The sequence below is a fragment of the Coturnix japonica genome, chromosome 2 (genome assembly GCF_054131305.1).
Source record: "Coturnix japonica strain WE chromosome 2, WE-NBRP24, whole genome shotgun sequence".
Taxonomy (NCBI): Eukaryota; Metazoa; Chordata; class Aves; order Galliformes; family Phasianidae; genus Coturnix; species Coturnix japonica.
In genome coordinates this window covers 50,346,837-50,923,552 of record NC_140664.1, presented here as the reverse complement: position 1 = coordinate 50,923,552, position 576,716 = coordinate 50,346,837, and the positions used below count along the sequence as shown (strand labels likewise).

The following is a 576,716-nucleotide window of genomic DNA, read 5'->3' as shown; positions in this document are numbered from 1 at the left end:
AGTTTTTCTATTTGTACATAAACCTTATTAAGTGAGAGGAGGAAAACTAGAACAAAGCCAACAAAACCTGAGTACTTCTTCAGACTCCAGCGTGATTGCAAATGACAGTTATGTTCAGTCCAGAAGTATATGCAGTTTCTGACCTTTGTTCTTTGGGTCATAAACCTTTTCTTGTTATAATGACAGATGCCTCAGATTAGGATAAACACTGGCTACTTTGATGATTTGAGCCATCTCTTATATATGCCTTTTCAGATTTTCTTTAGGATGGAATGGCATGATTAGAAAGTCCTACCAGCAAGCAAACAAGCCAACAAAAAACAAAACATCTGCATAAAGATGAGCCTCAATTTATTATACCTTTCTACAGATAATTACATTATATCCTTAGCTTTTCAGAAAACAATATTTTTTTCAGCTAAAGGATGCTCTGAGTCTACATTAAAATCTATTGGATTTACCTTCAGTAAAGCATGTATCAGCCAAAGTCAGTGGAGTGTCATCCTGCAAAAAGCTAAGGTATAGATACAGGCTTTTTCTTTGTAGTTTTTGCAGCAACAAAAACACTTCCCCTCTGTAATTTGCCTATTCTCTTTTTAAAGCACAAATGTATCCTTGGCACATATCCCTGCAGAATAGAACATCATGTTAGCCCAGATAATTTACCTAGCTCTGAAATTGTATGCTTTTCTTTTTCTTTTTCTTTTTTTAAATAACCCAAAATAACCCATGTTTTTACTGATTCACAGAAAATTGTTATTCTTTCTATAACATTATCTCTCTTATATCAACAGTGTAAATAAAATAATAAAGAAAAGGAAGTAATCAGCTCACATTTATTGCATTTCTGTAGCTAAAGTTTTGTTATACTTACCCAAAATACATGTATTAGTTTCCTAACAGCACTAGCAAATCTTGACTCTTATGTTTTGCTTTTTTATATTCACTGTATTTCATCATAAAGCATGCATATCATCAGTATATGAGATACTTAGAATCTCTTTTCAGCTTCACTTTTTTCTATGTTTTAGCTTTGATAATGGATAAACCTGAAGAAAATAGAAAAAATAAGCTTTTAATGTAAATTATACATGAATCCTCATTTTACGTCTGTATAAGATGCAATATGCAATAACCAATTTACTACATGTGGCATACTGTAAAGGTCTTTAAAAATAAACTGAGACATATGAAAAATAATGGTTCATTTGTTGGCTATTTGAAGATGACACTTTCTATTCCCAGAAACCTGGCTACAGTTTTCAGCAAAAGCGTGTATTCTGAATTTGCCATTCTTCAGATACAAATTGGTCTCACTGTAGCAAAATCCCAGAGAGGTATGGGCAGGGAAAGATTAGCAACAAATTAGAGATCTCTAAGCCCAAGTAATTTTATAAAATCAAGTGTTCTGAAGTTTTACTTAAAGTGAGCTAACACAGCTATCATGTCATACTTCCATTTGACACAAACCCCTTCAAATGAAGTCTATTAGCTCTTCTGAAACTATGCTCTCCTCAGTGGTTTCTAGAGGTGGATATGACACCACATTTCTTCAATGACTTTTGACTTATTTATTGATTAATTCAAAAAAGATTATTCTTCCTTTCATCAGTACATTTAATCAAGTTAGTATTTATTTTATTTTATTTTATTTTATTTTATTTTATTTTATTTTATTTTATTTTATTTTATTTTATCCTCCTATTGCACTCTTATTATTAGGGTTGTTTTTCCCACAGAAAGGTTTGTGAAAGGGAACTCTCATATCAGTCTTTTTAAGATGACCCCTATGCCCTAGCTCCTTCTCAAAATACAACATTAGCAAAATAAGCCAGGCTGTGACTTACTAAAGTTCAGAGATAATTCAGGTGATGAAATCACAGTGATAAAGTGTCAAACATTTTCTTCTATACTATAAAGGAAAACATTCTCTTTGAACTCAGCAAGGACTTTGTAGGACAAGAGGATTATTTGAACCAATTTTCAGCACACTCTTCTCAAACTGTTCTGCGTGTTGGAAGAACACTGCAGATCCCTTGGATGTAAATTGCAAATTGTTTTCCCCAGTCAGCTAAAGGACACACACAAGGTTCTCATTGTATTTATGTGTCTAGTGGTACTTGAGTCTGTGGCAAACAGTTAGTCAATAAGAGCAAACATCAATAGCAATAAAAAAGGCTTGTCTTTCCTTTTCCTGCAAAGTCAATGGAATCTGTCTCATGTGATTTACTTGCCCACTTTTGCAGGTAAAATCGTCCCAGGGCTGGAACAATTTTGTTTGATAGGCACATTTTACAACTATTTAAATGGTTGCCAATATCATCATCCATCTTCTGCCATCACAAGTGTTGTCTTGCTAATGCTTTCTTATTTATCACACCTGAATTATCTGTGTGTAATGCAGATAGGGTCTTCACTCCTGTCACCTTAGATCTGTACTTCAGCGGCTGCATGGCAATTTAGATGTCATTAAAACCAGGCTAGCACTGCTGCTTTCTAAGATCAAGCAGCAAGGGTAAATAGTCTTCAAGATCCACATTATTTGAAATACCCTTTTATGTTTGCAATTTATTCACTACATTAGTGGTTCATACAACTTATTTTCATTTTCTTTATGAAAGGATGACCATATGATACTGCTGTATGATTAATCAAGTATCAGATGCCATTTACTACCTTCAAGTTTCAGTTTGACTATTGAAGGAGAGACACAAAAGAGCATGAAGGAAAGTTGGAGCTATTCAGCTTCTGTTTGATTTGTCAAGAAAGATGAAAGGTGTTATTTTGTGTTGCCTTAGCCTGGCCATTGTCCCCACTGACCACGGTACCTTCACACATTCAAATGTCTCAAAAAGAAAACACAAAAGGGAATTTGTTAAGTACAGTCTTGCAGAACTAAATGGACTTTGGTAGTGTTTGTGCACCATACTCTAAGCATTAGCAGATATTTTATCAAGCTTCTAAGTAGTTCCTGTGTTAAACTGAAAACTGTAACATTTGGCAAAGCATTAGAAGGGACTGAAAACATGCACTAAATATAGAAAAGGAAAAGACTGTCAGTGAAAACAGTAAAGCACTACAAGAGAATTCTGTAATGTGCTATAGGAAGGACAAAAAGGGGAAAAGGAGGAAGAACTCAAAATAACTGTGTAACAGAAAACACTCAACACAAATATGAATATAGTGACTTAGAAAGTAACTACAGTGTGTCTTGTTAATTATGCTGAACATTGGAGGAATGTAATAAAAGAAACAAATTGTATTGGGGCACATAATAATAGCAAGGCAAAATTTTGTTTTTAAATATATGAAAGAAAAAAATAGAAATTGTTGTGTTATATTAAATATTATGCATTTTCAAGTAAGCAGATGAATGTAAAACTTTCAGTGTCTGTGTAAATCTATCTTTCTGTTTTTATCACAAACAAATCACATTTGTGACATGCAGTCTTACCTCAATGAAAATTTTTCACTTCCACCATATTCATTAATACAATCTCTAATGCAATACAGTACGACGTAATAACACATTACTTTCCTATTCAAGGGCTTGCCTCTGGAGCAAGTGTCTCTATCATCTTGTTAAGATATCCCAAATCCTTTGTTTTATACAGGAAGCTGATCAAAACAGGCTTTTTCTCCCATCTGTGCTGCTTAATTTTCTGCAGTGGATATCAAATAGCTTCATCTATTTCATCCATAGAATTGGAAATAAAATCAGATAGATTTTAAAGATATGAGATAAAAGTCAGTGGTATAGTTCATGATTTCTTAGCATGTCCTAAGTACAAAGTAAAATAGCTTCACTTAAGCTACTATGAAAGTGATCGTTCTGTACCCTATACATAGCACTGATGGGATTTTGTGCTCATTTTACAGTGGGAAAATAAAGAAAGTCAAATTACTAATACAACACACAGAGAGAATATCAAGCCATGAATAGATTGCAGGAAAGCTTAGAATCGATCCAGAAATTACTCTGCTAGCAAACAAAAAGATTTTTGAGGTGTTATTGCAAGATATCTTTAACACCCTGCAACCACAAAGTTAAGTGATGCTCCCATCAACAGAGCTACAGACGCTATGAAATTTGATAACATCCAAAAATGAGCTACAAACAGTCTTCAAGAGTATGACTAAGACTTGAACAGTAGAGAAAGAAGGCCAACCCTAACAATCAAATCAATTTACTGGTTAAAGATTATATTTTATGAAGAAAAAGAGTAGAATCTCTCTTTTAAACCAAAAACTATCCTGGTACTTTATAGGTACATTTTCCCAAAGAGAGGAGAACAACTGAACCATCTAACTTCACAGCCCAAACAAACTGTGTGTAGATGTGGACTGCACCTGTGGCTAGTGTGGAAAAGATTCAGTCACTGGTTGCAGAGAAAAACTTATTCAATTTTCAAATTTATTCACTAAGGTTCTGACTCATTAAAATGCTTAGTTAATTTTATTTCTATTCAACTGAAGTTGTATAAGTACACCATAATCAATAGCAATACCCTACTAAATTTGGACTTATCCATCATTTAAGCAAACAATTTTAATTATTAAAAAATTTAGGGTTAGGGTTAGGGTTAGGGTTAGGGTTAGGGTTAGGGTTAGGGTTAGGGTTATTCTAATTATTATTATAATTTATTAGCATCATTCTTGGTATCATTTCATGTATCAAATGAATGAGTAATAATAATAAATACACAATTATTTCTCAAAAACAGACTATTTACTCTGGAGTATTTACATATATGCATACATGTATTCTTATCTAGAAAAAGAAAAAAAAAATCAGAAACTTAAGATACCCCATGTCAGTGATAACCCAAAAAGGCAGTTCAATTTTGGAAAATTGTATAATTTTTTACAGTTCTCCCAACCTCAGTACTGCAGAGACTTGTGTCCCAATGACATAATGACAGCAATATAACAACAAACTTCTAAAAAATAGAGCATGTCTGAATACAAAGTATGTCTCAAAAACTTACTGTGTGATTGCAGATATAAGTATTATTTACTGTGTGCCCCGGTGGCGCAGTGGTAGGAATGACACTTTGTAACACCGGGACCTGGGTTCGAATCCCCCTGTGGCGCAAGTGGTAGAAGCGCCGCTCTGCTACACAGGAGGCTCGAAGCCCCGGGGTTGGACTCGATGACCTCTGAGGTCCCTTCCAGCCTGCACGAGACTATGATACTATGATGACGATGATACTGACAGTGAGTTGCAACTTCTAGCAGTTGTGATACTATTTGCTCATTTATCTATGCCAGGTTTCATGTTTCAACAGAAATTTTATCACCTTAGTACATCAAATCTGGAAAACAAAGTTAGTTGCAGTCATTAGTTTATTGTTCTGTATGATCTATTGCGTGGAATTTAGTCATTATGTACTGGTAATACACAGACTATAAGACTTTTCCAAGTACATACCTGATTCCACGGCAGACCACCTTCTGTCACAGTTTGATGTATTTTCTTCTACTTTTTTTTTTTTTTTCTCTGAACTAGCTCAGAGCTTAATATAAATTGAAATGTCAATACATTGTATGACATTTACTTTGGTATCACTGAGAATCAAGAATAAAATCATAAAATGGATTTTCTCCCAGTTCACCCTCACTCTTCCTCAACCAAGCTCTTTTTTTCATTTTCTTTTCTTTGATTGAGGGAGAGGAAGAGGTCAAGATTTTTTTTTTTTTCAAATGCAGATTTTAGTTATTGTTTTCAAGACCTCCATTAATTTTTTGTGACCAACACCTGAATTAAGAAGCAGTAGCAGAAGCAACATCACTGTTGCAATTTTTCTGGAAGCATCTGTGTTAAGTCATCTCTCCTGTGAGAAGAGACTCAGAGAGTTGAGATTGTTTATCCTAGAAAAGAGAAAGTTCAGAAGGATGTAATCAGTGTATATAAATACCTTCAAGGAGGTTACAAAGATGATGGAGCCAGGCTGTGTCAGTAATACCCAGTTACACGACAAGAGACAACACTGAAAGTTCCTTCTGAACACCAAGAAAGCACTTCTTAGCTGTGTGGGTGACAGAGCACTGGCATAGACTGTCAAGAGAGGATACAGAGTCTCACCCTCAAAGAAATACAGAAAATGCGCAAGTAAGAGTAGGTGGCCCTGCTTGAGCAGGCAGCTTGATCTAGGTGTCCTCAAGAGGTCCTTTCCAACACCAACCATGGTGTGATTCTAAAAGACATGCCAAGATAGCTGCTTTTGGTGAGACACCAAAAAAAAAGTAGCAAACCTGAGTTGTTTTATAGAGGCTTTACCTACAGACCTTAATACCCTTGTCTGTGTGTGTGCAAGATAGAGAAGACGGAAAAAAAGAAGCTCACTGGTTTATAGGTCAGAGTGAAAGGAATCCATAAAAAGTCAATCAGAATCCCCAGAAATAATATACTAATATACTCACAAATATAACAATATTTTTCAACATTCAAGATCTTTTTTTCCTTCATTAACAAACAAACAGCCATTACTAATAATAGCATTTTTTAAAAAATTAAGGACAAAATAAAGTGGTACTTACAGAACAAATAATAAGAAAAAGAAAAAAAAAGAAAAAAAGGAAAAATATACAAACATTAACAAAATCTTACTGCCCAGTGATTCAGGCTGTAGAAAAGATTTAGACATCTTAACTGAAACTGTATTTCAAATTTCACATATCTGAAAGACTTCTTGGAACTCATAAATTACCAGAATGCTAATTCATTATTTTAGCAACCCACAAATCATGGAGGAAAGTGCTAAATTTCAAGAATTCTAATGACCAGTGAAATAAGGAATTTATGTGAAATTATTTAAATTACTTGCTTAAACTGAAGTAGTTAAGTCCCCAGAAAGACAGCCCTTACTTCCCTGCAGCTTGTAGCTGCAAGATGTCCCTGTGCATACCATGCTGTTACTCTGAGCAGGATTTCTTCCTTTGTAGTAGATGTTTGGAAAACTTTCAATACAGGTTAGGGTAAATTAAACATGTAAGAATGGTTTCAGAGGGTGTCCCAAAAGCCAAAGTTGATGAACAGTGAAGTGCTTCACCTGGTAATATTTCATTCCTGACCGATATTTTCCATAATGCTCTGCTGGCAAATGTGGAGCTTTTACACTCTCCAGGCAATCTGTTTGCTGCTAAGTCCTCTGAACTCACATTTTTTCTAGAAAAAAAGCAAGGAAATCTATGTGAGTGAAAGAGCATGTTCCCACTTCTATCAGGCAATACTACAAAACATTCTAGCAGGTATACGGATTTTTTTTAGAGATTTCATTTAAAAAATAAAATAAAATAGGAGGGGGATGCATGGGGGAAGCAATGGAACATGAAAGCAGAAAATAATATATTTTAGATTATATTTCATCAACATTACAGTGCAAAGTGTGCATTATCTTTTCCTACGAACAAAGATCATATGCATTATAAATATATTTGCAGTAGAGAATTCAACTAATATATTTTTAATTTTATTAATACCTGCAGCCCCTGATATGATGGAGAATATTTTTCTTATTACTTCGTGCTGTTTCTCAGTGTCATTGTTTCTGAACTTTCCCTCCAATTCTAATTCAATACATTTTGTTATAGACATGTTAAAGAGAGATGATAGTCTCCAGTCTGAAGTCAGAAGACATTTTTCAAACGAGCTGTATGCTCATGTAGCTTTGAAAGCTGGAAAACTGACTACTGTCAGTATGCAGTGCCCTCTACTGATCAGCTCAGTGAAATTGTAGAAACAGCTTTTCGTACTCGATGTTTCTTAAAATTTGGGATATCTGAAATAAATAAATAAATAAAAAGGAAGAAAGAAAGGGTAGGGGAAGGGAAAAGGTAAGAGAAAGGGGAAGGAAAGTGGAATGCAAAAGGGAAGGGGAAGGGGAAGGGGAACGGGAAGGGAAAGGGGAAGGGGAAGGGGAAGGGGAAGGGGAAAGGGAAGGGGAAAGGGAAGGGGAAGGGGAAGGGGAAGGGGAAGGGGAAGGGGAAGGGGAAGGGAAAGGGGAAGGGGAAGGGGAAGGGGAAAGGCCAACAATTCTACTTTTAACCACCACATCATTCCATATATACTGATTATATTTTTTCCCTGGGATAAATCAGGCAAACAGAAAAAGAACTCTGATTGTGTACCACAATACAGCAATGGGAATATCAGCCACTAGCTTATAATTAAAATCAGTGTTTATCGAATATTTAAAGAAGCAATAAACAACAATGAAGTACTGAAAACAAACCAAAGGAAACCCAATGCTTACCAGAATGTTGTATGTTATTTAACTATATATAAGTACAAAACATGAAGTGGCTATAGTTGTCCAAAACTTTCCAAAATGTTTCTTATGTATGTCCTAATAATCATATTAAATCTTATTAACAGCAACAATCAATGATAATCATTTTCAATTCTCATATTTTTAATAACAATAAAAAATTTTTTTACTAATGAGTAGTTTCTGGACAATGTTATTACAAGTGAAAATTAACAGAAAAATTCTTCATGTGCTGGTTTGATGCAGCAGGACAAGGCTACTTCAAGGGAGACCTAGGAGATGCAAGGGCAAAGGAGCCAGCAGCCAGGCAGCTGGATGGGGCATTTCTTGTTTTTTATGGTTCTTTATTCACTCTTCTTTGGCCTTAGTTCCTTGTGCAACAGAGGAGACAGATGCAGTCACAGTTCTGAATGAATCAGCAAAGTAGTGAGCCTTCAAAGAATGCAAAAGGGATTTATTTCCAGGTAATGTATCCATTTAAATCAAATCCTGGTAAGATTCTGTTTACAGGGTAGCTGCAAGCTCCTTGACTGAGAACAAGAGGATATATATAAGATGCATCGCATTCTCAGCCCTGGGAGGATTTCTTGAAGTCTGTCACAGTTAGGTACGTCTTCAAATAAGATCAAGTCAAAAGAGGACAAGACCACTCCAATTTCAAGGGCCTCACACTAGCCATGCTCTTTCCTTTGCTCTACTGACAAGCTTATTTCTGATTCAGCTGTGCTTAGATCTATTTTATTCAGTGACATCAGTGATGAACTGTGAAGTGATTCAGCTCCAGTAACCATAGTGTTTGTCTGACTTGATGCTGACGTGAGCAAAACAGCAAACAAGCGGAAAATATACTCAGGTTTTCAAAGGGAGTCAGATCTCTCTTCCACAAAGAAAGAAAAACTTAATTCATCCTCCACAGGGTGTTAAAAATCCGTGCATCCTGCCTGCAAAACACCATTGAATCCTTTTTCTGCACATTTTGCTGGTCCACACTGTCTGTCTCTGCATTTACTCACACGTTTTAACTTTAATTACTAGTGCAAAGCAGTAAAGAAATGTAAGTAAGTATTTTTTTTAGGAGAAAGAAAGGAAATATAGTTGTATAGGACATCCCAGAACTACAAGTACCCCCCCCCCCCCCTTACATGCCATTTGTCACAGGGAGTATCTGTCACTCTACTGCAATAGTGAGATTAAGTAATGTTAGTAGACTTGAGGCACCTCTTGATCTCCATTAAGACAAGCACATTTGACACTTAAGTAAGGAGAAAACTATTTTGTGTTAAATCCATTGCCACACTCACAGAGGTGACCAGCAATTATACAGTGATTCAAAGACTGCTGCTTCATGTATAGTATAACAAAAGTTTGCTTCTGGAGAATCTGCATAGTGAAATACCAGTAACACTCAAAGCAGATAAAAATTGTAGTTGTTTTCAGCTGTAGAGTTTTATTCAAAAGGTAAAATATCTTTTTGAAAACTTAAATTTCTTTATCATCCCTCACTTTGTCAGCACATTTATTAGACACATAAACATGTGCATGAAAAAAATGAAAGAATGAAAACTGTACATGGTGTCAACCATGTATCAGTTGTATCAACCACTGAATGATTCAAAGAGTAAATATGAAGGATTATAATAAATACAAGTTTATGATAAGAAATATTTTCACTACTGTTATGGGATAAAGAAAAAATAACTCAGTTATGATTGCTTTATGGCAGTAGAAAATACATCTAAGCAGTAAGTGTAATTCATAATTAGTATAATTCACAGTAAATTCACCTTTCTAAAAAACAGATTTTATTAATATTTTATGACATTTTTGTGTTGTACAACATATATTTTTAAAAATAAAATTCATTTGTTATGTAAATTAACAAATTTGTCAATGGCGTCCAGGGTATCTTGATATCAAAATGTGATGAAGCATTCTGAACTCTGAATGATTCTGAAATATTTTGTTTTCTTGAATACAGGTTCATTTTAATCTAAGGATGAGAAGACTAACTCTTCAAATATTACTAATAATTTTGGAACACATTGCACCATTCCTGCTCAATCATAATATTACTCAGTCATCTTAAAATTTTCAAATTAAATTGTAAATGTAATTCCAGTTCAATATAATTTACTTGAGTTATGCTCATTACGACTAAGTATCTGTGATGCTTTTTGCGATCATCTACTCTTTTCTCTAGGAAAATATTTAAGAGAAATTTCCTACTGAAGTCTCGTCTGGAGAATTCTTCATCTGAGTATGGTGATTTTAATCACCAGAGTGGTGAAAACAGTAATTGCACAGCATGACTAAAATGTTAAACATTTAATAAACTACTCATCTTATAGATGTAACCCTAAACCTACTCTTTTCATTTTTTGAGCATCAACGTTGCTCTCCACTACAATTAATGAGTTATATTTGATCCTGGAAGTCCCAAGAGGCATTGAAGATACCAGCCGTAATAGTAATACTCATTGTCGTCTGAGATGGATTGCTAAGGCTACATATTGGATTGCTTAAGAACAGAGTGCTCTCAAAAACTGATTGACAGCAACCTAGGAAATCATCAAGAGATAAGATTAAAAACCCACAGGTGACAAGAAGCTGATGGAAAGCAGGAAAAGCTGTGAAAGGTCTGTTTCTGATGTTCCTCTAAACACTTGAAATTATGTCTGTGAAATTTGTTTTATAAATATGTATAGGTTGGATCACAATGAAAACAAAGTAATACCTTCCTTTTAATTAACCATAACAAAGAAAGGTAAGCACTGTAAAAGGGTACTAGTTCACACCGACAGGTCCTACTAAGGAAGATGAACAAGCACAGCCCTAGCTTAGCAACTGTGTGGAAGGCTTCAAATACTAATTTGTATTTTCTGGACTTCCAGACTCTGCTTCTTGCCATCACATCCCCACTGGAGCCCAAAACCCATTCTAAGAGTCAGCAGAAGCAAATGAGCACTTTTATGTCTAATTAAACTTATCACAGTAAAAACATAATGTCTTTTTGCTTTGTTTGCTTTAAATCATGGCAAAATAAGGTAGAAAAACACATTGGAATTTGTTTTCAGTAAAAAAAAATTCAAGGTCTCACACACAATTTATACATTTATTTATTTGGTTGGTTATTTGGTGGGGGGAACAAGAAAAACCAACAACAACAACAACAAAAAAACAAAACAGAAAACTGTAGTTTTCTAAAAAAAAAAACAGTCCTAGTGGTGATCATACAACATTGCATTGTGGTGATCATTCAGACCTTGTGTCAAGGGACATCATTTAGTGAGAACTATTGGTGATGGTTGGATGGTTGGACGGAGTGATCCTGTGGGTCTTTTCCAACCTTGGTGATTCTATAATTCTATGATAGCAGGCTCAGACTCCAGCATGCAGTTTCATTACACAATTAAAGTACAGTAAGTGCTGAAGTGCTTTCCTTTCCATCTCTTCATACTTGGAACACCTCCTTGAAAATTTTTCTCAAGCGGATGACTTCGTTCAAAGACAGTAGCATGAATGAGAGTTATGGTATAAGAGAGGAAAATAATTTTGGTCTGTTCAGAATAACTCAATGCAAGGCATCTGGTTATTTTCTTTTCTGATGCTCCTTTTCTTACCACAGGGGGAAAAAAAAAAAAATCCAGCCAAGCATTTCCTGTAAAAGTGTAATAATTCTGGTCTAATGTGTTTGAAACTCAGTGTCAGTACAGATGTACTGAATAAATCCCCAGGGACCTCTGGCTTTCCAAACAGAAATGCAGTAAATAACATCATTTACTTTCATCATCACTTTTTTTTCAACTGTGAAAATTATATTTTCTTGCAAGATTATTGGTCAAATTCTGAAGTCAACACTACTGCTAATGTACTGATAAGTATAATTCAGACCAGCAGGTTTCCAAAAAAGAGAGTCAGTTGGGAGCTGTACTATATTTTCAGAAATTACTAAAAATGTGTGGGAGAAAAGATAAAATTAAATAGACTAGATGATTTGACACAAATTTAGTTCTATATGGCAAAGATTTATGAGACTACCTGCTGTTCTTTTTCAAATATGTGTCAATCAGAAATTACAGGAATGCTCTTATTGTTAGAGAATCACTTGTACTTCTAGCACATTTCAGCATACTTCTCCACTGCCTGGATCACAGCACATGTATAAATGAAGAGTTCAGACAATTGTTTTGACCAGCCTTTTACCGTGGTAATTGGAAAAAATTGCTTCCATCATTCTGGATAAGAGTGGTATCGTGGCTTATATGTTGGCTTCAGGTTACAGTTTGATTCATCCAAACCAATTTCAAGGCAAGAAAGTTTCTTTGCTTTTACTACAAAATCTTTTTTTCTGGTTTTTTGTTTTTTGGTTTTTTGTTGTTTTTTTTTTTTCTTTCTTTCTCAGGAAAGAAACATTATTCTTTCCTGTTAGAAAAGTAGCTCCTTTCAGTATCTTCAGCAACAACCTGGGGAGACAATAATACAATATTCTTTTTTCTTCTCAGCTTGCATAGGTATTATAAGTGCAGTGCTCTTGCCTTGTTTATGACAATGACTTCTTTGGATGCATAATGTTCCATACCTCTATGGCTAGTTAAATTATATCTGTTTTGTTGTTGATTCATGCACCCACACTGACAATTCAGATTTCATCTGGCTGTTCTTCAGGTGGTAGCAAATCACATTGGAACAGAGTTTTAAAGAATCTCAGTAAAGAAGAATGCAAAGTTGGGTCACTGCTTGCCACAGTGATAGCAACATATAGTGGCATAGCCAATGGTACCTTAAGTAATTTTAAGCACAACAGATAATTGATTTTTTTTCAGAATACAACACATCAGAAATTTCAGAAGATGATACTGTTATGCTAACTAAAATTTAACAACTGGTGCCAAATGTCACCCCTTCATCTGCAAGCAGAGCAGTGACTACAACATCACTGGTCAGCCAGTTTGAGCAAGCTGATGTTAGGGAAATCGTAATGGCATGCAGCTGTTCGCTGAATATAATCTCAGCAGATATTTTCAGCTACTCCTTCCACATTCACTATAATTACCAAATGTGCATTTGTTGTTTTTCAACAGATCACTAATATAAGTCATATATTCACTGATTAGGATTTAATATTTCAAACAGCATTTGTATTAATAATTTCAGTCTTCTAAATGCTAACTCACTATGTTACACTGGTTTTGATTAGTCCTTTTATATTATTTTTACTTCACTGAAAGAACACTAGCCACTTTTCACAGATTCCTTGTTTTCTCAGGCATTGTAGCACTTGTCAGTGAGAGGAGTAGCTGTGAAGAGGCAAACAGAAATACTCACCACTGAGACTGAAGTTTTGAATCTCTCATAGAGGATTTAAATAATTGTCTCTGTACAGTGAGAAGCTTTTGCAGCTAATTCAGGGAAGAAGAAAATGCAATCTAAATGATGAAAAATAAGTAATCTCATATAGCCTTAGACAACCAAAAAGAACAGCAATGCAAAATAATTTTTTAAGAGTTCAAGCTTCTGTTTTGAAAGTGTTATGAAACCACAAGGAAAGAGGCAAAATGTTGAAATACAACAACACATAATCTATCTTACAGAAAAGATTTAAGGGACACTGCTTTTCATTTAGACCACCTTATATGTAGTCTTAGATTTGCACCATTACTTAAGCGCTACCAAAATATAACTTCAAACTGAAAAGCAGCTTTTTTACAAACAAATAACTTTCTGTCTGCATTATGAAAGGAAATACATTCATATTTTCAATCAGAGGAAAAATAGATTCTTCTCAGGTCATGTCATTTTTTCCATATTGAACACAGTAATTCTCCCCCAAATAATTTGGAAAGAATTTTCCTTCATTTTTAAATTGCATTAACATAGTGTCTTTACTTTAAACACAAACAAAGGCCAAATGCCATTTTCCATCTTTCTTCTATCACATGCACTGACATAGGCAAAATCAGGTAAGGGTAACTAGTGAAGCAAGAGACATCCAGCATATGAGAAAACCACTCCTTTCCCACTTTCCTGGTAGGAAAAAAAAGTGCCAATTCCCATTCTAGAACAGAAAAAAAAATATCTTTTTCGTGTATGAACTTGCATCAACCTTCTTAATGAAAACAATGACAAACAAGATTTGTAAGGTGTTTATTCAAATAAGTACTCAGGTAGAAGAAAATAATCTTATGTTCTTTTAAATTCTCCTGGTAAAAGTACATGTGGAAAAGGTCTGCAGACTTCAGACTTTTTTTTTCTGTCCCATGATCTGCATGTCCAAGTTGCCAGTCCAATGAGCAAAGGATTTTCTACTAAAAGCTTTCACATGTAATGGCCGACTAATATTTTGAAGAAATATCTGCAATAAGGTTAGCAATGCCTGTCTGAACAACTGAAATTGTTATATGCTTAATGCCTGAGACAAGTGCTCTTTTACTGAACAAAGCAAAATTACCTCTGTTTTGCTCAATAATAGTATCTCCTTTAATTTACTTGGGCTAGCATAAAGATATGTCAGCTAAGTGTTCCTTAATTGCTTTGCTATAAATAACAATAAATGTATGAGTTTCACTTAACAATTTAAAATTTTGGTAAGAAATATTATATATAGTCACCATAAAAGTTATATGTCCCTATAATCAAGCAAGAGATACAAGATAGCTAGAGTGCACTGTAGCTGTAATCACAGAATCACAGAATTGTAGGGGTTGGAAGGGACCTCGGGAGATCATTGAGTCCAACCCCCCTGCCAAAGCAGGCTCCCTATACCACGTCACACAGGTAAGTGTCCAGGCAGTTCTTAAATATCTCCAGAGAAGGAGACTCCACCACCTCCCTGGGCAGCCTGTTCCAGTGCTCCGTCACCCTCACTGTAAAGAAGTTCTTCCGCACATTCATGCAGAACTTCCTATGCTGAAGAATGCTTGCCATCAGACCAGAAGAAAAAGAAAATCAGTACAACTCTCTTCTTACGTATACAGATCCTCCTTTAAATGATTATTTTCATTTTATTACAAGTTTTAAAATATGCACATTGGTTATATAGTCACCATCTATAGTCACTTACTGATGATACTCACAATCAGTTAGCGCTATACTTGTACCAGATATGTCACAATATCACCAGTGCTGTTATAATAGTACTAAGTTTGTAGGTCTCCTAAAGATACAGTCAGCAATGTTTTGCAAGGATATTTACTGCTTACTTTTCAAGAACATAAGCTCAGTACATTGCAATTTTTATTGTTCTTTTTAATTCACAAAAATATTTTCTCAAATGTTTTTTTTCCTTTTTTCTTTTTGTTTTTTTTTTCTTTCTTTTTTTTTTTTTTTCTAATAATAGCTAATTTTAAACCTTTAAGGATGTATTTGCATGCTTCAGACAAAACTGCAGAAGTCAGAAGCCTCCCTGGCCTCAGTGCAATCTTTTCCAGGCAAGCTGTGGGAACACAGCATGAATGTAAAAATCTCGCTGAAGCACCCAGTGCTCAGCTGCTCCATCACCACATTTCTGAAGGTTTTCTGTACTATCAATTCACAGAACAGGGTTGCAAGCTTTGTAAGCATGTAGATTTGCAGTACTTAGCTAAAATGGATGAGCAAGATTTATTTGACATCTTTCTGCTGGGAGTGCAAGAAAGTGTCATCTGGATTTCTTATTTATGAGAAAAAATTCTATGGATCTCTTCTTCATCCTCACTATAGATATATCTGAATTAAATCTGGCTTCTGTTCCTCACTAGGCCACAAAAATTTGCCATATTATTGAAAGGAAAAGTAACAAGAAGGGCCAACAGAGCTTTTCAGGGTTTAGAAACGTACCTGGCCCATGCCACAAAGAAGACGTATCACATTCCTATTTGAACCCCTCATTCCTATTTGAGGCAATTTTCCTACCAGAAATGTATTATTTTTTTCCTTGGCTTGCATCGTCTAAAGAAAATGGTATGAAGATTTGTGGCCCCATTCTTTCCCTTCTATGTTCAAGTCAAATCTACAAAAACCTTTTTGTATTTATTGAACAGGCTCATATTGTTATAGAAATATCATATTTTCTACAAATATTACCTTAGTCCAATTTGATGTCATTTTGAAGACATATTGATCAAGTAAAAGGTTTACTATTTGGAAAAATAATTTAGGTCTTGTCTACTGATTATCAAGTAGAAAGCTACCAGCATGTACTTTATCATTCAGTTAGCAAAGATTTTTACATTATCTCTATGAACACAAATAAGGGCTTCTATTGATATTTTTTTTTAGTTGAAGGGCAGACATATAGTCTGACGCCTTGAAAACACAGAGCAAATACGTCAACTTGAAGCCCTGAGCCTTTTGAGCTATGTATTCAGTATATACTCCCAGTAGCTTAGTTTCATATATGTCACCAATTAAATCACTGACAAAGTTATTGACTCTTTCAAACTATGATTAACAAAGAAACCAAACTTTATAAAATGTTAAATGTCTTACAGATTTTTTTCAATCGGACTCCACACCCCCATGTGGGGTCAGTTTGGTAAAAATTCTTTGAATTTGCATGGAAACCCACATGCAAATCAAGCCCATAACTGCATGGGGAAGAAAGGAGTCAATCTAAATAATGTTTTGTATATCTTCATCCACAACTAAGGTTTAAGAATTCCCAATGAGTTTATGCTACAGTGGCAAAAACTGTATGAACACAAGTACAAAATAAGGACAGGAAAAGAGAAACCAATAAGGTAGAAAAGATAACTCACTTGTTGTTATACAAAATAGATGTTGAACAGTACTCTCGGTTTTTGAATTATGCAATGAGACAGATGAGGATATATAAAATCATGCAATAGATAGACAATAACGTGGACCAACCCCATTATAAATCTGATAAAGAAGTAGAGAATTATTTTATCCAGACGTGAAAGTCATTCATTTTCTCTTCTTCGATGCTTTCTAATGTTTTTCATTTGGTGGTGGTGAGTTCTTTTGATTTTGTGTTGGGTTTTGATGGGCTTTGTTTTTGTAATTCATAATTTTAACAAATCTGAGATCAGTCGATTGAAATGATTAAAATAAACCTTGCATGTTAGGTATCTTTTTTCTTTATTGGCTAAATGCCAATTCCATGTATATCAGTATACTTCTGGAGAAATATCATTGTGTATTCATTTCCATTTTGAGACCTTATTGATATTTAGAAATAAGAACAACAGGGATTCTTAGTACAAAGTGGTTACTGGGTTGGATGTTGTTTTCAGGAAATGAAGCTGATGAAAGACTGAAACACAAATCAGTATTTTTACTAAAACAAAACCAAGAAGAGGGTTTTGTAGCACTGTAGCATAAGATTGCATTCTACATACATGCGAGCCTTCCAGCCTGTTGGACTTCTCAGCTTACCACTGCTTTGTTCAGGGGCAAAAATGTGTCACAATAAACATATGTGACAATAACCCAACAGTCTCTCTGTCACTAAAAAGTCTCAAATAAAACTCACTATCTCACCAGCCTCTTCCAGTATTTGGCCTGTCAGGTGACTTTAATACTTAGGTGATGCAGATCACCTGTGAAGGTGTTTGGCTGGTGCAAATAACTTTATAACGTTATTCAGGTCCAAACTAGCCAAGCTTTAGCATGTCATAAAGATACTACATGCTTTTCTTCTGATTACACCAGCAGAGAAATTTTGTTGTGACCAATAAAATCAATCTTGTGTTTTTAGATAAAGACAACCCAATATCAATGGAAACACAGCCTCCTGCTGTTATCAATATGTGGAAATAATCAAAGATTTGCTGGAGAAAAGTAAGCTGTCTTTGAAAATACACAGCTAAGACCATGCTGATTTAACAGTTCAGGAGACTGAAGCTCCCAATTTCTTTGTTTGTGAAACTACAGCAAAACTTAACTTGCAAGAGATCAAGTTAAACAAAATTGCCCTAGAATCCAGATGAGGCCACCTCTTGGAAGTGCCAAGTCATTTCTTTTCCCAAAATAAAATGTCTGCACAGCACAGAGACCATGCAGAGATACTGAATTGCATGAAAAACAAGATATTTTAGCATTATCCTTGTGGAGCTCCTTGAAAAAGCTAGCTTTCTCCTGGGACCCAAATAGTTCTGCACAAGTTATTGCAGTTAATCCCACAAAGTATTAGATACTTGTCACAGCTCACAGCTGCTTCTGGCACTATTAATGCCAAAATTCCTTCTGTGCCAGGTATGTTTCCTACCATGAGCTTATATTTGCAATTAAACTGGAAACATCCATTCACTTCTCACAGGCACTAAAAAGGATAATTGGATTTTATTAAAATAAATCACTGGCATCTTTTAATGCAAATGTGTGGGTAACATCAAAGACACTGAATAGCTGCTGAAAGAAATAATAATAAAGGAGTGGATCAGTCTCACAAGTTCTAACTGGCAACTTTTCCCCAGCCAGAGGGCTTGTTCTATAAAAACATGGCAAGTACTTAGCAACAGAAAAAGAATAAAGAGAATTTTCAAGAGGTGAATGGCAGATCAACACTACAAGAAGTTACTGAATTTGATAAAGAAATGAGACATCAAGGCTAGAGAGATTACTGAGATCCCCATCTTCCTTAATTATCAGAGAGGACAAAATGTGCTGTAGGAGGATACAAAACAAGGTAGCTCACAGGCAGAGGTGTGGTGTGATTGCAGTTTAAAGCTCAGATCCTCACACTACATCCAGAGTAAGATATCATAATATCCCATGTGACAAAAAAAAACAACAAAACCTCTACCAAGAAAAAAAAAAAAGAAGAAGAAGAAAAGAGGTAAAACATCAGAAAGCTGCAGGTGAAAAGTAAGCCGCCAAAGAGATGTTAAATATTGTGATGATGAGCTTATTACATGAGATTCACAAACATAAGTCAATGCCAGCTGACATTTACTGGTATTTACATACTTTACCAAGCTTCCCAATCTCGGGCTCTAAAATCTAATCCTTTCACACTTTGTCTTTCAACCTTTCTTATTTTTTCCCCCTCCAGTTCTTCCATTCTACCCAGTAACAAACCCATCTCATAATCCAGAATTTTAAAAATAAGTGTACAAAGAAATTCTTTAAAATGTATATGTATGGGCTGCTCGGAAAGTAATGCATTCTATTTTATTATGTTGGCCCACAATGTCAGAGATGGATGTTGGTGGTGTGGCAGTAGAGGCTGAACTGTCCTGCCAATATTCTATGACTTTGTGTTACTGTGTGACAGGTAGCAGCAGAGGGCCAGTCTGACAAATTAACATTTGACATGGAAGTGCATATGAAGCAAAGTTGTGTTACTGAACTCCTCCACAAGGAAAAAATAGCACCTATTGACATTCATTAGTGCTTGCCAAGTGTTTCTGGAGACTAAATGGTGGATGTGAGCGCAGTGAGGCAATGGGTGATATGTTTCAGCAGTGGCTATAGGAGCTAATGGTAGTATAGCTAATGGTAGTGACTGTGTCAAAAAAGAATGCTTTTAACTGAGATTTTTTTCTATCAATCAGTGTTATTGTGTTCTTTGTATCAGTTGTAGTTTCCATGGAAATAAATCAGAGTAATTCCTTTTGGAGTGAAGTATGTATATGTAGAACACAACCATTAGCAATCAGAATACTTCTACACACACACACACAAAATAAAAATAAAAAATAAAACTAAAAGTAACAAAAAATACAAAGAAATTAACTTCCAAGGAGTCTTCTTAAATACTGGAAATATCTGAACCATTAAATGACCATTTATGACTATTCACCCTTGTTTTCCTCAAATTAAGCAAATGCTTTGTGTTGATACGATGGTTCATAAAGATACTGACTCAAGCCTTAGTAGAGTACTGTGGAAAACAAAAATGTTTCCTATGTCTGTATTTGAATCCTTCTAAAATAAAGGAGCTCAATGAATCAGTTTGTCACTGGTCAATGTGTTAACATACCAGTGTGTTAACTTTTACTCTTCTCTGAAATTAGATATCAGAAAAAAATTCCAAGGTTTCAGAGAAGAGAGAATGCATATCTGAAGGCATTCTTCTCCTTAAAGATCATAGAATTCTGACAGACACCATAGTAGTCACAGTATTTTAACACTGTAAAATACAGATGTACTTTAACATTATACAAATATAAATATATGACATTTTCTATAACTATTCAGTTTAGGAATGGAAAAAATAATTGAGAGATGAAGTGGAAAAAAATGTTCCATTAGTCTGATTTTGTTTTTTTGTTAGTTAGTTAGTTTGTTTGTGAGCCTATTTGCCTACCCTTAACTCGCATGACTACTGTGAGCATTGCAGTTGGGTCTGATGGAGGACTGGACCAAGTCCAATCACATGTCATTCAGCAAGGCTAAATGCCGCTTGTTGTACTTAGGTCATAACAAACCTACACAGTAATATGAGCTTGAAGAAGAGTGGATGTAAGTTTACTCAACAGAAAAGGACCCAGGGCTGCTGTTTGACAGCTGACTGAACATGAGCCAGCAGTGTACACAGGTGGCCAAGAAGGCCAATGACATCTTTTTCATCACCAGAAATAGAGTGGCCAGCAGGACATGTGATAGGAAACAGAATCTGTGCCAAGAGAGGTTTAGACTGGATATGAGGAATAATTTCTTCTCTGAGAGGGTGGACAAGCATTGAGGCTAGCCTTGGAAATGTTAGAGTGCTTGCCGCTGAAGGTATTTAAAAAACACACAGACGTAGCACTAAGATACATGGCTTAATAATCTTGGTAGGTCAAGCTTGATTTGATGATCCTGAAGATCTTTTCCAACTCAAATTATTCTTTCATTCCATCAAAGTGACATTTACCAGTGGGGTACTCCAGGTATCGGTACCAGGACTAGTACTGCTTAACATCTTCACTGTTGACCTGGATGACAGAGAGTCTGCAGGTGATACAAAATTAAAAGTGGCAAGAGACTCATGGCTTAGAGAATTCATGATTTTCAACAAAATATCAAGTCCTGCACACAGGTAGGAATAAAATCATGCATTAGTACAAGCTGAGTACTGAGTGGCTGCAAAGCAGCTTTGCAAAGAAGCAATGACTGCTTCCTAATCATGAGCTGGTCATGAACTAACAATGCAACCTTGTGGCAAAGACTACAAACATCCTTGACTCCATGACGAAAACTGTCAGCAAGCTGCTCAAGGGAAATTACGTTTACTCTCCACTTAGTATGTCAAACACCACATGTGGAGTCCTAAGTCCAATTTTCCTGTATGCATGACACAAGGACAATACTGGAGTGAATTCAGTGAAGGACCATGGTGATCAAGAGGATTCTTACTTATGTGCATATATGTCTGTTTGCATGTGTGTGTGGGAGTGATGGAAGAGAATGAAGAAGAGGGAGCAAAACTTTTCTTGGGGGTGCTCAGTGACAGGACAAATAGTAATGGACACAAATTCAAACACATAAAATTCGGCTTACGTATAAGAAAAAATATATTTCACTGTGATATGAGGTTGCTAGAACACTTAATGGACTGCTCAGGTAAGTTGTGGAGTCTCCATTCTTAGAGCTAAGGAAAAACCCAAAAGAACACAGCTTTGAGCAACCAGACCTTGTTAGGCTTAAATTGAGTAGGAATATTGAACTAGACCATACTCAGAAATCTTTTCCAACCTTAGTGATTATGTGATTCAAAGTATTAATACTGAACAATCATTTTCAGAAATAGCACTTTTTTAATTTGACTTCAGAATAAACATCAAGAGATGGGAGTAACTTCTATATTGTCATTACTTACATACAATTCATATAACATTTGCTTTATCATTTTAAGTCTTAAGTATTCAGAGTGTATTGCAATGACTTTCATTTTAGCCTATCAGTACTGATTTTCTATTTTCAGATTGTTTTGAGCTTCAGAAGGAGAGAACTTTCTGCTTATTTCAGACCTGCTCAGATGAGTATGTAGCAATATTACCAAGGAACTTGATGAAAATAAAGAAATAGTCCTGTGGCCAAAAAAAAAAAAAAAAAAAAAAAAAGATTGCGAGAACCCTTATAAGCTTGCCCTGAAGTTAAATGGCTGTAGCAAACAGTAATAGTCCATTCACATCTATTATAAGAGGAGTATCACCTGCAGTTTTATTGACTGCCAGAAAACAGGACTCATTTTGTGAAACAATAAAAACCAAATTTAGTGTAAAATCTCCCAAGGTTGTAGCTTGTAACCTTATAACATCAAAAATGACAGCAGTAAACCCTGTTTTTCTCCACTTCACACTCCAAAAGAAACCAAAGATTATATTCTAGAGCAGGGAGTGCTGTACCCATTGACATATTACCATGCAGTGTCACAGTAAAGGTAACCGAAAATACCTTCAGATTGTTTATTTTCTGAATGCTGTACATCTTTATCCATTACAGAAAGGTATACCATGTCACTCTAATTATCCCAAGTAAATTTTAGGGACTAAATGTAATACAAAGCACTAACAAAAATAAATAATTTTTGCATGTTTTTCCTATAATGTTTGAATGCTCAGATCCACTTGAAAAATTATGCAAGCGAGGTGAAACAACATATGGTAAATGTAATTGAATCCTTCAAATACAATTTCATGCAAAGCCATATAAGATTTTTACACACAGACTGAAGGGACCCTGGGGAAGAGGGGAGATAATGTATCTTCACCATTATGCCTTCCTTCAGCATCACTAATGAGGTTCAGATTGGGCAATGAAAGGCAGCTCGATTAAATCTTGATCATTTTCCTGCAAATAAGAAAATGTTCAGAGGAAAATATTTGATAGGGAGGCAGTGACTTTGAGTTGTGCCCCAAAGCACAGGGTCATTTCTAGAAATACAGAAATAAAAGCTATTGTGTTAGAAAATCACAGAATCACAGAATCACCCGGGTTGGAAGGGACCTCAAGGATCATGTAGTTCCAACCCCCCTGCCTAGCAGGGCCACCAAACATACAACTTCACTAGATCAGGTTGCCCAGAGCCCTGTCCAACCTGGTCTTGAAAACCTCCAAGGACGAGGCATCCACAACCTCCCTGGGCAGCCTGTTCCAGAACCTAACCACTCTCTTAGTAAAGAACTTAGAAAAGAGGCAGCTTCTCCCAGAAGGACCATATGGACCAGGTTCTTTCCATCAGTACATGAAAAAGGGTTGGCCATGGGTTCTGTGGGGTACTTTTTACATTAGTTAACCTAGGTACAGGTTCAGTAGCTTGAGTTTTCTTTCTGGATCAAGACCAAGCTTAAACAGCTGAACGGAGACTGTGATCCCATCTCCAGGAATATTTTTCTGCCACATCCTCACTAAAACAACTTTTAAAATTCCCCAACCACCTTTGTCTTCCATCTATAGTTTCCAATGAAAAGAGACTCATCTGAGTAGGTAGGCTGGACCACTGGTGTCAGTCTTTCTAGGTAGCCTGACTCATTTGCTTAATGGGAATATTTGAAAGTACACTTCAATGTTAAAAGATAAGAAACTGTTGAATAGATCTTAGGCTGTACCAATACAGAGGTATAAGAAGCATTTTCTATTGAAGATATTTTCAACAGAGAAACAAACAACTCTGAAAGATTTTCAGAAATTGCCTATGCTCAGACACCAAAGTGGACAAATTTTTCATCCAAAGTAACTAGTTTAGTAACTCTGTTCGTTTCTCAATTCAACAGGCATGTTAAGGTGAGAAAATAGTTCCCTAAAACTTGAAAGATTAAAAAATATGCTGTAATGCACAATATTAGATTATTTTTCTGGTATCATGCATAGCCACATTTCAAGGAGCTTTACATCATAGGAAACTGTATGCACTGTAGCCAAATTTTAAAACAATGGTGAAAATTTGCATTGAAGATCTACTGTTTCCATTCTTTGAACACTGAGGGCCTTATCTGCAAAGATAATATAAAGAGCAATGCCAACTCAGAATCAACTATTTAACAAACAGCAAATTGTTAATGTCAGTCTAAATCAGGCATACATGTAAGTTTGGAATTGGGCTTCAGTGACTACACACTACTATACATATATCCTAATCTTATATAAGTAGCCTTTCAGTTTTCTCCAGTCTCTTAAGTAATCCAGAGATGTTCATTGGGAGCCACTTCTTGCATCATTCAGAGCAGGCACATTCCACTACAGATCTCTTATTAATCCCCATTAACAGTTCCAGTTGTCTAATATCTGGAGAACGGAACCTTGAGCAGGCAAACAAATAGTAACTTGATGATGAAGATACATCCACTTGATTCAAGCTGTGTGTAGTGCAGGCAATCCAATTTCAGGTTTGTCCAATTATCAGTTTGGGTTTTCTTTTTAGCCCAGCATGCGTTCAGATTTAAGTCTGAGTCAAGTAAATAGCTACCTCAAACAGCAGTTGAACAAGATCTCTTCATTAAAACTTAGCTAGTGCTTGGGAAAAAAAACAGAAAAAAAAAAAAAAACAAAACTAAAAGCAGAAGAGAAAGAAAAAGAGGAGCTCAGACTAAGAAGTCCCTTTCATCTAGGCAATGTAATGCAAAGTCCTTTATATTGTGCATTTTAAGATGTAAATTGGATTCAAATTGATGTCCACCTGTCTTGAACCAGTAGGGATGCCTTCCTCCCCTTATCAAAGCATCTCTCTGTCAATTAAAAGCTGCTGTGACAGCTGGAAACATTACAGGGTTTGAGGGGTATTTTTGTTGGTTTCTTTATTTTTTATTTATTTATATATATATATATATATTTGGTACAGACTTTTACAAATATGAACTCATTAAAGTTAGCTCTTTCACCTTCTTGTACATTCTTGTACATATTCCAAGAAAATCTGTCCCAGTGAAAAATATCAGGGATCAAGTGATAAGTATAGCCAAAATACTTTAAAAAACCTAGCAGATTATGATAAATATGCTTTTATTATTTTCTGTTTTCAAAAATTTCTGACCTTTTTTTTTGCTAATAATCTTCAACTGAGACTAATACAGATATGTTAGTCGAAGATATGTTCCAGTTCCAGGGATGAGCACATATATCATTGTTTTAGCCACAGAGGTCTCAGAACCAGTTTTCCAGTATGTCTACGTAGAGGCTTTGTGTGTACGTGGAAATACATAACATACATATGAGTTATCATAACATTTATTATAAATTTGAGCTGTTTGCCAAATTAACTTTTTTGTCACTTGTGATGAACTGACTGCTTGATAGATTGATTTGCTGTGGGTTATATGCACATTTTGGAAGTGCTCAACACTACAGTTAGGTCAAAGCAAGTATTTCCAGAGAGACAATGGGTCATAGGCACCTTTTTGCACTCTTTGAGAAGAAAACATGTTCCTGAGAACCGCGGGCAAGCAGAAAAATGTGCAAGTGTCAAGGTACAGGTGAAGGAGTTATTGCAACTTGAAAGGGAGATAGAGAGGGAGACTTTTCAAGGTCTCTTCAAGGTATGCACATGTTTTGTTTTAGAAGAAAGCTTTTCTTGAAATTCTCCTCAGAAGGCACAGGACTTCTACATTTCATTCAATACTGTGATTCAAACAAAACAATATGATACGACCAAATGCTTGAAAACAACAGACAACATACCAAACATGTATGTCAGAAAAGCAAGCCACAGGACTTGGAGTCTATTTTCCCTCATTAAATATGGATGACTCCCATTCATGTGTGTGTGTTTGTTTGCTTGTTTTCTGTTTGGGGATTTGGGGTTTGGGTTTCAAGGTATGCTTTTTATTTTTGGGCGAAGGTATGGAGTCATAATTTTCCCTCTTAAACATAATTTTCTCTCTCTCCGGTGGTGCAGTGGTAGGAATGCCTCTTTGCAACACCGGAGGCCCGGGTTCAAATCCCCCCCTGTGGCGCAAGTGGTAGAAGTGCCTCTTTGCTACACAGGAGGCTTGAATCCCAGGGGTTGGACTCAATGATCTCTGAGGTCCCTTCCAACCCGCACGAGACTGTGATACTGTGATATAAAAATGGCCATCAGATCACTAGACACCAGTTATTGATATCACAGCAAAAGCATCTGTTTAAAAGGAAAAATCTCCCAAGATGACTTGGAGTATTTCAGGTTCCTACCAGAACTTGGCCCCCACCATGTAATCTTTTTTAATAGCATCTGCATCTCACTCAAAAATGCATGTGCAGTTTCATGTGCAGATCAGGAAAGAAAAGGTGCACGGCAAAGCTTCATAGAAGGAAGCCAGCTTAGGAAGAGCCAGAAGCAGATTTGCCCTTCCATAGGGAGCTGTATGGCTTGCAGATACAGTGCAGAGCTGGGAACCAAGTTCAAGAGAATCAAAGGCAGTGGCAAAGAATAACCAAGAAGGGAAGGAGGCAGATGTGAAGCAGGAATCACCACTTCCCACCTCTGAGAGACAGACAGCCTGGTTTATTGCATCAGTTGCAGCACATTCACACAGAGGTCACACCCAGGGTAGAACTATACCATCAGTAAACTCAGCCACTGTGTGCCAGGTCCTTACTGGAAGCCCTGTAAAGTATGGTATCTTACATGGTAGAATTTAGATAATTTGAAAGATGTTAAGATGCAAAATGAGCATTTTTCTTTGTGTATTGCATTTGTTCTCAGATTATTGACTTCCCCTTAAAAAAAAAAAAAAAAAAAAAAAGACAAAAATAACAAAATGAACTCTAATTGAGCTAAACTTTCCTTTCATATCAGCAAAACAGTTACACAGCTCAGCTGCTGTGCTCTATACTGTATACTTCATTAGACTTTTCCCAATGCCCACATGATATTATTTTTAGAGTTATATAAGATGTAGTGGTTATGTTTTCTTTTTTCTTTCACTGTATCACTTAGGGGGGAAGGAAAAGAAGAAAGAAAGAAAAAAAAAAAAAGAAGTAAAAACAAACACTAATTCTCTACAAAAGAGAGATCGATTTAATTCCATGACAGGAGACTTTCAAAATGTCAGAACAACCACAAACAGAGTAAGGAAGTTATTTTTGAAAGCAGCTTCCAGAAGGGCTGTAAGAAGCTCTAGGGCAGAAGAGTGGAGATCAAAGAAACTTCTCTTGAGTATCATCACTTAGTTCTCCCCATCTAGCAAAGAACTGAGGTATATATTAGATACAGTAAAGGAACTGTAAATGTTAACCAAGGACCAAGCTTATATAAAGCAGGCAGAAATTATTAAAAATCTCTTTTTGTTCTGAGGAAGGCTTCAGTACAGGAAAATCAAATCATTTTTCTCATCTAAAATATCTTTATGTACTCACAGAGAAGATTAAAATTCTTCTCACCTCTCCTGACTGTATTTCAGAGTCCATTTTCTCTGAGCTTTGCAATGAAGTAACATACTGTTATATTCAAAGCACAGCAATACTATGGAAGAATTAAAAGAAAAAAAAAAAAAAAACAAAAAAAGACAAACAAACCAAATCTCCACAACAGAATCAAAAGCAAAGAGATTAAAAAAAAGCCATTAACCTTTAAAACTCTTGAGCATGTATATGTGTGTGTGCGTGTATATTTATGAATATATATTAAAAAGTCTACATACATATCTGCATGTATTCAAACATATGTAAGTAGAGAAAACAGAGTAAAACATAGATACATGCATACATTTGCCCATATATATATTAAAGATATTCAAATATTTTGCTAGTGTTTGCCTTGCAGTAAATGAAACCAAAAAGTGTCTTCAAGGAGGACCAACAACCACTGAAATAGCATGTCTGAGACATGGATTCATGTGGGCCAAAAGTCCAAGAAGCATGAATGTTCAGCCTAATAACTGTTTGCAATCATGCTGCTGATACCAGAGCAAGCTAATGAGCTGCATGTAACAGATACTAGGAAGGTTTCTTGAAATTATATTTTACGAAGCCGCAGAATATTTTCCAGCAACTCAGCTGAGACACAATGCTTCTTCTTGTGCTTTTCTGCGTTTGTGCAGAAAATAAAGGGTAAAATATTACTTTGACAAGTTCTTTTTCCTATTTTGAGACTTAGAAATTGTCACATCATTTTGCAATATCTATCTCTTTAATCTGGTTTCTTACATTTTTCATTTGTTTTTATTTCATGGTGCCTAGTTCTAGTAAATTTGGAGATATATGCACATACTTCTAAAGGATAATTGCACGTCCATAAGGTGACTATCTGACAGGTTTATATCCTGCAACATAGACAGTCTTTTTCCGAGTACATTTTTCCCTGGTTTTCACAAAGAGAATGTTAGATTTATTTTTTATTGTCATAAACTATTGAAAATTTTGACCCAGAGGTAGTTTGGTGTACTTGAAGTGCTTGCTGAGAACAAAGGGATGATCAGAGAAAAAACAAGGATTATCATCTATAAACGCTGTAGTGTTCTGAACAAAGTTTACTGATTAGACAGGATTTCCCCCTTGCAAGTAGCGCCATCATTACTGAGCAATATAATTGCAAGAAGGAACAATGTAATACTCCTCATCACTACCAGCACAAGGTAAAATGAAAGTCAAATCACTAATAGTTGTGCCAAGGCAAATTTTTGCTAAGGCTGCAAAGCAGCTCGAGCCAGAGCATTTTAGGAATGTCTAAAGATCACTATTGGAGCAAGAAGAATATTCATTTTTCACCTTTCCTTTATAATCCCAAGGATCACAGCAGAAGCTCCTTCATTAGTTGTACTCCTGAGAGATAGAATAATCTTGGACTTTAAGAAACTAAAAAATCCTGCACAAGAGAATCAAAGTTCTTTATTTTAATCTTTTTTTGACATTTTACCTGGTAAATGGAAGTTAAAGAAATGGATTTTTCTGACGTTGTTCAGTGTTACTTCTTTCCTTTCTCATAAATCTTCCAATAATATACTGACTTTTTTATTTATCCCAATTACTCAAGCATACTACAAAATTTATCTGTTCAGTTTATTTTTACAGTATATTTTGAGGAGCTGAACAAGTACTGGCAGTTGACCAGAAAACCCATGTGCAGACAGATAGTCAGTAGTAGGACAGAGAAAAAGAGGGGTCAGTGTCCAAATTGTTAAGGTGCTGGGTTTTTGAGGTGACAAATGAAAAGGTAACAAAGAAAATCACAGTTTAACTTTCCCAAAAGAGTGAAGGGCTATGTCAACCATCAAAAAATACAAGGAGTTGGAATCAAGGAGCATTATGTCTTTGAAAATCTAAGATTAGACTCCATAATGTTCTTCTGAACAGAAAAGCATATAGCAAAGTGACCTAACCAAAAGTACAAAGGTGCTTAATTCATGTTGCTGTGTCATTTATTGATTTTCTTCAGTAAACTGGAATTCCTTGTCCCAAGCATAGATATAGCAGGATGACTTAATTCCTGTCCAATAGAGTCTACCATCTGCACAAGACTCAGAAGATCAATATGGACTGACCAGGCATAACAGCAAGACACTATTGATCAGCGTAACAGGCAATAATCACAAAAAAATCTCTGGAATATTTTGACATCTTATCAGTTTTTTGTAGACATTGGTGCACCTTAAATTTGTTACAAGAAACTTGAGGGAAGAAAATGATTTGCACAGGTTTACAAAGCAGTGCCTCCAGCAGGAATCCTAGCACTTTTTTTTTTTCTCTCTCAAAATCTTCAGTAATATTTGAAGAGCATAAACTCATTCTGTTTCTAGATTATTCCAAATTTAAGGGAAAAAAAAAAAAAGAAAGAGAGAGAGAGACAGAGTGTGGTAATCATGCATTCTAGAATAAGAGATCTTTACTTGAGAGTATATTTGGAGTTCCAGTTCAAAATAGCTTACAGACAGATCTTCTGATAGGTCTTTCTTACTTCTGAAATATATTTGCCTAATCTCAATTAATTGGTCTCTCCAGGCCTAGTTCAGTAGGGGATTATGTTGGGACTAATTGTGTTAGTCACAAATACAGAAGTTCAGAGGCAGGCTGTCTTTTCACACTGCATGAAGTAATTCACTTATGAATACTTAAATTTCACAGGACTTACTGTCTTTATATAGAAAAGAGGAAAATGGTAAGAGCTCTTAGTTTTGCTCTAGCAATGACTGGTAGTCATAGCTTTGACATTTTAGAAGAGTTTTCAATAGAATTTTACTCAGAGACCCCACAATTTTGGAAAGGCTCACCCCAGAGATCTGTGGTAAGAAATACACATTTAACTCATCTTGATTTTAGTGTGCTGAGATGGTGAAATCAGAAGGAGCTGTGGGTACTGTGCCCTTCAGAAAATGAAATGTCATGGTTGAATGTCCTGCTACAACAAGGAATTTGTTGCAGAATCTACATCACCACAACTAGGGGGATTGTCTTAACATTTCCAGTTGCTATAATGCTCCCTGATTTTAAAATGTCAGATAACCAATATGTACAATCCATAGGAGATATGTAGGAAGCTACAGCAGAGGATGTATCTAGAAGAAGGATGGGATAAGAACCTACAAAAATGAGTGATTTTCCCAAGTCATAAATCCAAATATAAACACAAGTGTGCTCCGAGGAAAATAATGACAATAATAACAATAAAACTCTTTAAAACACAAGTGGTAAAATTTCTACTCTGTTCTTAAATAATAAGATATTTCTTGAGGCACCAGGTTCAGTTTAGGTATTACATCAAAAATATATATATAAAACCATTGAAGTAATCTAACAGCAATGTCTACAAAGCATTCTTATAATGAAAAAGAAATAATAATAATAATAATAATAAAAGAATAAACCAGAATTGTTGAAGTTTGTAGAAGTTTATAGAGGGATCTTATGATAACAGTTTTCAATTCTTAATGAAGGAACTGCAAGGAAAGTAGTTGAATTATTTTCTGCACGTGGGAAGGACAGAACAAGAACATTTCAATTGTATGTAAGGAAAGGAAAGAATTTCATATTTTTTAAGTTAAGAATAATAACATTTGGAAAGTAGTTAGCAATGGCAAACTGGCTTTTCTGTCACTGAAGGTCTGAGAAAAGTTTAAACATATCAGAAACGTGTTATCTATAGATGATCCTGCCTAAAAGTAGTTAGATGGATTAGAACACCTTTTAAGGTCACCTCAAGTCTTAGAATCCTGTGATTTTGATCATTATTTTGAGTTAGTTTCAGACATAAATTCTTGGTTACCGAAACTTACTTTCCCACATCTGACCTAACTCCCAATTAAAATTGATCTTTGAGTAGTCCAAAGATATTTTCCACTGCCAATCATACATCTCAGCATGACCACAATTTTAACTTTAAGAAACATCATATCATAGTGAATTCTACCTTTAGTTTCTGTCCTACTTTCGAACTCAGTGCAATTCTTGTTCTTTACAGATTTCTGTTCCTGCAGGGTAAGGTTACATTGATTTAAATTCAAAATTTGAGGATGGAGCTCTTTCATTATGGAACAAAAGCCCATTGGTTTATGAGCTTGATTTACTATATTTCCAAGTAAAGAGTTCTCATTTTACTTCTTTCTTTTTGTAGTAACAAGATTATATTAAAATATTCAAAAAGGATGTCAGCAAACTGCAATCATTACTAGCTAAATGGCACTTTGTTCATAACTTTTCATACTTCTCCTAGAGGAACTTACTTGTTTAAAGACATTCTTAAAAATCCACTGAAGCAAACACTGTTCATTAACACTTCTTTTATTTTATGTTAAAAGTTGTTTTCAAAGTTTTATACAGTTGGAAACTTGTCTTTAAAGAAACTGAGAGTTTGCTTGCAGTAGAAGAGACTACGTATTTTCCTTGCAATATCAGGGAACAGCGTGGCTTCTCCACAACCCCTATTTACCGCAAACCACAATCTCCCTTACGTCTTCTGACAGTCTGAGTGTTTCTGAAACTACAACATGAAAGAAAGAAAAAAGTCTTAAAAGTTCTTTGTAGCAAGTTCCCTGTTGCAAGTTTTAGAGCTTTTGTCAATACAGTGTGACATTCCTGGATCAAATGAGTGAGTTTTGGTGCAAACACCCAGTATGGATTGCTGTCCCCCAGAGGAGGATAGTTTTAAAATTTCCTTTTGTCTGGAGTGAATATCACTTCAGTATGTATTTTGTTTGGAACCAGCAGAAGAAAGTAAAGTTGCATACAAACAGATGAGGATTTGAGGGTTTTAGAGTTATTTGTTGACTCAGCAATTAGTTTCAGTTTAAATTTTAGGGTTCAGTTTGAAACTGGTGGCATTTGTCTTTACTCAGTGACTGAAGGACTCAGACTCTGAATTATACCGTCAGTTGGAGCCCCAAATGTAATCCAACCATGCTATGAGAACTCCAGCTACATTAGAAGGAAATGTACAGATGTCCGTGTTAAGAAGACTGTGAAATAAGACCTAAGTTTCTGCTGTTGACCATATTTCACTGTATTCCCACAGGTGGGATTTTTAGCTTTCCAGGAAATTAGACACCTGAGAGGTGTCTAATCATTTCTTCCCTAGGACAAAAATTTAGTTAATAAAGAAATAGGTGTCTTGCTCCAGCTTATAGAAGGCAGACAAGATGCTTAGATATATGTACACCCAGTGTGAGATTAAGAAACAACAGTTCAAATGTTGGTCCAATCAGTTTATTACAAGTCCTAGCTGTTTAGGGAGATGGGGAAGGGAAGACGGGTGATAGGAAAGGTAGGAAACATAAACAAGGAATCTCTGTAAAGAGCAAAGGAGATAGTCACCATCATGGGTCCAGCAAGGTACACAGTAGGTCCGTTGATCTCAGGAACTTATCTAATCACCTTGGGGGATAGGAGAAAGCTCTGCAGCAAGCTGGCCCCGGGAGGTTCTTCCAAAGAGGTTTTCCCCTCAGGGAATTCTCTGCCAAAGGTGTCTTTGGGAGTTTGTCTCCAAAGTCCCTAGTTTAGCGAGGGCCTTTATCCCCCATTTCTGTGGGTTCTTTTCTTATTCTTTTTTCTCAGTTTAGTGACATTCCTGGTCGAACAGATAACCCAGCAGGAAATGGAACCTCCATTGCCATGCACAAGCATCATCGCCTTTTGCAGTGGTCAGCTCCTTCAAGCAGCATCCCTGAAAAAGATTGCTTTTCCTGCTTCTGCTTATCTTTACAATCATAAGCAGAGGCGCTGTGGCATGGTGACACACACCATTCACCCCCCTAGATAATTAGCAATTGTCAGTCAGAGTCTTATAACCAGAAAGGCTTCATGAAGCAAGCTTTGAGACAAAAAGAATAACAGTATTGTCTTCACAATAGGTCTAGAAATGTAATGAAGTTTGATAAAAGAATATAGATTTAGCAACAGAACAGGTTTAAAATCTAATATTTTTATAAACCAGCCAGTTCAGTTGTAGTGATAAGGTAATTTGCTACTGTCAGTGAAAAATTGAGTGAAATGATTTGCTAGGCAAGAAAATGACATATGTAAAAATATTAATCATTTCAGATTTAATTTGAGAAATTTTAGAAACACGTGAATTAAGAGACAAAGGTAGGTATTGGTATTCCTTTGAAAATTTTCACCAGAGACAGGCTTTAAAACTTTATCTGCCACTTACCAAACAAGTGAGTAAGGGTTTTAATGTTTCATCTTCTTAGTGCTCTGCACTTTTAACGAGACTGCACTGGAAAAAAAAAAAATGATTAGGAAATGAAGGTAATGAAACAAAATCCTTAGGTTTGTAAAGAATATGTTGTATTAAATAAAAATTATTTCAACAACATAAAGTAATTGAAAATCTAGTTCAAAAAAACCCAAAAATAGGTGTTTGGAGTTAGCTTTGCTTTATTCCTGCTTGGAAAACAGACTGAAAAAAAAAAATAAAAAAAAAAGTGTTACTTGCACAGGCAGTCTTATGATAGTAACTCTCTGCAGTCACATTAAAAAAAAAAAAAAAAAAAAAAAAATTAAAATTTCAGTTCTTTTTTAACACGTCCACATGTCCACAATGTTCTTTGAAACACAATGTGCAAAGAAGTCCACCTAAACAGTACAGCATAGGAAAATGAAGGTATTCATGATACAGAATAATTCAGACCTTCATGTCTCTTACACAGCTTCCTGAGAACAATCAGCTAAGAAATCTTGCTTCTGCTTGGCTTTGGCAGAGACTGAAATAGTAGATAATACCTAGAAGAGAGATGTACTCCTTCACCATGCCACTAGCCTAATTTCTAAACATTTCTGTTTTCCTAAATTCATCTGTTTTGAAAAAACACTGTTGTTTTTTCAACTCTAGGCCTACTTTTTATCTGTTTTGTCCTAACTTGATAGGTTTTTTTATTCTTCATTCTGATTATCTGTTGCTTTATTTTGATATAAACAGCTACTTCCAATTCAGTTCTTTTTAATCCACACTGCTAGACAAAATCTAGAGGCTTTCAGATGATTTCAACTTAAAATGTATTGTGGTTGTAAATGCTGAATACAAAAACAATTGGACTTCCTTCCTTGCTCAGAAATTTACAGTTGACAGATTCTTAATCATAGAAGACATAGTCTGGCAGAGATTATCTTCTTGCTCACAGCAGTGAGCATCTTTAAGCTACCATTATTCAAAAGTCATTGTGAGTGTTTCCTGACATATATTGGAAAGGTCTTTTATACTGGTGGTTTAGTCTGATGCTTTCATCAGCTTGCCTTCCTGTTTCAGTGCAACACCAGCCAAAGCCACGTTGCCAAGTATTCCTTGTCCCTGAGCAACTTGTTATTTCCATTTGATTTTGGGGAATGTTAGAAAAAAGTACTTAGTAGATTACTACAGCTCTATTAAATAAAGAGCAATATTTAAACCTTCAAGCCCTGCATCATCAAAAATAAGCTAGTTCTAGGAAGATGACTCTCTTCACTGACAGTGCCCATATTTATTTGACAGTTTGGGTGCAGCAGACAGTGCAAAACAATGCAAGTTCAGCAAAGGAAAGCACCTATCCCAAACAACAGAGACACAGAACAGAAGAACATGGATACAATCAACACTGAAAGGGGAACACTGCCATCCTGCCTGCAACAAGGTACTTAGACTGTGAGCATGACATATAGATGTTTTTACGGAAATATTGTCCATGATATGTGGTAGAAATATGTCAGCCACCTGCAAATACCAGAAAATAACTGGCAAACATTTATATTGTGGCAGAAGTAGAGTGATATGTAATTCCTATGGACATGTACTAAATGGCTAGCAGACTCTTCTGCTGAAAACCAAATTATGGCCCTTGGACACAAGTATGTCCAGCACTGAAAGAGAAACAAGTGTTACATGTAAGTGGCAGTTTCAGAAACTGGTCTATATACATATCTGTAGAATGTAAACCCTAGTTAGCCCTCCTGTGGAGGGGAGCCATCTCATTAACAAAATGGAAAAGCCCCTCAAGTGCAATGAGGTCCCCTGTGCCCCAGGTAGCAAAGACTATGGCCAAATGCAAATGCAGGATGCAGATATTTGAACAGGGAGAGAGACTCTAGGGCATTTGAGGACATACCTCAGGAGTACACGTGGGCATGGGGCTATCTGAAAGATGAAACTCAAGAGAATGTGAGTAGGGATCCTGGAGTTCTGAGAGAAGAGATTCTGTTTGGACTCACTTGGATTCACCATTTGATTGGATTTGCTGTACAGACCTGCCTGCCTGTCTGACTTTTCTTCTGGACAATGTTCTCAAAAAACAAAAACAAAACAAAAACCAGGGAAGTCACACAACTCACAAAATATCTTTTATTTGTGATTAGGACATTTTGATGCACAAATCTATTTAGCCTCCATATTGTCACTTGTGCTTAAAGAACAACAAGAGCATAGATGGTCTCTGGCGAAGACCAGTGTGGCTTTTGTGCAGGAAAATCTTTACTAATTATCCTACTGGAATTCTTTGAGTGTATTAATAGGAAGGTGGATAGAAGAAACCCAGCAGAAATATTTTGTATGGCTTTTCAAAAAGCTTTTTGTCATTAAAGAAAACTGTTGCCACACAACAGGAAGAAAAAAAAAATAAAAATCCATCACAGTATTAACAATATGAACCAAAAGACAAGGCTTAATTAACAATTTTCAGGATCAAGAGAAGGCAGTAGCAAGAACCTCCAAGCACTGAAGCTTTCTTCATAAGTGATCTGATGAAATCACTGTACTGTGAAATCTGCAAGTTTTCAGCTAATTTTTAGCTCTTCCCAGGTGGTGAAAAGCCAAGTCACCATCCAGGAATGTAAAAAGGATTTTTAAAACTTTATTGATAGGTAAGAAGCAAGAAAACATGCCTTGTATAAAAGAAAAAAATCAGGGAAAATAACTGAAAACTTGTATATGCAAAGCTGAAATGAAAATAAATAAATAAATAAATGGAATAAGACATGATTAAGATTCTGGAGAAATCATTCGCTGTTCTTTGATGTGAAATAGCAGCTAAACAAAGCCAACAAAGTGTTGACAGAAGGCAATGCTGTGTCATTTTAAGGAACTTTGTCCACATTTGGACTATTTGTGCTATTAATGATCCTCTTCTCCCCATCTGAGGAAGGAGTTAGATCTAAAGAAGGTGCAAAGAGGTGTTGATGCTAGTGGCTGGAGAGTTCCCTTATGAGGAGATACTAAAAATTTGGGGACTCTTTAGCATGAGGTTGAAGAGGCCTTACAGCATCATGAGATCACAGAATGCCTTGGGTTGGAAGGAACCTAAAAAGATCACCTATTTTCAACCCTGCCATGGATAGAGAGCACAACATTCACTAGACCAGGTTGTCCAGAGCCCCATCCAAACTGACCTTGAACCTTTGCAGATCATTGGCCTTATTGGACTTTACGAGGTTTGTACATGCCCACATCTCAGGCTCCCTCTGGATGGTACCCCTTCCCTCCAGTGTGTTGACTGCACCACTCTGCAGATGTGCTGAGGATGCTCTCAATCAAGAAGGCCATGGACAAGCTGCACACAGAACAGCTGTTCACCAAACCCTTCAAGTAGAGAACTAATAGGAAATTGCTTGAAAATATACTTCCTCTCACAGTGGGTACTAAACTCACAGAAGATGATAGTGGAAAGCAATGGTGCCATCACACACAAAAGAGGTCAAGACATTCATAGTCAAGAATGGATAATAAAAAAAAAAGAAGTCAAATTTGTGTCTTCTAGCACATCACAGAATCACAGAATCACAGAATTACCCGGGTTGGAAGGGACCTCAAGGATCATGTAGTTCCAACCCCCCTGCCTGGCAGGGCCACCAAACATATGCCTTTACTAGATCAGGTTGCCCAGGGCCCCATCCAACCTGGTCTTGAACACCTCCAAGGACGGGGCATCCACATCTAAAACAGAAGCTGCAGGCTCTGGGGCACTAACAGGTAGTGGTTGTTAGAACAGATTAAAAAAGTAAATTTTCCTTATGCTGAACACAGTGAAAGAAATATGAAACACAGCCAGGATCCTTGTTTTAGAGACTTACATTAATACACAAATATCACAAAATTAATAAACTAACAGTTAAGAATTCTGTCAAAGTGTTGATACAGATTCCTCCTTACCATCCCATTCCTTTTGTTCATCAGGTTGCTAGTGATCGCCATCACCATTCTGGCACTTCTAAGGACTCAAAACTGCCCCTTTGCCTGATTTTTGAACAGTAGCTTTTTGTATCTACAACTAACTAGAAAGGGAAACAAAAGATACCTAAATTTTAAAGACATTTAAGTAAACGACAGCATCACAAAACAATGTCAGCCTATGAGTAACTCAGAAGAGAAAAATAGGTAACAGCAGAGCGGGCTGATATTTATTCAAGTCCAAATCATTAGGAAATTTCTGTGTGTGCCAAATTATACTGAATCCAACAAAACTGGAATACATCCCAGGAGAAGATGTCAGTAAAGGGTAAAGTAAGAGAGTCCCAAACATGGGCCAGAAACACAGCCTTCACAGACTGAAGGTTTATGTACTGCCTGTTTTCAGCACAATATCCATTTTCATTTAAATGAACTGATTTTAGCAAGAAGCCTTAATAATTTCAGTGAAAATAATGGAATTCATCAGTGTCTAAAATATTTCATTATGCCTAAATTCAAATGAAGTGAATGGAATACAGCCCAACACCAGCATACCTTTGACAAATTTCATGTTTCAGATAGTTTTTGTTTAACTCGTTGGCTTTTTTTTTCAACTTTCTCCTGCAGTGTTACAAAAAATAAATAATAAAAACAAGGCTCTCATATAAGAAGTAATAAAGATGCTGTTTAAAAATTCCCCTCTTTCTACTGTAATTCCATACCAATATTCATTAAATGAACCAGATAGAAAGAAGATAGGAGAAATTCTTGTTTCTTTAATTTTGACATCTCTAAAATATGTTTTAACAGAGAAGACGCTTTAATAATAATAATAATAATAACAATAATAAAAATAATTTTACTCAAGTTGTACCATTTTTAAGGCTTCATTTTCCTCTTGATCTCCTCATTCACATCAGCAAATCTTTCAAATTATTTCCTATGGATGTGAGGCTGCTAGGAAAATAATACATTTCACCACTAGGTGATGCTGATAGTAAGCCAACCGAGCCGTTTTATCTGATACGACCGTCTTCATTTTATCATTTTCTGTGTAAACTCCGTTTCAGCTTAGATATTCATCCCAAAAGACAGCAGGCCAGAATATTTTATCAAGTTTTGTCAGTGACGTTCTGAAGAAGAATTGTTGAAATATTCTATACATCTACATTTAGGATAACAAAGTCGTTACCTAAACAAAATCCCATCTGTTTCTATGGTTTTAGTGTATATATATATATATATACACTATATATATATATATATATATATATATATATATATATGTATGTATGTATGTATGTATGTATGTATGTATGTATATACACACACTAAATAAATAGTATATATAGTATATACTTTATATATATATATATATAAAGACCTCTGTCACCGTTTCACATCAACTGAGATTTATATTTATGTGTTTTGTTTTGTTACTTTAAAAACAGGGTCCTTTACTGTTCTAGGGTTCTTGGTGAGTGGGATGTATAGAGGAGGAAGGAAGACTCAGAAAATTGAGCTTTATTTCTCCTGGCAATTTCAGTTTCAGACTCAGTTCAATACAAAAATTAGGTCAAAAACTAATCAATGTGACTAAAGGAGATAAAGTTAAGATGCTGTTTTGTTGTTAGAATGAAAATTCATCCAAGAGATCCAAGAAGTAAAATGAGTATCAAAAATCTAAAAAATATATTTTCAATCACATATGGTTGAAAAATCTTTGCATTTTTATTCTCTTCTGGAAAGGACAAATATTTTAAAACTGGTCATTTTTTAGTGAAGCACACTGTAAGAGGTACCTACATCCTGTTTAATTTGAAGTATTGGAGCAATTTATCTCTGCAGGTACAATGCAGTTTCACTTGGAGATTATCATCTTAGTAGCCACATCCTGAGAAGTCAATAGTAGAACAGGCAAGTAAGTCCTCACAATTTGTCCAACTTACATGCTTTCATGTGCTCTTGAAAAGAGGGGGAAAAAAAACAAAAAAAACAAAAAACTTTAAACTTTCACTTGAAAATTAATATTTTTACCTATCAAGCATTTTAAAAGTCTTTTGAAAAGGAATGAGTATAGCGAAAGCAGCATTCACAGCTGACCTGCTTTTTGCTATCCTGTACAATCAGTATCCCTGAGTGGAAGGAAGTTATTGTGTGATGGGACTCAAATAAAGGTAAAACTCTTAATAAGAAAAAATATTTCATAATTATGTAAGACAAAGCAACTAGCCAAAATTCAAATTATATACAAGCCCTTCCAGAGATAGGTTGAGAACTCACTGAAGTGTTTTAGGATTTACAGCATTGTATTTATGTACCCCACTGGGCACATCTTCCACACTGTTTTATCTAGTACAGCACCATCTGAAATGGGAATAATACTTCCTTGGGAAGAGGAGAGGGAGGCAGCTAGGATTTATTAATAACTTGCATGAAAAATATATGATCTGCATTATTTGGTATGTGGAAACAGACTACTTTGGCCATACTGGCCATTTTTATTATGATTTGATAACAGTGGACGGAAAATATTAAGTATTTTAAAAATATTAAAGTCATTTATCTTCCCTGCTGCAATAAGTTTGAATGTGAAGTTTATAGCCTATAGATCAGATCCTGAGGGATGCAGTCACAAACTTGCAAGTATCTCATATCTGGCCATTTTACTGTACATAGAAAGAGTTCAGTTCCATAAGTCTTATGAATCTAAAGCACCTACTGGGAGTTCCCTGACAGCTGCTTTTAAGTATGAAAGAAGATATGAAAGTTAGATTGTGCCAGTTTTACATCCTGTATGCTTGCAAATTCCTATGGAAGAGGCACCTAAAACTCTAGAACTGAGTAGAAAATATTGCATATTTCTATAGCCATATTTCTATACTGACCTTTTTATCATATTCTATCACGAATGTTGTGTTCATATAGTTTCACAACAGAATGGCTCTCTGCACAATAAGTAATTGAACTGACTGATTGAATTAACAGCTCAGGGAGGTCAGCAGTGATTGAGTAGTTGCTACCCACAACTTAATGCTAACAATAACTTCAAACTACCTGGAAAAATGATAGCAAGATTTTGATTCCAACGATCAGGATTGAAAATAGCAATGAATCTAATTTTATTTGCATTGGAAAGATACAGAGCATACATATTTATATGCTCATACTCTTATTATTGACATATGTGCAGGTAGCCTGCAACAAAGATATTGCAGTGATGGAAAATGATGTCTGAATTTCATAAAAATCACAGAATCCTAGAAGTTAGAAGAGAACTCTGGAGGTTATCTAGCCCAATCCCCATGCTAGAGTGAGATTCCCTACAAAAGGTTGAGTAGGAGAGTGTTCAGGTGAAACTTGAATTTCTCCAGAGAAGCTGAGAATTTCTCACAGTAATGGTAACAGAATGTTTATATCTTATGGTATCATAATACTTCCCTGTGTATTTATCAGTGAATGTACATGGAAGTGAAGATATCTCCTCTTCCCAACTTAGAAGTCATCCTCATTAGGAAGATAAAACAAGTGCTGCAAACTGCCTCCATCATCAGTCTAAATTTTGGAGCCTCTTACCTCTTGTAAGGCACAGTCTCTTACATTAATGAGTCAAAGTACTGAGATTTCTGTGCTCTCAGTATACCCTCAAGAGTTCTAATTCTGCTCCACCCTTATCCAGGGCTGTCTCAGGGAGGCACAGGACTGTGTCAGTCAAAGTGGATACCAAAAGAAGTACAGTCCCACAACTCTCTGCTCTACGCTGCTGCTTCAGCAATAATCAAAGATTAGAAGAATGGAAGAAGTGGAATATGAAACAAAGCTAAAGCATGTGGAGTTGTGTAACACTGTACAGAGTAGCCCTGATGCCATCAATTTTAATAATGCTGGTAAAAACCTGCATTACAAAAGGTGAAATTACATATAAAGCATCAGCAGAAAATAATTTATTCATATATACCCATAGAAATTCAAATCTAAAAAAACAAAAAACATAAAAATAAAACACCCATTTTTCTCACTCTAGAACATATCAGCATACAGAATTTATTGTCTAATCAGTTTTTTACCACTGGACAAAACACAGGTAATATGGCAAAACCAAAAAATAAAGCACATTCTTCATGTGTGATAGACCCAATCAATTCTTTTTTTTTTCGTCCAAACAAACAAATGGAATTCCAAGCAGATCTTTTTTAGCATAATTCTGTTTATTAACACAAACCTCCTAAGGAAGGAGATATTTCACTGGCTCTTCAGGCTTCTTTGCTGGACCTATCAACATTTCCCAATCACTTTTGCCTCAGTTCTATATCAAGTGAGACAGTCTTATTTCATTCAAGACCCTGTTAGTTCTTTTATGTTTGTTTGTTTCTTTAATTTGAAGGTTGAAATAGAAGCATTAGAGATATATAGACTACCTGTGTAGTTCAAACAATAGCAAAGTGAAACAGAACATATCTATTCTAGATATATAACTATTCATTGTACAGTTGTATTAAATTCAATAGTAATTAACATAATTTAGATACCATTCGAATGAAGTATCTGAACCTCTCTTCTAGAGCTGGATTTACCCACAACAGCAATATGAAAGTAACACACCAATAAGAATAATTCTTTCTACTCAGTGAGTAAGATGTACTATCCAGGCCACATTAAACAGGAAAGATCAGGTTGATTCCATCCTGTCCCTTACTAATTTCTACCTCCAAAACAAGGTCAGGAGAAAGAGTGCTAGATCTTCAGCAATGAACTATGTCATATCTACAGCCATAACACTGAAAATTATTCCAAAATACATCATCTTCCTGATCCAGACCACCTGAATCATACTTAGGTAACTCAGATAATTATCCTACCTTAGAGGATAAGCCAAAAAGATATCTTGAGGAAAAATAAAATAAAATAAAATAAAATTAAATTAAATTAAATTAAATTAAATTAAATTAAATTAAAAAATAAATAAAATTAAAAATAAATGAAAAAGAAGAAAGTAAAGTCAATAAATCTGAAAGACAAACATATATTTAAATAAAATTCAGTCCAGGAGATAATGTTTACTGTGTCCTCATCAGTGAACAATGCAGTCACCTTTAGGTTCATAGATAAAGGCCGACAGAGTGGAGTGATGATCAGTCACACCTGCACACCATAATCCCCTCCAGTTTCTGCAGCCAGATTCTTTCTCATGAAATCAAGGATTCCAAATGCCTATTCAACCTCAGTCTCAGAAGCACCTTCAGAAATTAAGATTTATTATTTGTTTGTTGTAATTATTATGATTAATACCAGCTTTTGTATCTAGTCTAATAGACCACCTGCCAGACCAACAACAACAACAACAACAAAACAAAACAAAAAAAAAAAACAAGTATTGTGAGAAATTCTTACTAGAAATTGTTAATGTGAGCCTAACTAAACAATTAAAGATAAAGATGGAAGATCACATGTGTGAAATCTGAAGATCTTGACAGAAATGTTGGAGAAATGAAACAGTGGGAAAAAATTGTACCAGCAATTGCTGCCAGATTTTGCCAACACATGGAATTTCACAAGAAAATCACTACATCATACCTAGAAGGTTTCACTTGAGCTACTGTTCATACATGATGGTTTTCTAAGAAGAGCTCTTTGATTTCTGAATCAAAGAACTCTCACCTTGATTGTCCGATGGCTTCAGGATACAGCATCTAAGTCATACCTATTGGAAGATATCTTTCATCCTTCTCCAATTTGCTAAATTTAATATCTGATTAAACAATAACATCTGGAAATTTAAGAGAATAAAAATCACTTTCAGTATGTGAATAGCTTTATTCTTTGTGGCTCTACCTTGCCAGAGGCAGCCAAGCACAGTTACATACACTGTTTTTGGGTGTGAAATAATATGCTCAGCCATCAATTTGGGTTGCCTGTAAGCAATAGTCTACCAAAGTTTTAGTAATGTGGCTAAACTGGTAAAAACGGAGTATGAAAATTAAGAAAAATAATGAAACTGAGAGTAGAAAAAACACAAAATGTTTTCTAATGAACTGCTTTTGAAGTTAATGGAATTTTTCCCAGCAGTCAGTGGAGTCAGTGGATGAAAATATCATCCCATATCTCTTTTTTCCCCCCCCTCTGTCTTTATTCTTATTAGTACTTTGCAAAGAGCAACAAGAAAGTGTAAAAGTATTTCCAATAATGAACTTTGTTTCCTTTTGTTAAGACAGCTTCTGTAAGTAGTTAATATCCTTGAACATATTCATATAATTATATGTATTTATTACTCCAATTTACTCAACAGAAGCTGGCAAAAGTTATTTCATTTAATCTTTAGACTGCACACCCACACACACTTTGCTGTAAGAATTTTAGATTTAGCATTTGAAACCTGAGATCTTCTTAATTGCAGAGGGTCATGAATATTGCTTCTCGTCTTCAACTGGCTCCCATCATCAAAGGAATGTTGAGGGAAGCAGCTGGGACTGAGAATCTCTCAGGAAAAGAAAAGAAGCAAAAGGGTATTTCAGTAAGCTTACAAGTCAGAGGAATTTGAGGGTAATGAAAGCCTTCCTAGGAATCTGAACAAATTATAAGCATACGGAGGGGGGGCTCCTCCAAGGAGATAACACAGCTATAGTTGATAGCACAGCTGATGCGCCTCTACAGCAATGCACTCAGCAAATAAACTGTATGAAAGGGAAGCCACAATGCAGTTAGAAATCTATTGCCTAATTGCTATCATATAAAAATGGAGAGAAGAATTGCACAACTGGACTACTATGATAGAGAGCTATAAGGCTTTTAGAAGCGATAAGTAGAGCAGAAGCTTTTGGGGACTGTTCTCCTCCTTAAAAAGAGGACAGATTGCAAAGAACTGCCTTTAAAAAACAAGCTATGATCAGGTTAAAATTTCACAAATCTCTCACTGAATTAGTTTTTTTGTGTTACCGAATATCAGTTTTAGTGAATAAAAACAGTCAATAGTGCTATTCCACTTACGTGGGTATATTTGAGATATTTTGCCAATGTTTTTCTGAAATTTCTATAACACAAATATTAATAAATTACTTAGGCTTCTTCCATACAATGTCATCTTAACACTGTTTTGCAAAGTTGTATTACTGCCTGATATCTTTAAGCTGTAGAAAACTCACATGAATCTCCAGATAATTTTTAAATACAGTAGCTACAATGCTTAATTTATTTGTAATTTAGAAGACTGATTTGCAGCTGGCAATCAGACAGGGCAGGTACCAAGTGCCTAAAAAATACCTGTATGGCTTCCAAGTGAAGATGTTTTTTTAGCCTTAGGAAGGAACATTCAAAAGACACTGACAAGAAAACAGCGACCTGGGATGAACCTCACCAGGCTGTTCACTGCTTTGTGTGCATGTGCCACTCCTCCTGGGAGGCTGAGGAGCAGCCCTGACTGAGAATTAAAAATATATATGCAGAAACACTTCCTCATCCATGGAAAATCACAGTGACCTATCAGATCCATATACCTAAAAATAGGCTGTAGGTCTACCTTTGCTGCTCCTTATCTGAAGTATGTTGGCAGTGAAGGGGTTACCATATCATATTTTTCCCAATTGCTCTAAATGTGGCTGCCTAAGAATTCAGGAAATATTTGCTACAGTGCTACGCCAGCACCTGATTGTGAAAGTCTGATTAGATTGAATTACTAGATGTATTGTCTGGTTTGCATAATAGAACAAAGAAAGGACACACCCTTCTACTGATTCTATGTATGAGTCTGGGACAGTGCTATATTTCCACACGAAATACATTTTAACTTCTACTTTTAAATATGTCACATTGGATTGAAATATAGTTTACCTCTTTAAAACACATTACTGTGTTCTAAGGATGACTCTTTTAACATCGTCTGGTTCTATCCAATGCTGAGGTTATCTGCCTACCAGCTAGCATGTTTTCAAATGTGAAATTGAATTTCCACTATTTTTTAACATGCATTTATAGTGTAAAACATAATTCTCTCAGCCTAAATAACCCCACATCAACAGACCAGGAACACATAACTAAATCTGGATTTTTTTTAATGTGGCATGCATAACTCAACAAGAGATCTGAATTTTGTGAAGAACCAGGAAGACAGAAATCATGAAACATTCAAAAAGACTTTACTTCCCCTTCCAAGGAGACTCTACTGATTGCTTTCTCTCTCTCATTCTCTCTCTCATGAGCAGCACTCATATTTCCAGAGACAGGTTTTCTGCTTGGATTTGAATACCTGTGAATATATGGCATCATTTGTTTCAGACACATCTCTCTTTCCCTGAGGAATCAGGATACAGGTTAAAACCAGTGCTTTTGGGAACTTAAACCTATCAGATACTTGATAAATATACTGAGTTTGTGAGCACATCTAGTAGTTCCTGCCACAAAGTGCAATGCTAACACAGTGGAGATTCTAGTTTTATCCCTGAAATTTGCTTAATGTTCCTTGCTTCCTGTTTCATAAAGGCAGAGCTGTGCCTGCTGTGATAACACAGATCAAACACTCTATAACAATGAAGTACCCTAAATGTATAATGATTTATTTTCAATACACATGATTCATAGTTAGAACATTAGAAATTGACAGGTGCAAGTGTTAAACTGTAAGTCCTGAAGTGTGCTCTGCTTTCTGTATGTTGAACACCAGTGACAATGAGGCTGGGAAGCCCCAGCATCCTTCAGTAAGTTCCACAGTCATTTACTGAAGACAACAGCAAAAACCATCAATGGATGGAGACAGGAAGCAAATCCACCAATTTCAGTAGAAGAAGGTTGTGCTTTGAGGCACTGAGGTCTTTTGATCAAGTCAAGAGAACAAAATCCAACATGCATGAGAAACCCTGCTGTGAAGATGTCATTAATGGAACACCTGTAATGGAGTATGATATATTCCAAATTACATCAGGAGAGGAGGAAAGCAAACAGGACACGTCATCTTCATCACTCGGTTCTACAACAGAATCTTTTTTTTCTTTATTACTTTGGATGAACTGCAGCAAAGGGATGAAATGTTTAGAGGGAACATGTCTGTATTATATGGTCATAACTGCAATTATCATCTAATGCTCATTTTTAAGGTTCAAACCAGTAACCTTCAGAATAAACAGCTTCTAAAACTCATAATTTTAAATCATAAATTGCTCATAAGACTACAGTATTGTTCATGAGAATAAACAAACCTGAGAGGAATCACAGAATAATTCAAGTTGAAAGCAATCTCTGAGAATTCAGTACCCTGGGCAAATCTGCTCCAGTTAAAGCTCAACTTTTAGTCCTGTCAACTTTTGGTCCTGTCTAACTCAACTTTTAGTCTATCCAAGAATGAAGGTTCCACAGCTACTTGGGTAAATTACTCCCAAAGTAATTGTAAGTTAGTGTTTGAATGTTTTCATGATTAAAAATAAATACATTTCTTACATAAGGAATAAATTTGTCATATAACGACTTGTGCCTATCAACACATGACTCCAAAAATGCTGTCTCTTTATTTTCCACTAGATAACAATGGACAGTTCTACAATGTCCCTCTCAATATTTTCTTCTTAAAATTTCCAGCTCAAAGCTGCATAGCCCAAAACAGGATGTAGTGCTGGCTCTTCAATGGTAACTTTGAAGAGCATATGATTGCATGGATGATTTCTTAACAGCACCATCAGCTGAATGTCCCAGAGCAGGAACTGCTGGACAGTTCAGATCCCCAGATGTGGAAGGGAATTAGCCTGGAACGATAAGTTCTACTATTTACTTGAAGCCTCACTACTGACTTAAGAAATTATTCACAGTTGAGCCAGTAATTCTTTCTGCAAGCCATTATCATTTTCCAGCTAAGACTCACTTCTGAGATGTATTGTATTATGTAGATATGGTAATAGGGTGAGCACTTCTGACAGAAAAGGCTTTTGGTGATATCCCCCAAAAGGTCCTCATAGTGAAATTGCTGCTGTATGGGCTAGATGAGCATATGGTGGAAAAAAGCCAGAGAAGAACCTTGACAGGCTGGAGGAATGGACTGACAGAAACCACGTGAATTTCATGAAGTGTAAATTCTTGGATCTGGGGAAGTACAAGACAATACATGCATCATTACATTCTGGAGGCAACAGAGAAACAGGACCTGACAGTCCTGGTGGACATTAATTTGAACTTGAGCCAGCAACATGCATTTGCTGGCATCCTGGGCTGCAGGTGGAGGGAAATGGTCCTTCTCTGCTACTAAACACTGGTCTTACCACACCTGAAGTGGCCATTTCTGGGCTCCACAGTTCATAAAAGCCTGGAGCTATTGTAGAGAGACCAATGAAGGGCCATGAAGATGATAGAAGGACTGGAGTAACTCTCTTATGAGGAAGTGATGAGATTGCTGGGGCTTGTCAGTGTAGAGAAGTCCCAGAGGGACCTCATCAGAGTAGATAAATAACCAACGAGAGGGTGTAAGGAGGATAGAGCTAGGCCATTTTCAGCTTGTACTGAAAACAGGACACGAAGCAGTAGACATAAACTGAAACTCAGGAGGTTCCATATGAGCATGAGGAAACATTTATTTACCGTAAGGGTAATTAAACACTGGCACAGGTTTTCTAGAAATGTTGAGTCTGTCTTCTTGCAGATTTTTGAAAGCCATCTGGATATGATCCTGGACAACCAACTCCAGGAGCCAGTGTTTCATCAAAGGTTTAGATCAGATGGCTTCAAAAGGTCCCTTCCAAACTCAAGTATTCCATGATTCTACGAAAACAGTATTCTAGGAACACCGTCATTTCATTCTGGTTGAGTTCAGCAACACTGGCTGCAGAAAAATGGGATACATCAGTAAGTGAGACATGAGGGATCCTAGCATTAAACACAGTGAAAACAACCATCAATATTTTATTTAAAAATAAATAAATAAATAAATAAAAATTCTTATGTGACCTGTACAGAGGCTACTTAATGAGGACCTATTTGATGCCTTGGTGAAAAATTTCTTAATCGTTGTAAAGTTTTGAATTCTACTTTACAGCAGTGCTTGTGTATTTTAACATGCTTACTGTGTCTTAAAACAACACAATTCTGGATGAGCTGTGGGGACAGAATATTCATTGTAAGAAGAAGGGAAGATTGATTTGTTACCACAGACAAAACAGGAAATCTGGGTTGTATACCCAGTTTTACAGCAGACTTCCTATGAAACATTATCCAAACAGTTAAAACTTATCTAAAAACACTATAATTACTTTTCTGTGAAATTCAGTAAGTAAAATAATAATAAAAAGTAGGCTTACTTCTTTCACTACGTGCTTCCCATTTGCTAAATACTATTTAATTCTATTAATGAACATTTAAAAATATAATGCTATTTGGAAAGTTTTTGAGGTATTTGGAGGAAAATGTAAAGTGCTACCATTGTTTCTTAGTCAAGTACTAAGAGTTCCTTTCAGAGTATTTAGATCAAGGCATTGACAAACCTCCAAATCAACTTCCTCCACGCCCCAGCTCTTCCCCTGATGGTGCAAGCCTTATAATGCTCCCATCAACTAGGCGGATCCTCTCACCAACAGCAGGAGTGAAGCCACCCAACATTTAACTTTGAAAAAGGAAATGCATTTTCCTGAAAATGTGCCAGATTTTACTCCACCCCTAAGACTCTGCACTAATTAGTTATACGTAGTTTATCATTATGAGAACTGCAGGGGAGTTAGTGATTGTTTACTACTTTATCACTGTATTTTTAGTGACAATGACTTATTTTATTGCTTTATAAAAGAAAGTAAGACTGAGAAATTGTGCAATACAGGACTGGGTACATAAGTAAGGCCATATCTCTTAGGTGACTCTGGAATTTTCTTTTGAATCCAAAAAATTGTTCCAATAGTTGAAGTGGGGTAGACTCTTCTCTAAATGTCAGATATTCAAAAACAAAAGTGGAACAACAGAAACTATATTCTAATTAGAGATATTTACATATATATTAAAAGAGAAACAGATTATTCACAACAATAGCTTTGTAAGCTCTAGAACACTAAATTACTAGATAAAGAAAATAAGATGAAGTGCATTTTATCCAATACAGTTCCTGTAAATACAATACATAAATAAGCTACTTACAAAAGATCCACAGCAACACATAGTAAGTAGGACAGACATAGCTGCTTCAGTTTTCATTCCACACTGTAATAGCCTTCAAAACAAACTAACAAGAATAAATCTTGAAGATTCGTCCAATGAAATCTAAAGAACAGGTAGTAAAGCAAGCTATCACCATTTCTGAATGATAATCTATCACAACAACCTAATACCTTGGCCAGAAGCTTCATGAAAATATCAGTTACCCCTACAATGAACGTAACCCTCCATTAAGAATGTTATCGATGACAGCTGTTTTAGAGCAATAGCACTCTATCCCTCAAAATAAGAAAGCAGGCAGAGGTGGCAGGAAACCAGCACAGCTTGGCAAAGACCTGATGGGCAAACTGAAGGAAGAGAAGGGCAAGTACAGGCAGTGGAAACAAAGACGTGTCACCTGGGAGGAATACAGAAATGCTGCCCTGACACATAGAGGAGGGATTAGGAAAGCCGAGAAACAGATGGAACTGAACTTGGTGAAGGAAGTTAAAAATGACAAAAAGGGATATTGTAGGTACATTGGTCAGAAAAGACGGGTTAAAGAGAACATACCACTTCTGGTAAAAGAAAAGGGAAAACTGGATGCAACATACATGGAGAAAGCTGACGTATTCAATGAGCTCTTTGCCTCAGTCCTTGACTGGCAACCAGGATTATCATATTTCTCACATCCCTGTACCTCTTGGTGGGAGTGGGGTTAAGATCAAACTGCCCATCACCGTAAGAGCAGAGCAAGTCCAAGATAGGCTTATGAGACAAAATGTGTACAGTTCTGACATTGCAGGTGAGCTGCTCTCCAGATGAAGTCGTGGCTCTCAGATGAAGTCTTCAGTGACTGGAAGAAGGGAAACATCACTATCATTTATAAGAAAGGGAGGAAGGAGGACCCAGGGAACTTCAAGCCTGTAAGCCTCACCTCTGTGCCAAGGAAGATCATGGAACAGATCCTCCTGGAAGACATGCTAAGGCAAATGAGGGACAATCAGGTGATCTTAGACAGCCAGTATTGCTTCAGCAAGGGAAGGTTGTGTATGATCAGTCTGGTGGCGTTCTATGATGGAGGGACAACATCAGTGGACAAAGGGAAGACAACTGATATCATCTACCAGAACTTGTGCAAAGCCTTTTATATAATCTCTCACTACATCCTTATCTCTGTATTGGAGAGCTATGGATTTGAAGAGCTGACTATTCAGTGGATAAGGAATTTGTCGTAAGTTTTCAGCCAGAGGGCTACGGTAAATGGCTCTATGCCCAGGCAGAAGCCAGTGGTGAATGGTGATCCCCAGAGGTCTGTCTTGGGACTGGTACTCTTTAACATCTATATCAGTGACACAAGTGATGGGATTGAACACATGCTCAGCAAGTTTGCTGATGACACAAAGCTGAGTGGTTCAGCTGATATGGCAGAAGGAATGGATATCACACAAAGGGACCTTGATAAATTCAAAAGATGGGCCCTTGTGAAGCTAATGAGGTTCAACAAAGCAGAGAATAAGGTTTTGCACTGGAGTCAGGGTTATCCTAGGTGTATATACAAAGTGGGAGAAGAACTCCTTGAGAGTAGGTCCACTAACGACTTAGAGGTCATGGTAGATGAAAACTTAAAATGACTGATTAGTGTAAGCCCAGAAAGCCAATAGCATGCTTGTCTGCAGCAGAAGAGGGGCAGCCAGCAGGGTAAGGGAGATGATTTTCTGTCTCTGCTCTGCCATGTTGAGGCCCTAGCTGGAGCACTGTGCCCAGGAAACCTACTATTGACTGAAAATTGTTATTTCTAGGGCTTATCATCAGACATATATATCTATCTTAAGCCTTCATAATTTCAAAAGGAACTGTGTGTAATGCGCTTCACAGAAGTAGGTAATAATGATTAATTTTGTAATACAAAACTTAAGTTCAGTAATCCATCACTCAATAAGATCTAAAAAAAAAAAAAATACTTGAAAACTAATTCTATGCTTAGACGGCATCTGAATTTATCACATCATTCCGCATCAGTTTTTAGTGAAGAAAGACTAGAAAGCCTCATTTTAGTTTTTCTGAGGACTCATTCAGTTTTATGCACAGATAAAATTCTGGTTTCTATACATAGCTGTAAGGGAACTGTTAGGCCATAGCTTGATCTGGTACTTGAGCATCTGGTTAAGGGGTGTGTCTGGGAGCACAGGCCTCTCAAGTGCTTCTCAGGTGACCAGAAGTTGTGGACCCAGGATGGAGCCAAGCTGGGCTCATATAAGGGTTAGACAGACAGAAGAATGCTGTATAGACAGAGCTTCCCCTTCATCAGTTGGGTGAATTCACAACCTAACTATGCAACATTTTATAGTGTCTCACCACCCTCACAGCAAAGAATTTCTTCCTAATATCTAGTCTAAATCTACCATCTTCCACTTCAAAACCATTTCCTTTCATTCAATGCCTTATAAGCATTATACACATGCCCTTATAAGAAGTCCCTCCCCAGCTTTCCTGTAGGCTTCCATCACGTACTGGAAGGCTGCTATAACATCTCCTTGGAGCCTTCTCTTGTCCAGGCAGATGAGGCCCAGCTCTCTTAGCCTGTCCTCAAAGGGCAGGTGCTCCAGCCCTCTGATTACCTTTGTGGCGCTCCTCTGGACCTTCTCTAACAACTTCATGTGTTGAGGGCTCAAGAACTGGGTGCGGTACCCCAGGTGGGGTCTCACAAGACAGAAGCTTGCACTTGGCCATGTTGAACTTCACAAGCTTGGCATGCGCCCACCTCCTAGCGTGTCCAGGTCCCTCTGGATAGTATCCCTTCACTCTAGTGTGTCAACTGTACCACTCAACTTGGTGCCATGATATGATTATTGGGCTATTTATGAATGCTTTGATTGGTATTTCTGAGAACCTATCAGTAGAAATTTTACTTATTTGTGAGCAGAATAGTGGCCGCAGACACAAATAAAACTGAAACAATTCCCTTTATTACTTCAGGAGACACCAGGCTACTATACATTTGAGTTTTCTCAATCTGCTCTCTTTTTCTGCCCATATGGAATTTGAGGACGCTGGAAATTCCTCCAGGATTTTTGGCATCCATTCATGCAATCATATCATGCTTTAGAAAAATAATGAGTTTGGATCCACCCTGGTGTCATGGAAAATCTGTTCATCTTAATGTCCTTACAAGTAAGCATTCTCAGTATTTCAGGTTACAGTTAACACAAATCATTCTAGGACTAAAAACAGTAAAAATTTGTACACATAGCAGCGAACTGCATGGACTTCTCAGAGACACTACATTTTTAAAACTTCATTTCCATAGGATTGTGCTAACTGTCCTCTCTTGGGCACCAAAATCCTCTATTACCCAGAAAACTGAAAGTTAATTACAATTGGTTCTCAAAGGAGATTTGTTTTTTCAAGCTCACAAGCAGAGCAATGCCTCCAATCTCCCAGAGCCTTTAACATCTCTTACTATGTTTAAATAAATTCTCAGTGGTGAAACCACATGTACGTAGCAGCACAAACAAGGTCTATGTGATCTGAAAATTTAGCTACTCAGGGTAGTGAGGCAACTCTGAAAATAACTGAAAACTGTAAATTACTTAACAGGGTACTGAATATCACAGCATTTACTAATACCTGATACATCATTGGTACACCTTACACAGTCTCCTACCTCGGGACAACCTGATCTAATGGAAGATGCCCCTGTTCATGGGAGGGAGTTTAGAACTAAATGATTAAAATCCCTTTCAAAATTATTCCATGATTTTATTAGTCCATTATCAGAGTATTTTAGTAACCATGCTAAACAGAATGTGGTCTTATGAGGAACAAAGATGAAACATGCAGCTTTCTGCACATGCAGGATTTCTGGCACAAAACCATTTGCTGTTTCCCTCAGGTTATCCACAGGAGCCATTCATATAACAATACTTAACATAGTCATTGATGTGACAGGTAAGCATTGGGAAAAGGAAGATAAAGGAGAGATGTCTCGCAGAACATAAGTACGGAAGTAAAGCCTGAAAGAACTAGAACCTGCTTTTTTTTTTTTTTCCTTAAGAATTTATTTCTTTAGAAAAAAAAAAAAATAGTAGCAGCAAAACTAACTAACAGCCAACTACTGTCCTTATAATTTTGCTGATTTTCTCTTACTGTTCTGAATAAAAGATAACCAAGAAATACTAATCATGGTCTTTGAATAACTATGAAATGCTCTAGATTTGAAGGTTTTATGCAAACAGCCACATCAGAATACCAACAAGGACATTATTCACATCTTATTTTATCTGATGTTTTCATCAAGGATCGCAGAGGGAGACCATAACCCATATATCTTTATGTTTACCTAAAGGGCCCACTTTTAGTACCTGAGACAAATGTTCCAAACAGTAAAAAGGACATTTCTTCCAAAGAGGAAGCAGTAAACAATTCTGCTGAGCATACAATACCTACCAAAATATTGTGCCCCTCTTCCTCATTTGAAACTCATCAAGTCAAGCAGTGGTTGTCCTACATTCATAATTCCTCACTGAAAGGCTGTCTGTTCAGTACCTGCAGTCCTCAAAACATCTCACTCATTGTTTTGTAAATACATATCTTTCTGTTTTGTTATTTTTTTGTGTGTGTGTGTGTTTTGTTTTGTTTTGTTTTGTTTTTTAAATTCATACAGCACTTTATCCTCCATAGGACAAAATAACTGTTTGAAATGGTCAGTGTTCAATAAATTCAAATACCTCATCAAAGCTTGTCAGGACAGTTCTTGAAAGTAAACACTAACAAACTGTACTGTTTAACCAAAGTAAATTGTTAAACCCAGAGATGCCTAGTTCTGAAAGGACTCTACACCTTTTACATACATACATAACTTAGGCTTTTTATTAATTTTAGGGACAAGAATACCAATTTCTCTAGGTTTTAATCATTGAACAGTGACCCAATAAATGAAAGGTTGGTCTCTCGTTCGTAGTTAAAAATGGTAAGAAATAGTCGTGGCTTAACACAGTGAGTAGCTAAACACCACAGAGCCTTTCACTGATTTTTTCCCATCTAGTAGGTTCCGATACAAAATAGGGGGGTAAAAGTAGAACTCATAGGTTGAGATAAAAGTTATTTACTAAAACAGAAAAGAAAGAAATACCACCACCAGTAAACGTCCTAATTAATAGCTAGGAGGCAGTGAAATGGTGTTTTCCTTGAAGATCTCAATGTACTTTATGAGAGAATTATAATCCATTTCATAATTTTCTTCATCTTAGTAGCAGTAGTTTATTGTTATTGAAATTTCTTATCCTGTACATTTTACTAGGCCAGAGTAAAAGTCATGTAAAGATTAGGTTGAATTTGCCTTCTTTCTGCTTGTTCCTCACACATTTCCATTATTTACACATAGTCACACCAGGAAAATGTGATACATATCCCCCTAAACATTGTAGGGACAATCTAAGCAAATGTAGCATTTTTCAGCGATACTAATACAATGGTTGTAATATCAGACAGATAACTTGTTCGTTCAGAGAAATTCACAGTTAAAGGAAGAAAGTGAAAGAAAAGCTATCTTCTCTTTGATATAAAGTTTCACTTTGATTTTGTTTTGTACTTGCCTTAGAAAGCAAGAAGTTGTTTGGTCCAGCTCCTTAATGCCACAACTAGTCCCAGTTACCCTTCACAGAGCTACAGGTGTGTCCCTGAAGACTTGTTATTCTACTTCTGCACACAGAAGAACTTACACATTTCACTAATAATTTAACAAATCCATTTTTATCTGTCACTTCAGCTGACTCCCTGCCTGCCAACGTATGTCCCACTCCCCTTCAACCCAGCTGAGTACCTCAAACTTTTCTAAAGACACATTTGTGAACTTTCAAGGGAAAAGAAAATATACTTCATCCCTGGAGATCATTGCTTGTCTTATTAGTGTGTTAGCTATTAGCTACTTGTCTGCTTCCCACAATCATGAGGGTGGGAGCAGCAGGCACAGGCTGTTTTGCTTCCAAATCAATGTACAGTCAAGCTGATGGTTAGGATCTGGTTGAGCTGGTTTCAAACTGAGAGAACTGTGTTGAGATTTGAATAAGAACCAGTAAAAAAAAATGTGGAAGAGCAAAGGGGGATGGAAATAGATTCAAATATCTGGGGACCACTGTAATAGCTTTCATTCCAGTGTATATCGAAAAGTATCAGGTCAACTGATAAGAGGAAAATATATCCTAAGCTTATTGTCACTGAATATTGGAGTGGGAATAAGGTTGGTAAGCTTATCTCAATCTTCCCATTTTATGTCATCATAATACGTCTAAGACAGAAGAATTAGAGTCCCATTCTCAAATAAATTACCTCTTCTGCACACAGAAATGTTGTATAGTTTAGTGTCTCAATTTTTCTTCCAGCCATCCCTCAGCACAATCACAAATCTGTGGCTAATTGTCAAATGGCTTCCTCTATGAGTAATTAAGTTTAACTACCAGGGAAGATAGTATTCCCAGAAATAAAATTCTTCATGGGGCATTCCCTCTGTCTCATATTCAGATAGGCAGTTATAAATTGATGGCACCACAGCTGACTTTTCCTTCAAATGCCAAAGCTTTTCCTATGTAACAGCATGTGAATTCTAACTAGAAAGACATTATCCTTTATGAACTGTTTCACTGCAACATCATAAATCATCTTTGTAAGTGATTTCTCCATGTTTCATGAGCAAAATGCTGAACCTATCAATCCTCCTAGCTTTATGAGTCTTGGGATAGCACAATGGCATGAAAGCTGAAAGAGTATATGTTAATTCTTCTGAAAATTCAGGACTCAGCTAATGTAAAGAAGCAAGTACGCCTGACATTGCTCCTTTGAAAGGTACTTTTGTCCCATTTTCACAAGGAAATATAACTAATGGTTATCAACTACCAGCAATGTACAATAATGCCATCTACACAACTATTTACTTGAAAGGATAGTCTTGTTTTTTACTTTCTGCTAACTGGTAATTACACACTGCTATCAAGTTTACGATACTTGCAAAGTATTACTAAATTATTAATTTTTATATGTTAAAACTATAGGAGTGTTACTAAAATTCAAGGGATTACCCTGGAGACTCTGTGGCATAGCAAATGATGATGATAGAAATATTCATTCACTGATAATCTTTTACAGTAACTAGCTTCAAGGCTTTGGGTCAACTGATTGCTTAAGAGGTGAAAGGAGGTGAATATCCCACAATAGTACATTTGATTAAGTGGACAATCCTATTTGAAACTTTTATTGGGGTTTCAGAGTTACCCTTTGGTACCCTGGGTACTCTACCAACATGAGAAACAAACATCAGTCTTCTTATCCAGCAACTGTTAGCAGGTAATGTAATTTCACATTTGATTTTTTATGTCCCTAACTTCCTCTACAAAGCCCCCAAGGTCAGATAAAATGTTTTTATTTTTAATGATCTTATTAATGTCCTAAGGTGTGGAATCAGCATTTGACTGACTGCCAGACACCTTCACAGAGGAATCCCACTGATGCATACCTCAGTGCTGGGCCAATATGATGACATTTTCACAATTTAACTTCCTTTACTATTGAAAGTATCATGATCCTGATGCCACTTGGCTCATAAAGACACATGAAAAAGAACCGATATCTAGTTCGACTGTGTATGAACAAGAAAGGCAGAAAGCAAAGTCACCTGGTTGAACAGTCATTTGCCTCAGTACACTACAAAAGGGTACAGAGAGAACTCCCCAGCCACACACAAGAGATCCTTGGCAGGGCAAGAGCTTTCTTCGAACAGTATAATTTCAGATTAGAAGACTGACTCCACATATTTACTAATAAATATTGATCTGATAACCTGTTAAATTACCTGCCAACATCATACTGGCTTATGAGCTGTCCCAGCTTCTAAAGAAGATAATAAAACAAAATTGACTCTTGAAATTTGCAAAAACAGTCAGTTTTATTCTAACACCTGCAAAGCCCTTTGATTTCAATGCCAGCAGAAACTGGAAAATATAAAGGTGAATTATCTCTGTATTGCTTTCCAAGAATATACAAAACTTACGGTCTGGAGAAATAATCAATGTGATTACAAAATATTCAGTTTACCAGTCAATTTCTAAAACTACCGTCTCAATTATGGTCTGCACTGGAACAAACTTTGAAACCTGAAGTAAAGGACTGCCAAAGACTTCTTTGGTTTTAAGCTAATTTTTCTTAATTTTTCTATTCAGTAACCAGAAAAAGTGAAAAGGATAGACATCATTTTCATATCTCAGAACAAAAGAGTGAATTGTTCATTGCTTTTCTTTTCAAGTTCAGATCGCCACTAGAATAATCATCAACCTACTTAGGCATAGTGAAATCAAAGATAACCTTAAAAAACAAGATAGGCCTAGCAATATGAAGAAACAGGTATTAGCTATGCATATATCTTAGTAAGTTAAAGTTCCTTAAAATAAGTCAATATCTACCAGCTTGGGAACAACATTTAACAAAAAATAATATAAGAAGTAGATTCCTATACCCTCAAATTAGCATTTCACTTCACTTCATTTGGCAAAACCATTTGGCTTGATTCATTTCCTAGAAATATCTCCATAATGATTCAGTGTCAATCTTCTTCTGTTAATAGAACAAACAGATGAGCTACCATCAATACCTATAGCAGCTTAATTCCCACAAAATCTTGACTAGTAACTGTCTGAATTCTGCAGTGCCTTGTCTACTTTTAGCAGGTTATACTGCCTTGCTAAAGCAATGCCATTGCATTTAGTAAGAACAGTGGTCATGACATGAATTGCTTCTGATTTTCTAGCCAGAAAGGTCAAGTGGAACTGCCTATCTTTATCTATGTCTCAAAGTAATTTAACTTGTACTTATACAATGCAAAAGAATAGGAAAATAAGCTTTAGTCATAGAACATGAATTCAAGCATTCAGTTTTTTCTTTAAGTGAAAAAAGGAAATGCAAGCCCAGAAAATACTATAGGCTAATTTACTTTACATGGAAAAGCAGAAGATCTAGTCATGTACAGAGTTCTAGGAATCATCTTTGAAGTAATATTCATTTCATTTTATTGAGCCAGAACTTGAGCTTTGCTTGTAAACTACCCCTACTGCATTTTCGAATGCAACTGCCAACAGAAGGTGTGTTAGGGTAACTTTCCTTCCCTGATGGAAGAGGGAGCTTTGGAGCTTAGAATAAATCAAAAATGAAACAAAAACCTTCAATTTATTCCAAGAACCTCTCCATAAACAGATCCAGCTCAGAAATCACTGCATGCATTCTATATGACTGGTTTATACTTTGCCTACAAGCCATTTATTCACATGCATACATCGTTACAGCAGTTTTCATACTAAGTAAACAATTGTCTATATGTTGTTCATGCTGGCATAAGGCCAGTTCACTACTACACTTATGGCTATAAATTATCCTTCAATCTATCTGAACTTTTTCAGTGTTCTCTCAGTCATATGTAGGTGCATAAACATACATGCACAGAAAGAGACAGTCACATTATGAGTATACATTATGATAAGTAACTCCTTGGAATTATTCCTTTGAATTGCTTACACTGATGATCTGTTTAGAATCTGCAACACGCCCACCGTTTTTTTCGCAACTTCTCCTCACATTCCTCACCTCAAAATATAATGGTTTCTGGAAATCTTTTCAGCTTTCCTATCAGTTTTTATCCAGTTCCTCGGCTAATTTACTTGAGGATCAGAGAAATTAAACAGTTTGTGCAAGGTCACACAACTCTTGGCTCAGCCAAAATCAGCATTAATATCTAAAATCAGTGGACACAAGATAGAGAAAAAAGTGAAAACCTCAGGGCTTTGAGGATTTTTGCTATAGATAAGTTTAGATAAGCACTGGAGCTGTCAAGAAAGGGTTTTCTTATCTACTTCCTTGAAGCAGGTCCTTGATTGTGCCATACAGCTATCGTCTTACACAGAATGAGCAAGGTTCATCACAGCTTTTCTCCTGTTTGTACCACAGCTGAAGACAGAGTAGAGTAACAGGCAATGCTGAATTGGATTCTTAAAAAGGGAAAGGCATAAATAACTGTTGGTAGCTACATTAAACCCCAAGCTGGATAACAGATTCACTATTTGTTCTCAGAAGTTGAGAGAAAAATAGGATGTTACTCCTTCCTTTAAAGTAAAAAATAAATCTTTTTTGTCCTCCTTTTTAAACAGCCTAATGCTTATGCCTGAACATAGCCACATTTAAGAGAAATACAATAAAAAGACAGAGGGCTTATAAGAATAGGTAATAAAAGGTAATAAAATATTATCTATTTTACTATTATTGTGAGTTTGAGGAAAAAAAGTTTTGAAAAACTGTAAAGAGTGAGAGCCTTTACACAGAAAAGCTTAAGATTGTCTCAAAATGTGTTAATGTAGTTTCAAAACAAACCATACATTACTACTAACGAAATATGAGGACATAATGGTATATTATCATACTATTAAGTGTAGATGAGGTATTCATTATATGTAACCTCTATACACTTTACAATGCTTTTGCTTATTGGTTTTTTTTTTTAAGTATTATTTCTTATCACCACTCCAGCTGTGTGTGAAGAGCATTATGTTTGTTTAAAGTATGTATTTTTCAGGTCTGAAAACTGAGGGTCTACAGAGGACGAAAACATTCCAATTCATTTTATTTTATCTTAATATCTCCCACCCTCAAAATAATTTGTGCTTAATATAAAACACTGACTATCACCTCCTATTAAAAGCATAAGCATGTGCTTCAAATTGATCTCAACAGATAGGGGAAGATTTCAGCTGAGTGCAAATTTTCCACAATATCCACCCTCTGAAATTAGAATATATCATTTTTTTCCTCTAAGATCTCAGAGTTTACATCCTATAACACCACCTCCAAGCTCAGTTCCAAAAATGCAACTTTTAAAGATACATTTTAGTCTTGAAAGGGATGGGGTAATGCACTAGCTTTTACAGTTCTCTATGTATGAGGCCCCAGACTTTCTTATGCCTGCCAGTGCTGCAGACAGAAAATTCAGATCCTTCTAGTATCCTTATAGAGTTAGGAAATCACTCATTATGCACTTATTTCTTTTAATTACTTCCCACCATAAAAAAAAAAATGAAAATCTGTGGCCAAATTCCTTGGAGGTTTTCAGTTTCTTTCCTACAGAAAAAACTTCCAGTATTTGACATGCCCTTCAGCATCAGTACTTTTGCACTAAAATATATCTTCCCTTTGTTCATTATCAAAATCTATTTGTGTATTTCCATTGGGAAATATCTGAACTCATAAAGCAATGAGAAAGCGCACTAATCCATTCATTAGCCAAGCATTTGATCTTTTCCAAGACGATCAGGACAGAAAAAAATTAAATAAAAAAAAAAAAAAGAGAGAAAGAAAAAATGTCATTCCTGATAGGTCTTTGAAGACAATCTTGTCTTCAAAGCAAAAATTCTGCAATGTAAAATAGCACTATTCATCTTTATCCACTATGTTTTTATCCATTCCAGTAGTATTGCATCACTTACTCGCATATTAAAACAAAAGGATGATTGATTTTTTTCCCTACATCTCTCGATTTTTTCTCTTCATTTTCCTCCAGCATTTTCATCACCTCTGCAACTCAAAATAGGCCTACAACATTCTATGAAATAAATACGTCAGTTATGACTACAGACATATGAATGACCAGGTCAGATTATTTTCTAATACAAATTTCAATGAAATTATTTTATGCCTCCAAATACATTTATATTGCTTCAAATAACAATCTCAAAGACCCTGAAATAACTGTTAGGCAGGATTTTAAGATGTGATAATTTGATCATTGCTGGCCACAGTGCTAATTCCTCTACAACCAAAATATAGCATCATACCAGACGTTCTGAAGAAAACAATTCCTTCCCAACTGAAAGTAAGGCGTAAGACTTACAGTCTCTCATCAAAAGTAAAAACAAAAGTGTATGTATATGGTCAAACCAAAGGTCCTCACAGCTCAATATTATGCTTGTAAAGTAAGAACCAAACTATGCAAAGCACAACACAAATAGGAAAAACTCAGTCAATACTTCCCTCAAAAGCTCTCATAGCCACCCCAAGACATCGTTGCATTTAGCATAACTTTATGTATTTTCTGGATTACATAAATTCTTCTCATCAACCACAACCACCAATAAGAAGTTCCACACCTGAAGATCTGCCATATAAAAAACTTCTTCCTTTTGTTGGCTGTGTTGGATTTTTTTGTTGTTGTTGTTGTTGAATTTTTCAGTTTTTGAACTTATCCTTCCTGCCCTCACTTTTTGTCCCCTAGATCTTGTTTCAAGAAAGACAACAAATGATCCCAGTCCACACTCCTTGCATTCACTTAGGCAAAATTGTTTCATTGCCCCCAGCCAGGGACTCACACGCTGTATCAGCGTGGAGCTGCACATGGTGACACTGAGTAATGGCAGGTCACATGCAGGGTAAGCAGACTGGAAGCTCACTTTTCTGGCTTGCTATTTGTACTCTTGTTATGACAACTCCTGTGAGCTGCTGCCTTAAACCATGAATAGCCTCAGGCACTAATATGTATGGGAAGGATTTCTAGAGACTTCTAGAAACAAATACTTAATCTGATCCCTCAGACTGCAGGGTAGCTTCCTTCAAGCTGTCAAGCAGCAATCATTATCACGCAACATAAACCAGACAAAGGCTTAAACCCAGAGGCCTTGCAGAGAGCCCCTTCACAGGGCCATGTGCCTTGGCACACACAGTACCAGCAAACTGGTTATGTTTACATTGTTATTCTCTCTAACATAAAAGGACAGCGAGCAAAGAATATGGTTTATTTTCAGGCTCCACTGTGGGTCTTAATATGGATATCCCATGCAGCAAAAATGCCAGAGATGTAGCAAGGGGCACTGGGGAAAATGGCACTAAAACAGTAATTAAAGCCCTGAAGGACACTGGGTTATAAATGATCAGGTTGGGTAAAACATGCGTGGGGAGAAGTGTCACAACTGAGAGCTACAGTGCTGAAAAGAACTGACACCTCTGCACACTCACAGAGCTTGATGGAGGAATAAATGGACAGAATTGTCAGCATCATAAGGCATATTAGAGAAAATCATGAATTTCAAACATTTCTACTTTTCAGGTTATTTCCTTATATTTAAAAATTACATGTAATGAAAGGAAAAAAAAAAAAAAGTAAAATGAAGATTAAAAAAAAAAAATCATATTTATTTTTTTTAAGAAAACAAATTATAAAGCAATTTCCGAGAGCTATTTTTCTCGCTATTTGGTTCCCTTGCACTGCATTGTATATCATATAAAATATCACAAATTTTACAAGCATAATAATGTTCCAGTGACAGAACACATTGCCTTCAATTTTAAAGGAGTAAATTTCTACCAAACCAAACCCTCCTCATATTACATCTAAGCTCAAGTTTAATTGTGATATAAATAAATAAATAAATATCAAATAATCAAATAATTTCGGAATTTACTAGGATTTTCAGTGACTCTTGGAAGGATAACTAATTTACTGAAAAGTTACATGAAATAAATTTTATGTATGTTATAGGACTTACTTGAATCAATCTTAAAATTGTATCACTGTTTATATTTTAAAAATGTATCACTTTCATTTATTAAGCAATATATTTTTTATATTATATTCATTTACTAAGCAATTTTATATATTTTATATTTTATATTGAGTACCGGTTTGCCCGTGCATAATATATGCCACTGAACTATATTAGCTACACTCAAACAAATTTTAAGGGCTGTTTTTTGGTTTTTTTTGCTTTTCTTTCAAAAACTTTTTGGAATCATAGTTTTGCATGTAGCTTTTTATAAAAAGAATTTGAAAGTTGAGGAGAGATAGAGATAGGGATTACTTCATACACTTATTCCAGGCATTTTCTGTCTTTGAAGAATGAGCACAATGAAATAGCCTTGAGTTATACCAGGGGAGGTTTAGATCAAATATTAGGAAGAATTCCTTCACAGAAACTATGGCTATGTATTGGCCACGGAAATAATGAAGTCACCATCCATGTAGGTATTTAAGAGATGTGGATGTTGTGCTTAGGGATATGATCGAGTGGTGAACTTGATGATTTTGAGTCTTTTGCAGAGTAAATGATTGCAAGATTCTTTGGCATTAGCCATGATTTCATTATGCTTCCATCTTGTGCCCCCAGCACTTCACATTTCAGTACAACATCATCAATGAAAGTAATCACAGAATCATAGAATAGCTTGCGGCCTCAAGGATCATCAGGCTCCAACCCTGCTGCTGCATGCAGGGTCACTAACCTGAGGCCCAGGGCCCCATCCAACCTGAACTTAAATAATAATTTTTAATTATTATATCATGTTACAGTTGGAAAGCCTATTGTAACAATTAAGCAATATGCTAAATTAATGTTTACAGACTACTAGAGAGAAAACAGCCTCTAATAATAATGGCAACACCTACTGTTTCTGCAATGAATAAATAAAAGGTAATTCCAATATTCCAATTTATAACTATCCATTGGAAACTCTGTTAACGGATTCCACTTAAAATTATTTATACTTTAAAATTTTATTGAGGTAAATGTTCTTTTGAAGAAGTGACAGCGTCAAAACTGGTTGTTTTTGTTTGTTTTTTTTTCTCTTCTAAGTAAAGGCTTACCAAAATTAACAAATTGAGAAAGATAAGGGAATTCAAATACAATTTTCCCATACAGAATTGCTATTAATTGGAGAAAAGATAGCAACCTAATGATAACAGGCTACAAGTTTGATTCTACATATTATAGAGTCATATAATTCTCAGAACCGGAAGGGATCTTTAAAGGTCACCTAACCCACAGGGACAACTGTTAGATCAGATGTTAGGTTGCTTAGAGCCTAGTCCAGCCTAGCCTTGAAAGTCTCCAGGAACGGGGTATCAACCACATCTCTGGGCAACCTGCTCCAGTGCCTCACTACCCTCGCTGTAAAAGACTTTTTCCATTTCCCCTTGTTCTGTCACCACAGATCCCACAAAAGAGTCTGTCCCCGTCTTTTCTGCCTTTTAGATACTGAAAGGTCACTATCAGGTCACCTCACAGCCTTCTCTTCTCCATGCTGAACAACCCCAGCTCCTTCAGCCTGTCCTTGTAGGAGGAGTGTTCCACTCCTTGCATCATCTTTGTGGTCATCTTCTGGATGTGCTCCAATAGGTCTATATCTCTTATGCACTGAGGACTCTGCATCTGGACCTTCACCAGCTTCACCAGCACAGGATCACCTCCATTAACCTGTTGGTCACTCCTCTTTTAAAGCAGCATAAGATACAGTTGACTTTCTGGGCTGCAAGGGCATATTGCTTGCTCATGTCCTCCTTCTCATCTACTAGGACCCCCACGTCCTTTACATCAAGACTCTACTCAATCCTTTCATCCCCCAGCTTGTACTCTTAGCTGGGTTGCCTTGACCCACATACAAGACCTTGCACTTGAGGACAATAATGAACTACCCTCATAAGAAACTTGGATGTACCATAAATTAAGTATAAAAAGATGATGATGAGATTATCTTCACTTCCTGAATTATATAAACCCGCCCTAGTAGTTAATTATCTCCCAGTTAAAAAGATTCTTTGATGAATGCTTCCTATCATCTAACTGTTATGAAGACATTAATGATGTCAATATTAAATTTTGTGCAACAGCCTGTAATCTGACCAAAGTTCCCACCGTAAGTAAAGAGAAAGTAACAATTTCTATCCTGTGCATCCTTCCTACCAGATTTTGGTGCTTTGGATTTGGTATTTTTCATTTGTTTGTTTGTTTTTTTACTCATCCAACTAAACTGAAGCGAATAAGTGAAAGACAAAGAAAACATAAGGATGTGAAATTTATCATCTACAAGAGACTAAAGTGAACAAGGTTGTTGTGTTCCTGTACTTTGCTGTCTTTATTCTGCAGGAAATTAATTAATTGAATACTACCTAAGAAGCATACTCTGTTCTCTCAATATTAAGGATTTCTACTCCATCTTAAACTTTTGTAGTCTCTGAGGACTTCTCTTGATTGGAGAGGATAACTTACCTCACATCCCTGTCACATGAAGCTCAGCCTTTGTGTCCTGGTGCAAGGTTACAGTATCAAACATATACTATGTTTTCTGCATCTTGGTAGGGCTTTAGCATTTCTCTTCCACTCTTCCATTTATGAAGCTGACTGTATGTGAGGTAGAAGTAACTAGGATCACAGGTACCTTGATTATAAACAGTTCAGCCCTGCTTGCATCATGCTATGCAGCTGTAAAGTTAACTGCAACTCACCTTTCTTTGCTTACCATTTGAAAAAGAAGCATTTCTTTTTCACCAAATTTACTGGAGTGAGCAAAATAACAAAATCAGAGAATAACATGTATTCAAGATGGAGAGTAATCACACATGCATACCAAACTTGTACTAACATCAACCCCAGCAGGAAAAATAAGGTAGATTTTTCACAGTTGGCAAAATCTATGAGTTGTCCCTGGATTTTGGTTTAGGATCTAAGTAACAGAATACACAACAAAGCACGTATATAGACAACAATTGACAATATGAACACTCTTTACTAGCTATCAAGGTGTTTTGGTTTATTTTAAAAGCACATTTATAACTAGACTCTAAGAGGCAAGTGCTTTCTCAAATTCGAGAGTGCAAGTAAGTTTAAGTAGGCCACAACTAGACTAAAACATGTGAACTATGCATATCCTTCAAGACATACGAGTTCCTTACCTTCTGGTATATTTGTATGATTTTCCAGAGTTTAGAATGTTATTCACTCTTCAAAACAAAATCTAGGAAAGCATCAAGTGAACATGTGAATATCAACATCATATATTATTTGATATTTTGGAAACAAATAAGAACTCTTGCCCATCTTGGTACATAGAACGAAAGTAAGGTTTCTGTTACAAATTCTCATACTGTTAATGTTTGTTTGTTAGGAAAAAAAGTACATATAACTCACAGTAGATATGATATGCAAACACTGTAAAAATCATGTTCTCAAAAATTTTGCACTTTTAAAACTAGGCATTAATACAATTTCTATATAAAAATACTTCATTTTGAAAAGTCTATTGGCAGTGGAACAGCAACAGTCTATAGAATCTAGATTTTTAAGTTAGATGCTCAAATTCTACAACATCTTTCAGGCTGTTCTTTTATTTTGTTCAGTTATCAAACTTCATCCAGGTATAGAACACTCCACAAATCTTCTTGTGAATGAAATTTTTATTTACACACTGTATCCAGAAGCAGATACATTAATCCTTATACAATTATTTCTCCAAAATGTGCAAGAAATTACTATAATTTTGTTTACAAACCAAAACACATTAAAATCAATGGACTTTGGATAATTCACTCTGTGGTGTGCTTAGTACAAACAGTGCACACCAGGTCTGAAACAGAGAAAAGTGTAAACTACAGCAATCTGGATTGCAAGTATTAACTTCATGGCACTCCATCATCACTATAAAAATTCTTTAACCCAACATAAAGTCATAGAAAATCTTTTAGGAATTTTTCATTATCTTTGTAGAATTTAGAAGTTTCCAGACATATCAATGCCATATCATGAACTACCATCTTGTCCATATTTTATCTATAAAGGATGTTACTACTTTTTCTTCTTTGCAGTATTAAAAAGATTGAAAGAAATGAAACTCATCCATAGCTTAGCACAGAAATTGAAAATACAGTAACAGAGAAATACTTCCTCAACAGAATGATAGCCCATATATTGCTGGTATACCATTTAAAATTTATAATTCTGGTAATCACATAGATGAAACGCATAAAAAAAAAATAAAAAAAAAAAACCTGCACAGATTTCACTTAGCCCAGCACCCAATATTCATAGAAAGAAAGTGACTTTAAAAAAAAATGTAAAGTAAGTTCATTGGTGAACAAAGAATTTAATTATTAATTGCATTTCAGATCTTTCTGACAGAAAAAACATTTTTATCCAAAGATGGTATTCGCTATGTCAAGAGCAGGATAAGTGCTATATCCTTCAAATTGATAAAAGAATACAAATCACTTTCAGTTTTTTATAACACTGACCTACAAATTAAAAACAAAAACAAAAACAAAAAAAAACTGTGCAAATTTTTATGTTCAAATTAAAGGTATTGTTTTACTCTTCTAATCAATTAACGAAACACAATTGTTACCAATAATTTCACTTGTTTCATAAGCTCAAACCAAGAAGTTTTATTTCAAAGTTTCATTTTGAAAAACATTGCTCCAAAATTCAGCTGCATAAAAGGCCTGTCTTTTGAACCCTTAAGCTGTTGTGCTGAATAAATAGTTACTTTTCTACTGTATGAAAATCATTGTCAGTTAACTTTTTCTTAGTGCAGCTATTTTAAAACTTCTATTTCTTTCCTTTTTGTTTCTCAAGGTCACATTGCTTCTCTAAATTTTATGAAGTAGACATCAAAACAAATTTTTGTGGTTATTCTGAGTATTTTAAATTGCCTCATAATTAAGTGTTACTGCGTTTATTCTGTATTAATATTTATTATATGAAGTACCCCTAAGATTTTCAAAGTATTTTTTCTGTGTTCTTTCTCCTGGTTGGCCAATTACCTTAGCATAAAATATACAGAAAACTTTTGAATAATGAAACCTGTAAAAATAAGTACTGGGGTTTTTGTTTTTTTGTCTACTTACTACTGATTTAAAGTATTTCAACCTCAGCGGAAATATCACCACCATTTGTATCAAGAACAAAAGTACTATGTGGTATCCACATCCTAGGCCTCCAGTACTTTAAAGCGTTCCTTTGTGGAAGCTTTATAGGAGGGGGAAATTGACAACAGTAAGTTGACCAGACTAAACAAAGAATATAGCAAGGAAGGCAATTCAAGAACTGGACAGCTGAACTAGTTTCAAAAATCATCAATACATAAGAGTGAACAAATAAATCTGAAAAGGCATGGGCATGTGTTCTTACATATTTTTCAATTCAGCAATAAGACTGGGATATTATAGCTTCAAATATTTTGATTTCATCATAGTAACTGCTAAATTAACACATGTGGCATAGTATAATTTTAATGCATTCAATGGTGGTATTAAATGGCAATGAAAATATTTATTATACAGTAATCTTTCAAAGATTCTGTAGAATGCATAGGCCCTCCAGCTTCCACAGGGAAAGAATTTTTAAAGTGAAGTAAATGCCAGAGGTTGTTTTTCTTTTCCCCAAGATGTATGCATCTGAAATCTATAAAAATGATTTTTCTTTTTCCTCCTCACAGACAGAATCAGAACACTGTACCATACAATAGGTTATTGTGCCTTTTTTGAACAAAGTTAGTGATTCTGATTCAGGGGTTGGGGGGGGGAGGGGGGGACGGGATAGGTCTGGAAAGATGTCAGTAGAGGAAAAAAAGGAAACAGAATTCACACTTGCATAAATGTATCTCAATGGCAGAAACAAATTATGTATATAGACAGCTCTGACTTTTTAACTTTTCTTTTTAATTTAAAACTTTTATCAGATAAGACTAAAGAAGAAATCCTTACTCTCGCTCCCTTAAAAGCAAAGGCAGCCTTTATCTACCTTTGTTTTTCTTTTTTTTCTTTTTTTTTTTTAAAACTTTTTTGTTAAACATTATGGTCAAAAAATAAATTAAAAAAATATAAATTTTGTCTATCAATTCAGGCAACCCAAGATGTAGTGCTATCACACCACCTTGCAGCAATAGTGTATTCATTACTAAAGACTCACTTCAGGGGTCAAAAGGCTAGGTTAAAAAAAAAAAAAAAAAAAAAAAAGAAAATGACCTAAAAAAGAAAGCTGTATCATATCAAAGATAAACAGTCCTTTCTATGCTGATGTTTACTAACTAGCAACTCCTACCAGAGATGGAGAAGATGACATTCTAAAATGCTAAAATCTAGGCGCAGAGGGAAGCAGAGTAAGCCTCCCTCCCAAGTCAGTTAGCCACGATCCCTTTAACATAAAAAGGACAGAATCATGGGCAAGGAGGAAGAAAAAAAAAGAAACAAAATAATGCCATGGATTAACATTGCATGAATCAAAGATTACATTGTGGAACCTGTATTCCCGACTGAAAGTCTTTTTCCTTATTGAATGTCAGAATTACTGTAAGCTTTTCAAATGCCAGAATCTTCGACAGATATCATAAACATTTACTTAATTGATTCAATATTTCATATGTCAAAACATATTTCATGACAGTTAACTGAAACATTTTCTGTGGTCAATATATATTCAAACTTTTCCTTCCCAGAATATCAGGGCCTATGAGAATAGAGCTTTAGAGATTCATTTCAAACAACTTCCATCCAAAATACCATTAGTCCTACTTTTTCCTCCTCAAAGAATATTAAGAAAACATAAATAAAAAGTAGAACGATTCAAATAACAGTAGTGTATTACTGCATTTCAGAAGCGAAAAATAAAAAAAAATTAGAAAAAAAAAAAATAGGGGGGGGTGGGGGGAAACCAAAAAGGAAAATGCTGAAACCTCTATTAGTTTGAATAAATATTGTACAAATCCTCCTATTAGTTTTGCCCAATCCCTGAAATGGCTTAACAGTTTGTATTTCAGTAAAAGCATTTCCTAGCGTCTTCCTATACTTTCAGGGCATATTTTTTGCCCAAAGAGAGGTAAAACAGAAGAAGGGTCCTGGTAGGAGTTCGCTTATTTAACTCAATGGCATTTAAAGATATTTGATGTCATCCCAATACTGCAACTTCCTCATAGGTGTGATGAATTGACTCTCACAGACTTTTTTTTTTTAAAGGCCATTTTTAAAAGAACAAAATACTGAGACAATAAGAAAGCTGAACCAACTTTCTCAAACACAAAGTAGTGTACAGACAATACAAGGCTTAAGAGAAAGGTGTTTTGTTCTTTATTGGGTTTGGGTTATTTTGTTTGTTTGTTTTTAAGATACCTGCTGCATAAGCATGTCTTTATCACACAGCTCTATTAAGTTCCACATTATGGCATATTTCTATAGAAATTTATAATTAGGAACTCGGAAATCATTTTTAACATTCTTTAATTTAGAATACTGATGTTTTTAACCATGATCATCTTTTTTCAAACAGGCTACTTTAAAGGAATAAAAATCCATTGAACAACTTTCATCGACTTTTACTTATGGTTGAATACACATGAAATGTGCTTTCAATGCATAAAAATCACAGTGGATAGCAGCAAAGGACTTGGGGGAAATTAAGGATAATTTGATCATTCACATTGTGATTAATCTGCACATTGATGAAAGATAGCTATTTCACACTTCTAAAAATAAACTTGAAATCATTCTTTACAAAAAAAAAAAAAAAAAGAAAAAACAAAAAAAAGCCCCCAAAAATACACAAAACACCCCAAAACAAACATAAATCCAAATGCATTACCTTTCTTTTACACACAAAAATGAAATATCATTATGGCAGCAAAAGATTTTGATAATAATGAAAGTCTGTAAACTGTAATTCAATCTCTTTTTGTTGTTGTTGTTCCCAAAGTGCAAGATGCAATATTCCAATAAGCTTTCAGTAGTGCTTTTCCTGTAAATAATCCTTCATTTTGTTTGGCAAAGGCAGTTTCTGAATCAGGTCTATTCTGGTGTACTGACGTATTACAAAACGACACAGGTATTGTAAAGAACGCACCTGCATAAACCGAGATACTGGATTTGTTAGTCTCACTGGATAAGTTGCAGATCCAGGCAATCGGGATCTTGAATAGCAGAAAGCTCCATTTTCAGAGTCCCTGATCGAATGTTCAATTAGATCAACTATAGACGTATGCCCCTCCACATCCGGTTGTTCATAAAAGCTAAACCTACCATTTGAATGTTCAATTCTAGTGTGAAGCGTTTTTCCATGGGAACGAAAACTCAAACTTAAAAGATAACGATCATCAGAACTATCTCGAACAAGAAACGAGCCATCAGGCACATTAGCTAATTTTCCCTCTGCCTCCCAACGTGTAATGGGGCCCCAGTACCATCCTTGTTTTGCAAGTTTTTTCAGTTCTTCCGTGAGACTCGTCACAACCATAGGACCACTGTTCTGTACAGAATCATAAACTCTTCCAACTCCAGGGGCAGTGTTAGGATCAAAATTTAAATGGCAGCGCATACTTTCAGCCACATGGGCATCTGTGCCATTCAATCCATTAAAGTTCCTTTGGATTTGATTATTCTGCATTGGAGGTAGCAAAGGTGAAAGTGGAGGGACATCACTATGATTAACTCTTGGACTTTGCAACACGACTCCTGTGGTACCAATCAACAAACCATTCACCGCCTGGTCCACAAAGATATCTGGTGCAACTACTACATCCTGATCCACTTGACTCTCTTCTTCGTGGAAAGCATTTCCCCCCACTTGAGAAGAAACAGTTGAAACTTCCATAGGTGAGGAACTATCCAGACAGTAACTACGTGATCCTTCCAAAGGATACATTCCCTCATCTAAAGGCACAGTATACTGAATGTAGTCCTGAGGCATTAATCCAATAACTACAGGCACATGTTCATCAATATGAAGATGCAAGTCCCCATTCTGAGATTCCGTGTTTTTCAATGCATTGTTTTGTTCCTGGAACACGTTATCTGACTGCAAGTCATGGAAGTCCTTTCGAACGCCATTCAGTGCTGGGCTTGGATTAGAGGAATGGACCAAGGCCTTGACTTTCACTTCCATTTTTATGCAAGTCTCTTCTGAATTTGTAGGTCGAAGGGGCCATGGAGTTGGACTGTAATGATGATTACGGAGGGAAGTGGATCTCAGAGGTCTTTGAGCTCGCACATCTTTGAAAGTTATTGGAGCAGATGACGAAGAAAAGGTGTCGTCATCTGCAGAACTTCCAGATGGTGTGCTGCCTTTGCCTTTTTGCTTTTGCTTTGCTGAAAGCCTCCTTTTTAACGTACCCATTAAGCTTTCACTTTTTGATCTATTTTTGCCACCTTTTTCGTCTTCACTATTGACTTCACAGCTAGCCAAATCTTTACCATAGCAGCTGCCAAATAGGGAGTCATCTTTTCCAAATTCACTTAACGACGGCTGTTGAACCACTACAAAGTCACTTTCATCTTTACTTTTATTTAAGTTAAAGGACTTGCGAATTGTTTTGAGACTAATTTTCTTCATTATGACAAGTTACCAAGTCTGGCTGATCAGCAGTGCTTGTGGTGATATAGCCCTAACACATGCAGAGCAGCTTCAGCTTCATTTATGTGTTTTATCCAGTCTCATTTAACTTCAAGAGCCATCTCCTGTAAGTAAATAAAAAACAATCAACTTCACAAAAGAAATATTTTTAAAAGTATTCATAAGGGTTATTTTTTGTTGTTGTTTGTTTTTTTCCTCTAAACAAAACAGAAATTGCAGTACTTAATTAAAGGGAATCAAATGCATAGAGAGTAAATAAATAGATAAATAAGCATATAGAGTAAATATGTATATGTTGACTTGGAAATCAGTAAGACTTAAAATACGAATATGTTACCGGTGCCTTGATTTCCACAACTTTATTCTGCTTTTACCATGCTGTTTTAAAATACACACATATCACACGCACATATATAAAACTGTAAAGCAGAGAGACATCTCTTTCTTTCAGAAGGCATGTAAAAACATCCCCACAAAAATAATTGCAGAACATAAAATGATGTAATACACACTTCCCAATAGTGGTCCCACATACAGGTTAAAGCATGATTAGTCACTCTCATACTTTTTTTTTCAAGTCAATGAAAATAGAATTTAACTGCAAAATAACATCTACTGAGAGAAAATAATGGAAGTCCCTTCCCAAACCTCTATGAAAAAAACAATTATTTCCAAACTTTCAGATACAAAGGAGGTCAATTCACAGGCTTTCAATGCCTAGTACTACTACTGATGTCAAGTACTTCTGCCAAGACTAAATGGACACATCTTCTCAAGTCCCAGGCAATTGTTCCAACTGGCATTTTCTATAGTCATGTGTACACATATGAACACATGCCCATAAGCCTGACTTTTCAGCTTGTTTTTCTTCAGCATTGGCTAAACCCAGCCAAAGCAAGCAGCCCTACAGAGAGGGGAGAACAATGACAAGGGAAATGGAAGAGATTGGGAAGAAGTTTCTGCCTTGAAAGTAGAGTAGTTTTAGTAGCAATCATTATTCCACAAGCATACAATTACACAGCATGTTAGCAGAACAAACTGCAGCAGCAAACTTGGCCCTTGGCAAAATGAAGGAGACCAAGAATCCTAAAATATACAAAAAATATATATATAAATAAAATATATATCACAAACAGAGAGACAGGCAGACAGAGAGAGCCATCTCTCCATTCTGAAGACAGATACCAACTTTTGCAGACTTCAAGAACACAAATGCTAAAGAATCATATCAAAAACTAAAAGACAGTGAAAGGAGACTAAGGATTCTGAACTTTTTCTCATAAACAGCAGAAATGCGGAAGCTTGATTTACACAGATTTGTATCCTAGCCATCAATTCTTCGCCATCTGCATCACGCTACTTCAAAGACATGTTCTGTTTTTATAAATAGAAATCTAATATCTAAAAAAATCTTAAAAGAAAAATCTCTATGGCAGCATACATACAGAAATGACAATGTCATTCTTTGAGAATGACTACTGAATACGCTTGAACAAAACATGTTCTACGCTTGTCTACTTTAACAGCCAGTATTTTTAATCAAACAAAATGCCTGACTACCCAAGCCCATGAAAGTCTCTTCCTATACTTGTGATATCTCACATCAAGAAATTATAAAGAATTACAATTCAAATATAAATCTCAGATACAGATACTATACACACACACATATATATATCCAGAAGTCCAGCTCATTAATACAGGAAATGATAAAAATTATGTGAATGACAGTCCTGACATCTTAGATGTTTTTTTATTCAAGACAGAAAAAGCAAAAGTATCATGAAGTCAAATACCCCAACTGATCCAAATATTCTTCTTCACATTTACTTCAGAAAAAAACAAAACCAAAACAAACAAACAAACAAAAAAACCACAATAATTCTGCATTACATATTAATATGTTTAAACAGTCCTCAATGTGAGATAGGCTTAACATACTTGCAAGTAAAATTTTTCACTGTCTGCATCTACAGAAGTTGAAACAGAAGAACTCAGCATGCATTCCTTCCTGGAATACATTAAAGCAAGCTGCTGAATTTCATCACAACTCTCAACATTGCAGTAGCTTCACTAGTATTTTCTAAGAATTATAGCATCACTGGAGTCTTCCACAGATGTGCTCTTCCAGTGCCATCTGCTGTACTGTGCATTTAAGAAGTCTCACTAGGAATACCTCTGGAAATTTTTCTGGCAGGTATTTGCCAGAAATAACCACAATCTGAAGCACATTAATGTACTCCAAAGCTTGCTTACTGTAAGCAGAAATAGTTGGAACACTGTCTGAAAGCAGGAGATTTATCAGACCATGAAAAAGAACGAAATGTTAATGCAGTTTACAGAATCAGAATTAAATTTTGGCTCATCAACTTCCAACTCAAGCTCATTTCCAAATCCTTAAAATCACACAGATTGATAAAACATAGGCATCCTGACAAATAGTATCAGGAACTACTAGATTACTATCCATTAAATATCATAATCTTCTTCATGCTATTAAAAAGAATCAAATCTAAATTTGTAAACCTCATATTGAAGGGGAAAAAAAAAAAAGCAACAAAACAACATCAACACATTAGTCAAAACATGAACTGTTAATAAACAGACACAAAGCTAAAGCTTTACAGGTTGACAATCAGCCACATACTCATATACTGTTATTACATTGGCACTAGAATTATGAAAAATTATGAAAGCTCAAAGTAATAGTTTGTGAAATCTATTTAGATGCTGTAAAATGGTTGCAGTGACTAACAGGCAAATACTTATGTCAATGCGCTGAACACAAAAGTAGAAAAACAAAAGTGATCATTTATAATTATATGGCCTTTAATCATTTCTTATCTATTTCACTCTTCCAGGTTAGGCAGTCATTTCCTTTGACAAATATCATTAAAAAACGCTGCCTGAACATTCTACTACCAAAATAAAACCACATTAACTTTTAAAGGACTGAGACAAAAACCATCACACTACAAACAAACAGCACAATGCAATTTACGATTGTGCAAAGAATCGCCAAATTTTTAATAAAAATACCATCACTAAATATTGTCTGGTACTATTAATCAGTAGTGCTTCAGATAGCTTAAATTTTCCTAACAGAAATTTAAGTTGATTTATTTTTTCCCCCTGAAAAATCTGGAGATCAATTAGAACATATATAATATTTATACAGAATCACAGTAAGAACTGCATCATTTACAACTTCCAGCTAAGCATGTCTTTTTTCAAAACATTTGGCACAACTGCTTATGGAGCTACACTGAAAAGAATAATGTTGACAGGAGAGGAACAATTATTAAAAATACATATCTGGTGATTTATAAGCTCCAACTTTATGTAAAGAAAAGCTTTTCCACTCTGAGACCTGTCAGGCATCAGAACACTTTCCCCAGAGTTGTGTAATCCCTATCCTTCTAGGTTTCCAAGAGCCAACCACATAAACTCTAAAGAAAGCTTGTCTGATCTCAGGGCTAAGAGGATGCTGAACTTGAGATGTCCTGAGATTTCTTTCAGACTGAATTATCCAACAGTTCTACGACTGTCTGAATATTTTGGACTGTCTGAATTTTGATTAAACTTAACATTTTTGATGGACTTCACACAAAAAATCATTTGAAAACATATAGGAATTCCAGCTTTCAGTGCAGTACTACAGATTTGTTAATTCTAGTTTTGCTACTGCACAGAAGAGCATTCAGATTATAAAGAAAATAAAAAAACACTAGAATAAGCTGCGAATGTACTGTAACAGGCTTCTTCGGAATCAAACCACAAGAGCCAAGTAATGTACTTGAAATTTATTATATTTTTAACAATTATTTTTATACTCATGTATAAATACCTTTAAATAAAACAAAAAAATGTTTCTGCATTCCCAAGGTGTGACAAATACTAGATTTTCATTACAGTAACAGAATGAAACTCAGTCTAATTACCCGGAGAAGTATGAAGCATCATTCTACTGTCCTTCCGATCTGTTTCTAGAAAATACCCATCCATTATTTGGTAGGACGTCTCAATAACAGCATCTTAAGGAAACATAGATTACGAGAAAGGTGATTTGTAAATTCCTAAATATCTATACATACTCCAGCACTCCTAAACCTACTGAAATAAATAAGCAGGAAGTAGTTCTACAAGCATGTTCCCATTCTTTTTACTTTAATAATGAAGTCATAATAGGTTGGAAGATATATCTTCACACAACCAATACAAAATATTGATTCAAGATATTTTCTTCCACCTAATCGTAGTTTTAGTCATAAAAGTTACATATAATATATTCATTAAAACAAACAAGACACTAAATACCTATTTCAAACACTATCATTTTCACATAGAACATTTTATTAAATACACTATGGCAACTTTCTGACTAGACTTGCCACTTAGCATGATGGTAAGGCTTATCACTTTCCAGATCTTCAAGTAAACTCCTACATTATATTACTCTTTAAAAAGAAGAGTCTTTAACTGAATCCATCTAACCTCCATTGTATACGCTTATGCTGAAAGTTCCAATTGCCTTGAAGACAACAAAACAAATAGACAGTTTTAGTAGTAACTTCCTCTGTTATGGATGAACACTGTTTTAAAATGCGTATGAACTTCATGAAAGTTTACCTCATCCTCTCTTGAATACCTGTTTTTTCCTGAGTAAGAATTAACTCAAATGCATAATTTGAGGAAAAAAACAGATAAAAGTTCATCTGAAGTAATTTCGACCCTTAGAACAATTCAAAAATACTTAACACTCCCAATTTTGAAGTTAACTGGGCAGAAACTTGAACAGAGTGTAGATATTATAGACCATTTGTTTATACATCCACATCCTATGATTTGAACATCTGTGAAAATTTCTGTCCATTTCTCTAAAGGCCAATATTGCTGAACAGGTATTACACATAGAAACCCTAACCCCTAGCAAAGAATAAGCAAGGTATGCCTTTGATAATAAGTAGAAAAGTGGGGTAAAGTAATAAGGAAAAAAGTGACAGAAAGAGACTTTTCTTCACCAATATCCATCCATAGAATTAACTTTATGCAAAAGCAGTAATGGAACCATTTACCCCGACTGCTGTTCTCTGTTGGAAAAGGATGTGTCTTGATCTGCAGATCTGGACTCCTTTGTTAATCCATGCCTGCTTGCAGTAAGTCCTGTTCTTCTTTCCCATATTTGGTTGCAGGACAGAATATTTCTATCTGATTGGTAGTTTTCCCCTGGGAAATTGCCGAGGAGTGTTAAATGGCATATTTGTATTACAGTTCATCTGTGTATATACAGTTCTGTTACTACAATAATTGCATAACTACAATAGACAAGGCCAGTTACTAACATTAAACATCTTTGCCCAAAGCTCCATAACCCTCACACAAGGATAGACCTGGATTCATGGGCACATTCATCTGGTATGCTAAACTGAAATCAGAACTAGCCAACACGAGGACAGAAGCCTGATACTATTAGTTCAAGATCAGATGTGTGTCATTAGATCAGCATCGCTATGTGAGAAGTGAGCTTTGGGTAGGCAAGTAGGTGACCAGCCATCTCATTCATTCCTGCTAAACCTCACACCAACAGGTGGGAATCAACACTAAAACATGGAACAAAGCACACCACACTTTTTTTATATACTTGCCAAGTGTGGCACAAGTATCATCTTCCATTATTTCTTTTAAGCAGTGTATGGGAAATTGGTAATCACAGCCTGAACCTCTGATTAATCAGCTGAGGCAAGTGTTGGGTCAGCTGTGGGAGAGTAATTTAGCTGTGCTCCCAGAAAGTGTGGAGCTTGACTCCACCTCCTCTAGACCTCATTTAAGGGCTGACCACTACTAAGGTAGCATCTTGGAGATTGCTCCTTGGTGGAGGTTACTTCAGTGTTTCCCAGCAGACTGAAGGCTTCCATATGGGTGAGTTTTTCCTGTAAATAACCTTTTGGATATTTGCTATTATCTTTTCATTATTGTCACTGTACAAGCAGACATTTGGTAACATAGTATACTGCTAAAATAAAATAATAATAATAATCAGGCATGCTGAGAAAACACAGGGAAAAATAAAGGCCCAAGCTGGCTTCCAGACCCTCATGATCAGTGAGGGGAAAATGAACAAACAAAAATAACAGAGCAAATCAATTCATGCCAAATCAATAGAGAGAAGAAGTGAACCATTTCTGCTGAATCAAATGAGTGAAGTTACTAAAGAAACCTGTTCTGCATAGTAGTTGTACTTTCTCTGTTGGAAATCATATCCATCAAGTGCACATAAATCTTTTTCATGCAGAAGCAGACTAAGAATGAGAATAATGCTCAGTCAGGCTCAATTTTCATCTCTTGTTATTTTACCAGCCTGCAACAAGCTGTCTGTCAGCAAAAATTAAGTTTAGTTTCATAAGCAAAGGTTAGATTTACCACAAGATGATATACAAGAATTTCAAGTAGGACTCCATCCCACTTCTTCCTGAGAGAAGATACATACACCAAAACACTTCTCTGATGTAAGGTATGCTGGTACCCTCAGCTTGGCAACAGGGAAGACTTTATGCTTATCTAAGATCTCAGTCCTCCTAAACAATAAAACAGCTATGTAAAGAGCCAGAGAAAAGTTGCAAGACTGCAATGTCCTGCAAGACTGCAATGTCCTACAAACCAGCTTCTCATTAAGTTACAAGGACCAATCACATGTTTTGTAAAAAGGAGCAAGTTTTCAAACAAATTCGCTAAAAGATTTGTGCCAAGTTACCTGTAGTAAATTGTACAATGGTTAAATGTAACACTTTGGGCAATTAACTAATTCTGCACCTTCTTATTCAGGAGCAAAAATAGTGTGAAATGAAAATAGCGTGAAAAGAAAATAGCAAAAACTAAAGAAGATGAGAAAGGACAACCAGTAAAAAATAAATAAATAAATAAATAAAAATGTACCTCTCTATGCTTACTTTTATGAAAAAGTATACACAAATACTTGAATCCCAGAACATGTGTTGAAAAGACCATAACCTATCCCATCATATGAATGCAAGCACCAGAAACTAATTCTTAACGCAGTTTCTTCTTGAACCCTGATACATACCAGAAGTAATTTTAGAAACACTGTCCAAACATTTAAAGCACATGTCAGAAAGAAAGAAAAAAAATAAACTAGAATATTCTCTCAAAGTGATTTTCTGGTCAGCATTAATCTGACTATTCTTTCAATATTAATGTCAAATAACATGACTGTGAGAAAGTCTTTGAGTCCTTCTCAAAGTAGGAATGAAAACACTGAGATATGCGACAGCTGAATATTATCATTTCTTAAAAGTTTATCTTTTCATTTTAGGCTACTTCAGGACGGTGCTTCTCTTCTTGTTGTAGAAATATTATCATTGTAGAGAACTTCTAAAATATGAAGAAAACCTGCTGAAAAGGGCCTGATACCCAGGTGTATTTTCATGAGGACATAAAAGAGGTGCGGTGAAATATCTTTCATACATTATCAAAACAAACTTTCAGCTTCTCAAACCAAATCTGCTTCAGCAATCAGCTTCATAAACCACCAGACATATATTGAAAGGGCAATACGGAAACGCACCTCTCAGTTAATGCATGTACACGAGTGTCTACATCCTCAAAAATACTCGAAAGGAAAGAAATGAGGAGCAGCAGGAAAATCCAGGAAAGTTAACAGAAACTGTACCATCACAGTAGTTCGCTACAATTCTTGCCAGTATAAACCTATCTTTTATGTTGTTCTTCTCTCAAAATTAAGAGCTGCTAATTTGTAATAGTAATCAAATTTGCCTGTCCAGTTGAGCTGTAAAGAAAATAAGTTGTAGTTCAAAATCTGGAGAAAGTAGCATTTGTTCACTATAGCACTAACCAAGAAGTATGACTGGCAGTGATAACTATGCTCTTCCTAAGCACAATATAAGATATTCTCTTTCCGATGAACAGAGATGAAAAACCTAAGAAACAAGCCAAGAGAACTCTACAGTCACATTCATTAAAAAAATAAAAGTTAAAATCAAATTTTATGTTAAGCACACTATCGACACAAGAAAAAGCTTTGTAGCACATAGTTGTAAAACTATATCAAGCAATAAGTTACAAACTGCTCATTTCCCCGCTTTACTTTATATTTATCTGACATTAAAGAACAAATGTAGCTATATTGACCTTTGGTTCTACAAATAACATTCACATAGCATCAACGATGCACAAAAACAGAAAAATATCCTGTACAAATACTTTTAAGGTTGTAAAGTTACTTTCTAAATATTAAGAAAAATTCCCGTTGTTGAAGTACCCCAAGTTATTATTAATTAAAATAAGTTGAGTAAGAACATATTTTTCTTCAAGCAATAGTCCATATGTAGACATCTAATGAACTGCACTAGTTAAAAAAGAAGCATTGTTAAAACTCTAAGTTTCCTCTTATTCCATGGAGATTTAACACATGCAGCAGAAGTTGAAATAGACAAAAAAGAAAAGATAAAACAAGCTTTTAAAATGAACAGATGGAGAATAATTGGAAAATGTATTATCAAAAATAATAATAATAAAAATCCTGCTTTTCCACCCAATCTGCAATTGGAGGATCTCTGATTTAAGATTCCCACTCCTATTTTCAGCTCATCGAGAAGATGCACATACTTACACACATACACAACAAAACAGCAGTCTTACACTGCACTTCTTCCTAACTATTCCATCTTGGACCTTGCAACTCATTAAGGTTGCACCTGTGGCTTCAAATTAACCTCAGAGATTAGCTTCTGACTAGGGCTGAAACACACTTCAAATTCACATGACCAAGTAGGCAGCTCTCTGAGATATCTGCAGCTATCATCCTCACCACTTCTACCATGACATTTTCAATAACAATAACAGCTTTCTTTTGTTAAAAGATACCACTCTATTCTCCCAATTTAAGTTAAGATGCAGCAATCCTTTATAATGCAGTTAACCCTCAATAAATAGAAAGATTAGGTTGACCCATTTATGGTCTGAGTGGAAAGAGAGCACAGGGCCTTGAAAAAGAAGAGTGAAAAGATCTTTCGTATGCAATGTTTAATGGTGTACAACATTCATACAATTCACTTAAATCTCAAAGCACACAGAAGGGAAAGAAGTAGTTTAATAAGAGGAAGAGGCTGACCTCTGCTTTTGGACTTTCTTCACTTAATTATCAGAGGGATAAATACAATTTATTTGCTACAAGACACCACAAAGATCTTACCCTTCTCCTTCAGCCCACATAAAACTGCTTAATATCATTACAGCATAATACTTGCCTCATATAAAAGCATTAATTTTCCACAGAACTCAGAGACTTAATAAATTTCAGACTTGCACAGACTCCTACATCTTTCCCTTTAATTTTTAAGCACATTAAATCTGTCGTTTCCCTTAATTTCTCATAGTGGAAAATTCTGAAACAACACAGAATTTAGTTTCTATATATGGAAACAGCTCTATTCTATAAATTCCTCAGCTGTGTGAAGTGAAAGAAATCTCATTTCTGCGTGTGAAATTCATATTTTTTTCACTCATTGATTAAACACTTTTTTTCCAAAATAATAACCAATTGTTTTACTACAAATGCAGATCATTAATAGAAATTCAACATGCATAATAAAGTAGATGTTACCATTCAGTCTAAGCCTGAATTACATTAAGTGAAACATGAAGTACCTGAGATGAAAGTGCATTGGTTGAATTTAAATAAAAATTACTTCTAGACAAGCCTGGGTTTCCAAGTCTTTGAAAAAATAACAACTAGATGAAACACTCTTATACAGTAACTTATACAAAGTAAAGGCACTACTCAGGAAACGGAGTTCCCTACTCAGTTCTTTAGAGGTTAGAGTGATATTCAGCCAAAACAGTTACATTTTGTCTTACTTTCTGCAGAAATAAAGCCTGAGCAAACAAGGCTCTTTCTATTTGGATACATCACAATCCCTTCAGGACTGCCAAAATTTTCATCAATTTAGCACATAAAGGGTACCTCAGCCAAGATAGCAACCATTGCAAAAATTCATATATTCTTAGAAAAATAAAATCCAAGGCATGGATATTGCCAAATACAGGAAAAACTTCCTCTAGAGTTCAAAAGTTTGTCCAGGACAAGGGAGGAAACTGAGATTAAATAGTTCCAGTTGTCACAGAGCTATGTGTTTCACAAAGCTGTTTCATTGTAACACAAAAAAGTATAATTACCTCAAAATATCAAGATCTCACATACGTTCATTAGAAGCAAAAGTGATGTGTTATAGTGATGTAGTAACAATCAAAGCACAAAAGGTTTATGCAACACTCTTTATATCACCATGAGAAATCACAAGCAAGAACATTAAAAATTGAAAACATTTTCTACATAACATTATTGGTTCAAATTTTGAGTTTTTATTTCTGAAATCTGCTAACTCCACTATAATTCTACTTCCCCTAACTTGTAAAATAATCAAAAAACAACTTCTGAAACAACTTATAATCCTATGTTTTCCCTCTTAAACAACAGCATAATATGAAACATGGTTTTATATCCTTTATCTGAGCTATTTGCATAGGAAACATATTAAAAAAAAAATTCATCAGGGCTAAAAGTTCAAGAACTCAGAAGTTGAGAAAAGCCAGAAGTTGCCTGTGCAACTCTTTTCTGTCTTGCTCCATACAGAAATCAAAAATGTTTACATTAATTCTACTCTTCATAAAGCTTTGAAGTGTATGATCCTATAATTTACTTACAGCATACTAATTAAACTCCAAATTCCAGAGCTCACAAACAGAATTATTGGCTTAATTAAGGATTTTTGCTGTCTCTATATCAGACTCTTAAATGTTAATGCATAGGCATTCAGTGCTTCATTCAATACTTAATGAGTCAGAACACAGAGAGTTCAGTTTCCACTGTTTTAGATGGATTCATAAGATGAATAAAAATGTATATGCACCAATAGGACAAAATAAGGCAATTTAATTCCGAAACCTGAATTCTGAACTTTCTTGTAAAGGATCTTGAACAACTACCTACTTAAAACTGAAACCTCCCTCATATCTCCATGGAAGTATATAAGGTCAACAGAACAAAATGAGTGTGACTCAAGTACTTGATTGCAGCAGCAAGTTGTCACCCAATAAGGGAGATCAATTAGTTAAAGACTGTGGTGCCTTTCAGGAATTTGCTGACAATACAGAAATAAGCAGGCAAAGAACTTTGGGTTTCATCATTCTGACATACTCAACCTTTCAGGATACCTTCTACTATTGTCCTCTATTTAGTAACGATTCAACTTTCTGACATTCTGTTGAATTTTTAAGTCCTTAAAGAAAGTAAATTCAGACAGACAAATAGGCCGACAATCTCTAGACATCTCTAGAGTTTAAGCTTTATATGAAACAAGTGATGATTTTGCTAACTGGTGTCTCCAGCGAGACAGAGTATTCTCACAGTTCCTGCCACATTCTGCTTGCAACACAACAGATCTGAGGCTGACGGCCTGCTTTCCAAAAATACAATTCAAAGCAACGTACATTTTGACAAACTGCAAAGGTCATAACTACAACCAGTTCTATCTAAAATAGATTTAAAGCTTCTGATTTTCATCCAAGTTAAGATTTTTTTCAGTACCTAACCATACATGACTCCTCCAAAACTCAACAGGAATTGCGAGTATATGGGGCACAGAAGAGTCAGGTTCCTTACAAGCCCACAAAAACTAAGACCTTATATTTAAGATGTTGTTCATCAAAAACCCTCTCTGCTACACACACACAAAGCTGATTAATCAATGAAGTACTCAAACACCAAAGTTGCATTTTTGTTTCTGTTGTTTTAAATTAAAACATCTTTAGCAGCCCCTCCCCTTATTTTTGCACACCAAAGCTGTGCTCTATCTGGGCAAAACTTTACCCAGGCCTACTTCATGGCTATGCATTACTCCTCAGGCATCTTCTGAAAGGGAAACATGAAACTGCCTGTCATCACCTCACAAAATCACGTCAAATAAAATACGGGCACAAACACTTCTTTTTCTGGACATCGTGAGAAATGGATAAGCTATCACAGTATCTCTACATATCACAAAAAGGATTTTTGCCCCATGGGAAAAATCAAACTACAAATTCTAGCAACTAGGAGAGCAGTCCTAGGCGTGATGAAAGGGAAATTCTCACTTATTCTTGTTTAAGATATTCTATTGTAAAGAAACAGTTTAAGATGAAAGATGAACTGGGCCAGAAAGTCAGTCTGTATACATGCAAACAAGAAAGTTTTAAGTAATTTTCTATTTAATCTTGTATTGTAGAATGTTGCCATGTAGAACCTATGCCTAATGTAGTTCACCCACAGTGTAGTCCACAATAAAGAAAAATATCAACAAGATGCTTCACTCAAACTTCTGAATCCATTCTGAAGGCAAAAAAAGTATATAATACATCAAGTATAAAAAACACAGTCTTGCATACAGTTACGGGAGCATTTCATTTCTATTCTGGAACACCTACACTACTTAGCAAGATGCAATCAAACTGAGAATAACATTGATCTGTTTGAGGCTCTGAAAGTACCATAAAGAAGGGAAAACTTAATCCAAGGAAAAGGTTTGCATACAAAAACATTTTTCTAACAACCTTATAATTTCTTCCCAAGTGAAGAGGTTTCACTCTGCCTCTCTCTTTCCCTCTCTCCCCACCTCTATCTACACAAAATAGTTATCAGATTCTTAAATCCATCTTCATCATGCTTTTAGGTATCAAGATTTTAAGGCTGAAAGAACCACAACACCTAGAAAAATATACACGTTCACCACTCCATAAGTATCCTACACAATCTTCCTAGTTACACACAAATGATAACACTAGCAGTTAGTGTTACAAAAGGAGGTTAAAAAAAAGAATTTTGGTTTAAACATAAAGATCTAAGATGAAAGTCCTTTTTTTTTTCCTCTCCCACGAAGTAGAGAAATGATTACTTCCAAGTGACTTCATACCTTGTGTTGATGATGAAAGTATAACACTTTCCATTACTGCTAAATAAAACCATTTTGAGTTTTATGAACAAAGACAGTAATAAACGCTGATAAAGTACTAGAAACCACAGTCATCACAAGCTAATATAATAAAGAAGCAAACTACTTCAAAAAGTGAGAAAAAATCATTTTAATTCAATTTTCTAAAAACTCTGGTACATGAAAAACAGTTAATTAGGTTCAGTTCACTTGGCATATTCTGCAAGTGGAAAAAAATCACTTATGAGGAGTGAGCAAGACCAGATTCAATCTGCCTTTAAATAGTTAATCTGAAAATAAATCCAAGAATTCCTTTTGTTTGAACACTCCCAACCCTCCTCATTATTTGTTCTTACTTAATGGCTTGTTATCAAATTTGATAGTTTTGTGATATTTAATAAGACACAAAATGTCAACTGCCCACATCTTCAATTTTAAATACCCCAGTAATCATATTAAGCTCTGAATACAATCAAATTTGGTGGCATTTGAGGGTGGGAAGAGAATTCTCACTCATTCTTTCAAAACTCAAAGCACATCTCAACCTTATGGCTGAGGTTCCTGCAACACAGCTAATCACATTCCTCACACTGGGCCTTGATAAACTGATATTTAAGTAATACAACAGTAATAAATGAAGCTTCACTTGCAGATTCTGAAAACATTTCCAGAATCTTCAAAATCAGAAGATGTTTCATAGGAGGCAACTAAACAAAGATCATGTACCATCATGTTTCTTAGCGTACTGCACGTAGAAACAATATGGAAGAAAGCTCATAATTCTGTTCTTTTCCACTGTTAAGATTCCAAATTGTTTTTATTCTAATTAATCTTCATTCCAACATATTCTGTTTCTAGTATCCCCAGCATTTTATTTGGACTCTCTATGATTGATAAACTAGTTGCTAGACAACGCTAAGACAGTTTTAAAGCTTTATGTTTAAGAAAGTTTTAAAACTTTATGAAAGTAATACTTTGAAATGAGACATTTGAAAATGATCCTTCTAAGTTGTCATGATTATTTTATTAACTGTGTATTCTTTACTTAAAATTGGTACCAGCGTTAAATACATACCAAACATTATGTTAGGATTGCCTTCAGCCACAAGTCTAACCCATTTTATACACAGAATGAAAAACACTATCTGATACCATAACAAAGTCTCTCACATTGAATTAATGAAGGAAAATGAGGGCTTATTTACAGACAAGCCAAGGAGAAAGAACACGAGAGGACTTCTTGCTGCTTAGAGACTGGGAGCTCCTCAGTCAGGCTGAGGCCAAAGAGGAAAGCTTCGTCCTCATAAAGTACCTTCTGTAAGCAAGCAACTGCTGCATCCACAATCTGGCAGCAGAGCCTGGATGAGTTGACCTGAAAATGCATGTGGACTGTTTTTCCAAGTTCTTTGTATTACTGTCTGCAGTGGGTCCTAACTCCGCATTTGGGAGAATGAGAATGTAAAACACTGCTTATTTTAAATATTTTCCCTCCCATTTTCACTGGCAGAAGGCCCAATAAGAACAAAGAGTAATTATCTTTTTTATGGTTTAGAGCTTAGCCATATAAGGGTAAAAGTAGAAATGGCTGTCTTCAATGTACTGTCAAATCTACAAGGTAAACACACCTGTACAGAGTATTATCTTCATCTAATGTCATAAAACTATTTTAATATTTTGTTCCCCTTAAAAAAGAAAGTACAACATTACATAGGTTTTCTAAATTGACAGTCCTTTCCAGCCCAGAGTGGAAAAAAACCCACATCCATTAACACTACACAACTAGTACGATGAGCAAAATAATAACACAGTTTTTATTGCACAGGCAAAACATCTTAGCAATTTTTTTAATTAAGTCCCAATTTGCCAGAGTCTAAGCTTTTTACAAGACTGCACCAGTTCTGACAGAATTTAGTCTAAATGGAAATTCTGTGATTTTGGGTTAAAACTAGAGATTCTTTAATCACTCGTGGTTAAGATCAGGTTCTTTTCTTTTTCTCTTCTTTATGCCCCTTCCAAAACTACACTGCAATAATCTGCAGCTAGAAGCATCCTCCATGGACAGCACATCTAATGGAGAAAGAATATCTTAGTTAAAATTTTTAGAGAGACACTGTTTCATCCTGATGCAGACTTGAGAGCTTTCAGGTTGGTTGTTGTTGCACTGAGTTTTTTTGTTCATCATTACTGTCTGGGGTTTGTTCTGTTATTGTTGTTTTTAAGAAATTTTCCACACAGTTCTAAATAAGCTGATTATTTTAATATTGAGTATCAGCCCAGTAAAGATTAATTTATGAACAGACATTTAACTCAATGGCAGTACTCACAGTACATTCTATTTAGCTTGCAATCGAAAAATTGGAGTATGAAACTGAGGAACTTCACATCGATGCATAAATTCCTATATGCGGGATCAAAGATAAAGTTTTGACTGTCTATACAAAGTAACATGCTGCATGAAATTTATACAAACGCAAAGCCTTTAAGATAGCTATCTCCAGAGTGGGGTCAAATTTCTGCAGAGCCAGGAGTACAGGAGCTCTGCTGCAAAAGCTGAGCTTGAAATTTCAAGCATGGAGGGAAAAAAAAAAGGATGGGGGGGGGGGGTGGGGGGGTGGAGAGGGGAGAAGACATATATATGAACACAGAATCTGCTTTTTCCTCCTGTTCTCTCTGGCATAGATTTAAACTTATGTGCACTATAAATAAAATAAATGTGTTAACCCAATTAAAAAACGAAAATAGACAACTACATTTCAATGTTCACACGCTGTTTTCCATGATAAACTATTTAAAATAATGCAAATTCAAAGAAGCACCTGGTTTGGTGATATGCAAGGCTTGTGATTCCCTAATGACACAACTCCCCTTCATTTTGTTTTCTTGAACATCACTAAATTACATTTCAAATAGCACTACAACAGATACCACTGGTCAGTATAGAGTCTTCACCCTTCAGCAAGGGACTGAAGACTATTTACATTTCCATGTATTTTCCCAAGTTAGTAGATTTTTGCCTAAAATCATCCCAAAGGCCTATGACTAATCCCTAATTATTTCTCAACATTATTTATTACTAACCAAATACTCTCTTCTTTTCTAAAGCCAAGAAGAGGAGAAAAGTCAAAGTTTCAGAAGGCAAATGGGTCAGAACTGTGTTGGTTTGTTTTTTTTTTTTACGTCTGTTTTCCACTGAAAAGAGAACAGTGAAAAGGAAAGGAAAAATAAAAAACGCTAGACACCCACCTTATAGAGATCCACATAAGATCTTCGATTCAAACCAGAGACTTTACCTCTGAATGCACAAATCAACTATTCTGGAACCAGCCTCCTTGGGCTGACCAAAATTCCAGCCCACAAGCCTTTCCCAGTGCAAGTTTCATCAAAACCAATATGCTTGCACAAACAGCTTCTGTTCAGTGAATCCAGTGAGAATTCTTCAGTCACAGAGTTCTCACCAGCGTCTGAAAGAAGAGTGTCATCCTGAAAAGCTGCCTATCCTGTTTTTGGAATGCAGCTTCTATAAATCTCACACTATAAGGCACAATTTCGGGAATAAAAACCTCTTTACCTGATGCCACTGGTCTGTATTTCTGTATTTCAGTTATTAAACCTATTAATCTGATACCCAGTCACCAGCCAAAAGAGTAGGTAAGGGATTCTAAAAGTATTAAAACCTATTATCAATATCAGAAATGCAGTTAATACCACAGCTTGTAACTGCCTGGTCTTGTAGCGCTCACCAAGTCGGGAGATTCTCAGAACCAGAAGGACAAAAAGGAAAGTGAGCTTCACCACTATTTCAGAGCCATCTTGGGATCAAATATGCATGCTTCAGAAACATTTGGAATAGCCTACTAATTTATTCTCGACCTTTTTGAGGAATACAGACTGCTTTAGAGAAGGAAAAAAAAAAAAAAATCACCTACTCAAGACTCCTACAAACTGCTGTTTTAGCAGATTTACCACAGAACATCAAGATTAATTAAGAATAAAACTACTCAAGAAAAACAAAGATCACACTCTGTAAAAGTAAGCCTGACTAGAATCTCATTTTCAACAATTCTGTCATCCAGAGTAACAGTCTACGTGTTGTTTTTAAGTCATGCAGAATATCCTTGAAGAACAATTACTGAAGTATTACTTCAGATGCTAAAATTTATCCATTTATCTGCTAGCTACGTGTACTGCATTAGCTTCAGACCTTCAGAACCTTACACAAGTCCTCTTACAGATCGCTATCTATACCCATGCAAGTTAAATAATACAAATACAGCTGCTGATTATATACTGCTTTGGGAAGCAAAGAAAAATACCATGTATCTGTACAGTTTAACTAACAAGACTCATAGGTTCATTTTCATTGTTTAATTTATTTTACTTCTTCTTTTTAACCAGAGACCACTTAACGAGCTCTGAAAGAAAAAGAAAAAAAAACACCAACAAAAACACTGTAACATCTATTTATACCTTCACTGCCAGAAAAAATGGCTCTCATCCAAAACTGTTTTGCAGCAGTTTACAGCAGAATTATTTGGTGTTTATAACAAAAAGCCCACATACCTTACAAATCTAAGATTTTCTAAAGCTGCCAACTTACTGCACTTGGCAAATTACAAAAGAAAAGAATGTGTTTCATCAGAAGACAAGAAATCTCATCTGCTCTGTGTGCCCTATATATACACAATAGGAAGCAATGTTTGGAAAGCAGAGGCTGGACAGAAATACCTACACAAGGCATCTTTAGGTTGGGGTTTTCTGCAAGCAAGAACGTTTTCCATATCCCTTCAACAGCATTTTAATGTTAGAGGCAGAACAAGATAGCTAATGTACTTGCATCCTCACTAACCAAATGAAGATTTATATTTAACTTGCTTAGTTTTCTTGGCAATGTAGCATCCAATGGAACAACTTCTTAGGTAAGACATGGCTTACATCCTTGTCATAAATGGAGCCAACTGAGCTCCTGAGAGTTCGAAGTGTTATATGAATGATTAAAGAAACAGAAGAGAGACACAATTTTATCGCAGTATTTTCCAGAACAACAAAAACAAGAAAATAATTATGGAAAATAACACTTTTATTAAAAACAAAATGACAGTAAAAATATGTTCTTGAATCTATATTACAGCCTCTGGTGAATAGTAATCAGATTTGTTAAGCAATACACCTCAAAACTTGCTGAAGCTACCTGAACTGCAGATGCTTATTTCTTGCATGCTCATGCATAAAAGAAAATCAGAAAACCATGAAAACTGGCAGAAGAAAAAAAAATCAAGGGTAACTTAAGCAAATCTAAGAAGTCAGAGCTCAGTTTTTAACACTGACGTGAAAGTTTTAATTCTGACAGTAAGCAGCCTAAGTCAGAATCTGTATTATGATGCCTTTTTAATATCAGCCTATGTAGACTCTAGCAAAGTGTGCACAACTTTCTTTACACATTTAATATATTAGACAACATTTCACATACAGTCAGCTTCACATTTTCATCCAAGGCAGTAATTCACAGCCCGTTTGTTGTGGGTCTGGTTTTAACTACCAGAAGAGGCTGAATTGAGTTATCTTTGTTTTGTTATTCTTAACACGGAAAATCATAGAAATTCATTTAACATATACACACGTGGTTTGATTTGGAATACAAGTATTTTTCAGAGAAAAACAGAGAAATAACAATAGCAGAAGGGATCCACTGAGCATCATCTATCTTCAGGGTCTGTCGTATTAGAAGCATATTTAGTTGAGTGGTATGAAGCTGCTTTTAAAACATGGATAATGAATATTCTATCACAAGTATGATCCTCTTGTTTTGTATTTTGGTTTTTTTTTGTTTGTTTGTTTTTTTAAATAACACAGCACTGTACATATTTTGCCATCTGATATTGTCAATGAAAATTTTCAGGGTTCATTTCTTTTTGAAAAATACTTCACTTTTCTATTGCTATGTCAAATACAGTGGGACCCACAGGTGCCCCTCACAAGAAAGGTTCATAACAACTTAGGAGCTTTGCATCAAGTGCATTTATGGACTTCTGAAGACTTATTTGTATTTTCAGAAAATAAGCATATATTAAAATGGGATGAAATTAGGTTTAGGCAAAAGAATAAGGATGAGGAACATTACCAAATATTGCGGTTTCTCTTTAAGAATAAAATAAAATAAAAATAATAAAAAAAAAGGAAACAAAGTTCTCTGTTTCCCTTACACTTCACTGAAATATATAGTCAATTTGCATAAGAACTCTACTCTGCTTTTCAGTCCCCACCCTGTCCACTCAATAAACTTCAGTATTTGCACTTACAAGTTAGACTGTATTTTTTTTTATACTATTTGTAGTATATTTTCCTCCAAGCAGCATCACAAGCTTCTCTGTTTTGTTGCTAATGGAGCCATCCTCTGCTTTGTTGCTAACACACATTAAAGCCAAGACACACCAGCAAAGATCAAACTCCTTTCCATTTACTTTTCTATCATTCACCTCCCTATGGCACGCTGTACTACCAAAACAGCACTATGTAGGCCCAGGGAGGAAGTAAAGTAACAGCAAATACAGCACGTAATGAATTACCCTGAACTATGGCCTCAGTTTTGCCAGCAGTGATGCAGCAAATATGTAGACAATTCAAGGCAACACTACCGGAACAAGTCTTTCAGACAGCAATCCCTAAGTTATCCTACAACTACAGAAGTTTTCATAAAAATATTAAGAAATTAACTTGCTTCTGAAGAAGTCTTGATTAAGAGTCTGCTCTCGCTCCCCCTCATCACTGCAATAAGCAGAGTAATCTGATCTACCTGCACAGCAACCTGGACCAAGTTATTATTTTGTCCGAACTTCCTTTTCTAGGTGTAACTCAAAGTATCTGACTGACCTACTGAACAACCCAGGAAGAAACAAATTAACAGCATGGTATAAGCCAGTATCTTTTTTCATATTTTACTATGTCAATTTTTAAGATAATCCAACATTGTAACTTAGTCTACAAGAACCCTTAGTTGCACATATCCAGCACCATGAAGAAACTCACAGAAGCTTGGGTAACAATACAGCGCTACTTCTCTACTAACCTATAGATGGAAGCTTCTGGGGAAGTTAGTAAATGCATATATCCACATAACGACAACAAGAAGTAAGTCTGCTTTAAGTAAAAGTTCAGTTCTAAACTTAGCGTGATGCCACATAACAAGAAATATACGACAGAAGTGAAAACTTCATTAAAGCAAGCACTTTGAAAAAGCTGAAATCTGCCTTAGTAACTTAGACAGAAAAGCATGAGCTACAATTACTCTCTCGCTGTAAAAGACTCCAAAAATACCTAGATATTCTCCTGTGGCTTACGTCTTCCAGCCAAGCTAGAGTAATTTATCTCATAACTATGCCAAAGCTTACATATTTTCTACAATCCAAGGATGGGCTAATTGACATGAAACAAAAATAGCGTCCAGCCATGGCAGAAATGCAGAAGGATTATTCCTCAAGTACTTCTATAGAAATCAGCTTCCTAAGACAGGAGGCCCGCAGAAGGCATTTTTAACTACAGGTGTACTGAGAGGTTGGATGTGGTGTAAGCATTACTGGCAGGCAGGAAAGAGGAGTTGAGACCTCATCATGAAAGGGCAGGAGAGTGTAGTAACTGGATGAGACACTTTCCCGTTCCAAAGAATATTCTGCTGTACATTATCACAGTTCTAAAAATATGGGGAGAAATGATGAAAGAATTAAGGGGGAAAAAACACAATCACAGCACCTCACAACACGGCGCCATTCTCTACATCTCAAAAGTTCAGGGTTTTCGAAAGGTCTTTCTTAGACAACGGAGTTGGCATGGGCCAGAACCAGCTGTTTCAGACCAAAGCTACACCATTAGGGAAAGAGAGTGGAAAAGACAGTTTGAAGAACAATGAAAGCTAATAAAGTTTCTGTTTGTTTACCTGTTGTTTGGATTTTAAATAAATAAATAAATTTAGAAAAGTCTTGAGCTTTTTAAGCCTGTAAGTGCTGCCTGTCACAGCTAGCAGTACTTCCCTTACCCCTTACACAGCCCTTGGCATACCCTCAGCTAACAATAACATGACATTTACAGCTTCACCTTCCCCGGAGCTCCTTCACAGTGCGAAGCCCCGACAGCAGTAGCACAAAATGACACCCCTGGCAACCTGCCCAGCAGCAGACCCCTGCAAACCTAAAAATGAAGGTGGGTGGATGGGGAGAGGAAGCAGCCAGCAGCCTAATTCGGCCGCCCCCCGGTCACGGCACAGAGCAGCAGCGGGTGCACAGGAGCAGCGGCCCGGGGGAGGTGGGCGCAGGGTCGTTGGGAGGTCGGCGGCGGCGGCCCCTGCTGCCAGGCGGGGGCTGTGCAGTGGCCCCGCGGCCCGGCCCGGCTGCTCCCCGCCCGCCATGCAGGCCGCGCCGCAGCCCCGCTGCCTCCGCAGGGCCTGGCGCCGCCGAGAGCTCGGAGCGCCGCGCAAACAAAGGGAAAGGAGGCCGGGGCTCGGGAGGAGGGATGCAGGCAAGCTAAGAACCGCACCGTCCCCATCCCTGGCTCTCCATCGGCGGCCACCGGGGGAAGGAAGGAGGAAAAAGAGTGGGGGGAGGGCGCACCGTTGCCCCGGGGACGCTCACCCAGCGGAGGCCGCGGTGTCCCGCTCGCGGCTCGGGCCTCTCTTCGGGCACCTCGGCGGCGCGGCCCGGCCTGAGCCGGCATCCGGGCTGGGCGGCGAGCAGCCTCTCCGGGCGGCGGAGCGGACTCACCGAGGCGGAGGAGGAGGAGCTGGGCGTCGCTGTTGCTCTTGCGGGGCCCGGCCCGGCTTCGGCTCCCTCCCTCCCTCCTTTGCCGCGCCGCCGCCGCCTCCCTGTTCCTGGCGCCGCCGCCGCTTCCTCCGCCTCCTCTGCCCCCACCCCTCCGTCCTCCGAGGGGCGCACGGGGGTGGCGAGCCCGTGATGGCCGCCGCCTGCTGCAGGCACTGCTCTGCTGATGCGGCCGCGTACGGCCCGGGCCGCTCGCCCTCCTCCGAGCCCTGCCTGCACCTTCCCGCCCGCTCCACCGCCAGCACTCTGAGGCCCGGTCTCCGCTCTGGTTTGCCTCCCCCGGCTCCTGTCTGCCTCCTCTGTGGCCGCAGGACTCTGGGGTAGCTATGCTGGGGCCCCCTGGCCTCTTTCTCCCTGTCTCTCTGAAGGTTCTCCCTGGCTTTTGGAAGTTCATAAATAAAGTTCACAGCGAGCTCCTTTCTGTCAGTGATGAGTGTTGTTGTGCTTGTACTTCATACTCTGAGGGATTCTTCCTTTCCAACCCCTGCTGCTGCCCCGGACCAGGAGCTCCCTGCCAGGCCCATAGGTGCGGGAAGCTTGGCTGCTCCCCTCCTGTCCCATTTGTCTTGATGCTCAGGAAAAAAAACATTTTTGTGTGTGATGCTGCTGGGCAAACTGACTGGAGAAGAGTGCCTCCAAACTCCAGCCACATCAGCTGTGCTTTAGGAACTCCAGCCAAGCAGGCTGCTTGCTTGTTTTTCTGGTCCCTCTTTAAAAATAAAATTCCAAATAAAGAACAACAAGGCAATTCCTAGTTGAGGATGTGTTAGACTGGCAGGAGTGACAAGTGAGGGGGGGAAGAATTCAGATGTGTGGACAATACAGGTCTTGGAAGTTGTGGAAAGTACTATTTGTCTAGCTGGTAAAGTATTACTCTCTAAAGCATTTTCATCCTTTGTTTCCTACTTGTGGTCTTTAACTGATGCAAATATAGAACTTGATTTTGCAAAGATATGCATAATTTACTTATCTACAAGAGTCAGTGATGTTATTTGTGTGACTTCTTACTCACCCGCTTAACTGATATGAAGTTTAGAAAGCGATCATTGAAACTCACGAGGCTGTGAGAATATCTGTACACATTCTGCCTGAATTGTTCTGCTGAAACCAAGGAGGTTTGTGGGCTGAGGTCTGAGAGTTGCTTAACTGCCTGAGTTATCTGAGGTCAGGATGTGTCCTGACTGCATTTACATTTTTGTGTCTCAGATGTTTAAGGAGTGTCAGAGAAATTTTCTTGAGTCTCATCCAAAAGTCCCACAGTTCTTTATGCATCTGATCGACCACAGATGCTGGCAGGCTACAGTTTCAGGTGGTGATGCCTCCAGTAAGAGCAGTAAAAGGAAATTATTTTCTTATTAATACAAACACAGGCTTATTCAGACATGAAGTACCTGGAGTTATTTATGTTTTTGTTAAAACTATATGTTCTCCAATTATGATTAAATGTCTTCAATAGTACAAGGAAAAAAAAAAAAAAAAGACAAAGAGAGCAACAACAGCAACAACAACAAAACATAAGAATAGCTCCAGCTTGATCATTTGAGTATCCTTATGAAGCACAGCTCTGCTGTGTAAAACCAGTACTGCCAATATGAAAAATATGAGCGGTTTTCTGGTTAGCAGCATTGTCCAAAGGAAAAAAGAAAAAAAAAAAAAATGCAAAAAATAGCAAGCTAAAGCGTTTTTTCAACACAGTACGTTCCTCCTTCCCTACATAAACCATTGGGAGTTCACCAACCTAACGCAAACAGGAACTAAGGGAGAGGCACGTGAGAAAGGAAGGCCCTGACTTGGAAAATTTCACTTCAACTTTGACTTATTTTTTTCTCAGACATTTTTACATTCTTTCATGCTTCTCAGGACTCTTTTTTCTTTCAAATGACAAACATCTAAATGAGCAATTATCTTCAGGATCCAGCTGATGTTCTTGCTTGATATACATTCACGATATTAATTTAACCAGTCTTCAGTGTCAGTAGAGAGATGAGTAGTTCTTGCTTTTGTAGTAGTATACTTAGTAGTTTCTGTTGTTGTTTACAGTAGCTCCTATAGTCAATGTACCTCTCTTAGCCAGCTTAGATAGCTAAATCTCTTGAAGTTCATTTACCTAACAGTAAATCACAATGTAAATTTGAATAGGCAGCTTAGTTTTCTTTCAATTAGAAACTGCCACTTGTTGCTGTATTCATTTACAGTAGCTGCATTTTTAAATTGCTAGCATTAAGCAATTCATGAAAAATCAGGATCTATCAAGGCAGATGAACAAGCTGAAGGAGCAAAACCAAACAATAGTTTCCAATTGGATTAGTAACCTGTTTTCAGATGATTCTTCTAGCCTACACAAAGCCATGAGGCAGTTTGTGCACTTGCACTGATGGCAGAGAGAGGCAGAGAAAGGTCAAGCATGGTTTATCTACATGCTGCTAGGATGCTGTTGCCTTGTCTCAGCTTTAGCCTGTAACTTCATGTTTGATGTAGAGTTTTTTTTCATCCAAATTTACCAGCAAACAGCTGCATCCCGATATAAGAGCAACAGTTTTATTACCCAGGATGAACTCACTTCAGAGTGCTGCTGGCACTGCAACATAGATGGCAGACAAGGAGGAAGTAATCAGCGTTGCACAGATGAATTTGTTTTTGGCTTAAGAACATACTGACCTAATTGGGCAGTTCATGCATTCAGACATCTTGCTGTAATGCTCTTTACATGCATGGACCTTTTACACTTACCTCACAGTTGCTAGCTTTCATTCAAAATGATGAAGGCCAGAAATGTGATTTTAAGAATCAAAGTTTAAATCTTTCTTATGTCCTTATGTTCATGAAATTGTAAAGCCTGGATCTCTGCTTAGTTTTAATTACTTTGACTGGATCTGGAAGTTGATATAGTCATCAGTTATTATTTATCTCCTCCCCACACACTGCCCCCCCCCCCCCCCCCATCCTTCCCCCCAACACACACACACACAACCTCTATACTCAAAACTGTGATTGCAAATTCTTTCCTGCCTTGTGAACTGGGGGGTCAGATACCTAAAATAGGAGTACTCATGGACAGCAAAGTCCATGTGTTAGCCACCATATTCATCTTACTACTTAAGATGTAAGTAATGTAGATGTAAGCCTACCTAACACAAGTTACAGAGATTCTCTTAGCTCATGAGCCTGAACTGGGGCTGGAGGTCAGTGCCTTTGTTTTCTGCAGGCACGTAGCTGCATGTGATCATATGTATTTATAGGAAACAACTGCATTCTTTTTCACTTCTTCTAAATATAATCCTGAAAGTATATTTGTTGCCACTGTATCATAATCTTCAAACTACTGTGACAGTTTATGGGAAATCAGTCTCTTAAGATGGTAAATGTTCAAGCTCTTTTGGAAATCCAGACTTTTAAGTAGAGAAATACACAAAAAGTTACTGAAGATTGTCAGTTATTTACGATTACTGTACCCTTATTTTCTAATTCTTGCATTACTTTTTCATCACATACATATTATTTCATCTTTTATTGATTTCCGTGCTTTTGTTTAATGCATACTTATATTCCTATATTACAATATGTGTTATTAATGTTTATGTATAATATCAGCACATGACTATGGATATGGTGGGTTGATTGTTCCACTTTGCTTTCTCAAGAATTCTACCATATTTTCTGTAAATGAATGCAAAAATTCTATTTCCATTAATTGTGAATTTAATTTCCATTAATGCATGTGAATTATTTTTATTTTTCTTCTTCACTCAGTTTAACAGTACTATTAAAAATATAATAATAATAAAAAATCAAAACAACAACAACAAGAAAAATCAATATGAATTATGCACAAAGCTTTTTCACCTCTGCTGTCATCCCAGATTGGAGACACATTTGCAGTGTTGACCGGGACTGCTGAAATTACATGAAGGTGTAAATGATTTTAAGACCTCATTACAGCTACTCTGGATAATCTCTTTGTAACATAAACATAAAAATTATGTGTTATTTTTTAATCAGAATAGTTTTATTGCTTCTATTTCTTATTGTGGCTATATTTTGATATTCTATACCTGTTTGTTTTGCTCTCACTGAAAAAAAACAAAAACAAAACCAAAAGAGTTATCTATTTAAAACTGATCCAATTTAAGCCTATTTTTGAGTGCCACTTTTGCCAGTTTCATTTCCTTTCAAGGGGAAATATACTTTAAAATATTTGATGAACTTTTCTGAAATTAAAATTCTTAAGTCCACTACAGAATTTTCTGTTGATGGTAGCAACCTTCATTTTCTGCAGGAGAATAGCTCAATATTTTCTTATCTCAGAATTCTCTGACAATTATTTTATGGTATAAAACAGACTATATCAAAATAACATTTTCCATAACTCTGCAGAAAGACTGAAGTCTAATCTGCTGAGTAATGGAGAAATGTAGGAGTCATTTTAATTGTCTATGGACAAAAACTGGATAAAGTCAGGGTAAACTGGGTCTCAAAAATGGATTCCTATTAAAGCCAAGGAAGTGATATATCACATTTCTCTTTGTGAGGACATGTAATAAATCACTAGAAAAGTTGTGCTTGTCCATTGGAGAAACAACATGGAATTTTTCTGTAAGTAGCTCTATCTAGTGTTATGTTATGCATCTTATTCATTGATTGTTCCTATTGCCTGTACTCCTGCTTGTACACTAGCTCAAGTCTGCCATGGGTTGTGTAGATGTGCAGGTGTAGATAAGCAGCGAACTGGTCCCAGTCCAGTCCTTGTCTTTGCAAGAGAGTACATTTTGGTGGAGTACATTTAAACTTGTATTAGGACATTACTGGCAATTACATCCCTGTAACCAAATCCATTCTATCTAAAATCTTTATCATTCTTTCCAATTCTTTATAGCCCTACATAAGAGATCATAACCAGCTCAATGACCATAGAGTTCACCATGGGGCAATAATTTTTGAGAGCACTGAAGTCAAAGCAAAGTAACTCCAGATGTCACTTTATAATGCCTAAACATTCTGAACATTTGGCTACGAGGTTGTCATAGATCTGGATGTTCAAAATGAAATTTGTGTGATTTAACTGAGATTGCAGCAAGGGAAAGTGGTACTTAATGTCTTTATTTCAGTTTCCCTGTCTGGAGGGAGGGGGGTGAAACTGACCATGAAAATTTTAATCTTTGACTGTTTTTTTCTTCAGGGCAGAGATCATGAAAAATGTGTGCCCAAAATTTTTTCCAGTCATTTTAGGATAAAAAGTTCTGTTTTTCATAATTCTATTTTTCTTAAACAGGACTCCTTAAAGGGAAAAGTAACAATAGTTGCTAGGCCAAGGAAAGCCAAGGCCCAGCTTGAACTAAACATGGCAAGGAGTGCCAAGGAGAACAAGAAAGGCTTCTATAGCTTCTTCAACCAGAAAAGGGAAGTCCAGGAGGACTTACCCCCTCTAGTGCATGATACAGGCAAGCTGGTAAACATAGACAAGGAGAAGGCTGAAGAGCTCAATAACGTTTTTGCCTCAGTCTTCTTTGACAGTTGCTTGTCACGCAGCCCTCACATGTTTGGCTTGGTAGGAGGGGATTGGGGAAGCAATGTCCCTCCCACTGTAAATGTAAATCAGATTTGTGACCTCCTGAGGAACCTGAACATCCACATGTCTATGAGTCCTGATGAGGTGCATTCCAGAGTCCTGAGGGAATTATCAGATGCAGTCACCAAGCCACTCAATGATATTTTTAAAAAGTCATGGCAATCAGGTAAAGTCCTTGGTGACTAGAAAAAAAGGCAACATCACACCCATTTTTAAGAAGGGTAGAAAGTAGGACCCTGAGAACTACTACTGTAGTAGCAAGTGAACTGAGAAATTAATGTTCTACTTCTGTGTAGCTTTGTTGTCTTTAGATTGAAGCCATTTCCCCAGTTATGAAAAAGGACTCTAGAGTTCTTTTCAGTTGTCTTTAAAATATACCTCTAAAAACATTCCTCAAGGCATTAAAAAAAAACCAAAAAAAAAAACCAAAAAAAACCTAAATTCATGGGCTGAAGCATATTATAAATAAAAGGCCCTTGCTCATAAGATGCATATACATCTGCAGGAAGTCAGCAGATTCTGCAATGCCAGCTAAGCAGCTGTTGTCTGGCCTTGATCATCCTTCCCTTGTAGTTCACAGGAAAGACTCACATTTAACACTGTTAAGATCACACCTCTGATGCTATGAGCAATTTTGATGATTTCAGAGCTCCCCCTGTGACCTGATCCATTCTTGCTCCACTATTCACATTTCTCAAGGGCTTATCATTCACTATATGCTGGACTTTCAGCCAAACCAGGCACTACTCCAATACTCTGTCAAGAGCTCATCATTACAGAGTGTAACATCTCCAGATGCCCCCTTCAGCTGAACATAACCTGCAAGCAATTTAAACTCCTATTTATTATATTTATACAGCTCAAATTTAAAAAATAGAATAAAAATACAGCTACTCCAGATTCTGCCAGTCAAGAATGGCTGGAAGAGCCTCTCTTGCTCAATCTTCACATTTTCAGTAGGCTTTGGTCTCAAGTAACATCACTGTAAGATCCTGGAATGGCATTGCATCTATTAGAAAATAGTCTTCTCTGCCTCTCTATATTATTTTCAAAATCTTCCTGATGACATTTATTCAGACATCTGCACCAGTACAGGGCCACACTAATATGGCTACATTTAAGTGTGATGAGTTTGAAATTTAGGTTGCTCTTCAGAATAATAGCCTGTCAAATATCTTGAACATTTCAAAATATGTTTATATTATACGAAGACAATTATTTCAGAAGCATAAATGTGAAAAATCTTCAGACTGTGATTGGTCTTGTAGGCTGTCCTCAGTGTGCAGAACAGCCAGAAATTGTTCCCATCGGCTTCTCTGGCTGCTGCTCAAGTACTAGAGACATGGTTCCAGAAGGCTTCAGTGGAACAACTTTCTTTTGAATCATTCCACACTGCTTTGTGTAGAAGTGACTGTAGGCATCTTTCGGAGGAAAAAACTCAGTATCTACAACATGGACAGTTGAAGATCATGCCACAGCTCCAATGACAGCATCCAGGATCTTTATCAAAGAAAAAAGCATAAATGAATATGAAATGCATTGTTCTGAAGCAGGAAATTATTACTGGTGTAAAGTAACACTGTAGCATCTTCTTTCCACCACAAATGCTGTGCATTTGAATCTGCTCCTCAACATAACACTAAAATTTGCATCAGTAAAGATACACAAAAAAGAATATAATGTTAAACCCCTGGACAGATGTTTTTCAGCTGAAACTGTCTATTCATTTAGAAAAAGGTGGATACAATTGTGAGACATGCTTACATAGTTAATACATAACTGTCTTTTTTTTTTTTCCTTTGAGTAAAAGTCAGTCTCCAGCTGGATTTCAAAAGTAGCTTCAGAAAGGATAGTGCTTACTTTGATGGAAGCAATATCAATCACGTCAAAGTGATGTGCATTCAGGGTATTTCAAAGACATGGAGGGCACTTAGGTGTCTCATGTATCCTCATATCTTTGATAAAACATCCTTCCCTGCTCTGCTTGGATTTTTTTAACTCCAAATTTGTTCCTTTTATGACTCATCCCTATCATTTCTCCGCTGTAAATAAAACATTATCTTGGTTTTATAAATATGTTGATAGGCAGCATGGAAAACATTAATCACTGTAAAGCTGAAGGATACTTAGCAAGAGAGGAGTGCAAATAGAGGAATATGGATTTAAATGGGGCTCAGCAGTTACAGAAATGGTGCACTCTCACCACGCATGATCACACCAAAGAGTCAACTTGGTTATACATTAAAAATAATAAAATCTAATTTGAAAGAAATAAGATAGTGAAGCAAAGTTATTCAAAAACATGTTTGATAAACTAATACTATATACAGCAATTAAGAAACTCTCTGAAACGTACAGTCATGTTTGATGAAGAGAAGAAAATGTTTAAAATTATCTGTGGGAACAATTTTTATACTCAAATAACTAAAGTTATGCCTCTTTGGTGTTGGTATCAGTCAGTATTTAATTTGGTCTAGCTAACAGTTCAAAATGAATTGGCAATTCCTTTACAATACTTAGCAGAATTGCCATTCACTTCAGACTGTCACTTTCTCCACTTTGCCAAAATTCTAATGAGAATGGCAAATATTGTGTATTACTACTGAATATTAAGCCATTCCTGTGGTAATTTAAGACAAAAGGCAAAACTAAGAGGACACAATTTTAAAATATTTTTGCTTCAGATTCAGAGGAAAGCAAAACAGTTTTTATATATAATATATAATATATAATATATAATATATAATATATAATATATAATATATAATATATAATATATAATATATAATATATAATATATAATATATAATATATAATATATAATATATAATATATAATATATAATATATAATATATGATATATAATATATAATATATAATATATGATATATAATATATGATATATAATATATGATATATAATATATGATATATAATATATAATATATATATAAAATCTTTTAAAGCAAATTGTCAATTTGCACAGAGACTGATCCAGCCTAACCTTGAATACCTCCAAGCATGAGGCATCTACCACATCTCTGAGCCACCTGTTCCAGTACCTCTCCACCCTAACTCTAAAAGCTTCTTTATACGGTGTCTATTTTGTTGGCCAATCCATAAGTTCTTGTAGAAATTTCTTGACAATTTTGTCATCATGGCATGGATAGAACAAGCAAGGGTGGCACACAGATTAATCCTGCATCAGTTCTCAGCATTTCTGTCCTGGTACCTGTCTCCTAGAAGCTCTGAGATTAAGATCTTACTCTCTTGGGTCTTAAATCCTTTACTTAAAGACATTACAAAGTGAATAGGTAATGCAGCTGGTGTGGAAGATGCTGTTTGACATAAGTTAAACATCACTTCAGCAGCAGCAAGCACACAGCTTTACATAGTTGTTTTTTTTTAAACTGACTATTGATGTTCTGGTTCCAGAATTAATCTTCCCTAACAGGTAAGATCTGGAGAGCATTTATAGGAAAAATTCCTTGTTTTGCTGAAAAGGTTCCAGAAGGGACCTCATTCATAAACATCAGAATAATTTTAACTACTCACTTTATGCTGTGGGAGGATTCTTGTGGAAATGCTCAGGGATTTCAGAGTTTCAAGTCAGCTGCTCGATGTAAGTTAAATGATGAAAATCAATTCATTTCAGTGAAATTGCAGTAATTGACAGTAGTAGAGTCTGTTTTTAGCCACTCAGTCAGTGGTGCAGTGGAAAGTGAACTGCAGCCTTGCAGTAACTTTTAGGTTACTGGCACATAAGATAATCACTATGGTGACATTATTTCTCTATAGTGATTTATACTGCTTTGCCTATCACTACTGTAAGTCATTGGATTCCTCAGTACCACACTGTGACTATTTATATGCATGTGGTTCTCACCAGCTCTCTAAGGACACCCTTCATATCAAAGCTTAATTTGTGTATGATAATTTACTGTTATATTTCTTAGTTGGATTGCCCTAAGCAAAGAGACTGTGTATCAGAAAGGGTCATTTTTTTTTCTAAGAGTGCAGTTTAATAGAGCACTAGTTACAGTTTGACATTCATCTAATAATCAAAACTTATTTCATTCATGTTATTTTTAGATATCATTAATTCACAGGGGAAACTTAGAAGTTTCTCCAGTCTGTAACGCTATTATACAGATTTAAAGGACAAAAGCTGCATTGTCTGCTCCTAAGGAAAAACTGCTGGAGGCATTTCTTTTGTTTTTCTAATGAATACCATATGAAAGCAGGCATAGAACAACTATTTACTTACATGGAGTGATCTTCTAGGTTCTCATGCATTAGCTACTTCCTTTACCATGCTACTGAGCATATACCAGTGAAATAACATTGGTCAGCCTGTGTACACGGTTTCATAATTTTTTTAAAATAATGCAATAATTTATATATTACTTTGACTAGAACATTTAATGATGGTGCTCTTTAGAAGGGTAAAAGATACCGTTATATATAGTTTGCCAGACTTAACACATCAAAGAGCAGTAATATTTAACAGTTTTAAATGTTACTAAGTCAGCCCTGTTCATTTCCTTATTTCAAAGATCAGATTTACTATTCATTAATACCACAGTTTTTATTGTTCACTGTCCAGGAAGTTTCTCATTTGCCTGGTTAGAGATAATTTGGACAATATCTTGGAAGAGGGCCTTATAGAACTTCCTGGATTAAATATCTATTGGATGTGGTTTTGGTGATCAAATTCAATAATGTGTAGAGTTGCCTTCCAGTCTAGCACTTCCAGCTGTGCCAGATCCCCATCAGTCAGTATGTATATATTCCTGAGTCCACTGGGCATGGAGCAGCACTATTTACAATGTGCAATACATCAGACCTTGGACTCAGTCATTCTACTGCAATATGGGGGTCAAAATAGCATCTGAGTGGTGTCATACCATGGAATGTTTTTTTATCCCTTTTCATATCTATACAGATGTATACAGCACTATACAGAACAGAATTTATTTGCAAATAGAACACAGATACAGACATAAATGTATATTTTGATGCTTTCTCATTTCTCTGTACAAATTATTTTCTTCTTTCAGAATTATTAATTTTCTTACAGAAGAGAATCTAATCTGCTTGTTTTGGTAATTATACCATATTTGTGACAGTTATAAGTGATTTCTAAAACTTTCAGCAGATAAAGTAATTGCTTGCTTTAAATCTTATTTAAGAAATAAGAATGCATTGTCCAAGAGAGACAGGCTGAACATGAGTAAAAGTACAGAAAATGACTTGCAGTCTTCCAGCTCTTGTCTGGAAGTTTCAGAACTATTAAGCACCATTAGCTTGACATTACCAAGCCTGCTACTAAAGATATATAGCTTTCATTCAATGAAGAATGGACTGCAGAAAACTAGCATCAAAGGCCAATGAGGTGGGGCAATGATTTATTTATGTGCATCCCAGTATGAGAAAGTGACTTTCAAAGCCAAGAAGATTGTTTAAAAAAAATATTGCCTCTGCTAATACAAAACAAAACAAAACCAATGCAGAACCCTATACTTTCTCTTGATCAGAATATATTAAGATGAAATTAATCATAAACATATCTTCAAATGATTGTGGAAATGTTCAGTTCAAAGAAATCATGGGTCACCAATAGTATCAGATGTGCTCAAGGGTTTTTGCCAATGAAAAACTTGAAAATTCAAAACACAAGTTCTACGAGAAAAATAGCTACAGTTACTTTCATTAAGTCATAATTTGAGCTAAATAAACTTCTATTAAACAAAAATAGTATCTGTTAAGTAAGAATAGTAATATCCACGTAATACTTTGAAATAAGGAATAGTGCTTACAATGTTAGAAGAGCATTTACAGGAGAGAAAAGTTACAGGAACAGTTATTTTAAATCTCACTTCTCCCCACTTACACCTATTCTGTCTAAAATTGTAACTAATGGTGTGACATCTGGCAACCATGCTACCTCAGGCTGTGACCTTGTCAGATCTTGTAAAGCTGTGGAAAAGGTTTAACAGCGTAAGCATCAGGCTTGATTTTTTTTTTTTTTTTTTAACTGTCTAGAATAACAGAATCAAATATAGATACAAGCTACTCAGCTCTTTAGTATCTAAAGAGCTAAATCTGTTTTTCTCACAACATATTCTTTCAAGAGCTGCAGTTAGGTCTTTTGTAGGCAGGGAAATCAAGTGTTTGGGGACTTTCAGAATGGAGCAGTTTTCAGAACTTACAGTGAGTCTACTTTCAGTTACCATTTAATTTATATCATCCATCTTGAAGAAATGTACAGCAGAAAGAAAGCAGGTTGCATAAAACTGTGAATATATTATTGCAAAATTTCATAGCTGGAAAGCTTCTTGTAAAATTGAGCATTGTTGCTGTCCTTATCTAAAGGATACTAATTTTGCTGCTAAAGAGATGATAGTAAGAATTAAGTGCAGTTTTGCCTGAATAGGTTCAAAACTATATTTGTAGTTCAGGTCCTGTATATCCTCACAGTTGACAACAAAATTGTAATAGAAAGAACTCTGGCTGAGGTTCCTTTCTGTTAGATCACACAGTGTTGTGGAGTGAGTTGCTTTGTCTGGACTCTGGTGAGATGTTGCAGTATTCTCTCATTGCACACCAATGATCACCACAAAGCAGATGTTTTCATTTCAGAGCTGATTCTGCGTTGAGCATTGTGAGGAGTGGCATCTGGAGAAATCACATCTGATTAAAAACTAAAGCCAGGAGGAATACTAGCAATTCAATTAGGCACAGAAAAACAGAACAGAAACGTTGGCTGAGTTGGCAATTTCTATTTCCACAGAGACCATCACATTAAAAGGCCACTAGACAGATTTTTCTTGCTTTTCTTATCAAAATTTCTTATGTCCTCTCCAAATGGCCAAATAAAATTGTTGTATTGAAGGGGCATCCTGTCAGGCAGCTCAATGTTAAAAAGCTTATTTAAGTTCTTTGCATATTTTAAAACTTTTGCTAACTTCAAAAAGTGGCAGAAACACTTGGTGTTCTTGCATATTTTCAGAAGTGTGGATCATAGAGTTTTACAGGTTGCTGTATCACCTAATATATAATGTGACACCCGGCCTGCAAAATGAAACTGTGTCATCACATGGATAAATTCCAGTAACTCAATAGAAGTTATTCCATCTTCTATTAGCCTTATATTCTAGCAGCATAGTGTTTGGTAGGGTGTTTAACGACTCCCTGTTGCAGTCCAGTGTTTTGTGACAAGGTCAGGATGCACTGATAGCTAAATGCTACCATAAAGCAAAAGCTTCAGGCACTCTTATGTATCTACTCTTCTACTCCATCACTGGAAAAATGTTGAAAAAAGTATTTTGCAGAATTGGGATATTAACTTTCAAAAACTATTTTTGTTTGCCACACTGATGAAGTGAAGATTGCATAGACTGAGAATGGTATTTGGAAGAAGCACAAAAAAAGAAGCTGTAAGTTGAACATATTCCTTCAGTATATAGACTACAATGTCACGATTTGTTCTCCTGAAAATTGGTGTAAGATTCGACCTTATTTATCTGTGCTTACCTTTTATCAAAGATACCATGTACCATATAGTGTTTCTGCTTGCATTGTCACACATTCTATTGAAAAATTCTGCCACAAGCAGATACTTTCAGTGTTCTTCAGTTATGTTTTTCTTCATGTAAGCTGGGTGAGAGTAAACACTGAAACAAACATAGCAACTGTTTTCATTGGGTCACATAAATATGGCAGACAGCTTCCTAAAAGAAGAAAATTTAAATCTCCCCACATTTGTGAAAGCCACAGTTATATACAAGTATTGTTTTGATAACAGCACTGACATTTGGAAGCTAGTAAAAATAGCTTTCTGCTCTTTGAGATATCTAAAATCCCAGTTGAGCTCTGCATGCTACTTTATCTGACATCTTAGTACTGTGCTAAGAAACTCTACACACTGTAAGTGTTATGAGTTATTGAAATAAAGTTCATATTTTGAATACATAAATGATTTTCATGGAATGTTGAAGAAAATAGAAACATACACATCTAGAAACTGCCAATTTCCTTGGAAGATCTATCTCTTAGCACAGAAGTTACTTTATCTCCTGAAATGACTTCTCATTTTGGGCATTGCAGTCTTTGGATTTAAATGTTTGTGAAATGAACTTGAGGTACCCCTGGACTATCCAACCTTAACTGAAGAAAAAAGGTGCGGAATACCTGAAAAATCAAACCTAAGGAAAGCAAGGACAATCACTCAAACTGGTGTCTCTCATTTGAAGGTGCTCAGTAAAATTCTGCCTGTGATGAGGTACAAAAGAGCAACAATATGTTCTAGCCACATCTCCATCTGCCATGGTGCGTGTGTGCACATTTCACGTGACAGAGAAGCAGACACAAGGCTGTGCCACCCTCCCATTCAGACTGAATCTGGGCCTGCCTTTGTCTTTCACCACATTGATTTCCATATCACATATGTAAAACAATTCACCTCCTTACCTGTCTCTTAGGGCTGTTGTGCAACCCAATTTGAAACAGCAGCAAATTAATTTCATGTGTAATTCCATTGACTGTAATGCACCTGCCTGAACATTTTGCACATTAGACTAAGGCAGAACTTCCCTACTGTAATTCTCCATAAATTTAAATCAATTGTAAGAGCTTCTTGGAAAAAAACAAAATGTATATACATACATATATTTCATAACAAGGGATCCAAATGTTGGACAGATGTGACAAGTTTTCTCTCTCTACTTGTACGGTCTATATTCCCTGTAGAAAATATATTGAGGAAAAGAGTGTCCACATGCATTAACATGCATGATACAGAATGTGAAGTCAAATACCATGGGGAAATCTCTGTGCTAATAATGTACAAAATAAAGCTCAAAAGTGAAACAGAGGTCCGGACTTATGAAATTAAATCAAAAATAAAATCTATATAATAATACAGACAATAGCATAAATGGTATTTTCTTTCACTTATTCTGGAAAAAAAAGAGGTAAGAAAGAAAGAAAAAAGGACTAAATCAATTACGTAATTTTATGTCTTGGTATTTCAACTCAATTTTTTTATAACCAATGATTCCTTCCTAACAATCAGAATAACAGAACATATAATGTTTAGGAGTATACAATAGTGATCATTTAAAATAAAAATAATAATTTAAAATCCCCAACACCTATTTCATAGACAATATAACAACATTAAGCAACTGAGCTACTCCACACAATCAAGAGTTCACAAGCGTTTGAATGTCTGTTTCCTTATTAGATTCCTCTTAGATTTTAACTGACTCAGTAAAGTTTGATGTTGTCTAGCTTATAATTAGCTTTGTAAAACATTTGTAATAAATCTGTCTCTTCTTCTATATTGACACAGTTTGGAAATAATCTTACTGGCCATAATATTATCTGGTGTTCAAATCCCCATATCCATAAGCTACCATCAGTTGGCTCTGATTTATTTTGATCCTCAGACTTCCAAATAATATTTATTCAAACTAAAAAAAGTATTTTCACAAGGCCTTCCCATAGAAAAGTAGACAATTCTATGAAGCTGTACTGTTTCCAAATATATTAAGAAATTCAATAGGCAATCTTACATTTACTCCATCATTGAAATTACACGAATGGAATTATACACATCTGATGAAACAGTACTGAATTATACTTATTGAAGAAAGCAAACAAATTATTACTGTCTTTGTAATGCTCTAATTTTATCTTCAATAAACGACATTTTGCGTTCTTGACTTCCAGCTTCTGAAAAAAAACAACAACAACAACAACAACAAAATTGGAATTTCCTGTAACAAGTTGGTCGGTTGTTTTTTTTTTTATCTCCGCTGAGACAAAGCTCCCAAGTTAGAGCAGATCTTGGTTACAGTTTGCACAAATGTAACCGAGTTTTGAGAAAACGGCTTGCAGAATAAACAAAGAGATAAAGAATCAAGTGTTTTCCGTGTTGCAGCAGTTTAACAATAGTTTCACTTCATGTGTAGAGCTTTTGTTTCTGGATCTGGGAACAGCATATGGGCAATTCCTTTTACCCTCAAAGGTCAGATTCCATTATATCTGACCTCTACATTACGAATTAACAAACAAAGCCATTTGTGAGCCTTCATTGTTTTTCATTGTTATACATGCAAATTTCCTGCAATGAGCTATTCAGCACAGTCACTGTTGTAACCCAAGTTATAACACAATGTATGCAAATAACCACTGGACAAAGATGCAAAGAAAGGAACAAGAAGTTAGCATCAAATATTCCCCAGTTCTCCATATCAGTTGGTATTAACAGCAAATATTTAACAATAAGTGTATCAAGCCACTATGGGGGAATGAGAATCTCATAACCAAGCAACTGGAGATCAGTGTAAAAGAAAGAAAAGATGTGAATACAGTTTATCAGAAGGTTTGAAAAAGTTAAAAATGTGAGGAAAAAAGGAAAGTTTTAAATAGTACACCAGGTTGAATTCAATTTGTAAATGCATACTTTTCATACAGGGCACATTTCAAGGCCATTAAATGTGGCTGAATTAACAGTATTGGTTGATTTCAGTGTAGCACATCCTGTACAGTATTTTTGGTGCAGGCATTTGTTGTTGAGTGTCAGAATCCTCAGAAAGTGTATGTGCTGCAGCCTGTAGATGTCCTTGTGAGAAGTGTTAATTTGGAGAAAGCAGGGAGGAGGGCTGTAGTCACTTCAGAATTGACTGAAAACAGCTGTCGGCTGAAAGTTAAACCCATTAAAATAACAAATCTGTAGTACTGAGGATTCAGTATAATTCAGTCTCTCTTTTTTTGACGATAATGAGGTGGACTGTACTGGCAGTGTAAAGAGCAATCCAGTAATGGCAAAAAAATAGGCTGTTTGGTCTTACAATTTTGTTCTGTTTGTAATTTACTTTATTTTATTTTATTTTATTTATTCATTTTTGTGACTTAGGTGTGGTTTACAAAATACATTAGCATTATAAAGAAATTAGTGAATTTTGAGCTAAACTACTTTGTAGCATTTGTTCCCTGGCTTTCAATTATGAGTATTTCCATGTAAAAATTCTCTCCTATTATTATCTATCTGTTAATATTATTGAAAAAAAATAATCAGAAATTTCATGATTATAATCTTGTATACGGATATGCTTATGTGGGAAACAAAGAACTCTGGCATAACATAAGGTCCATAAGATAATGAATAAAAATAACTGTCCCTGCATTCCTAGTTCTTCCTTTCCATATGTTCTACTGTTTTTACATATATATGTAACGTGTAATACACAGTTGGGGACAGATAATATGTCTTTGTTGAAAATCAAATAACCAATTTCTTTCATAACACCATTTTTATCTCCCTTTTTCTTAGCTTGAAAAGTTGACTGGAAACAGAAGAGACTGTTAAAATTATTATTTTTTTTTCAATGACAAAGGAAGCATTAGTCTGACTTTTTAATAATATTTGATCAATAATATAAGAAAGTGGATATTCTGAGTATACTTGATTCTGTATTTACCTCTTCCTCCCATTTCTTAAATTTAACGTCCATACCAGGCCAGCTAGTCCAGGGTTATGAGCCACAGTCCCATTGATTTCATTGATGAAATTGACTGAGGAATAAAGCCCTCCATAAAACTATAGAGCTACCTCAGTGCTTTGGTAAAATATATAAATCTCTATTTTTTTTCCTTTAGTCACCTCTACTTCAGAATCTGGGCATCTTTTAAAATTTGACCTGCTGCTTTGAATGTGAATGTGAATATATTAGTAAAGTAAGTGCAGATATTTCCTATCTGTTTTAGATATTATTAGATTGCCCATAATTCCTTAACAGGGTATTTAATTTTTGTTTTTATTATCCCATAATTCTAGCCAAACTGAAAGTCCACAGAGATAGCTTATCTGGCAATCCAAAGCACCTTATCATATCTTTCCACATTTTGCAATAATTATTTCCATTTCATTTGCCAGAAATAAGCACTAAAGTGCACTTCAGCATCATGAAACGCTGCATTGTTCATTGCAACTCTACTACTGCACACTGCACTGCTAAGCTGAATTATCTTTGATCTCAGTACCTTTTCTTTCCAAAACTAGTAATATCCGGGCACTTAGGAGTGTTTACTGTAACTGGGCCAGTATCTCTTTTTGAAGTTAAGAACAATTTTCTCAAACAAGGAAGTTCTATTAATATAAGTTTACGGGCAAGAAGCCTGTGTCTGCGTCGTTCTCTGACTCATCTGCTATCAAAAGAATGAGTGTCTTCTTTAGAAACTTCTAATTTTCAAGTGGAGCCTGAAACTTCAAAACTACTTCGAATCTTTGAAAGTCAAAATTTTGCAACGTTAAGATCTCTGATTAAACAAAGTGTAACACAGAGAGAAAAACACTATTTGTGTAATGGAAAAATACAAAGGATTTATCACACCTGATCTACATCTGGATGAGCATCATATCTGGACATGTTAATCTATTTACAGCTTTGCCCAGTGTGGTGTGTTTCATCTAAAGAGGAGGTTTTGATACTCCCTCAAATACCAAGATAATTGTGTAATAGTATTGAGAGCTTAGGAGATGCAACTGCTTCCTGAATTGTCCACGTAAAACTGAGCCTTAGGCTTCCTTAATTCACAGGACTGTGTATGAGAGTGTGATCATCTCATCATGCCTGGCTCTGTGGTATCCTTGCACACTTCCTCCTCATCAAACTCCCATCTCAGTCTGCAGCTGCATTTGACTCTTTTCAACAAACTTAATCCAAGGTGAACTATGAAAATAATTATCCTAAAACACAAAAAATAGAGAAAGATGGTTTAATAAAAATCCAGAGTTGAGCGTGGAGGACAAGTGGCAATTTTCTGCTAAAAAATGTCTATGATCAGATGCATGTGTGTGTGCCTTCACATCTGTATGTTTTACTGAAATATCCTTCAGGTATGAGGAGAAAGTCTCTGCTAGAAAAAGACATTTTATTGCTGCTGGATGAAGTAGCTTGCTGTGCTAACTACGAAAACTGTCACATCAATAACAAATAACTTCTGACGAATTATTTAAGTAACAGAATCTTCTTGGATTTCTATTGGTATTCTTTCACAGAGTACTCACAATTGAACAGTTTATGAAGTCAGTGGAATTTCATCAGTAGTGAATTACTGCTCATTTCCTCAGAAGGAATTTTAAGTGTGACTGTATATTTTAATGTAATTTTTCATTTTGTCTTAAAAGCAGCAGAATAGTTAAGGTTATCTCAGGGTCACCACATTAAGCTTTGGTTTTTTTTGAGCTGTTAGATATCAAAAAATTTCAGCATTAACTTTTGTCATATAATACCTCAGACCTGGAAAATACTATAAAGATTAGTTGTAAAACAGTGTTTAAATAACCTCTCAATTGATCTGAATAAAACACATAACAGAAATATTTGGGGACTGAGTAGTGCTGGGACTTCTTAATCTTGCTAGTGTTGAGGTTGCTCCCTCTGTCACAAATCCTAGAGTTTCAATATTACAATATTACAATTTGACATTTCCTTTTTTGTTCTAAATGGACAGCAAAAAATATTTAAGAGTGAACTTAAATTCTTAATTGTGAAAAACTGGCTTGTTTTTGAAAAAATAATACAAAAATACATCTTAGGCTGGCAATTTGACTGAAAACTACCCTTTGACTTGACTACAAATTAAGTCAGCCAAAATCACCCAGAACAAGGTTTTAACATCTGTGCAGTGGTGTCAGGAGCCTGTAAGTTTTATGTACTACTTTTACTGAATTAAACTGATGAAAACTGAGCTTTTTCAGAGAAGGAAAGCTTGCAAAAAATGAGGTATTAGGTAAATTAGTAAAAATGAATGTACATAGAAACTATATATGGCAAGAAAGTTTGAGACAAAAAACATGCCACCCATTGATAAATGTATAAGTGGTGCTAGAATCTAAGATAGGAATAATGAGTTTATTGTCTGTCAGGAATGAAAATGTAAACATGCAAAATGAATTACAGAAAACAAGATTAACCTTTAGTCTATTAAAAAAAAAAAAAAGTTAAAATAATTACACAGGGCAAAAGTAAGAAATAATTTGAAACAACTAATGTAGGCTGAATAAATACTGCACAGAACAGTTTTCTCTGTGGTGTAAATCTGGAGAACTTTCTATGCTCTTTTTCTCTTTAATTTGCAGTTTCTATATGTGGTTGTTGCAAAACTGCCTAGCAACACTGAATGTCCTTTTTCCCTCATTATTGATAGGAATGAGGTATCTAGTTCTCTTAGCTACTAATTGATTTGATTCCTAAACCATCATTACATGATTAAAAAGATAATTTGTAAACTATCTACAGCCTCTGAAGAGCTGAAGGTTCTGTCCTCTTTTTGATAGTGATGTAGGTACTGCTCTGTACTCTTTAGTTTTGCGTTTTAAGACAGTGAACTCATTTACTTCATTAAATTCTACTTTAATGTTCCTCAAAGGGACACGGAGGAAATCAGTTTTTCTTCTGACATACAGACTATAAGTAAATTGTATTATGATTCTTACCAGGTGTCCCAGACACTACTTCCATTTGTGGCAGTGATGGCTGGGTGTGGAAAGAAGATACTAGCAAGCTCCAGAGCATAAGCCAAGTATTTGGAAATGTTATTTTGAGAGGTTGCAGCATGAATTCATTATGATCACTGGTTTAATATATGAGATCTGAAAAATGTCTTTCAGGGACTATTTCCTTCTCATTGAGAATGCTGTTTTAAGTGGCCCTCATGTAGTGGCCAAATAGAAGTGGTCTTCAATTTTTAGAACATTTCCTTTAAAAACAAAAATCACAAACTAAATGAAACTAAACCAAAGTAATAAAACTAAAATTAGAGAAATAAACTACTTTTTCATTAGTTGTTTCGCATTATAAACTGTATGTCAAGCAAAGGGTGTCTACAAACTGAAAGTAGCAGGCCTGCAGTTGGTCTTCAGACAGCAAAATGTTGCAGGTGAAACAGAGAAGAATTAAGGCATTTTAGATCGTACAACACATTGGGCAGTAAGTTGGGGCTAGACTGTAGTTGTGAACTCAGGCAAGCAGCAAGGAAGATGAGATGCACATCAATAACAGTTCCCAGGAATGCTCTCTGTTTTGCTGGGAAGGCAGATGCAGTGGCTGCTTATGGAGACATGCTGACATGCTCTTTGTATCTATCCTGATCTGTGGACATCTGTGCATGAACAGCATCTTTGCTTGAGCAGCATCATATCTACTGCTGGCTGCTAATGAGGTTTCTGTCATCACTTCTGACAAGTACTGATGAAACACATTAAATTCTAAAAAGGGTAAAATAAGGAAACAGAAGACTGTGCTATTCTTTATCCTCATTCCTATGCACACACTTACAGAGAAATGTTAACCAACAGCTTGTCATTGTGCTGAGGGATGTCTGCGCAATGATACAGCTTTCTGATGGTTAAATGTGTGGTTTGGAGCTAAACGAGAAATCTAGGAAGGCACAGTCTGGGACCAAGCATCTGATTTTGAAACATCACCAGCTAAATGTTGTTTAATCCATACATAGCGAGGTGGTATGAACCCTCAGTTATATTTTTACTAAGCTGTGAATCAGTAACACATTCTCTGACTTGAGAGGATGAAAAGATTTAGACCTAACAAAGTGATCTGTGCTTCATATTGGACAAATGATTATCTAGTATTAACAGCAGAGAATCCACATGCTTCTTTCTGAAAGAGTTACACAGCACAAATGGATTCTTAATCAAATTAGTTATTTTATAATTGCAGAGCTAATTAAATTGTAAAGAGAGATGAGCTGGCACTAGAAAGAGTCTTCACATTCTTCAGATAGAGCCTTCTTATTCTATGAGCTGCTGAACTGCTTTAGTCTTCCTGGACCTCTGATTTAGCTGTCTAACACAGGTTTCTTCAGATAAGAGCATTTGCTTAGTGCAGACCAAGAGACAGTTTCAAGGAATACTTCTATAATAAATTGCTTCTTGGAGATAAGTACATATCGTCTTCCTTTAGTCAGTGAAAAGAGCAATAGATAGATGCTGGGTCCCTCTTACCTCTGCCCCTGACAAGTAAGAACTGGAAGGTACATGTGGCTAGCTGGCCCTTTGCTATAGTCTTCTCTATGGCCTACATTCAACACATAGAATTTAAATAGGGGGAAAAAAAAAGAAAAAAAAAAGAAAAAAAAAAAAAGGAGTAAAACACTAAAAAATATTGCATGAAGAATAGAAACATTGCCCAACAAAACAGTGCAAGCAATCCTAATGGTCACCTTGATATCATTCATTTTGAAAACTGTTTTTCTTCACTAGAGATATAGCTCTGGCATGCTTAGATACTACTTATAAACTGCCTTTCTATGAGAAAATTAAAATTAAAACACCTTTTAATTCTCACTGTTAAATCCAAAAATACATATCGTGCGTAAAATTTGCTAGTAGGTAGATTAGGATAAATATGGGAACCAAGATGGTGAGAATTTCAGAACTGAATGCAATTATTTTTAGCCCAGAGTGTGTCATATATCTGATGTCTTTAGGATGCTATTAATAAGGTTTTCCTATATGAAACCAGAGAAAGACATTGCCAGGAGTTTCTTTTTTTTTTTTTTTTTTTTTTTTTTTTCCATTTATGCTTTGAAAAACAACCAAAAGCCACTCACTAATAGTCATAGAATCATAAAATTACGAAAGTTGGAAAAGACCTAAAAGATCATCCAGTCCAACCTTTCACCTATTACCAATAGCTCCCACCAAACCATGTCCCTCAACATAACATCCAGTTGTTCAAACGGTGTGCAGGCTCCTGTTCATTGTTGACAAAAATGTATGTTTTGTAGATGACAATTTCCTCTATCAAACAGTGCTGTTGTGCTCTTTGTATCTTTTGTTGTTTCCATGGAAATAAGTAGAAGGCATTAGTTTTGAAGGAAACAATGTATATAAACTCATAGTGCAGCAGAAACATAGATGTTTGTTTTATTTTGCCTTTTTAAGTAGTGCTAGCACCAAAGCATCAGTATTTCAACACATCACTGAATATGATTGACTTGTCTGCATTTTATATTTAGTTTGTTCACCAAATGAAATTATGCCCAAAACAAACAAATAAACAAACAGAAAACAAATCATCAAAACAAAACTGTGAAATGACAAGTTGGCAGCCAAGTTCATAGTATCATCATAGTATCATAGTTTTGTGCGGGTTGGAAGGGACCTTAGAGATCATCGAGTCCAACCCCCCGGGATTTGAGCCTCTGTGTAGCAGAGCGGCACTTCTACCACTTGCACCACAGGGGGGATTCGAACCCGGACCTCCGGTGTTGCAACGCGGCATTCCTGGTGTTAGGTGTTTCTCCAAGGTGGCACATGTCAGAAGATGAACTTGTTGCTTTCAGCTACCTGCAAATGGACTCCAGCCCTTCTCATCTGTATGTCAGTAAATGCTAACAATCAGATCTGCAAACAGCTCTGGAGTCAGAACATGAACCATCTTCCTCATTGCTTGGCATCTAGATGACGTAGCAGGGATACAGTTATTGAAAACTTATTTTTCTCTACTAAGAAAATAAGACTAGGTGAAGGCATACATATGGTTACATTTTCAAATAGACTTCTGAAAAACGCTCTCAAAGTATTTGGAAAAATGCCTATTTTTAAGGACATAACAGGTTTGGATGGAAAACTGGTTTCTTGCATGCACTCTAAATCTCACAAAGATTACAGGTGATTTTGTTAAGATGCTTTCAAAAATGTACTTGTGGGATTAAAAAAAAAAAACCAAAAAAAAAAAAACCAAAAAAAAAACCCAAAAAAAACCCACACCAAAACTGTAGGAACTAACATTCAAAGCAAGCCAACTGACAGCCTAAAAATTTTAGCAATTCAGACAAAGATAAAAGGCTGGGTGGGAAAATAGGCAAACTATGAGAATCTGCTTATGGACCAGGGCATACATTTTTTCCCCCACTGGGGGAAAGCTGGAATTCAGATGACTCCAGGAAAGCAAGTTGGGCGGAGCTCCTTCTGAACCACTGGGGCTGGCAGTTCTGCTTTCTGGAGCACAAAATGAGTAGCGGAGGACTGGCATCATCTGCTCAAAGTTGTTTTGATTTTCATTCTTGTTTAATTTGTAACACTGGGAAAATGTTTTGCACTTTACAGTTTTAAGTGTGCACTTAGCACCAGTGCTGTGAAAACCATGTGAAATCTACATAGGAAGATGATAAACAAGAATTGCATCATTTCTGCCTGTCAAGAATATTCTACCAAAACTTGAACACTTAAATTTTTATTGCAATTGAAGAGAACAAAGTGAGTAGGATTCCGTTGGAGGCATGTTTTTCCAGCTGAAGTTTAGATATTTGACACTAGTCTCATATTATGATACTTGACAGCTTAAAATCACAGGTTCAAATAGCTGAACAAGTTTTAGTACAAACTTACTAACAGTTAATGATTGACTTTACTTTGATTGAGACTCTGGTAAAATAGATGAGAATTTATTTTTTTATTTAATGTCATGCATTTCATCAAGAATTTATGTACATATTTAAAAACCAGGTGGTTTGAGCAAAGGGCATGTAGAAAACAGTCTCCTGCCACAAGTGAATATAATATACATTGCTTGCTCCGAAAGTAATGCCTCCTAATTATTTCCATGGTAACTACAACAGATACAAAGAATACAGCAGCACTGTTTGATATAGCAACGTTCTCAGCTACAAAATGCTATTTTTCAATACAGTCAACATCAGCAGCTATGTATTTTTGCCAGTGATAAGCAAGAGCCTGCATGCTGCACTTGTAAAAATCTGCAGCTGCAGAGGTGAGACACTGTCACTGTCACCACTGCTGATACACATCACCCACCACCTCAGTGTGCTGATATCCACAGTTTGGTCTCCACAAATGTTCAGCAAGCATCAGTGAATGTCAATGGATGCCAGTTTTTCCACATGGAGGAATTCAGTGGCACACCTTTGCTTCATACATACTTCCATGTGAGACACCATTTTATCAGACTGCCCCTCTGCTGCCATCTGTCACAGAGCAACAAAATGCAATGGAATATTACAATAGGAGGCATTACTCTCAGAGCAGCCCTCATAGGTTATGAATTTCTGTCATCAAGACCCTCAGAATTATCAAAATATTTCTATTTCTAACTTAAATACAGTTTCAAAACTGTGTATGCATGAATTTCAGATTAATACTTGATTTATGGATTGTCATTTAAACAGATCTGATCTCTATCTATTTTTTTCCCCAAGGATTTCCCAGACTTTCAGACAAGATCCTGGAAACTGGGTATCCTGTGACACAATTTGTTGTCCTCTGACTATTGCTGTTGTTACATTTATTACTGTATGCTTTTATAAAGGCATAGAGGCACAGTAATTCTCAGTGATTTGAGTACTGCATATTTATCAGTTGCTGTTTGTGGAGGCAGCAGAATGTCACACGGCTTCTCATTGCCCACAGATGTGACATCATGGCATCTGCAAGATCTGCAATTATCTGAATGCTCTTGGGCAGTAATATGAACAATGTAAGATGTAAGTTTTTTTCTAATACATTGATCTGTAAATTGATCTAAAGTGTTTTATATTTTTTATTTCTTTCACCTGAACATGAGATCAAGAACACTTGAGAAACTTGGTAGATTCTTAAAAAGACAGAATGGAAACAGAATCTTATTTTCTTTGGTACCATTTTTAACTATAATTCTAACTATTGGAGAAAAGTATTAAATGATAGGCAATTAGCACTAGCTTCTCTTTTCCACTACAACTCAGTGACCACCAAGTAAGTGTAATGGTTAATTAATGGCCGGACCTGTGAATATGACTCTGTGGATTATTTTAGTCTGGGAAATTTACTTTCTTAGTTAAATTATCATATTATCTGAAAATACTATTATCATTAAATAACAGTAACAACATCCAAAATTGTTTTCACTTGTACAAATGTGACCCAAAGTGTTTTCTAGTCCATAAATTGATGCAAGACTAAATATAGAAAGGAATACTCCATCAGTGTTTCAAGAGGAATTATTTTGTGTTTTGGCCTAGACTTTTCAATTTAATTACAGTTACATGAGAATGAAAACAAGAATGTCATGGTGTTGGCTAAAATGAGAATATCATACAGCACTAGTATTAGCAGGAAAGGGTAATGTCTATGACAACAGTTCTCAAGAATTATTGTTTTCTAGAACTGTAGAGCATCTTGAGATGCTCTATATTATGCAAGCAATAAACTACAGAGAGAGCTCTCTTTAGAACCAGCTGCCTTTATTAAATGTCCTAAACAACACACTGAATTATCAGAAAGTGGTAAAGAAATGTAGCGATACATACTAAAACAGTCAATATTTTAATAACATTTACGATGTTATCACAGAGATATATTGATTTTAAATTATATAACTATGATTTGTTTATAAAGGGGAAAATATATGTGGTAACTGGTAACTGCACATACACAGTCAGAAATCATAGATAGTGCACTGGGCCCTGTAATAAAGCAATCCAGTTATTTATGTCAGGCACTGACTTGCCAGCCCTTTCCATGAGTTGTATGTAGACATAGTGCACTAGAGTTTAATCTGGTTTAAAAAAAGCCAACATTCAATTTAAGGTGGCTTTATACTTCAGAGGGATGAAGAAGCTTACCAACTGTGAAAAGGTCACTAAAAATCTGTGGGCTACATCTCCCATCAGAAGGGTTTGGAACATGACAAATGCTAAAAGCTGATGTGTTGAGGGAAGACCTTTTCAATATTGTAAAGTGTAATCATCTTATTCGTCTGAATTCTCTGTGTTGTGCTCTCCTTCCCTCCCTGGTGTGTTCCCTTTGATGGGATCTAAATTTGCACAGCAGAAGAAAATAAGAGTGCCTTGGTGTGGGAGGCTGCTCTAACAGCATTCTGTCTCTGAGCAACGACCTGAGATGCTGCTCAGGGAGATTTGCTTCCTCTGATCTGTGCGTCCTGGCCTGTCCAGATACAACCACATTGAATAGGCCTGTTCTACACTGTCTGGTCTGATCTGTTCATTTTGTCTTTATTTTATTTTATGAGGGCTCTTCTGAAAGTAATGCCTCCTATTTTATGATGTGAGCTTGCAATGTCAGAGGCAGATGTCAGCAGTATGGCAGAAGATGAACCTTCTCGCCAATATTGCATTGCATTTTGTTTCTGTGTGGCAGATGGCAGCCGAGGGTTAGTCTGGCAAAATGGTGTCTCACATGGAAGTGTGTATGAAGCAAAGGTGTGTCACTGAATTCCTCTATGTGGAAAAAGTGGCACCCACTGACATTCACTGACTCTTTCTATGCATTTATGGAGACTAAACTCTGGATGTGAACACGGTGAGTGATTCTTTTTAGCAGTCATGACAGTGACAGTGGATCACCTCCACTGGTGCAAATTTTTATGAGTGTGGTATTCAGGCTCCTGCACATAGCTGGTAAAAATACATAGCTAATAGTGGTGATTACATTGAAAAGAAGTGTTTTGTGCATGAGCATTTTGATCTATCAAGCTGTGTGGTTATGCTCTTTCTATCTGTTGTAGCTTCCATGAAAATAAGTAGTAAGCATTACTTTTGGAGCAACCTACATGTAAGAGACAATAAATTAAGAATCTTATAAACAAGCTCCAAATCTGCATCTGTAATGCTGCAAACCAAACATTTATAACAGGCACATAGTTTGGGTATTATGTACCTGAAAGCAATAAAATTCAAGAATCTACCAAAAGATTTTCACAAGCTTTAAGGTAATGTAATAATATGCTGTTCCTGGCCATAAAAAACACAAAGTAAAAGTTATAAATTACAGATTACAAATTGTAAGTAGCAGTCCCAGGGGTCTTATGCATGATTAGTCTTCCAGACTGTGATTACGGGTTCAGGTCACAGAATCACAGAATCACAGAATTATCAAGGTTGAAAAAGACCTAGAAGATCATCTAGTCCAACCATTACCAATACTTCCCAGCTAAATCATATTCATCAACACAGCATCCAAACGTTTCTTGAACACTCCCATGGTCGGTCACTCCACCACCTCCCTGGGCAGTGCATTCCAATGCCTGACTACCCTTTCCAAGAAGTAACTAACAAAAATTAAACATGCTTTTTACATACATAGCTTCACCGATGTTTACAGAAAACCTTCAGAAGTCTGCTATCATCCTACTGGTTTTTGAATACTAATTTCAGAAATCTGATAGTCAGATGAAGTGATAAACACACAGAAATACTTTTGCCAGGTTGTATTAACAGTTTATGGGCAGCAAGTCCCATAGGTTCCATATAGACTGCATAGATAAGGAACTTACAGGGGTGTTTTTTGATTTTCAGACTTTAGATAGCAGCAGCAGTTGGAATCAACAGTGAACAGAGAATGGTAAGAAAGGTAGGGGTGACATCAAGTATCCAGAACAGAAAAGGATAGTTTTAAGCTGACTCTGGAATTAATGCAGGCATGCTGAGAAGATAGTTAATTTATTCAGTTAATTTTCTCAGGTGAGGAATTCCTCTAAATTTTTTTGACCATTTTAAACTCATTCCATTTCCAGTGTTTTCATTCTCTTTGCTTCTATTTTGCCATCGTCTTGAAGTTGTGAGTTTCATTTTAAATGCAGCACTCAGTGAGGCTGGGGTATCACAACTCCCGTTCGACACTGCCTTCACAGATACTCCTGGATTTCATATAATCATATTTCGCATCCCACATGACCTGATGTTCTTTCCTACAACTGCTGCTCTTTGGCGCATGCGAAGGAAAATTCATGAAGAATCATAAATTGCAACACTTAAGCTCAGAAGTGCAGTAGGAATATCATCAAAGGTGGAACCAAGACTGTCACACACAGTCTTTGATATGGTGATCTCTAGAGCATCTGGAAGGTGGCACAGTGGTAGGAATGCCACTTGCAACACTGGAGACCCAGGTTCGAATCCCCCCTGTGGCACAAGTGGTAGAAGTGCCACTCTGCTACACAAGAGGCTCGAATCCCGGGGGGTTGGACTCAATGATTTCTAAGGTCCCTTCCAACCCGCACGAGACTGTGATACTGTGAAGAATGTAAGAGGACAGAACTCAAAAAAAGTAAAGAAAGGAAGCTTTCTTTTTAATAGGCAACTTTGAAAATAGAATGCAGTATGACTGCATTCTGCACTGAATGAATGATTTACAGCAATGATAAAGAAACAAACAAAAGAAGTCTGAAAACTCCTTAATACTCTTTTTTTTTTTTTTTTTTTTTCCCCCAAGCTCATCTCTTGCTAAGACATTTAATTGAAACAAAATTTTAAAGTTACAGTGCATCTTGTACTGAAAGTGCTAAAAGACGGCTTTTGGCACAAAACCAGAGCTCATAATAAAATCTAACTAATACATAAGATTGAAAAGAAATGACTGGAATTGTAGAAACCAAGTGTGTGAGGATAGAGGAGTAGGCAGTTCTTTTAAGTACATCTTATGTAGATCACAGTAAGGAAGCATCAAAGGACAGTGTAAATGAGATTCAATGACTAATTTCCCCTGTGATGAAACTCTCACACATTTTGACTCCAGATCAATAAGAATATACATTGAGGACAAATGTCCATGTTAAATAATGCCAGCGAAGATGAAAAAGTCAAACTGGTTTTAGAAGCAGTTTTGGGAATCTGTAGGCTAGCTAGGGGAACTAGGAGACAGGAGAAAATGGAGGTATTAGTGGGACATACACAGGGAATTGCTGCTGTCAATAATGAGACCGGTATTATTCTTTCTGTGTAGATTTTCTCACAATCTTGATGATAATTTTTGAATCCATCCACCACTTTATCTCATTTTCTATATCCAGTAAAAGACTGTAGGTTTTTGGTTTTGTTTTGTTTTTCATTTTTCTTAGGAGAAAGACACTTTAAGTGTCTTTCTAACAGTGAGCATCCAGTCTGCGCTGATCATGTCGAGTAGCAGTTTGATCCATGTTAGAATAAAGCACATTGTATCAGCAGATGCAGCATGCTCTTAGATCACTGGTTACACGCAACTTTATTTCTGGTCTAAAACAGAGGCAACAAAACTGAAGCTGCTGTTCCAATGTTAGGAATATATATAGATATTTTCAGTTGAACTTACGTAGGCCTTCAGTTAAGAAAATCATTTTTTTCAGACGCAATATTGATTGAAGATATTTAAAGAGGAGAGAAAAGTTACATATTGAACACGCCTATACATGTCAATGGTGCACGTTTCTTCCCCAAAGAAACATTTTTACTTAGTCTCCTTTGGGAAATGACCGCTTCTTCAATTCCTTTTCTTTGCAGAACAAATGAGGTACAAATCTATTCCATCATTATAGATTCTCATACATTTCCCAACAAACCTACTTGTGGAAATGTAAGCACTTCTATATCCCTGATGAGAGCTCTTTCTACACTGTCAGTGATCTCTTTTTCTTTATTGTTCTTGGAAACATCCAAATGAGTTCAGCTTCTTGCAGAAACATATAGCTGCAGCAAGCATAGTATGCTTATAATCAGATTTAGCAAACCCCTTTGTTTCATTGCTTTGCAAATGTAAATACTGACTTGCAAAACGATGGACTGCTCAGAGTTGTCATTAAGAATTTAGTACAGCCTTGATACAGCAGATGGAAGATATTAATCTAAGTTTACTCTGAGCTAATACCATAGTGACGGTGACCACGGTGGAAAAAATATTAGATGTAAACTGAGAGGGCAGTGACATATATCCTTCTGGAAATCATTTGCATATGGTTGCACTTTCCAAATTTTTGTTGGCTGCAGATAAAATGTATTTTCTTAAGCAATATATGATATAAAAGAAGAAACCACAAAGATTAGAAAGCCATTGTCATTTCTGCATTTGCAGTTACACAGAAGAAAAAAAAAAAGAAAAGAAAAAACAACACACACACAAAACCTGCAACAACATTCTCCACTTGTACACTGTCCATTCATTTCTCCCAATTATCATGTCAAGTTCAATCTCTCAAAAATAAACATCATCCCTCTAGTCAATCTGCAATGTGTTATGCATCTTTACTACGTGTTTTAGACACTCAGCTTTTTGAAAATGCCTTGTATTATGAACAAAGCAGTCTACCCGGATAGACCTGGACAGGCTGGAGGGATGGGCTGACAAGAACCTCATGAAGTCCAATAAGATGTGAAAAGTCCTCCACTTGAGGTGGAATAACCCCACGCACCAGCATATACTGTGGGCTACCCAGCTTTTCAGAAAATGGAAGGTCCTAGTGGACTTCAAGCTGAACATGATGCTCCTGGGCTGCATTCAGCAAAGTATTGCCAGCAGCTTGAGGTAATATGACAATCATAGAATCACTCAGGTTGGAAAAGACCTTAAAGATCAAGCATGACTAAACCACACCACCCTTACTAACAACCCTCCGCTAAATCATGGCCCTGAGCACCACATCCAAACAGTTTTTAAACACATCCAGGCATGATGACTTAACCACCTCCCTGGGGAGCCTATTCTAGTGGTATGGTATAAGATTAAGTATATTAAGGATAAGATTAAATATATTAAGATTAAATATTAAATAGTGTGTCCAGTTCTGAGCTGTACAAAAGAGACATGGGTATATTATAGAGAGCCTGATGAAGGGCCAACAGAAGGCTGAAGCATCAACAGCACTTCTGTGTTGCACAGGGGATGGAGCACTGGCACAGCCTGCCCAGAGGCTGTGGGTCTCCTCCTTGGAGACCTTTAGAAACCACCTGAATGTGGACCTGGGCACCCTGCTGTTCTAAGTGGATCAGACACAGAGGCTCATTCCAATCTCAGCAACTCCATGATTTTAGAAATAAGGTTATCATAGTATCATAGTATCATCATAGTCTCGTGCGGGTTGGAAGGGACCTTAGAGATCATCGAGTCCAACCCCATGGATTCGAGCCTCCTGTGTAGCAGAGCGGCACTTCTACCACTTGCGCCACAGGGGGATTCGAACCCGGGTCCCAGTGTTGCAAAGCAGCATTCCTACCACTGCGCCACCGGGGCACACAATATAAAACAAACTAACTACAAAACTATTTTTGCAGATTATGCTGCAAAACAACAAAACTATTTTTGCATAAGATTAAGTTGCAAATACACCTTCAAGGACAACACAACTTAGGATATGAAGAACTGTCATCTTAGTTATGGGCAAGGTCCATCTTGCCAGGTTGGATGGGGCCCCCAGCAGCCTGGTCTAGTATACATGTGGAGGTTGATGGCCCTGCCTGTGGTGGTTGGGAGGTTGGAGCGTCATGATCCTTGAGGTCCCTTCCAACCCAGGCCATTCTGTGATTCTGTGATTCAAGCTGCAAGTAGAACACTGATGCGGCAGCTCCCTTCTGAATAGAGAACGGCAGCTGCCATGGATCTATTCCAATGCTGCAGGATGGGGAGACAGCTGGTTGAGCTGCACAACCTCAGGAGCACCACTCCATGCTGCGTTCTGATCTGTAAGGATCAGAAGGATCCAGCACCATGCGCTGCGTTCTGATCTGTAAGGATGAAAACACAGAGACTGTTACATCGCACGGCTGGGCTCCTGCACAAACACATCTAGTTTTCTTTATAGAACACGAAGGAACACCGCGCTGAGGAAACAGCCCAGGACTTCCCTCCACAAAACCAGGGGCAGGCGGCTGCAAAGCACTCCCTAAAGCCAGACAAAGTGAAAGCTCCCCACCCCGGCCCTGAGTGACCCCGCAGCAGGGTCTTCCCCCGCCCATTGCCGTAGCGGGGCACTACGGGACTTGTAGTTTCCTCCCCTCCCACCCGCACGTTGTGGAGGAGTTCCCCGCTCCCAGGGTGCTCCGCAAGCAGCAAAGGGCGAATGAGAAAGCGAAGGGGAGCAGAGGAAGGAGGTGCGGACTACCTCTCCCATGTTGCCCGGCGGCCCGCTAGGTGCGGCGGTTAGCGGAGACGGCGCGGCGGTTGAATTCCGGCGGGGAGAGAGGCGGGATGGAGTTGTCCTCGCTCGTCAGGAAGCTGGGTAAAGGCTCCCGGCTCCTTTCTGCCCGGGCACTCGCTCTGCAGCTTGCTGTGGTCCCCTCCCTTCCTTCTGCCGGCTTGTGTGCGGGCACAGGCACGACCCGGCCGCGGGCTGCTCTGCTGCTTCCCCCGCAGGCACTGCTTTTCCTTCTGCCCTCCGTAGTTAGCTCTCCCGGGGGCTGCCTCAGAGATGGAGGCGTTTTCACACATCTTTGACAGCATTATTATTGTCCAATAACCATAATATATGTTCAATAACCGTAATAAAACGTCAGACGATCTGACATTGTTGTGTTTTCTGTTTTTTCTGTCTTTTTTTTTTCTTTTTCTTTTTTTTTTCTTTGTGCTTGTTTGGGGGCAGGTCATGAACTGGCAGAGATAAGAGAACGGTCTCTGAAGAGCATTCTTTTTAAATTGGATCATCACTTGGTTTCCTATGCCGATCTGATTCATGAGAAAGTGCTTTTCCCCAATCTCTTGGAATGGTTCAACTTTCCCATAGTGCCAATGAAGGAGGAAGTGCTGAATTTTGTGAGCAGTTTGATCAAGGTTTGGCATCCTTACATTTATTTATAATTGAACTGTATCTTTAGAATACAAAATAAAAGTGGTTGTAATTTAGTGTTAGTGAGATTTTAATGTCTTACAAAGAAGAGAGTAATAAAACCATTGTATGCAGGCAGAGAAATGAAAACTCCTTCCAGTGCTTGGAGGGATAAAGTGGGGATGGCTTTAAACCAGAAGAGGGGAAGTTTAGGTTATGTGAGTCAGAGGAAATCTTTTCACTTGGATAGAGGTGAGGCACAGCTGCCCACAGAAGCTGTGGTGCCCCATCCTGGAGGTGCTTCGGTCCAGATTGGATGGGGCCCTGGGCTGCTGAGTTGGTGGGGAGGCAGCCCTGCTCATGGCACAGGGTGGGGATGGGTGAGTTTTGAGGGCCCTTCCAATCTAACCAATTCTATGACTCACTCCACAATCAGTTGGAAGGACAGTGTCTTAGTTTCAGCTGGGATGGAGTTGTTTTCTTTGGAGTGTCTGCTATGATGCTATATTTTGGTTATACCAGAAAAACAATATTGATAATGCACCCATGTTTATAGTTGCTGCTCAACAGTGCTGTGCTGAGCTGAGGCCATTCACAGTGAAGGGCCCAAGGAGCTGGAGGGGAACAGAATTAGGACAGCTGACATAGACTGCTAAAGGGACATTCGATATCATATGACATCATGTGAAGGAGTTCTGTTGGGGGCGGGAGTTCATCTCATCGATCTCTCTTTGGCTTCTTGGGGGCCTAGCTAGGCATTGGTCTGTGGGTGATGAGCAATTGCTTGCCTATCACTTGTTATATACATTTATATATGTTTATCATAATTATTATCCTTTTCACTGTCTTAGTAAATAGTTTTATCTCAACTCATCATTTTTTTTTTATTCCATCCCATCTCACTGGGAAGAGGAGGAGTGAGTGAATGACTGGTGCTGAGCCACCTTCAGGGTTAAACCACAAGAGGCAGCTGGAAAAGGGATTATTTTCTGGCTTTCTACTTGGTTCTGATTCTTTGATTCTTGTTTAGTGTTTAACTTCTGCTTGGGACAAACACTTGCACCATTCCTGAGAAATGAACAATTTAACACCATTGCAATATAGTTTTAAAAAGAGGTAGATAAAACTTTGCAGGAGTTTTAGAGTTCTTAATCTGAGTCTATTCTTGTGTTGTAATCATTAAAAAGCATCTATAAAGAGGAAATTAAAACAAACAAACAAACGTATCCTTGACAGTGGAGAATAAGCTAAAATAATAAAGGTCTAATCAATCTTTAGTATTGGTTACAACTTACCTTTTTTTTTTAAATCCCTCCCTCAAGCCCTTGAAATTCTTCTGGGTAACTGTCAGTTGTTTATCTTAATGTAGCATCCACCTGCTGCTCAGGAAATGATTGGAATTGGTGCAGTGGAGTTCTTCTCTCAGCTTCGCTCTGATGTGGATCCGAACTTGCAGGCTATAATAGATGGAATAGTGGATGGATTGTTTTTACTTCCTTCTGGAATTCCTTGTGGTTATTTATCAGGGTGTTACCAAACTGAGTCTCAGCCTTCAGTAGACCAACCAGGTAAGCTATATATAAGGAGTGTTATTTATTTTGAATGAAAATAAAATAAATGAACATCTAGGCTATGAGAACTGACATTTTGAAGCATATTAGGAGAATGTATTCTTTAGTGTGAAGCATGTGGTTTTCTGCTAGGAAAAATATGATCTTAGCTCAGGTTGTGCTCCTCCTTTAATGGAATTCTCTGCATGAGAAAGCTCCTGTTTGTAAGCAGACCTTTTGTGCTTTCTCATAGTGTCTATTTACTATTTGTTACAGTTTGAAAAAGACATGACATAGATTTTGAAGGTTGCTTCATGGCCATGAGTGTACCAGCTTCTGAACTAATCTCTTATTAAACCGCTATTTTTTGTTACCTTTCTTTGCATAGCACGCTTTAAGAGGAATATAAGTGTGCTTGTGCGTCTATACATATAACAAAGGAGTAGAATTTTTTTTGTGTGTGATGTGCATTATCTCCTTAGCTTTGGATAAGTACCTCTTACAGTAAACTGTGTTAAGCTTGCAGAAAATGTGTGAAGTGCTATTATTTATTTCTGTTGCCTAGCCTATCAGACATTACTAAAATGTTACACAGTGCCACATAGATATAGTGAAGAAACAAACCCACAAAGTCTTTTTCTGCATTAAAAATTTAGACATAAAGTATAAAGGAGGAAAGTAATAATCATGGAAGTCCTTGCCTGATCCTTCCAGTTCTTGTGAGAAAGATGTGGATGCTGTACTGTACAGTGTAGTAACAGTCCCATCTTTGTCACTCACACTGTGCAATCTCACAGATGTAAGTAACATTTTTTATTACTTCTGCAATCTGTCCAATAATTGGAATTTATTTCAGATTGCCAGAACAATATTCAATGATTTTTATTTTTTACTCTGAGTCGCAGTAAGAGTTAGGCAAGATTTTAATCTAGGATTTACTATGAGGAGTAATGTACTGATCTGTTACATATACATGCTTAAACTATACCTATTTTCCTAATTGAAATATCACACAATTCCTCTTTATGCTGTAAGTTGGATTAAATCATGTAGATTAAATTGCCTGAGTGCTTAACAATAGGGTGTTGTGTTTCTTTTTAAACTTCTGGTATTGGGAAGAACATTTTAGATCCTGGCATTATATGTTTTGATTTTTTGAATCAAATAGTGCAATCAGACATGTTCTGGAGGATAGATTACTTTCAGTGCTGTGCATGTTTTGTTATATAGTTTATATATTGATTTACATATGTTAAATATTAATATACATATATACACACGCATACACATATGAGGGGACTTAATCTTTCAGCTTACTTGAAAATGCGGCAGTTTTGGTAGAGGGAGGCTTTTAGTAGCTAATTGTAAATGTAGCTTTTAATACTACACAGCTAGATTAGAGAAAAACATTTTCTTCACTGCAACTTCTCACTTAGGCAGTAGACTTTGTGTAATTGTTTTCACTGCTACTTATATGGTATGAAAGGTACAGTATGAATAACAGGTGGAAAATATTGTTATAAAAAGCAGACATCAACACCCTTTTGGGTTTTTTTTTCCCCACTTTGGTTTCCTGAGGCTAATTGAAATCATTTTTATGGTTAGGAAAAAAAGGAAGCAGTGAAGATAAATTGACTCGTTTGCTTGTACAATTTACTCTTTATTTTAGTTCTGCCTCAAGAAGAATTATTTACTGGATATTTTGGTCAAGAGAGAAGTCATATGCGCTATTTAGAAATACCTCTGAAAAGAACATTTGGTAAGTGTAGTTAAAGACTATAAATTTGATTACAGAAGGTGCTTAGAAATGTTATTTAGATTGAATTCAATTACAATTATTAATGCTGACTATTCTTGTTATTCTGTTAAAAGGCTTATAAAAATGATGTTGCAATAGATCTTTTTCTTCTCTAGTGAGTAGTATAACTATCAGAATATGTAAAACACCTTAGAATAACCTGTACTTCAACAAAGTAGTCTAAAAAAAAAAGTAGCTTAAATTGCTAATACTTTTCAGAAGATCTGTGTTCCGTAATCAAGTGTGTCTAAGTACCTTTTTGCTAATAAAACTCTAACTTTGAAATAGCTTTCTATTTTCAGAAAACTGGATAGTGCTTTAGAAATCTTTACCTTTTACCTAAATGGAATCCAATATTATCTCTAATTTATTTAAAATATGAAATTGTTTCATTAACTGACAAATGTAGGCCAATATTACTCAGACAAGTCTTTGCATGCATTGATATGCTAATAGCAATTTCCATGCCAGTATCATACTTAACATATAATATATTGCTTAGAAATAGATTTTAAAAACTGACTTTGGAATTACTATATATAAAGTACTAGCTTACTTTTTATCAGTGGATAAACTATCTTTAAAATTATAGAATAACTGTTACAGAAATTAATTTTTAAAATAACTTTCAAGTTAGGCATATAGTTCATATATGTTTCATCTTTGCTATAGGAATACACAGTTTATGACTTCAGTATAGTATACTCTAAAATGTCTTCTCTCTCATGTTTGATTTTGCTTGTTTTTGCAGCGAAATGCTTGAAATTTTCCACATTTCCTTGGCTAACTCTTACTTCAACAGACAGACACATTCTGTCATCAAATGAAAGGTACAGTAATAATAGCACTGGAATTTGGTTGTAGTTTTTATTTTTATTGGAGAACAGGATTCTAAATTTTTGTATGTTCTCATAATTAGGCTGTTCCTGTAAATAACTAATGAGTTAATTTTTTATAAATGATTTTTAATACTGCACTGAAGCTTTGTGGAGCAGATAAACAGTGATATGCAATGGGACAGATTTCTTGTTAATAGCTGTATTAATTCTTGATGTTTAATTCATAATGTTTTTTTTTTGTTGTTGTTCATAATGCTTCACTTGTCTGAATTTATCAAGTGAATAAAAGTCACTATTAATTTTAGAGCAGAATCGTTGCTTCCCCACTTGTCAGGGAAATCCATACAGTATATCCATACTATATACATATATAGTAGCCTGACAAGATTTAGGTTAAGTTTAGTTGTGTTGATTTCAGACACTGAAGCCTTTAAATCTCCTTTTTGCAGTGATGTGTTTTTGTTTGTTTGTTTGTTTGTTTTTTTTAAGTTTTGCATAGTAAACTAATGTTTGAAATGGCCCAAAGAAAGGTTTGGATCTGGGATTCCTGCTTTCTAGCATAGCTGGCAATGCAGTATGAAGAACTGGTTTATTTAGCAAGTCTATTTAACTGTCATGTTTCTTGTGAAACATTTTCACTTTTTACATTTCAAAAGACTTAAGAAGCTGGAAAAACTCTGTAATACATCAAATCCTTTATGTTTGAGTCTAGAAAAAGAGCTTAGAAGCATGAAACGGTTTGTGTTTAAATTGTTAACAGTGATTTCCCAAATAGTAAAAATAGAAAAAATGATGTAGAATGTTAAAAAGGCTGTTACATTGTGCTATGTTTTAGAGAATAGCTACTAGAGTTCTTTGTATTAACTTTCCACGTATGTAATGCAAGTGTTTTGAAGCTGTACATGAACCTTGCTAATGGAGAAAAACTTGGGAGGTGTTAGATTGCTTGCTGCATACCACTGTGATCATCACTAGCTTCATGGGGAGTTTCCAGTGTTTCTTACCTCAATTTCCAATTCAGAATCAATAAAGTTATTTCTCTTCTGGAAACTTAATTTTGTATGACAGTGGGATTGGAGGTATTCTTTACTGTATACAGAATTAACATAGCTAAGGAATAACTCAAGTATAAAAATTGCATGGCAGTAGAATTACAGCTCTTTATTTATTTATTTACTATTTTTTGGGGGGTTTTCAGTGTTGTGATTTTCTGTTTCTTGTAGAGACTTGTCCAAACTAATGATTACTTCTTTTTTGTTTTTAATGCATGTTTAAACACTTACTGTAATTTTAGCTCTTTAAGAAGCAGCAACCAAAGCTTAATTTGGAGCACATGTGAACTTCTTCAAGATGTGATTATGCAAGATTTTCCAGCTGAGATCTTCCTTCAGAGACCAAAGATTGTACAGGCAAGTATTAACTTTGGATTTAAGGTTTTATTTTTTTATGGTATCACTTTCACAAAATAAGAACAGTTGTAAATGCTATAACTTGTTTCTAAATAAAATAGCTTAACAATGCAAATATATTTTAGTTAAAAAATTATATTGATTGTAATATCTATATTGTTGATCAGTACTTAAGTGTATTGCAACAATTATGTTGTCTCTTTGTGTTAAGGTAAAATCGCGTCTGTCATACACACACTATTTAAGGGCTTCCCATAATGATAACACTGGTTTCATTAGAAATATTATGTGACGATCAGGACTTATGAGTCCTTAGGATAGTCTTGTATTCAGTAAGAAAACATTAGTTAAGCCTATTTATTCTGTGCTGTGATCTTTAAACACTTGGGAACATTTGTGAATTGCATTTAATGTGAAGATCTTAGTGACATGATTTTCATGAAAGCATATTATAATTCAGCTATCAGTGTTAAGGGTTTTGTATTATTTGCAGAGCCTTTTATCTCTACTAAACCTAGCTTTTGGAGGAGATGGAAGACATCGATTAGCTTTACAGGCTGTATCGTGTCTGCAACAGCTGTGCATCTTGTTAAGAAGCAGACTTAACTTCCACAAAGATCCAAGTTTTTTTTTCATTGAGCAGGGTAGGTGTGTCTAAATATTTGAAATAATGTTGTGTTTTTTGCTACAGATGGGACTGTATATAATGCTCTTTAGAAAAAAATGCACCTCTTTATGGCAAATCTTATAAAACTGTTCTGGTAGTTGATGGTGTTCAGTACTATCTATGTCATTAAATATTCCTAGAATACTTACATTGCTTAGAAAGTATTTCAAGATTAAATTTACTGTTTGTATTGTTTCACATGATTCTCTGTGCATCAGTCGTTTTCAGCATACAACTTTGGACTTCAGCAGGAGAGGGATTTTAAATAACATTAAATTAAATATGTAAGATAAAAGTAGGCAACTTTTGAATTTCAGGTTTTTGAGCTACTAGTGCTTAACAACTTACTTAGAAATTGCTTCAGCCGTGGTAACTTTTTTTGTGTTCCGATGACTGAAAATAATTTAATCATTTTTTTATTTTTTTTTTTCAGAAATTACAATTATTGGGACTATTTCTCAGTGTTCGTAATGCTTAAGTTTTGTAGATTTAATAATGTAGATCGTTTGTAAGGATTTTTCCATTTCCATTTTGTCAGATAAATTTAATCGATTTTGTTTCTCTGCAATGGCAGACTGGCTCTCTTCAGAAGATTGTCGCTATAATTGGTGACGATTTCAATAAATTCTGTTTAGCTGTGTCTTTACTAATTCCATTGTAACATCAACAAATCCAATAGCCTTGGCCAGAGACCATATCGGTATTTTGGTCTGTTATTAAGTAAGTCTTCATGATAGCTATCTTTTCCTAAATTGGTATCTATAACTTGATTTTTTTGACCGCGGCTGTTTATTTGAATGCAATGTTTATTTGAAGCTTATGCAACTTAAGAATGTTTTTGTCCACTGTGCTGCTCTAAGACTAAAATAGAGTTAATAAAACATGGCATGGAATTTTTCTATATAGTTTTTTTTTTTTTTTTTTTTTAATGTAAGATTTCTGATTAAACTATGATTAAATTGAATTTCCAGACTCTCCTACATGCCAGTGATAGGTTGTCCTAGGTTGCCAATATTTACTTATACATTTCAATGCTCTGCCTTAACTACTTTTACCATTATTTGACTATTTAATATCTTTAAGATAAAATAGTCTTTATAATTCCTTTAATGGGTCTATATAATTTTTACAAAGGCACAATTTCCCAGAATTCTTCTCTATCTTACTGTGAAGAAGCAAGAGGTGCTCCTCGTTCTCAGAATCCATCACCTGGAAGTAGTAGTCCTCGGCCGTCTGTGATTGGGCGGACAGTTCAGCGTCCTAGAGGAGACGGTCAAGACTGGGATGCAGCATCTTCTAGGTGAATAAAATCAGAAATCAAATTGAATTTTAATTAAAAATTATTAATACTGAAATATGTAGTGAGCTCTCTGCCAGTATTTGGGATCATGTGACAGTTTTATTAACCAGTTAAATTCAATTCATTTTTATGGAAATGTTGTCAGGTTACACAAAGAACTAGCCAGTTTTTTAAATAGTGTTGTGAGTAGTGTGTAGGATTAGTTATACCTGCCGTATTCTTAAGCTGGCAGTGTGCCCTTGTGGCTACGAAGGACAACAGTATCCTGCAGCTCAGTAAAAACAGCTGGTTGAAGATGAAGAAGGTTGTCCTCTGCTCTGCCCTGGTGAGACCACATCAGGAGCACTGCATCCTGTTCTGGGCTCTCCAATTCAAGAAGGACAGGGAGGTATTGGAGAGGGTCTGGTAGAGGGCTACAAATGCGATTAGGGGCCTGGAGAATCTTCCTTATGTGGAAAGGCTGAGAGATCTGGGACTGTTCAGCTTGGAGAAGGGAAGGCAGAAAAGGGGGAGTGGGGGGGAAATATTACCAATGCTTATAAATATCTAATGCGTGGCAGTCAGGTGGATGGGGCTAGGCTCTTTTCAGTAGTGCCCAGTGACAGAAAAAGGGGCAATGGGAACAAACTGGAGCATAGGAGGTTCCATACAAACTTGAGGTAAAACTTTAGGGATGATAGAGCACCAGAACAGGCTACCTAGAGAGATAGTGGAGTCTCCTTCTCTGAAGATATTCAAAACTTGCCTGGATGCTTTTCAGTGCAACCTAATCTAGGGAATTTGCTTTAGCAGAGGGATTGGACTAAATGCAGTCCAGAAGTCTCTTACAACAATTTTGTGATTCTGTACTTAACTGACATTTCTAAAAAAAAGTTGTAGTTGTTACTGTGCTGTTATTGCATCCATTTGACACACAAATGCTTATTCAGACTTTTGCTGTAAATTCTGGGGTTTTTCTTCATCATTTGACCCCACAAGTTTTTAAAAATTGAATGACCATCATGTAGGTAACAGTGTACAGTATGATCAAAAATACTACACTGTATAATTTCTGATAAACTCTTTAAATTTTAGTGCTAAATCTGACAACAATTTTCATCTCTGTATCTCCTAAAAATGAGATTACAAATTTCTGTCATAACTTCAAAATATTGAGATTGTTGTTTGTGTGTGGATGTTACCTTGATACAACAGGCATAAAGCAGTTTAAGTTCCTGGGAGTCCTTACTGTGTGCTTATTGGTAATTCTGTTTGAGTCTTCAGGGAATATTGACTTAATGGTTGAGTAACTCATACAAATACAATGATTTTACAGATGAGAACACTTCATGTATTTAGTTGTATATGCATCTTGAGAGTCATTGTGTTAAAAAATTATTTTTACTCACCTTAGGTAGGGTTTTATTCAGGTTTTATATGTAGCCAGTACATGACTCTAAGTAACCTGTGTGCTTTGTATACCTAAGGACCTGACTGTTTTCTCAGCTTTAACAGTTAAAGGGTTAGTAATAATTGGTTCCTATTGCACAAGAGAGAGGCATGACCCTATCAATCAGTCTAGTAAGGAAATCTATGTAAAAGTGTCAGTTGAGATTGTTATGATGAACCTTTTAAAGAGCAATAATTTACTAATAGTATTAAGGCCATATTTTGAGCTATTTATGAAGTTACATTTTTGTATTGTCACTCCCTGTCTGCTGCTGTCCCTGAATCCCGTTTCATATGACTATATAATTTAACTCAGAGATAACATAATGGAAAACGTATTTGAACAGAAACGATGTTTAAGGAAACAGTGAAGCAGGAATTACTATGATGCTTTAACATTCATAATTCTAACATGGATCATCTATTGTTAGTGAATCTTTTTTCAACATAATTGTAACATAAACTATTTGTTTACTGTCGTTCTCAAAGTAACTGTGTTTTTCCTTGTTCTTTAATCTTGAGACTCTTCAATCTGTGTGTTTGTCTGTTTCAAATTCTGCCTGGAAATTTAACCTTTCCTCTTCTGAATTGTTTTTGATTGATACCTCTCCTTTCTTACCCTCTGGTAAGTACAACCAGAAACTCTACATATTTCTGAACTCTCCTATTCTGCTTATGGTCTTCAGTCATCCTCTTAATCTGTTAGCTTTCAGACCCCTTTTACATTCAGGTGGTTAAAATAACATAGTCCTGTCACAGTTTTTTTGGCTTGCTTAACAACAAAACAAACTGTGAAAGTCATACTGATTGCTAAGGCAAATAAAACCAATTCATATGCTTAGGGCATTACTTATTTTAATTCAATTAATTATAATGTTGACAACAGAATTCTTTCTGAAAGCATGTAGAAAATAAGAAAATAGTGATTTTTTAAATTTTTTATTTTTAGCAATGCATACTTGAATTTCTCGAGGAAGGGATAATTTCCTGTTTTACAGTGAAAGGAGAAGCCCTAAATGCTTTTTTTAACAAAGAGTACTCTGTTTTCCTTCTAAGAATTCTGTGGCTATCTGTGTAGAATAATCTTCATGTAGTATGTATGATTCAGATTGAAATTTGTTTCAATAAGCGCCCTCGCCTCAAGCAACTGTTAGATTTTTTTCATTAAAAAAAATAATTATAAATCAAATGTTTTTTTTTGTTTGTTTCTCTTATAATGTTGTAACTCTTTATTGGGAAAAAAATAAAAAAATCCCCCATTTCCCACGACACTGATTGGGTATTGGTAAGGAATGATATGCTGTGTAGAAGGAAGATGTTAAAATACCTATTGTCATCTTTAACTTCTATGCATTTGTCAGCTTTCTTTGCAAGGGTAAATGCTGTTTCATTTTTATTTTTTATTTTTTTATTTTTGCCATTTTAAGTGGAAACAGTACTCAAGCAAATGCGGACTCGAGAATCTCTCTGCGTTCTCCACTTGGCGCAGGACATGCTGACCTACCAGATACTGAAAATGAGGACACTTTGGAATTACAGATGAAGCAGTTTAGCCTTCCTCAGTTCTGTGTTTCTATCTTGGAAAATGCTATACCTCTTCTAAGAACAGGTGAGAAATTTTTGAACTTTATCTTTCACTTTAACTTTCCTATATGTGTACCAACCTGTAAGGATGTTGTTATTATGAGATGTTGATGATTACTGATACATGGTAGTTAATTATAGCAGTTCTTTTCTAGAGTTTTTGTCTAGGTTGTAAGGCTTGAATCATCTGGTTGATTTTCATATTTCCTGCAGAAGCTTAAGGTGCTTTTTATTGATGATCGTGAGTAATGATAAGGAAAAATAACCACACTTAACAGCACAATTTTCGGTCTCTTTGAGTCAGTGGGATTTTCCTGTTCAAGAAATAATAAACAAAAATTCTGGAAAAAGTTTGTTTTCATGGTATTTGCAATAATGCATTGCAATTGCATGTGAAGCAAGAAACATACATAAAGGCTGCTAAAGATTTTTATTTTAACTGAAATGTTCTATGTTCCAAAACCTTTTGTTAGACAATTGTTTTGGTCTTAGGTTGTCTAAAATAGCACTTAGTTGTAAAACTGTCATCAACAAAGGTATTGGTATGGAAATATGTATCGATCTCTGGCTAGAATAGTAGTCCAAATTATTTCGGTAATAAAACAAGCTCATATTAATAAAATATTTGCTCTTTTCCTTTTGGAGTATTGAAAATTTTAATTATTCAAATAGTAACTCCTCACAAACACATTCATTCACAAGCTTTTGCCATATTTTCTTTTACTTATGACTGTACAAAATTTATTTTCCATCTTCTCCATTTCTTGCACCTGTCACTTCAAGTCTGCAGTCATAAAAGCACTTAGTGAATTTTTTCGTAATTGAATGTTTGTTTCAAGCTTCTTTCTTTGCATATATTAGAGAACTAAAATAGATTCATTTTCAGATGAGGTTAGACTTTTCTGTTGCCCTCACTTGTTTTTTTTCCAGTGCCTTTTCTTAGTTTCTTTCTTCCACTGTGCTGTAATGAGATATGGATGAGAAAACATTTTTTTTAATCCCTTTTTTTCATCCTGTTCCCATTGATCTGAAACCCTGTGATGTGTAGTCTCACTGTGACATTGTGAGACAGGGATATCTAGTAATGACCTGTTCTCATGTAATAGTGTTTTCTGATTTTATTTTATTTCTCAGTAAAGTTGACAGGCATATTCATTAGCATCATTTCCACCTTACATGGTATAAAATAATCCCCCTTTTTCTTCCAAATGTTTAAATTACTAGGTGAAAGGAAATTAATAAGTGTTCTGTAAAATTCACTTATTTTATGTATTTTACAATATAACGTCTTTTGGTTAAGCTCAAACTCTGTTCTTTGTTGAGATGGGAATTCTTCGCTGTACTGACCTGGCTTGTGATGTGGAATCATTTCAGATATCAGTAGTTGGTTGGTTGGATGGTGGTTTGTTTTTTTTGTTTTGTATTTTTGTTTTTATTTTTGTTGGTTATTTGTTTACTTGTTTTGGTTTTGTTGTTAGCTTTAAGCTATCTCATTGGTCTTATGTTTAGTGGTTTAAAGCCAGTGTTAATACTGGATGTTTTAAAAACAGTTTCTCTACATTCATTTGTATCTTGTTTTTGTCTGCCTCTGATTAACATGGGTAGCAGGAATAATGAGGATCTATACGTATTGTATTAGATTGGTTTGTATTCATCATTGTATTAGATGGCTTAAACAACTAGAACTGACAGGTGTATGTCTGTTGGCACTGATGGCTCCTTCTGGTATCTATGGCTCTGCTGGCACTACCTACAGTTACTGTGGGAATGACTACATGTAACACACTCATGTCTTTAATTGTGATAGTTTCTAAGCAGGTTGTTGTGGGGAGAGATGGTTACACGTGAGTTTCCATTTTGTTTAATATTTGTGATTTTTTTTAGATCTGAAGATAACAGTTTGCTAAACAAGTCAGTTTGTAAAGCTGTATATAGTTATTTCAATTTTGAATTTGTTATTTGGTTAATTATATCATTTACTGTGTTCTTTGGTAGAAAATATCAGCACTGCATGGTGAATGGAATTTATGTTTCATTTAATTTGCTAGTAATTGTATTATTTGCTTTTAAAAACAGAGTCGTAAGTTTGTTGTATATGAATAAATGAAAAAAAAAACCAAACGATTTTGAGGGATATATGCTCTTTATCGAAATTTAAAAGGGAATGGAGAAAGTTCAGTGGTATGTAGAATTCATCCAAGTCTTTAAATAGAAGCAGTCATTGAGCCAACAGTGGAGCTATGTCAACTATCTGGGGCAAACTGTCACTTTCTGTTTCCATAGGATGCCAGACATCCTTGGCATCCTCTGTTATCTGTTGGTGAGTGAACTTGGTCTTGTTCCAGGAGTTCTGCATTGTTCTTCATGAAACTTACTAGTCTTTCACTGTTTTTTTTCTGATTATTTGTGGGCATGGAACAGGGGCTGTATATATATTTATATATATATATATATATATATGTATTATATTATATTATATATATATATATATTTGACATGAGGGAGAAGATGTCATGGAGGATAGATACAAGCAGAGAAAGTGGTATTCATCTTCTTGCCTTTCAGAAATGGATCTCCTGTAAAACAGTCCAAGAAGAAAGCCACTCTTCCTATACAGAAAATGCAGTTTAGCAGGAATAGGCGATATATTTTGAATATCTGTAACCAGTCTCTATTGATGGGTGGTGGTAGAAGTAAGTGGCTATTCTGAACTTTATTGAAGTGTAGCAGTTGTATTTTACAGCAATAGTAATGCATTATCCTCTAGGATATAAGCAAATGCAGATTTCTTTTTAAATTTAGGTAATGGTTTTAGTGTCTTGTATTGTGATTCCTTTTTTTCCCAGCTGTTGACTTTTGTTAGAAGATAGTTTGCTGGCTGAGGGTAGTTAGCATTAATTTAACACAGGGAAATCAAAATTTCAGTATTTCAGTTTTAGAATACTTTGTTCAATGTGGTGTTGTCTGAATATGATAATATGTTATTTTGCTTGTATTCAAATGTATCCTCTAATTTGTATTAGGCAGCAGGAGGATGACAATGGAAGTTCTTGAGTTGCTTGTGGAAGACCTGTACCTTATTGGTGATGCTATTTCTGAGAATGTTTGGGAAGATGAGAGCCTTTTTGGATTGGAACTGGTAAGATTTCTTTAAGCTTTGGTCAGATATATTTAATAGTCCGCTTTGGTAAGCCTCTGATGTTTACAGTGGTTAATATACATGTTTAATCTGCTCAACTATCCTATTGAAATTCCCAAATAGTTTATTGATAGCTTTATGCCTAACACATTCTTTTTATTTGAATTGTAACTTATTTCACTTCATACTGAAATTTCACTTCAGGAATATAAATCATTAATTTTGTCTTGTAATGAAAAGCCTGTAAGTAGCCGTTGAGGAACACGTGCAGGAAGGGATCTGAAGCATAAGTGCTGACTGCAGATGTAGAAGAGCAATTGGACTTAAATGATAACTTTAACTTTCTTTTTACATTATAAACTATTTATTTAAAAATAGAGGGATAACTGTTTAGATCCCAAACTGGAATTTTAAAGTACCTTGTGTCTATTTCCTACATAGGTGTATAGATTCTCACAGATTTTGAGTACTCTCTGTTGCTTAGCTGAGAAAGAAAGGAGAAAGCTGCCTCAGAAGAGATAAAAAACCTCATGGTACTGTTGGCCTCTTATTTAAATTACTAGAAATACATACTGAAATCAGTTGAGAGTTGTTATAGGCATGAATCATCAAATTAGTGAATGACAGGTTGTATGGGAAATTGGTAATCACAGCCTGAACCTCTGATTAATCAGATGCGGCAAGTGTCGGGTCAGCTGTGGGAGCACAGGTGAGAGTAATTCAGCTGTGTTCCCAGAAGTGGTGGAGCTTGACTCCACCTCCTCTAGACCTCATTTAAGGGCTGACCGCCACTAAGGTAGCATCTCTGGGAGATCGCTCCTTGGTGGAGATTACCTCAGTGTTTCCCAGCAGACTGAAGGCTTCCGTATGGGTGAGTTTTTCCTGTAGATAACCTTTTGGATATTTATTACCATATCTCTTGTACCATTACCATCTTTACATTATTGTCACCGTATACAGGTGAAGTACCAATGGGTGACTTGCTTTTTTGAAGTTGATGGAAAGCTAAAACATTAATTGACATAGCTTATGCATATTGCAAAAATACCAGAGATGGAGGGGCTGGAGCTTGTTTAAAAACTTGTTAACTGTCTCAAATGCACATGGCCTAAGTTAGATTTCATGAAGATACTGCTAAATATGAAGCAATAGTATTGCAATAATTGTTAATTGAAATATTACAGGTGATACCTACTCAATACTGTACAAATTATTATATATAGTTATAGGAACTAGCAATGAATGAGCTTTTTTCTTTGTATTGGAGTACTGATCTGTCAAAATCTATTGTAATTGTTCAACATTTAGTCAATACTGAGGATTCCTTGCAGAACATTAAATTAAAGAAGCGTAGGTGAGAAGTGTCCTTAAAAGGACTGTGCTTGTTTTATGCTGTTCTCTAACTTCCCATTCTCCAAAGAATAAGAGGAGAAAATGCAATGAAAAAAAGCCCACAGGTTGAGATAATGAGTGGTTTAATTAAAGGAAATGGGGGGTGGGGGGCACCACCACCAACAAAACAGCAAAGACGATGCAGAAGCAAAAGGAGAGAAACAGTCTCTACTTCCCATCAGCCACATCTTGGGAAGCAGGACTTCATTATGCTTTGGAATTTTTGCAAAGATGGATGCTGTAAATGACAAGAGTCCCCAGCTTAGTGTGGCAAACTATAACTCTGGCATTGCCAGGATCATGACATACATTGTCTTGTTTGTTTGTTTTAGGATTTTGCACTTGTTTAGAGTGAAATTCAAATTCATTGAAGGAAACAACTGTGAAAGTTGCCCCCTTACTGGTATCTTTAACTTATTTTTTAACATGAATTAAAAACAGAAACGCATCCTCATATTTGGTATTGCCTAATTGTCACTATAAAAAACTGGTGTTTGAGAACTGGCATTCCAAGTGTAGACATTCTGGTTGGTTTTTTTTTGTTTGTTTGTTTCCTTCTTTCTTTTCAAGTGACTGGATTCTGTGTCTGTGAGCTGGATCTCTCTAAATGGTAGTGATATTTAAACATACATAGAACATTTGATATTGACAATGTTGGTTTGTTGTTTTTTTTTAAATGTTTTTTGAGTTGAAATTTCATCAGTAGGTTCATATTAACTCCTGATATTTCGAAAATGCTAGAAATTCTAAGGTGAAGCAAACAGGAATTAAGAAAAGACAAAAATGAGGGAAGAGAGTAACCAAGAATGGGTAACTACTGAACAAAATATTCAGAACTACAAGTGCAGGTAAAGTAAGGGCTAAAGCCAATTCTGTTCAGATGACAAATAAAATACTGTGTGTGTTGTACCATTTCTGCAATTCTGATTTTTTTTAAGGGTTCTACAGGTGCTATATAAACAATACAATAAAAATATGTCAATAGCTTCTAATGATTGTGTCTTTAATTTTTTTCAGAAAGACAAATTGCTTCTGGTCTTGGGCTTGCTTGGAGAAACTATACTATATCACAAAAGCAATATAAGTACAGAGCAGCCTGAGGTGATGATGGTGCATCACAGAATGGCATTTGTTAGCATTTCGCTTTTCACAGTTAGATTGCTACAAACACTTCTTCCTGTGGAAAAGGTAGGCCGTGCTAATTTTAAAAGTGATTGCATTTGCTTTTTGCATTTTAAAAGGATGCACTCCTCAGTGATTAATGTTGGGAAGAATAGCCACCAAACAGAGAAATTCACCTGATCTACATGGGCTGAAAAATAGTTGTGGAAGGGAATTTTGTCTTCAGGTATTGGTATATTCTGCAGAAACTGCTGTGGAATGCAGGTCTTAAGAAAAAAATAAAATAAAAAAATATATACAGCATTTTAATGAGGTTTGCAATATTACATGTTCTTTCTATAGCATTTTTTTTCTGGGATTATGAGTGGTTTGCAAAACTATGCTGCCCCCTGCTTGTTTATTGTTTTTGTGATATGTCTAGTGTTGTATACTCCTGAAAAATCATTCTTAGTTTTAGGGAGTGAAGTGAGCAATTATGTTTTATGCTTCAAACTGATTTAAACTGTTATATGCTTCTAATGCTCTTATAATGTTGTGTTGTAGCTCTTCTGTTGTTTCTTTTGAATTTATTTCCTGTGGGCATTTCATATTTGAACGTTTTTGTGAGATGCAGAGTGGTAGAAGATGTTTAAAGTTCTCTTTAAAAACTTGTCCACATTTTTTGTGTATAATACTGTAGTGTAGTTTTGTTTATTCTTCAAATTAAATAAGTTTCTTTTCTCAGTTTCTTTTTTGCTATGAATATTAAATCTTTTACTAATAGTGCAAGTAGATTCTTGTCTCTGCAAGCAAGTGCACATGTATTAATCTACTGATGTTTTATAATATTTTTTCTTACCCTGCAATGTACAAAAAATTTTTAGTTCTGCATATGATAGGAGTTGGAAAAAAAATGCAACTGTATCTGAGGTCAAAATTTTAATTGAATGAGTATGGAACACTTGCAGTAGAAAATAAAAACAAAGATGAAACAAAATAATAGATATTCCTGTTCTTAGTGTGTGTTACTGTTCTGTGGAATTTTACAGATAATTGTGGTCTGTGTATTCTCTGCCATCTAGTGGTTAAACAGTAAATGTCAATCTGTGTTGCTGGTGCTGGATCCGACTTATGTTTTATGTCTGGTTGCAAGTCTGGTGTTAGGACTAGCATTAACTGGACTCGAGCATTTAATAATAATTATTTTATAACTATTCTTCATAGTGAGCTCTTTTGATTTGTATTTCTTCCTCTAAATTTTACCTAGTAGCTGTAATGATTGTACTTATTGAAAGATTATAAATGCTGATGTTGGTTTTACTGTATTTTCAGACTGTTATTCTGAAATATTCTTTTCTTTTCTAAAGGCGAGCAATGTTTTGCAAAAGAGCTTGCTGAGTGCTTTGTTCCTTCTGTCTCTGGATGTGCCTTTTTCCTTGGAATATCCAAGCATTCATGAAGCCATTGCAGCCTATTTGGAGCAGATGAGTTCTGAGAACTACAGTATTTATAAACAAGCTTCAGAAGCTGCTTATTCGATTGAATGTACTTGTAGCTTTATGATTGAAGTTCATAAGAAGGTGTAGAATTTTATTTTATAAAGCATATTTTTGTTAATAATAAAGCAAATTTATTTCCTATGTTTTCTTTCTCTTGTAAAAAGTGTATTTTAGTTTTGCCACAGAAAAAAACTCATGAGTATTTTGTAGCATTCCAGATTAATTTAACTTATATTTGTTTTCATTAGCATTATTGTTGTTGTTGCTTATTAAAACAAACACAAAGCCAATGAAGAAAAACTTTAGGCAAAAACAAAGGAATAAACACTTTCAAGTGACCGTGTGATCTATTATGCAGAAATAAATTAAAGCAAGTGCTGTAATTCAATCTACAGTTTAGTATATTTGAATATTTAAATTCCAAACTATCTGTCAATTCTAGCTCTAAGATACTACTACTTTTATACTGTATGAAATCTGCATGTTTCACTTTGTTATGCAGATAACAAATATACTGTGTTTTGTTAGTTAAGAGATTCTAGCGTGGTAATGAAACATTCTTCTTCATTAGTAAAATGGACAAGTAGTTCCTAATTGTGCAAAATGCTTGTTGCATTCTCACTAAAATGTTAATGAACAAAATAAAGCAATAGGAATGACCTATTATCTTAAATCTGAGTGAATACATCCTTTACATAAAAAGGTTCTGAACTTGATGCAAGCAATATTTTAGTTATAAAATATTAGTTGCAGTGAAGTTGCAATCTTCAAATTGAAGTGCTCACATTTGATGTTTGTTAACTGAAAGTATGGAGACGTATATACATAGACTTATTTACTTATTTTAAAAAACTTATCCTAATATTAATAGTGAATTGTTAAAAGCTTAGCTTTTTATACTCTATTCTTGGACACTTTAGAAAGTATTTTGAATAGTGTTGGAGTGTTAGGTATTGACTTTAATAGAAATTTTTTAGCAGTGAAGAGTTTTCAGCTCACAGGAACAGGTACTAAAATGTTTTTGTTGATTATATACTATGACCTTCTCTTTGAAAGGCTGAACTAATCTCTCCGTAGTAGATATATTAAATGATTAATTCTGAAAGGCGAGGAAATACATTTTATAGTTTTAATATTACTAATTCTGATAGTTCCTTTTTTTCATTTTACTTTTCAGGGTGAGAAGAATCTTACTGAGTTAATAGAATTGGCAGATCAAGCTTTACATAGCCTACCTTACCATCAACACTTGCCCTTGCTTCAGGAGAGCATTCACATATGTTCTAATATGTAAGTGTATTACTGTTTAACTTATCTGAGAAAATATATGCATTTTTAATAGATAAACTTTCTCAAGTGGGATCTCAGTTCGTTTATGTATCTGTATCTGAACTTCAATTTTTTTTAGCTATTGAAATATCTCTTGTGAACAATTTGCGCCATCCAATTATTGACTTCTTAAAAATGGATTTTCAGCTGCTAAGAACTTACGCTTTATTCTTTCCTATGTATTAAAATACTTTGACCTTTGTTTTGACTGTTTTTCTATTTTTTTATACTTTGTGAGCATAACTTCCTTTTATTTTACTTTCAAAACTGAAGAGTTTGTTTTGTTTTACAGACAGTGTCTTGCAATATTTCATTTATTAAAATGTCTGTTTTAATTGAATTTTCTTTTTTTTTTAGATTTTCCATGTTAGCCTCTATTAAAGTAATGGCTCAGGGGGCTGTGCTGTTTAGTCTGGAGAAGAGGAGGCTCAGGGGAGACCTCATTGCACTCTATGACTTCCTGAAGGGAGGTTATGATTAGGATGCGCTTGGCCTCTTCTCCCAGGCAACAAACAGGACCCAAGGAAATGGCCACAAGTTGTATCAGATGAGGTTTAGACTGGACATAAGAAGGAACTTTTTCTCTCAGAGAGTGGTCGGGCACTGGAATGGATGCCTGGGGGGTGGTGGAGTTGCAGTCCATGGCAGTGTTCAAGGAGCTATGGTTTAGTGGTTTTCTGTAGGTATGGTAAAGGGAGGATGGTTGTACTAGATGATCTTGTAGGTCCCTTCCAACCTTGTGATTCTGTGATTATAATTTAAGTTACTCTGTCACATCTTGAAAAATTATGTGTCATATACTTAATTAGAAATACAAAATCTCAATTTCACAGTATTTCAGAATTTTAGGGATTTATTTCAAAGGAAACTACATAAAAGTGCTACCTAATAATAGCTTTTAATTATAAAATGTCAGAATACTAGGGCTGCTCCAAAAGTAATACCTCCTATTTTGTTATGTTGGCACCCAAAATCATAGTTGGATGTTGGTGGTATGACAGAGTTTGAACCTTCATATAATAATTCGCAGAATCACAGAATTGTAGGGGCTGGAAAGGACCTCTAGAGATCATCTAGTTTAACCCCGTGCAAAAGCAGGTACCCTAGACCACTTGCAGTGTTGGGACTCTGGGACTTGGTTGTCCTTTGATATTCCATTATATTTTGTTGCCATACAGCATTTAGCAGCAGAGAGGCAGTCTGACAAAATGGCATCTGGTGCAGATTTTTGAGTGTAGCTTGCAGGCTCTTGTTTAGAGCAACTTTCAGTTTTTTGGTTTTTTTTTGTATTTTTTCTCAGTATTCTAATTGTTCTAGAGTTAATTATTGTTATGCAATTTTTCCAGGATTTTCACTTGAGTTATTATATTTTTCTCTAATGTCCAAACTTTTTGTGATAGTGAGATGGACTGTGATTTCTAACAGTAAAAACAAAATGTAACAATAATACCCTGAAAGCACTGGAATCTTCATAAGAAGGTCCTTCTGAAGCTCAAGCTGACATAAATGTTTTTCTGGTTCCTTAGTTTGATTAAAGGATTTTGGAAAAACTGTGATCTTTGTTTTTGTATGTGTGTGAAAAGAAGGCAGTTTTTCAAATGTTAAGATTAATATTATAATTTTATTACATATTTTGTGGTCTTGAACTTTTGTCTGTCAAGTTGTTTTTCAGGAAGAATTTTGGAGTTATTATCTTGAAATTTAACCGGAAAATTTTTATCTGGTTCCTGTAAAATAAATTTGTAAAATATATGTATGAAATCATAGTTCTATAATTTATTATACAAATTATTATAATTGATAATGGAAATTCAACTGTTTTTCATTTTAAGTTCTAAGTCTGTCCAGTCTGACCCATTGCTCCACACTGAGAGTCAGAATGTGCTTCTCCGTCTGTTGGCTCATCCATTGCTGAATATAAAAGCTGAAGCCTATCGCTGCTGTCTGGAAGTGGTTAAGGTTAGAACTGCTGTATCATTATCACTCTGTTGTTGTGCTAATGTATAAGGTGTGATTTCCTCATGAAAAGTAAATTCTGCTTATTATATGATATGCTGTTATACCTGTACAGGCATGGGTTTACAGTTTGCTGTTTTGTTCTGGTATCTAAAAGTACTTAGATTAAACTTCAGGTACTTCCATTCAGAACGTCCATAAAGGGTGAGGAAAGCCGGTGACTGACAACTTTGATTTTTTCAAAAGGACTCTTAGTAATATTGGTCACTACTTGTTGTTTTGTTTGATTGATTTTGTGTTTGTTTTTGCTACTGCTCTGCAGAAGTATTTCAAGTTACTTTTACTTGTCTGCTGAAATGAGATTGCCCATCTTCTATTCCCCAGGAGGTTTTTCTCTTCCCTTTGTTGTGCTTTTTTGATTTAGTTAGTATTTTTTGTTTGTTTGTTCCTGAGCAAAAATCATTTTGAGTTGACTGGTTGTCTGTTGTTTTTTTGGGGTTTTTTTGCAAAATATCTGCTTAGACATGATAGAATAATGAAATACTGATGCTTTCAGAATATAAGAATTTCATTTTAATTGCTCAGACTGTATTAAAAATGTGGAAGAAAATGATTTTTTACTATGTGTAAATGTCTGGAGAGTGTTTAAGAATATGTAATTCCTTTATGCGCCAAGTCTGTCTTTTTTTTTTTTTTTTTAAACCCACTACCTAAGGTTTTTGTTCGTATGTTTTAATAAAGATAGGACAAGAGCATCAACTTCCTAGAAGTGTATGGTTGTATTCTTTATTAACAGTGGTAGTGTCTTATTAATCAGATCATTTCAGGTATTCAGTAATATTGTAATGGCTACGTATGACATGTAGCTATTATTTAAAATCAAAATGAAATGATTTAGCATTTCTTATTCTTATATAGCAGCAGCAACTTTTAGTCAGTGATCTATAAAGACGTTTCTTAAAGAACTATAACATTTAGTTTTCAGAACTTTAGTCTTCGTAGCTGCACAGATGCCTTTCACTGCGTGTCAACTCCAAGCAATAGTGAAGTCTGCGTGGCGTTTTATAACTAACTGTCTTTATTTTTACTGAAGGACTGTTTAGGTATTCATAATGTTGCTGAATCTGTGTCTTCAATCTGCCACGGAGTACATTTTCTTCTTCATCCAAAAGTTTTATATGAAATTGTCACGTTTGGACTTCAGGAAGAAAAAAATGAGGTACTATGTTTAGTAAATGTATTTATAAGTTGATATTATTATGGTGCTCTGAGGCTTACCTGAAGTTTTTACTACATGGTTTATCTACATACATGTGGAAAGAGTGAAGGATTAAGAGACCAATGAAAAGAGAAATGTTATGCATTTCAGTTGTTTTTAACAGCCTGATGTTTAGTGTGACTGATAATTGAGAATTTTTTGTATTAATATTTTCTATTACAGTGTTGTCAAACTGATGTAAACACATGAGTTGTTGAATTAGTTTCTTTTCTTTACTATTTATTTTATTTTTTAATTGTGCAGGTAAACTCCTCAGCGAAGGCCATTCTGATGCATCTATTGCAGGGCCAGTTAGTAATGACAGTATTGACTTGGAACAAGTTTCTTGAGGCTCTCCATCCCATCATTCCTGTTTTACAGGTACTTCTATGTGCTAACCTCTATGTGCTATTATCAGTATTTAGTGTATGAAATCTTGTAAACAGCAGCATGAATCTTGTAGGGAACAAACAGAATATTTACTTAAGTAGCGGGTGGAAAGTAGATTAACGGTGTAATACTCATATGTCAAATGGTGAAATGCCTTCTTTGATATTTATTTGTAGACAAATTTTAGCCTGTTACCATAATAGAGATTGGCAGTTACTGGCTGATACTTAAATTTTTTTGAGGATATGAGTGGAAATCCATATTTATTGTCACCTGCATACTTATATATATATCTTCAAGACCTGTGTCTAAGAAGTTGTTCGTGGTAACATTGAAGAAAACTGGTCATAAGCTGGAGCCCTAGGGAGCCTAACTAGGGACTGGCTACCAGCCTGGTGTAAGCCTGTTCACTATAACCCTTTGTGCTTTACCCATCTACCAATTGTTCATGCCTTGTGTTATGTCTTTGTTGAGCTGCATGCTGGACATTTTGTCCAGAATGATACTGTTAGGTCACCAAAACCTTTGCTGAAATCTTCAAACTTCCACCTTCTGGCTTCTTCTGGTTAACTAGGAGGGCTACTTTGTTATAAAAGGAAATCAAGTCTGTTTACCCTTGAGAACTGGTGTTGACTGTTACCTGTGACTGCTTTGTCTTTAAAATGTTTTTCAATAATTTATGGAGTAGTCTCTGTAATTTTACCAGGCACTTAAGTGAGGTTGATAGGGTCTATAATTACCAGTACTGTCTTTCTTGCCCTTCTTGAAAATTAGGACAATATTTGCCAGCTTCCAGTTGAATGTGAACTTTCCAAATTCCCAAGACCGTTGAAACATAATTGAGAGAGGTCTTGTGAGGTTTCTTTCTCTTGTTAAGTTTTCTTTTGAAATATCACCCTTGATTATTATTTATGCTTACTTAGTATCATTGCCAGCAATTTCTTCTTTGCCTGTATCTGAGTATTACCATAAATTGAAAAAAAAATAAAAAAAAATCATTAAGTAAGGTAGTCTATGAAATAGAAGGATCAGATTGGATGTCTGTCACAGCAGAGGAAGTGCAGTATGAAAGGAGGAAGGCTACTGGTGAAGAAAGCTCTGAAGAAATGTCAGGTTTTCTGTTGCACATACATATGCATTCCATTGATATTCAAGATTAGATAGTGATTTTAATATAACTGTAGGCTAAATGTGTGAGAAGGAATTGTCTCATTTTTTCGAGAGTACGGTTTTTCTTTATGCTGTGGCTTATAGTGACTACATCAAACAAAAGCACTAACAGACAGAGGGTTAAAGTTTCAAGTGGAAGTGAGCCATGTAAGAATCTTTAGATAAACTTCATTGTTTTTTTCATAGAGGAATTTTTATCTACAGGAATATATATTTTTTATTTATGTTTTTTCTTCAGTTGCTACTTCTTCCACTCTCCATTAGTATGTAAAAGAGCGGGAATTACTTGTTGAATTTGCTAAGTTTTTAATTAATTTATTGTAATTTAGGGGATTTGTTTTTGTTTTAGGGTTACGCTGACACAAAGGATGAGCTAGGTAACTGTATCCTCACTTTGAGTGAAACATCCTCTGACAAAGGAGATGGTATCCTCCCTAGAACTTCCAGGCTACGAGCTGCTCTGCGTCTTCTCTTCTCAAAAAAGCACTTGTGTGTATTGCCTTGCATCATTTCAGCATATCTTTAACATTTGTGCCAAAAATATCTTCCTTAAAACAAACCTGAAAAACAATTGACTATTATACAGGGGGTTGATGTGAAAGGTATAAAGTAAAGCCTTTGTTCCCCAGTACTATATTAATTATATAGATTAATATTTAACTGTGACACTAGCATTTTCTGTTATGAGCACTCTAGATATTTATTTTAAATTTTTTACTCCTTTAGGGTTCGTTCTGTAGCACTTAAACATTTATTATTCCATCTTTTGAATGAAGAAGGAACAAGCCTGAAACGTCCATGTCTTCATGGCAGTGTGTTTACTAGTATATCAAACTTATTTGTTATAGAAGGAGCTATTGAGCTGAAATTGGATGATAAAATGGAGTCTATATTTAAGGTAAGCTCTATCCAAATACTTTATCATTGGTACAATGATACCTTGTAACAATTGTTTGTTACTCAGTTGTTATGTTTTTGGTTTTTTTTTGCCCTTCATGGATCAGTTAGCAGAAAGAATGAAGTGCTTGCCCTGCTTATGACAGTTTAATTGTGTGTGGGTGGTCTGATTTTTTTCTGAGATTTTTTTTTTTTCTACAGGACCTGTTTTTACTGAGGAAGATAGGTTTCAGTATGAAAATATTCTAAAATAATGGGAAATTGTCTGTGTTTTCTAAATATTATTGCTTTTGTGGAAAGGAAAAATAGTTATGACTACATGATATAAGGGAAAATTTTCTTTCTGCATTTGGTCGGTTAAGCTGTGTTTTACTTATTTTTCCCTTCCTTCCATTCTTTTCCTTTCTTTACAACCTCATGAGATTAGCAACTGTTTAACATACTGTTAATGTGATTCCTCTCTGTTTTAAAATTATTCCGGCCACACTTGATTTATACTCCAAAAACCATAATATGAAATTTGCACAGATATATAGAATTATTTTAGTTCCTCTAACCCATTTGCCATCAGTCCCCTTTGCAGACTAAAAATTATTAATTCTAGTATTCCTGTGTAGTTTTGGGCTTTCTGTAGACTTGCATAAACTGAACATTATTTATTAGAAATCAGCTTCTATTGTTTACTAAAAGCTATTCTTTTCTGTATATGACAGAAATTAGAGATTAAGTTATAAAAGGGCTATAGTCTTTTCCTTTCTTATTTTGTACACGTTGAATCCAATTAAATATTTTCTAACAAAGAATATAAGCCCTTATTTTGATGGAGTCAAGATCTTTTCGGTTATGTTCAGTGACAGGACAAAATGCAATGGACGCAAAGTGAAACACAAGAGGTTCCATCTAAAGATGAAGAAACACTTCTTGACTGTTCAGGTTACAGAGCACTGGCACAGGTTGGCTACAGAGGTTGTGGAGTACCTTTAAAGATATTCTAAAGTAGGATGTGGATCTGGGCAAAATAGGTAGTCACAACTTTGTGGCTTGAGCCTCCTGAAGTTCCTTCCATCTGCAATTCTGGGATTTTCTATTTCAGTAAGAAATGTGACAAGTTACCTTATTTCACAATTGTATATTGGTTGTAAATCTATAATAACTTTACTTTTAGGTAGAAACAATTGAAAAGCTTTATGACATCTTGACTTCTGATGCTGTTGACATAGTTCTACGAAAGTCTTCAGCTGAGCAGCTGGCCATTATTTTACAAGGTAAAATTGAGAAAATTTATAGTCAAATGTCCATGAGAACTTTTAGTTCTGCTACTTTTGTGTATATTTCTGCAAATGGTGCTTTTTGTAAGTTTTATATGTATTTTTGGAACAGAAGGTAGTGCTGTTGTGGACAGTAGTGTCTTTTATTCTTGATGGTAATAAAAGAAATAGTGATCTTACTTGTTTGAAAACAGCTCCCCTTGGTAATAGAGGAAGAAGCTGAATTTTGTAAGCTCTGTCAGAACTTTTTTTTTCTGCCTTGCCTTTTAAATGTTTATCATTCTGTTGATTTGTGTTACAACTGATGGTGCTTCAAATATTTTCTTTTACTACTTTAAGTACAATACCTTGACTGAAGGAGCTGATGTTTACTATAAAATATACAAGTATTTTTGGTGTTGTTTCATTTTAATTAGGGAAGTCAGTTCTTAGATTACATAGATTACTTTTACATGTTTTATGTGTAGTGGAGAATTTCTTCTAATATCCTAAATGTTTCTCTCCGTTTTGAGATGGTTATGTCATGAACATAATTTGGTAAACTCGGGTTAAGCTTCCATGTTTATATCCCCTTTCAAAGTCAAGATATAGACTCTCTGAGGCATATAGTATGTTTGCAGGAAACATGCTCCTGCTTGTAATCTTTATGATTTTATTTAGGTTACTAATCATATGCATTACATTTTCATTGATGAGTTTGTTTTATAATTGTGTTGATCACATGGGCAGAAAAAGTATGAATTGTTACAAAGAATTGATTAGTTAATATTTATGCATTTTTTAACTAGCATTTATGCTATGTTTAGGTTAGCTGAGTTAAAGAAAGACTGATGAACAAGACTTTGTGGAGGCTTTCCTTAGTAGAACTAGAGCTTTACTTGCTGTTAAAGTTGCTAATCAACAGAACAAGTTTTGCTCTCAATGGAAGTTTTTGATCATTGAGAGAAGTTCAGCATTAAATTGATTATGAAACCAGTTTTTTTAACCACCTTTTGTCTTTCCTACAGATACCAACATGCATGGTATTGTGAAAAAGTCGGGTGTCATAGAAAAGGTTTTGGCTTACCTTAGTGAATGTGTACATGTAAATGGCAAGGTAAAACTAGCTTAGCATGATGATAGTAGAGTTTGCTTTTTTCTGTGCTTAAATCTGTAGTTTTCTTTGTGCATCAGTTTTGCATTGTAAAATGTATTTGTTATGTTTCTGATGACATTATGATTCTCTTAGGGAAGATTAGTTTGTCAACTTGTGAGAATAGTTAGCAGACTTTGTTAAGTGATGTGTCTCTTAAATATACCTGAACTTCTACCAGATTTCTCAGTCATGACCATAACCAACTTTTTTAACTCATAAAAGCTATTGTCTATAATAGACTCTAAAGGTAAGACTTGAGGCAATTTATAATTGTGTATAATTTATAACTGTGTGCCCTGGTGGCGCAGTGGTTAAGGACGCCGCCTTGCAACACTGGGGCCCGGAGTTCGAATCCCCCGTGTGGCGCAAGTGGTAGAAGTGCCGCTTTGCTACACAGAGGCTCGAATCCCGGGGGGCTGGACTCGATGATCTCTAAGGTCCCTTCCAACCCGCACAAGACTATGATGACTATGATGATGATAATTAAAGATTAGGTTAGATTCATAGGAAGTGAGAATTTGCACATCAAGTTACAATTCAGGAATAAGTAATTTTTTGACTATAGAAGATCACTTAACAAGGGATGGCCTTGTAAGATAAGATATTTAAAGCTGAGTGCATTTATGTTGTGGATGAAGAATCTTTCCAGTTTCATAATACATTTAATCCGGTGGTTGAATTTTTCTGAAAGTCATTATTTTCAGTCATTTAGTGTCTTCTTATTTAGGCTATAAAGTTTCTTTTAAATGGAAAAACTGCTTTTCTCAGTTTGCTTTCATAACATTGGCATAGCAGACCAACCATCCAAACCTTTAGTTATTTGTTTTGTTTTTGGTTTTCTAATTCATTTTTCTATATAATGATTTATTTCCTCAAAATGTGCAAGAGCTGGGTTAGAAAATAAATCAAGTAGAAGCACTGCTTACCTCTTCTTTAATGTAGCTTTTTCTTAACAGAAGGCAGTGCTAAATTCATTAGATCAAAGATACACCACATAAGCTTTATTAAACAAGAAATTGGGATGCAGTCTAGTCTAGTTTCCAATTCTCATTTCAAATGATTTTTAATTTCATTCTAAAATCTATAAAGGGGAAAAAAAATAAATATGCAAAAAACGACACACTTACAAAAAGAGAAATAAAACTCTGCATCATCGTAGTGATATGAAAGAAAAAGGTGAAGTTTATAGTAGAGGGAAGAAGCACAATTTAAAAAAGGCTGTATATGGTCTCGTACAGAACATGCCTTCTCAAATTAAAGAAGCAGAGATTTTATCTATTGCATATCCAATGATGCTGTGTTTGGTGATAGAGTTCATTAAACTAAATTGAAAGGTAGAATCTCAGTCGAGCAACGTAATGTTCTGTGAAGGACATGCTGTCTTATCATTCTTCAGTGAAAGTGATTTTGGTCCTGTTTTTGGCTGCTGACTGATACTTTAACAGCTGCTTTCTTATTTTGTGATCTGAAAGATTGGGACTAGAAAATTTGTATGATACAGTAAGCTATTTGCATTTAAAAAAGAATGAATAAGGTTATGAATAAGTAGTTTTTTAAAATCCCTTATCTCATGTATGTGCTCAGAAGAAGTACGTATTTTGGAAGTGTGTTATATAACCATAAGTATGTTATAAGGCCAGAGACCAATAATACCACCAACAATTGCTAATAAAATGAAACCGAAAGTTATCAGTTATTTTCTAATGAATATACAGTTATGCAGGGACAGCATTTTCTTGACTAGGGATGTTTCTATACTATAAATAGTAGTATGCGCTTGTTTATTGTGTAGCTATATGTATTGAGCACCTCATAACAGATCATCCTAATTGATTTCAATATTAAATTGTTATTCTTGCAGGTTATGGAATCCATAGTGTTACCTTGTCTGATGATCTTGAGGAAACTCGTATATGCTGATTCAGATGTTCGTTTGTCTCTAGCACAGCAATCATCTTTGTTGCTTTTACTGTTCAGAGGTGAAGTTTCTATTTTGACTTTAATACATAGGTAGAAAGAAAATATGTGAAATATGTTACATGACTAACCAGCAGCTTTTGTGAGTGTCTTGGATAACTCCTGAGTCCATGATATTTTAAAGAAAACATTGTTTGCTAGTGTTAACAATGTTGTGACATCTCATTAAGATGTTAGCAAAATACCTGTGGGGAAAAAAAAGATGAACCACTGTCCTTCTATGTACTTTTAAATGGCACTGTGTCCCTAACCATTTCTAAAGTATCTTTTGTTTTATTCAGTTTCCCTGATATTCCAAAATGATCAAGCTGTTTTAACGGAAGCCTCAGTATTGCTTTGTCTTCTGTTGTTTGATGAAGTATCAAGAACAGACACGTGGTATGAAACATAGTTATTCAATTCTGTTCTCTTAATCAAAATTAAAGATTTTTCAGTTTTGTTTGGATATGTGTGTGAATATATGTGTATATATATAAATTATCCACAGAAGCATATGTTCAAAATCGCATATTTGCATGTCAAATGAATTGTTTCATTATTTAGATTGTATGTCTTATAAGTCTACTTGGCATGTATAAGTACTTTGTACTTAATACTTAAGTACCTTTATTTTCATTTTCAAAAAGCCCTGGTTATTCTCTAATCCATGTTTTCCATAAATGGAAACGGCACTAGTCAAATAACTAGCTATGGATGTGTTATTGATGATTTTCTAACTCAATTAGAATTCTCTTATTTCAATTATTTCTCTTATTTCAAGTGTAGTGGTTGCCTTTAAGCCAAAGGACTTCAGCTAATGTTATGTTGTTATTTTAAATTAGTATGTATGTCAGGAAAAAATATGTGCTTAAAATATGCACACATGAAGTACACTGAAAAACAATTCTCACTTGTGTTTGTCTCTAATAAAAAAAAGTACATAGGTCACTTCAAAGTAATGCCTCCTATTTATTTCCATGGAAACTACAAAAGATGCAATGAGCACAATAACAACTGTTTGATAGAGTAAATTCTCAGCTACAAAAAACTATTTTTCAACACAGTCAACACCATTTTCTATACATTTTCACTATCAATGAATAAGAGCCTGAATGCTGTGCTCATAGAAATGTGCACCAGTGGAGGTGACCTGCTGTTGCCATTACTGAAACACACTGTCTCGTAGTCCCATCCACTGTTTGGTCTCCATAAACGTTCAGCAGGCACTGATGTATGTGAATGGGTGTCGTTTTTTCTGCATGGAGGAATTTAATTCCACACTTTTCCTTCATACACACTTACATGTCAGATGCCGTTTTGTCAGACTGCCTCTCTGCTGCCATCTGCCTCACAGCAACAAGTATAATGAAATGGCAGGAAGGTTCAACCTCTACTGCCATGCCACCAGCATTTGCCTTTGATGTCATGGGTCAAAATAATAAAATAGGAGACACTACCTTAAAAACAGCCTTGTAAATAAGCCTGTGCTTTGGTATTTAATTTCGTTTTCATGTATGTTACGTCTCTAGCAGGTATTCTATGTGTATATGACCTAAGAATACCTGAATATTGCATAATCATAAAGAATCACAGCTTATAAATATATTAAGCAATAGGTTCTACAAGATTTTTGTAGGGGAAAAAATACTAAACAGCTGTATCAGAAACATGTTGAATAACTACAGCATTAGTAGATGATCAAAGTTAAAAATAAGAAATAACTTAATCTTTCTTGCAGGACTGAGAGCATGAGCAGTAATGGTACTGTCCTGCCTGCCTTCAGTTTACCTGTTGCTGTTGTTAGAAGGTATGTTGGCTTTTTGTAACTGTTCTTTGTTTTATTCATCCTTTTTGGGGGGAAGTGGTGGTGAGGGAGAGGTGCAGGTTGGCATTGTTTGTTTTTGTTTGTTTTTTCACTAAACTTTAGTCCTTTACGTTTGCTGTCCTTCATAAAGGATAGAAACAAAGGAAGGCATTTGATATTACCTCCAAAATTGTCTTCTCTTTTAAGTGATAAATGTGGAATTTTTCACCAAGCTTTTTTTTTTTTTTTTTGGCTGTCAGTTTTGAAAACATTATTTGCAAAATTAAAAAAATTATTGACTGAAGCATTTAATTGTTGTCTTTGTTTGTTTATTTCAGATATCATCTCCCAGTCAAGATCACCGGTCATCATATAGTTAGCCCTAATTCCATTGTAGTGCCTTTGTCTTTTGAAAGCTTGACTATGAAGCCTGTGTTAGATATGCTAAAGATGTCTTGGAATCTGTCATGGTACCATGGGACTGAAAACCTGCTGCGACTGAAAAATTACGAGAAGCAAGCAGAAACGTGAGCTGTTTAATCTTGTTTTTAAATCTTAGTATATTTCCTTCAAGTTCATGCTTGACATCAAACAACAGTACAACTTGTTTGTAGTTTGAAAATCTTGTCTTCTAAATGTAAAGGATTGCATCACAGTAGTTTTAAATAAGTTATTGTGATAATACCTAAATCATTGGATCATAGAATTGCTCAGATTGGAAAAGATCTTAAAGATCAAGTCTTAGCACAACCTATACATACTACCCTAATTAACAACCCTCCACTCAATAAAGTCTCCGGGTACCACATTCAAAATTTTAAACACATTCAGAAATAGTGACTCAATCACCTCCCTGGGGAGCCTGTTCCAGTGCTGAACAGCCCCTTATGTAAAGAAGTTCTGCATAAAAGCATAGAATCACAATGTTGGAAGGGACATACAAGATCATCTAGTCCAACTGTCCTCCCATTACTGTTGCTACCACGAGCCACTAAATCATATGTCATAGCTCCTCATCCAGACACCTCTTGAGCACTGCCAGGGACGGTGGCTCCACCACCTCCCCGGCCAGGCCATTCCAGTGCCTGACACTCTATGAGAGGAAAAAGTTCTTTCTTAGTCCCCTTATCAAGCTCATTAATAAAGATGTTAAGTAAAGTGTCCCTAGCACTCCTGACTGGCCAATAAGTGGATTTAACTCCATTGACCACAACTCTTTGGACAAGGCGATCCAGCCAGTGCTTCACCCAGCAGAGTGTACACCCATTCAAACCATGGGCAGCCAGCTTCTCCACAAGGATGTTGTGGGGGGCAGCGTCAAAGGGCTTACTGACATCCAGGTAGCCCACAACGACAGTCTTACCTTCATCCACTAAGTGGGTCACCTTGTCATAGAACAAAATTAAGTTTTTCAACTAGAATCTACCATTCATAGACCCATGCTGTCTGGCCTTGATCCTCTGGTTAACCTTTAGTTGATCCATGATGGCTCCTGAGATTGTCCTTTCCATAACCTTCCCTATCCCTAAGGTGAAACTGATATGTCTGTAACTACCAGGATTATCTTTCTGGCCCTTTCTGGAGATGGGCATCACATTTTCCAGTCTTCAGTCTGCTTGGACATCCTTGATTCTTCAAGACTATTGAAAAATGATGGAGAGTGGCTTGGCAACCACATCCACAAATGCCTTCAGCATTCTAGGGTGCAATCCATCTGGCCCCTTGTACGTGTGAGTGTCCAGCTTTTGAAGCTTGTCCAAAACGATTTTCTCATGGATTATATGTGGCCTATTCTGTTACTCATTTCCTGTCTTCCAGTGCAAGGGCCTCGGTGCACAGGGAACAATTGGTCTTAGTGTTAAAGACTGAGGCAAAGAAAGCATTAAGTACCTCAGCCTTATCCTGATCCTTGGTTAACGTGTTCCCCTCTGCATCCAACAAGGGATGGAGATTCCTCCTAGCCCTCCTCTTGCTGTTGATGTATTTATAAAAATATTGTCTTTCACCTTAGTGGCCAAGTTCAGTTCTAGCTGGGCTTTGGCTTTTCTAATTTTCTCCCTGCACAGCTTCACTGTGTATTTGTAATCCTCATAATCCTTGCACCTTCTTCTAAGGACCATAAACTTTCCTTGTGTTCTTGAGTTCCAGACAAAGGTCTCCGTTCAGCCAAAATACTGGAGAATGCGGGTATCGATCCCGCTACCTCTCACATGCTAAGCGAGCGCTCTACCACTTGAGCTAATTCCCCTCCTTCTATAGGTAATCAAGAAAATTCTCTGGATGTGCTTTGGTGAGCACTTGATTAGCAAGGTTTCTGAGATTCTTTTGTATACAGAACTCAGCATTCCTGATAAATCATTTTTATTTTAATGTATCCCATTCAAAACAGAAGTAATTTCTTAAAAAGAAAATATCATAGTTAACACCAACAATGCCAGAGAGGAAAAATTTGTTACAAACCATGAATGACACCTTTGAAAGAAGTTTTTGAGAGGTGCCCTCCTTCTGAAGAACTGAAGTGGCTCAGGATTTGAATTCTTTTGGGGTTGTTTGTTGGTGGTGTGTTTTTGGTTTTGGGCTTCTGTTTTATGTTTTTGAAGTGAAAAAAAAACGGGAAAGGATTGGTTAACTAAATCACATCTGGAAGGAAATTTGTATTTTGTTTTCTCATCTGAACTAAAATAATTTAGAAGTATACTCATGGATAATAATTTTTTCTTTTATGCCTTTTCAGATTTTTAGACACACTAAAACTCTCCTCAGAAGACAGTCTTATACTGAAAATTACTCACACAACCTGTGGACTGCAGGACTGTCTTAATTCAATCATTCTGGCAGTATCCCATGGGGATGTTAAAGCTTCTCTCATTAGGCTCAGCTTTTATGCTCTGAATGACAGACTTGCTTTAAAATGCATCTCTGGGTCTTGTCGAACCATTTTGAAGAGCATTGTTTGGCAAAAAGCAATAAATAGGTAAGCATACTGAAAGCAAAAATGTATTACAAGTATGTTGTTTAAATTATAAAGTTTATAGTTTTCATATCATCAATTTTACGCCTTTGATAGCCTATGTACCTTTGATTCTGATTGTTTTCTGTGCATATAGTCAGGATGATCCCATGGAAAATTTATTATGTGATCATATAGTTGACTTCTGTTTCCTTGTACTTCCTAAAGCTAATAGATGAGACTAACCACAAATTATACAGGTAATATTAACATTGGCTTTGCTTGTATGCTATTTTTATTCTTTTTTTTATTTTTCTGATTTTCTGAGTGTTTGGTTTGTGCATGGTTTTTCTTTGATTAGGAGTGGAATTAAATTTCTGTTCATAAAACACATCATCTATCTGTTTGCAAATAGATCTTTAACACTACAGAGCTTGTAATTTAGCTATTTGCAAGCAAACATGACTGTTCTGGATGTGCTCAGTTTTGTGTATAATCCACTTCTGAGCAGGGATTATTCATTCTACTGCAATTCTCCACTAGTTCTGACTTTAAAGTGCTATTTAGAGCCTACAGCCATGTGATTCAAAGCGTAAGTCCACTTATTTCTACTGTATAGTTTTGTGTGTTTTGTTGAAAGACTGGTATATCAGTGCAGCACAAATTCTGTTGTTTTGTGTTTGGCTGTTTTTTGTCCATCTGTTCAAATTTTGGTTCTGATATATGGGCTGAGAATCTTCTGTATGCTGTTTAGGAAAATGGGAGTGGTTTGTTCTATACCAAGCTTAAGCTACAGCAGTTCAGCAAGGGAAATGAAAATTCCTGTACTTGGGATAGAACAAATTCATGCAACCTTACGTACTGATGGCTGATGAGCAAAGGAGGTGATTTTTCCCCCTGCATGGTGTTGATGAAACTGCGCTTGAAGAATTGTGTTCATTTCTGGGCTCCCCAGTACAAGAGATACATATATGTACTAGAAGGAGTCCAAGGAAGTGCCAGATAAGATGTCTTAGCAACTGCAGTATCTCTTATGAGGAAAGGTCAAAAGAGCTGCAACTGCTAATAGGGGACTGCATCTCACTGATGTATATAAACACCTGACAGAGACTGCAGAGAAAGTGGAGCCAGATTCCTTTCTGTGATGCCCAGTGACACAACAAGGTGAAATGAGCAAGGACTGAAGCACAAGAGGTTCTATCTGAACATCAGGAGATGTTTTCACAGTGTAGAGCTCTGGCACAGGTTGCTCAATGAGGTTGTTAAGTCTCTTCCTCAAAGATCTTCAAAAGCCACCTGGACATGGTCCTGAATAAGCAGTTCTACATGACCCTACTAGAGTAGGAGAGTTGGACCAGATGATCTCTAGAGGCCCATTCAAAGCTCAGTGTGCATATGATTTTGTCATTTGTTTATGTCAAAGCAGCACAGTGTAAGAATACCATATATAACTATGGGGTGTTTAAAATTGTAGAATCATAGAATGGTTTGGGTTGGAAGGGAACTTCAAAATCATGTAGTTCCAGCCCCCTACTATAGGCAGGGATACTTCCCAATAGACCAGGTTGCTCAGCACCATCCAGCCTGGCCATGAATGCTTCCAGGGAGGGGGCATCCACAACCTCTCTGTACAACCAGTTTTAGTGTCTCACCACCCTCACAGTAAAGAATTTCTTCCTAATATCCAGTCTAAATCTACCTATTTCCAGTTTAAAACCATTTCTCCTTGTCTGTTGCTACATGCTCTTCTAAAAAGTCCCTCTCCAACTTTCCTGTAGGCTTCCTTCAGGTATTGGATGGCACTCCTGGAGACTTATCCAGGCTAAAGGATCCCAGCTCTCTCAGGCTGTGCTCATAGAGCAGGTGCTCCAGCTCTCTGATCATCTTCGTGGCCCTCCTCTAGACCTGCTCCAACAGTTTCTGTCTTTGTCCCTGTTCTGTTTTTTCTGTATTTTCCAACACATGATTCTATGTCTTTTAATGTGTGAAGTATATACAATGCAGGTGTATGGAAGATTTAATATAACTGATAATTTCTATTATTTGTAGTTATGTCATGTATATTTAGATATACTTAGATAATAAGCAACCCCTTATTTGCTTAATATATTAATTAATATTATACTTGCTTAGTTAATTCAGCCCTATTAGACTGAGATCTTAACACTCTCCCTAAAAGTATGAATATATATACTCTTGTTTTCATTGCAGATTTTTGCAAGTGCTTCCAGCTTCTGCTGAGGATGAGAAGCTTTTGGTAGATGTTTTAAGATTTTTAAACAAATTGTGTAGGGAACAGAGAGTAAGCTTGGAGGCAGATCACCTAAAGTGGATCCTGAAATCATTGCTTAAAAATGTAAGAATATAAATATGAACTTATCTTGCTTTGGTGTAGGTAACAATAATAAAATGGTTATACAGAGCCATGTAAATGTAGTTAGCTATGTGTAGATTTATGCAGAGCCCTATACATACATTATATATGCATTTATATTAAGTAAATAGCAGTGCATGAATATACATACTTGTATAGCTGTATGTTTAATTACATAACTGTGTTATCTATGCAACTCAAAGAATGTAGTTCTCTGTGGGTATATTGTGACTTTCCGCATGGTAAAGAAACATAAATGTCTTTGATTAAGAATAAGAATTGAACATTAGGACAGAAGTTTTTGTCTTCGGTGTCTGTTGTTTCAGTTTTGATTTAAAACGGTTGTAATATGTCTACGTAAAATATTTTTATAACCCTGAGGAAAGTATTGTATGAACATACAGTTGATACTGTATGAAATATAAAAATGCAAGTATAACATTGGAGGAATATGATTTACTTTTATTTTTTGTTTTTTACATGTGTGCTTTTCATTTGAGATTTCTTCTATCTAGTATTATTCATTAAGATGTACAAAAGCAAGTAGTAAATTAAGATTAAAAAAGCAGTATGAACAACTTTTATTGTACTTGTCAAAATACAGTAATTCAATCTTACTATGTGAAAACTAGATTCTAAAGATAAAAATGATGCCTGCAATTGTATAACTACATTACGTAGTATTGTTCTTCACAAAGCAAGTGTGTACTGTAATCAAAGCAAGATCGTTCATGTCTTACGTTTATCATATATCAAGTCTGCATGCATTTGCATCTTGCCATTTTAAAATACAGTTTAAACATTTAGAAAAAAGTGCTAATGATGTTTTTTATTTTTTTTATTTTTTATTATGTAAGAGCAGATATACTTCAATTTATATAGTTAGCAAGAAATCCTTTAAAATGTGGTAGATATGGCTACTTAATACCAGGAAATCTTTACTGTGGTTTTTTTTTGTTGTTGTTTCAAGTTACAGAAATACTTCTTGGTAAAATGATGATTGTGGAATTTATGATTTTTAGTGTGTGTGCTTTTAAAGCATCAAACAAAAAAACTGGATTTAGTGTGTTTATTAAAGTAGAATGTTAGCACTGCATTATGTGACTGTATTTTTATTCTTTTCTCTTAGAAATCAAATTCCCTTTTGGGCCTTTTGGTGCGACCAGAATCCCAAGTGCGGGATGAAACAGATGAAATACAGACTGCTGTCAGACAACGACTGGATAAAGAACTCATTCATCTTTTTAACACACTGTTATTTTGTTCCATGTCAGTGACTGACAGGTACAGTTTAAATGGCACCTTCTGTGTCATTCATTCTGGGATAATAATGCCTTGTGCTACTGCATCTTACTCAGAGTTTGAAACTAATTACATCATGATACAGTCATGGTAAACTTTAAAAATGGAAAATACTCCTCTTTAAGTGGAGGTCAACCTTAGCTACACCTTTTCACAGTAAAATTAGGAAGTTAAGAAAATAGTGAAGAAATACACAAATGCAGTTTTTCAAAAAGTGATATTTAAGTTGATGGCACTGAGAAGATGGGCTATTTCTTTTTCACTACTGGAAATTTGTTCAAGCAATAGCTGCATTGATTTTTCTACTGGTTACTTATAGGAAAGTAAAACAACAGAGTATCAGCAATTATTTATTTCCATCTACTTCCTTTTTGCTTCATTGTATATTATTGACAGTGTTCATGCACACTGGTTATTGATAGGACGCCTACTTCAGTGCCATCCTTTTTCTGTTAGTCAGGCAAACAGAAATTAACTTCTATTAGGTTTTTTTTTTTGTTTGTTTGTTTGTTTTCCCTAAGTTTATAAAATAATACTTTCCTGGTAAAGCCCTCCATCCAAATGTATCCAATTCTAAGATGCTAAAATTGCAGCTGTCATATTTATCTGTATGTCACAACATAACTGCTTGTAAAGATTCCTTCAAACTGCTATCTTTATCATTCCTCCCACTCCCTCAATTTCTAAATAAAAAGAAAAAAATGACAGCCTGAAAAAGAAGGATTACAGAAATTGCTGCCAGTTATGTCTTATACTCCTTTGTTTTCTGTCTACCTGGATGATATATTTGCAGGAAATATTTTAAAACTTGGTGCCTGAACCAGAACAAACATAAGCAAAATCTTTGTGACTCTTGTCACTCTGAGTTGTCTGATGGTCTTGAACTCTTGCTCTTTTCTATGCTCTTTGGAAATTAGAGCACTGCTTCATTTGTCCTTTTTTTGGTTAAGCAGTACTGTTCTGTAATTTAGTTCTGCATTATTTGGTGCGTAAGCCAACAGTTACTAATTGATATGCTGAGACCCACTTACTAGCTATAACAATAATGATGCACTGGCCTCTTACAAAGTAATTCATTATAATAGCTTTATGCTACTAGTTGATGGTTTTTTTTTACTTTTTATAATTAATCCAGAGAGGGCTTGGAACTTGCTGGCTGTTTCAGAACTGAGCTGGCTCTCAAGCTGCTACAATGTTTAAGGCTGACAGATGCACCACATTTTTATGGACTTCCTTCACTGGAGAGAACATTGAGAGGAATGGTTCATGTTACTGCACTTCCAGACTGGAGCACATATTCTGCTACCGCTGAACCTGTCACAATTTGTAAGAAATATTTAACAGGTCTTCTTGAGGTAAGTAGTTTATGTTATAACCTAGCTTTTTTCTGAATGCCTGTAAAACACTGTGTAACTAATAAAGTTATAATTTTTACGCTATACTTCCAGTGAATATCTTTTTTATGAAAGGTGCTTTTCTTTCTCCAAGAAAATAGCTAAAAGATTAAGATTAGATCGAGAGATTTCTATCTTTACTTGAAGGAGAAAAAAGTTTTTAAATCTGTTTGCTTATGATGATTGTTTACCCTGTGTGCATCTTCCCATTCCCTTTATTCATTAGAAGTTCATATAGAAATATTTGTTTATTCCAATTCAGGTCCTAAGAAAAGATACAAATGACCCATGTTCTTGAACATAGAATTTTGGAAAATAAAGTGTATTTTTAGTTACAAACATAGCAAAAAAAAAACATGCTTGGTGCAGTAAGTGGCCTGTTTCCAACAAAGACAAACTTTTGAACTCTGACTGAGATACTGTATTTAGCCAGCTTTCTATTTAATATTGTCCTTATTATATAGCTTTGCTATATTCTTCATTTGAATAAGCAAATAAAATAATTACTGACCTTCAAGGGTTTAACCATACAGAAAAATGATGTATGACTCATAAGTAAATTATTAAGATTTAGCTAAAAGGGTGTGTTTAATAGTTCACCATCTTTTGATGAGTTTAATTTATGTGCCTACAGTTGTTTATTCTCTATCTGTGTACTGCTAACAGTAAAGCTACTGTGAACTTATTCCTACACTCCCAGGTCATCTCATCATTTTATGTTGAATGGGGAGGAAATGCTATGTCCTTCATGGGAAAGGGTGTTACAAAAAGCACTGTTCTTTGTTTGCTTCATTTATCTCATGAAATGATGGCTCAAGCTAAGGATACAGTGAGTACTTTATAGTTTCCCTTATCGCTTTTGATGGCTAATAACAGGTATATTTTAACTGATTTAATTTAATAATTTAGTGTAATCAATCTGGAGAATTGCAGTCAACTCCAGTTAATACCTGTGGTTGCCACTTGTGAAAACATTTCAGTGTAATGATGTAGACTTTGTATGTGGAAATAGCTTTGCTTTTGGAAAAAGCAACAACAAAAATAACAAAAAAACAGTGTTCCTGTTATTATTCCAGTTTTTATTTCTGAAATCCTGTAGTCTTTCATGATTCTTTATGTCTTGATAAAGTTTATTAAAGTGAGAGGATGACCAAGTATAGTGTAGGAAGACTGTAGCCTTTAAGGAATTAAATCCCAAGAGAATGAATTAAGGAGGGGACTTAAATTGATTTTTAAGTATGTATTTGTTTGTAAACATGTAGAATAATATGTATAGTAGCATAATGAACAGTGGTGGTTTTTTTGTGACTGTAAGTCATAATGTGCCAGCAGCAATGTCTAGATTACTAATGTTTTATGTTATTATAATAGTTTTAAATCCTATCCATTGTTTACAAGTGACGTGATTATGTGTTAGATCCTGTGGAGAGAGGAATACAAAGTTACAGGAAATATCCTGGATTACCAATTTAAAAATTACAGTTTATTGTCAATACTAAAAATGTACAGTCTAAAGAATTGAGACTGAAACTAGTTAAAATCCAGGTGGCTTTTAATGTTATTTTGCTCATTGGCAATTCTATGAACCGTTTTGGTTCTTTGTTACTTAAAGAGCCACCTTATTAAGTTGGACATAGAATCCTTTAGCTCATAGCAATGGACAGAAATGACTTGCAGTTGTTCAAAGAGATATAAGAAACAGAAGAGATGCATAGTATGTGATAGAGTTGCTACAGTGTTTTATTTCTTTCATTTCTTTGATATTGCTTTATGGTCATACTTTGTTTACTTGGATGTATTTCATTTTGTATTTTAATTTTCATTCTACCTCAAAGACTGTAAAAGTCTGTCATTAATTTTGTGTATTGAGAAGATTCATGCAAAAGATACTGTTCCAAGTGAGGCATCCAAATGCAGTCATCTGTTTTGTAAAAAATATGGAGGGCTGAGACATTCAGAAGATGCACCTATAAAATTTTGAATTGCGTAGTTTTCTATGAACATAATTCATTGTGCAGTGCCATAATTAAACAAAGCGTATGTTGAGTTTTTGGTGTTTTTTTTCACCTGAACTAAGGAGCTACATTTGCAAAGTATGAATTCATGGAGTCTGCAGCTAAGTAGTATATGGCATTTAATCACATAGTAGGCGCTCAAAGTACTAAATTGACTGAAGAAAGAGCTGCATGTACTTAGCAGTTTCCTGAACATATATCATGTCTCTATTTTCTTTTTAAGAAAAAAATATGCATGGAGTAATTCCTAAATATTCCCAATTTTTCAAGTAAAATATTTAATCCTTTTGGCACTGTTATCCTATTACTAAGCAGAAGCAGTTACAAATTTAATTTATTCAGTGGGTCGAGTCAAAACAATATATGTATGTTTAAAGAGACAATGAGCATCTTTTTCCTGTGTTATCAGTGTTATGTTCATTTAGTATGTTTATGTTTAGTATGCAATTGACAGCCCAGTCTGTTTATAGGCAAGTATGGCATTGAAAGTCTTAGAAAATAATTTCATACTTTCTTTTCTGTTTTCTGATCAGGACTGGGTATCTCTTTGGTCTTTGCCTTACAATAACAGTGAAGATCAAGTTCCTTCCCATCTAGGTCTGACGTGGCTGGTTCCTTTATGGGTAGATAGAGATCCTGAGGTTAGTTAATGCAAAGTTGGTCTTATTTTGACACCTAGATACATGCGAATTTTTTGTTTCAGGAAGTTAATGTTTTAACTACCAATTCGTATTATTTTAAATATTACTGACTGTATCCTAAATAGCAATACCAATAAAGTAGGGAGAATATTTTCTTATAATTCCCTGAAAGCCTTCCTTATATCTCCAATCTTCTATCCTCTTATTTGTCATTTATGGTAATGAATCATAGGCAGTTTTCATCAATGTTGCTTTAGCTCTAATGCAAAAATATGTATGTAAACTACAAATTTAGAGCAAATGTATGATGCCAACCTGTTAAATTATGACTTTTTGAATACGAACTATCTTAAATGGTAAAACGCTGAGAATATTGAATATATATTTAAGTATTCAATAATTTATTCATTTTGCTATTTATACATACATATAGTTATGACTGTGAGTATACTGCCAGATGAATACAGGAAAAATAACTTTTTAAACAATTTAAAGCCTTTTGAAAAGCTACAGATTGAGTTGATTGAACTCAACAATAATTTAAAAAATGTGTTATTACTGTAAGTAATGTAATTTTCTATTGTTTTTACATGTACCAGGTCAGATTTACTGCGCTTGGAATAGGATCAGCTCTTACATCTCTTGAAATAGGTTGCATTGCTTTAGCAGAGAGTTGCCAGAACATTTCAGGAGGGCTGTGGGGAACAGCGTTCAACATCTTTCTAGACCAATCTGAATGCAGCATGGTACGCAGGGAGGTATGTTTCTTGTCTTCTGCCTTCTGCTGTCTTAAACTGTTATGGGTAGTTTGTTATGGAGAAAACAAATAGCTAGATTTTAACCTGTTTTGTTCTATTTACAAGCTCTTTGGTGTACCAGCTTGTCACCAGTTCTGTAGTAAATATCTTCTCATTGTAAACATGAGGTAATCTAATCTGCTCTTTTTAACTATCCAGACATTTCTCTCTCAATTCTAGTTGTAAGATTTCTTCTTTTTTATCCACGTGAACATGGAAAATCTTTGTATCTAAAGCACTGGAATAATATCTTGACTATTCTGTTCAGTCTGATGTGCTTTATTGGACTGTGATGGCTAGACAGTAATGTTGGTGCATTCATTTCTTTTAGGCTGCTTTTATTCTACAAAATCTCCTTGTGATCCCAATCCCTACTGAAGATCAAAAAGACTGTGTTTGGCAAGTGAGTGACACTTACATTTGATGAGAATGTTTATACTGTCATGGAGAGGCATTATTTGATATAAGAGCAATGTCAATATATCTACAAAACAAATTTTAAAAGTTACATCCGAGATGACATTTTTGAAAGAAATATGTGAATAGATAAGCTTCTTCCACCTCCCAGAGAGTTCAGGAAAACAAGTAAAGCTTGGTTGTGTAGTATCCTATATCATGTACGTATGGTATCTTATGTATATCTTCGATCTCCAGGGAAACTTCATTACTTATGCAGTATCTTATAGATAAAAATTGGTTAGTTTTCTTTTGCCTGGAATACAACTTGATTTTAGGTGTATAAGAAAGAAAAAAATATGAGAAAGTAGTGTTAAAGTGTTTAATGTAGTGTTTAATACTTTGAAAGAAATATGAGTGACAGGAAGCAAGCCTTCCCAGAGAACGATAAAGTAGCTTGTTGCATTAAATACTTTTTTAAGAGCATACTCCCTTAAAGAGATGAGTTACAGCAAGTTTCTCAGGGCTATGTCCAGATAGGTTTTTAATTTCTCTGAGAACAGAAACTTCACAACCTCTCTGGATAACTTTTTAATGTGTTTGACCACCCCCACAGGAAAAAAGAGACATTCCTTCTTTTTTACTTGGGTAAATTGTTGCTGATTCACGTGTACCCAAAATGCACGCATCTTGCAGAGCTGCAGTTTATAATATGCCTCTCTTTACATATAATTATAAAGGAAAATTTTCAGGTAGTGGCTCTGGTTTTGGTCTTTGGATATTCGTGATTTATTTTTTTTTTTAATCAATAGAAATAATTATTTAATAGCATGGGATTTGCAAGGTGAAAGCCACTGTGACATTAATATAAATGTGCTGTAAATGTGTCAATATTCAAAGTTGCTCTTTAGTCTTTAAACATTTCAGTGACTATGGTGAAGTGTCAGAAATTGAATATAGTTGAACTCAGAATGAATTCAAATGCAATTAATGAATTTTGAGTCAATTCTAATTAAGAGCACTTTAATGGAGATTACTCATCACCTGGTGGGGGCTCATGCAGGAAGATATTAAACAACACTTTATTGCAATGGGCAAATTGAAAGTGCTTAAAATATAGATAATAATTAAAGTTATAAGATACCAGCAGGATAAAATACTGTATTTCAGAGCTATTTTATTTCTTTCAAATGTACAATTAATAAGATAAATTGTTTCTAGACCTTCATGCAATCAAGTCTAAAGGAGATGAATTAAGTGTATTTGGGTGAATAGCAGAAATAATATACCATAGCCAAAGTAGAACATTCTTATTTTTTCTCTTAAGTAAATAGGTTTGGGAAAGAAAAGACTGTTACTAGAGCCTATAGGCCCTAGTACTGCCATAGCGTTACTTTTAACCATTTTGTTTGCTTCATAATAGTTTATTTTTCTATGTTATTTTAAAGAGTGACCACAGGAAGCATTTTTTAATAAATCAGCCTGTATAAGGTGTGCTAAGATTATAATGTACAGCATTTTCTGAAAATCACTGAAGTCAAAATGCATTGTGAGAGGAGCTCTTTCATTGCTCCCATTATACAGTGAAGTGATTGACATAGCTTTTTAGATTGACAAAGACAGTTATGGAGTGTGATCGAATTTAAGAGAATTTCTAAACTATACATGTCATTGTTGATATAATCCGACCATATTGCTGACAGTGTATGAGCTGTTTCATAATTCGTTACAAGAAATTTGTATGAAGTAATGTTGTTCTTGGAACTATTTGACATCTTATTGTTTACAAATTAGCATCAAACGCAAATGGTCAAAACTGTTTATGTATTATACAAAACAAAAAAGTCAATATTTAAAAATAAATGACTGAAAACCATTCTTCAGAGATAACATCTCTGTTTTATTTTGTTGTGTATTGTAAATCGACATGAGATAGATGTAGCCTAACAGCTGTATACTTTTACAACAGAATTACCAATTCAGGATATACTTACCTTAGTAAGTGTGTACTCTCTCCTCAAGGAAACTTCTGCATTAGTTGATATCTGTAAGCAGAATTAAATGAGAAATTTGTAACAGCTACATAGAAAGTCATAGAAAGCTGTAACTTAGGGGATTTAAGACAATATCTATTTCCATTCTTCTAAATAGAATGTTTTTATAAAACTTTTAATTGAGCGCAGTCTCAAAATCTAAATTTGACTGCCAGAATCTGTTAGTCTATAAAACAGCTATACATATGCAAACAAAAATTATTAGACTTTAAATTGTGTTTTGTTTGTTGTTGCTAGTTTTATGTAAAATATTCCTATTTTTTTCAGGGACCGTGTGTACATGATGAAGAAACTGGGCTCTCCCAGACTGGAAAACCAGCGCTTAAGTCTCTTTTGCATCACTGTCAGTTTTATGAACATTTGAATCAGATGGTGAAACACTGTTACTTAGGCTGTTATATGTTTGATGTCGATTCTTCCAGGGAAGACAACCACATCATTGAAAAAAGTGGTTCAACTGGTAAGTTATGTTAATCTTGCAGTATTTTTAACTTACTGAAGTAACATCTAGTTAAGTAATTCATATTAAAGATGGAGTTCAAATAGAATGCATTAGCCATGAATGTAAATGTTTTCAAGTTTGATTTTTTCCTTAAAGTTCTAAGAATAAGTGGTTCACCGATTGAACAAATTTCAGAAAAAGCTCAGAACTGTTTTTTACATCTTCAAAAAAGATGTAGTTGGTTCTGCAGTACATTATCTTGCAAAGTATTAGGTGTAAAACACTTCTTAGATTTGTGATTTTGACAGCAGTACAGTCAAAGTTTAAGAAGAAAGAAATGCACAGACAGGTATATTACCAGAAGAGGCTGACCCTCACCTTACTGCAGCGTCCTTTTAGGTAATTGTAGACAGTGATAAGGTTCCACCTGAGCCCCTGCTAGACTGAACAGTTCCCTTAGTAAGACTTCTGGACTGTGCAATTCTTTGAACACACTCCGGCTCCTCAATGCCTTTCCTGTAGAGAGGGGCCCAAAACTGATCACTGTACTTAAGATGTAGCCTCACCAGTGCTGAGTACAGAGGAACAAGCACCCTTATAGTCCTGCCGACTACACTATTTCTGATGCAAGCCAGGATGCCATTTCTTTCTTGGCCACCTGGGCACACTGTTGATCATGTTCAGCTAGAACCCCCCAGATCCTTTCCTGCTACACAGCTTTCCAGCCACTCTGTCCCAAGCTTGTAATGTTGCATGAAGTTGTTGTAACCAAAGTGCAGGACATGATCTTGTTGTACCTCATACAGTTGGTGTCAGTTCATTGTTCAAATGCAGATCCCTCTGTAGTTCATTCCTACCTTCAAGAAGACAAGCACTTCTTCCCAACTTGTTGGCATGTGCAGACTACTGAGGATGCATTCAATTCATGGAATTATAGAATGTTTTGGTTCAGAAGGGGCCTGTATAATCTGGTGCTGTACTGTTGATTTAATTTTTCACTACGCATAAAAATTATTAACAGGTTTGTTTTGTAAAATTTTCATCACTATTTGTTCTGAAATATTTACAAGTTCCACCTTCATTATATTTATGAATATTCATTTTCTTGAAACATGAGCTTAAAAGTTTTTGAGGATGAAGACATCAGTTCATTATGTTTGTACTGTGAGACCCCAAAATCAGTACTTTTTATCCTCTTCCATTTTAAGTGAAATGAAATCTGAATTATGTAAAATTAGTGAAGACTATGTAATTGCAGTTTGAGCTAATCGTAGCTTTTCCCATGCTTTATTGTTATAATCAAAAGATTTTATTCTATTTCTATTTATTCAAGGGATTTACTGGATAATAATACAGTGGCACAATATGTAGAAAAACTTTAGTATTTTCAGACTCTTTGAAATATTTTGAATGTTTGAGAATAACTGCTTAGCCACTTTGTAGCATGAAGATGTTTGAAAGTGTTATGCTTTCTGCTGGTCTTGGAGCAGTAGGAATGCTTGTTTGAATCTGATGGTTTTTTTATTTCCCCTCCATACAGATTTTGATGATTCTCTTAATCTTTGGAAGGTTCTATCCAGTCGGACCCCATCTTCACATTCTCGGTCAACATCAGAAACTATGGTAACTTCCAGAGTAACCTCTTTATGTCAAATACACTGTTACTAACGATATACTTTGAGGAAAATTATTGCTGTTGTAAAGACAAGAAAAAACTTTAAATATCAGTTTAGTTTAAGAGCTGAAACTAAGTTGAAATTAATTATGAATTAGTTTTAGGATGCTGAAGAAATGCACAGAACAACGTTAAATTCTCCAGCTACTACATTAGAGAAATCACTCTATTATCAGCTTTATTGACAATAAGCAATCATTTTTGTCTATAACTGTCGCTTCTACTGTTTTTATCAAAACCATCCTTTTAGAAAGAACCTGTATTTAGATTATGCAGCTATAAAACTGGGTCAATGAAAACCACAGAGGCATATTAGGTTGAAGATGCATTTTTAGTCATAATAAATACTGGATTTTGTAGCGTATTTCTAAGGTATGCAAGTGCCTCAAGATAGATGCAAAAGATGTAAGAAAGTGGATGAAATTGTTTTCTGGACAGGATGATTCCTGCAATTAAAAACTTTAAATGCTTACTGTCTTTTTAAATGGCAAATGCAAAGGAAGTGAAAGCAAAGTATATTCTTTCAATTCCAGAATGGATTTACAGTACTAGATGAGATTATAATTAAAGCTTTTATATTATCCATTAGTTACCTAGTAAAAATTGCAAGTTCTCAAAGACTGCAGCATAACTCTAAGAAAACTAACATATTGCATTGGGAAATCCATTTTTAAAATTTTGTTTGAAGTTTTTTGATGTATAAATAACCATCTAATGTAATATGAAAGCTATAATACTACAGCTAATACAACTATCAAAGCTGTCACAGCTAAGTGAAGATTTTTAAAAGGTATTATAAAAATACAGTGTAAGAAAATTACTAGTGTAAAAACGTTATCTCAAAGTTTGTTTTCCACTTGTTCTTCCTACAAAGGAGCAAAATTATTTCTGAAAGGTTCTTGGCAATACCAGGTGAAGTATTTGCAGTAGACCAATAGTCAAATACCTAAAGAAGAGCTGAAGTCACCCAACTGGTGAAGGGGAAGCTCTGCCTATGTTATTAGTCCTTCTCGGGAAGCAGACTAGACCCAAGAGCTACTCTCCCTTCTGTGTCTGGCCCTTATCTGAGCCCAGCATGACTCCATCCTGGGTGCACCCGTTCTGGTCATTTAGGAAGCACAGCTGCAAGCAATTTGCCTGTGCTTCTTGAGCCAGACACACCCCTTCACCTGTTCCAGCTGTGACCTAATAGTACCCCTACACTGCTGCATTCTTTTAAGAAAGAAAATAATTAAATTAAGAACACGATAGGTCATGTTCATGCTCACTGTTTTGCATTTCAGTTAGAATGATCTTGATTAATAAATGTTACTGCTGAAAGTCAGTACTTAAGGCACCTGTAGTGTTTCTGCATTGTTATATTGGTCTGTGTTTCTTTAAAGTTTTTAAAAAAGCCAACCACATATAAATGAAGTGTGGTTTTAATTTGGATTTTATTTTATGAAAGTGTTATTCAGCTTGGACAATGCTAAGTTTGCTAATTACAGAATGTTAAGGCAGTGTCCTTACTTTGAATTACTTTTGAACTAATTGCTTAGGCATTCCTTTTCTGTTAAACAGATGTACTGCTATAACAAATACTTGTAAAACACTTCAGAATGCTATATTACTTTCACAATTCAAATATTGGAAGGTGTTCAAAATAAAAATGCTAGAAAGCCAATACTGAAATTTTTAATCTCCATATATTTCATATTTCCTATTTTTCATTCCTATTTCAACTCTCTGTTACGCATTCTGTCTATCACTGCTGCTATTATTGGAATGTTTTAGTAATTTAGGAAAAGTATACCTAAGTGTTAAGCTGAATTATCTCTGCTTTAGAAATGTTATTAGTTTACTTGATTTTCATTTTGCTAAAACAAAGAATAAAGCAAATAAGTCTACAAAACAAAAACTCAAAAACCCAAACTTAAATATTCAAAGCTGAATATTTGAAACTAAAATAAATGAGACTGCATAGAAATCAGGAAATTGATGCTTACACAAATAATACTTTAAAAAAAGATACCATATTTAAATAGAAACTGCTCATTGTTTCCAAATTGCTTCATACTGAATGGAATGTTACTTTCATAAAGAAGTTGAGCATGTTTTGTTCATGTTACTCAAGGTGAAAGTTGAATTTCAGCAATTCTTACTGAAGTTGAAAATTTGATCTTCTAAAAGTTGTGCTTGGGTTCTCATAAAGAGAACTCATGGAGAGTTCATTATATCATGGTTTGAGTGGTATATTTAAAAAAAAAATGCTTTGGAATCTGCTAGATCAAGTTAATGTATTTTCATTTATATGTGTAAAGTAGCACATCATAGTTTAATGTAAACGTTTAGCTGTACTGTTCCATTTAAGAAATTGACCTCTAAAACTAACTAAAGCTGATAGCATATGGTGATAGACTCATTTGTATTACAATTCCAGATATTGTAGACTTTGCTCTTACTAGGATTATGTTCTTACTGCTCTAAGTAATATTAAATATACATCACATTTATTAAATATATATATGTAGATTTCACAGAAAACCTTTGGTGGTTGTGAAGATAACTTAATTTGCATTTGACTTATATGCTGATTAGCAGTATGAACTCTTCTAGCAGCTGTAAACTTATTTTTATTGACTGTATTTTTTGGCCTTAAAAAAAAACACCATAACAGTGCTTAACATGATACTTGATAAATTACTGAGCTGGAATGAGAAATGCAAAGATCTGATATTCCAATCCTGGTTTTAATTAGAAGGGGTAAACACAAGGGAATTGAGGCTAAATGCAAACTGTATTTCAGAGCGCAGCTAATGTCTATTAAGTGTCTATCTAATAAATTTAGAAACAGTATTTAAAAATACCTCAAACTTTACCTGCAATCAGACACAGTTTATTCCTGTTATAAATTACCTTTACATTTACCTTCCTACTGGTTGGCTCAAAGTTTTCTATTTTGATGTACAAGGAAAAGGAGTATTTTTATGAAGTCGTTAACAAAAGTTTAAAAGATAAAGGGATGTCATCATTTGAAATACACTAGGTGGCATACTTTCCCCATCACAGATGAAAAGAAGTCTGCCGGCCCTACTGAGGGAAAAATATTTTTCTGTTCAATACCAATTTGATGACAAAGCCACAAGTAATTGAGAGTTGCAGGTAAAAATACTAATGTTGGAAACTCTTTCCTGATTCTTTTTTTTTTAAATTCTTGTAGTTATTTCTACATCCATTCATTGTAACTCCTGTTTACTTCTGTTAGCCGCATCCTGAAGATCTTTCTGGAAACCAAAAGGATGATTTTCATTTAATTCCATAAATGGACAGTAAAGACAGATTGATTCTTTTTTTAATGTATTGAAATCAGTTCTAACATATAATGAAAAAAGTGTTAGTTTTCAGTTTTTTCAGGTTTCATGTAATCTGTGCTTTAATTGAACTATGCACTATCAAAGACTTTTCGCATAATATTAAGTGAAAATGGTATTTAAGTTACTCTTAGGCTTCATCATATTTCCCCACCTCTATTTTTTCTCCAGATTTACAAAAATTAAAAATTAGAAAATTAAAAATCAGGTATATCCATAGCAGGAATTATTCTTTTCTTTTTTACTTTACTGTATAAAGTAGTCTGACAGAAGTTTTGAGAGACTATCAGTACTATTCTACGCAATTTATAGAAAAAAGAATGGCTGTGTGGGAATGAAATCAATGATTCAAAGTCACATAAAGGACAGCAGGAGAGCTGAATTACTTATACTCTGAATGATACATTCTGTATTCTGTGTCTTTAAGATGTCAGTGGATTCTGTATTTTTCACCAGTTTATTTTTCTGTGAACTATACTGTGGATGTTGCTGTTGTAAGGAAATAACCATGTTTTGTCTCTTATAGAATTTACTGTTTAAACATTAATTATTATTATCTTTGCAGAATTTATTTTAATCAGTATGTTTGGTTTCTGTTCATTATTATGATTGAGAACACCATACAGCATATACGTGCAAACTTGTTTTACTCTGTGTAAATATATTAGGGCTGCTCTGTACCCAGGGCTGCTTAGCCAGTATGAACAGTTATTTAAAAAATTAAGCTAAGGTTTAGGTTAAAGACCTATAAACATTTCTGAAATAGCAAAGTCATGACCATTCTTACCTGTGAAATCTTTATCCTATTTTGTAAATAATGTGTATTTTATTTTCAGGTTCTGTGGTTACCAAATTGTTCTATAGCTAAGCAATTTAAACCTTTGAAAAAAGAATTAATAATTGCAGGCCTATTAAAATAATACCAGAAAGACTGCATACTAGTTTAAAAAAAGACCTTTTATTCATATCCAGTAGATATACAGTAAAAACATTTATCTTGTTTTCATTATGATGACTCTTGTATTCTTTTTTAATTGTTCCACGGTCATCGTCTCCCCATCATGCAGCTTTCTTTTACCCCATTAAACTCCCTTGCAAAATCCGTTGTTTTGCTATTAAGCAGCAGAACACTTCATTACTCCCTTAAAGAATATGGTGGCAGTAGTCAGTATCCTTGTGTGGACAAGATGTCCTAGACCTCCAGCTGATCCTTATCAAAGGTGATATATAGAAGTGGTTATATCTTTTATTTCCTGGAAGGCATGACACTGTAGAAATTACTTTGTTGTATTACTGTATGTATTCTGTTAAGATAGCACAAAGATTAGTTTTTTAACCCATATCTCAGTGTAAAGCAATTAGAAATAAATGTCATATTACTCCAGGAGTATAATATTTTTATAACCAGGTAAAACATTCATTGATTTTTTTTCTTACATATCTAATACCTTATTTTTTATTTATTTGCCAAAAGTCTTTAGATGATTTTGCAAGAAACATAATTTATTGTTTGATTTAATTGATGCTATTTGTTAATATATGAATGTGCTTGTATGAATTCATAATAACATTTTTAAGATGACTCTCAATATAGTAATAACTCCTTTCAGGGTTTTACTTGTTGCAGAAGTGGGGGTAGCATTTGGTGTTTATTACTTTCAAGAAGGATTTATGCCTTTTGTTGTTTATTAGAATGCTTGGAATTGTAGTGCTAAATAGATGAAGAATTTGTCATGTGTCAAGATAGATTGATTTACTCTTGTATAAATGATTTTAATAACAATTTAAGTTAACAAGTGTGAAACTTCAAATAATTTATTTCAAATGTCAAATATGCTTTTTAGTTATGTATCTAAACAAATTTGATGTGGTTGGTGCAATTTGGCAGTGATGCTTGCCAACATAAAAGTACCCTGCTAGGCATATCCTAGAGATTATGTGAGCCCACATAATCTGAGGTATGCATATTCTTGGTTTCACACATGCACCCTTAATCTTACTGAAGCTTGTCTTCAGTCTTATAATAATCTTCTGTTTTCTGAGGAACACTGAGCATTCTTCATTAAAAAAATTTGGTGCTGTAGATAGTTGTGGGAAACCAGAGGAAAATGGGGAAGAACAGAGCTGAAGGCTGCCACCATGAGCTTTCTGTTCATGAAAGGACTTTAGTCTTGAGTAAAGTGGTGCATGTACACCATGTTAAACGTCATCTAGCTCCAACTCCTCTTCCAACAGTGGGAATACCTGCCACTAGATCAGACTGTCCAAGGCTCTATATTCTTTATTCTGTATATTGATATTGTTGGGAAAAAAGTGTTATGTGAATTGTTTAGATAAGAATCAAAATTAACAGAACTGAAAAATGACCTGATATGAACAGTACCTGTCATTTATTCTGTGACAGGTCATAGGTCTTGTTGTGTCACAGAACCGTTAAACTTTGGTGTCTGTGTCTTCTGGTTTCAAGCTTGTGGTCATAAACACTGTAACAAAAGCATTAAGAATCCATTTTGGAAGCATGGAAAATTAATAATACAATGAATAATCTAGTTGTTCAACTGGCAGAAAAAGCATGGTAAATTATTTAATGTAATGTAAGTATCTCGTATTTTCAGCATGAAATGAACACATTCAAGGGTCACAGGATGAAGATTAAGACAAGTATTCAGAATCAGACAGGCTCTGGAGCTTCAGCTTTAGCTGTCAATCAGCTGACTTTTAGTATTTTTCTTATATCTTGATATAAGTGCAAAAGTCCTGATGGAGCAAATAGTCCATGAGAAATTTGGGTTTAAGTGACAGAACTGTGTAGTGCCTGAAATTTCCAGTTTCATGGGCCTTGATTAATTTTTAACTGAAATGTTTCAGCAGGTTCATATTACTCATCTTTCAATATTTCAATTAGTAGATGCATATAAACATATGTTTTTTGTATATATATATATATATATATGCACAAATGTTATGAAATTTGTTTTGGCTACGAGTAATTTGTATTTTTGTATTTACTAATTTTTTTTAATTTATTTTATTTATTTATTTATTTTTTCTTTATCATGTAAGCCATATGTAAATAGAAATCTCCTCTATCAAATCTTTTTTATGACTTCCTAGATTCTGTCTGCATCACCAGCACCGGGGAGTGTTACTGAGCTTCAGGCAACAGTCCCAGCAAATTCAGCTAGTTTTGTTCCTGAAACTGCAATTAATCGGCTTATGGCACAAGGTAAGTCAAGCTTTGAGTTTGTATGCATACTAATTACTGTTTGACCTGCTAAAATTCCAATATTTGTACTTGAGTATAAAGTATGTGTATTACTGGAACACTCAGCATTGGTGCTTCTAATCGTTATTTCAGAAAACAAGCGTGAAAGAGACTCCCTGTAAAAAGAGATGGATTTGACAGAAGTAGAAAGGGTTGATATTGCTTGAAGTGTAACTCATTTCTGTCATCCAGTCACCCTTTCAAAACATTCCCTATTGGTGAAGCAGTTGTTTACATAGGCAAACATACACGCACATAAACAAAAATCTTTGTATGTTTATAAATATAATTCAGTTTATATGTAGAATGATAAAATGTATATAAGCTTATATAGAAGCTATGTAGGTCTACATATCTATATAAAGATTTAAATATTTTTTGTTTAGGAAAGAATTGAAAGCAAAATTTAAATCACAGTAAATTTACCATTTATCTTTGATTATTGGTGCCTTTAGAAAGAACATTTTATTTCAGAGCTATTTTAAATAACACTCTTCTGTATTTGATTTGTTTTTTCTTTCTCTTCTTTCTTTTTTTCTCCCTCTCTCCAGAATATATTGTTTTAAGTGTATGTATTTTAAGTATATTTGGGCATTTTATGTGAAGTAGAAATCATGTTGTTTTTTGAGACTGCTTTAATTCATCTCTTGTATATTTTGTATTTTTTTATTATTTTTTTTTTAATTAAACATATGCTAGGTCAAAGTGATATTACCACAACAGCATCTCCAAGTCAACATGATTCTCCTTTGTCTGCTGCAATCTCTAAACAGTGTGCTGTAGTCACACCTGCACTTTTATCAGCTGTTTGTAACCTTCTGCACAATCTGCTTCTTGTTATACCACAAGATACTGGGATTGCCCTTCAACAAGGCTTGCTAACAGCTCTCAGCAGGTATGAGATCAATAGCTGATGAATTACAGACAAGTTATAGTAACAGAAGTGAAAAGTTTGTTAGGGAAACTACCAGTATTTCTTAGTAAAACTGTTAAAAACATTGATTTCTTCATTCTTCTGGAGTGTTCACAAATGCCTTTGAATAAATATATATATGCATATATTTTCTATAGAATTAATTAGTGATACCATTTGTGGTGTCTACCTTCTACATAAATTGCTGCGTATACTGTGTATGGTCTCAGTGGTAATTTAGTTGTTGAGAGGGAGAGGAGTTTCCTTTTTCTTATTTGACACTTCAATATGTGATATTCAGCTCTTCAGAACTGCAGATCAGTTCAATTTGTTTTATAATTTTCTAGTTTTAATTGCTAGCTATATTTTGAGGCCAAGGCCTGTTGCAGTAAAAGAGAGTGAGTAATGTGTGCCAGCTTTGGGAAGTATTAGATCAGAGACTGTAATATGTTTTCTTGTTTGATTTGGGTTTGTTTGTTTTTAAAGAAGGAACATCTTCAAAATAGTCTTCAGATTATATTGCATGTTTCCACTTACATCATAACAAATTCTTTCATCTATAAACAGTGTTTAAAAATCATGAAGTGGAGCATGAAAATTGTGGGTTTATTTTTTTTTTTTTTAAGGCTTTGAAGAGCTTTTGCAGTTGCTCTTCATACTGCAATTAATGATTAAAAAAATCTTACTTGAGTACAGTTTACAGTATTACAGAACTGTTTATTCTTACATAGGAAAGAAAGTAAGCAATCAATCAAATATAAAGAATTTTAACCCATGCAATAATGACCATTAGAATTCCCATTAGTCTAGCTATTATGAAAGAACTTAATGTGACTACAGTTGCTATTACACTAGATTTTTTTAAAAAAGTAAAGAGAGTAAAGTTAAATTATGATGTGCTACTTTTAATATTCACATATAGAATGGTAATTTAGTAGAATATTTTTAGTATATTTCTAACCAACTTTATTTTGTTTTAGTCTTGTAAGTGCTAATCTGGTTGAGAGATACATCTTGGAACTGAAAGCTCCATTGGGTAATCCATGTCATACAGAACATGTAAAAGCTCAGGTTAGACAAGTACTTGTTATTTTTTATTAATTATGGAAATATTTATGTTTTCTATCTATGTTTATTAACATCTACCAAGCATACTGCCACAGGTTACACTTGTATGAATCTTTGTGCTTTTTCAAAAGTTTAAGTGAAAATACTACATTATGCTTAACACTGAAGAACTAATTTCTATATTAGAACTATATTTAGAACCCTCAAACAACTTGAATATTAATTTTGTGGGTTTTTTTTAAGCACATTGTAACTACAGTAAACATGTAATAGATTTTATTTGTACAATACTGAAGTATGAGCCAGATGCAGTTAGCGACACAGTTATTTTCCATGACAACCTGGCTGCCTTACTTTGGTTCTAGTCTTGTGAACACTTGAATAGTTCTCATCTGGCTATGGTGTATGCAGTGTGTAAGGGTTATTGCCTGTGGAACTACTTTTGTCTCAAATTTAACTTATTTTAATTAGTTTGAAAGCAGATATTCAGAACATTAGGAAAAAGTGGAAGTGATATCTATCTATCTATCTATCTATACTCATTCAAAAAAAGTTATGAATCAATTAAGTTGATTATATTTTAAAAATGTGAAAAGTGCAAATGTATGACTTTATTTCTTATCTTTTGAAAATATTTAACAGGTATTATTGCTACTTCAATACTTATCATCTGTGTCCAGGCTTCTGAAGTCATGTTTACTGGTGGACTCTCAGCTTGTAATTCAAGATGAACTGTTGAAAACTCTCTTAAGAAATGCCTTCACAATTCTCTCAGTTCGCTCTAAAGATGGGCTAGGTAATGAGGAACTTAGTTTCCAGTATAGTCAGACAGAGGCAGTTCTTTATTTTGAGTAGTGGCTTTATTTAGTAGCAGTTGTTTCTGGGCATAGTTACACAGATTTGTGTGTATGTATAAATAGATTTTTCTATATTCATAGATTTTTCTATATTCTTTTTCCAGATACTGAGTTAATATCTGTACTTCATGAAACCTGGGTAGATTTCTTCAACCTTCTAACTACATTATTGTGGAACAGTAGCCAAATGACTTTTCCATATGTGGCAGCAGCTCTTGCAAGTCATTGTACAGCAGTAATTGGTAATAACTTTTCCTGAATGGGTTTTAACCTGGAAACAAAGAAAATAAACAAAAGAGGGAGGCATGCCATGCTATTTTTTAAGTAATTTCCAGTGTCATACAAACATAAATATACCTGGAGAACTTGACTAAATTTTTCTCTTGAATTCATATATTGAACAGTAGTTCTAGCTCTGAATCTTAAACAAATATGACACTTTCATATCAAGATTGAAATTATCCATTTTTTTCCCTTTAAAGATATTGTTGTTTTATCTTACTCAAAAAGTGAAAAAGTGAAAGTTCTGGAGTGAGATAAAGGTTACAGCAACTCAAGATTATTATGCAGATGGTTTGTCAGGGGGTGACAAGTATGCTCATTCATTTTTTCTTTTTTTTAGTTGTTCCTTTGTTTATTACTTGTATTTATCACGATGGTTCTCTAATATATTTAGAGACACCAAGATATGAGTGTCACTCAAGCTTATGATTTCACTTTTCAGATACAATTTGTGATTGTATTCGTCTGTCAAGCACTCATCCAGCTTTATATACAGCTAGTTTACAGTTCCTTTCTATCCTTTTGAATGAAGAAAGAAGACAACTGCAAGATAAACAGAGCGTATGTCAGGATCCAACTGTTAGCTTTCTTTTAGATCACTCTGAAGAATGTCAGGCATCAGTGACTCAACTTAGTGAATTAATTATTCAGGTATTTAAAGTTTCATCGTGTGCTTGCCGAATATACTTTTGCTATTTATTTTTTTTCTATTTTGCAAAAAAAAGAATGTTGTTGCCTAAAAAAAAAATAGTTTCTAATTATGAACCAAAACACCTTTCATCTGAAACATCCACTACATTCATTTTTGAAAGTCATAAAATAAGTTGGAAAAAAATGTGGAGCAGCAGCTCCTGGAAGTTCTTTGCGTGGACATTACTGTTGTGCTGCAAAAGGATGGGATAAGATCTTTTGTAGGAAAGACAACAGAGTATCTTTGGCCAAATACTGATATGGTCTTTTTTCTTTATTTTTCAAAAATGTTATGAGATTTTATGGCTGAAGTTGTAATCTTCCTCATTGTAAATGACAGAACCATTGTTCTTAGTAAGCTGTTTTTGTAAATCAAAACGGACCATTAACTCTTTCAGTTAATTCTCTGCCAGTCTGAGTGGTGTTATTGTTCTTTAATACACGTCCTATCATTGTATTTTCCAAACTAGTTTTAGATTGACCAGGCAGCATATTTTCATTGTATCTCCCAGCAAGCTTATATACTGGTGGCAAGATGTTCTTTCTGAAATTCATTCTCAATGTTCTGTCTTTCCTACAGTAATCTCATTATTTTTACTTATACTTTCTTGCTCTGTCTGAAATAATCTTCACCTTCTTCATTTATTTACATTGCTAAAATATCATCTATTTCCTAGCAATAAAACAAGTTATGCTAGAAATTTGTCTAATTTACCTTTCCCTACATAACAGTTCTTCTGTCTACATACTCACTGTCCTTTTTTATATTATGTGCAGTTTTTCATTGTAAGGATAATATTGATCCATGAGTAAACATACTAAAAAAGTTGGCTGAAAATGAAACACTTCAATTTACTAATGCTTTCCTTTTTATTGCTGTGGATTTTGTTTGTTTCTTTGGGTTTGTTTGTGTCAACGTTTAGTCCTATTTTGTTATGTAAAATAATATGTTTTGAGTATGTGTCAGCGCATGTCGAATGGTAGGAACAGAATAATGTTATGTTAGTTATCATTTTGTCTCTATTCCCGTGGTTACTGAATTCTTGTTAAATTACCTCAAAGAAGAGCTCAAAAGATAACCTGTGTTTCCTGAAGCTTTATACTGTATGTGAATGGATCTATCTCCTGTGATCCCGTGATAGTATTAGGAATGGTCTGTGGAAGGCTGAGATTATTAACCTAGGTAGCATGTTAAAAAAAAGAAAGAGGAGTAGGCTTTAGGAACAAATAGTTGCTGGTTGTTTTTGTTGTTGTTGTTTTCTGCTTTTTGTTAGAGAAAATGATGAAATGCTTCAACGTGAATAAACTGTTAACATGAATGTAGAGAGGGAGAATTCTGGACAGGAATATAGCAATGAGCTAAATACAAGTAATACTTACAAAATGATTACATTTTCAGTGTGATAATGAAATTACTTTATTTTTAGATTTGTGAAAGGAAATCATCAAAGGATGTGCTGAAAGAAGTTGCTGCAAATGCATTGCTCTCTCTATTAGCTGTCAGTAGAAATGCCCAGAAATATGCATTGGAAGGTGAGCATTTTTTAATTTATGATCAATGCTTTACTAATCAACTGTTTGCAGGTGTTTTTCACATTTTACTACTTGTAATATCCGTTGTCAAAACAAAATACCTAGTTTTCAGAGACTTTTTTTTTCTTTAAGATAAGAAAATAGTTAAGATGAATGAGTGCCCTGACCTTTCAAAGCTTTAGTCTTCTATGCAGCTTTGTTGAGATATCTTGAAGACTTATGATTTGCTATCCTCATCCTCCCAATTCATTTTCATAAGCTAGCCTGTCTCCATCTTTGTCAACTGTCTGTCTTATTTCAGTGACTCACAGAAATGAAGAATGAAAAAAAAAAAAAAGTGATAAGAAGAAATCATCAAGAGTCATATAATCATAGTATCATAGTCTTGTGTGGGTTGGAAGGGACCTTAGAGATCATCGAGTCCAACCCCCGGGATTCGAGCCTCCTGTGTAGCAGAGCAGCACTTCTACCACTTGCACTATAGGGGGATTCGAACCCGGGCCTCCGGTGTTGCAACACGGTATTCCTACCACTGCGCCACCGGGGCACACATCCCCAGTCTCCCCCCTCTCTTTATTTGTTCCTTTTTCTTTGAGTATTGTCCTCGCAGGAATCTGTTGCAGGACAACTCAAAAATATCCTTGGTTCTTGAGGTCATTCTGCTAGGTGCAATCCATCTCAAGGACTGTAGTAGTTACTTCCTGATATCATGGAGATTATGTTATGCAATTGCAGAATTTGGAGAACTGAATAATTAAACTTCAGGAGAGTAATAGTAATCATCATCTTTGTAAGAGCTATATCTTCTGTTCCAGCATGCCTGTTGCCGTATTATTGTAAGCTACTAAGACCTAATCTTAGTTTCTTTCTTTTTAATTACTATTGTTTTATTTTGAATGGTTTTGAAAGTTCACATTACATAAAGGTATTTTGAATTCCTTTGATTATGAATGAGCTTCTAAATATTAATGATTTTTGTCTTCCAGTTGACCTGATAGGTAGCTGTATAGAACAGATAAAACACATTCATGCGCAGCTGAATTTGGATTCTCTAAAGCCTGGGAAAACACAGAAAAAAAAGGTAACTGTAAAAACAAAGAAACAAACAAAACCCCAACAACAAACAAACAGAACACGGATATGATAAGGTACTTCTCGGCTTTTTCCTTTCCTTGAAGTGTATACTTTTGGTAGCTGCCACAGCTGAAAGAAAATAAGCAACAGCTTGTCATTTATAGTAAGGTTTCCTTAAGAATCTCCAAGTACGGGGATTTTGCTAACTTGATTATTTTTTTGTTTGCAGAGTTGGACTTCCAGCATTAACAGTCATGCCCCTGCCCAGTGTAGCTCATTTTTCTTATCTTGTTTTCACAAGAATATATCTTTTTCATTTTTCAGTTTTTCCTCCTCTCTTTCAAGCTGTGCTATCCATTTTCTTTTTTATATTTTCTTGCACCAATCTCCTTCCTATCCCACAACTTGTTGTGCATTTTACTTGTGTGTATAAATCTTGTTTTTTATTCTCTAACTTCTATTCTTTGTTTTCCAATTACATTCCATTTTCCGTCCTACATAGTTGAGTTGGGTGCTTTGATTTCTTATTTGATTTCTTACCAGACTAAATTGACCTTGTTGTTTGCTTCTTATCAGTTTGTTTACCTCATGTCTGCTCCTTTCACTATCAATACTCCCATGTTCTTCCCTCCATTCACAAGGTGTTTTTTTAGCTTTTCTTTTTTAACTTCCAATTCACTCCATCATCAGACTTATCTATTAACCAGCTCTTCCTTACTGCATCTAAAAATAGATGACTTATTATAATACAACAGTTTTATCAGTTTCTGCCTGCTTTCTACTATTTTCATCTAAGAGAATTATTAAAATGCAAGTAATGACTTCTGCTGTCAAATTTGATATCTCATGCAATCCCACATTAACTTGTAGTTGCAGAAAGTATGTAGGGTAGATGTGCATTGTTTAAGCTAGATATTATTTTTCTCATTGGCATTGGTACAAATAGACACCGTGCTTGTTTTGTGAGGTTGTGAAACTGCATTTTGTAACAATGAGCTCTTACAGGAATTTGACCCTGATATTTGAAGATCATAATGATTTCTCCTCAGATCTCCTAAACACTGTATTATCCTTTCTGCAAGGGATGGAGGCTCAAAGGTGTACTTTGCTGAGTATGCCTCTTGAACTTGGAGTTTGTTCCTCATTTATATTTGTTGGGCTGAGAAGGGGAAAGCTGGGGATATGTGCTTCTCATTAAATGTTAGGAATTAAATAAAGGAATATGAGATATGAAAGAAAGAATCTTATGAGAAAGATGACCTCAACTAGCCAGAAGGATTTTTTATATTTAATAAAAAAATTTTGAAAGAGATTTTCAGAAAACTTTCTGGCACATTTCCCCATTGAGCTGGGACTGTAAATTGCTGCAGCAAATATAAGTGTGCTCTTGTTTGTATGTGGTGGTGCATAAAGATAAGTAATTTGGTTTTGCTTGAGGGAAAACCATACAAACCACCTGTCAGCCCACTTTGGGGAAAAGCTCTTAAAGTAAGGTTAGCAGAACTAATTTTTTGTCTTATTTTGACTGTTGTGAAAAATGTGTTTGGACTAACTTCAGTCTCAAAGCACCTGAGACATTTGATATGAGATTCCTTTTCCTTCACAATAATTATCATAATACTAGCCAAATACACATATATATACAAATAGTCAAGCTTTAGAAAAGCTCCCAGAACAGAATTAAGACAGCCTAAAGTAAATAAGTTAAAACAGCACCATGAACACAATATATAGGCTTTTTAACCTGCTAGCAGCTCACACATTAAGTATTAGTTGCAGCTTGGGGAATTTTATAGGATTTATTGCTATTTGAGTTTAGTAAACTAATCCATAAAGAAGTTCTTGAAGGATCTTCTTAGTATTTTACTTAGTTAAAAATGAGACAAACCAGTCATAAAATGTTTTTCAAAGGAAGACATACATGTTTTTTTTTTCTTACATATGATTTTTATTAACTTTTTTTCAGATAGCTTTGTAATTAATATTTAAATATCATCAACTGTACATGGTATGTCTTATAAGTGTTTCACCTTATTGGAGAAATAGCATAAATCCTACATCCTTTATCCTTTATGCGTATAGATATTGAAATATGGAAACATTCTCTTGGGTTCAAAAAGCTTCCTGGAATTTGGTAATCTTGTAGAAGTGGTTTAGTCTATCAACCTTACAGTAGTTAGAGGTCAAGCCATCATTAGGTTTTAGTGTCACAGAGCTACCATGAAGACAGATTTTATTTTTTCACTTTTATACTTGAAACTCTTCATGATAGTTCACTGTCCAAAGGTCTGTATTTATCTTTATACTATTCTTATAAGGTCAGAAACTTTCCAGTATTAAGAATTGTGAACTAACACAGAGAGAATATATTGATGAATTGATCTGACCAAATACAAAGATCTGCAAGATAGAGATAGTTCATCTTTGTTTTCACCCAAGGATTTTAAATAGGTGCTTTTAGGAAGTGATTTATCTGACTTTTTTTTTTTTTTTTTTTTTTTTTTAAGATGCCTGCTTTAGGTAGATACAACTCAAACCCAGCAATTGTTCCATCCCATTTTTCTTTAATTTTCAGAGAAAGTGAGCTCTACATTACAGATCTCTGCATTTGGCCAGTTCAGTCCCCCTGGTTAAAAAGAGAGAGGAGGAAGTGTGCAAGTATACATGTTTAAAGCTAAGTGAAAGAAATCTAACCTGAAACCAGAAAGAAAGCATGGAAGCCATGTGACCTGTACAGTGATAACTTAGATTTTCACCTCTCATTTGAGATATCTTTCTTTCTGTGCACTGTTTTTGTATTTTTGTGCTGATCTTCCAATGTTTTTATCTAAATAGGAGGATAGCCTTAAAAAGCAGTTAAGATGCTCTATGCAGCTTCTTAGAAACTGCCTCTTCCAAAATGAAGAATGCAAGGTAAGTAATTCCTTGCAGGAATACCTCTGCCAAGGACATGTGCTAGCCTCCATTTTTGTTTATAGAACAACATGTTAATAGGACAAGAGGGAATGGCCTCAAGTTGTGCCAGGGGAGATTCAGGTTGTATGTTAGGAAATACTACTTCTCTGAAAGAGTGGTCAGGCAGTGGAATGGGCTGCCCAGGGAGGTGGTGGAGTCACCAACCCTTGTGATGTTCAAGGAACATTTAGATGTACTGAGGAACCTGGTTTAGTGAGAACTATTGGTGTCAGGTCGATGCTTGGACTGGATGATTTTGTTGGTCTTTTCTAAAGTTGATGATTCAGTGATTCTATCAATTACAGGCCTACATAAGCCAACTGGTTATCCAAATGGTTCCCATTGGTATACTGTTTTGGTATACTATTACTTTGGCTGCACTGATGCAACCTTTCCCTTCCAGAATCAAGACCATTTCCTTACTGGCATACTTCTTCAGAGGAATAAATTTAATTGAAAGCAGATAATTATCAATAACTACGTATTATAAAGCTGTGCAGAAACAAAAATATGGATATATAATGTATACTTGAGATTTTGCTACCAAAATATTTTAATACTGAGGTATATATTGCAAAGTGTAGGCATGCATATAATTAAAAACAATTTTACTGAAATAAAAGCAAACTAAAGGGACACAGTAAGGAAAAACTTGTTTTTCTCACTTTGTTTATACTTTGAAGTATATTGTATATACTATAGCAATGTAGGAATTATATAGTAATATAGTGTTTATATAATAATATAAATTCTTTATTCTGTTTTCATAGATAGCAGCACTCAAAGCTCATCTTGTTCCTGTTCTGCATTTGCTATGGCCATGGCTTTTAATGGATGACTCCTCCATGGAAACAGCTCTGCATTTGCTTTGTGTCTATACTGCATACTATCCTGCAGGTATAGTCTCTCTGTGATGTAATGCAACAAAATATTTTAAAAGAATAATTAGGGTAGCATGAAAAGGGAGCAGAAAAAAGGAAAAGGGAGCATAATGAGAAAATAATGTTTATTACTACTGTCAGAACAGAGTGTAAAAGCACTGGTCCATCAAAGTCTATCAAGAGTTTTAATTTTAATACATTCAGGACTTCTGCTCAGATCCTGTTTCACTGTGTTGGATTTAGAAATAATACAATTGTATTAAAGGATTAAATAGCATTTAATTCAAACCATGTCTGAGGGTTACACTTATTAAACTAAATAGTATGTTGTAGAAATACTGCTATGGGAATTTTGTTGTCAAGAACAACATTATTGGTACTTTATACAGTTTATGTTTTGGCCCTTGTTGGAAATATAATAATCTAATTTAACTCTTCTATTTATATATCAGTCTTAGTAACTAGATTGATAAAAGTGCACTTTTCATAAGAATCTTCTTCACTTAAGGAAATTGTCTATTTCCACTGAGTAATTATCCCCACTGCTCATTTCAAATCCAGGTTATCAACTTAAATAACAGTTTGTTTGTGACTTGAAGAAGCATAGGTATTTGATTTCTCCCTGTCAGAATACCTTTATGATTTAGCTTTTTAAGAATATATTAACAACTGAGCATTTTCACCCTTTTTTAAAGCTAATATCTCTGGATTTTAAATCAGTCTATTATATCTTTTTCATAAATCCATTATTTTTAAAATGGTTTTCAGAAATATATGAATGTATTAGCCAGCCGTAGTGAATGTGTGAAGTTCTGTGATATGCTGGAAATCATGCTTAAATTTCTGATGGCCCTCTTGCTCTTGTGTGTGACTCTAGGCTGTATTAATCCTCGCTAATATGATTTTAAATTAATAACATTTTCTCTTCCCATTCGTAATTATTGTTTATGAGGTGACCCAAACTTACCTGTTCTAAACTGCTTACCCACTTCTGCTTAATGCAGCCAAAGAAAACATGCAGATGTTTATAACAGTTAAAAACAGTCTGATTTTTATTTACTTATTTAAATAATTAACCATGGTTACAGTTCACAAATACCACTAAATAAAAATATGTAACTGCATATTTTTACATAAACTTTATATCAGTAACTTAATTGTTCCCTGTTGATGTGTTAATTTGAGCTTGAAGTTCTGTAGTGTAGCATTTTATTTGTACTATGGTTAAAACTTTCATAATTAGAGACCTGATTTCTGAAACAGTTTCAGAGGATCACTATGGATTCTCATGCCAGATAACTGCACTATTTCCTAGATAGAATTTACTTGTCTTTAAGGAGACATTCTGAGGCAGAGCAATTACTTTTTTATTTTAACAGTAGAATAAACTCTTAAATGCTAGAACAATAGGCTGCTCTTCCTGTAAATTGTCATGTTCACCATTTTTAGTTAATTTCTTTTTTTTTTAAATGTATTTATATTCTGTCTTATATGATAAATGTTTCATTTCCTTAAGGTTGCGCTTCAGTTTGTTGGACCAGTGGCGGACAGTCATCACTTGTGTCTGTGCGAAGTGCAGCTGGCAGTTCATTAATGCATAACATCTTGAAATTGGCTTCCCAAGTATCTGATGATAACAGCCCACTTCAGCACTTGATCTTTGATCTTCTTTCTAACCTTGCTCTATCTCATGATTGTAAAGGAATTATTCAGAAAGTAAGTAAATAATATTCTTCACTTTTTTTTTTCATGATGTGATACATACATTTTGCTTTCTGTAATAAGCCCTCATACTTCAGTATGGAGAGTCTTGTGGTCATGTGTAACTGTCCCAGCTTTCTCAGCCTTTTCCCATGTGTGACGAGATGCTCTGGTCCCTCGGTCATCTTTGTGGCCCTTTGTTGTATCCTAACATGAACATCCATGTCTCTTGCATACTGAGACGCTCAGAACTGGGCACAGTACTACAGAATTGCCTGTAGAGGGGAAGGATCTTCTCCCTCAACCTGCTTGCAATGCTTTTACTAATGCAGCTTAAGATACTTTTTGTCTTCTTTGTGGCAGTGGCACATTTTTGCCTTTTTTTCCAGGGAGACCTGAGAGTCCTTGTCTACAAAGCTGCTTTCCAGCTGGGTGGCTCTCAACATATACTGAGAGTACCCACATGTTTCTCCTTGCTGAAGTTCATGATATTTTTGCCAGCCATATATTGTATTGATCCAACTTTTATGTATCTATGTGTACCACCAAAATGAATAGAGAAGAATGTGTTTTGCCATAGCAACTTTATAGACATAATGTGGATTCTTTATCATATGTAATTATTTTTTAAAATCCTTGACTAACAATGGGTTTCAATAAATATATATCTATACATCAATAAATAAATATCTATATTAGGTGTTGTTCAAGTATATACCTTGGAAAGTCTTAACAGCAGTGAAGAAACCATTGAACAGTACATATCCTAACATTCTTTTTATTCCTTCTGACAGAGTAACTTCCTGCAGAACTTTTTGTCTCTTTCATTACCAAAAGGAAGTCTTAAAAATCCTAGCAGCGTGTGTACCCTTTGGCTAAAGCTGCTACTGAACATATCTTTTGGAGAAGATGGACAGCAAATGATTATGAAGATAAATGGGTTTTTAGACCAGATAGTGGAAATGTGTAAATGCAAACACAAGAGCAGCCAACATATAGCACTACTTATTCTACATAACATGTGTTTTAGTCCAACAAATAAGCCCAAGATATTAGCTAATGGTAAGTGCATGAAGGGTATTAAAGCTATTAGAAAATATGTCTTCCAAGATACCATATTTTGGTACAATTTGTGTTACTATTTAAAATCTTAATATTATTTAGAAAAGTGTATTTATAAAAACAATTTTCACAGAAGCAGAAATGCATTCAAAATAAAAATATTTAGCAAAGGAAAAGTAGAATAGTTTTAAGAAAATTATTGTCAATAATTCCGTGTTCTGTTGTTTGTAATAATATACTTTAATAGAACTTTAATAGAAATTTCTACCATGGAAGTTAATCTCTTCGAACGAAACCTTATTATTTGCTGCAAATCATGGCTATTGAAACAAACTATTATATGTTCTGTCATGCGCTGAAAATGTTTTTGATAGTGATAAAGTAACAATCATAGGCATATATGTTTGATGTAACAACAGGCTCAGAACTATTCTTGTTTTTTGTTTGTTTGTTTGTTTTAGGGTGTTTCAGGTTCTCTTATTTAATTGCAGACAGAATGCTGCCTTTCTTATGACTTTTCAACAGGTCTTCTACAGTGTCCATCCTTCTCAGTTTTTCCCCAATGCTGATTTGCTGCCTTAATGAAACATACATTATTCACATACATTATCTGTGAATTTTGTTAAGTGAACAATCTTACTTGAATATGTTTTCACAGTTAGGCTAGAAAATTAAGGTGCATACTATAGAGGGAAAAATATTTTTCATCAGTTACAAGTCACCTACACAGCATTTACTATGGAAAATAAAAACATCTTAATTTCCATCTTGATGTGGCTCTAATTGTGACTCCTGAGAGTTATAAAACAGCTTCATAGCTTCCTCAGTCTCTGTGCATATCTGATGCCTGTACATTATGTGTGCATGTTTTATTCCTCATTTCTTATTCTTTTGCACTCATTGTTTTTTGTTTGTTTTTAAACACTTTGTGAGCATATTTAAGTTTAATCTGATATTGTAACTTCTGTAATTCCTCTACCATACATATACCTTTACATACATGTCATATAAAATGTGCACTCCAAGGATAAAAATAGAGAAATATGCATATAATTATGGCTTTGATATTTTCTTGATGATTTATTTTTTCTATTTATTTATTTTAAGATAAAGCTATTGCAGTTCTAACTACCTGTTTGGAAAGTGATAGTTGTGCAGATCAGAGAATTGGAGCAGCTTCACTTTGGGCGTTGCTTCACAATTATCAGAAGGTTAGTATTTGAGAAATACAGGAATAAAAATGTAATGCTTCCTTTATGCATGGCAACTTTTAAGTAAATAAAATTATAACTTACATTAGCAGCTCCATCTTCTTATTTTAATCACAGGTGCTTGTGATTGGGGTTTGAACAGCAAAAGTAAGCAACTTGTCCTGTGTGATTTCACACTGCTCATATAAATACACTCTGTTTGATGATAACATTCTAATTCTAAAATTCAAGAATTTCAACTTCTATTGAGTTATTGTCAATATCTGCTTATAAGCAGGGGGGTTAAACTTGTTGTTTAAGTGTCTAGGTGGAGGGAAACAAAGTTATTGTGTTTTGTTTCTGTGTGCTGCAGGCAAAAGTGACTTTGAAGAATCCATCAATAAGAAGAAAAATAGATGAAGCATATTCTTTAGTGAAAAGTAAGTTTTAATCTCAGCTAATTCCAATTCTGTATTTTTTCTTCAAGTAGCTCACTAGTGCATTCTAATTTATATTATCAGAGTAATTTTTGGCTTGCTGTGAGGTTTTGACAGGATACTTTCATCTCTAAAATCATGAGTACTGATATGATTTATAGCCAGGTATCTTTTAAGTATAGATTGTAAAATGTCATTTGATTAAAAATTTTCATGCAAGATCTCAGGTGATAGATAAGGTTCATTTGCAAGAATAGGTCTGTTTCTGTCTGCAGCAAATATACTCCTGTGTTAATGATTTAGAAGAAAATGTTCAGATTAAACTTTGCTTAAAGAGTTTTCAAAGTCACTGTATTCAGTTACATAGAGAAGGAATCAGGACAGATGGTTGTGCCAGTCTTAAAATGCTGTACTATGAATTAGTTGACTTCTTGAAAGCTTAAGAGTTTTCTGAAGTACCTGAAGATAACTACAGTTTTGAGTAGCTTTTGAATGATAAATTGCTAAATTCAAGAGCTTTTATTTTGGAATAATATTCAATCATTAGACTGGAGCAGCAGCAAGCATTAGTCTGGAGGAGCAACTTCAGTAGGTAATAATGGATTTGTATGTTGTAATTCATTGCATCAGACCCTGACCTTGCAAAAGCATGCAAATACTTAATTTTAAATCAATGAACTTTCCTCCTGAATTACTTTGCTCTACACTAGTATGCAGACAGGTTTATCATTGCAGAGGCTTTTAATACAAAGTTAACTTCATATTCTGAAAGACAGAATTACCACAAAATTTCTGCTTACAATACAATATTTGTTAGGATTTTAATTAGGAGGAGGTGCTAGAACAGCTCATAGCTTAGTTCTATACTATGTCTACTCTAATCCATTGTGCTGGTGTTCCAAATTCATCCTTTACTAAGTCAAACACCAACTGTAAAGCAAGGTTTTCTTATATTAAAAACACAATAATGAATAGACAACTTTGTGTCGACATTGATAGAACAACAGAACTTAGACTGTTCAAGTCATTAAGTTGAATCAACAAGGTAGAAATGCATGGTTTTGACAGACTAGTACTTCATAACATTGATCAATATTTATTGATAGACTACTTCAGAATGGAAAATCGTAATCTGAAATATTGATTTTTGAATTCAGTAAACATTTAAATATCGAAATAATGACTATGAAATACTTTAAGGACCTGTAGTTATTACAGTTTACAACAATGTGAAGTTGTCTTCAATATTTTCCTGCTTAAAGTTTCTTTATTGGCCCACCCTAGTGATTCTCCAATTAATTCACATTGACAATTGAGCTAAAATGGTAGATTGTTCTTCTAAGTGTAAGTGGAGGATTTTTTTTTCAACGTCTTTTGTTCTTTTTCATTGTCCACTTTGCTTTTCCAAAAAAATATTTTCAAAAAACAAACAAACAAGGGATTACTTTATTGTAGCACAGCAGGATCAAAAGGCAGTTTTCACTTTGTTCTTACAACTGACTAAGAAAACATACACTACAAAAACCAACAGAATTTGAAACATTAAGTATTATTTGTTTTAAATTTTCTACTCCATAATGCAAAATGCTTATAAAATAGGATATGGGTAAAATGTAAGGCATTTGATTTAGTCTTTGGAAAATATGATTTTTATTAAGAATCAATTAGAAGGTAAAGTCTTGTGCTTTGTTTTTTTTTTGTTTTGTTTTTTTTTTCATTTTAGCTACTCCGCAGCCAGAAGGAGACGAGCTAAATGCCTACTACTTAAAATGCTTAGAGAATGTAGTGCAGCTTCTTGATTGTTAATGACTGTCAGATGAATCCTTTTCTTGAAATCGGACAGATTGTTCAATGGAAGTCTGAAATTCAAAGAAAGCACTTCTAATTCATGGATTTATGGCAACAGCAAGCGTGCTATGGAAAAAAATTATGAAGCTTTTGAGAAAGGGAGTTGGTTGCTTTGAACCAAAGAAGTCGCATTAAATGTAGCTTAGACCTTTTGTACTCTAATCCCAATGGGAAATTGTAATGATGCTGCTATGTAAAGTATGTATGAAGAATGAATGTACAGAGAAAAAATATGTGAAAAGACAGTAATTTTCTTAAATTGTATATTGAAATTGTTACTATAACTTATTAGAATTACTGTTTTGGATTGGTCTTAATAAAGTTTTGCTTTGCTTTTTAATTCAGTTTAATGTTTGTTTATAGTTTGTAATTTGTAATGTTAATAAGCACACTGAAAACAGTTTTAAGAATATTCACAGTCATGTTGTGTTATACCTGTTAGATATAGAGTAGCAGCCGATGGTCCCTTCTAACACAGCCCATTCTATGACTTTAAGAAAAAGGTCATGCATGTGGCATGATATTGCTTGTATGACATAACCACGATACTTACAATAGCTGGATTAAGTCATTACTAGGAATTTAATTTCATTATCAACTATCCATCTTTTCCCTGACAAAACAAAAAGCAAAGTGAGACAATCAAAGGCTGATTCTTTTCTATTTTATACATTGTATGTGGTTACTTGCAAAGTAGTTATTAAATGCTGTCATTCTCACCGTACAGTATTGCAGTAAGCTGTAAGGCTAGTGAGAATGAGAATGTTTGGCTGTACTTAGCTCTGCATGTTAGTGTTTTCTGCCCAGGCTTAGTGCATAGGTATCACAGTAGCAAATGCTGGTTCTTCTTTGTTTCGGCATAATCAACCCTGATGATTTCTCTCAATTTCAGTTTTAAGTCAAAACAAAGATTGCTTGCCACTTTGCTTCCTTTGTCAGAGACACAAAAAATGAGAGCACTTACTGCCAAATTAGTTTTAATGGAAGTAAGCAATCATTTAGCAAGAGGCTTTTTCAGGGTGCAGAAATACACATGGATCTGATTAGGTGAAATAGAGCTGTATTTTTAAAGCTTATTTAGCCTTGAATTTCTAATTCAGACTGATTCATATTAAAATGTTTTTACTGATCCAGAATTCTTGAAGTCCGTAGCCTTGTAAAGAAAGCAGTGTATTCTCTACAAATAGAACTATACAATGTGGCAGAGTACAAATTAAGAGGTGTTTCAAATCTCATAGCTGTAATGACAAACTAACAGCATCGCTATTGATCTAAGTCTGTGCAGACAGGACTTTGTCTTGTTAAACTCCACTGGATGCTGAATATTATTTTATCTTTTTATATATATATATATATTTTTTTTCTGAATATCCATAATAACATTTGAATTGTATCATTGAACTCACATACAGTATGTTAAGAATATAAAACAGATGCCTGTACTCTTAAGCATTTCAATTTTACAGAGCTATAGAAATTTTTGAAGAAATTATTCATGTTAAAAAATCCAGAAAAATTGCTAGTACATTTGTTTTTATAGAGCAAAGATAGAAATTAAAATTTTCTCTGCATTTTGAGTTGTTTTACAGTAGTGGGAGGCAACTATAGCAGTGGCTTAAGTAAATAATTGGTTGGTATTTATTTTTTCCGCGGGAAAATTTAAATATTTTAGCCTCTAAGGACTATATATTTCAAATCTCTGGAACTGCTCCAACAGCTTGATGACTTTCTTGTACTGGGAGCCCCAGAACTGAATACAGTACTCCAGGTGAGGTCTCATGAGCTGAGTAGAGGGGCAGAATCATCTCCGTCAACCTGCTGGTCATGCTTCTCTTAATGCAACCCAGGATATGGTTGGCCTTCTGGGCTGCAAGTGCACATTGCTGGCTTGTGTTGAGTCTTTCATCAAGCGACACCCCTAAATCCTTCTCCTCCTTCTCTTTTCTGTGCTTGGGGTTGCCCCTATCTGGGTGCAGGACCTTGCTTGTGGCCTTGTTGAATTTTGCATGGTTAGCATGGATCCACCTCTCAAGCCTGTCCAGGTCCCTCTGGATGGCATCACTTTGCTCTAGCTTTTCAGCTGCACCCCACAGCTTGGTGTCATCTGCAAACTTGCTGAGGGTGCGCTCAAACCCGCTGCCTATCACCTACAAAGATGTTGAATAACATCAGTCCTAGCACCGAACCCTGAAGAATGCCACTTGTCACCAGTCTCCACTTGGACACTAAGCCACTGACTGCAACTATCCAGCTAATTCCTTATCTAACAAGTGGTTCATCCATCAAATCCATCTTTCTCCAGTTTGATGACCAGGATGTCAAATGCTTTGCACAAGTCCAGGTAGTTGATGTCAGTTTCTCTTCCTTTTTCCACTGACACTGTAACTTTATCATAAAAAGCCAAGTCTGTCAGGCATGAATTGCCTGAAGCCATGTTGGTTACCACCAGTCACCTCATCTGTATTTTTCATGCTCCTTGGTATGGCCTTCGGAATATCTGCTCCATGAATTACCAGAACTTGTTCAGTAACTGTAATAAATTAATTGAAGACTTGTCAGTATTAATGTGTTAAAATACTAATAGGAACCAGTTGTTATCAAACTACTCTGAAAAATAATGATGGGTTTTTTAAATTGCATCATAGAACCAAGGGCTTCATTATTGTTTGTTTGTTGAAAAGCATGTGCATTATTACAATATCTGATTGCTTTTTATTTTTTTTCTAAACAGTATTCGTTCCTCCTGATTAAGACTAGCCAAACATAACAGAAGATTTCAAGAAGCTGACAGATATCTGTTAGTCAGTGGTTTTACCAAGCGTAGGTGGTGCATGCGAGTCCTTTTGGCTAATTTCAAACCTGTGAAAGATGCGTCTTACGCGTTGCAGAAAATGATTATATCTGTTAAAAGGGTAAAACTGCTAACCTTCCTCACCCTTCAAAAGCACTCCAAGTAATTATGTTAGTAACTAGCTGTGACAGATAATTATCACAGGCAAAAATGTTTTATTCTTCCTAAATTATATATATTAATGTTGCAGCGAGCTATGTACTTTACACAAATATAATGTATCGCTGCATTCAGTGCTTTAAACTGCTACTAAGATTAATTAAACAAGTATTCCAATATAAAGATGTATAAGAAAGCCTATTTTATGAAAGTGAAAAGACTCATACTAAATTCTGATGAAAAAAATATTCTTGTTTTTATGTGAAATTTCTGAATCAGCCAGACAGGGTTGGTTAAGTTGCAGCCAATATAGCCAATAAATAAAGCCAATAAAGTGCAGGTCTGATCCTGCAGGTGATACATATCCACAGGTACTTTCTGGAAGAACTAATTTTTACTTCTTACTGACAGGTAAAACTTTTCTTTCTTGTTCCATAGGAGGAGCGCTCCTAAAATATGGAGCACAGAGTAGTATGAGAGAAGAAGCACTGCTAGTGAGTCAAATGGCTGAGATGTTTAAAGCCATCAGTATGCAATTTGACAATTCTCAGAGCTTCATGTAGGTAATGTGAGTTGTTTCACTAGAATTTGCATGCCTTGCAGTCTTTTCTAGGCATTGTCTATCTTTATTTTACAAGGCAGTATTAGAAATGCTTCATAATAAAAAAAAATATATTTTAGGAAAACTGACCTGGCATTGAGATACATATGGGATCAGGCAGAGGCAAGTAATGACCTTTAAAATCAAATATTCTCTGTTCTCGCTTTTTCCATAGCCTTAAGTAGCTGAGGAGGGGTAGCAAATGACCTCTCAGCCTGGGTTTTATGTTGTGAGCACAGGGAGCTATAAGATCACCTGTGTCCTTGTTTTGGATCCATTAATGGTAAGCGTGTGGTATGAAAAACTTGCTAGCCAATTTAATGAGATCTAAACCTTATGTAAGCTGTTGTGAGATGATGTCAATCTTTTATTAAGTTTAATAAGGTCATATCTCCTCCATATTGTTTTCTATGTTAGGTCAGCATCACAGACTGCTACCAACTTCAGAGGCCACCTGAACAACACTGAAGAATTAAAAAAAATGAACAAGAAAAAGCCCATTACTCTTTAGAAGCTTCTGTGAGAAGACAGTTCTCAAAATCTAGGTGGGTTGAGAAAGATGCATGCTTGACTGAGGCAACTGAACCCCATATGTTAATATCAGAATAGAAGTGCTCATCACATAATTCCAAATTCAAGATATTTTAGAAAAGCTCAAAATGCTTCCACTTCAAAGTGAATTTTACCAAATCAAGAAGGGGAAAATTGCTTTTCCTATGAGTTCTAGGATTCTCTGTAATTGATGATTTGCACAGAGAGCCATTTCCTATTGCTATGGCAACTGGGTTATGACTCACAACTTTTCCGAAACTTTTGGTGTGATTTTGAGTCTGTTTGTGTGAATTAAGGCATCTCCTGCTCATTAATCCAGAGCTCAGGTGTTCTGGGTGTGCTTCTTGGCATTTTTGCAGTGGTTGCCTTGCACTTGCAAAATATACTATTTCCAGCACTGAAAATAAGTTTCAACCAAGGAATGTCAAATTCTTCCACCTACTGGTTTCTGACCTAATAAAAAATGCTGCACTTGAGACAGAACCCTTTTGTTGTAAGAAATTGCAGTGCACAGTGAAGGGTTTGCAAAGCAGCTCTATGAATGATCCCATTAGCCCACTAGCAGGCCTGGAGCCCCACCAGGGAGGCCCCTGGGGTTTGGGGGCCATGTGGCCTGTGGTAAGCCTTGTGGCTTAGGGCTTGCCCTCCTGTTTGGGGGCCAGGGCAGTCAAAGCACTTCTTAGGAGGAAGTGGTGGTGGTTAGCACAATGCTGGTGATAGCTTCGGAACACCTCTCAGTGCTGTCTTTATGTTTTAAAGAGAAAATGTTCCTCCATGGCCTTTGAGTGGCCCTTGACAGTAATTTGGTGCTGCTTTTATTCCTATTTATTGGGTTTATCATACAGCAACGGGGGGACAAAAATTGAACTAAGCTACTTTAATTGGCCAAGTTCAGGGTCAGAAAAATGTCAGAGTAATTTTTTCTAAACTGAATTTCACAGTGACAACAATAACAGAAAAAAAAACCACCCCAAGCCCCGCAGTGCTATCACAGCAGTGGGTTATTTGCAGTCTGTATGTGGTTAAATAAACTTGTGCGTTTTATTCTATGTATGTTTAAAAAACAAACAAACAACCAAAAACAAACAAACAAAAAAAACTTTTAATGACAAAACAAGTAACATTTAATATGGATGAAAAATTATTGTATGTGTAAAAAAAAAACACCTGGCTTTAAGAAGCCAAAGGACATAAAAATCAAAAGAAAAATCTAACTTCAGGTGATGCTGGACTAGATCCCAGAAGGGGAAATATAATTACATAGGCAAATTCACTATGGAGCGTATCAGGAATTGAGGTTGAAGTGTAATCACCCAGAACGTAGCTTTTCAGGGCAGTTTCTTATATTCTTCCGCTGAACTGAAACATCTCTTAATGGTAATAAATGTTACCCGGTGCTGGGGTGTATTTGCAATAAAGTGTCAGAAGAAAGTTCTTTAGCTGCCTACACATTTTTTCATATGACTCTCAAATACTGTTTTCTTCCCCAGTGTGCTTGCATAATTTTATTTTCGGTGAGAGATTAAATGCCTAGCTGGAAACAGCAGTAGGTGACAACTGCTAAAGCAAAGGTATGAAATCTAACTGATTCTATCCATCTAGAGAGAGACAGAGTGAGGTAGAGAGTTACATAGCCTGATCTGGTAGATAAGTTTAACAGACCACAGCTATAACACCTGTGAAAACTGTAACTGTATGAGCCACCACGCTTTGTTACAATTTAATTTGTTTGAGCTTTCTTTTCTTTTCTTCTTTTTTTTTCTTTCTTTTTTTTTTTTTTTTCACTCAGTGACTTCCTTCAAGTGTTTTCTGTTCCTGCAGCTCTAGAAACTTTTGTTGAACATTACCCTTTGAAATGTTGTCAAACCACTTAACAATCAGTTCACTTTTTTTTTTTTTTTGCCAGACACTTAAAGCTTGCATCCCTTTATACCCTCATAGATATGGTAACATAAGCTTTGTTTTGATGTTGTTTGTCTATTTGGTTGGTTTTATGCCAACGTAGCAATGCTTTTGCTGACTCTTAAAAGCACAGAGATGAGTCTGCCGTATTTATTTCCCTTCTCATCTGTGAATGAAAATGATGTTGAGTAAACAGCATTTAGTACTGGTATAGCAGTTTCCATCCAAGGGCAATGGCACTGCTGTAACCATTGTGGTGGAAAGGTACAAGTTTCATGCACAGCAAAGCCCTCATCTATTCCATAAAAAATAAAGTGAATATAAGATGATCTCTTTGACAGTTCTATATTTCTTCTGCTTAAAATGTCCTCATTCTGCCATTCTACCAAGTTGTTCTTAGTTCCAGTTAGAATTTTTTTGATTTCACGGTGACTCGCATAGTCTGAGAATTACAGATAATACACTGCTGACCAGCAGAGTGAAGAAATGCATAAACCCACCACCAGCTTTTGTGCTAGCAAAAAGCTCACCTGCTTGTGTTTGTAGAGTCCTTTTGAATTTCTGGATAAAATGAGAAGAGTTCTGCTTCTGTTCTGTCTTCCAGTGAGTACTTTTTATCACTGCTACATTCAAAAGGAGTTCCTTTCTGCACAGTGTTTTTAGGAAGTCTCCTCAGAGAAGAAGCAATATCAGTGTTTTGGAGAACTCAATGGAAATGTATTGCTTGGTAGCTGACAGTAAGTTTTGGATTGGTTAGTGTTGTCTTCTGCATTTTGGTTTGGTTTGGTTTGTATTTTGCTTTTGTTGCTGTTGCTTTGTTTTCCCAGGACTTCCAGTGGATGTATCAGTACAATAAACAAGACAGCTTTCTCAAATGCATCAGAAGGTCATGTATGAAAAAAATGAATTGAGTGTCAAAAATTTTTCTTCATAGAAGTAATTAGCACTGTCAAAATCTTTCCAGAAAAGCAAAATGAGAACTGTTTTAGATGCTTTAGACACCAGCTAAGAATATCTAATACCAGAATGACACAAAATCTGTATCTTTGTTCTCAGAAGACTTAATTCATCACTTGATGAATTAATTGAGCTGCCACATTCTGTATGTTACAATATATATATATCTTTTTAGCAGTAGATTTCCTGCTCTAGGGAGAGGGCTGTACATCTCATCTCAGGTTTAATAGAAAATACAATTGATTCGGCAGTGAAAAAATTGTCCATTGAGACTGAAATATAATACAAGAAACACTATTCACCATCATCTAGAACAGAAACAGCAACAAAAGCCAGCACAGAAAACTCTCTATCAAGACAGGAATTGAAAGAAAAAAACAAAACAACTGACAACAGTTTTAACAATACAATGTATTGTTATAACAATACAATACAATTATTTTACTCTTTGAAAAACAATCAAAAATATTAATTGCATCTCACATGCAAAATAAATACTGGTTATAATGGACACACTACTACAAAGAAGGTTTTTTTTTTGTCCTTAGAGAGATCTTTATAAAGATTGCTTGAAGCAACCAGAAACCTGAACTTGTACATGTGACAGATCTGTGTGTGCATGTAAAGCAACCAACTCTTTAAAATTATCCTAGCAAGCTTTGCCTTGGTTTATCTTTTTGAATTCCTGCCTGCTTAATGCATCAGATTATTCTGCTAAGCCTTTGAGCACATCATAAAAACAGATCACTTCCTTTTTAAAAATCTCTTTCAGAATAACAAACGAGAAATAATGTTTCGATTAAAAATAGAAGGCAGTTGTTGTAGGGAAAGAAATATCTGCAAATTTTCACTTATAAATGGCTTAAAAAGAGCTAGATTTCAAGCTTGCAGGGGTTTCATATGATTTCAGCTAAGGACTTGTAAGTGTAAAAGCATAATATTTTTAATTTATAGTAACATAAAGGTACTACGATAATTATGTTAAGACATTTGGTGAGCCATCTTTGAGCAGGTATACTACTTTATAGCCATTTAATGCTTCATGTAGATCACAGACATAGTTTTTTAAAAAAAGTCTGTCAAACTCCAGTGCCTCCTTGTTATGAGAACATAAAAGAAATAAAAAACCTATGTGGCCAGAATAATTAAATTTGAAAAATAAATCCTCATAAAACAACTTGTGATGATTCTATAATGGCTGCTCTGAAGTCATACTGATGTAATATAATTAAACTTCCAGGATCTTAGAAATGAGTGGTCGCAGTTGCAGGTTAAATTTTGGAAAATAAAGCCAATGTATTATATTATTTCTCAAACTGCAGAGACTAATTGAGCATATGAGTCACCCACTGCTTCATGTCAGTATAAATATCATTGATTTCTTTGCAACTGCATTAGCATAAAACAGATGTAAAATGTTGTAGAGAACCAGGCAGGAAATTAAGATACAATTATGCTATTTCCACTAAAACAAATGATTACAGCAGATATTTACGTGTTCCATTAATTTACAGTTTATTGTGAATCCTTTCTTGAAAAAGCTTTCCTGCTGTGTAGGACTTCCCCTGAGCAAATGAAGAGTAAAACAGCTCAGTGCTTAAGAAGCATCTATTCATGATTTTTAGTAAGGAAAGGCATTTTTACTTGAAGAATTGTGATATATCGCCATATGGGGGTGCAGAGTTATAAACAAAATACAAGACCAGGTGAGATTAATTCACTACAATAGAACAGATAGAACAGAAATTTTGATTTGTCTTCAGGTCTGTTGTTTATTGCTTCTTCCATTTTCTTGCATGTTTAAAGCTTTGGGAGGAGGTTGCCACATTTACATGGCTTTATTTGTCCTTCTAAATCTCTCTCCCTTTCTGTCTCCCATGTAGAATTTAGACCTTTATTTGGTCAACATTTTCTCTCGCAAATAACTTTAATTTTCTCTTTGAATGTATTTTTTGCAGTATAATCCAAAGGGAAGAAATTCCTTGTTCTGAAGCATACTTCTTTCAAGCAGTAGGTTAAACAGCTGGGTTGGTACTTCTTGCAGCATTTAAAACCTGTTGAAGATTAAGAGGAAAGAGGCAAAGTGCCTGTACACTTGTACTAAGTCAGCTATACCTTGGAGAAGGGACTGACTGTGTGCCCCGGTGGCGCAGTAGTAGGAATGCTGCGTTGCAACACCGGAGGCCCGGGTTCGAATCCCCTGTGGCGCAAGTGGTAGAAGTGCTGCTCTGCTACACAGGAGGCTCGAATCCTGGGGGTTGGACTCAATGATCTCTAAGGTCCCTTCCAACCCGCACAAGACTATGAGTCTATGAGACACTGCTTTCCCTGAAGCCTCTGTACCAAAGGTATTCAGTGCCCTTGGCTGTGTTTCTTCAGAACACAAGTAATGAAACAACACAAGGTACCTTTAAAAGCAGATCTCAAACACTAAGTTTGAGTCTAAGTTTTGTCTAAGTTTGAGAGATTTTATAAGAGTCCGAAAATAAGCTTTCCCCAAAAAGTTTGTGCCCTCACAACTGTTCTATCTTCCAGTTCTGTCACCTGGGTGACAAAGCCACTGCCGTACAGGCTGTGGGTCTTATCTGCTATGAGGTCAGTTCTAATCTCAGCTCCTCCACCCATCCCAATGCCTGGCTGTACCAGTCTTGTCTCAGCCAACAGCAACTTCCATCTCTAATGCCCAATGGCATGCTTCCCCTCATGTTTTAACAGAAAAAACAAAACCCAACCCAATATGAGCAAGTTGTCAAACTAGAAATAGTTAATAAAGCAAACAGTTACCTGATCTTCGGTTTTCACACATCATCACTGCTGAATATTTGGTGTTTGGATTTTGGCTTTGTGTATTCTTATGGGGAGAAACTTTCAGATTGTACTAGGAGCTTGAATTGATCTTGTTGGAAAGAGATCTGCTATATCAAACGATAATCTGTCACTTTTCTCTTAATCGAGTTTTTATCAAAAGAAGGGCACAAAAAGGGCTTAACAAAAACGATATATGAGATATCTTTCTTTGCCAAGAAGGTATCAGGTACTGAATGCATCAACAAAAATAAGATGCATTATGTACAAAAGGTGCAGTCTTTTCTTTCCCTAGCTTTCTCCTTGGACTTTGAAGGCCATTTTTCAAGCCATAAGCTTCTTTGCCAAAGATCAGCTACAGATCTAACTCAAAGACTTGTCTGAGCTGACAGTATCATATAATTCAGAATAACCTCAGCCCCCTCAGGAGGGCTTCACATCCTGGCTGTATTTAAGGGTATTGTTTAGGAAACCTCTCAGTGAACTGCTCTGCCAGCAAAAGGGAAAAACACCAATGTTCATTTCCTTAAACTGGCTGCTAACAGTTTTAAGGTAAAAGTTGTGGTTTTTTTTTAATAGCAACATGATTGTCATGAAAAGTAGAGGTGAACCAGGAGAGGGTAGTTCAGGAAAGATAACAGTTACTTAAGAATGGCTGTGTTCTGAAAGCAAAATGCCCCATTCCCAAGGTCCTTTCTTTGAGCACCTTAAAGTTTTTCTACTTCCGTTTTTTCTTTCATTAAAAGGAAACTCCTGGGTTTCTGTAAATAATGCCACTTTTCTGAAACTAACAAGCTAAAAGATTTCAACATGAGGACAAGAACTAAGTTAACAACAACAAAAAAAGGAACAATGTACAGAGCTGACTAACAGTATTAACCCATTAAATTCATCGAGACACGAATGTCATCTGTTATTTTCCTTTGTAAATTAGTTTATTTCAAATCTTTTGAATGACATCTTCCATGCTTCTGCCAGATGAAAATTCAAGGTCACAACATGAACTAATTATCAACAAAATGTGAAAAAAAAAAATAAAATCCAGTCGTATCTTCCTATGCTTAAAGGAGAAGAATTTATAAAACGTTTCTAAGGACATTTTTAGTATCTTATTGAACAAATCAATGACAAATATTTACAGACAAGATCACCAAATAAAAAAAAAAAGTTTTAGTTTGAGGAAAAAGGCCTGGTGATAGGTCTTCTCAATAGGCAATTGCATAATTAAAAATGTGAAGAAAATATTAAATACTAAAATGAATTATCTGGTTATTTTCTAGGGGTTATTTATCAAGTTTTTCTTTCTCTTCTTTAAGTAGGTCAGCTTTTTTTATTTACTTGAATAACCTTGTTTATTAAATTCACTTTTTGTCATATTTTCCACCTTTTTTTTTTTTTTTTTTAATTCAGATGAACAGAGGAGAGCTTCTGATGTTTTAAGAATTCCCCTTGCATGCAAGTAGACACAAACTTCTATGAAGTTTGGTAAGTTGTCACAGGCAAACTGTCTAGCCACGAACACATCAAAGGATCACCACTTACACAGTGAACTTAAAAAATACCACAGACCTTCTTATCTCCTACCAACACACCTCTCGCTTAAGAGTCAGCAGCAGTATAGCTTTATGGTGTCTAGTTCAAAATTTGTTCAGCAGTGACGTTTCTCCCACTTTCTTAATCAGACCTTTATACTATTAGTACATATCACCGTGAGCATATTTTGTCATTCAGCATAGCTTTTCTGCGTTCAGATTCCATCAATTGCTTGTGATTAATCTTCCTGAAAATAAATAAATGTGAAACTACCCTTCCTGAATCTCAACAGTTAGCAATATCTAGCCTTCATGTTGCAGCTGTGGTGTTATCACTAACAGTCTTATCTTCCTGACCCATTTAGGTGCTCAGTGTTACATTAGAATGAAAATCCAGTTAGCAGTTTAGTTCCAAAAATGCAGATAATTTTCCAGTTCCAGAAATGTAAAAACATAGTCTTTATCTAAAGACCCCTGAATACATATCCTCTTGCAGCGTGGGGCGATGAAACAATTCATTATAGAATTATAGCTTATATAGTGCAACCTGTGCAATTGCCAGTTTTATTTAAAAATTTAAAAAATAAATAAATAAATCAACAAGGTTTTGAATATATAGATCATATTTTCTCTACATTTTTACTCTGCAGAAGGACTTTTAGTTTTGATTATTTTTTTCCTCCTCTGAGGAAATAAAGGCTCCTCTGAGCTCTGAGTCTTTAATAATGTACCCCACTGTATTTAATTGATGTTTTTTTCCTCCAAATTCTTTGGAAGAATTCTAGGTGTTAATTTCTGCTCTGATGTTAATGAATATGTACTAAAGAATCTTATCCATTATGTTACTGCATCAGGCATGCATGTAGATTAATCCAATTTGGGGTTTTTATTAGTGCAATTAGATTAGATGCAGAATTGGAGAAGGGAAATTGAATTATTTGCCTTTATGCAACTACACTGCTTAGCCGTTCTGTTTAAAGAAACCAAGAATAGTGAATGGAAGAAGAGATAATTTCCTTTATGGTAATCTAGAGGAAGACTGTCATCCATGGAGGGAGAGGTGTATCATTTGTTGCTGAACTACCATTCTGAGTTGATTAGCCTGGCTTTTAGATGGAAGAGCTGATCTCCAGAGATGCAGAGGCCAAGCCCTAACTATTCAAAGCACTCCTTCCTTCCAGTCCACTTTCTTTATTATCTTTACTGAAGATTCACTGAAACAGTCCCCGTGCCCTGACCAATTTTTCCATTGGTCATGTTTGTAAGTAAAGTGGTACCTGGAGTGAACTTTTTGGCTATCTCCTGCTTTACTGCACTGCCACAGACAAGGCCTTTTTCCTGGAAGAAGCAGAAGCAAGTAGATTTGTCTCTCTTTCTGCAGTATTGCTGCAGGCCTATCTGTTAAATCTTAAATGCTAATAAATCATTAAAAAGGATATTAACATATTGTGCTGGCCCTATACATATATCTTATTCTTCACTCTTTTATAGCAATTTCCATTAGAGAATCTAATTACAGAAATCACTGTAACATACTTTGAAAGAGCATCCTTGGTTATATGTTATCTATATATTGATTTGGGGGAAATTAACACACCAGGAAACAAAATGATGTACCCAGAGTCATAGAAGATGTGTGTTCAAGTCAAGACTGAAATCCAACCCTTACATCTCCACTGTGTTTACTGTGCAATTGTTCCTGTTTTGTTTTGTTTCTTTCTGATTTTTAAGTCACCACTCTACAGTTATACATTCAGCTGTAAAATTACACGATGATGGTTTTTGCTGTTAAATTATAATTGTCATTTAGAAATAATTACTGAAATATAAGTTGGTCACTTCCATGAACATCTCCTTCTTTTGCTTTGGGCTTCTCAGGATGGAGAGAAAATGGGATTACTGGGAAATGAGCAATGTTATGGCAGGCAGTGAACTGGTGTGGAAGAGACCAAGGAACTACTTGGGTGACCATGGCATGTGCGGTTGCTGTTTCTGTGAAGGTCTCTTCTCCACAGATGCTTAGAGAAACACGGATTTTCCAGCCTTTTTCTGCTGGAGACCATAAGGAGAACAACAAGTTAGAGGTTCAAGGAAGTGGGAGGCAAGGTTGTGAGATAACCTTCCCTTACATTACCTGCTCTGTCCACAGGCCAGAAGGGCTGTAGAGGCAGTGTTTATTTCTCATTTTTTAATGCATCTTATGTAAAAACAATGACATTTAAAGCTTGTACCTTCTACCAAATTATGTCATTGAACTCAGCTTTCACAGTGGCTACAGCTTCCTAATTTGTGAATCCAGGCATACCACGCAGGTGTTCAGAGGGGACTTGTAATGCAGTCGTAAGGGTGAGATCCAGTAATACTCTGTTAAAAGACTGCTGATTTTAGCGTGTGTGACAAAGAACCCTGTTTTGAGGACCAAATAACTAACCAAGAATCCATGGACATTTATAGTAACTGTGACTGTTGCATAATAAATAAATGTGTTTGGACAACATGTAGTATCACTGATACTTAGTCATCATGTAGAGCTGGATGTTAATTTCTTAATTTCTGTTTTGCTCTTAAAGCCATATGGAGAGAAATGAGCATGAAATCCACGGCAATAAAATAGTAATTTATATATGAACAAATAAATGAAGAATAATTTTCACTGAAGGGAATTTGTTTTCATTTTGGAGATTTCCTGAGTACTTAATCTTAGCTTTAATTAAAGAAAACAGATGTGCAAGAAGTTTTGTTTATAATAATAATTTAAAAATATATTCACGTCTATTTATCTTTTCCTTCAACTTCAGACTTTGTGAAACATCATTCATTTGTAAACTAGCATAAGCATATGTAGTATGACATAAATAATATTTCGATGTAGAGAGGTACTTCATCAATTGCTCCATTTGCAACTGCAGCATGAGAACAGCTAGCCAGTGAGTTCATTAAAGACTTAAATACAAGAAGCATACAGATTATGTATAGTCGACTGAAGACCACAATGGTGCATAGCATCCTGGAACCAGGCCTCATCGACCCATAGAATCCTTTTTTCTCCTGTACAAACCTCTGTTTGACTTTGGAACCTCCTCATTTCTTTATTTTGTTATCAGCAATCATTCTGTTTCCTGAGATACGATAAATGTAAGTAAATATTTTAATGAAGATTAAATATTTAAATAATAATAATTAAAGATTAAATTGAAGAGATAGCTGTAATAAAATGAAATTCAGCCTCCAGTTAATTTTTATTTATTTATTTATTTATTTTCTATTTAGATTTTTCGGATTGGATCAGATTGGCTATTGACAATCTGGGAGGATTTTGTGAATTCAGATTATGATTTTTCCAAGAAATAATAAGTTGCTCTTAGAAAAGATGAAGCTACTTCATAGAAGTAGCATAGTTTCTGGGAAAAAACAAACAAACAAAAAAAACCAACAAACAACAAACTAATAAAAAACCATCAAGCAAGGTTTTGTGTATTTTATATTCCTATTTTTAAAGACATTATATTTTTGCAGTGGAATTATTACCTCTGGGTTATAGTTCCTCTATAGGAACTGTCTTCTCTTCCAAATTTCTTACCCCTTGAATAGCAGACAGATGTTGACTTGGGGTAAATGGCACAGAAGAATTCTATTGGCTTGTTCTGATGAAACCTGAAGATCCCTGAAGATACCTGAAGACCCAGTTACCATATGGCTGGAGGTTTAATAGTAGTGCAAAACTTTTCCCTGAGATAGTTTTAGATGTGAATTCAGTGTCTCTTCAATGCAATTTTTAGAATGTGAAAGTAAAAAGCTTGTGATGTTTTTCATGTTTCAAAAGTAAAACCTTCCCCCTGAGAACAGCACGTGGTGTGCAGAGGCTGCACAAAACCACATTGCGCCAGTCACTGATTTCAGTGTTCTTTGAGATGGACCACACAGCGTTCCTTGTTGCTGTTCTCCAACTTTGTAGAAGTAAGATCCCTTTCCTATTCCTAGCTATCGTATTTCTTTCCTCTTCTTACGTAATTACAGATATGGTAACAACTCACAAGTGTGTCACTGTGTGCTTCAGAGTAATGTTAACTCTCCAGTCATATTTGTACATTAGAAATAGTTACAATATCTGGGGGTAGCAGTTATTTTTAATGAATGTTTTCTTCAAAATTTTACTTCTGATGCTGTTAATGTCATTTCTCAGTTTTGCTACAATTTAAATTTCCAGTAATGTTTATAATAAAACTGGATGTCTTTCTCAGTTTTAGCCAGCGTGGAAGGAAGGTTTGTGGATTCAACTATAAAGTTTTCAGAGAAGATGAAACTGGAATGCACATATCCGAAAAAAGCTGTGATAATACAGACATCCTGGATGAAACAACATGGAAGTCATAAAGAAAATGTTGCTGTCTTGCATCCTACCTATGGTGTACATATTGAAGATAAGTACAGAGGAAGAATATATTTTGAAAATACTTCCAGGGAAGACCAATCCTTATCCTTCAACAAGAGCACTTTGGAAGATGTTGGTCTTTACTTTTGCTCCATTGTAACTTACCCAGATGGAGTCTCCGAGAAGGTAATAGAAGTTATTCATCCAGGTAAGGAAATTTCTAATCACTTTTTTAAAACTTCTGATATAAATGAAACAGAAATGTATGCAGATTTTGGGAGTATCTGGCTCTGAAATTATCCAGTTATACTGCACATATAAATGGAGTAATTTAGGTGAAAGTACAAACACAACAGAAAAGAATTATGTTGCTTTCACCTAGGATTATTTTAAGAGAAGTAGGAAAAAAGGAGTGGAACTGAAGGAGACAGATGTGTGTCACAGTACTAATGTGTCACATGCCAGACTTTAGATAGCAGTGATCATTTCAAAAGTGGTATTTCCATTGGAGCAGCATTTCTATAGCCAGTAGGATCTCTTTGGAGAATTAAATTAAACCTTATAACTGCCCATGGAGGGTAATGGATTTTTATTGCTATGCTTTATAGTGAGGGTGCTATTGGTCTCAAAACTAAGAAAAAACCACACCAAAAAACAACAACAAAAAAACCCCAAAATATGAAAGAAAAACAAACAAGCAGCCAAAACAGCAACAGTAACAACAGCAACAGCAACAACCAGACATGAAAACACATTTAGGAATAGTGTGGCAGCAGAAAGAAAAAAAAAAATAAAAAAATAAAAAAGAAGAGGAAAGTAGAGAAATTTAAACAAAGAAGAACAAGCTTTTATTTGAAAGAAACCTGCTTGGAGATGGAAAAAAGGAGGAAGGAAAGAATAAGATCAGATTCACTTATACCTATGTACTTTCTGTGCAGCTGCTCATATACTTTCCTGAAGCTCTCTCTACTTACCTGACTCATCTGATTTGATTTCCTGTCCAATTCTGAGTGAGAAAGGGGAGAAAAAAACCTTTCCAAGTATTTTTCCATGCATGCCCATTTGGTATTGGTCAACTCACAACACTGGTGCAAGTTATAACAATTCCTTGATGACAGGAGCTGGACTGTGGTCATTTAGTCCTTAGAAGTTTGTTACATACAAATGATAGAACAGCCTTCAGAAGACAACTGTTTTTCATTATTGGTTTATTGGTTTGATACAGTGAATGTAAAGAGAATCTCTTTCTCATCATCCGAAATGGAAATAGACCTCATTCAGTGTTTTATTGTATTTCGCACTTAGGAGAGAATGAGTTGAAGGAGAAGTTTAGTTCTGTTTCTTAGTCTGAAAGACCAGAAAAATTAAAAATAATTCCTAGCCTGATCCCTCTGAGTCTTACTTTCAAGTTTATTTTCTCTAAACTTCTGTTATTTCTGTTACAAATAAATGGCTGAGCTGATATTGTAGTAGATATGTAACTTAAATAATTTCAAGCTATGTTGTTCTTGCCTGCACCATTTTAGACTTCTGAATCTTGATTTTTAATAATAATTTTGGTAATGGAAATGGGATAGGGATCCATTTCTACTTTCCTATCTGCACGGCTGCTTATCAAAACAGAAACTAAGCCAGACAAATTTTTGGGCTGTCTATATATAATAGACAGAAAGTAGAAATATAATTCTACTTACATAAGTTATTTCAAAACTGAAATTATTTCTGCCTTTGTAGTCCACTCGCATACTCATACAATTCAATCATTTGCATGGAGAGGAAATGTCCGTCTGGTGGAAGAGTTAAGGAGGTCCCTCAGGGTAGGCTTGCAGTTCAGATCAGAGCTCCTCAGCTATGATTCCTTGAGTAGCTTCTCTGATTGCTTTCTTCAGCCTAGCATCTACTTTATTACTTTATTATGTAAAGGAATAACTTTTGGAAATAGTACCTCTAGGTTTCTCTGCTGGTCTGTTCAATGTTAATTTAACTCTAGGCCTTAGAAGCATTTTTTTTTAGTTGCATTAAAATAACCCAAGATCTGGAGATTCAGGTTGTTATTTGCAAAAAGTAGGCAAACTCTATCTCTTCTGTGCTCTACTTAACCAGAGTTCTGACAGTGAGTTGATTTAATAGAAAATAAGTTAGATGCAGTAGAGCTCTGCTAGCTCATTTAGTCCTTTTTGTTTGTGTAAAACAGTGCTGACCTAAGCTATTTGTATCTGACTTTGTAGTTAGTTAGGTAGTGAGTTTCCTTGGGTTTCTGGGTCTGTCAGTCCAAGACTTATATTAGGTGATCTACTTACAGATTTCAGCACACTGTAAACCTAACAAAAAAATTATCATTCATTGGAGTTAGATTTTTTTTAAACGATAATGTTGGATACAACATTCACTATTTAGGATACCTCTCTTGATTTGGGCATTTTAAACCACAAAACTAAAACATTCATATTTCCAATATATATATTTAATCCTACTACAAAGAAAGATAATAATGTTGAATAGAAGTTAATCTTTTCCCATTTAAAGAATCAAGGTTTCTCAGAACAGGAAAAATCAATTTAGCTCAGCTCCCAGTAAATGGTCGTAAACAAGATCTTTGTACCCACTGATATGGAGAAAAGGAAATGTATCAACAGTAAGCATGAAACACTACAGCTTCAATCTACTCTGCAAATTAAATGTGATATTAAAAACAGATCTTGGAGAAAGCATTTTTAAATGTAGTGGTTATAGAAGAACTGTTATTTGTCTGGCTTTATCTACCCTTTAATAAATGCATTCATCAGTAATAAATATCTTATATTCCCGGGATGACACCTTGCTTTGATTAAATCAACAGTAAACTTCAGTTCTACTTCCAGGCAGCCAGCTTGTTGGTGACAGCATATGTACAATTTTTCTTCTCATTTATCAGCTGGTAAAATTAGGACATTGGTGTTTGCTTTGAAATTTTTTTTTCTTCACCAGGGTGAGAGCTAAGTGTTAGTCTTATCCTTTCAACAGGAATAGGACTGTCTCTGTAGGATGAATGAACACTGTTAGATAGTTAAAGTCCTGGAAAATGAGGCACTTCTAAAGGAATTTTGTATTCTTTGTCATAAATAAATCTGTCCAAAATACCAGAAAAAAAATCATTTTATAGGTTATTAAAACTGCTTTTGAATTATACTGCCTGCTTTGGCTTTTGGTTTATTTATTGATTCACAGTAAGTATAGTTTTTTAGAAGAACACTAATTTGCTTTTATTACCAAGAAAAATGTGCATCTCACTGTAAAATCCATTTCTTTTGTTTACAAAAGTAAACCAACAAATCTTTAATGGAGTAAATTTATTAATTCAATTAGAGAATTGCATTATGCCTGATGCTTTGCAATTTATGGTTTTACCTTTAAAGATTGGTTGATTAAGCTTTAAAATTGGAGCCTTTAGAAGGATGCAACATTGTGAGCACAACGTTCAAAATGAAATGTAAGCTTTCTTTGGTATATTCATACAGGTGAATTTAAACTGATATTAATAAGGTGTCTATGTTAACCAAAACTGAAACCTGGATTATAATATATTTTGTGCTACCCAGGCATTTAGAAGTTTCACATTTTATCTGTACTTACCTATTACTCTATGGAACACAGATATTCCTGCTAAATTACTTAAATAAGTATGTCAGTGCAGAATCTGTGGCACAGACCAGTGAAAGCAAGCAACACAGATTGGTCCTGGGGCTGTTTCAGAAGATGTAATAAAAATATTAGGACATACATTGCTCTTTTTTTTTTCCTTATTTTGTCTAAGATTTCTAGGATATCTATGAAATATGAGAAGGAGCTCTCCCAGGCTCCAAAATGTTACTCATGCTTACTCTATTGGTAGTTATTCAGAGACACAGACAGTAAAGCAATAACAGTTGCGGCATAACTACTTCACATCTTACATAACTACAGGATACATTGACAAGCCTGTGCAGTGCTGATGTTCTGGAACATAATTGCAGAGAACTTGAGGTGGTTTTCTGCCATCACTACTTTTTATTTTATTTTATTTTATTACGTTTACATCAATACTTTGGAAAATAATTGCCTATTTATCCCATGAGAAGATATCTGCCAGCTGTGTAAATCTATTGCTTCTTTCATCTTGTAATGTGAATGTACATGCAGCAGTTTTTGGAAGAGAATTCAAGAGCACTTTTTTTTTTCTTAATATTCCTAGATTTTATGAGTCACATCCTGTGCTAAACCAACAGAACCCATACTCTCTGTGAAAACTCCTTGTACATTTTTGTTTTAATGAAAAGATTTTGTTGGATTAGTCACTACTTACTTATTTCACCTTAAGGAAGAGTTTAAGGACAATCTTTAGTTCCTTACATACAGTTCTTATATGTGCATGACTGAAGACTGATTTTAGGTACCATATAAAATGCAAGGAGCAGAGAATAAAGTCACTGCTAATTGAAGAACCATTAGAGTTGGATATATCACATAGGAATTGTTGAGTTCCAAAATATTACATTTCAAATGTTTACTAACCAAAAGGGAAAGCATTTAAAATGCAGATTTATTTTATATATGTGTATATATAGGAGTATATATATGTGTGTGTGTATATATATATATTTGTAATTTTACTTTTAGATAAAAGAACAAAGAAAAATATTGTCAATCACCATTTGTGTACCTAACTGTAGCAGAGAGGCAGAAGGAATTCTGCAATCCTCTCCTCTTCTCCCTCCCCCTTTTTTTTTTTCCTTCTCTAAAATGTTTTCAGGGAGAGAAAACATTTCCAATGTCCCCCAGCTGGGACATTGATCCGTTTGTTTATGTGGTCCTTTGCCAGACGTGTCTTAAATCCTTTGGTTCTTTGCTCTTCAGTTATCAGTACAAGAGATACTTATATTTGAACGGGACTTTTCACTGTAGCTTGTTTTCAAATAAATAGTAATTACTAGTAATTTATGACTTTAAAAAGCCATGCTATATATTAATGGAAAATATTATTTTGACAGTCTCAGTAACTTTTACATCATCTAACATGAATTATGCATAGCTGCATAATTTTTTTACTCTTAAACTATTTGAAATTGTTTTATTTTATTGTTTTTATTTTAATTCATAACTTTTTGGCTCTGTAGTCACTGACAATTGATCGTTTGTTCAGGGGCTGTGTCTTGCTAGCAACTTTGAATAAGAATGGAAGTTCATCAATAGAGTATTTAAATGCCAGCGGTACCATAAAGTACTCCCATACTTTAAATAGAGTGATCAACCTCCTCTATGATAGCTGAGAGAGAGCTTTTCTATTCTTAGCTAGTATGATGATACCCATGCCACTCAGCCCTTACTTCTTTATTAATGTTCTTCTGCCTGCCGAAAGCAGTACAATGTATAGACTTTTTTTTTTTTTTTTCCAAGTCCCTATTCACCTGAAATAGCTTGCTTTCTATTTATCTCTGTCTCAATTTAGATTGTGATTCATAGGTCTACAGTGAAACATTATCATCCCTTTAAAGGACATAGAAACAAGAACTAGCCCTGAGGGATCTTCATTCCTCAGCTCTCAGACTCTGAGCTCCCCAGAGCAAGGGCTATCTCTGTATTTTACACAGTGTCAACCACATGGTCAGAACCTTATTAAAAAGCAAGAGCATGCAGCCAAGAAGCAACTGCCTTATTCATACCTATGCTGTGGTTATTGACCTGTTAAACATTGCTTTTCTTTCTTTTTAACTTCTGTGCTGAACTGAAGATTGGATTTCCCTTCAGTAAAAATGGCTAGGGGGAAAAAAAAGAAAGAAAGAAAGAAAATAAAGCCTGTTTGGAGCAGAGCAGAAGGAAAAGCTTCATTTTTGGAGGAAAATCTTAGATTAAAACAAATTACAGGAAAGTGGAAAAATCAGGTCGGAAAAGACTTGACAAACTCAACCATCTCTATTCCAAGAAAGTGTAAGCAACTTCCATAACAAATTCCCATATTGGAAATTTATGCATAATATGTTTTGCATAGCTATTGTAGTGTTTAACCAGCCTTGGAATAAGATTTTTTTTCCCCATTATATCTAACCCAGATACCTCTTGTTTAATATGGATCTTATTCATTTTAGTACTTCCCTTTGAAAAATAGAAGGCTCCCATATTGTCAGACTTCATTTGTCTGTTCTAAACGAAAATAGTTAACTTTCCTTCTTAGTTCATTCTTCTGAATTTCACCGTTCTTATATTCATCAGAATTGTCTCCAATTTATATATTACATTCGCAAAATAATCAGCTAAAATGTTCCTGCTAAGGCCTCAGCATTACTGAATAAAGCTGAATATTTTGTCCTTTATCTTGCCTATGTATGTGGTTTATATACTTGAGAAAAATTATCTTCAAGAAACAGAAAATGTGATTTTTGTTCTATTTGGCTAGCAGTCAATTACAACATGCAGCTGCTTTTATTCAGTCCTGTTTTTTCTGGTTTTGTGTGTGTATGTTTTTGTTGCTGTTTTATTATTATTATTTTTTTTAAATAATTCTTGTTAGTTTTTAAGAAGGAAAATACTAGTAAGTACTCTTAGTTTCTATGTTTGTACCAGAATGTGCAGTGTTAAGGAAAAAAAACATCTATGAAAAGTAGTGTTGTTTGCCAGCTTAAGATAATTTTGAAGAGCTGGTTTATATATTCTATCTCAGCATTTCTTAATGAACACACTTTGTGTGTTCAGTGGATACTACAGTTATTAACTGATGTATGATAATTTGGAGATGAGTCTCACTTTTGAGCTGTTCACCTCTTGCTGCTGTTTGCTCTTTGTTGAGTTTTATCATCAAGGACTCTTTTGGAGGGTCATGAAATGTTAGGAAGAAGCAGTATTCAGATGGGCAAGTGGGGAAAATTCACCTTTCCCATCAGGCTGGGCAGTCTCAAAACTGGAGAGAAGGGCCTGGAGCATCTCTCTTATGAGGAAAGGCCGAGCAAACTGGGGCTGTTCAGCCTTGAGGAAAGACAACTGAGAGGGGATCTGATCAACGTATAAATATCCAAGGGATATTTATAAGGGAGCCTGCTTTGGCAGTGGGGTTGGACTAGATGATCTCTAGAGCTTTTTCAGCCAAAATTCCAATTCTGTGATTCTGCAATTCTATATTGCCTTTTCACAGAATCATAGGGGTTGGAAGGGACCTCCGGAGATCATCGAGTCCAATCCCTAAGAGTTTCTTCTACTGCAAGAAAGCAGTGGAAATGCAGGAAACTCTATTAGTGGATGACAAACCACCTAAGAATCTGTGGGCCAGAATTAGTAGGCAGACCTATGTGGGTTACACTGTGATGAGTGTCTGCTACCGATGTCTGCTATCAGTGTCCTTGCAAGGAAGAAGTAGATGAGGCCTTCTTCAGGGTACAGGAAGAAGCTCTGATCCTTGTCGAAGAATTAAACTACCTGTGTGGAGCAGCATAGCAGAGCACAAAAATTTGTGGAGGTTTCTGGAGTGTAGTAGTGATAAATTCCTCACACAGATGATTAAGTAGGTGATGAGGATGCACTACTTTAAACCTTAAACTTAGAAAAAAGGAAGAACATTGGAATTTGAAAGTCAGGGACAACCTTGCCTGCAGTGACCATGCAATGTTGGAGTTCAGAATCCCATTAGAAGGTGATAAAAATGAAAAAGCAAGATCTTCTGGGCTTCAGAAGACTAGACTTTGGCCTTTTCAGCTATCTGCTTAGAAAAATCCTATGGATGATGAAGAAAAACAAGCTATGAGAGAGCCTGCTGATTTTGAAGGTTAACTTCTTCCAATGGTCCATCAAGGCAAGAAGGAAATTGACTGCGAATCCTAGAAGTCCTGCATGAAACATGCAGGAATGAAGTTAGGAAACTAAAAACTAACTTGGAATTGAATCAAGTGAATTCAATTCTAATTTATTTTATTTATTTATTTACTTACATGGCTATTTATTTATTTATTTATTTTGCATGTATTTCCTTGACTTCATACGATAAAAATACTCTTCTCAGCTACTAATCCCTAATTCTATGCCACTGCAGTAACCGTGGTGAATTTCAACTTAATTAGCACATTATTTCTAGTTTCAACCTTTCCTGCTGTGACACCAGATCTGGATTCAGATGTTTTATTACTTTTTTTTTTTTTTTTTTTTTTTTTAATCAAACTTTAACTAATATGTATGACATTTGAGCTAACTGTGTTTCCAAATCATCAGTGTGTGCAGTAGTAGGGGAAAATGGAAAGTGCATATTGACAACTTTAATATATTTGAAGTTAAGGAGATACATCATTATCTAAGACAGATAATGTTTCCTTTGGAAAAAATATGTGTTAGGTTATGAAATGAACAGAGGTATGTGATAAGGTGAAAGGAATTACAGATTCATATAGTTTTCTCATCCCACATTTTTCCCAAGAAGTAGATAGTGTTTCTACTGTTTATATTTCTAATAATGAACTTTTCTTTCAGCTGGTCTGTCTGACAGACAATATAATTTATAATTCAATCAAGACAAAAAGAAATGGAGAGGAAATAAGCAGCATAGAATGTTGATGATATATTGATTTCTTTTACTTTCCTACCTGGTTCCAAAATGCGTAGCAAACTTACTGCGAAATATTTCTACAATATAAATTCAGTTCGTAAAACAAACCATTAAAATAATAAATATGTTCTGAGATGCAGGGCAAATAAATAAATAAATAAAATGCATCTTCATGTTGCACTCCCAGGCATTACAACATTTGTGGGGCTGGGCAGTATGGGTATTGTATACACTGTCCACTGTTTTTTCAGCATTGGCTTTCCCTCCTGAGAAATATTTGTCCTTAGGAGCTAGTTTTACCATTCACACTCTTTGCCTTCCCCTCTCCCCTGCCTTTTTTATCCTGTGTGGCTTTAATTGTGATGTACTGTGTTCTACGCTGACAGCCTAAAGAGCCAGCCACACCCTGGGGTGCATCAGGCCCAGCAAGGGGAGGGATTGTCCCACTCCACTCCCTGATGTGTGGCCTCACCTAGTGTGTGGTGTGCAGACTTGGGCTCCACAAAATAAGAACGACATACAACTATTAGAAAGCTTCCAAAAGAGGGCTGCAAATACGGTGAAGGGTCTGGAGGACAAGACATACAAGGAGAGGCTGAAATCCCTGGAATTGTTCAGCGCAGAGCAGAGGAGCTGATGGAGGCCTGATGGCGGCTACAGCTCCTCACAGGGAGTGGAGGGGCAGTGCTGAGCTCTGCTCTGTGTGACAGCGACAGGGCCCGAGGGAACGGCATGGAGCTGTGCCATGGGGCAGCTGGAGGTGAGGGAAAGGGTCTGCACCAGAGGGCGGTGGGCATGGAATGGGCTGCACAGGGCTGATGGCATGGCTCCTAGGGCCGGAGTTTAAGGAGTGTTTGGACAGCAATCGTAGTAGTAGGGTTTGATTCTAGGTGGTCCTGTATGGAGCCAGGAATTGGGTTTGGTGATCCTTGGGTGTCTCTACCTACTTGGGATATTCTGTGATTCTGTGTTTCTCTGATAAGATGTAAGTAATGAGGCACAAACCTGTACACAGGCATATGTGCACACACGCATGTACTTATGATGTGATGCGCATTTTCCCAGTGTAGCATTTGTTTTCATCACTGTGATAAAATCATAAACAAAAAGTGAAGGCTGAGGACAGTATCCTCTGTCATTCCTAGACATTCCTTGGACTCCAGATTCTGAGTAAATTCCCTTTATTCTGTACTGATTAAGTTCCTGGAGAGAGAGAAAATCTGAAATTCTGACCTCTTACACCTTTCAGATTCTCCTGCAGGCAAACCCTGGCATAATGCATTTTCTATTCTTCTTGGATAACTTATTTCCTAACAGTCAAATTCTTCTGGCTCAGAAATGTTTGTACTTGAATAGCTGATATTTTCTTATTCTTAATAGCACCATACTCTCCCTAGCTTCTTCCTTTCCTTGTACCCCATGTAACTAAAGTTTTAAAGACTGAGTGAAATAGCAAGGGGTTGAGCAGTATGCGCAAACAAACTTGAGTTGGAGATGATTTCAAATTGGGTGCTGAGTGTCTATAAACTCACAGATAATTAATAACTGGCACAGACATATTCATCAGATTGTTGTAATATAATTTAAAATGACATTGTAAATGTATAAGAGTATTAATACATTTAGCTCTTACGATCTAAATACTTTCTGTAACAAAAATACAACCTTTTCAAACATGGTACTAGTGCTGATTTTTAGTCTGATTGTAGAACTTGAGCCAGTAACTCATAAGAAATCAAGATCTTTACTGCTTCAGCTTAGATAGTAGCCAAATATCCCAATTTTCCTTTTTCATTTTTAAAAAAGTCTGTTTTTTAGGGTCTCAATAGAATTATGTGGCACATGCACACAAGATGTTTGGGAGATAAAAGCAATCAAATGAAGAATATTGAGGAAGGGTGAAGGGGTCAGCTTTGAAGTATTTTTTCATCTAAAAGTTGATTTTCCTGAAGGCAAAAAAGCCCTGGAGAAAGTTCATCTTCATAAAATTTTGAGACCGCCTTTCATCTACAGTTTAGTTTGTTGCTCCTTATTATAAGCAGTGGAAAGCAACAGTGTACACAACGCTTCAGCAAACCTGGGAACTTGTCTCTGTGATGGAGCTAAGTTAGCTTTGCAGTTTTGGAAACTCTCATTTGTTGTTTCTAGTAAAATTAGTACTTCCTATGGGTAGAGGCTTTAAAGATGGCTCTGTTAGCAGCAGTATGAGCTTGTCCTGACCCAGAGATCAGAGAAGTACATGGAAAACATCCGAGTTCTGGGATGGCTGAAGATATGACATGTATTACCGTGTTTGTTTCTCATCATCGTGTGCACTGGTCAGCAGTGACTGATGTTAGCAATATAACTGTAGTGCTGGTAGACCTTAGTCTCTGTTTAAACTTCATGCTTCAGCAGAGAAGCAGAAACATGTGAAGCCATAGAAATATTTCTTTCAGTGCATTTTATTTAATGCACTGAAATTTTGTCTTTCTGAAGTCACAGTAATAATGTTGAAGTATGAATATTATTTTCTTTGTTAATAGTTTAAACCAGAAGGAATCATAGAATATCTTGAGTTGGAAGGGACCCACAAGGATCATCAAGTCCAACTTCTGGTTATATGCAGGACAATCCAAAAATCAGACAGTATGTCTGAGAGAGCTGTCCAAATGCTTCTTGAACACAGCTTGCTGCTGTGCCCATTGTCCTGGGGAGCCTGTTCCAGTGCCTGACCACCCTTTGGAGAAGAACCTTTTCCAGATATCCAACGTGAATCTCCTGAGAACGCACAGCATTGGTATTTTTGTAGTCCAGAGTAAAGCTCTGGAGGCTGATGTAAGATTAGAGATATGAGTCAGGTGAAACTCATGATTAACTGTAATTAAAATGTCACAGATACTGACTTTAAAAATAAATGATCTAGCTGAAAACAAATCTAAGTATCTAAGTAACTCTCCAGTTATGAATCACAATGAGCTAATCATTTCCGAGATCAAATGAATGAAACAAACAAATGAAAAACCAAACAAGCAGAAGTGAATAGGACATGAATAAAAAATAGAACGTCTGAAAATATCTAGCCAAGAGAATGGGGAACAAAATTTTACCTAACATTTATTTTGACTTTTAGTGCTCTGTAGCAAGGAAAAAAAAAACACAAAAAAACCAACCAGAATTATTTTATTTTCCCTCCTAAGTGGAAATTCTTAACTTCATCGATTCTCTGCTGCTGAATTGCATTTCAGTTGCTAAATCCTTTAAATCCTAAGAAGTTGGTTTGCACTCATTCACGCCTCAATGTATCTAATATTTACTTTCCAGAAATATATTGAAAGATTATGTGTTGTTTTTTTTTTGTTTGTTTTGTTTTGTTTTTTTTTAAAATGAGTGCTTATTCTTTTTTCTCTATATGTCTAATGGACTTGAACCAACTGGAAATACATGTAGTTGCAAAAGTTTGGTGAGATAGCATTATGCCAAAAAAGATACAAGGACGGTTTCAAACATGGAGCCCTTATATTTTACTAAGCAAAGAAAAATGTGGCTCCCTCGAGTGCTGTCACCGCCTACTGCTTTCTCTTCAGGAGGAGCACTGACAGGACTGCAGTGGAGGCAGAGCGGACAGCAGCAGCTTTGGCCAGAATGAGCAGAGGGCAGTGAAAGTCTTTTTATCAGAAGCAATAGTACATTTTTAAAGCATTTCTGAAATGTTGACATGGTGTGACACTTCGAGTTGTGTGCATGTGGGGGTGAAGTTGTGCGGGTGTACCTTTTTTCCATAGAAATATTTCTCAGAACAGGAGGTGCTGGTGCTCATCCCACGCATATCAGGCCGAAAGCAAAGAAACTGTGTTCAGAAAGATGCTAAATAAAGCAAGTGCTTAAGCAGAGAAGGAAGATGAAAGAACAGTTCTAATGTGGATGTCAAAATAAAAATGGGACCATTGTTTAAAACAAAAGCCTAAAACATTTCAGTGTACTTGGAAAACTGAATTAGAAATATATAGGCAGTCTCCACTGCTTGTGAATACATAATCAGGTTTTGCACAGGACCATACTGTAAGGATGGAAGTGATTTATATCTTTCATCAGAAGTGCAAATACCTAAACAATGCTTAATACAGTTGAGCAAAATATGCATACAAAGCAAAGAATTAAAATCTATCATAATGTCTGTGAAAATAACTGTGATAGAGTATATAGTGACTGAGAATATAAATATGTTCCTATTTTAGTTTGGCTGTTCCTACATCGTTCTCCTGACTTTTAACAGGGCAAGAGATAATGGCCTCAAGTTGCACCAATGGAAGGTTTAGGTTGGATATCAGGAAAATATCTCTTCTCAGAAAGATCAGTGAGGCAGTGGTACAGGCTGCCCAGGGAAGCAGTGGAGTCATGGTCCCTGGAGGTGTTCAAGAAACCTGAGCTGATAGTTGGACTAGATGACATGATTTTAGGATTCTGTGATTATTAGCATTGTATTTATTATATTTAAATCCAAAAAATTCTACAAACATATTAAGATTTGTATCCTGGAATATTTTCACGGAAGTTACAAGCCAGCATCAGCTTTGTAATGTACAGGCTGCAGAACACATAGTATATAGCAGTATTACACATTATTAGGAAGCTGTGATATATTGTTTTACAAATATAACGCAGTTAGCTAATGAATTAAAAGAACAGATTTTCATTATTGTGATTTTCATGATTTCTTGATTCGAGCTCTTCACAGTTTACCATATGTGTAATATGTATTCTTCTAGCAAATATACAGCAGGGCAGTGGGGAACAAGGCCATTTTTATTTAGTCCTTGCTGTTGCCTTTTTGGATCAGGTGGAATTCCTCTGGAAGGAGGGAGGTGTATAATCACAGATATACATCATAGTTTCTCTAATAAGTATGTTTAGATATGAGAAGCACGTGGGTGTTGGGGTGGCATTGGCAGGAAAAGAGTAGGACAGCAAGCACACATACAGGAGCAGATGAGGATGCATGGGGGCTCCCAGGAAATAAGTAGTAGGGCTTGCTCATTAGAAGTATAAAGGTACAGTGAAGAACACAAAACTTCTCAAAAAAGAACGTGTGTTATTTGTTAAGCAGGCAGTTATTGGAAGTCAGTAAAGCGGGATAGGAGGAAAGGACCTGACCTGCTAGAATATGATCGTCAGAGGAGAGATTTGATATCAGTTCTCTTTTCACGTAATAATCATTTACTTTTCACTTACTAATTACTCCCAACGTAATCAGAATCTACCCTCTCTTTAAAAAATCAGAATAAAATAAAATTTCTTTTGCTAGTGTAGTGGCTTGAGGAACATATTTTTAAGTGTCAAGTACCATCATAGTAGTCAATTAGCCATATATGAATAAAAATTCTCTAAGTAAATTCTTAGAATTGTTTGAGTTGGAAGAGACTTTAAAGGCCATCTAGTCCAACTTTATTGCAATGAACAGTGACACCCACAGCTTGATCAGGTTGCACAGGATCTGATCCAATCTGGCCTTGAGTATCTTCAGGCATGGGACATTCGCCACATCCCTGGGCAGCATATTCCAGTGCCTTATCACCCTCACTGTACAACACTACTTCTTTATATCTACTCTAAACCTTGCCTCTTTTAGTTTGAAACCATTTCCCCTTGTCCTGTCACAGCAGACCCTGCTAAAGCATCAGTTCCTTTCCTTCTTACTGCCCCCCTTTAGGGCAGCTGTCAGTTCTCCCCAGAACCTTCTCCAGGCTGAACAGCCCCAGATCTCTCAGCCTGAGTTATATCTTCTTTTTGGTCTAATGAATTTCTTCCTTTTCTGTCCTTGTCTATCATTAACTTTCTATCATCTCCTTCAGTGCAGTCTGCGTGGATCTTCAGGTTCTTTATTCATTTTTTTAGGTAAACTCATTAGACATGGTTCCTTTTCTATTTCAGCATTTCAGTATTTCAATCTTACTTCTAGTTGCCTAAGACAGGAGGAATGTAATTTTTCTGTTCTGTGTTCCATTGATAAATTATTAAAAAACGCAGGCTGGACATTTTCATTCCTATTTTTCATTGTTTCATGGAGACCAGGCAAGTGTCAGAAGTCAGGCTGCCACAGTGAAACTTTCATCCTGCCAACATGAATGGAATCACTTATGCTTAGATTTAGGGTGGCATGATTGTCTATGTGAAATCCTGTTATTTTTTGCAGCTAGCTTAGAGGCTGAGGTAGGTCACTCCGTATTGGTGATTTCTCCAGCACATGTAATTTTGACATCTTTGATGCTACCAGCATTCCAATTAATATAATTTATCAGCCTTTTTTCTACTAGATTTATAATAAATATTATACCAAGCAGGATCTGCAACCATCCAATCCCATGAATCTGGCTCTAAATTCATATTAATGAATATCATTTTTGCTATCCAGTTTTCTTAATTCTCCTTCATGGATTTCAGTTGTTATCTTACATAGACGAAAGCAGGCAAATATATACTACTGATATTTTCTGACATGAAGACATATAATAAAATACAGAATCTCATATGATAAAATACAGAATACTGTTGGAAAGATCAGTCCTTTTACAGTGTACAAAAAGATTCGGATCATTAATCTTATTCACGCAAAGTCTTCAAAAAGATGACAGTGCTCATTCTAACTTTGAAAAACATGCATTACAAAGGTGTCTCTAGAAGCCAAATGGCCATTGAGTCTCTGAATACCAGAACCAATGACAAACTTGCTTCAGATTTTTTCAGTATTTATTTATGTGTAAACAGTGAATTTTATTGGTAAAAACAGAAACTCATAAAAAGGAAATTTTGTCTAAATGATTTAAGATAAAATACATCTATGATCTGTATATGTCTGTAATCTTGACTGTATCTGTAAGTCTCCTTTCAAATAGCCTGGCTGTCATACAGAGCAATACAGTATATACATACAGCATAGGAGTGTTTAAATGTTAATGGAGTGTTGCATTTTTGTTTGTTTTTTGGCAGATGCTTTTGAAATGTCTGAGAGACAAAATAATCCAGTGTTTGCCAAGCCAGGAGGAAGCGTCACTTTTACTTGCCATTATGATATTGAAGGTTCAGTACAGCAAGTGAAGTGGGAAAGGATTAAAGCAGGCGGGACAGATACCATTGTCCTGTGTACCTCAGTAGGAGGGCGAAGCTTTGGTTCTGATTTCAGAAATCGTGCACAGGTGGATTGCTTTGGTCGGGCAAGCTCCACGATTGTCATTCAAAACGTCACAGCCTCTGACTTTGCAACATATCGCTGCGTGGCTACTGGAAGAAATAAAACATTTGAGATGTGTTTCACTGTGGTTGGTAAGTAAAGAAGGTAGTGATGAATGTTTCCAGGACCTTCTGAGGCATTAGCATCTTTACCCGTAATAAATAATACTCCAGTAACAAATGAGAGTTTATTCAAATGCCACATTCAAATGAGCAGTGTGAGAAAGGTGACAGAGTTAACAATCAGTCTGGTTTCCATGGAAAGAAGCTGGTTTAGCTTGTCTAATGTCATAACAGGGCTTCAGATCTGTTTGTGAGAAGCTGATCTGATGATAGGAAAGAGACTCTTTGAAAGAGGAGACTGCAGAGTTTGCAGGGGGGATCAGTGTTCTCCGGAAGACATGGGGCGGTCCCCATTAGCACAGTGCACTGCAGGGCATGAACCTTGGTCCTAGGTGAGAGACCAGTCTTCCAGCAGGAGCTAAGAGCAAACTTCTGTTGTAAATGTAGAATCTGTAGAATGGATTGTGCTTTGTTCAAGTAAGGAATTTCTGTAGGGGGAGCTGAATAATTCTTCAGGTTTTGCTGGGACTATTTTCACAGTTTGATTATAATGGGAGCTTAGGTCTCCATAAGTAGACATAAAATTGGATTGCTCAAACTGTGAGCTAAATCTCACTTTTAGTTCTATGTTCTGTTATGACTGTAAAAAGGGTTCAGTTTTAGTTCTTCTATGTAGAATGCCTTTTGAAAACAGAGTTCTTGTACCACCCCAGCCCTTCTTCTCCTGTTGTAGCATTCAGGTCAGCTCTCTGGTGTCTTTGGTACTGCCTTTGTTGGTGGTATTAAATGAGTGCTGGCAGACATCTGTTTGGCAGCATGTAGAGCTGTGGCATGCAGTATAAAGCTTCAGAATATGCTTCATCTGTGATACAGGTACTGAGAATGAACTCAGGAAGAAAAAGTTGATCTGTTTTACTCTGAACACTTGACCACAAAAATCCATGAAAATGAACAAAATGTGATGAAAAGAAGCATCAGGCGAATAATTTCTCTCACCTCTGAAATTTTTAAACATTCAATTTTCAAAATATTGACTGTATTCATATAATCAAGCATTTACAAATTGTAGAGCAATGAAAATATTTTGTTTGCTCCGAACAAAGTGTTTCTTGTACCAAAACTAAATCAAATAATGAGTAGCCAAAGAGCCTCAAATTTAAGACCTACCTATGCAAATTCTTTCTTGTTCAGAACAAAACAGAACAAAAAGAAAGACATTAGATTCCCTGCTTCTTTTGAACTTGAAGCAAATTCTATTTATCACAGCTGGTTTTAATGCCAGTGTAGTTATGCATTACTGTTGAAGAAAAAAAGGTATGAGACCACTGAATGAGTTGAAGTTTAATGAGATTCAGAAAACAGCTCATTGTCTCCCTCTAAAACACTCTGCATTATAACATGCTTTATTTTGCTTTTTATTCCAAAAGAATTGAAGATTTCCAATTGTTTGCCTTTAATGTTTAGATTTGTTTCATAATGCATTACTAATAGTTCCATGGGGATATGTAGAAATGCTAAGAGGAAAGTAGAGAGAGGCCAGCTGTTGGCTCCCATAGACCCTGTGAAGACCTTCACTCCAAGTTGCGTTCTCTGCTTTTGTATAGCTTCAATGAAAGAGTGATGACAGAAACTAGATGCACTAATTTTTGTGTTATGTTCTATCAGTTCAGACACTTCATTTTCTTCAGTTAAGCGTTACAGCTAAGCCACAGTCTAGGCTTGGATTTGATATCAAACTATTCCAATGTTTTTATTCTGTTAGTGTAATTCTGCATGGGTACTGCAAATCTTACCTTGGCCAGTGCTAGAGACATCCAGAAATATAGAGTCTGGGAGCTGACAGAATAGTTGCGCTGTGAATAGTAATGGGAAGAAATCTGTTTTGGTTGAGAGATAGTAGAAGGAAAAATAATAAACATCTTTGTGTTTATTTTAAGAGAAGCTGTGTTTTTAAAGATTCTAAGAATTTCTGAAGGGGAAGAAACTTGTGGGAAAGGAGATGTAACATAGTGACTTGAGATTATCTGCAGAAATGGTAATAATTCTAAAACCACAGATTCTGAGAGGTTGCATGGTAGAAAAGGAAGCTTGCTTCTTGTCTGAAGGTGAAAGTATTATTGCAAGGAGAAATAACATGAAATTCCTATGAAGAAAAGAAGAGGAATTTAGGAGAACAGATATTTAGGTGTGGGAAAAACCTTGACTGCTCTTGCAGTTGTGTCAGTAGAAGTCAGCATGCTTCATTTAATGTTTTTCAACATCAGTGAAAACTTGGCCATGGGATCTGTTCAGTATCATTACCCACTCTTCCCCACCAAATATTGTTATTTTTGTTTAACAGTAACAGAATTTCCAGCTGAAATTCTACAAATCTGTTTTTGACCTTAAAACCTAGAAAGCACAAAGTAACACATGTGTAAATTAGTGTGGATTTGTCAAATAACAGCTGCAGGAACAGAAGGCTGAGAATTACGTAATTATGTAACATGTTCAAGAGACTTCAGATTAATTTCTTCATGAGCCTTACTGTTCTGCTGCTTCTGAAAAATCTGCCAATATGGTCATGTCACCAGATTTCACATCTGAATCCATTTTTAATTTTTATTTACCATATTTTTCCCTTTGAGTAGATCTAGTCTTTTCAGCAAGTTTCTGAAGGATAGAAGCAGATTCACTTTGTTTAGGTAAATGAATAGATATTGGTATATTGGTATATAAAAGAAAGGGAGAAGTCATGAAAGTAATTGAAAACATGAAAAAGCTGTTATTTCATCCTGAAGTCCTGTGGAATGATTTAATTTCAAAATGAAAATTTACAGTCTTTTGAACACCTTTCTCTGGCTGCAGTCAGTGAATTGGGCTAACATCTGAGCTCAATGTGTGCAAATGCAGAGGCTTGCAGCACAAATGCACCTTTTGGTATTGGCAGGAGATGAAAGTAAAAAGGCATAATGAAGTCATATTTCTCCCTGCTGATTTACCTGTGTTATGGATAGTCTTTTAAATGCTACCTCAGCTGTTTCAGGTGACTGGGTAAGGCTCTGTAGTAGTTTCTAGGCCAAAAGAGCCAATGCCAGCTGGGCAGCCCCTGGGACTACCTTCTGTGCAGTCTGAGACTTGTCCCTGGTATTGAGGACACTGGTGATTTGCACATGAGTATGATGGATTGAATTTGGATTCTAGTAGTGAGACTTGGGTTGATGATGTAAGGAAGGTCTATACCTATTTTTTTCTTTCTTGCTGGTTTTGGCTTTATTCATACTTTTTTTTTTTTTTTTTTTTTTGGTTGTAATTTACTATAGTTCTGAATCCTCCTATTTTATGTGAAAACTACTGTAAAACACAAAAGCTTTATATGACTGAGCTCTGTGCATAATTTGTGTAGCAACTAATGCCTAAAATGGTTGATAGCAAGCTGCTTCAGTTTCAGAGCACTGCTAAGTTGTCTCCAGTGTATTTTAGTTATAAAGGAGCCTTTTCACCTTGAGGACTGCTCCCTGATGCCTTCAGTTTGAGAGAACAGGAACCAAATAATCACAAAGATAACAGGTCAGCGTAAGGAACATCTAGCATTTAGAAAAAAATGGCAGATGAAATGAAAAGCAAGGCAGCCCTTGTCCAGTCACAGCAGGTTATCAAACAATCCTTCTAAGCTGTGAGAAAGCAGCAGTACTTCTGTGCCACAGAAAATAGGCAAAACATAATGCTGTTGTAGTGGGTGAGGAGAATCAAGGTATGAGTGAAATTAGCTACCTTCTTTGTACATGAATTCTTCCTGTATAAGTGAAACATATCAGTCTGTCTGTGAGTCTCTACTCAACGAAGCACTTTTCTCTGAGCATTAATGTATTCACTCTGGATTTCTATCATTCACTTGTGGGAGAAATTATTTCAGCGATGTCTAGTTGCATAGATTACATGCTGGATCAGCAAGGCATGTGACAAGCTACATGAAGATATTCATAGTGCAGTTAAAATCACTTGTAAGGACAAATAAATGTCTGCCCCATCAGTACTTCGTCCTCAAAACCAGAGCACTAAAGCCTCTGCACAGAAAAGTTTCAGATTCTTGTAAGAGAGAGAGAAAATGCCAGGGCTACAAAGCTAAGAGAGAGAGCAAACACTGTCTAATAATAGGAATTTTACTCAAATCAGAATATTGCCAATGATGAGAACACAAGCTAAAGAGACACATAACAAGCCTGTGACATATTTCTTCAAAACCTAGAATGTTATGTTAAAGTTGGTAATTACAATAAATTTTTTATTGTTAACAAAAACAACTGCCTCATGAAAGGTTTACTTATTAAGATGAGAAAAGGCAAAAGGTCTTTTGAGTTGTTATTGCTTCCAAAAATATCTAATTACTTCTCTCATCCAAATTTAACTGACATCTGATAATCCCAGTTCTCAAACTCATTCAGTCAGAGATTATTATCTTGACCTGATAAACTGAAGGTGAAATGCCATGAAAATAAAAGACGAAGTCTGGAGGGGTTGGACTGCAGGATGGAGACACTGCTGAAGTCTGGAATTCTATCCAAATTCACCCACTCTAGATGATAAATAAACACGAGGTTTTGAACAGAGTAGCAAAAATCTTAACATTTCTTTGTTGCTTACAGAGTGTTTTCTCTTTATTCCTATAAGTACTCATTGGCACAGGTGAATATTTTCTTTGGCAAGTAGCCAACCACTTGGAATAAATAAAATAATTTTTCTTGAAGCTGGACATATGCATATGCGCTACTCTGTCATTTCAAGTGTGTAGCCATTGAAAACATGCTGGAAGTAGAGTATCTACATTTTGTAGTTATAATACAGAAGTCATTAGTTTGCATAATCAGGTAACATTCTCTATTGTGTCACATCCCGTCAGCAGAGTACAGTTTTGAAAGAGTATTCTTTACTTTTACTTTTGAGTAAAATAATATTGGAATCCAAGAATAAGACCATTCTGTATTCAGTACTTTTTTGTTATCCTTTCCAATGTGCATATTAATACTAAACAGGCATACCTGAGCTGGTTTCAGTGGGTAGCTCTGAAGCTTTTTGATCTGGGAGAAAAGTCAACTGGTGATGGCTCAGCAGCTGGTTTGCTGAGATTACTGTCATTAGCAATACTGACACAAATTTTTTCATTTGTCTTTGAATTAAGCATATAATTTTCTTGTCTATCCAGAATTAAAACTCTTTTAGGGGAGCTGTGGTTTCATCTTCAACTGCTCTCTTTCTCTCTACATTGTCTAGAACGTTAAAGAGAGCTAAGCTAAGTAGTTACCGCTCACCAATAACTTGCTAGTTTTTATCTGAAATACACATAACAAATTTTCATGCATAAGATATATTCGGTGTCTTTTATTAGGTAATACAAAACAGCACCCTATGACTTCTTTATACTGAGTTTTCCCTTTTTATTATACAACCATAGAATATCCCAAGTTGGAAGGAGCCCACAAAGATCATTGAGTCCTGCTCCTGGCACCATGCAGAACCACCCAAAATACAAACCGTGCATCTGAGATTGCTGTCCAAATGCTCCTTGAACTTGGGCAGCTTGGGGCTGAAGTCTGTTCCATGATTGATCACCCTCTGGTGTAGCTGCCCTCCCCTGACAGCTCCATGTTGGTCCTTGGGCCCTGTAGCTGTCACAGAGAGCATAGCTCTGTGCTGAGAGGACCTGCAGCCACCATCAGGCTTCCCCTTCTTTTTCCATCCCATAGCATCCTCACATTTTTGTATGCCTTACTTTGTTTTATTGCTATATGCTGAAAAACTGAAGAATATGCAGGAAATATTTCTTCAGTACATATTTGGACAGATTCAGGTTTGCATTAAGACATTGCTATCACATAAGCTCGCTAGAGTTTGCTAGAAGTTCTAGATTATTAGAAGTTGGTAAAACCACCTGACAAAGTTATTTGCTGCTACCACTAGTCACAAATACACTGTATACCGTCATGTTTATTACTTTCTATTTGTGATTCCTTGTTTTTTGTGCTATTTACTCTCAAGCCTGCAGACAGCTAGCACAGACATGCAACAGAAGCAGGAAATAGCACACTGTGGTGGGCTGCAAAAAGCTGAGTTAAAGTTCTGTGGTTTGACATAGTTTTGTTTTTTTCTTTCTTTTTTCTTTTTTTAATGATACCACGAACTGATGAGTAAAAATACATAAAAATACATACATATTTTAAATGAATAGCTATGTTGAGGACTAGAACTGTGGACTTGCTACGTGACTTTGAGCTTATTACTGCTTCTCCAGCTTTTTTCACTTAAAAAATGATTCCATCCCCATTAGCTTGAGTACTTCAAGAATATGTTGATTCATACCTTGGAGACGTAGTCATGCTTATCTTGACCCCCTCATTATTACGTGTCGATCTGTAGATTTATTTGAAGAAGTGATTCATGCTGAGGAAAACTATGCATTTGCAAAACTCAAACTACAATAAATGTAACTTCCTATCTCAGTTGTGATTCTCAAAGAAAGCATTTTTGTTAATACTGGAAGAAATAGGGTGAGTTTCCTGAACAAATTATGTGCAGTACAGGTCTATCTAAAATTGATCACAACAGGAGAATTTTTTGTGGAAATATTTTTGTTAAAAAATGAACAGATTTTGTTTTGAATTGGAGTCAAAAAAACTGATAAAAGTGTGAAGCATTGAACTGAAAACCTTCTGGGGCTGAGAAAATAGCTTGTCACTCATGGAATTAATGCATGTTCATTATGCACGTATCATATGGGAAAATCTTTACAGTGTCGAGGATATTCATTTAAGTCATCAGAGTGCTTTTATTGACTGTATATTGAGTCACTTATGAATGCTGTTGGACTGCTTTTTCACCACAGGAGGGAACGAGAGGAAAAGGAATACACAAGACATCTCTGTTGGTTTTTTCATACTGATGTGCTGTGTTTACTCACCTTCCATCATCTCAGTTGCAGCTTTAGTAAGAGCTAGTTCAGCATAACAAAGGCTCTTCGGAAATGAGGTAATGGTTGTGAGATCTGAATACTGAGCTCGAGATTCCATGGGATAACGCGTCTATATAATTATTGATTTTCAGCTTAGTCTGTCGTGCGGAGTTCATGATGTTTTATACAAAATTCTAACAATATTTATTACAATCATATTCTAGCAACTTGGGATCACAAATGGTTTATTATCTACATAGCTGGAGGAACATCTGCTGCTGTTTTACTGTTAGTTTTCCTACTCATTTTCTGCATCACCACTGCTTATCGCAAAAAGTGAGTAACAATCAATTTGCTTGATATAGAAGCATGAAGCTATTAAGGTTTTAAAGGCTCTTCTATTCTTATCAGAGGCTATAGAAAAATGTAGGCTTGGAAATTTAATTTTCTTGCTAAAATTTTTAATTTGAAAAAACTAATCAGTTAAGCAGGTTATAAAAGAAGTTAATTTTCCCATTACAATAACAAACAAACAAACAAAAAATCATACTCAAGTTCCTTAGTCAGGTAAATGCTTATTGTACTATTAGCAGGTGACTAGCATAAGCTTAGGTTGGGCTGCTACTATTTTGTGCATAGAGAAGCACAAAGGACATCTTGAGGTTTTCTTACATCTTGTAGCATTTTGTATCTACTGTACACTAAATATGTAGTAGTTGCCTGATCCAGAATCTCTGCTTCAAATGGAAGGAAATATAAAGTAGAAAAAAATAAATATGTTTATTTCCCCTTCACATCATACGAAGCTTCTGGAATTTGCTGGTAATTTGTCATTGTTCTTGCCCCTGAGCAGGAGCTCTTTGGATGTGTCTCCAGACCATTACAAGAGTGTGAATCTTATGCATGTTATAGTCTGTATTTTGGGAAAGGTCTATTGGATATTTTTGATATTAGTGGGCAAGAAAGTTATATCAGTGTTATCTCTTCTATGCTGGAATTAAATAGTTTGGACTATATTGTAATACATGATGCAGTTCCTTCCATTATGCTTCTAACTGAATGTGTATCACTAGGAAGAAGAGGAAGAGGATCACAGAGGCCTTATTTAATGCTCTGTATCCTACTCAGGAAGAGGTGAGATCAGCTGGAGTTCACCCATACTTTGTATTTTGCATATTTTTTAGTATCAGCTCTTCTGTATATGATGTTTACATTCCCTGAATTATATAGTATAATCTTAAGCTACAGTTGAGAAAAAATAAATATTTCTAGTTATAAAATTTCCTTTTTTCCAGTTAGAACAATTATATTTAAATATTTTTTTCCATGTGGCTCTTTTGCTTTGCAAGATTTGAACTACTTGTTTATTGGCAATTTTAATTTATTTTGTTCCCTCAAGTTGCTACTTTCAAAACAGGCAAACATCCCACCAAAAAATGTATCCTGTCATAGTATTTGTATTTATCTATTTTCTAGTATAGCTTCACTGTAATTTGCTCTTGTAACTGTTAAATTGCCTCTTTTTGTGCTTTAACAATCAATCAACTATTTGGAGCCCTGTGACTTTTTCCCCCTAATAATTCTATTCAAAGCCTGAGTAGAAAGACAAGATCCAATTTTTCTGCTTCCACCTTGTCTCTTCATACTCGGAGTCATGGTATGAAGTAGCAACGTGATCAGGAAAATGGCCCCTCCTCACAGTGGGTGTGACTCTAGCTTTCTATCTATTCCCCTAAGACAGCACTTGAGGAGATGTTCACTGTAGATACGGACTTAATTATAAAAAAAAATCCTTTAACCTTCTGCCACTTCTGCATCACTTATTCTGCCTCTTGGGTCAACATTCACATTAGGATAAAGCTCTTGCTAGGGTAATCATAGCCTAGAGACTTGCCATTTACCTCAGAAAACTTCTTCTGAAAACATGACAATTCTGAAAACATGACAACAAACAGAAGCAGCGTCATATTAATGACTCAAATAATTTACAGTATAGTCCGTACCTTTAGAGTCACTCACTCTTTAAGATTGACATGGGTAACTATTTCAGTATGTAAAGTGTGTACATGAAGAGAATGAAGCATTCCAGTAATACTAATGCTTTGATACATTACCAGTAATACAATATGAGACTGCTGTGAAGTATATTCAAAGTACAACTTTTTTCTTTCATATGAATTTAAAATTTATTCATGAAACACAAGAATACAAAACCTATTTTGATGGTTGAGTATTTCTTAATAACAAAATAGCATATGAGGAAAAATAGTTAGGTTTTGGGTTTTTTTTTTTTTTTTTTTTTTTTTTTTTTTTTTTTTTTTCCAAAGTCATTTTCAGAAAAAAATCTTCAACTTTTCTTCTTTTCTTCTTTTTTCTTCTTTAAATGTTCTAGCCTGGTAACAATTATGCAGAACACAATTATCACTCCTCATGGGACACAGAAAGAGGAAAAGAAGAGAAAGAAGAGTCATCACTCTGGCCGACACAGGAGATTTATGTGAACTGCATAAACCTAAGAAATGACAATTAGCTTCCTTCTTGTGAATGAAATAACCCAAGTTCAGGCCATGTATTTGTGTGTTGGACTTGATTTGTTTTGCATGGGTGAGCTGCAGAAGGTTATACTGGCTGTGCCAAGCATGGTCCGGGCTTCTCTGGCCAGACAGGTATCTGAGCCGGCCAGGGCACATCTGCATTATGAGATAGTCTGTAGCACTAACGCACCCCTTGATTCATATGTAGAAGTGAAGACTATTGGTACTTCTAAAATTTAAACATTTTTACCCAGCTTTTGCACTTACAGGTAATAATTTTAGAACAACTATGCAGAACAAAGCAGAATATGTTTAAATTACATTCATTTCACTGGAGAAACAAATGTCTGAGAAGTCTGTGTGGCAAGGTGAGAAAGAAAATGTGCTCAGTTCTCTGTATTCATGACTTTCAAATCCCAAATTGAAAGCATTATAGAATAAAAAAATGTCCATGATTTTCCACACAGGAGGTGTTGTCACACTGTTGGGCAAACAGTATTATTCATCTGGCAAAGGGAAATGTATCGGGGATCCTTGAAGTTAGATTTAAAAGCAGAAAGAGTGCTGTCTGGCAGCAATGTGGTTTACATGCTGCTTGCCACTCATGACAGCTCTTCCAGTGCTCACTATTTGTGCTACAGAATAGAAGCACAGCCCCCAGCCGACATGTACTCTCACACACATGCACACATATTTTTTTTCTCTCTCACTCAAATGCTCGGGAGAAAACAAAACATGAAGACTCTGTTACTGTCAAGTTATATTTAATAATAATTTATTATAAGGTTTAGTTGCACAAAAAATAAATGAGAACATGGAAGATACATGAATAAATGATGCAAAGCAGAAAAAGCACGATTGAGAACATTTACAAAACAATACATGTACATGTGTGATTGTATGTGTGCATATGTATATATTCTGCTGAAAACTACAGAACGAACCACACAGAAATTGAACTAACAGACAAAATAAAAATTATAATAAATAAAAATAAAACAAACAGAACTAGAAGGCAGACCTGAGAATTAGGATCTACACATCTTTTGGCCTTTTACAAATCTGCCGTGTTACTGAGGATGGTATCCCAGTCAATGAAGATGTTACCATGAGAGCTGATAATTATATACGTCTGCATTCTACGAACTGTATGCCTGGCCCACCAATGCCTGATTCCCCTTTTCTCTTGTAGAATTAGTAAAAGTGTGACTGAATATGACTTTTCTTTTGGAAAGTAGTTGAGGGAAGGCATCATCAGTCTGCCTGAAAAACAGTTACTGGTTCAACTTGTCTGGCTAAGGAGCCTGACAGTGAAAAGCAGAAGGTATGTGGCTTTCGCCAATGAAAGCTTTCTTCATGTGCAAAGGAGAACATGAGTCTAGGATCTTGAGTGGACACAGGACTTCTATGAACTATTTGAGTGATGATAGTGTCACACAGATATCCTACACTTCACCTAAAAATCTAAAAACATAAACCAGAGTCCTTCAGCCTAGCATTAAAGACTTAAATTCTTTTACAGTGTCAAACACCATTATAAAACATCTCATTTTGGTTTTGCGTACTCCTGAACAAGGACACATACATATTACAGGGATATATTTTTCCTTTCACTTCTTGAAGGTATTCAGATATATAAATGCTTGCATGTGCAATTGATGAGGATACACAGACCTGTACTATTAATAAGTTGGTTTATTTCCTGAGTTATCGTATGTCAAAGCAGATAATTCTAAGTTGTGCACAGCATTACAAGTAAAACCCTGTAGCATTGGGTCATTTCCTTGATGATTCCATTTATATTAAAATGCCAAAATGATGATGTAATGAATTAGATTACATTGAAGATCTCAGTTGGAATCCTGATACGGAAATATCCATAAGCCGAGAAGTTGCTATTGATTCACTGTTTGTAGAGACACTCATAACACATCCCTACTTCATTGAGGACAGAAAAGGGGGAGAGGTGGAGGTTAAGAGTCTGTAATATCAGGCTGCTTTTATTATATCTGGTAATGCCCTTATTTCTTGCTTCCCCTGGTGCTTTTTGCTTGTCTACGTGCTTTTTTTTTTTTGCTTTTTTTTCCAAAAGAATTGGTTTTTTTTGTTGTTTGTTTGTTTTGTTTTGTTTTTTGAGATTTGAGGAAAGAAAAAAAAATCTGTATTGCACGTCTTTGCAGATATTTAATCTAGTTTAATTCAAATTCCATAAACATATTACTTCTATCAATATAGTCCACAGGGAAAATCACATTACACGTAGCATAATAAGAACAGTATTTTTTTTTTCTCATAAAGCAAACCCAAAACAATAGTTTCATTTTTGTATCGTTGTAATATCAGTGAACAGCAGCTGAACATGAGACTGATACAAATAAAAACCAAAAAGAAAACAATTCACACCTCATCAATATTCTCCGTGGTTTAAAAACAAGTAAGTTATGCACAAGAAAAACCTCCAAAAGTGTCATTGGAAATGAGATGCTGAAATTCTTTAAATGCTTTATGAGTCTGGGAGGATGGGACCTAGTGAGAGCCTGTTTGCTATGTATGAGTATGAATTATGCAAATAGGCTGTCCTGCGCAGAATACCACAATCTGTCGTTTGTGTTTAATTTCAAAACTTCCCATAGATTTGCCTTTCTCTTTTGGAAACTGTTACTTTTTTGGGGGGTAAAATTGATCAACTCTAACTTGGAAATTTCACCTTGAACAGCTCCTGTGATACTTAATCCTGTATTACTTGCTCAGATAGTTAAAAGAGGAAAAAAAAAAAAAAAAATCAAGGAAGAAACATGGCATGGCTATGGACAGCAGATAGCTCAGAACACTATCTCAACTGTCCCTTTTGTTGTTTTAAAGCCTTAGAAACTCTACTGAAAGGAAATAAAGATAATAAAGCATTTTTCCATTACAGAAGAGTGACTTGAATCACTCAGTAACTACTTTCTGTGCAACAGGAAAATGGACCTATGATATTTTAAGAAAAGGAAAAGTAGACTTCTTTTCCATAATAATAAAAAATCATATTTTGCCATCATGGTTTATACTGGGTGAAGAAGGCAGCTGTTTAAGCCTTGTGTACAAAGGAAAATTCAATTTTTGTTACTTTTAGTACCTTTTAGATTAATAGAAATACTAAGTCTTTGAAGAGCTTAAACTCATATCATTTGTAAAAGAAGAAATCAGAGAAAAAGAAAACATTTCAATTCTTATTATTTTATTTATTTTAATATAAGACAGGCAGTCACCAGACTTTGGATCAACAGGGAGAATACTAAAGCAACTGTCTATGAAAGGTGGTGCAAGTTAGAACAGTAAGATAATACATGACCTCTTGTTGCCACATCTTCCTTCCTTTATCTCAAATATGTCCCTATACTTTAAAGAGCTCCCCTGACCCTCTAATATATTAATGACAGTGACTGTTCTGCTTATCTTTCCATCTTCTTTGTCTGTGCATTTTCGGGTTAAATGCACCAGTCAGGAAGCAGTCTGCTACAAAGGCTGGATCCAATGAGGAATGGGAGAACATTCTACCATTCTCCCGCTTAAGGAAGAGTAGTCTAACACTTAATCCTCCATCCAATTCCACCTACCCTAAATTCCTAGGCTCTTTTTCCACGAGACAAAGTAAGTTTTGTAATGACTGTCAGAAATAATTACTTTTAACAACTGTGCTACACAAGCAAACCAACTGCCTGTTCTTCAGGTCTTGGTTTGATCATAGGTAGGTGGCTGTTTACTCTAGAAAGATTCAAATATGAAACAGACTTCAGAAAAGGAAAAGATTTCGAAGGACTGATCTCAGTATCAGATTCATTAAGCACTGAGATAGGCTTTCCAGGGAGGTGGTTGAGTCACCATCCCTGGATGTGGTTCTAAGGGATGTGATTTAGTAGGGGGTTGTTAGTTAGAGTAGTACAGTTTGGTCACGGTTGGACTCAGTGATCTTTAAGGTCTTTTCTAACCTGAGTGATTCTAATCATAAAGACCTTTGGGATTCAGGGCTCTGATTATCTTCTTTTATAACTACATATCATGTCTCTCTAAACCTTCTGTGTCACTGAGCTATGTAAAAGTTCAAATCAATGGTACTTACTTACACCAGCAAACACTGCCTCAGTGAGTACTCCCCAGCACAAATGGAAGAAGGCTTATTTCCTTTAAAGTCCAAATGCTCAATGGAAGTTAATCCTCTAAGCAGCTCTGTAAGTCTGATACTATGGGTTAGTTCCAAATCCTCCCTTGAAGACAGGCTGGAGGCTCCAGGAGTAGAAACTACACATCAGGTTGATAGAGTACATTATTTAACATGGAAGTACAGCAATTCAACACACATTTCAAATACTCACACATTCCTGAGGAACTGGGCTAGAGCACAAGACAGCTAAGAACAAGATGTGTCTCCATGGGTACGCCATTCTGGGTTGTGATGTCAGAGTACATGTGAGGGGTCAGGGTCAGGGTGGCCACTTTCCCTTTGACATCTAGTATGAAGGGTCCCACCCTGAGGCTACAGACACAGTGGTCTTCAAAGCACTGATACTGATTGGGCTTTTCAGTGGTAAATGACATCCCAGATGTTCCTGCCACCATAGTTGTTTCATACAGCTTCCTGCATACCAAACCAGCCAGGGAATGAAAGACCTTAGCTAAGTTCCTACTGTAGGCTGCAGCAGACACACCCCATCCTAACTCTCCCTCTTGAAGCTGGGATCCTGTACAGAAACAACACTCATGCTTTAAGGACTAAGAAGAAGAGCCAGAAGTGAGCTTACAGCACCTAGTAGGGTGCTCCTCCAGCAAGAACAGTCTCATTTTTGTTTTCCCCCATAATGCTTTTTTTTCTCCATTCTAGTCCTTCCATACTGAATAACAACTCATGAGAGAAGGGTGAGAACATGGATAACTATAGGACAAATACATGGGAAGTCTGTGAACATTTCCTTTGAAATAAGAGAGCCTCGGGTTTATTGAGATAGCATCAGCTACGTGAGGCTGGGAGGCTACTGGAGCAGACTGCTGCCATGACACTGTCACTGCTCTGATGAACCACAAAGGTGGAGTTTTACCTTACTGCCTGTGCCTGGAACACAAGGGTCAAGCTAGAAATTGCAAAAGAAATATAGAAAGTTATTTACAGCAAGTTTCAAAAGATTAGTAATTATTAGCTTCACATCAACACTGTTAGGCAGCACAATTAGATAAAGTGACTAAATTTCTAGCTCTGCAACATTTTTTGTCTAATTTTATGCTTGCTTAAAACAATAATTGTGTAGTTTTAGAAAAAAAAAAGTATTTTGGTGATTCTGACAGAGATTTATCACTTTTCTTAACAGTTTATTTACTTACAAAGTTATGGTAGATAAATCATTGATCTTATGAAGCAGTAAGTTTTCTAACATGATTTAAATGACAAACAGCTTATCATGCTAAGATACAGTCATATAAATACACAGTATCTTTTCCTTTTGATCTTTCTCTGGAAAAAACAGTCTGAAGCAGAAATCTATTAGCTCATTCTAAATTTCCATAACTTACACAAAAATCACATTGAGGACTTTTCTCACAGAACTTTGTTGAATTATAATTGGAAGCATAAATGGGAACACCCGTGTACATATTTTTATGCATCATAAAATGCAAACACTGCTGCTATTATCACAAATCTGATCAGCTCTCAAATACTCTTTAAGTCATATTTTTAGCAATATCTGGCTGCAGAATTGTATACTAACAGTTATGATGCATTGTGTATATCTTTTGAGCACTAGATTGCATAATGCACTTAAGCTGGGCTCTTGGCTCTTCCAGCCCTGTTAGGGAAAATGCACTGAGCGCTTCTAAGCCTATTGCATAGAGCGTCATAGAGCTGTGGGTTGTGTTAAACACAAAATATTGTTCCCAGCTTTGATAAAATCAGAAGCTGAATGTTCTGGAAAGCTGTACTGCACTCAACGTGATCCACTGCTATCTGCTAAAATTCTACTAAATTCTCCCAATCTTTTTAAAGATTAAAGTTTTGGTTTTAATTATTACAATTTTTTTCTTGATTTCTTACCTTATTCTTATTATTTTCATTAGATTTCAGATCCTTTCTTTCTAAAATAGTGTTCTTCAAAGAAGGAAAAAAAACTCAAAGCAGTGAAAAAGAGAGCGTATGTCATATTTGAGTAGAAAATCATAATAGATTTTTTCTGCGTTGCCTGATTTTTCCTTGTAACCATCTTAAATCAGTTAAGCTTACAAAAGGCAGTCCTCGAACATAAATATCTCCTGTCACAGCCTGTCATCTACAGAAACTCAAAAAATGCAACAATTAACATCAGTGTGGACAGCTCTATTTTAAGTATATATATTTTTTCTGCTTTAGACATAGGAGCCACAATAAGAATAAACGTTTAAATGAAGCCTTTAGTTTTGTTATTTATCAAATTGCCAAGTCAATTGATTAATATTGTGCTGTTTTCTATGTATGCTGCAGTCTTGCTGTCATACAATCATAAAAAGATTGAAAACAACATGCAGCCCACATTAAAAACAAGGGTTAACTTCAGTCATGTCAAATACTGTAAAGAGTATTTCACTACTGTGAAATGTATCCATTCTCTTGACAATCTCAGGACTGTAGGAACAGAATGAGGTAAATCTGTTGAACCTCATGAGGATTTCTGTACTCAAGGAAAAAAAAACGAAACCTCAACTCCTGTTTAGGACTTTCATTGGATTTAAAAGATTAACTCCTTCATCTTAAATAGCATATTGGATTTTGAGCTTTCATTTCCTTAAAAAGGAATTTTCTATTCCATTACAACTTGCAACACTCAAATCAATATCGATGTTTTAGCATGTTTTAATTGTAATATATTGTGCTTAAATATTCCTATCTGTTTTAACCTTACCCATAAAAATCCGTCAAACTGTGTATGCATGTGAAGATGCTGGAAGTATATTTGAAAAGTGGAACCTCCTTTTTCTTTAGGAGAAAACCTTCACCTATGGATTGTAATCTTTACGTTTCAAAGCACACGCCATTTCAGTAGTTGCTAAATACACAGCAGCTTCACCTATCACCTTTCACTGTCCTGTAAGGGCATGGGAATGGAAAGACTTCTAGTTGCTACAGCCAGTTTGACAATGTCCTTGGACTTTTATTTCACCATGTGCCTGCACATTTCCAGGATAACACGCACCTTTATCTAAAATGAAGAGCGTTTATTTAGAATATCAAGAACAAACACAGCATCCTTTACGAATTTCAAGACTGCATTTTCAGCATTAATATATCAAACCTCATACCCTTTGATTTTAAAGTTTTGCCACCTAAGTCGTGTGCCCAGTTATTACCTTCTGCTAACAAAGCATAGCCCTGTTGTCAGTGGGGAAAAGTAAAGGGTTCTAATATATACAAGTTGTGAAACAAGTTGGTTTGGAAAGAGTCACAAATATTTGGATGATGTATGGAAAACCAAAATGTTCCAGTGCTGCTGGATCTGTTCCTATAATCAAGAAACTTCTCACACTTTCTCCACAGTCCACACTACTCCATATGTGGCTAAAAGCCATGAGTATTTATTTTCAGCAGGTATAAAAGGAGATAAACACACACTGATATTACACCCTAAAAGGCAGATTAATTGGAACACATTCCTTATTTCTTTTGAGGAAGAAATGGTAGTAAATAAATAACACTGTATTTCATGCTAGAAAGCACAGCCATTTAAAAGACTTATATATTTTGTCATGGAAAACCATCCTGCAGTTTCTAGGTTACCAATTGAAAATTAATGAATGTGGCTGGTGAGCTAAGTCTGAGTAGAGGTTTATATGCTACAGGCTGATGATTTTTTTCTAGAGATCAAATAGCTCAAAAATCAGTACTCCACATGGTATTGCCTATTACGCTAGAGATCAAGAGCTGAACAAGCATGAAGTTCATTCCTTTTCTGATAAATGCAAGAGAGATCCGACTAATGCTCTTTTTTTTTTTTTTTCTTTTTTTTCTGTTTGTCGTGAACAGGTGAGGGTTTTCACAGTCTGCCTGCACTTAGCAGCTCCTAAATAAGTGGGTGACACAGGCTGTATGCATGCTATACATTATTGCAGGCTGTATGCATGCTATAAATTATTGCTATATAGAGCACTTCAAAAGATTTCTGACCTCAGGTAATTTCAGCCCTTCTTCCAGCACAGTCTTATAAGTTTAGAACAAGGCTTGATTAGATATGTGTTTCCTACTCCCCGTAAGGATTTCTATTCATTTGTGAAATGAAGTATTTTTCTCAAAATGCTTTGGATATTACTGAAACAGACTTTTGACAAAATGAAAGAGAGCAGCTCTTGTTGCTGTCTAACAAACTTCTTTGGTTTGTTGATATGTTCCCAAGCTTTATTTGCTAGCTTTAGGGGGAAGAAAAGAAAAAGAATTTTGCATAAGCTGGTTCCATGTGAAGACCTGCAATCAGAGTCCAACACAGAAAGCAGAGCCTGAACATTTATTCAAGAAGGCAGAAAATTCCATGTTATAAGACATTTTTCTTTCTTATTCCTCTACATCATTAGGCAAATTTGCTCCAATAGATCATATTCACAAATGATTGAAACTATTAATAATAAAATATAGCCATATTAAAAATGTGGCTACTCAAGTACCTTAGCACTATTTTATGACTTATTACCAGGCTCCTTCAATTTCTCCTTTTCTACACCAAGTGACTTCAAAATCAAAAGTAATAGCATGCATCAATCCATAACAGTCAGTCAGGAGGTATTGGTAACTATATTTAGCAATGCTGTGTGTTATTTGTTTATAGGAATGAATGCATTCATTGTAAAGGTCTTAAAAAAAAAAAAAGTCGCGCTTGTAGCAGTTTATTTGTCACATTTCCTCAGAACTGGGATGAAAACAACTACCTTACATTAATTTTACCATTTTGTAAAGTACTAAGTTCCCTTTTCGCCAGCTGTAGCTGGCTACCACTGAAGACATGTTGCCCTCCTTCTCCTCTCAGCTCACTGGCTGAAAACAGAGATCCTCTCGGGTCAGGAGAGAACATATTACCTGTGTGCCTTGCACATGAAAACAGCCGAGACTTGAACAGGGGCCAGTAGGGCCCCTGGGCCTGTCTATAGCCCCTTGTAGTCTCTAGGCAGGCAGCTCTACCACGTGTGCCAAAAGAGAGCTTTCCTTCTGGCAGAACCACTAGGAGCTGTCCAAAGCTGTCTCAGTGGGGAATCACTTAGGTTATTGACAGGCATATGCCAGGAATCAAAGTAATTCCATGAAAACAATTTTCTGGCAAACTGTTGGCCTAGTGCCTGCCTGCTTCTCATGAAGCTTTCCTGAGGAACAATTTTGGAAGCTGGACAAATACACGTGTTACAATGGTATCATCTGCAAGTGCCACTAGACACAGAACACCTTTGTGCTTCAGATACTCAGTTTGCTTCGACTGTGTTGTAGTATGTTGTGAAGTTGTAACCTTATCTTCAACTTCAGTGTGCTTGTGCTTACAGTATGCAAGGAATAGGTTCCGAAGATGTCAGCTTTACTTTCGTTGATAGCATTCTTGAGTTTCCACTGGAATTCATTTTCTGTCTGTTGCTAATAGATGAAATATCATAGATATTTATAAACATATGAACTGAGAGGACAGTTGCATTATGTAATGAAAGGAAAATATTTATTAAACCTCCTTTATGTGGCCAATGTGTTCAATATATATTTTTTGAAATAGCATCTACATTTTCACTACTGAGGCAATATTTAGGCAGTAGAGGAAGACAAAATCACCTATGAGAGCTGGGGATCTTTTTGCAAGCAACTTAAAGTGTGCACTATATAGATCTGATGTTGTCATCCAAACATAGCTAAAGCACTAGCTTTAGGATTTAGATTCTGCAAGTATATGGGTGCTGGGTCTGCAAAGGAGTTCTGATAACAATTTTGGGGAACATATAAAAGTATTAAATGACTGATATTCAAGTCACAGAGGAAAACAGTTCATGGATATGACATAAAAATGCAGAAGATACTGGAAATATAATCTAAGGAATTTTAAAGAAATTAAATGCTTTTAGGGCAAGTGAAAGAATCACAGTTGAGTAGAAATAAAAAAGCATATATTTGGCAAAGGTTCCTTGATTAACAGCATTATACCAGCATTATATCCTTTTGTAGAACATCTTGCATGTAACATCTGTGAACTTGATTTTTTCCCAAAGCAAAATGTCAAAGAAAATTTTCTTAAGTTAGAGTGTGAATGAAGCTTCCTTGATGGGTAAAGACCAGGGAGCACCACGGGTGTAGCTCCCTGACAGTGTGGGAGAGTAGTTTTTCATTTTATTTAATCAAAATATTCTCTGTAGGGAGTCATTCTATTCCTGAGCATGGAAGAACTGTGAGAAGGAGAAGAGGCAGTGAATGAGACAGGAAAAGAGAGGAAAAATAAATAAAGTTGATTGTGGTGGGGTAGAAGTGTTTCATTCAAGCGGATCACAAAGCTTTTTTATTCAGCAGCTGTTCACTGAGGTGTAGAAAGCTGTAAGTCTGCAAAGTCTCTTTAGTCTGTAAAATGGTTGGAGAAAAGCTGGACATACTGTATCAGTAAAAGTTTAATCAAAAGCAGAAGTATTTTTTGTACTTTTTAATACATATATATATATATAGATGTGTATATATAAAACAACCTGACAGCACTTTCTTCAATCAAATTATAGTACATAAAACTGATTGTTTAATTGGAATAGAGCATATGTGTCTCGTCCTTGATATGCTTCCTTGACATGTCCTGAGAAACAACTAATGAAAATAATTCCTCTGGTAATCATGGCAATCAGTTTCATACTGGGAACAGAATGCAAGGCCTGCTCATGTGGTAACAAGAGAGCTGATTTTTCTCCCCACATTTTCAGACATTTCAGGGTATCGTGAGAAGTACGTACATATTTGATATCACCTACAGAAATCTAAATATTCATGATAGACAAAACTTATTCCCCGCCTACAGGTATGCCTTCCAACTTATTCGCTCATTACCAATTACAAACACACCTACTACATTTCACTTTTGAAAGACATCTTCCAAAGACAGAAAATTTCCATTGAGATGTACTCATCATCCTTTTCAAAGTAAACTGATGCATACATCAGTTCACACAAGGTACAATGTGCATCTAAATCAGAAATCTGAGAAGGAAACAGGGAAAAGCAAAGAAAGGCTGACCAGAGACAAAAGACTAGAGCTCAGCTTCTGTATCATGTCTGGCCCAGCCATTGAACAGGAGACCACCAGCCAGGGAGACAGCCCAGGTTTACTTGCTTGAAGAACAGGGTTTCTTTGCTTTTTAAAGTTATGCTTGCAGGCACTGTTACTTAAATAATTTGCAAATGGTAAAACTTCTTAGCAGTCCTAAGGTTGGGACTTTGCTGCTCATGTGAACACTAGCAGCTCTTAGGGGCATTTAGGAGACATATGCTCACATTAATAAAAAACAGAATTTATGCCCTTTATTTAGGAAATAACTTTATCTTAGTACATCAAATTATATTCTCAACAAACAGCATCAGTTTGCCTCCAGTATCCTCCAGTATTGGAGCCTGACTCAAAAACCACTGGTCCTCTATGGCAGTCAGTGAACCTGCTTGGCTCTAAAGGCAATGCCTGCAGTGCTTATGCTGCTTGTTTAACTGGCAACATTTCATTGAATCCAGCTGCAGTCAGTGGTCTCCAGCGAGGATCTAAACATATCACCAGTAAGGATAGTCTGACCTGCTGATGGAGATGAGTAGGAAGACCCTGATGTCAAATGCACATTGTGACAGAGCCCCTTGACAGAGCCTTCTCTGGTCATGCAGAAACCTTCACACCAACACAGTTTCATTTGTTTCAACCACTTTCTTACAACACGAATGCTTGCCCTCCCCTCCCACCCCCCTCCCCCCACCACCTCCATCCTAAACATATTGACAGAAGGAATGGCAAAACAAATAAATAAAGACTTAGCCTCTGCTTCAGGGAAGCTGCCTCTCCAGGTTCCCATCTTCAGGGTGGCCGGGCTGGAGCTGGTAGGCCTCAGTTTTCATGGCAATTGTGGGTGTGGAGGTGCACGCTGCTCCCTGGCCCTGGCGGCAGGTTCCAGGCTTGACTGTCTCTCTTGGCCAGCCACCCCTGGCTGTCATTGCACGAGGCCCGAGCCATAGCTGAAGGTGTAGCTGCTGGCCAGTGAGAGGGACTGCTGGTGCTCCTCACCCTGCTCCGAGGTGTAGCTGGGAAATGTCTGTGCCCGGGACACCTTTGTTGAGCCCAGGCTATGACCTGTGGGGAGTATGAAAGATATGTCAGAGAGACAAGCCAAGGCTCAGTGCTCTGGTTTGAGGAACCTTGCAAAGCAGGACTGGGACGCTCCAACACAAAGTCATGGTGTTCTGCATGTCTTCTGCTGCTTCTGGTGGTGCCATGGTGTCCTGGAAGCAGACCTATCCCATTTAAGCTGGAAAGAAGGGTTTTGGCAACTCCCATATCACGTGCAGACAAAAGATGACCAGATGAGGCAGGAGATCCCCTACATATATTTCTTATCCCCTAGATATATTTCTTAGTTAAAGCTGATGCAGAACTAATGCACTTATTTATCTGAAGCCCTGCTTAAGTGGTAGAAGTTAAATGGAGATGGAATGTGCTCATATAGCAGAAGACTAGTTGATAAAAGGCTATGTGAGATCTTTTCGTGGTTAAATTTGAGAATTTCTCATAATCATGGCTTGTTTGCTCACAGTCAGGGAGATGGAGAATTGTTTGTGAAAAGACATTAAAGAGCAAATGATGTCAAACATTAGAATAGTACTTCTATGACTTGCTTCTGTACTTTGTTCAAAATTCCCTCTTGAAACAGATTTAATTAGTAGCTAAACGTTACATTCCATAGCATGCATCTTCATGCAAAGTATATTCTCTATATTTTGGAAATGTGTATTTAAATTTCTATTCAAACTGGTTTAAGAGATTGCTTTCTAAAACATTCTTTAATCCATTTATTATATATTGGAAAACAAAATACTATTCTTCTGTTGAGCTAGTAAAGAACTGCTTTAACAGAGTGTACGCTTGTACACTGAAGAATTCAGCTCACATTGAAAGGTTCCAAAACAACTAGCAATTTTCTAGAATGCCTTAGCAGTACTCGTATTAAGAATACTGTTGACCAGACTTGGCAAAACTTTGTCATAACTGTTGTATCTGGAAAAGTTTGCCTAAAACAAGTTACTGACTGCCTCATGAGAAAAAATCACAGTTCCCCTAAAAATGAGTCTATACAAACAGTGATAGAACCAAGAGAGAAATAAAAACTAAATTAAAAACAGAATAAAACATACATCTCAGTGACACTGGAGACAAATATAACAACAGATGTAATTCCCAGTGGCATGGTAATGGTCATAAAATCCCTTACATAATACAACCAAGTGGAATGAATTTCATATGCGTATTTTTATTGTTCATTTACTGGGTAGACATTGGCTATCAAAACTTGACTAATATACCAAGTTTAAACATTTCTGTTTCAAGAATCTTTTGCATCAAATCGAATTAGAATGTATGGTGGCTGTGAGATCTGACCTACAAAGCAAAAGCATTGAAGAGCCTGTTAATACTTTGACAGTAGTCTTAAATGTTGTGTTTTGAGCAATTTTAGACTACATTAAGTACGTAAAGCCTTCACGCTTCTTTAATTTGAGAACTGCAGCAAAATTCCTGTTGACTTTTTTAAAAAAAGTTTAATTCAGACAGAAACATTAAGTAGCACGACCATAGGTTTTAACCTTGTGAATCAATTTTTTCCTTCTCAGGGAGTTAGAGTCATGCTTTCTTTTCATCCAGAAGCAGGAATCATATGTTTTTAAATAGTGAATTATTGATCCATGTGAATGGCTGTGGATTTTTTTTTAATACAAGTAAAGATAAAGAAAATATGTTGAAGTGACACTTTCAGTCCCTTTTTATATCTTTTCCCAAAATGTAGAAGAAAAACAAGTCCTCGTGACAGTGAGCAGAAGTAGACAGTAGTTACTCAATCGAGTTCCTAAACTTAGGTCATATAGCTTCTTTTTAATTCCCTGCTGTAGAATAGTGCAGTTTTATTGCAGTGATGAACAGTACCTCTACTAAACTTATTTCTAGATAAGGTATTAAGGCAGTCCTTTAGATTACTGAAGATAAATTTGAACCTATTAAGGTTAAAAAGGAAACTGCGTTCAGGTCTTCCATTTCTTGGATGTACACCTCAGCTGCTAGCACATCCCTGTTCTGTTCTTTAAAAGAAATTTTCAGCTGCTAAGTCTTACAACAGGACTCATTTTAGCCATTCTGTAACCAGAGGGGCTGATAAAGACAACAGGTTCTCCCCTGACTGCTAGGATATGTAAGCAGGGATAGAAGAGATAGAGATAGTTATAGATTAAAAGATTAAAAGACACACTCAACAGCCAAAATATTTAAGAAACTGGTTCAAGCCAAACAGTAAGACCACTCTACAGAAATAATAATGAAAATAACAGAATACATCAGTTCAAAAGACACAAGAAAGCGATGGGTAAGAAAATTTTTGGCTTTTGGAAAGAACAGTTCTATGCAAAATGTTTGCTTTTATCTTATTATTTTTTCAAAGAAGTATATTATGACATTTAAATAAAATTGGTAAAAAAAATAGTTAAATTGGTTTATGACTTCTAAGTAGTAACATTCAAAAAATCAGAACCTTTTTATAGGATTTAATTAGCATATTCTAATTTGAAATTATAATAAATTCTTTTATCTGCACTATTATTGAAGATTATATATATATAATATATATATATATATATATATATATAATATATCTGATATCTGATATCTGATAGCTATCAATCTTATGGAGCCTTGGCCATTACAAAGTCTCCACATTTATGTTTTATGTCAGCAATAGAAACTGTAAAAATAAACAAACATAAAGGTTTGCAGTAAGGAATTCCAGTTTTCTAAGCTTCCTGCTTGAATAATATTTTCTGTGTTATTTTTTGGGGGACTTAACAGGTTAAGAGGGAGGAAAGAGAACTCTTCTTGAGGATTTTGTAGCTTTTTGGTTCCACAGTTGTTTTCAGGAATACAAAACTAACTCTTCTCTACAATTCTTCTGAAGTCAGCATAGGAGGAATTTGATTACCACAGTCTTTGTGACCTGAAGACACCAGCAGAATTGGGTAAGCTTTTTACTGTGGCTTAAGTACAAAATGTATTTTTGTTTCTGTTCTAGGACAGGACCTTGGTAAGTAATATTCAGTCTACTTCATCCCCTATTTAAACTTACTCTCAGGATCATAGAATGCAATGAAGCTGTAGTTCAAAGCAATTAAGTATGAATGATTCATAAAGATAATTTAATGTAACCTGGAAAATTACAGCAAAATTAGATTTTTCCTGATCTTAATTATGTTGGAAGCAGAGCCAGTGTATACCAGGATCTTATTTCATGACAGTGCCTATTTATAACAATTCTTCAGAGGAAAAACCCGATGGTTTCCTAGTAACAGCAGTGATTGATGTACATACAAGTAGATCGATCACTACTTCTAAGAGAAAACTTGCAGTACTCAGCTAAATTAAAAGAAAAAAAAAAAAAAGAGATGTGGGGGTAAACTGTAAGAGCTCCCTTAGTGCTGCTTTTTGGGAAATGTTTCTTTCTCTTTCTGAGATTCAGAATTCAAATTCTTCTACAAAAAAAAACAGGTGCCAAACCTCTTTCTTTCCTAAAGCAAAAAAGGTCACACTTCTTTACAAATACAATTTACAAATACAATTTACAAATACAAATTCAAGAATGTCTCTCATCTGATAACACTCAACTATGGTGTACAACTCCTGTGTTAAAAACTCCTCTTTCTGGCTAGGATTTTACATTGTATTTCTTGTAATGAAAAAATCAGCTGAAAATGTTCCCTTTCTTCTCTTATTTGCCCTCAGAGTTGCTCAGTTGTGCCACTGCAACTGTCTGAAAGGCTGCTTTGTAAAATAAAGAACTTTGGACATCTGGCTTGCAAGAGAGTCCTACAAACTGTTGCACTGGCACAGCAGAAGAGCAGGAATGAGCAGCCAAGGGGAAGAGAGGGCAGGATTTTTTCTCAGATTGGCTTTGGTTCCAGCTCATTTGCTTGGGTACTGATGGCCTGTGAGCAATACAAAACCAAATTCAGGGAAACAGAATTGATGCCATGCTATTCAGCTCTCCAATGCAGGATGACTTTAAAAGCTCTGTAGCTAAGATGTTCTATGATGTATGTGTAAATTCTTACATTACAATGATTAAAAATTAATTGAAACAGAGACTCCTGTGCATCAGCTTCTGCTGCAGATCCCTCTAAGTACCTCATATTAGATAGTTACAAGATGAAATAAAGAAACAGTCTTTTGCAGCTGCAAAGAAAGCTTTCTTCTGGGATTTCCTAACCCCAGAACAGATGACTTTACAAACAAAATGGTTTTCTTCTAATGTAGTTTTACTTTTCTAAGTAATAATAACACACTTTATCTTTTAAAATAAAACTTGGCACTTCCATTCCCAAGATTATGAGCACAAAATTGAAGTCATTAAACTAAAGCCAATTAGATATGTAGATATTTTGGATATTTGTACTTAGAAGAGGCTGAAGGCAAAAACACTTTGATTGTAAGTGTTACAGAAAATCATTATTGAAAAGAAATTTCAGTCAATATAAGCTGAGACCAAAAACAAAAAGAAAAAAGAAGAAAAAAAGGGTGAAGAGCTTGCCCCACTGTAACGCAATCTCTGCTTTAGAAATATCTGCTGGAAAATTCTGGAGTTCTCAATGAATAGAACAGTCCAGAAAACAGTGAAGATGAGGTTTCATCCAACAAGGATGGTACAAAGAGGTGGAAAAAAACCCAAGAATTAGCTAACAGATGTTTCAGGGATGAACAGTTAGTAAGATATATTTGTTTCTTTCTCACAGAGTTCTCACTGGACAACAAATGCAGCTCTGTAGCCAGAAAAGTTCATAGAACTAATACTAGACTTTAATCTAGATTTGTGTCCTCTAAGGGCTTTTCCAACAGCTGTGAAAGCTCCTGAGTAATATGAGAGGAGGTCCATAGATTGACCTGAAGATATGGTTTCAGTGGGGAAGGACATCTTGTGATGGTTCAAGCTTTAGTATTCTTTGTTAAGACAAAATGGGGAGGGTGTTGTAGCTATACAGTGAAAGTCCACTAGGGAATGAAACTGCTATTGAAAGAAACTAAAACTGCTTATTTCCGATAGAAGCTTTTATCATTCTAAGACCTTTTGTTGTGAAGAAAGAGATTCCACATTTTATTTTGGATAAAGAAAATGGATCTCATAAAAAAAGAAGAAAAAAAAAAAGTAAAGAAAAACCAACAAGCCTGCTACAATCAGAAATCAGTTAAGTGGCTATTATTGCAACAAAAAAGATACTTTCATTTAAGGCAGAAAATAAATGATTGCTGTTATCCTATTTATAAATTGATACTGGTTAAAATTCTGCCAACTCTCTGTATTGAATATACAGTGTCTTCTATTGAGCTATTGATGACAAAGCAGCTTTTCCTTTTCTGCTGTTAGATGATTGGAATAACTAAAGCAAAGTTTCATAGCAGGATGAACTGCTACAAAGCAAAACATTTATTTTGCAGTAACTATGTGGTTGAATTGGAAGGGCATTAATTGGCACAGTGATTATTGTGCTGTCAGTCACAAAAAAATTCAACGGAAGGGAGCAGATGGAAACTGAAAAATAGCATAAAGTACATTACAGCACATTGATTTTCATACACTCATTGAAAGTGAAACTGTGTGCCTCTTTCAATTCCAAATACATACACATTCTCCCTTGAATTTAACTGCTTTTGGAATTAAAAACGGTGTGGGCACAGCTGGGCTCCAATTTTTAATATTTTCTAAAACAATTTTGCATTTCATTTCATTAAATATTTATTTTGGAAAGGAAAATGAATGGTTCAAAATATTATTTTTGAAACCTTTAAAATGTTACATAAGTTTTTTTTAATTAAAAATATTTTTATTATAAATAATTTGAATCAAGATATAAATTGATCCTAGAAGACACAGAAAAATACATCATGAGAATGTATATATTAAAAAATTGCATGTGAGAATGCTCTTGAATTTTAAATATTTAATATTTACTCTCATAATCATTTTAATTTTGTTTAGAATTTTAAGTGAAATGAATAATATTTTTTGCTAGCATCAAGATCAGTGAGTACCTGAGTAGAATACATGTGATACAGAGTTCTGTCACTTTCCAGAACTGGAAGACTGTTACTTATTTTAATTCTTTAGCACTGGAATGAGATCACACTCTAGAGAGGAAGTAATTTTACTTGTGGAAGTGGAAAAGATTGTAAAACTGGCAGTTTAAAACAGATAAATTTACTGGGAAACTGTTGATCACAGCCTGAACCTCTGATTAACCACCTGAGGCAGGCAATGAGTCAGCTGTGGGAGCACAGGTGAAGGTAATTCAGCTGTGCTACCAGAAGGAGTGGAGCCTGGCTCCACCTCTCCTAGATCTCATTTAAGGGCTGACTAAGGCAGGATCTTTTTCTCTGGGGATTGCTCCTTTGTGGAGTTTACTGTAAGCCTTTGACATTAGTGAGCGTTTTCCATTTATCATAGATTACCTTTCTATAAGGATAATCTTTCATACAAAACATTTGTTTAATCTCTGTTTACCTATTGACTGTATAATTGTATAACTGTACAACAATATATCTAATTGTTGTATTTTAAGAAAGAAGTTTTCAAAGTTGCAATTTTAGCATGAGAATACAGGAGGCTTATGATAAATATATTTCCAAGGCAGTATTTTGAAACCAAATATGCATGTCCCTGTTTCAAAGCCTACAACTAAAGCTCATTGCTTTTTAAAATTATGTGCAGAGAAATGAGAATGATTTCATCTGTACTTCTATCTGAAAGACCGAGTATTGAAAAACCATACTATGTTGGATCATGTCATTAATGTATTGAGTAGGCAGCAGATTAGTTGTTCAATAGATTAATTGTAGTTGTGTGTTGCAAGACAGTGCTTTTAAATACCTCATTCTTATATTGTATTTAAGCTGTGTTTTACATTCATAAATGTCCACTCTCTGTTCAAGACTACTTAAGCTCTCAGAAGATGGTACAGCTCTTGCAGTAGAAATATCAGAACATCAGCCACATATTTCACAAAGAGAAATAGCTTTACCTTGCTTCTACTTTTAATTGATTATCTTTGTCCACTGGGCATTTTTTTTTTTTTTTTTTCCCAATAATGAAACTTTTTATTTACAGCACCAGCTTTCTATGTCTTTGCCTGCTTATAAATGGGGAATGCCCTCTACTGAAATTCTCCATCTACTTGAATGTCTCACATTACCAATATTCTTTCCCCTTTTTATCCCTAATCCTGCAGCCAAAATATGATATGCATTTGGGAAAAAGTAATCTATTCTGCATCTCATCAGTTCCTGTGCTTCTCTGTAATTCAAGTTTGTATGCCTGCATGCCAGAATCACAGATTAAATGAAGTATCCAATCAGAGTGGCAATATGTTTAATCCCACACTCTAAGCCAACGTGCAGATAAGGACAGAAAGCTTGTACTTTGCCTCCTCCAATTGTTTTCCACATACATACTGCAGTGGTCTTTACAAAGATAAACTGATTTCTTTCTTGTTTTTGCACTTGTGCTTGAGCTACATATGAGAACTGCTTCCTTCTTTACCCTGTTCTCAGTTCAGCTCCTTGACTTCAACAAGTTGAAGCATAAGCATATTCTCACTTAACATAAAATTAGGCTACGGTCCAAGTTTGTTTCAAAACAGAGTTTGCCAGATGAAAACTGTCAGATAGAAGGCTTTTCCAAGTTCAGTTTCAAAGAACTCTGCAGAAGTGAAATTTTCTGCAATGATGCTTTGGTTATCAATCATGAAGTATTTAACAGGGAAACCTGTTCTAAGCAAGCCTTGCAGTGAGCAAGAAGTTGGAGCAAATTACTTCCAGGGCATCTTCTATTCAAACCTATTCTTTGATGTGACAATACTTCATTTTCAGCCATTTTGCTTTCTGAAAAGAAATGAACTACTTTGTTTTAAATCACTTAACAAAAATACCCAGCTGTTTTTCATAGCATTCTAATTAAGAGACTTGTGATTTATTTATTTATTTATTTTGTTCTGAATCACTATCCATATGATACAAATTGTGCATAGTAGAAAGGTGACTATGGACAGAGCATTTGTTTCATAATGAAGGTTGTGACCTGAAAGAAAAACTTCAGAAAGGAAATATGTGCAGTTCAATAGTGAAATGCATTAAAATAATCAACAGGTTACTTAAGATTCCAAATACGATCTTAATGAGCACCCTAAGAAGGCCAAGCACACTGTGCAAGGTTGCTAGCATTCCCAGTCTAATTTATTATTTTGGCCACGGACTTAGTCTACCAGCAACAAAGATATTGCTCATGAGCTGCAGGAATAAGGTTTATTATGAGAATAATAACTTTGTTCCTGAACTCTATGCCTGTCCAAATTAAAGTAAAATTATTTCATTTACCTCAAAAGTAAACAGAAACTATGCGTTTTTTACACAAACTGTAAGCACTTTCATTGAGCTCAATACTGAATTAATTTTTTAAACAGAAACAAAATGGAGAGATTTTGTGTTAGCAATACTAAATATTGCTAACTTAAATAAGAAAATGGAAGAGATAAAATTACTGTTGGTGACTATTTCTTTTACTTCAAGAAATGTTTGAACAGAGTAACAATGCTGAGAAATGACAATGTGACAGGAAAAAAAAAAAAAAAAGCAGGAAATAAGAAAATGCTCTGGTCCTAAGTGCATATGGGAAAGGCTAAAATGGAGGAGTGAAAAAATAGCTACGGAAAGCTCAGTTAAGAAGAAATTGATTTGTCTTTACACTTTGCCTTATGGGGACATAACAAGCCAGCAAAATGAACCACTGGGAAAAATTATCCTTCTAGTGGAAAAATTCATAAGTGAGGAAAATATAAAAGCAGTGAAATGCAAATGATAGCTGAAGTGGCATGCATTACTTTTGCTTGAGTAATGAATCATTTTCTGCCATCTTTAACTAGGTTAAGCTCTACACTTGGCTGTCTTCTTTTGCTTCCTGTATAAAAGAATAGCAAGTCTGAGACAACAGATTGTTGATCTCTGTGCATAAATGAATTTTGGGTATAATTTTCTTTTCCATCCTTGAAATTTATATCTACCAGAGGAATTGAAAAAAAATCTATGAATGTAGTGTTATCACCTTGGCTTACCAGTTTGTTGACTCCCCGTTGATTTTTCCTGTCCTAAAAATATTTTTACTGCATTTTTATCAAAGCAGAATGTCCAGTAAGAATATGGTATTATCACTTACCATGTTAAAAAAAATGAGCCTCTGCATCTGCCACTGATTTAGCATTGAGCATCTTACTAAAAATGCTATGCAAAAATGCAAATTTTTACACTGCATATCAGTTTGATTGTATAGAGTATCTCACTGATAAATATTTATGGCATTTCAAATCATGTTGACATATCCCCTTGGATTAAAAAACCCCAACAACTACAAAGACATAAAGAAATTTTCTGAAACTACAGAGGTGAAGTGAAATAATGGATTTCTATTTTCATATTATAATATCTAAAGCAAAATGAAGGAAAAAAAGTCTAATTGACAAAAAATGTTTAATGTAGGAACATTGCCTTTGAAAATGGAATGCTACTGAAGGCTGACTGATAAGAACTAATCAGCATTTTTGGTGTTATAGTTCTGTTGATCTTTAGTTTGGCCATTGCTTGATAGTATTTTCATTATAAATGCTATGTTCACAAAGACTTATAACTGGTCTATAAAAATTGCCATAAACCGAAACTCAGTACGTGAGGTCTGAAGCCAGAGAACAAATCTGGTCTGACAGGATTGAGTGTGTATGATTTTCACCACATTTTACTCTCTCAGTAAAATACAGTTTTGACTGGAAAAAATGGAGAAAAAAAAATAGTAAAGCAGTACAGTTTACATTGCTTAGCATAGAAAAGGGGAGGGATAATGGATTTACAGCACTCCAAATAGATATCTATTCTACAAATATTAATTTTCGAAAGACAATTTTATCATGTGAGTATTATGTGAGGTCTAAACATGCACAAAACGTGAAAGGTTTTAGTGTGAGTGTGGTGGTACAGCTTAGCTGTTCATTTGTCTCTCCCAGCATGTTTCTTGGCACACCCGGTAAGTGACAGAAAAGTGGAGGTAAACAGTAACAAAACTAACCCTTACCAAAACCCAAATCTGAACCAACCAACAGCAGTATCCCAACCCAAACTCAAAACATGCTCAATTTCTGCTTGGCTTTCATTGTGGAGTCCGATGTTCCCCAGTTCTGGACTGTTCAAAGGAAGGAATGTCCAGCTGTTAAAAATGGTTACAGTGTATAATCAGAACATGTGTTTTAGTGTCAGTTACGTCTTAGATGACCTTAGAAATTTTTTGCACTGCATCTTTGTTCTCATTTGAGCTGTGTTCCTCACCTGCTCAAAAGCTGCTGAAATCACCAGCTGTTTTGACCATATACTTCCACCTCCATTACAGGCTCACCCTGTTAATGCACTTCATTAGTTAGTTGAGGATGAACATCTGTTCAAGCTCCAAAGAAAGGAAAAATTCTTGGACTTGGTTTCAACTTCTGTCATTTAAGGAACACTGCACTTATGGTTTCTTTGAAATAGTTTTTTATGAAATACTCTTTTCAAAATATTACTTAGAGGACTTGGAAGTTATTTCATGCTACAACCAGATAGTAGATGCCATATAGAAGTGAAAATATTGTGTTAGCTTAATTAGTTCTCTGGCAATAATTAAGAAGCTTCCTGGAATATGCAGAGAGGAAGATTCATCTCTTGAGCAGTTGTAAAGAAGAAAGCTAATTGTTTATTCTAACAACAATTTGAAATTATAGCCTTGCCTTAAGCTTAATTAATAGAGCTTGAGCCTGCAGGCATTTTATCCAAGATGTAAGGTTGCGTAACTCCCCTTGAACTCAGTCTGCCCTGGGAGGTGGTGGAGTCAGCAACCCTTGACATCTTCAAGAAAAGGGCAGATGTCACATGAGTGAGATGATCTACAGCAGTAACAGGTGTGAGCTGGTGGTTGGACTAGATGATCTTATTGATCTTTCCAATCTTAATGATTTTAGTATGAAAACAAGACTTCAGCTCTACAAAGAATGAATCACCAAGAAACTGTAACTGCAAATTCAGAAATGCTTTGATATGCTTCCCTTAAAAAATAACGGAGACATTCTGCAGAATAACACACAATTAGAAGTCTGTAAATGAAAACTGCTTCTTTATCCAAATAGGTCATCAGTGCTAAAACAATGAAAGCATGATGATAGTTAAAGCTAACTTTTAAAAGATTATCACAGAAGTATGTTTTCATCTCATAGCCACATTACAGAATATTTTTTAGTGTGTGTGTGTGTGAAAAACTTTCTGCTACCACCTATACTGCAAAATCTCATCTTATGTACCTGTAAAAGGAGGAAAACAGAAGAGTTTTCAAAAGGAATTGTGAAACAAATAAGCTTACACACACAAGAGAAAGTAATTCATTTTAGATGACAATATCGCTACATATTTAATGCCTGTTTGTAAGATGAAGTTGCAACATTGTATCAAAAAATGTAATTAATGTTTTTCTACTAAAGAATTTTGCAAGCTGTTGTGTGTTTATTTTATATTCCAGAGAAGTAATGTAAGCTGAAATGGAAAAGATTGGCTAGAAAAAAATAAGAGTTGTTTTTCAATTTCTAGTACTTCTAGGATTTGGATATGTCTTAGTCACTGCTTCATTTGCCTGAAGCAGAATTTTTGAATATTTTCTGAAGAATAACAACTTAATGATCCCTGTAGTTTCACAGGATTTAGTTCAGATTTCTCATATTAAGCAGTGAACCCAGGCATGATTCACCAAACAGAAATAAAGAACCTTTCCTATCTATGTTATCTCAGGGCTCAGACACCAAGTTATCATGATATAACAGTTCATCTTGAGTAGACCAATTTGACATTGACATGGTAAAATCTAAGCAACTTGAACAAACTCAGCATTCTTATCTTAGAGGACTTCACCTGAGCTATCTCAACAGACATGCTGCCAACTGCTGACAGGGTAACAGTTACCTGTTCTAATCACTGGTATTTAACTGAAGGTCTTACCATCTCCATGCTCTGTTCAGTGTCCAAAGAGTTATTTTTTTTTTCCCATGAATTAAATATTGCATTATATTTAAAAATACTAATTTAGTTATGATCATTAAAAACACCACCTTAGATTTCATTAAATTTATTTACTTTCATTTCTTTACTTAGCCAAGCATTCTCTTGAGATTAAATCAATACATATTGATCTGAATTACAAATTCTACAGTTCTCAGATGAGAAATACACACACTTTAAAAAAAAAAAAAAAAAAAAAGTACAGAAAATTGATGTATGAAAGATAGGGCAAATGTGGGGTCTGAGAAATTCTCTAAGTATTAGGAAATTTGAGAGAACTAATTTAGGGGACAGATGCTCCAGATGACCAAATGTTTCCGTGACTTCTTTTGAGTCACTGGTATTCAAGGCCACTGGTCTTGGTAGGTCAGTTTATTATACAAATACTGGATAGACACAGCAGGAAAATTCCTAGTCTCCTTTTCACAGCTAGACTTCTATGCAGCCACTGAAGGCACTGGGAACAAAGGGAAGGCTTCTGTCTGTATTGACCCTAATAGCACTTTGAATTCTTTCTCCTTGCAGAGATTAGAAAGAAAAAGTATGTGGAAACAAGGCAGTTCACACAGCCTAAACAAATTATTTTCCTCTATAATTTATTCTGTAAAATAAAGAAGTTCATTGATTTTAGATTATATGAATTTAATTGGAATAAAGTAGACGCCTAAAACATCAATGAAGCACTCCGGAAAGTTAATCCATTTTTCATGACTCTATAAATAATTTCTTCTAGCTGTAAAAGCCTTCAATTACCCACTAGGAAATCAAAAACAATGGTTGTAATTCACTGAGTGATGCAAGTGATGTTCTTTGCGTTTTCCCTGAACGGGAATTCACTGTGATTCAGTGTGAGCAAGCTGTGTCATTTTCATCCGACTTGTGTAAAGCTAAAGGAAATGAGCTGAGGTAAATGTTAAAAGGGTGTCAAACAATTTGATCTGCTTTTGTCCAGAGATGGGAGGAGTATTTTTTCCTTTATTCTCTTGGATCACATTAGAAACAAGTTAAGTTAAAGCACTTATTTAACCCTCTTCCCTCTGCTCTCACAGATAAGCAAATAAAGACATACAAAGAACATAAAAAACAACAGTAATATTAAGACACATTGGCATCACTATGCAGGTGTATCCTCTCTAGAAATTTATTACTAACTCTAAATATTCCACCCTTTCTGGTCTATTTTCTCTCTCAGCTTACTGAAGATGTTTTTGGTATTTTTTGCAGCCACTCCTTCCATGAACACTCGCATTGCAAAAACCATAAAAGCAGTGCAGCAGCAGTGCTTTCAACTGTTCTTAGTCCTAGCAGACTTGCAGAGAGTACTGACAAAAAATAGTGGATTCTGGCAAATCAATTGACTGCTGAAAGCAAGGGGGGAAAGAAGGGGTAGAAAATCATCATTTCTTAAGTGATGTGGCACTGGATCCAGGACTGGTAATTTCTTTCTCCCTTTCATTTCTCATTTTTTTTCCTATTCCTCTTTTCCTCTTAAGTTATTAAGGAATGTTAGGCCTACTAGAATTTCCTATAAAACACACAGTGTAGGTAGATATTGTGGGAGGGCCAACACATATAGCATAATCGCTTTGTAGGTAACTCCTATTAAAGTTGATCTTTTTTCCTCTTATGTATGGACCTTGATGCGATTTTACTTTCGTCTTACCAGGGGTAATTGCAAATCTGGTCACTTGTCCCTTCTTTCACAAGCAGGATGTGAAAAAGAGAAGTAGCATAATGGACCTACTTCATTGTTTCTGAATGAAATCTGGATTTCAAGGCTTCATTTCATCATTTGTGTATGGCTAGAATTTGTTCCATATGGCTAAGCCATCCGGTGATTTAGACACTTTCAGCTACTGGCATCAGCTCAAAGGCAGGTGAAATTCATAGCAGCCTTTTGTGTACTGCTGCTCAGAATACACTAGACCACAAAAAAGACTAAAATCAGCTTTGCCTTGTGTCATTCCACTGCCTTGGCTTGCTGCTTTTTGTGCTATTTCTATTCAAATTCCTATCACGTTAGAACAGCATACACTATATAAGCATACAATACGAGAAGGTATTCTTGAGTTACAGTGCTGCTGAACACCGTAAAACTTACTGACTTGCATGTGAAGTTCTAGGTTTATTAGTACAGCTCTAAAAGGAAGGTGATAAATAGTAGAATATAAATAGCTTTCTGGGAGGACAAAAATGTGAATTTAGAGAGCTGGAGATCAATTGTGATTTAAACAGAAGCTGTAGCACAACTTTAGTAGAAATTACTCTGAATGTGCTGTGTCTAATGAAACATGATGACGTACTTTTATAATAAGGCAAAATGGCAGCTGGCAAAGCTGTGGTGTATAGGTACTGACTCTAAGTTGTGAGCATAAGTTGCAAAATAAACAACAACAAAAAACAAACCACCAAAACAAAAAACAAAGAAACCCACAACAAAACAAAACTCAACAAAGCAACTAAAAAAAACAAAAAAAAAAAGTAAGCTTTTTTTTTTTCTTTTTTCTTTTTTTTTTTTCCCCCCTCCGGTTACTTTCAACTTATCTCTTTACAGGGAGATAAGTTTTCCCTGCAATTTTCAGGAAAGATAATAATTAAAAATTACTAATTATAAGGACTTTCATTCATCATCCATTTAAACTGAATAAAGGAATGCAGAGGAGTACAGAGTGGTTCTTAGCTGAGGCCTTGAGCTACAATTACAATTGCTGAGGTGTGAGATAACTCCTATAGAACAGGTATGCTATTAACAACAAAATAAATATGATTTATAATATTAGAAGAACAAAACCAAAAAGTCATTATAACTCACATTAGTAATGAATGCACAATCCTGATTATTCAGGACATTGATTCTGCATCATAAAATCACCATATTTAAATTCTAAAGCTAGGACTTGCAGTTAAAATAATTTTCTTTATATAGTTTTGCAGCTGCAGACATGAGAGCTACTAATGCAAAGATGAGTGTTACATATTTCTCGAAGTGCATTGTGTATCACAGAAACAGATTTTACAACCTTTTAAGATTTCATTTTCTTTTTTATTCATGTGTGAGAACAGGGTCTAGGCAACAGCTACCTCCCCTTTTGCTTCATAAGGATGGATATTTGATGAACTAGAGGCATCATTAAAGAGGCCTCTAAAATAGGCAAGAAGCTGATACATAAGCTCAAAATGTCAGTCAGCAAGTACTCACTACTGAAATCCCTGGCTTCTGAAATGCACTTTGAAAGGCAACAAAACAAAAATTAACGAAATTAAACAAGCACTTCTGCTTTTTAAACAGCCTCATGAGAACAATTATATGGTAAAAATGGAACTCTTCTAGGGCATGGAATCTGTCTGGCCATTTGCTTTAGAAGATAATCAGGAACTGACTTAAAAAGACAACTGGTGAGCTGTATGAATTTCAGAAGTCAGACTAAAGGCTTTCAGAATATATGCTTTGCTCGTATAAACGTGTTTTTCATAAGATATTCAGGAACTTTAGTAGAGACAATGAGCACAGGGACACTCAGTTTTTAATTCTTTGGTAGGGTAAGTAGCAACAACTCAGGTAGCTGTACTACCACAATATATTACAAAACCCTCCTATCACCTGAACCAAACAAAGAGAGAAAATACTGTTGTTCGATACCTTTAGAAACAGAGCCACCTCCCAATCAATATTAAACTGCTACTTTCCTGTGAAAATAAGGAATTAGTAGCAGCAAGGAGCATGCTGACAAACATAATGTTACTGTTTCTAGTAGTTACCCAGTCCTCTTCATTTTAGAAATCAATTGCCTTGAAAAAAGTAGCAAATGTCACAGTATCTTGCAGTTCCTTCACTCCAAAATTGCAAAGGAATCTGATGGGAAAGGGAAAAGGAAAAGAGAAAATTCTCCCTAGCATATGCTTGTATTTATTTATTTATTTTGGCCTTTAAGCGCTTGTGTTGTGTAAGAGAAAAAGTGATGTAATATCTATCGCGCTTTGACAGCAACACCTTTGTATGACATGGAGAGGAGAAAAAGGAAGCATTTTAATGTTTTAACTTGCAATCAAATAAAGAATGCAAATAGTGTTCTTCACCAAGATCAAAAAATAAAGGCATCATCTGACAGAAAGCACATCCCTCCTTTCACAAGTAGGACATGATTAATGCTTTACTGTGCAGTACTCTTTGACCAGAGACTTCATGTCTACTGTAATCACTTTATTTTGCAATGGATCCATTCTTTTCAGTTCTTTCAGTGTCAGATTTTTGCCTAACAAATTCTAGTATATATGTATTTTTTAACTTACCAACTAGAAACCAGCGAGTGTAATTTCAAATGCTGAGCCAATACCAAACCAAACTACTAAAGAGGATATGTCCCTTGCTTAACCCACCTGTAATGCAGTAGGTGTAAGGCTGGGAAGTTTCCAGTCTTTTAATCTTTCTTCCCAGAACATCACACAGGGGGCAAAACATTCTTTTCATTATTCTTGTAGTAAAAGCACTGCTCTACTTCTGGGTGATCAGAGGTGAGGCACAGTAATGGAATACAGTCCCTTTTAGCAAGACAGAAAGCATGTTGCCAATCAGAGCCTTTTCTTATTTTCCTCCCATTAGTATTACCTTCTGTATCTAGTTCCTACCTCACTGGAAATTATTAGAGCACAGAACTATTGCAGCAAGCTTTATTTCTAAATTAAATGACAGTAAATGTGCATATGCAAAAGATAGGAGGACTTCAGCAAATGGTGCTGGCTGATGTATTCATTAGCAGCTTGTTCCCTGTGACCAACTCAACTCTTTCTTTTTTTTTTTTTTTTTACCTTATTTCCCTACTGTATGCAACATTTGCAGTTATTTATCAAGTTAAGAGGTCCTTCTTTTTTGAAAAACAATCTCCAGATGCTAGTCTTCTAACAAATTGCTTGAGTTTGCATCGCTATTCATTTTAGATGACAAAATATTTATCTATTCAGCAGTTACATGAAAAGGAATAACTTTACCCCTTCTGGCAAGCATATTTCTTTGCTTATCTTTGAGAAATCTTCTGAATACTTAAAATTCAACAGAATTCAAACATATACATTTGGTCTGATAGATGAAAACCAACTGATATTTTTCCACTTGTTTTTGTTCAACTTAACTGAATACAAATTGAAAAATTGGGCAGTGGTACATGATAAAAGAGGACTGTCTGTCCCCATTAAATTTGAAGAAACATTAATGTTAATATGAAACTTAAAATACTGTGTTTTTAACTTGTATTCCCAAATCATTCAGGTATTGCAAAGAAATAGTTGATGATGGAAAACTGAATTTCACTAAGAGTTCATATGTCTTCTCCTTCCATATCACATTAATTTGTTTTTTAACTTTACCAGCAATGTCATGTCTATGTTTTCCACTGAGGGTTACAAAGTAATCTGTTTTAAAATATAATGCAATATTAAGAATCTTAAAAATATTCTAAAACATTTTGAATATTTTTAAATTTAGCTATATACTGTTTTATTTTTCACATGCTTTTTTTCTTTTTTTTTCTTTTTTCCCTAAGTTGGCTTTATTTCATATAAACAGATCATGTGTCAAGTGAAAAAACCTCACTATTATGTGCTTCTCAAATGGCTGTACAATCAAAGTGGACTCAATAAAGAAGGATGCTTTATAGAGCATATACTAAATATTATTGAGGGAAATGAAGAGAAATATATTGAAGTATAGCAAGCTGTGACACACCGTTAACCATTTTATGGCCTGTAGTGTGTCTTGATGGAGTTCTTTGGCTTAGAAAGTCTAAATAAATCCTTTTTGATAACTACTGTGTTATCAGCTGGATATCAATCATTGCTTCCTAAAAGATTTTAATATCTAAGCTACATTCATCACAGCTGCTATCATGTCACAGCACTTAGCAGAATGTCCTACTGCCATGTGAGAAGTCAGTACGCCCACTGAAAACTGTGAATATTAATTAACTGTATTACAGTGCAACTTTTTCCATTCAGACAAAGAATTGTACCATTTGGATATGAAGCATCTGGATGAACATGTTTAATTTCCTGATAAAAGAACAGTTATGTCTCCTTTTCATTACGCTGGCCCACAACATCAGAGGTGAATGTTGGTAGTATGGCAGAAGAGGTTAAACCTCCCACCGATATCCCATTACATTTTGTTGGTGTGTGACAGATGGCAGCAGAAGTGCAGTCTAACAAAATGGTGTCTGACATGGGGGCGCATTGGATGTGCCAAAGAATTTCTCCATGCATAAAAAATGGCACCCACTGGCACTCATTGACACTTGTTAAATGTTCCTGGAGACCAAACAGTGGATGTGAGCGCAGTGAAAGTTAGGCTGTGTGGGCAACATTTCCCTGGCAATAGTGTCATCATAGCAGCTGTGAAACAGAGGGTTACCTCTGCTTGTGCAGATTTTTTTTATGAGTGCACCATGCAGATTCTAGTTCATCACTGGCAAAAAAAAAAAAAAAAATCATAGTTAATGGTGGTGACGATGTTGAATAATGGCATTTTGTAACTGCAAATTTGCTCTATGAAATAGTGTTATTGCGCTCTTTGTATCCATTGCAGTTTCTGTGGAAATGAAGGCATTACTTTTGGAATGACTCACATATAGTTCACATTTTGCTATGCTTTTTTGCTGGCTATATTTTGTTGACAAACAACTAGCCCAAAAGCTTGATCTGATTCAAACATTCTTGATCAGCTGGATTATTTTGCTTTCATCAGCAAAGCAACACTAAAGCAAAGTGCAGCTTTTAGTGCAATCAGGCATTGCTTCCATCTCTACCACAGTAGAGTAGCCTTTCCTTTTTTTTTTTTTTTCTTTTTTTTTTTTTTTTCATATCTCCTACTTAACCAATAGCTCTTAACAACTTCTTGTGATGTGTAAAACCAAGTTCACCTTGGTGTCTAAGCAGCACCAGTATGAACACTTCTACTGTGCACTGCCCCATGATGCTGCAGCTGTGCAATTTCCACATCTTCCAGGGGGACTGCTTCCAAACTTCACAGAAATTGCTTATGGGTTTTGAAAGCACAGGCTGGTTTAGGGGCTGTTTCCCTCCACCCTTTTCCCCCCTCCCCACCCAGGGTTTCCAGTCTCACTTATTTAGCAGTGCACCTTGCACAGCATTGCAACCTGCTTGCCCCACATGCCCTTGGGACTCAGTGCAAGTGCAGCATCAACAGCAGAAGAAAACTACAGCCTAACCTAGTAATTGGGCTGCTTTGCAATGCAGCCAGCTTTCTTAACACCATGCCCTGCATAGATAATTGGTGTGACATTTCATTTCAGCTGTCTCTGGGTGAAAACACTCAGGCAGAAAGCTCTTTCTTCCAGTGTGTGCCTCTGACCTTGAAAAAGAGGGCAATTATAGTTCATGGTTCAGGGTGGGCACCTTTCCCAGGGTGGTCAGGAGTGACTTTCACATGCTCTATTACTCTGTTGAAAATGAGGCATGATGGAAAAAAGAACAATCATGCTTCCTGCAAACTTCTGCTGTCAAATAGTTATATGCAGGTAAAACCTGCTAGTCATGTAACTAGGTATGATGCTTGTGCTACTTATCCTCCTTCAAAATCCACTGTCAAAGCAGAATTGCTTTCCAGTTGTGTGGCACTTCAGTTTGTTTATTCCAAATAAACAAACTGGACATGTCTGTAGATTAACATCGGCCTTTGAAAGTAAAAATTGTAGTTCTTTCTGCTGTTCTTCCTTATATCATGTCTGTTCTTCGTTAGCCTTCCAGAAATTGTACAGATTGTAGAATGATAAAATCATTTAGTTTGGAAAATACTCTGAAGATCACTAAGTGCAACTATCAGCCTGATCAACGAAATGCTATCACTAAACCATGTCCCATAGAGCCATGTCTACACATCTCTTAAATACTTTCAGTGATGAGAACCCTGACATTTCCCTGGGCAGCTTGTTCAATGCTTGATCACCCTCTCCATAAAGAAATTCTTTTTAATATCCAATCCAAACTACCCCTGGCACAATCTGAGACTGTTTCCTCACATCCTTTTACTTGCCACCTAAGAAAAGAGACTAAATCTCCTTTCAGATAGTTGTAGAGAGTGATGAGGTCTCCTTTCAGACACTTCTTCTCTGCAGTCCCTCAGGAGATCCTCTGAAGTTTTGTTTTCTAATGTCTTCACCACTTCGTTGCTCTTCTCCACACTTATTCAAGGTCTGGTGTCACAGTGAACAAATACAAGGGTATAAGAACTTCCCTCATCCAGATGATCACACTATTTATGATGCAGGCCAGAAATAACCTTGGCATTCTAGACACCTGGGCACACTGCTAGCTCACGTTCATTCAGCTGTCAACCAAAATTCCTAGGTCCTTTTCTAACAGGCAAGTGGCTTTCCAGTCATGCTTCCCATGTCTATACCAGTTGCATGGTGCTGTTATGACCCAAGTGCAGGACTGAGCATTCAACCTTGTTCAATGACGTGTGATTGGATGTACCCACAAATTCTGCCTATCCGTATTCCTCTGCACAACCTTCCCACCTTCCCACAGATCAACAGTACTGCCTAATTTGATATTGTTTGTGAACTGGGGATCATTCAGATCATCAATAAAAATGTTAAACAAAACTCACCCAAGTACCAAGACCCAGGCAAAACCATTGTTTACTGGCTGACAACTGGACTGAACACAATTCACTTTGACTCTTTGAGCCCAGTTGTCCACCCATTTCTTCACCCAGTGAACTGTGCACTCATCCAAGCCATTAGCAGCCTGTTTCTTTAGGAGGATATAATGGAAGACAGTGTAAAATGCTTTACTAAAACCAGGTAAACAACATCCACCTTCCCCTCATTTACTAAGTTGTCTTCTCATAGAAGGAGATGAGGTCAGCCAGGCAGGAAGGATGTCACCTTCATAAAACCATGCTGGCTGCTTCTGAACATTCAACTGTTCTGTATGTGCACGTGCACACAAGAGGATCTGTTTCACAATCCTCCCTGGTCCTGACGTTGCACTGACACATCTGAATGTCTGAGGTTCAGTTTGTGAAAGACAGAACTGTTTTTCTTTTATTGTCTCAAAGTTTGCTTTCGTGAGGCCTTTCTGATGATAAGACTCTGACAGGCAACTGCTAACTATCCAGGAGGGTGAATGGTGGGTGTTATCGTGCCATCCCTGCTTAGGACTGCAAAGATAAGCAGGAACAAGACAAGCAGTCTTTTCCAGGGGTGCTGCTGGGAGGAGCAGACCCCTGCAGAAGGTGGTAAATCTTGTGTCTGGCAACAGAGACCTCCAACCCTTGCTGGCTTATCTGTGGGACAGGAATGTCAGAAAAGTTAGTTTTAAATCATTTTACAAAGAAGTGTTTGTTAAGAAGAAGAAAAACCCCCACCGAAATGGGGGATAAAAGACCCTCGCTAAACTGGGGACTTTGGAGACAAACTCCCAAAGACATCTTTGACGGAGAATTCCCTGAGGGGAAAACTTTGTCGGAAGAACCCCCGGGACCGGCTTGCTGCGGAGCTCCCTGGCTGTCTCCCATCCCCCGCGGTGATCAGACGAGTTCCTGAGATCCACGGACCTATTGTGTACCTCGCTGGACCCACCGTGGTGACTATATCTCTTTTGCTATCTGCAAAGACTCCTTGCTTACATTTCCTACTTTCCCTATCGCCTACCTTCCCTTCCCCGTCTCCCTAAAAAAAACACCTAGGTCTTTAATAAACTGGTTGGACCAACATTTGAACTGTTGCTTCTTAATCTCATGCCGGGTATACACATATCAAAGAACCTCGCCTCCCTCCTACAAATTGGAGCGAGACACAGTTACATACATTAATGTGTATCTTGAATTTCATAAACCTATGCTAGCTGCTCCTGATCACTGTCTTAAATGTTTTGTGCAATGGAACTCAAAACGGTCTGCTCCATAATATTCTCTGGTTTCAAGGTCACACTGACAGTTCTGAATGATGAAGGTATATTTCCTTAAATTGGTTTGCACCTCAAATTTCTGAGAGCAGTAATCTCACTTCAGAAGAAATCTCAGTTTAAAATAGCATTGTGGGGGCTTAGAGTATAGAGAAATTCTGTAAATGGCATTAAAATATTGATCACAGCGTTAGCAAAGATATTGTAGCCTTATAAATGAGATCTAAGTAAGCAGAAGAGTTGTACTGGAAGCTTTTTTTTGTTTGTTTGTTTGTTTGAAATCACATTTACCATTGTATAGGCAGCATCAATAAAGGAATGCAATCTAAATACATAAAAATATTATTCCTACTAACCACTTTTACATTAACGATACCATAAGATCAGTGAGATGCAGCTGAATAAATAGGTAACAGTTAAAGATTATCATCTTTTTAACTGAGACGACCCAGTATTGTCTTTGAAGAAATAAGTACCCCCCTCCCCAGCATAAAAAAGCAACTAAAAAAATGGCCTCAGCCTATGAATGTTTATAAAATGTACAAAGACAAGCTACGCTCACCAGAGGGCAAAGCAGCTCTTTCTAGTATGACAAAGGTTCTGTTTTATAAATATTCATATATAGGTACAGTGGTTAGTCAGATTTTCTAAAGCTCATAAACATAACAGTAACAAAAATGGCAGCTAAGTTATTTCTAAGTAAGTGAAACAAATTGAGCTTCTCAGAATGAAATGAGAGACCTATAGGAAATGCCTTTAAGGTTTAAAGCAGCCTAGCAGCATCTAAAACCTTTATTTTCTTTATTGTTGCAGATATCTGTAAGAACAGATGGTTTCAAAAAGATGTGTTTCCATTTAGGCTTCTGTTGTAGTATATTTATGAGAGTGTACAGTCACAAGACATATGCCACCTGGCTTTGAGCTGTGATTCATTCAGCCCCCAAAATGTATTAAGTGAAAATCTTTCGAAACATTGAAGAAGCTGCTGGAATTTTGCATCAATAAAATTTCTGCAGTTTAAAATAATCTCCATTCTTTCAGTAACAACACTTACACCTGATATTATGTCTAGCATAAGCGGGTACAGAAGAACAAAGTGGAAATAGTTCCTGTAGATACATGAGGTAGCCTCTTAGTTTAGGGTTATTAAAAAGTAGTTGACAAAGATCAATGAACAAATCTCATAATCCATATGAGTACTCAAAGAAAATAAGTTCATAAAATCTAGTCCTGAAGTCTAATTTCCAGGTACAGATCTAGTGCATGATCCATAGAGCTTATTTATTCCCTTCTGCAGAAATCTATATGTCTGGACATGTGAACTGTTACATAACATTAAACATATTGAAGGGCCACAAATTCATTTTCAATACATGAGGCAGTTGTTCCTTTCAGTTGTAGTCTTTTGGACAGTGATTTATGGATTTATTTATTTATTTTTTTCCCTGGTATAGTCCTTCTAGAACAGCGAAAGGTACTGGAAAATTAAAAGAAGAGACCTGTCATTACTCCACTCAGTGGCTGATGACACATATTCTAGGCCTAAAGCACATTCAGAGTGGTCCAATGTTATGTTGAAAAATACTGTTTTGTATCTGTACTGGTTGCAGTTTCTATGGAAATTGGGGCATCAAGTTCTGGAGAATGATTTTCATCTAATTCATTAAAAGATTTTTTAGGTAAAGTGCCAATACTGTTTTGAAACTTGTTAAATATATTTATATTTGAAAAGAAAAAAAAAGGAAAAAAAAATAATAAAGTTTGTTTCTATTCTAATACCAGATAAGTGTATAGACAATCCTTGTTAACACCAGACTCACACATGGGCTGGTCCTTTGATTGATTAGTCACATTATGACCTTGTCATGGTTAATTACACTGCAGGTGATTCAGGACAGATTCTGAGCTCCACTCACTTAAAATAAGCAAAACAGTAATGACAGTAGTATTACATATAAAATCATAGCTGTGCATGTATAATTGTGTAACACACTGCTTATGCTATAACCAAAGAATTATACAAGATTCAGGGACAGAACTTCGCACTGCTTTCCAGATATATCAGACTACCAATAGGTATGTATGGAAATAAATAACGCATTTCAAACAGAAGCATAGATATGATCAAGCAGTTTTAAAAATTGCAATTTGGTTTTAAAAATAATCATCCAGATCCTGAATTCAAATTTCCAACTCTACTTTGAGAATACAGCACTACTTCTAATTTACTTGCCCATATCTCCAGCACATACAACAACTGTTGCAGATAGACATCAGACTGATGTCTTTTGTGAGTATCTTCACTTTAGAAATTGAGAAGAAAAATGGCCTGTATTTCATACTACCTGCTGAATAGAAGAGTACCTTCTCTTCACTCAGATACTACATGTTCAGAATGCTAATGGAGGTGCAGATTGCTTTTATAACCACAGTATCAGCTGAACTCAACACTACTCTGCCATAGGGAACAAACTAGGGAGGATTACATTTATGGCATGTTTCTGGGAGCCTGGTAAGTAAAAAGCACATCTTGAAAAAGCTTTACATATCTGTGCTACGTCTCTGCTGTCACCATACGTTGTCACAGCTGGTGGTTGCAGAGGGATCCAATTTAAATGAGATTCCCTTGATACAATAATGTATATCATGGGGACTCTATTATTCTTTCACTGTGATAGCTGTCTAGCTGTCATTTTGGCAAAGAGACTCTCTTTTCATACCTATAATCCAAACTACCGTTTTCTTAACTAGGTAACTCACAAAGGCAAAGACTGCAACCATGCGAAAAGAATGCTATTTTCCAATACTCGCTCACTAATAGCCATGATGCTGGTCACTACCTCACTGTAGAAAGGCACTATAAAAGATGAAGGGCTTGGGTGTCATTTAAATCTGTCTTCCCTTCATCCCAAATCATTATTTTTAGTGTCATTAAACATACCACATTAAACTTATAAAAACTGAAATTACAATTGAATGCATTTTCTTGATGCAGGATTATTTTTAAGGAGAGCAGATTGTGTCCCAACTCTAGCTTACATCAAGAAAACTTTCAAAGTAACCCCAGTTCTGAAGCCACATTTATTTAGTTATGCCCATAAAAACAAAAACAGCCTAACATAAATATGAAATATATGAAATAGAAATAAGAAGATTTATTCACTGTGTATACTTCCAGAAGAAAGATGAAAAGTCTGAAGGCATATTTACTAAAAAGCATATTTAAAGTTATGATTTTCTAATATTAACAGTGTGTTAAAATTTTGCCATCAGATATCCAATATTGCATAAAAGTACTAAATAACAGCATTTCTGTAACCATTTTTTTAGTGTATCATTAGGTAAGCAAGAGGAATCGTTAGAATGAGTCATGAAATGGAAAGTAATTACGGGTAGCATCGATGCTTTTCCTCCCTTTTTGCTTGAGAGTAATAGGGAGCTGGGAACACACATAAAAATGAAGTGCTAAATTGAAGCTGGGTGGAAATGAAATGAAGCACATTTTTAACAACTCAGGTGGCAACTCCACAGCAGTTTAAAGCAGGAATATTAAACTAAGAAATGCTTTGATTCTCTAAACATGCTCCAGTGTTTAGGTTTATATTCACAACCCGTAGAAGAAAGAATATTTTAAATTCCTAAAATTTTCAACAGAAAACTGTTGCCCCATCCTGCAATTACATTAGAATTACTGAAAATAAGGCCAGCACTGTAGGTTTAATATTGCTTAGCAAACAGCAGTTTTCCCACTATCAGGGCACAGATCTATGACAAGCTTGCTCTAAGATTTGCCTAATTTCACGTAAGAATGCATAGAAAATCATTTCTTGAGGAAAAAAAAATGAATTTGTGCTTTACTTGAGATCATCAGAGTGTCAAACAAAAGAAGTCTAATGATACATATTGGAAAGTTCTAATAAAAAGCAAAAATACACGCAAAAATGAAATACAGCCATCTCAGTAGATACTCTGGTTCAGTCTGAGGAGTTGTCTGGATGGAACTTTGTGAACACGAGAAAGCTAACAGCTCTTTTCCTCTGTCATAACGTTTCAGTGACTACAATTCAACCCTTCTTATCAAATACACTTCCTGTGTGCTAAAGCATTCCTTTGAAGCTGTCACTTTTGTTTGGGAAGGGTCTGAACAGTTGGGCAGGCAGAAAAATGAACGGTGTATCATCATCAGCACAATTTTTTACTGCATCCCAGATAGACAAATCCAATCAAAATTGTGTCTGAATAATTTAATAATTATTAATATTGAATCAAAACAGAAATTGCAGAAATCACTTCATTTTAGTATTTCTACCACTCTGCAGTATATTTAATTGATGGTTTTAAATACTTGCTTGTATGCAGTTACACACACATTAAAAAATAATAGTTGAAGAAAAACTGCTTTAGACTTTTCAAAAACCTAACGCCTAATGATACTAAGTTCTGTCTGGGGGAGTATTTATGCTACTGTTTTTTCAAACAGTGATATGGATGCACTTAAGCTGCCTCTTAAGTGATCACAGAATAGCATTTTGCCTGTAAGTCAGTTTGTTTTGCCAAGTTTACAAATTACGGCAGGGACCTTATATGTAGCCTTCAGAAACTGTTTTGTACATTATTTTGATGGCTTACATGTTAGGCTTTAAACATTAGAACCCTTTCTTACTCATTACCAGCTAACAGACTGAGAGTAAAGGAGACAGCTGACATTTATATTACAAAGTCATCTTTAATGAGAATCTCTAGTAATGCTCTGAAATCAGTTAAGCACTCTGAGAAAAACATAACAATTTAAAAAAAGGGAAATAAATAATGTATCTCACAGCTAGCAAAAGAAACATAAGTTATAGACTGAGAAGTTATCTTGATCATTGTCCATTCCATTTCTGTCCCCCACTGATTTATTGTAACATCTGAAATTCATAGAAATGCCCACTTGTATTTGACAACTTCTGGTGGAGGTCACAAATGAAAATGGAATTTCCACCCGAAGTGAGGCCTGAGCTAATACTTCTCTTTTTCCATTTACAGAAAAACAGAGGACTTCTTAGGGGAAGAAACATTTTAAGTCAGTGACATGTACTTTTTGGATTTCAGTGGTGATAATGACAATAAATATAGCTCCCAGAGCCCTCTAATTGTAGACTGTAGCTACAGACTGTGCATTTGACAGTGAAGTGTAGCATGCCTTGACCTATAGAAAGCTAATTTGGTCCTTTTTGTAGAAATAGTGCATTTGTCTTGGTCTCATGACAAATGGAGAACGTACCCTTCCTTTGGGTAAATTCTAGGTATGTCTGTTCTAAGCAGTTTCAGCCCTGCAAGCTCAATAATAAGACTGTGTCATAAAGCTAACTGTCTTCATCATAGTTATTCTATACTTCCAACCAAACCACACAGATGCTGATTACAGAGTATGATTTTATGACACTTATGGGTATAGTATATAATCTCACTGTAAGCTTATTTTTTTAGAATGACAGAAATATCAATGGAGAAAAATAGTGTTTCTTATATGGATATCTAAAGTGAACAACAGAAGAAGTCTACATAATATAAAGAAAAGGCTAAGCATTAAGATTAAATTTGCACTCAAATGAGTATCAGCATTCCTGCATTCATCTGTCTTTTCATATGAGTCTTTCATCACAGTATTTTTCCATTTCTCTTATAAAGAACTGAATGCGCAATGACAGTTTTTTGCTATTGTCTTTGCCTGATTTGCTACACACAGTGACGGCCTTTGCTAACACAGTGAGCAGAATTACAATTCTATCATCTATTACATTTACATTAGAAGGGAAAAATCAGAATACAGCAGGTCGCATGTCTCAAAAGACAGTAAGGATATGTGTTAGAAGTTAACACTTTTCTTTAGATTTTTTTCTCTTTTATGCTAAGAAATTTCAATTGGAAATGAAAATAATTAACATACATAAGATGAAACTGATTAATAATTCAGATATTCACTAAAATCTATGTATGAGCTAACTCTTAGGGAATGATTACTGGTAAGGTAATTTGCTCACATACAGTTCCTCTTGTCTGAAGTCGGTGCTTCTTCTCCTAGGCACGTTAAATGAAATCCAGAAAATAATAAAGCTGTTGTCACCAGAAAGCATGCAAACATAAAATGGAATGCATCCTTTCAAAGAGCTGTCCAAAACTGATTATTTTTATTTATTTAACTGATTATTATTGTTTATTGTTAAAAACAAGGTAAGGAACATGAATACAAAGAAGCGTGAAAATACCAAGTAAAATGCTATTTCTGAATGTTCTAAAGTGACAACTGACATACGCCTAGCCAAATGCAGATGTAGAATCAAATTAGCTGATGCATACAATGTGAAAAATGCTATGAGCATATCCTCATTACACACACACAAAAGAAGCAGTTTTCAAAATTAAAACTAGCTTTGGGTAAACTTTCTTGCCATTTGTTAAATTAATTTTAACTGTAAAATAAGTAAATGTAAAATTGTATCGATAAACTAAGCGTATAGTTAGAAAATTGTCTTAATGCTCCTTTTTTGTTTAGTGAAAAGACTTCACAAATGAATCTTAATTCTGAACTACTGATAGTATCTTCAATTGTTAAATTACATTGATTATACTTTTGAAAATATTTAAAAATATGTTATTATTTGTGGCCATCCTCTTATAACATAAAGTCAAAAAAGTAAAATCTGCCAAACAGTTTGTATGTTAGGATTTGCATTTAAATTACTAAATTACTGGAAGAAATCCAGTAACAGTTTTTTTTGTTGTTGTTTGTTCTTTTTTAATATGCAAAATCTTCTGTCAAAATTGAACTATTTCAATGTGTCTTTAAAAAGCTCACTGCTCCTTGGATAAACATCTACATTATATGCACATCATAAAATCACAGAACCATAGAATAGTTTGGGTTGGAAGGGACCTTTAAGATCACCTAGCTCCTCTCCCCTGCTATGGGCAGTGACACCTCCCAACAGACCAGGTTGCTCAAAGCCCTGTTCCAGCCTGGCCTTGAATGCCTTCAGGAAGGGGGCATCCACAACATATCTGGGCAAGCTGTTCCAGTGTCTGGAACATTAACATGCAAAAAGTAGGTAATATTTAGATAATGCACATATCCAGTCTTTTCTTTCCTATAAGCTACAATTACAACTTTCAGAACATATTTTCTATTTTTGTTATGACTTTGTTTTGTAGAATTGTTAATTTAGATTTCATATGTTTCACTACAGAGATACTATGCTTCTAGAAGCATTATATATATACAGAAAGATTTGACAGATAAAATGTGAAATCATTGCACTTGCCAGAAGGCAGAACATACATTTCTGTTCTTTCCTACCCGGGAAAAGGCTATGTATTATTGTCACTACAGTGCTTTTATTAACATTCTAGGGCAGAGAACAAAATGTTTCTTTCAAAAAAAAAAAAAAAAATTAACTGTAAAATGTAACCTCATCTTCTCATTCCCTTTCTGTTTTCAATAGGACTACAAAGGGCTACTGCTTCCTCTAGGTCAAGTAAATGATAGACAATACAGCCCTGTGACTGTTTGCTCAAAATATAAATATGCTCATTGCAAGTAGGTGCAAGATAAGCCACAGATACAATGTACTGTTTCTAAGCAATTAGTAATCAAAAGAGAAAAGAACATAATGCATTTCCTCTTTCAACTTAGATTCTCAAACACAGATCTGAAAAAACTCTCCATCTGTGAATACAGAAGTTATTAAAAAGAGGCTTAAATCTTGTCACACAGCTTCTTTGGTGGGAGGGACCCAATATAATAATGATTATTCAAATTTTTGCATGTTCTCAAAGACATCCTCCCACTCCCACCTCCCTTTCCTCCCTATCCTGAATAATTCCGCTACTTTCTGTCTACTCTTGGTTTCTTGAATTAACTCAGATTTTCAAATAAAATGATAATATATCATAGAAATTGTTTATTAAAAAATAGAATTTTCAAAAGGTTCAGATTTCAATGGACATTCTATGATAAAAAGCACAGAAATATGTATCTGGAACTATTCACATTTCTTTTTGAAACCTTTGCCCTGACACCTCATCTCAAGTAGCAAGAGTGTTTTTGCAAGATTTAAAATACTTTCCATACCAACACTACCCTCCTGGTTGGTGGAAACTTCAAGAACTTAAATTACTGCTTTCACAAGAATCGCACACAGTGAACAGAGGGAGTCATGCCTTCAGCTTTTATTAGCAGCTGTAATCATATCACTATCAGCGTTGACTTCTATTTAGGGACTTAAAACTTCTAGTGGCCTAAGGGAACACATGTACCTGCTGCAATATTAAGGAAATAATCATCTTCATCTGAAGAACAAAACTGACTGATTTAGAAACATTTTAATATTGAACTGGTTTAGAGCCAGGGTCCAAGAATGTTCTGTACCTAAACGTGAGCATTATCTCTTGCATCCATGTTGGTAATCTAGTCTTCGAACACTGACCCGAACCCCGCAGTTGCAACAGCCAAAAATGAAATTCAAAAAGGAGATTTAGGTCACTGTTCCATACTAATTAACATCAGTAAAGCACAGATGCATCATTTGGTCACAGAGACTGAAACTAGATCAAGTTTCAGAACATAATCTTATTTACGGTAAGTAAAAACACAGATCGTTTATGCTAGCCATATGCCTTAACACTGGCACAATACCAGCAACAGGAGATGAGACAGCATCAGATTTGATATAAAGTTCAAGTGATATCTAGTTTGGCATGTAGCTTGTGTGCACAAAGCTACCTATCAAAATATTTTGAACAATTCTGAATCACATAGCCATGGCATTTCTTAACAAACAGCAGGCACTTTCAAGCTGGATTTATTGTCTTGTCAAATCTCAGTCGTATTCCATGCATCAAAAGGATCATGAGCAAACAAGGCAACAATTTAATCAAAATAGCGTAACCACTTATAATTCACATCTCTATATTTTACACCAACATCCATGCACAGATTCTTCTCCTATTAAAAATGAGCAAACAAACCAACTGTAAATATCTTTCTTTAGATTAGCACTAGAAGGTATGAAGTCCTTCAACATGACAGTACCCAGCAATATGACTGCAGTATCATAGCATCACAGAATGGCTTGGGTTGGAATGGACCCTAAACATTATCTAGTTCCAACATCCTGCCACTCTGAGTAAAAACATTCTGACTAATATCTAAGGTAATCCTTCCCTTTTTTTATTTCAAAACCATTCCCCTTTCCTATGAGACCACTACAGGATCACGTAAAAAGCTGGTTTCACTCCTTCTTATAAGTTCCCTTTACATACTGGAAAAGTAATAGTAATAGTCTCGGGCGGGTTGGAAGGGACCTTAGAGATCATCGAGTCCAACTCCTCGGATTTGAGCCTCTGTGCTGCAGAGCGGCACTTCTACCACTTGCACCACAGGGGAGATTTGAACCCCGGGCCCTGGTGTTGCTAGGCGGCATTCCTACCACTTGTGCCACTGGGGCACACAAGTACTTGAGTACTGCAGTGAGGTCTCCTGAGAGCCTTTTCTTCAGGCTGAAGAAACTTCATAGGAGAAGTGCTCTAGCCTTCTGATCATCTGCGTGGTCCTGCTCTGTACTGCTTCAACAGCTCTAAGTTTTTCTTGAGCTGGGGGCTCCAGACCTGAATGCATTTCTCCAGTTGGGATCTCAGGAGAATAGAGAAGAGAGGAACAGTCACCTCCCTTGTCCTACTGGCCCTCTTTTGATGCAGCCCAGGACACAGTTGACTTTCTGGGCAACAAGCACACATATCAAACTTACTGTCCATCACAGTCCCCAGGTCCTTCTCCGCAGGGCTGCTCTCAGTGAGTTCTCCCAGACTGGGAGACTCATATGTATCATATGTATGTATGTATTCATCTATCTGGGATTGTCCCAATCCAAGCGCAATATCTTGCACTTGGTCTTGTTAGGTTCATATGGGCCCGCTTTTCAAGCCTCTCCAGGTCCCTCTGGATGACATCTCTTCCCTCTATTGTAACAACTACAACACTCAGCTGGGGAATGGAGAGCTCTTTTTTGTTCCCAAAAAGGAATCATTAGAGATGCCAGCTCCTTTCCATTATTTTGTCCCTAAGTTAGTTTCCCAGGTGATCTCATCCAATAATTGCTTAAACAGCTGGAATTTTGTTCTTCTAAAGTTTAGTGTCCTGAGTCTGCTCTTTGCAAGGTCCATATTCCTTGAGATCACAAACTCGATCAGAGCATAGTTACTATAGCTCAGTCTGCTTCTGATCTTAGCCTCTTGAATGAGATCCTCTGCAATAGTGAGCATGAGGTCCAGTAAACACTACACCGCTGGTTCCAGTACCTGGACCAGGAAGTTATCTTCAATGGACTCCAGGAATCTCCTGGATGGCTTGCAGCTTACCATGTAGCTTTCCCAGCAACAGGTGGTTGAAATCCCCCATCAGGGTAAGAGTCTTAACATTATGATGCTTCTTGTAGTTGAAGCAAAAAGGCCTTATCATGTCTCCTAGGCAGCACTTAATTCATATTTTTCTACCTGCGCTGTGGATTCCACTTCCTCCTGATAATTTCCCATGCTGCATGCACTGGTGTAGTGACACTTCAATTGGAATGTCAGACATGTTGACTGCTTGGAGGAGCCTTCCCAAGGTGAACTTTCTTCTCTCCCCTTCTCTTTATTCTTCAGTGGTGTAAGAAGCCATGCTTTTTACATTACTGTCTCAAAGTTTGCTGAAATGGACAAGTTCAGGCAAGTCCTGGCCAAGGTTCCAGGACTGCCTTTGTCTGAGACACACAGGAGATGGACAAGTCCGGGAGCTACGAAAGGGAGATAAGATACTGATCAATGGCCCTTGAGTGATCTTTTTGTGTTGGCCTATCTCAAGGAAGATGGCCATCCCTGAGGACTAATGGCCCTTAAGTGGTCTTTCCTGTTGGCCCATCTCAAGGAAGATTGACAGCTCTGAGGAAGCCACAAGACTCTGACCCGAGCCGTCCCGAAATGTCTCGAAGGCTGGAAAGAAGGATAAAAAGGGCACGGACAAACCCCGAATTGAGGGAGAGGTTTTCTGACACCAGATGCCTCTCTACGCGAGCGCCTGCATGCTGAAGAAGATGGCTGCATGCTGAAGAACCTTTTTGGGCATCTAGGTATCCGATCTCAGATTCCTCCACCGTTGTCCTACTGCTGCCTATTATCTCTTCTGGGATTGCCGCTCGAGACTCTGCTCCGAGGGACCTCGCTGCCCGAGACTCTGCTTCTAGAGACCACGGTACTCTGACCGTCTTTTCTGCGATTCACCGATCTGCTGCTTGCAGCCTGCTACTCCGTTGCTGCTCTCCCCTGCCCCGGACCAACGTTAACAACGTGCTACGGGACGCTGCTGCATCCAGGAGGTGACTATTCCCCGCTTTAACGTAATTCTTGCTCTTTTCTACCTTTTTCTATCGCCTACTTTCCCTTCCCCATCACCCTAATTTTGGCATTCATCACTCTCCCTTCCCCATCCCCTCAATTGTCTATTCCAATAAACTGGTCGGATCAACATTTGAATGCTCTTCTTCTTAATCTCACGCCGGGCATAACATTATTAAAAGAACCTTTGCCTCACTCCTAAATTGGAGCGAGACAAGTGGTCATAGCAAATATGACAACCCTGAACTGCTTATTACCTTACAAGAAACTACCGTCAAAAGCATCTGCATTACAATCTAATGATGCAATACTGCTATAGCCATTACGCTTTCATTGTCACTATCCAGATCAGAAAACACTTCTTTTTGACTTCGTGTCTAACGTGGCTCTCATTAGGAAAGAGGCTTCTGACTATCATGGGGCACTAAGCATGTCTATTACATTTTCCAGAGACAGTGCATTTAGTATACAGAAAATATTTACCAGGGATATAATTTTGCACATAAGGCCAACATTAAAAAATAAAAGAGATAGGTTGGCATACATAACAAAGATCATATCCATCTATACAGTAAAGGAACCTTTAGACAGACCAGAAAGATTTTAAAGTGAAAAAATATTTTTAACACTTTATAATGGTAACTATTAACCAATGCATTTATGATAGTACATACTGCAAGAACACAATACTAACACATAAAGGACAACTAACTGTGATAAAATAAAATATTATTCTGAGTAAGAATACAGTTCTCTTCACCAAACAAAGTAGAAGGTCCCTTCAGTAGAACTAAGCTAATCTATAATTGTCCTGTTTCTCGCACTCTCTAGGTTCTGTTACATAACCCAGAACTCTGGACCTAACTGTAACCAACTATTTCTGTTTCATAGACATTTTATGAAAAGTGAAACCAATGCTACATAGAAAAAAACTACAATATACTGTATGTGGCCATTGTTTTATGTCTACGAAATTTGATAAAAGTATATGAAAATATGGTAGATATATATAGATGGCTTTCTGTTTAATTCCAGTCTTTACTAAATGGTACTTTTTATCTAACAAACACTTCTGTAAAGAAAAAAAACCTGGATATGAGTTGGATTCGAGGTTGCAGCTATTAAGAACTAAATAAATAATATGTAAGACATGCATATGTGACATGCATATGTGAGATATGGCATAACTTGATGTATTTTAGATACAGAGTTTAGAAGAAATTAGACATGGAAAGAATGTTTGAGTTCTAATATAACTTCCAAAAGTAATGAATGAAAATTTTCATGTTGTAATGATCATTTTATAATAAGGTTTACCTTAACACGTGTTATAATAAGGTTTATTGTAATTTGTGCATCTTATCTACGTTAATGTATTTCATGCAAGCAGCAGGTCAGGACTCACAGATCTAGTTCTAGAGGTCCTGCTGTCAAAGAGCTGTTCTCAGGGGGATAAGGACATCATCACTCCAATACTGTTGAGGCTGAATATTGCTTTCTCCACATATTAACTCATACTGCAATATTATGGGTGTTGAGATAATTTCATGCTATGCAAAGAAGATTTCATCAGACAATTTCCACAGTTGCAGTGTCATTCTTAGTTTACTTCTTTTGATGAATCACATTTGCAATATAATAAAATTTTAAAAAGGGATCTCCTTCATATAGAAGTCCACAGCAAATGTACAGGTATTTTATCATATAAAGTAAATCTGTATTTCCTTGTAAAAATCCCACACAGATCACTGCAGAAATGAGCAAAAGCATTCATGCTACAATGAACTTTGGACATGACTTATAGGGAAGGGTTTTCATCTTCTGTAGGTGAGCAGAGATTTTTTTTTTTCCCAGAGCAAGGATAACTTGCAACAGCTGAGGACAAATGCTTTAACAGAATATTAACTTCACTTTCTTGTTTAGTTATGAAGGTCTTCTCTTGCATGGCTTTAAATATTTAGATAAGGAAAATGAGTAAGCATCTAATATTCATAGCAATGATACCATTCAAATTTTCTGTACATCTCCTTTTTTCACAGTAGTTGCATGGTAGCATAATATCATTCATGTCCCTGGCAATATACCTGATTTACTGCAGCATAAGCTAAAAAACAGTCACACCTTGAAGATAACAGCTTAAATTGTCTCCCTTCTTGGTATTTTATTACACAATAAACACCATTTCAAAATTTATGGCTCATTCCTACAGTTCAGCACAAGGTTTAAAGTACAACTAAGGTAATAAGAGTATGTGAAGAGGCATCTTGGTCCTTTATATTTCCTGAGTTCTAAAGTACCTTGAGGCTGGCCAATCCACAAGCATAAACGCTAGTCAGCAAACTAAGAAGCAATAAAGAAGCTCAAGAAAAAAGACTTTTTTCTTTTACTGAATGAATACAAGAAGATAAACAGTCCAGAAACTATGAGAATTTTGCAGCCACCGCCACTGAGAAGATACCTTCTTACAACTGTACTACGGAGTAAAAATCAGTTATAGGTGTATTCAAAACTGTGTATATTATGCCTGAAAAATCATGCTCTGGTACAGATAATGTTCAGTATTTGCCATCCTCTGCCCCCCTGCAGATACTTGTTGAAAATGCACTGCCTTAATTAATATATGGCAAAAGTTAAGGAAGAAAACACAACTCTTCAGAAACAGATCCATGGAAAAGCACTACAACAGACTAACACTTAAACCAAAATGCACACACTTGATCAGAGGCATGTTTCTATAAGAGGCATGAAAGGGATAAAAAACTGCTGAGCTATTTCTCAGAATTAAATACCTGCTCTGATGAATGGAGAATAATGAAATAGTTGACAAGACTGAATGAAATACATTTCCATTTTCTAACCCCAAACAAGTTACCTCTTCCATCATAAAATGCTTCTGACATCAAATATTCAGTAATGATAGAGTACCATCTCACAAGCAGAAGCCTTGCAAAACTGCTGAGACACCCTGGAACAACCTAACAGTAATAATGGATAAAAACAAAGGGCCAGTCTGTCAACAATAGTTCAATCAAACTGATGCTGTATTTATAACAATATCAATGAGAAAAGCCTTTTTCGAATTAAAGTTTAAGCTCCAACACTTAACATAAGCAGACTGTGAACCCTACTTTCAGCAAGAACATTGCTTGGAAATACTTCTGAAACTTGCTGAACAGCAAAACACCTGGTACCACTTAGAGCTTCACCTCTGAAGCCTGTAGTTAGGATAAATATGGCTTTACCATGCACAGCCCTGCTGAATGTATAGTCAGAAGCAGGGAAGGATATACCTTCAATAAATAGTGTAAAAATCCTAAATAACTGAGCAGCTAACTTCACCCTTCTTCCTTTTTCCACCAAGTCCTTTCTCTTTTCTCTCTCTTACAGTTCAGTAATACATTCTCCTTTCTTCCACAAAGCTTTATAGACTACTATTTCATCTATTCTTAAAGTCAGAGCAATAAAATCCTTTCCCAAAAGTCACCTTCATAGAATTTGGAAGGATAAACAAGTATTCAGCAGCTAAACAGAAAACTTCCTTCTAGTACTCAAACATGGAGTTGGCAGACTTGTTTCAGAAAGGATGAAAAACTTAAAAGCATTCACTTTGGTGAAATCTTGTTAACTCTGCACTGGGAAGAAATTCATATTATTATTCACAGTTCTTACTTCTCTGAAAATAATCTTAGTGTCTTACAATGTATCATTCTGATCAAATAATAAGTTGTCAGGGTATGAGCATTCACCAAGATGAAAAGGCTTTTTTTGAACAAACAGAAAATGAAAAGTGTTCTAAGCTTTTTGTTATTATTATTATTAATTTAACATCTATCTTTTTTACCCCACTTCTGAATAATGCTATGATTTTTTAATCATCTAAAATTTATTGTAGAGTTACAAAGAACATATTCTCATGGATTGAATAAATTGACCATGCTGTGTATAGTGTCTGTTTAGCTTAAATTGGTATTATCGTGAAAATACTCTGTATTAGTAGACTATGTCATTTACTACAAATATTGCTACCATAATATTGTTGCAGATTACAAAAGTGGGATAGATGTGATAGACAATATCAAGAAAACGTCAAATGCATGAAGTTTCATGATACTCTTTCTGCAATAAATATATTGCAAAACTCATAAGCAATTAATAGGCAGTTAGGTCAGTATTAAGTCACTTCAGACAAGGTGTTATATAGCTATTTAGAAGATGTCACTTTATATAATAAACATCAGAATGTGAAACAGAAGGAGTTGTAATTTTCCTCCACTTCAGGCAGAACACAATCAAAGGTATTTGAAATCATGTGCTTGGCTTCCATTCTCATTACTGCAGGCAAAGCTGATGTTATTAACATTCTCCCACTCTTCCAATTATGCACTCTATTTTCAAAACCTACACCATATCTAAATTATAACATTTTTTGTTAACGTGTTCTATAGAAATGTCAATATCAATCTTTTTACATTATTTAAAATAATTACTGAAAGAAAAAGAAGTGTAAACACTTCCTGCAAACAGGCACTAAACAAAAACACATATTTTTGCTCGGGAATATTTTCACAGCTATGCTGGGTTAAGTTTTATTTTTTCCTTTTTTAAGCAGATGAATGCAGTCATGATTGAGTAATATTTGACTAGAAAATGTCTTTTCAGCATAGAAATAATTCAATTTTTTAAAAATTACAAAAATGAACTATTAAGCCTACTATTAAGCCTACTGACAATCTTCTTGATAGTGACTGTAATGACATACTTAACACGAAGTATCCTATCTAGAGACATTTGGATTTATCACTGAAAAGATTTAATGGAAAATGTAGTTTTCACAAAATTGACCTTTGCAAAATAATTTGTTTTTCTCTTCAGAACAGCAGTTACCCATTTTTGCTCAGACAGTCCTCTGCCAGCTGATGATTAGCACCCATGGAGCTGGCTACATCAGTTCTCCCACAGCACACGTTCTTTCATTGAACAGGACATCTCAAGTACAACACAGGTTCTTGAATTTTATCAGAGAACAGACAGATCAAATCACAGTAGCAGCCCACCCTCAGACAGTAACAAGTATGTAGTCTTAAGCTTACTCAGACTGAGGCTTTCTGGGATTGGTTAATAAAAGTCAGGGCCAAAGCTTAATCCGCTTCTCATACTGAGTAAGAAGCTATTTTATTAATGAAATCATTAACCTACGATATAAAAAATAATTAATAGGTAAGAATTTTTGTAGCCAGTATTGAAAACTTTACATTTGTTGTTTATCCTTTTATTTTATTATTATTATTTTTTTGAGAAGAGGTAATCTTCCAATATTTAGCTGTTCTTTGAACACTGTTCAGGATTTCAGTTGCAACCTCAATTTACAGTGCACCTCCTGTACAAACAGCCTCATTGACAGGAGCTCTTGCTGGAGGACTATGTTCCATGAGGCAGGGCATTGCAACGCAAGCCTTGAAATGAAATCAGAACTTCTGAATTTGACCACATAATATGCTTTATTTACCTTTTTTTTGACTTTCACCTCTGTTTTTTCATGGCTTCTAACTGTAAGAACCTCCTAGCAGCCATTTATCAGAACTAATACTCTTTTGAGCTTGACTGAAATGCTCATAACTAGTAACAGCAATTATTGTTAGACAAAATAAGGTCCTTCACTAGTTTCTGAGTAGGACATTTCTCATTTCCAACATGCCGTTTTAAAAACAGCTTAGTGGTGCACTGCTTTGCACAAAACTTCAAAGTTCACAAGAAAAGTATCTACAGCATAAGACACAAGAAACCAAATAATGCAATCATATTAAATAATGTAGCTCTAACACAATCTCTACTCCATATTTGCTTCAGCTGTCTTTTATTCATATTTCAAATTTTATAGGCTTCATTTACTAATGTGAAAGTCCTGATGAGATTCAGCAAAGGAAATGGGAAGGTGGCAGGCTATAAACCATTTTAAGCTGCTGGTAGCTGCTTAGTGAAACATTAAGGAATGATCAGACATACTCTAACAGTTTATATCATTCACATTATTCTAGTATTGAGATTAGATAAGGAAATGAATTCTGTACGCTGTTGCTGGGTATATGGACAAACAATGAAAATGTCAAAATGATGAATGCCCTTCAATTCATTTTACATACTTTAATTTATGGAAAACTACAGAAGACCACATAGGAATTTCCTGCAGGATTAGCCCTAAAGAGGGTTGAACAGGATCATTCAAACTCTCCTAAGTATGTAGCAACTCAAATATTCTTTGATTATTTTTAGCCTTACATCAGTCTTTCTACCTTGTAAAGGCTGCAGACTTCCATAGTTGGAAGAAATTGTGTGTCTGGCTGTCTCCCTTTGAAACTTAAAGCCTTTTAGCTGAACAGGTTAACACTATATGTTGTTAAAATATATTCAGATAAAGAGTGAGCTCTCTTCTACCAAGGTAAAAGAGAAGGAAAAACGCAGATCTGATTTCTAAGGATATTAGCATTAATGAGGAAGCAGAGGTTCTTTTCCTTATGTTTTGTAAAAGCAGATTTAGTTTCTTGAATCTTTAGTGTGAAATACTAAAATCAACATCAAAATTCCTACAGAGAGGCTAATTTTTATTTCCCCGTGTTTTTGTTTTTGATACATGTTTACAAGATTAGGTGATACTTCAGGCGTAAGTCCTATCTCACAGAAGGCTGTATTTTTATTTCTTCACGTTCCATTTCCACATTACCTTTAAAAACATAAGACACTTAGCAGGAACCTAAGTGCTATTTAATGACTGTTATATGTTTAGAACAGAACTTGATAAGCATTTGTGATAAGCAAATGGTGATAAGTAACTTACTGTAGAAAAGAAAGCATTACTGTTCTCTTTAATGGGAAAACATATAAGGTGTTCCGGGTATAATTCTTATACATATTCATTTATGTGAATGATCACAGAGAAACAAGTATGATTCTGTATGTGGAAAGGTATTCATCACTTTGAGTATGCAAAAACATAGTCCAAATAAAGAATATAAGCCTCAAACACAATAGAAGTGACTGAAAGTAATTCTTGATATTGAAGTTCTTAGAGAAAGGCCAGCTGTAATTGGATTTTATGAATACAACTTCCAAAGAGTTTTCTATAACTGCATTACAAAAACTAATGCCGGTTCCTACACCAAAATTTTACTTGGCCTGATTTGTTTAATAATATCTAAACCAACGGTTTTTAAAACCTGTACTGTCTAAACTCACTAGAGCAAGAACCACTGTAAGGTAGAATAATACAAAAGATGATAATAATGCAAGAAGGATGACGATCGATATCTGAAAAGTTATAGATGGGAAAAACTCACCAACATGAATGCCTTCAGTCTGGCTGAAAAATTCCGAGGCTAGCTATCCGATCTCCACAAAGCAGCAATCTTAAAGAACTTCTGCCTTAGTGGTGGTCAGCCCTTATATGAAGTCTAGGAGAGGTGGAGTCAAGCTCCACCCCTTCCGGGAGCACAGCTGAATTACCCTCACCTGTGCTCCCACAGCTGACCTGACACTTGCCTCAGCTGATTAATCAGAGATTCAGGCTGTGATTACCAATTTCCCATACAATCACAAATGTAAGTTTCATGCAGCTGAAAACTCTATCTGCAGTTCCTTTTCATTCTAAGCAACTTTAAACACCCAAATGAAAAGTTTTAAAACATACCAAAATTCATGCTATTATTTGCTGTTTAAAAACACATTCTCTTTAGTTATCAGTTTTTAATATCTTGTGAAATAGCGATAAATCATATTCCAGATAATAAAAATAATCAGTGAGTTGTTATAAGGGTAGATGCTGTGTTTTTTGGTGGGTTATTTATTTATTCATTTATTTCTGTTAAGTGAAATTGTTTTAACCCAGAGGTTTAAAATAAATTTTGGTTTTAAAAATGTTATGGTGTTTTTCTGTGTGGAAGGAAATTTCTCATGCAACAGTGGGTTTGCCAGATGCCCAGTGACCCATCAGGCAGCAAGGACAGCCAATGCACAGCAACATGAGAAAGTGACTGTTAGTCAATGAGGGCCCACCACACCACCTATGCAGTGGCTGCAAATCATGTATAGAAGTTCTACCAGGCCAGCAGCACTATACTGTTGAAGTTGAAATGAATACTGGAGGTGATAACGCCACCACTGGGAAAAGCCAACCCTCAACTTGTTCCTATATGTAAAATTAACTAGACAACTAAATTAGCACTTTTATCATAGAACTACAATCAAGAACTGAAAGGGTGCCATGATGACAAAATGGTAGAAAAGCTATATAAAAAGAAACCAGCCCACAGCATTTTAAGATATTTTGTGCAGCCTGTGTTCCTTTCACAGTATTATTTGATGCTTTAATCTTTTCAGATCATGAAGGGTTTTCATGGGTAGATGAAGGATTATAAACCCAGAATCCATCTACTGAGCTGCCTTTTCTCATCTGAAATACAGCCCCTAAAGAAACCCCACAAAGCCCTCATCCTGCCCCTTCTCACTGTACAGCATATTTATTATCAGATCAACTCAAACTACTAATTAAGTTAAATTTGACTGCTAAATACCTCCTGAAGAGCCAATTTATCCAAGGTAGTATGAGCTCATATTCATTTTTCCTTATATATCACCAGCTGTTATTAATTAAATTCTAGTCACTTCAACTGCAACTCTGAATGAATTGCCACTAGGCAAACACTTCTGCACTGTATTTAACAGTGTGTTTGGATGCTACTTTACTGTAATCAATAGTAATCTGGATACAAGTAGACATGGTGATAGTTATATCATTTTAGAATTAGCAAAACGAGAGAAATGTGAAATGTTCACATTTCTTGAATGCAAAAAGCTCTACCATAAATACACATGGTTCTGAACCGAATTTGATGGATTATTCTCTAAAGAAAAAGCCTTGTCTCTGATGGGGGCAATATACCTTTTCAAGCTCAGAGGAGATCAGAGCAGCAGCAAGTGATTTTTTTCCTCTACAATAACTCCTCTCACCTGTCTGTTGTGGTAGGGTGAGTTGGAGTGATGGTTGCAATCTGCTTCCTCACTACCCACCTTCCACCCACATGTGTGAAGCATCTGCAGGCTGATGTTTCAGCAACCAGTAGGTCTCTGCTGTGCAAAGACTACCAGTGCAAGGTATTAGAATGAAAGTGTATTTCCTACTCCCTTAAGCTTCTGCACAAATATACTGCATTTCATTAGTCATAAGCCTTGCAGCAGAAAGTCCAAAGAGATCTTCATTACATATAAATGAATAATATTATTGCCTATAGAAGACTTGCAATTGGAGGCAAAGAAAATAGCCCTCTTGAAATATTTCTTAGCCACTGATAGAACTTGATTTATCACTCCTGAAACATACTATGCCTTCTCAAATTTCAGCCAGTACATGTAAGAGGAATGAAAATCTTATGTTCTGAAATATTTATTTGTCCCATGTTTCAGGGAAAGTGTAAACAAAATCTGCCTGCTTCTAAAAAAGCAGAATTCTTACATTTTTCGTAATACACTTCCAATATGTTACCTCCTGCTGAGCCAGTTGGTATGCATACCGAGTGAGCATTCAATGTATGAACTTTTGTTTTCCTTTAAATTATACTGAATTACAAAGGCCATTTGTGAGAAACGAAAGATGCAGCAAAGAACAAACAATGCTCAATTCTCACACTTCATGGATGTCATAACAATTACTCCTTTTTCTCCAAAAGAAGTGATCAATAAGAACATAAGAAGAAGAGTCCTAACACATTGACAAATGACTTTTTTTCTTTTTGGCATTGTTATTGTCTTCATAAATGATAACATTACATAATGAATGCTTTTAAGGTCATCTACTAGCTCAACTTTTTTTTTTCACAACCAACTTCTGAAAGGTTATGTTCTTTTTTTTCGTTAATGTAATTTGACAGTAAGTCTGTAACGATGATTAGAGCTTCACTTTGTCCTCGTTCGATGAGGGCTGAGGAAAAATAAATAATGTACCCTTTAATGAATCATCTATTGAATTCACAGCTCACCTGCTGATTTTAATTTATGTGATAATTTACAAAACAAAACACTTCATGGCTTTCGTCTATGTACTGCATGAAAGCATGTAATACCATTTGTTGGACTTGGTACTGTGGTTTGTGAGCAGTTTCTAGCTTCCTATCTAAATGTAAATTGCTTATGCAAACAGCTTATTGAAAGGGAAGTGAAATGAAATCCTTAAGCTCTTGATTAAGGAATATGTTTATTATAGTTTTTCTTTTTTAAAAAAAAGTGAAAACAATACCATTAACTACTATCTATATTTTAAATGTATCATAATTTCAATTTTCTAAAAGATATAAATTAATTTCAGCTTGAGAGCAGTGAATCCTCCTCCTCCCCAACTCAGTTAATTATAAAATTTAAAGTCATAAGTAAAAAGCTTAGAATCTATGTATATGAAGGAAAAATATGATAGGTATATGCTGCAGGTTTGCAAGTCAGTCTAATCAACAGTTCATACATATGATCCTCTGAACAAATTGATCAAGAGTAGCTCTTATTCCTAGAATTCCTTTGTTTTATTCTAGCAACTCATACAGCCATCTTATGTAGACTTAATTGGGCACCCTGAGGTTGCCCAAATACATACAGTCTTCTCAGAAAAAAAGTACTAAAGCATCCAACTCATTAGCTACTGAGAAGCTACATTGAGCCAAACTGTTTATCCAATTTTATGTAGTCATCCTGGGAATAATCTTCACCAGTAGTTTATAAACTGAGTAAAAGAAACCTGGTTTATGTAAATTTGGGAATCCCACTGTGGTTACTGACAATTGATGAAATTAAAAGGAGAGAAAACTACCAGTGACACTAAACAGCAATTTGCATGACTCTTGGTCAAATGGAAAGTAGTTAATAGATGTGGCATATACTTGCCTTGTAAACTGTAGATTTCTCCAACGCTGTTCTGTCGAGTGATATGATGCCAATACGCACTACGAGGAAGTGAGATTGACTTGGATAATGTCATTGGTTCAGACAGACTGGTCTGGAGCTGAAAAATAAAGCAAACATAAGGGGAAGATCACACATAACCGTACTTGATAGGTAATTCTAAAAACTACAAATTGAACCAATGACATTATGAAGACATTATTGAATTACCACAGAAAGGTATTCAAAATCATTTAAGTTCCTTATAAGCACAGCATAGTGAATGCTCAGGAAAAGGCTGCAGACATATACATGGTTATATAAGGATTTGTTTTGTTTTGTTTTGTTTTTGTATACTTTAATATTAGCATACAGTAATGTGTCTCTACTTGTTTACAGGTATGCTTTCTGCTAAAAGGATTTTCTGATTTAACTTTGCTATAGTGTCTGAAATCTTATAACTTTCTACAATCATATTCGTTTTTGGTCATTTAACCTGTAAATTGAATTGAATATCCAGAAAGATACTAAGAAAGAATCTGAGACAAGCAGCAGAGAATTAGTAACAGTCATTACTTTCAAAATCCTCCATCTCATTGGAGGCATCTCATCATCAGTGCCAGGCAACAAACTCCAAAGCAAATTTTCCATTCTCGGTGACTTTATGTAACTTAAGCCATTAATTACACAATAAATATCCATGTGTACAAGAGCTATAACACAGAAACATAACAGGAGAAATGTAAATTTTACTAAAGACAGCTCTGTCTCCAAAACACATCTGAAATGGGATACAAAAGAAAGACAAGACTGAGCTACAAGAAAAAAAGAATTACAGAGATTTTGCATGTTGATAATCTTTTTGCGTCCACCTTTGTTTCTAATGCTTTCTCTCATTAAAAGAAAAGAGAATTTAACTGCAAAATTTGCTTGTCTCTGGCTTTAAACAATATAAAATACAATAGATAATTTGTATTTAGTAAATCAAGATGACCCCATGGAGCATGCCGTTTTTTCAGATGTCTGGAACACTAGGAGGTTCAATAACATAGAAAAATTTATAATGGAAAACTCCTTAATTTCAGGAGTAGAACCAGGATCATCTTCTAAAAGAGTATGACTAGAAACTCACATTTTCAGAATCCAGCTACACAGCAAAATGTATTCAAGGCTTGGATCATTTACTGTAGGGTAGTGATTAACTTCGAGGAAATCCTCATTCAGAACCATAATGCAAAATTCAAAAAACCATTTTCATCTGTACAAATACATGATGTTCAGTAATACTAATAAAGTCTGATAAATAATAAATATTAATAAAAAGCCTATCTCTTTTAGAAACAGAATCCAAAGATCTTCAATTATTTCATTTTTAAACACTGATACACACTGATGTGTGGCAGATATGTAATTACTTAGGTTATTCTTTTCTTGAGAATTGTCATTAGAATTACCCCCTTTCTACAGCTAATGTCTTCTCAGCTCATGTATAGCCAGTATTCCATTTTATTTGTCAGTGGTGCAGATAATCACTACAAGCTATACAATATGAAGAAAAGAGCACAAAGAAACATTTTGATCATTAAGTTCAAAAGCTTTAAAATTCTGTTCTGAGGAGACTTATGAATTTAAGTTTTAGTGTGGAGATCAAGGCAATATCAAACCTTCTAAGAATTACTCTCTTATAATGCTGTCTTACTGCAGCACTGGTAATAGGGTAACTTTGTTATAACAATAAATAATAAAATTAAAATGAATACAACCTCCTGTAACAGAGATGATTTATTCACAGTTTGTTCACTTAAAAAGTAAACTTGAGTTTAAGGCAATAGCCAATACTCATTATTATTATGCATAATATACAAATTCCAGTACAGAGAATCACTTTGACAATGATTTATTGTCTCAAAGCTAACTTCATGGAACAAAAAAAGTGGTTAAAAAGTTCTATGATTATTCCTGATCATAGGTGATTATTTCTTGCCTGATCTGACCAATAATGATGCAGAACAACTGTACATATATTTTACTACATTTTTACTATAAATTAGGAACTACTGTAGGACGTAGTGAGCATCCATAATACTTAGTTTCCTCAGATTCTCTAATTAAAGAAGAACTTTTAAGATGACCTTTTCAGTAAGAAGTATCAAGTTAAACAAGCAATTGTAGGGCCAGGTGAACTAGATTTCCTTTGAGACACCATAGAAAGAAAAAAAGCAATGTACCCTTTGTGAAAATATCATTCTCAGAAAGCAAACAAAAACCCAACCCTTCCAATCTTTAAAATACATTATTAGCTTTGTTATGAAATTGAGAATTTAAAATATAAACATGAATTGAAGACCTTATCGTCTTATCCATGATAGAATGGATGACAATTTAATTGTACATCATTTTGTCCATAAAGTTATTCTAAATAATTGTTAGATCATTATTAACCACAGTCTCTTTCTGTGGGAATGCAAGAAAAGCTGTTCAGAGCAGCAGCTGTGGAGCAAGATAAACAGCATGAGAACCAAGGACACCTCTGGAAGGAGAAGAAGGGTCTCATAGCTCTGACTGGATATGTGCCTGCATGGACAGTTGAAAAGTATAGAATGCTTTGTTGACATGTAAAAGTGGTTGGGAAAGTTGCAAGGGCAGATGGGAAGGTTAGAAAACAAAAACTTGTGAAGGTATATAAGGGATGTGAGAACTTGTAATAAAGGATCTGGATCATTCACATCTGAGACCCTGCCTCAAACGCTGCATCTTTCCTTTTTTTTTTTTTTAAAAAAAAAAAAAAAAAAAAGTTTTTAATCAATGAAGAACAACACTATGGGTCAAATGCAGATGATAATGATCGAAGGCTGACTCCTACAAACTGCAGTTTGCAAAAATATTGTTGTGTTCAAAGAAAAATGGATAAGCAACTGACAGAAACCTGCTTTCTGTAGAGAACATCTTATGTGATAGACTGTGGGTGTTTCAAATAAAAAACTTGAAACCAAGGGGGAAAAAAATAAGCATATAAACATACATACCATCAATTACTTCTATGTTACTAAATACATAGATTACTATAGGATAAACAAGACTACAGAAACCTACTGTTTCAGAATCCCTTTTACACAGGAGTAAATAAACTTCTGTTAGCAATGTTAAAAATAATGCAGGTTTTGGTAGATGAACCATAATTGTTAACTTCTTACATAATTAGTCACTCAGGTTTGAGACATCTGGTGCTTCTTACCAGTGGAAGAACTTACTCTGGGTAAGTTTAGAGAATTTATCCTAGATATTCTTCTCCCCCTTATTTTTTTTTATTTTTTATTTTTTTTTTAACAAAACAAAACAAATCAAACCAGAAGAATTAGAATTTTTCTGATTTAGGTTACTCAGAGAACATTTCCTCATGGAAAAACGAAGTAAACAACCTTTAATTTTCTCCTTTTCTCTAAACATACAGACAGTTCATTTCCTACACAAATTATTTCTGTCCTTAATTTAACATACATACAGCAAATATTTTAGAAAATTACATCACCTATATCTTCAGGCTTATTTTCCAATTATACAACTAAATCAACAGCTCTAAGTATGGCCAGTGTTCTGCTGTTGCTTCCAACCCTGGTGTATTCTCATGAACTGGCAAAACATGTTGAGACGCATTAACATTAAGTGCTCAGAAAGGGTCCATAACAGCAGAGACAATCACACAGAAGAAATAAGCACTTTTCTCTGTGAATGAGCTGTCCTTAATCTTTGCTAACTAGGTGTAGAAATATAGAGGAAAGTAGAACCTATATACAAAATCAAGCTCGCTAATATAATAATGTAGCATTAGCTAAAGCATGCATCAGAATATATTTGATACAAACATTTCTCAATTCAAATTAGACATCAAGAAATGAAAACCATAATCTAGACTTTCTTGCTCACCTTCTGAGGGAGAAAACTAGGTAGCAGTTAGAATGTGGGAGAAAAACAGAAATGCATATGTCAAAAACACACTAACTTTTTGTTGGGAACATTAAAAAAAATCAATCTCTGACACTTTTATTATCTGATATGAAATCTGAAGTACTTAGGTTTCCTCTAGTTTCTTACTGAACCTTTCTTTGATAATAAACATTTGACATGTTGGACGCTACATTTAGTTCTTGATTATCCAAAAAACCTTAAGTTGTATGAAGCTTACCTTTGCCAGTGACAACTTTATAATCCTTAAAAGACTATCTGATTGAAATAGAAATGAAAAAAAAATCGGTGTACAGTAAGTTGATCCCCATATTTTTCATTATTGTTCTTCATGACAGGGCTTAAGTACTAAATTTTCAATATAATTCCCACAGGGCAACTTCACTGACTTAAACAGATTTGTTACTCTGATGTCAATAATTAATATTGTTCTAAGAACAGAGCTTGAACTATGAGTTGTGATTTGTTTAGGATATTATTCTCTAATTTTCTGTTTGCTTTAGAGAAGTCAAAACCCAGATGGTGACAGGAAATAGGTCTGGCTTGGGGAGAAGAACAGTTATATATAGATTATTATATTATTATTATTATATATAATATTATTATATTATATTATAGATTATATTTATATAATTTAGATTATTATATATATATAACAGATATATATAGTTAATCAGATTTTTAGCCTGCAATGAAGACATGTTTATCACAGATATACTTTGGAAAGAGGATAGAAAAAGACTGGCTCATTTCACTTTCTCATTAGTCTTTAAAAATAGCGAGATAACCAGGTCACAGAAGAACTAACAAGAACTGCAGTCTAGAAACATGAATATTATTACTTAGATATTTTCCCTTATAACTGTAAAGAATGTTTCTCTGTGTATTACGCTTTGAAGAATTAAATGACTGTCTAGAAATAGATTTCACTTAAAGCATGTGTAAGTTGACAGCAGAATATCATGGACTCACTTTACTGGCGTTCACAGAGGCAAATTATTGGTGTTTAAAAATCACACAGTCTAGAAGATAGCATCTACTGACCATAAGTTAGGGCTCAAGCAAGAGGGAAGAAGTAAAATGCTTTCTATTTTTTTTTTTTTAAATGAATTTTAAGTTACAGCCATGAAACAGGTGTCATGTTTACATTTTTGCAAAGCAGACACCATTGTACCACATTCATCTTTTGTGTTATGACACATAGATCTGTTCTACATAAACCAGTTACCATCCTGAACTGTGAAGCAGATTATTCCTTCCAAGTATAGTCATTTGCCTGTTTCTGTTGAAATTATTTTGCTGTTGCAAACAATTTATTCAACCTGCCTTTAAAATTTCTTTTTGAATTCTGTCTCCTCACTCACCCAATTTAATCTGGTCTTAAAAGATCTGAAGTTCAATAATTATACAGTATCTTGATCCAGGACTTCTTATGAGAATACTTACTAGTATGCAGGACATATTTCTATACTGGTGCAATCAGATTATTATTCTCTTTGTTGATCTGTTATTAATCTATGGTTTCAGTTTTCCTATATTTTTTTTGTTCACAATCACTCAGCTTGGTTACAAAATAGTCATACCTTTTTTGAACAGAGCTGATTATTAAGTGTATCCATTAGTAATATAAATACTTACAGATATTTGTATACTATTTCTTTTCTACAGACTCCTTTATCTTTCTTTTTATATTTGTATCCAGCTTGCTGTTCCTGACACAACTTGGCAATGAACCTCAAATATATGATCTCATAAGTTTTCTGGAAAGACTTATAGAAAAGCTAGCTGTGAAAGTCACTTGGGTGACTTCAACCTCTATAACATATTTCTAGCAGTTAGGTTTTCAGTAACAATTCTAACCTTGTAAGGACCTTTTACAGAATTTCTTAATCAATTATGGAGGAAAAAATCTCAAAATAATAACATCACTTTGCAGTGCCAAGCTGGATGATGATTAGTCTTTGGCTGTGGAACAATATTATATATGAATAATAAAGCAATAGGGCAAGAAGAGCATTCTGAAGGGAAATTCAGCTGGACTGATATATTTTTATTATTTTTTTTCTAATCTCTTTGGCCACGCTATAAAGAAAGAATTGGGACATTTTGCTCCTTTTCTGGCAGAAGAGTTTTTTTGGTTTTTTTTTTTTCCTCTTTTTTTCCTTTCCACTAAAAGGAGCTCACAATAGATCACTTTGTTGTCTGATAGAATGGCTTAATGTTGGACAAAAGTAGCTGGATTTTTTAGTGCATTGAGATTATATTTACTGAATGTCAGTAAGGTGTGTGTCCTCTCATTTCTGTTACAAAATTGTGTCTTTCTTTCTCTCTTTCTTTCATTTCCTGTTCACGTAAACTACTAATTACCATGAGAGCGGGTCAAGTTCTTGAACATTTAGAATGTTTGAGCTATTTTATTATAACTATGACATATTTGAACTATTTCATCTTTTTATTTATTTATTTATTTTTATTTTATTTTTTATTGCATAAAACCATTTACTAATAACAGAGGAGACAATGCTGCCATGATCAGATCTGAGACCATTTCAAGCCTGACCATCAGTACACAGTATACTTATATAGTATACTTAAATACACAGTAGGTCTTAGTGAAAACACATATAACTAAATGTTAGGAATCTCCATCAAATAGGAGCAATTAGTAGCAGGTATAGCTAATATATGCATGTATATATAATAGAGTATTCATAAATTCTATTACATAGACATTATTTTCAGGTATTGATTGCCCCTTATGTCACCATGATATGGGAGCTTTTATCAACATAGAGATTGGTGCTGCGTGACACAAAATAAAAGATTTTTGCAGACAGAATTTTGGGATAAGACTGTGTGTAACTATAAAATAATTCCTCTAAGCAGCTGCACCTAGGACAGAATCTCCAGGATTAAAAAGTAAAAGTATCCTAGGGTATTTCAAAGTGGTTTGTAGTGATATATTTAAAGGTACGACTACTTCCAGATGGAAAATGAGGAGGATCAAACCAAAACAACACCACCAACAACAACAAACAATCAAAAAACAAAACAAAACAAAACAAAACACTTACTTAAAAACAAAATCCAAAATAACACCACACCACCCCCATATGTATTTCCTTTAAGTCAAAAACGGAAATGAATCATAGTCCTAGAACAATTCATCATATTGACTCATGAATGCTTAATGGAAGGAAGGTGGCATGTAATGCATTGATACAGATCTTCTTGAACTGTATTTTATTAGCTTAACCTTCAAAGATATGTTCCAGGGGTCATTCACCTCAAGCAGTTAATCATGGAAATGTTCATTTACAGCTTTGTCTCATTTCAGAAACAAGTAAATTAAGTGCATCATTATAAGTGCTAGTCGGTGATATATATAAACACGTCAGTGATAGAAGGTCTAGGAAGAGTTTTGGTCTTTATTCAATAAATGAGTTAGTAGTAGGACAGTCAAGTACAGCAGATGCATTCCAGCTTGCAAAAGGACTAGAAGAAAGCCAATGGCTCTCATATTTTCTAGAAGGGCAAGAAAGAGGATGTGTAGGCTGTTCAGCCTCACCTCAGACCCTGGGAAGCTAAACTTGAAAAACATTTTCAGTCACATAAAGTACAAGAATATGATTGTGAGTAGTCAGTATGAATTTAACACAAGAAAGACAAGCTTCACCAAACAGATAACCATTCCTGATGAAATGACTGGCTTGGTAGACGAGAGCAGTAGATTCAGTAAGGCTTTTGACACTGTCTTCAATAAAATCCTTGTAGATATGCTGATGAAATATGGGGTGAATATGCAGACAATGAGTTGGACTGAAAACTCACTGAAGAGGGCCTGGAGAATGGTGATTAGCACCATGAAATCTCGTTGGAGGCCAGTCAGTACTGAGTCCAGTTCTGTCCAGCAGCGATCTGGATTCAGGAGCAGAGTGCACACTCAGCAGGTTTGCTGATGACACAAAACCAAAAGGAGTGGCTGATATACCAAAGATTTGTGCTGCCACCCAGAGGAACCTTATCAGGCTGCTGAAATTGGCTGACAGGAACATCATTAAGTTCAACAAGAACTTGAATGTAAGGAGGAACACCTTGCGCACCAGCATATACTGGGGGTTGCCCAGCTAGAAAGCAGCTTTGCATACAAGATCCTGTGGGTCCTGGTGGACAGAAAGTTAAACATGCCCTTGTCTGCAAAGCAGTCTAAGGGACTTCTGGGAAAAGTGTTGCCAGAAGGTCAAGAGAGGTGATCCTTCTCCCCAGCACAGGTGAGGCTGCACATGAAATATCTAGTATTCAGTTCTGGGTTTCTCAGTACAAGAGAGATGTGGAACTACCTGAGAATCCAGCAAAGGGCCAAAAGCATGGCTAAAGGACTTGAGCATCTCTTCTGTGAAAAAGAACTGAGATACTTGGAACTGTTTATCCTGGAGAATTGGAGACTCAGGATGGATCTATCAATGTATACAAATATTGGAAGGTAGGGTACAAAAAGGACAGAGCCAGACTCTTTTCAGATGTGTCCAGTGTCAAGAAACAAGGCAAATGGGAACAAACCAAAACACGGGAGGTTCCATGTGAACAGGAAGAAACACTGTTGTGCAGTGACCACACACCTGCACAGGCTGCCCAGAGAGGTTATGGAGTTTCTTTCCTTGGAGATATCAGAAACCATTTGGGTTCGGTCTTGGGCAACCAGCCTCTCTAGGTGAGTTTGCTTGAGCAGGCAGGTTGGACAAAATGCCTTTCAGTAGCCTCATCATCTTTCATTACACAATTCTTTGATTGATATCTCCAAAATTAAAGAGTAGGGTTTTTTTTGTTGTTTTTTTTTTTTTTTGGTTGTTTTTTTTTTTTTTTTTTTTTTTTAAACAGAAAAGGGAGAGTATTTGATGTATCCTCTGAAATATATAGGGATTAACAAATTGGGGTGGGAAAAATGAAATTAAATGCAGCAGTTGGAGATGTCAAACAGACTGCCTGTAGGAATATGTTTTCTCTGGATATCAGCCTAGGATTTATGGCATTCTAGAAGGTTTGCTTTCATGATATGTGTCAAAATAAAGTTAGTAATAGTGAGGTTTGCTATCAGTGCCAGCTTACATAGTCTTGTCCTCCTTCCTCTTTCTTTTTTTAGGTGTCCTTGCTCTGCTGGCTATCCCTCTCTCTGAGAAAGCTGCTCATGTCTGACCTCAACCTGATATGCTTCAGAGAAGATTTCAAAGCATGTGATTTTTTTTTTTCTTTTTTTTTTTTTTCTTTTTCATTATATTACTTACCAAAAGGTATGACAAATCTTAAAGAAGAATTTGAGACACCTGAAGTCTTCAGTGTTTTACTTGAGAGTACTGGAAGGACAGCCTTTCTGACTTCATAAAAGTTGCTCTGGTCAGTTTTAGAAGTGGTATGGTAAATGTTATAGCATCAAAACTGTCCCTTTGTGGAGAACTATGTAGAAAAATCTCCCAAGTGTGCTGCAAGGAATGTGAACTGAGAATGAACTTAGCATGTCCGCATTTGGGTAAACATTAAGATAATAAGTTGGGGGCTGAAAATTTAGAATTCTGTATATGTATAAGGACTATATGCATATTTTGGCAACAAAACATGGAGTTATTTGAGTTTCAAACTTTCTAATAAAGCAAATGCCACAAAAGCTTGCTTAAGACACTTTTTTTTTTTTTAATAGTCCAAAACTGATCAGTGGTTTCCAGTAGTTTCTTTTAGCTAGTGCATTCATTCCAGTATATAGAAACTGATGGTACCAATAAACTTTAATAAAATGACAGACAATTTTCTAAATACTCACTAAAACAACAATTACAGATATTTTGCCATGAATATTTCTTATTAAGCTCATGAGTACACGATTCCAGCATTCAGTAACACATGAAGATCATATCATGATAGTCATAATTCTTGATATTACTAAATCTTAGAATTGTAATCATCAATCATTCAAAAGTAATTTATACCCCTCTAGATAAATATATATAATGTATCCTCGGAAGAGAGACAAGACTATCCAAATCACAGTCCAAATTTTTTGCATATAAAACAAGCTAGCAAAATTTTTACTTCCTTACTGATGTGACAAAAATAGCTGCAAATTAGGAAACCAATTTTTAAACAGAGTGGTGTGTGTAAATAGCTGTATTTCTCAATATATTTGCATCAGTTTAACAATGCTACAATTGGCATATTTTCCATTGAATTTCATTTTCAGACAATTACTCTTCAGTTGCATTTTTCACTTTCCCCTGGCATAAATTGCTCACTTTGGTAGAGGTTCTTCCCATGTACTGGAAGCTATGCTAAGGCTCATAGAAGGCAGGGAGGTGACACCAGAGAACCAAATGGCTTCACCAACGGCAAATCCTGCTTGACCAAACTACTGGCCATTTATGATGGTGGAACTGCATCAATAGACAAAGGAAGAGCCACTGATGTCATCTATCTTGACCTCGTTAAGACCTTTGACATAGTACCCCAAAACATCCTTCTCTCCAAACTGGAAATATATGGATTTGATGAGTGGACTGTTCAATGGATGCAGGACTGATTCAAGAGAGTGATGGTCAATAGTTCAGTGTTTGGATGGAAATTGATTATTGGTGGTGTCTCCCAGGGGTCGGCGCTTGGACCAATACTCTTTAATATCTTCATCAGTGACACTGACAGTGATACGCAGTCAACATAATAGAGGGATGGGATGCCATCCAGAGGGACTTAGACAGGCTTTAACAGTGGGCCCAGGTGAACCTCATGAGGTTCGACAAATCCAGATGCCAGATCTTACTGGCAAGTAAGGTGGGGCTGATCAGAAGGCTGTGAGGTGACTGGATAGTGGCCTTTCAGTATCTAAAAGGGGGCTAGATGAAAGAAGGGGACAGACTCTTCAGCAGGGTCTGTGGTGACGGAACAAGGAGAAATTGTTTCAAGCTCAAGGAGGGTAGATATAAGGAAAAAAGTCTTTTACAGTGAGGGTGGTGAGGCAATGGAATGTTGCCCAGAGACATGGCTGATGCCCCATCTATGGAGACTTTCACGGTGAGGCTGGATCAGGCCCTGGGCATTGCAGGACTGGATGGCCTTCAGACGTCCCTTCCAACTCTAAGGATTCTATGATTCTATATATTATAAGTTTCTGAAATTTATTGTTGCCGTTTAACAGAACAATTAATTGCCTGTGTGTTGGTAAGTTCTGCAATCTGCAACTCCATCAGCTTTTTTTTTTTTTTTTTTTTTTTTTTTTTTCCCATGTAATACAACAGGTATTTAAAGATGATCACTGTACAATATATATGAAACATTAAAAAAACCACCATAAAGATTTTGACAGATCTCTTAGCCAACTGAAAATGAAACTTTTAACACTGCCCTACAAGGAAATTATTAAAAATAAGAGGGACCATGAATTCTTTGTTTTTAAAAACAAGAATCTATACTGATTTGGCAATGGATTTACAATCATAAACACTGTAAAATTACACATTCAACAACCAGCCAGATGGATCCATATGATTCCTGCCTGCCTACCTTTACAGAATTAACAGACAAAAAAAAAAATCTAATGAGACCAGCAGATTTTTACTCTAAGACAGACACAAGTAACAAACTGGTGCATCGTTTCACCATAGCATGAAAAATCCTCATTAAGCTCTTGCTGCTGAATGCTGCAGAACTGAAATATTTTTGAAAAACTTACTTCTGAATTTTAGATGGGTCAGTATTCCAAAACATTTTACTATCTTCATTGTTGACAAGGACAGTGGGACAGATTCCAACCTTGACAAATTTGAGGGTTATATCAAACTAGAGGGAGAAGTCAAAAACTTGGATGGGACAGCTCCCATTCAGATGCCCAGAATCTGCATTTCTGGAGGTATTGTTAACTTGACTGGATAAGGCCTTGAGCAACTTAATCTAGTTTTGCTATTTCAGTTTTGAAGAAAACATTGTATCAGCTGACTAACTGCCATCCTTTCCAATATCAACTTTTCTGGTTTGAAAATCTGGGAGCTAACGAGATGCACTATGCCAGTGAGTTAACCTGGCCTTATTTCACTTACTGTAGTAGCTGCATATCTTTATTCCATATAGCTACTGTATTATGTGAAATAATGCCAAATCAACAGTAAAGAATCTGATCTGTCTGTACTGCTGGATTTTATATTTCCCCTGAACCAGATTACTGGGCAGTGCAGAGCAGCTGATAAGTATAAACTGTTAGCCTGGCTGGATATCAATCATATAACAGCCATGACCCAAGGCTGAACAGAAAAGAGAACATAAACAATCCCTGTCTGGACAGGCTTTGATTAATACACATCAATATATACCTGTATTTGGAAAAGGACCCATAATTCAAGTATGATTTTTAGATATTAAATATCAGTTGTCTTCAATCTAAACATAATCAGAGTCATTACTGTAAGTAATTATCAAGTTCAAAAATCTGTCATCTTCAGAAAAAAAAGAACAGAAATGTGGAAAAAGGGCAAATTGATAATAAAGGGTGAACTTCATCTATTTTTTGTCACGCCAACAGGTACTTGATGGCCCAAAGCACGTAAAGCACAGGAGGGATTTACAGAGTAACTTTAGGACTAGCATGAGAATTCCTGATCAACTCTCAGATTATTACATTTTATAAATCTTCCATTATCTGAAAAGCACTGGGCCCATCTGTAAATCATTGATAAAGAGGTTTCTTATTAATCAGAGACAAAGCCTTAACTATTCCCTTGTGTGATATAAAGAACTCCTGAACAGAGTTGCTGAAACAGTGGAAAGCCTTGCTTGACAGAAGACACAGAATGGTAATATATTTCCTAACACTGATGAAAACTGTGTGAAAAATGTGTTTTTCAGAAGTTAATTCTTCTGTTTTCTGTGAATAAGTAATTGACCATGATTGAGGATTTATTTTGTTGTTGTGCTGCTCCCAGTGTACAGCTGATTACTCTGTGACCTTGGACAAATAATACTTAGTTGAATTTGGCCTTAATCTTTCTGCACCTCATTTTACTTATTAGTATAATTATTATAATAATACCTGTCTCCAGAGAGCATAGGGTGGCTTCATCAGCTGTTATTGAGGCTTATAATAATAGGATCTCTATAGGCTATGTTAGTTTATTTTACAATAAATGGTTTTCTCAGAATAACAGATAAGAGATTAATAACAAATTGAGCCCACTGGAGAACTGTCCTGAGAATTACTTTTCTAGTAATACTTAGGTCAACACAACCTGCTCCTCTGTTGAGTTTAATGATGTAAACCTATCAGCACAGTTATACAAGCAAGCTGTTTAAAATGTGTACAGGGCTGAACAAAACTTCCCTTCCGTGCTAAATGTTTTTCCAGGTTTATTAAGGGGAGTGTTGGGAATAGCCACAAAGGGTTCAGTCAGGCATGCAACAACTATCATATAATTACAGCATCATTTCCAATTTACTGTTCATATCACCCATGGCTATTAGCAAATAAGACTGCTAATCAAATCATCTATTTTGTTCATGTAAAGTTCTCTGGCTTTTCACTTTCTTGCACTTCCTAGAAACAAATATGAATTTCAATTTGACAGTGTTAACTCTTTTGACAATTGTGTAAACATGCAATATTTAGCAAGATATAAACTCATCCTAACTTCAAATTTGCTTATGTTACCAACCTTCAAACTCACTTGTATTAAAATGTAACTTCTCCTCACTGCATTTAAACAAATGTAGACTCATTACTTAAATCAAAATGTCTAGAGTATGGCAGATTTGCATTCAGACATACAAAGAAGGCACTCAGAACAGAGGAAAACAGTGTTCAAGGACTCACGCATGCAGGTTTAGAACAGATTTGCACGATGTAGTAGGGAATCAGCAGACAAGAAATTCTACTGCCTCAGTTATGTGAAACTTTTATTACAAATAGGTTTTCATTTAGCTCCTGCATCGTATCAGGGAGAAGGCAGATTTCAACCAGTCTTAGGTAGCACAGTAAGACAGAAAGCCAAATGAGTACTATGGCATTGTACAACATCTTTCAGAAATTTTTAAGAAGAATGAGAATAATTTTTAGGTTAGGATATATATCCTAACCTGGGTTTTAGACCCCATAACATTTTTTCACATTCAACCTTATCAGATCAATAGCTAAGGAAAAGAGTTCAAAATTCTGGCAGGCAAAGGAAGGAACTGAATTCATCCCGTCATGTTCTGAGTGACTACTGCCACTTCAAGTACAAGCTCTAGTGAATAGCTTTTAAAAGGCAAAACAACATTTAAATTACATCACCAACCACCAAAATATCTGATACACACTTATACAAGGACTTGCAAACTCTGCTCTCACACCTACCCACAGCTCTTATCTAAACACTTCACAAACCTTCATGTGGTTTGCAGTGTTTCTGATGACAAACAGTTCAATTCTACCACCTGCTCTGTCACTTTGTACCAGAAGCTCCAACACTTTGTTACCATAGTAAAGACCTTCCCTATCCTCAGGTTTCATTCAAGCATGCAGTAAACATTCCACATCAACTACCGCATGCAGCTTCCTCCACCTTATCCTTCACCATGCAGGGCCAAGTGGAGGAGCAAAAAGCATGGACTTGTGTTAAAAAACACAGATATTGGATAGTAGTGGCCATGGAATTTCAACTTCAGCGGCAGCGAGAAGTATTTTCTTCTAAGAAGTCAATGGCACCTACTGCATAGTTCTTGAATGTTGACACAGTATGAATGCCTATTATTGGATGTGAATAATAGCCTTAAAAAAATGACAATGAAATAAATTGACTTTTGAGAAAATATTTTTGGTCAAATAAGATTAAAAAAGCAACCCAAAAAACAACTCCAGACTGTCTATTCCTGAATCCATACTTTCTTTTGAAGTGGTGAATGTCAGAAATAGACATGGTTCACAGTTCACAGAATCACAGAATCACAGAATCACCCAGGTTGTAAGGGACCTCAAGGATCATGTAGTTCCAACTCCACTGCCTAGCAGGGCCACCAAACATACACATTTACTAGATCAAGTTGCCCAGGGCCCCATCCAACCTGGCCTTGAACACCTCCAAGGACGGGGCATCCACAACCTCCCTGGGCAGCCTGTTCCAGGGCCTAACCACTCTCCTAGTAAAGAACTTTCCCCTGACATCCAACCTAAATCTTCCCTCCTTCAACTTGGATCCATTTCCCCTAGTCCTGCTATTGTCAGCCCTTTTGAAGAGTTTACTCCCCTCCTGGGTGTAGGTTCCCTTTAGGTATTGAAAGGCTGCAATGAGGATAAGTTTCTAGGATTTACTGAGTATGAGTTCTAGGACTTACTTCATCTATATACACATAGTTAGTGGATGAGAAGCAGGACATGAGCCAGCAGTGTGCACTTGCAGCCCAGAAGGCCTACTCTGTTCTGGGCTGCATTAAAAAAGGGGTGGAGCCCTCAGTACAAAAAAGATATGGAGATTTTGGAAAGGGTCCAGAGGAGGGCCACGAAGATGATCAGGGGGCTGGAGCACCTCCCCTATGAGGACAGGCTGAGGGAGTTGGGTTTGTTCAGCCTGGAGAAGATAAGGTTGCGGGGTGACCTCATTGCAGCCTTTCAGTACCTGAAGGGAACTTACTCCCAGGAGGGGAGTAAACTCTTCGAAAGGGCTGATAATAGCAGGACTAGGGGAAATGGTTTTAAGTTGAAGGAGGGAAGATTTAGGTTGGATGTTAGGGGAAAGTTCTTTACTAGAAGGGTGGTTAGGTCCTGGAACAGGCTGCCCAGTGAGGTTGTGGATGCCCCATCCTTGGAGGTGTTCAAGACCAGGTTGGACGGAGCCCTGGGCAACCTGATCTAGTAAATGTGTATGTTTGGTGGCCCTGCTAGGCAGGGGGGTTGGAACTACATGATCCTTGAGGTCCCTTCCAACCCGGGTAATTCTGTGATTCTGTGATTCTGTGATTCTGTGATTGTCCTCCTCTACTCAGTTCTTGTGAGGCCCCAGAACAGGAAGGATGTGGAGTTCTTATAGCAGGTCCAGAGGGCTACCAAGATGATCAGAGGGCCGGAGCACCTATTCCATGAGGAAAGGTTGAGGGAACTGGGATTGTTAGCTTGGAGAAGACCCTGAGGAGGCCACACTGTGGACTTCCAGTGCTTGAAGGGAGCGTATATACAGGAGGGGCATGGCTGTTAATGAGAATAGTGATAGGACAAGGGGGAATGATCTTAAACTGAGACTGGGGAGGTTTAGGATAGATCTCAGGAGGAAGTTTTTCACACAGAGGGTGGTGACGCACTGGAACAGGTTACCCAAGGAGGTTGTGGATGCCCCATCCCTGGTGGCATTCAAGGCCAGGCTGGATGTGGCTCTTGGCAGCCTGGTCTGGTGGTTGGTGATCCTGGACATAGCATCAGAGTTGAAACTCAGTGATCATTGTGGTCCTTTTCAATCCTGACCATTCTATGATTCTATGATTCTTAGTCTAAAGACTAACAAGTAGTATGACTGTACTTTTAAAAATTCTCACATAAAAATAAGAAAAAAAAAAAAATATTATGTGCTTTGTGAACCAAGAATCCTCTCCTTTAAATTTATTTATTTATTTGTTTATTTACCATTGGATACTTATAAGAAGAGGTTACAAAACTCAACCCAAAATGTACACAGATTCTGTACTAAGGGAAAAAAAAACAACACAAAAACAAAAAAAACAACAAAAAACAAAACAAAACAAAACAAAACAAAAAAGAGGAAGAAGAAGAAAAAAAAAAGACAACATTTCTGCTTTATTGCTATCTTGGCAATATTTCCTGCTGGCCATGGTTCATGAGTGGATTGTCAGGTCCTGCAGCAGAACACTCCCAGTGTTCTATTATTGGTTTTTACTGCAAAGAAGAGCAAGCTAGAAGTCTTTTCTGTCAAAAACACTAAATGGTTGTTTCAACTTTAACTTGCAACTTTCAAAGACCTCTGGAACCAGTAAACAGAGATTCGTAACATATGTGTGAATCAAGTAAACAATTCAAAAACTAAAAGCACTCAGTTTATTGTATACTAGTTAGTTACAAATTTTCTAAATGTTGCATGGAAACATCATAAACTAGTTTCAGGTTGGAAATACCAATCTGTACTGAGTTAAGTATTTTAATAAGTGGCCTGAAGCTATACTTTATTTTCCTTCAAGTATATGAGTTCATGGATGATTATACTTATCCAGAACCTCAATACTTGAGCTCATATCTAATTTGGAAACAGAAGAAGACATCCGAAGCAAAAAGGGACCTTCTATGGGTTAACTCTGAATTTTTCTTCTCTGTTTTCTCTGGGTACTAACATGAGCCAAATGCACTTATGCAGAATCACAAAATAAAACAAAATAAAATAAAATAAATAAAGAGCTTTATCATATTAATTGAACTACAGTGTTCAAATGGAGCACATAAGACATATGTTTTAAATATGTATTTCATAAAATCATCCGTTCTGAAACATCTAAGAGTATGTTCATGAATTTCCAGTTTTTCACAATTGGAAAATAACAGGTGATAAGTATGACATTACATGAAAAAGCCTCTAAGATGCACTGGCAAAGGTAAAATACCTCAAATGTAAATGATCATTTGAAAGCAAAAATTTAGAATCTTCATGTAATTGTTGTTGATGTTTGACTCTGTAAAGTTTTTCAGCTAAAAATATGTAAAGAAATACATAATAGAGAACTGGTTACAGAATAAAGATTAATTAAAAGCTTACTATGAAAGCAATACTGTTATTTTCTCAAGGTCTTTTTTTTTTTTCCTTTTTTTTTTTTTTTCTAATTATCTGACAATTTACCACATTATATTCTTCATTCTACCTACCTTCTCATTAAAGTTACGAATGACAACCTTGTAATTTAGATTTATGTCCAGACCGGTCTTATAAACCCCTCCTCATCCTTTTTCTAAGGATCAGAAAGATTAAATAATTTGCAGCTATATTTCTTAGCAACCTTCTTCTCCAATTTCTCTTTGCCTGATATTTGTTTTCAGTGTTGCATTTGTTATTCCCTTATTAATAACTTTAAAAACATAGAAAGTAAGTTCACTGCTACTATTTTACTGAAGTTACAGAACTCTATGACTATGACTCATTCAATTATATTAAGTTGCATATTAGACACAAGGCTTTAAAATAATGAGTGTGGCAAAGAAACATACAGATGTGTTTTATTAATTTGTTTATCTTCTGGTAAATGTTAAAAGTATCACTGTCTAAAATTACATTTATTTGCAGATGTGATGTATAAAGGAAAACAAGCATCACAGGATGTTTTCTATGATTACAAGTTATGAAAATTGTAACCATTATAATTTCTTTAAGAATTTATATTCCAATGTTTGATACTTGGTTGAAAGCAAATGGTTGATGTCAACTACAGCATTATGTTGTTTATAATATTTGTTATACTTTTTGTTTTACCTTTTATTTTAATATATATATTTTTTAGGTTACACAACAGGTTTCCTTTGGCAGCCTTGGAAAAATGTAATTTACAAGGTTACAAAGATACAGCTCTAATTCCCAAGCATGCATCTGTTGTATATATAGTTATAAGAAAAATGAATATGAGTAATCTACAGTTCTTAACCTTCCATTCTGTACACTTAGCAGAAGTGTTTTCAGTGAAGGTTGTGCGTCAGAAGAATAAAGATTCCATTGAGAAGTAAAATGAGGCCTTAATTTCCTACACTGCCAATTGTAAGCGAATTGTCATCGTGCTGCAGAGGTTAGATAAGTGATACTGTGCACAACAGTGTTCATATGCTGGTGCATGAAAGTTATTTTAAAAAGGGATTCCTTGAAAAGGCCACTAAAACCAGTATCACTTACTGACTGCAAGAGGGAGGATGCTCAGCATTTACAAAGGGTGAATCATTCATTCTCCTTCTCTCCTTAAAGGCACAACTGAGAAGATCTAATGGCTCAGTAGTGCTTTTGTAAAACAGTTCAGCTCAGTAACTCCAAAGAACCCTCTTGCTTTGAGCTAGATTTTTATTTATTTATTTTAAGTTGGTTGGTCAAATTAGCTATCTGAACTGACTCATTCAGTCAGATGAGTACTAATAGAAGGGAAGTGGAGCTAGTAGCCCAACCTGGTGACAGGAGAGGAATCTAGTTGAAACTGATATATGTATCTTCTGTGATCAATATCTGACTGCAACTGGGGTGAGACTTTTATGGAAAAAAATCCAGAACTACAAAACCAAGTATATTTATAATTGGTATATTAAAAAAAAAAACATATATTAAAAATACGGTGGTAGTGGTGAGAAAATACATATGTGAGGGTACAGACTATTCTGACAATAAAACCAAAGTTGCTGATAGTTTTCTTTAGGCAGTACAGCAACACAAAAACTCTTAAGTATAAAGCCAATCACTATTGTTTTAAATTGAATTTTTGCGTTAATAAAGTAGAGAACTACCAACACATTTCAGTATCACTCTGTCCTCTCCTCCAAAAAAGCCACGCAAAAATATCTGCTGTCTTATACTCATCTATTAAAAAAGAGAAGACTAAAGAAAGTAATATACAGATGAAACTTGATCTGAAAAAAGTATTAGCATTGGCCCTAACTTGCTACTGTGCAAAACAAAGTGAACATAAATCATTATCGGCACTATGATTTAGTATTTTAAAATCAATCAAGAGCACCTAAGTCACAACTAGGTCACAGTCCAGCTGGGCTTGATTTAGAATTTGAGTAAAATACAGTCTCTCTTGATTACAGTAAAGCCAATAGTCAACTTGAAAACAACTGATCTCATGTTTCGGGTCCTTCTTCAGTGTTATAATTTGAAAAGGACATGAGTAGAAGAGAAAAAGATATATATGAACAGCTACTTAAACAGTTTGTTTTTATGTTATTGTTTTATTCCTTTTTATTTTCTTCAATCAGTTCTGTTTATTCATTTTGTGAACTAACCTTGACTACACATTTCATAAGTGTTCTGGTGAAGAAAGCACTTTGATTTCTTTTACTAACTGCATTCACTTTTTATAATACTGGATTATAAGATATTACAACTTTTTTTAAAACATAAATGAGGACAAGTCTTTAGAATACTAGTTACTTGAAATGTTTTAAGATTTAGGGCAGAACACATAGACATTCAAAAGTCCTTTCTAATATATAGCTTCCAAATACTGGAAGGAAGAAGCAATAATGAAACTGTTGCTATTTTTCCTTTTTTTGATTTTTTTTTTTTTTTAAAGTTTATTTAAGTCTTTATTTTTTAAAGTTTCTTTCATAGTTTCTTTCATTGTCATTTTTACTAAAAAAAAAGAAGAAAATAATATGATTCTATAATATTATACATGAGCTGTTCATAACTGAAACAGTCAAGAAATAGTAAAACAGCCAACAATAAAAAAGCCCACCTAATAGTACAGTGCTTTAAAGACAAAGGATCAAAGATCAAGATCAAGAAGGACCTGTAGATCCCTGACTATAAAACATACTCTTGTTTGTGCTTAGATTACAGATTTTAAGGGAAACAAACATTTATATGACATACGGTGAAAATGGCACTTTTACTTGATAAAAGGAAAATAACATATACTGAGTCTATTTAATATCTTCAGATTTTGTTTCACATATGAATACAGCTCAAATACTGCAGGTAACACAGAAAACCCATTGGAGGTTCAGCACTGTCCAACAGGAGCAACAGAGCTTCCAAAACCAAAGCAACATTAACTTACTAGTTGATATATAATAACCAACAGATTTTTGAGACATTTTTTTCACAGCCTACAGCTTCTACACAACCTACAGCAAGGCACAAAGCTCTATCGATTTCCCTATGCAGATCACAGTGAAGATTTATCAGGAATGAAGTATATTAGATGCTGCGTGGATGACGGTGAGTCATTTATATTTCTCAGTCTGTTCTCAGAGTTTTATATTCTGTACCATATGGCCACAATCTTCATAAATGAGGTTTCAGAGAAGTCATCTGATGGCAGAATGGAAACAGCTTTGCTAAGAAGCAGAGTTGTTAATCAATAGGTGGAAGATCTGAAAGTGGTGATTCCATGGAAAGAAAATCCCATATAATCCCAGATTCAGGTCTAAGCACTTATTAGGGTAGCAAGAAAATAAGCAGATATATTTATAAAGCTGCTTCTTTCTCATTTTGGACTATTAACCAACCACTTTCTGCCCAGCAGAATGCACTTTATTTTCCCAGCATTTCTAGTATTCAAGACACTTTTCCATTTACTCTGTCATCATCTACCTTGGGCTGTGCTTTCAGCAATTGTTCACATGTCTCTAACATTGTATCTTGACTGTGAATTCTTCTCTTCCTATTTTATTCTATTTTTTTATCCAAAATTTGTGCATCTCAAGTTTTCTTCACACGCTCCTAAATTATCTAGTGTTAATGAAAAAAATAGTCCATCTTTTTTCAAAAACCACAGAAAAAAAGTATTTTTTATAGCTTTCCATCTGACTTAAGACATGCAGATTTTTTTTTATTTTTTCTTTTTTCTTTTTTTAGAAATACAGGTTTTTCATTGTACTGTAAATAAAGAAAAATAGACAGCTCTGGGCAGTTATGAGGACTGGGAGTTGGACCCTGGAGTCTTGAATGGCCCTTTGCTATTTGAACATACGTGATGGGCATGGGAAGGAAGGAAGAGTGAGGGAACAATTATCCCCACATCTCTTTCTAGGAGCAAAGATATGCGGAGAATTGTGGTATTCTCAGAGGAAAGGTGAAAAATACCCCTGCCCTAGGCAGGAACGTTGGAAGTAGATGATCTTTAAGGTCTTTTCTAACTCAAACAATCATATCATTCTATGAAAAGCATGCAGATAAGGTTCGCTGGACTCCCCACATGTTTCCTCTTTGGTTGATGTGAAAGTAGCCTCAAATCACAGTTCAAAGTTAGCCTTCCAGAATGATCAGTGAAGATCATCTTTAAGTTATTCTTTTTTGTCTTAAAAATCTCCAAAATTTTCAGAAAGTACATAAAATTAACCTTTAAAAAACTAAAAATTCTGACTGTAAAACAAACCAAACCAAACCAAACAAACAAACAAAACTTTTTATGACCACACTTTGCTTTGGTACTTAATATAGTTTAAGGGTAACTAACATCTTTCCTGTATTATGAAAAAAGGACTGTGCCTGCTGTCATCTTGGTGTGTTCACACTGGACATTTTTTCAGCAAAAGGTCTGAACTCTGAGTTACCTTTCAAGAAGGTAACCATGGACCTAGTAGACTCTACCCTTCCAGAAAGACACTAGAGAAAGATCACTGCATTGAATATGCTGAAAATCCATGCCCATAAAATACATGAAGAATGTTTTCTCTTAGCCATGCAGCTATTATCTTTATTATGGCTGAATACATGGACTGCCATTACTAATGACTTCTTTTGTTCATTACCAATTTTATAAGTTTAAATATTTCGGTGAAAGGATCTTACCCGTGCCTTCTGCTCCATCTCCATCATTAATCTTTCATGTTGCTCTGCTATTGCCAGCGTTGCAGAATGAACTTTTTGATATATCATTTCTCCTTCTCGTGTCTGAAAGGTGAACAGCCCTTCTCCTGTGTCACACATCCTGTAATAAGAACAGAAGGAAAAGATGAGTACTGTTTAATTTCTATCTATTATAAGAAGTGCACACCTTGTGATAGAAAATGCCAACTTTTATAGTTAATCTCTGGGATTCTAAATATCTGCAGTTATTTTTACCACTGAAGAGAGACATATAACAAGATACATATGCAGAACTCTATGAACATAACCTCTAAATTCAGTTTTAATCATTCTCTGAACAGTATAAAAGAAGTTTTATCACAGAATAAAACTTCAGGTAATACAGTCAGATGTTTATGGCATTGTTTCAAATGTCTGCAGGGTAAGTAGGACCTGAATTTTATTCTTTTAACCAATTGATGCAAGAAGCACAAACCTCATCATGACATTGAAAAGCTGACTTTTTAACATAACACTGTTCTTTTGGATGATCTCTACGATGAAGCTGCATGGAAAGCCAGCATTACAAGGGTTAAAATACGGTTGCCTGAGTATGTTTTTGTGAGGCGGCATTTAAAGCTAAGATAATAACAAGAGACATTTGGTCTATTTGACAATAGGAACAGTAATTCTGTTGCATAAGAAGATTAAATAACAAAATAAATAATTAAATCAATCAACTGTCTTCTTTTGAGAGAGCAACTGCTGTTATCCTTATCTGTGTTATCCTTGTGGTGTTGTTAAGAGGAACAGAAATGTTATATATGGTAAATGCAGTAACAGGAGTTTGGGAAACAGAAAAAGTGAATAGACATCAATGATTATTGAGTTACTTTGCAGACTTGTGCTGTGTTAAACAGTGGTGCAATTTGACATACTTATATTAGCAGTTCCATTACATTATCTGTGGCTGATTTTTGCACCTTTTATCTAATTCTTGTAATTTTAGAAATGGAACAAAATAAAACTCTTTCTGTAAAGATTTCCGAATTACTTCTGACAGAAAATTGTTCATTTGAGTCACTGATGCATAGCATCCTTCAACAGTAGAAATGTTTCCATTTGCCCTAAAAAAACAGGTTTTTAAATTTCTTTTTGTTTGCTTAATTATTTTTCATGATATCTAACTTTTCTAATATCCCAGCAACTTCAGTATGTCCCAAGAAATCTCAGAGCATAGAGAACTAGCAAGCATTTTACAAAAATGTGTACTGATAAGCTGAATATTAAAATACTGTAAGTAGCAATATCGTTAAAGTTTGCACCCCAGAATCTAGATCATTCTTCAGAGATTAGATTTTCAAAATACTGTCCAATCAAACTAGCATATATATATATAATATTATTTTTATATATACACATATATATTACATATACATATTACACATATATACATATATATATTATTTGAATTAAATAATCATTAAATACTTCTACTGCTATTTTACATGTAGAAACACAATTAGAAAACAGCTTTCTGAAACAGAATTCTTTTTGTCAGTTCTCTCTTTAAAAGATGAAAACAAAGCTATTTTTATTTTAAAACACATCTCTTTAATTCTTAAAATTTCTAAACAATTCAGATCTGAGAAGTTCATTCTGATTTCAGAACTGACCAGTCAAAATAAAACCTTATTAACATCTTATTAACATAATTCATCTTTGCCTGTACACTGGAGGAGGCATGCTTTTGTGACTGCTATAAAGATTGCGTGGCTGTGAGAGAGTGTGCTGGGCATAACATAAAGTATTGGGCACAGAAACAGATAAAATAGAAGTGCTTCTGGAAAATACCTGGTGAACATACTTAGTAATGATCAATTGAGATGCTAAAAAGAAAGCCATAGCCTTAGGAATAGGTGATTCATGATATGACAAACATCCAAAGCTCTGAAATAGTAACAGTCTCCTGCCATCCAGAGAGGTAAGGAAAATACAATTCTGTTTGCAGAGAGGAATTATTTGACCAGCATTGCTGTGATTGGCTAATTAATAGACAAAAGGAAAACAAAACAAAACAAATCCAGTGTAGATTGAGATCCCTGTTACAACCAGTTAAGATACTTTGTATCCTTACACACAATTCTCTAAAATGCTTATGGTAGAAATAAAATGTCTCAAGAGTTTTGAGACATTATGGCAACAGTCTTTTAGATCCCTCAGGGCATCATATAGCTGGGTACTCTGCTTTTGTGTAAAGAGATCTTAATAAAACTCAAACAGCATGAAATGGAAAGTCTGGAAAAAAAAAAAATAAATGACAGGGTTTCAGAAACTGAAGCAGAATACAGACTCTCTATTGGTTTCAGAGGATGAAAAATCCTACAGGGATAAAAACAAGGAGGTAAGGCAATGGAGCATGATTAAGATTCAGGAATTAAGCTGTTTATTTTGGCCAAGCAAAACATAATCGTTCCCAGTGTCAATTTGACCACAGCTTTTATGGTCAGTGTGCTACTGAGGCAAAAGCAGCTGCCCAGGACTGCACCACGGGGCCTGGCAGCTGGAGAAGGTTATCTCAGCAGATGTGTCATGTCAGTGGCAGAAAATTCCGGACAGCAGCCTCCCAACCTCTTGATTTTAGGTTTTCCTACTAACAGCATACAGCATATAAGCAGAGGCTCCAGACTGGAGGTGGAGGAAATTATGCTAAAGTGATGATAAAACCTAACTTGCTTTTACATTTAACATGACTGAAAGGCACCAGAAGTGAAGCTACATCAGTACCTGGTAAGCCTGAGCTCTATTAAAGGAAAAACAGAAGAAACAGAATAAAACTATTTATTTATCTGAACTTGTTATTTGCAATCAGCTGCCCAAAGAGGTGAATCCCTATGCTACAGTGAAGTTTTCCCTTTCTGCTCCTCAGTTATTTACTGTGATTAGACCCCAGTTAGGACACCAGGAAAGGTATGCTTCATGTTTTGTTTCAGTCCTTCGAAGAATGTCTGAAACACATGAGACACAAACACAAAGTGCTTTAGAAGAACTTCTGGAATTAGAAAAAGAATGATGAACATGAGAACAGGGAAAGGAGATCATGATGAAAATAGAAGGCAGCTTTATTTTCATGGTCAAGCAGACAAGAGAAAACCAGATGAGCTGAAATATACTTCTGCACTTGTTCTATTTACAGCAAAACACAGTCAGTAGAGCAAAACCATTATTTTATCCACAGACTCTTATAGAAGTCACAGAGCTGCACATTTCAAATGACAGTTGCAGGTTTTACCTTGCTAATGTGTTAAGGTAAACCTGAACAAACTGTGGGTAAATTAATTTATATTTGTTCAAACTGCATATGGTTATTCTTGTCCCTACACTTTCTGGTTAGTGAGAACAATATTTTAAATTCAATCAAATTACTGTTGCTTGCAAACTGCCCTCAAAAACTTCAAGAATCTCTGTTTCCTACAAACCTTTTGAAATGAAGAATGACCCTTCCTGAAACAGAGACAAAAACTTGTCATAATTACTTCTTTTTATATTTCCCCAAAAATGTTTTCCTCATTTTTTTAGTCCCTTATACATAAAAGCTCTTTGTAATAATTTTATTTCAGTTTAGTAACATATTTATAACTTTGATATTTTCCAAGATATCTTGGAAAATTTCTTATAAGATAACTTATAAGAAATGACAGAATGAAGGTGTGGACCTCTTATTTTTCTGCTAATGCCATGGGCTTGCCCTGCAGTTGTACAAGCATTGTATGACCTTCACTGTCAGAAAAAATCACCAATTTTGTATACCTTAATTTTTTATGAAGCTTATCAGCCTGTAGATGCTTGAAAAATGCCGATGTTGGCTTCTCTATTTCTGTGTATCCCATCTTTAAAACAAGGATATCATTAAACAACTCTTTAGGATATTTAAGGATTCAACAAATTAAAATGTATGAAGCGCTTTGAACAAAAAAGAAAAAAACGTACGTTCTCCTGTTTTATTACAGAATGATATAAATGGATAGATAATGAAACAAGCAGGTAAACAATGTCTGAAGATTAACTTAACATTTTTAGTTCTTAAAATACTGCTTCAGCTTTTCATAGCTGTCATTGATAGCAGATCTGGCTCAAGATGCAGGAATGGGAATAAAGTAACTGCTAAGGTTGGGGTTTAGGACAAATTGGATTCAGAGATTCACTATAAAAGTTCTTGTTTTTTACCCAATGAAAGGACTTACATTCAACCAAAAGAAAATTTCCCCCTGTTTTTGCTAGATTTTCTTAACATTTCTGAAATCCACACAATGGTTTCCCATTGCCTCTACTCGCTACAGTAATTCTGTTTTTTAGAACAAAATTAATGTAGTAAAATCAACACAGTAAACCCACAGAATGCTCTCAAAAAGGGAGGATTTGTTGAATGGACCACCATTTACTTACATATGGTATTGTTTCTCAAACTGAAGTTCATATTCTCATGTTATGGTTGAAATATTTAAGTTTAATAAACAGTATAATATTCCTGAGATGCTCAGGAACAAAGTTTTCTGGGTCTTTTCCTTAAAACAGAGAATAAATAACACTATCTATAAAGGTTTTAGTTACAATTTACCTAAATCTATTTTCTAGTGTTTTTGAGTGACTTCTTTTTATCCTCAAATAGCATTGTAGAAATCAGGGCTGATATGCAAATTCATTACTCAGCAGTATGTAAAACTGCAGAAAAAATAACTAAAAAAAGGTAAATATCCTCAAATAGATACTGTACAGATGTAATAAATAACTTTTATTATTATTAACTAATTGCATTGATAATTATAGCTCTTAATAACTAATATATCATAAATAACTAGTACCCATTTTTGGCATTTATAGTTTTTTATGTAAAAATACTTCAATTTTTGAATGAGAATAGACTGTGATTAGGTACTGCTCAGGAATCAGAGCAGTAAAAGCCAGCAACATCAAACAGGGTCTAATTAGTGTTGCATAGCCCATTCTCAGTGTGTGAAAGACAATTTCCTTTAAAAAGCAAAGCTATTCAGTGCGACTGTTCAAGACACAGATAAGAAGTTAGCATACTTCCTGTATGCAAAGAATGTGTCAGTTGCCATGCGTGGAACCAGACATGCTACTGTCAAAGGAATAGAAATAAATTAAGAACGGCCTTTCCTTAAAGCCTTGAAGCTATGGGTTTTGTTCTGGAAAGAGCCAAACAGGACGCAGTATTTAACTGAACTGAGGCACTTATTTCTTGTGTTGCTACAGCTTTGATTTTTTAAGGAGTGGTATAAACTAGCAATTTTGTCTTCAATTTAACCAGATTATCAGAGAAGATACACAAACACTGTCTCCCTTGTGGGTATCTCACTTTTATTCTCCCCTTGTTTGTTGTTATCTCAACTAGAGCTAAGCCATTTTGACAGAAATTCTGTTTGTTCTTTGTGTGCAAGGACGTTATACACAGCACATACCAAACAAAGACTTGCAAACCAGTATAGCTCAGGGGAAATGAATACAAAGCTCCCTCAAGGTTCTAAAAGCTTTGTAAATTCCAGCTTTCAACACATGCTAGCTTACTTTCTCCCAAAGTTGCTCCTTCATGAGAAAATAATAATTAAAAAACAAAACAAAACAAAACAAACAAAAAAAAAAAAACGAACAAAGAAAGCAAATGAGCTCTTTCTGACAGGGGCACATTTAGACAAAAAGCTCTATTAATAAGTAGAAATAGTTATCACAACAATGGTAAAATAAATTATGTAGATTTTTATAAAACTGTGATGTGAACTTAAATGTTGAAGGGATAGAAAACCAGAAGAAGAAGCAAGAAAATTTTACGAAGAATTCAACTTACAATAATGCGGGCAAAAAAGTGACACATTTGGTGAGTAAGTCAGTAAGAAAAATGATAACTACATAAATAGATTATGTGTGGGATCCAGGAAAGGTCTATAAGTGAAGCAGAGAGAAGGCAATTAATAGGAAATATACAGAAAGTGCAACTTATTCAGAGACAGACATGGTTAGGAATCCCTAAAGGTGGGATAAGATCAGTGAAAGTAGGGAAACATTATGTGAAATATCTGTGAAAAGCAAATGAAGACCACCAACACAAAGCACAGCAGTGATAAAAAGGGCAAAAAACAACAAGCAGAATCTCAAAATCTGCTGAGCCTGGCCTGTTGATCACATCCTATATGAATAATGAGTTAGACTGCCTTGCATTGCTGTCAGCATTTCAGAGTTTCATCAGAGTGTCGAACAGGAATATCCTGGCAATTTTATTACCTGAGAAGCAAATAATGAAAATTATTTGATATATGAGGGCATCTGCCTCATATATCTAGACATCCTTTAAGATGATATTTACAGGAAAGAATATGAAACAAGAAAAAAGTAATTACGCATGATAATAATTGCTGGCTACAGACATTTGTTCCACTGTAGCATTTATCGTCATGTTGTACTTCAGCCAAGACGGGTAACTTTCCACTGTTCCTGCACATGCTTATAAGGTAGGACAATTTAAAATCTTAAACTAGCACTCTTTCGTGTGGAATCTCCCTGAATCTAGCATTGGTTAATACACAGAATGTGGAATATTACCACACCATTTAGTTTAGTAACTTGATTACAAAGCTTAGTCCTGAAGATTTGTTCAAGGTCAGATCTTGTATTTCTTGAGTCATTGTCATGGTTTTGTAATTTTGTAATTTTGCTATCAGTATTCCACATCATAACATCATGTAAAGTATGGATACTTCTATTGAATGTGCAGTCCACAGAAGAAGACTACATATCCCAGAGAACAACAGGGTTAATGATAAGTCACGGGACCAGGACTCTATATAATCTCGTTTCCAGGCTGGAGTGCCCTCCTTCTTCTCTCGAACTTCTCGGAGAGTGGGAAGCGTTCCAGCCGTGTCGCCTAGAGTTCACAGTAGGCCTCTCGGTTTTCGGGGACTCTCTCTCTCTGTTTCATTCGATTTGTTAGCCTCAATTATATTATATTGTGTTATCTTGTATTTCGGTATCATATTTAGTAAAATAAGTTTTTCCTCCTTAGATTGTCGCTGTTTTATCCCACTCCTTTTTTTCCCCTCCTTTCCGGGCCCCGGGGGGGGGGGCCCACGGGGTGGCTTCCCCTGTCACGGGCATAGGTAAATCTAAGTAACCCGTGACAGTCATCCTCAGCAATTTCAACTAAAAGAACTAAAAGCACCTGAACAGCTTTCCTATTAAGTCCTTTTACAGAAACATTTTGCAATTCTGAGAAGACAGAGTGAAAGGGAGTGATGATTTTCTCTAAGACAGCTGGCATTCCATCATTCAGAGGAACCCAGCCATCCTCGAATATTTCCTACAGGATCACAATACTTTCCAAGTGATGGCTTTTAAAGAGATTACCTGCAGTCAAGGTAACAAAATATGTACATGCTAAAATAACTTCTTCCCTAATCCAAATAATCACTTAAGGGGCATAACACAATACAGACTTTTTTTTTCCTCGTGAAAACATATTTTTATTTGTTCTGCCAGAGGAGAGAGATTTCAGTACAGTACTAGAGGTAATTATGTCTCTAGGGACACTTTTTCTTCTCATTGCCCGCTCTGTCTCTACAATTGGTGTCTCCATGCTGCCCTCCATGATAGTACATTTAGACAAGTGGGGCATATATCACACTGTTAAAGCTTCAGGGAAACTATCCCATTCCTCCATTTCAGACCCTGACCACTTACTGCTTAATGAAGGTAAAAAGAGGAGGTTGCATTTTTCTCTGGACTATATAGGCAATTGTTCAATAGCACTGTAATTCTCTAATTCATTCCCATCAAGTTATTCCTATCCATGACAAGACACAGTGTCAAGAATTTTCATTTTCTTTCCAAAGTATGGATTTGATAAAAAGCAGGATTCTGTTTTGGACTTGTTTCAGAACATCTTTATTTGGGTAGCTAAGAAACTTCCCCATCTATTCTCATTAAAATGTTTTCATATATTTTAATTAGCTTGGTATATCAGAATAAATGTGAACTAATGCTGAAGAGTTAAAAATAGCAATTCATTTCCAATGCTAGTTACAGTATAAAAAACAGAAAGGCAGACTTTCTGTTGAAGTCATGCAAGAGAGGCAGAATGTGGAAACTGACATAAAATTATAAAATATATACATACATGATAGATGCAACATGCAGAAGCTGTTTCCTCAACCATAGATATTAAGACTTAGTCAGTAAGAGATATTCTAGAGACTAATATGCTGAATCACAAATATGAACTTTAACATAACTACAGTTTATATTTTTTTCCCTTTCTAGGCATGTTTCACAAAACATGTTGCAGACAATTTGAAGGGAAAGATGGAACTAAATTGTTTATGTTTTATCAGCTGCAACCTTGTGTCAGTGCTTGATTCACACTGCACTGTTTAATAAATCAGTCTAGACAATTAATAAATATGTATATGCAGAAAACTCATGGAGTTTACTGGCCCATTAATACTTCCTTTTCTAAAAATTATTATTATTTTTAAATAGTATATATAACTCAAAAGGAAAGGGAGGATAACAAAATCAAATGTTGACAAGTTCCTAAATACACAAGATATTTGCATTTTAACCATTTAAGTAAGAGAGCAGACATGAAAATAATGTTAGATAATTAGTTATGTTATTTTGTAAAGCTCAGGCTTCAGCTATTATTCTCCCTGTCACTTATGAATGAAAGGAATATAGTTCCCAAGTCCTGGAACCTGGAATCATATTCAAATACAGTTATTTGTTACAGGATATATGCAATCCTATTATTCCCCAGTGGTCATCTTGTAATGGTATTATTCAGTTCTCTTCACTGCCTTTAGCAGCACAACATGAGTGAAACAGCATTTATCTACAATAATAACACTGATTTTGCCAAATACAGAATTCATAGAGAGAAAACCCAAATAAAGTCATTACTGTTTAAAACAAATAAGAAAATAATAGTACTAGAACCCTGTGGCAGTGCACCAGTACTTGCTACAATAGAGGCAATAAAATTTAGTGGCCCAGGATCTTTATTTTCTTCTTTTTCCCTTCTAAATCCCTAAAGCCAAATCTTTATGTTTGGGACTGTTTCCTGCCAGAGTCTTTATGATGGAAACCTTTTTAGGTGTGACTTGCTAGTTTCCAAACTGTTTCTATGGCACAGAATGTGCCAGTGTGTGGTAAGTCCAAACTCATTCAATTGTTTCACAGGAGTTTTGTAAGACGAATGCATCTACCAATTTACAGGTTGCACCAGAGGAATTTCAGGTTGGAAAAATGTAATGAAGAAAAATTTCTTCTCATAACAAGTGGTTGTGCCTTGGAACAGGCTGCCCAGGGAGATGGTGGAGTCTCTGTTTTTGTAGGTGTTCAAGCAAAGGGTAGATGTGGCACTGAGGGACACTGGTTAGTGGGCACAGCAGGGACAGGTTGGCTAGATTGACAGTGGTATTTTCCAATTTTAATGATTCTGTGATTCTGTGACACAGGGAACACACTCAGCATACTATGCTGTTTATTCTTTAAGAGAAAACACTGCAGAACATTTCAAGTGGGTGCCCCTTTGGCCCTTTATAACACACTATACTTAATGGATTTGGCCACTTAAAGCATTGATAAGTGCTAAAATTTTCAATATACTAGGATTTTACTGTGACAGGGCCTTAAGCACTGTTATTTTCTTTCAATGTCACTCTGTTTGCAAGATATGAGAGCTATGGCTTTGACCACTTTGGCCACAGAGGAATTTTCAGAAAGTCATATGCAAATATGGGCATGAAGAGTTACCTAGAGACACTCACCATGCTATGTACATCCACTAATGAGTAATTAACATATGCTAATGATATCCAAGGACTCAACAATCACAAAACTGGCAGGTTGTCACGTCCACTTTGGGAATAGCCTGCCACAGCAGCAATCCCTGGGACAGATGATAGCACCAGGGATGAGACATGGGACAGGGATTTGCTAAAAAAATAGTACAGCTAGAAATCCTAGCTAAGATCACATTCCTGGCCTTAACATTAGCTAGACATGAACACAGAAACAAGCAGTGAAATAAGTTCCTTGCAGTAAGCCGTATACTCAGTAGTAACATCAAAAAGTAATTGTGTGAAAACCATGGCCCCCACCACAAGTATAAAAGCATTCAGTGAACTTCTACCAATCTCCTATATGTGGTATTCCCTCTCACTTTCTTTAACTTTCTTTCTTTTACATAAACCAGGAGGAAGTGAAGTAGGCAGCTTTTATATCTTCTCACAGATGCAAACAGTAGCAATTATGTTTTGGATCAAATCTTCCATTTGCCTGGCAACTCTGAGACCAGCCTTGACTATGTATATGGTAATATCCTTCTGCTGTTGTTTCCAGCTGTGGGAAAATACTCTGCTAGGATCTGTCTTAAGCCTGCTTCCTAAAACCAATTGCAGTGAGTCTTCAGGTAAGTAGCAGCTTGATAAGAACTTGAGAATGCTCAAAATATTTAGTAAAATTTTCTTACATTAAAAAAGAAACTCCTTTCAATTACTCAAGTAAATGGGGAGGAAAAAGTACTACTGAGCAAAAGAAGTGCAAAACACAACAAACAAACAAACAAAACCAAAACAAAGCAGAGTGGCCTGCAAAATGAAAACATCACAGGGAACCACAAAGATCAAAAGATGCAGAAAAAAAGAGAGGAACTCATACAAAAAAATTAAAAAGTACTAGAAAGCAGGAGTTATAGTTTGCAATTACATACTTAGAGATACTGCACATGTTTTTAAAGAATTACCTTATTTCCAAAACTCCTTTGTGTGGAATGGCTCTCCATTTTTTGATGTTTCGTTAAACAAATATTTCAACCTCTGACGAATAGCAAACAGTTTCATTAATTCATCTTAGCTGAATATACACTATGTTTCCTATGTGAAACTAGTGATACTGTATTAGATAATATATTCTGTGCTAGTTTTAGTGATTATTTTGCTTAAAATAAAATGGTGTAATGTTGTACAAAGAGTATGAATGACAAGAACTGGCCTTTTTTAGCATGTGCCATCTTGTATTCTCTGGAAATATTTTTTCATATTGGCCTTCTGTATTGCATGAGATGCTACTAATTGACAAGAGATGCTCTTTGACAAGACCATCAGCAGAAGGAAAACACAAAGAATTCAAAACAAATTTGGAACAGTAGAATCTAAAAGCGTGAAATCCATCTTCTTTAATGTATAAGCTTTTAAAGTTCAGTGTACTTGTTGTCTTCCCAGCAAACGTGGGGCACTGTTAGGAAGCAATTGAAAAGAGCAATCTGTCTTTGCTCAAAAAAAAAAAAAAAAAACAAAAAACAACCCGAAAACAAAATCCCACCAAATAACCACTAACAAGATACTTTCACATTGAGCTTACTTGTCAAGGTTCAATATTTCATTATTTAGGCTCCTATTGTTCTACACTGATTTAGCAATATTTTTATAAGGAATTTATAGCATCAACAGAACTGCTCTGTATGCTGTACTGCATCAATTACTTCTGTTCATGATTTGGTATGCCAGGTTTAAAAAAATCCATGAACAATAGACACAAGGCCTACTGGCTTCATTAAACATTTATACATATATAGCTATCCAAAAAGGTAACACCATGGGTGGCAGAATACAAAGAGTACAAGACCCTTATATGAAAAATCAAGTATAATGGGCACTCCTGCTTTCATATGTGACCAGTTCTTCCTAAGAAATTTATGTATAATAGATTGAACAAGTTTGGGGTCATGTAAAGTATGCCATAAAATCCATATTGAGTATCCCAGACAACATCCAAGTTTTTTGAAGTATTTCCCCATTTTCTCACACTGGAACATTCATATTATAGACATCCTTTATATCACAGAGTATTATTCTCAGAAAAATGCTAATATACATTTCTATTTCTGTGTATTACTATTTTTGCTCTAATTTCTCTGATGGCCCTTTTTACCAGCTATTTGACACTACTTTCACATGCACTGAACACTTTTTTTCTTGGCTGCCCTCCATTTCATCTGCACTTCTAAGGCTGAGAGCTAATCATGCTCATTTTCCTTTCTTCTTATTTTCTCTTGGAAAGAGAAATCAGTGCAACATGGCTTAAGCAAGCCTAACATAAAAGACAAACTACCTGTGAAATAAATAATTTGAGATGGTCAGCAGCTGCCAATGACAAGCACTTACCCCAGCCAAAATCTTTTTGCTACTTTGTCTCAGATCTTCCACGGTTTTTGAATAGATGTAATTCCTAAAACTCTAAACATATTCCAAAAGCTGTTATAGTGCTTCATAATAAAAAAATAAAAAAATAAAATCTACCCTTACTCAAAAAATCCCTCCCTGTTTCTTTCTTACCAGCTCAGTATGTCACGAGCACATTCTCATCCTCTAATTCCATACAGTTAGCTCATTCTGTTCTCCCACACAAAACCTTCCTTCTGATTTTCATCAATCTCTGGAATTTCTACTAGTTTTAGCAAGCTGGTCCACTTGCTGTCCAATTTGTGTACTAAACACCTTTGGTACACTCATGCCATGGTTCACTGCTGGTTTGGATCACTGCTCTCGCCCTTTATTCTCTGTTTTTTTTATTTTCTGGTGGCAGTGTCAGTTCTCTGAGATAAGTAAGTCACCAGAAAGATAGATCATCTGACCTGTTTTCATTAAATAAAGGTTAGGCACTCTCAATCATCACCTGAAAGAACATCAGGACTTTCTACTGAATCATCATCTAAACTGCCCTTCAGTTCCTTCTCTGACAGTGAATGATAGTTAAGGTCAGAGGATTTCGGTTTCTTTTTACTTATTTATTTATTTATTTTGGATTTTAAATGCTGCATATTATCAAAGGCAGTTTTATTTACTTTATAAGTCAACTTCCATGATTTTTCAGGTACAATAGCACACAATCAAGGTATAATATAACATAATATAATATAATATAATATAATATAATATAATATAATATAATATAATATAATATAATATAATATAATATAATATAATAGTAAAGGTCTCTTTTGCTATTCCCAAGACATTATTGTTTTCAAAAGTGCATCAGGTATCAGTTAAAGTATACTGATGGAGGAAGATTTTCCATGTTGGACAGAAAATTAATATACATAAAAGCATATATCTATCTTTAAAATGTAATAATATGCCTTGTTGCACTGATTCAAGCAAGCCATTCGAGAGCAATGTTATATTTGACTTTTCAGACACTGACAGGATAATCAAGCAGATGAAGCAGTTCGGTGAGTTATAGCACTGCACTGAATTTTCTTCCAAAAAGTCAGAAAGATCAAACGATGTCTGGAAATGCTGAGATTGAGGGATTCCATTACATTCTGCCTTTCCTTTCCCCTCTCTAATAAGACAGAAGCTTTTTAAAGAACGTGTGACAAGTGACTACTCATAGTGGAAATAAATCACACACCATCATGCTATTACTCAGAGCACAGAATTATTAATAGCGCAATAATAGCAATAACTTACAGTGATAGTGAAGAAGTACTATTAGGAGGGACACAGTAGCTAATAGCATTTCTACTAACAGGGGCTAAGGGACAAACTTTCCTTTGGTACCTTATTTATAAGAGGAAGATTAAAGGAGCCCTTGGGACCAGTCAAGCCCACCTCAAGAATAGCCTTGCTTTTCTAGAATGCTACTGAGCAGACATTGTGTGTTAAGTGCTCTCCATCTCCCATATGTGACAGTATTTTGAGTGTTCTTTAGTTAATTTAAATTAGAAGGAGAGGGCACTTAGATGCAGTGAAAGATGGGAGGGGGGCAGAATGTATGATAATTCTGGGAGAGCTGTGACATGGTTTTCAATTATCAGCTCCTTTTTCTCCTTAGCATACTTCCTTGTGAAAACATTAACTGAATTTAGCACATGCACTTGTACTCCACCAGAGCGTACCAGAACTATCTTAAAAATAAATTACCCACAAAACTTCAATTTGATAATTCATCCAGGCCTTCCTATTTACATATGTACAGCCATTTGTCAGAGTATTTACAATGGGGAAGAATGCACGTTACATTATTTTATAAGATGCATAAGTCTCTAAAAATATTTATTCTTCTATTTGAATTTGTCTTGGTAGAAAATGCTCACAAAATGTAACTTGGATTTTATTAAGAGTTCAGCTGCTGAGAAGTGATGAAAAGCTTGTATCAGTTTTTGAGCACATTTTAAAGGCTTTAACCAATCCTAAGTGTTCTCTGCTTTGTATGAACATATAATTTTTAAAAATTCTGAACAAAAAGCCCCACAAAAACAAACAATAAATTAAAGCTGATTCCTCATCAATTTACTTTTTATGTTACCATCTTGTGGGTTGTTTTTTTGTTTTTGTTTTTGTTTTTGTTTTTTTACCTGCAGCCTCTAACAGTGGAGAAGACTTTGTTTTCCTAGTTGATTATTACTGACATAATTAATGGAATTAATCATTAATTAATGAAATTAATGGAAATGCAGAAACAATGAAACTGATCATTATTTTGATGAGCATCGATTGATGTTTTAAATGAGACGAAATAAAGCAGTAGAAAATAACTAGTTAGTCGCCTCCTCAAATACATATTACAAGACAGTTCTTAAGTGCAGAGATCACACACACATGTGCAAATGTACATATGCAATATGAATGCATATAAAGCTCTGTTGATAGCAGCATTCAACTCAGTGAAAAAACAGATATCAATGACTGATGAAATGAGTAAACACGGAAATTTCTGCTGTCACAAGCTTTCTGCATCCAGAACAAAGAGGCACTGTTGCACTTCCGTGAAAAACAGCTAGAGCTAAAGCCACTCCAATAATTTCTTTTCAAAGCAAAGAAGCCAGTGGGCACCCTGCAGAAATGCTACAACATAGTAAAGGTAAACAGTAAGATGCCAATACGTGTTTCATCAGTTAACATATTATTTGTGAGAACAACTAATTAACATCACCAGAAATTACTGGGAGAACCGGGCACACTAGCAAACCTTCCCAGACCACCTTCTAAAACTGATTTCTCAGCTCATGTGTAGAAGTCCTGCTATGCAAATCTTGATTCTTGCATCATTAAAAACCAAGACTGAGGATGAAATAAAAAATTCTAGTGCAGTTTTCCATTTGACACACAAAATACAATCATTCAGACATCCAAATGACCCTTAAAATAAATCTACGTGCCAGCTGAAGCCTAGGAACTGCAGTTCCTGACAACAGATGAAGCCTACAACTGTTTAAAAACATACCCCTCTATGGTTTTGCAGTGCTCTGTGTGTGCAAGCAAGCAGGTTTCTACATATTCATGAACAAGGCTCTTCTGTTGTGCAAATCTTGCTCTTTGCATATTGATTACTTCCTTCTATGTTTGTACAGCACACAGCACAGAGAGGACATTTCAAATCTCCTCAGTCATGGTTCTACATTCACAGTCTTTGGAGAAAAGGGTTTACTTGTGCTTAGTATTTGTTCTAGCTAGATGGTCTCTGTTCAATTGTGGCATTCCAAGTTTCCCTGTGTTAAGTACTGAACACTCTCCTGCTGTCTATATAGATAATTAGGTGTCTTGTTTCAGCATTTTTAATCAGCTCATGCAAATTGAAGAGAAATGCAACACTGTTTAAGAGCTGAAACAGAATTCTGTTTCTTACTGTAAATGGCATTTGTATGAAAATAAAGTGTTAAGAAATGTGTTAGCATTTTGTAGAGATGTGTGATTGAGTTTTGCTGTTTTTGTTTTTTTTAAACTGGTGACACTCTTAAAAATATTATTTTATGTTTCAAATTTGTGATGTATCAGTCCTACCATATTTTGAGGTAGAAGATTAAAGGTTCTTACAATTTCTGCAAAGAAAAAGACATGGTGCTGGGGCATCTATAGTTGTTCAGAACTGCCATATGAGATTAATTTTAGCCCACTGTGGAATTCAAAGGTTAAAATGTGGAGCAGAAATAATAATTGAGTCCTAATATAACTAAGAATGTATGAATTATTGTGTCTGTTTCTTTCTGCTCATACATTGCACAGCAATAACCTCATTAGTCATATTCAGCATCAGAAATATTAATGCAAGAATGCATGCCTGCAGCCAAGCAATATGTGTGAAAAAATGACAACTGGAAAATCGTAAATACATAGGTTGCTTCAAAAGTAATGCTTCCTATTTATTTCCATGGACACTACAACAGATAGAAAGAGCACAAAAACATTATTTGATAGAGCAAATACTCAGCTGTGAAACACTATTTTTCAACACAGTCAACACCATAAGCATGAACAAGAGCCTGCATGCCGCACTTGTAGAAATCTGCACCAGAGGTGGTGACCCTCTGTCACTGACACCACTGCTGAAATTCACAACCCACTGCCTCACTGCACTCACACCCATTGTTTGGTTTCCATAAATGTTCAGAAAGTGTCAATGGGTGTCAATGGGTGCCATTTTTTTATCATGTGGAGGAATTCAATTACATGTATTTGGTTCATGACAACAAAATTTAGCTGTTTATTGGTGGGAAGATTCAACCTCTAATGCCTTACTAACAAAATCCAACACTGATGTATCTCAGTATAATAAAAAACGGAAACATCACTCTCAGAGCAGTCCTAATATCAAATTCTTTGGGCTCAAGTACAGATGTAATGTCACTAGAAAGCAAGATGAGGCATACTGTTAAAACACTTTAAAACTAGGCCTACTTTGATTTTGCTACACAAACATATTACAAAGGAAAAAAAGAAATTATATGCTTCAATTTGAGGACATAGTCCCTTTTATCTCACAATCATCTAAATATATGTAACATGCTATCTGCTAGTATATTAGGGAAACACAATACAGTTATTAGTGATTTCATGAATAACTTTGTAATGTTTTGATCACCCAGACTATGTGATCAGCTGAAAAGAAAAATCCACGCTGGGCCTGCCTGGTTGGAAAATACTATGTAAATAGCCTCCATTTTGATTTGTACATCTTTTGTGCTTGTTAGACAAACTGTAGCTGACCATATATTACACTTGTTGCAAATTCATCAAGAAATTAATAATGTTTTAATTCCTACAGATTTAGTATGTACATACATTTTCATTCATGTGCTATACAACTTCAGCTGTGGATTTTGTTGCTATAGGAGTGAATGACTTTTCAATCTGTTTGCAAAGACTTGACAAAGAAAACCTTATAATTTAAATACATTGTCTTTTTGAGATGTCATTGTTTTTTTTCACATAAATGAGAGCTTTTATGACAGAGACCAATATCTCAGGCATTCTTTATCAGTTAGAGCAAGGGCTTTGTAGATAGTGGTTGAATTTTTAAAGCATGGACAAAAGAAAAGTAGAACACTTTCGAACAGAAATTTAGAATAAAAAAATCTATTATATAATCCCTACTTATGTTCGCCAAATTTGGTTATGTTGTAGAGAATTTTACTGTATGAATTCTGGTGGATCACATTATTTCCTACCATCATTAAAACAGTCTGAGAGAAGACCTGGAAAGTGAAAATGCAATGAGCACTTTATAAATCAGTTATAACAAACCATATTAATTTTCCTTCTTCTTCTTCTTCTTTTTTTTTTTTTAATTATTTTTATTTAGTTTTTTATTTTTTATTTTTTCCTCCAGCAAAAGAGCTATGAGATTAGGTACAATGACCTAAAGCAGAATAAGAGTAATGTTGATGAGTTAAACACACAACTTCTTTTAATATAGGGTTTAAATCAATCAGATTTAATGCAGAGCTTATTTCAGGTCAGGAATTTGGCAGAAGGAAACCGGGAGATGGAGTTAAGTTTCAATAGAAAAAAAAAGTAGGAATAGAACAACAGTTACAATATATTAGAAAGTAACCTTGGCTTTACAAAACACTGGGAACTAATTGAATCTTTTCAGTGGTGGCACTGTCTCATTGTCTCATCCTAAAATTAGAGCTACATGATTAATTAAAAAAAAAAAAATAAATAAAAAAAAGGAAGAATACATATTAAATATTTATGTGTTTTTTTTTCTTCTCTAAATATATATTTTCTATATATATTACTAATACATATATTTATTTCCAAACTTTAGTAATAAATGCCAATTAGGGGAGGAATATGGGAAAGAGGGGAACATGAAGTGTGAAAACACTGATAAAACAAAAACACATAAACTTCACATGGTGTGTAAATAAGGCTTTTTGAAAAATATTAAAAGGTTTTATAGAAAATATATATTAATAAAAAAGTAGAGTTTATAAGAACTCTAGAAGAAGATACTATACTTCTACTTCTAGTAGAAGATACTATAAATCTATTTACTGCATCTGCACAAGAGCATTCACTCACATTGCTTTTAAATCCAAGCGTACTTAGAAATTTTGGGGTTTTTTTGAACCTATAATAAGCTTATTTCATTATTTAGTCATTACATCAGCAACCAAGAATGGAATGTTCTTCTTCAGGACATTGTGGACTTGAACTGGTGTACTTACACCAGCAGGTGAATCCCTGGAACAACTGTTTCATATGGTTCATATATAAGGGATCTCTCCCCACATAGAATGTATTTCCCATAAGTTAATTCACTAGTATTTTCCACATTCATACCAAAAATCACCACAGAGGTCTGACAGACAAATGAAAGACTTCAGTCAGATGTATTGCCTGAAGCAAACACTGAACTTTCTGCTTCAGATAACCCTGGCATCTGTGTATCTACAGCTAAGAAAATGAGTATGTCAGTCTTGGGTCTCATAAATTGAAAAAAAAAGTATCTGAGAAAGCCTCATGTAACCACTCTGTCATGTTTGAGCTTAATATTTTCTTAATCAAAGAAATGGATTTCAGTTCTCAGATGTGATATGGAATATCACATATCATTACTTTTTGTCTGATGAATAATAAAACAACACAATCAGAGTAAAACAAAGAAGGAATAGTTTAATCTGGTATAATGCCACGTTATTCACACTATGTTCTATAAACGCATGGGACAAATAAACTTGGAAATACACAAAATCATTTAAATTTCAACATCTTGTGTACAAAATAAAAGAAAGCAAATTTCAGAAAAAAAAAGCATGTAGTGGATTTACAGTTATTTCTATTCTTACACAAACTTTAGCAGCACCATTACTATCTCCACCCTTCTGCTTAGTTGGGAACTGAAGGTATCTGACAAAGTTTGGATTGGGCTTCCACAACAAATAGCTGTATTGCAATTCCCTACTGCGTATAACTTCACATCTGCATGAGTTTGGCTCAGATACCTCAGACCAGCATTTAACAGACTGGACAAGACAGTTTCCATATATCCCTTGAAAATGCTGTTTAATGTAAATGGCACAATTGCAGAAAAAGAAAAAAAGGGGGAAAAATAAAAGAAAAAAAAAGTTCATTTCAAGAACAGTGTCCACATATTTTTACTTTTCCTTACTCCAAGATATGAAAACAATTCTGAATTCTTAGGAATTCTTATTCTCCTAGAAAAACTGCTCAGCCCGGATTTTTTTTTTTTTTTTTTTTTTTTCCTATAAGGAAACCTTGGAAAACTTTTGCTTTTGTTTTCTCCAGAGAGTATATTTTAAACATTTTAATGGCCTTAAGATTGTTTGGTTTACACTGGAGAAATAGAATGAATACAGAAGCTTTGGCATTGAAAACAGTGACCTCTCACCTAATCTGGTACCTGAGATAATTTATCTGAGCCTATTCTATTACCTTTCTGACATGTTTCTTAGACTGCATAAAATTAATTACTCCAGAGTATACCTGCAGTATCTTCTTCTAGACAGTTAAGTGGGCACTTCCCAAGGAGCACGTTTTTCATTTCAGGACCTTAAAATCAGGATCAGTCACACATTAACACCCATGTGGAGAAGTAATTCCACAGATTCCAAGAAAAATGAGCACATTTGCACAGATCAATCGCATTCTTATGTACAGTATGTCCAACACATTCAGTACCAAAAATAACAATAATGAGGTGCCTGAACAAATTACCTGGGTATGTACATTAAGGAAAACTTGTTGACTTATTAATGATTCAACAACAAAACCAGCCAAGCCAATCCGAATCTAGTTTAATGTAAAGCCTGGCTTTTGGAAAAGTACTGTACGTATTCTCAATTACTGAATTCCCATCCACTATGACAGAGATACAGTATCAATCAGTACAAAGCTGTTGTTGAGCCCAACAGACATGTGAATCAAATTTTTTTGATCAATGAATTGACTGTATGGGAATACCTTTGACAGGTTGTCTTAGTTTCAGCTAGAATGGAATTGTTTTCTTTAGAGTGTCTGCCATGATAATATGTTTTGGTTCTAGGAGAAAAACAACATTGATAACACAACATTTTATAGTTGTGTTTATAGTCGCTGCTCAGAAGAACTGTACAAAGCCAAGGCCATTCTCAGATAAGGACCCAAGGAGTTGGGGGGGAACAGAATTAGGACAGCTGACTTAAACTGGCTGAAGGGATATTCCATACCATATAACATCATACTGAAATAGCGGGGGTGAGAGCTCATCTGTCTCTCTTCCCTTGCTTGGGGACTAGCTAGGCATCGTTTTGGGGGTGGGGGGGCAACTGCTTGTGAATCACTTATTGTATACAACCATAAATACATGTACATATATAGTCATAACTATTTTCCTTTTTCTTTTCTCTATCTTAGTCAAAAGTATTATCTCAACCCATGAGTTTTACTTTATTCTTTTTAATTCTCTGCCCCATCCAACTGAGAAGGTGGGGACTGAGCAAATGACCCAGCCACCTGCTGGATTAAACCATAACACAGGTACTTCAAACTATGAGAATCTCAGCATTCTGCATCAAACTAAGATGTATAAGACTATGCTTTCCCCTCATCCTGAATTGGGAAGAATTCAGGATGAGAATTGACTGAATTGGTTTGCAAGGATTACAGTAGTTTGCAATTACAGTAGTTTGCTATGTAATGAAGAGTAAGAACTTCATAGCTAGTGCAAAGATATTTACACTTACACATAAACTCAAATTGAGTGGAAAAATGAGCAGGAAAAAAATCTGTGTTAATTCCTCCAATGATTTAGACATCTTCTCAGCTTTGTAGCAATTAGATTACACTAGAACAGCTTAGTTTTATATATCTGAGTATATATTCAATTTAAGCAAAAGGCAATATGTTTATTAAATATAAATTTAATTGTTTGAAAGCTTAAGTTCGATCCACTTTTTTATCACAGTACCTTTTTGTGTGTGTGTATGTGTGAATATGTCCACTTATTTTAATGGGAGAGATTCACTTTGTGAATATATAGATGGATAATAAATACATATAAAACTGAACTCTTAACATTCATACAAATTAAGCACATGGACATATACTGCATAGTTGCTAAGGGTCAGTAAAAAATAAGAACTTATTTCAAAATATTTTCTTGAAAACAATTGTCTTTATTAATATTTTAGCCTTAGGGAAAAAGTAAAGCAACAACATTTTGCTTTGTAACTTTCTAATAAAACATGGATGAGTGTTTCACTTCTGATAAGACAGCATGGATAGGAATTTACTGCATTAAGTTACTAGAAGATCAAGGAACAAAGATAAAACCGTGTTCAGAAAGATAAAAAGATGCTGATTAAAAAATAAAACCCCACAAAAATAAACAACAGATTTTAAAAAGGAGCATTAGTGTTGCCCTATATAGTTATCGGATGTTATTGAAAATACTGATTTTTTCCCTTGTTCTATTTTTTACCTCCACATTTTTCTGCTAATTTTATCTAGCCTTTATGCATTTCCAAATCAGAGATATAAAAATATGCTCCCAAGCAAGCAAAAGGGAGGAATCAGATCAAAGACAATAAAGCATGGCAGATAAAGGCAGAACTAGCTCGTAATCATAAACACAGGAAAACAATCCACTTTTGTCAGGTTGCATGGTCTATGGATGTAGGGGATGATGATACTAATACTCAGATACTAGTATGAAATTAAAGTTCTGTGGGAGGCTTGAAGAAGCAGACAACTAAAACTCCCATTTTACCTGAGTATATACAGCCAATATGTATACTCTGTTAGTCCTGATGTATGATAGAAAAGAGTGTTACAAAAAATAACAATTCTGCAAAAGGAGAGATTTGAGTATGATAAAGAGTGACTTTTTTTTTTTTTTTTTGTAATGAAAATACTGCAGAAAAATAATTCATGCTTCCCGAGAGATAAATAACAAATCAACTTCAAGTGATTAATCTGAATTGGTTTTTGCACCTCAATTTTTAGTTAGTGACAATTCTCATTTTCAAGTGCTTTCCTCCAGAGTAGATCTTCTCAAGAGAGATATACTATACTATATAAACAAACACATCAATCAGTATCTTTTTAATAAAAAAATTACCCTTTCCTCCTTAACAAAATGCATACTTGGAAATAGAAGTTAAAGAGTCAGATGATATTCAGAAAGAATAGGACAAAGCTAAATCCTTTTTTTTTTTTTTTTAATTTATTTTTTATTTTTTTCTTCCCCAAATGAATATGGTACGTTTTAGGCCTTGTTTTTGGCATTTCATTCACTTTCTGGTGTTGAACAGCATGCTGCTTGAAGTAGTATCCCATGAGACAGTTTAAGGCCTGAGTGAAGGCATGATTAAGCAAATTGCTCTTGCTAAAATAGTACACTTGAATAAGCCCCAAGGCTTAATCATCAAAATTGAACTGAAGTATTGTTCAGCCTTTGCTGATTTTTGGAAAAACAATACAAATAAAAAAAAAAGAATTATGTCTTCATAATTGATAATGGTGAGTTTACCACAGAAAAGTAACACAGCACTAAAATTCTCTGGTAATCAATCTGGATATGGAAACTTATGAGTTAAGTAATAAATCCCATCAGTAAGAAGCAGTGGAGGAATTTTGCTTGCTACCTTGTTAGGCTGTAAGTTTTAACTCATCTGTCTTTTTGTTTGTGATTAACAACTGCACTTCGGCAAATATTTGATATTTGTAAACATAATGATATTTAAAAATTACACACTGAAATATGTATAAAGTTTTTAATGAGGCAGTGCAGCTAAACAAACAGTATAGGAACAGTTGTGATTCCATAGATTGCTCCAGCTAATTCAAGCTTCAGTATAAGTAAGGCAGACTTTAAAAAGTCTAGAACTTCAAAATGTAAGACAAATCAAGGACAGAAATAAACGTGGAATGTATCAAAAAGAAAAGGTAGTGAACCTAATGACAGAAAATGAAGGCATGAAATGCATTAAAAAAAGATAGGAAAGGGAGGCAAAACAGAGCTGCATGGATATTTAAAACTGATCTGAGAATAGAAATGACAATGAGGATTAAAGAAATGCAGACTGGAAAATAGAGCTAGCCTTTTTATGGTATCACAATGTTCTCTGTACTCTTGCTTGCAATTATACACCAGGGTGGCAATCAGTCATCAGGAACATCCGAAAAGTAATATCTACTGTGATGGAAGCTATTTCCCTGTATGATGAGCCTTTTCCATGATCCAGAATTCATTTCTTTTATACTGACAGTACTCAAATATGTATCACACTAGCACATAAGCATAGAGAGACCCATAAAACTTAAGAATAACAGTTCAATGGCAGTTAAATAAAAATCAGAGGAAGGGATGTGACAGGCAGGAAAGTTTAAGCTCATTTTAAATATGAGGTATATTAATGTTTATTTCAAACACTGGTCTGAATATATTGAAGAGTAATATTCAACAAATGGAAGCCTATGAGGAAGTCATGTACTCTTTCTTACTTTAAAATGAGAGGCAAATCTGAGACTGCATTACAAAAATACCTTACATCCCCTTGCCATTTCTCCTTAGCTCTTACCTTCCAGATTCAAACGTGAACCATGTTGAGTCACGTCCATATCTCCTCAAAGAGCTCAGAGGCCACATGACCAACTTGACCTTGGCATTGTGGATGTCCCAGAGATAGATGTTTTCATGTGTGATCTGCATTGTACATTCCCCATAGATATCTAAATTTGGTGTAGGCATAAGATATACATTGAATCGCTCTGGAAAACAAAAGCAGAATAAGGCATAGCCAGTTAATGTAGGGTTTAAAATCAATTTCCTTTTTTAAAGACTTGAAGTCTAGTTACAGAAGTTTTAGAAATCAAGTTCAAATTTCTAGCGTGTGAACAGTAGTGAGGATTCTCACCAAGAATAAGCCCAAGAAGCACTGTCATCTGCATGAGGAGAGTAAGAGGGGAATTATCCTTTCATTTTCAGTATAAATATTACAACACACTGAAACATCTTTCAGAGATGATCTTCAGTGTTCTTTTTGACATACATCCCCAGCAACTTAGCTGAAATCCCCATCCTTACAGTAAGGTCCATGTAAGGTCACAAGAAGGTCCAACAAATTAAAATTTGCTTTGACTTGGAATAGAGACTCTCCTATGAAAGAACACTACTACAGACTGAAGCCTGTTAATAACTACTTTCTTTGTGTTCAGTTTCTATTTATTTGCCAAACCCAATAAAATTCATAATATTTTTAATAATTGGTTGCTTTCTTGAAAAATCTGATTCAACAGAACATATTATTATGGCCTTGACATCAATTGCTATCAACCGCACTTCTATTTTATAGTGCACTCATTGCAATAAAGGGTCAAGGGCATGAACAATTTTCTAAAGTGCCTGAATTGCATGTCAATTAATAAGCAAATGAACAACTACCATAATAGGGAAAATAAAATAAATAAATAAATAAATAAATAAATAAATAAAGGTAAACCACAATAATAGCAAGATAAATTTAAATAAAAATCTAATTTGTTTTGAAGAAAGGTAATAGAGATGAGAGATGAGAGATGAAAGCAGTGAAAGCAGTTAAATTTTATGTTGTACATTTGGAAGTGCTGGAGTATTTTAACACTAAAAGCACCAAAATCTTAGGGCTTAATAGTTTCAAATGGGAGAGAGTGGATATTTTCCAGCCTCCTCAAACAGTTTCCTTTCATCTTTGAAACAGGTTAGAAATGCAGACTGTCAGTGATACTACACTGAAAGGTGTTGACAAAAAAAAAAAAAGAAAAGAAAAATTAACAGAGTGAACATGATAAATGCTACATGAATGGGACTAGAAAAACTCACTTTAAAGGGACACCTGATAGAAAATATCTCTTATTAGTTAATAAAGGAATGACAGTTTGGTACAGAATATTTTCAATCTGGTGCCTGCATAGAATTTTCTTATGTTTACTTTTTCAAATTAGGATGGAGATTAAAGTAATCAAAAGAGGTATAAAGTGAAATAATCTCAAAAGTCAAAATCAGATGCAGCTTCTGGTAAGACGGTCCATATCGCCAAAATCATTTTTCCATTTTAACAACATTTGCTGTATGTACTTTTCTGACAAAACAGAGAAAATACTGCAAATAGTTGAGATAATATAAAATATACTGAAGCATGAATGAATGTGGGCATATATGTGGGCTACAAAAGTTTGGCTGAAAAATTAATAGAACCGCTGACTGGGCACTTAGATTTGCTGTCCTGAATTGCTATAAGCAAACATGCCATTCCCAATGTAATTGCTTTCCAGTTAATTTAATTTTGTCTCATCGATGACTCCTGAATTGATTCATTCCATCTCATAGCCATTCACCCTCTTCTTCCAGGCTCAAGTTCCCATTAATCACATTAATGAGTCTTAGCCATATAAGTTATGTTTTATGATTAAGGTATCAAGTGAAAAAATTCTAATGTTTTGTAGAAGTCTTCTGATACAGAGTATAAACACATAAGTAATTAGTACATGCTGTTGAAATTGATATAAAGAACTTTCCCTAACTCTCTCAGAATCAGGTATTGAGCATGGGTTGAATCTAACGTACTGAATGAAAAACTCTCACATAAAAGTGAGAGCCAGTTACTGCAATGGGAAGGGGCTGGTGGAGAACCAGATAACTCAGTTTACTATGAATAGTTTATATCATATATTTGCCCTTTTGCAGCATTTAAATGTTGCTGTGATACACCACACAAAACTGCCTAAGAGATACACAAATGTGCTTTTGTCATGTACCAGACAGCAGTTTTTCACTACCACAGTGTTGCTTCCTGTTCCTCCTTTGTCTGAAAGAATGATAGGTATGACTGTTGTATCAGCAGGTTCACTCCACCTTCCCTTTATATCGTGTGAAATCACACAGTGTGTGGGGGTGAATGGCACACCTATATGAGGTTAAATCCTTCCCTTAATATCACTGAAAGAATGCCTGAGATAGAAGAGAAAATGGAAAGGTACAATTACTTTCTGAAGTGGACATTATATGATTGTGTTGAAGACACCAAATATTTCAAAATCTTTTAGAAGCCATCAGAACTCTCACAAAATGCTCTACTGCTCTGAAGTGTAAGAGGATATTGCATGAAGGGTACTGAGGACATATAATATCCTCAAACTGTCAAGAGACATTTGTTGACTTTGCAGGGGAGGTCGGTGTCTAAGGTGAGGTGTCATGGATTAAAGAAAGTCTGGCTGATTGAACTGAACATCAGCTGCAGGGCAAAATGTAAGGCCATTGGTACTTACTCAAATTATCAAGAAAAGAATGTGTACAAGAGTGCTTTTGAAACTGAAACTTAGTAGTACTCTCATGTAGCAGAAAACTGAAGACATCAGATGGTGCAAATAGTATGATTTCTGTAATTAAAATGTAGGGTCTAATTTATCCATTTGAAGAGGTTTCTAGATAATGGCAATGACATCATTCTAGTTGTAGAGAAGCTTTTCTCTACAACTCATGTCAGCAAGAACAAATATTTGAAGGCTATATTTGGGATGTCTGGACTCAGTCCCACATGAATTCAGTCTTCAGATTTTCTGAATCACACAAAATAAGATATTTAGCCTCTCTGTGAAACAGTCATCATGTATGTATCAGTGGGATGAGATAATAACAGTCCATTGACTAGTAAGACTAAATAAATAAAAGTTAATGAATGCCTAAGAAAATGGGGATGCAGAAGATGATGCTACCCTTTGGAACAAGGCAAAACTGTTGCTGAGCAGGCACAGTTCCTCAGCATCAGCAGTACAATCCTTCTCCCTCTAAAATACATAAGGTTCAGGGAGTAGAGGAGGCAGTATGAATGAAAATGGTGATATTTTGTCATACTTATTTCACTGTTTTGACTCAGAAGCCTAATGAGCTCATTCTAATCATTTTATCCTTGGATTCCTCTGCCTAAATCACCTCAGTTGGAAAGCAGTGCAGATAACATTGAAATCCTGTAATCCACAGGCTTCATTTCATTTCAACTTTAATGTGAAGGAATAGGTGCTTATAGAAGGAAGAAGTTAGATTGGTGTGATCCATACAAGAGGAGGCTTTGAAAACAAACGTTCAATTTTCGTCTGGAAGACATTCTTCCAACTGTGAACCTTCTGCAGCTGCCTGTTGCTAAATTTCAAGTGAAAAGAGAGTCCTACATCTTGGTCACAGCACTTTGTGGTCATACATAAGTAAGTTAAAGCAGTTCTCCCTTGGTTTACACAATGAGCAACCATGCTTCTAGAATTAACTTCACAACTTGGCCTATAATTATGCTGCTTTGCCTCTGTTAAAAAATGCATGAAAATGTTTATTACCATCTTAATGAAAATATAAAAGCTATAATAAATTAATAATTTTCTGTTACTTCACTGATGGCAAGATAGAGAAGAATCTGAAACCTTGCTGGCTTACTGCAAATGCATTTATATTCAGGATAAAAATCAGCTGTATTTGGTTTATTTTCAAAAATGGAAATGCAGCATGGAATAAAGAACATAGAAAATGAATAAAAAACTTGCATTTTTGTTTCCACATATTAAATCAGAAACAGGGATTCTACAGACCCTAAAAATGCCCTAAAACAGGTCAACTGTACAAACTTCATTATCTATGTTTTGGATGTAGCTTGTAATCTTCATACATAGCATAGAGAAATAACTTGTAATCCTCTTCTGAGGATTTAAGGACATCATTACGTCTAACAGAAATTAATGAGTTTGTGGCAAGTAAAACACAGTAAACAAGTGGAATCTTTTTATACAAAAAAAAAAAAAAAAAAAAAAAGACTGAACAAATTAGTCTTCACTAAAAAGAAGTACCTGTTCTTGAACAACTTTAGTAACACTGTTTGCACACAATGCTTTTTCACCCAATGTTGTTTTGAATATTCTGATTTAATTTCCATAGGAAACATAGTCACTCACTGTATACTGTCCACTTGGATGACACCTTTCTAATTGCTTTCCTACATAAAGACACTACTCTACATGTACCTTCTCTTTCCCTGTCAGTAGCTTTAGAAACTTAAGCAATATGAAAAGCTTGTCTAAGTATCATGTAATAAAAGACTACATGTAGTCATTGTTATTAGAGGTCAGCTGAGCCTAGACTTTCTTCCCTGGAGTTATTACAACTGTGCTCCTACTATTCTAAATTTGTTATCTAAATGGGATCACATATTCTTTGCTGCTTTTGATTTAATTCCATACTCTCATTCTTAATAATATAATCTAGATAGATAGATATTCACAAACAGTAAGAAAATACTTGCTTTGAAAATAATAAAATTAATAATAATAATAATAACAATAATAATAAAAATCATGACCAAGGTTGCTGTTTTAGGGATGAGGAACACCAAAAAATCCCATGGATTAGCAGGAAATGAATAGGTATAATAAAAGCCTCAAAAAACCAGGGGGGTGGAAGGTGATGTTATCCTGTGGGATAAGGGAAGAAAGAGACTGAGCAGGCACAATCAGGATCAGCATTACAATCCTCCTCCCTCTAAAATAACGTTCAGGGATGTAAAATGGTTGGAGAGTAAGGGAAGCTTCACTTCAGATCTCAGTTTTATTAGAAACTAGGTATTACTGCAAACTAAGCAGCCATCGGTTTTTGAGCCTTGGATATAAAAGTAAAACAACATAGGGGTCATTTCCTATGGTGCAGTTTACACAGTAATGCTTGTGGTAATACTCAAAGGAATAACAGAGCTGGAACAGTGAGAAGCACTCTGATACTGATGTGCTTTGTGCGAGTATCATTTAGAAGTGTTCTCTGTTCTTCCCACAGTAGTATCTAGAATTGTCTCCTCTAAGCAGTAGAGATCTATAGTCTTGCTTTTGTAGCTTACATCACCACAGAACTGCTTGGCGCTAGACGGTCAAGCAACAGTGCAGTTCCAGTAAAGGAGATCTCACTGGCACCTACTGAACAACCCAAAACACTACAAGAATTACCCAGTTTCAGTCACTGTGCTGACATGTATCTGACTCCCACGTGACAGAAATATCTAAACAGTGTACGGCCATTCACCAATGACAACTGCACACTAAACAATGATTTTGCCAGTTCTTGAAACAAACTGTTTTACAATCCATACTTTTGCATCTGTCACAATAAATAAATAAATAGATAGATAGTAAAATAAATAAATAAATAAATGAAAATCACCTTCCAACAAGCTCATATGTAACTTTTTAGGGACATGGTTTAGTGGTTTGATGGTAGGTGGATGGTTGGACTAGATGACCTTAGAGGTTTTTTCCAACCTTAACGATTCTATGATTCTATGAAAAAAAATGTTAGATAATTCATAACAAAGCATATAATTTATTGCAAACCTAGCAAACAAAATATGCTAGTTGGAGGGCCATACACCTAGTTTTAGTGATTAAAACATATGTCTACGCAACAGAAAACATAGTCTTTTCATAGAATCATAGAATCACCAAGGTTGGAAAAGACCTAAAAGATCATCCAGTCCAACTGTTCACCTTTTACCAATAGCTCCCACTAAACTATGTCCCTCAACACAACATCCAGTCATCCCTTGAATAACCCCAGGGTCAGTGACTTTCTCTAGAGATAGCCAGGTAACTCGGTATTTTCACTGAATACCCTTAGGAGGTCCTGCTAGACATCATGTAAATGTCCTCTAAAGGACAAGAATGTGAAAGTACATGGACAAACGAAGAAGAGAGTGTATTAAAAATATCACTGCTAGGACACAGTAAAATAGTTATGAAAAAAAAAAACAAAACAACAACCCATTTATTTCAGTTAGTTCTTTTCCGACCCAAGAAAATCAGATTGCAAACACTTCAAAAAATCTTTAAGGCAAAGGAACCATTTAAAAAAGACAGTGGGATGGGATTAACACCTACTCTGTTGGGATTAATGATGTTAGCACCCTGTCATATCACAGAGATATAAGCAGTACATTATAACACTATTACTCAATTGCTTTTAGCCCTTAAAATGTCAAAGAAAATTTAAAATTGTAAACCCACCAATACTGTAGTCTCAAGGAGAATGCAATCTGTGGACTTGGTATACTTGGACAGATGAAGAATATAACATATAAAAATATTAGGACAACGTAAAGTATATGGGGAACACATATGAATAAAAATGAGGAAATTGTGCAAGAAAATAAGCTCGAAATTTTTATTAGAGTTCACCAAATGTTTCCAACCTCCTATTAGTCACCTTTTTCATAAAACTGTCATGCAGAGAACAACACCAAGTTTGCAGAATAAGATAACTACAACGAGCTGAAGTCACTGTTCCAGCTGACTGGCTTTACCTTAGGAATCCATAAAGAAAGCTCCTACAGCACACTCAAATGAATAAAAATAAAATAGGCTTCTCACATATTTTTCTTTGTATTCTCCTTTCAAACTGATTAAAAGACACTTCCAAACCAGAACAAGACAACTAAGGAGAAAATGCTGAATTTCAAACATGCTTATTAAAAAGTTGAGTTGTACATCAAGAGGATGAGGGATGGAAGCAGATACGTATCTAATGTAACTGATGTAACTAATGGTTTAGTAGAGTGTGCTCTTCAAATATGTGTACAGCCATTGGATTAATGAGAATACAGTTAATTATACCCTCCATGCATTCTTACTCACGTGATATGCAGAAAATATACATGCTTTGCCGCTTTGTTATCTTTGTTTTCATTTACTTACACAGAACAATAAAGATGCTAATTATGTTCATAGATGCTGCTTGGGAGCACTGCAATTAATTCTACACTGAAGGAACTGAATCAAGACTAGTTTACACAATAGAACTAATCTATGCCTTCTGGAAGTCATGTGTATAACTGAATCTCTCCCTTCAAAGGACAAGATGGAACAGAGTATTTACTATCCAGGTCTGAAAGCTTCTGGACACTGAAGAAGGAGCTTAAGGATTTTTAAGCTATTTTTCGGCTCACATCAGAGACTCTTCACGAGATTTATTTCCCTGCTAATTCATGAATTAACTTAATGTGCTCACATAGTTCTCTCTTCAGTGGCATGCATAAAAGTCTTACACCTACAGCCTACAAGCTTACAGACATAGGATACTTTGAGTGGTATCTGATCATTATCACTTTCCTACAACATTAGCAGCTTTTCCCTCTATACTTGCCTGACAGCTTGAGACAAGTGGAAAGTTAAAACAAGAACCAAATTAAATCCCGTTTCTGACTGTGGAAAGAACTTCACAAACATTTGAAATTCCTTTAAATTGCAAAAGAACAATAACTGATCTTTGAATAGAATTTCCTGAGGATACTTTTATATATTTAATGTTATTAAGGAATCTAGTAAGAAATCAATAAAATATAATTGACATAGTGCTGTTCATTCTGTAATCTAATTACGTCATTTTGTTTATAATGATAGTTGGCTTGTTTCGTTATGAACATTGAGTCAGTTTGTTTTATTACTTTGTTAAAAGCTATTGGATTTTATAAAAGCATCAATACGGTAATAATTATTGAGTGATGTGATTTAGGGAGGAATGAACGAGCACATTTGGGTTTTGCACTCATGTTCATTAATAAGAACTATGTGGCAGGATAATCACACATTTTCTTTTGTTATTGGATATTCCATCCACTAGCAAACTTTCTGGACATGTATCTGAATTTATGTTCCAACAACTTAAAAGCTTGACTTGGTGCTGACTAGAATATTCCATTGTCCATTCCACCTGTAATTGACATCATTTAGATGTCGATTTTTCCTTATTCCAGACAGGTATGAGTTTAAAGAAAATATGAGTTTTCTGGTCCAAGGTTCTGATGAAATATTCACTGTTGTCTTTCAAAGGCTGTGGAACAACACCTACTGGGTTTTTTTCTACCACACACTCCATAGTTTCACAACCAGAGAGGTTACTGACATCCGCAATGAGCACATGAAGTCACTATACATGTGCTATGTGGTATAGAATATAATCACATTCATTTGTAGAAAAACAAAAAAAAAAAAAACCAAAAACAATGAATGATGAAGCATTGAAAAGACATCCAAATGCTTAGTTACTAACGAGTTACTTTTACGTAAAAGGAAAAATCCATACAACTACACAAACACTAGCAAAGATAACATGGGACATAAGCTAATACATCATATAAGAGCAATTCCAAAGTTACTTACCATTTTGTTCTCTCTGGACTCCAGCTGCAAGCAAGTCTGGTTCTCCAAGACTTATATCGTTAAGCCTGGTTCCTAGACACTCCATGCAAAGATGTTTGCACCATTCTTCTGCCTCTAGTTCTGGAAAAAGAATAAAAATATTTAAGTTATAATGTTAACAGTTTACTCAAAAATGGTGAAAAATCACTACCTTCTTACAAACTAGTTTAAGTTAGTAGCATAAAGTTTGAAATCCATTTATTAACCATGATTTAGGAACCTATATAAGAGTTTAGAATACTAGGACCAAATTTACAATTTTTGAATTTGGGGGTAGGTAACAGAGAAAGAATAAGTAAGTTTTCAAGGCAGCATCTTTCTAGAAGCTTTCTTGAAATACAAATCTAATTTGGAAAAACTTTAGACATAATATTTAAAATAGCACTTACTGCTCTTTAGCTAAATCTGAACTATTGAAAGACCTTTTGTTAAAGGATATAGGGTATTCTTCTACAACCTAAAGAGATGACAGCAATAGGAAGCTCTTCAAAAACAAATTTTCTGTCTTTGCTGTATAGAATGCCTATGTCAAGTTAGTCAGGAATTTTTTCAGTTCCGTTCACCTACTTCTGGTCTTGTAGTTTCTTGGTCATTAGTTGGAACTTTTGTATAAAAATTCAAATCCTCCTTTTTCTTTCTGAGTCTTCCTTGCATCCCAGTGATTTATATCTGAGTGGTCCCTATCTGCCAATCTATTGAAATGCGAGCTCCCCCTGAGACAGTACAACAGCTCCTCTGCACACCCAGCCTCATGCTATCCACTTCCAAATTTGCTGTCAAAAATTACCAGGCACTGGCCAAACAAACATCTCAAACTGGCATTCATACAATGTGAAACCACAGATGAGAGGAATTACAGATAAGTTGACTGCCTTTTATTACAGAGTACACTTCACCTAAGGGAAACTTTCTGGAGAGCAGGCTGGGCACACGGCCCAAAATGAGCGCCCACTGTCATAGTCTACATCTGAATGTCCTTAGGACTGGTTGACTTCAGTCACCAAGAAAAGTCTCCATTAAAATGCCTTTAAAAAAACAAAACAAAACAAAACAAAAAACTATTTTTGAAGACATCTGGAAAATACTTTGGTGATAATATCTCCAGTGCAGTGCTGAAATTTGATCAGACACAAAAACCAACAGGGCATGCATTCCTTGAAGCATCTGGTGATGATGACTCACAGTAATTAGTACAAATATATATTGAAGTAAAATCTTTTCATGTCTAATTGCTACAGTCTTTGAATCATTGCCTGGCTAGGCAATGGCAGAAACTTATGCTGGAAAAGAAAGGGAGACAGGTCTTTCTTCCAGGTCCTCAAGATACACTTGGATAAAATGTTTTATTCTGGGCCATGAGTAATCCAGACATTGATTGTTTCAAATTATTATGTCAGTTGATGGAGTTTCTTGACAGAAAGCTCAAATGACAGAGGCTTTTAGGACAGTTTTGAGACTAACACAGTTGCTGTCACAAAGACACAAAAAATTTAGGGGGATTCTTCAGAGCATTACAAATCAAGAGACTTCCCTTAGCCCTTCTCGATTTTTTTGCAGACTTTATCTCAGCGCTAAGATTCCCAAAGTTGGTCTTCTAATAATATCCTCTGCTTCTTGTGGGAAGGGACAGAACTTTCTTTCAGTAACCTCAAGATGACATTTACCTTCGTATAGAAGATGAAAATATTCAGGTAGCAGCATACAGTTCCTTAATACTTTTTGTACAGGCACAGCCTTGATGGAAATATGGAGAGAGCAGGTCTATCTCTGGACAACAATAAAAACTTAAGGATTTTAATAGGAATAAGATGAATTCATTTAAAAGCGTAGCTCCAAAACTTATTTTCTGCTCATGCATGAAGAAATTTCCCTCCAGCTTTCCCTTCCTTCTTCCCCTTCAGTTGTTTCCTTGGATATTCATGATGTCTGCTGAACCAGCGTTGTGCCTATAAATCACATCTTCCCATGGAGGGGGCTTTACAAGACACACTGCCATACGCTGGCAGCACAGAAACAGGGCAGTGCACTGGCAAAAGAGTAGGCCAGGTCCCCAAGAGAGGGTTTCTGCAGACTTGCCCAGTAACTCCAGCTGCAGATAAACACCAGGGAATCAATTCAGAAAGGCCGGTAGCACAAAGGTAAAAATCTCTTGCTCCCATGTTTCCTTCCCTCTCACATCTTCATTTTTGCTAGACTGTATTACAGAACAATCAAAATGCTGCGAGGGTGAATAGCTCCATAAAGAGCCTGCATTTTTTCCCGGAGGATGACCAAAATACAGTATTTTATATTTTTACTTTTTTTCAATCTGTATTTTATTTCACTGTGCCTTCACCCAGGCTGAAAGGATATATTTATGAAATGTAGAATGAGTAAACACAGACAAAAAAATCTTAATATCAGTATGTATTCATAAAAATACCCTCAAGCTAAAGCAACAAGCTCTGTTTATATACATTCTAACACTACAATTCCAGCAGATTTTGGAGAGAAAAAGCTGTTTCTTGTGAATGTTTTTTTAGTTTTCATCTTCCCAGTTCACTCTCCTCTCTGTAACAGCAATATCTGGATCTTGAAAGTTTGGATTCAGAAACAGCCTTTGAGAGTGGCAGTTTAATTTAAGCTGATCAAACTCAGATTAACCCATTTCCCACCTGCCACACAGAAGAAACTCTCTAACTGTAAGCACTACAAGATTATGGCTATACTTTGCAACACAGACTGTAAAGCTTGCCGTATTGCCGCATAACTCAAAACTTGTATCTTACAACAACTGTCATCTTAATATGACAAAGAATACAGTTTCAATGCAGAACTGAACTATCTTCACAGAGAACTGCGAGGATTTGTGTATGCTGTCAGAAGCATCAACATTATCTGCAAATGTGTTTGGAAGGTCAAGGGTACGAGGATACTGTGTGAGTTAGTTTCACCTAATACATTCTGATAGCTATTGCTTATTTGCAAGGGATTGCCTTAGACCTTTTCCTTGTCTTACAAGCAAAATCTTTAGAAGCAGGTGAATTACCTTTCAAAGCTAAAGCCATATTTCTCCTTTCACTGTGTATATCTTTAACATAGCTCACCATTTATCTGTAGCAAGCCTAGAATGCTTTGTGTTTCTGGGTAAGAAATGAAATATTGCTTATTAATTTTAAAATGTGTTTGTGATAATTTTTAGTACATAAATTGATCAACCAAAGTAGTAATCTTTAAGAATGACTGCTACCACACCACTAAAGAGATATGCCACTGTTAAGAAGCCTATTTATTTTGACTATATGCAAAAATAAAAAAATATATAAAAAAAAAAATACAGTCGAATAAGTCAACACAGAACTAGCACCAAAATCTCTTTAATGCTTGTAGATTAAAGTTTTTGGTAATAAATGCTGACTTTTTAGTGGTAACTGGTACTTGTCACCAAAAAATCTAGTTTCTTTTTAATTTAACTGAATTCTTGGAGTGAATGATAAATTGTAAAGCATGCGTTTACAGCTGTAAACAAAATCAAAATGAATGCATTTTCACCTTACTTATAACTTATTTATATTATGCTGTTACATAAATGTCATGAGGTGACACAAAATACAAACTGAAAGGGTAACTTAATTAGGCACTGGTTATTGTATAAATATTCATGGCAGCACAGCTTTAAACTTCTTATCTGTAAAGACACACCTTTATATTAGCAACAGTTTCCTGCAATTTATCTGAGCTTCCAGGTTATGCCTAAAGTTATACGTCATTTCTACATCTCTTCTCAGAGGAATAAACTGGTGTCATATGCACTCCAGCCACTGACACTGTATATTTCAATAAGCTATGCCACGGGATGACAAATGCATTTGTTGATAAAATGTGATACAAGCTCAATGATGAAATAATATCAGCAATTGATGTTTGAAATATAAATTTGTATTAATTAAGAGCTTTTCCAGTACTTAAAGTTTAAAACAGCTCATGGTACAGAACATATTCTAGGGGATGGAAGTGGTTTTATACGTATAAAATATAAACATAAGTATAAATATAAAAATATTCACCATCCTTAGATATCTTTCTCTGTATTTGCTAGAAGTATGGTAGTCTTGACTAGACCCCGCGCTCTGTGACCTCTGGTAATATCTCATTTTTTTTACATTCATTTCCAAAGTTCACATTCTGAAGTCTTATGGAAGTTTATCATCACCCACCATTGTGGGCTGCCAGAAGAAAAGAAGAGTGGTGACTGCTTTCCTGGCTCTATTTAACTTTTGTCTCTTTGAGCAATGCCATCTCCAGATCCATAAGTTTGCGCTCTATCTTCCAGGAAAATTGCTAGCAACCGTACGTTATTGCATTGGTAAAAAGAAGAAAGGCTCAATTTATACGTGGCTTGTAAACTTCAAAAATAAGGTTAAGGAGCTGCCCACTTAAAGGACCAAATGTTTAAGATGGAAATAGCACATATGCAATATTATAGGAGGATAAAAGAAAGTGTTCTTACGCATCTCCTCCTCTCCCCCTGCCCCCAAAAAACAACAAAAAAACACATGTAATTTTGGGCTTTCCCTAATGTTAAACTGTGTAATCTTAAAAAAGTTAATTTAAAAAATATATATTTTTTCTGCACAAATTGTTTGGCTTGTCTTCCTGTTAAATTGCATTTATTACAAGACCAAATCCAGATGAGTATCTTTACTCTGAATAGAAATGCAAAGTGTCTCCAGTTTTTATTAATAGGACTTAGATCCAACATTCACTACCAAGAATGAGAGATGGCACAGAAAAGCCACGCTTATCACTTTATCTCTCCTAAAAACCACCTAACTTTAATTAGAATTTAATAGGGAAAAAAAAAAATAAAAAAAAAATAGAATACCCACAGGACCACTGTGCTACTTTACTGAGCCATATACTATATACACAGCAACTTCATGTCTATGTGACTACTTTAATGTTACTCAGAAGAACGTATGGATATTACCTGTATTGAATAATACACATTACTGATTAATATTGGTAATGCACAAATGACACAAATTTCTGTAATAATAGATAGGAAGTAATGAAGGTAACAGAAGTTCTACTTAGTGTAAAAGAACAGAAAATGAATCTGTATGTAAACTAAAAATTTGCTTCCCAATGAGGCAGTAGCAAGGATAGTGGTCTGTAACTCTGAAAACAATTTATTTTTATTAAAATTAGTTTTTCATCAGGCAATTATACTTGAAGATCTGAGATATGGAACTCACAAACAGAAATTTTGCTTGTGTTCCAACAAATACCACCTCTGGAAAATGCTTTGTGTTTTCCTCATGCTGTGACTTTCAAATCTTTCACCTGCAGTAGTTTCATTTCATATTACATAAGTGCAAATAACTAAGGGAAAAAATAAAATGAAGGATTATGAAGGAAAATTACAAACATTGTTCAAGTTTATTAATTTACAGAAAATGTATTGTTCCAGCCGTGAAAAAATAAACTTTAAGTAAATATGACAGCTGCCTTTGAAAAAATATTCTACAATTTATTTTGTCTTTGCCACTTTTTTCTTCAACTGCCCTAAGACTATTCATGTTTAAGTACTTCGGGTATTTAAATGTGTATATAGTATTGAATATACCTGCAGTTTTATGAAATGCCAATTTTCCTCTGTTCAGTTATAGTGCTATGAAAATTTGTTTATGGAAGTATAAAACAATGCAGTGATCAATCCAAATGAATAATTACAGGACATGAGCACACTTTATTTTGTAACTTTAAACACTGGTATATTTTCCTAACGCTTTTTTTCTTTTTTCTTTTTTTTTTTTTTTAACTGAGTGAAGACGTAGTCTAAGAGCTATACAAAAAGAGGCTTTTATTTTCCCACCATTCCTCATTTAACAATTATTTTTGCATGAGGGTAGCAATGTTAATAGCAATTACATCATGTGCCCCGGTGGCGCAGTGGTAGGAATGCTGCTTGCAACACCAGGGCCCGGGTTTGAATCACCCCTGTGGCGCAAGTGGTAGAAGTGTTGCTCTGCTACACAGGGTCTCGAATCCCGGGGGTTGGACTCGATGATCTCTAAGGTCCCTTCCAACCCGCACTAGACTATGATACTATGATGATGATGAATTATGAAAAAAAAAGATATTTGTTGATATTTCTGCTAACAATCATCAAAACCTAAACAGAGCTGCTACAAGATACATAAAGTTAGGGTTCCATGAATTTTATACTGTGCAGTTATCTGTGCTGGAGAATGGCCAGCGCTGTATCCTGTTAGTTCCCCAGCTATGTGAAAATGGACATTTTCCTGAATATTTCATTTCTGAAAGTCTGATCAAAGGGATTAGCCAGCACGCAGACACCAAACTATCCCATCTTTAATATAAATACTTACTGCACTATTTGAATACCTTTGAAGGCATTAATGGTATTTAAAAATTTTATCATATTGATGCTACCTTCCATTAAGCTATTTCCCTAAAGTGCACTTTATTTGCATGATATCTACATTCTTATCTACGTTGTTCTTTCTTTTCTTTGCACACACATGAACCAGACCAGTTAAAGGAAAGCATACCACTAATTACACAGGCTGCTAGGTAGATGACACAGGGGATATCATCTCCCTTTAAATCAGACCCAGGCTGACTCTTCTGAGAGCAGTTTTGTGAAACAAAAAATTACTGACACCATACCAATATGAAATCACATACAATATATGCAGTTTATATATTAAAAGCATTAATCAAATCCTTTTTAAGGAACTCCACCTACTAACTGTAAAACTAGCTAATATGCCAGCATCATCACAATGGCTCTGGGACTGCGAGTACATGTGCAGGGACAACAAAGGAAACACTCCAGATGAAAGAGCATCCTTCTCTCAAATACAGAAATGCCACACACAGTTGACTAGTAAACTGTAACCAAAGTTACAACAGTAGGAAACAATGAAATGCTGGTTAAGAATGTGGTTTCCATATTAAAAACAAACAAACAAACAAACAAAACAAAACAAAAAACAAAAACAAGAAAATTCTTCCTCAATTGTTACAAAAGAATGAATGTATAAAGAAAATGAAGAGATGATACAGTTAATCACTTATAGTTAATAAGTGACTTCCTTTGATCAGTGCTTGTACTAATGCAGCTATCTTCCTCCTATTCCTGTTTACTACTATTATTATTGGTAGTAGTACTATTTAATTTTATTTTTATTCTTTAGGTATATAGCTATTTTCCGCTCTGAAATAACGTGAACATAATTTTATTCAGTGATTAGTCCCACAGAAACGAAGGCATTCCAGAAATAAAATGTCTTTACAATTAATTAGTCCTTGAGGTTAGATTTCTAGGTACACTTACAGATTGGGTATATTGCTTCACACTGCAGGCCAGTGCTTTTCATAATGCCATAAATATTTATCAAGTATTAGTATGGCCAACAGTACAACAGTGAGCTGACAGAGCATCATTACTTGAAAATATCCCTGGCAACCTTTGCTCTCAATTCAAGCTTGCTTTCAAGTGCAAAGTAAGAATCACGAAAACCTGCCTGAACAGTGAGGAAACATTTGCATTGTGACTGAAACTAACAGGCCAGCTACAAGAATCTGGCATGGGAATTCAACAGTTCCCCAGGATTGTCAATTCATACCTGTTTCAACAGTTATTAACGTCAAATGACAATGGCATGAAAGTAAAATAACCTCAGGCAGCTTGTCTGTACTGGGAATGTCAAAAACACCATCAGTCAAGTGTCCAAAAAGGATCTGTCACCACCAACATAGCATGCAGAGGATGCTATCACATCAACTTACGCAGCTACCCTGTGACTGGCAGTCAGCAGTGCCATTTGTCTGGTTTAAAACTTCATACTGTTTCAAATCTAGTTCAATCCTGCAATACCTTTATTTCACTTGGGAAAATTAAAGGGTCTTTTTCTTAAATGTGTGGAAAACCTGAAGTATCCTTGTCTCCTATTCTCAAGTATTCATGTTACATCCAGCAAGAGAAACTATACCCAAAGAAACTATTAAAAGTCCTAAGGTTTGATTCACTTATTCATTTTATACTTTTTTAATATTCAGTCTTATATTTGAAGCAGTGACAGATTTTACTGATTGAAAACAAGAAATTCTGTTTGATAACTGAAATAATTCCAGTAGTACAATTTTCACATACAAAATCAAGGTGGTAATGACTTGTTTCTTCACGGAGGGGAAAAAACATGCATCACTGTCATTACATACTTCGTTGCTTTTATATATTTGACCACACAACTTTACTCCAGTCACTTGAGTATCTTGTGTATTAACTCAGTAGGAAGACTACAAGTAGGATACTAGGAAGTCTTTGGAATCTCTCTGTCTAAATGATATTATTGCAGCAAAAATTCTAGCTTTTGAATATTGAGGTTTATTAAACACTGTTCCATTTTGGCTGGGCACAGTGAAGTCAATGTCAGTGCTACATACCTACAGTGTTGCAAAGACTATAGAAAGTCTCTCCTACATTTTGCTATATGCTGCTTTTGAAATATCAGCAATAATAATACCACTAAGAGAATCTTTTTTGGTTTTTTTTTTTTGTTTTGTTTTGGTTTGGTTTGGTTTGTTTGTTTGTTTGTTTGTTTGTTTCTTTGTCTGTGCTTCAATTTCTATGATCCAAGAAAAAGAGTGTTTTGCCCCAAGCCCTAAAACCAATGATGTGAAAAAGTAATCCCTTGCTATTATTGGAGTTAATAACCAGGATTTTAAGACACTGGAAAGAAACTTATTTACAGCAACTGTGATCAACTTTTGACTACTATTACCTACAAGTTCATAACACAGTTTTCTACTTGACTTTCAATTGCATAAAATTTTACTCTCAGAGAGAACTAAATATGAACAGGGGAGAAATCTGTGTCTTCTGTTTTATTCCTGTAAGATTTTAATGCAGTGCTATTGAAAAAAAGAAAAAAAACAAAAGCACCTTTAAATGAAGTTCATCATGACTAACCATCTATCTTACTTAGCAAGTCTCTTTACTAGACAATGTCCATTAGCGTCACATCCACGCATTTTTTAAATACCTCCAGGGATGAGGACTCCACCACTACCCTGGGCAGCCTGTTCCAGCTGACATTGGTGTTCCAGACTTTTTAATTTTAAAACTGCCAGCATTTTAATCTCTGTCCAAATATTATGCACACTAATATACAAATGAGTAAAAAATCAGCTGGCAAAGCTGTGAGACCTTAGCCTATTTCTTTATTTATATTGTTATTGTCAAGTTTTCAAGGAAAGGAAAATAATGAATACGACAAAGTCTTGTGCTGACTCCTCCAATCTGGTATTTGGTTACAAAGAGAAAGGATGACCTGGTCTGTATAAGATAATCTTTCACTGGAGAAGAGCTGACTTTCCAGGTGCTGATGGAAAGCTTGAGGAAGCTGGAGTGTTGCACTGTAGGTGCTGTGTTTTACTGTTATTGCTTGTGATGAGACTGTCAATAGACATTCTTCACTTGTGTTAGGAGTCAGCACACTAATTTGCTTTCTTTATCTTATAAGCTAGATTTAAGGGGAAGACAGAACACAGACTTTCCTCATTATTGCAGGATGCCTGTTATTAGCACAAATGCATTTTATCTTTTTTTTTTCTTTTTTCTCTCTCTTTTTTTTTTTTTTTTAATATATAGAGTTTGAATCAGAAGAAGTTGCTTTGTTTCTTCACATAATGCTTACTATCAATTTACACCTTCTGCTCATCTGTCATTCTCAGAATGAAATGGATCCCTACTATTCATTACTTAAATATAATTTAGATTGAAACAACTTTTATGGAAATAGGACACCAAGAACATTCACATTTTTCCAGTCAGGCAAAGCCTACTGCAAATACAAGGCTTCAAAAAAAAAAAACAAAAAACCTGTATTTAAATTACCAGATTATAATTCTGATTTTCAACATAAATCACAGTTATATCTACCAACATAATCTTAAGTAAGAGAGACATACAGTTGCCTTGAGACAAAGCATTCTGCTTTAAAATGAAACTCAGAACACCAACTTTCATGAAGTTGATAGGAAGTTTTCTTTACTTTTTAAAATTTCAGTGAAAGACATCTATGATTTAGTGCATGAGAAAAACAAACACATACACAAAAAAAACCCCACAACAACAGCCCTCTTTCTTCCCAAGAAAATCAGAGTAAATTTTGATGAATTTAACCTCAGAAAATGTACCATGAATAAATAATATGAAACTTCAAGAACTCTGTGGTGAATCGTGGCTTAAGGACATGAGACTCGCTGATGAAAAATTACTTTATTTATAATCTTTCCTCCTTATTGAAGGGTAAACAACTTATCATAAAAGATGAAGAATGCTTAAATTTAATATTTTGAAAAATATAAAATGAGAACCGGGCAGAAAGCATAGGGTTTAGATTTGTAAATTGAGGATGCCAGTAACAGAGAAAAACAGTATCTGAAGATAAAATTGTAATTTATGCACACTGGTGACCACAGCTTACTTCTGAACTGACTAATAAGCACACAAAGTACTGTAGGACAAGGAATAGACTTTTCTTTCTCTCATTTAAGGAACAGATGGATGGCCAAGATTCAAACACTGGCAAAGACAGTTCTGTGATACTTGCTTAGACCACCAGTAAATAACCTCCTTGGGAGCTCCCATATTAGTAGACACTGAAGTCACTCAAACAAACATGATACAGAAAAGAATGCTGACTCGTACTTAATATCTGAAGAATGCTGACTCGTACTTAATTTCAGATGAGCAAGAGCAGCAAGGATAGTATTTATTAACGGAAAAGCATTGATATATCCAGTAACACATTCTGGGATCACTACTTCCTGAACCACACAGATGTCTTGGATGTTGTACTACACTTGGAAAACACTTACACCGCTACTGAGCAAAACCATTTTGAAATGACATTGGCTTTCAAAGTTTCTTGCATTAATTTCTCATCGAGAATAAAAGAGAGAAATGTCACATAATCTTTTCAATTCTATTCATATTCTTTCAGCCGGTGATTTCAAGCTATAGCAAAGTTTAGGCACCTGTCTTTCCTAGACAGGTTTGCTTAATTATCTAGAGGTTTGTCCATTAGTACATGCAAATGTTCTTTCATTTTACATTTATTTGCCACATTCATTTTATATGCCCAGAGAAAATTCCCTAATTTGATGATTTCAATTTCTAGGTTCAGTTAAAATTATCTGCAACAGTCTAGGCAGAAAAAACAGTTGTATAATTGACTTCATGTTTTATTTATGGAATATAAGCTTCAGCTACAGGAATGATTTTATTTTTTCCCTTGAAGTTGAAATGAAAATGCTGTGCTAGTGAAACATTTGGCCAATGAAAAACTTGAAAGAAATAGACGAATTTATACTGTCACTGAAAAAGTACCATTCTGAAATGGAAATAACTTTCTTGAGTTTCCTGCAGCACTCCAAAGAGTGATTTGCAGGATATTCTACAAAGAACTTCACATTTTTTCAAACAGGGAAACCACATATTTCTGAGGCATTGATCTTATGTGGAAGACAATTAAGTGGTCACATTGTTGGCACACTCAGTTCTCAATTAAAAATTTGTTTTTATTTGATTTCTACTTTCTTCTCATTTATACGGGAATATTTTATATAATGTCTATTTTAGAAATAAATGATGCTTTATGGCAGATCTGTTTTTATGGCTTCATCAATAGGAAAATAACATCTGAATTTTAAATTTAGAATTACACATATTTTTAAGGAAAGGCTTGATTAAAAAAAACAAAACAAAACAAAACACAAGGGTTTTGAGGTTATCCATTTTACAACTTTATGTACGTGCTACTTAGTCCTCAGTGCTGTCCCATAAAGTCATAGTCCAATATGTTACCTTTATACTGCTATGGTTTTCAAAGAAACTCACTGCAAAATGTAGTCCAGAAACAGATTCAAGAAAGACCACAAAATGTCCTACATTCAAAATGAAATGCTTTCCAGAAACTAAATGTATCTAGATTTCCATCATTCGGAAGCAGACTAAGATTCCTCATATTTCTAATAAATATATGGCTTTCGTATCAAAGTAAAGCTCAAATCTTCACATGACATCAGAAGACTAATTCATGTCATATGCGTTTTACTAAATATGAAACTGAAACTCCTAACACATGCCAGCATACTGTACAAGCATGTTCTAGAAGAAAAATAGAAGCATAATTTGGAAGTATTTATGCTGCTTTTCTGAAAGGAATTGTTGATTTTCTCTTAATCATAGTATATAAAAAATTTAAATGTATGTTCAGTTGATTTTAATTAAGAAAAAAAAAAGAAAAAAAAGAAAAAAAAAAACAAGTCTAAAACTTGGACAATGAACAATGGACAATGAACTGTCACAAAAAAAAAAACAAAAAACAAACAAACAAAAAAAAAAAACATCAAACAGCACTGTGAGTTTGATTCAACATACATCTGCTAAATTTAGGCATATTACAATGTTGATTTTACTTTCTGGAACATGTCCAAATAGATAAAACCAAAAATGATAAAGAACCAAAGTGAAAAAATAAGAATATAAATTTCACATCTTTTGAATATTTTAAGATCAACGATAACTACCTCAGCAGGAGTAAGAAAATTAATATGTTTGCTACCACTACTCGCCTTATTTCACTCATACACAATTTTCTAAGTTTCAAAACTACTTAGAACTGAAGAACAGATTTAACTATTTGTCCAATGAAAATGCAACTTCAAAGACTTCTATAGTCAACCGCTTCCCTTGGTTGGTATTAATTCCATTAATTAATTTTAATTTTAACTTCAAAACAACTTGCAAGACAGCTTTAGCTGCAGTTGGAATTGCTTAAAACAAAACTTGAAAAGCAGACACACTTTAGAAATTTGAAAATGAAAGTTTTTTTTCCAGAATAGAAAGGTTTATTCCTCTGTTATGTAAGCACTGTAAGTGTAACTGAACTGCAGCTAAAGAAAACATATTCAGAGCAACTGTGTGCAAGTGAGATACTTCAGCCTGCCCTATGAGGTGCTGGGTACAATGAAGCACATCTGAAACAGTTCCACATCAGTGCATGCAGCACAAGAAACAAGCAAGAACAAGAAGCCTTGGCTCAGCCTCAGAGCTTGATATCATTGTCATACGTGAAACATGGTAAGAAGAGTCTTGTGACTGTTGTGTTGTGATGGATGGTTACAGGTTCCTCAGAAGAGAAAGGCAGGGCAGCCAAAGAGGGAGGTAACACTGTCTACAATGGATGGACTGGACTGTATGGAGCTGTTACTTGGCAATGACAATTGAGAGCCTCTACATAAGGATTAAATGACAAGCAAATAAAGGGGATGTCATTGATGGTGCTTGCTATAGACCACCCAGCCAGAATGATGGCATCAACGAATTACTATTTAAGGAGTCTAGATCAACTGCCCCTGCTCTTACAGGAGACTTCAACTTGCCAGATGTTAACTGGGAACACCATTCAGCTGATTCAAACAGGCCCAGGAGATTCCTAAAGCAGCTTGATGACAACTTCCTGGTACAGGCACCAAGGGAGTTGATGAGGCAAGGTGCCCTCTGTTATTTTTATCAGAGAAAATCTTGTAGGTGAAGTGCTGATTGGTGGTAGCTTTGGTCATAATAACCATAAAGTAGTTGAATTTAAAATCTTTGGTGACAGGAGGAAAAGTGCCACCAAATCTTCAGCCCTGGATAGGAAGACTAATGAACAACCCTATTAAAATCTCCAACATAAGATTCCTATTAAAATAAAGCTAGACAACTCTTAGAAATTAGTCTTGGTAATATTTAAATTGATGTGTAACTATTGAGAAGGATTTGATGTTTTAAAAGACACAAACACACAGAAATAAAGCATAAAATTCACAAATGAATTGGCTGCTCCTCCAGATATTAATTATACAGGTGTGTCACAATACACAAAACATTTAGAACTGATTCTTTGCAAATTTTTTTTGCTTCTGTTCTTAAATCATAGCTCAGTGTGTTTACCATTAAATACTGCCCAAGAGATTACATATGGTCAGGAGTTACATAAAATTTCACTTTCCCTTATAACTGTATGATCTGTAGTAGTCTCACACATGGTTCGGTCTTCAGAATTGTTCTAGTTCTCACTTCTAGCTAGCAGCAAGCATCAAATTTATAAGCTCTGTAGACGGTTCTGATAGCAATTGTGACTTGTTCAACAATCCATTAGAGTTTTAATGCTGATAGTAACAGTACATTGGCAATAGAACTCAAGCAACATCTCTAAATGATATGAAGACAGATGGAAAATGAAATACATTTTTTCTGTAACATGTACAAATTTGTCTGAAATGTTCATGTCTAGACTGCGTATAATTTAGAATATCCTATGCTGAAAACATGGTTAAGTTCATATTGCAGCACACAAAACTTTCTGTACTTATTTACACATGCTATTCTTATTAGTTTGTCTTCATTCCACAAGAAAAGTGTTCTAAAAATGTTGAAACAGTTAATTTGCTAACAGTACCATTTGCCTTACACGTTGTAAGTAGCCAAATGTGATTCAAGCTGAGCAGTGACAGAGAATGAAAAATAGATCTGGTGTTTCACGTTTGGAGCAGTAAATTATCATGTTATTCGTTGAACTCTCCCTAGGCTCAGCCAGTCATACATCATCTGTCAATACTACAAATTCAATCTATAAATTAATGTCATGATTTTTGTGCTGTCACTAAATGTACACTATTCTCAGGGGAGGTCAGGAACCACAGAAGTCACTCTATTTTACAGTGTGGTATATATTAACATATCCCAGGAGATCTGACCTATATTCCGCATAGATGAGCAGAAGCCTTTTTATCAGAGATGATATCTGGTTTCCATTCCAGTGCAGGCAAACTTGTGGAGAGCAGGTAGGGTATTACACCAATGATCCCAAAAGTAAAGGAAGAAGAAATATGCTAAGACACAATACAGTTTGTCAGATAGGTATGAATTAAATATTTCTAGCTCTTATTATGGTTAAAGAAAGGGAAAATAATGGGAAAAAAGGAAAAAAAAAGTAACCCAACTGGAAGGCTACCACCTATGTACTTCTTTGTTATCTTAAGACAAAGCCAATGGTATCCTAATACCTTCCTGGAAACCAGACTGTGACAGGATAAGGAATTTGAGTGACTGATAATAAAAGCAAGTAGCTGAGCTTCAAATCCAACAGTCTTAATAATGATAGTCCTGATAATTAATTTAAAAAATATTTATACAAGTACACAAAGTAAGCTATATATTGTTAACTAGGATTCTCTTACGCTTGCTTATTTGCCACAAGTTCCTTAATGCATCAATATTTCTTCACATATCTGCAGGTTCTGTGGGTCCTAAATATGCTTGCTGAAAACAGAGGCAGTGAAAGCTAAATCTAAAATCTGAATAGTACCATAGAACATGGCTTGCCACACTGCAAACCTAGCATCATGTTCTATGGCACAAGAAAGTGGACAGGCTTCTATTCTAATTCCATTGCAAACCAGATGAGAAGAGTGGTAAATGTGCAGAGACGTGATGCCTTCCTAAGATAAAGCTTCACTATTTACGGACCAGAGCTGGCTTTCGGCAAGCTGGCTTGGCAGCAGAGTAGCGAATGGTTGTATCTAGATACAAGTACATAGCAACAAAAGTTATCAACCCAGCTCTTCATCAGGCATTGAAAAATACAGCGCCTTGCAGATGACACATCTTAAAATGCTGCTAATGCTTCTGTGAGATTTTACAGGATAAGTCTCAATGCAGTGAGTATTTGTTCCTAAGAGTGTTATTCCTAGAGCTGGCTCGGATTTATCTGATTAAATGTAGATTCATCAAGATGTAAACACACTGTCAGAAATCTACCCAATCATTCTGATTGTCTACGTGGTAGGATACTGAAGAATCCATGACTTTGGAATCAAGAGCTATTGTACCACACTGATGGGAGTCAATAACCCAAAAGCCTTATGAAGTATAACTACACTGGAATAATTACACAGGTTCTCAAGTCCTTCCTATATTTCCAATGAGAAACTCTTGTAAGAATCTTATTTCCACTATTAACATCATTAAATTGTAATGGAAGAACACAGGAAGGAGTAGATTTGAAAACATACATTATTGAAAATGTACATTATTCTGCTGTGGTGTGCAAGGTGTTAGTGTAAGTCTAGGAAAGAAACTAAAACTGTTTCTCATGGGTATACAATAAACTTCTTTAAGGGTAGGTGTCAATCAATTCTCTTTCAAAGTGTCTAGCACAGCAGAGGCCCCTGGAACGCATTATTCAATAAAAGGCATAACTCAGCATGGGATGGATAAATCAAGGCAGAGAAGACATGTTTTTGTTCTAGTTTCAACTATATGCCAGTATGCCATTCTCTTTCCAGTCTTAGAACTCCTTATACATTTTTGTTTGAATTCTAAACAGACAAGACAATCTACAAGTTACATTCCACTACATATACATAGTGTATGTGTAGCATATATGTACCTACATATACGCACACAAATATATGTGAACTGCCCTGTAAGTAAAGCCTGCTACTGTACTGGAGGCATTGACAGAAGTAATAGGTAATAGGTAATAGGTAATAATAGGTAATAGGTAATAGGTAATAGTCTCGTGCGTGTTGGGAGGGACCTTAGAGATCATCGAGTCCAACCCCCGGGATTCGAGCCCCTGTGTAGCAAAGTGGCACTTCTACCACTTGCGCCACAACGGGAATTCAAACACGGGCCCCAGTGTTGCAAGACAGCATTCCTATCACTGCGCCACTGGGGCACTGAGTCTCACAACGTCCAAGGCACATGTTGGTATGGCGGTAGAGGTTGAACCTTCCCACCAATATTTATTTCATTACATTTTTTTTCCTGTGTGACAGGTGACATATAATTCTATGATTCTAGGGGGCAGATAGAAGGGCAGTTGAATAGAATGGCATCTGATGTTGAAGTGTAAGTGGAGCAAAAGGGTGCCATTTAATTCCTTCATGTGGAAATAGTTGCACTTGTTGACATTAACTGATGTTTGCTGAACACTATGGAGACCAAATAGTAGATGTGAGCACAGTGAACTGATCAGTAGAGCATTTCAGCAGTGGTGACAGCGACACGAAAAACAAACCACTTTCTGGATGTTCATGCACAGCTGTCACACCACAAAATGAAGAGCTCTTGGAAATGCATAGATGGTGGTTGTGTCTATATGGGGGGAAAAAAGTGTTTTGTGGTGTAGAATTCACTCTGTTATTGTGATCTTTGTATCTGTTTCCATGGCAACAAGAGTCATTACTTTCAAGGTGACCTATGTACCTATACACATATAAATACCTAGAGCTTTTAATTTCTTAGGGCAAATTACTTTAAACCTTATCATCACTGTAAATGATCAATGATTGATTACTTCACTTTTTTTTTTTTTTTTTTTTTTTTTTTTTTCAGTCTAGGACTTATCCTATATAGTTCTGTGCTACCTAATAATGAAATCACCAGTTAGCTAAATGACAGTCAGACTGTCATCTCATGTGCAGTGGCTATTAAGAATTCAGTTCTATGATCACTATAATAAAATCGAGAACCTGAATGGCATGAAGAAAAATCAACTCTAAAAACTATAATATCTTAAAGTATTTTAAAAATTGAAAGTCTTCTATATTATGAAAAAAACAGTAAAAATTATCTTTTTTTAATGCAGAATTACAAATACTTAGTATGAGTTGTTTCATGAACAGCAGAGAGGCTGTTAACATGCATGTTTAAAAGGTACTTTAAGCATGAAGGCACTAAATTTGCTCATAATCCCTTTTCCAGCTCCATGTGTTCTTTCACAACCTGAGTCTCACATGTAAGAAAGCATTTAAAAAACAATGTTATAAATGATTCATTTTTCATGCTATACAAAATATTCTGTGATTTGAATTAATGGGTATGTTGCTTTGCTTTGTTTGGAAGGGGAAGTCATTCTGGACTTACTCTTGTTTCAGAACATAGTTAATCTATTCTCACGTACTTTGGAAAACCAAATGTGTAATTTCTCTGATGAATGCCAAGATATGGCTACAGGATACAAGCATCTATATAAAACACTAGATCAGATCATATATATGGATGAATAAGAAGAAATTTTTCTCTATTTTTTTCTTTTCTCTCTCTCTTTTTTTCTTTTTCCAAAATTTCTCATTTCCTACATATAATAGCAATTGCAAATACATGCTACAGCCTGATGCATGGATATTTTAAAGGAGGCAGATTCTATATGCATTTATACGCACATTAAATAACTAATATTTACAGAGGTTCTCGGCCTTAGATTTGTTCCTAGGCTTTATCACATTCATCTGCTACCCAGTTAATGAAGTCTCACTTCCTTGCCTACTGCAAACTACTAACAAGATCTTAAAATATGACACATTTTTATGTATGAAACTCATTAAGATTTCCATACGGTCTCTAGAAGTATTTTTATTGTTTTGCTCAACAGATCAATAGTAAAAGCAAGATGTACTTCCATTGTTGGATACCACATACCAGAGAAGGTATGTTGAAAATAGGTAGTGCCTTATTGCTTTGCCTTCCAATAAAAAGTATTACATGTTAAGACGTAAATTTGGATGTTACCAATCAAGAAAAAAACTAATCAGTCATTGAAATTCATTTATGCCATGAATAATATAAAGGATGAAACAGTATCTCCATATCTTTGCTTCACAGGACTGGCAATTATTTATGATACAGTACATTTATGAAATCCCCTAAGAATCACAAAATGAGATTAGGAAAAAATCCTGTTATATAGAAATGCATGAAGTAGTAATGCTTCCATGTTTGAATGGAAGCCATTCATAAACAGCCAAAGGTAAAAAAAAAAAACAAAAAACAAATCTTAGACCATGTTGTTAGAAACTACTTTTGTAGACTTGTGCTACTACACTGGTACAGACTTAGTTCTGTTATTAAACATGGAGTCTGTAGTTACTGCAAGGTTCTTTAACTGTCTAGGAAAAAAATATGAACTTTGTATTAAAGGATATCAGATTCTTCCATATCTCTGCATGTCTGATGTCCCAGACCTCACCACCACTAACCTACCTTTGCACAAAGGGTAAACTAAACACGTCAGACTTCTAGGGCAGAGGCTTGAGATATTGACTTACATGCACTAGTCTACCTAAAATAAACATTCAGCTGAACGTGCACTATCTACAAGATAAAGCTGTAATCTGCTTTCTTTCTCCTGTTTGCCTTCTGCAGTTGCCCATCTTCTGCAGGAAGGAAGATTTTTTTGTACTCTTACTCTCGAGGAGCACTACGCTCTCTAACATGGATGAACTGCTATTATCTTAGCTGTCTTGCTTAACTTTTGTTCCTATGGGAACAGTTTAAATTTAAACCCTTCTGAGCTGAACTGTGATAAGGAGAGCACTTACAGTGTCTACACTTTAATATATTTGCCTAGGAATAAAGAATTAACACAGAACTACTCCACTTACCTAGATCCATGGTGTTCAACATTAGTAAAGAGTGCCCAGGCAGATTTACAGTAAGTGAACAGCAAATGTAACTATAATACATATCATATCCATGCATGTATTGCAGCTTTACTAAAAGAAGGAAAATTTTTCAGCTTCCTTCAAAGCCTGATTTGCCATAAACTAGCCCCACTGGAAGCTTAACTTCTTCAGTCTCTGTGACTAGACGTAGCACAACTTTTCTACTCGTTTTGTCACAATCTTCATGTGTGCTCCTACAATACCTTCTTTCCTCCCTGTCCCACATTTGCCCCACAGACAGGGAATGCCATATTGACTACAGCTTAAGAAAGAACTATCTGGGAAAAGCCCTGATGGGATGAAGAGAAAGCATTCTGTGCTTTCAAATTTAACTTCTGGCAATTCTTTAGAAACACCTGAGTTTATTTTCTCTCTCTCTTTATTTTTTTTCTTAATTATTTATTTGTTTCTTTGTTTGCTAAATGTTTATAAACTCTATAACTAAGTTTGAACCTCAATTAATAATCTCAAAGTGACTGAAAAAAATGGAATTTAATGGTGTAGTACCTGTCAAAGAATGCCTCCTGGAGATAGGGTAATTCATTTTTCAAATTCTCCCATTTATTAATTATATTTACTACAATGTAGTTCATAAAATTACCCCAGAAAATGAGGAACAACAAAAAGCAACTATGAGAAATGAATGAAAATCCAAATATTTCTAGTTTATAATAGAGTCAGAATAAACAAATATATTTTCAGGCAAACTCAAAATAATTAAGAAATAACAGTCATTGTTAGTGACGTAGGAACACTGGTCAAGGAAAAAAAAAAAGAATATATCCTCAATTTTAATCCTCAAATATAACATTTATAACCATGGCTCAGACTACACTAAAACTCAATTTAGGAAACTATTCCACAACTTCATGACCCTTGAGTTACAAATACACAAAGTTAAAAGTGCAAATCTGGTTGTTTTCTAAGCTTATGATGTAATTTGTATTGACAGTAACAACAGCAGGAATGATCACTAGTAGTTCATCTTAAAGCCACAGTGTATCACCGTGATTTCAATCCCAAACCTTCAGGCTTCTTAGCTGTCAAATACAGGATATGGGGATTTGGATTACACCTAACGTTACACTGACATTTGCCAAACTATTCAAGCACAGGATATGGAAGAGAGCTGTCTTTGCTTTCACTTGTGAAAGTAAGAAGAAGCGCAGCGCATAATCAGTGGTAATTTGGCAATAGCCCCAAAGCTTTTTCAGTTAGAAAATGAACAGAATTTGTGCTTTTTTTAGCACAAACAAAAGCAGTGTTTTGTGGTTTTTTTTTAATTATTATTATTATTTTTAAAGCAAAAGCAACAGGGGAAAAAGGTGAAAATAAAAGAAAAAAATATATGTAAAACTAAAAGACATTATTGAACACATTCACACTCAACAGAGTGCATCATTCAAAAAAGGTAAAACCAATTTTTTTTTTTACAGTTAAAACAAGAATTATTTATCACAGTTACTCTACGCTCAGGAAAGTGTAAGAATACGAAAGAACTGCTTATTTTATGGATTTATAAAAGAGCTTTATCAAGGTAACAATTATTATAATAATACATTCAAGAAATTAAAATGGTAAATTCTATTGAAGGAAGAACATGAATGCTATTATCAGTTAGGTTAGGTCAATATACTGTGTTGATACAAGTTGTATCTTTATGTCAAAATGTCATAGAAGTTTCACATAGGCAGCCCTAACATTTCCCAATACCACAATTCTAAGCCTCCCCCCCCCCCCTTTTTTTTTTTGTGGGACTTATATATATATGGAAATTTTATGATAATACCGAAGTATAGCCTCCTAAAAAAATGAAGTTGTTGGCTGTAATGCCTCTTCAAAATGATGTTCATTTATTCCTGAAAATCTCTTCAGTTCATCTACTTTGAAGAATATGGCATTGTACTGAAGGGAAACCAGGCTGTATTTAATGGGCTTGTCTGCACTAGCTCCTCAGTTTGAGTTCTAAGATTGCTCAGTGGCTATGGTTTAGCCACTTTCTGCTGCATGTATTACATCTCACTCTCTACTCAAAGAAATCACTGAAATCACATTTAAGCCCTAATTTGTCCTTTGTCTCTGAATGTATATCAAGAGAAAAAGAAGGTTAAAAAAAAAAAAAAAGAAAAAGCAAGCAACCAGTTGTCCAAAACTGCACGTAAGCATTTTTCTTCTATTAATAAGTTTATAAGTTCATCAATTCATCAATTTTCCTCTGTAGTTGGGAATCTGAAACAAATTTTACACAAGCCTGTACTTTGCTAAGAGTAAACCCTTAATATTTTGCTGTTAACACTGAAGGAAAAATCATGCTCCCATCTGATTCATAACTGACATGGTTCAACCCAGAATCTTCTTTCATCATAAGCTAAATATTATTAAGCCTTTATGTTAGCAACTTTCGCAGTAATACCACGAGCTTCCAGCTTTAATCAGCATTCATGTCCTCCAATTTCATTTTCTTGCTGGTCATACAAAGCCAACATGGCACATTACATCATATCTACAGCTTCAGAGAGGGTTTACAGGGCATTTCAGAATGCCTGTCTTGCTGCAGACTCTTGGGTGACTGCCACATTACAGACATCAGCTTTGTAGGGAAAAAGCTTCTCAGAAGCTAGTTGCCTGAGCACAGCTATATCTATTCAATAGATTAACGTCATTCTTACTTGAAAAACAACAACAGAAACAAGAACAACAAATCACAACAGTTATTTTTGGGGGAAAAAAAAAAAAAAAAAAAAAAAGTATTAGGAAAAAAACAGCACCTCAGACACAATAGCTAGAATGACTCTACTTTGTTTGACATTATGCTGTCAGAAGCCTAGCACTGGGTAAAAACAGCAGGAAGCATGGCAGGTATGAAAGAATGAAGGCAGTTTTCTACCTGGCAGCAGTGCACCAGGGTATACTGGAAGTATTCCTATCCACATGTCTGATTTATGTAAGCATGGGATAAATGATGCAAGAGGAATGAAGGAAAAAAAAAACACACATTAAACATTTTAAGAATGTCCTGAAGTGCTAAGAGGTCACTACAGTTTCAGTCTATGTTGTTATGGGTATTTGGTTCTCTACTTTTATGAGGGCTGCTCCGAAAGTAATGCCTATTTTGTTATCTTGGCTGCCGATGCCAGTGGCAGATGTCAGTGATATGGCAGTAAAGGCTAAACCTTCCCACCAGTATTCCATTATGGTTTGTTGCTGTGCAACCAATGGTAGTAGGGCCGCAGTCTGACAAAACAATGTCTGACATGGAAGTGAACGTGAAGCAGGGGTGTGCCAGAAAATTCTTCCATGCAGAAAAAATGGCATCCAGTGACATTCATCAATGCTTGCTGAACATTAATGGAGATCAAACTGTGGATGTGAGCACAGTGAGCTGGTGGGCAGTGTTTCAGCAGTGGTGATAGTGATAATGGGTCACCTCCACTGATGCAGATATTTAGGAGCATGGCAGGCAGGCTTTTGTTCACCACAGGTGGAAATGAATAGCTAATGGTGGTGACTATGTTGAAAAACAGTGTTTATAGCTGAGAATTTGCTCTATTAAATAATAGTAATGTGATCTTTGTATTTACTGTAGTTTCCATGAAAAGAAATAGGAGGCATTACTTTCAGTGTGACTTATGTATATACCGTATTTGCTCTTGTGACAAGGTCACTTTTTTTTTTTTTTTTTTTTAATCACTCTCTTTTCCTTGATGTATTTAAAAGACAACAGTAATATACATTATGATGGAGTAAATAGGCTACATTCCTCAAAACGGCTTTAATTCTATTCACAGTATTCTATCCTTCCACTTTTAAGCTGCTTATATATTTGGCAACACTAAATTTTATCTCATCAAAATGGTAGCAACCTGAGAGTTTAGCATTTTCATCTTTATAAAGCATCTCGGAATTTTATGATTTTTGATAACAAGGTTGTTAAAGCTCCCCTAATGACAATAACTTTCACACGACTTTCAAGAAGGCTGAAAATGAAATATCAGCATGTTCCTCACTAAGGTGGCAGCAGTTTCCCATGGTCTGAAGTAGGATTCCCACTGTTTAGAGTTGAATGAGTGATAGACTATTTTTCATGTTCTTTAACTAGCCATGACTTCTCATTATTTCACTTCCACTGTAACAAATTTAATTGAGATGATTTAAAAACATTTCTTGCTAATCATCTAAGTCATAACTCTCTGCTACACTGCCAGTCAGAAAGAAATAAAGCAACAGTAAGCAGGTTCCTTCTCTCCCTGAAGAGAGATGACTCTTAAAGACTTGCTATCTCGTGCTTTCAATCAGGGAACATCTGAGATTGGTTTGCTCTTTAAAACTTTCAGTACAGCTTCAGAATAAAATAGATTCTGTGGCAGAGCTGGGAGTATTGGTGGTAGTGATAGGAAGAGTTAGATGGTAACAAAAGCATATTGAATATTTCTGTTTTTCTACAGAACATCTTCATTACCAAATGAAGGCTACAAAATATTAGGTGCTCTTTGGAATGATAATTTGATGAAATTCTAACGGAAATATGAGGGCTACAGCACACCTACTCAGGCTTGCCAGCAGCTGCCTTAAAGGCAATAAGAATGCTGAAGGCCCAGAAGCCACAGGAACTTAGTAAAAAAACATAGGCTCCCCTGGTGCACACCCAGTGGGCTGATAGCACAGCTCTCAGGCTTTCTGTTTTTTCAAAGTGTTCTCTATCTTTAGAGACCTATTTTAGATCAGAATATCATTTTACTGTGTTCAATATCATGATTAAGAAAGCTATGTATCAGAAAAACCTGCTGATTTTCATCCTACACACTTTGTAGGATTCTAGACTATATAGGGAAAGAAACCAAATTATACTATCAAAGCCAAAATGATATGTATTATTTTATAACAGCCCCAGGTACAAATCTGATAAAAACTCTGTCTCGTATTGTTCAGTCCCTACATATACCTGACTTAGCTTTGAGCACCACTTCTTCCTCCTTTCCAAGAAACTACTGACCCTACACTGAGTAGACATTCTGCAATGAGATCAGTGCTGCTGTCCTTCCATTTGCCTCTGGAGCCATCTGCTTCTATATTTCTAGAGACTCCAGAGTGGAAAAACACGAAATTTTGATCTCCTAAGTAATTCAAAATGGTCTAACACCTGTGATTTTTGAATAGGATTTTTAACTGAACCAAAACCACTTGAGCATGTCATTTCCACTGAAGCCATGGGGGGGGGGGGGGGGGGGGAAAGATATATATTAAAACAACAACAACAACAACAAAAAAGGAAAAAGGAAAAAGAAAAAAGAAGAAAAAAAAAAGAGGCATTAGTAGAGAAAAGGATTTTGGTGTTAAGAGAAGAATTGGCCTAATTTGATGAAACAAACTGTACTGTGTATGTACAACATACGGATGTTAAAAGTTTAAGCACTGTCCCATAGGAAACACTGTGATTAAAAATTTCTTTAGATATCAGAGAAGAAGAAAACTTTTTTAAAATATCAAGCAGTTCCCTACCTATTGCCCAAACTTGAAATAGTTTCATAAAGTAAAGCAAAGTGCATGATACACTTCAGCAGGATTGAAAATAACAATAGTTTGCTGTGGGAAAACAGATTTGGAATTCTATAGAGTGAAATGGTTTTAATTCCACCATATCGTACAATTGTAGATTTGGAAGGTGGGAAGGGAACTTTACAGATTATCCTGTCTACGTACTCCGCCACAGGCATGGACATCTCTCACATCAGGCTACCCAGAGACTCATCCAACCTTACCTTACACACTTTCAGGGGTGAATTATCCACAGTTAAACTTTATAATCTGTCGGAAAATGCAAAATAGCCAATACTTCTGTAGTTCCATCTGTATTCTCAGGTCAGTTGTAGGCAGCAACAGGTCAGTTGTAGGCAGCAACATGATGCTCTGAATCTGTTTCTTTTTCCAGGCTGAACAGGCCCAGCTCTCTTAGTCTCTCCTCATACATAACTTGCTCTAGATCTCAGGAAACCCTCCACTCTCTTTGTTCCTGCACCTCAAAACTCTTTCTGTATTGGGAACCAAAACTGGACAAAGTTGTACAGATGTTGTCCTACAGAACAGAAAGGACGAACACCTGGACCTGCTATCATTTCACTCAAAATACAGTCCAGGACATATTCAGCTTGCTGTCTTGCAGATACTTGGCTCCCAGCCTGCAGAGTTACCTGAGATTATTCCGTCCCACAGGCAAGACCGTTCATTTGCTCTTGAACTCCACAAGATTTCTGCAGCTCATTTCTCTGTCTGGTCCAGGTCCCTGATAACAGCAGCCCTGACTTCCCAATTGGGTGTCATCTGCAAACTTGCTGAGAGTGCCCTTCATCCCATCATGCAAACTGTCAGTCGCAGAATTGCAGGGATTGGAAGGGACCCCAAGAGATCATTGAGATCCAGTTTGCACAGGCAGGCATCCAGATATGGAAACATACAATGGCATGGGTTAGGATGGACCTCAAGGATCATCAAGCCCCAAGCCTCCTGCCACATGCAGGGCCACTGAACTCATCTACTAGTAGACCACGCTGTCCAGGGCCCCATCCAAGGAGACTACACAACCTCCCTGGGCAACCTGTTCCAGTGCTCTGCCCTCCTCACTGTAAAGAATGAAGACATTAAATAGTATTGATGCCAGCACAGGTCTTTGAGGGACCCACTACATAGTAGGCACCAGACAGGCTCTGCACAGCTTTTCACAGTGCTATGTCTGTTTTCTGTTTCCAGTCCTTTCTCTGTCCTCTTTACTGCTACATGTTCCATTGCTTTTGGGTGGAGCTACAGAGGAAGTTATGAGAGGCTATCAGAGGTTGCTAAAATCAATATAACAGCCACTTCATCAGTAACAGTTTTTACCAATTTTTAAACTAATTTTTCAACTGAAATATACCATAAGACAGTTACATACAAATGCATTTTCACACTAGATAGCACTGCACTTTAATAATATAGTGCTCGGTGTCACAAAAAAAGTCATATAAATGACCTGCCATTATATACCATGATTCACTCATTCATTATATCACACAGCTATTTAAACTGCAGACTGCTTGACATCCAGCCTTACAATATCCTGGGGCTTTCGCTGCTAATTACCTCTTCAATGCAGTGGTATTATACTTCCTAGGTATTAAGTGCCTATAGTAAAATCTGGTGGAAAAATGAGTATGTTTCACATGTTGACTTAAGTCAACAATATCCCTTGAGTATTATTTACTCATTTTTACAAGTTTAACTGAAAATCTCCAGCCTTTAGACCATCATGCTTGAAGCACAGATGAGTAATGGAGAAAAGAGCTCTAAAGCACCTCAAATATCTCTCAAAGTATATTAAAAAAGAAAGAAAAAAAAGAAAGAAAAAAAAACTTTAAAAGGCACCTTAAAATCTAAACATCAGAGTTCTTTTTTACACCAAATTCCTTTAAAATTAAGATTTTTATCTGTTGTTTTAATTCATCTATGTAAGACTTTGATGTGCAACTTGATTACTTCAAGCTAGAGATGCACTACCAATTGCTTACCTGACTCACACGCAAATGTCTTTGACGTCTCATCATGAAAGATAATCGCCACTGCATGCTTCTTTGTCTCTCGAGGCAATCTAGTTATGTTTTTGATGTTGTGCAGCTCAGTTACCTGAAAATGAAGAAAAATAACTTGAGCCCCGTGTATAAATAATAGAAGAAAAAATGTTACAATAAGCATTCAATTTTTACCACAATCTTTTTTTTTTTTTTTCTCCCAAAGGCTAGCTAAATTTGTAGGTTTGTCATTGACAAAAGCACATAAATTAGGTAAAATCTAAAGTTACTAATAATTCCATAAAATATAATAAATAAAAAGGTGAATAATCTACTTCTCCAATGAAGTTCTGCTCATACTAACTACATTTTCAAAGATACTGGAACTCTTCTGATTCCTCTGTAAGGTTTTTTTTAAATGTCTATACACACATCTTTGTTCTGTTTAAGAATCTACATTAAATGTATATCTAACATAGAAACAGCAGTGCATTATTAGTTAAGGAAGCAAATCAGTAATTGTGCCAATCAGTATCACTATATTTATGCAGTGAGATATTTGCCTGTCTTTAAAGTGTAATCATCATCCTCATAAGAACTCACAGTTTTATTTTCCAAATAATAGAAAAGCTTATCAATTAAAAAAAAAATAAAATAAAAATCTTACAACAAATTTACAGAATAAACAATCCATTTCCAGCTTGCTTTGATGCACGTACATGACTACAGTTAGCAAAAATAAAAGAACATTATTTTATTACAGAGTTGGTATTAAGATGCTTAACACTTGTTATGTTCTTGGTTACTTCTACCTCTGGGCAAATTTTATCTGCTTACTGTTAAGTTTTCCATCCAGGCAGGATATATGCCTCAGGCAGAATGAATTTCTTTAAAATGTCATCAATACTAGTTTGGTCATCTATGGATAGGGAAAATATAGACTGAAAGTAGGTATTTTATTACTTTCCATTCTTATGGGCTGTGTGCAGCTCTGACATTTCTGTTATGATGCTGAGGGAAAAAAGTATTTTTATGAGATATAATCTTTATACACTGCTTTAAGGGGAAAAAAATGGGACATGTTAGGGTAAAGATTTCTAAGAGTTCAGAGCAAACAAGCAGCCATCAAAAATTTGATGGAAGGAAACTGAGACAAAGCATGAAGTGGACTGTACAGGTGCTGATGACAAACTTGAGACCTAGACTTCAGCAAAACTCCAGTTAGCCTCTGCTGCACAAGTTGCATCTAAAATATATGGATAATCACTGTCTGTACTAGCAGTGGTGCTCCTGTTCATACAGCCCAGTGAACTGCAGGTCACCATTGCTATTTGAGGCTCAGCTCACTGACCCCCCCACTCTTTCTGCAGGACTGCTTGCGGTTTGTCCATTGCCATCCTGTCATTAGAGGGGCTCCTCTGTCTCATAGACAGCATCTGAGCCAGTCACAAGGTCCCTGTCATCCCATTCCTGCAGCCCATTTAGGTCTCTGACAAGTGTTAAATGAGTGCATCCTCTGTTACCTCCTCCAGTTTCTTGATGACAGTGTTACCCAAGAGATGTCCCAGAACATACTGTGAAGACAGTAGCAATCTTACACTTACTGTTGATCTCCAGCTGGAAAACAAACCATTAACTATGAAACTCAAAGTCTGACAACTTGACTGACTTTTTGCAACAAAGACATCCACTCAGTCAGCCAGATTATAATGTCTCAACTTGGATACAAAAACAAGGAGGGGGACAATGTCAAAAATTTTGCTCAATTTGAGGTATTCAATGACAACCACTGCTCTCATTCCCAAATCTGATGATTTCATCCTAGATGACTATCAGATTGGTCAGGTATCATTTACCCTTGGTAAACTAATGCCGTATCCCAGTACTGCTTTCTCCTTTACATGCTCAGAAACACGTTTTAAAAGAACTGTCTCCATGGTTCTTCCCATATTCTAAGATGAGATTTTCAGACCAGGTTTGCCCAGGTTCTCACTGTGCTACCAGAAAAAAATCTGTCTAATACACTAAAACACTGCTGTTCCTTACAATAAAAGTTAGTATTCTGTAACTATAGAGACTTGTCTACTTTTTATTTTTTATTTAAATATGATTAGAGAAAACAACAGCAATAAACACTGAAAATCAGTTTTTCTATTTCCCACCCCACTAAACCTCCCCTACTCATAATTATAGGTAGGTTTATATCCCTGTAGCAAAAAAGTTAGAATGAAAGAAAACAACAAATATAATCCCTAGTATTATCTGTTCAGTGACTAATCTTGCACATGGTTTTCTTGTCTACTTCTATCTTTTGTGATTTCTTCCATTAAGCAAAACAGAGCCTTTTGCATTAAGCTATGATTACACAGCTTACAATTTATTTTATTTTTTTTTTAACTAATTCATTATGCTAACTTAGAGCTTCTTTCCTTCACTAGACATTGGGACTTTCATTTAGTTAAATATTACACACTCAGTACACTGCTCAGGGTGGTAAATGTAAGGGACTTCTTAGCACCAGGCAGCCTTCTTAGTTCTACTCATCAGTAATTCCTGACTTAAATGTCCATCACTCAGCATCTTACATGTACATTTCCTCAGATTTCCGGATCTTTTCCTGTATCAAACTCCAAAATCTTTTTTTTTTTTTTTCCTAAGATGACAATGAACATTTGTTGAAAAAAATAATACAGTTAACAATTTATATGTAACGCAACTTTCTCTGCAAAGCTTTTTTGTTGTTGTTCGTTTTTCTTCACATCCACAAGCTTTTATTTTCATTCTGGGCAGCTTTTCAACAGAGTTACTGAAGAGAGTGTCTCTTTTACTTCTCATTAAGACTTAGTGGAAGGACAATGCTAGAATTAGGGAATATTCTAGGATAGATATCAACAGTATCTCATTCCCCTAGTGCAATATTAGGCTAGGCTAACCTTCTAACAGGTCTCAAGGCTACCCAGTTGCCTTAACTTCTGTAGCTTGCTTTCTCTCACACTCCCAGATTTAGATAACCTATAAGCTTCCACATCAACTCAGCTAATCAACAGCATAACCTCAGGAAGAGAAATGTACTCAATCAGAATAGAAAATACTTTGGTGAGTCTCAGATATTGTTCAGCAAAATGAAAAACTTCTTCAGAGAGGAACACAGAGTTGAACAAGAATGAAATAAAGGCTACAGTTAATTTTCTGCTCCCATTGCTCATACATCTAGAGCATTCAGAATCATTCAAATATTGCTTCAAGATGTACATCCTCTCATCCTCATCGTTTTTGCTTATTTTTGTCTGCAGGTGGGTGCAAAACTCATACATGCTTTGGTATAGGATCTCATGTATACTCAAAATGACACGAAGAAGAAAACAGTTTATGCCCCTCTTAAAAAGCAAAAATACTGGTTTTCTTGAAGATTTTCCGAATATCATGTCTTGTTATAATAATTTGTACCCTGAGACATTCACAGGAACATGAGATCACCTTTATACATGGAGAATGTAAATTTGATGCTAAATGTCAGTTTGCTGTCATTTATTACTCCTTGTTGAACTTCCTAGGTGTGTCCAGATGCCAGGAGACTATATTAGTTTACATACTGAGAGACTTGGGAAGGATGTAAAAAAAAACCATTCTGATAAATTTCAGGAGTCTAACCTCACTTCTTCTTAGATGAAACAACCACCACCTGCTTTCTGTGAAGTCATGAAGTAGATCATTAGTAAATAGTTCAGATGAAATGATTAATATAGGACAGTCTGCAGTGGCAAGAGTAGTAGCCTAAATCCAAGAAAGATATATAGATGTGGGCAGATAATTAGAACTGTTACATGGAAAAGAAAATTTGAGAAATAAAGATTTATTTTTTTTTTTTTTCCTGTTAGAGTCTCTGTTCTATATTATGGTGACTTCCAATCTTCTTTTGAAGGGGCATTTGTAATCTAAGTAAATTACAGGAAAGAATTACAAGAGCACATTTCCACTATTTTAGCAAAACATTTGATACGACAATATGACTTAACAGTCTCTGGCAATACAACTTAAAAAAGGTACCTAGCCTATAAAACATGTTTTACTAATACTATTATTTCGTTGGGTTTTTGTTTGTTTGTTTTCTGTCACCTTAATTGTCTTATTAGATGTGAAAGGCTATTAAATAGCGAAATACATTTAATTTAAATAATGACTCAGACTAATGGATTTGTTCCTTCTTGTCAATGTAATTTCACAATTTACTGATTCTTTTCCTTGGAACCGCATTAAGTACTTCTGAAAAAGGATGGCTTTCAGAAACAATTCAATCCACTTTCTCTTGAATTCATCACTGGCCTACCCTGGACATTCATTATACTAAAATGTCTTTTGGTTAGAGAACTGAACAGAGAAGAGAACATTATTACAGGTTTTTCTAGGCTTGCACTATCCATTTTTGTGTTTCACAGACGTGCGAAGACTACACGTGTACTAAGATTCCAGTGCTCAATTGGTACATTTAGATAGGTTGCATAAATCTTTCGCAGTTATAGAAATATTGCTTCCAAATAGGATATTGCATCTATATCACTACCAAAAAATAAAATTCCACAGTAAATATAAAGGGAGTACTAAAAAGGATGAAAAACACAAAAATCAGGCATTAAATCTCAACTGCTTTACTCTAGAATATTTCCTGTTTGAATTCTTCCAAACATATGCCTTCCATACAAAATGGAGAGGGAAATGATTCTGAGATTTCATCTATTTAATATTATTTCCTCTGTGCAGAGCCCTGAAAATTGCTTGGTCATAAGAAAAGGTCCAAATTTCCATAAATGGATTTCTGTTTTGCATTGTGTACTACATCTCTTTCACTTAATTTCTATCTAGCAAGAATAGAAACAGAAGAGAGTGCAACAAAATGTAATTATTCATCCTTTTATTTCTTACTAGTGGCCCACATAGAACCATCTGTTGTGTAATACCAAGCAAGCATAACAGAGCAAAAGCCAACACAATGGGAAAAAGTGCGGAATCTAGGAGTGCAATGCCCAGGCAGCTAAGAACTATCTCAAAACAGAAACAATAAGAAAGAAAGATATGAAGCAAGTGCTATGTTAACTACCATAATTATAGGAAGAAAAAAGGGAAAGGAACCATCAGTATCCTGAAGTCACGCTTAACTCTGCTGTCATTCTGCCAAAGAAGAAAAGGCCCACTGCAGGTGGATGGAATACAAAGAGTATTGCCACAAACAAAACAACGCTGGATGTGTTAGGAGTTGTGGTGCCTCTAACATGGTTAAACCCAGTTGCCACAGAGTAGAAATCCTGCTACAGTCTTAGACAGAGTTGGATGTGGTTTCATCTCCCTGAAAATAATAAAGGCTCTGGAATCACAGAACTAGGACCCCAGAACAGTCATGCATACGTGGCAGATGGGAAAAAAACAGTGCACACAAACTGAGACACAGAGTGTTTGGGCAGGATGTAAGGAGCAATGTTTTCCTCTTGAGGACAGCCCAACAGTGGGTCAGGCAGCTTGAAGAAGCTGTACAGTTTCCAATCTTGGAGTATTTTATGACCAAGAGAACAAAGCCCTGAGATCTGATCTCAGAGCTGGCCCTATTAAGGAACTGAGACTGGAAAAAGATTGCAATAGAGACATACAAACCTAAAAAAGGGATGCTAACAGATCTGCCAGGCTTCTTGGACGTAAACCTATGGGTTTAGGCAAGCCTACATGGCAGCCTGGTCTAGTGCTTGGTGGCCCTGTATATGGCGGGGGGGTTGAAACTAGGTGATCATTATGGTCCTTTTCAACTCAGGCCACTCTATGATTCTATGATAAACATTCAGAGCATGTAAGATGAAAGACATTTTCTGGACTTTGGTTTAGTTTATTCTGCGCAAAAGAAGCACATGACAAGAAGAGAAACACAATGCAAAAGACTGGAAAAGAAGACTGGAGGAAAAAATGTCCTAAGAGACAGAAGAAAAAGAAACATCTATTGCAAGGAAGAACAGCAAAACATAAGATTAGAAGAGGAACTGAAGGGAAAAGATAAATCTTAGGATCATAAAAGTGAATAAATGGATCATGTAAAAGCAGCATCAATTCATAGGGATGACCATATTTTTTTCTCATCTCTGCATGCAGATTTATCCATGGAAGAACATGATGAGTTGTTATAGTAACAGTGCTCTCCAGGAATTTTCCAAAGAGAGCACATCAGCCTGCACATTATGCCTCTGGGGCAGGTCTCCAGCTGCTATTTCAGAGCAGTAAAGGCTAGTGAAGCTGCTACTAAGTAAATGCTCATTCCTGCAAACCCTAAATGGAGACCACACCTACAAGAGCCACAAAAATCTGATAAAGTGGATTACAAAAATGAAAAGATAGGGATAGAGTGATTGTATATGTTTAAAATATATCAGGATAACTATGAACTTGTAATATCAGGGCAGGAAAGTAAAGTTTGCAGGGGAAAAATATGTATAGGTCTGATAAGAGAGGCATACTGAATATTTTCTACTTACCCTGAAGATAAAGTCAAGATTGAATAAATTAAAATAGTTCAATTTTTTCAATATTTCCGGAGAATGTAGATTAACTTAGGTAAACTTATGCTAATAAAATAACATAGGAGTTCTCAGAACTTAAATGTAAAGAGAAGATAATTTATTAAAATTATCTTTACTGTCAACTTTTTCCAAGTCACCATTGTTACTAAGTATTGTTAAGTACTGTTATCGCTGATTTGCAAAAGAGATCCCACCTGGGTCTCCAGAATCATGTTGTATTCTAACTGGCCTCTTATGATATAAGCAATTACAAACTGTACTTTGCCGCAATGAAGCCTAAAGCAATTAAGTACAGAACTCAAACTTATACTATCAGCTTTAGTATTGCCACTTCAAACTCTACACTGTTAATAAGTTAAACTACAAGGGATGAATAAGAATGTTCATAGAATCACAAGGTTGGATAGGACCTACAAGATCATCTAGTCCAACCGTTCTCCCTTTACCATACCTACAGGAAACCACTAATCCACATCTCCTAGCTTCCTTGTCACACCAACCACTTCTAATAGGAAAAAAAAAAAAAAAAGAAAAAAAGAGGGCTTTCCTCCAATCAAGTAACATTCTTTTAAACTTTGCTGCTATTTGTGCCAGAATTGAAGAATGTATAGACCCAAATGCTTATTGGGATAATTCTGGGTTTTGACTTATAGCCTTGTTTTAAAGCAATTGTAAAAATCTGATTCACACTTACGTCACATATATGTGCACCTCTTCCCTTAAGGAACATTTTAATTCATATTTTTAAATGCATACCTAAACAACAACAAAAACCCAAACACAAATGCCTTCACATTTCAAAGTATTTTTATAGACAATCATTTGCAGTATAAAACCCAGTCCTCCTCAGTCCCATTTCTCTGCCATCCTAAATAACCTTTGAAATATATTTCTAAATTTGACCTATTTTGTCATGCAAACTAAATATCAGACTGCTGTGTTAGCATACCACTAAAAATGGGAAAAATAAGACCTTTGTAAAAGTGAGTGTTGACAAAATTTAAAATAACTAACGCATTAATAAGAAGACTAATTTAGAACTCAGATTCACACTTGAAGTATAACACCATGTTAAAAAGATGGCAGAAAGGGGAGATGATTCACAACTGAAATAAAAAAGGTTTCCCAATTATCCTCCCAGATTTCACCTGCAATAAACATGAGACACATGAACATTAAACTTCCTGCTAGTTCTAGGTGTGCAAAGAGTAGCATTGAGCTTATATATGAAAAACAAAACATGCATTTTAGTTAAAGTACTTTAATTATCCAACTAGACTTATAAGACAATATCTCACACTGAACCTACAAGGAATTAGATCATTATATGAATGTTAATAGCCTTTTGAAGCTATTAAAATATATCGGAATGTTAGAACCTGTTTCCATTTCTCAAAGTTTTCACTTTCAGCACTCTCAGTGTATATTATTGGGTCCAGACCTTTTCTGTTTTCAGCCCAAAGGTGCAATTTAGTTAAAAGAAACAAGTTACCGCTATTTGAGTAAGGAGAAGAGCAGAAACACGCTTTTCCAAAGATTCCGTTAAATCTTCCTCTTACTTCAATTAAATTACAGGCTGATCTGAAACAATTCCCACTTATCTTGTTAGATAAGCTCAATTAAAAATAACTGTTTATTAATATGAAATATATTTCAAAAGAAATTACAAGCAAAGACATGCTTACGAAATGTAACATCACTGAATGCAGTAAGTGACAGCTACACAATTCTTACTGAAAATCTGCTAGATATAGCCCTACCTACAAAGTGTATCGCTGCAGTTCATCTGATGACAAACTGAGAAGTGTAGCGAATACAAGCAGCAGTAGGCATTCTATGCACATAAATTATTTTGACTGTATCCATGATGTATATAATGCCAGTGGCTCAGCCTTAGGTTTATCTCCACTTCATGCTGTAGAAGCACTTAACTTCAGCTATAGCTCTGTGGGGAAGCCTTGAGTCAGAATCAGAGGGAAAAGTCTGGCTTATTTCCACTGTACCACCACTCACATAAGACCATAAACTATGCCTGAAGGGCACCTTACAAAGTAGCTTTTAGTCTGGAAATCAACTAGATGAAAAACTATTTATGAGTTTAAATTAACCTAAATTCAGCATGTGTGTGTACATGTGTGTGCGTGTGAACATACATTCAAAGAGGTCCAGAATTCTCTAAAGAAAAAATGCCAGAGAGATAAAAATAAAGCAGAGAGAAACTAAGGCAAATGAAAAATTAAAAGGTGCAGTAGTAAGAGAATGAAGAATAGAAAACATTTTGAATGGCAATATAGCTATTCTTTTAGAAATTGAGTAATTTTTTGAAATGCTTTTACTTGATTTGCTGATAAAATTAACTGAATTTTTTTAGCCGATCATTTGAAAATTATTTTACCTCAGCTGTCATTGTGGATAAATTAATTTTGCATACCTATTGTGACAATCGCATATTTTCAACTCTAATGCATTTTTAGTAACCTTCTTCATCAGCTGATGATTTGAGGCACTGGAACGGCCTGCACAGGGAGGTGGTGGAGTTGCTGTTCCTGGCAGTGTTCAAGAGGCATCTGGATGAGGAGCTACGAGATATGGTTTAGTAGCTTGTGGTAGCAATGGTAATGGGAAAACAGTAGGACTAAATGATCTTTTAGGTCCTTTCCAACCTTGTGATTCTACGATTCTAGAAATTTCAGATTTCCTCCTGTGCAGAAGTAAAAATGGGATACTTTTGTGTGAATTTTCCTAACCTCATTCTTTATTTATATTGCTAAACCTCCTTTACAACAAAATTCAAACCTTAAATGAAAACTGTATTTATAATACTCACTATATCTAATCTTTCTTTACTAAAATAAATTACAATGAAAAACATGTTTGCCTTCCCTGGTACACTATAATTTAATGTTTGTATCTTTCTGCTTCCTTTTACAGCTACTACACAAGCATTGTGCCTCTTATTTTCACATCCAAACTGTAAATATTCCTCACACAACACATAAGTAGATAATTCAGAATAGAAACTCTTGTTATTAAGAAAATATATATATAAATCCTCACTTAGAATTGTTTGCCAGTGCCAGCAAACAACTTGCTAGATAATTATATCTTTAACATTCTTAATTAACTTTATGCAGTTCTATACTCTCCACTTGAATAATGAAAATAGATACACAGAATATTGAGAAAATAAATGTAGAGAGTAGTGCTGAAGGCTAGGAGAAGAACACAAACATAACATTCCACAGACCTAGTCTACCATTTTCATTATGTTTTTATGGCAGTGAGACACAATAGGTCTCACCTATGACATTCCTAAGCTGTGTTTACACAAAACAAATACCCATACATTTATTGGTACCTCATATAATTAAGACAACATGATACACATTGTACATTAATTGTATGATTCTATTTGATCACTATTTTTTATTTTGGAATATATGACAGAATGATTGAATGACTGAGGGGGGCAGGGCCCTCTGGATTACATTTGGTTCAACTTCTACTCAAGCAGGGACATCCAGAGCAGTGCCCAGGTGACTTCTGAAGATCTCCAGGGAAGACACTCCAGAGCCTCTGGGCAATTTTTGCCAGCGCTCCATCACCTGTACAGCACAGAAGTGTTGCCTGGTGTTCAGAAGGAACTTCCTATGTTCTAGGCTAACTCCAGCGCCTCTTGTTCTGGCACTGGGCACACTGAAAAGAGCTTGGATCCATCTTTTTTCATATCTGCATTTAAAGGTTTTATAAATATCTTCTGATCCTCATGATTTCATACAATTTTCCTGACTTAATGTTACAGTGATAACAATCCCTGTCTTCCCTCAGGGTTTTTCCATAACGGTCATCACACAAGTATGTTTCACACAGATGGCTTCACAAATATTAATTTCCTTTCACACTTTCCTCACTTCTGAGAGGTGAAGATTACATTGATAGGAAAGAAACAGAGAAACTGTAAGGTAAAAAGCAAATGAAAGTCAAAAATATGCTCTTTCAACATTTAATTTGAGATACTAGGACTCCACACTTACACTCAAAAGGTGATCTTAGTGTGATTCTCCACAGTAGCACCCAGATATTTTAAAATCTAACTCAATCATTTCTTTCCAATCTCTCTACAAGATGCAGCAGAGTCATCCTTCAGAGATCTCAGAAGCACCTTTCTACCAGACTCAGCTGTGTACTTGGTACATAACATAAGGTTTTCTTATTTCAGTATTTGCCAGTCCTGAGATATGTCTGCAAAGCGTAGCCAGTTTGTTTTGAAAAAAGGCAGCATTGCGAAAGGAAGTCGTGGAACCACAGGGGTCAGCCTCCTTTCCTGCATAACTAGTGATAGGACACAAGAGAATGTCCTCAAATTATGCCAGGGGAAGTTCAGGTTGAAGATTAAGAAACATTTCTTCTCCAAAAGACTGGTCAGGTGCTGGAATGTGATGCAGAGGGAGACAAAGTCACCGCACCTGGAAGCATTCAAAAAAAATGTGTAGATGTGGTACTAACAGAGAGACGACGATCTTTGAAGTCTCTGCACACCTGAGCAATTCTATGATTCTACGCACGTATTCTTTGCCTTCTTCTTTTCCCCCCCTTCTTCTCATGCTCCTATTTTCACTTCTGTATCTGTCTCAATTTTTGTGTAAAATCTCAACTTTTCCTTGACCACCCAGTGTTCCATCTACTAGAAACATCTCTTGATGTCTTTTTCCTCCAGATGATATCTAGCTGATATGGTGTTTCCATAAGAGTGCTGGTGCTCTAGAAAATATTCCAATATTTCTTTTATTCTTAAACCTTCCAATATTTCTTTTATTTCTTCTCTTAAACTTTAATGTAACAGTTTTCCTTTCTATGCTACCTAGGCACAAGAGGATATACATATAGAAAATGGCTCTGTGATCTCATCTCAAATACTTGACCTCACATTAGTCTATAGAAATAACAAGTACCTGCCAGAGTCAATGTCAAGCTTTAGACCTGAAAGAACTGGAGGGAATCTATTTTATTATTCAAAAGAAAATTATCTGAATTTCCATCAAACATAAAGCTTTACAGATGACATCAGACATTTTAGCTGTTGAAAGTAGAAGCCTTTGTAATCAAAATGCACAAAATATTGTTTTGCCAAACTTTGCCAAAACATTAATAGATTTTAATACAAACAAACAAAAAACAAACAAAAACAAAAACAAACAAAAAAACAGTATAGAATCATAGAATACTTAGAGTTGGAAAGGACCTTTAAATGTCATAATTCTTACCCTTCTGCAACAAACAAGGACATGCACAGCTAGATCGTGTTGCCCAGGGCCCGATCCAGCCTAGCCTTGAAAGTGTCCAGGGACAGCATTCAGCACGTCTCTGGGTAACTTGTTCCAGCGTCTCATTACCTTCACTGTAAAATACTTTTAGACTTCCTTATATCTAACCTAAATTTACCCTCTCTAAGTCTGAAACCATTTCCCTTTGCTCTATACAACAGACCATGATAAAGAGTCTGTCCCCTTCTTTCCTATAGCTCACCTCTAGATATTACAAGGCTGCTATCAGGTTACCCCAAAGCCTTTTCCAGGCTGAACAGCCCCAGTTCTCTCAGCTTGTCCTTGGAGAAGAGGTGTTTCATCTCTATGGCTCTCCTGTACTGAGAACTCCGCATCTGGACACACTGCTCCAGGTGAGACGTCACAAGAGCAGAAGGGCAGGATCACCTCCCTCCACTGACTGTCCATGCTTCTTTCGATGCAGCCCAGGATACAGATGGCTTTCTGGGCTGCAAGGGCACATTGCTGGCTCATGTCCAGCTTCCCATACACCAGTACTCTCACGTCCTTTTCAGTCAGGCTATGCTCAATCCTTACATCCCCCAGGTTGTATTGGTAGCATATGTTACTGAAATATAAGGAGAGAACAGGACCAGCCTGACATAAAACAAGCAGCACAGAGATATATCAATAGCTCATAGCCACTTGTATCACATATACTTCACACTTCCCAGAAAAGCCTACTCTGGAAAGGTCCCCCAACAACCATCTGGCCAAATCCTGAAAATGAGGCCTTAGCATAGGTTACACAGGACTCTTTAAAACTAGTTCTTAAGTATTTCCAGTGAGTAAATACTTACTTGTAAGCATCATAGAAGTCTGTCCAGAATTGTTCCCATGACTCATTATTTTTTTCCCCTTATATTTAGACTGTCTCCCTTGGAGCAAGCTCTATTCATTGCATCTTGCCCAGTTCATCCTTGCGGAGTCTCTTCTACTGTTTCACTTAGTAGGTATCAGGTACACAACCTCACAACTACCTCAGCTGAGGTTGTGGACCCTACATCCCAGAAGACATCCAACACCCAACTGCACATAGCCATAAACATCATGATGTGACTGATGGTTCCTGAGCAGTAATATGAACTAGACAGACTCTAGAGGTTCCTTTAAACCTGAACTGTTCTGAGGCAATGGCATTTTGGAAATAATATAAAATTCATGTTTTTTTTTTATTTCACCCCAATGAACTATTTGAGTGTGCCCCTTACTCACCTCTATCCTAGCAGTAATATTTTTACAGTAAAAAAGTTTGGTCTTCTAGCTTGTTTTAATGCTTAATACAACAGGAATATAGGCATCTATTTAAACAAATGTTTTTCAAAAGTAGAAGCCTTTTGCACAGAACTGTACACACACAAATTCTCCTCTGAATTTTGCTGGAATAAATACATTGATCATGTTAGAAGAACCATCATTAACATGCCTGGGACTGTTTAGGAGATTATACTTTCCAGTAGTTACTTTTTCTGTGATATGTAGGGTTTGACACTGATTCCACTGCTGTTGATACCACTTTTTATCTACTCTTGTGAATTGACACTTGTAATTCATATCCCTAGCTGTCATGATTTATAAGGATGAGATCTACACAGGAACAGGCTCACAGGGAGCTCTCATCATTTAAGCACTTAAAAGTCCATGCTTGTAAGAGCTTGAAATCCCGTCAGTATGCTCAGCTTACAGGTTTCCTAACCACCTTGTTAAGAAAAGAGGATGTTATTATCTTAATACAATCTTTGTTGAAAAACATTTTTTTTTTTAATTAACTTTCATACTGCTCTTTGATGTGCACAGACTCTATTAACAGCTTTATTATCAGCACAGCTCTATTTTTCTCGGTATTATGTTTTTTGATGCAGAGAATGTTTGTTTTGAACAATTAAACTGTACAGACTCTTCCATTTTTAAGAAGGATCTGATAATTACTGCAGATTTATTGTTCGGTGTACAGAACTGAGTAATTTTACTAACAACTATTCATTTAAATGGGGTTCATATCACTTTAATCAGCCAAGTAATAGCTGCCCCTGAAATCTATACAATTTGTGACCTTCCCACACCAATCAGATGATTTCGCCAGCAAACAAGATATTAATTGAAAATATATATTTGAAGAAATTTAAACATTACATCAGGGAAAAATAGGGATGCAGATCTCAGGAAAATGTAACTCTCTGATTTGGGAAAATTAATATTCTAAGACTTAAAAAAACAAACAAACAAACAAAAAAAAAAAACCCAAAGCGCACAAAGTACATTTCGACATCTCTTTCAATCACAAACATTTCTCAAAAAAACCAAAATCTAACAACAACAAAAACAAACAATGCCCAACCCTGAATTTTAGATCACTTGCAAGTAAAAATGTCCAAAATATTATTCAAGCACCAACAGTCAGACACACACACTTGCACTGAGTTGGTACAGCTGCAGTGTCTTTTTTGGCCTTTTCTGGTACTGTGGGAATGGATCCCAAGAATACAGCCACCCCTGGGATGGGTATTGCCACTCTATACCCTCTATGGAGCAATGAGAGTAAACACAGCTGTTCTGCACATCATATATAACAAATGCTCAAGGGAAAACAGTACAGATAAGCTATAACTTCTCTGAGCAAGGGTGTAATGATTTAAATTTACAGTAATGACAAGTTATAATTTGATGCCAGAAACTGGAACGAACAGATGAGGTCATCTTTCAACAAATTCACTGCTACTGTCAGGAGGCACTTGTCTATAAGGACTAATGCCATTACTTATATTTGACACAAAAAAAAACACCAGGAAAAAAACAACAACAACAACAACAAAAAATGCATAACAGCATTAGAAAATTTCCAGAATAAGAAATAAAACCACATATTGACTGGATGCCAGAAAATAAGAAAAAAAAAAAAAAAAAGACCAACCCAATCAGTCATTTTTCTCATGAGACCAGCTTATCTCCACTTTAATAGATATTTAATTATGATGACTAAAACAGAAAAGCTCTATTTTTAATTTTTCCTACCTTTGCACAACTATGGCCAGTTTTAAATTATTTATTTATATATTTTACTTTCAGATCTTCTTTTGTAATTTACAGTGCCCACTAGCCAGTTTTGTAATATAAGTGTAGGACATGCTTAGCCATTTGGGTGAAGTCTTTCAAATACAAACTTGACTTGATCTACATTTCAAGTTCAAATACCTATGGAAAAAAATGGAGATGTGTAATGAATTACTGAAGGACTGATTTGTGCTACTTGATACTTATTTGTATGTTGATAAATAAAAGGTGTTAGTTTTCCTTATGTTCCCCCTCAAGAGGTAAAATTTCCTTCTGCCACACTTTGCATAGGAAAGTCAGAAAAGCTACACAGTTAAATCTAAGACCACATGCTATTCACAGACCTTTTGCAAGGTAATCTAGAGTGACCTGAAGACTGAAAGTTGTCAGAGAATCCCAGTAAACTCTGAACCACTCCCATACAACCAGTAACAGTAATAAGGAGAGTATATCACAGAATCACAAAATCTCCTGTGTTGGAAGGGACCCACAAGGATTATGAAGTCCAACTCCTGACAGTAAATCTCAGATGCAACTCAGAGATTCTGTTTTCCCTCAGAAAAGAGAGGATGGAAAACAAATCATGGGAAATCTCATTCAATAAATCCTGAATTTCTACCTTTAGAAATTATTAGGATTGACAGTGCTTGCAAATCTTGAAGAGTTCTGGGACAAACAGTACGTGTTCTACTACTGCTGCCATTACAACTGGGGTATTCAGCATTTTCAGAACTTGTTCAATAATCTTTATATAAAGGTTAAAATTTCATTAAGCAAAGACAATTACACATTTCCAAAACACTAATGTTTGAAGAAAAATAAATAAATAAATAAAAATAAGTTGCCACTTCACAAGCATTGGGGCTTTATTGCTCATTAAGGAAGAAGAAAAAAAAAGTATAATACTTGCATCTCAGAGATTTACAGAAGGTTTACTGTGTTTCTAGCATCAGAACTCAGCTTTCAACCTGATTCCCAGCACAGTGGTTACCAAATAGGCATATCACAGAAGCAGTCCTCCCATGGAAGAGTGGAGAAAAGAAACAGATCACAAGAAAGGCATGACTTACCTTGTGGAAGTTCCTGAAATATGCTGCCTTCTCATCTGGAAACTTTTCTAGCCTCCTGGGTCCTTTACTGGAAGCCTTCTTGAAAACCAACCAACATTGCCTGAAAATCTGGAAACAAAGTCAATGAACTGTATTAGTTTTATTTTTTATTTTAGGGGAGAAATCAACACAAATTTATTCAGGTACATAGTTTTTACAGGTGCATAAATAATTCAGGTACAAGAACTTTTAAAACCATCACATTTTATTTTAAGAATCTAGAGAACTAAGAAACAAATGATATTCTCAGCACTAGTAATTCCAGTCCATCAATTTATGGATATTGATTGTGAATCCCTTATAGACTTTCTAGTTCAGACTCTTCTGTGCACGGCAAATTTGACAATTTCTGGAGATGCAAGTAAATCCATGAACTCTGAACATGAAAGAATTATAAGGCTGTCATGAGGGAAAGTGCTTACAGGCATAACCATACACGTTTCTGGTTTACACATTCATTTCAATGCATTCTATTACTACAAGAGCATCAATCCCACTGACATACATTTATTGTTACTTTCAATGTAGCACAGCAATCAGTTGTTACTGTAATCTTGTACACATAGAAAACACACAGTAGAATCAAGTACCAATGTATCCATTGCTGGGCACAAGAAAACCTAGCTGACTTAGTTCAGTGACACTCTCTTTAAGGAAAAGTTATGTAGATTACTAAGGTTTGGAAACACATAGAGGGGAAAATAAATAAATAATCCAAAAAGCACAAAATGAAGGTATTGCTCTCATGTCAATGGACTTTACACAAGACTTTGCTAGTCTAGTGGTATTTCCACAGGTAGAAGTTTAAAATCAGTCAAATAAGAACATTCACAGTTCAAAGGGAAGCTGGTTAAGAGTAACCTTCTAAACTACATTACACAATTAAGGGATTAGATATTGATCTGGATTATACCTATGACAATAGTTTACATTGCATTATTTTTTACTAACTGTACAGTTCTACAAACAGTGTCATAGTGCATTCCATATTATTTCACTGATATTTTTAAAATAACACACAAAAAACACCAGCTAATAGTTGTGTTGTGGCTTAACTCAGGAGCTCAAAGCCCCTCTCACACACCCAAAAAGGATGAAGGAGAGAAACAGAAACAAAATGAGGTTCGTATACTGAGAGAAAAGCTATTGGTTGAGTCAGAAAATTAAAAAAAAACAAAACATGATGATAAATATATACCTATACACACATACCCACGATTCAATTACTTGCTACGTATTCACCAACATTCAGCTAACAAATGTCCCCTAGCAACACAATATCTTGCTTCTCATCAATCAATACCCAGCCAAGCCCTGAGCAACAGCCACCTCCTAGCCAGCCTCTCACAGCTTTATGGACTTCCGTAAGGTGTCACCTGGTATGGAACAATCCCCAGGCCTCATTCAGAACACCCGTTCTTGCCCCACCCAGCCCTGTGCCATCATAGTTGCGGCACTTCCCTGCTGAGTGGTCTGGCCTCATTCTGAGTATGTTCCCATTACTCAGCAACAACCAAATAGTGGCATGCTGTTGACTTTCTAGCTGAAACCAGGACACATCCATATATGAAGAAGAGCTTTATTTCTTCTGAAGTTTTACGGAATGTAAAACTTCTGAAGTTTTACGGAATGTTCAAAACAAGAAGTGCAGTATTATTCAAACATATCTCCCACTGAGGAGAGAAGAAAGAAGATATCAGTGAAATACAGGCAGGGAGAGTTAAACTGAGAAGCTTTCCCTAATAGCATAACGCTCTCTAAACTGAATATAAACAGCAAATATCATGTCATTAAGATAATTAAGCTTAATTAACCACAGTCTAATAATACTGACACTATGCTGTTGTCATTATCTCAGATAAGTATAATCAGTCAAAACAAGTGTTTTCAAAATCTACCCACTGGACTACAGCATCAGTACATTTAAATACAAATAAGACTTTTGGAAAACAAAATAGCACATAATGAAATCCTCTGCAAGCACATCTGACTCAAACAACATAAGTTTCTGTTTTTTTCTGCTAAGGTTGTGATGTGGCAACTGTACTTCCTATTACAGATATTACTGTGCCTAACCTGGGGGAAAGCAAAGACAATATCATATTTCTGGGTGGAGGGTGGGGGGGAAGGAAAAAAACAAAAGGCATTACGCTGTGGGACATCATAAACCATCTTTATTAGATAGTGTTTTCTTCAAATAACATCTTGGCAGTGCTGCAACTTATTTTACCAAAGGTAGAGCACTGCTCCCACAGTTACCTCCTGATTAACCTATATCATCTTTTCACAATGTTATGGTGTGAGAATCTCCACATTTAGAGGAGATGCAGAAGATTCAATTCTTTTTGACCTCAATAGAAGCAAAAGTGCCAACTGTCCTATGGGGGGATATTTATTCATTTAATATAACTGTTTCTTTTAATAATACTCCTAGCTCTTCTGGGATCCATTTCCTTTTCAGGTTATGTGTATTTTCAGTTCATCTCTCTTCCTCTGAGGAAAGTATTTCTTAAGAAGTTCCTCATCAAGGTAAAAACCACTGCCTTCATTTCAAATCTTCTATTGATTTCTATTATCTACCCTTAATAGTTTACAGTCCTTACAGACTTCTCTTTAGAACAGCAAATCAACCTGCAGACCTCATGATCAGTGACAGCAGATTTTAGCACAGCCACAGAATCCATATCTTTCAGATGACCCTATTTCTGGACAGTTGGAGATAAAGTAACAGAAGTTTCATGTCACTTGACTTGGTTTCTTTCTGTTGTTTGTTTGTTTTATATTTATATCACAGTTATATTTTATTTTAATGTAAAGTATCATCTATATTTGGTACTTTGGAAGTATGCCTAGTAAGTGGAAAATTAGAAAAGCTAAGTGAAAAACCCAGATTTCTCCTTGGGAGGATGGCAATATCTTCCAGATACAGTCATCCAATGCAGACTTCAAGCAACTCATTCAATGACAAATGAGCAGGGGTTCCTGAATGGCATCTTCAGTCTTTTGTTCATTGAGTATCAGCCAATGCGGAACAGGATTTGAAGCTTTGCTAGATGAACTGCCAGAATTCAAGGAGGCTTTGACCCCCTGCTTTTTAGAGGGGTCTTCACAATATTTACTAAAGAGGGCCAAATGCCAGATGTATTTAATGATGCTTCTCTTTAGACCTATTCCAGAGATAGCACTGTGATGAAGAATGCAAAAGCACTGGCACAGACACGGGCTGTAAAAGAGTAAGAGGATGGAACTCAAGTTTTACCAATAGTCTGTTGCTGCTTCAATTTATTGACAGCTGTTTCTTTTCAGACCACTAGGAAGAGGAGAGCTCTGAAGAAAGACACAGCTCGCTGAGCACTCCTGATACATTATGGTGCATCCTTACATTTCGATATTGCTTATATATATATATAATATATATATATATATATATATAATATACATACATACATTTATATACATACAATGACTTCCTAAATCTGGTAAAAAACTTCCACAGTGCCACTGGATTTCAGCAACACTTTATCTGACAAAAATAGACAGCTTGTAACTCACTGTTTGAAAATACATTAGCATATGAATTTACCTATAAATATGAATACATAGGTGCATATGTGAGCGTGAAGCAAACAAACATTTGCCTTTTATACAGCAACTCATCGTTATACAGAAACCTACTCAATTATTCATGAACTGCGAAATACTCTTTTATCCCTGGCCTAGTTTACGGTGCCACTGGCTTTAATCAGAACTTCTGAAAGACTTCTGAAGCCCTCAAATAATTGTGTAGCCATTGTGAAATAACCCAGCATCAGCCTTATAACAACTTGCAGTTTTGTCTCCACCATATTTAGCATTTCCTGTGAGATTTAAATATCTATTTCTCAGACACGCTTAGTTGAAGAAATGAAAGTTATTTGATCACCTAATCAGTTTTACAGCATTCCAGGATGAGCACTCACTGTTCAATGTAACAATTAATTAATTGTTAATTAGTAGTTCTGTAGGAAAAACAAGGAACACAAAGACTAATTATACGTAATATTTCTTATTTTTCTGGATAAGTTCAGAAAGGCAGCACTAAACACATGCTATTTTGGGGTTTTCTTTTATTAAATTGCCTGTTAAAGGGATCTAAACTTGTTCAGTACAAATCTGAAGATGACTCTAATGAAATTACCACCTGAGTCCAAGGCACAGAAGTCCATTCAAACAACAGCCCTCTCTCTCTCTCTCTCTCTGTTTTGCAAGATCACAGCTGGGCAAAGCACAAAAAAGTTAACATATTATTCTCAACCCGACTATTTGTGCACTTCCACATCAGTCATCAATGGCAGTAGCTCAGCACACCTCTGGCTAGGTGAGAGCTGGTTCAGCTGCTCCTGGCCAAGGCACATGGGAGAGCTTTTCATGGTACTGCAGACTTGCAGGGGAGAGCAGTCTCTGTGTATTCCTGTCCTGAATCAAAAGAAGAAACAACCTGATCACTTCAGAATGGTTTCTCAAATATTACAAGTTTGTCAACGGTTTATGGGCTGGTTCAACCTGGTTCCGTGACTAGCAAGGTGGAGGGATTTGTGAATCTGTGCCTCCAGAAAGTGGAAACAGGAGGCTCCAAAATAATTAAAAACAGCAGCAATGATCTGAGGAGAAACAAACAAATTTACTAAATATGGTATCAGAATACAAGTTAACACACTGTAATACAATATAATTAGAACTGAAGCTAATAAATCAAATATAATGAGAGAAAATGTCCAAAAGGCAGAAAGACCTCACCATAATGCTGTGGTGAGATTCAGAGTCAGGTCGAGTAGCTGGGATAAGAGAGAGACAAAAAAGGGAAGGTCTCATGACCTTGCCAGGGGTTGTATCCCCTCTCTGTAGTTCTTCTTCTCTTCTGGACAGGTACCCGGAACTGGAGCATTAAGTCCCGACACACCTGACACTTAAAAAAAAAAAAAAAAAAAAAAAAAAAAAAATTAAAAATAAACAAAAATCACTTTTTTCTTTGGTGTTGCTTACTGTTTGTTTTCAATAACTGCACACGCACATAATAAGAAAGCTACAGCTGTATGGGCCTTTTCTTTTTTTTTTTTCCCTTCCAGATCATTTCAGATTTTTCTGAAATTTCCATTCCTCTATCTAAAAGTATCTCCCAGTAAGACAGCTGCATTGTAATACTGTCTTGCATTTACATCTTGTTGTTTACAGAAAAAGCTACCTCATTTCTCCTCCCTTATTTTCTACATACAGAGCTGTCTTATTAGATGACACATCTGCAGTATAAGCACTAAAAACACTAAACTATGAAAAGCTCAAAGTTACCTCACTAATTTTCTCCATTAAAAACGGGTATCAATCTAATGGGACATGTGAGAGAAATACAGTAAGTCTGAGACTAAAAAAACTGACTCATAAATTTAAAAATATAGCATTCATAGTAAGGAAAAAACTGCTGCCACAATACAGTCACATTTAACCACTGTTTTGACAGTTACCTTTTTTTTTTTTTTTTCCTCTTATTTTTCTGTGCATACTTTGGCAAAGGGAGAAGAAATCAGAGGTGACACCTTACTGCTTCAGTGGAATACACATCATGCATTTAAATCAAATTTGAGAGAAATTCAATAACTTATTACATGTGAAAGGGCCCAACAGGAAAATGAGAACACAAAACCATTCACACCTCAGCTGAAGAACAAGTAACCAGATTTGAGCAACTGCTGAATAAAATCAACAGGAAAGCAAAAGAATAAAATGAAACCAAAAGTCTTCACAGGAGTCCATCTGCCAGAGTTACAATTTTGCATTAAAAAGACAAAGAAATACTATTGTAACAACCTATGCCATCTCTACTTTCACTTTGGTTTCTGGGTCCCTGTGAAGGTGATATAATGCAGTGTTTCTCCTGTCTTGAACAGCACTGATTTCATTGTGTAAGTATCTGAAACACAGTCATCACTGCACTGAGAAGGTGCACTTTGGGTGGCAAACTTGGGATGACAAAGATAGTGAGAGGGAATACCCAGTACAGCACTGAGCTCCCAAATAGATGTAGGAGTCAAGGGCAGCTCCTGACCCATAAACCCCACCACTGGGAACTTCCTCATGTCCCTGTGGATAAGCAGGGATTCCCCAAGACCATCCACCATCTGCTTCCCAAGCAGGAGGCAAGGCAAAAATAACTCATAGGCCTGATAAAAAGCATGGTGTATTTTGCTTTTTGTAAGCAGCATGGGTCATGGGGCTGCCCACTCCTTACCATAACATACAGCAAGCCCTGGGAAGAGTTCACTTTTGTCACAGTTTCTAACTTTCCACTCTCTCTTGCCTGTTCTTCAAACATGACCGAAGTATCTCTCACAAAACTATAGTAATGGAAGAAAAACTGTTTAAACTGTAAAGAGTAGATTTAAAAACAGCACAACTATGTCTTAAAAGGATCACTACTAATACTTCAAATAAATAATGCTGCCTGAACACACGTTACCAAAGGCTACCAAATAAGGAAAGATTTCATGTTTGATAATCTGCACTTGAGCTTCATTTTATTATACTAGTTAGGAAGCAAGGTTAACCTTTATCTTAGAGACCTTTTTTTATGACCTTCTACAAAGTTATAAAATACAGGCCATTTTAGTGTCACAGACTGCATCCTAAAAATGCAATTGCATATTTTTATTATTCTTATTTTCCAGATTGCAAACGTGCTGGCACATAAAGTTGGGAATAAAAGAAGTTACAAAGCTCTGCCAGAAATGTTTTTTGTGTTGTTTGTTATTTTTTTTTCTCAGATTAGATCAATCCTTGTGAGCTTGACGGCAGTCAGTAAGAACTACCGCAGTTAGAGAGAGATAATTATGGACAATTCACCCAGTTACAGTATAAATATGTCATATTTCTGCTGCAATAACATGCCATTACAGAGTCATGTACACGTTTATAATATTTAGTAATTGATGGTGTTATAGTCACAGGATATATATGTAATCTACAAGAAGATTTATTTTATTATTAGAGTTCTGTGAATTCAAAGCACACCACAGTAATTTTCCTAATATGCATACAGTAACTAAAGAACGAGTATATAAAGAGTTTAACTGTGAGAGCTGAGGTCTTCCTTTTTTTCTTTCTTTCTTTTTTTTCTTTTTTTTCTCTTTGTGTTTTAAAAGAAGAAGGGAATATCTACCTGATAAGAATTGTATGCTGTATTCTTCTGAAAGGTGGTACACAATTTTTTCAACCCTTTGGCACTTAATAACTGTGCCAAACTGTGTTTAACTCAGCATTGTAATTTTGCTTCTAAGTGCAGTCTGGGCAGTTCAAGGTCAGAAGGACAGCTTACGCAAAGTTGCTCAAACCTGCTCTCAGATTTCATAGCAGGATGCACAACAGCAGAATTTATTGCTATTTGAATCAATGTTATGATTATTTTAATAAAATGAGTTCCGGTAGTCGTTTTTCATCTGTCCGCATTTTTTACTCAGTTTTGGCAAAAATAACTTCAGTGACATTTTGGGGGAAAAACTAATACAGCTCCCTCTGTGTCTGGCCTCATAGGATAGATGAAAACAAAACAAATCAAAAACTGATCACAATAGTTTTAGTAGGCATCCAGCAGGAAAATCCTGGAACTTGAAATATTATCATGACCAAGAATTCCCAGGAATCTCTTTTACCTTAAACTGAACATGTAGCAATTACCTATCAACAATTATATAGCCAGAATTTATACACATATGACCTTCCACAGGTTATTTTCTAAGAAATACTTAGCATGTTACTTTTTGATCATATTCTAGTATGTAATTTGAGTAATTTCCCAAACTGAACCAAACATAAAAACAGGTTTATTTCACTCACCTGAATTTGGAGTTTGTCTGGCGGAAATATCAGGTTTCCTACTACTTAATTTCAATTAGATACTAATACATATAATCCATTTGAATATGAAAATAAATTCTCTCATCAGTTTTTAATTTTAAAGCCAGGCATCATCAAACCGAAATATCACTGCAATGAAGATTTTCAATTTTTGACCCTCCATCTGTGAGGTTATTAAAGCGGAAATTTACACATATTTAGTAGACACTCATAACTTTGTTCTCCAAAAAAAATAAAGACATTTCCCATATCTGTAGGGAAATCAATGCCAAGAAACTGATAAGCTAAAGTCTTTGTAATATGAAAATTCAGATAGAGTCTGAACTAACACACTTAAATTGAAAGGTGGTATTCATCTACTCAGATCCTGACGTATGTACTTTTTAAAGGGAGGGACTTGTGAAAATAAGTGTTATGAAACCAAAACCACACAACTGAATACCTTAAAATGAAGAAGAGATTCTGAATGACAAAAAAAAAGGTAATCATAAGCCCATTCTCTACTACTGAAAGACAAAAACCTCAAACTATTGTTACAGCTTCAATGCATAGGGTTACAAGCCAAAATTCTGTAGCTTGACATCAGCATCTTCTAGCATTCTCTCATCTCAACCCTGACCTGTCTCTTCTTTTCTCATACAGAAAACTCTCGCAGCAAAGGTAGCACACTTGCCTAGATGCTGTTGTTCTGACTGATAAAACACAAGGAAATAGTACCTAGGTCACCCTAAAAGTAATGACTCTGGTTTGTTTCCATGGAAACTACAACAGACAGAAAGAGCACAATAACACTATTTGATAGAGCACATTCTCAGCCACAAAACACTGTTTTTCAACTTAGTCACCACCATTAGCTATGTGCTTTTGCCAGCAGTGACCAAGAATCTTCATGACACGCTCCTCAAAATCTCCACCTGCAGGGGTGACCCATTGTTGCTGTCCTCACTGCTGCAGCACACCATCCAGCTATCACTGTGCTCACATCCGCAGTTTGTACTCCATGAACATTCAGCAAGCATTGGCAAATCCCAATGGGGGAAATTTTTTCCACGCAGAGGAACTACATGATACACCTTTGCTTCATATACATTTTTGTGTCAGGCATTGTTTTGTCAGACTGTCTCTCTGCTGCCATGTGTTGTAGGCAACAAATTGTAATGCAGAATTGGTGGAAATATTCAGTCTCTACTGCCGTATCACCAGAGCCTTTCTGGATGTTGTTGGCTAACATAACAGAATAGAAGATGTTACTTTCAGAGCACCCCTGTATGCTTCACATGGACTATAACAAAGTTGAGCCCAGTACCAAACGTAAAGCACCTTCCACAAAAAAAAAAAAAAAAAAAAAAAAAAAAAAAAAAAAGTGAGTTGGATCAAAATGCCACTATAAATTTATGTAGGTACGCAATTTCTAACAGCAATTAATCCTCAAGGTAAGAAAGAAAACACAGTCTTTTATTCTTGGATGTATTTTGTAGCTCCACCATGTATATACTAAATCGTGGAAAGCAAAAAGACTGATACCAGTGAAAGATAACTGTGATCTATAGGTGCTGTTAGTAAGTGTTTGGTCACTGTTCCAATCATGTATGTAATGTACGCAACATATTTATATACGGCAAGACTCCAATATGGAAATGAGACAAAAAGCCCTTCAAACATCCTGATATATTGTACTATAGAAGAGCACATAAATTCTAAAAATCGCACTTGTCCATGACGTATGATTCAATAAACCTCTAAACTAACAGGTTATATGAATCAATCATATGTTGTTTTCCTACAAATCAAATTTTTCATCTTTTTTTTTTCTTTTTTTTCTTTTTTTCTTTTTTTCTTTTTTTTCTTTTTTTTTTTTCAGTGCTTTGACTCACCTTTCAATGTTATGACATGAGCTAGATTTTAGGGAGAAATTCATTTTGTATAGAAGAGAGCGTTCTGCAAAATGAAGCCTGTTGTAGGATTAAATCAGGTCCCTGAAAATAGCAATGATCAAGGGGATGTCTAATAACAAAACAGTTTTCTCAGCATTTGATTACCTACACAACTATATCTTTCAGGTTTAATACTTCTCCTGCCAAAGAATCACAGATTTAACAGACGCTAGTGTGACCTCAATGAACTTCCTTATATCTTTTAATCTAATTGATGATAAACTAACAGTTCACAGTAAATGGAAACAGTTAGAAGCTAAGAATTTGTAATAATCCTCTGCAGAAGCAATCAAAAGGATTCTCAGAAGGGGTCTGTCACTGAATACTGTGGTGACATTTTTGGCAGTATAAACAGAGCTACCTTGACTCTGTAAAGCTGAAAGAAAAACACTTCTTCTAATTAAAATTAAGAAGATGTATAAGTCAGTGCAGCTTCTGTTGCAAAGGCAAAATTTTAACCAGTAAAGACATCATTTACTCAAAGAAACTTAGCAAGAGCTTCCCCAAGAGCTCAAACACAGCTGGTGTTGCTGCATCCCCACCCAACCTGTCCTTTGGGGAAACATGCTGGTACAGGAGAGTGGGAATCATTTTATTGCAACTTCAGGGGAATTATGCAGAGGAAAACCAGATGGTCTCCAAATCCAGGGTTCATAAATCCAAAAGATCGCTCTGAATTCCCTCCACTTTAGCTGTGACAGGTCTCAAGATGACTGACTCCAAAATTTATCTGTGTAGCCATGGCAGTGTCAGAAAATTTCTTTGTTAAAGGTAAGATATTAACTGAGACAATTACATTATCCTAAGGAAAAAAAGAAAAACACACAAAACAAAACATGACAACAAACCACAAAAGCCTGTCACCGCTTCCTTTGATTATTACCAGTTTTCTAGACCTTGTAGGAGAACACTGTCCTTTTACAATCATTCCTCCTGGGCAGAAGTAAACGATTAGTCTGCTAAGCTGATGCTACATATTTTAATACTCTAATCAGCTGCATTTGAGCATAAAACATCTTGATTTTTCCATGCTCTGGGGGATCACCTGGGGCAAGAGTGGATTGTAGCTGAGAAAAAAATCTGCAATATTTCTAGCCAAATTAAACAGATAACCTTTGATATGCTGCTACATAGTGCACAAACACCTAGCACTCTGGTTCAGTATTAGCTAAGACCCATTCCTTTTCTCACTTGCAGTATCAAAAGTGTAACAGTAGAAAACTGTTATGTCCTATGACTGCTGCAATGGTCTCATCCAGAAGATGTGAAATTGTAATTTCTAACATCCCTAACATAAAAGAGAGGGAAACAGAGAGGCAAAAGATTCTTATATGCACATTTGTATTACCTATACCAAGATTTGTATTTGCAGTACTAATTGGCTAATCCCCACATTTCAGCTGTGTAGTTTAGTGAGAGCATAAGACTTGAAAAGTAAGAGTCACGTCACAGATACATCTACTATATGACAGCAATCATTAACTCATGATAGGCAGTTCTTCTCTATGCATTACAAGAAATCCTTTCCTTCTTCAAGGTCAGAGTTTATGTACATTATACCAGTTGACTAGCTCACCACATGTGCTCCTGCATATCAAGAGTCCGCGGATCTCTGAATTTAAAATCAAAATCAAAAAAGCACTGGGCATTTCACAATAATGCTTAAGTTCTTTCATGGGTGATCAGTGGCTACTACACAAGCCCTAAGCTTTGGAGAGATGGCTTTTGTTGGGAATTAATTCATAAGCCATATCTGATTTAATTTAATTCTTGAAGCTAGCACCTACACAAATTACTGTCTTTGACCCCAAATTACCTGTTTAAGTATGTCTACTGCTGTCCTTAGTTCTTTTAACATAGATTATGATGAATCTATCACCAGGAAGAAATATTCATGTGCAGAAGCAGTAGCTCTATACATCACTCACCAGCAAACTGGCAGCATCAGTTCACATACAGACAGCCTCTCTGACATTCGATAGCTGTGGATCCTGAACCATCTTACCTTATGATGACAGAACATACAGTTCTACCTCTTTTTAGAAGGATCTTACTCAGTTCTTGTTAGAAAGCATACAGTATGTAATTTCTCCTTCATCTCCTCTACCTTCCAAATTAATAAGCCACAGCTTTCTAGCTTTCCATTGTTTTCATAGAATCTATGATTCTATGAATCACAGAATGGCCTGGGTTGAAAGGGACCACAATGATAATCTAGCTTCATCCCCCATGCTATGTGCAGGGTCACCAGCCACCAGACCAGGCTGCCCAGAGCCAAATCCAGCTAACCACACTGATCTTATTTATACTCAACTTCTCCAGTTGTCCTATGCAGATCTTGTTATTCAATTATTTGCATCTCAGAACAGAGTGAAAGCAGGATTCTCACCAGCAGCAGACAGAAATGGGAAGAGACAAGTGGTGTATTTAACAAGAATAAGTTTAGCTTCAAAATACTATCACTAAGATGGGTGGTCAAAATTACTATGAATAGGCTTACATTAATATTTTCCCAGTTTCTTTTCAGAATTTTCTTTTATGCTCACTGCTAACCAAAAGAAAACAAAACAAAAAATCACTCAAAACACAGTTTAAAAATGAAAAGAAAAAAAAAAAAACACTTACAATTTATACTTACAAAAAAACAACGCTAGAGTCCATATTATGGAAAAACTCTTTCTAGTAGTACAGGAGCATTAATCATAACCTCCCTTGCAAGAACCACCACAGATGTCTTGGCAGAATTTGCACATAGTCCATACATTCCCAGCATGTCTTTCAGTGTTATTCACCATCCAAACATTGTGAAAAAGTCACAACTTTCTTCTCTTAATCTTCAATTTGAGAAGTCTTCAAACAACCTCAAATTACAACTGAAGGGATATAAAAACCTTGAAACCAGAAAAAGAACTTTGCTTTGGATAATTCAAATGCTTTTTATTTGTTTGGATAATCATTACTTTCTGGCCAGCCAGAACATCAATAACTTTGGATTAGGCTGTGTTCTGGGTTTAGTCTTGGAGTCTCAGTGCTTATTTAAAGTTGGATTATTTTGAAGGCAAACTTAAAAGTTCTTCTCCTCTTCAATCCCTTGCTATTTCTACAAATTCAAAAGAGACATTTAATTTATTGTAGAAAATAATAAACCTTTGATATTTTTTTAGGAAAAGCAAGGCATGACCAAAAAAGCCTATAAATCCCCCAGTGACCCACAAATGAATCCAGTAACACAATTCCTTTAAGGTCATGCAGAGCTATATCAATGTACTTGTCACTGTTCTTTGCAACAATGCACTACCTCCTCAGAGATAAGACACTTAAGTGGGTGTTTGCACTAAAAATACACCCACAATGGCTAAGCGTGTGTATACAGCTTTACTCAATCACTTTACTGTGAAGAATGTATACCATCAGAATGACTGCAGAGATGGAAAAATTTAACTGATTTATATGCACCATATCTGGAAAGTTTATTAGCACAGATGACATAAACAAAGTTTATCATCTTTAAAAAAATAAAATAAAACAAACAAACAAACAAACAAAAATCACCCAAAACCAAGTCACAAGCTTTGCTGACTGGAAGAAGCATTCTAACACAGCACTGTTTCAGATGTTGCCAATGGAGATTAAAATTTCATAAAACTGTCAAAGAGATGGTGTGTGTTGTGTAAGAGAGTGCTTAAATTAAGAAATCTATTTTCGTAGTCCTTCCGTTACTGCTGAAGAGAACTCTTTCAAACTGTGAGCAGCAAAAGTTTGATATGATGGCTGAGATTATTTTAAAATTGTACAACAGTCAATAGTCCCATTTCGGGCTGATAAACTAGATAACCTCCATGGTCATATGAATGTGTGAATTAATGACTAAATGCAACCTTAAATACTTACATTTTCTTTCAGAGCATTTAGTATATTTCTCTCTGGAGAGGGTTGGAGAGAGATTTCTCTGCCAGCACTGGCTTTTTATTCTCCTCAGATTGCCTTTTATTGTCTTTAAAACTGGACTTAAATGAGGATGGAAACACGGCTGTCAAGCAAAAGCAAACAGCTGGAAGGTATAAGGCCAGTTTTCTATTAAGTCCTACTTTTGAAAACACAGAAAACATTAATACATTTTGCTTTTCCCAAGTCAATCTCATTCACTCTTTCCATTCCTCCTCTTCCATTCTTCTTACTGCTGCTTCTCAGATAAAGTCCCTGGGGACTGGAAAAAGGGAAACAGGGAAACATCACTCCCATATACAAGAAAAGGAGGGAGGAAGGAAACTACAGGACAGTAAGCCTCACTTCTGTGCCTTGGAAAATCGTGGAACAGATCCTCCTGGAAGACATGCTAAAGCACATGAGGGATGAGCAGGTGATCCAAGTCAGCCAGCAAGGCTTCAGTGAGAAAAGGTCATGCCTGACCAATCTAGTGGCATTCTATAATGGAGTGATGTTTAACAATGCCTGTGACCCACTGTGTAGCTGCAGTATGACTACAATGTCTATCAACATAGTTCAGTCGTTTTTAAAGAAAAAAGAAAAATTGTTTGTGTAGACTTAGGATTTTTTTTTATTTCTTTTTTCTTTCTTTCTCTCTCTCTCTCTCTTTTTTTTTTTTTTTTTTTTTAAATCTGTCACTTTATGCCTCTGAAGTGCATTCCTCTGACCTCATCTTTACAGTCATAGCCCAGTTCAAAACATGCATGAGGATGTAAGGATCTGAACAGAAGATGAACAGTAATTAGAGTTTAAGCTCTGGAATGACAGTTTCCATTACTTGGAAAATAAGAAGGGAAAGAAATAAGTCCATGTGTGGGATGAGAGTTTTACCCACTATTACAAAAATGTGTGCTGTTACTTACCACTACACTCTACCATAAGCTTTCAAAGCTTTGAGCACATCATATAAATACTTGTACAAAACACCTCTGGGATAGTTCAGATTTATTTATTTTTTTACTCTCAGTTGAGGCAAATTTGTATCCTGCACATATTAAATATGACATTTGTATTAAATTTTATACAAGAAATAGTACATAGGTACAATATGATTTTTAAAGTTATTTATTTCTGTAATGCCGCTATTCTCCTCTTTTCTGTGTTTTGCTTTATGAGGAGCACTGCACAAATCAGTGTTTACAGGTCTGTTATTGTAAAAGTGATTTTGATTATAACATCCATCATGAATGTAGAAAGAAGTCACAGGTATAGATCAATTGCGTTCTGTAGTTCTCAGCAAAGCACTTAGCACAAATTAGAAACTAAAAGTCAATTGATTATAAAATGTAACTTCCTTGCATTTCTAATATTTTTGTTACCAAACCAAGAACAGTAAGATACACAACAGAAACCGGCACATCCTACATGTCACCTGCAATTAATGAATTGCAGTTAACCTGCAACAGCTAAATGAATAAGGCAAAAACTTTTTTGTGGAGACACCTAGGATGAAAAATGAAATTTCAAGTAATTCATTTTTCATGTGAACAACTACAAGTGCTGCTGTAGGCAAGCATAGCAAGTTGCTTCAAGCTATTGACAGGTTGTCAGACAAACAAGAAGTGACAAAAATTATAAAAAAACACATCACTTTCAACTTCTAGTAGTATACTCCTTCACTAAAATATGACAATGGTAAATAACATAAATAAAGAGATTGGCTAGCCTTCTTTTTATCTTACTTTATTTTCATTTTCCTGTTCACATGTAAGTATCTCTTCTACCTGCAGGGAAGCATATTTTCAAGGCTAACACAAGACAGACAGAGAAATCTGACTGCTGAAAATTAAAATGGACCAAGCACTAGGTTTTTTTTTTTTGTGTGTGTGTGCATGTGTTTTTATCTTGTCTTACTAAATAATTAGTTTTCAGAGACATTAAAATAATTAGAATCAGCTTTCAAAAGAAGACATAGGGATGGTCAGAGCTGAAGGCCAGGATGGCTGTCCGCAATATTGAGCTACCCTAGGAATGACCAATTCATGATCATTACCATTCAGAACAACACAGAAGAGATTTATGACTCAGATCCATGTTTTATATTAGAAGTATCTCCTGTGGCTTCAGTCCTTTGGATAGCCCCTAAAAATCACTCATTCCAAACCTGAAAGTTCTTATTCACATCCATGGAGAGACATTTCCTGCACTGCAGCAACACAAGAATAGTAACAGTCTCAGAAATGGGCACTACTCTTCCCTTCTTGTATTGTTCTACAATATTGTCTCTCCCTCCCCTCTCCACAATTATCTTTCTTTAATCTTTCTTAATCAAACAAAATAAGTGTCTGTAACTCTTTCCCCCAAAAGCACACGTACAGATATCTCACCAGAAATTTTAAAGCAAACGATTGCTGGTACTTGTTTCATACACTTTTTTGCTTGTGTCTTGGAATAACAGAGAATGAGTTCTGAGAGTTTACTAGGAAATTACACTCTTTCACAGGAAAAGGAAGGAGAACAGGGTATTGATGTAAGCTCTGCCATAATGCGACATCCCTGTTAAGCATCCTAATTCCTAGGTTGAAAGAGTTTTTTCTCAGATCGTTTGAATTGGGCACACTTTGAATCAAAATTCACAGAAGTACTTAAATGATAAACTATACTAAAAAAATACCTCCCCCCCCACCCCCCCTCCGAAAAAAAAAAAAAAGGATATTATTATGAGTATAAATAATCTCAATTAACTTACTATTTTTTTCTTTACTATAGGTACTGTAGTCTAGACATTTCTCCCTCACTTATCACTTTGCGTTGGATCTGGCAATGAAGAATAAATGCTGAACTAGTGACATTGCAGACATTTCCATAGCAACACACCAATTTTGCAAGCATCATCATTGCTCTACTGCCAGTGAAAGCTGAAGGAAAAGTAAGGTAGAGGGAGCATTTTTCAAGTATTAAAACAAACGGCTAGTTTCAAGTAGGCAACACTCTATAACTTCAGTTAGAATATTGGTAAAAAAATATTTTAATGCATGTATGTATATATATTTATTTAAATTATTATTAATATGGAAGCTATTTCCAATAGACCTCAAGCAGCGGATGGACAACCATTTTAAAGTAGCCACTGGATTTCACAATTCACTTCATTCCTTACATCATTTGCTTTATAGAATTTATTACCTAAATAAGGGATGTCATTCTCTCAAGTTGTAATTGAGTTGCACTCAACATACCCCAACTAAGAGGCTAAAATACAAAGCATACTAGGTTTTAAACATGAAATTGTTTTAAAATTTCCTTGTGCACTTTGAACACTGATTACTTTCTAAACAACACTAATAGCAATTTGATACTCAGAACTGCATAGGTTTTGTTATCAGTTAACAAACAAAAAAAGCTTTGGAAAAAAGCAAATCCATTACTAATAAGTTTGTAATTGTTGAAGACACCTGTAAAAATAAAAATAAAATTAGCAAATACAACAAGATGTGAACTCAGATGAAATTTAAAAATTGTATGTTTTTCCAAGAGAACCCAGTAGAGTGTATTTCTCAGGAGAAATCTTAATGCTAATAAAAAATTCATTTGAATATTAGCTGTTACGTTTTTTATACAGTCAAGCCAATTAATCACCATGGTACTATCAGAGCATTTAAACTATGTTTTCATAATTTAACTACACAAAAGGAGTCTTGGAACAAAAAGGAAAAAATCAAAAGGAGAAAAAAATTAATAACACATGGAACATATGCCCCGTCTTCAATAGTTTCAGCCTTTCACAAAGATCTTGAGAAAAAAATTAAACCTTATTTTCCTTCTTCCCAATTCACATCATTACAATTCCAGCCTACTCACATGCCAAACCACCTAACAATGTGACTTTTTTTCTCAAGTTCTATGTTTTCAGGGATTCATCTTGATAGCTTCTACAAGGACAAGCTTCTACAGTGGCACTCAGACACAGATAGCTCATCTTAGACAGACATCCCACCACTGGAGAATTTAATACATCTGTGTGATCTCTGTTGTGGGGTTGGAGTCTTCTTTAAATTACTTTCCAATGTAAGCTATTTCTGTCAGTCAAGGGAGGGCTGAAGGATGGATCATCTTCAAGCATTATGTATCCCATAAAACACTGTTTGATGTTTTGTTTCACAATGCCTGGTACCATATAAGAGATGGCAGGCTACATGAAAAGAAAGCTAGTAAGATGAATGTTTTTTGACACAAATTTGCAGTTCATGCTTTACGGGATAGTCAAAAAACCTCAACACCTAAGTGAAGTCAAACTTTAAACTGTTATTAACATACCAGGAATCTGTCTCAAACAGATGTGAGCTGTGGTATGAATATACTTTACTTCCTATTTCTTTATCAGCTGAACCCTAACCCCACCCTCTCACCCCCCAATTTCAGCTCAATGCTATGAACTCATTCAGCACCATCGTTCCTGTTTTCATTGCACACAGTCCCATACCTCAGGTAATTAACTTTCTCAGTTCACCTCCACTCATTACTGTCCATTTCCCACCCAGCCTTTCTAAGAAAGTAATGAGCTGTTTTTTTGCTTGAAGTTCCTTGCGATCAGAAGAATCTCATTCATCCCAGGCTACCAAAGTCACCAAATCACCCTTTATACATGTGCACAGTGCAGTGAAATATCTAAAAAGAGTAAGTATTTACCCAAAAGATAATAACAGTCATACACTCATCATCATACATCTCACTCAACAGTCAGATGTCAAAGGACAAAAGCTTCAAATATTTGGCTGTAATTTCTGAATTATACTTCTGAAACAAAATCACTAAATTCTTCCTATTCTATCTCACCTTTTCAACACAGCATCACTTATCATTTTTACATTTTTTGCTTTTAAATAACTACCTTTCACAGGAAGAGAGTTTTTAAGTATTGTTGAAGCAAAGTAACACAGATTTAAAAACAAGAGTAATAGCTTGTATCCTTCTTGGGTCTCAGTACAGAGGATAGATTCAGCTAACCTCAGTAATGTGCGATTTCTCTTCTTTTGTGTATGAACAAGTTTCAGCAATTTCTACGCCCATGAAAAGACTCAGTGTTCAGAAAATATAACCACCTTCCTTACTGTACTTTGAGAAAAACCTTCCAAACAGCTCAGCCAAAAGCCTTCCAAAAGACTCAACACAGCAGTCCAGAAAATAAGTAAAGCATTTTTCCTGTGATACTATTACAGAGTCCTTTGCTGCTGCCACTTCTCCCATATTATAACAATACAAGTATGCAAACTGGTAGTTAAAGGAGAGATGTTCCAAAAGTAACATCTTCTATTCTGTTATGTTAGCCAACAACATCCAGAAAGGCTTTGGTGATACGGCAGTAGAGACTGAATATTCCCACCAATTCTGCATTACGTTTTGTTGCCTACAACACATGGCAGCAGAGAGACAATCTGACAAAACAATGCCTGACACAAAAATGCATATGAAGCAAAGGTGTATCATGTAGTTCCTCTGTGTGGAAAAAAATTCACCCACTGGGATTTGCCAATGCTTGCTGAATGTTCATGGAGTACAAATTGTGGATGTGAGCACAGTGATAGCTGGATGGTGTGCTGCAGCAGTGAGGACAGCAACAATGGGTCACCCCTGCAGGTGGAGATTTTGAGGAGCGTGTCATGAAGATTCTTGGTCATTGCTGGCAAAAACACATAGCTAATGGTGGTGACTAAGTTGAAAAACAGTGTTTTGTGGCTGAGAATGTGCTCTATCAAATAGTGTTATTGTGCTCTTTCTGTCTGTTGTAGTTTCCATGGAAACAAACCAGAGTCATTACTTTTAGGGTGACCTAGGTACTATTTCCTTGTGTTTTATCAGTCAGAACAACAGCATCTAGGCAAGTGTGCTGCCTTTGCTGCAAGAGGTTTCTGTATGAGAAAAGAGACAGGTCAGGGTTGAGATGAGAGAATGCTAGAAGATGCTGATGTCAAGCTACAGAATTTTGGCCTGTAACCCTATGCATTGAAACTGTAACGGTGGTTTAAGGTTTTGTCTTTCAGTAGTATAGAGTGGACTTTTATGAATGATTTTTTTGTTGCTGTTTGTAATCTCTTCTTCATTTTAAGGTATTCAGTTGTGTAGTTTTGATTTTGTAAAACTTATTTTCACAAGACTTTTGAAGTCTTTTTAGTCTGCCTTTTAGAAGTACAACCTAGAGTATGATCAAACCATAACTTGCAAAGTTTTTTTTATAAACAAAAGCCTTCTGAAGGTGATATGGACTTGATCATAAATTCCAGCTATGTATTTGCTCATAGGTAATTGCTGCATGTTCAGTTTAAGCTAAATAAAAATGTTTTGCTTATGGTGAATAAAAAGGAATGTTTTTTTGTGGATGAGAATTTGCTGTATTGGATGGTGTTATTGTGTTTGTTGTATCTACTGTAGTTTCAAGCTTTATTTTCAGATCAACTAACATACGAAGTTCAAGACCAACCTGCCATGTTCCACATATTGTTTTTTGTGATTGGTCTGCTTTTCTAATGAGCATGCAAGCCAGCTCTCTGTACACACTGATGCTTCACAAAACTTGTTCTGGCCACTTGTATTCTGCCTGTACAGTAAAAAGCAGAATTTCATTTACCCTACCTTCTACTGTATCTTGTTTATTGGCTGAATACGTATGACAAGGCATGCTTGCCTTCATCATTTCAAACATTTGCTGCTATCGTGCTGGATTTATTTTCCGTCTTCAGCTTGCAACACTGGGAACTATATAAATACAAGCCCAACAGTAAAACCTTCACGTATTTAGCTTCCTTTTATACTGTTAAGACACCATCTCTGTCTTGCTTCAAAATCACATAAAGACTCACATTTCAGGAATGCAGCTGTAAATATTTATTTCTTTTTTTTTCTATTTTGATCAAGCCATCGGCCCACGATCCAACAGCTGTGACAACCCAGGTAGTTTAACAGCCTGCGTCAGAAGACAATGCTATGCTGGAAGAGCAAGATAATAACTTTATGCAAAAATGAATCTTACTGTTCATTCTTCTACAGAGAAAAAATCATTAAAAGTACAGCATAATGTTCTGTAATTATAATCTATGCCACTTCCTTGTCAAAAATACATTCTATTTGCTTTAAGTGAAAACAGTTACAATTTGCTAAGGGCAAGGTTTTGTGCTTAGGCTGGAGGAATCCCAGGCATTTATACAGACTGGAAGGAGCAGCCATTGAGAGAAGGGGGGTCCTGGTGGTTGAAAAACATGAGCCAGCAGTGTGCTCTTGCAGTTCAGAAAGCAAACGGTATCCAGGGCTCCATCAGAAAAGGAGTGGCCAACAGGGACAGGGATGTGATTGTCCCTCTCTACTCTGCCCCATCTGGAATAGTGTGTCTACATCTGGAGCCCCCAGTACAAGAGAGACAGAGAGCTGTTTGAGAGGGTCCAGAGGAGAGCCATAAAGATGATCAGGGGGCTGGAGCAACTCTCCTACAAAGACAGGCTGAGGGAGCTAGGTTTGTTCAGCCTGGAGTAAAAAAGGATGTGGGATGACCTAAGTGCAACCTTTCAGTACCTAAAGGGAGCCAATAAACAGGAGGGGAGTCTACTCTTTGAAAGAGTATATAACAGCAGGACAAGGGGAAATGGTTTTAAGTTGAAAGAGGAAAGATTTACGTTGGATGTCAGGGGGAAGTTCTTTACTATGAGAGTGATGAGGTGCTTGAACAGGCTGCCCAGAGAGGTTGTGGATGTCCATCACTGAAGGTGTTCAAGACCAGGTTGAATGGGGACCTGGGAAACCTGGTATAGTATTAAATGTAGAGGTTGCTGGCCCTCCCTGTGACAGGGGGATTGGAGATTCCTGATCCTTGAGATCCCTTCCAACCCTAGCCATTCTGTGATTCTTTGAAAACACATCATTGTAACATCCCTTGAAAGTAGAAATAATAAACAGTAAAATCCTATCAACAGTACATCAAATGTTGTTTATTCATTTAGCTCAGAATGGAACACGTAATGTACATGTTCTTACAAGAAGACACAATTACAGTGAATGGTTTGCTCATGGTATTAGCCTAGAGCTCTTGAATTTTCCATGTCTAGTTTGGTGTTGTGAATCCTGCCCAGCTTGGTGTTGACTGGAACTTATTACCACCTGCTTCCTGTTCAGTCTCCTACATAATATGAATTGGTTATCTTTACCCAGTTCCAGACTCACAGGTGTCTAATATTACAGTAACTGACAGCAATCAACACACCTTTATGTAAAAATCAGCAAAAAAGCAAAATATTTTAAAAGTATAACAAATATAATTAATTTCATGTGAGACGTTTATCAAAGCTATACCTTGAGAATATGCAGGCTGGTGGAATAAGTATAATATAAATATATATATAAATACTAACTTTTTTCTGTGCCAGATCACTGCATGTAGATGATGACATTCTTTAAAACTTCTAATGTCTAATGTCATCAGATTTAAAAATCTCTAGAAAGTAAAATGACAATTCAATTTTTTTAACTCATGTCTTCTCATCTTACAGTAAACCTTTAATAGCTAAATATAGTGGCTATAGTTAGTATTACTGTACTAAGAGTCTTGAAGAACCATTAGGACTGCACAATTAATTACTTCAGCTTCTATGATACCCAGAACAGCTGTGCAGGCAGCCACTGTAAGCGGGATAAGAAGAACAAAGATAGCTATAGATTAAATTATCCAGACTCAGATTATTAACCTTTAGGTGACAAGGGATGGTTTGTTTGTCACCCCAATAATGTCAGCTGTGTTTGCATTGTGTGGAATAAGCAGTAATTCAGACAAACAGCAAACTAACAAAGTGACAGAATAATAACAGTATAAAAGCACTGTGTTGTGACAATATCTGAATCATAATAATGTTAAATATGGAATAAAAAAGATAATAACTATTTGCCACATATTTCACTCTCTAGCAAATAGTCCCCACCCTAGTTAGTCACTTCCAATCGGTTAATATGTTAGGTACTGTAAAAGCTTTTCAGGACGCTTGCCAGGAAAAAAACTTTATCTCAAGTTTTGTTTTAGTTACAGAATAGAAATTAAAACTTTAGATCTAATTTGGGAAAACATTAATTAAAATGTAAAGCTATTCTATGATTAGGTATTTAAAAAATCTTGTAGTTGAACTTCTTCTTAAAGAGTATTAGGACAGAAACTTCCCATCTGGTCTTAATGATTTTATGCCAGTTCTTAACCAGTTCTCATTGAAGCCACTGAATTCTTGTGATCTACTAAAGCACATAATCAAACAAAATGTGACACATTTGAATCTTCAATTAAAAGAAATGCCAATCTTGAACTTTTCCTTAAGTTTTCATTCAGTTTTTTAAACATTTAAGCTGTTTACTGTTTTGTATTGGTCTCCTGAATACAGATTGTTCCTTTTTGGTATGAGCTGTATTGTATCAAAGGAAAACTCAATTTATTCCAGAAAAACAGAATCAGGACCCTACTTCTTGCAGACAGAAGGATATTTAAACTCTGTAAGAAAGGTTGACTCTCCATGCCAAGTCCACAGCCCTTTTGAGTTTCCTTTCTTTAAGGGGAAAGACAGTTAATTGGCTGAAGTATTAATGGGAATCCTCTTGTTCTTCTGATCCATATCCCTCTTTGGATGATAAATGACAAATGTTAGGACATTCTCATGGCTCCAAACAAAAGTCTCTTTAACGGAATGTAAAAAATATGGATTTTGGCAAGAAAAAGAGCCACTATATTAAATTTCTTAAAAAGTCCTGCACAAAACTGGCACTGAGCTTCATACATATTTTGTACACATCATTTAAAAAAATATGCACATTAAAATTGTGATATTTACATACTTATGTAAATATCAATGTATGTTTACATACATAGACAGCAAAACATAACATAGCAGCTGCTAGGTTTCTGAATTTGAAATCAAATTTATTGTAGCCTATCAGTACTTATGCACAAAAGACAACCTTTACAGAAGAGTACATGGAATTTGGAATTCACTGAACATCATTTGTTTAATGCAACATCAAATCAAACATAAACTGATGAAAAAATAAAGGAAAAATGCATGAATTGTAGAGGCTTTTATTAGCTATCTAATTAGGCAAAATGGAAAATAGAGATGGAACTTGTTTATTTTAACAACATGATTCAGTCTGACCTGGAATAGCTTCTGCATATTTTACCTGTCACCTTTACAGCAGAAAGGTTATCTTGCCACCAGCACTTTGTATTCATGGACATTCTTTCTCCCATTATAACTCAATAGTGCTCTTCTTCAGTCTGTTTTTCTGCTTTCCTTTGACACATTATCAAGATTACTAATAGCTTAAATATTATGTTAATAATAGTGAACAGGTTCAATAACTGAAAAACCATCAATATTTCCTACTTCTCTACAACTACTCAGGTTGCACTGTCAGAAGTGAAGGGTTCTGTCAATACCATCACTGAGTGCATATAGTAACCTCATATTTTCCATAAAATACAGAGATTTGCATATAGAATCTCCTGATAGATACATCTTAAATTCAGTGAGACTGATTGCAAGAAACAGATTTGTGCTCATTCAAACTTTAAATGAAAAATGTATTCACTACTGAAATAATTCACATTCAGTTTGCCTTAACTAGGGGGCACAATCCAGCTCTATACAGAAAGCTGGCACGCAGCTCATTCTTAAGACTCTTCAGACCCCTTCTGACAAGCTGTATGAGATAGAAGTTCTTGCACAGACTTTTGTTAAAGTCCTTCATAGGAAAGAATTGTTTATTTCTTATGGTTATTCCATTGCGGATCTGAATAACCATAAGAATTCTCACAAAATCACTTATGTTTAACAGGCCTTGCACCATTCCCAGCATTTACATCTTTCTTAAAAAGAAAAAAATGGATCACAATGGATGACACTCATTCATACTGCCAATACAAACTGCATGTAACTAAAATCAAAAGGCTCTATTTGCTGACCAATATATTAAAAATTGAATACCATCAGGGAGGATTTAATTGCATATTTTCTTAATGTTTAACCATACCATTAAGAAGAAATTGCTGTGCTCTAATTATGAAAGAGCACCTTCATGATTACGAAGAAGTTAATTATTTAGTGCTTGGCAAATAGTGAAATATTGCTGTTAACACAGTATTTTGAAATGAAGACTGAAAAGAGTAAAACCCTATTGTCTATGATATGACAGCATTATGCGATGGATTTGGTTATGATCAAATATATCTCAATCATAAAATGCAGATGCTAATATACTTTGTCATATTAAAATCCAAACATTTTCAATATATAATTTTAACTTGCATCTGATTCTGACTAAAATTTTATAATTTAAATTTTTTGCCCGTATTTTGGAAGAGATTTGCACAAAAATGACGAAACTCAGAACAACTTCCCTAACATTTTGATACTTATAATAAAAGAAAAAAAGAGACAGAGAAGAGAAATGATGGAGACTTTTCATAGTTAATTTGTCATTTTTTATAAATATAGTGATTTATGATAATATTTTGACAGCTCTGTACAACCATAAGGTGTATCCATCCTAAGTTTTAAGGAAATTGTGTATGAGTCAACATAAATATGTTGCAATAGGTAACAGTGTTTCCTTGAGGCAACTGAAATTGTCTTCTTCAAAACAGGTTTCAAACAGAAAAATTACATTCTACATTGTAAGAGGCCACTAGCTTACTGTTTGCTTTGTGATTAAATGGCACAGGCACTACTATAATGAGGCAGTCTATCAACATCTTCTACCTGGTTGTTCACACTCCATGAAACTATATGAATGAAGGCTTTTAAAGTTTTCATTAAGTCCTTGGCTGCCGTACATGAACAAACACAAAGCCAATTATTTTAAAGGTACAGGGATTTGTACTCTTTATATATTTCTTGAGAGTCTTATTGATGCTTCTTATGCTTCACTGAACAATACAAATAGGGACAAAACTCCAGTCTTTTGTGCAGTCTGTTACAATTATCCTATTTATACATAAAATGTGTTCCAGCGTGTATGCATCAACATCTTAATTTAAATTGTCAGCTGCAACAGTAAATTATTACTCTCTCTCAAAATAAATCTAATGAAATTACTTAGCTATTAATTTTTAATAAGAATAACTAGCTATCAGAACAGGTATATTTCTGTATAATGTTTCCTCTTGCAAAACTTAGTTCTAAGTGACAAGAAAGAAACATCTTGAATTTCCAGAGTAACAATCCAAGTGACTTATGTCTCCACATTTTCTCCAGGGTTGGTTATCTATCCTAAATCATAATTCAACTCCAATGTACAATATACTTTCATGTTCAGTGGTGACATCTAAAGTTATCAAGTGTTTAGTCTCACCATTTTTTTTCCCTCAAAAACGAACAAACAAAACCCTTATAGCCCAAGATCACCATTTTACTAAACATAATCAGAATTGGCTTCACAGAAGTGAAACAGATTCAGTTCTTCAGATTCTCTAGCACACATTTCAGATGACTTATCTTTAAGAATTCCTTAAATATATACAACTAAACATAGCTATACTTTGCTGTAGATCAAGCAGGCATTTCAGTAGCATATTTAGATACCCTAAAAGCTGAAAAGGCACAAATACACTCATTATTGGAAGAATGTTTCAAAGTTTGTGAGTTACATACATCATCATACATAGATGCATACAGCAACACTGAAATTTTTAACATTTCCAGCAATGCTGCCATTGTTTTACAGAAATAACCTCCCTCTCAATCTCTGATATCTGTTGAAGCTGCAAATTCACAGAATCACAGATCACAGAATCACAGAATGACCTGGGTTGGAAGGGACCTCAAGGATCATTAAGCTCCAACCCCTGCCTGGCAAGACCACCAAACTTCCATGTTTACTAGATCAGGTTGCCCAGGGCCCCATCCAACCTGGCCTTGAACACTTCCAGGGATGGGGCATCCACAGCGTCCCTGGGAAGCCTGTTCCAGGACCTCACCACTCTTCTAGTAAAGAAAAAATTCACGTACTTTATTCTCATTTAGAAAAAGTAAGAATATGTATATATCTACACTATAGACTTATTGTTTCTACCTCTACCTGAGACACTGAATTTGTATTTATTTATTTATTTATTTATTTAATAGGTAAAGATCTTTCAGTCAGGAAAACACAAAAATAATCATCTTTAGCCTATATTTAATTCATTTATCTTTAAGGATGAAAGTAGCAACCAATTTTCCTGAACTTTTCTAAAGACCCAATTTAAAGGGGAGAATAGGAAGATTTATCTCAAGCATAAATTCCTCTTTGAAAATAATTCAGTTTAAAAAAGAGATAAGAACAGAAATGTGAACTTTAATGTAAGTATACAGCTGATGTGATTAGTGTCCTGCTATCAGAAAAGCCACGTCACCAATTAAAGAAGAGGTATTTCTGAAGAAAGGAGGTGCATGGGTAACAGGAATATACTAGTGCTAGACAGTATAAAACAGGAAGAAAGTAATGTATAAAAAACAAAATACAATGAAGTAAAGTATAATTGTATATATAGCATTTTGAATATACATTTGGATTTTCAAAATAATTTTGATGCAGGCTATCAAGAAAAGAAAATAGGGCAACCTTGACATAAGAAGGAATATCAAGGAATAGAGAAATAGTTGAGTAGAAGGCAGGATGAAAGAGTGTCAGCACATGTTCAGTCTTTGTGTTGGAGTACAGTGAGCAGCACAGTTCTCAAAAAGTCTGAACTGAGCCCTGTGCAACTCATCCTGAGGTCCAACATGAAAGCAGGCAGTGAGACCACTGGCACTGGGAGAGAGGCAGGCTTTGACGGGCACAGCAGGCTCTTCTAAGCAACTGGGAACTGAAATGGTTATTATGCTGGGAACACTGCAGAGGCAGCCCACAAAAACAACAGTGGTCGAGTTTTCTGGCAATGACAATTCAAAACTAGCAACACTCCGTATTCTGCTGTCATTTAGCCTTCAAAGGGATTATTGAACAAAAACACATCTCAAAACTGGCTATCTTGCCTTTTTAAAGCATCTAGAGAGCATCAATATGTATCTTGTGCATTCTTAACTGCAAGTTAGTGATGGACCCATAACACTTGCCAATATGTAAATATATTTCCTCTTAAATTCTTCAGATATTAAAAGATAAAGTGATCTTACTGTCTCATCTTTATAATTATTCTTATATATCTTTGAAAAACAAGGCAAAAGCTAACTTTATATCATCACCACCACAGTGACACGGAAGTAACATAAAGCCTTTTCTTTAATAGTATAATTCTAAGCTGATTCAACCAACTGTAAGCCTCCCAGTTCTAGAAGAATTAAAGGAAAATTCAGATATTAAAATGCAGTGATTACACAAACATGCAGCACTGGATTGTTATCATATGTAAAAATCTGAAAGTCTCTTAAAACAAGAATAAAAGTGGTAGGCACTGAGAAATAAAAGAAACATCTGGGGGAAAAAAATAAAGTAAGAATTGCTGCAAAGGGCTGTGGTGCTTTTTGCTTGTTTTTGTTTCTTATTTACAGCAGAATGCATATAATCTCAGTTTTTTACTTTTGTCAGTATTACCATGACATATAAATCATAAGCCTGCACGTATTGTAAAATCTGCTTTGATAGACTATGACACTCTTGGGTATTTTCTTGCAATATCCAAGAAAAGTTGGCATTTATGTTTTTATCAGATGAAATATTAAATCTCTGCCACCTCAATTTCTATTTCAGTTAGAAACACCCTTAGTAAAACTTCATTATACAAACACTGTAGCCACTACAAATATGTAGAAAGTCTTCTATGGAATCAAAGCTCAGGTATGCTTGGTTTGATGAGGAACAAGAAAAGTTGTGCAGACAGATTTTCCTCTCTTTGTTACAGATAAGTGCCATAAAAATTGTATTTCTGAATGTAAGTTTCTATGATGTTACTGCATGTCAGCTTCTGTGTGAAGGATAACATAGATTTCCTTTACACAAGGTCTGTGCTTTGTTTGCTGAGGTTTCATTGGAGAAGCAAACACCCATGGAACAATTTTGTGTTAGGATTTCTATAAAATAATGTTCCAAGAAAGGTGAGACAGTATTATTTCAATTCTGAAATTGAAAAAGTCAATTAGCTATGAGATTCTGAGGCCTAACATTGGCAGAAATTCATAGCACAAAATCAGAAGCATCAGCAAAATTTTGTGATTTGACCAAGAAAGTTTTCATTACTAACAGTGAAGGTTAACTATAAGCATGAGTGACCAGTCATGAATTTCCACTGAAAATACAAACAGAAAAATATCAGTAATAGAATAAAAAAGATTTTATAATTATTTCAATGATAATGATAGATCATTATGAAAACAGTACTTCATAATTTGTTACTGCTTTTAACAGAGAAAATTGGTGTTCATTCATTTGATTACACCTGTTAAGTATTTTAACCTGAAATACCAATCTTACAGATGGCTTAAAGCTATTTCCAGTTACATGACTGACAGAATTTCCAACAATTTTAACAGGATGGAAAAGTATTATGCTATGATATTCCATCTCCAACATAGATACCGAATAATGAAATTCTCTTTGAATTTATTTGTTAAATATATAAATAATAATCCATTTCATGATATGCTCAAGAATTTTAAATTACATTTTAATTTAATGAAATTACAAAAGTTATACTAGTATAACTCTTGCAATATTCTGATATACGACTATATTCTAAATCTTCAGATTTTGTCTGTATTAATATTACTAATATTTTTCTGTTCTTATTTTTTGCTCAAAATATTAGAGTAATACTTTATGAAACAGTGTAAACGGACAGAGTGAAAATCAATTTCAAACATATCTACAAGAAGGATTAAGATCCACCTGTCATGCTTTGGCTTTTAAGGTCCTCATATATCAATGCTGAAAACAAGTAAGCTTAAGATGGATGCTGTCCTTCAATACAAAAATTAACCATGCTATACTGTGTCTTTGGTTTATGCTAATTGTACAATTAATAGCCAGACCTCCTCAGTGAACTAAACATAATTCCTCCTAATTTCCTGATGTTCCTTATTACATCTATTTCAAAGACTGAAATCAACATACTTGTAAAACATTAACGTAATTAAAATCTCACAATATGCAGTTCACTCTGGTGATCAGAAACAACCTGAGGGTTTGTTCCCAGGATTTATGTTCGGAAAGGAATTAGGAGAATGTGGTCCAGCATGTAAACAGCTTGCATGGTAGTTCAACAATTTCTTGTAAGTAAGAAAAAATCAGTTATCTATTTTCATAATGTGTATCACAAGTTTTATAATTTTAACTGAAAGAGTTAAAATGAAAAAGAAGTGGCATTTCCTGAGAAAAGAAGACATGTCACAAAGAATTTATTTTAGTAAAAAAGCATCAAAAAAGGCTAGGATGGAAAATTCAACTACTGCAAACATGCTTCTTTACAGACTGCCTAGAAATTATTTATATTACACTTCTTCTACAAACTGTTCTTTTTCATGCTGTACCCGACTCCTCTATAGAGATATCTGGATCCTACTGTACACCTTTAGGCTATGCCTACATTAGCCAGTAGAGAGATACCCAAAGAGCCAGGCCTGTAGATTAACACTTCAGATAAGATGTGTATACAGTTTGTCTCAAAGAATAACGGCAAAATGCTATCTGAAGTTCACTGAAAGTCGCAAGAACAATCAATTAATTTGTATTTATATAAATCCACTAGCCATAAGCAAGATCGCTTTTATGAAACAAGCTTACATACACTATAAAGGTGATCTTCTCTAGTCTTTTATAGAACAGATTTTGTCTCTGTTGGCAAAATTCCATGAATTTGGAATTTTTAGATTATACAAAAAGCAAGAGGGAGAACAAGTGAAAACTATTTAGGTTAGATAATTTACCTTAATTTTCACAGGATGTGAGGACAGAGACTGAAAAGGCAAAACCATCTGAGAGAACGGCACTCTGTGAAACAATTCAGAAATTAGTCCTTTATTATCATAGTCTCATAGTATCATAGTCTCGTGCGGGCTGGAAGGGACTTTAGAGATCATCGAGTCCAACCCCTGGGATTTGAGCCTCCTGTGTAGCAGAGTGGCACTTCTACCACTTGCACCAGAGGGGGATTTGAACCCGGGCCTCGGTGTTGCAAAGCGGCATTCCTACCACTGCGCCACCGGGGCACACATTATCATTCAGTAATGTGCAGAAAACTGTTGTGTTTATTCTGTGTTAGACTATTTTTATAAAAATGTATATACATTTAATTTTCAAGGATTCTTGTACTATGTTCACATCTGTCACGGTTTTGTAATTTTGTAATTTTGCTATCAGTATTCCATATCATAACATCATGTAAAGCATGGATACTTTTATTGAATGTGCAGTTCACAGAAGAAGACTACATATCCCAGAGAACATCACGGTTAGGGATAAGTCACGGGACCAGAACGCTATATAATCTTGTTCCCAGGCTGGAGTGCTCTCTCTCTTGAACTTCTCAGAGAGTGGGAAGCGTTCCAGCCGTGTCGCCTAGAGTTCACAGTAGGCCTCTCGGTTTTCGGGGACTCTCTCTCTCTCTGTTTCATTCGACTTATTAGCCTCAATTATATTATATTGTGTTATCTTGTATTCCGATATCATATTTAGTAAAATAAGTTTTTCCTCCTTAGATTGCCTCTGTTTTTATCCCATTTCCCTTTTCCCCCTCCTTTTTCCACCTCCTACGGGGTGGCTCCACCCTGTCACAGACATAGGTAAATCTAGGTAACCCGTGACAACATCTTAGGACAGAAATTCATGCCTGAGGAGTTATGCTTCATTCATTATCATTCTCATTGCTTCCTCAAAAAATCCCGCCTGCTGTAGTTTTGGCTTATTGCTATTGAAGTAACAGATTGTGTGGTATATACAAAAAGGAAGGAAAAAAAAAAAAAAAAAAAAAAAAAACCAAAACCAACCAAAAGCAACAAATCAAAATAAAACATAAAACTAGGCTTCTCCCTTTGCTTTTCATATGTATAGGTCAGGACATTTAGATGTATTCAATTTGCATTTCCTTTGAGCAAGAATTTATGTTTCTTTTAAGCACACATTAATGGTAATTGAAATAAAATTAGAAACACAGCTGTGGGATCTTGGTCTCCAGTACAAGGCAAAAACAGATGGAAGAGGATTAGTGAATCTGTTTGAATTTTATGCAACTTTAACTCTTTCTTGAAGAAGAGTATCACAATTTCTCTGAAAAAGAGGTATTAAAGTACTGACTTTAATTCATTGACTTGTTTTTGTTTGTTTGTTGTTTGTTTATTTATTTATTTATTAACAGGGCTTGCATTTTCATGATGCAAGTGAAACTCTGAAGAGAAAGGTATGAAGAACAGGCAGTTTAGACAGCAGGCTTAAAATGGCCATGCTCAAATGTAATGACAACAAATCTTGCAAATGAGGGCACTGACATTAGATATCTCGGAAATACTGTTTAAAGGATTATTAATTGAATACAGTGTGATATAGAAATATAAGAATGACATAGTAAGTGATGCTTTAATGAAGATACAAGATAATTAATCTTAATGAATCAAAACGCTCTTGGTAATATTCCACTTCAAAGATATAAACTGTATAGAAGGATTTATGTTAGTAAACTAAAATTACATGGAGCAGTTAAAAGGCTAGTGTCTTTCTGAGCAGAATTTAAATTATTCAGAACTGACAATAGAGGACTGAACATCTATGATACATATGAGAAGCATCAAAAGAAATCTAGCGAGTTTTTAACCAGCAAAACAGGAAGAAATAATCAGAAAAACACATTCTAAAAAAACTAACCCCAAAAAACCCAAACCAGCAAGTAAAAAAATTCTGTCCAGCTGAAGAGAACAGCAAAGTACATAAATTCTAACATTAAAATTCTAGGTAAGGCCAAAGAATATTTTGAGGCATAAAAAAAAATGTGTTTGTTTTCTTAATTAGAAATAGATTATCCAGTGCCAAGGTGTCTACAGTGTCTACAGTGCCCCCCAAAAAAAAGTTTTAAAGAGAAAAAAAAATAAACAAGGAAATGCATTTATTCTTTTTATCCGCCTACCATGGAGCTTGAGTGACATTCAAATCACTGTTTTGTTTTAGGTCATTGTGTTTTGTTTTCTGGCACTAAATAAGTAGGTGTCTCAACTAAAGCATTAATAGAAGAGTCTTTAAAAATAATCATATGAATAATAAAAGATTACTACAACCCAACAGCATTTACACAAGAGCTGAACAAATTAAGTACAAAAATTCATAAAGACTATGTAACGTGAATGAATTAGCCTTTAAGTGGCACCATTACTTGCATGATAAGTAGTAGCTGTGACCAAAATTTTTACAAGACATCTGGTACAAAACGTAGAGCAGTGAGTGTGATTTTCACACAAGTCAGACAGTCAAAAACAAAACAAAGAACAAAATTGATAGGAAATTGATGAGGATTGTAAAACTGTGAAATGTCAGTGTACCTTTCAGAGACAGGGACGCAGCTTCCCAGAACAGAGAGAGTACAACTAGAGCATATGGAGAAGGGAAATAATAGTTATCAGAAGTAAATAACAGCTTCTGTACTGCAACAGGCTTAAAGAAATGCCTCTGCTTTGAAAAGAGATGCTTGAGGGGAGAGATTGTATACACACCAAAATCATGCCTGGCATGGTACAGATGGATAGGGAATGATTGCTCACTGTTGCATAATTAAAAACAGTCAGACGAAACTATTTTTCAGTAAATAATAAGACAGGTACTACTCATATACCTCCAAACAATCTTGTGGAACTTACTGCTCTAGATATGTCAGATGCAAACATATAAAAGCATTTAAACAACAATCAGACAGATTCAAAGGAAAATTCACAACATGAGGTAGCATTTGAGACAATATGGATGAGTTCCTCAAGTAAGAAAAAACTGAATGCCTTGACTCCAGAAAAGAAGTATCATTCTAAATTTGCTCTGATGCTTTCCTGATTCTAATGTATGTTTCATTAGCTTCACTGTATACTGAGTTTGACAGTGTGGCCATAACAAGCTCTTACACAAAGTAATTTCCAAAAGCAAGTATCAATTTGCTTTGCTATTTTTGCTCTTTATTTCACCAATTCTAATACATTATTCCAAAGCATCATATTCTGTTCATTTTTAAAATCTTCATTCACTTTCTGTGGACAGTGAGTCTAGAATCTAATTTTGAGCTGAAAATCTGAGTAAAAAGAAATAACAGAACTTTCTTCCACTGATCCTAAGTGCTCTAATGGTCACCCTGAAATGCCACAAACATTTTAATTTAAGCCCAAAAGGATGCATTTTTAAATGCAATTTAACAACTGAAACAAGAAAATCCATTTTTATTTCAAATATTGAGTGTAATTCACCCCTTTCAGTCTCTTTCAGATGCTTTTATGAAGTAAAAGTGAGACAGAGCAACGTTTCTACAAGCATGGCCTAGCATTTCATTTGAAGCTCATTCATTCTCCACAGAATATCTGAAGAAATGGTTCCTGACTAGAAGCTCCTGTGAATTAAAATTCTTCTCTGAAAAAAAAAAAAAGTATTGAATCCTTAAAGGATCTACACTGTCAAGAAGTAAATCTTCTATTAAAAAAACTATCTTAAGAATAAAAGGAAAGGAAAGGAAAGGAAAGGAAAGGAAAGGAAAGGAAAGGAAAGGAAAGGAAAGGAAAGGAAAGGAAAGGAAAGGAAAGGAAAGGAAAGGAAAGGAAAGGAAAGGAAAGGAAAGGAAAGGAAAGGAAAGGAAAGGAAAGGAAAGGAAAGGAAAGGAAAGGAAAGGAAAGGAAAGGAAAGGAAAGGAAAGGAAAGGAAAGGAAAGGAAAGGAAAGGAAAGGAAAGGAAAGGAAAGGAAAGAAAGAAAAGAAAAGAAAAGAAAAGAAAAGAAAAGAAAAGAAAAGAAAAGAAAAGAAAAGAAAAGAAAAGAAAAGAAAAGAAAAGAAAAGAAAAGAAAAGAAAAGAAAAGAAAAGAAAAGAAAAGAAAAGAAAAGAAAAGAAAAGAAAAGAAAAGAAAAGAAAAGAAAAGAAAAGAAAAGAAAAGAAAAGAAAAGAAAAGAAAAGAAAAGAAAAGAAAAGAAAAGAAAAAAAGAGAGGTTTGTGTGCTTGTTGGTTGACTGGTATATTTTATACAGAGAATCCTGTCAGATTTGGTAACATTCTGATTACTGATACACCATGAAACTGAATAAAAAGTCTTTCTTTAGGCCTAAATATGCAATATTTAGTCACATAAAAATTTATAGAAATGAATTTCACTTTCATGTAGCTATGTTTACTCGCTCCTCCTTCATAATTCTTAAATGTCCAGTACCTAAAGTGGAATGGGTGAAGAATACAAAAAGCCAATCAAATAAAAAATTAATTGAGTCTTCAAAGTTTTAAATACTGAAAAGTCTTGACTTTGATTATACAAATCCCCATTCTGCAAAAGTTGTGATGAAACTGGGTTTTCTCTATTCCTGCTGGCAAACTGCGACAAAAGTTGAGGACTTGTATACATTTCTACTTTATGTTTACCAAACACAAGAGAAACTAGCTTCATCTCCCTGCAGAGGGGAATATAACACTATTTTGGTTGATGGAAAGGTAGGAAGGGCTTAGATACTTGCTTATTTTTAAAGCAGGACCATTCCCTCATCCATATCGCAGGAGACAAAAGCTCTGCTGCTTCCTGGAAAGGAAAACATGGAGGAGAGATGCTTTCTGACCAAAGTCAGGAAACAACTGACCACTTTCCACCATTTGTCTACAGCCACAGAATTCTGCACTACCATTCAACTAGGAACATCATCAGTTATCTCCCAGTCACCCTCCTTCCTTTTACTCAGTAGTACAGGCTATTTCACAGTGGCAGAGACTATATATATAGTGGTACTTGTTAACAAGTATATCTGTTCTGTTGTATTAGAATTTAAAAAGATGTGTGGTGATGACTCTACCTGAAATAAGCAGAACATATCAGTAGAAGGAACCTTAGGATTTCTTCCAAACCAATATGTAAAAACAGTTTGTAGTGTATTTGTTAAACACTAAGACAGAAAATATAGAACATAAAAATAAAACATCACGATAAAAATGTTCTCAAAGAAATCTGTTAAAAATACAGAATGCACATGATTTGGATGTAAAAATATGACCTACATAAAGTTCATAGCCACTTAATCAAATCTTTGTTCTTCCACTGAGATGTCTAACCTCTTCTTTTGAGCATAATTTGTAATTCAGCAAAATAAGGATAGTGTCATGAAATGTTGAATTTAAGAGCCATAATTGATGAAATAGACTAGCCAAAAAGCAAGTTTCCCTGGGAAATTCCAGATGATGTACAATAGTAATCCATTCTTTTCTAGCAGTTTTGCCTGGTAGTGTCGGCATGGGAAACCCTTACAGGGACAGTGTCTGGGATAAGAAGAAGGAAAGAAAGGTAAACAATTGCAACATTTTTCATTTCTCATCCCTCAAGGCCTTTAAGATGAAGTATTAAGCACTCAATGGCTATAATATCCCAAGCAGAAATCCTCAGGAAATACTGCTGACATAAGGTGCCACAGGGCTGATGAGAAGGGATTTCTCATATTGTGCATTCTTCCTGCAGAGAATAGCAAGAAAAAAATAACTCCCCATCCATGAAACCATTGAACAGTTTTCCTCTTGAGGAAAACTCACTCCTCTGCAGTGAGAATGAGAAATCCCATCTCACACTCAGATTAGCAAACTTATGGTTAATGATGACCATATGTGAGAAAATCATTCCTGAACTAAGTCAATTAATGCAACATGGAGAAGACAGATCTCTAATTCTTTCTGACATCTAGCCATGCGTATGAATTAGGACTCCAAGTAATTAGGTAGCAAGTCACTGATCTAAGCATCAGGCAAGGAAAGAAAATCTGAGATCTTTGGTTTTCTCTTTAAATTAATTTAATTTAAAATTCTTTAAATTTAAAGAAATTTAAATCTCTTTAAATTAAAAATCCAACTGCAATTTCAAATGCATTTTTTTCTTTTTTTCCTTGCAATGTGTTGGTCTTAAATGAAATACTTATTACAAAGCCTGACACAGAGATTTCAAAAACATTGTGCAAAATGGAAAACAAAACACCATGAGTGTCTGATCAGAGAATCACAGAATCATAGAATTACCCAGGTTGGAAAAGACCTTGAAGAACATCAAGTTCAACCACAGCCTAACCATAGTACCCTAGCATCAACAACCCTCTGCTAAATCATATCTCTGATCACCACATCCAAACGGCTCTTAAACACATCCAGGGATGGTGACTCAGTAAGCAAATCTCCCAATGTGGTGTTCTGAAAAAGTGCGACAAAAAATGCATCCCATAAAATCAAAGTGCAGAGCAATGCAATTGGACAGTTTTGTCCTGCTTTTTTTGAATAGGGTATGTATTATAAAAACAAAAAACAAACAAAAAAACTGTTTTCATAACCAGATGCCAATATGCAATTTGAAAACCTGCTTCCAGCCACTTAGGCTATAAGGAGAAAGCACATAATCCTGAACCAGCATTCCCACAAGACAATAACAAGGTGGAATGAAAGGTAGTTTACACTCAAAAAACACTTTCTGACAAGTCTTGTTATGGTGCGAAGCAGAGGAGTGCAGTAGTGGCTATTACATCAGAGTACTGTGAGGAACTAACAGCTGAGATAAATCATAGAGGTACTTGTATGTCTATAAAGGACCCAGCTATTACGTTTCATGCTGCTATACTGTCTCACCTTTGCACAAAGATACCAGAACAAAGAGACATCAAGGCCATTTAGAAGAAAGTATTTACTTCAACATTTGAGGAGAGCTGATCTTTTACTGAGGAATATATCTTTCTGTGGGATGTGGACTTTTAGCTTAAACAAGTAATGGTTGTCATCTAAAGCAGGTGGAGGTAGAACCACTCCCAAATGCTATCTAAATTTGTATATACGTATATACATGCATATATATAACAATATAAAAGTCATAGTGAGTGATTGAGAGTGCTTCACTTTGGAGCTGTGACATGACACACCATGCACTGTGCAATTCCATCTACCATGAAGCAAAACGTCACTCTCTATAGCAAGACAGAGGTCCAGCTTCTACTCATGGGTGGGCATTCAGCCTTGAACCCTGGGAATGGCAAATACAGAGCAGGAGATTCTATGTTGTGAGGTGGACACAATTTAGTACTGCCTTGCAACTTCAAAACGCTAGAGAAGCTCAAGGAAGACGAGCTTCCAAGCTTTAGCAACAAGCTTTACCAAAAGACAGAAGTTATTGTTTTTACATCAGAGATATATGAAAGTAAGACTTCATGTTTCAGATATTCTCCATGAAACAAACAAAAACAAAACAAAACATAAAAAAACCACCTCAGTAAATTCTCAGAACTATGTAATGACTCACCACTCTTTAAGGGACACAGATATAGGGACCTCCCTGAAAGCAGCTATTCAGTAGATACTAAAAAGAAGAGGAACAAGTAGGAAGTATTTTTTTAAGAAGTGAGGTATACATTATTGGGTGTTAGATCAGATGAACCATAATCTAGTTTTATTAATTTCAGAAGGGATGTAAGTATTGCACATTTTTAATTTCCTACAGAATGCACATTTATAATTTCCTAAGCATGCTATGACTGAGTATCTGACTTATGGTAAATTTTCTTGTGAGAGACATTTTCTCTTTAGCCCATTATGACATTCTGTTAATATTTTGTCAATGTTAAAAGGTCTTGATTTTATTTGGGAACTTTCCAAATTGGACTGCTATTTACATTATACATCAAATTTATTTTTCAGCTTATGTGCCCAGCTGAGACCATAGCGGACACTTAAAGAATTTGATTCCTTTTTCAAACACAGCTATTAATTTGTGGTTCCTGCCTTCAAAGAAAGGGGAGTGAAAGGCGATGCTCTCTGTTCATTTACAGCCTAAATTACAATAAAAGAAGCAAAGCTTGACAGCATAAAGACTGCTCTGCGACCAGTAGTACAACTTTAGATAGATCCACTTTAGTGTAGGTCAGATGTACATTAAAAAGGTGAACTAAAAGAAAATAAGTTATTCCCAACAACAGCTATTCTATCTATAGAAACAGTTTTTCATCCAAACAGCTGAAATACCACATATTTTGAAACCAAATTAAACACTTCAACAGGTCTCTTGGGAGTACAATGAGAAGACAATAATGTACCAATCCAATGAGTTTCTTTGCTTTTTATTTTTATAGCCTTTATTTTGTCTCTGAATGTTACAAGATAACAAAGACTGATTAGCTGGGCATCTATTAACTCCTTTAGAAGAGATGGGATTTATAATAGCAGCGAAGCTGCCTGTTTTCTCTTCTGTCTCTTGGGTAATTAGAGAATAACTGTCTTCCAGATGTGCTGGCAATATGTACTATATCTAGTCTGTCTTAAATTCTTTCCCTCAATTCAGTATTTTTTATGCTAAAAAAGAAGCATTATAAGCATTATATTGTTTGAAATGATAAAAAAGAAGTCTGAATTTGGACTTTACACTGAAAAGTAATTTATGTACACAGTTTTCTATGACTCAGAAAAGCTGGATTTCACTTCTCTCTGTATTATGCATCATACCTATGCAAATAAAATACTCTCTATACCAGAACAGTAGGCCAGACCAAAAGTGTTCTGGGATATCTACAAAGACGTTTCCAAGTTGGCGAGTGCAACAGCATATTCATCTGATTAATACCTCCAAGCCACTCTATTTCAGCCCACTGCTTGCAGTGTCTTCTCAGGTACCATCAACACTAAAACATACAGAAAGAATAACAGATAAACAGTACAAATCCCTTCCTCCCTATTTTCAATCATTTTCCAGACCTCATATGTTACCACGCAAGGTATGAACATTTTTGATGAGCATTCATATTCCCAGACTTAGAGGTAACAAATAAAGATAACTGAACAAAGTCTCATCCCCTCTTGCAAAAAAAGCTATTTGTTTGATAACCTTTTCTATCTCCATTAAACAAGGGTGATTCCATAATATCAAAAATAATTTTCTCTAATTCTAGGTAGTTATTCAGTCATCACATATCTACTTAAATAAGGTTCAATTAAATCTAGTAATGATGCCATGTTATTCAATACATGATTTCAAAATGATCTAAATATTTTCTATACACTCTTACTACAAAATGCTGGTCTCATCTATGTGTTAGAGCAATTCCAAGTGTTGGGTACATTTTGCATTTTTATACTGTAAAGTATATGGAAGTCACTACTACTTGAAAAATGCTGTGGTTTATTCTCAACATTTCTAACATACTATCTATGAGATGCAGACAGCCCTGAATTGATAGGAAAATTCAATACAACACAAGGTACGACAAACTTCAGAAGCATTAAGCTAATTCATAATGGTAGCAATACAAATTATAATGATTAGTTACTGAAGAATGCAATAAGAGTACATTATTAGGTTATTTAAAATATAAAACAAACATATACAGAATTGTGACACAACATACCACTCCTGTCTAGCCAAAAATGTCTTGAATTACATAAAACTCCAAAACAAACAATAATAAAACAAAAATAGCTGGGTGGAAAAGTATCTTATTGATTAATCAATTATAGAAAACTAATCTAATACTCTGATACCCTATACTGATATTTAGGTATAGGTAAGTATTACTATCATTATACATATCCCTTATTTCTCCTTGCTGGGGACTGGGTCTCTATCCTTGATAATAATTGTATGCAATGCACTTAGGTACTTTCCAATGTATTTTTTGAAGAATTCACTGAAAAATAAATATGAAAATAATTCATAAATATTTATTATTTTGGAGAGAAAGCTACTTCTCAAAATATGCTAACAACTTGCAGTATCATGCAACCGCAGCAGCAGGCATTGCTAAATTTCCCTCAAAAACTTTGTATTATTCATATAATACGACAAATCAAACTGAAGATTTCTCCTATGTAAGCAGTTTTCTCATTGTACTTTTGGCAAATGCAATTTCATCTTGAAATACATTTTATATTACCCACAGTTTACTATCCTGACAAAGTAGCGAGTGAGAAAAGTACAGCGTATTACTATAAAACCTGACAGCAACACCATTTTTGCTTCAAAAAGATAAAAGTAGAGCCAACAAAACAATGATGTCTCATAACCTCATTCTTTCATAATTGAAAAGTAACTTACTACAATGAAGGAAAAAAATTACTCAGATGATTATCTACTATTTTATGTTTTTCACCTGTTGTTCAGAGAAAGTTTTGGGCTGTGAGGTATCATTCAAATGTGACTCAAATTGTAAAAAAAGATGATAATGAAAGTTGTTACAAAAATGGAATTGTATTCATGCAAGGGAACTGATGCACTCAAACACTTGAAGTAAACTGGAATCACAGTACTTGAAAGAGTACCCAATAAAACAATGAAATGATACTCAGTTCAAATTATGCAGGAAAGAGTGTCAGAGGACTCCCGATCTCTTACAGACTGCACGGTAGAAGGAATAAATTTTATGCTTTTTTTTCCCCAGACATCACAGAAGATTGATAAAACAATACAATCATATCTGATTTATGATGATAAGCATTCATGTATATCACTGCTATTAATTAAACTTCAGAAAAAAGTTATATTCATAGAAAATCTTGCTAAGCTTCTAGAAATATTCAGATAACATTATATCACTTTTTGCTATGATTTTCCTGAAGTCTGCACTGGAATTGTATTTACTTCCTTTGGAATTCTGTCACATTGTTCTAAACAGTTGTAGCATTCCTTTCACATTAAATGTCACATCTACAAGACTATCACTGACAAACTAGTGTATGTCAAATAGCAGTATTAGGTCTTCCATCTCACAGGTTGCTTCTTCTTTTAAAATCTGGTCCCATACTAATAGTCATCTCTGTAAAGAAGGCTAGAGAAAATTCTTATGCTGCTATAAATCTTCTTCTAACCTCAGAAGGAAGAATTTGGAAATATGGAGAGGATCATCCTTGAAATACCACACAATCATTCAATATATGAAATGTGAAAGTAACATCTTCTTGACTTACAGAAGACAACTCATTCCAACTGAAATCTAACCTTTAATAACAGAAATGTAAACTTTACGTGATTCTATTGAGAGTGCATGGGAGACCACTGACTGCTGTCATCAATTGGATTATTTCTTAAATAGCATAAAACTATGCCATGGGCTTGGAACTGTTAATCATGCTGATGTACAAAGTGGGTGTCTTGCAGCACCACATAGTCAAACAGTTTTCTTTTTCCAGCATCCTACATTTCTCTCAACAAAAACAACAACAGTTAGGAAATGACATACATACTCATCGCTGGATGAAACAAAAGCTTTGCCTAAGTGGAAACTGAGCAAGCATTTCAGGATCTTCCCGTAGATTGCTCTTTTCCAAAAGAAGCCAGGTAAACAATATCTGTTCATCACTAAGCACTGAGTCAGGGCCAACGGTATTGCCGCTTTCCAGCTCATAATTCCTTAATCACTTATCAAAATTCCACCATCATTTCTTCTTCCATGCTACTTCTGTGGTACATTTCTGAAAGGTTTACTACTTTATAAATGATAAAGAAATTATTCCCTAGTATTTTTATTTTTGTTACAATTGGATGTGTATTTTTTTTCAGGTCAACTCTCATCGTTCATTTCTCAGTCAAAACCTTTATTTATTTGAACTTCCATGCATTTGGGGATCATGTTTTGCGATGATAAAGGAATGCCATCGATGGCTTCACAAGGCTATGAACGAAAGAAAACAATAAAAACACCTTATCACCTTCCAAAATTAAATATTTTCATACATTTATTTTTTTTTCTTCAGCACACTCCTTTTAAGAAGCACTTCAGGGAACACCAGAAAGATTTTTTAACATAACTCATTTTAAAATGAGTGAAGAACAGACATCTAAGACAGAAATTTTGGACAAAAACTCATTGACCCAATCTATGAAAGGAAAAAGATCATGAACAGTTTTGTTCTCTTCAAAGCAAAAGCATGGCAAAATATCAGAGAGAGAGTGAAGTAAACATTTCACTGAGACTACAGAAGGTGATTATGACATTTTTGTAATTTGAACTACTATTAATTAGACACTGGATGTCACCACGGCTCAAAGAGTTTATTACAGAAACAATTAACATTTTTTCCCAACTGAACAGTTTTAAATAACGATGTTCAGAATTTACTTTATTTAACTTAACACAGTCACAACACCTCGATTTATGTCAGCCTAGAAATTGCACAATTTAATCCTGAGATATTATTTAAAGCATTTTATAATGAAAGGAGATTTAGCAGACTTTATAGCAGTACAGGTTAATATTGTTACCATTTTCTTATAAATGAAAAGCCATCTATCCTAGTCTAATTCAATACACACAGTTGAAATCAATGAGAGTTCTAGATAAAGTGTAAGGCAATGATGCAAAATGTCAAGAGCTTCTATTTGTAGGTACTGAAATTGAAAAAAAAAACAAAAACATAAAGTTTCAAAGAAACTAATTCCTTTCAAGTAAAAAATATTATCTTACAGTACAAAGAGAACCATGAAAAGCAGATACTCTGTTCAATGCCTGAGTCCTTCAGATTTGCTCTGAGTCTTTAGAATTCAAAAGGGACCTTCTTCCATTTCACCTTCCATAAAGTAGTAATTCCATTAATGGATACCATATTTCCATTGTCAAGAAGGAGCAGGTTGCTTCTTAATGATTATTGCCCATATATTCACATAGTAGCTGCAGAATGAGCGATAGAAATCAAAGGGAACAATAAAAGGAATAACTGTCATTTTGTATATCTACATGTACAAACACACTGCCTATTTCCAAGTTAATTCAAGCAGATGCATTCTCTAGTCACAAACTAATAGAATACCCTACTGTTATTTGATTAAAATTGCCTGTCTTAGAGCTATCTATGAAAAACGACCTCATTGAAACTGGCAGATTGAGTAGCAATAGCAATCATATAATCACAGAATATCCTGAGTTTGAAGGGACCCACAAGGATCACTGAGTTTAACTCCTACAGGAACAACAATCAACAACAACAATCAACAACAATCAACAATCAAACCATACTTTTCAGAGTGCTGCTCAAATGCTTTCTGAACTTTGTCAGAATTGCATAATTATTGCTAAAAACTGAAACTTAGATTGCTCTGCAAAACCTGACTGAAAACATGATTAATGAATTTTACAAACTGTGGTGTGTTTACCAAGAGAATAAATCTCAGCAATAGAAATCAACTAATCTCAAATTATTCTCAGTCCGACCACAGAGCTTGAACTCATAATAAGAAAACTTTGGCTTAAATAGATTACTATCAACTCAACAAATTTTAATATCTTAAGACAAAATCATTATTTTTAGAATTTTCAAGGCAATAAGCCACAGATTTCAATACACAATATCAGACATCAAGAAATTATACCAACTTTCAATATTTATTTTAAAAAGTTTGAAAAACATGGAAAATATTCCTACAGGAATATCTCCTGGATATTGTAATGCATGCTGGTAAATAGTTTATTTTTCTTCGTCTGTTTTAGTTTTTGTTGCTTAATTTCAACTTGTTTCTTTTGGGTGGCAAAATATCCTGGCCATCCAAAGACTAATTTTATCTTTATGATTAACTTCAGGATACTGACTTAGCTGAAATTCAAACTTTCTAATTGAACTCTGGCCTATTTTGCCATGACACCACTTTTTTTACTATTGGTTACCAATAGTTAATTGGTGCCAAAGCACAACATTTTTCAGGCTGTTATATATATATTATATATAGTCGATTTTGGTACAGATGATAAACAAGAAAACTTACATCAAGAATTATCATCAAAAAATTGAAATTTAAACAACCCTAAAGCAACAGAATTGTAGAACTATGGCTGTTTTTCTGTTACAGTCATAAAGGATAAATTGCAGATATGAGTGTATTTTAACATGCTTAAAGGAAATGGTATTTCCCTATGCTGCTATTCTACAAGAATTGATCCAAAAGTAATGCTTCCTGTTTTATTATTTTGGCCATTAACATCAGAGGCAGATGTTTGTAGTATGGCAGTAGTAGTTGAACTTTCCCACCAATATTCTTTTACATTTTGTTGCCATCCAGCAGCATGAAGGAACAGTGTGTCACTGAATCTCTTTATGCAGAAAAAATTGCACCCACTGGCATTCATCATAGTTTGCTGAACATTTATGGAGATTAAACCATAGACACTAGTACAGTGAAGTGGTAGATAACACACTCAGCACTGGTGACAATGGATTACCTCTGCTGATACAGATTTTTAAGAGTGTGGCATCCAGGCTCTTGTTAACTGCTGGCAAAAACAGGTAACTAATGGTGCAGATTGTCCAAAGTACCTTTTTGTTGCTGAGAATTTGTTCTAAAGAGTGTTCTTGTACTCTTTGTACCTGTCGTAGTTTCCATGGAGAAAAAAAAAAACAAAAAACAGGAGGCATTACTTCTGGAGTAACCCATGTGTTTTACAGTATCATTTCATAATGCATAAAAAGCTAGTTTTTCTGAAGGAAACAGATTTGCCCTAACCCTAACTCTACTCTAACCCTACCAAGATACTACTAGCTCATTTTACTGTTGGGGATACACTGCAAAATCTTTATACACTTTCAAATTCTTTCAAATTACTCACTGACAGACATTTTAAAACAAAAACAGAAAAACGTCATCCCCCAGTTTGCTGTCTTTTGGTAAACTGTCACAGGACACCCAGAATGAGCCTATAGGTGAAATGGTTTCTGAGATTTAATAGCCAAAAGAGATCTTTGTCTTGGCTGTGTTTTGTAAATTAACATGCAAAGGGATAATGAAGTGCAGTAGGATTCTATGAAACTGAACTATTTTGTCAACATCATTTAATTTTCTTTCCTATGCTTTCACCAGCTGAATCCTTGGAGCCATAATTTGACTCTTAATTTGCCAGACTCTATGAAGACATAATACAATTACACACACATATGACCTAAAACAATCACAACAGGTCTGAAGGATCCCTACTTCTCTTATCAAAAAGACCCAAATCTGATCCCATAACATAGGTTATTAAATCTTCCAATAGAAAAAAAAAAACAACAAAAACAAAAACAAAAACGCACAATACATGCTGAGATGGCAATGGACTTACATGAGATATCATTCAAGTCTTTCTTTCTGAACCTTAAGAGAAAACTGCTGTCGTGAGGAAAACACTACTAATATATTCAAAAATTAAATTTTCCTTCCTTTAAGTCTTCAGAGCAGCCAGCATGTATGAGACACTGCATCATGTAAAAACCAACTCTGCCTAACTACTGAATACAGACAAGTTTTTCTTATTTGATATAATTTCAATACCTATCTACAAGACAGTTTCAAAATTCAGTCAGCTCAGATGGGGCATGATGTGGAGTCCAGGCATTCTGCTGAAATAGAAGACTTTCAATAGTCCTTTGCTGTCATTCATTGGTGGGAAAACATAAGTTGTAATTGTCCTATACTGCTCTGTAATATTCACAGCCCAGCTGGTAAAAGTGGAAAAATAATTTAATGAAAACATCTAATCGTCTTCTGAATGAAAAGCCCAAGGCACACTGTCGGGGATCATAACCTAAGCCAAAAAGCCTTCATCTGCAGTGCTGAAACAACACTCTTATTCTCACTGTGTTCCACACTCAGAGGCAGATTTTAAAAAAGTAGTAAAAGTGGCAAATCAAGCACTTGCATGCCAATGACATACATAAAGACAGAGTCTATCTGATCACGATCTGTATCTTGTCACCCTTTCTCTCCACATCTTCAGCTAGCAGCCTTTCTCAACCTACTCAACAGCCTCGATCATGCACCAAAGATGCAAAGCCCAGCTGTGATATGACACAGTTGCAAAACTTTGAGCCCAGCAGCTGGGAAAGAAAGTAAAACAGAGACAGAGGTAGGGTTATTGATTGTTGGCAACTCAAGGACATAAAAATGTTTCAATACAGAAAGGTGATGAAGAAAAAAAATAAAAAATAAAAAAAATAGAGATGTTCATTGGTCTGGGCTCGAACTAGTCAGTCATCAAGTGTTATCTATATCAGTGATATGGATGGAGATGAGAAAATGTATGAAGAGCAGTTGAGATCCCTTGGCTTGTTCAGCCCAGAGCTGAGGGGAGTCCTTATGGTGGCCTACAGCTTCTCACAAGGGGTGTGGAAGGGGAGTGCTGATCTCTGCTCTCTGGTGACAGTACATGAGGGAACAGCATGGAGCTGTGTCGGGGGTGGAGGGGATTAGGTAAACGTTCTTCACCAGATGGTGGTTGGATGCTGGAATAAGCTGCCTCATAGCCAAAGCATCTTAATGAGCATGTTAATGCTTAGCCTAAGAGCTCATTAAGTTCTAACTATCCGTAATATGTTTGGCAATAAGTTATTGCTTTACATCTTCATGTTACATATATCCTTTCTAAGGATGCCCAAATAAACTGATCCGTAACAATCTCCACTGCTGCTAAAAATTTTGGCTAAACAACTGATACTTGGCTGACATCAACCTGGAATGAGGTTTATATGCCTGAATTTGGCAAAGGAAAACACATTGAGGAGTTTTATCTGTAACATCATCTCCTTTGTTTAAACATTTGTGCCTGTAAATTGGTTGACATTTTACAATTTAGGACTACTCCCAAATATAGGATGCTGAAATAATATGGTAGTTAATATTTTATGTAAATTATGTGTTCTAATATCTACAGCTGGCTCAGATAGTACACTTCATCATAACAGGTTATAGCAGACTGCATATAATATATGCCCTTCTGGCTTCAGCAATAGAACACACCTGGGCATAAAGCCACCAACCCTAAGGAATATACAACTCTTACACAAGTTCATAAGAAATATACTCAGAAATAAAACAGAGAATACACCAGATCCCTATACTGTTTCCTTATGGAACACTTAATAAAAAATATTTATTCTCATCTGTAAGATCCTGAATGCTTGGGTCTTGGACACCAAGGAAATACAAAAGAAGTGGGAAAAAGGACCAATATCAAAATTCCCATATTTAAGACACAATTGAGACTGTATGTGGGTATAGAAATTGTATAATAAAAAGATTCAACAGAAAAAGTCTGGAATTAAATTTAGGATACAAGAAAGAACTGGTATTTTACCAGTTTCTATTTCAAACTGTTACGTTCTCATTCATTATTCTACTGGAAGATGAATGCAACTGAAAAAAATATCAAAATAAAACAAAAATATTAAAAGCCTAAGAGTTACAGGTATTTTGCTTGGATGGTTGTCAAGTTATTTGACTGATGATACAAAGTAGCCCTGAAGAAACATTGGTAAGAGTCTACACAGCATGCTTTGGTGCTCACTGCCATTCTCCTAGCTTTTTCAGGTAATACATTGTTTATGAGCCAGATGGTGCAGTTTTTATCTGTGATACTCTTATGAATAGTTATTAACACAAGAAAGTGTTCCAGCAAACTGTCAGATTTGGCCCTAAGAAAGAAAAGTTCATAACAGGAGAGTTTTAATTTATTTATTTTAAAAAGACAATCTGCATCTCCTACAAACACTGAAATACTCTTTCTTGTCTATTCTCAAGTTTGAGCTTGTCCATTTTAGTTACTTTTTTTTCCTTTTTTTTTTTTTTCTTTTTTCTTTTTTTCAATATAGTGGAGAATAAACTGTCAACCTAAACAAAATAAACTGTAAGCCACAAATTGTCAATCTCTTGTCAAGTTATTTCATGACAATGAGCTTCTGATACACTCTTTGTAATCTGTCAAGTTTAGTTCTTTGGTATGGAAGCTCATACCACATGCCATAAAACACTCACAATGGAGAAAACCTGTGAAGGCCAAACAGGAGGAAAACAAAAACATAAAATATGCAACAAAAATTAGGAAGATACAAACATCTTACATTGCAGTTTCACATTTGATGCGTTTCCTGGGAGCTTACTCAGGTCTGGTTTTTATTTAATTATCACAAAAAGCAATACAGTTAGAGGCAAGCCAATGGGGAACAGGTCATTACTGAGAGTTGTTAACTTCTTTATACAATCCACTGCTCCTTTAATCACTCGGCAGCTAAATTAATTATCTGTTAAAGGTTAGGAAATTTTCCCTTAAACCTAGCCATAGTCTATAGGACATTCCACATTTTATATCCATTATAAACATATTCACTTTAATTCATTTTGATAATCATATGGAAATTCAGTCAAAATAGAAAGAATAAATTATCAGAAGCATAACAAACTTTTGTTTGTTTATTTGTTTGTTTTTTTTAACTTTAACCTACAAGATTTGTAACCTTGTTTGTCTTCATGAATTCCCTCAGGTAGAATTATACTTTATAACATGAAATACTCATTACAAATATCCAGGTGCTTCCAAGCCATAACACCATAACAGAACGGTCTTATTAGTCTTTCAGAATGTAAGGTAATCTATTTTGATGGCTGATGGGGTCCTGTAACTAGCACATAAGGAAACACTCTACATTATTATATTTGAAAGGTTTTAAATATAAATCTCTTTAAACTCAGAAATTATTTTAAAAAATGTTCTTTCCCCCTAAAAAAAAATAAATAAATAAAAAATAAAAATAAAAATGACTGGAACTTTTCAAGCTACTTTCTAAGGATTAACACCATGCCCATAATTAAAGTTCAGGGCATTTTTGCAAATATGCAGGAAAATTCACATAGACATGCAGTATGCCTTGACAGTTCCTTGGGATTTAGTTTACCTCCCATCTAATTTTCTAGTCATACTGAAAACACACAATTTATGTTCTCTGTTACTAAACGTACTCAGACACTATTGATTATATATATGCAGCTCTCCTTTTCACTGTAGTTAATTTTGGAATGTAGGTGCTTGATCTCATTTTTTTGTTTCATTTTGTTTTTGCATTCTTCAACATTTTAGAGAGATGGTTTATGAAAAATCAACTTGTAACAACTTACAAAAATCTTTTAATAGAATGGATTTATACCATGTAATAGAATGGTCCATTTCAAATCTGAATCATGTTTATATACAAGATTGTTAAGTACGAAATTCTATTTTCGAGTAGTGTGCTAGGTAAGAAGTTGTGAGGATCACGTGGATTGGAATCAAACAAAATATAGAGCTCAGATCTTCATCTGAAATGATTTTTTTCCCCCTTTGTTGTACAATGTAATTATCTCATACACATTCTGTGCTTTCCTTTTTCTTTGCCTTTGTGTTTTCATCTGCCTTTGTAAGCTACAGAATGAACAGTTCTAATAAAATGACAACTGAAGCATCTTCAAAGGGATAAAGCCAGAGCTAGAAGAAAAGAATATATGAACCCAACATATAAACTTAAGCAGACTTAAAGCAAGACATCATCAACTAAAACACTGTATTGTTGTCGGTCAGCAAGATCTGATGTCCAGCTCTACTGAGACACATGTGAACACATTCATTTTAATCTGCACTGACCTAATGATTAAAAGTACATCAAATGGAAATAGTAGAAAACAGTGTAGAATTAGCAAAGATAGTTACAACTTTTCATATGCCTCTAACCATCATCGCTACTACATAAAATCCATCCCTTTTCATACCTACTATATTAACTGAAATCAAACATGGAGTAGAGGAAGAAGCGTGAGGCATTGCCTCCCACGGTAGCTGCTGCTTAGAGGATGACTGGAGATCATTCAGCTTGGGGGAAGTAATAAGTGACTCTCTTTGCATCACTTATTTGTTTTGTTCCTCCTTTTCTTCATGTATGAAATAATATTTATCTCAATCCATTAATTTTCTTACTACTGTTTTGACTCATTCTTTGCCCCATCATTCTGCATTGAGTTAGTTAATGAGCAGTTCTGTCCAAGGTCAATTAATCACATAAGCCTCTGTTAAAGTAGCCTTCAATTTAAATTGTATTTAGGTTATTGGCATAAAATGTCACAACAGTTAAAAGGTAACTTTATGTTACTTTAGAGAATTCATGATGATATACTATACTGTATAATAGTGCTCATTATTCTACTTGTGGAGCAGAGCTGCAAATCAAATACAGCTGCACAATACAAATTTCCATGTAAACAAAAAGATTGTGTTTTTTCATATCTCAGAAAGAATATTAGCAAAGGGATGCATTTCTAAGAATTCTTCCATTCTCTTTCTCTTCAATGATTTAATACATTCTACAGACAAGATTATATGAATATCTTTAAAACAAGTGTAAATGATGACAGTTGTTCAATAAATGTCTCAACATTTAAACTCAGAGTAACCGGGTATCAGCTGTTCTGTTTTATGTTGTTGTTTCTTTTTTTCCTTCTCTGCCATTTCATCTGACGTTGCAGTTATTCATTCAGATAAATGAAAATAAAAGACAAAATTGGAATGTCTTAGAACACACGGGCTTCTTTCCTATACATTTGAAATACCTGAGCTATTTGGAAACAGAAAAAGTACAAGAGGCCTGCAAGGGTGAACTTTATACACCAGTATACATTTTACTCAGAAGAAAAAAATTTCACCCAAAAGAAAAAATAATATAAAGTCTATGTATTAAAAATACATAAATAAATATATTTTTTCAAAAAATTAATTTTTTTTCCCTTTTTTTTTTTTTTTAAAGTAAAATGACAGGGAATGAAATAAACAGGTAAGAAAAAAACAATAAAAATTACCTAAGAAAAACACAATTAAGTTTGGAAAATCTATTAAGAATTTCCAAAAACAACAGTTATACTAGCTATGACTCGATGAAGATTGAATATCAATATTAATATTAAGCCAAATTCTCAATTATAGACTCAAATCCACAACACATCTCCCTAAATGTCAATAACAATTTCTCAGCAATCAGGAAGAATGTCTCTGTGCTTACTGTTATATATATGTTTTAAAAGTTGGTATTTGAAAGCAAAAAATAAAAATCACACTGCAGGGAGCGGAAGAGGAGGGCACTGTAGAATTCAGTTTTCCAAAAGGAGGTTGAATAATTGGTCCTGAAATTTATTTCAGACTAAGAATATATAGTCTGCTATTTTTAATCTACAAATGTTGAAGCAAGGAAACAGTTTAGTTGTACAACTTATTTTATTTATGAAACCATAATTTCTGATTTTAAAAAGTAACTGTCACAGAAGTCTACCAATCTCCAAGTGAAACTTCAGATAGAAAAGGAGAAATCTGTCACTGTTTGGAACATATCCTACATGCGGAGAAATACTGTAGATGTTCAAAAAGTCACTTTCCCTGTGACTATTAATATTATTTTCCAGAGGATAGCAATAATAATTTTCATTCATTAAATACATTTAAATCTGCAACCTAGATTATGCCTTTTTATCCTTATTTCTCAAAAGAGACATAGATATGTCAACTACTTCAATGCTTTGACTACTAGTTTCATTATCCATTTCCTAGGCACTTCTTCCCACAACAAAACAATTGTTCCAAGGAAATGACCAGTTTCTCTGTGTAACGATTGTGAGGGTCAGGGATCAAGATATTTATAAACGTATATTCCATATGGGAGGAACCTAAAGCAAATCATTTTACAAGAAGCTGCCTGATCAAATTTACATACTAAAAAGAAAAAAAAAAAGAAAAAAAGAAAAAAAAATTCTTAAATCCACTCCCTTTACGGGTGAGATAACTTTCAGGGGAAGTTGATTTGCACTTACACTTGAACTAAACTTAATTCATTTCCTGAAGCACCTCTTTAGGGAAAGATATATATAGTGCCCTGGCTATGATACTGAACTGAAAGGGCAAATCTCTTGCTTCAATTTAATGACAGTGATACGAAGATCTTTAATAAAGCTTCCTAGGGAAAAAAAAAAAAAAAAAAAAAAAAAAAAAGACATGATTTTAATTTGTGAAACCTGAGGTAGGACGCAAGCTTTGGTGCAGATCTGAGACCAACAGAAAAATCACATAAGCAGTCATGGTGAAAAGGGGTTGTCAGAAACACAATTTTGGATGAGGGATCTTAGTCCTGCACAAATTGGCTTTAGATGCCTGATGTAATTTGTTTATGTGGCCTCTAGACTATCCTAATTAAGTTATTAAATTATCTAACTAATGGCTGATGACCACAAACCGTAAGCTAAAGAAATGAAAATGGAGTGCCTTGAACTTTCTACTTCAGAGGCCACCAAAGGAAAATTATGAGATTGTTTTTCCTGGTGAGGACACCCACAAAGGTTGGTCAACTGGGAAAATGTCTCCCTGGGAAGCCATGTACATTAAATGGGGCTGCAGGGGTACAGTAGATAGTATAACCAAAGATAAGGAAGAGAATCAAGATGGATCTGGAAAAGATAAACCTGGGGAAAGAGAGAGAAAAGGGCACAAAAGAGGTCATTCACATCTAAATTGGTTGTTGCCTATATGTTTTTGAGTCTCACATTACAGCCTGTCTTACTTTATTATTAAATTATGACTTGCAGGTCCTAGTGTGGCATCTAGGGGCCAGCTACTAGATGGGCTAAATGTCTATGAGCAGCTACAGAATAGACAAATACTGAGAGAGATATTTGTGAACAAAATTTGGATTGGTAATGAGGATTGTCTATTTAGGAAAATAGCAAGAAAACACTACACACAACCAAAATAATATATCTGAATCATTTGTTGATAACCACTCCAGCATGTATGTTCACAGTAGTACAGCTATCCAGATCTTACACTGCTCTCTCTATATAAATACTCTGCAATTAGGAAAAAAAAAAAAAAAAATTACATATAATGGCAGTTATCCCAGTGTCTTGCTAAAAATTAAATTTACATGAATACATTTCTAACTAATTTGATTTCTAGGTAATCAAATTCCTCCTCCCATGAAAAATACCCTGCTATACTTGATTGCAGAAGTTAGACTACTGTGCTTACATCCCTAGCATTTTCAGTACCCATTAATCATCCTATTTCAAAACAGCTGAAGGATCAAATCTCAAATTTCCTCTTTTATCAACGTTTGTATTTTCTTTAATATCAATTACATTTCCGTTTAAAAAAAAAAAAAAAAAAAAAAAACAGAAAAAATATATTCAATAGGTGTTACAAATTACAACGGAAAATTTCAGTTTTGCTAAAATATGCCCACTTCATAGAAACAGACATCCTACAAGTCGAACCACACAGAAATCAAAGCTAACAAGCTTTCCAGACATTTTTTTTAGTTCCAGAGCTGTCTAATAGCTTTCAAATTCAACTACACGAAACAGTTTCAGATACATCAAAACCTTTTCAGGAACAGCCCAGAAATCTACGTAAGCTGAGATGCCAGGTCCATAATTGGGCCAAGATACTACCTAGACACAATGACTAGAACTTCTGATTTTACGATGTTTAGGAGCTCCTCATGCACTCCAGCTTTGAGAAAGAAGGGATCTCAAAAGAATACTTAAAAGGTTGAAATGAAATATTTTTCTCTATGTAAAATTTTCAGTATTCTACTCTGAAAAAAATGCCAGCTGTTCATTTCACTATAGGGAACTCTTTTCTCCATTAGTTTTCGTTTTGGATTACTGAGCAGAATTTTCCATTTCAAATTTGAGGAAATATATCTATTTCTGGAAGAAATATCCCTATTGATATCTCTAAGCATATTGTCAGATCTGTTGAAAAATTTTCCACAGCTGTTAGAAATAAGAGTTTAAAAATATTAAGTATGTCTATTTTAACACACACAATATGCATGTATACACACGCATATACATGGTAGGCATTTTTGCCCATATTCTGTAACTGGTCCACTTCAGTGATATAATTCTGCTTTAGCTATATGCTATAACATTCTTTCACTCTTCCCCTGCTTCATCTGATAGAAATGGCCTTGGAATGAAAATATCGATTTGTGTTCATGGACTGCAAATGTACTGATTGAAGGTATGTATTTTTTTCCAGTGGTTAAAGCAGAAAAACACTGTCTACCTCCATCTGTCACTCGTGAGATTTGACCTTTTTAGATACAGTTTCTTCATCTGTAAAATGAAAATGATATTAACTTACTGTACATCAGAACAAAGATAAATTAATGTTTGGTAGAAAGAAAGATTAGAAATAGTCAGATGAAAAGTACTTTAAAGGTGAGGTAATATCACTGTTACAAATCAAAAGACATTTGTGCTGAATATATCAAAGCAGCTGTTTCTAACATCAGGGTTCACATAAAATAGATACCAAACTCCAACTAGTCATTCCTGACTTATGTTGAAATATCTAAAGGTTACTTGCACTTACAGCATTTACACTCTCCTAGTTATATCTTGAATAATCTTGATGATTTGCAACAATTGCATAACCAGATAATTTTATAAACAAGGAGATGCAAAAAGACCAAAATCTCATTTGAGAATAGGCTTTGCACTTATGATTTTCCAATAATTTTCATAGCAATGTTTTGCAGTATCATAAACATATCCATTGAGAAATTACAACATCTTTGGACTGAATAGAAGCAGCAGTTAGGAAGTGAAAATGCTAATAAAAAGTAAATAAATAGGAAGCAAACCTGCTAAAATAATGAAGTTTTATGTTAACCATCTGCAACCATTTGTAGACAAGCTCTTAATGCTTATTTCCACTTGGAGAAATGCCACAACTTGCTTACCAATGTACTGTTTCCACATTAATTTAACTTTATTCATTTAACTTTATTATGTAAATATTAAAGGTTGAACTCAAAGTATCTGACAGATATCATTTCAGTTATTAGAACCTAGCATTATTTTTATTGCCCAGATGAATCAAAATCACTCATATTTACTTTAATATTGAAATGTTGCTATAATCTAACACCTATGAAAAAATACATCGACAAAAAAGTGAGGAAAACTGCCTTGGACTTAGGAATGTCTCTTCCAGATTCTCTTTCAATAAATATTCAGTGTCTTTAAACACAAAGTAACATACGTAAACAACAAGAAGAACATTAAGAGAAACTCATTAGGCATATTCAAGCAGTAAATATATTAAAAACACTAATAAAAAGCAATCATCTCCAAGACTGAAAATCTTCAATAACTACCAATTTGTGCTTCACTGAAGTCGACAGAATATGACACACAGTTCGACTTTGACTTCCTGAGATATTTCCTTACTCAGGTACACAAAATGAAGACAAAATTTTACTGTAAGTATTTTTTTAAGAAATGAAGTTAACTTGATCCAATGAATGAAAATGACATACGTTGTGGCAGATTATTGGTGTAATTTTAATTACAATAATTATTTACATGCCAAAGAACATCTTACAGTTTACATATTTCGATTTTTAACTCTTTAACTGTCTTCACTTTGTCACTGTACCCTTTTCTTTCCACTTCCTAAAATTTACCATCTTTTGTATTTCAAGACGTAAACCATCCACTCATCCTGTGCTTAAAAATGCCAAGAGAGGTAGTGCTTTGTACTTCTTAAAATACAAGAAAGAATTATTACTTTGTTACATATCTGCCTTGGAAAGCAGCTTAGTATATTAACACACAAGTAGCCACAAGTGTTTTGGAGGTCAGCATCTGTAGACACTACTCAATTTTGGCTAACTGCACACAGTACAAGAACTTAAACAAGAGTTTTGTCAATTTTCAAGGGTATTGTTTACAGATTTGATGTTTTTGTACAGGAAATGTGTCTTAACAGAGGTATACATGACTTCCAGCAGATTAAATCCTTCACTGTGCCATCTAGCTTTGATCTCTATTGACTTAATCCTGTTTTTCCTTTTAAGACAAACCACAGGGAAATCACCAGGAAAAACAAACAAAACAAAATGAACAATGACAAAAAAAAAAAAAAAAACCAAAAAAAAAAACCGCATGTATCCCAAAATTCAAAATGAATATTTTCCCAAAGGATAGAATGTGTTTTCTTTCACAACTCAATTTCTCACTTATTTCTCAGTATTTTAATAGTTGATAACTGACTGTTGATAACAGTCACACATTGTTTCAGTTAAATTCTTTGAAATTATTTTCCTTTGCATTTAATTTGAGTCACCTCTGTTATGTTAACTACAACATAAAACCAAAGGGAGAAGAGGGAGGGGAAATAAATGAACAACTTTTTGGATAGTTTTGATAATCCATTCAAAATTGAAAATTCAAGGTGCAGAAAAGGCAATGAACCAAAAACATTCTTGCATTCTATCACATAATATATTAATTAATGTGGTTATGCTATAACTAAACCAAATTTCTGGGGATGCCTTAAGACAGGCAAAAAATAACATCCAATATCATTCAATCCATTTTTTACCATAACTTTTAAGCAGCATCTAACTCAGTGCTCTATTCCACAAGTAAAATCTAGAAGACAAAATGTAGGTTGTCTTCAATTCTTTAATAACTTTCTCAAAATCAATTTGGTCCTTCAAAACAATGGTTGACAGCCTATTCTACATATTGCTAGTATTTACCTTCACCTAAGATAAATCCGTGATTGATGATGCATCTAACTTTAAAAGCAGGAGAAAATGCAAAAATATTTAATGAAATAAGCTGAACCTTAAATACCAAAATCAAATCAAACCAAACCAAACAAAAACAAAAACAAACAAAAAAAAACAAAAAAACAAACAAACAAAAAAAACCAAGCATCACCCTGAGAACTAAGCTTTTGCTCTGACGTAGTTACATTTATATTGGTTGCTCCAGTATTACGCTATTTCAAAGGTTCACAGCTGTCTACTTTAATTCATCCCTTCTCCTTTCTCTGTCATGTAAGACTTCATTAAAAATTCTGAAGGAAAAAAACACCAGGAAATCAACAGTGAAACAATTTCACTTTCTCAAAGAGAGCTACCCAGCTCAACAGGACAGCAACATATGACTCTAAATGAGCAAGAATAAGAATCAGATCTCAACTCGTTGTGCAGACGCCACTTTTTCCTTTTTTTTTTTTGTTTTCTTTCCCCCCGTATATCATTGCTCTCATGTTTTAGATTTCCTAAATCACTGCTTCCTCTAGAAGTGGAATTTCCCTTTTCTGTCCTGTGAATGAAACTCCTTCAATTTAACTACAGGGTGAAATCAAACCTCTCTCTCTCATACAAGGCTCCTGGGCTTTGACTGGGTTTGCAAACATCACAGAAACACTTACAAAGCCAGCTTTCCTCCAAAAGGGATTGCTTTGTTTTAGTCAGATATGTTCTTATGATAGCTGCATGTTCAGATACACAAATTATGATCACTTATTTTCAAAAACATGAAAGATAATGAGAAAGTTATCACAAATTTTATACCTATTTATTGTAAAATTCAAACATTGTTTGGCAGAGGCTCTAAAACAAGAAGCAAAAACTTTGGTATTTCTTCAGATCTACTACTTTGATCAATAGTCAGCATTTAGATTTTATCAGTTATCTACCTGTTGACTGATCTAAATACAAGATGTCATTAATTTTTCACTAAAATATATACCTCTGTTTAAAAACAAAACAAAACAATAACACTAATGGTATTGTATTCAAAAGCATCAAATTGCAACTATTATTTACTTGCAACTGTGTACAAAACAACCAAGGGAGTGAAGTATGAATCACTATAATCACATAAAGAGTATAATACTTACAGCAGTAATGAGACATATGATAAGGAACAATAGGAATTGTGGTTTTACTTGGAAAAAAATCTAATAAAATAGTCTCTTAGAATTAAATTATAGTCTGTTACATAGCACAGAGCTTTTCAAAATTGCAAAACTGCCATCTTTATTTTATTATTCACCTCGAACTAACAGCTCCCATAAACTTCCCAAATTCAATTGCTCTTATCTACCCAATTTTCCCATCCAATTTGTATCAACTCAATCAGAGCACTTGAATGGTTCCCCAGTGAGAATACAGGCCCTTAAGAGAAAAGGCTAGATGTAGTTTGGGTACTTAATAAAAACACTGTTCTGTTCTAATAAAAATAAAATAAACTAAGAATCTTTACCTTAAATGGTCAAATTTTAGTGAATAATAATATATGTGTGTGCAAACTTAATAGACTTGCTATTAATAGACTAGCAACAGTAAACAGAAACTCCAAGCAGCGTTCTTCAAGATTCCTACAGTTTCTAGTAATCCATATCCCTAGACAAATCCTAAATAGCACTACAAAATCAGCTAAACCACTGAGGTAGGTACATAAAGGCCCACAAGGAGGGGACTAAACCAAAGAGAATTCACACAGGGATTGTTTAGGTACACAGCAAGGGCAACCATACCTCATCACGTCCATTCTGAGGAACTTCATCTTCAACCACCATATTCAACAAGTCATTCTTTTTTTCTTTCTCTCTTTGTTCCTACTTATGGAGTATGTGTCAGATTCTGTTAGAACATGCATGAAGCACAGCTGTTCCTTCTGCGACAGACTATGGTAAAACTCAGGGGGAAAAAAAAAAAAACAAAAAAACCCACAACTGTGGTGTGTAAGTCAGTAAGGGCTCCAAAGGGTCCATTTCAAATGTAAGGGCTAAAAGCACCTGATATTGTACGAGGCAGCAGCATGCCCTGCTGGAATGAGAAAATTCACCATCTCATGGGACAATTCAGGCAGTAATTCAGGTAAAGAATGATTATTTAATTTTTAACATCCATGAACGAGCAGTAGTAACATGTACATCTTGCCATCAAGTTTTCATACTACATACTTCCCCACTGAGAGTCGCAGAGAAGAAGGAAAGTAGTAAATTAATAAGAAAAAGCGCAAAAGGGGAACACAGACATCAGAAAACTGACATTATCTCTGATTTATCAGTAGTTTGGTTGATATCTGATGCCAGAGCTTCATAGATTTCTTCTTCTTCTCATCCAGATTTTGCATTTTGAAGCAGAATGGTCTTCCACTCAGCCACTGTCAATGACATTTGTTACTTCAATTCAACTGAATTTAATTTAACCTAACAAAAAATGAGTCCTATCTGCTTCCTCAGTTGCACAATATAAAACATCACATTCCTTGCCGGAACCAGTTTATATCTGCAGTGGGAACAATGTTCAGTACTGAACAGGCTGCCTTCAGTCCTCTCACATATCTGCCTATTATGCTCTGGCATGATCTATGAGGTCTGTTCCAAAAGTAATGCTTCCTATTTTACTATGTTGGCCCATGATGTCAGAGACAAAGATTGGTGGTACGGCAATAGTTTGAGCCTTCCCACCAATATTACATTATATGTTGTTGCCATAAAATAGATAGCAGCAAAAGAGAAGTCTAACATGGGAATGTGTGTGAAGCAAATGTGTGCCACTGAATTCGTCTATATGGAATAAATGGTACCCTGACTATCACTGACACATGCTGAATGTCGATGGAGACCAGAGAGGGATGTGAGCACAGCGAGATCTGGGAGGTGCGTGTCAGCAGTGGGAACAGTGACATGCACGACAAGCCATGTTCTGGATGGTCACATCACAAAATGGAAAGGGTCTTGATCAGATCATTCATGAAGATTGGCAGATTCTGTCCAAGGAACTGAGTATGGAACAGAATATCAGCTTCACTGCATTTGAAATGATGACTGCAACACAAGAATACCACTAAGTTTTCACCAGATAGGTCCCACAAATGCTCATGTAGGAACAGAAAGACCACTGTATACAATAAAAAATTCAGGACACAGCCTTTAGAAGTTAAAGTTGATGTATACAGTGTTTTGGGATAGGAAAGGGGCTGGATTCTAGACCACCCTATCACTCCCACCATATAATTTGGTTTTGGTATCTCCTACCTGTTTAGGCCAATGAAAGAAGCGACAGAATTTTTTATTATTATTATTACCACCCCAATCAATTATCTTTTTAAAATTTTGAACCTCATAGATAACTGATTTTGATACTGATTTAAGTACAAATCATCAGAAGAAATACCTATAATAGCTCACTGAATTTACTCTAAAAAGTCCTTCTTTTATGCCAAAAGTCCTTTTAGACACCTAAAAGCCTGAATATAGCAAAATCTTTGGACTATATATAATATGATCTCTGACATAAATGAAGAAAAAAGACTCAAAAAAAAGAATGAGTAAAAATGCTAATTAACGTTAAGTGGTTTGAAGGAAATTGTTCTTGGCAAATTTTCTCCTTAGTGCAACAACTAAAATTCTTGATGATGTTAGAAATGAACAATCTTTATCTCAAAAGAAGAAAAAAGAAGAAGTCAGGAAAATCTCCTCTAAACATCATATTCCTATCTGAGTTAAAGCAGCACTGAGTAGTAAAAAGCAGAATCTTTGAATTTACTGTTTTGTTTTCATACTATCTTTACTATCTAACAATGCTAGCATTAACATTTCATCCAGGATTTCATAGTCATTCAGTATTATCTTTTGCATCCTTGACTTCTACCTGGGACACCCTGCGTTATACACAGAAGAGATACACCTCAGATCTCTGAGAGATCTAGGAGGCTGTCCATTTCAGAGATGCCTCTCTCCTTTTTGATTAAAAATTTCCAAATTAACATGAGCTCATGTCATAGGTGACTTAGCTACTGCATCTAGGATCAAAGATTCAATTGAGAATAACACACAACTGAATATTCAGATCAGTTCAGCCTGCTTCTGGACAATCAAATCATCCTGTGTCTCTAAGGATTAAAATAATAATAATAATAATAATAAATAAGAAGAAAAAGAAAGAACCATCTCAAATTTTGAAAGTTTGTTATGGCATCAATCAGACGATGGAAAAGTAATTGCCTTTAAAAAAGCCCTTAGCATATCAGAATAATCCCAAGTATTTTCAGCATTCATATGTATGGATTATACACCACCTAGGAATTAGTGACTAATACTCCTTTTCTTTCTTTTGAAGGTTTGCATGTCAAGGACTCCCAGGTCGTTCCCTTTTACTTAAATAGGACCTGAAAACAAAAACCAGCATCAACAACTCGGACTTTATTTTTTTCTTTTTAATTTCCAATAGACACTCAGGCTTGTATTCAGACGCTTAAAAGACAACAGCTTGTTATTCTGAATTATCACTTAATTGTGGTCCAAGTATGACAGCATTAAAGGCAATTCTTACCTCTAGTCATTTTGGAGACATTCCTTGAAAATGAGAAGAAAAAACAAACAAACAAACAAAAAAAAACCCTCTGAAGTGTCACATCTTTAACTTGCATTTTGTTCAAGGAAATGAGAGAATAAATTTTTTATTTTATATTTAATTACATGCACAAAGCAATTAAGAAAAATGGGCCATTCAGTATCACTTTAACAAGAATCAGGCTTGCATAAAAGTCAAATACCAAAATAAATCAACCAGGAACAGATGAATTTCAGAGGCTACACAGAGTATTTCAAATCACAATTAGCGTATTTCAAAGTTTGTAACTCAAAACTGAAAAAGTTATCTCTGGAGTAGGCCAAAAATGTTTCTAAAATACTAGTGTAATTTCTTCATTCTTACAATCTAGTTTTCAGCAGTCATTCTCCAAATGATTGACTGCATTAATTAGCTACATTAATGAATCATTCTAATAGATTTTTCAAAAAAATAGTACAAAAGGTGGATTGAAATCAAATGAAAGACTAAGTATCCTGTTGTAAATGAAGTTCAGAAGGCTGGATGCCTACCCATGCCAATGACTGCATGCTAGTCATATCTGAAAGACCATTTTTGGTATGGGAAGAGCTCTTCAAAACCAGCTTCTAAGCAGCTAGCTGAAAAGAAATACATGATTGAGCAACACTTTCAGTCAGCCCGCTGTGTTCAGAACACTTGAAACACACGATGATTCTTAATGTCTCGGTTTCATTGGCAAAAAAATAGTGTAATTATTTAGGTCCCCAAGAGATCCGTGATTCTTAATGCTTAAAAGCTTTATAATCTGGATTTGCAGAATTATATACAGATTTGAGGAGTTCATAAACTTCAAGCAGGAGGATTAATCAGTTAATACAGAATATAAAATGTCCCACAAATATAGTGAAACCCAAGCACGACAGTTCATGGAGTGTTTTAATAAAAAACAAGATTACAGTATCAGTTATGAAAAAGGCACTCTGTCATTTAAAGTAACCTTCTGAATAAACACTCATTCAAATATCTTTGGCATTAGGAATGAATAATAAAATGACTCCATAAAGCACTAATTTAATCAAAACGTTCCTGAACAGCAGGTATTCAAAAAGCTTGGATAAGCGTCCCTAAAAATGACAAACTCAAATGCTCATACAAAATGTCAGTAGCAAAAAAAGGATACATAAGATAATAAAGCAACTAAACCCACACTACAGTACAACCTCTGGATAAATAATTTACATGTGTGATTCTACTCATATAAATGATTACTGTGCCATTTGCTTTGCTGCAAGTAAGTGGTGCCACTGCAATGACAATAACAGCCTCAACAAATAGCATGAGCAATATATGCTGAGATTTAGGGCCAGAGTCTTCCATTATGCAATGTCTCACATAAGCTGTTTCACAGCTGCTAACTGCTTGGAAATCAAGTTGCTGAAGGATATATTCCATGCAAAGAGCAGAATAAGGTTTCTATAAAGCAGATCAATGAACTATTCCCAGTCTCTAAACTGCCTCATGCATTAGGCAATAGTTTAAAAGATAAACCAAATTTTTTCCAATGTAAATTTACAACACAAGTCAAGATAAACTGTGGCAGCACAAAAATTTCAAAGAACTAAGGTGATTTTCTGCAGCCAAGTTTACCCACGGGGTAAGCAACCTCTTCAACACCACCTAAGGGATAATAAAACCCACCTCACTTCCAAATTATGAGAAATTATTCTTACCTGTGTACCTGACTTTTGCCTAGAAATTACAGCCTTCTTTTCCCCTGCCCTGCTATTCTGAGTAGCAAACAATCAGAAATGGGCTGTCTTGCCTTAGTACTCAGCAATGTGAAGGATGATAAATGCTATCATTCACCTCCAATACACTGATGCAAAAAGAAGTAACTCTGTCATCTTCCTCAAGAATATGAGGATAGCTTGAAGATCACAATAATAATAATAATAATAAATAATAATAATAATAATTAATAAATAAAAATATCATTAAGTCTTCCACAAACTGATAGAAGGTGTTACCCTTGTAATTGGGAATTATAATCAAAGGAAAAACTGTGTTACAGATTGACTGTACTTTCTCTTACTCTCGTTTCCCTTCTTGACGTGGGTAGGCATCCCCCACAGTCACTCTGCCCCTTGCTATTCCATGTCTTTTTTACAGCAATTTGTTTAAGAAAGACACCTCTGATGGACAATTAGAGAGAGGACAGGGATGGAAAACATTATAATGCCTGAACCTGAAAGACTTCTGTGAAATCACTTCTCATTGATCGCTAAGAACAGCAATATTTATTAACTCTGAGCTGGCATATCAGTTAGTAATTTCTTCTACAAAAGAAATTTTGCTTGGAACAGAAGAAGAATTTTAAATTCTACCAGTAGCACATTGGCAAACGTTATTGACTACACAGGAGAGTTCAACCAGATTCTTCTTCATACTGGTCTCTTAAAAGACAAACAACCAAACAAACAGAAACAGAGTACTTTATTTCATTTGCAAAGATGTTCTACTTAACTTTTTTGTTTGTTTGTTTGTTTGTTTGTTTTAATTTAAAGTTAATGTTGTGGAGCCCCCAAGAAAAATCATAAAGATTCACAGACAGCAGAATCTAATTTAAATTTTATACACAATGAAATTGGTAGGACTATATTTCAACTTTCATGATGATGTTAATATTTCATAAATGTTTTTCCTTACTTTATGGACTTCAGGTAGTTATCTACAAAGTAGACTGAGTAAAAAGGCTTATTTGTTGAATAGCATTGTTCCCTGGAACAATCAGTAAGACTTATGTAATAAAATTCTGCAGAATTATTCAGATGTTTGTCTCATGTTCTCTAATTTTGATTCATTTTCTTCTTAAAGTAAATCTGTCCAATTGTTTTCCCATCCCATCTAATTAAAAGGAAAACACATTTACAAAAATATTAGTAGTAATATATTTTTTTTAATTCTTACTGTAACTGGGTAAGCCTTAAGATCGATCTCTCCCAGTCCAAGTCATTCTATGATGATTCTACAGTTCTGTGTCAGGATTATGTTTTTATTGCCATTTCTGTTCAAAACAAGAGTATCATTTTTCTGACAAAAATGTTTTAAGGGAAAACTTTAACTGTGAGGCGGAGTGCTGTTCTACCACCACAGAGATCGGTTCATATCAGCTCTGAATACATGCTAGAAGGTTTGCTAGAAGCATTCTGGGTTTGGATTTTATAGCTTCCCTACGATTACAATAGAAGATGTGTCCTTACAGATAGAAGCAAAATTAAAAAACATCTGACTGAAGTTACTTCAATTAATACAAAGATCACAAATAAGGCAATTATATTTGCCATGTTATTTAGAATGATGGGCTTGCCTAAATTGTGCACACATTAAAATGATGCTTTTATTCCAGGCTTTAATTTTAACTTTCTCTGATCTGTTGCAATTAACTGTCAAAAGAAAAATCAACATTATATAATTTCATAAAAAACTGTTTCCATTTTCTCTTATCATGTCCTAGAAATTTTGTTTTTGTAGTAATAAAATAAAATAAAGGTTAAATATCTTACAACTTGCTGATATGCCAACAGATAAATAAACAGAAGTGATGTTACAACCCAGCTGTAAACAGTCCAGGAGAAACTGAAGCACAGTACCAGGCATTATGTCAGAAAAATATTTCTGATTTTACAGATAACTTTTCATAACAAAATTAATAACTGCACTCTCTGCCTTTACATATATTACATTTTCCCTTTTTATATTCAGTATCTTGCAGTTTTGTCACTCTAACTCCAAAACAATAAGGAAAAGAAAAATCCTTAACAGAGGCATAATAGTTCAGCTGTGAACTTCATCTTTTTCCATACACACATTTCAAACTTTTCATCAATACTATTAACATTTTGTTGCTATCTGATGTCTTCTTTCTTGTATTGTCTTTGCTTCCCTAAAACAGGATCTTTGCAACAGTTCCTCAGTTACAATCTAACTATGAAGTAAATGCTAAAGAAAAGATTACTTTATTCAATAACATATCTACTGCCCAAAATAAGGACAAATTGCAAACTATGAGCTCCAAGAATTTAAAAACTGGAATTGTTCTTTTGGTTTACACAAAAAATTCAATAATATCAAACTACACATTAATTATAATCATAATGCTATAAATCAACTCAATCATTATATTTATATAGTTCAATTTTTTCATGTTCTGTTGAAGTACAAACTGAGATCTAACATTCACAAAGAACTTAGATTATAATTCCTACAAAAAAGAACAAATTTAAAACAACAACAATTAAAAAAAAAAAAAGTGTAAGCACTGAGTATTTTGTGCACCTTAGAATGTACTGTCTTTATCACTATGACCTTTATAAATCATTTAAGAGAACTAAAACACTAGAATTAATGATGACATAAAATGATATAATCCCTTAGGATGATTTTTCTCCCCATGAGAATTTTTTTATATTCTTTGTGGCAGTAAGATGAGCTATGGAAAACTATTTGTAGTTACAAAAGCTCTTCAGACTAGAAGGAAGAGACATGCATTCTCAAATGTAACTGGTGGACCAGATGCTTTGGAAGTCATGAATGAAAGAACTTCATTTCGCAATTAAAAACCATATAACATGTTATATTACTAAATAGTATATATATATCTACATGCACAGTATATGAAATTGTATGTGTTTAAGGTTAGATATAGGTATACCTCTAATTAAGTATGAGAGTTAAATTAAGTCAGGTGCTCAAAATTCCCTGTTTTTACTAGGAGGGCTCATACTTTTACTACCATTACTGAGTAGTTAACAGCCTTGTTATAGAGCAAAGGCATGTTCTTAGTAAATATCCCCTGTATTTAACCAATGAATCATAAAATAGGAGAATGAACTCTGGTGCATTTAGTCCTGATGAGCAAAGGATAAGCTCATACACAACATGAGCTTCACGATATTTCCCATAATGTGGATATTGGAGACAAAATAATACATTCTTCTGATTAAGAAAGTGGGAGTTAAAGAATTTTTGTGAAGTCAGAAAAGAAGAATAAAATACTGAGGAAGTAAAAACTGTTTGCCATTAAATTTCTGCACTACTCTCTAAAAAAGGTTCCCTTTAAAACAGCATCTTACTATATGAGTATTAAGGCAACTATTTTCTTTACTAAATAGTACAATATTAAGTTCAATCTTTGTCATTAAGTGCCAGTCTAATTGCTATTCTTCTGTCAGTATCCTTATTCTTCTCAAAACAACCCACTCACATTAAAAAAAAAAAAAAAAAAAAAAAAGCCTCACATGAATGTATCACTAAATGATAATTACTCCCATTTCTGTACAAAAAATAATATGTTCAAGTTTTACTGTGGATGCTATCAACATTAGGCCAACATTCAAAGCATACCTTGATGACATTAATCCAGAATTATTTCATCTGCAGCTAAGGATAAGCTTAACGTAATGGATCCTTTCTAAAGTCAGGTTGATTAAAGTAGCCTCATGAACGCAAACCAAGCTAAAAATAGGCACTAAATTATTTTAATCTTGTTATTGAATAGAAACAAAACACCATTAAATGAAACCAATTTATATTATCCAAATTGGTTTCTCCACCTTAAAAGGTCAAAAAATGGCAGGATTATATATATATATATATATATATTTGGATAGGAGAGGAGGAAAGGAGTTTTAACACTGCAGCCTTACTTCATACAGCTGTGTGTTTTATAGAAAGATAGGTATTAAAAGATCACATGCAAAGTGCACAGACTTTAAGATTTGAATTAGATCCTCCTGAAAAATCACATTATACCCCATGGAACACTAAGTCTTAATACCTTTGCATGCCTAGGCTAACCCACCTTTGGTGAAAGCAGTACAGATGACTGCTAATCAAAAGAGAGGATGTATTGAGTACGCTCAAAAATTAATCATTGGCTTGTAAATACATGCCTATATTCAGCATCCAGCTGCAACCTCAGTACAGATCTCACTGTTCAACTCACAGCACAGTAGGAAGAGGATATGGGCACTTCACCTCCACAGTCTCACAGATACATAGGAACACAAAAGGATGCATAGGAGATTTATAACAGCTTCATCGCATCCTAACAAAATACATGGACAATACACTTCCCAGTTATTGCTCTTTTCTTATCTGGACTGCTAAAATGTAACACAAACGCTACAGCACGTGTGATTCCCAAGAGGGAACAGTTTTAAATTGAGATGGGGAGGTTTAGATTAGATATTAGGAGGAAGTTTGAGGGTGCATTAGATTTGTTGATAAGAAAGGGCAGTGAAACAGAATATAAACTTAAACTCAATATAAAATTGGACTTCATCACTAGTAAGCTTCAAAAAAATTGCCCACAAAAAGTTACACATAATAGACTCTGACTTCAAAGACTTCTAATAATCGAAAACAATGATAACATACAAGGTCTGCTCTGAAAGTAATGCCTTCTATTTGTTAACTTAGCCCATAATGTCAGAGGCAGACATAGGTGGTATAGTAGTAGAACCTTCCTGCAAATAGCCCATCACATCTTGCTGCCACGCAGCAGATGACAGGAAAGTGGCAGTCTGACATGGAAGGAAAGGTATGGAATTTAATTCCTCCATATGGAAAAAAAATTGTACCCGTGGTGTATGTGAGCACAGCGAGGCACTGGGTGATGCGTTTCAGGAGTGGCAATAGCAATATGAAAAATAAGCAACACTTTGAATGGCCATGCACAGCTGTTACAAAAAAACAAAAAACAAACAAAAAAAAGAGGCAGCGTTCTGTAGCTACGAACTTTTATCAAATAGTGTTCTCGAGCATTCTATATCTCTTGCAATTTCCATAGATATAAATAGGAGGTATTCATTTTGGAGAAATCTATGTAAAAACATGATGCTGCATTACCACAAAGAGATTTACCAAAGAACATTCAGACTTAAAATGCTGAAGCTGTTTTATAAAAACACAAGGAAATACTGAGGACTCGATTCTTGAGTAAAAGCAAGAAAGCACTGAACCCAAGAACTCAATTACATAGAATCATAGAATGGCCTGGGTTGAAAAGGACCACAATGATCATCTAGTTTCATCCCCCTTGCCATGGGTAGAGTCTCCAACCATCAGACCAGAGCCACATCCAGCCTGGCCTTGAGTGCCTCCAGGGATGGCACATCCACAACTTCCTTGGGCAACCTGTTCCAGTGCTTCACCACCCTCTGCATGAAAAATTTCCTCCTAATATCTGACCTAAACCTCCCATCTTAGTTTAAAGCCATTCCCTTTTCTCCAATCACTATCCATCCTTGAAAACAGTCGTTCCCCCTCCCGTTTATATGCTCCCTTCAAATATTGAAATATGTGGTTTTCCTGGAGCCTTCTCCAGTCATAAAAATTGACACACATTAGACAGCCAGCCTTACACATATATAATTTAATTTTGTTAGAGCCTTATTTAGTAAGTTCTCTGGTCTGAATGAGTGTGAGAGTATATCTACATGTTCCTACCTTTGACAAAAAGATTAAAGACCAAACAGTATAAGGAAAGCACTTCAGCCATAATTTAATATATTACTTGTATTGGAACCAGGAGTACAATAGCATCATTTCTAAAGTACTGTATCAATCTAGGTGATCTTATGTTTTGTGTTTTGTTTTGTTTTGTTTTTTTAAATGAAAAATAAATTTTTTTTTTTAAAAAAAAAAAAGACATAAAATCCTCAGACTGAAATCAGGATCTTCCTTTTTTCTTAGAGGGTGGAGCATCCAACTCTAAACCACCCATATCTCCTGTCACTCTGGAGTTGATTTCTCTACTGAAGTCATGAGAAAAATTGCGAAAAATGTGCACGGAGGAAGCCTCTGTCATAGCACATACTAAAGTGATTTCAAATCAATATGACACATTGTTACTGCAGTGACTGACAATTCAGAAATGCTTTAGATAGGTGAAATTCTCACTGTGTCCTATACATGGCCTCCTAAGCAAAGTTACAGAGACAAATTTTAAAGAGTTTTTTGCATCAGTTAAATTGCACTTGACAATTTGTCTAAGGTCATTTTTGTGAAATGAAATATATTCCTTTACTGCATTCCTGTCGGTCTCTCACTTCAGCCATGACTGTTCAGATGTTCTTTATAAGACTCCATTATTCATAATAGTACTTTTCCTTTTGTTCTGCACTGCAACATGAAATTATCATTTTTAACTCAATTGCAACATTGAGTAGTTGTCAATGTCAAATGCTGTCCTTTAATAACTTCAACTATTCAAACTTAATTAGAAAATAAATGATAATAAGTAACTGAAAGAAGAGTTCATTTAATAAATCAGCATTTCACTCAGGTTTGAAAAGAGACAGACTTTACGGTAAAAGGACAAAAATGCTTTTATATTCAAAAATATGAATGCACATTCAGTCAGGCAACAAACTTCTCAACAAGTGTTATGAATAAAGAGAAACATTCAGCTAATTCCTATTCAGATATCAGGAGGTCTATTTAGCAGACTTGTGTGCAAAATGTTTACTGTTTTGAGCAAGTCCGCATGTCTAAACCTTCTCAAACCTTACACACACTGGTGTTATAATGTGCTCAATCAGCCTCCTGCTTCTTCATCAGTACAGTACCACTGCAGAAACACAGAGCCAAAAAATAAAGACATACACAGTGCATTTTGCTGAACAGCTCTAAAGAGGACACTTAAAGTGCAGTATTTAATGAGCAGCCACAGCTTCTGAATTTTTAAAACCAACTTCTATCAAGTTTCTGCACTTAAAAATAAGGATCTTGGTGCTCTCTTACTTAGAATGGCTTGTATTCTCACTGTCCCCTCAACTTAGCACAAGACTCCCTCTGTGGAATCTCTCCATTCAGTTTTAATCTAATATTGATGATTATGACTGAAAAGCCAGACAGAGAAGAAGTGACAGAACAAAATGCAACAAAGAGTCAAGTAAGATCATGCAGCTTGAGATAAAGATGTCAGCCATCACTCATAGAGATTACACAGCAGCAAATCAACCCAGGTGTCTTCCTGGATGCCATTATGGCCCTTTTTATATTGCCTCTGTGTGACAGGGCTCTAAAAGTATCTAGAAGATTGAACATAGAAAGCAGTTACTAGAAAACAAGTGGACAGAGAGAGGAAATGCTTCTCAACCCTAACAGTGCTGACAAAGTAGCATGTGAAAGCTTCTGATAAGACTGCCAAGCTCTGGAGGTCGACCATCCCATTGAGACTGCCGAAGATGATACATAAGCAACACCAAACATGTGTCAGAAAGAAAAGGCCAGGGGCACACACCAACACCTGGTTGAACAATTCAGAACCCATCCTAGAAGGCAGCTATATGAAAACCAAAACTACAGCACCATATACAGACCTAAGGAGAGGAGAAGTCCTTCTGATCACAAACCAAGAAGCTCATGGTATGCTAGGGCAGCCCTCTGCTTCCGGCTATCCAGCCAGACTAGCTCTGCAAAGTTACTGTGCAAACTAACTACCAGCAGGCACCAAGTACTCTCTGTAAACAAATGAATAAGCGTGCTGTATGAATTGTTCTCTGCTATCGACAATAATTGCTTGGTTTTATAAATAATAACTTAAAGGAAAAAAGGTGCTCTAAGCAATACTAGTTGTGATTTATGCATCCCCTCAGTTTCTCCTCTTGTTAGGGAAAAGGGAATTAACAACACTGACAAACAGGCAGTTTGATGTTGTTAGGAATGAAACAAAAAGAAGTACAATCTTAACCAGCTACAATTTTCTAGGTCTCCAGTGGAGAATGTACTAGTAAAGAGCAAAGCTTAAACAGAGAGCTGACATTCCCTGAGCCCAAAGGTAAAATAGTCATATTGCCAAATGAAGTTTCCCAGCTGCCACTAAGGCTTGGGAAGTTAGGGTTATATGACCTTGGACAGAACTAAATATCTGAAGACAGAAGCCTAGGTAGTCATAATAGAAGAGTATTAAGATCAGAGGTAAAACAAAAGGGTACTATGCCAGCAGAAGTTCCTTCTGTGGGGCAAATAGAAGCAGGATAGTTAATTTTCAGAGTTTAGAACATTTGAATTGAAACAAGCTGCTGACTCGACAGCACTGACAGCAGATGCTTAAGCCAGAAAAGATTCAGAGAATTTGAGATTAAAACACAAAATATAGCTGCTCATTTTCTATTATTCATCACAGATGTCTGTTGAATTGCTTTAGTTTAGGTAGTAAAGAGTGCACAAAAACATCAAACTAAAGCATGGAATCATCTTCCCTATTACTTCTGCCTTGTATCTATCTTGGCCACATATGATTAGCATCACTGAACTGGAAGATCCTGGGCTTGTTTTACCTTCTTTGAAAACAAGAACTGACAGCACACGTTCAGACATGTTTTCAAATGCGACTGGTCAACTATCTGAAATTTCACAGTTCAATGATTTCCAGTCACAACAATAAAATTATTAATAAAATAAATGCCACATATAGCCAACAACTTCAAATTTAAACCACTGTGCTTCAACACTTGTGCAGCAAATCTACTATCACATTTGTATGTTACATTAGTATCAAAGATTTCTTCTTTAAAGAAAACTAAATCATCATATAGCGATACAAAGTTGCAACACATACTTTAGAAAATGGCCAACCAAAATACAAAGTCAAGTTTATTAGCAGCAGCCAATCTATTCCACGTTTCATTGCATAACATCACATTAGATGTAGATGATAGAAATGAACATAAGTTGTCACTGTTTCTGTTTGTCATTAGCAAATGTCAGACACAAATAATAGAGAACACACTAGATAAGCACAGTAAGGAAATATTTTAGAAGAAACTGAGGAATGGACATTTTCATGCATCTACTTCTATTAACATTTTTTTTTCTTCCTAAATACATCTATTTTATTATGTTCAGGTTATATTATTTAACTAATCGCTTTTTAAAGACAGAAAGAATTTTTAGTCAAATGGATTTCACTGTGAACATACTCAAAATAAGTACAATCGGATCTAGCAACAGTATAACTACTGTTATAATTAATAAATACTGTTATAACTAATCACATATGAATGCAACATTTACATGCAATACATAAATATCTGCATTAGAGACATTATCCACACTCCTCCGAGTTTACAAAAGGAAAAACAAAAAGCAAAAACAACCTATGAAGAGCCTCCTCCATCTGCAAACACCTCAACTACTTACTCAAATCACCCCAAGAGTCCTCAATCAAATGTAGTCACCATGACAACAACATGCTAGTAGTTTGGTAGAGCCATTTATTGATTGAAGAAAAGAAAGGAATAATAGCAAAATAATTCTTTCATTTTTTATTTCAGAGTAAGAAAAAGTATAGTTTTATAAGAAGTATATCATTACTGGAAAAAGTAATTGCTATGCAATTTGTTAATCCTGACAAACTGAGTGGTTCTGCACAGTTTCAGTATAATAACAGACAGTCATACTTTGGTTCTTTTACACCTTCATATTCATTTATTTAGACAATGTGCACTTCTAAGCCATGTTCTTAAGGTTACTACATCACAAAGCTTCTGGTAATGTTCTTTCTAACAGAGAATAGAACAGAAAGCAGTAAATACCATGCATTATTCCACAATGTTTAATGCATATTAGAATACAAATTGTAAATTTCAGAAGTTCGATTTGCTAGTAAGAAAAAGGGATAGAAATATCTCACTTTTTCTTGGATAGGCTATTTCTGTATGGTAGCAGGTAGTAAAAACACCATATCTAAAATAATATACGCTCACATGAAGATAAAAACAATGCTTTATGCTTCTGAAGTGTTATTCTCAACTTACAAAATTTTAATTCCATATCACTGCTTAAAATATGAGTGGAAGAAGCTGTCAAAAGAGAATAATTGGAATAGGAGATTAAATAAAAGTAATGATTATTTAAAGCGTAGTCACTGCAGATGCAATTCCCTGTATGAAGTTCACACAGTAAGATGTGATATTAAAATTACTGGTAGAATATTAAATTTAAAACATGAGCATACGGTTAGTATGCACATCCAGATCAGATAGTTAGGACAGGACATAACAGAGTTGATATTTCTGCAGCGGTGTTACCCAGATCAAGAACATGGTAGTTTGTTTTCCAGTTTTTCTTTTCTTTCTCCTCTTCACACTTTAATGAATTGAAAGGAAAAAGCTGCAGGAAATTCATAATTTTGCTGTCACTGCTATTTGACTAACAACCATTTTCTATGCTAACAGAGCACACGCATTTTGATATTTGTTTCTCAGCAACAGGAATTAAAGTAACTTTTTTTTTTTTTTTTTTTTTTTCTTTTCTCCCCACAATGAGGTACACAAACAGGCAAAGAGACCACAGATTAGCAACATTGCCACTGCAGTTTCAGAATGACACTCACATTTTCTGTAGAGCTTTTTGGACGTACCACACTGTTCAAATTTTACTAAAATTCAGGTACATTTATCTGCATCTATGGATAATAGGATAATAGGTCCTGAATCATACATGCTTAATGAAAAAAAAAAAACTATACGTTCTGCGGATAGCCACAAGAGTTTGCTGAACAGTTTGGCAAGACGAAATCCATTCTTATAGCTGCACCAGTGAACTTCAGATGTTTTTAAAAGCACTGAGAGATTCAGCCACTCTTGACTTCAGTTTGGAATGCATTTATCTGTGGAAAATAGTTTTGCTGATGACTATCTTATTTTATTCTTTGTCAGTCTTTCAAGGCTGAACTACTCGGCACTATGGGCGTCTGCAAAGGATACAATACAATGAAGAAATTCAAAACCCACCACTTGTGTATATTACAAGAAAATAAAAATCTTTCCTTTTTCATACCTACATTTTTACCATCTAAGGCCCGTACAGAGCTACAATTTACATAATAGAGTATATTGTATGAATCAACATTTTTCAAAGGGTATAGAAAATCTACAATCATTATAAGCAATTAATTGAAATAGACACATCTATTATGTTAGCATGTTTGATGTGGATTCCAAGTCTGCAAGCAGAGTCAGACATAAGTTCAATTTAAACCACAGAAAAAAATAATATAATACTTGCTTTATTTGTCTTATTATGTTTGATGAACATGCCTCATTCCTCATCTTCTGAGCATTAATAAACATTTTATTAAAGCACTGCCATTCTGTTCTTCAACTATGTGCTCTTCTGTACACATTCAGTTATGTTGATTAATACACATCTTATGACCTGTGTAAGATGACATATATGGCTTACAGAATACCCTCAAGTTACAGACCATTAAGAAAAGAAGATACATCTTAATCATGTGCAAATAAAAAAAACCATATCTCTTTCAATACAGGGCCGAGTATTAAAGGTGAAGACAAAAAAAAAGACAAAAACCTTCAAGAGGTATTCACACCATCTTCTCTTTTTCACCCATCTATCACTTTACGTTCCCTCTGTTCCAAGCTATGTATTCAATACAAGAAAACATTTTCAAGGCACAAAAAATCTCACAATTTGAGAATACTATGCTACGCTATTAACACAAGACACATTTAAATTTATTTTTCTTTTTACCTTCTGGGTATTTTTATTAGTATTATATAAAATTCAAATATGAATAGAAATGATTTTAACATAGTTCAGGAATAGCGGGTTAATAGCTTAAAAGTTTACTGAATTACAATGTGATAATAGTGCATTAAAAATAAACACTAGAATATCTCATTTTAAGGCCTAAGGTTTCAAACTTTTAATTCAAAGGTCCTCTATTTAGCACACAGCCTTTGTCATATTCAGAAACCTGAATGAAACCACAGCTTAATAAATAAACTTTGACATTAAGCCGAAATTAAATATCAGAAAGATGAAACTATTGATGTAGATCATCTTAGCCAGCCAGACACTACTGGAATTTCTCCTTTTACACACCCCAGATCCCAGATCTCCTTGCTCTATGCAAACCTAAGAGTTGCATCTGCCCTCCTTCAGGAGAATATATATATATATATATATATTTGAAAGTCACATGAATCAGTGAAGCAAACATCAAGCTAGCACTCCCACCACAAACTTGTTTCAGTAATAGCTTTGCAATGTCTAACTCAGGAGCATTTTCCTGCTCTTCTGCTCAGTTTCAATACCCTGAAACAGGAAATCTAACAATGCCACATGCTGCAATACTTCATTGTCATTTGGTACTACAGCAAAGTCTGCTGTTTGTCCTCACACTCTTGGTGCAAGTGTGACTGTTTCTCTCTAGTTAACAAATTTTAGCTTGCATTAAACCTTATCAGTAAACATGGCAGTACTGCAAAATCAGCAATTAAGGCCCCAATAGCTTCAACCAATTAGGGCTGCTGTGTGCCAAAAGCTACAGCAGAGACAGATTGCACGTCGAGTTTATTAACTCATTCCTCTTGCAGAAGAACAGTTAAGTGCCTCTTCCCCAGCCCCATTAAAGTAGATGTAACTGTTTTACTGTGGCATATGCTTTTGCCTTAGAAAAGGAAAAAAAGCACTCTCCAAGGCCATGAATTTTTCATTTGGGAGCTTTTGTGTTTACATAAGAGAAGTGCATCCCACACATCACTATACCTGTTGCTGTACAAACAGTACTTCTTTTATTGCTTTCAATTTTCAAATATCTAAACCAAACTGTTTTTCCAAGTGTTTGTATCTTCGTGCCCTACAAATATCTTCCCCAGTTCCAACAAAAATCACATAACACGAGCGCTTTGACAGTGACCTGACTAATCACCAAGTGAGAGAATTATTAAGATCGAACTTTTGGAAATATGTTTACATAGATAAAAATAGGCAAAAACGGATGGTAGAGAGATGAATATTTCAGTGAAAAAAAAAAATTTTTTTTAAAATGAAGTTTTGTTTTTGAGGAGAGTTTTTGTGCCCCAGGAGCACACGCTCCTCCAAGCAGGGACCACAGCCACAACTTTATTTGGCATTTCCAGTTGCTGCTGCACTACGAATCACCAACAGTTCAGAACTGTGGTGTTCCAAAGAGCTGAACAACTTCAGCATTTTTACTGACTGCAGACAGAGGCAGGCCTACAAGAAACTGCAATATTAAAGTCAGTTTTCTTTACCACCATAATACTCATTCAAGTCTAAGTGTTAGAAAATGTCATTCACTGCATCTGAAGATAACTAGAGTGCAATACTTACAACAATTCATATAATAGAGGGCATTAAATGTGATCATTAATATTTCAGACTAACTCTGAAATGGAAGAAAGAAGAAACCGAGATGCATAAGTAACAAAATTTATATTTCATGAACCTTAATTGCTGTAACTAGGGCACAGGGATTAACAGCCTATGCTTAAGGCATCTGGTCCAAAGAACAAAATATCACACAAGAATTTCAACTTGAGGTTTTGGAAGTTGGGCTTTTTAACACTCCTAATTCTGATTTGAGTGGTATTCCCCAACCGTTGGCATTGGGTCCCATCTTTTTGGGGATGATGAACTCAGATGAACTTGTGTGCCCAGGTGTCCAAGAAGGCCAACAGCACCTGGCTTTTGTCAGAAATAGTGCAGTTAGCTGGACCAGGGGGGCAATCATCCCCCTGTCCTGATGTATTGTGTTGAGTTTTGGGCCCCTCTCTACAAGAAAGCCATTGAAGTCCTGGAGCATGTCCAAAGAAGAGCAAAAAAGCTGATGAAGAGTCTGGAACACAAGTTTTATGAGGAGTGGCTGAGGAAACTGAGATTGTTCAGTCTGAAGAAGAAAAGGCTCAGGGGAGACTTCTTATCCCAGGTAATTAGCAATAGGACAAGAAGGAATAGTCTCAAGTTGTGCCAGGAGATTGGATATTAGTGTCAATGGTTTACGGGCTGGTTCAGCCCAGTACCGTGACTAGTGGGGCAGAGGGATTTTGCAAAATCCACGCCTCCAGAGGAGAAAAACAGTGGACCCCAAAATAACTTTAAAAGCAACAACAATCCGAGAAGAAACAAATTTACTAAATATGGTATCAGAATGCAAGATAATTAGAATCAAAGCTAATTAATCAGATACAATGAGAGACTAAGCTGTAGACCTTACAGTAATACTGATGTAGTGTGCACAGTCAGGATGGGCAGCAGCAAGGAGAGATGAAGGAGAAGATCGTTGAAGAGAAAAGCCAAAGAACAGCCAGAGAGCATCAGATGACCCTCCACCACCTAATGTGCATTCCCCCTGTGCAGGAATAATAACAGCACAGTGAAAAGTCTTCTAGGGAATGTAGTTGCTTCTCTTTGGTGTATAGAATTGGGGCATTAACACTTTAATTATCAGAACACTACATGATGTTATGATGTGGAATATCGAAGACCATAAAACCATGACAATTAGGAAAAAATTTCTTCCCAGAAAGTGTGGTGAGTCATTGGAAAAGGTTGTCCAAGGAAGATGCGGAGTCATCATCTCAGCATGTTAAGGGGTGGATGGAGTACTTAGGGTGGTGTTATGCAGACAGTTGGACTAGATGACCTTGGAGGTCTTTCCCAACCTCAACAATTCTATGAAAAAGATGAAAAGAAATCTGAACAAATCTCATTTATTAACACTTTCTTAAACATATTAATCTACCTATCCCAAAAGAAAATATTAAAAACGAGGAACTTACTTTTCAGCTTAATTTTTAATGCCATTTCAGGGGATTGATAGAATTCTATGAAACTGCTGAAACAAAGGACTAAATAAAACTTGACTAAAATATTCATATTCATGGTGAGCTTTGTGACTGATGTGTACAATCTACAAAACTTTCCAAGCCATTTGAACAGTCTAGGGCAAATTTGGCCATTTTTTCACAAACACCTTTCTTTTGTATTTCTATGCAGTTTCACTGCAAGCCTGATGTACTGAACAGACTCTACTGATAAACAAAAATTAAAGTACTCTTAGTAATCAAGTATTGCTTGTTTAGCTTCCTCCTTTTTCAGTACCAGTTGTGATCATCTTAAAAGCTACACAGGGAGCAGTTTTGCTTTAAAGTTAACTTTGGAGAGCTACAGAGTAGAAAGAACATTTTCCCATTTCAAATATTTTGTTTTAACTCAGTTTATCTATTGTACATTCTGCTCAGCCATAAGCATCAGGGAGAACACAGCTCTGGGATACACCTCACGTCAATGCAAATCAATATCATTTAAAACTTTTACACATTCTTCTGGACTAAAAACCCTGACACAACCAGGGAGAAGCTGTTTTTCTTCATATGATTTTCTACTGACAAAGAGATGTTCAGCCCATTAGTTGAAGTCTTTTTAATTAGCACAAGTAAATCAATTATGTATATTGCAGACTGTGTTTGTTTAAATAAGAACGGGTATTTACTCTTCAGTAATTTGCAGATTAAGGGAAAGTTCAAGATTTGCTATCAGAAAATCAATTATTTACCTACAAAATGGTCTAGGAAATGTTTCAGGTAGACAGAAGCAGGAAGACAGGGGGAAAAGAGAAAAATTTTGAAGAACGAGCAGCATCGTCTCACTACAGTTTTAAACTCAATTCTTTGTTCAGATTGCAGGGGAAAAGATAGTCACCTGGAATATTTTTTTTAGAAGATATATTAACATAAGCCTTAGAATACTATTATAGAGAAACAGCAGAAACAAAGTTTGTTTTAAAAAAGAAATTTTAAAAAAAATTGTTTTCTGACATCAGAAGTTCTAGAAAATATATTTCTAAAGAGATGTTGAAATATATCTAGCCTCTGGGCTCACTAAGGACACAAATTTCATTTTGATAAGATTGTGTGAAAATAGCATTTACAAAATATTTTGAAGTCTAGAAAATAGATACAAAGTCAATATGTACATATTCTTCTCCAGTCCAAAATAATCCTTAAGCAATATATCATCCAAACACTGAGTGAAAACTGCTAGACTAACATTAATCCTCAAATAAATGCAGCACGATTCTTGCTACTATAGGTTTCCTTCTCGCTGTCTATATACCTCATCTAACTACTCCAGTTTCTCATTTTGTGGCTTCAGCCTTGACAGTATCTCGGACACCCAAATCCAATATGGTGTTACCAATATTCTCTGTTGGCAATTGTTATTACTTTGTCTCTCTTTCACAATTTCTAGGTATCTTCATTTCAAAGAAGTACTTGAAAATAGTTACATCTAATGATCCTTCCCAGTCATTCATGTCAATTGTTCCAGTAACCTCAATCTTCTAAAATAGCAATGATGTAACAATACCTTGCCTGGCTTCAGGGTCTTGGGCAAGTCCTGTACCATGCAGTGTCTTTTATTAAGGAAACTGAGTCTTTATGTATTATACTGTCTTCAAGAATTACACAATCTTTGAATTCATTAGGAACTCTGAAAACATAAAAACAATTTCAACCAGAAATTGTTGACAACAGAATACGCCAATTAGTTTTCTTGGTATTGCTCTTTATTCCTTCTACTATATATTGATAGATATGTATGTATATTTTTAATACATATCACACCACTGTCAGCAGTAGCTGCTATCAGAAATTCTGTTCCAGTATGTGAAGTAAGATCTCAGTGTTTTGTAGATTTCACTTTCAATAATTCACATAGCAAGATAACTTTTAGATGTAAATGGAGATTTACTGCTGATGAACATTTTTGCCTGTTGCACAGCATTTAATGCAAAAATGTTAGATCTTACCAACTGTCAGAAGCAAATAAATATGTACCTACACAGAAAAGCAAGATTTAACAAAACAATTATATATGCCAGAAACAGTTGGTCTAGATCAACTACATATTTGCGATGCAGAAAAAAAAAGCAGTGTTTTTGCTTATTTTTAACATTTCCCTTCCCTTTACATTGGGATGGGTTTACATCGCCATTTTCATTATTTAAAATAAATAAATAAGAATATTTAATTATTGGGGGAAAAAAAAAGTAATATGATGAAGAGCTTAGGTTTCATTAAACGTATTACTACCAAAGTGTCTTGACACAGCTTGAGGATATGCTCAACCAATATGCAATATGATAGGGAAGGCAGCCAGTACCTTTAAAACCTTCTCCTTTGAGCTAAGACCTGGCTAAAGTGGACACAAATCTTACAGCGATTTCAAAGGTCTGCAGAAAGACTCTCTGGTTAAAAGCAAACCAGTGCCTTGACAATACTAACTATTACAATGCTTCATTTGAAAGGGATCATGTCGGCATTAGTACTCTGAACAAACAATAGTTTAGGTAACTTTTTTTTTTTTTTTTTTTTTTAAAGATCTTGCATAATTATTTTTGCAAAACAACTTTGTAATTGCTTTTTTTTAATTATTATTATTACACAAACTGCATAGATAGATTTCCTTGAAAGACAATGTATGAGTGCTTTGACATTGGGAACATGTATTTCTACAGTACCAAAGGGATGGGTCTCTGAGACTTCATAGTTTCTGGGACATACCTATTGTGTTGACTTGTAGAGATGGCAAACTCCAAGACATTTATGGGTGAAATGTGCAACTTAGTATTACTAAGTAGAAAGATTTACATGAACCTGGAGGATAAAAGGTTTTTCAATTGTTTTGTGGAAGAGTATGCAACTCATAAGATCTGGAGATAAGAAAACCCCCATGTCTTTCATGGCCAACCACTTCACTAGCAAAAAACAAAAACAAAAACAAAATGAAGTTCCTTTAGGAACACCACTAACTCCACTTTTTAATGAGATTGTTCCATTTGACAAATACTGCTCATTGATGCAAGTCTGAAACCAGACATTTACATCTGCAAATGCAGATCAGTAACTCTAGCAGTTATTAAATTGCCTCACGGACCAGCTTCAGATCTCAGAATTGTTCTGACAGATAAGATGTGAATAATTGTACCTTTAGCATTTTCAGTGATAACTACTTTTAAAAGTTAAATCATTCAAGACTTCAGATTTTGTGCTGAAACTGTGCATCAGATAAGGTGAGAAAGACAAGAGCCCCATCCAAGTTAACAGCTTCAGATCTCCCTGCTTTTCTGGTACTGACATCTGCTTCTCTCATGAAAATTGACAAGCAATTACTTGTATCAATAAAATCTGAGGAAGAAAAGAATATATTTTCCTCAGGTATATTAAAAAACAACAAATCCTCTGCCATATGAACAAGTCCTGACTCTAAAAAGAGATATTTTATAAAACTCAAAAAGTGTAGGTAGATAGCACAGAAAGCCTGTTTCCCATTTAATCAAACAGTATTCTTCACTCTGATAGCACTATCAGGAGCCTTAATTCAGCTTTAGATGCAATGTATGTGGCATAACACTAGGTTTAGTGTAATTGAGAATAAGTCTAAGTCTGAAATGAAGCAAAGTGCTCAAGGTTACAAATTATATCTCCGAGAAAGACTAAAATTTAACTCTTCTCACACACAATTCTTTGCACAAGCACAAAGATCTCTTTTCTAGAAAGAGATTATTTAATTAACAGCACAAAGAGCTCCAAAAACCCTAAGGTAATTTAAGATACAAAGAAAACAGAAAAAAAAGTATGCTTTGTTTAACTACTCTTCTTGTTACAATTATGGAAAATTACCTTTCTTGCTCTATTGCTAAAATATTGTTGTTCTTTATGAATACACATATATACACAAAAAATGCTATTCACCTGTAAGGCAAAAAGAAGCTCACCTAGAAAGAATTTCTTTTTGCATTTGTATCTCCATAACTCTCAGCCATTGCAGGGTTATCAGTAGCAGTATGTAACTCTTTGAGCATAATACCAAGCATCAAGTACCAGTTTGATACTCAGAAGAAATTTATTCTCAGATATGAAGCTTAAGTCATTCCAGGTGCAGTCTCAATCTCCCTCAGACAATGAGTTAACTCCACATAATTCAAAAGCAAGAATCATTAACATAAGAGTACACAATATGACTGATATCATTTTTCACCTTGCATAATGGCAAAATTCACATTCATTAAGGATTCTTTCCTATGAGAAGCTTCACTGTCTGATACAGAACTCAGAAAGAACTGAATGCGTTTAGCAGCTGAAAGGAGTAAATAGCTATTGATTGTTTTTATTGTGCTAAAAACACAGTTCTTTTCTGCTCTGGGAAGTACATCCTGCTGAGGTATACACAGAAAGAGCTTAAAAGTACAGTTTCAAAAAGAAAAATAATTATTGTAAAAAGTACTGGTATTCTAACCGCATTAACAAAAATTACCTCAATCAGCAAGACAGTGTCATGTAAAAGTATCTTCTTATTGTCACACTAAACTAGCAATTAATAACAACACATCAACTTAAGTTAAAATGGAAAATCTCTCCATTCTTAGTAAGGCCTCATATGTTGCACTTTTTCATACTCTCTCATCACGTTTGAGCTAATGACACATTCACTATATCAAGTAAGCATTTTATCTAAGATTTCTTTCTCTACAACTAGTCAAATGAAAAACAAAAAGAACAATGATAATAAACTATATTTATCAGAATAATGCCTAAATATCAGCTACAAATGTTGTCTCCTCTTTCTAGGTCCAGTATAAAAGAAATAATTATGACCACTTCTTCAGAAAATTTGGTTTTATTATTATTTTGTATGACTTCATAGGTTCTCTTTAGGCTAGAAAAATAAATTTTTGAGAGAAATGAAAGGAAATGATGCATCAACTGGGTCTGTGGGGAGAGGACCTCAGATTAATAGTGTCTAAAATCATATTCCAAGAATAAAGAACAGAAAGTACTTGAACTAAAGTGAGCTTCTTGCTCAAAAGTGCTTACAGGGTTATACCACAGTGAAAGACCTCTGATATTAAACTTCTCTAGTAGCTCTTTTTGCTATGAACAAGTAGTGGAAACAAGCTGAAAAGGCGTTCCTGCACAAGATGGGATGTCTGTAATCTATTTCTTCAGATCTAATCAATATTGTGCATTTCTAATTCCTGACTAACAACCACACCTTTCCAAAGTTCAGTCCGGGTAACAAGCAGGAACAGTAAGGGCCAGTGAGACAGCTGGATAGAGAGAAGAGCAAGCTATAGTTTAGAAGATTTACACACTTCCATTAATTATTATCCCAATTTATGTACAGTGAGCAGTAATTCCTTTGGGGCTCTAATTGCATGGTCCTATAATGTCTCTCAGTAGGTCAGCAATGACATTTCACATCACAATTGTAAAAACACTGCAAAATATGGAAGATTTATTTAGTAGTGGTGTTCACTGAAAAGGATATTTCTTTAGAACTTCACAGACTACATCATTTTTTTTCGGTATTTTCTAAGTAGATGTCAAAATTAGCATTCATCTGTAAAATCTTCACAGTTTAGTCCTAGCTTTTTGAGCAAGACTCTGCCTACCCTAATCAGTGAAAGTACTCCTGCAGTCAGCAGATTCCATTCTCACACCAGCTGAAAATCTCAGTGTCTGGAAATCTCTCAACATGTACTAGGATTTTAGTTCTATAAATCACTTACTAATGGCAATAAACAATAAACATACAAATTTCCTTCTCAAATTTGATGCATAAGTATATGTTCTGAATAGTGAAATAGCACTGATACACAGAAAGAATTTACACAATATGAAAGTGTTAAGGTACAGTTACATACAACTGCTCTCCCTCAACTTGTCTTTATGCTTGCAAATTTGTCCTACAGCAAATAAACTATTTCCTCCTTTATCCTTCTTGACTGAAGTGCAGACATCTCACAGTGTTTAGAACTGAAATGTATATTTTATCTGAAAAAAAGTTTTCAACAAAACAACAGTCAACTAAAATACAAAACCAGCATCCTTCTGAATGCTAAAGCAAATTGAATAGATTAAATATGCAAAATGCAGTGCAGCATTTACAATTATTATTTTAAATCTAACAGATCTGAGAGGTTACACTATGTGGTAAAGTAGCCAGGCTGTGCTTTAAGCACATTGTTAATTTATAGACCAAGGGATATCAATCAGTATCCATACATATTAAAGTACTCTTCTTTGTTGAAGGTGAAGAATATTTTACATGTCTTGCTGTGACTGCGTTTGAGTCTATTAACAGTATTGTGGCATTTATGAAGAGGGTAAACTACCAGATCTTTCACACAACCTAAAATAAAAAAGACAAACTTTAGAGGTTATGATACACACAAAAACATTTATTTGTCCTTAAAAGAATTAAGAGCATTCCATAGAATGCCTTCTTTTGTTGTTCTTAAGAATTTCTCATTAGTACCTATCTAAAATGAATTCTCTCTGTACAGCTATATATATAAATGTATAACTAACAACTGGTTCCCATATGCTGTTGCCTGAATATGTTGTTGCCAGGCAACCGCTATAAAGCATTTTGCACTGCTTGCAAAAATCTGAATGAATGATTTGAAGCAAGATTATTTCAAAAAACTAGAAAGAAAAGTCACTACTGGAATGACATGAATAATTCCTTGTGCATTTCAAGGATTCGTTGAGAACGATCCTTCCATAATAACTGATTTGTGAAAGGACAACTCCTTTGAGCAGTATTTGAAGGGCATTTTACAACAACAACAAAAAATGTGTTGTATGCATCCGGCTAATGTTCCCTCTTGGATTCCGAGCCAAAGCCATGGAAGTTAATGGCTTTCTTTAAATTGACTTCAGGGTCTTTGATCAGGTCTTTATTGTCTATCATTGAACAAAAATGACAGCCTGCTAAACGAAAAACCAAAAGGCCATCATCCCACAAGAGAGACAAAATGCAAATAAAATGTTGCCATCTCAACATAGACAAGGGAAGAAGGTCAAGCCTACAAACAGTACTTGGCATAATCTTCATACAGCTAAGGTATAATCTCACTGAGGCTAATGATATTAAACAAAAGGGTAAAATAGAAGCATTTATAATCCATTGGTAACAAGGAAGCAACGTGCTAGCTGCAAGAGAGAAATTATTTGTCCCTTTAAATAGGTACCATCCATTACAAAGTTTACAGATACTTGGCTATCAGACCTCTGGAGAATTAAGTGAAAAAACACATCAAGGGAAGCAACTGGGAAACAGCAAACTCAGAAGCACTTAATACAAGTCTGGCTCACAAGTTTCTTTAAATGCAGAGATTAGCAAAGAAAAAGAAAAAAAATGGACATTTTCTTCTTCTTTACAGTGGCTGCAACACAGTTCTTTCCATTTGCTGCACAATGCACTTAATCAATAAGAACTACTCCAAAGCTCAAAATGATTGTTCTTTCCATAATAACCTAATTGGAAATCCATATGTTTTCCATTTAATTCTGCAAAACCTTCATGTAACTGTAGCACAAAAAAAGTACTGAAGGCAGTAATTACTGGTATTTAAAATGATACTTTCAGTATTAAGTAGTAAATGTGACTAGTGTCCTTAATGGATTACAGCAAAATCCTTTTAATTCTCTACCTTAGGTTGTCTAGAACTAGCATGAAAAATGAACTCCTTTACATGAAAGCAATCTGCCATCTAAATCCTGTAGGTCTGAAGCTTCACTCAAACTAAAATAAATTAATTACAAATAGGAATTAGTTTTTTAAAGTTTCACTTGAATTATTTTCATGCTAATGCACACTTCAGATCACATGTTAGTATGTATTTAAAATGCCATTCTCAATATTTTCAGAAAGTATCAGCAGATTTGCCACAGAAAATATCACAAAATAACCTATGGAAAGGAAATCCATCCTAGGCTTCACTGCTAGCTTGTGTTTTTCTATTTGTTTGTTTACTTCTCGTGCTATGGAAACTCAAATGAGAACCTTTGCTCTGCCCTCTGCATTCATCTCAACCTCATTGCAAAGCCACTGTGGTCAATATACGATTTTGGACTTGGGATATTTGGCAGCTCCTTTCACTTTCTTCACCCTAAATACACACATAGCAACAAATAAACATCAGGATCCTGTAAAACATGCAAACTGCGCTATTTCAGGAATAACTCGGCAGCAATCACAGCTTCACACTCATAACATTGATAGCACTGATTGATTGAAGTCAGGGTTAAGGGCAGGAGGAGAAACACTATGTTCCTCTCCAGAGAGCTCCTCATAATGATTTAAAAGTATGGTTAGAAATAGAAAGTAAAACTTTTCGTTTGGTGACTAAGAGCAACCTATTATTTATTACTCAATCAAGACTGACTGGTAGGTACAGTTTTCTCTTTGGATAGCAGAATTAGGGTATAAGTTGAACAAATCAGGAAATAATTCTACTCAGTATGTAGAAACACATAAACCCTAGTATTTATTCACCGAGTGAAAATTTCCATTAAATAGGATTCTTTTGTTCTCCAGCCCAAGTGCACCAAAAATAAGACAAAAACAAACAAACAAAAAGACTGAGTCTTCAAAGGTTGATTTGGGTCATAACAAGACAATCGAAGTGACACAACACTCATTTTTAATTGGACTTTTAAATTTTAATTTAATGTGACATCAAATTGTTTTTCTTTTAGGAAACAGCACTTCAACAAGGCATGAAATCCTTGCAGCTTAGTTTATTAGGAGGCAACAAAGGGATTCCAATCTGATACAAAAAAGTTTCAGCTATGAGCACAGCCAGCACAGTACAAAATTGTGTCATATGAATTTTAATGTAACGCAACTATGAAAGACACCAAAAGAACAAAGGCAGTACAGTCCTATTCCACACTACACAAATGACCTATTCTGATCTGAACAGCACACCACATTACAATCAAATTTATTTCAAAAGAGGGTCGCACAGGTCAAATGTAATGGCTGCAAGAATGAGGTATTTCCTTTATGTAGTATTAGAGAAAAGCAAAATATCAAACAGTGCATGAATGCCAGAGCTCTGAAAGGAAAGGCATATTTCGGCTACAGTGAAACTGGATCTTAAAAAGATGTTTTAATTACACCTCTCCTTACTGACTGCAGCTTCCAAATTTCAAGGATGTGTGACATCTTCATAGAGGAATTGCTAGTATACATATGAGAAATTCTACTACATAGATTTCAATGCAAGTTTAAAATGTCAAGGCACCATAGATATCTTATACATAGATATACAGCCCACACTTAATGAAGTAAGGGGATAATCCACCTCTTCTAACTGGCTGGATAGTTCTTCCTGGCCTAACAACATGTAGGAGCCATGACACTAACTAACAGCAGAGGCAGATGGCAGCTCGTAATAACAACAGAGGGGCTGGTAATGTTCCCTGTTTTGGCATGCTGAGGATCCAACCCCAAATCAAAAGCAACATAAAAATACCAGAACAACAGGATTTGCCAGAATATGTTAGACTCTCAGAAAACAGCGGAGTACATTAAAATGTTTATCTTAAATAGTTCCGAGTCCCATCTTCTCAGGTCAGCAGGGATGTTTGCCCATTTTCCTTGGCTGGACACACTTGCTCACAATATAAACCTAATCTGAGTACATGTGAGGAGGAGGTAGCCAGGGTAACATGCACTCAGTGCAAGGTATAGCCATAATAAGACAAAGGTAAACACGTGGCACCTTGTAAGGAAAACAAAATCATGAAGAGTTTCTATTTCACAAAGTACAAAATCAATAAAGGAATGTACACAGAAGAAGCCTTACAACTAAGCCTTCTGAAAACTAAATTCTTTGGAAATCAAATCCTATCTGAAATTCCACCCCAAGCCCAAGGTTCTTTAGAAGATATGCGATACGCTACCTGCTTTTGCACTCCAGTATTACATCACTCAACGATACCTGGAACTTCACAGACTGCATTACACTGAAGCTTCCTCCCTTTGATTCCCAGCCAGGGCTCCCTCAGACACGGAACAAGAAGGAATAAAAGCTGTACTGGAAGAATTTCCATCATGAGCTGGCTGCTAGCCTGAAGGTTAGCATAGTTTTATTGCCCAGTTCTAGTACTACAACTGGCACTAGCCACCTCAGTTCTTCTAGTTCTAATCTACGTTTCAGGAGACATCAAAATATTCGTAAAATGTAACCATTATGTCCCCACAATAAAAATAAATAACTAAAAATCAATAATTTTCAGACTATAAACATAAAGCATAACTAGCAAGAGATAGAATTCTACGCACATATTTCAAAATGATCTTACACAAGAGCTTCCAAAACTCATAGATCCTTTTCCCCCCTTTTGGTATTTTTTGGAGGTTAAAAAGTATTCATTTGTTAACAGACATTTGTATCCCTGGAAGTTGATGCATTGCCTTACAAATGACAGCTATACTATAATTCATTAAGGTCTGCATTATGAGATAGACATAAGGGAAAAAATAGAAACCTTAAATGTTTCATTTGGTGAATAAAAACTGCATTAATTTAGAAATTCAGTCACCAGAATCCAATTAGCTATGGATATATTCTCACATATTCATACCTTTCAACCATCACATCTCATTTGAATTCTGATGCTATTTTCTACAAAATATTATCCATTTTACATTGTACTTGATAGATTTATTCAGATATGCATCCACATATATCATACTTAAGCTTATGCTACCACCTGCCTAAGGCTGTGTGGTCAGAACTGTCACCCCCACACACCTCGTCATGAGCAAAACATTCTCCATAGATGCTGTAAGAACTGTTTCACTCCTGCATGGTGCAGAAGGATGTTAATCTTTCTGACTTTAAACAATACCCCCTCAAAAAAAATGCAGTTACTCATTCCCCCCTCCCCCCCCCCCCCCTCCTTCCCAAAAAAAAAGGGGGAAATAAAACATATTTACATTTCAAGTTACTTTAAGCTGTGACACAATGAAGTATCACCACTTTCACCATTTCACTTTCAGAAGCCAGCAGGTTACCACAACATTAACTCCACATTTGTTGCATATATATCATACACATAGGTATATAAAAGTATTTGCATATATAGAGATATGCATATACAGAATTTCACACCTAGAAGGCTCTGAGTTACCTTCAAATACAGACTTGCAAGTCAGACAGAATGACTCTGCTTCCAACTAACAGCACCAAGGCATTTTGATAGCACTGCCCATCCAGCAGCACAGCTGAGCTGGAACAAGACTGACCTGCAAAGGTTAAGCAGAGGACTGCCAGCAACGATCTGAGGCTCAGGAATTGTTTCTTCAATTAACCAGTGCCCAATTCTGATTTGTGGAGCAGCTCCTGGGTTGCAAAAACATTAACAGGAGCGCTCTTTCTCTTTGGATTTACACCTTCTCTCAAACATTTGAACTTGGCTCTATTAAAGACTCGCACCAAACTCTTCCTTGCTCTATCATCATTAACACCCCTGCCAAGGCAAAAAAGTTCTTCAAAGGTCAGTTTACAGTTTGTCTCCCACCTTCCTGCATGCTGTGTCTACGAGGAGATCACAACAGCTGTGGAGGAGAGGGGAGGAAGGAGATATATACTAGCACTGTGATAAGCTTGCAGTGTGTGACTTGTCAGGGGCAGATTTTACGTGGCCCCCGCATTTCAGGAAAAGCAGGAGATGGAGTCCACCTCGCTGCAGGGAAGAGCAGGTAGGGACCCACACTTGTCCACGCACTCAGCAACAATAAAAGGTGAACTCAAAGCAGAGCAAACCCCAGCTCTTCTCCAGGTCTGATCCCCAAGCTTCAGGGAGCCCGGGCTTTTGGGATTGTTGGGAACATCAGCATCTGGGTGAGGCAGCGGAGGCCTTGGAGCAACCAGCTCCCTGAGCCTCCTCTTTTCCCGACACTCCAAAGCGCAGGAGAATGATCAACCAGATGAGTCGTGGGAGCAACTGAAGTAGCAGAGACCCTGACCCCTGTCCCACTGCACACACCACACTCCAACTTTGTTTTTCGAGGGCTCGCAGCATCCCAACAGCAAAAGCGTCCGTGGCACTCATTGATAACGCGCTCCCTCCCTCATCTTCGGCGGGCACCAGCGGTCGGCACCCTCAACCACGAGCTGCCCCAACCACAAGAAATGCCTCCTCCTGCAGCCGCTCTCACGCCCGTGCGGCAGTCACCGCCCGTCTCAGCTCCTCGAGCCCCAGCCTTCCCACTCCCGTCCGCCTTTGCCCTGACCGAAGATGTCCCCTTCCCACAACACGAGGGCGGGGGCAGAAGCCCCGTACAAAGTTTTGCGAGAGCCTGCCGGCGCCTCCCGCCCTCCTTCCATCAAAGCCCCCGAATGAAGCGGGGCACTCGGGGAAGGGACACCCGCGCCCTGCGCCCCCGGGGCCAAAGGGACGGGCGCCGCCGCTCGTCGACAGTGAGCCCGGAGCCGCCGGCTGAGAGCGACGCCTCGAAGCGCCCGGCTTATCGTGAGGTGCCATGGAAGCACATCCCACCAGCTCCGAGGGGAAGGGAGCGAAGTCCAGCCGCTAGCAGCGGTGGGAGCAGCAGCAGGTCGCCGCACCCCACGCTGCCGACCCCGACCCGGGGCACCGCCGCCCCCAGCGCCTCGCCCCCAGCGGCGAAAGAGAGCTCACTCACCCCCAGCTTCCTGCTGCGAATTTTCACGTAGCCCTGTTTGACTATATCGTTAAAGTTGGAGGCCATGGCCAGCGCTGTCTGCTTTCTCCCCTTCGCACCCGGAGTCCTCCTCCTCCTCCTCCACCGCCTCTTCTTCCTTTCCCGGGCCCTCCTGGGTGCCGCCGGCCGCCGGCTCCCGAGGCGCCTCTGGCATCCAGGCAGCGGCGGGGCCGCGTTCCGCTCCGCCCCGCGCTCCTCCCGCGGGTTCCGCTACGCGCCGGCCCCAGCGGCAGAAGATCCTCGACTCTTCCACCGGCCCCTCGCTTCACCCCGGCCGCCGACACCCCGCCTGCCAGCCCCGCTCCGCGGCTGCCCGCGCCTACGGCCGGGGGAGCGGGAGGGGCAGCAGGCGGAGCAGGGCGGGGACACCGCCCCCGGCGCCGCGGCCGCGCAGCCCGCCTCCAAGCCGGCCCTACCCGCAGCCCGCCGCCGCGAGCTGTTGCCGGGGCGGCGGTGAGAGCGGCTGGGGCCTGTGGAGGGTGAGCTCTAGGCTGGAAGCAGGAGCTGGGTTCGGCCTCTTCGGCTTTGACCGCTGTTGTGGAGCTGTCAGAGCCGGGTGGCTGTGCCCTGGCGGCACATCAGTGCGGACAGACACGGGGGCACCGTGCCGTGTTTGCGTCCGTCCGAGGGGACACGTAGGTGCCCGGTGCTCAACACTGGAATGCCATGTCGGTTCAGCTAACCTGGATGGAACGGATGTTGAAACTACAGAAGTAGGGAATGAAAAACTTGAAAAGTGAGGTGCTATACACAGGTACTCAGTGCCCCCCGCAGCGGTGGCCATGCCTTTCATTATACTGCTCCTTGTGGTGGATCTATCAAAAAGAATGAATTCTGAAAGAAAAATAAAACCCGGCACGCTAGATAATGCATAGAAGAGATCGGGGAAAAATAATGTACTGAAGCTGCTCGTCTCTGGATTAGTTATGGGCAAAACAGACAGGAATGAATCTGGACTGCTTGAGGAATGAAAACTACAAATGATGAATAGGAGAGTGGGTGTGTTACTGTTGTGCTGAGAAGATGCTCTTCATAAATGGTCTCAGAGAAGAAGTTAGGTTATTAATGTTTTGTAAGTTATTATCCTACATAACCCTTTTCTGGCAGCACCACTATTCCGAAGTTTTGGTGTACCAGGAGTTTACAGCGTACATTGTATCCCTATGTGTGCTACATCCACTGAGGTGAAACATATATCCATAGCTAAAAGTTTGCCGGGTTTATTTCAGTATTTTAAATTGATAGCTAATATTCTTACAGATAGATCATGAACTTTTTAATGTAACTTGCTTTTGCAGATCAAACCTCCTGGTGACTTCAACTTTCTCAGTTAAGCTTTTGTGAGCTTGGATGAATCTTGCAGCAAATAAGGAAGAAAACTGATGACAGTGTTTGAAATTATGAGGAAAAGCTTTGTAACTGCACTCTATGAACACGTATAGGCAAAAAGGAAAATAAAAGAGAAATCACGATGTTTTGATTTCCAAGATTTTATTTTTTTTAACTGTGATAAAAGCCTTTTGCTATCTCAACAGAATTTCACTGACAAAAATAAATAAATAGATCAAATCAGTCTTAGTGTTATGATCTTCATTTTCATTGACTGCTATTGGCTTTCTGTCCAAGTCTAACAAGTGTGCAAATTATGATTTTAGGCTAAGAAAATTCTCATTTACCAGCAGAATCCTTATTATTTTATTTGTTCTGAATTCTTTCTCCATAGTCAATTACTAAATGGTGAGGGAGATGGGAGGCTGCCTCCTCTTTGATTTTCTACCAACCGATGGGATGCGTTTTGGAACATTTGCTAGGAATAAGACTCTGCATTACTTTTATCCAAGAATAAATATATATAAAACCACACAATTCTTCATAAAAAATATGATCAAGAAAAAAAAAAAAAAGAAAAAGAAGAAGAAGAAGAAGAAGAAGACACAGAAAAAAGTGCTTAGCATATATACACTTGAGCCTTCCTAGCTATTTCTAGTGAAGTGTCAAAAGGATATGCTTGAGCTTCTGCTTTGAGTGGAATATGAGTTCTTCCTTAATTTCTATTTCAGTGATACGTCAAGTCAGAATATTTTAGATTTTAAAGAATATAAAGAGAAAAAAGTTATGCCTACCAGAGAATTATTTCAAGATACCTTGAAACGTATTAAATATGAGCTTTGTTCGCAATAAGACTAGTGGTTGCTTAAAGTACAGAAAGCTCTTGAAGGATCAAAGAGGACAGGAAAAATTCCTGGCAGTTGTCATCCAGAAAAGTATATAATCCTATTCAATTAACTTATGAAAAGATGTCTCATTCACAGATTAACCCTGAAATATTTCATCTTGCGGACTTGGTTTCACATGCAGTCCCCAAACTCTTTTTCATCACCTCTTAGCTACAAAAAAAATTGATGCATGTATGAGTCCTTAAATTCAGATAAAAATAATGGCATAAACTAAGGTTCTTTTAGCTGTTTTTCTATTTTTTTTTGTTATTTTTGTTTGTTTGTTTCATCGTTCTTTGGGTCTTTCTTTTTTTGTTTTGTTTGTTTGTTTAGTAAGATTGTACTGTATACCATACAAAAAGGGCAGCACTTCCTGGGCATTTTTAAGCATTTGATTTTCTGCAGTAAGAGGTAACAGTGCGACACAGCTTGTGTCACCTCAGTAATGAAAAAAGATAATAAGTATTAGCTCATTGTAATACATCCAAAAGAAATGGTTTTAATGGTAGTAGTAATCATATATCTATCAGTAATTTTCAACAGTTTTCACCCAATTACTTATTACTGTTCTTGTGTTTTGCATTAAAATCCATGCACAAGTCACTGTATTGTTGTTGCTATTGTTGTCACTGCTAATGTTATTATTGTTTTATTACAGTAAAAGTAAAAAGGATAAATAAAATACGTGTGACATACAAAACATTTTCATAAGCCTGAGCTAAGTAGACAATTGGTCCAGTATTTGTTTTCAGTTGCTTTAGATAGCACCAGACAGAACAAGCAAATATCTATTTGCATATGTGTCCCACGGGCAGCTCATGCCATAAATGCATGGCTCTGCATCATTCACAGGAAGATGGCTGTGTTCTCTTGTTGCTTCACCACAAAAGTGATATTGTGAAATTCTTAGTAACACAGATGTACGTTGTATTTGTATACAGCTTCAGAAGGAAGATTTCACAAAGCAGAAGCAAGAAATGCTTTGACCCTCTTTTTCTTTGGAAATCTCTGGAAGTTTTCTCAGAAACTCAAAAGTTATACACCCAAGGGAGACAAAATGAAGAAGGAGAAAAGACACAGTATGATTGTGAAGAATACATTGGCATGAATTATTACCTTATATATTTTGTAGAAGATTATTTCTAATACTCCTGCTGCTGTGAAATCATCATTTCAAAACAGAAACTATTCAGCAAATCCAAAGTATTTCAAGCAGAGAAGTTAATTTCTAACCTATCTAACTGAAGTCCAATCAAGACTAATACAATTTTGGACAGACAATAAGTATTGCCATTCACCCTTGTCAGAATGTAATTCATTTAAATGAAATTACTTCACTTGTGCCCGCTTCAAAAAGCGAACACATTCTTGCAGGATATATATTCAAGTCTGACTACATATGCATCCTTTGGATTCATGAATGATTCTCCACTGAGAGTTAACACCAATGTTCAGTTTCCAGCCAAGAGGAACTTGCACCACTCTTGCCAGAGATGAGCAGAAGCAAATCTCTCTCTCTGATTCAAGCAAAGAATACCACTTCTCTCCCTTCTTCCCTCACCAATAGTAGCTGAGTCTAAAGGAGAACCCCTGGTTAAAAGATTACCAAGGAACTGGCAGTATGTAATCAAGACATCTGATAAAAAAACATGTTCCCACCTAAAGCTATTTCCAATCTAAAGTAAACAGTAATTCTTATTATGATAATAGAAATTTGCATAAGCAATGCCAAGAAAGAAGCATTAGGTAATGTATTATTAATGTTTGGAAGCCTACCTTCAGTAAAGCTTCAGACAATTATTTTACTTCAACTCATAAATCACATACTAACTAGAGTCCTTTGTGAACCAGCATGAAACATAAATCACTCAGATAGACAATATTAAAAAACTATTGTTTTTCATGGGCACTGCAAATAGCAAAGCCATTAGTTCCTGCATAAAAAGGTATGCATATTTGTTGCTGGCTTTCTATCCAGACACATCACATATATGCTTTCATTCCTTGAATACAAGGTAAACAGGCAAGCTAATATCTCAACCTGTCTTTTTCTGACCTATATCAGAAATGAAAATTATATATATACATATATATATGATGATAAGATGATAAGTTTAGTCTGTTTCTGGAGATCTGGAAAGAAAAGGTTGTCTTCTATCAGAGAGTCACTGTGAACAAAATCTTCACTCCTCTGAGGCTCTCTTGATGCAAAGCATAATATATGCTTCTTGCTCTTTGCTCCCAAAGAAGAAATCTCATGGGTATGGCTGGAGCCCCAGTAACCATGCTGACATTCTTTGTCCTGACAGATATGGTCTTCCAGAGGTAACTGCATCAGACTGAGGCATTGCCTTCTCCAGAAGTCTGGAGAAGGCCTTTTTGAGGAAGCAATGTACTGTACAAAGGATGTTAGAAGTGTACATGTACTGGCTTTATTAATGGCTTTTTTAATGGCTTAGGCTGATTTATTAGACTATGAAGTGCAGTATCTGAGAATAAGATGCTTTGCTTCTACTTATGGGGGAAATAATGTTTCAAATTAAGGCAGCTAAATCTTAGAGAGCCCATTAAGGCTAACACTCTTGCAAATACATGTAGCTATTAAAAGAATAATTTTCTGATTGGCTTCTGACAATTCCAAAACATGAAATATGCTGAATGCCACATAAGTGCTCTATTTAAAATATCAGGTTTTCCATTTTATCTATGTATGATACTCCAACAATCTTCAGAAACACTGCAGAAAGACTATTAGAGTACAAAACCTCATTTTGTGAATATTTTTCAATTATAACTACCTTTAAAAACTCAAGCTGAATCTTTGAAAAGTACACCTTTTATTGAAGACAAACTTGAATTCTGATTCTTCAATGTTTTCCACCATGGAAAATTCGGTATTAATAAGCTATTTCTTTCTTCTGCTTCATACTTGCTATGCCTTTCTAGTCTATAAATTCTCAGAATTATCTGCTTATAATGAAAAGAGCTACAGTGGAAAAAAAAAAAAAAAAATCTAATCCTAAACTCATTATAAACAAACTTTATTTCTACAGTTCACTCCCTTCCCGTAGGGAAATTAGGATATTTGAATGACCTGTCTGGTTTTTTTAACCAATTTTATCCTGTTAGGTAACCTTTAAATCTGTTTTGATATATTTATATCTGGAGTCTCAAAAGGAGAATTTTGCTTCCAAACTAAACTATGTTCAGAAACAGAAGAATATAGGAAAGATGAGTGTTGCACTCCTTGCCAGTTTCAGTGGCCACGCTTTGGATTACATACAGCACAAGTTTCTTATGTCATGTCCATGTCTCATGGGATGCAGCTGGTGAGTTGTTACTGTGGCTAGGACAGCTCAGAGGGAAAAAAAAAAGAAGAAATTCATACCAATCTAAAACTCACTGCTTTTGTTCATAAAGAAGCTGGTTTAAAATCCAGTTGCACTGGATCTCCTGCGGAAAGTATAAAACTTTATAAAAGCTTTGTTATGCTGAGAATGTTCTGGAAAAAACTAAAACCAAAACAGGAGCACATTCCAAATTTGTGTGGGTGTGTCTGGACTGTTGGTAGAAAATGGATGTCAGGTTTGTAGAGATGTCCAGAAGATAATGTCAGTACCTATAAATTTCATAGGGCCCATCTGGATGGGGACTCAGAAGTTTACAGAAGCAGAGTTCATGACGGAGTCTATCCTTCATGAGCTTTTCTGTAGGATCTGAGAACTGGGGGTTGTTCTGTGTTTTTGTAAGCCTCAAGCAGACTCTGTCTTCAAACCCAGTGAGAAATAGACTCCCAATCTAGGAAATTCTTGGAAACTCAGGTAGGGTAGGGAACAGGTGGATGTACAGTGTGAAACAGGAATAGTTTCCTGCTTATCTCCAGACATGTATGTGTATTATTTTGTGACTTATTTAATCTTGCCTGAATACTTTGCCAAAAGTTTTCATATTAAGATTACTGACTTTCTGCAAATAGTCAAATATAATAAAGGTATTATGTACTTAGCTAATAGCTGATTCTTAATCTTTCAAGGTTAATGTTTAATGCTATTTTAATGTAGCTATGACATTTTTTTTCACCTGTATAGAACAATTGAAGTTATCAAAAAATGGATAGATTTTTTTGAAAAATTGAATACAGGAATATTTTTCTAAGACAAATTGTTCAAATAAGGCTTTTCAGATGAGATAATATTTCCCTGAAAAATTACTGTCTTATCTCATTTAAAACCATTTATGATATTTTTAGGCCAAATGAGAAAATATTATCTAATATTCATTCATTTACCTCAAAATATATGTGTAAGTATGTGTTCATGCACAAATAAATGCAGGGTCCAAAATGTACTTTATAATAGAACTGTTATCTGTTTTCATGCCCTAACAGTGCAATAAAACTCTTGTGTATGTCTATAAAATGACGTTAAACATTTTATGAATGTTTAAAAATCATCCAGGAATCCATCAGCATCTGAGTTGCTTGACTGCATTTTTTTATAGCTTCAATTTAGTTATACAGATCTGGGCACCTAATTCATTCTTTTGTTCCAAAGACAGTAATTTGAAAGGAGTACTTTCCATGAAACTATCAGTTTGGAGCACTAAACGTGTTTTCAGACTACTACAGTGATTTGATAGAAAATTCTGCATTGATCATTTATGACTGTCAGATATGCTATTACTTGCCTATCATTTTTATTAGAAGGTGATGTTATTATTTGCTCTTTCTGCTTGATTTTTTTTCCCACCACAGATGATCCATGCTTTACCTTTTTAATATGAATTCTTTAATCAGAAGCAAGTGTGATTATTATTTTCAAAGATGAGATAATCACAACAATTATATGATTTCCAGCAGATATTATGTTTATTTTAAAAATCAGGTTTTTTTCTTTCTCACTTGAATCTACAATCTATGCTCTAAGACAAACAGAAAACATTGAATAATTCCTTTTCTGGAAGAGAAATCTATGTAAAAATATATTTATATTTGTATGGAGATAGATCACAGAATCACAGAATCATAGAATCACAGAATTGTAGGGTCTGAAAGGGACCTCCAGAGATCAATGAGTCCACCCCCCTGGCAAAGTAGGCCCCCTACAGCAGGCTGCACCAGTAGTTATCCTTACATATTTTCCAGACTGTTGATTTTTAATAAATATACAAGTTTGCTACAAACAAAATATTTCATTCATCTTCTGTTAATGCCATGTCGATTTGAGATGACTACCGTAATCTTCCAAGTTTGAAAAGATGAGGAACTTAAAGTTTTTGAGTTACATCCTTTGTACTGGTCTTTCCCCCAGAACTCGAGAAATAGATATCAATCGTGGACATGAGATTATATGTTCTATCCTCAGAGCTTAGTGAACAGGAAAGCAGTCCCCTTGTGGGTGACGCGGTAACCCTGATAGGTAGGTTAGATTACATTTCCAACTGGTCTCCTTAAATTATTAAGGAAGACACAGGTTTAACCAAGCAGAAATCAAGAAACAAATGTAACATCCTCTCTCGTTACAGTTAAATCAGTTGCTTGTTTATCTTCTTGGCTTTAACAGAGCCCTGGAAAAGTAGGGGCATTTGGATCCCAGAGATATTTTTCTTTTGAGAGCACTGGAGGACAACCTTCAAACTCCCTCAGTGTATCCTTCATAAATTATTACCTTTCATATTCACTATATAAGTATGGTATTTAATGCATTAGGTTATAATTTTTTACTGGCTATACAAAGAAAATGTATAATAAATGTAGAACAGCTATGATTGTAATATATAGACATACTACTAGTAACCGTCTGGCTTTTCATTTCTGATTTAAAAGATTCCTCAGAAACAACCAGAACATTCTAATTTAGCCAAAACACTATTTCTTTTTTTGCTTTGATTCAACCAGCAGTCATTGTTACACAGTACTAGTTAGCCTATTACTAATTGGGATTCATAGAAGTTTCTATAGATCAATATGCCTAGAAAAAAATCCATTCCCATAAGCAAACATATCAGACATCTTAAACCAATTTTTGTCTCCTCTGCAAAATGATAACTTCTAATTTAAATCTACACTAGATAATCACTGAACACAGATCCGATGCTTTCTCTTGATCCTACAGTTATCCTCATACTGTCACATGATTCCTAACAATGCAGACATGCAAAAAAAGTCTTCACTCATAGCCAGTTTAAAGGAAACTAAGGGATGTGGTTTCTTCTACTGACTTCTAGTAGAGGTGCATTTTCAAAAAAGAGACCAGGAGAAGCAGCTAGAGATAAAGAAGACACAACACCGCAAACCCTCATGGTTCAACAAGGAGCTAGGTCACTACCAAAGTGAGAACTACATGGTCTGTTCTTCAGCAGTCATAAACAAAAACAATGGAATTACTTTTCAATGTAATTAGCATTTGGTAAAAAAAGAACACTTAATGATATGATATATGAATGACAATGTATGGAAGGATCCATAAGAAATTAAGGATAAATCTTTCTGGATATTCTGGTTTTCAAAATCTTGCTGGAGATACATCCTGTTCTATGAGGAGAGAATGACAACACTGTAATTGCTGGCATTTTTCTTACTAGATCTTTCTAAATCAGACAAAATTGAGCATATGTTCAACAGCTAAGGAGGCACTGGATCAAGTCTCTAAGAAAAAAGTTGACAATGAAAGAGGATCTCCTCTGAATACCAGCAAAGGGTATTTAAGGTCAGTGATATGTGACACTGGTTGGGTACTCAGAAGACAGAAGAGATGAGTCTAAGAGCAACCAAAAATTGTAGATTTATTTGAAAATATTCACAGATTGATATCAAGAGAAGTGATTGATTCACACTTTTCTATTTTCTATACAAAACAGAAACAATTTAGGATTTGGAAAGGACTGAATTCACAAGATTCAAAATCTTAACCAACATTTCATTAATATTTCTCCAGCCTTGTATGATGTTTAGATGTTTTATTTGTTGTATAAGCTAGAATTCTTTTCATTGCAATTGCTTTTAGGGTTTCTTCATCTTTCTGTTATACTCAGCAAGTATATGAAGCATTTATGATCATTCTGTTTGTGATGAACTTTAAACAAATTATGCACTTAAGTATAGGAATATATGTGTGCGTATATTTAGTCTCTTCCTAACAATTATGTCTTACTTGAGCTCAGCCTCACACCTTCTGGTGAAAGTATCTCTCTGTGCTGACAAAGCCTTCTGGTGAACTCCTGTACCTCCTGCTACTAAAGCTGTACAGCTGAAGGCCCATTCTGCTCTCATTTGTGCATGCATATGCATTTGTTGCTTAAGCGTATAATTTGTAAAATAATAGTTCTATTTACTTCCAAAAATAAATAAATAAATAATAGATAAATAAATAAATAAATAAATGTGTAGTTCCTCAAGTGTGACCTCTAGGTGGTAAGAAAGTGAAGGAAATTTATCATAAAAATATCTCTTTAGGTTACGGGAGATTTTCCTTTGTAGTTTTGCATGAGAAATAAGACTGTTTTACAAAGATGCTTTCTGAAAAATGGAGCAATCAGGAATTCTCAGCAAGTTAAAGAGAAACACATTTTCATCAAGTTTTCAATGCTTTTTTGTTTGTTAGTTTATTTTTAATGATGAACAATTGATTATTCTTTGTGCCAAAATCTGAGCTTAGAAAATTCTTTCAGAATATTGTGATAATAGTTTGTAAGAGTTTACTTATTCAAAATGTCTCATATTTTCTGTTTTGAAGATTTTTTTTAAAATGTTCACATTTCTGTTCTTTGCTGCAGAGTGCAGAGCCTGACAGACAGAACTCAGTGAGAATAAGTCTGCATTTTTACTGTTCATGGAACCACATTCACATTTCGCTGGAGAGAAAAAGAAAACCTGAAATTTCTCTTCTCTTAACTTCTGTTCCTTGGGAAAAAATCTTGGCTGTGAGTCAAAACCACACTGGCACGTTCCCAGGCCTAAGTGCTAAGCAATGGGTTAAGCAGCCACATCAAACCGCCTGCAAGTACCGCAGTACGACAGGATCAGGGGAAGAAAAGTGGCTTTAGAAATGACAGAATTCAGATGGATTGCATGATCCTCTAGTTGCATCTTTTCCTAAGCACTCAGTAGTGTGCCCTTTAGTTGCTTGGCATGATACAATTTTTTATAGGACATTGTCGATTGTCCTTGGAGTACATGCAAAGATAGAGGTAAGATTATACATGCATTCATTTTCACACACTTCACCTTGTAACCTGAGTAACACAGGGCAAATGCAGAGCAATATTTTATGTTCATGCTTATGAGTCAATTTTTGATTAGGAATTTTGAAGCAGTGCACTAGATACTGGTATAAAATCAGTTTTAAAAATATTTTTTAAATGTTGCATTTTTTTCCTTACCTCTGCTTTCAGTTTTACTGCTGCTTAGGATTTCCTAATTCATATTTTCCATGAAAGAGCATTCCAAAGACCTCTCTTCCCACTTTTTTTTTTTTTTTTTTCCCTTTTCTGGAATGACAGAGCAAAAGCTCACTACTATTCTTCCAAAAATCTATAGGCAAAAAAGTCAGCAAGATCTTTGTGTATTCATGAGGAACAGAAGAAATTCTTTTGAACCATAGGAAATCCCAAAGGCCATGATATGCAGAAAAGCTCCTGTTCACTCTCTTCCAGATTGCATTTACCTTAACCGATGCCTAATGTCAAGGAGAACCAAGTATGAACATTAGTTATCCTAATGCATAATTCAATTGACATTACTTTGATCTCTTTAGAGCATACATTGAACATACTGGTATGAAAGAAGTGACCTTAAATCCTAATTTAAATATGTCATCAGTCAGTTTAAACATAGAAGAAGGTTGCCTGAAGTAACATGAGTGATAAAATAGAAGAATTCTTCTCATGACTTCTTTTGCATTTCTTACATGTTACCCAGTTTGACTTTAATGCTGTACAAGCCTTGCAAACAGAAAGGGTCACTGTATAGGCTAATGCATGCTACAAAATAGAGCAATAAATGAGAAGAGTAGGAATGGACTTACATGTTCAGTGCTTGAAACTTTTCATCTTTCAATATGAATAGCCATTATTACATCAAAAAGTTATAGCTGAAAGGACAGGCTTAAGAATTTCTGAAATGCAAATTTGGAAGACATCTACTGCCTTTTCTGTTCATGATGTGTACCTGATTTTAAGACTTGCTTTTTTGATGGATTCAGTCTTACTTGTTATTAGAGACAGTAAAGCAAAGTAAATGACTAGAAGTCTTGGTTAAAGATAAGTTAACTTTATGGTGATCTATTTCAATAATAGAAATGACTCTTCAGTGAAAAGGAGTGTCTAAAACATAACTCTTCTAGCAACATAAAACAAACAAACAAACAAACCCAAATGGCTTTATCTGTCCCTACCCAGAATCATATTTTGAAAATAAGTTCTCTTTTCAATTTTCACCTTCTTTTCTTGACCAGTTCCATCAATAACCAGCTGAACTACTGTTTTTCAAGTAACAATAAAACAAGCCATTTGTTTCACTTCCATTTTTCAAGTTTCACACAAGTGGACTTCATACAAAGCAAGATTTCAAAGACATTTGTTTGAATTCATTGAACCTAAATCAACAAAAATTACAGTTAAACTCAGGCTCCCCCAACCCAAAAGCAATGAGTTAATTCATCCAATTAATTCATCCAGCTAGTTAAGCAGCTTGGAGAAGAGTTTATTATGATTATTGTTTGGATCAGCTTGAATTCATAACACACCGCCAAGTATTGCAAAATAAGTATGCTACAAAAATAAAACTAGTTATATTCTTAACCAGAAGAGCTGTACGGTCACTTTTTTTCCCCCCAATGTTTGGGGTTTTGGTTTTTTTTTTAGATAATGTAATGCACAGGTGTCTTTGAGAATACAGACATATTTTTACATAGCTAACTGTGTTGCATAAATGAAGTGACTTCAGAAATTAGGAGTCAGGCAAAATCTTGGAGTGTCCTAAATCTAAAAGAGTGGAAATAGCACCACTTAGGCCTATGTTGTGGTAGAGCCCACTGACAGAAAAAGCACAGAAAAGTTAAAAGTAAATAGATGTAGGAAGATAGCATATACAAGCTGCATTAGGGCTTATCTTCCACCATTCGGATATTACAAGGATATATTAGGAGTTTTTCATGCAAGACTGTACTTATGACAAGAGCACAGATACTGAAGACAAGGAGTTCTCAGAGGGTCCTACATTTCCAATTTGTCAAAGAAACTGTAGATAAATATCCTCAAGCAGGAAACTTTGTAGGTGTCAAACTACGTATACTAAACCATAGCATTGCAGGAGATATGCTCTCCGTTCAGGTGTGACCAAGATCAGTTTAATCAAGCATTCACCTAAGTTATGTCAAGTTAATCAGAGTCTGTCAACAGATCAGCATGGAACAAAAGCTACTCAATATGAATTTTAGAAACGCAGTTCTCATTTGTGAACATTTGCCCATAAATTGATGACAGAAAAAAGAAGAAAAATAAACTGCTTGGAAGAGGAGGTTTACTGGAAGGGCTGAGTAAAGCTGCTTTCTAAAAGCCAAGTGAATTTCTGAGAGAAGTTGATAAGCCTTGAAAAGTAATTCACTCTTTCTGATTGGACTATCTCCTGTAGTGCTGTGCATACAGCTGTTCTTACCGACCATTCTTTGGCTACAGGCAAACTACCTAGAAGAAAGGGATTTAATGTGTGCTTATGGGAAAAGAGCAGTTACTGGTTTTGAGACAGCAAATGTTGCTGGCAGGCTGACCAGCATAGTCTGAGATGACTGCTTAAAATGAACACAAGCCGTGCTATTCATTTTTCTTATTCTTTTTTTTTAAGTTAGTTTTTTGTTTGTTTGTTTGTTGTTGTTGTTGTTTTTTAACCTAACTTTAGTACGGGATGATGCATTTCAGTTATGATTCTCTTTTTATACATTCTCTATTACAAGCACTTTCTAGGAGAAAGCTAAGTCGCAAGCATCTTTGATGAGATGTTGACGGCTATAAAGATAAGTTATTTTTCAGTTCATAGACCAAATTCAACCACAAAACTGTTGTTGTTATCTACTATTGTACAAAACAAAGCAGAAACATCTGCAAAAGTTGCAAGATGCCTTTTTCTACATTGTCTTATCAACAGGATTTAGACAGTCTCATTGTAAGTGACACAATTATACTTTTGTTCCATGAGGTAGGAAGAACACATCTACATATTCTGGTTCTATTAAGCAAGTAGGCTAGCATGGTAAAGTGTGTGTTAAGCACTGTGTCTTTTACTAAGAGAAAAGGCAGGTTTGGGAATTCACTATAACTCTTAAAAAAAGGGAAAAAAGAAGTAGCTGTTTTCATTTGGAAAGGTAAACACTTCTACTCACCTGACATCTCTAAATCTCTCTAAGCATGTGCTTGCTTTATAAAGGCCAGGGTTATGTTCTTGTTTGTTGTTTCCAGCTTAATCAAAATGTGACTCGAGGGCAGCTAGAACTACATCCTTAAGTAATTCAGCAATGCCTTGTATTTAGGTGTCTGAAATTTCCCAACTTCAGTGCTCATGGAAGGAATACTAACTGCTGCTACTGAGTACTGAAGGTCGGTCCTAGCTGGTATTAGTGAGTGAATCCAACCAGAGGTTAAAACTTTAACCTGCACACAAAGAGTGGCAGTAGCTTGGCCAAGACTTTCTACCTTTTTGTCTCCTTAAAATTTTCTGAAAAGAAAATATTCACCTCTGAGGGCAAGGCAACAATGAAGTTTACATATTCCAAAAGATCTCTGCTGGCAGATTGCCTGTTTCTATGCATACAACTGATTAAATATCTAAAAAATTACATGTACATATAGATGAATGTAGACCATACCTCTAAAAGCAAAATATAGACGTGGAACATGGTGACTTCTCACAGCAGCTAAAAATGAAGTATGAATCTTGCCCTTATATAAAGAAACAGTACAGGGGAAAATAAAGCATAAACAAATTAAAAAGCAACACTACTTTTAAGAGGAACACATAGGCCACAATTTTAATGTACTGCTGTTGTTTGTTTTCTGTGCAAAGATGAAACTGAAATTTCCTTTCTCACAACAAAGTTGTATGCAGAATGCTTTTAGAGTTCAGAAACATATTCGCCTGATGCTAGAAAGTCACAGTGGCACAGTCTCTGAACTCATTCACATCCCTGCCTCCTCTTCTTATTAAAACTCAATGCATGTTCAACTTTTATCAGCTCACAAAGGTGATGTAAAATGAGAACAGTACTATGAACAGTAACACTGAAGCTATTCAAAGGAGAAAAGGCAAGAGTAAGTTACCTTTTGTATAAAGCCTGAACATTAGCTGCTTCCTCCAGAACCGTTGGTAAAGGAAATAGCATGCATTTCAAGAGTGCTTTCTACACAACCATCCAGGCCACTAGGCTAGATGCCACTTGAATGCATTTATTAAGTGCATTCAATGAAAGAAGGCAAGTCCATAAGTATATTAATAAATTACCTTGTTCAAAAAAATTGATTGGTTAGTATTTGCATTTTGGCATCATAGCTGCAAAATCCATCTCATCACAGAATTATTGTATAGCCTCCATACCCACATCCTCAACTTTCTACTAGTAGCTTCTTTTACTATGTAGGGAGCTCAGCCAAATCTACAGCAGAAAACCAAAGATCTGCTCTTTTCTACTGGTGTCAGAAGAAGCAGAATTCAGATCAGATTCATAGTTAGCTTCATAAACATATTCAAAACAAGCTCTCACACCTAAACTATTGCCAGACTCCTACTACTGTACTTGAAGCATGAATTTACTAAAAACAAAGTTAGGACATCAACTATTTTGCCAGACCTTCTATTTTCTTTGCAATACGTTTAAGTAACTTTTAAGCATGATACTGTCACCTGAGTACTTTCTCAAAGAAGCAAATCCCAAGAAAAGCAGGCTACAGAAACTCTCTTTTTTATTGTTTGTTTGTTTGTTTGTTGGGTTTTTTTGGTTTTTTTTTTTGTTTTTTTTTTAATGTGTAAATGCTATACCACTGATTAGCACCATTTCCAAGGTCAGAAAATTGCTATTAATCCCTTCCTGTGGAACACTTATATTACACTATCTAAGTAACTACAGCATTACGACACAACAAAATATATCTTTAAAAATCCTTAACACATGCTTCCAGAGCATTTGAAGGTTTAAGACTTGGTACCAAGAACAGTATTAATTTTTAAGATAAATCTTCCCTTGAAATCATATACTGTTGTGAATTTTATTTTGATACATCCTTTAAATTTTGAAGAGATGATTTCCTTTAAAAAACAAAACAAAACAAAACAAACAGAAAAGCTCTATAGCTTTAAAACAAAATAAATAAAATTTTGGAGAGAGCAAAAGACAGGTGAAGATGTAAATGCCAAATGCCTGTTTCTTACATCTATAAATACAGTTCATTTTTACTCTAAGCCATTAGTCTTGTGCTTTTCCACCTGATGAGAGGCAGTGTGCATTTTTTAAATTTAGCAGTAAGGCTATTTTTTTTCTCTGAAATTTTGTTAAAATAAAAGCTGCTCCTGGAATCCACAGTAAATGCTTTGTCACTGACCTTGAAAGAGCTTTGGCAAGCAAGGAATTTCTGTGCTTTGCCAGGAAGTAATGGTGATAGCACAGATTTTGACACAGCTGAAGTTAAAATAGTAAGTCTACTGTGTTGTTGGTAGCTTTGCCTATCACAATTCCCAGTGGCAATATTGTATTTCAGTTACTGATTGACAAGCATATTGTATCAGAAGAACTGAGGTTTGAGAAGAACAGCATCACAAGCAGCAGTATAGATCTGTCAAAACCTACTATTTAAAAGTTTGGATTTTTTTTCCCTCACGTTTTCTACAGCTTTGTAGAAAAATGGTGTAGGATGTTTGATTTTTTTTTATTATTTTTTTTCCCCTCTAAATTAAGGAAACAATATAGTTAAGTTTCTGTACAGTGAAATCTAATTGTTTATCTCCAGTATGTTTTAATAAGAGATTAAGAAGTAATTAGTAAGTAGTTTATAAAAATTCTACTAATTTGCACCAACTGTATTTTCTTTGTCCTTATGGGCGTATACTTACATTAAAAAAAAACCAAAAAAACAAAAAACAACAGACTTTCAGTGAATTAAGATGGAAGGAAGCTCCTTCCAAAGTTGCCTGAAGCAATTTACTTTTTAGGATTACTTATCTTTTCCAATCTGAATTCATTTGATACAAACAAAATAAAAAGTCTTGAGGAAAAACACTGTTAATAGTAGATATTATTTATATTTGAGGAAATCGAATTTGTCTATGTTACTCTACCTACTGAACAAGAATTAAGGTATCACATAAAGTGTCTACATACAGTGTAGGAAAACCTTTCGCTTCTGTTAGCATCCCTGTTTGTAGAGGAGATCTCTGAGGACCGACAGTCCCTCTGAGAGCAGTGAGTCAGCATGCCCTGCTGTCAGCAGAGCTGGAGGAGCCAGGAACTTCAGTAGACAAGTGCAGTGGCCGTGGCTGCAGGGCAGAGCTCATTCAGTGCAGAAGACCTGAGGGTGCACCTGGCTCCCTCTTTACTCACAGCCTTTATATTTTTCCCTGTGAAAAATAGAGTAAGAGGAGACAACATCTGGGCTTTTTCTCTGATAAAGGAGGTGTTCCTACAGATCAAATCTGGTCATTAAATTTCATACTGACACTGTATCTCCTCCTTAAAGAAAGTTTTCAACAAGCTGTCACCAGAGGTTCAAAGGAGTGGCCAGCCATGCTCACATACAGAACACACAGTTATTGTTATCTGTATGAAACAAAAAAACTTTTGTTGTTGTTGTGAAAAAAAGCATTTCAATACTGTGCATTTGAAAACAAGATAATAAACAAAGTCATTTTCCATTCTGACTTCAGTATTTCATTTTTTTTTTTTTCCACTAAAGTAAAAAAAAAAAAGTCTGGTTGGTATTTGGTATTTTACAAAATTTAAGAAACACAGTTTTTAATGGTTACATTTTGGGTGCAAGATGCTGTTAGTTCAGCTTGCTTTGATTTCAGTCTAATGAAATAGAAAGAGAACAAAATGTATGACACTAATGTAAGAAGTCTTCATCTATAGCTTATCAAGAAAGTCATCTGGTATGGGAAGGGAAGGGGTGGATGCACCTCCTGTTTAGCATATATATATGTATATACACATATCATGTTTAAATATATAAAAGCTTTTGATTCACAATGAAGTAAAAGACAGGATGGTTTTATTGTATGAAAGATAACAACATAGGGGTCATCTATTTCATATAGTAAATTGAAATAATCTTATTTGGAAAGGTAGCAAAGCCTAATTTTGTGTTTGAAATGTGTGTTGCATTATACTGATCAAAGCACTGGGGAATACTGTACACACACAGCCCACTGCTCTAAGTGCTACATTATACACCTATTATGTTTAGTCATAACTGCTTAATGGAATAAAGCGTTTGGAAAATGATGAAGAGGACTGAGATCATGCACACAGTAGGTCCTAGTAGACCAGATGTAATTTCATCATGCTAAACATAAGAGATCATCCTGTCCACATCTCAAAACAACTCAGATTTTATTGTCTTCCTGATGATGAGAAAATGCTTGACATTACAAAACCAGCAGTTTCTTTTGTCTAATTTTTTTATGTTGACAAACCAATTTGAGCAATGGTCTTCTTGTGATTCTACAGAGGAATAATCAGACTTTAGAGGAAAGACTATGACAGAAAACATGCTGGAAATGAATTTGAGTGAGAAAAGACACCTTTATTTTAAACTTAACTTTAAGAATCAGGTTGATCAGCTAGGATAGCTGGAACTTTCCTCATTGGAATTTCAACATCTTGCCTTTTATTTTGTTAGGACTGAAAGCAGACTATTTTAATCTTATTTTCAGCAACGTTTTATACACAAAAAGATTGTTACATCTCCCATATATTATTTTTCAGAGCAAATAAAATCATGTCATTTCAATAAAATTATTTATAAAGAATGTTCAGAGGTCATATAAGACACATAATAATCACTTTCTCTGGTCTCTCTCTCAGGCCTTATTTTCTTTGGATTGGAATTCTCACAACGGCGCCCATGTAAACCCTCTGTGCCAACTCCTTCATCCTGTATCTTGCATCAAAAGAGGGTGAGGTAGGTGATCTTCCCCTTTTTACTCTGCTCTCATGAGGCCCCATCTGGAGTACTGCATCCAGGCCTGGGGCCCCCATCACAAGAAGCATGCAAAACTTTTGGGGCAGGTCTGGCAGAGACCATGAAAATGATCAGAGGGCTGGAGCACTTCTATAAATAAAGGGTCTGGGAAGACCCTACTGTGGCTTTCCAGTACTTGAAGGGATTGTATGAACAAGATGGAGACTGAGTTTTTACATGGTCTGGTTGTGGTAAAACAAAGGGGAATGGTTTTAAACTAAAAGAGAGAAAGTATAGTTTTGATGTAAGGAAGAAATTTTTCACTTGGAAGGTGGCGAGGCACTGGTACAGGCTGCCCAGAGAAACTGTGGATTCTATGATTCTATGGTCCAGAACAGTTCTTCAATTTTCTATACACTCAGTCCATAAGAATCAATACTTGCTCATTTTAGAAGAGGTTTCTTTCAGGATTTATTTTTCTTTTTCCATTACAAGAAAGAACACATTTTGGTTCAGAAGAAGGAAAGAAATCCTCTAAGGTTTTTTCAGCTTCGAGTAACAAAACATTATACAGAAATGTTCATAAAATATTTTTCTTGCAATTTTATGTTCTGTGAATATTCTAAGCACAGAATTGATAACATTTTGAACATCGTTAGCACTTCTTTTGTCATTATTTGTTTGTTTATATTGTTATGACACAAAAGAACTGTGATTTTAGCAAACCCACGTTTTGTAAAGCACTCTTGAATTGATCAACGTCAAATATACTTTGTATCCAACTATCCTCACTCTTAGAAAGGAACAGGTAAAAACACCAAATGAGTGTCTTGAGAGATCTTTCCTTGTGCTACTGAAATTTTCTGTAGTTGTAAATTTTTATAAGTTCTGTCTCCATAACTGCTAAAGGTTCATAAAGAGACAGAATCAGAAGTATTCTTGCATTACATAGCTATGACGACTCTTTCTAAAACACAGCACAGTTGGGATAGCACACTAATGTTTCATTGATATTGGAACTTGAAGTTTACCAGGCAAAATGAAGAAACACACAAGAAAACAGATTTCCTGAGAAGTCCATTACATACTCAAGCCTTTTCAATACCATGATAGTATTATAATGTTAATGAATATGGGTTTTCTACGACTGCTTAACTACTGCCGTGTACTAAAACTGATGTAAGCGCTGAAATCGCAGTTAATTCAAACTAACGCAATTCTACATAAAATATTATCTTATAAACTGTAAAAGATTATATATTTACAATCTTATTAAGAAAAACACATTTATGTAGTTATTATCTTAAAAGGTTTACCTTCTTTTATGTTACAGATAAACATTACTTTGCAAGTTCAGTAGTAGGCAATCAAATGCTATCTTCAGATTAATGATAATTATAAACTTAGGACGGTTAAATACTTTAAAACTCTAGTGGCTAGGTAATTGCACCCTTTAATATTATGACAACACTGTAATTAACTTTGGTGATAGACACAGAATGACACATTAACTTCGTAGAGAAGCGTGTGAAACGCTAAAGGAGTGTTAACACCATGTGGTAGCAATGTTTAATACCATGAGATGGCAACAGGCATGTACCTATGCAAAGCAGCTGCCCTATTCAACATTGCTCTTGTATCTATCCTCAATTGACCAACTTCGCCTACATATGTTTATAAACACACACTCACATACATACATGCATGTTTTTCTTTTCTTGTCAAATTATATCAAAACATGCCCCCTAAAGACAGTTTGCAATATACCCTCTAAGGATTATTTTTAGTGCCAAAAACAGGGTAACACATTGCTGTTTAAGACTGAAAAGTAATTGTTGCCTGTCTGTACTGAGCATTTGTATCAACAATCTTCTAGCAGGTAGGGACACTATCTTAGATGTACTTGAAATTCTTCCCAGCTTAATTTGCATATATAAAGTACCTGTTTTGATTTAGGCTCTCATTTGTTTTTGAAGAGCTTTTATTTATTTGTTTGTTTTCATTGTATTTGTTGTTGTTTATCTTGCAGACACATTTCTTTATAGTTTTGGCTTTTATATTAGCACCAGTCCCTCCTCATTTCATTTGAAATATTCTATTTTCTTTACAAGACACTGAAAGTATAAACCTGTTCCTATGCTTCTTTTTCCTTAGATGCTTTGTGTGACATGATGAATAGCTTCATCTTGCTCTTTGTTTGCTTTCGTTTTACTAGTCTGCTGCTTCACAGATAAATTATAATTATAACTATAATTACACTTATAATAATTTCAGAATAAGAATCTGAAAATCTGGCTGAACTTAGGTCTACGAGGTATCTTGGTAATGCAAAAAATACACATTTTTATTTTTTTTTTTTCAAAATCTCTGGGAGTTCAAGTGAGATTTCTTTCACACACATCTATGAATTCCTTTTAGGAGAGCCATAGTTAACAAAAATGTATGTACATCCAGGCCACATATTGAAGTTCTGTGTTAGGTCCATTTAGCTAAGATTTTTCTTTAAAGACCTAATGTTTTTAATTGTATTGTTTAAAACCTTAGCTAGAAATATTTATTTCTATTGATTTCTCCAATTACTCAGTAGGAGTATGATGTTAAACTGAGTTCAGAAAGAACCTGATGAGATTTTTCCCATTGATTTAGTTTATTTTTCATCTGAACTCAGAAATTGAAGTTTTAGACAGCTCTTGACTTAAATTCTGTCTGCCCTTATTTGATCTGATTTTTTTAAGCAACTAGTTTCGACAGTACTTTCTTACTCCAATATTTTCCTGCATTCTCTACTCTACTCACTTTTAACAAAGTCTTCAACGGCCAGAACTTTCTTCTCTTTAAATTTTTTCTTCCTGCATCTTCCTGCTCTGTGACAGTGAAATCGCTGATGGTTCTTTGATCTGATGAGCACAAAGTAGGCATAAGTGAGTTTGGGGTTCTGTCAGGCACTTTGCAACTATTCTGGGTTAGTAAAACATTTTGTGTGTCCAGCTATGTGTCATGGCAGACTGCTTATGAGCCTCTCCTCAGGCATCTGACAAGACTTCAGATCTCATTCACATTTATTCCTCAGTTCTCCTCATAATTTCCAAGAGATGGTTTCAGATATTATTTTAGTTTTCTCATTTCTGGGATGATTTTACCACATTTCTTGAGAGCTTTATTTTTGAATACTTAACTCTTTTATAGTGAAGTAGCAGCTTCACAATGTATTTCACCGAACACTTTTCACCTGACCAGATCAATATATGCACAAACCTACAGACTGATGATCCATAAACAAGGAAGAAACTGATGGGAAAATCTTTGTATTGCTTTTTGATTTTAAATGAAAAGGCACAAATCGCTGAATAGAAGAGATCACAAATGTATTCAATGTCTCTTCATGAATATAGGTAGATGTTGAGTTAAATGACAGTTTTTCACCAGTCTAAATGAAAATTTGCTGTTATCTCTACAGAAGAATTACTGTAACTAAAATTTATTTTACATTTCTACTTCACCTTGAAATATTTGTGGAACAAGTTTTTACACTGTAACTATTCAAACAACAGAGAATGAATTGCCATGGAGATTCCTGAAGGTCTTTTTTCAGAAGAAACTTGGTAATATGACATTTAAAGAAGTAAAAATTGAGTTAAAAAAATGATCTAATTTGTATTTTGAATATCATTAATGGTTCAGCTTTGAAGTACAGATTCACTTTCAAGTAATGGTATTATTTCAGACTTTACATTTACATAACAGTTATTGATTTGTTCCCTTTGACCTCTACAGTAATATTAACTGCACCATTATTCCATTTAAGGTATTTCATAAGAATAACACCTGACAATTACAATAATACACTTACTTCTGCACTTACGTATGTACACTACCAAATATGATGTATGGGCTTATCTTCAAACACAGCTGTTAATGCATGCCTGTATCTGTAGCAACCCTCAGAAAACCTGTAAATCACACTTAGCTGTGATATATACATATATATATATTGTACTTAGTGATGACCTATGTGAGTAGATCTTCAGCTAAAATTTATTATTCCACATTAGAGCTTTTGAATATTTAATAAGCTTTCCAGGGGGATGAGCATTAAATCTTTCCTCCATTTTATTTTTCTTTGAAAAAGTCATTACTTTAATAAAAAAAATTATGACAGAAGCAAATGGACACTATAATTATTAGCTTCTCCAAATCTTACAAATAATGAAAAGTAAGACCTATTCATTTATCTTCTCTCTCTTTTTTTTTTTTTTTTTTTTTTTTTTTCTTTTTCCCACAAAACAAAAGAATGTATGGTATGCTTTGCCTTTAACTATTTACGGTCTTACATTTATTATTAGTTTGGAGGGTACTCGTGGTCTTTCTGAAGGGATTAACTGCTAATTTTTAGAAGCTGCCTACTTATCATTATTCCCTTTTTGCATTTACAGTATCTAAACACATTTTTTCCTCTTTACCAATGCCACTGTTGTGAAGTTAGTACTAAAATGGTTACTTTCTCAGGAAATAAGTACATGAATAACAATTCTTTCACCACAGTTGCCAGGGGGTAACAAAATACCCTTTAACAAGTACCTGTCTGCCTACTATGACTAGTGTGGTTTAAAAAGAGTAGTTAGTGTTGTCTACTTTGATTCTGAGAAGGTTTTCAGTATTGTCCCTAATAATATCGTCATAAAAAAAAACTGGTGAAATATGGGCGAATGAGTAGACAGTGAAGTAGATCTTGGTGGCTAAATTGCTGCACTCAGAGAGTAGTGATCAGTGGCACAGGGTCTATCTGAGCCCAGATCTGCTCGACATTGTTAATGATCTGGATGATGAGGCAGAGTAATGCACCTTCAATGAAAGGAGTGGTTGGTACACCAGAAGGTTTGCTGCCATCCAGAGGGATCTTGACAGCCAGCAGAAATGGACTGAACTCAGGAAGTTCAAAAAGGGGAAGAGAAAAGCCTGGCAACTTAGGAAGGACAACTCCGTGCACCAGTACACGCTGGAGGCCTCCTAGGCTGAGAGAGGGGAATATGGTCTAGAGAAAATGGCTCAAAGAAGAATCTCATCAACTTCTTAGATACCTGAAGGGAGGGTACAGAGAGAGCAGACAGAGTTTTTTTTAACTTGTTCTTAGTGCCAGGACATGAGGCAATGGGCATGAACTGGAGCATAGGAGGCTCCCTCTGAATCATACCTGTGCTCTGCAGGTGACAGTTCTCTAGTACAGGTTGCCCAGAGAGGTTGTGGGGTGTGCTCCTTGGAGATCTTCAAAATGCCTGGACATAGGCCTGGGCTAGCTTTTCTGTGTGGCCCTGATATAGTAGAGGATGGATCAGATGGCCTCAAGAGGATCTCTGTCAACATCAGCCATTCTATGGTTCTATAGTTCTTCCATACTTATCCCTTTTGATACTGTACTCTTGCACTGCTCTTGTTCCTATATTCAGTCAAAATTGGCATTCATCTAAGATAAAGAAGGTCATGAGAAATAGAGTGAAACAAATTGTATTTAATATGCATTTGAAGTTCTCAGTTTGGTAGTTCATGTGGTAGGACTTGGTGTTGATCACAGAATTAAAGAAATTAATAAACAACTATTGAAATGAACATTTTCATACAAGAATTCAAAGCCTAAAACATCCTTGTTTTATTTGTAGAAAAAAGACTCTGCTATTCATTTTGATTAATATTGTTGAACCTTTCCTACCAGTGCTAAGCTAAACTCAGAAATATAAATTTGTGTATTCTTTGTCCTCAGGAGATGAGGATAGCTGATGGAAATGCCACAATTTATCATATAAGCCAGTAAAAGAGGAGACTGATTCATTACATCAAATACATTTGAAATGCAAATACTTCCAGACATAAGAGAACCCAAATTTGATAAACAAGGGTACTGTGGCATCCAGGGTTTCATTGATTGATTTCCTTTTGATTTACATGGTTCAAAATAACAATTAATATGTCTTAATTTTAATTGTGTTTTAGTCCAGCAAGCTGCTAAACACCACAGAGCCTTTTGCTCATGTTCCCTTTCCCAGAGGGATGGGGGACAGAATAAGAAAAAAAGGTAAAACTCATAGGTTGAGACAAAAATTATTTACAATGACAGAAAAGGAAGAGAGAAATAACTGTAATGATAATTACATTGACTTAGAAAAAGTCAAACAGGTCAAAGTGGGATGAAATTATTTATGTCTTTTGATTTTCAATCTATTTTATTTTTTCACTCTATTGTGATAACTCTTCAACGCGAACTTTCAGACAGCTTCAAGTTAATTAACTGCATCTTATTGCAAGTGGAGACACATCAATGTAACCTTATAAACTGATTGCCCTGCTAAAGAAAACTGGCATTCTCTCTGTAATTGGAAGCAGCTCAGCTCTCACATATAAAACAACTTCTAGCTTTCTTAATATTGCTTGAAGTAATCAATGGTACAATTAGAAACAGGAAAAAAAATAAAAAATCAGCTAGTAAAAACAGACTGATACATCATTTGCAATAGTGTGTAGAAATCATGGGCTAATGTAGACTGCATCCAAATGCAATTTTCGTAGTATCTGTTGCACATTGCATGTCTTATGCAATTAATCATAGCAGCTGTTTTGTGGTTAGCTGTGACCCATACCTACAGTATGTCTTTCCCATGCCTCATTCTTTTAAACATATAGGAAAGGTTCTGGCTTGCACACGTAACCAGCCTGAGAACTCAAATGCATAGTAAGATATGGGAAACAAAATCTAATTGAAACTCTAAATAGCAAAATTTGTACAAAGGGTCACTTGAAGCCTTTGTTCCAATGCTCACTGATACACATGCTAACACTTACATTCCAAGTTTCAAATAGATATCTAGAGGGCTAACCACACATGTAGTAACAATTCCACTGAAATCCACTTTGGTATTCATGTACATATTACATACAATTAAGACTGTGAATAAGTCTTTGCAGAAGCAAGGCTGAAAAAGGAGTACTGAAGTAGACATGGTTTGAATTTAGTAGCTGTTAAGCAATAGAAGCAGCAAGGCACAGGAGCATATTCCCTCCCTTCTGAGATATCACAGATTTAAACTGTTATTTTTATTAAAAATAATCTGAAAAAAGCACTTCTGTAGATTCCTTTTTACATGTGGATGTTTTATAGAGAGTGGACTTTCTTCAGAATAAGGAACTTGTTTTTAAGTATCAGTTTTCCTCACACAAGCAAGCTGACAAATACTACAAAAAGGGACAGCGTGGGTACTAATAAATTGTACAAAAAAACCCGATTGTATTCAAAAAGAAAAGGATGGTGGAATTTTTATGATATAAAATTTGTTATCTGGTGATTGAGGTAAATATTTTCTGTCTTTTACTAAAGCAACTGCAATATTAATCTATTACAGAGATTACACAGCATCATGCTTGATTGAGGTTAATTATCACTAGTGTTATAAATCTAATGCAAATCTAACATAAATCTAAAATGAATTCTATTTTTTATTTACCCAAGACCATTTTAGTTAAGTTATCAATTATACTTAACTCAGTGATATTTTTACAATAGGCTCCTTCTGTTAATAGAATATCATTAAGGAAAAACTGCAGTAATTGAACATAGGTTGCAATAGTGCTAATCTATTCAGTAATCAAATTTAATTTGCTCATGAATTTGTTACAGCATATCCAACTCTGTAGATTTTATATCAACTAATATGTGTCATATAACCAAAAGACAAAATATTTTCTTTTCAAATCTACTCTTAAAAAAAAAAAAACAACTTTTTTGAAAACTTTACCTTAATATAAACTAATGATATAAATTCCTTTGACATCAGTGTTCAAAACTTGCTGTACTAGAAAGTGAAGACTTACAAATGATAGAGAGAAAACAGCTTGTAAATTCTGTAATGGTTTGTGATCACAGATATATCCACACATTGTTCACAAAGAAAAATACTGTAGGCTACTATGCTTGTAGCACAGAAAAAAACATGTACCGAATGGGAACTGTCAGCAAACACTCCATGTTGTTGTACCAGAAACAATCATGTTACTCTCAGAGCCATCTTTTCACTGTCACTTTCTACATAAGACAAACAGAATATTTAAAGATTTGTCCAAGCCATGATACTGAAACTGGATCTCTCCCCAGATTTCACTCTGCTACTTGAAACCAATGAGTTCAAATAGTAAATTTGAAAAACACTTCAGGGCTTAAGCCTTTTGCGGTTTAGCTCGGCAGGCAGCCAAGCTCACTCCCACACAGCCATTTGCTCCATCCCCTCCAGTGGGATGAGGGAGATAATCAGACAAAGGGTAAACCTCATGAACTCAGAGAATTCAGTAGGACAGAAAATTAAAGTAAAATAGTAACAATACTGGTACAACTACTCCTAATGGAATATACAAAACAAACAATGCACAATGCAGTTATTCACCACCTGCTAACCAAGGCCCAGCCACACCTTGAGCAGCAGTCCCCAGTTTTATTGTTTTACATGATACTGTGGGGTATGGGATAGCACCAGCACAGTGGAAATCAGCTGCTTGACTTTTGTCCCCTCCCAGTTCCTTGTGCATCCCCAGGTGGCAGGCCAGTACAAGAAGCTGAAAAGTCCTTAACTATTTGGTAAGCACATCTCAGTAACAGCCAAAACATCGGCATGTTATCAACATTCTCATCCTAAACCCAAAACACACACCATACCAGCTAGAAGAATGCTAACTCTATCCTAGCTGAAACCAGAAAACAAGCATGCAAGATGCTGGGATCTGTGATATCTGTGATGACAATGCTGTTCACATCTGTCTACAACTAGCTTTCAGCTTAAATATACACTGCCTACAAGGAAGCACTTTGTGTTAAGAAATGGAAGGACTTCAAGATAAGCTCCATGTCTGAGAGTTCCAGTTGGTCCTCTCCTTGCTTATTTATTCCATGCTTATATTGCTCAACATTACCTTAGCTTAAAAACTATACAGGCTTAAGATTTCTGGTATTGGGAACACAACTAACTGATTACAGGGGTTGAACTTTTAATCCTAAGATGTATAAGCAAAGAAAACCAATTCTGGAAAATAAAATGTTTAATTCATTTTTATTCTTCTGTTCCCAAGTAGTTATTAATTAGTTATTAGATGTTTTTGGTTCCCGGGTTCTCTTTTTGTTAATCTTTGAAAGATCAATTAGATATTTTTATGACATTACGTAAATTCTTTTTTCTATGAAACTATCAACGGTTTTGATGCATTATGAAGGAATATAAACCCTATCTACAATTAGATGATTTCTGATTTTCCAATAAAAATGGCAAAAGTTTGATATAAACAAATATTTCACATTTGTCTTTATCTCAAATTTGAGTAAAATAAAGGTAATACATCTATTTTTTCCTAGACAGATGAAGAAAATATTTTGGTCTAATTATCATGAGTATACCTCGTAGGCTGTATCAAACAATAAATATCCTGGGAACAACAAGATGAAAATTTTTGTATGTTTGTTTTTACCGTGGTATTTTATTATTATTATTTTTTGATTGATTGATTGTTATTGTTGTATATATATTCAGATCTTTCTTTGAGAATTAACCTTAAAGAAATTGAAATATACCCATTAAAATCCTACTAGTGCCACTGAGAACTGAGGATAGTGTGCTCCTACTTTATAACATGCAATGGCTGTGAATCACAGGAGAGAAAAGTAGATGAGAGAATTGAGAATTCTAGGAAACTAAATGCTTTAATTTATTTAAGCTATCTAATGCCTAGCTTCACTTGCCCTAATGTGCTCTTCTTTGATTAGGCATTCCTCCCAAGTTCCCTGTGTGCCAATGTACTGAACAGTACAGACTGGTAGAGAACTTTGAAGATGTTGAGAGTCTTGAAAGACCTAAGCACTGTTTCATTCAAAAATGTCTTATTATAGGAAAATTGTAAATCTTAAAGAGGACCAAATCTCACTTTGCCCAGAAGATGGCTGGCATCCGGGCAACCCTCACAACCGAACCTTGCAATGAGCTTTCTTGGCCTCTGGATGGCATTATGCTGTCACACACACAAAAAGGAGAAAAATCCCAATCAGTTAAAAAATAATTATATAAATAATAATAATAATAATAATAATAATAATAATAATAATAATAATAATAATAATAATAAAATGCTGAGAGTGAAATCCAAGATAGGCCATCATGATATGTTTTCCATTATACATGAGAATATTAGAGTTGTACTGTATTTGTGAAATTATCCCAGGTTTAGAATTGTTAAATATTGGTTATTTTCTTATTGCAGAAAAAATCAACAATGAAGAGTAAACACAGGCCTATATTCAGCCTTGTGAACCATGGGCCAGAGTGCTGTACTGGACTTTCAAATCAAAACTGCAAAGTTGTGCATAAATTCGTAACGCATCTGTACCCAAGAATGCTAATGTAAACTTTAGAGATAGCTCACCATTAAAATGGATAGGAAATCAGGCAACTTCTTAATGATATCAGAAATACTATATCCTTAAGTATTTATACTTTTTTTTTTTTTTTTTTCTTTTCTTGTTATGTTGAACCATTAATATATACACTTCATCCTATTGAGGTAGGTTAGTACCACGTAATGCTTCCAGCAAATACAGTTTGTGACTCTCCATGGAAACATGCATTTGCAAACATGACATCAGGTGACTCAGCTACATTTTTATATGATATTAAGATTTCTGTATGCTGCTGCTAGCAATTGAATGCAGGGTTTTTCTGAAAGGCAGAAACTATTCCCCACATTTGTAAACAAACTTGTTCTGTCTTTGCTTTTGAGCCATACAACTGTTTTGGCTTCTAGAGATATACAAGTTTGAGGTAGAGAAAAGCTGTGTGGCATTATGCAAATGAATAAGACACTTTAATTTTATGCAAAAGAAAATAACTTAAGTGTCAACAACTGTCAGGATTTTAGCAGCTCTACAATTTGTAGCCTCTGATATAAATCCAGATAACTATTATTCTTCCTCTTAGCTCTGCCTTAGCAAAAGCAAGAGATATAAAGTCATCTGGAAAATACATGTCATCTCTGCTCTTTTTGTTAGATTTCTGAAAATTATATGTACATTCCGTATGCATGTCTATAAATTATAGACAAAAGTTATACAAGTGAAAACATTGACAGAAGAAAAATTGTTTCTAGTTTTACAGAATAACGGAAATATGGAGGAAACTTCAATTACTTATAAGGCAAGTAGTCAGAGGACTGCTCTGCTCAGACTCAGTATCTGCTTCTGTTTGAATCTGCTCTTCCCATTTGCCCTTGTCATTTCTGTCCATATAACCTGCTCCACTCCCTGTATCTGTTGTGATTGCAAGGGAGCTACTGAATTGCAGACTGAAAATATAATTCTTCAAAAAATCTGTCAGAAGTCTTTCCAGAATAGCTGAATATTTAAGGCTAAATATTGTCTTCTGGAAGTACATGTACACATTACGTTTGATCATGAAGAGCAAAATGAAAAAGAAGTGAAACAGCTAAATCATGTAGTTCAGTTGCTTGTTTTTCTTTTCCAAGGTCTGGATAAGATAACTATGACAGAGGACACCACAAGGCTGTGTTCTCCTCCCTCTGCATTTTGTCCAGTACCTCAAGCCATAGCCTCCAGGAGCATATCCTTCATACTACCTGTCAAAACACCTAAGCTGTAGTTCTGGTACAGCCCTGAGGAATAATACATCTTAACATTACAGAGTCACTGCAAGATGTTTAAGAGACTGAGGTCATTTTTGGGGGGAAATTACTAAGTTACTATGGGCATAAATTCTAGATGGTTCCAGCACTGAGCAAGGTAAAGTCAGAGCGTCGAACTGATTTACTGACAACAGTCAGTGCTACAGGGTTGATTACAGCAGAACTAAGGTAAAAAGTGCAATTAAGTTTATTTGTTGAGCAGAAACACAAGCCAACAATACATCTTGTTTCCAGATTACCACATATTATAATTCCAATTTGTTTGTAAATTATGCCAGAAGAATAAATGTCATCAACATTTCTCCTATGGAAAGGGGCAGGAGCTTGTTCAGTCTGTAAGACTGAAGCTCTAGGGAGACCTCACCGTGTCCTTCTGGTACTTAAAAGGAAATTATAAATAAGAGGGAAATAAATGTTTTACACGGGTAGTGATAGGACAAGGCGGGGGGGCAGTTTTAAACTGAAGTAGGGGAGATTTAAAATAGATGTTAGAGGGAAGGATTTCAATGAGAGGGTGGTGAGGCGCTGGCACAGCTGCCCAGAGAAGCTGTGGGTGCCCCATCCCTGGAGGTGTTCAAGACCAGGCTGGATGGGGCCCTGGGCAGCTGAGCTGGTAGGGGGCAGCCCTGTCTGCAGCAGGGGGTTTAGAACTATGATCTTTGAGGTCCCTTACAACCAAAGGCATATTATCATTGTATGATTCTATGAAATAAAAGTTTGTCACATTTTTGTAAAGAACAGTAGAAAAAAATCTGAATAGAGGATCATCAGTAAAATACAAGGCGCGAACAAAATATAGGTATAATTTATAAAAATACAGATTCACTGTAATTCTTCTGATTAATTCAACATTTGCAAAAAGGAGTACACTCTATGAATAATTAAAAGCTATTTTGAAATGTATTTTTCTGTACCTAACTTTTTAATACTCATATTTATACATGATCACACATTAATGTGTGCTCTGTATGAAGATACTGATTACATTCTAGTATTATAAATCAAAATATTCTTTCTTTATAACTTTCACAGGAAGGAGGGACGCCTCATCTTTAGGACTACTTGTCTTTGACTTAATTTGTAAGAAAACATACAAACTGAAGAGTTGTACTTATTTCTACATACAAACCTTCATGCCACCTAACTCAAATTATAAAACCACAATTTGGCACTTAAATTGATCCTCTGGAAACCGTAGCCCAAGGAGAAGAATTAGCAATATGGTGTTGTGATTGCTGGCTCACAAAGACACATGGATGAAAAAGGAATCCTGCTGAAAAAAAACTACTCATTTTGCCCTTGGAGATTCACCTGAAGCCTTTGGATGGCCACAACATATAACACAGGGAATGATACAGTTCTTCTGAGAAGACTTCTGACTGATTTTTTTGAAAAAAAATTGACTTTGGTTTGCAATACGTGCAACACTGATCCACAAAGCAGTGATTCCAGAGGGAGTGATGGCACTGAGCTTGTGGTCATGGGCAGATGTTGTGCTGCACTACAGTTAACACTGTTACAGAGCTCTGAATCCAGGATTTGATTCCATAGCTCACACTTCCTGAAAGTTTAGATGGTAACTGTCATACAGGAGTCCTATGCTTATTAACTGGTACCGTGCTAAATGAAAATTAAAGAAATAAGTGCCGTTAATACATTAAAAAAATTATTTCTTTTAAGATCCTCTATAAAGAGCCTGTGAATAAAAAATAAATAAGTAAATAAATTAAAAAATGATTAACGTCTCTATGCTTCAAGAAAGTTAACCTGAGAGGTTTTCCTCAAATTTTCCAGATACTTTTCACAACCGTATTTTATTTATGTCCTTATTTTTCACATCTTGTAATTGTTATCTTTTAAAACATAAAATAATTTCTATATATGCATATTTATATTATAAAGTATTGAGTATGTCTAAGGTGCTCCATCATTTCCATTTTAAGAACCTGTTGGCAGGAATTTATTCTTAGCGATTTTTCCTTCAGTGTTTGTACAAGGTCACATGCTGGCCCTACCTGTATGTGCTATCTAAGTTGCTGTCATATTTTCCAAACATTACTGTGTTATTTCAGAAGTTAACCTTGGTAGATATACCTTCCAATAGCAATGACAAAATTCATTCGAAGTTCCAGTGAATTTTAACTTTCAATTAAACGGACTTTGAATAATCTTAAAAGATCACTTAGTAGGGTGAAGATGATTTGGATGATTGTTATATTAGAATACTAATGCATCTTTAAGAATCATCTCAGAAAAGAAAATATTCTGCCATACTTAAGCTGTACAGCTGGGAGCTTAATTACAAAGCATTGGAAACTGTCACAGATTAAAACAAACAAAAAAATCTAACCTGCTTGTACAGGTTAAAGTCTCCCAGTAAAAGCAGGAGGACTTACAAAGAAACAAGTTTTGGTTAGTGCAAAATCATTTGCTTATTGAGACCATTTTTCACTTAAATTAATTGGAATGAGATCAATATTTGATATGTGGCACATACTGATAACCTTTGTCTGTGTTATCACTGCTAATGCATTCAGTATTCACTTATTCTAAATACTTGTCAGATGTGTTATCGAGGCCATTATCCTGAAACATATTTAGAAGCATTTGAGGCTTTTTTCTCTTAAATACAGCCTGTCTCACCACTTTTTTGCAGCTGCAGAAGAATTGCCTGAATGAGTTTTTCATCACAATGAGTATCAAAACAGCCAGATGGCTCTTTCAGGCTCCTTAGTCAAATAAAGTACTCCATATGAAAGCTACCCAGTCTACGAAGTCCTTTTTACAGACAGACATGAGAAAGCTCTGCTCACACTCTGAGCTGACCAGTAGCTGCTTATATTTGGTCAACACAACACCAGCAAGATTAGGAATCTCCAGTACTGTTTGGCCATAGCTTCGTGGCTTTCACCTAGCTTGTAGACTAGAAAATATATATGAATCTGTAACTAAACAGTTTGCATGAATACATCTATTCTTGAAATAAATGTCCCCAAAACTCCATTCCCACCTTCCAAACCTGAGAAACACCAACAAGTGGGCTAGCTGGAACAGGAGGAAAACCTGGTTTACAAATCTAAGAAGATATAACAACAGATTGGTACTACTTCCTTGGAGAGGCCACAGGAGAGGTCTCCTGGACAAGGTACTGAGCAACGTGATTTAGCTTCATAGTGACATTCAACATCCAAGTTGGCCCTGCCCTCAGTCAGGGGATTTCCAGAAATTCCCTTTAGCCTAGCCTAGAGTTTTATGACTAAACATTTGCAACATACCAGGCTTTCCATCAGTACATATTGAGAAATCATACATGAAAGAAGCTCTGCTAATTATCCTTCAATTGATTAATCTTTCAAAAAACAAACAAACAAAAAAAGAATAACAATTTTCCTGCAGAGTTGGAACTTGGAATCTAAGCAGAGAGAAAAACAAAACAAAACAATTTGATCAACAAAACAACAACAATAATAATAACAAAAAAATCAACCAAAAACAACCCACAGAAGCCACACTTCTTGGATATCTGCAAAATATACTGTAGATTACATATATGAAATTACAGAAAAGTTTATTATTGAAAATAGCAGTAAATATGTAACCTTAGTTAGTGGGCAGAACTGTATGTAATTAAAACTGTTTGTAATAATATGAAAACTTCATTTAATATACTTCTGGAAAGTCATTCTTCCAAAGTTTCTTGCTGCAATTTGACCGTGTGTTCCTCATAGGTCTTCTGCAATTGAAATAAAATAAAAAAAATCCCACTTCATATAAACATGTGTTAAGTCACTGTTTCTATCTTCAGAACTGTAAAGGTTAATGTAGGCTCAGACTTTCTGGTTATATGTGGTTTAGTGATGGTATGTGATTTAGGACTTAGGTTGAAGGTTGGACTTCATGTTCTCAAATGTCTTTTACATCCTAGCTGATTATATGATTCTTTTCTTTCTATTCCCTACCAATTACCAGTCAGTAAAGACCAGAAGCAGAACAAATGGATGTGTTTAACTATCAGATGGCACCCTTAGAAGTTTTGAGAGCACTTTGAAAAGAGTCAGTGGCACAAGCTTCACTTCACTGGGCAATCTCAACCTGATTGAAGACCAAAATTGGTTAACATATAAGATTGGGCAGTCTCTATATTAAATCTCTATCTTCTTTTCTTTGTACATGTGACCATTTCCTACATCTACTTAAAGTTAAACCTTCTGAGATAAAATTCTAATCACTGGAGTGTGTGCTACTACTACTAATACTACTGCTAATAATGACTGCCCATGATTTTTCTTCCTTCATGCAGTGGTCGACAGAATTGAAAATCCAGTGATCCAGAAGACAGCAGTGATACCTCCGTTCTAATGGATCTCTTAATTTTGCATTCCAGATGATCCCTGGATTTTCTAGTGCCTTATGGCAGGTCCAGACAGTTGTTTAGTTGGCTTTAATTGTCAACTCTTCAATTATAGATTTGGTTATTTGAAATGAAGCACAACTCTTCTCTGAGCTGATCTAGATTCATGAATTCACCATGTCTCTAATTTACCATACACAGATGGAGTTCACATCTGGACTCAGACATATCATTTCCTTTGCTATATATGTCTTCTAAAATTTCAACTGATGCAGATAATGTGTATGGAAAACTACCAGGTAGGAAGGAGGAATTACTCTTTTATAGTGAACTTGAGCATTGCCAAAACAAGAGCAACAACACAGGCAATCTGTCAACATGAGGTGAAACATACGTTTTAGAATAAGGAATCAAAGTTTATGACTCAAAGCGGCACTTATCTGTTAAATTCTGCCACTGAATACTTGCTTTCTTCCTTAGTAAAGAAATAAATATTCCTATGTTACATAATAGCATGACAAGGCTTTCTAAAGAGGACATGGTGTAGCACTACTCTGGATTCTTCAGAGCTTCAGGCACATTTCCACTGTTTAAAAATCATACAGTGCATCTATTTAAGAGTTCTGTAATTAAATTCGTACTATAAACACAGACCAAAGCCTGTATAACTGAGATAAAATTGTAAGACATTAAAACTACTTTAGGAGCTTCAGACATTTTATATTCCTTAAGCAGTTCTCTTACTTCAATCCAACGCAAAACATTTTTGCAGCAGGCCAGCCTCTTCTAAAGCACACACACATCATTAAAACCTTGAAGCTCTGTAAAAGTGTTAAAGTAGCATTGAGCTTCTACAGGAAGCTAAGTTTGTAAAATCACCCAAATTTCTTAACCCAGCTCCTGGACTGACTGATGAAAACAAAATGACCTCTATGCTGTATACCTGCACCTTAACTGCTCCTTGTACACAATGAACAAAGACATAAGAGAAAGCTAATGTTTAATGCAGTGATTTCTTTATTTCCAAGTTAAAGGTAATGTTGAGTCCCAAGAACTCTTGTGGTCACACTTAGGTGGTGAATTAGATCTTCTCTGTGTGCCAAACTCCATCTAAAAAACAGAGGTAACTGGCAGCAACTTCCATTTCAAAATGTCACTGAAAAATTAAGAAATATATCTCGTAGGTTAGAAAAGCTGTGAACCACCTGGTTTACCTACTAAATAAGTTTAGAAAGTGGATACCACCCACGGAGCTCAGGCTGATGTGGCAGTTCCTGGCCCCCCTGGTAACACAGATTGTGGTATTCTGATGACTCAATCCAGCTGCTGATTGAAGAACAGCAGTATGTCCTTCCAGTCTCTGATGCAGAAGCAAAACAAAGTTCACTCATAAAGTAACCATACTCTTTTAATCTGCCTACCACCAAAAGCTAGAAACCCATGGAATTCCCAAAGACCCAGAAATAACCTCCACACAATCTCTGAACCCTTTTATACTGGGTTTCTTAGCTCTGAAGCGTGAATGTTACTGCCTCCCTCTTAATACTGCAAAAATTTTAAGCTTCTCTCTTTGAATTAAGGGCAACTGAGTAACAGCAATATTCAAGCAAAACATAGAGAAATGCATGCAGAGTGTACATATAGAAAGAAAGGCAATAAAGGCAACTAAAATGCAGAAACAAAATAGAATAGCAACTATTTAACGTCAGTAACCTGAAATTTGGGTGGAGGTTTAGGTTGGAGAAAAAAATCCAAATGTACCTGTTCCAATTTTTATATTATTCCCACTAGAAGGATTGATTAAGCTCTTGATTTCTTTCGTCACTTTTTTTTTTTTTTCAACCTCTTGCCTTTCCACTGATTTGCTACAAAACTTAATTAAGTAGAGAAGGTTGTAAAAGAAGACTCATTCAATGATATTTAAAACATACAGATGTAATGTGGTTTCTTAAAGAAATAGGGCCCCAATTATCGCATTCCTATTCATCTCCCTTGATAACATTGAAAGCATTAGTAGAAGTGAAACTTGACAAAGAACTGTAATTTCTAAGATATGACAGTGGATGGAAGCAAAGAACTGAAAGGAAAACAGGAAATCCCAGCTGTGTGGTGCATTGTTTGGCAGTGACTTGCTCACCAATGTGCTGGGCACTAGATTAGCCAAAGAACATTTTATTTTCAGCAGGAATATTAGAAGGAACACCGGATGACTGCTGGGGGGATTTGGAACAAAGACTACAAATCAAAAATAAACTATGCTTTAGTATTCAGTTTTCATGAACTAACTTCTTGCACTAATCTGAAGAACACTGAGAAACAGAGCAGAGAGACACTAATCGTCTTTTAAATCCTTCCAATTTGAAATGTGAACAACAACAACAAAAAGATAGAAGGTTTGTTGTTGTTGTTGTTGTTTTGTTTATTTTTCTTGCTTTTTCATTTTCTAACTTGCAATACCTACAACTGAAACAGATTTCAGGAACAAAAGCATATGTGCTGTTTGAAAGACACAAAAGGGAGAAATGAGACATGAGAGAGAAAAATTACTAAATAATTAATTTAGCATTAATGGCTGACGTGACTTTTTACTTTTTTACACTATGTGGTAAGTACTTAAAAAATTCTCCTATTTATTCATATCTGGATGAAGGTGTATTACATTAACTGTGATAACATCCTAGAAAATGGATGGACTGTTGTGGTGTAATCCAGCAGTAGCTCTGCGCCACATATAATGTTTGCTCATTTCCCTGCTTTGAGACTGGGAAGACAACTGGTAAAGATGGAAGTGGGGGAACTTGTGGCTTGAGACAATTTAATAAGAAAGAAGAAAGGGGAAATAAATGAATAAAAGGAAACAAGTGATGCACAGTGCAATTTCTCGCACCACCAGCTGGCTGATGCTAAGCCATTATCCTCATCCCAAGTCCAAAACACAGCACCATACCAGTTACTATGGAGAAAATTCATTCAATCCCAGCTGAAACCAGGACAAGGACAAAAGCCACTCGCATGGCAATTTTTGCTTCTGTCCTAACATTGCAAGTCACTCAAAGCATTTCATGTGAACTCCTACTGTGATGGTTAATAATACAGGAAGGAGAGGAGGTTAAAGATCCCTTGCCTCTTCTGCAGTTCCTACTGTTAATTACTCCTTACCACATTCCTCTAAAGCTTAATCACTTACATCTACAGAGCACTTAGAAACCATTCCAAACAACCACCAAATAAAAAAAGTCTAGTCCTTCCCCTACTCTTTTCTCTGCTTAAAAATGAACCTTGAAGTGTGTGTAGTCTTTATTAGAAAATACAGTAGAAAGTTTTATGTGAAGAGATTGACTCAGACAATTACGTCTTTCTTTTCACTCAAGATAAACCATAAGCCCTAACAAGGATTTCTGAGTTATTTAATTTTTCCACCAGCACTACACTGGAAATCCATTTTATATACCAAAAGTATCGACTCACCATTCAATCTTGTTTCAGAATTTCTGCTATTCTTCCTCTTTATTTTCTAGGTATTAACTAGTCGGTCAGTATTTGAGAGGAACAATTTGACTTCTCTCAGAAAATGTCAATTCATCAAAGTAAAATTTTGTTATGAGAGAGCAATTCATCTGGCTAAAAACTGAGAAACAAATAACAGTGCTGAAAAGTTATTTTTGATACTTTTGGATTAATCTAATCCTAGTTTACGAGTTATAAAGCAAAAAACCAAAATAACAGCAAATTACCATGCAAAACTTAAGCGGTCACACAAATTCATTTAGTCTCTTAAGTATCCACATATTAAAAACCAGGTCTCTCTATACCATTTCCATCGTTTCAACAAATATCTCATGCAAGGTTTAGATGCACGGATAACTTGCTAAGAGAATAAAATTTATCCCTTTAATCTTTTAAATTGTTAGCTTAGATGTTTTAGATTGAAGTAAAAGACTTAAATATTTGGTGATATTAACAACTTCCCTGCTTCTTTAATCCCTTTGAAGGATAGTTTTATACTAAGAATGCATTAATCCACTGCTTAAAAAACGTCACTGGGATGAATTTTTCCCATTAAAATTATTCAGGCATGCCTGGAAAAAAAAATAATTGGCAACATTAACTGCTTTCATAAAGGAAAAAAATAATCTTTAATTCAAGGAAGTCAATGCACGATCAATTTATTCAAAAATTTGAATGGATAGCAGACATTAAAAATAAGGAAATCAGTTTTGGTATTCTTCTTTAATTTGTTGATTAAACCACAAAGCTATTTCTGCTATTTTTTTTTACTAGCTTCTCTTTGTGCATTGTACACAATCAATGAGCAAATGTGAATCAACTTTCTGCTTCAGGTTCTACTCAAAAAGAATGCAAATGTTTATTTAGGGCTTTGTTCTCACAGAGTGCTTAGCTTCCTCCTAAATCCCAGCAGACAATGATGAATTTATGTGCTGTATATGAAGTATACAAACGGTAATTCCGTAGCTTGGCTGGAACGGCTGTGAGTAACATGCTAACATGCAAGTTGTTTTTTGCTGGCTACAGCGATGATGGGTGATTTACAGGAATGTGATAGATCTGCTGATGTTGACTTCTGATTTCAAGACCTAGACTAGAAGAGACTTCTGGAATTCTACTAACTGTTCAAATGCTATACATATAATGAAAAAATCCTATGGTTCTCACTGAGAATAAAGTCCCAGTAGGTCTTCAGTATAGTAACATGATATCTGTTTCTTTTTTTTTTGTTTTTCTCCAAGCTATTTTCTGTCAAAATATTTAATTTGTGATGTCAGTAAAGCATTCCCTCCTATTTCTTGATGCTGTTTTGGGGGATAAAGGCCTCTTGCTTCCATCTCACTGTCTATCTTTATTGTTAGTTGTTATGACTAATACCAGTGTACCTCAGTGCATCACAGTATTTTGACACAAGCTGAATAACTGCTGCTAGAATGCAGGTAGATTTTTTTTTTTTTTTTTTTTGATATGTTGATTTACTTTTTAAAAAGACGGTGCAGCTTTTATTTTCTTTTGTAGGTCTGATAAGCTGCAGACCTAATGTAATAAGTTGCACAGTCAGTGAGCAATTAATGGCAAAATTGCCTGTTCTGGATCAAAAACTAAAATATTCCAACATTCTACAGCACAAGCTGCTTCCTAATGAGGAACATACCCTTTCCCTTAAAATTGTTCTATGTACATACATGCTCACCACTCTTTCATTGTTTTTTTCTTTTTTTAATATATATATGCATGTAGTTTTCTTTTTTTTGCTTGTTTATTTTTCTAAAATACATAAAAAGCAAGTGCATTAGATTCACTAGATCCATAATTGTTTAAAAGCAATTCACATTGTAGTGCTGCTATGAATCCAAAGAGACAATAATAAAAAATTTATAAACATGGCATGAACTTGGCCCTAAACCACAGAGCCCAAATGGTTCTTTTTAGTCTGCTAATTAAACTTAAATAATCTCTTCCAAAAATTGCAAGTGAACAGATGAAAGTGATCTGTCACAGTTCGCAAAAATAGACTTCTGAACCCTAGGGACCTGGGCTTCACTGATTATTGCACTGCATTAATACCAGACTTGCAGCAGACCAGAAACTGAAGGTATGGCTTGAGAGCATACAAGATGTATGAGTACATGCTCAGTCCGTATAACACACAGGCAGAGTGAACAGCAAAGGGAGGGTGGAGGAGGGGAAGGGGGGGTCACTCTCCATGCAGAGCATTTTCTCTGTTCTATTGTGGGCTGACACAATGAGATGCCAGAGATGTTATTTTAGTTTCCACTCCAGACATTTTATTAACACTACTCTTTTTGCTTATCAAATCATTTGCACAACAAATAAGGAAAACACTGGGGGCTGAACTTAACAGCCTTCAGTTCAGAAGCAAGGCAGACTTTACCTATGTAGATCTTCCAAAGATCTGACTACCAACACAAAATTCAGCACACCATCCAGACAGCTTCAAACTAAGGCTCCAGAATTTGGAGGAATTTGGACAAGCACTTTGTAAGGCAAGGTGATATTCCCAGTCTGCTTCACAAAGACTGGGCAGAAATGAACAGAGAATAAGAATAAAAAAGCAAACCCTCTAAGCAGAAAGGCTTATCAGTCCAGGATAACGTAGGCAAACAGTTAGGAGAGCAGCTGAAGTGAAGGACAACTGGGAGGGACAGACAAAAATATAAAATTTAAAAAAAAAAAAAAAAAGGGGTTGATCTTTGAATAGTTGTTATGGTGAAGAAGCCAGGAAATCTTGAATGGGGTGAGAAGAAAAAAAAAAGGATGAGAGAAAAGCAGTATGGACCTGGAGAATTTTCCCATAATGTTTACATCTCTACTTCCAACCTGCCTTGAAGAAGCCAGAAATATAACAGATAAGCAAAGGTGAGAGCTAGCCTTGGCCTTCCTCCAAGGAGGAGGAAGACACTGGAGGAAAAAAACCAAACCAAACCAAAATTACCAGGTAGTAGATAAAGACCTGGATCAGACATTACTTGGGCAGTCCTTACAGCAACCAAATCGTTCTAAGTCTGCTTTTTGAAGAGGCATTAAATTGCCAACCATCTGAGAATAAATACATTGTCAGATCATTAAGTAAGGATATGGGTCCCAAACCAAACTTTGCACTTCTGTTTGTTCTGATATTTTGTTTTATTCTGGGCAGTAGAAGGCTTCACAGAATTGTGGGGGTTGGAAGAGACCTCTAGAGATCATTGAGTTCAACCCCCCTGCCAAAGCAGGTTCTCTACACCAGGTCACACAGGTAGGCATCCAGGCAGGTCTTGAATACCTCCAGAGAAGGAGACTCCACAACCCCCCTGGGCAGCCTGTTCCAGTCTTCTTTTCTCAAGGCTACACAGACCCAGTTCACTTAGCCTTTCCTCACAGGGGAGATGCTCCAGGCCCTTCACCATCTTTCTGGCCCTACGCTGGACTCTTTCCAAGAGATCCCTGTCTTTTTTATACTGGGAAGCCCAGAACTGGACACAGTATTCAAGATGAGGCCTCACCAGTGCAGTGTAGAGGGGGAGAATCATCTCCCTCAACCTGCTGGCCATGCTCTTTTTTTAAATGCACCCCAGAATGCCATTGGCCTTTTTGGCCATGAGGGCACACTGCTGGCTCATGGCCAACCTGTCGTCCACCAGGACAACCAGGTCCCTCTCTGCAGAGCTCCTCTCCAGCAGGTCATCCTCCCAAACTGTACTGGTACATGCAATTATCACAGTATCACAGTCTCATGCGGGTAGAAAGGGACCTTAGAGATCATTGAGTCCAACCCCCGGGATTCAAGTCTCCTGTGTAGCAGAGCGGCACTTCTACCACTTGCGCCACAGGAGGGATTCGAACCCGGGCCTCCGGTGTTGCAAAGCGGCATTCCTACCACTGTGCCACCGGAGGCACACAATTATTCCTCTCTAGATGCAAGGCTCTACACTTGCTTTTGTTAAACCTCATCCGGTTTCTTACTTCCTAGCTCTCCAGCCTGTCCAGGTCTCAGTGAATGGCAGCACAGCCCTCAGGCGTGTCAGCCAATCCTCCCAACTTCGTGTCATCAGCAAACTTGCTGAGGGTGGCCACTATCCCCTCATCAAGGTCATTGATGAAGATGTTCAACAAGACTGGAGCCAGTACCAATCCCTGGTTTGAACAAGACTGATATCAAGGGGTGTGTGCGCACAAAAACACTTATGATAAATGTTTTGATAGATAAAAAAACCAAAAACACCACAATCTGTTTTAAATACACTACCACTGAGATCCAAGAGAAAAGTCATGGTGGGCAAGTGTTTCTTCTTTATGTGGTCATTCACTAATTATAGCCTTTCTAAGGCCAAATTTAACTGAAAAATGTGTTTAGACAATAATTACAGAAAGCATCAAAACAACATTCTGCCTAGTCTATAGACTGTTCTGCCACAAACATAGTAAGTGAAGAAGGGGTAATAAAGGTAAGCAGCATGCATTTTTCCTCTATACAGATATTACTGCGGAAATGTTGAAATGCCTCAGTTTCTGTACAGAAGGAATTCAGTATTTGGATTCCTTTGTTAAACTGAAGTTACAGCTAATTTGACATCCAGAACCCTGAAAAGGATGGATGTAGCAAGATGACAAACCTCCAGACTCTTTTATCCTGGTGTATCAGTTTTCTGTTCGATTATGCCAAATAAACAGAACACACAAAGTGGCTCATTAGAAGTTTCATCACTTCTTGGAAATGGAGTGAATCTTATTCAGTACAAACACACTTGTTTTTATTGCACTTCACAGCATTGGAAAAGTGATAGGAGGAATAAGAGATTCCTATTAAGAGCAAACAGACGACCCACAGTTCTATTAAGGGATTAAACTCCATAAACCTCGGTAAAATCTCTTCTAAAACTCTGCAACATGCTGCTCTATGTATCAGTCTGGCTCAGTAAGCACAGGGACCACTGGAATAATGTGTTCCCATTTAGAGCAAAGGATTGGTGTTTCTTCAGAAAACATTTATTCTCTGTATTTGAGCTAGTGGATCAATAAGAGAAGTACAGTTTTAAAATGTGAAAGCTTTAATGGGTTATCAAAATCTCACAAAAACCTGATTCAGATGCCATTAAAACCAATTCAAGGGCTGATTGTGAATGTCTTTGGTAGGCTTCATATCACTTCCTTCAGTTTGTCTTTGCACTTACAGTCACCTTCAGAACCATTTCTCAAGGAAAATAACATTTTCTTATTTTTTCACACGTTAAGTTCAGAAAACTAGTTATATATCTGTCCAGAAGATTCTTAAAAAAAAAAAAAACACACACAAAAAAAAAACACCAAAAAACAAAAAATAGTTTATATATTAAATGGTATAGACATACACTCTTTGATTACTATAATGTTTTGAGATTCCCATATCTGGAAATTGTGTCTCCATTAAAAACCAGGAGAAACACTTCCTCATAAGAAATAATTATTAAATAGCATCTTGTCACTATTCCGCATTGATAGAAAGCCATCTATTAAAACAATTAACATTAAAAATAGGGAATTTAGTATTTATTTGCATTGCTAGTAGAACACTGTAGATAACCAGTCTTTTGCACAAGCAGTAGATAGAATGCATGCAAGTAGAATGATGGACTTCCTACAACGTTCAGCCTTGGCCTCCTAGGAATTTTATGGGAAGGTAATGTGCCATGTGCTTTAGGTGCCATACTATTTCAGTCTGTTACTATTCCTTTCAGCCCAGAAAAAGGTAGTTTTATGGGGTATATGTTTTAGAGTTAACCTAAACTGTTTTGGTGAGAAACTGTAGCGTGAAGAGCTTTTGACAGTGTATGATTAATGTCATAGGCAGAAGAAACAAATCAAAATGTGATTTTGCCTCTGCTTGTTGTGCTACGTTTTAAACGAGGAATGCCTGGTGTAATAAACTATTATTTGCTTGCTGGATGAAGGTTGCAGAAGGCCACTGTGTCAGCACTATTAAATTTATCAACCAAGATTCTGCAGGTGGATATTAAGTCTGTTGTAATGCCAGCATGAAGCATCCATGATCTAATTGGCTTGCCTACAGACACTCCATGTAGCCTCAAGTTGAAAAGAAAGGTCAGAATTCAGAGAACAGATGGCAACTGGCTAAAGTAATTAAGTGCTAAAAATTCAATGCTTCTTTACACACATGGCACAGAATGTTTAATATGAAGTCTGACCAGTGAAATCAGGCACTCACATTCCTCTCTCCCTCCCACCCTTTCTGACACTAGGAATACATATACTTACTTATTTTTTAACCAGGAATAAGATATTTACAACATTAAATGAAGTTCTACAAATAGGAGAGACCTTTGATGGAATCATAGAATTACAGAATGGTTTGGGTTGGAAGGGACCTCAAAAATAATCAGGTTTTTACCTCCTTGCCACAGGTAGGGTTGCCTACTGCCATCACATACTAGATGAGGCTACCCAGGGCCCCATCCAACTTGGCCTTGAACTTCCAAGGACAGGGTATTCACAACTTCTCTGGGCAGCCCGTTCTGACACCTCACCACAGTCTCAATAAAAAGCTTACTCTGACATCTAATCTAAATCTTCCCTCCATAAGTTAAAAGCATTCTCCCTTGTCCTGTCACAATCTACCCTTGTAAAAAGTCATTCTCCCTTCTGTATGTGATTTTCCTTTAAATTTTGGAAGTCTGTAATGAGGTCTCCCAGCATCCAGACTCAACAAATCCAGCACCTTCAGCCTTTGTTCACAGGAGAGATGCATAGCCCTCTGATCATTTTCATGACCCTTCTCTGGACCCTCTCCTAATGCTCAACAACTTTCTTGTGCTGAGGGTCCCAGGCCTGGACAACAAATTCTAGCTAGGGTCTCACGAGGTCTGTGCAGAGGACAATCACCTCCCTTGCCCTGCTGGCCACCCCTCTTCTGATGGAACCCAGGATACCATTCATTAGCCACCAATGGCCACTTCAAGCACACGCTGCTGGTTTATGTTCAGTTTTTCCATCTACCAGGACTCCTAGGTCCTAATTCCTATTAAGGAATTTTTCTTCCAGTCTGTATAAATACCTGTGATTGCCCCAACCCCAGTGCAAAAATCTTGCACTTTTTTTTAACCTCATTAAGTTCACTTAAGCTCAAAAGGTGGGCCTAAAAAGGTCTCTCCAGGTGACATCCCTTTCTTTTGCTGTATCAACCACATCACAAAAGGAAACAATTTAGAATGATTTTTTTCATTAAACAAAACATTATTTCAGGGAATGGCAGAGACAGAAGAATGTTATTCTCTTATCATTTGTTCTCAGAACTTTGTTCAGTTCAAAAATGTTAGGCTTCTAATGTTAATAGCCATATGGTCAACAAAATAAACTGTCAACTAGGTGGGAGAGGAGAAAAGTAAAGTTAATTTAAATAAAAAAATATCTGTCAATACAAGTTAAAATACTGAAGAACAAAAATACATGTAATCAACTGCTGTAGGAAAGTGTCTCAGCTTGAGGAATTTTACTTAGTTTAGTTTACTAATAATTAACTAATTCACACAACCATTTGATTTCTGGTTCAGGAACTGAGAAATACCATAATCAGTTAAAAAACAAAACAAAACAAAAAAACACTTCAACATCTTTCATCCCCATTTTGCTTGGCTCATCTTCCTTTGTTTTCATTAACACAGAGCACCTCCTTCTCAAAGTATGTCTCCAGCCACATCTCAATCAATGGCCCCTTGGTGTTCCTTCCACTTCACACCTGGTTCCACACAAGTCCCCACCCCACAGTGTCTGTGGTTCTTGTACACATCAGATCTGGGACAAAGGGCTCCCTGAAGCTGTATATGTGCCACATATATTTGCGGGTACTGTACAGTCATAGTGAAACTACAATGAATGGCAAATGGAAAATAGCAACAGGAATAATTCAAAGTTAAATTGGCTTTGAGAAGATGGAACAAAGGACATCAAATATTCTGGTAACTAATTGTTTTGTGTAATCTGTGGTAGAATTAAGAAAATGCATTAGACATCTTTTTCATGCTTGGAGTTCAGGCCTGAGAGAGATAGATATAGTTCCTGTATTTCACAGAATCATAGAATCGTTGTTTCAGATTTAATACTGAATTGCAAAGCTTATTCCAAAGTTTCTTAATTATAAAACCATTATAAAATCCAATCAAATCACTATAGTTCTAGAAAAACATTCTAGATTTCTGGATTTCTGCTGGAGATACTGCTTCCAGTTTAGAAAGGTGACATGCATAAAGAAAATATTCTAGTAAAAAAAAAACAAAACAATAACAACAACAACAACAACAAAAAAAACCAACAGCAAAAGAGGAAGGGGAGGATACGAGAAGACAGAGTGAGCATGCAGGAATTTTAATGTTTTTGTTAGTTTGTGCTTAATGAAAGAATTCTAATTCTTTATTTTTCATACACAGTTCTGAGTGATTACCCTGTGTCTGATGGGTGCATACTTTACATTCCTTACACTAACAAACATCATCATTTGATTTGATGACTTATTATGCATCAAATATTGATTCATCCTAACTTTATTTATAGATAGGTTTCTGATTGCACACAGCTCAAGAGTATCTCAGATGATTCTTCTGTTCACTGTGACTTCATTTACTTTGATTTTACATACATTGGTTTACAAATTACTCAAATCAGCATAGCCCCACTGAAAACAATGGAACAATGATGATTTGCAACAAATAATGCCTCTCTTCTGCCTCCGTTCTTTGTTTATTCAGGTGGTATATATGTTACCAGTTTTAATCAAAGGACTCCTGCATGTTGCAAACTAAGCATATGAGAGTAAACAGAAAGACTGCCAGCAATAGGTATGGGCTTTGAAACAAATCCAAGGTTAAATAAAACAAGATTTTCTACATTTACTTTCTCATAGGAATACATAGTGTTATGGTTTTGCTTGATACTGTATTAACATACTACATCTGAAGAAACATACTAAACCAAATTATTGAAGTCTACTGCCTGGCATTTGCTAGACATATAGAAACCATGAAGAGGTGGCTAAAATGGTATTGAAATGATCATGGGAATAGATGAAACTGACTTAAGGAAAATATCAGTCATGAGAAACAGAAGTATAATGAGCCAACATAGAGTAAGAGGAAAAAAAAGGTGGGGAAAAAAAAAAAAATCTTTGTGAAAACTGTACATTTAAAAAGCGAACTGACTGTTTAGATGTTGTAGATGAACCAGTCACTGAAGGGATTGATCAGAATGATGACACAAAATTCAGGCTTCAGAAAGAGACTGAAGAGTGCAGTTCCTTCATACAAAGTAGAATTATTCTAATACTTGGTTTCATACTGGAATATCTGCTGACAGTGCTGAAGCAACAAAGTTGCTGATGACAGCAGTAGGACAAAGCATCAGACAAAGCAGACATTTGTTTAGGTACAGCTTCAGGCAGTATACTTTGCTTAGCTTTCTATGCAATCCTTGTCCTTCTCTCTTTTCTTCCTTTCCTTTTTCCTTCCACCCCTCCACTCCTTTTTTTCCCCCTTTTGATGACAGTTAACATTTCCATAAAACAACTATCTAATGGATGGAAATGTGTTCAGTTTGGGTTTTCATCAACCTTCTGTCAAGAAAATCTCTATTTAGTATTCATACTAAATGATTAGACCTAACAGCTGAATGCAATGACATATCTTCTAAGAGGTTTATGACAGGCTTTTTGAAGATTCACTTTTTTTCCAGAATGCATAAATACTTGAGATTTCTATGTATCACATACAGATTCTACAAAATATTCTTACTGAAATTTGGCATGAACTGGACATTCTTACTTGTACTATTTATTAACTGATGGAATTGTTGCCTTAAACATTCTGATGTTCGCACCTACAAACACATAAAATACTTGGACTTTTTCGACTTGTGAATGTTGCTGTAAAATTGCCCTCATTGCACAATATTTCATACAAGGGTTATACTATAACATGGCTTCTATGATTTGCTTTTCACTCCTGACTCAGCCCTAAACTATCTGGGGATCACGGGCCAAAAAAAAATCTTACAATACAGTAAAGAACATGTTTGGTTCAGATGCATTACAAGCAAATCCTCAGGAGGAACTTAATTCATACAGTTCCTGATACTCTTTCATTCTATATGCACTGGGACTCATTTTCTTAATCTGTTGGTTACCTGTTGTTTCTTACGTAAATCACAGTTTGACTCTGAAAATTAAAGCCAGACTCAAAGTCATATTGGAAAAGAAAAATGTGGTAACAAATCCTGTCCACACATCTCTGCAAGCAGACTGAACAGCATGCAGATGTAGAGGCACTCCAGCCTTCTGATCATCTTCATGATCCTCCTGTGAAACTGTTCCAACAGCTTCATATCTTTGCTGTGCTGGGGGTCTCATACCTGACCATGAAACCCTGATAGAACCTGACAAGGGCAGAGCAGAGGATGACAATCACCTCCCTCACCCCACAGGCCATTCTTCTTTTGATTCATTACAGGATACAGTTGGCCTTCTGAGCTGCAGTTCTAGGCTGCTGGCACATGTGTAGTTTTTCATCCAGGAGGATGTGCTCTGTGATCTTCCCATTCACAGACATGAGACCCACCAGATCATAGCTCCCTGGATCTTTCTCCCTTTCACAAAAATGGGAGTGATATTCCCCTTTTCCAGTCACAAGGGACTTTGCCTGACATCCACTGTATTTGACAATTTGTGGAAGAGGCTCAGCAACTACATCAGCCAGTTCCTTCAGAACCTGGGAATTCATGTAACCTCCCCATATACACATACAGTGTTACAAGGTGGTTTCAGACTTTGCTTACAGCAGGAGGGATTTTTCTCCCCTGACCCTCACCCTCATGAAGGTTCAGAAGTAAAGAACATGTCAAGTACCTTAGCCTTATCCATGTCATCTTGGCAGTTTTTCCCTACTCATTTGTCAGAGGGAGTAAACTCTCCTTTGCCCAACAGACCAGCACTTATAGAATGCCTTCTTATTGGTTTTAACACCCCTCAACAAGTTCAGTTTCATGTTTACCTTGGCTTTCCTGATCCCATCTCTGCATGTCCAGATGGCATCCCACTATTCTTCCCAGGCATGTGTCCCTGCTTTCACTGTGTGTACACTTCTTTCTTATCCCTCAGTTTGACCAGCAGGGTCCTACTCGGCCATACAAGAAGTTCAGATATTCAACAGTCTAAACCAAATTAGAAAGCTCACATACCTTTCAGAAGTTGGTTTGCAATATTGAATTAAGTTTTTATGAAAGAGTGTACATTTTTCCTTTTTAACCTTGTGTGAACTTCTTTTTCCTACACAAGAGGTACATTACATAAATGTTAACAAGATTGATGGCAGAGATCCAAAAAAACAGATCTTTGCATAAAGCAATTGTTTTTCTACTGCTAAGGTAGAAAAATCAATAGTGCATCAAATCTGCTTTGTTCTTGAATCACTAAGGGCTTTGGATCCAGATGGGCACATTAAAAAGAAAAAACAAACAAACAAAAACCTTACCTCAGCTTGCATATATATGTTAGAAAGGAAAACAAAACCAGATAAAGAAGACAGTACTTCTAATCTACCTAGGAAGCACTGCTTCATTTTCCTTCAAGAATTTCCACCCAATTAGTAGTGGCATATAATTTGGTGTCAATGTTTTGAAGAGCTATTTTTTCAATCACTATTACACACATGAATATTTAACATGATTACAGCAGGGACACAGAGAAACCCACCCTTAATTTTTGCAGTGGTTCTATGAATGTGATATTTGATAAATATGTCAGTAGATGGGAAGACAGAGAATATATTAAAAGAGGCAGAACTGCTGAACTGAAACTTCACTTTAAATTCATGAATCTACTCCAAGTTGCTTAAAATACCTACAGACTCTGACTACCTCTGTTGCTTCACAACTAGTCTGAAATACCACACCATCTCTGAATCATCAACATTTTGTAAAATTCTACTTTAAGTCCTTACACCAGCTAGAGTCTGGAGAGAGAGAGATTTTTTAATTTAGTCTGTGATCTGACCTAGTTCTCATTTACACTGAAGTAAATCATGTTATGAAGATTGCTATGTAAGTAATGTCTTCTATTTATTTCCAAGCTTACAAACAGCTACAGCAGGTACAGCAATAACCAGCAACAACTATCTCAGATGCAAATAACACAGTAATACCATTTGATAGAACAAACTTTCAGCTACAGAACACTAGTCTTCAAAGACTCCACTATAAGCTACATGTTTTCAATGGTGATGAATAAGAGTCTACACACTCCTAAATATCTGCACCAGAAAAGGTGAATACTAACATCACTGCCAAAAAGCACCACTGTAATGCAACGGGAAGTGCAGCAATGACAGTAGAGCAGAAAGGTCTCAGGCAATTGCAAGTAAACATAAGCTCAAATGTAATAGCTGTGGGCACAAAAATGTGAAGCTACTGACCTTCAGAAGACCACAAGTAGGCAGGGACCTCCAGCAAGATACCCTTACTGTCACTGCAAGCCCTTAAATGGGGTCTGCAAAGAATTGGATGCTGGCTCCGCCCCTTGCAGTCACTCAGGTGCAGTGCATGCATCTGAGCTTCCCTGGGTTGGCCCTGCCTTCCCGCCAGGTGCTTGATCACTGGTTCAAGTAGATACTTAGCATTTTTGCTGCACACAACCCACTGCCTCATATTGTTCAAGTCCACTATTTGGTCTCCATAAACATTCAGCAGGCATCAGTGAATGTCAGTGGGTGTCATTTTTTCTGCAATAAAAATTCTGTGACACGCCTTCGCTTCATATGCACTTCTGTGTCAGATGCCATTCTGTCAGACTGCCCACCTGCTGCTATCTATCATACAGCAAAAAAATTTAATGGGATACTGGTAGGAAAGTTCAACCTCTACTGCCATACCACCAACATCTGCACCTGACGTTGTGAGCCAACATAACAAAATAAAAGCCATTACACTGAGTAGGAAATATTTAGGCTTCTATCTAATTAGACGGCAAATAGATGTTTATTTGATTAAAAAGACAGAATCTAGGCAATATTACATTCTCAGGTGGTACCTGAATTACTCTAGATGAAGTCACCTAGCCTGCCTGAGTAACAGTTTTGGAAAGAGAATCTGTGTTGTTGATAACACTTTCCTTCTAATGCAAATGATGAATTCACAGCACACAGACTCTAACCTCACTTTCAGTGGTTTATGGGCTGGTTTGGGCTGGTACCCTGACTGGAGGGATTTGTGAATCCATGCCTCTGACAAGGGGAAACAGGAGACCCTGAATAATTAAAAACTGCAGCAATGATCTGAGAAGAAACAAACTAATTTACTAAATAAGATATCAGAATGCAAGTTAACACACCTAAAACCAATATAACATAATTAGAATTGGAGCTAGTAGATCAAATACAATGAGAGAGAGTGTCCAAAAGGTGGAAAGGCCTCATCATAATGCTGAGGTGAGATGCACAGTTGGGTCAAGCAGCAGGGACAAGAGAGAATACCAATAACCAAAAATCATAAAACCGTAACACTCATATATATATTATTGGGACAGACAAAACATAATTCCCCACATTTCCCAAGAACATAAATGCTAAAAATATGGTGCTTTCTAGAGCTGTAGTAATAAATATAAAAATGGACACCACAACTTAGCAAAATAAAAACTTCTTCATGGCTAAACTTTTAGGGGAGTTCACTTTGACCACATTTATTCCAAATTCATTTAGCCAAAGCCCTCCCTAATTAATTTTCAAATTTTCAAATCTAAGACTTGTGTAAAAGACCAAAAGACACAGCTTTAACAAATGTCAAGGTGATCCCCAAGGGAATCATCAGTGTCCTAGATCCATTCTTACAGCTGTTCCAACAAAGGAATCACACATAAAAGAAAAGGAAACATATGAAAGCACCCATTTTTCCACTCCTATCTGAAATCTAAGTCAAGCAAGGGAAAAAAGAATAGTAAATGGTGTTGCCTTTACTCCAGATATGTATACCCAGATGTGGCATTTCTCATAACAATTTGGCAAATTTCACTGAGTAAGAATACCAAGAAGTGCTGGTGTTTTTGGAACAAAAGACTTGAGGCTGCAGTCAGCCCAGCCAAGAACCTGCAGGCAATGCCCATTGTATTGATTGTAAATGAGTCATTTACCTTTCTTTGTGTTTTGCAATACCTTTAAACAGATAGCAAATGGCACACAGTTGTGAATCAGTGTTACTTTGATAAGAGTCTACTAGAGCATGCCAGATAGCCTGCAGAAAAATGATGCATGTGGCTACAGAAATTTCAAATCACAGATAAAAACTAAACTTGGCACAGAATAAAAATAACTTTAGGGATGGGCAAGAAAGAAGTGGACAAAAAAGAAACTGTGGGCTTCCCCACAGTTACAGTGTATACATAATTTTTCCAATTAACAATTATTTTTATCAGGACAGCTGCTGTGCTCACCAGGGAGAGAGTTTCTCAGCACTCTCATTTGCTAGCTCTAAGGATAATCATTTGACTAAATTTTGTGAAGAATTATGCTTTCTGGATGAGGAGAGAACAGCTCCTCGTGCACAGCAGTAGTAAGAGCAACATGAAGAGAACTACTTTTTTGCTATTTCCCACTGAGAAATAATTGTCATATCTTGGTTCCAGATATTTTTCACAGAATCATAGAGGTTGGAAGGGACCGTCAGAGATCATCGTGTCCAACCCCCCTGCCAAAGGAGGTTCCCTACACCAGGTCACACAGGTAGGCATCCAGGCAGGTCTTGAATATCTCCAGAGAAGGAGACACCACAACCCCCCTGGGCAGTCTGTTCCAGTGCTTCATCACCCTCGCTGTAAAGAAGTTTTTGCACACATTAGTGCAGAATATTTAAAAATTAGAGCATGTGTGTGGGGAGCAGGATGAAGGAATGCTTCATAAGAGAGGGAAAGACCCTATATACAAACATATACAACCTCCCACAGTTTCTGGATTCCTGTTAATTTGTCCTCAATCTTCAAATGCTTTGTGAGGTACTGTAGAGACCTTAGACACACTATGGACACTACACACCCCATCATTCTAATCTTTTAATTGCTGGCAAATCCAGCCTTTTCTAATATTAATTTTTAAATATGGAAAGAACTGGATGAAAGAATATGATTTACAGAGAAAGGTATCTGATTAATGCACCAGAAAATAAAACTATGGGGATTACAGAATGTTGGACATGCTTCTAACATCTGGATAAATGGCTTTCTTAATAAACATCACAGGTTTCCAGTGAGAACCTCACATTTTCCTCTTTGCCGATAAGAAGTACATGAAATACAGCAGAAGCTATCAGTCTAAGAACATTCAGAGCAAGAAAACTTGATTAATAAGCAAACAATGCAGCAATTAAAAGCACTGGGAAAAAATATTGCAAAAGGATAGAGATAAAACGTAGTGCTAGACTATAGAGAACAACAAAAAAATTATTGCTGCTTCTTGAGTTCCAGAAGCCTTAAATATATAAAAGGAAGGTTTGTGATTTATTTTTCAACTCTTAAATAAAACAAACGTAGCTTTATGTCATCTGGAACATGGATGTAGAACAGTGGATATATGTGCATAAGCTCAACACTCAGGAGCATAAGAAGGGAAATGTGAGTGATCCAGGATGAAGTAACAGATGACACTTAAGAACTGACATGCCTATGAAACTGCTATAAGCATTTATGTTTGAAACATGGGCACAGCAAAAATCAGTAAACTTTTTATTCTTAGAAAATGACTCAGCAGGAAGACATGCTTGTCTGAAACTGAGAAGCAGAAATGTAACTAACTTTGTAATTAAAGACATTTTACATTTTGTTTTAAATTTCAGCTTAATTAAATTAAATGTTTAATTTTAAATTATAATTATATATTTTTTTTTAAATTAAAGCTCATCTGTGTATTGCCTGATTCCAATCCAAAGAGAGATTTCTGAAAGACAGAGGCTGAACTCACATATAATACATCCAAATTAAAGAGGGCAGCTGACATCTGTGAAAGGGATTGAAATAGTGAGAATCAGTAATTAAGCACAAATAATCAGGATGAATGGAAGGAGTTCCAACCAGAGAACAAAGACATAGCAGATAATAATACAGGTAGCATGGCCCCATGGTGCAGGGAACAATATGAATAGCTAGGAAAGATGCTCAGCATATGCCCAGAAGAACAAAACACATAAGAAACTGGTGTTTGTTTGTTTGTTTTAATTTTATTTATTTATTAAAAGCAGAAGGATGAAAAGAGATAGCTGGTATTTGAAGAGATGAAGATGGAAAAATTTCCAGGGAAAAGAAGGGCATTTGTAGTATGTTTGTTATATCTCTAATGACTCATGGAATAGGCCCTGGGAAAGTTAGCTGTCATTCACCCAATTGTCATAATTACACCTGGGTATATGCAGTAAGAAAGATATTTAACAACAGACGCTATTACTTTGATTTCATAGCAATTAACACACAGCAATACTACACACTGCTTCATCAAAGAAAAACTGTGAAACTCTATTTTTTCATCTCACTACACAATCATAGAGGAACACATTCCAAGGAAACTGTAAGGTTTCATTATTTTTCTAAGTTAAGCAGAAAGTGAAAGTTCATGGTAGAGAGTCTCTGGGTACCTTGCTTCAAATTGTATGTGAAATTACTGTAGAAATGGAGTAAATGGTTCATTTTTCAAACATTGTTTTCCAGAATCTTTCTTTATTCTTTATAAAGAACCTATTGATGGACATACAGCTTGGAGCTTCACTGCAGAGTTTAATGCTAGTAGCATTCAAAGATTCAGATTTTCCAAGGAAGCAGCTCAAACTTTTATACATATATATATATGGTGTATATATTTATGCTTCCATAACTGGAGCGATGTAAATTGTTAGAGAAATAAAGTTTCAGAAATTGTACTCGAGGAACAGATGTTTTTGGCAAAACAGATATCAATATTTAAGTTCTGATAAATAGTTCTTTCAGTAAACCAGAATGAATACATAATGCGCTGTGAGTCCCAGTTGCAGTTGTACCTATGAAAAGGTCTCATTTCTGTTAATGAAGGAGAAAGGGCAGGCAAGGCACAGATATTTCTGGATCAGGCTCTTTCTAATTAGAATATAAAAAATTCATGACTCCTTGACTAATAAGCACCCCTGGTTGTATATTAATAATCTTTATTTCTCAGAAGAAAATCTAATTCTTCATGGAAGAGTGGTCATTTTGAAAATGCACTTGACAGACTTTTCTAGTTCTACTTCAGGTAATGTTCACTGCAATGCAATTAGTACCACAAATGTCATTGAAATGTACCTAACTTAGAAAGGAAAGACAAACAGATCTCACCTTAAGGCTGCACACAGAATAGCCACATTTCAAATTCATACAGTTAATTTGTAAACATACATATCTGAATCTTTGTACAAATCATGCCATGTTTTCCTAAAATAAATAAATAAAATAGTAATAATAATAATAAAAAAAATCATTATTATTCAAAATAATTGACCACTTTACTGTTTCAGTTATTTTGCAGAGCAGAAACCAATTTTGGAAGAATGTTTTCACAGTAATTGTGGATTGTGATAAGAAAAATAATTGCAATAGAAAAGAGTTAAGTTAGAATTAGAGCTATAAAAAAAAAGAGAAAAGGAAAGAAAAGAAAAGAAAAAAAAGGAAAGAAAAGAGAAGAAAAAAAGAAAAGAAAAGAAAAGAAAAGAAAAGAAAAGAAAAGAAAAGAAAAGAAAAGAAAAGAAAAGAAAAGAAAAGAAAAGAAAAGAAAAGAAAAGAAAAGAAAAGAAAAGAAAAGAAAAGAAAAGAAAAGAAAAGAAATTTACTCCACTGACTAACTTCATGTGGCCAGAGAACAGACTAGTATATTTGCAGTGAAGAAAATGCTCCAGTCTTGCTGATGCTGTTATTGCACACTGGGGATTCCAAATTGTAACCTCAGCCTCCAAAGTAATGGATGCCACCTCCATTGCGCTATATGGCATTCTGCTTATGCACCCATAAAGATGTGTTGTTAGCATCAACTTCAGTAGCACTTCTCTGCTCAGAGTTGGAATTAAAGTGATAAAAGAGTCTCACGGGAGCAAGAAGCAATAGAAGAGACACAGAGCTAGTAAGTACTTTTAGGATTAAAAGTCCAAGAGCCAGCAATAGAAGGATGAATAACATCTATGAAGAAAGAGCTTCCAAAAACATTATACTTATGAATGATTGTGAATTCTAAAGAATTATATATTTTTTCTATGCAGAAATCATTGATGGCATGTTTTGTGTTTTCCATTTTCCCCAAACTTAATTATTTCATTTACTTAAATGTGATATAGATAAAGGCAATTGAATGTGAGTCAAATTTGTTTACAATATTCATTCTTGTCTCTTCCTTCCAAGAGGATTAAACTATAATTTGACAACATGAGCAAGACAGTCTGTGAAAATGCTGCTTTGTGAAGGATCTGCTTTTCAATGGATCCACTTGTATTTTCTGTTTTTGTAGTCTGTGTAGGACTACTGAATACAGCCTACCTGTGCCTTTTTTTTTCACTCTTTAATACACACCTTGTTAGGTTTGTTATATTTCTTGTCTGGGAAAATTAAAGGAGGGTTTTAGTGATTTCCATAGCCCATTTCATTTGTGGAGAGATGTATCACCTGGGCTTCCTCTCTGTTTTACAGCCTGACACAGTCTTATGCTCTCTGTCTGAAGTCATATGACAGGTGGTATGGCCAGTCTCAGTTAAATAAACTGCCTGAGGACAGGAGGAGGATCAATTTCAATTCTGCCATCCATGCTGGTGACTGATGGATATAGCCAGAACTTCGCTCACTTCCTGCTTTGATACCTTTCAACTTTCCATTCATTCAACTTCCTAGGTATCTAAAATACCTTTGCAGTTAGCAAAGATAAAGCAGTTTCCTTCCACCAGTTCCAGTGAAGCCAAAATTTGATACAACCTTGACATTAATATTCTAAAATTAACGCCCTTACATTCAAACATCTTACCATGTTGCCATACTCTCTTATTATTCAGAAACCAAGTAATGCTCTTTATGGCGAGTTTCTTGCTTGCTCTCTTTTAGTGTATCTTTTCTGCTGACCATTTTTAATCTTAAAAAAAAAAATTCTTCAGTAGGTATTGAGTTTTTCTAGAACCTACCATGGCACTAGACTTGCCTACAACTTAAGACAATAGTCTTGCATGCAGTCAATCTAGACACAGAGCTTGCTACTTGTTTCTGTAGTACAATTTATATTTATGGCTGTACCTGTGATTTACAATAATTAATAGATGTTTTTTAGAATTGAGACTATGGGTCCTGATGAGATGCATCCCAGAGTCCTGAGGGAACGAGCAGATGTAGTCACCAAGCCACTCTCAATGATATCTGAAAAAACATGGTAGTCAGGTGAAGCCCCTGGTGACCAGAAAAAAGACAAAATCACACCTATTTTTAAGAAGGGTAAAAGGAACCTTTAAGGGTAATTTCCAGCTCTAAGGATTCTGTGATTCTATTAATTACTACTGCTAGATGGACATTTTGGATTGCTTTTTATCTGTTTGATGTACCCCTGTTTTGTTATTTCTCTGTTTGCTGAGCACATGGTCAGCTAAGGTACCATTTACAAACATTGAAAATGTAATAATAATAATAGATTATTCTAATATAAAAGTCAATAGAAGTTCATCCAGTACTACAGACATTGGCCATACATAGAATAAACTTTCAGTGCCTTACAAACACTTTAAGAAAAAACTTTAGGAGTACTATGATCAAAGCTTACTGTGAGACATATTCCAGTGGAGATTTGTTGCTTCATACAAAAACTAATCTCTGTTCACGTGGCACAAATCTTTGGAGAATGACTGAAATAGCCAAAATATCAATGAATAAATGGAGGTAAAGCAGAGCTGAAAGAATATCATCATATAATAAACGAGCAATAGTTCAAAGGAAAGCATTTAGAATACAGCTTACTAGCTCTTCTTAATTTGTTTTTTATGTTTTGCCCTACACATTTCTTAAAGTCTTATAAGCTCTTAACTGCCATGTTCAATTACTAGAAGATGACTCTATATTCTGTCTCCATCATCACAATATTTGCCCTCTTTTCACTACAAGTTAGATAATTATTTCCCCGTAATTCTAAAAAAAAATAGGTCTCAGCCAAGTACAGAAATTTTTCATTTGAGCTAATCAGTTACTGTAAATTCTTAGAGAGCTGAATAACTTCCAGTCTTAGAAAGAAATGGAAAAAGGACTGTGTGATGATGAAGAACTACACTGCTGTTTATATGTACGTCTGGGAAACTGGCATTTAAATGTACTGAAAAACAGACAGAGACTTTGGTCAGTGCAACATAATTGTAGTAAGACCAAAATCTGTAAACTAACCAGTCAAATGTGGCCTTTGTATTTATTTTCTCTTCAGTTTCAGTTTTAATAAGTTTAGTCTCTTATCTTTTCTATTTGTAATAATGTTTAACCCGTGTGAGTTATCTTCTGCAATTGATTTATAATTAAGAACAGTAAGATAATTAAATATGTTTCTGTGTGCTTTCTCCATATCAAAATTAGTTCTGAAATGAAAATCTAGTTTATGTACTATTAATCTTTCTAATGAGATATTCATTAATATTCTAAAGTCATTATCCAACACTTTAACCATTTTGACATCAATTAGATTTATAACCATATAAAGCCTGTGGCATCATGTACCTTTCATAGTCAATCTTCATCTCAGATTGCATAGCAAATAGGAAACAAGGCTGTAATACCACTGATAGAAGAAGCAGCATACTGAATACTAATGCTCTGAAATGGTGTTTTAATTAAGATAAAGCATTAACATGTTTCTCCTTTTGGAACTGGTAGTGTTAATACACTGACAAATGAGATGTGATAATGGATATCCTTATAGATCATTTAGTGTTTAAAAACAATTAAATGAAAAAGGTATGTAATGATTCTAATGGAATGAAAATATTTGTCACATGCATTTAATGGGAAGCAATTATAAATGGCATTGTGAACATGCTGAGGAACATTCCAAGCTCTTTTTAAAGCCCCCAAATATTTCAGCATCAGCCAAATGCCTATTTTGTTAGAGACTGGCATCATTTCACAAATTCCATATCATCCCATCCATACCATCCCCTAAGTTTCTAGACACAGCAGAGAACATTCATTTTTTGTCAAAGCCCAGCTGTTTTCCACACAATATGCTGATCATTAAGCAAGGTATTAAATAGGTTAAGAAATAACATTTTTTTCTCCTTGGACAGTGAATTTCATAACATTTTTACTTAACATTTACCGTGATCTAGTGATGCCAAAACCCAACTAAAAAAAACCAAACACCTCAAAGAGGAATTATTCAGCGATGGTTGTGTGATTAAAACATGTTCAACAACTATGCTTGCAAATATTCATCACAAACTGAAAATCCAAAAAATTATGTAAATTGAGTCTCACTACCTTTACTGGGTTAGCCAATTTCTAGGATATATTTGCAAAAATTTGCACTAAATTCACAATGATAACAAAAATGCTTTGGTTAAGAACTCATGAATTTCTTCTTTAGCAAATATATGATCATTTAAAAGTAATTATTAGGAAGATTTTTGCTATATATAACCTTAGTGCAATTGCCTTGTTTTATGTAGAATTCACTCATCAAACTGTCATTGAGTGAGATGACCATATCTTCCACAATACAATATATAACATAACTGAGAATTCTATTTATGCATTTCAAGACAGAAATTTTCCACAGATGCAGTCAGTCAGTTCCTCAGCCCCATATCTAGACAGTTAATATAAAACTCACTGACAAGTTAAGCAGGTCTCTGGGCAGTATTCTTCTAGTTATCTGCTGGAAATTTTAACTAAAATACCATGATTAGCCTAGCAAAGGATTCAATGCCAATATTCTTTCTTGCTAGTATACATGCAACATAAAAATGCTTAATAAAAATGAAGGTTGCTTGTAATACTAATGACTTACTGTGCGTGACAATTGCTGTAGGGAGGTCACGTATCTGTCTGTTTGACAGAGGTAAGGTCACAGTAAGAGCTCCTGAAATTCCACACTTCTTTTATTTGGCTTTGGATACTTGCTAGATATCTATAAGATTAAATCTATAAGCTTTTACTTCATTCTTGTTCATATCACATCTCATAATGGCATTTACAGTAGCTAAAAGGTCACTGGATTTCTTTTCATGTTTTGGAGAAAAAAAAAGTTGAATTATTAGAGAATACATTTCTAGCAAAGAAAAAATAAGATCTAGAGTATAAAAAGCAAAGAAACAATACTAGTGACCTTCTGGGGATATTTTCCACACATCATTCTAAAACAATATAGGTTGCTCTGAAATAAATGCCTTTATTTCCATGAAAACTACAACAGATACAAAAAAGACAATAACGCTATTTGATAGAGCAACTCCTCAGCCACAAAACACTATTTTTCAACATAGGCACCACTACTATGTACGCATTTTCATCAGCAATGAACAAGTCTGTATGCCATGCTTACAGTAGTCTGCACCAGTAGAGGTGAAAGCTGCCACTGTTGTGAAATACAGTAGACTGTACTGAAATACAGTACCCACAACTTCACTGTACTCACATTTACTGTTGGGTCTCCACGAATGTTCAGCAAGTGTTGTTAATTATCAGTGGGTATGACTTTTTCTGTACAGAGGAATTCATTTACAGCTCTTTGCTTCATAGACACTTCTATATCAGACACCATTTTGTCATACTACCCCTCTGCTGTTTTCTGTCTCATGGCAAAAGAATGCAACTGCATATTGGAGGGGAGGTTCAACCTCTACTGCTATATCACCAATCTCTGCCTCTGATGTCATGGGACAGTGTAATAAAAAAAGGAGGCATTATTTTTGGAGCAGCCCTTACATATTACCTAGATTAGCTTAAAGAAGTAATAAAAAGCATATAAATTCAAAGAAATTTTTTTTTCTTTGAATTTCTTTCACCATCCCTTCAGTTTTATACTTCAGACTGAGTTTATAAACCTTTTTATTCAAAAAAGCCTTAGAGATATGCTTATATATTGTTTAAGGCCTTTTCAGCAGTTGTTTAAAAAAAACATTTTTTTTAATTATTACATTTTTATGTGTGCACATATTTTTATGAATGTCTGTACACAATGATATATGCATTATTTTGCCTGGCAAGTGGAATTCCTGCAATGAACTTTGTTAAAGATTCACAGCTGTTGCTTAAGGCATTTGAGCACATAAAGGCCTTATGAGCTTATGATGCTTTGTACGCCCATCACACTGCATCGGTATCACTCATTACATGCTGCAGATCCTATAGGGTGCAGCAATACAAATTTATCAGCAGTTTATTGCATTTTATTTTTATTCATCCAGTGTCAACTCTGTCTGAATTTTACTTGAAAGCTAGCCTGACAAATACTTTGCTTTGCAGAAATAAACCCTTTCTTTGTTGAATATACAGATTGCGATGATTAGTTAAATATATGTCTATAAGCAACACAGAGTGGTACTTTAAAACTTGTTCCTTAGTATTCATAGAAATTTATTTATGGTAACTTTTCAAGCCACAACCTGTCACTATTATATGTGCTATTAACAGACTATTTCAGCATGCTAGGCTTGGAGGATAATGACTCCTAAGGTTACATATTCATTCTGTCATATGCAAATAATTCGTACAATTTCTATTCATATTCTTGGGAGCTACTCATGCAAATTCTTATTGAATTAAGCATAAGGAAAGGAAATCATAAATGAGAAAAATGTTGGAGGCACTAAAAGCCTTTGTTATGAAGAAGTAAAAGTCATATTTTGATGTCAAGTGGCCAGTTAGTTAAATTAGTAAAGGCCCAGTTCATACACACATAAAATAGTCATGATTTGTATCAGTATTTCATCTTGAATTCAAAGCTACAGGATTATTAATAACAGTATTAAAGTATGAGTGCTGCTCTGAAAGTAATGCCTCGCATTTTATAATGGCTTCCTTCTGGAAGGAATGCCTCCTCATTTATTATGTTGGCCCACAATGTCAGAGGTGGTGAGTGGTGCACTTCAGCAGTAGCAACAACAACATGAAAGACAAGCCACATTTTAAATGACCAAGTACAGCTGCCACACCATGAAATGAAGAGCGTCCTGATCAGCTCATCTGCACACATCATCAAATTGTGACCAGGTAACTATGTACAGAGCTGAATATCAGCTTCAATGTTGGAGTATTTCAAAATTTGCATCAGGTGGATCCTATGAAAGCTCACGCAGGAACACAAAGAACACTGTCCGCAAGTTTGGCAAAATCTATTGAACCAATATAAAGCTGAAAGTGTCAGATTACAGGATATTTACCAGTCACAAGACATAGAGCCACCACTAAGAGTCAGTCAAAATGGCAGTCCACAGAGTGGCAAAATGTTAATTCACTGATGAAGAAACAGTTCAAGATGCAGCCCTCAGTGGGTAAAGTGTCATACAGCATTTTTTGGGATAGGAAAGGGTGATCTATGTAGCACAATGCCAGTTTTGGCTGGACTACCCTACCACACTCATCATATACTCTGGATTTGGCACCTCTATGAGAGATTATTCTTTTATACCATTGACTCGAAGCTTGCTGAAAGATACAGATGAACACACCCAAGGAAATCCTGGTCAAGGGTTGAGAAATCCTTTGTCTGGAGACACAGATGTACAAGGCCAAGGGCAACAAGAGAGAGTTAAGCTGCAAAAGAATGGCTGGGAAGAAGACTTTTGTGTGGGCTTATCTCGAGGAAGATGGCCACCTCAGGGGGTGCACCCAGGAATGACTCATAGGCAGGAAAAAGGGAAGATAAAAGAGGAATCAGCGACCACAAAGCAAGGTTTCTGACATCAGTTTCCTCACAATCTGAGAACTGCATGCTGAAGAAGAACAAGGTGTCTGCCATCAGATTCCTCACTACGGAAGTCCTGCTTGCTGACGGACTCTCTTGGGTCTGCTACCTGACTCCTGCTGCCTCCCTCTCAGACATACCATGTGGCTTCTTCCTGCTACCAGCTTTTCATGGAAATAAACAGGAGACATTACTTTCAGAGCAACCTACTTATTATGAACTTTACTGCTGCTGTAACAATAAAAAGTAAGGAAGGTAAAGATGTAGTTGTCTAGGTTGTCATATTTACATTTTATTACTAGAGAAATAAAGGAGAAGTTCTTAAAAAATATATGAATTCTTGTATCGTCTCTTTTATCAGTAGCTACCACACTATAAAGACTAAATTATTCTAATTGTCAATTAAGAACTAATATTCTTATCTTGATAATGGCTTGTATTTCAGTAAGTACAGTCATTAAAAATGCATCAATAGCATTCATTTCTTTTGCTTAAGATTGAAGCATGAGAGTTTCAAACTAATATTAAATTCTAGCGTTTTCTATTACAGATAAACACAGATGACATTTGATGGACAGGGTACGTTCAGATGAAAACAAATGAAGCACAATGAATGCTTCTTTGCCAAAGGCTACAGTTCTGCAGTGAGAAAAAGATGAAAGTTCAAATCTTTTATGAGCAGATAACAGCACACCCAGACATTCAGCAGTCATAAAGATCATTCTGTTGTGAGTGCTGTAGTAGTATAAAATGTGATGACATAAAGAGACTGAAGCGTAAGATGTACATTAGATTACTAAGACCATCAGGTTAAAGCAAATTCTATATTTCTTTTTTTCCTTCAGCATTTCACATGGCACCCTGTCTGAAATCCCCCAGAGATATCAGACATTGCTCAAAACATTCATCATTTGTTTCCAGATATGCATTCATGCCCTTCTTTCTATTTAGAACAAGGATGTATGAGAGAGTAACAGGCAAATTTATTTGCTCTAGGAATACCTCATTTTCTACAAGCTGAAACTAGACTGTTAAATGGGCATTACTGTGTCTGTTTTATTACCCAATGTACTGACGTTATTCAGCCAGCAGCAGGAAAAAAAAATAATAATCAGAAACAAAGCCCTGATATTTTGACTTCAGAAAGAAGGAAAAGAATCCATCTATTTTTCAGGAAGAGCAGGTTAGAAGCATAGCCATTAAATGAGCAGTACAATATTTTCCTGCTGTTTAGAACATATTTCTCTGCTCTGGAGCTTGTTTTGTGTGAGTAAAGTAGCAGGGATACAGACCACTCATCCACAATCTGTGGAACCTGGCACGAAGAGCTGATGGACTAACAATTTAAACACATATATTTATTTTTCAACTTGGTAAACAGAACACTGCCATTTCAGCACAGAGCAGAGGAGCTGAGGGGAGGCCTGATGGCGTCTGCAGCTCCTCACTGGGAGCGGAGGGGCAGCGCTGAGCTCTGCTCTGTGTGACAGCGACAGGGAACGGAATAGAGTTGGGCCAGGGGAGGCGCAGCTGGAGGTCAGGGACAGGGTCTGTGCCAGAGGGTGGTGGGCATGGAACGAGCTGCATAGGGCAGTGGGCACAGCCCTGAGCTGCTGGAGTTCATGAGGCATTTGGCCAATGTTCCCAGTCATACGGTTTGATTTTTGGGTGGTCCTGTGTACACAGGATGTTCTATGATTCTTCACTATTGTTATTTGATCAGTTGTCAAATACTGTTTACAATGCCTGTAACTAGAGAGTCAAACTACTTGCCTCCAGTTGGTTTTCAATAACTGAAATTATTAGTTGTGTCTGTGAAGAACACATTCTTTAGATGAGAAAATTCAGATGAACTGCATGGCATCTAGAACTGAAAAGATAAATGATTTTTTAACATGAATTTGGAGAAAGATGTTCTTTTAATTAAGAAAAAAAATAAAAAAGCTTTACCTATTTTGTTAATTTTAGTAGTTATCTACCATAACTTTTTCTCTTTAGTGCCAACAATGAAAACAGAGCACCAAACACTGTAATGTAATATCAAATAGTTGGAATGGGAAGCATTTATATCAGCACAACTCTCAACAAGAGGACAAATCTAGTGTTGAGAAAGAGTACCAATCTTCCTTTCCTTTCCTTTAGGAAATAAGATGACATTCCTGAAATTCAGCGTTTTACAACACATCTGTACATTTGAAAAATAATTTTTGGACTCTGAACTTTAGGTTGAGAGTTTACTGAATTTATGCAGTTAATAGAAAGAATACAGGTATATATGGACTAACTGTATTGAGATAGGTACTTACAGTACTTTATACATTTCCTGTTGTTTAGAAAATTGCAATTGAATTCTTAAAAAAAAAAAAAATATATATATATAGAGAGAGAGAGGAAAATAATGCTCCATCTTTAACTATGTAAGACATAGCTTTTTCAGTGAGCTTTCTTGCATTCATCACCACTTCAGAGTGACTAAAACATTACTAGTTCCACAGACACTGTGTAATTACAAGTTCCATAATACTAACCAAACAAGCAAAAAATGGAAATGATCTCAGGACCTTGGGCATATAGGCATAGCTTTGGAAATCTGAAGACTGGACATCTGTTTACAGTTCCTATGAAATAGTTATTTTGATAACTATTACCACTGCTTTACTGCTTCATTCTCATTTATTTTTCTCGCTTCAAACCCAGTTTAACCCTATTTATTCAAAGCACAGTGTTTAGCATCAACAGCTATACTTCCTTGTCAGTGATATGCCTCCAGCAATCATTGTGCCAGAAACTAAGTATCTGTGAGCCTACAGGGCTTAATATAAAGTTGTGATAATTTTTTTGTTCATAGCATTTACTACAAAGTTCATTTCCTACAGATTTCTTATGTGTTTTTTCCAATACAAAGTTTTACTTTTCCCTCATCTCTCCCTGCAGAGACCAGCTTAAAGAGTGGCTTGAGCACTGGCTTGGGTTACATATGAGTCATGCTTACAGAGGTGTTTGGAATGGTGCGGGGTTGGTTTTAGTGATTTGATGGTAGCTTGGTGCCTTGATTCTGTAGGAATGCTGATAATTGGTTACTGTTTTTCAAGCACAGTTTGCCAGCAGCAACTTGAGAAATAATAAATAAATATAGACTTTTCTAACATACATATCTCTGCAATATTTAGTATAACCACATCACAATCTGGTGTATAAAGGAAACCTTTCTATTACACTAACAGAAAAGCACAACACTGCTTATTTCCTCTGCAAGCTGCTAATGGGAAAACAGTAATCGTGCCTTGGTTGTCAATCTTATTGAAATTTTCACCAAATCAAGGAGATCTTTCAGTCTTTAACAGAGAAAATGATTGTCTCCAGGAATTTAAGATCTATCTTCATCTGATACTGAGCAAAGATCTGAATCCAGATTTCAGCCAATTGCTTTCATTTATAAAGCACAGGAAAAAAAACAATAACAAGAAAAAGGGAATAAGTGTTATCCTCATTTGGATCTGATAAAACAATCCATATAAACTACCAGTGTCATTTAAAAGGCATGTTCAATAACAACATCATATACTTCAGTGGAAACATTCTGTGAGAAATATTTTAAAGCTTTAATTAGATTCTTTCCAGTATTTTAGCTATTTGATATGATGTGGTATTTCAGGAGAGATATTATGCAACATGTTATCTCTTCATTGTATATTCCAAGGCATTTGCCTAGGAAAAGGACAAAAAATTACTTGGACAAACGTCTGCTTTTAAAATACAGCACCACTCCTTAAACATATAAGTTAGGTTAAAACAAATACTTCAGATGCACAAATATGCAGAAAAATATACATACAGATGCCAACAATGGAAGTTAATTTAAATCCTATGTAAAAATCATTTGTCATTTACTATAAGACTGTGATAGAACCTCTGTATGCTTTCTAATTCAACTCAGTGATAATATCCTGCTGCTGATCTAAAAGTTTACGTGACAGAAGGCATACCACGGAAATCAGTGAAAAACAAAACTGCTGCAAGAAGATGCTGAAATCAATAATGCTGAGGCTGCATTGGACCAGCCCCATCCCGGACTGATATCCCTTAGGATGGCAAAATTTGCTTTTCTTAGACTAAGCAAAGCATACAAGTACAAATTGAACTTGAAGCTTGCAATTTTAAGTAGCAAGGGGGAAGAAAGACACTAAGATTAAATGATGAGTGACAATATATACAGATATTGCAATGAGCAATCTGCTCACTTCAGTATTAAAATAAAAATAAGTGGGCTAAAGGGAATGTAAAAGAACTTTCCAGGGAAAAGTAAAGCAGACAGCTTATTGTTTTATCATTTTATGCTATATGGTGCCTATGAAAACAATAAAATACTGGTCTATTCAGAATCTCTCCTGTGGTCATTTAATCAGCTATTCATAAGATCCTGAAGAAAAAAACAAAAAAACCAACAAACCAAACAAATGACAAAACCTTACATACACTGGAAATGTTAACATTCATGAAAAGTTAATCTAGTATATCTAATAGTGTAATAATGAGTAAGGCTGAAGTTCCACTGACAAGAGAAATATAAGCAGTCAGATTTATAATATACAGGTTCAAGAAATGCTTGAAAGACCCTGATACTCTTAAAAAGATAGTCAGCCATCTACTGTTTGTGACTTGTCCATCACTATTTAACTTTTGAGTGAAGTCAGAAAAGTTTGATTATGTTTTTCCTTTCTTTTTTTCCTGGTGAGTAAAGATAACGATTAACTGTTTTGAATGCTGGTGTGGAGAGCACGGCACCACTAGAATTGTCATGACATACATGTGACATGCAGTACAAGGTAGGAATTGCTGTCAGAATGACAGAAGAACTGAAGCCTAAATTGCACTCTTTATTATTTTCATAGTTCAGATTAGTATTAAGTTTATCAGGAGAAAATTTGATAAAATAAAAGGCAGCAATATTAACCTGTCTTGATGAAAGTTATCGTCAAACACACATAATAGGGAAAAAACTCCAAATAAAACAACAGAAACATACAATACTCTTGCCTATTCCTTCAAGAGCTTACTGGGATTCAGGCTAACATGAAAGTAATGGGTACAGAATAGGTACCTGGTCTTGATTAGTCTTTAAGATTTGATTTCAAACTATAGTTTGATTCTTCTTATTAACTATTTAAAATTGTTTTTTCCCCCACAAATTCCTTATAAACAGAAATACAAATACATTCATAAAAATTGCTCTATCAAATCTTTCTAAACCTAGATTTTATCACATCAGAGCACAGAAAATTCTGTGCGTCAAAGGAAAGGAGCTATGTAAAGGGAATAATTTGGGGGAATACATGCTAGTTTCTTGAAGGAACTTCACAAACAGTACAAAACTCTAGAGAGAAAGGGTAAACTTGAACATTGTCTTAGAAGTTCTTAGAAGTGAAAGCTTAGCTGTTCTTTCAAGAAAATACATGAGGGAGGTAGATCAAGGGAATTCATTTATTCACATCAGCTCTTCAGAATCTTTTGTTTTTATTAACGTTAGAGGCAATAGCCTACTGACAAAATAACAAATCCTTTTTGGTTCTGCTGAACAACTTGGGGCTCTCAAGACCTTCTTTCAGTGCAATAAATGCTGTTAAGTGGCTATAAATTTCTTACTTGACATCTGATTAAATATTTTCCTTCTTTCAGCATAAAGTTAAATTTAAGATTTCCAAACCAGGAGTATTAACTTGTCTTTGAGCATATATAAACAAGTGAAAGAAGAAAAAAAAAAAAAAAAAAAAAAAAAGAGGGAGAGCCAATACAGTAGTAAAAAACAGATATATTTTTTGTATAGTCTACTATACATACAGAGGGGAGCAGAAAGAAGGACAGCATACAACTGCAACCAATTTTATAAACCTAATACTAATTCAAAAGAGTGGGAGGCATTAGCTACCATTCTTACAAATTAAAAGTATTAAGGAGGCTCCAAGCAAGTAGAAAAGAGCCTGCTTTTTTATACTATGTGTACAATACCCACACTAAGTGAACTGAGAATTTGCCATTGGCCACAGGCAATACTGGTGTCCATTGAATCCCACCAGCCTGTTCCTGCATAGAGATCAATGCACATAGAAATGTTTTTGTCCTTGCCACATAAAAATTTTCCTTCAGGCAATAAGAAAGAATATGCTGTCTGTACTCCAGCAATATGAAGAAAGCCTGAAAGCCAAAATGTCACCTTTAGCCTTTTTAAACTTTCTATGCGCACTTCAAAAATATAATAGGTTATATTTGTAGCTAAGTCATTTGATATGATGCAGTAGCACTCAAACTAGAACTCCAGGATATTTAATCAGTGCTGGGCATGGGGTCAGTAGTTCAAAAAGTCATTGTCACTACTGGTTATGAAGGCAAATGGATGGAATACATATATTAAAATATATTTACATACACATTTATGCATACATACATGTCTATACATAGTATCAAATAAAAACTGTCCAGTGAAACCTACTGAGATTTACTTAGTGGCCAGAAAATAAGGATATGTTTCTAAAACAGGGATAAATATAAAAATAACAAGCATATTTTTCTATATGAAGTGGGCTGACCCAGATGTCAAGTTTAAAGTCTCTCCTCTTAGTAATCATCAGGAGATGATCTGATTTTTTATTTATTTTTAGTGCCAATGTCACAGTATACCAGAATTTGAGATATATTATAAAAGTAAACTGCAGAGAAACTGTGATGGAAAGTAGCTCTGTATTTATTCTATTTTACCATGTTGCCATAAAAAGGCAACATCTGAACCTGGCAGAATTCCTGGAGGATGGTGGAGGTTTGTCCTTTTTGGAGGAAACTGAATAAACTCACTACTCAGAGGTCAGGGATAGATTTACTTGCTCTGGTAGCCAATACCAGGACCCTACTCACTACATCAGCTGGCACACAGGCCCTACGCACCTGACATGACTCCAGGAGGTGACATCAGCCTTGTCACACACAGCAGCTGGCACATAGCCCTTGCAGCAGATACACACACAGGAGAGAACACAGAGTTTGGAGAAGATTTACTGAGAAAATATAAGATGGGATAGGCTGTGGTGGTCAACCACAGAGCTCATAACACAACTGCATTGACCATCCCTGCTTCACATGTGATCAGCCATCTTCTATCCACCATCTGTCCCCCCCTTATTTTCTAAACAAAAACAAAACCACAAAAACAAATTTCCTCCCTCTTTTTTCCTCATGTTCTCCCTTCCTTCTGCACACTCAAATATTCTGCAGTTTCCACACCCACCCAGTCTGGACATCCTTCAGTTAAGTGTCATAGCAGCTGCAAAGTCCATCCTTCTTGGAAACAGTGACTGTAGCTTGTTAGCCAATGAATGAGGCTGGAAGGTTTTGGGGATTTTTTTTTGTGGTAGTCTTCCACCTTACAAGTCCTCCAATAGCATAGTCCTTGTTAGCATAAACAATCCCAGGTTCTCACATGCTTTCCTAAGTTAACCTGACTGATCAGAGTTGGTTTCCACCACTGCTTCCTTTTCTTGTTTACCCTTGTTGCCTTGAAAACAGTCCTTCTAAGGAGACGACATTCTTCTACGTTCCCTAACAGATATTAAGAAAAAAATTCTTTACTGTGAGGGTACTCAAACACCGTAACAGGCTTTCTGACAAGGTTGATTCCCCATAACTATCAGTGCACAAGAAGCATATTATAATGCCCTCAGTGACATTCCTCGACTTTTGGTTAGCCCTGAAGTGATCAGGCAGTTGGACTTGATGATCATTGTAGGTTCCCTCCAACTACTCCATTCCATTTTGTATTCTATATAAAACATTCATGTATAAAAAAATAGATTGTAAATATAACCCATCTGTTGGGAAATGAATTACTCTGATCCGTATAAGAACACTCAACATTCTAGTATGGCAAATGGCTTACAGAGCAGATAACAAAGAGGTTAAAATATTGCAATTTTGAAGCAATATTTTACTCAAAATGGTCACTGTTCAAAAAATTGTGTATTTGTGTAGGAATACAAGACCTTTTAATCCTGAAACAATGTCTGAAAATTCAAATATGGGTCTTCAGGCGGAAAAAGAGGGTGTGAACAGCACAGTAACACAATGTTAAGGCTTATTTGGGTATTTCAGTTTTAATTGTACAACTTAATACTCATTGACTGAAAAAAAATAAATAATAACCTTATCTAATCCTAGAAAAAAAAAAAAAAAAAGGAAATCCTGCCCGCCCAGATTAGAAAATAATTACAAAAGATGTGGACAAGATGGATAAAAGGGAACACAAGTCTTTCAGGACAGTCTGTTCTCTAGGTTAAGAGATGGAACATCAACATGAGGAAATTAAATTGTTTTCTTTCATAAAAGTGTTGTCACTAACTATGAAAATTAGAATTTTAGAATGAACACTTAAGATTTTAATTATTAGTTCATTCTTCCTAAGAACTAATAGCATAATAGCCTTGCTCTAGGGACTAAGGTAACTCTGAAAGCAAGAAAGGAAGAATGTTAGGGCTTTCAGCTTATCAACACTTTACACTCTTTATTTATTTTATGTTTAAGTCAGCAGCTTTCTGCCATACACAGAAACAATGCAGCAGCTATCAGTAGCTCAAGGGCTGTTAGACTGTACACCATCTATTACAGGGCAGTCAAAGTGACAAGAAAGCCATAGCCTACCAGACGGTGAAAGGAAAGAGACTGTAAGAAAACAGTGAATTAAAGAACACATAAGGAGATAGAAAGAAAAAAGAAAGGTTGGAGGGTTGAATTAAGTTCAGCAGTGAGAGAAATGAAATCTTAAGGCCAAGTATCTCACTACCAAAAAAGTGCAAATCTATTTGCAAGAGGAGCAACACAGTCAAACTTAGCTGTTAGAAGCCAAGAGATTTTGTGCTACTGAAAAGACTTGAAAACACACGTTCATTTGATTTGACTACTGGATGGCCAATACAGTTTAAGAGGGCCAGACAATGCAGTGTGCAGACACACAAACACAAAAAGCAAGCTAAGTAAAAATCAAATGAAGCATTACCAGTTTATCAGAACTCGCTATAACGGTCAAGTAGAGCCAGGAGTGGACTCTGGCAGAAAATACCTAAGGGAACAAACTGATTAGGGAAATTATGCCAATAGTGGTTCACTTACATGAACAGTTTTAAAGACTGTCTATAGTAGCAAGTACTATAATGCACAAGCCTGCAGTTCCTGCCAGATATTACCAATAAAAAACAAAAAAACTATGTAAGAAAAACTCTTTTGAAGAAAAAAAAATCTTGAAATGTCTTAAGAAGCAGAAGGAGAATCAGGGGAATAGTTCACAAAAATCAATTAATTTCTATTCCACATCTGTATTTAATAGCATGCGTGAGAGACTGTATAAGGCTTTGGTTTATTTACTTATTAGTGCCATTCTAACACCAGTAACAAAAATATAGTGACAGAAACGAAGAGTTCAAGCATATGAGTTTACTATCAAAAATTGACAGTCTAGCTACAAGGCAGATAACAACAAAAAAATATATATTTAAAAATATATATAAAAAATATATATATATAGCTTTGGAGCTATAGCCTCTAGAAATGCTCACTCTTGACTAAGCCCTGTGTTCTCACGTAGCAACAGAAGGTGATGGCACTGCCTTTTACTAGGGTACGAACATACTCATAAAAGCATTTATCAATATATACTTTATGAAACAATACAAGGACAAGCAATTTACCCTCCCCAAACATCACTAAAATCTCCAAAGAGGGTAATCACTAAACAGAGATCTTACTCCCTTAGCTGCTAACCCATAAATGAGTGTGGAGTGGAACCCGTGTCCAGCCCTTCCAATCATCCAGGTTCATTGCTTGCACTTGTGCTCACTGGATTAGCCACACCTTCTCACCTGGTACTCAGGCTTTCACTTAGCAATCCCCATACATCTCTTATAAACATGGTCATAACAAATGCACATGGATCTATCAGGGACCTTGAAGTCAGATTGGTTTGGGTTTCATTAAATCATTTAGATTTTTGCAACACACTAGAAAGTAAAGTACCATATTTTTATAATTGAGTGTGAGAAACTGACCTTTATTTTTGAACATATGGTTCTTTTGTTCCTATATTCTTTTTTGTTGCTGTTCTATTTCACTGTCCTTCAAATTCAGTATAGAGGTTTTTGAATTGTTTTAGACCATAGTCATAATTTTTTTACTTTCCCAAATAGGCTAATTCATTGATGATCATTAGAATAATTTCTGAGTCTCAATTCATGGGGTTAGGGAAAGAAAAAAAAACCAAAAAAAACAAAACAAAAAACAAAACAAAACAAAACAAAAAAAACCAACAGCAAAATTGGCACTTTGTTTTGTTTCAAGTTTATACTTTGTCTTTAACAGATGCAAACTAACCAGATGCAACAGCTTATTTTATGATCACATTTATCAAATCACAGCTACAGCTAAAGTGTTCCTTGAATGGTTTCTCTTCATCAAGTCTTTGTCTTAATTTTTGTGATTGAATAACTACTGTAGACCATTCTGCTTTCCTGTCCAATTCTATGATTTGCACAATTAAGATAAGTGAACATGAAAGAGAACTGCTTGAAAAAAAGATCATAAATAATTATTTTGACAAGGAAATTGGAAGCAAAAGAGGCCCTCTTTATAGTCAAAATTGTCAGTTTAATGCACAAGGGGAAAGACAATATATCAGTGCCGCAATAATGACTGTAAAAATTCTTTCTTTGAACTGTGAGAACTTTGCAGAATTATTGAATCCTTTTCAAATACTCTCTCTCTAGATTCCATGCTGAGGAGAAAGATAAAAAATAAATAACATCTTATTGATGTATGTCAGTCCTTGATAAAATGAATACATGCATTAAAAATATTACCTCTTGTTTTGGTGCTGTGAACATTTTATTTCTCTTTCCTCCTTTCTTTATAGAAGATTGAAATTCAGTTAAAAAACCTAGATTAAAAGGTTAAAGATTAATGTAAAATTTAAACAAAGCGATCTGTAAATGCCAGGAAGAGAAGTTCAGGGATTGGATAATTGATGAGAAGAATCGGTAAGATTTATAATTTATACACAGAGCCATAATACATGAATGCAATAACCTAAGGTAAACTACAAATAATAATTGCAAACATTTTCTTCCAATTTTGTTGTCTGTTTCTTTATTTGTTTTTCTGTTTAGAATGCTGAATGCTAAAGCAGGTTTTATGATGAGAATATTTTTCCAAATTCTGTGCTTTTTTCCATGCATTGATATGCATAATGTGATAATATTTGTTACGAAAGGCAAAAGATAAAATGTTTAAACTACATTAATAACATCTACTGTGGCATCATTGTATTTCACAACTTACGAAGCACAGTATGAGAAAATCATCTACAATTTATCTTCTGTGGTATCACTACATCTGAGTGCTTTACATGTTTTTACATGAGATAAATGAATTTAAATACACTTTTCCCTCTCCTCCTTTGAGATCTTGACAATTGGCAAATGTTAATCAGAAATCAATTAAAGTTCATTTCCACTTCATCTCAGTTCGTTCCATTCAAGAAAGAGCTTTTAATCAGATATTGTATTAAAGACTCTATCACTGCTGCTGTTGACATGCCTTATAAGCTTATATCATCCTGCAGACTGTTCTAAACAATGCTGGTTTCTGAAAAAGCAATTCTGATGGCATGCAGCCTAGCCACAATCCCAATGAAATGAGTTGTAGTAATTCTGCTGACTCAAGTAGCTGTATTGTTGCTGGAGATTGTAAGCTGAACATGCAGTAGTTCATTATTTTGGCTCCTTTATGAAAACACATGAGAATGTCTTTATGAATGTCAGCAGAACTGGGCTAATGGTCCCCAGGATGAGAAATCCAGACAAATTGGAATGTGGATCACATCAAAACCAGGAAGAAGTGTATCGAAGTAGTGCCGCCAGTCACCATATATAATGGCTAACAAGCAAATATACAGGCCAAAGCAAGAGTTTATCTGAAACCACAAACTAATCCTCACAAATATGTAAAGCTTTAAAAATCAGACACAAAATACATCCTGCCCAAAATTTATGGGCCTTGAAATTACATCCAAATAAAACCACAAAGTAAAAGCTAAAATGGAAATTAAAGCTCATCTCAGTGAGAATAAAAATAAAGAATACAGAATTCAAGACCAAAAGGGGAGTGCCGCTGTCTTGCTCCAATTTGTAGGAGGGAGAGGAGGTTCTTTGGTATATGTATACTTGTCATGAGATTAAGAAACAACAGTTCAGGTGTTGGTCCAACCAGTTTATTGCAAATCTTAATCAGGGAGATGGGGGAAGACAGACACTTTATGGTGATGGGGAAGGGAAGGCAGGTGGTAGAAGAAATAGAAAGAGACAAGAATTGTGTGAAGTGGGGATAGTCACCACCATGATCCAGCAGCAGTCCTGTAGCAAGATGTTCCTATGGTCCAAGGCAAAAGCACGGGGGGTGGGGGGGGGGAGAGCAGCAGCAGTGTGTCCAGCCTTGGGCAGCAAGCTGGTAGTAGGAAGAAGCCACAGGGTGAGTTTAAGAGGGAGGAAGCAGGACTCGGGTAGCTGACCCAAGAGAGTCTGTCAGCAAGCAGGACTTCCATAGTGAGGGATCTGATGGCAGACACCTTCTTCTTCTTCTTCAGCACACAGATCTCAGGTTGTGAGGAATCTGATGTTAGAAAACGTAACTTTATGGTTGCTGATCCCTCTTTTATCCTCCCTTTTTCCTGCCTACATTACATCCCTGGGTGCTTGGGTAAGAGTCATAAGCAGCACCCCCTGAGATGGCCATCTTCCTCAATATAAGCATACACAAAAGTCTGCTTCCTGGCCATTCTTTTGCAACTCATCTCTCTCCCGTTGCCCCTGGCCTAGGATTTCTCAACACCTGACCAGGACTTGCTTGGACTACATCCTCAGTTCTAGAGTTCAGCAACCCCAAAAAAACAGAACTGCATTTATTACTAAGGTTAAAAGAATAAACTTTTCACTATTTCTCACTCCTCTTGTGTCCATGAAGTTCTAAGTGGTGGTCAGGGGAACAAAATCCCTCACAGTATGGAAGTGGAGCATGTCCAGGACCACCTCATGAATCTGAATGTATACTATACAGATGACATCTTACTGTTGTCATTAGAATTCATTTAATAACAAGAGGCAATTGGTCTCATAGTTAATTTTTAAATACTTGTGTAATAATACATGAATACTTGAGTTGTAGGAAATCTGGCATTTCTCTTTCTAATTTGATAAGCAATACAAGAGCTACTCGTTGCTCTCTATATCTTTCATACCTGGTCTTGCTTTTAAAAATTGGGTGAATCTTAATTTCAAGTTGTACAAAATCAAAGTATGAAATCTGTGGAAAGTATTAATTACTATAAATATAAATGTAAGTTTTGATAGACAGACATTTCTTGCTTTTCAAATAGTACCAGTAATACCAATCACATTCTTCTTTATCTGTCTAAAAAGCCTCTAATAATAAATTCTTGAAATTGTGAAATCTGCATAATGATTACATAATTCATAGTGTTTCTGATCATGGACTGGCCTGAGGGTAAAAATTTTAAACACCACCTACAGAAGAGGTATCACGTGCTAAAGAGGCACCACCATACAACTACAAATTAATCATTTCCCTTGTGAAAGTTCAAGTGAACACGCATCTTTGGGCAGTCCCAAGAAACCACAAATGTTTCCTACAAGATCTGTAGAAGAAACCTTCTCCATGAAGAACTATTCCATAATGTTTTAATATTTTAAATTTGCCTATAAAGCCTTCAGAAAATAAATAAATAAATAAAAAATCCCCAGAGACATAGTAAAAATTTGGACTATTTCCCTGTTGAAAGCTTTATGTTCCCCCAGATCCACTTTTGTTGCTGTCCTATAACAACATATCAATTTACTTCCTCAATTTACTTAACAAGCAAAATAGTGTAGTACCATGGTAATGTTATAATCAACATTGTTCTTCAATGAAAATGCCAGGCTTACTCCCTTTGACCATTCTTGATTGAACTTTCAAAATCACTATGTGACTCTGCTCCTACCTCTGCAAATATGTTACAAACAGTTTAGCTTGCTGTCTTTACAAAAACATTAATTATCTATATCTTAGAGCTGTATAAATTTTCAAATTACATAATTCTGTTTTCAGAGCAATTAAATAAATAGCTTTAAAACAAAATGTTACCATGTTTATATTTGTACTTTCTTTCTGGGGATCTAATCATACTCCAAAATGTATACATACGCAAAGAAATTAAATTCAGGTCTCTAATCCTTTGTATTATAATATACCAGTATTTTTCCATACAAATATGGACAGTAATTTTCAGATCGCTACTGTTAGCTTGTGGGGAAATTAGGAAATTATATGAACTTTTTCATAGCAAATGTCTTGCAAAAATTTAGTATTACTTGCATTAGTCAGGAGAAAATGAAAATTCCTGAGGGAAAAGAAAAACAAAGACAACTGGAGTGGAAGACTAGGTTTAATGAGTACTTGATTTCAGATGGTGTAAAATTTCAGGGAATTACAAATATTTATAACACCTAACTTTGAGAATGTTACATTGAACTAGAACCACTGTGAACAGTTTTGGGCCCCAAGTCTAGCTGCTTTGCACAGTTGCCCTAAAGACTGTACAGCCCCTCAAACCATGAAACAGTGGAAGCTCCAGTGCTTTTTATATAACAGAGATTTCAACATAAAAACTTAGCGTAGGTGTGTACGTGCATGCGTGCATATTAACATTTATTTAGCACAGAGCAGGCTTCAAAGAAAAATACTGCACAAAACAGCAGTGTAGGTCATTGATTGTACAGGTAATGCAAATTAAGAATATTTAGTTGTAATGGAAAGCACAAAAAAGGGATCCCCATTATGCTAAAAATGGTTCCAGGAAACATTTAGATTAGATATCCAGTAGAATTTTTTCAGAGAGAGAATGGTCAAGCATTGGAAAGGTCTGTCCAGGGAAGTGATGGAGTGTTTAAAGAGACATGTGAACGTGGCTCTAAAGGACATTGTTTAGCAGTAAGACTTGGTAAGTCAGATTGATGATCTTAAATGTCTTTTCCAACTCAGATTGATTCTATGACTATATTCCTTTTTCTCCTATGCCAGATCCTTTGGTTTTAGCCTGATTTGCCACACACCCATCTCCAACACTTTGGGCACAGACAGAAAATTCCTCAGGGAGTGCTATTATTGAGGCAAACAAATGCAAGAACTCTGCACTGCCTTTGCTGAACCTGATTTTTAAGAGTGAAAAACAGTTGTGCAGGTTCACCAGAAATAGAATCATAGTTATACTACTCACCTTATGGGCAAAATCTCAGGACAGGTGGTATGCTGCTTTTCATGTTCAGCATGAGGACATGAAACCTTGCTTTAGCAGGGGGTAAGTCTAGATGATCTCCAGATCTCCAACCCCTACAATGCTCTGGTTCTGTGCAATTTAAAGCAAGTGAAGAGAATTGTAACTCTCAAAGAGTTCATACTGGATTAACTAAATTTGGAAAAAAAAATAATAAAAAATAATTTAAAAAAAATCTACTTGATACATATATAATTGCATATTAACGGCATTGTTTCACTGATCATAATGCTAACACTTTTAAAAAAGTCACTTACCAAGCTAGTAATTTATTCAGTACCGCAGAGGTGGAGAGAATTAATTCACTGGAGTTATGCTAATTTACATCATGCATCTACGGTTTCTTCAAAAGCATGTATGTGGAACAGTATATTTTTCTGGTACTGAATTGTTGTTTCAAATATTTTAATTGTTTTATCATATTAAATATTTATAACAAAATGTCACATCTATGTAACATGTCAATCTAGTGTATTTTACTCATGTATGTTATTTCACGTTTTAAATAAAATGATGCCCACACAGAGTTTTGTCTTGTCCCAAATCCATTCAGCTTTTTTTCTGAGCAGAAATGACAAAGAAAACCAATGATACTCTCTTAGACACTCAACATCATTCAGTGTGTGACTTGAAATAAAGCTGATAGATGGAACTGCCGTTGATGGGTAAGTGCCCTCTGCAAACTTGAGTATCCTCTATTTTGTCAGCTATTTGATTTATTTTCAGCTTGTTCAGAACCTACATAATAAAATTTTCTGTCAGTTAGAATTCACTAAATTAACCACAGGCACTTTGGAAAACAAATGTGTGTGCTTAGCTATACTTCTTTCTGTTCTTTGGGAACAGCAAAGAAAACTTATATTACTGGAGAAGGATTTGTCTCCTTACAATGAAAAACTGTGCTTGTTACTGTCTATGGCAGATTTTTTTCTCAGTTATATCACCCTCAGTGCTCCTGAAGTCTGAAGTGAAGGATGAATCAACTTAGAAAAAATGTAGATTTTATTCTTAAATCTCTCCCAGAACAAACAGGCCATAGTGTTGAAAATGTTCCTACACAGTTAAGAGTTGGAGTTCAGCTGATATCCTGTGTTGTAGCTTGGACATCTTTCTTGAGACCCTTTGTAAGTCAGTGTTATTCTTTCAGAGTTGACTGAATGCTGACAGCCTATAATACTGAGAGGAAGTATCATAATTATTATTGTATCTTAAAGCAGCTGTGCTTCCCTGAGAACATTTTGGATGATGACAATTAATTTCAGGCTTAAGTAACATGTTCAATATTAGAAATGTATATGCAGTGATGCCTTCACTCAGATAATTGTGTGATCTACACCTATATAATTTTCTCCTCTGTGCAGTCTTTATAATAAAAGCCATGAGACAAAATGGTCCACAAAACATTAGAAAATGTGGCAACTTAAAAAATTCATTTCATTCCATATCTGTTTTCTCAAAATGCTTCAGAGCTATGAGATTCAGATAGAGTAAATGAGAAAGCCATACACCGATTAATGTAAATTCCTGCATTTTTCCTGGCTAATAATGGTTGCCTACAATTCAGGGAATGGGCATTTGCATACTAAGTAAATTACTAAGACAGAACTGTGCTGTCATTCTGTCATTATGCAAATAGAAGTGCAAGAAAATGAGTGGCTGAGAAATAAGTATACCCACAACTCTGTAAAGGTGAATTAGGCAAGACAAAAAAAAAAAAAAAAAAAGTGATCCCTGAATTCTGACTGGCTGAAGCATTAACACTGAAACAGAACGAGTAGGATACACAGAAACATGAAATAGGGAAAGGGGAGACAGAGTGTTACAGCTTTTAGAGACTTTCCTAGAAGTTATTTTTTCTGCCAATATCCATATTCCAAAAATAGTTGAGCAATTTTACACCTTATAAAGATGTCTGGGCTCTTAAATGAGCATTGAGTTCCGAGATCCTTAAATGATAGAGATGAGCGAGAAGACTTAGATGCAATAGCAATGATAATTAGCATTAGAAATATGCTAAAAATACAATTATTTTATCCATGCATCAATGGAAGTTTTTTTTTTCTGAGGAAAATTATATTTTCATGACATTTGAAAATTACGTTGACTCTCCATTATTTTCCGAACTTTGAAATGTTCATTCTGGATATAAATATTATGGAATGGATCAAAGTATATCATAAAAATAGGTGTTGATTTTACTTACATGCCATTTAAGGCTCATTAAATGACACAGTAAGGTAAACATACACAATGTATTCCAGATGCTCTAACGTAAAGGGGACCCTGCACATCTCAGTTGAAATTGTAACTATTGCTAAGATGGTGTGAAATCTGTTATACATGATATGATGATGGGATCTAGCAAAAGAACATTTGTGTTGTAGTGGATTTGCAAGATATTTATGCAAAACTGTCATAGGACAAGTCTGGTGCCTTAGAATACACCAGTGCTATTGTTCAGTAGACTTGAATTTGGTTTGAAGTTGCCTAGCATTGAGACACTGGGACTTCAAGCATCTCTGTTTCCGGGATTATTTCCTGGAAATGTTGATTGTTTCTGCAACAAAGATATTGAATCACATCCCTGGACACACTAGCAAGCAATAAAATAAGCTGCTCTAGAAAACTGTGGAGAAACTCTATGAGTTCTGCTGCTGATATCATTGTTCACATCCTGTATTTTTTGTCAGAATTGCTTTGTTTTTCTTTCCTCACTTTTCAAAATCATAGTTATAATTTCTTTTATTAGTAGCTACAAAATATTACAATTTTTCTTTGCTAGAGTTGCTATGCAATGCCACATTCTAGAGATGCTCTCACACTCTATGCATGTACAGTCCTAGTTTAAAAAGCATTTTGTCGTGTAAAAAATTTCTTCTTTTAAAGACAGAGCATACACAGTCTGAGCTCAAGAGAGCAGAGAAAGGTATGAGTTCAGACAGCTGAATGTGTGTGCACTTGGAATAGCATCCACAGAATGCCATCCATCATAGAGAATTTCTGCTGTAAGGCAATGTCATGACTGCAGCAGGTCACAACTGCTGGGTATCCACTTTGCTGTCATTATGGCACTTTCATTCTCCAGTTTTTCCTGATGTTTTCCAAGTGAAAATGGTGATACTAAACAAGCTGTTGTCAAAAGCACTACTCGCAACTCAAATGCTGGTGTGTGGAACCAAAAATACCTTAACAAGCAGCCAGAAAAACTGGAGAGAGATTAAGAAGTGACTATTCCCCCAAAAGCCCTAGTATAAAATTCACAAAGCAATATCAGAGCTTTAAGCCGTGATCTATTTCAGCTGCAGAATTAGAAGCTGGAAACAATAAGGAAGTTCAAATTAACAAAGGTATGCTTAGAGAATTTCATTTAAGGTCACTGGAACTATTCCAAGATTGATTTTTAATTACTGTTCCTGAAACTTAAAGAAGCAGCCATGTGCATAATGATGAGAGAAGTAATCACTAATTTTTGAAAGCAAATGTGTAAGGACATTGAGTAAAACTGAGAATGGAACAGATTGTAAAGGAAAAAAAGTAGTGGAGAAAGATGTTGAATATGAGAGGTTTAATTCCTCATCACTTGCCTGTCTGCTCTATACTGCTTGCCAGAGTGTATTACATGATATGTGGACAATATGAAATCAGGTACTTTTATATTCCCATTCTGTAGCTTTACATTAGCCAGCAATGCGACTGTTACTTTAAAAGTCTTAAAATATATATATATGCTAAAACATCTGTCTACAACATTAATAATTAGATGAAGATTACATAAGAATCCATACTTGCAATCATTGAAGAGAATCTGCAGTCCACGATCATAAAAAAAATACGTTCAGCTACACAGTTTTTTAAATACAATTATGACATGATCAAGTATGATGATTTTTTAAATATTAACCTTTAATCCATGTGACAATATGATGTGTCACCATCTCACTTTAATTATTTGTTTAAACATATTTCTATGAATAAGAACATGATAAATAAATAAAGCATTCTAAGTTACTGAAATCAGAGTGTGGGTCTAAAATACCCCTTTCTTATTATTTTTTTGGTGTGTTTGCGTTTGGTTTTCTTTTTGTTAAATTCAGTCTTGTGTTGGCTTTCTCCCAGTTTTTGATAAGTAGCTTGGAAGGAACAGAAGACTGGAAGAAAATGCGGTGTTTCAGGTAAAAAGATAATAAATTTTTCATGTATAGTTGTCACTTCATCCCTTTGAAAGAGCTTTCAATGCATGTTGAATAACACTAGGGCAGTGAGCCATGAATGGCTTTCCTGCAATGGAGACTGTTTTTCCTAGTAATATATTAGATTCCTTCTAACATGGAAAGTAAAAACGCAGTTTTCTTGTCTTTTATTGTCAGTGCTACAGAAATGTTTGGGAGAGGGTGGTCACAAGAGAACATCTTTTTTCGATGCAATATGAAGCAAGAACTACAGTAATTTCATAAATACTTCTGTACAGTACTCTGACATTTCAGTTAGCAGCAGTACATGTTATTCAGACAAAAAAGCTGAAGTCTGGGGAACTGTACAAGATCTCTAGGTTGAGCTATAGGAAAGAGAAATGTAAACAGCAGTAAAATAGACTGCAGAAAAAGCAGGCAAATTCCTATTAGGATACTGTGAAGGAATACTGGCTAAGGAAATGTGAGAAAAAACTTCCACACAGCATTGCTATCTACAACTTTGAAGCTAAAAATATTAGACTTCCTCAGATAGTGTGCAAACCAGGAGGTTTCTGTGCCATATTTACAATTTTACATATTTACAATTTTAGAGAATAGAAGCCTTCAAATAAGTGAATATTGAAAGGGATGTTTTGTATTAGCAATTTCATGAATTGAAGGTTTGCCCCATGGGTAAAATATAATTAGTATCTTTTACAACAAGGACCACTCTCTGTCTAGCACTATCCATCCATCATGTTGGTTATTGATCCTTCTTTCAGAGAAGGAATAGCAAAAGCAATCTAATACCCTACCTTGAAAACATCTGGGAGATAAACTGATGGCTTGATGGAAAAAAAAGAAGTACATACTACTCAGGGTATGTACTGTGTTAAATACATAATAGTATTGAGACTGTTGAGACTATCTGTCTAACCTCAACCTTCCATCAGGCAAATACTATCTTTCTAGAGGATGATTCAGATGGCTTAAGTTAGAAAATTCTTTTGTTAGGTTTCATATATCTTACTTGTAGCATTTTTTCCAAGAAAAATGAGCGTCTATGCAACACATAATATCTGGATGCATAAGAATGCATTTCCATTGATGCAGCGTCCAGATTAAGTTGTGATGTTTAAAAAATAATGCTTCAATAATTACAAAGACTCAAAAAATTCCCAAAGGCTTAAATTATACTTTGAGTTTGTACTGTGTCTGGAAACATTTTTGAATTGCTTATGGATTCGCTTTGAGTCAGCTGTTTTTTCTAATAATGGAAAATAATGAGAAGGGATCTACTTTTCCATACTCTACAATGCCAATGCAAATGACAAAGAGTAGAAGTATCAAGAATAAATAAAAATTCACATTTTCAAACACAGCTTTCCCTTGTTATATTTGCTTGACTTTTATTGCCTTTCTTAATGGGAGTCCATGTTGTTAGGTAACAGCTTTCTCAAAGGCCAAAATTTTTTATCAAACTTTTGTTTTGCCAGGGTCTATTGAAAGTGGTTTCTTTGGTTTCTCACTAAGTGAGGACAGGGCCAAAAGAAACACTTATCTGAATGAGAGAGCTCGCCACTGTTTTATATTGCTAGCAATGATTTCAGTTGATGTGAAACGGAGAGAAGGTCAAGAGACAAATTTCATTCCTTGAGGGGTTGAAAGGAAAGAGGTTGCCTTTCTTGAAAGCTGCTTACCCCTTAAGTGGCTTAAACCTCTAAAATTTACCTGTAAATTGAATGACAGAGCTGTCAAGCCACTCTTGATGGTATTTGAAAAGTCATGATGGTCAGGTGAAAACCCTGTTGACTGAAAAAAAGGCAATGTCATATTCATATTTAAAATAGATAGAAAGGATGACCAACTACCGATGTGTTAGACTCCTCTGTGCCCGGAAAGATCATAGGAGAGATCTTCCTGGGAGCTATGGTAAGACACATAGAAGGCAAGGAGGTAAAATGGGAGAATCAGCATGGCCTTACCAAGGGCAGATCCTGCCTGACCAACCATGCTGCTTTTTACGAGATATAACAGTGGACAGTGGAAGAGCCACTGATGTGATCTATCTGGACTTCACTAAGTCCTTTGACACAGTCCACCAACAACATCCTTCTCTCCAGACTGGAAATATATGGATTTTGTGGATCAGCTGTTCGATGGATGAAGAACAGGTTACAAGACTGTACTCAGAGAGTGATGATCAATAGCTCTATGTCCAAATAGGATTACTGCTCTTTAATGTCTCCATCAATGACATTGACAGTGGGGTCAGCTGCACCCTCTGCAAGTTTACTAAGCTTTGTGGTGCTGTCATCATGCCCAAGGGATGGGATGCCATCCAGAGAGACCTAGATAGGCTTGAACAGTGGACCTAGGAGAACCTAGTGAAGTTCAACAAAGCCAAGTGTAAGGTCTTGCACCTGGGTCATAGCAACCCCCACTATTCCCCACTAACCACCCCTAATCTGGTGAATGTGAGGATAGAGCATAGCTCTGCCAGACAGGGCTTGGGAGTACTGGTGGATGGCAAGCTGTACAAGTTGACCCTGAACATGAGTCAGTATGTCCTTACAACCCAGAAGGTGAACCGTATCCTGGGCTGCATCAAAAGAAGTGTGGCCAGCAGGCTGAGGAAGGTGATCCTGCCCTTCTAGTCTGTGCAGGTTGAGACCTCGCCTGGAGTACTGCATCAAGGTGTGCATTTCTCAGTACAGGAGAGACATGCTCCTGCTGGAGCATCCAGAGGAAGGTCACAGAAATGATCCAAGGGATGTAACACCTCCCCTACAAGGACAGGCTGAGAGAGCTGGGGTTGTTCAGCCTGGAGAAGAGAAGGCTCCAGGAGACATAAGAGTGGCCTTTCAGTACCTAATGGGGAACTGTAAGAAAGGAGGGGATAGACTCCTTAGCAGAGTCTGTAGTGACAGGACAAGAGGAAATTGTTTCAAACTAAGGGAGGGAAGATTTAGATCAACTATAACGAAGAAGTTTTTTTAATAATAAGTCTAGTGAGGCATTGGCGCAGATTGCCTAGAGAGGTGGTGGAAGGCTCGTCCTTGAAGGTTAGGCTGGACCAGGCTCTGAGTAACCTAATCTAGCTACGGATGTCCCTGTTCACTGCAGGAGAGTTGGACTAGATCACCTTTAAATGTCTCTTCCAATTCAAATAATCCCATTATTCTTCAAACTCTCCCATTTGCAAACAGACTAAGAAACATAGCACCTACTTCCTTTTCAAACAGATCATGCTCACGAAGACATGTTCTCCCAACAGGGAGTTAATCATTCAGAATTGTGTCCATCAGAAAATATTCAGCATTCAACAACATTTGCAGTTACCTTCAAAATTACTTTCTTCTGAAATGCTGATGGAAATATCAATAATGTTAGTATTTTTACATATTTAATTAATGAATTACAGGTACCAGTGTTAAGAGGCTTCAAACTCTTTTTGACTAGCCTCGGAAACATGTTTACTTTAACCAGAGCTCTTATATAACAGGGTATGTCTTCTCAAAATCTCAAAATGAAGAGGAAAGCTAGCATATATGTATTTTTTAATTTGCACAGAAAACTCTGAAAAATAAATAAAAAAAAAACAACTAGCAGATCTTAGATTTTCTTTTCATGCTTAAAGATACACATAAATAAGGTAAAATAAAACAGTTTTATTACAGAGTTATTCAATATGTTGAGAAAACATCTTCCTGCATGTTCATGCATCTTCTTCCCACTTATGCTATGAGGATGCAATTCATATATAGAATTATGTCCTCAAAATTACCAAATCACATAGAGTTTGGACAATACAGAAGGTTATGAAGATACATAAGACATTTCTTTGGTCTAGAGGTTCCAATTTGTTACAACAGAAACATTTTTTTTTATGAACACAGGTAATATCTAAGCTCTTTACTACTGATAGATAATGCAAGTTTGCTTCATATCTCTGTGCTGGCATATTATGATATAAAGAGGAAAAATATTTGTATGTATTTTAAAGAGACAGTAAATAACAGTCCAGTCTATGCTTGGTTGATTAAGTAGAGCAAAAAGATAAGATTTTCTATAAAGGATACTTATTAATTAAGGAGATATCTACTGTATACTAAAATAAATAAATAAATAAATAAAAATTACTAAATAAAAGACTGCTATTTTTAAGTCAATGGAATTATAGGATGTAAACTGTTACCATTTGTTTATGCTTCTAAACGGTGAAAATCCTGGAAGAATTATCCGCAAAATCTAATTAATTTTCAGAGATGGTATGAAAGCAATATGTCATCATTTTTGTACTGAGGCATCTATTTCATGCTGCATAAAGTCAGTTGCCATAAACGTGAATCCGTATGACAATCCCTACCCTCCAGACACAGACTAATGTCAAATTTGCATAGTTCTTAACTTCCTGTTGCTCAGTGAGCTGCAGAACTGTGGAATTAAGACTGTTCAGCTTTCTTGGCCTAAGCAAAATTCAGTTACCTAACCATAACAGAAACAAGCAAGTCCATGACTTAAACAACTGATCCAGAATCGTCAAGGCATAATGCATTTAGAAAGATCAGAGTTATAAATGAAATTAATATGTTCTTTGTAACAGTTTCAAGGGAATGACGTAGTTTTCACAATCAGTGTAATTTCTTGAAAAAAACAGTAAATGAATGTATAATGAGGAAGGATAACTCAAGTAGTGAGCTGAAAAATACTACAAATATTGTAGTCTACAAGGTTTTTCCTGAATATACAAACTTAATCTGGATTTCTGCTAAAAGGGACTCTCATTATTCTGTTACTCTCAGGAGTGATCACTATTACAGTGAAACCTTGCCATCTGTTTAATCATATTTAATTCATGTAGCAGAGACAGTGTAATAGAACAATGCTTTCTGCTCCTACCAAGAAAATGCTATCCAGAAAAAAAGGTTATGAACAGGGCAGAGAGGAAAGCATTAAGTTTTGAGTTAATAAACAGGTTTTAGCATCTTATGTGCTCATGTTAAAAGTAAGGAAGGAATAGCAGTGTCCAGTGGTCGTGGGAGCTAAAAGATAATTGTATTACAAAAGTCTGATGTAATTCAGCTTCACAGACATTAGTGTGATGGAGAAATACTAGATGCTCCAGATGAAGACATGCTCCACAAATGAATGTAGCATGTGAAACATAAATCAGTTTTCCATCTCCTTTTAAATTCTAGAAGGTTGAGAATGTTTCAGAAATAAATCTATGATCAGTACCTTCTCTCTAGAGAGACTGATTTCCCATCAGGTGAATGCTGAACTCTCCTTAATAGAAGACGGAAAGGACATAATACTGTCATTCTCCCTGATTTATGGTTTTACCACTAAATAAAACAGAAAACAGAATGGGGTTGCTTCCATTATGCTGTTTTCAGCATGCTCACAGTGGATGCTTGGCCAGTGACAGCCAGCATGCCCTCAGGCATTGCCCTGATGCCAGCCAGGAAGAGCCAGAGCCAGGAGAGAGGTTGAATACAGCTGAGGGGGAGAGAGTGTGGATACCTGCCTAGAAGTGAAGCTGTCCCATTTGTGCTTACAACCATGTGTAAATGTCTATGGGATGCTTTGTTTAGAGATGCTGAATTTTGACTATTAGTCCCCAAAAGTGTGTGTATAAATGAAAAATGTTGTGCAGCACACCGTGTCCACTTGTCACTACGTGACTGATAATAATAAGTTTCCTACAGGCTGCCCAAGCCTGGAGATAAACATATTCAGGTATATTGTGGTGTCTGTTAGTCTAGATGCCAGGCATAAAAAATTAGAGGTCCTTAGCTCTGGGAAGTAGGCTAAGGTGTGCTCAAAGCCCAATCTTCATGCTCTCTATACATGTAGATAATGATAAACTTGATCCTGAAATACTGCCAGTCTGTCCCCTATATGTTTGACCTTAACTAGTTTGCCAGATTTTCTGGAGGATATGCTATCAATAATTCCTGAAAAGTAGCCTGGTCAATCAATAATTCAATTCACTCATACCCTGTCAGCATCAGTGTCCTCAATTCTGTTTAAAAATTATTCCCCTTTAGGCTTTTTGCAGCTAAAGAAATGTAAAAGAATACATACATTTCTTATTCTGCTTTTAGTTTTGCTAAGATTTTTTTCCCATCTTTTCTGCTAAATGAAGATTCTTACTCAGTGTAGCCAGGACACGTTCATCCATATATAAAAAATGTGTGAAACAGGTGATCTCATTTTCATTCACTTCATGCACTTAATGTTAAAAAAATAGAATTACAAAGCAATTTATTAAATTCAGTTTTTGACATCCGTGAAGATGTAATGAAAGAGTGACAGTGACAATAAGGTCAGAAGAAAATTTCAAGCTTCAAATGCTATTACAAATAAAGGATAACTAAAAGAAAAAAATCCCCCAAAATGACAGCATAAGATGTGAATATTTTTACTTATTTTATCACCATACCAAACAAACAAGAAAAAAAGTCAAGTTTGAACAAAAGAACTGGCAAAATATTTGAAATGTGTATAATTAAACCTCTAAAGCATATGTACTCAACACTATTTTTTATTTTTACAGCCAGAAGCAATAATCTGAATTAAAAAATGGACAATTCTGGATTCATATTCACTGAAAAATCAAAACAAATCAATCCTAGCATTTATGCAGAATATCCTGATTTCAGTCTTTCACATCAATCAAAAAATTTGAGTCAGAATTATGACATGAACTTTACCAGTTACCCCATCCATTGATTTTATATGTTATGTGCTTCACGTCTCAGATGGAAGAAAATCTGGAAACCAGCTGTCTTTATCTTCTGACTTTTCAGAATTTTTAAGAGGCTGCTTAAGAGAAATCATGCTGATGTTGAACAGTTCAGATAGTATTCTCATATTAGATAAACATAATGTATGATAATAAAATATAATAAAATAAACTTTAAAAAATGATTTTTATATTATACAGAGATGATTTTGGAGAAATATTCTCAAGAAGTTTGTTTTTTAAATCGCACGTGCATAATTACAGAGTATTATATTTTTATCGAGTGGCATATACCTCATTTTAAAGACATTTACTTTGACATATATGAGACTAAACAATCCTGCACATAATAAAAGTAATGTTTTCTTCTTGAAGAGAAAAACAGAAAAAATATTTTAGTGAAAAAAAAGTAAAGCCAAGTTTTCAGATTTAATTTTTACAAATTTATGAATAATTCAATGAATTCAAGTAACAGAACATTTAGTAGCTGCAGATGCAGAGCTAGCTGAAAAAGATGATAGATCAGAATATTTCATAATTTATATAGAATGCTTCAAAAATAACTACAGTAAATTACAGTACCCTCTTTTTGTTTGTCTGTTTGTTTTTGTCTTTGTTTTGTTTGGCTTTGCTTTGTTTCCTGGTTTATATGTTGACGAATAAGATGAGAAAATAAAGGTTTCCACTTTGGTTTTTTTTTTACTGCTAATTGGCGCATTAGGTGCCAAAAATATAAATTTGACATAATAGCCAATGGACTTTTAAAATATCAAACTTACATATAAGATTATTACTCTTTAATGTTTCATATACAAACCAACGTAACTAATTATCACTATTTTCAGGACCCACACTGTTCTCAGAGTTTGCCCATCATACATAAACTGCCTTGAAATACCACTGATGTATTTAACTGGATATTATTTTTCTGATTAAGAAAGAATAATTCTGGATCAAAGTATAAAAAGTTCTCAGGACATACTGTAAGATTTGATATACTACATAAATGCATTAAAAAAGCAATGATATATCTACTTACACATTCAAATTTTCAAGTATTGCAATGTCACTAAGGATTAAATTCCATCCAAAGAAGTTGAAAGAAAAGAGCTATCTATCTAGAACGATTTGCATCAGCTATGACTGTAGAACAAAAAAATACTTCTTCCCTTTTTTCCTGAACTCTGAGTAACTCACTCACGATGATTTATGGCTCAAGATCATGGCTCTCTCTCAAAATTTATCTCTGGAGTGCTATTAAGATATATAAAAAAAGTTCCTTAGTATTTTTTAAAAAGTAAACAAAGTTTTCCTTACACTACAATTCTGTTTTTTCTTGGTCATTTTCCAAACCATGGTGGGTGATATTTTTTTCTTACATTTGCTGATTTTTGTGGTTATTCTTTCATTTATTTTCCAGTTTGATTCAAGTTATTAAATTTTATAAGATGCAGTCTTGGCAGCTCTTCTCTCACTGTGGATAAAAACATAAAAAGTAAGTAAAATTCTTCGATGATAATTTGCACTTTCTGTGAACACTTCAATAAAGTTATAATATGGCTAATTAGCTATTTCCAGGAGGAATATATTTATGACTTTGAAGTCAATTACTTTTAACTACATAGTCAACTTTAGTCAACTTTAACTACACAGTGCTGAGTCAAACATCCATTATGTGACTAGCTTGCTAGTATTGATTTGGGCTTGAGATATATTCTTACTCATGCTATTACATCTCTCCTTTATGTGATTAATGACTATATTTACTTTCTGTAGCTTTCTGCTTCCATTAATCCTATTTTATTTTTCAAGTTCCCTCTGGGTTCAAAAGACATAGGTTTTTCTGTAGGAGAATTAACTTATATCAGTCCCTAAGTAAGACTCTTGAAAAACACCCAAAAAGGGATCTTACTGCTGGAAATAAAGACAGGTCCACTGCTGCATGAAAATCTTGCAGGAAACTATGCGAGGTTGGTAGTTCACCTGTACCTCTGTGAGAATTACCTTTAAGTATGGAGTTATGGTACTTCCCTAAAAAGGTGCTTAAGTATATTTTAAAAAGCATGCTACTTAAGAGTCCATCAAAAAGTCTCTAGGATTTAAAAATTTGTAGTTCTCAGAAAAACAACAGAAACAATTTCGTAGTACATTATAATCTTTCCTTCAGTCTAAGACTAGTTAATGCTCTGTAAGCATTAAACCCCTCTTTTACTCTTAGTTTCACAGGTCCTGTGCTGTCTGTACAAACGAATAAAACATAGTAAAGCTTGAGAGGGTATCACAGTTATTGTTTGTAATGCAGTCAAGATTGTTGTCTGCTGTGACAACTTGCTGTTTCATTGACATGATCCTTCACACAGCCATGGGAAACGTCAGCTAGTAGGGTGCCATGAATTGCCCTACAACTTTGTCCCAGATAGAACATGCCAAGGACTAATCCACATAAGCAGTTCTAATGTTGACCTATTATTTTGGGAGTCAAGTGGATGTGAGATATGCCATTTTTGTCACAGAAACAGTGAACATTTTTCGGCATCTTTTATTTAACACTATAATCTTAGCCACAAATTCCAACCATTGTCCTTGGAGGGGTTTTGCAACCAGAACATTCCAGTCTCGATATCCTACTACCTTTTCAACACAACTGTTTGTGAATGTTATA

At 35.5% G+C, this 576,716-nt stretch overlaps 5 protein-coding genes, 1 long non-coding RNA gene and 1 other non-coding gene across 23 annotated transcripts; 3 read left to right on the top strand and 4 right to left on the bottom strand.

Moving 5' to 3' along the window:
- Positions 1–6,334: 6,334 nt before the first annotated feature.
- LOC146761807 (uncharacterized) lies at positions 6,335–33,759 on the bottom strand. The gene is made up of 2 exons (XR_014942637.1): positions 33,694–33,759; positions 6,335–7,168 (listed from the first exon to the last, which is right to left on the bottom strand). It is a non-coding gene; the product is annotated as an uncharacterized LOC146761807 (long non-coding RNA).
- Positions 33,760–66,991: 33,232 nt separating this feature from the next.
- SOCS6 (suppressor of cytokine signaling 6) lies at positions 66,992–94,821 on the bottom strand. 6 transcript variants are annotated; one of them, XM_085537563.1, is made up of 4 exons: positions 94,567–94,705; positions 78,023–78,173; positions 76,889–76,981; positions 66,992–73,051 (listed from the first exon to the last, which is right to left on the bottom strand). In XM_085537563.1, exon 4 carries the CDS (start codon positions 72,924–72,926, stop codon positions 71,322–71,324), a length of 1,605 nt encoding a protein of 534 aa, XP_085393689.1. In that variant the 5' UTR covers positions 72,927–73,051; positions 76,889–76,981; positions 78,023–78,173; positions 94,567–94,705; the 3' UTR covers positions 66,992–71,321. The 6 variants fall into 6 exon arrangements, with proteins under 6 accessions (XP_085393689.1, XP_015710665.1, XP_015710666.1 ...); XM_015855179.3 differs by lacking the exon at positions 76,889–76,981; XM_015855180.3 differs by lacking the exons at positions 76,889–76,981; positions 78,023–78,173 and having other exon boundaries at positions 94,696–94,821.
- Positions 94,822–127,183: 32,362 nt separating this feature from the next.
- On the top strand, positions 127,184–198,232 carry RTTN (rotatin). Of its 8 annotated transcripts, XM_015855194.2 has the most exons (49): positions 127,184–127,334; positions 127,695–127,882; positions 129,247–129,445; positions 131,097–131,186; positions 131,977–132,055; positions 133,359–133,473; positions 133,967–134,117; positions 135,275–135,440; positions 138,296–138,477; positions 141,476–141,591; positions 144,001–144,171; positions 145,452–145,664; positions 146,761–146,873; positions 148,745–148,871; positions 149,962–150,087; positions 150,391–150,507; positions 152,036–152,175; positions 152,413–152,584; positions 153,749–153,848; positions 154,859–154,947; positions 156,848–156,965; positions 157,245–157,341; positions 158,681–158,749; positions 159,085–159,273; positions 161,481–161,720; positions 163,908–164,052; positions 165,200–165,354; positions 166,508–166,727; positions 167,467–167,595; positions 169,315–169,422; positions 170,022–170,180; positions 170,551–170,622; positions 172,937–173,129; positions 174,652–174,734; positions 181,251–181,362; positions 182,101–182,296; positions 183,295–183,385; positions 184,025–184,178; positions 184,344–184,481; positions 184,964–185,172; positions 186,639–186,744; positions 187,731–187,825; positions 190,654–190,731; positions 191,544–191,670; positions 193,171–193,370; positions 194,150–194,417; positions 195,525–195,628; positions 195,981–196,047; positions 197,768–198,232. In XM_015855194.2, exons 1-49 carry the CDS (start codon positions 127,304–127,306, stop codon positions 197,848–197,850), a joined length of 6,690 nt encoding a protein of 2,229 aa, XP_015710680.2. In that variant the 5' UTR covers positions 127,184–127,303; the 3' UTR covers positions 197,851–198,232. The 8 variants fall into 8 exon arrangements, 5 of the variants coding, with proteins under 5 accessions (XP_015710680.2, XP_085393686.1, XP_085393688.1 ...); XM_085537560.1 differs by lacking the exon at positions 184,344–184,481; XM_015855195.2 differs by lacking the exon at positions 127,695–127,882 and having other exon boundaries at positions 127,290–127,334.
- TRNAA-AGC (transfer RNA alanine (anticodon AGC)) lies at positions 160,922–160,994 on the bottom strand. The gene has a single exon. It is a non-coding gene; the product is annotated as a tRNA-Ala (tRNA).
- Positions 198,233–213,015: 14,783 nt separating the features above from the next.
- On the top strand, positions 213,016–250,341 carry CD226 (CD226 molecule). 2 transcript variants are annotated; one of them, XR_014942633.1, is made up of 7 exons: positions 213,016–213,148; positions 213,433–213,771; positions 229,069–229,401; positions 236,231–236,373; positions 236,521–236,632; positions 237,370–237,430; positions 238,689–250,341. XR_014942633.1 is itself a non-coding variant. In XM_015855137.3 (6 exons), exons 1-6 carry the CDS (start codon positions 213,103–213,105, stop codon positions 238,824–238,826), a joined length of 1,029 nt encoding a protein of 342 aa, XP_015710623.2. In that variant the 5' UTR covers positions 213,041–213,102; the 3' UTR covers positions 238,827–250,341. The 2 variants fall into 2 exon arrangements, 1 of the variants encoding a protein (XP_015710623.2); XM_015855137.3 differs by lacking the exon at positions 236,231–236,373 and having other exon boundaries at positions 213,041–213,148.
- Positions 239,584–484,941, bottom strand: DOK6 (docking protein 6). 4 transcript variants are annotated; one of them, XM_015855138.3, is made up of 8 exons: positions 484,805–484,941; positions 393,573–393,680; positions 377,574–377,688; positions 350,422–350,541; positions 341,787–341,976; positions 317,906–318,044; positions 295,461–295,578; positions 239,584–251,150 (listed from the first exon to the last, which is right to left on the bottom strand). In XM_015855138.3, the coding sequence occupies exons 1-8, from the start codon at positions 484,868–484,870 to the stop codon at positions 251,011–251,013; spliced, it is 996 nt and encodes a 331-aa protein (XP_015710624.2). In that variant the 5' UTR covers positions 484,871–484,941; the 3' UTR covers positions 239,584–251,010. The 4 variants fall into 4 exon arrangements, with proteins under 4 accessions (XP_015710624.2, XP_085393684.1, XP_085393682.1 ...); XM_085537558.1 differs by lacking the exon at positions 484,805–484,941 and adding an exon at positions 394,824–411,705; XM_085537556.1 differs by lacking the exons at positions 239,584–251,150; positions 295,461–295,578 and adding an exon at positions 312,012–316,449.
- LOC146761806 (uncharacterized) lies at positions 483,973–486,416 on the top strand. Its single transcript, XM_085537559.1, has 2 exons — positions 483,973–485,597; positions 486,142–486,416. The coding sequence occupies exon 1, from the start codon at positions 484,293–484,295 to the stop codon at positions 484,833–484,835; it is 543 nt and encodes a 180-aa protein (XP_085393685.1). The 5' UTR covers positions 483,973–484,292; the 3' UTR covers positions 484,836–485,597; positions 486,142–486,416.
- Positions 486,417–576,716: the final 90,300 nt, after the last annotated feature.

What these genes read in the sequence shown, in the direction of transcription:
- SOCS6 (XM_015855180.3), bottom strand. Translation starts at nt 72,926, where the DNA reads ATGAAGAAAATTAGTCTCAAAACAATTCGCAAGTCCTTTAACTTAAAT.
- RTTN (XM_015855194.2), top strand. Translation starts at nt 127,304, where the DNA reads ATGGAGTTGTCCTCGCTCGTCAGGAAGCTGG. An exon ending in GTGTACATGTAAATGGCAAG is followed by an intron (nt 154,948 to 156,847) that starts GTAAAACTAGCT and finishes TTATTCTTGCAG; the next exon opens with GTTATGGAATCCATAGTGTT. An exon ending in CCTGTTGCTGTTGTTAGAAG is followed by an intron (nt 158,750 to 159,084) that starts GTATGTTGGCTT and finishes TGTTTATTTCAG; the next exon opens with ATATCATCTCCCAGTCAAGA.
- CD226 (XM_015855137.3), top strand. Translation starts at nt 213,103, where the DNA reads ATGGACCACACAGCGTTCCTTGTTGCTGTTCTCCAACTTTGTAGAA. An exon ending in TGTTCTCCAACTTTGTAGAA is followed by an intron (nt 213,149 to 213,432) that starts GTAAGATCCCTT and finishes TGTCTTTCTCAG; the next exon opens with TTTTAGCCAGCGTGGAAGGA. An exon ending in TGTATCCTACTCAGGAAGAG is followed by an intron (nt 237,431 to 238,688) that starts GTGAGATCAGCT and finishes TAAATGTTCTAG; the next exon opens with CCTGGTAACAATTATGCAGA.
- LOC146761806 (XM_085537559.1), top strand. Translation starts at nt 484,293, where the DNA reads ATGCCTCCTCCTGCAGCCGCTCTCACGCCCGTGCGGCAGTCACCGCCC.
- DOK6 (XM_015855138.3), bottom strand. Translation starts at nt 484,870, where the DNA reads ATGGCCTCCAACTTTAACGATATAGTCAAACAGGGCTACGTGAAAATT. An exon ending in GACATTTGCGTGTGAGTCAG is followed by an intron (nt 350,542 to 377,573) that starts GTAAGCAATTGG and finishes TTCTTTTTCCAG; the next exon opens with AACTAGAGGCAGAAGAATGG. An exon ending in AGATGGAGCAGAAGGCACGG is followed by an intron (nt 295,579 to 317,905) that starts GTAAGATCCTTT and finishes TTTATTTTTCAG; the next exon opens with CTCCAGACCAGTCTGTCTGA.